Source organism: Macaca thibetana, chromosome 5 (genome assembly GCF_024542745.1).
Source record: "Macaca thibetana thibetana isolate TM-01 chromosome 5, ASM2454274v1, whole genome shotgun sequence".
NCBI lineage: Eukaryota > Metazoa > Chordata > Mammalia > Primates > Cercopithecidae > Macaca > Macaca thibetana.
The window spans coordinates 69,805,380-70,325,514 of NC_065582.1; the positions used below are offsets into that span (position 1 = coordinate 69,805,380).

The 520,135-nt window shown below is 37.4% G+C and overlaps 5 protein-coding genes, 3 long non-coding RNA genes and 1 other non-coding gene across 15 annotated transcripts; 4 read left to right on the top strand and 5 right to left on the bottom strand.

Moving 5' to 3' along the window:
• Window positions 1-58,958: 58,958 nt before the first annotated feature.
• Window positions 58,959-85,356, bottom strand: LOC126955612 (uncharacterized). The gene is made up of 3 exons (XR_007726002.1): window positions 85,256-85,356; window positions 66,247-66,317; window positions 58,959-60,224 (listed from the first exon to the last, which is right to left on the bottom strand). It is a non-coding gene; the product is annotated as an uncharacterized LOC126955612 (long non-coding RNA).
• Window positions 85,357-131,190: 45,834 nt separating this feature from the next.
• Window positions 131,191-256,815, top strand: PDE5A (phosphodiesterase 5A). Of its 3 annotated transcripts, none has more exons than XM_050792344.1 (21): window positions 131,191-131,491; window positions 152,504-153,092; window positions 163,165-163,254; window positions 187,264-187,335; window positions 188,936-189,025; window positions 191,382-191,519; window positions 193,953-194,020; window positions 200,407-200,515; window positions 201,533-201,620; window positions 211,694-211,869; window positions 215,310-215,369; window positions 228,647-228,793; window positions 233,319-233,444; window positions 235,235-235,329; window positions 243,547-243,634; window positions 246,996-247,096; window positions 248,785-248,862; window positions 250,127-250,190; window positions 252,085-252,159; window positions 253,508-253,591; window positions 255,978-256,815. In XM_050792344.1, exons 1-21 carry the CDS (start codon window positions 131,340-131,342, stop codon window positions 256,113-256,115), a joined length of 2,628 nt encoding a protein of 875 aa, XP_050648301.1. In that variant the 5' UTR covers window positions 131,191-131,339; the 3' UTR covers window positions 256,116-256,815. The 3 variants fall into 3 exon arrangements, with proteins under 3 accessions (XP_050648301.1, XP_050648303.1, XP_050648302.1); XM_050792346.1 differs by lacking the exon at window positions 131,191-131,491 and adding an exon at window positions 131,789-132,039; XM_050792345.1 differs by lacking the exon at window positions 131,191-131,491 and adding an exon at window positions 132,638-132,884.
• Window positions 184,594-184,720, bottom strand: LOC126955875 (small nucleolar RNA SNORA11). The gene has a single exon (XR_007726161.1). It is a non-coding gene; the product is annotated as a small nucleolar RNA SNORA11 (small nucleolar RNA).
• Window positions 254,778-305,457, bottom strand: LOC126955606 (uncharacterized). 3 transcript variants are annotated; one of them, XR_007725984.1, is made up of 4 exons: window positions 305,280-305,457; window positions 260,154-260,244; window positions 256,815-256,907; window positions 254,778-255,165 (listed from the first exon to the last, which is right to left on the bottom strand). It is a non-coding gene; the product is annotated as an uncharacterized LOC126955606 (long non-coding RNA). The 3 variants fall into 3 exon arrangements; XR_007725985.1 differs by lacking the exon at window positions 305,280-305,457 and adding an exon at window positions 305,184-305,279; XR_007725983.1 differs by lacking the exon at window positions 305,280-305,457 and having other exon boundaries at window positions 260,154-261,048.
• Window positions 283,676-288,875, top strand: FABP2 (fatty acid binding protein 2). The gene is made up of 3 exons (XM_050792353.1): window positions 283,676-283,742; window positions 285,255-285,430; window positions 286,458-288,875. The coding sequence occupies exons 1-3, from the start codon at window positions 283,676-283,678 to the stop codon at window positions 286,620-286,622; spliced, it is 408 nt and encodes a 135-aa protein (XP_050648310.1). The 3' UTR covers window positions 286,623-288,875.
• On the top strand, window positions 305,434-309,215 carry C5H4orf3 (chromosome 5 C4orf3 homolog). The gene is made up of 2 exons (XM_050792352.1): window positions 305,434-305,826; window positions 307,513-309,215. Coding segments are annotated over exons 1-2 (201 nt in total). The 5' UTR covers window positions 305,434-305,626; the 3' UTR covers window positions 307,514-309,215.
• A 1,552-nt stretch (window positions 309,216-310,767) lies between these two features.
• Window positions 310,768-389,300, bottom strand: USP53 (ubiquitin specific peptidase 53). Its single transcript, XM_050792334.1, has 17 exons — window positions 388,998-389,300; window positions 384,175-384,298; window positions 361,542-362,228; window positions 355,509-355,601; window positions 351,684-351,818; window positions 343,059-343,172; window positions 342,895-342,977; window positions 339,420-339,525; window positions 338,686-338,832; window positions 337,418-337,567; window positions 332,211-332,373; window positions 330,510-330,662; window positions 329,103-329,249; window positions 326,910-327,648; window positions 325,237-325,313; window positions 314,861-314,957; window positions 310,768-313,946 (listed from the first exon to the last, which is right to left on the bottom strand). Exons 3-17 carry the CDS (start codon window positions 361,683-361,685, stop codon window positions 313,073-313,075), a joined length of 3,222 nt encoding a protein of 1,073 aa, XP_050648291.1. The 5' UTR covers window positions 361,686-362,228; window positions 384,175-384,298; window positions 388,998-389,300; the 3' UTR covers window positions 310,768-313,072.
• A 162-nt stretch (window positions 389,301-389,462) lies between these two features.
• On the top strand, window positions 389,463-399,334 carry LOC126955608 (uncharacterized). Of its 3 annotated transcripts, none has more exons than XR_007725992.1 (4): window positions 389,463-389,748; window positions 397,011-397,069; window positions 397,333-397,411; window positions 397,682-399,334. It is a non-coding gene; the product is annotated as an uncharacterized LOC126955608 (long non-coding RNA). The 3 variants fall into 3 exon arrangements; XR_007725993.1 differs by lacking the exon at window positions 389,463-389,748 and adding an exon at window positions 394,976-395,549; XR_007725991.1 differs by lacking the exon at window positions 389,463-389,748 and having other exon boundaries at window positions 396,083-397,069.
• Window positions 399,335-410,033: 10,699 nt separating this feature from the next.
• On the bottom strand, window positions 410,034-458,311 carry MYOZ2 (myozenin 2). Its single transcript, XM_050792350.1, has 6 exons — window positions 458,118-458,311; window positions 457,495-457,584; window positions 442,117-442,286; window positions 434,336-434,465; window positions 430,163-430,346; window positions 410,034-410,463 (listed from the first exon to the last, which is right to left on the bottom strand). Exons 2-6 carry the CDS (start codon window positions 457,568-457,570, stop codon window positions 410,229-410,231), a joined length of 795 nt encoding a protein of 264 aa, XP_050648307.1. The 5' UTR covers window positions 457,571-457,584; window positions 458,118-458,311; the 3' UTR covers window positions 410,034-410,228.
• Between the last annotated feature and the right edge of the window lie 61,824 nt (window positions 458,312-520,135).

Here is a 520,135-nt window from a genome sequence, read left to right on the forward strand (position 1 = left end):
GTCCTCCCACCTTAGCCTCCCAAGTAGCTGGGACCATATGCATGAGCCACCACATGCAGCTAATTATTTTTATTTCTATTCTTGTAGAGATGGGGTCTCCCTATGGTGTCCAGGCTGGTCTCGAACTCCTGGGCTTAAGTGATCATCCTGCCTCAGCCTCTCAAAGTGCTGAGATTATAAGCATGAACCATCAAGCGCAGTCATAAGTATAATTCTATTCTAGAAATGAACTGTTTAATGTCAGGAAATCTAGCAACATAACCCATTAAATAACAATTAAATAGAAAAACATTTTGGTTATATCAATAGAAAATGAAAAATTCAAAATTCAGCAGCCATTTCTAAGTAAAGCACTAATAAAAATAAGAATAGAAGAAAGCTACTTTAAAATGTTACCTATTAAAGAAAACACATCAAATATTATTCTAAATTGCCAAACACTAATATAATTTCAATTAAAATCAGAAATCAGAGAGGGATTTTTATCACATTGCTATACAATATTGATATGGAGTATGTAGCAATATGAAAATACTGCAAACAATAAAATTAATTTGAACAGTAGAAAATATAACATTTTTGAAGTTTGAATTTTTTATCTAACAAAGGAGTCTCAAAAAGACAAAATACAAAGGAAACACTACAAGAATTATTAAGAAATTTTTAAAAGATAGCTGGATACTTCATAAATATAAAACAATCAATTACATTTTTCTATTCATAATAAGCATTTAGATGTGAAAGTGTAAAAAAATAGCACTTATCTTATAAACATAACCATATTGTCATAACTATGAAGTTTTGAGGAAAACTTTTAAAGACAAATACCAAAAATAAATGAAAAGGTATAGTGTCTTCTTAAATGAAAATACTTGATATTATATAAATATTATTACCAAAGTATTAGACATTTATTACAATTCCAAATAGAATTTTCACTACTTTTCTTTTAATTTAAAATACTCAATGTTTTCTTGGAAGAAAAAATAGATGCTTCAGAAAGGCCAAGAAATATTTCTAAAAGAAAAGTGAGAGGGGACTTTATTTTCCAGTTATCAGAATCTTTAGCTAAACTTTGTAATCAAATCAGTATGATATTGATCAAAAAACAGACAAATAGATGATTGCACAATGTGGATAATCTATAAATATATCTGGGTACATTAGAAAATTTAATGCATTCCGCTTCAAAGTTAGTATCTTATTTTAGTGTTAAAAGGCTGGTTAATTTAATAAGCCACACTGCTTAATATGACCACTCATTTAGAAGAAAATAAAGTTAGATACCTATCCTACACTTTATTTAAAAATAAACTTCAAATAATTTTTTTTAAAACTTAGATATTAACAAAAAAACCTAGAAGAAAATTAGAAGACTCTGCATATAACAGGTAGAAAAAATCTTAACAAAATGAGAAAATTAGAATTTACAAAAGAAAGAAAAGGTATACTAGACTACATAAAAATTGCAAAATTTTTATGACAAAAGATAAAGACAATCAATTTTTTTTTATAAAACTAGCCCCTCAGATTACAAATGTTCATCATCTTTAATATATAAGGAGCTCTTACAAATTGACAATGAAATGACTAACAAAAATTTAAAAACAAAAATGAATAAAAATAGGAATAGGCAATTATAGAAGAGCAAATCATATGGATAATAAACATGTAAGAAAATTGCTCACTGGCAGGTAAGAAGATACAAATTGAATTAAGAAAGAGATAGTACTTTTTAACACTCAGCCTGGTAAAAATGAAACAATATACCCATTACTCGTGAGAATAAGTGGAAGTAACCACTCTTCTACATTGCTGAAGGAAATATTCGTTATTACAATACTTTCACCAATGTTTATTCAAATTTAAAATACGTATAATTTTGACCTTCCGTTCCATCCTGAGACTATGACCCATAAGAAAAAATAGCACAAGAGCCTAAGGATGTGTACAGCAGAGTGTGTACTACAGCATTGTTTGCAATGGCCAAAAATATGAAAATAAGATAATTTTCCAGCAAAAGGAATGATTGAATAAAATAGCAATATACTCTATGGAACATTATTAAAACATTAGAAGAAATTTAGTTAGAACTAAGTCAAATTCCTTAGAGGGAATGGCATGAGATATTATCAAGTGAGGACAGCAAACTGATAAGGGGTGCATATACTATGATTCCATTTTAAATCCATGACAAGAAAACTCTCTCTCTATATATATGCACATGTAAATACATGCATATGTTTAACATTATTACATGGGTATGGATAATTGGTATGTCCTAAGTTGTTAATATGAATTTCCCTGGTAGCACAAGTGGGAGGGTATGGAAGGAGATGCACAATTAATGGGATAAGAGGAAAATAAACAACAACAACAACAACAAACTTTATTATAGGAAAATAATGTATATGACTCTATTATGCATCTATGTAAATCTTATATGTGTGTTTCAGTATATGCCTAAAAATAATGTAAAATCAAATTTCAGAATACTGGGACTGCATTTCCCAAACTGTATTTGATAGGACATTAACATTCCAAGACATACTCTTATCTATCCTTAAAAAATGGTCTTCCCTGTTTGAAACTCAGGAAGTCCTGTGAGATACCACCTGATCCTCAAACACAATAGCTTTCTTTCTGCAGCTGAGGCAGCACTTACCAATTAATTAATGCCATTTATTCAATGACTATATACACTATATAGATAGCTTGTCTAATTTCAACATATATGTGGAATTGTTCAGTATTTATTGTATAAAATATGTATGACAACACAGAGAGACTCTGTCTCTAAAAAACTTTTTTAATTAGCTGGGAGTAATGGTGTACACATATAGTTACAGCTACTCAGGAGGCTGAGACAAGAGAATTGCTTGAGCCTATGAGTTTGAAGCTGCAGTGAGCTGTGATCACACCACTGCATTCCAGCCTGGGCAACACTGCAAGACCCTGTCTCTAAAAACAAAACAAAACAATATATGAATCTAAAAAGGGAGTGAGAGTCTATGAATAGCAGGATTAAGAGGATTTGTGGATAAAGGAACTGGGCATCACTGAATAACAAGATGTCAAAGCTAGAAAAACATCTCACAAATGACTAATCTAGATTTCTAATTTTATCAAGTGGTTAGTGAGGCTTACAGAGGTGTGGATGACTGCCCAGAGTCACACCGCTGATGACTGATGGTACAAAAGCTCAAACCTGGGATTCTGGGCCAAGGGTTTTCTCTGCCACATTCTACTCTCTTGTATAGGATACTGGCTTTGCCTTTTACTGACTGATTGACCCTGGATGGTCTCTTGGGATCTTAGTTTTCTTTTCTGTAAAATGCACCTATTTCTTAGGATTGGCTTGAGGAGTCAATAAGCTTTAATTTACAAGGTGCTTGTCTCTGTAATTGATACACAGTTAACCCTTGGCTACTGCTACTGCCCTTAAACCATCTCTATCCCTCTATATGCTACCTCAGTATGATCTCGCTAGTGGCAGAAATTAGCATGTAGAAATGACCTGGCATCTCTCTCTGGCAGCCTGAGGCAGGAGGAAAGGAGAGAAAAAGAGGTAGGAGGGAGAAAGAAGAGGAGATTAGGAGGAAAAAAGTGAGAATAAGAGAAAGAGAGAGAAGAGGTGGAAGAACAAGAAGGAGATGGAGAAAAAGAAGCAGGAGAAAGAGGAAAAAAAAAGAGTGGAAATTCTGTTCCTAACTCTCTATGGCCTCTGTGTAACGAACAGTGTGGCACATTGGAATGAATGAATGAATGTATTTTTAGAGTTGTGTTTTCAAAGGTTACAATATTTAGCAGTGAGACCAGTTTTTCTGCCTGTTAATTACATGGAAAACAAAGACAACATTGAAGTGATACACACAATGATACTTTATTTAGAGTTTTTGATTCTGCACAGTCATTAAATTCTTTTCCTGGAAAAGCTATTATTAACAGTGCTAATTGTAGTTCAGCACAACAGCTCTCAATGGCTGTCAAGTTTAGAAGGGTGTTTTTCAACAAGCTTTTGAAAGTCCTAATTGGTGGGAAAAACCAGACTCTCATAGTTTCTTATATAAACTCTTGAAACACAGAAAATATTTGATGAAACCCTACTACCAAATGATCAAAATGTATTTTTCCCCAATCAAATAAATGTGGCTTATGCAACCACAAATCCTAAGACAGACAATAAATGGACTAAAATATTTACTATGTCTAAAACCCTATTAGTGCTTTTATCAAAGTATCTATTTTCTCCCTCTTTTCAAAAAGAAATAGGTAGCTTTGAATATTATGAGGGGTCTTTAAAAAGTTTATGCAAAATGCATATTATAAAAAAATTACAAATGGATTAAAAACTTTTGCACAAAAGTAAACTTGTACTAACTTGTATAGCACACCTAGGATCTAGTTTGAGGCACTAAGAAGGGTAAGACACCAACTTAAAAACAGTCTTTATCAGAGCAACATGAATTCTGCTAAAATTGAGGCAAGAACAAATTATCAAATTTATGGTGAAGCTTGGATGGGAGAACAGTGAAATGACTGACGTTTTTGCAAAAAGTTTATGGGGACAGTGCCTCAAAGAAGTCAGCAGTATACAAAGGGATAACTCATTGTAAGAAGTGACAAGAACGATGTTGAAGGTGAAGCCTACAGTGGCAGATCATCTGCACCAATTTGGGAGGAAAAATTTAATCTTTTTTATGCCCTAATTGAAGAGGATTGATGATTAACAGTCTAAATAATAGCCAACACTATAGACCCTCAATTGGTTCAGCTTACACAATTCTGACTGAAAAACTAAAATTGAGTACACTTCTCACTCAATGGGTGCCAAAGACACTGTGCTCAGATCAGTTACAGACAAGAGCACAGCTTGCAATGGAAATTTTAAACAGGTGAGATCAAGGCCCTGAAGCATTTCTTCAAAGAACTGTAACAGGAGATGAAACATGGCTTTACCAGTACGATCCTGAAGACAAAGCACAATCAAAGCAATGGCTACAAGATGTGAAAGTGATCCAGACAAAGCAAAAGCAGACCAGTCAAAAGCAAAGGTCATGGCAATAGTTTCAGGGATGCTCCAGGCATTTTACTTGTTAACTTGCTGGAGGGCCAAAGAACGATAACATCTGCTGGTTATGAGAGTGTTTTGAGAAAGTCAGCCAAAGATTTAATAGAAAAATGGCTGGGAAAGCTTCCCCAGAGAGTCCTCCTCCACCATGACAATGCTCCTGCTCATTCCTCTCAAGGGCAACTGTGTGAGAGTTTCAATGGGAAATCATTAGGCATCCACTTTACAGTCCTTATTTGGCTCCTTCCCACTACTTTTTTTCTAATCTTAAAAGAAACCTTTAAAAGGCACTTATTTTTCTTCAGTTTATAATATAAAAAGATTGCACTGACATGGTTAAATTCCCAGGACCCTCAGTTCTTTAGGGATAAACTAAATGACTGATATTATCACTTACACAAGTGTCTTAAATTTGATGGTGCTTATGTTGAGATATAAAGTTTAAATTTTTTACCTTTACCTTTTAATTCCATTTTTTCCATAACATTTTTGAAGCTCCCTCTTACACAATTTAAGTTCTCTTGTACTTAATTAATGCACAAAATTTTATTATGAAATTTTTCAAATACTTATAAGTTGAAAAATCTTACAGTGAAGACCTATACCATCAGCACTTAGATTCTACCATTAACATCTTAACTGTCTTGTTTTATTCCACATCTACCAATCCTTCCATTCATACATTAATCCATCTTATTTGTTTTATGCACTTCAAAATGAATTGAAACATCAGTCCACTTTTTTCCTATCTCAGCAAGTATTAGTGTTTTTTGTTTGTTTGTTTGTTTGTTAAACATGAACAACAAACACATTTATCTCCATTGCAGAAGACTGTCAGATGCAGGGCACATACATTTGGTATAGGAGCTGGGTTCCTGCAAATTCAATTTTCTACCCATATCTAGAAAATACACAAAGAAATAGCTAAGTAACATCTTAAAGTCTCTGGAAGAATGAGTGCTACAGAGATTACGAATAATCCTGCATTTCTGAGATGAAAAAGAAGGGCAGTAAGTATTCTTCCTATGAATTTATCATGGACTCCTTGTTAAACACAAGCCAAATCTTCTGATTTCTTATCAGGAAAAAATGTTTAAAAATTCTGTTACTTATTAATATTTGAGTGACAGAAAAATTGGAAGAAAAAACAAAAAGCACCTGAAACTTACTACTGTTAATATTGGGGTGACTGTCCTTACCCACTCATCTCCATTTATTCATTCTTTCCTTCATTCAGTAAATAATTTTTGAGTGTTTACTATGTGCCATTGACACACAGTGCATGTCCTGAAGGTGCTAGTCCTTGAGTCTAGTCATATGTCAGGTGGTAATAGGTGCTACGAAGAAAAATAGAGTCTATAAGCATTAAAGAGTAAAGAAAATGTTATTTTAAATGGGATCATCAGGGAAATCCTCTCTGAGGAGGTAACATTTGAGCAGTGGCATGGAAAGGAGGGTGGGAAGATGGAGCTATCCGGACAGAGTGGGCGGCAAGAACTGAAGCTGTGAGGTGAGATTGTGTTCAGGATGTTTGGGAAATGGCAGGGAGACTCGAGGGGCTGGAGTGTGCTAAGGGAAGGGAAGAACAGTACAACATGAGGAGTCAGATTTTACTGAGATGGAAAGCTGCAGGAGAGTATTGATCAGAGGAGGGTCATGATATGATTTAACTTTCCAAAGAACCCCACTGGCTGCTCTGCATGGAGGATGGACGATAAGAAGGCAAAGGTGGGCCAGGCACAGTGGCTCATGCCTATATTCCCAGCTCTTTGGGAAGCCGAGGCAGGCAGATCACTTGAGCTCAGGAGTTCGAGACCAGCCTGGCCAACATGGTGAAACCCTATCTCTACAAAAATTAACTGGGTATGGTGGCGTGTGCCTATATTCCCAGCTACTTGGGAGACTGAGGCACAAGAATCACTTGAACCCAGGGGGCAGAGGTTTCAGTGAGCCAAGATCAAGCCACTGCAACAGAGTGAGACTCTGTATATATATATGTATATATATATATAAAGGTGGAGAAGGTGGAAGAGAGAAATCAGAGAGAAGACTCTAGCAGGAATCTAAGTGACAGACGATGGTGCTGGAATTAGGGTGGGGACAGTGGAAGTAGTATGTGCATATACATATATAGCCATATAGTTACACAATTTCCCATAAATAGGACCATGTTTACACTGTATGTGTTGTACAAACTTGTCTTATTGACTCCTTTGGCTTTTGCTTGTCTCTCTCATGACCTGCTCCTCCGTTCCATACCCCTCTGCTCCTCCCTTCCAGTAAATAATGGAAAAAGCCAGCCAGGTATGCCATCTATCATATTTCTCTGAATTTTCATAAATTAGAAAGGAGGGCTTTTAAAAAAATGCTTTGCTTTACAAAAATTGAACCATAGTCTCTTACTCTCTGTATGAATTGTCAATATTTTTTGCTAACTTTTTTATTTGGTTGTCTTTTTCTTACTTTGTCGACATATTATAGGTGTTGATTCTTTTTGTGTCATTTGTTAGAAACATTCTTTCCCAATTTATTATGTGTATTCTACCTTTATATATGGTTTTATGTATTTTGTCATAATTTTAAAATACTGTGTATAACCAGTTGTATGTATCTCATAGTTTCTGGGTTGCCTGTCTTTAAATCTCCTCCGTTAAGCCATACATATGTACATATATTCCAAAGTTTCTTCTAAAATTTACTTTTTGTTTTTGCTGATTATAATGTGAAATACAAACTCAATTAATATCTGATTTAATTCCGTATACAAACTCCATTTTGAATGACTACAATTTTGTTTTTTGTTTTTAATTATGATGCCACTCAGACTGCCATTGCAAAAGTCATCAATTACTATTCTCGAAAGTGTTGATTTCTCCTGTGTTATGGTTAACTGTGCATGCCTACTTTCCTCTTCTACAATGTAAGCCCCATGAGGACAGATGCCTGCTATGCATCTTTATGTCCTTGTGCTGGTCCTGAGCTTGTTTGCTCACGGGTATGTTTCTCATCTTCTGCTCTAAATCTAGAAGATGCCCAGGAAGAGGGCGGCTGTCTGCTGCCTGCATTTTCTCTGCTCCCTCATTGACTGCCTCAGCTGGGTTTAATTACTAGGAGGTAACAGTCGAAGACTGAAGAGTAGGAGGGAAGGAGAAGCCAGGGCATTCCTCCTCTCCCTCTGAGTCAGCCAGCATCTCTGGAGACAGCCCACTCTCCTCTATGATCCCGGTTATTGCTCAGGACAGCCTACGCTAGTTCCAGGACCTGCCTGTAGCTCAGGTCCCTAAGCTCCTGTATGACAGCCTCCTCCCTCTGTACCCCCAGATGGTAGTGGCTTTCTGGTGTTGCTAATCTCCGGTTAACCTCACTGCCCCCTCTTTGGTTTCTCAGAGCTCCCATCATGTGCATAACCCAATTCCCTCCTTTAAATTCTCTATAGTTTTTTGGTTGAGCCCTGACACACCCTCCAACAGATTTAACCACGTGCTTTGATTAGAGAAAAAGTTCAAAATATATAGGTGCTTTGTTTTGTTTTGTTTTTCTTTTTGAGACAGAGTCGCACTCTGCTGCCCTGGCTGGAATGCAGTGGCACGATCTTGGCCCACTGCAACCTCTGCCTCCCAGGTTTCAAGCGATCCTCCTGGCTTAGCCTCTGGAGTAGCTGAGATTATAGGCATGTGCCACCACACCTGGCTAATTTTTGTATTTTCAATGAGACAGGGTTTCACCATGTTGCCCAGGCTGGTCTTGAACTCCTGACCTCAAGGGATCCACGGCCTTGGCCCCCAAAGTGCTGGGTTTACAGGTATGGGCCACCATGTCTGGCCTAAATATACAGTTTCTTAAAGCAGTGATTATGATGGCTTTCCATACTTTAGCACAATTACTGGGAACCGTTCATTCTTACCTATTCAACAGCATATGCAATATAATTGACCAAAATTGCTAACTGAGTGTCGCATAACCACTACTTCCAAAATTACAGCATTCGATTTCCCCATCACCATAGCTGTCTTCATTAACAGATTTTATAGACTCTGGACTTAGTTCAGAGTTTCTCTGTTCTTCATTGCCATTCAACAGCATCTTTTCACCTATTTCTACTAAATGTATAAATTATTGAAATTTGTCCTTTTCAGGCCTCCATACTCTCTACTATCTAAACTGATCTAAACTGACCTGTCAGCACTTACTAAGTGACTCCGCAAATTTTTATTGAGAAGAGAGTATCTGCTAAGCACTATGCAAAGCAGAAACTATAAGGGCCACCAAGATATAGTCTCTCTGAGATCTCAGTCAACTGGCAACTGTAATGCAATGTGACAAAAGATATTGTGGTAGACAGAATTCTGAGAGGGCCCTCAAGATCCCCTATCCCTAGTATGCATAACCTGTATAATCTCTTCCTGTTATGTGTGGGCAACCCTTATGGGTATAACAGGATATTTGCTCCCTTGCTTAGGTTACATTATATGACAAAGGTAATGGATAGTCACTCCCGTGATTATGTAATGTCACTCTGTCATAGAAGGATGAGAAGAGAGATTCTCCCACTAGCCTTGAAGAAGCAAATTGCCTTATTAAAGAGAGGGCCATGCAGCAAGCACCAGCACTGAGAGTGGGCCCGGACAACAGCTGTCAAGAAAACAAGGACATCAGTCCTACGGCTGCAAGGAAATGAATTCTGCCAGCAACCTGAGGGAGCTTGGAAGCCAATCTTTCCCTAGTCGAGCCTCCGGATGACAACACATCTGGCCAACATCTTGCTTTTGGCCTTTTAAGACCCTGAGCAGAGGACATAGCTAAAGCATTCTGAACTCCTGATCCACAGAAACTGTGAGAGGATAAATTTTTTTTCTTAAAGTCGTTACGTTTGTGGTAATTTATTACACAGCTGTAGAAAACAAAAACAGATTTGATGAGGTAAGCAGAGGCCATCATTAGGACCTACAGGAAAATACCTTACCCAGGTAGGGATGAATTCCTACCTGGAAAATACCTAACGCAGGTAAGGGATGAATTCCTAAAGGAAGATGTAAAGCTGAGACCTGAAGACTCTGCATGGATTAGTCCAGGGAGGGAGAAGGGAATAGGAAGAAGTGGGAGAGAGAGGTATTCCAAACATAAAACCCTGGAATTGGGTGCAAGAGAGAGAGAAAGACAGAGAGAGAGAGCCCAATAATGAACTCTTCTTTATATCTCTAGTAGTTTGCTAGTTACCTCTGGCACTAAGCCATGTTTAAACCATATCCTCTAGGACTCTTTAACCTATGCTTCTATTTCATCCAACCACTCTCATCTCGTTCCATCATTTCATTCTATACCCTAACCACCAGCCTTCATTTGTGTTAGGAAAGATCTGTGTTGTGTAGTTGTTGTTGATTGTTTTTTCATGTAACTCCTATCCCAGACATTTTGCCAGAAATATCCTACGTGCAGAGAATAGCTTCTTTGACTCTCAATAGGTCTTCCCCATCTGCTTCATATAATAACCATTTGATCATCTCCAGGAAGCTGTCCTGAAGTACTTCCTCTTAGTCAGTGGCTCTCTGCCCAGAATCCCACGCCTCATCCTCAATGATGAGTTTCTATAATGACTGTGCACATTTCTGCCCATGGTATCCCCCACTAGCATGCCTCTTCCTCAGCTTCTTGAGAGCTAGCACCATATCCAAGTTATGTTCCATCTTATTGTAGTTTCTATTACCATACACAAACCCCTGCAGACTGGCTGCTTCATTTTCTTGCAAGTAAGATTCAATGAGAAGCTGGGCTTTTCAAAGCAGAAAGCAAATCTCTCTCACCCCTAGCCTCCAGATTGCCATTGGGAGCTTCTTTCCTCTTCAGAAAGAAGTATATATGCTTGCTTCAGCTCCCTTGAGGACTAGAATAACAGTAAAAATATACTTTGTGAGTAGGGACTCAATAAATATAGTATTACCTGAGAATAGGTAATAATTCTCAAGTAATAATAGGCATTAATAGAGAAATTGGCAATGGACTAGAAATTTCATTTTTGTCTTTGGTACCAATCAAGTATATGTATAGCTAAGCTTTTTTGAGAGCATATTATGTGCCCACCATTGTGCAAAGCACTTTGTGAGGATGACCTTATCCCATTCTCACAACAAACCTATGGATTTATGAAGAATTTCCCATTATACGAAGAAATGACAACATAGAGAAAGATGTGGTAAGTATCAAAGCAGATACTCACCCCAGCCATCTGTGCCTAGTGTCCATGTACTCCACCACTGTAGTCTCTTCAGGTCTTAACCAGGTCCTTACTCCGTGCAGAAAGTCCTCCCTGACCAAGGCCCTAAACAAATAATGTCGAGCCTGGGAAGCAGTCTCTTCCTCAGGAGATTTCACATGCGAACACAGAGCTAGGGCCTGAACTGAGACTGCTTAAATTTCAATCACTGCTATTTATCAAGCTGATGATCTTGACCCTTCGACTTTAATTACTTCACTTGTAAAGTAGGGATTATAATAACCATCTCATGAGGTAGCTGTGAGAATTCGATGAGATAATGCATGTAAACGTTTATTCCAGAGATTAGCAGTTAGTAAGCACTCAAGAAATTTATTATTATTATTATTATTCTGATCCTCAAGAGAGCTGAGGCAAGCATATATACTTAGAGTAATGCACTTCCTACCAGTAAAAGAACAAAATCCTTCTTGACAAGCATCCTTTTCCAGGCATTAACATGACAAATGTCAGATATGTTGCAAGTTGAAATGTTCCTCTGAAATATTGTCTTAAGGTACTTTTAAAATGATTTCTAATAGGGGAAAGGGCTGTTAGTATTTTTACCATTATGATTTTTAACGGTGAACCTTAAACAACATTGTTGTAAACTAAGAAATACTTCAGCTGATTCCAAAATCCATAATAACTTTGCAATAAAGTAAATAGAAGGGTGTTCAAGAGAGGCTCAGAGCAGCTGTACACCCAGTATATCAGACAGCGAGCAGTATATTCATAGCGGGAGGTGGAGTTGGCTTTTTCATTATTTTCCATATAGCTTATGAAGGACAAACCTGAAAATTTTCAGAGCTCCAGTACTTTTCAGTTAAACACTGGAAATAGTGACTATAATTCATATTAGAGATTTCCTTTTCTGTAAAATACAGATGTGGAGAGAAAATTTCAACATTTTAATCTTTTCTAAATATGGCCTCCTTTAATACAGTGGTAAAGGACTTGACTGAGAGCCAAGAGATGTGGGCTTTGATGCTGGCTCTGCCTTAACTAGTTGTGTGAACTTGGCAAGCAGCACCACCTCACTGGACTCAGCATCCTTATCTTTACAAATGAGAGGAATCAGAGCCAGAGCGATGGCTCACGCCTGTAACCCCAACACTTTGGAAGGCCAAGACAGGCAGATCACTTGAGGTCAGGAGTTTGAGACCAGGCTGGCCAACATGGTGAAACCCTGTCTCTACTAAAACTTCATAGCTGGGTGTGGTGGCAGGCGCCTGTAATCTCAGCTACTTAGGAGGCTGAGGCAGGAGAATCACTTGAACCTGGCAGATGGGAGGTTGCAGTGAGCTGAGATCTGGCCACTGCCCTCCAGCCTGGGTGACAGAGCGAGACTCTGTCTCAAAAAAATAAAAACAAAAATAAATGAAAGCACTGGGAGCCCAACTGGAGGATCCCAGCTTTCCTATCCAGTGTAATAAATAACGTAGTATCTCCTATGTATTTACTTTGGCATCTTTTATTTTTAAAGTGGACAATCACCTTTAAAATACAATAGCTGTATTACATGAAAGTGGGCACTGTGAAAACATGAGTTTAAACATCTTGGAAAGGCATCTTGGTGGCCACTAACTGGAGGAAAGCAGACTGCAATTAGCACCCGGACTCAATACAAAATTAAGTCATATGGAAGAGTATTCACATAATTTCCTAGGTACAGAAATGAAACTTTACATTAGAATTATATTTCAAAATATTTAACAACTAGATGAAAAAATAAAGCAAAGTATATTATAAATAAAATATATTTTACATGCAAATCTCAGTTATAGCAAGCAAAGCCTTCCTACAAATTATTTTTAAACATTCAAATCAGATTTTAATTCATAACAGCCAAAATTTCCAATGAGCTGACATACATGTTTGTATAATACTAAAATATGTAAGTTTTTGCAAATAGGCTTAATGAATTTCAAAGCATTACACATTGTCTTTTTAAGTAGGCTTCTGTGAAAGTACTTCTCCAATCCAGCTGTACATTCTTGCTTCAGGAAACTGTACAAGTCCAGGGAAACACATTGACCTTTCATGCCTCAGTTTTATTACTTCTGAAATGGGAATACAGTAACACCATATTCCTCTAAATCTTCATAGAAGAGTAGTATGCTCCACCAAGTTAGATTGGAAATAGGAATTAGGAGTGCCTATCAATGGTCAGCACTGGGGTCCCCAACTACCGGGTCACAGATTGCTATCTGTCCATGGCCTGTTAGAAATGAGACCACACAGCAGGAGGTGAGCAGCGGGCAAGCAAGAGAAGCTTCACCTGTATTTACAGCCACTCCTCATTGCTCACATTACCACCTGAGCCCCACCCCCTGTCAGATCAGCAGCAGCATTAGAGTCTCATAGGAGCGTAAACCCTATTGTGAACTGTGCATGTGAGGGATCTAGGATGCACACTCCTTATGGGAATCTAATACCCCATGATCTATCACTGTCTCCCATCACATCACCCCCAAATGGGACCATCTAGTTGCAGGAAAACAAGCTCAGGGCTCACACTGATCCTACATTATGGTGAGTTGTATAAATATTTCAATATATATTATAATGTAATAATCATAGAAATAAAGTGCAAAATAAATGTAATGCACTTGAATCATCCTGAAACCATCCAGAAATTGTCTTCCATGAAACCAGTCCCTGGTGTCAAAAAGACTGGGGACCACTGGTCTAGCAGCTAATGGAAGTCATTTCAAAAGTGATAGAATGGCATTTTCCTTGATGGTGACTCATGTGAATTTTACTGGGATCCTCCAAAATCTCTGATCAACTCCTGATTTATGAATTGAGTTTCTGACTTTGTTGCTGTTGTTGGTATTGTTATTTGTTTTGTTTTATTTTTGTTTTTTTGTTTTTCTCTTCCAGGAACTCTTAGGAGCAAATGTATTAATTTGTAGGCGTATTTTGAAACTGCATTTTTCTTTTTCTTTTATTTGAGTCGGAGTCTCACTCTGTCACCCAGGCTGGATGGAGTGCAGTGGCGTGATCTCAGCTCACTGCAAGCTCTGCCTCCCGGGTTCATGCCATTCTCCTGCCTCAGCCTCCCGAGTGGCTGGGACTACAGGCTCCTGCCACCACGCCTGGCTAACTTTTTGTATTTTTAGTAGAGACAGGGTTTCACTGTGCTAGCCAGAATGATCTCGATCTCCTTACCTCATGATCAGCCTGCCTCGGCCTCCCAAAGCGCTGGGATTACAGGCGTGAGCCACCACGCCTGGCCAAAACTGCATTTTTCTAAACACATTCTACTTTCTGTCAGAAGGTTATCTAATCCCTGATTCAAACTGTAATACAAAACCCAACCCTATTCCTGTTCCAGGGAGATCAAACAGCTTGAAGATACCTCTCAAATCCATCATCTTCTGAGTGTGGTAGCACACGTCTATAATCGTAGCACTTTGAGAGGATGAGGTGGGAGGATCACTTGAGTTCAGGAGTTTGAGACCAGCTTGGGCAACAAAGCAAGACCCCATCTCTACAAAAAAATAAATAAAAGTTTAGCCAGGTGTGGTGGCACACACTTGTAGTCCTTTCTACTAAGAAGGCCGAGATGGGAGGATCGCCTAGCCCAGGGTTTGGAGGCTGCAGTGAGCCACAAAGTGAGACTCTGACTCAAAATTTCATTATCTGCTCTCTGCATTCCTCAAGAGACATAATCTAAATTGCCAAGTGCCTCCCTGGAGAGCTGATAAACAATAAAATGGAGAAAAAGACACCTCAACAAGTGAGAGGGTAAGCAAATAAAATATAGATTCTGCACATTGAGGATGCACACACATACACACTTGAATGTTTATCTAGATTTTGACTGAATGCCACGTTTAGGAAATTTTAGAGAAATTTGTATAGGCTAGACATGAATCAAGCATGGGATCACCTGTACTGTAAGTAATTGTAAGTCTGCAATTACCATTAGTAAATGGTAGTTGTGTATCTTCTAGGTGGTCTTGACAAAATTGTTCTCTGAGTGGAGACAGCTGCATTCCTACATGGGTGATCTGCTACTTCTGAGCTTTGCTTGCTGTGGGACATTTAACGGTCATTTAATCAACCTTAAAGTACTCACTGAACAAACTCTAACTAAACATTGTGACTTAAGTGCTGAGATTAGTGAGATATTGCTCCAGGGAAATTGATGTTTTTAGTGTTTCTAGGGCAACGGTTAATCTCTTCCAGCAGCAAGTCTCTTAGAAAATAAGGGAGAGGGAACACTGAAACCCTTTTAAATTAAAAGAAACACCAAATATGAAGATTAAGGTCCATGGAGCGATGGAGCGATGAAATCGAACACGTAATTATAGAAAAGAGCACGCTGTTTAAATAATGACACCTTTACTCAGAAAAGCAGAAATCAGGAAAATTTCACTTGCTTAAATGGTTTTTTGTTTGGGCAATTTTGGTTTTCTCCTGTTTGCATGTTACTCTGTGGTTTTTCAATACATTTTATCTGCTGATCGGCCTAGAGATTTGGCTTCAGAAAAACCTGAAGGAATTATGTAGTCCTTATTGCAACCGAGACAAATCTGGGTGCAGAACTGTAAAATATTTAAGCAAATGCAGAGGAGAACAAGAGACTATTTATTTGCCTTTTTTTCCCCCAAGTGTTCTAAGACCCTACTATTCTAGGAACTACATTTCCTATTATTTAATCTCCATTCATTGACAAACCTGGAAAATAGATTCTTCTCCTTTAACAGAATACTTTCAAAATCTGAAGGGCAGTGTTTTTCTTTAAGTCTGCAAGAAGTTAGGTTAGGAAGTAACAAACTCTTAGAAATGGGGATGTCCTTGTTTAACCTATTTTGTCTCGTCCATGGTGAGCAGAAGGTTGGTGATTAGAAGACAAAACTAGTCTTGGTTTTATGTACCTTATTGGGCAGAGGAACGAAGCCTTTACATCTTCATGAGTCTGTTGCATAATGCAGATATAAGAAGGATCAAGCTGTTATCAGCTGACATAATATTTTGCTAATTGATGACACTCCACAGAGACATGGCGATTTAAAAGATATTACAGAATAATGAGGGATGCTTCAGAAGGAAATCAGATAGTAAAGTTAAACGGGAACAAAATCACATACACAGCATAATCTGCCAACCGCTAGATTAGAAATCTCTATAATTAGGTTGTTTGTTCATTTGTTTTTGTGGAGAGGGTACAGTTCTAAGTATCCAAGATGCTCAATTCAAGGAAATAAGGAAAGTTCATGGACCACTTAACCAAATACAAAGGATCATGCTTTACACTGTAGGGACCTTCAATGACAAGGAAGTCCTCAGGAAGTTTGTGTCCTGTCAAAAACAGATTCAGAAATTTTGGGGTAGAGGTTTTGGGGTACAGGCTGACTGTACCAGCTCACGCCACCGTCTTCATTTTTAGATAAGTTCATGTGGTACCATGATCTCCTTCCAACATCTGCCAAGAAAATAAAAGCGTTGTTTTTCTTTCTTTCTTTCTTTCTTTTTTTTTTAACGTAAGTAACCACACATAGGAAACTATTTTGTTTAACAAGGTAATCTGGAAAACATTTCCTTGAAGAATCAGAGTCCCGATGTACATAGAAACTAAAACATAAGTAAATGGAAATTTCCCAACAGTGCATTGTGTGACTCTGGCTGACTTCTCTAAGATATGCATTGGTTTTTCTTTCTAGTAATGTGCTATTTTCTTTATTTGACTTTAAGTTCTGGGATACGGTGCAGAACATGCAGGCTTGTTACATAGGTATGCATGTACCATGGTGGTTTGCTGTACCTATCAACCTGTCATTTAGGTTTTAAATCCCGTATGCATTAGGTGTTTGTCCTAATGCTCTCCCTCCCCTTGCTATTTTAACACCTACTCATCAATGGGCAGCCAATGCAGAAGGATTAGGAAGAACAAGGATAATGATTGCCTTGTAGACAGGAAGAAAAATTATCACTGATGATGTGTTTCAAGACGGTCCTTCTGCCAGCAGTTTTAAGTCTTTGGGGAAGGGAGAGCTCCTAGTGCTAAAAAAAAGATAATAAATTTTAAAAAAAGATGCACTCAACTTATTTATCCTGCCTGAGTCCTTTTTAAGGTCCAAGAAAGAGAAGTAGTGTTTTCTAAAATTTTTCTTGTTTAATAATTCTATTTAGAACTACCTTACCTCTTCATTATTCTTAAGTATCACCTTTACACATCTACTGTGTTAAAGCAAACAAAAAACAAAAATAGAAGATGAGAGAGAACTTAGCAAGTTCAAACATATTAAGTGCTTAAAAAAAAAAAAAGACTTGGTAAAGGTTATCAAATTACGTGTTCTTTGGTAAGTCTGTATCTTAACTATACCTGCCCCCGACCAAAAAAAAAAAAAGCTCATAATTGAGAACTATATTAGAGTACATTTATCGTGAACGCACTCTTTATCAGCTGCCAATAGAAAAAAAAAAGTCTCAGAGGCTTAATCGGCATAGAGCTTCTGAATCCCAAGCTTGAGCTGCTGAAAGCAATGAAAAAAGTTAAGAAGCTATTACTTGTAACTTTAGATTCTGGTAGATCAAGCAAACAACTAAATGTCTTTTCCCTAAATTATTAACATTTTCAGGTATGTTGGGATTATTCAGAGGTTATTTTTCAAAAAATTCTTAAAGCTCTGGCAGAGTATTGGCAACATCTCTATAAGGTTCTTTTCATTTACAGAGCGGTATTGAAGAAGAAAAATAAGATCACCTTAGTTCTTCATTATAAACAGTCTAGCTGACAAAGAGCTTTCACAAGGATATTTGTTTTGGTGAAACAAATTAGCATTGTCATAGGGGACTAATTTGAGGAAAAATGATGCCAAAGAGGAAACAACAGAGGAATATAAATTAAAAAGTAGCACAAGGAAGAGGTTTAGCAACTGGCAGTCAATAGTTTATTCATGGTCATTTATTGACATTGTACTTCTAACAACAACATGCTATAAGTAATACTACAAACCTTTATATTTTAGAACCACATTTAATATTTATCCAAAGTCTTAGGAAGCTATTCACAGAATTTAACAGGCTTTTAAAGTATATTTTGTGTAAGATTCTGGATATAGCAAATATAGTAGAACTTTTCTACTTTTATTCCTATTATGTTTCCCCTTTCTCTTTATAGGTATTTGGAGCATCATATGGCAGAGTGTTTGAGGTTCTGTATTCACATTTGTTTACTAATTTGATAAACTCCTAAGTTATGACGATTGCTCTTATATTCTGCTAAGACAAAAATAGTCTTAGCTAGTGTGCTGGAGCTGTGCATCCTGCTTTGTGAGAGACAATTGTTAAACTTTCTGGAGGTTTTCTAGCTGGTTGACATCCCATTGGTAGTTTGAAATTGGCCATTATGGGAGTATTGCATACTGGTTGGTCGTTAAATACTTTGAATCAGGACATCCCCAACCCTGCCCTGAAAGCTGGGTAGTAAACATTTACTAGCACACCATTGGTAAGAGCTATTTTTTAACTTTTTAAATAAAATGCCAAGAAAAACAAAAATCTTCTGTAATTTAACTATGATCAAAAGAACCTTTAAAATATTGTATCTATATTTTTTAAATCAATAACTTAAGAATTTCAGGAATTGGTGTTATTAAATTTAAAGAACATGGACCAATCAAATCATATCAGATTAGGCTTAGCAGGAAATAATGCCATTCATTTTACAGTTGGAAATGATGTCTTTCAAAAGTATATATTCACTTTATTCAGACACATTGGTGAGTCTCTCCACGTAGCTCCAATCCCTTTCTGCTGTTCTTCTTCTGTTTTGAGGATTTAGCTTGCTTGGTTTAGTAATATGACTTCTTAAGAATATGTGTATCTTATAAGTAATTTTATATTTGAAAAACATTTACATTATTAACCATTTTGCATTATACGATTGAAGTAAGACAAAGACATCAGATGACAATCAATAGCATATCCATGACATGCCATGAAGTGCTAACTCTATAAGCATATGTGATGACTGTATTCCATATGCAATTCCAGGATACAGTTCCAAGATCCCCAGTGTCCAAGGCACCCAACAGACACCACAAAATGTTAAGCCCCAGTGTGTGCCCTGACCAATCATGCTACCTTTTCAATCCCAACCTAAACTTTACACTAGAAACTGTATCTACCATTTCCCCTGACTTATTAAGTTTAGATATAACTAAAAATGTTTCATGTATATCATCTTTCAAACTGTGAGTGCCTTATTTTCCAATGACTAGCAGCCTGATTTTTATGGATATTTAATAAAGTGATATAAATTAATATAGTTATAAATTTCCAGTGGATAACCAAAAGATCTTGACCCTGCACATAAACCTATAAAAATTTTCTCTAACTAAATTGTTAGAGGAAAAACAAAGTCTTTTCACTCGTTTTGGTTTCAGTTTCATGTTTGGGCAAGGCACGAAGCTAGTAAAGATAGCTTCTCTTATTTTTCCGGAAAAGAATAGGCCCTGGGTCTCTGCATAATAAACATTTAAGGCCTTTGTGGCAGTGTTCAATTGAAGCCAGATTATGAGAGTGTCTTCTATGTTTAAACATGGAAAGAGTTCACAGTGAGGTGAGAGATCTTAAACTTGTCTTTTTTTCCTAGATTTGGCTCTTGTTTAGTATCCCTCAGGAAATGAGCTGTTAAGGGATGTGCTGCCACATCAAAATTCTGAAAGGAGATACCTTAAAACCACCAAAGTAAACCTTCCTCTGTGGATAACTTTAGCAGGCTGAGTATAGCACATTTCATCACTGACCAACCAAACAAAAATAACTAAAGCTGCAGTCTCATTCCAGAAGCATTTCTGACCAAACAGTTTTCTCCAGCTTCAACTGCGTGGTTTCATATTTAATCACTTCAGCATTTTGCTGGTTAAACAACTCTGATATGAAATGTGAATCCCAGAAAGTGTTGTGTCATTCCAAATAGCTAGAAAATCAGTAATTCTTTTCTTTTCTATCACTTGTTATTGATTCAGAAAGATCATTCCAAACCCCCACTATTTATTCTTTTCAAGACATTGTCTTGCTCTGTGGTTTTTCAGAAACTTTAAACAGCAGTCCTGTTATCTATTTGTAAGTGTTGTCTCACTTCAGATAACTGCTTTAAACAAATAATCTAAGCCCAGAACCAAATTGATGGCGTCAGAATGAGACTCCAGCCCTCCTAAGCACTGGTATCTATACTCCATGTGACACATAAGAACAGGGTTTTCTAGGATAGGCAGTGCAAGGCCTCCAGATTGCTGAACTCTTGCCTCTTCTCTGATTCACATCATCACCATTATTTATAATTTTTCTCTAAATTGGCTCTTTAGTAAAACTATGAATCAAGTATCATTGTAAGATTGTAGACATTATGACACTGTTAGTTTTCTTCAATTTGCTAAAATTCTGCTTTATTGACTTTAAATCTGAAAAGTTATAAATTGTGTTGGGGTTTAGAAACCAACATCCCAAGCCCAGGCGCGGTGGCTCATGCCTGTAATCCCAGCACTTTGGGAGGCCGAGGCGGATGGATTACCTGAGGTCAGGGGTCCAAGACCAGCCTGGCCAACGTGGGGAAACCCCCTTTCTACTAAAAATACAAAAATTAGCCAGGCATGGCGGTGCATGCTTGTAATCCCAGCTACTTGGGAGGCTGAGACAGGAGAATTGCTTGAACCCAGGAGGCAGAGGTTGCAGTGAGCCGAGATCGCACCACTGCACTCCAGCCTGGGTGACAGAATGAGACTCTGACTGAAGAAAAAGAAAGAAAAAAGAAACCAATACCCCAAAATATAGTCCTCTGACATGCTGGACTGAAGAAGAGGCTCCAGGTCTCTCTGACCTTCTCTTCCCCAATCCTCCTATCTCTCAATCTTCTGTGTCTCCCAAAGCACAGGATAAATGTGTTCTCTGAAGTTTCTTATTTGCCTGAAGTCTGGACCTGCCAAATAAAAAATAATTACCTCCAGCCCCTTCCTTGAGATTTTATTAACTGAGCTCATCACAGAGAAAAAAGACTGAATGTCAACAAACCTGGACAGATTTTGTCACAAACCTTTGTCCACTCTGTGGGCCCAGTAGGCTTTGTCCCAGTTCATTATATGTTCTTCAAGTCCATTGAATTCTCCTAAAAATCATTTACTACCTCGCTAAAATCATCCACACTTCTCCATTACCCTTTTCTCTACAAAATAGTATCTGTACCTCATTGGGATGTTGGGTAATCACGCTATGATTCTCTCCCATACATGTTAACAGATTTGTATGCCTTTTCTCCAATTAATCTGCCTTTTGTGAGCTGATTTTTCAGTGAAACTTCAGAGAGTGAAGGAGAATTTTTACTTTGGCCCTTCCAATGGCAAATGGCTTTCTCTTAGAACAAGCAAGATACTAGAAACATTGCTGCTTTCTGTGAACCAATGATGTCCATGAATTTGAGCATACGTTCGATAAAGAACATATTAAGACAGCCTGTAAGCTAGTTGGTGTGATCAAGCTGTGTCCACCACTTTTTATCCTCTGTGAGGGCAGTGACCTAGTGTCAAGTACCACTGCTGAATTCTCCTGCAGTGAATTGCATTTACCCAGAGGCAGACTGAAATGCAAGGGTTCCCTATACACATACCATTGATTCTGAATAGTTTGAAGCCCTGTATTTTGTATAACCTCAGAGTATCCAGGTATGAAGTAGCCTTGCCCAGATGAAAGCCTAATCAAATGAATCTCTAATTAGACCAAGCAGAACTAACCTTTTCCATCCGTTTCTCAGGGTCTAAGAACTTAGAGCTCTCTACATCCTTCTCACTCTCTCTTATGCAAAGGACCACAAGGATGGCTAAATAGTAGAAAGACAAGTTTTACTGGTGGTATCAGCTTGCAAACTGGGAAGAGACAGTCTCTAATTCCAAAGTGAATTGAAGGTGCTCTCTCTTCAAAGAGGGGAAGGACAGGTTGAGTTTAATGTCTCACAGGGCCTATATTATATATATCCAACAGGTTTGGGAGAAAGCCTACACATATTTAAGAGGGAAGCCAAGAGCATGTGCAATGGGTAAACATATATAACAACCACCCCATGTTCACTTTGGGTTGGGATTTTAGCATTAAAATGAGAGGGAATTCGGTTCTTTATGTCAGAACGTGGATACAAAAACAGCTTGTATGCAGTCTCTGCAAACTGGCTGAAACTGGCCTACGGTCTGCAGTAGCTTATCAGGAAGGAGTGTCTATAAGGCTAGTCCTCTGTCCAACCAGAGTTACAGTGGTCTGGGTTGTAAATCAAAGTTAGAAGGGGTCTGATAATTTGCTTGATAGCGCCTGTTATTAAAGAGTGTAACAAGAGTGTGATTTTCCTTATAGCTCTAGGAAATTAGGAAGTAGCCATGGCAGTCAATTTGTGAACCCTCAACCCATAGGTAATTTTGTTTCCTTAACTTTTGAGTCCATCTTGGTTAATAAAAGGGCATTTATTTTGGTCTCTCAGATCACACTGTTATCCCCAGATCCATTTTTAAACTGCTAGGAAACTCTGGGTAGATTACATATCTATATGGACCATGTATCTATATGATCATTCTCTGGGTGTGTTTGGGTTCTTCACTGTGAAAAAAACCATCACAGATCCCACTGCACCACTTGATTCCAGGTTGGTTTCCTGTTAAGTTCCCGGAATGTTATGGAGGCAGATGAAGAGGCCCCTCACAGTTGTCTTACCTTCTGATGCAGGTATGTTAGTGTTAGATGTTCCCATAGACCTGAGTTACACTATGTCCATTAATATAGTATGTGATGCAGAGATTTTCTTCATTGACAGACTGTCACTGTCATTTCAACATTGACAGTGACAGTCTGCATGTTAGCAGTGGTGAAGACCTACGGGTCTGCAGCAACCTCAATTCTTGCCTCCTCAGAAGAAACTATTTGACATAAGGGCAAAAGGCAGAGGGAGAGACCAAGGCATGTTTCAGAACATGAGTGAAAGTTTCCTAAAAAGTTTAGAGCAGGATTAAAAGGAAATAAAGTATACATGGAAGAGGGCCAAGTGGGCCACTTGAGAGATTCGAATGTCTGATTTGACCTTTGACTTAGGATTTTAGACATTGGCGTTCCGCACATGTACTGGCCTGCCAGCACTTGGGAGGGGCCGCATGCACAGTGTGTTTACTGAAGTTGTGCACGTGCTCATTTAAGGTGTTTTTCCCTTACCAGTTGGATGTTCCTAGAGGGAGGTCATATACCAATTAAAGTCCACCATTTTGCCTTTTAATACGCAGGGTTGAGTCTACTTGCCCAGCTCCTGAGATGTTACCAGGAAGCTGCTGGTCATCCGCTTCAGTTGTTTTCTATCTATAGGGAGACTGCTTTTTCTGGTGCTAGTTGCAACCAATTATTTTAGAGAGACAGTTTAACAACTGCTTGACCATCACCTGATGGTCACTTGACATTTCTGGTTGTGGGGAGCCTCTTGCGCCCTGTTCAAGTCTGCCTACCTACCTACTGTTACATGGGTACTGAGAATAGGTCAGGTTTTTTTCCTCCTATTGTTTTTCATATTTTAGCAGTAAGTTAAAATCACAATACTGATGTGCTTGTACTGCTTAGTCAACACCAGTAAGTTTACACTGTCAGCATTTTTTGCACTATTCACCCCTAATATTTTTTTCAAATATGCCTTTGAACTAAAAGAAGGATAATTTTTCCTATTTTTCCATTTTCCTTCTCCATCTCCCTGTCACTTGAGCTGCTGTTTTGTAGAACACTCTAAAGAAATGATCTCTCAGAAGTGATGAAATACAAGAATTTAAAAACCTCTTAATTGCTATGTTTGTTTCAAATCTTACAACACTGAATTCTAATTTAGTGCTCAACATTCCAAATTAACATTCCAAGCATTCTTTTATCTAGCAATGATGCAAAATACCAAGCTGAAAGTCAATCACAAGAAGACATAACATTATTTCCACACGATTTAGGATTTGTTTTATCTTTTGTTCAGGTACCTGGGAAAACACTAGGAAAAAATATTTGCAATTGAAGGAAACCAAAATATTTCACCCCAAAATATATTTATTTGACATATTTAAAAATGGTTATTAAGAAGAGCTAGAAATACACGAACAGATGAAAAGATGTCTTCTGTTGGGGAGATTTGCATTTGGAGAGAAAATCTGCACTGATGCAACCAGGCTTTCTCCAAGGTCCTCCTTTGTGCAGATCTAGGAAAGATTCACTAGGAGTCTGATATTTTTACAGGTCTGAAGGAAATATTTGCCATCTATACTCCCTGAAGGCTGCTACCTGTGAGGTTCTTCTACATAACAAAACCACTTTTCCTAGCCAGGTCTTCTTTTCCTGCCCTCCTAAAACCATAACCTTTTCTGGGGCTGTGTGCTCTGAGCCCTCATTCTTTTAGTAACCTCAAGATGGTATATGAGCCTCCGTGCCCCCTTGAAGTGTTGGAATAATTACTCTGTGCCTCTCCCCTGTGCACACTAATATATTTGTATGACTTTTCTCTTATTAATCTGCTTTTTGTTAGTTATTTTTTCAACAAACCTTTACAAGGTGAAGGAAAATTTTCCCTTGGCCCCTATAACATTTTCAGGTAACCTCCGTGTCCATCATGCAATGTATAACCAATTAAACAGAATTTTTAGGGTTTTTTTTTTATGACCTAGTGGAATATTTTGGTGTGCTATAGAATGCATTAAATATGTCAGCTTATCTCTCATTTTTCCCAAGTTTATGATGTTGTGCTTTTAAATTACAGGTTAAAAGTGGGAAAATGATTCACAAACGTTGTTTATGTTTGCTTTTGCCTGACTAATGTCAGTTGTATGACATCGTCCTGGCCAGTGCGTAGGGAAAGCTGCCAAGTACACACAGACAGGCCAAACATCCCTAAAGATAAGCAAGTTACAATGCATGGTCTGTGGTGACACCAGATACCTGCATGAAGTAATTCTTCAAGATAAAAGAAATTCACTTAAGGGAAGTACAGCTTATGTTAAAAATTTTCCTCTGGTAATTGATATTTTCTCATGAAATTCCAAAAATATCTGCCTGGATATTCATAAATGTTTGGGAAGCTTTTCAGTTAAACTTCCCAGTTAATTTAGATGAGGGCCAAAAGTCACAAGGAGACATAGAGCTGACTCCCTCTGTCCCACACAAAAGCAACTGGGAAACTTTGGTTGATACCTTGCTTTCAAATAGGTGCAAAATATTGTTGCATTAACTTGGTGAGAAACTTAAAACTATTATTAAGAAATAATCAAGAGTTTAAAAAAAATAACCAGGCTTTATGGAATAAGCAGAGATGTAGACCTGTGGCTATAATGACAGTAACCCTTGGGTGAATTTAACCCAAAGGGGTTGACACTTTAGTAAAGATAAATGAGATTGTATCAAAGCATTTTGACAAAATACTCTTTACTAATTTTGTATAGTTTGTTTTAAAGTATGTTAGTTTAGCCTTTAGAACTTTAAACCATATTTTAATGTCTTCTACACATAATTATTTAAATACCCCCAGCATGGACTTACCAGATTCTTTCTAAGGTTAGGGTTATGGATTGAAATTGTTATTTTAATCACTTGGGTTGGGACGAGTTCTACTTTTGGCACTTGAGTCAAAGGAGAGGAATGGCAATGCAACAGAGTGAAATCACCTTTACAAAAATTATGACAGTGAAAGAAATCTGACCTAATTGACTTCATTTTACCTCTAACCTCCAAGATGCCCTTTTTCATTCCTGGACATAGACCAAGCTAACTATGTGAGGAATTTAATTTATAGTTTAACTTTAAAACAAAGGTGATCACAGCCCCTTCCTGAAACTAACCACCCTCCACTGCCACCTTTGTAAAACTAACCACAAGGAGTCATGTAGCCAGACTTGTACCCCTATAAGATAATATCACTATTGTAAAACCTAAGATTGGTGTTTTGAGGTATTTTTCAGACCCTGAATTCTGATGGACCTGCTACTACCACCCAGACTAGTAACCCATGCCAAGAAACTGGCTCAACTGGTCTTGTGATCCCACCTAGGAACTGACTCAATGCAAGAAGACAGCTTTTACCTCCTATGATTTTATCCCCAACCCAAGCGATCAGCATTCCCCATTCCCTAGCTCTCTCTGCCAAACTATCCTAAAAAAAATCCCCTGCCTCCAAATTATGGGGGATGCTGATTTGAGTAATAAACTCCATGTCCTTCTACTTGGCTAGCCATGCAATTATTACACTTTTTCCCTACTGCAATAGCACTCAGTGAATTGGCTCTATCTGTGCAGCAGGCAAGAAGAACCTGTCAGGTAATTACAAGAAAATATACTGACTTGGCATGAATATGTCTGAATGATACTAATTGAAAAGTATCTTTTGATTTTGTCATTCTTCTCCATCTCACTATCATAGCCTAAGTTCCTATCTTCATTATTTCTAACGTAGCTGGAGACAGTAGCCTCCTTTTTAGCCCCTGGGCCTCCAATCTCCCTCTCCCCCAATCCACCCTTTACTTTGCATGAGTGTGGTCATTTGATACCTTTCCTTAAAGCTGTGGTTATTGTTCAGTTGCTTATAATCCTCAAAGTTCAGACTCCTGATTTGATAAACCAATTTCTTTACAAGTAATCTTCAGTCTACTTCTTCAGTTTTATCTCTAGCCATCCCATATGTACTTCCAAATATTTTAAACTGTAATTTGTATCTCAAGTGCTAATAACACAAGCTGTGTAATCAGACTGTCTGGTTACCCAGTAGGACTACCTTAGATGCATAAGCTAGAGACAAAGTACTTAGCTTCTCTAAATTTCAGTTTTCCCATCTGCAAAATGGGGATCAAAAGAGTTGTTGTGAATGTTAAATGACACATACTAATACTCAATAGATTGCTAGTGTTAATCACAGGAAATAAACACTTTATTCATTCTTATTTTCATGCCTTTACCCAAAACTATTTTCCTAATATGTCCCCACATCTGGCAATTTTTTTTCTCTAGGATGAATTCCTAGTTGTCTCTCAAAACCTTGTTCAAATGGCAACTGCCTTTACAATTTTTCCTTTACCATTTCACTCAGAAAAAAATAGTTGCCACCACAATACTCTAAAAAGATTTTGTATATATTAAATTATTATGAACTGTATCTTCAAAAATCTACACATTCGCTTTTTCCTCTGTACTCTAATGGCTGCATGGGAAAAAAAATAATGTCTTGCATCCTTGTATTCTGTTATGGGTTGAATTGTGTCCCCCCCGCAAAAAGACATGCTGAAGTCCTAATACCCAGTACATTAGAATGTGACCTTACTTGGAAATAGGGTTGTTGAAGATGTTATTAGTTAAGATGAGGTCATACTGGAGTAGGGTAGGCCCCTAATTCAATACGTCTAATGTACTTTTCAGAAGAGAGCTATGTGAAAACAGAGACACAGAGAAAATGCATATGAAGATGGAGGCAGAGATTGGAGTGTTGCTTCTGTAAGTCCAGGGACAGCTAGGATTGCTAGCTGTCACCAAAAGCTAAGAAAAGTTAAGGAGGGATTCTTCCTTAGAGCCTCCAGAGGGAGCATAGCCCTGCGAACACCTTGATTTCAGACTTCTAGCCTCCAGAACTGTGAGACAATAACTTTATCTTGTTTTAACCCAGCCAGTTTTGGTACTTTGTTAATGACAGCCCTGAGAAACTAATACATATCCCTACATTTAGGGGGAAAAATGCCCATATATTTGCGTTGCAGAAGAAAATAGCTTTAACAATTTAACTTATTCAATATGGACTTACATGGAAACAGAGAAGTACTGCATGAAATTGCTAAATTAGACCATCAAAAATCCTGGCCCTAAGAGTCCTTGATTCTGTGTGAGTTCATATTTATTTAATGTCATATTTCAACTTCCTGCCCCATCTAAAATTGAGATGATAGATTCTTAGGACTTAGAAAGCTCATTATATTCTTCCTTGCTCAGGAATCTACACTAATTGCCTGTAAAGTGGAAATTATTGTTATCAAAGCAGTGACGTTAAGTTTCTCAACACATGATTCATAAAAATGACACAATTATTCATATCTGTATGTTATCTGCAATCTAAGGGTATTGTGTCTGAGGCTGTAGATAAATTTTTCCTAAGCATTTTAATTTATAACATATATGTTCTTAGTGTTCTATTAATCTATTACATGTAGTTACACTGATTCATGCCTTATCAACAAACATTAATTTACACAGAAATGACAGCATAAAAAAAAGACAAAACAAATCTTATATTCTGGGCCAGAATTAAGGTCTACTCCCTATTTCAGTAACTGTAGCTTAGACAGAGGGAAATGATTCTAGAAGAATTTGGAAAGAGAATTGTAATTTTAGTCATTGTGGTTAAAAGGGCATTCATTGTATAATTAAAAATTCCAAAGTACACTGGGAAGGCAGAATGCCACACTACTTGGTGCCTAAAATAACACATTATTATAAAGTAGAACAATTTCATTTTTAGAGCATGAGAAATCCAAGACCATGAAACATTTGCTTTCTGAGATTTGTCTGAGCCTTAACTTCAAGAACATGCAGTGAAGGCGTAAACTTTGTCATTAAATAGAGAACTCTGCCCTCCCTGAGCCAAACATCCAAATACACTTAATTTTGGCCCTAAATAGATGTCTCACCTTTAGTATTTAGGTCTGCAAGCGCCAGGCCCCACAATGAAGGAAACTAGAATAGTCACAATCTCAGTGTACGTGTTCTCCAGACGGTCATCCACTAATCATGGTTATGTTTTATTCCAGGTTCACCACTGATTTTCTGTGGCAGTTTTGGAGAAGTTTACTGTTCTCTAAAACTCATCACAATTATTATTGGGGGTTAATGGAACCAGGAAGAAAGTTGAAGGAAGGAAAATGCTTATTTCTTAATAGAAATCACTTACTAATTTTCTAGCCTAGCAATCGGTGAACTACACCCCATGGGACAAATCCAGCCCAACACCTGCGTCTGCAAATAAATTTTTATAGGAACAGCCACTCCTGTTCTTTTATATGTTGCCTATGGCTGCTTTTCCCCTGAAGATTTGAGTGGTAAAAAAGGCCACATAGCCCACAGATCCTAAAATATGTACTTCTTACTTGGCCACCTTAAAGGAAAAGTTTGCTAACCCCTCTCTAAGCCCTTGCTACTTAAAGTGCAGTCCTCAGACCAGCAGCATCTGCATCAGCTGGGAACTCAGTAGAAATACAGACACTCAGGCCCCACCCACAGCTTCTGAATCAGAATCTGCCTTTTCACAAGATCCCCATGTAATTCACATGCACCGTAAACATCGAGGAGCGTTAGTCTAGGTTGTCAAGGCCAGGGGTCAGCAAACTTTTCCTATACAGGGCCAGATAGTAAATATTTTAACCTTTCTGAAAATATGTCTCTGTTGCAACTATTCAACTTGGCCTTGGAAGCTGGAAAATTGCCACAGACAATACATAAATAGATGGGTATAGTTCTATCTCAATAAAACTATTTATGGTCACTCAAATTTGAATCTCATGTAATTTTCACATCACAAAGTGTTATTAGTCTTTTATTTTTTTCAATCATTTAAAAATGTAATGATTTCAATCATTTCTTAGCTGACCTGCCACACAAAAACAGGCAGCAGGCTGGATTTGGCCCACAAGCCATAGTTTGCAGAGTTCTAGTCTAGGATACTGCCTCATCACTTACTGCCACATCATTGTTTGGCCAACACTTTGCCTCCCTTTTCACTCTCCCCAAGAGCCTAAACACCTAGTTTATATTTTCTTTTCTCTCTCGCTCTCTTTTTTTTTTTTTTTTTTTTTTTAGAGACATGGTCTCTGTCTGTCACCCAGGCTGAAGAGCCATGGCATGATCATAGTTCACAGCAGCCTTAAACTCCTGGGCTAAGCAATACTCCCGATTCAGCCTTCTGAATCTGGAGTAACTAGGACAGCAGGTGCATGCCACCACACCTGGCTAATTTTTAGATTTTTATTGTTTGTACATACAAGATCTTGCTGTGTTCTCCAGGCTGGCCTCGAACTCCTGGGGCTCAAGCGATTTCCTGCCTGGGCCACCCAAAGTGCTGGCATTACAGGTATGAAGGCTGCCCCGGGCTAGTTTACATTTTCTAGCCCTGTGACTTTAGATCAGTTACTAATTACTTATCTGATCTATCCTAGAATATGTTTCTGTTCCTCCTGTATAATTTCTAACTTGTAATAAAGTTTCTGTCAAATGATGTGATGGTGTACTACATATTTTTCATTGGCAGAATAAACACATAGAGACTACTAGGAGGATAGATATATTATGCGTATATATAATGTACATATTATATATATTTTTGGGGCTAAGAAACAGATACCCTACAATATGGTGCTTTGACTTGCTTTGACTTGATGAATTGAAGAAGAAACCCCAAGGTCTCTCTAACCTATTCCCCCTCACCCCTCCTGGCTCTCAATCCTCTGTGTCTCCCAAAGCACGGATGAAGTTGTTCTCTGAAGTTCCTTATCTGCTTAAAATTTGGACCTGTCAAAGAAGAAAATAATTATCTCTGGTTCCTTCCTTGACCTTTCATTAACTGAACTGATACCACAGAAAAAAGACTGAAGTCTGTCAAAAACCTGGACAGGCTTTTGTTACATACGTTTGTTTGCACTGTGGGCCCGGCAGAATTTGTCCCAGCATTGTATGTTCTTTGAGCCCATTGACTTCCCCTAAAAACCATTTATTATCCCTCTAAATCATCCACAGTTCCCACCTCCTTTTCCCCTGAGAAGGAGGGTATATAAGCATTTGTACCCCATTGGGACATTGTGTAATCACTCTGTGATTCTCCCCGTGTACACGTTAATAAATTTGTAAGTTTTTTCTCCAATTAACGTGCCTTTTGTGAGGTGAATTTTCAGTGAACCTTCAGAGGGCAAACAGGAAACTTTCCCTTCTTCCCTACAATCTCATATACATGTATTTTGGTCAGCAAACCTATCTGTATATACATATACCTGGTTCTGAAGGAACGGGAAATTAACCACAATTAAGAACTCTTTTGGCCCCAAAATCAAACCAACCATATTAACTCTAAATATGCAGGCAGGCTTCAAGTCTCTTCAATTGATATACAAACTTTTTGATATACAGAGCTTATGAATAGATCAGTATTAGAAAAGAAGTTTAGCTCATAGAAACCTTTATGTTCAAACTTTATCAAAGCTAACCTTAGAGACACAAAATGAAGACTTATCATTAACAATGGGTAGATGAAAGGACTTTCTTGAATTAATACAACATTAATAATTTAGGTTAGCCAATTTAAGAAACTTGAAAGTGCCCAAGATTTTTCAGAAGTGCACTTTGTATAAACTATATATATACACAATCTTATAGGAAATATATATACATGTTCCTATATATGTAAAATCTTATAGGAAATATATATAATCTTATAGGAACCATATGCAATCTTACAGGAAACATAAATATATGTTCCTATATATCAGTTTCTTATATTTTGTGTATATATATGTGTCATATATAATCTTATATATAATCTTATGGGAAACATATGTAGGCATATATACATTTCCTATGTATTCTGTATATATATCTGAAAGAATGTGTGCATGTATATATACATACAATCTTATATTGTATGTGTATATGTGTATAATATATGTACACAAGATGTATTTTTAAAGTTTTTGTTCTAAATGGATTTGTTAGAATAGGTTCTGACTCCTGGTCTAAGTTGCAGCCATCTCTCTCTCTTTCTGTACATATATATTTTTTCTTTTTTTTTTTTTACTTGAGTAAAAATGAAAATGAGTTTATTTTATCTTATCTGTCATCATCCAATTTTCTCTATTCTTTCCAGGATAATTTATTCTTAGGATACAAGCCTGAAGTAAAGGCCTACCTACTTAGTCTGACAAATCTTTTTTCTTTTGTTTTCGTGACAGGGTGTCGCTCTTCCACCCAGGCTGGAGTGCAGTGGCAGCTCTTTTCCCCTGAAGATTTGAGTAGTAAAAAGGACCACATAGCCCACAGATCCTAAAATACATACTTATTACTTGGCTCTTCAAAGGAAAAGTTTGCTGACACTACTCTAAGCCCATGCTATGTAAAGTGCAGTCTTCAGACCAGCAGCATCTGCATCAGCTGGGAGCTCAGTAGAAATGCAGACACTCAGGCCCCATTCACAGAATCAGAGTCTGCCTTTTCACAGGATCCCCAAGTAATTCACATGCACAATAAACACTGAGAAGCATTGGTTTAGGCCAAGGATCAGCAAACTTTTCTTGTAAAAGGCCAGATAGTAAATATTTCACCCTTTGTGGTAGTATGTCTCTGTTGCACCTAGGCCTTGGAAACTGGAAAGTGGCCACAGACAATACGTAAATAACTGGGCATGGCTCCATCTCAGTAAAACTATTTATTGTCACTGAAATTTGAATTTCATGTAATTTTAACATGTCACAAAATTACTTTTATTTATTTAATCATTTAAAAATGTAATAACCTTTCATAGCTCACAGGCCAAACATATAAGATATATGCATATCTATCTATCTATCTATCTACATATCTCCCTTAGCTCATTCTCTCAGACATAGTGTATAATATGCATATACATGTGTATAAAAAAGATTGTAGGAATTAAGGGAACTTCATTAATGTGCATGTACACGAATGCTTATATTTTATATTTAATTAATTAATTAATTAATTTTGAGACAGGGTCTTACTTTGTCACCCAGGCTACAGTGTAGTAGCACAATCACAGCTCACCGCAGCCTCGACCTCTCAGGCTTAACTGATCCTCCCACCTCAGCCTCCCAAGTAGGCAGGACTATAGATGTGGAACACCAGGTCTGGCTAATTTTTTTATTTTTATAGAGATGGAGTTTTGTCATGTTGCCCAAGCTAATGTTGAACTCCCAGGCTCAACCGATCTTCCTGCCTTGGCCTCCCAAAGTGCTGGGATTACATGTGTGAGCCATGGCACTCAGCCCTGACAAATCCTTTAACTGTAAGTGAATCACTAATGAAGTATTTCCACAAGGTGACGCAGTTAGAAAGATTTCAGCCACAAGAAACATAAAATTCTGGCTTAACTAGTTGAGATTAAGTGACTCCAAACTAAGTTCAATGCTTTAACAACATTATCAAAGACTAAGAGTCTTTTCATTTTTCCATATTGCATTCTTTAGGCTTTTCCTTAGGCTAACTACCTTATATCATAATTATACAAGGTAATATCCAGACAAAATATTCTCTTTTTCAATCTTTTTATTTATTTCAATAGGTTTTAGGGAAACAGGTGGTGTTTTGTTACATGGATAAGTTCTTTAGTGGTGATTTCTGAGATTTTTGTGCACCCATCACCTGAGCAGTGTACACTGTACCCAATGTGTAGTCTTTTATCCCTCACCCCCTCCCACCCTTCCCTTTGAGTCCCCAAAATCTATTGTATCATTCTTACATCTTTGTGTCCTCATAGCATAGCTCCCACTTGTGAGAACATATGATGTTTAGTTTTCCATTCCTGAGTTACTTCACTTAGAATAGTGATCTCCACTCCATTCAGGTTGCTGCAAATGCCATTATTTCATTCCTTTTTATGGCCAAGTAATATTCCATAGTGTGTGTCTGTAGGTAGATAGATAGATATCTTTATCCACTCATCGATTGATAGGTATTTCAGCTGGTTCCATATTTTTGCAATTCCAAATTGTGCTGTTATAAGCATGTATGTCCAAGCATCTTTTTCATATAATGACTTATTTTCCTCTGGGTACTCAGTAGTGGGATTGCTGTATCCAATGCTAGATCTACTTTTAGTTCTTTAAGGAATCTCCATACTGTTTTCCATAGTGGTTGTACTAGTTGCATTCCCACCAGCAGTGTAAAAGTGTTCCCTTTTCACCACATCCAAGCCAACATCTATTATTTTTTGATTTTTTAAAATTATGGCCATTCTTGCAGGAGTAAGGTGGTATTGCATTGTGGTTTGATTTGCATTTCCCTGATAATTAGTGATGTTGAAGGTTTTTCTCATATGTTTCTTGGCCATTTGTATATCTTATTTTGAGAATTGTCTATTTATGTCCTTAGCTCACTTTTTGATGGGATTATTTGTTTTTTTTTTCTTACTGATTTATTTGAGTTCCTTGTAGATTCTGGATGTTAGTCCTTTGTCATATGCATACTTTGTGAAGATTTTCTCCCACTCTGTGGGTTGTCTGTTTACTCTGCTGATTACTTCTTTCACTGTTCAGAAGCTTTTTAGTTAAGTCTCATCTACTTATCTTTGTTTTTGTTGAATTTGCTTTTGGGTCCTTGGTCATGAAGTCATTGCCTAAGTCAATGTCTGGAAGGGATTTTCCAATGTTATCTTCTAGAATATTTATCATTTCAGGTCTTAGATTTAAGTCTCTGATCCATCTTGAGTTGATTCTTGTATAGGGTGAGAGATGAGGATCCAGTTTCGTTCTTCTACATGTGGCTTGCCAATCACCCTAGCACCATTTGTTGAATAGAGAGTCCTTTCCCCACTTTATGTTTTTGTTTGCTTTGTCAAAGATCAGTTGGCTATAAGTATTTGGCTTTATTTCTGGGTTCTCTATTCTGTTCCATTGGTCTATGTGCCTATTTTCATAACAGTACCATGCTGTTTTGGTGACTATAGCCTTGTAGTATATACCTGAAGTCAGGTAATTTGATGCCTCCTGATACTTTATTTTTGCTTAGTTTTGCTTTGGCTATGCAGACTATTTTTGGTTCCATATGAAATTTAGAATTGTTTATTCCAGTTCTGTGAGGAATGATGATGTTATTTTGATGGAAATTGTGTTGCACTTATAGATTGCTTTTGGCAGTAAGGTCATTTTTACAATATTGATTATACCCACCCATGAGCACGGGATGTGTTTCCATTTGTGTGCGTCATCTATGATTTCTTTTCACAGTGTTCTGTAGTTTTCCTTGTAGAGGTCTTTCACCTCCTTGGTTAGGTATATTCCTAAGTGTTTATTTTTGTTGCTGTTTGTTTGTTTGTTGCAGCTATTGTAAAGGGGTTGAGTTCTTGATTTGGTTGTCAGCTTGGTCACTGTTGGTGTATAGCAGTGCTACTGATTTATTTACATTGATCTGCTATCCTGAAACTTTACTGAATTCATTTATTAGATCTAGGAGCTTTTTGGATGAGTCAAGCGTTTTCTAGGTGTGCAATCATATTATCAGCAAACAGTGGCATTTTGACTTCCTCTTTACCAATTTGGACGCCCTTTATTTCTTTCTCTTGTCTGATTGCTCTGGCTAGGACTTCCAGTACTATGTTGAATAGAAGTGGTGAAAGTGGGCATCCTTGTCATGTTCCAGTTCTCAGGGGGGATACTTTCAACTTTTCCCTGTTCAGTATAATGTTGACTGTGTGTTTGTCAGAGATGGCTTTTATTACATTAAAGTATGTCTCTTCTATGCTGATTTTGCTGAGGGTTTTAATCATAAAGGATGCTGGATTTTGTTGAATGCTTTTTCTGCATCTATTAAGATGATCACGTGATTTTTGTTTTTAATTCTACTTATGTGGTGTATCATATTCATAGACATGTGTATGTTAAACCATTCCTGTAACCCTGGTATGAAACCCACTTGATCATGATAGACTATCTTTTTGAAATGCTGTTGGATTCCATTAACCAGTATTTTGTTTAGGATTTTTGCATCTGTGCTCGTCAGGGATATTGGTCTATAGTTTTATTTTTTTTGTTATATTCTTTCCTGATTTTGGTATTACTGTGATACTGGCTTCATTGAATGATTTAGAGAGTATCCCTCTTTCTTTATCTTATGGAATAGTGTCAATAGGATTGTTCCAATTCTTCTTTGAATGTCTGATGGAATTCAGCTCTGAATATGTCTGGTCATGGCCTTTTTTTTTTTTTTGGCAATTGTTTTTATTACCGTTTCAATCTCACCAATTGTAATTGGTCTGTTCAGGGTTTCTACTTCAGTCACCTTGAAGTGTATTTCTGTGGTATTCGTTGTAATATTTTTTGTTTCATTTCTAATTGAGTTTATTTGGATATTTTGCCTTCTTTTCTTAATCTTGCTAATGGTCTGTCAGTTTTGTTTATCTTTTCAGAAAACCAGTTTTTGTTTCATTTATCTTTGTATTTTTTTGTTCCAGTTTCATTTAGTTCTGTTCTGATCTTTGTTATTTCTTTTTTTTCTGCTGAGTTTGGGTTTGGACTGTTTTTGTTTCTCTGGTTTGTTGGAGTGTGACCTTAGATTTGTGCTCTTTCAGACTTTTTGATGGAGGTGTTTAATGTTTGAACTTTAATATTGGCACTGCTCTTGCTGTATCCCAAAAGTTTTGATAGGTGTGTCACTATTATCATTCAGTTCAAATAACTTTTTAATTTCCATCTTATTTACCCAATGATCAATCAGGAGCAGGTTATTTAATTTCCTTGTATTTGTGTGGCTTTGAGGATTCCTTTTGAAGTTGATTTCCAATTTTATTCCACTGTGATTTGAGACAGTACTTTATACAATTTCTATTTTCTTAAATTTACTGAGACTTGTTTTGTGACCTATTGTATGGCCTATCTTGGAGAATGTTCCATGTATTGATGAATAGAATGCATATTTTGCAGTTGTTTGGTAGAATGTTTTGTAAACATCTGTTAAGTCTATTTGTTCTAGGGAATAGTCCAAGTCCATTGTTTCCTTGTTGACTTTCTGTCTTAATGACCTGTCTGGTGTTGTCAGTGCAGTTTTGAAGCCCCCTACTATTATTGTGTTCCTGACTATCTCATTTCTTAGGTCTAGTAGTATTTGTTTTCTAAATCTGGGAGCTCCAGTGTTAGGTGCATATATATTTAGGATTGTGATATTTTCCTGTTTGATAAGGCCTTTTATCATTATATTGTGTCCTTCTTTGCCTTTTTTAGTTGCTGTTGCTTTAAAGTTTATTTTGTCTGATTTAAGAATAGCTACTCCTGCTCCTTTCGGTGTCCATTTGCATGGAATGCCTTTTTCCACCCCTTTACCTTAAGTTTATGTGAGTCCTTATGTGTTAGGTGGGTCTCTTGAAGGCAGCAGATGGTTGGTGAATTCTTATCCGTTCTGCAATTCTGTATCTTTTTAGTGGAACATTTAGGAATTTGCAGTCAACATTAGTATTGAGTTATGAGGTACTATTCCATTCATCATGCTATTTGTTGCCCGTATAATTTTTTCTGTATTTTTGTTTTATAGGTCATGTGAGATTTATGCTTTAAAGAGGTTCTATTTTGATGTGTTTCTAGGATTTATTTAAAGATTTAGAGCTCATTTTTGCAATTCTTGTAGTGCTGGCTTGATAGTGGCAAATTCTCTCAGTATTTATTTGTCTCAAAAATACTTTATCTTCCCTTCATTTATGAAGCTTAGTTTCACCAAATACAAAATTCTTGGCTGATAACTGTTTTGTTTAAGGAGGCTAAAGATAAGACCCCAATCCCTTCTAGTTTGTAGGTTTTCTGCTGATAAATCTGCTATTAATCTAATAGGTTTTTCTTTATAGGTTACCTAATGCACTTGCCTCATAGCTCTTAAACTTCTTCCCTTTGTCTTTAGATAGTCTAGTGACTATGTGCCTAGGTGATGATATTTTTGTGATGGATTTCCCAGGTATTCTTTGAGCTTCTTGTATTTGGATGTCTAGATCTCTAGCAAGGCCGGGGAATCTGCTTGATTTTTCCCTTAAATACGTTTTTCAAACTTTTAGATTGCTCTTCTTCCTCAGGAACACCAATTATTCTTAGGTTTGTCATTTAACATAATCCCAAACTTTTTGGAGTCTTTGTTCCTTTTTTAAAAAATTCTTCTTTTCTTTGTCTTTGTCAAATTAGGTTAATTTGAAAACCCTGTCTTTGAGCTATGAAGTTCTTTCTTCTACTTTTAAAATTCTATTGTAACTTTCCAGTGTATTTTTCATTTCTCTTAGCATGTCTTTCATTTCCAGAAGTTGTGATTTGTTGAAAAATTTATGCTATCTGTTACTCTGGAGATTTTTTCATCCATATCCTTTTTTAATTTATTTTATTATTATTATTATTATTATTTATTTTTATTTCTTTTTCTTTTTTCTCCCCTCTCCAATTCTTAAAATTTCCTTAAGTTGGTTTTCACCTATCTCTGGCGCCCCCTTGAGTAGCTTAATAATCAATCTTCTGAATTACTTTTCTGGTGTTTCAGAGATTTCTGCTTGGTTTGGATCCATTGCTGGTGAGCTGATATGGTTTTTGGGAGGTGTTGAAGAACCTTGCTTTGTCATATTACCAGAATTGTTTTTTTGGTTTCTTCTAATTTTGTAGACTAGGTCAGAGGAAAGATCTGGGGCTCAAGGACTGCTGTTCAGATTCTTTTGTCCCACAAGGTGATCCTTTGATGTTGTGCTCCCCCACTTCCACTAGAGATGGGGCTTCCTGAGAGCCAGACTGCCCTGATTATTATTGCTCTTCTGGGTCTAGCTACCCAGGGGGGCTACTGGACTCCAGATTGGTACTGGGGAGTGTCTGCTAAGAGACCTGTGATATGATCCATCTTCAGGTCTTTCAGTTGTGGATACCAGCACCTGCTCCAGTGGGAGGTAGCAGGGGAGTGAAATGGTCTCCGTGAAAATCCTTGTTCATAGTTTTGTTTATGTAGTTGAGTATACCTGTTTTCTCAAATTCTTGTTGTGCTAGCATTGAAGTTGTCACATGGCCAGACTCAGGACCTATGGTTAAGCAGGATGTTAAAGGCAGTGGAAGTAGCTGTTGCTTTCTCCTTTCTTGAAGTGAGGTTATTTTTTTATGAGTTGCTAAAATGGCTTTAGTTGATTGGCCTCCATCCAAGAGATGGTGCTTTCAAGAGAGCATCAGCTGCAGTAGTATAAAGGGGATACAAGCTTGACTTACGGTCACCTGGATAAGTATTTGGGTTTCTCAGACAGGGGGCAGGTTCATAGAGTTCTCAAAAGATTATGTCCTCTGTCTTCAGCTATCAGGGTAGGTAAAGAAAGACCATCAGGTGCAGGTAGAGTTAAGCTCTTCTCAGTTCAAACTCTCCTTGGGTGGGGCTTGCTGTGGCTGCTGTGGGGGATGGTTATGTTCCTAGGGTGATTATTCTGCTGTGTCATACAGGTCACCAGGGAAGTGGGGTAAAGCCAGCAGTCACAGGCCTTGCCAAGCTCCCACATAGCCAGCAAGGCCAGTCTCACTCCGACTGTGCCCCACCAAGAGTACTGAGTTTATATCACGGCATTCAGCAAGCAGGGCTGAGATCTTGCCCCAGGCTACAAGCCTCCCTGCTGAGAAAAGAAGCAGGGCTTTCAGGCTCCATCCTCCCCACCTGCTGTAGGTTCTGTGCTCAGAGCTGCACTTCGCATTCACCTCCTTACCCACCACTGGATTCTGCCCAGCAAAATTCACACTCAATCAAAATTATTACAAAGTTGAGCTGAAAGTGTCTTTCTCCCTGTGGTCCTTCTGCAATTCCACTAGCTGCCCTCCCCAAGGACTCCTGTGAAACAAAGTCAGAAATGGCTTCCCTGGGGACCCTGAGTACCTAAAGGGCCTCTTCCTCTCCTTCTCCTTCTTCTCCTTCTTCTCCTTCTTCTCCTTCTTCTCCTTCTTCTCCTTCTTCTCCTTCTTCTCCTTCTTCTCCTTCTTCTCCTTCTTCTCCTTCTTCTCCTTCTTCTCCTTCTCCTTCTCCTTCTCCTTCTTCTTCTCCTTCTTCTTCTTCTTCAGATGGAGTTTTGCTCTAGTTGCCCAGGCTGGAGTGCAATGGTGTGATCTCAGCTCACCACAACCTCCACCTCCCCGGTTCAAGCGATTCTCTTGCCTCAGCCTCCCGAGTAGCTGGGATTACAGGCATATGCCACCACGCCTGGCTAATTTTGTATTTTTTAGTAGAAATTTTTTTTTTTTCATGTTGATCAGGCTGGTCTCGAACTCCCAGCCTCAGGTGATCCACCGGCCTTGGCCTCCCAAAGTGCTGGGATTACAGGCGTGAGCCACCATGCCTGACCCACTTCTTCTACTTTTATATTTTGCTCAGCCCTCTAAATTTGTTTCAGCTCTAGGTAAAGTTAAAACCTTCTCCTGTGATCTGGATTTTCAGGCTCCCCAGTGAGGATGTATATTTGGAGGTAGACATTTCCACCTCTCACACTTTGGGCACTCACAGTTCTTAGCTGTCTCATGGAGTTTGCAGCAGCAAGTCACTTCTTTCAAAGGGTCTGTGAATTCTTTCAGTCTTCCTGGTATGTTCCTGTGGTAGTTCCTGGAGTAAAAGTTTACAGTGTGAGTCTCTGCACCCTATTCTGTCCATCCATCCGAGTGGGAGCTGCAAGTTAGTCTTACCTACTATCAGCATTTTTGAATTGTACTCTTTAAATCTTTTCCATCTTTTTTTAATCATGGCAAATTTTTTCCCTGAACCCTGCAATGGATTCTCTTTCCTGGCTCATTGAAATACATTACATCTCTTGCTAAAATTTGAACTGGCAAGAAGAATGAGATTGCCATGATTGGATTAGGAAACCACATAACCATGTGAAGGAAGTTACATTACTTGAACAAAAATCAGTGTTCTATTAGTAAGGAAGAAGTGAGGAGGTGTGGGGAGTTGTTAATGAGTAGTAAAGCAACAGTCAAATTCTACAACCAGAATTAGTATTTAGCAAATTGTCACTAATAAAAGGTACCCCATTTATTAGCCAGAGTTAATTTGAAGGTACCTAATTAAATTTCAGGGAGAAGATAACATTAAGAAATTCTAATGTGACCTTACAACCCAAATATTGGAAGTAAGTAGCAGTAAGAAGCAACAGAAACATAATTACAAAATTCAAGGCACACACCACAATCAGAGAAGAGCCATAGACATTGTCAAAATCTAACCCTAACACCTTTTAGCAGAGCAATATCTATCATGTGATTCAAGTAGATGGAATTCGCAACCTCCACCCAGGCTCCAGACAATTTTCTCTTTAATGTATACTTGTTCCAAGTAATATAATTGCTAGTGAGTTAGAATCTGAACTCTTTTAAGGTCCTTTCATTTAGTTCAGTCAAATGCTTGTTATTTTAATAATATTTCATTGACCCCTGCTTTTCTCTTATGTTTTTGTTGTCTTATTGTCCCTTTTATTGGCCACAGTTCTACCGTGGAAAAATAGAGAGCATATGCTTTACCTAAGGGGCCAGCTGCTTTACTGCTGGCTAGTGGAAATGTGGACTCGGGATGGTGAGATTTTCCAATTTTCAGGAGAAATCAGGACTCTGAATGTTTTATGTAGTAATCTCCCAATTTGACCATGTTGGTAAATTCTGGGTACTGGTAAAATAAACATGCCCACTTTGTGAAAACTCCTTGAGCTGTATACTTTGATTTGTGTATTATTCTGTATTAAAGAATAACATTCACTTCAATACAAAATTTACTTCAAAATGAGCAACTGTGTTAGTCTGTTCTCATGCTTCTAATAAAGACATACCCAAGACTGAGCAATGTATAAAGGAAAGAAGTTTAATTGACTCAGAGTTCCACATGGCTTGGGAGACCTCACAATCATGGTGGAAGGCAAAGGACAAGCAAAAGCATATCTTTCATAGTGGCAGGCAAGAGAGCATGTGAAGGGAACTCCCCTTTATAAAACCATCAAATATCGTGAGACTTATTCACTATCACAAGAAGAGCATGGGAAAGACCTGCCCCCATGATTCAATTACTTCCCACCAGGTCTCTCCCATGGCACATGGGAATTATGGGAGCTATGATTCAAGATGAGATTTGGGTGGGGACACAGCCAAACCATATCATTCTACCCCTAAGCCCTCCCAAATCTCATGTCCTCACATTTCAAAATCTGTCATGCCTTCCTAACAGTCCCTAAAAGTCTTAACTCATTACAGCATTAATTCAAAAGTCCATAGTCCAAAGTCTCATCTGAGACAAGGCAAGTCCCTTCCTCCTATGAGCCTGTAAAATCAAAAGCAAGTTAGTTACTTCCTAGATACAATGTGGGTATAGGCATTTGGTAAATATACCCATTCTAAATGAGAGAATTGACCAAAATGAAGGGTCTAAAGGCCCCATGCAAGTCCAAAACCCAGAAGGGCAGTCAAATCTTAAAGCTCCAAAATGATCTCCTTTGACTCCCTGTCTCACATCCAGGTCATGCTGATGCAAGAGGTGGGTTCCCATGGTCTTGGACAACTCCACCCTTGTGGTTTCCTCCCTGCTTGCTTGCTTGCTTGCTTTCTTTCTTTCTTTCTTTCTTTCTTTTTCTTTCTTTCTTTCTTTCTTTCTTTCTTTCTTTCTTTCTTTCTTTCTTTCTTTCTTTCTTTTTTCTTTCTTTCTTTCTTTCTTTTCTTTCTTTCTTTCTTTCTTTCTTTCTTTCTTTCTTTCCTTCCTTCCTTCCTTCCTTCCTTCCTTCCTTCCTTCCTTCCTTCCTTCCTTCCTTCTTTTTTTTAATGGAGTCTCACTCTGTCACCCAGGCTGGAGTGCAGTGGTGTGATTTAGGCTTACTGCAACCTCTGCCTCCTGGGTTCAAGTGATTCTCCTGCCTCAGTTTCCCAAGCAGCTGGGTTTACACGCATGCACCACCATACCCAGCTAATTTTTGTACTTTTAGTAGAGATGGGGTTTCACCATGTTGGCCAGGCTAGTCTTGAACTGCTGACCTTGTGATCAGGCCCCCCTTGGCCTCCCAAAGTGCTGGAATTATAGGCATGAGCCACTGCCCCCAGCTTCTCCCTGCTGCTTTCACAGGCTGGTATTGAGTGTCTGTGCTTTTCTGGGCACACAGTGCAAACTGTCAGTGGATCTACCATTCCTGAATCTGGAAGATGGTGGCCCTCTTCTCACAGGTCCACTAGGCAGAGTCCCAGGGGGAACTCTGTGTGGGGCCTCAAACCCCACATTTTCCTTTCACACTGCCCTACCAGATGTTCTCCATGAGGGCCCCACCCTGCAGCAGACTTCTTCCAGGACATCCAGGCATTTTCATACATCCTCTGAAATCTAGGTGGAGGTTCCCAAATCTCAATTCTTCTGTGCAGCTGCAGGCTCAACACCATGTGGAAGCTGCCAAGGCTTGGGGCTTGCACCCTCTGAAGCCATAATCCAAGCTGCATCTTGGCCCCTTTTAGCCACAGCTGGAGTGGCTGGGACACAGTCCATTAAGTCTGTAGGATGCACACAGCAGAGGGGCCCTGGGCCCAGCCCACAAAACCATTTTTTCCTGCTAGGCTTCTGGGCCTGTGATGAGAGGAGCTGTTGTGAAGGTCTCTAACATGCCCTGGAAACACTTTTCCCATTGTCTTGGTGATTAATATTCAGCTTCTCATTACTTATGCAAATATCTGCAACTCGCTTAAATTACTCCCCAGAAAATGGGTTGTTCTTTTCTATTGCACTGTCAAGCTGCCAATTTTCCAAACTTTATGCTCTGCTTCTTCTTAAACATTTTGTCGCTTAGAAGTTTCTTCTGCCAGACACCCTAAATCATCTCTCTCAAGTTCAGTGTTCCACAGATCTCTAGGGCAGGGGCAAAAGGCTGCCCATCTCTTTGCATAGCAAGAGTGACCTTTACTCCAGTTCCCAACTAGTCCTTAATCTTCATCTGAGACCACCTCAGCCCGAACCTTATTGTTCATGTCACTATCAGCATTTTGGTCAAAGTCATTCAACAAGTCTCTAGGAAGTTCCAAACTTTCCTGTATCTTCCTGCCTTCTTCTGAGCCTTCCAAACTGTTCCAACCTCTGTCTGTTACCCAGTTCCAAAGTTGCTTCCACATATTTGGGTATCTTTACAGCAGCACCCCACTGTACTGGCACCAATTTACTGTATTAGTCTGTTCTCATGCTGCTAATAAAGACATACCTGAGACTGGGCAATTTATAAAAGAAACAAGTTTAATGGACCCACAGTTCCACATGGCTGGGCAGACCTCACAATCATGGTGGGAGGCAAAGGATGAGCAAAGGCATGTTTTGCATGGTGGTAGACAAGAGAGCATGTACAGGGAACTCCCCTTTATAAAATCACCAGATCTCATGAAATTTATTCACTATCATGAGAACAGCATGGGAAAGACCTGCCCCCATGATTCAATTACCTCCCACCACGTCCCTCCCATGATGTGGGAACTATGGGAGCCACAATTTAAGGTGAGACTTGGGTGAGGACATAGCCAAACCATATCAGCAACCAAAAAATAAAAATAAATAAAGCAAAATGAATTTTTAAAAGTAAAAACACTCCAATATGACCTGTAGGCATCAATCTGTGACTATTAGTGGTACTTTCTCTTACAGCTGCAATTCAAGGTACTGGAGGAGGGAAGAAACATAAACTTGGTGAATCTGTGGCTGATGGGTGATAGATGACTACAATAAGAAGAGAAGTTTGTACATTCTCTTCTATCCATCCCTCACTATCCACTCTCAGGGTTGGCCTAGCTACAGAAAGCTTGAAGAGGACAAAGCACTGCTTCTGAGACCCAGCTGGTGAAGTGGGAAGGCAGACAATTCCTATTTCATTTTTTCAACTACAGAATTTCCTCAAGTAGGAAACCAAACCTATTCTAAATATTGTACAATCTATTCTAAAATTATTCTACATCTTCCAATTATAACATATAAAAACTCTCAAACAAATATCCTTTTTGTAATTTAAAAGTCTAAGTTAGACATGAACTGATACTTATTAATAAATATTAGGACCTGATGTGTTTCAGAGATAGTTTTTATCTTGCTTTCCTGTTATGTTTTGTTTTTTAATTCCTGTAGTTAAACAGTGAGTAATTTAGAATGGGAATATTTCTTAATGGACTTCGCAACAAGTAGTTTTGCTGGAAGCCTTTTTAAAAAGTATTCTGCCAGTAAAAATGTGACAGAATTAATTAATGTTTTGAGGACACATTTAAACATTTCGACCTAAAAGAACCTGCTTACTTTTTCTGTGGAATATTAACAAAAAGAAAGTTATTATTTGAACAGGAAGGAATAAGGCACTTAAATATGATGAAATATCTAGAAATAAGACAGCACATTCCATGAGAAACTGAAAAATCACAACATGGATATGTTGTGAAAGATCTCAGAAATGTAATGTAAACAAATAGGAAGACAAGTGATCTATTAAACTAAAAATCTTATGATAATCAAAATGGTACCAGATTAATTCTACTCAATTTTTTCTAAATAGAATAGAAAAGAAAATGTAAAGATAAGAATTCCTGATATTAAATTTCACCTTTTTAAAACTTAAGGATGAATTGTAGCTTGAGAATTTTCTGAAGGATTAATGAATAATTATTTGTCTTTAAATTCAAGTTGTTCCTAAATAGCTTTTCAAAAAACCGTCTGATCTTTGATAGTACTTAGTCTTGGCTTATGAATAAGAAAAAAACAGTTTCTAAGAAATGGAATATATTACATATGGGCCTGTGTGTGTTTGTGTGTGTGTGTGCATGCATACACTAGTTATCATGGAAATGTCCAGAATAAGGACAAAACACTAACTGGGTTCTTAAATAACATAACGATAGGCCTCAGATCCTTGAGAAAACTGTTGCTCAAAAGCTGCAAGGTTTCCAAGAAATCAACCAGGAAGTCTAAAAGCAAATGTGGGGAAATTCTAATTAAAAGTTCACTATCTAATCTAAGGTAATTTGAGTACTTCTTAGATGTTTATGAGGTTTTATTGCATACCAGTAAGGTTCATAAAACACATCACTTATACACCAATGACCATATGGGTCAAACTCTCTAAACTATCAAGCTATCATCAAGCTCAAAAAATCAATTACTTACCTTGATTCAATACATTACTATACATTCTATCTGGATGGGAAAGACTAAATACTGGGAAAGTAGCTAAAAAAGATACTACCAAGTTACTGACCTTTTCCTCTTCTCTCTAAAAGGCATTTAACAATACTTACATTTTTCAGTCAGTTGGCTTATGTATATTTTTATTTATACAAAGTATTATGACATTGGAATCTGAAAGAGTATTTTGATATTTCTAAAAGTGAGGGGGAATGGGGACAAAAGGCACTCCTTACTGGTGTGCTTTAATCAGTTACTTTTTCTCCTCTGGCTTTTTGGAAGGGAAGGTGGGATCCTGAAGGAGACCAGACCCCTCACCTTACCTTGCTCACTTCTTGAAGGCCTCTCCCATCTTTGAAGTTCATGATTCCATGAAGACTTACCTGAACCCAGACCACAACAAATTCAGATTGCCCAGGAAACAAGATGCCTTTCAGATGAGAATGACTCTTGCAGTCTGACTTTTACTCAGAAACAAAATGCAAAGTGTAAGACTCCCCAAGATCTCATTCGAAGATGTTTTGTCTACAATTAGCCAACATTCTGCAGGCCTGTTTAAAACTTCTTTCTTAGATTGAGGAAAAGTTGCAATCTCCTCAAATCCACCATCAATGGCTGCATTAGAGCTATGGGTGAGCAGCTTGGACTAATGGGTTCACAAAGTACTTATGGATCTTTATGAATACTCCTTGTTCACCTGCCTCAGACTCTTCTGTCCCCAGGAATCACTGAAGGAGCAGGTTCACTGACAAACATTAGTTTGCTGTTGTTAACTAAAAAAAAACTTTTTTAGTTTTCTGGTGTTATAGACAGCAATTCCCCAACACTGTAAGCCATTCATTAGGGTTTTGGAATAGAGAAAACAAAATCCATATTTTTCATAATTCTGAATATAACATGGTAGAGAAAAAGAACAAATATATAAACTGTGAAACACAGATCCATACATACTCTTTCATTTTGTGATTATTTCTAAAATTATTTCTATTCTATCTAGTTATGATACTTTAAGCCCAGTGGAGAAGGGAAAAGCACAAACATGAAGTCATCGCTACAGCAATGAGAAAAATATAACCGTAGTTGTTTATTGATATGATTTCTAGAAGCTAAAAATGGAAAACAGAGCAAGAAGTTGTGATTTATTTACGAATAGCTTATTTACATACCGACCTATTTGTGGCAAACTCCTGTTTGGTTCATATAAGTTCTAATTCGGTGAAATTCATTGTTAGAATATCTCCTTATCTTACCTAGCTTCCACTTACTGCTAAACTTAATGATTTGCCTTGATGACATTTACCCCTCCTGTTCTCTACCCCCACATGGTAAGGAGGAATTAAAGAGCTGAACCTGGACTATAGATGCCTTTTAACTGGGTCTTTCTCTCCTTGGTTTTGCCAGGCATGGCTTCTGCTCCTTCTGCTTCTGTGACCCTCCTAGTTGCTGAGAGTTGGCCTGTTTCTTCAACCACCTCCCACCCCACTAAAAAGTGTCAGGCTTTGTGCTAGGCTTCTGGTATAAAATTGTTTACAAAACAAACCCAACCCCTACCCGCATGAAGCCTGGACTGCAGTGGGGAAGAGAGACATTAGTCAACTATCACAAAAATAAATGTATCATTAAAAATTGTAATGAATGCTAAGAGGTAAGGGACACAGCACTGTGAGGATACTGTGAGGATACAAGTAAAGGGTATAGTTACAGATGGATATTCTGTAAACCTATCAGAACCAAGTTTTCGGTGCCCCTCAATTTCTCAGGCTCCTGCCAAAGTTCTGCAATTAATTTTGTATTCATATTTTTTGTGTTGTTGTTGTTGTTGTTACTTAAAACTGCCTCCAAAACTGAGTAAGTTTTAGGTCCACAAGACCTGGATTCACCTTAGGTGAGATATGTACAAAGGTCTTATGATGTGAGGGAATATAATGCATTCAAGGAAAAGTTTAAAAGTCCATTGTGGATGGAATGCAAAGAGAGTTGGTGTAAGATGGGACTGGAAAGTAAACAGGTGGCAAGCCATCCCTCTACAGTGTAGCAAGGATTTCATTCTTCATCTGCCTAGCAAGAACAACCCACTGACACTCTTTTAATTGAAATAATTATTGAGATAATTATATATTCACATGCAGTTGTAAGAAATAATAGAGGATTAGTGTACCCTTTACCCATTTCCCCCAATGAGAATATTTTGCAAAGCTTTTATACAGTATTACAACCAGGATATTGACAATGATACAATATACCCATCTTATTCGATTTCCCAGTTTTATTTATACAACTTTGAGCATGTGTTTGTGGATTTAGTTCTATATAGTAGTCCCTCCTTATCTGGAGTTTTGCTTTTTGCGGTTTCAGTTATCCATAGTCAACTGTAGTCCAAAAATATTAAATGGAAAATTCCAGAAATGAACAAGACATAACTTTTAAATTGCACACTGTTCTGAGTAGCATGATGAAATCTCGCACCACCCTTCTCTGTCCTGCACAAGACATGAGTCATCCTGTGTATCCGTGCTGTACATGCTACCCACCTATGGTCACTGAGTCTTCTTGGTTACCAGATCTACTGTCACAGGATCACAGTGCTATTGTTCAAGTAACCATTAATTTGCTTAATAATGGCCTCAAAGTACAAGAGCAGTGATGCTGGTATATTGTTAAAATTGTCCTATTTTAATATTAGCTATTATAGTTAATCTCTTACTGTGCCTAATTTACACATTCATCTTTATTATAGGTATGTGTGTATAGGCATGTATTACTCCATTTTTCTGTTGCTATAAAGAAATAACCTGAGACTGGGTAATTTATAAAGAAAAAGAGGTTTAATGGACTCACAGTTCCACATGGCTGGGGAGGCCTTATGATCATAGCAGAAAGTGAAGGAGGAGCAAGGACATGTCTAACATGGCAGCAGGCAAGAGAGCATGTGCAGGAGAGCTGCCCTTTTTAAAACCATCAGATCTTGTGAGGCTTATTCACTATCAGGAGAACAGCACGAGGAAAGCCCCACCACCATGATCCAATTATCTCCCATTGTGTCCCTCCCACAACATATGGGGATTATGGAAGCTACAGTTCAAGATGAGATTTGGGTGGGGACACAGCCAAACCATACCAAGGCAAATGCATAGTATATATAGAGTTCGGTGCTATCCACAGTTTTGGGCACCCACTGGGCATCTTGGAATGCAGATGCTCTGGAGATAAGGGGGGACTCCTGTACAATTTTGTCTCATATGTAGATTCATGAATTCATCACCTCAGTGAAGATACTAAACATTTTCATCACCTCAAGGATCCTTCATGTTTCCCTTTTATAATCAAATCTTCCTCCCTTCAGCTTCCTGGTTGTTATCACTAACCAATGTCATCCAACAAGCTGAATACATCTGGTCCTGGACTTTTTTGTGGTAATTTTTTTTTATTGCCATTTCAGTCTCACTGCTTGTTAGTGGTCCGTTCACGGTTTCTAATTCTTTCTGATTTAAGCTAGGAGTGTTTTATCTTTCCAGGAATTTATGCATCTCCTCTAGGTTTTCTGGTTCATGTACATAAAGGTGTTCATAGTAACCTTGAATAAGCTTTTGTATTTCTGTGGTGTCAGTTGTAATATCTCCCATTTCATTTTTAATTGTGCTTATTTGGATCTTCTTCTTTTCTTCATCAATTCTGCTAATGGTCTATCAATTTTATTTCTCTTTTCAAAGAATCAGTTTTTTGTTTCATTTATATATTGTGGGGTTTTTTTTGTTTGTTTGTTTCAATTTCATTTAGTTCTGCTCTGATCTTGATTATTTCCTTCCTTTTTATGTGTTTGGGTTTGATTTGTTCTTGTTTCTCTAGTTCCTTGAGATGTGACCTTAGATTGTCTATTTGTGCTCTTTTAGACTTTTTGATGTAGGCATTTAAGGCTATGAACTTTCCTCTTAGCACTGCCTTTGCTGTATTCCAGAGGTTTTGATAGGCTGTGTCACTATTACCATTCACTTTGAAGAATTTTTTAATTTCCATTTTGATTTTGCTGTTGACCCAAAGATCATTCAGAAGCAGGTTATTTAATTTCCATGTATTTGCATGGGTTTGAAGGTTCCCTTTGGAGTCGATTTCCAGTTTTATTCCACTGTGTCCTGAGAGAGTGCTTCATATAATTTCAATTGTCTTAAATTTATTGAGACTTGTTTTGTGGCCTATTATATAGTCTATCTTGGAGAAAGTTTCATGCGCTGATGAATAGAATGCATAATCTGTGGTTGTTGAGTAGAATGCTCTATAAATATCTGTTAAGTCCATTTGTTCCAGGGTATAGTTTAAATCCATTGTTTCTTTTCTGACTTTCTGTTAAGAGATCTTCCTGCCTCAGCCTCCAGAGTAGTTAGGATTATAGGAGTGCACTAGCATGCCTGGCTTTTCTGAGAGGATTTTTATTTTATTTTATTTTTTGTCATGAGATGTAGAATATTGTTAAATACTTTACATCTATTTCTTGAGAAGATTATATGGATTTACTTTTATTCTGCTAATATGGTTAGAATTACATGAATTGATTTTGAAATGTTAAATCAGCCCTGCTCCCTGGAATGAACACTACTTGGTCATAGAGCATTATCATTTTTGTATATTGCTAAATTCAATTTGTTAGTATTTTATTAACAATTTTTGCATCCATGTTCATGAGACATGTTGCTTTATAATTTTCTTTTCCTGCAATATCTTTGTCTGGTTTTGATACCAAGATAATACTGGTCTAATAACATGAGTTGAAAAGTCCTCCTTCCCCTATTTTCTGAAAGGTCTCATGTAAAATTGGTATTATTTTTTCCCTAATTATTTGATAAAGTCCTTTGCTGAATCTGTCTGTGGTTATATTTGTGGGAACATTTTAATTACAAATTCAATTTTTTAATAGATATGAGCTTATTGGAGCTATTTCTCTTTGAGTCAATTTTGTTAATTTCTGTCCTTCAAGAAATTGGCCATTTTATCCAAATTATCAAATTTATTGGCAAATAATATTCTTTTGTTATCCTTTTAATGTTGGTAGGATTTCTGGTGATCCCTTTTTTTATTCCTGATATTGATAATTTATGTGTATTTTGTCCTTGATCAGTCTAGCTAGTGATTGATCAATTTAATGGATTTTTTTAAAAAAAGAAACAGCTTTTATTTTCATTCACTTTATGCCTTCCAATTTATTGTTTTCTTTAGTTATTTTTATTATTCCCTTCTTTTAATATGCTTTGTTATATTTTATTTTTCTTCTTTAGTCTTCTTTTTCCATTTTAATTGTAAGGATAGGTCACTGATCTTTCCTAATATAAGAAGTTGAACTATAATTCTTCCTGAGAGCACTGAGTTAGCTGAATCTAATGCATTTTTATATGCACTTTTATTTTCATTCAGTTCAAAACACTTTGTAATTTCCTTTTTGATTTCTTCTTTGATCTGCTGATTATATAGAAGTATGTTATTTATTTTCCAAGTCTTTGGAATTTTCAAATATCTTTCTCCTATTCATTTATTTAATTTAGTATGATTAGAGAATATATGCTGTATAATCTCGATCCTTTTAAATTGGTTATTTGTTTTATGGCCTAGCATATGGTCTATCTTGGTAAATACTGAATATATGTGTGAGATGAATGTGTGTTCTGCTGTTGTTAGGTGAAGTGTTCAATAACTGCAAGTTAGGCTTGGATTAGAAGATAGTGTTGTTTAAGTCTTCTATAGTCCTATTGATTTTTTTTCTACTGGTTCTATCAGTTACTAGAAGAGAAATGCTGAAATCTCCAACTATAATTGTGAATTTGTCCATTTTTCTTTTGTCCACATTTGTTTATTGAAACCGAATCTTGAAGCTCTGTTACTAGGTGAACATACACACATTTAGGAGAGTTTTTCTTCATCCATCGATCCTTTTACCTTTATGAAGTTTTCTTTTGGTCTCTAGCAATACTCCTTTACCTTCAAATCTGTTTGGTTTGACACTAATATGAGCATTCCAGCAATGGTTCTTGTTTACAGGAGAATATTTTCCATTTATAGGTTTAACCTATAGGAAACCATAAATAGGTTTCCATTTATAGGTTTGAAGTCCAATTCATAAATTTTTTAATTTGTGGTTTATGATTATATCTTATCCAAAAATCTTAACGGGGTTCTTGGTTTTCTTAATGAGTTATAAGAGTTCTTTATGCTACATATATTTATATATACATATGTACATGTACATATATATATATTCTTTGTCAGAGAGATGTTCTGCAAATATTTTTTGCCATTCTGTAGCTTTCTTTTTCATTTTAACAGTATTTTTTTGCAAGTAAAAGTTTTGTCTTCATATTTAAATTGCACAAATTACTAAATAACATATAATTGGGTTTTGTTTTTATATTCAATCTGAAAATATTAATCTCTTTCTATGATCTGGAGTTTTTAGACCACACTGAGCTAATGAATCGTTAGTATGGTTAGGTTAGTTTACCATCTCGCTGTTTTCTATTTTTCCCACTTGCTTTGTTGTTCTAGTTTTCTTTTTCCGCTTTTCCTGCCTTTTCTCAGACTAAAATTTTTTCATAATTCCATATTATCTGCACTATTCTTTATTAGGTCGACAATGTTTTTCTTTTTTAAGTGATTGCTTTAGGATTTATAATATGTGTACATGTTTAAATTATCACAATCTGCTTTTAATTAGAATTATTTTAATTTATATATAATATATAAATTCAAAAATATAATTTCATTTTCTCCTCTCATTCCTTGTGTTACAATTTTCTTACAATTTACATCTACATATGTTTAAAAACACAATATAGTACTATCTTTTTTTTCAGATGCAATGAATCCTATGGTAAGTGTAGATTTAATTTTTTAAGAAACTGCCAAACTGTTATACAAAGTAGATGTAACATTTTGCATTCCCACTGGCAATATATGAGGGTTCCAGTTTCTCTACATCTTTGTCAACACTTTGAATTGTCAGCCTTTCAATTTAGGACATTTTAATGTGTGTACAGCAGTATTTTGTATTTTCCTAATGACAAATGATGTTGAGTATTTTTTATGAGCTTGTTAGCCATTTATATACCTTGTTTTATGAAATGTCCAAATCTTTTGCTTATTTCTTAACTGGGTTCTTGGTTTTCTTAATGAGTTATAAGAGTTCTTTATGCTACATATATTTATATATACATATGTACACGTACATATATATATATTCTTTGTCAGAGAGATGTTTTGCAAATATTTTTTCCCATTCTGTAGCTTTCTTTTTCATTTTCTTGACAGTATTTTTTTGCAAGTAAAAGTTTTAACTTGGAAGTCCAATTCATAAATTTTTTTATTTGTGGTTTATGATTATGTCTTATCCAAAAATCTTTGCCTAGCCCAAGGTCATAAATATTTTCTCCTACGGTTTCTCCTAAAAAGTTTCATAGTTTTAGTTTCTATGTTGAGGTCTATAATCTATTTTGAATTTTTTTGTGTGTATGGTTTAATGAAAGGACCTAGATTCATTTTCCCCATACAGATATCCAGTTATTTCAGTATAATTTACTCAAAAGACTATCCTTTCTCCATCTAATTTTTACACCATTCTTGAAAATCAATTGACTGTGTGTAATTGTTGTCCTATTTCTGGACTATCATTGCTGTTCCATTAATCTAAATGTCTATTCTTTGTTACTATTGTACTGCCTTGATTACTATAGCTTTATAAACCTTGAAATCAGATGGTGTAAATCCTCCAGGTTTTTATTTTAAAAATTGTTTAGAGATTCTAGATCCTTTGAATTTCCATGTAAATTATTCAGTAAATTTGTCAATTTTAATTGCATTCATTTTTGGAAGGCATTTTTACTGGATATGGAAACATAAGTTGACACCTTCTTTGGTCAGCATTTTAGAGAGCTAAACCTATTGTCTTTGAACTTGCATAATTTCTGACAAGCAATCTGATGTGATTTTTCTCTTTGTTTCTCTGGATGCTGTGTCTTTGTTCTCTTGCTATTTTTAAGACTCCCTTTTTAACAGTTTTTCAGCAGCTTGATTCTAATGAAACTTGGCAAGGTTTTATTTATGCTTATTTTACTTGGACTTTATTTTGCCTTTTCTATCTGTGAATTTACAGTTTTTTAAATCAAAATTTGGGAAAATTTTGGCCATTTCTTTTTAAAATATTTATTCTGTTTCTTTCCTTCTTCTGGAATTGCAATTGTACATACATTAAGACACTTGATATTTTCTCACGGGTCAAGAGAGATGAATCTTTTTCAGTCTTTATTTCTCTGTGCTGCATTTTGGATACTTTTATCACTATGTCTTTATGTGCCGTGATACTGCCTTCCATGGTGTCTAAGTATGCTGTTTATCCCATGCAGCAAATTTTTCATTTAAAAAATTGTTTCATTTTTGTCATTAGTATTTCCATTTGGGTCTTTTTTATGTTTTCCATTTCTGTCCTCATTTTATTCAAGGTTTTATATATATATATATGATGCTCTATATATATTCAGATGCATATATACCAGATAAATAAATATGTGTATATATATCCCATATATATATTTGGTGTGTGTATATATAGAGCATCATATACAGATACATATTTTTACATATAGAATGTAAAATAAAACATGATAAAACAATAAAACAAATAAAGTATTAACAGACAAGAACTTTAAAATAGCACAAATCACATATGATTTTTGCCATATTTTTAACTTTGGGTTTATTCTATTGACTGACTTTTCTTCAGCACATGTTTCTCATTTTCCTGCTTCTTCACATATGCAAGATTTTTTTTACTGGATGTTGTACATTGTAGTTTTACATTTTAGGGTGCTGCATTTTGTTATATCTTTTAGTGTGGATCTAGATTACCTTTACTGCAGTCCTCTTTTAGCCTCACTTTTAAGGTGAGGTTCTTCTAGGTTTCTGCTACATGCATCATATATTCATGAAGGTCTCTTCACTTTGGCTTGTGGGAATTCAGATGATTCCCAGACCTTTGTAAGCTCCAGGGATTGTTCAGTTTACAGCTCCTTCATAGTTGTTTCTCTCTGTGAAATTGCTCACATCCAATGATGTCTTTGTAGACTGACATTCAACCAAAGACTCAATGGAACTCCTATGAAGCTTCCCGGAACAGTTTTCCTGGGTAACTTCTTCCTTCTCGATAATCTGCTCCACAAATCCTAACTGCCTTACCTTCCCCAGATGCCTATTTCTCTCTCCTCAACTCACTGACATCGCCAAACTTTGTTTGGATTTATCTTCCTGTGCATGCTGCAATGGAAATTAACTCCAGGTAGAAAGTCTGGGCAAAGGTACGGCTCAATTCATTTGTTTCTCTTTCTTCAAGGATCACCGTCTCATGCTACCTACTATCAAGTATCATAAAACAGTTATTTCCTCAACTTTATCTAGCTTTCTGGTTGTTTATGGATGAAGGGTGATTATGTATCCCCATTATTTCCCGTGGCCAAACTCTGACATAATTTAGAATGGAGTTTCATTTTAGAAAATCCTGTCATAGGCATGGACAAAGACTTCATGACTAAAACACAAAAAGCAATGGCAAGAAAAGCCAAATTGACAAGTGAGATCTAACTAAACTAAAGGGCTTCTGCACAGCAAAAGAAACTATCATCAGAGTGAACAGGCAACCTACAGAATGGGAGAAAATTTTTGCAATCTATCCATCTGACAAAGGGTTGACATCCAGAATCTACAAGGAACTTAAACAAATTTACAAGAAAAAAACAACCCCATCAAAAAGTGGACAAAAGATATGAACAGACACTTCTCAAAAGAAGACATTTATGTGGCCAACAAATGTATGAAAAAAAGTCATCGTCACTGCTCATTAGAGAAATGCAAATCAAAAAGACAATGAGATAGCATCTCATGCAAGTTAGAATGGCAATCATTAAAAAGTCAGGAAACAACAGATGCTGGAGAGGATGTGGAGAAATAGGAATGCTTTTACACTATTGGTGGGAGTGTAAATTAGTTTAACCACTGTGGAAGACAGTGTGGTGGCTCCTCAAGGATCTAGAACCAGAAATACCATTTGACCCAGCAGTCCCATTACTGGGTATATACCCAAAGGATTATAAATCATTCTACTATAAAGACACATGCACACGTGTGTTTATTGCAGCACTATTCACAATATCAAAGACTTGGAACCAACCCAAATGCCCATATGTGGTACATATACACCATGGAATACTATGCAGCCATAAGAAATGATGATATCATGTCCTTTGTAGGGATACGGATGAAGCTGGAAACCATCATTGTCAGCAAACTAACACAGGAACAGAAAACCAAACACCACATGTTCTCACTCATAAGTGGGAGTTGAACAATGAGAACACATGGATATAGGGAGAGGAACATCACATACCAGGGCCTGTTGGGGGGTAGGGGGCTGGGGAAGGATAGCATTTGGAGAAATACCTAATGTAGATGATTGGTTGATGGGCACAGCAAACCACCATGGCACGTGTATACCTATGTAACAAACCTGCATGTTCTGCACGTGTATCCCAGAACTTAAAGTATAATACAAAAAAAAGAAAATCCTGTCATACTTTTGAAATACAGAAATAAAATTGAAATGTACCTTCTGCTGTAAAAAAATCATAAAAAGCATTTATTATTTGATCTCATATTCTCTGGAGTCCAATTCCTTGTACTAGCCAGAAAAATGAACAAAATTGACCAAGTAAAATTATAATAACTGAGGTTGTTTTGATTTTAAAATATTTAGGGGAGGAAATCAGTCAATATAAATTAGTCACAACTGTTTCTCCACCACTACAGAGTCTCTCCTAACTCTCTTTCCTCTATAACTGACATTGGGGTCCCACTCAGCATGGTAGCAAAGAGAGAGACCTTTGGTCCATGTGCTGTCTTTTGCTGGGATTTTCCCTTCCTTCTCTCATCTTGGATATCCTACACCAGTGCCTTCTGAGGTTTGCCTAGTCTGGTCCTGTCCTATGTTTTTGAGGTGTCATCCATGGATGCCTCTGGATCTTGTCATGCTACCTAGTTCTAAAGTCCCTATAGTGGATTTTGTCTGCTTTACTGATTATCTAAATCTGTGACCCTTGTGGGTGACCCTGCAGCCACCAGCTGATTTTCCTCACCATGACACAGATTGCAGAATTATTTCTAGTGGCCTTGAAACATTTCCTCAGGCATTCCTCTTCTGCCTAGGGGCTACATAGTACCAACACCATTCTAAATACAGGGCTTTGCTAAAGAGTTTACCATATTCCCCCTTCTCTCTCCCAAAGGCACTAGTACCCAATAGATGAGTCAAGTCACTCATACCTATAACTCTCCCATTCTTTTTCTCCAGTTTCTAAATTCTACTTCTCTTAGTGAAAGGGAATTCTCCTTTCTTGTCATAAAGAAACTTCCCCTGCAATATAGTCTCTGTTCTCTTTATGCTTTAGCGTCATGTAAATACAATGCTCTAAGACTTGAAAGGACCAAGCCCACACTTTTGAATGTAAAGGGAAATATGGGAGATTTATAAAACACTTTTGTTCTTTAACAAAGAGTGGCTTTATGACTAGAGTCTTGCAATCGATTAAAAAAATGTCAGCCTGGGGACTCAGAGAAGAATAAAAGACCTGTTTGTTCTGTATCTGCCCTTACCCTGAATCAATACATGCCATTCACCAGGTGATTGACTGATTCAACAAATCAGGCAGCCACTACACACCTAAGGACTAAGGAACAAAAAATAAAGAAAACACTGATTTAATACCTGAAAAACATTATTTTTTTACCTTTTCTATAGTAAATCTTTGCATGAGGATTGACTTCCATCATATCCTTCTCTTTTCTCCTACCATCCACATAGCCTAGTTGTAAAAAATAGTAAGATCTAAGATGCATAGATTACGTGAGGTATGTCAGGCACTGCTCTCATTGTTTTAAACTCATTTAATCCCCACAGCAATGCAGTATAGATTATCATTACCTTCATTTTACAGAATGGAAAGCTGAGGCCCAGAGAGATTAAGTAACTTGCTCAAGATCACACAGACACTTTATCTTGGTTAAATTAGTGAATCTTTAATCCTCAGAATTTTCAGCTATAAAGTAAGGATAACAATTTCAATAATATAAATGAGGTAGTCTGTATAGTATTTCAGCAAAAGCTTCCCAGATCCCAATGGGCTGGGTTCAAATTTTATGTTTCTGAGTTACTGTCTTGTAACCCTGGGTTCCCTGACCTCTCTGTACCTCAGTTGCCTCAACTGTAAAGCAGGAAAGATGATAAGTATATTTTCCTCTGAAGACTATTATGGGGATAAAATAAACAAACATAAGACTTGAACCAAAGGCTAGTACACAGCAAGTGATCAATAAATGTTACTGTTTTCAAAGGCCCACTCTACCTTATCAGAAATCCTGGCACCCTAGCTTATCAGAAATCCTGGTGGCAAGGTGAATTTTGGAATTGGGACTCCTTCACATGTTACACATGGGATAGAGTCCACATGGAATTATGGAGTGTTACCCCAGTGAGGTCACAGAAAACACCATGACCAAACATTAAGACGGCTGCCTCAAAATGCACGAATATTCACTCTAAGTGAGAAAAATAAAGACTAAAAACATCCTCTGGGAGTTCTGTTTAGGTTTTGCTACTGAATCAATCATTGCAAAATGTTAGTTTTCAGAGGCTTTTTATTTCAGAATTTCAGATGGGGTATTTTGGGGTGTATTATTTTATATTATGAGAATTAAAGAAGGTGACCTACGTAAGCCAAGCTAAGTACAATGCCTGGCATATAATAAACTCTCTGTAAGTGTGCATTTGCCATTGATTTGGAAATTAATACTATTAGCATTAGTATTAAGCCCATAAAATAGCTACAATTAAAATAGCATCTTCGTAGTTATTCTACATATTCTCAAAGTCATTTCCCCAGATAACTTCCTGTAAAAGTTTTCAGATTTCCTAATTATATCATATTTTTGGCTGGGCATGAAGTTCATCTATCACCTTTATTTCATTTGCCTTCCTTGGTGACCAGTCCCTTATCTGACTCCCCAGCCTTTTCTCTGTGATAGGATCAGTCACAGTCAAGGAAGCAGTACAGTTTCACAGTAAAAAGGAAGAAAGAAAGAATATAATAATGACTGTCATTTATCACAAATTTGCCCTGGGGTCTGTGCTAGATACTTTCCATAATTCTCTCATTTAATTCTCCCCACTGCTTACTAAAGCAGGTATTATCACTCTGATTTTACAGATTGAGAAACTGAGACACAGAGAGATTAGATGATTTGCCTAAGGACTTTAGGAAGAAGTCCTTGAAATTGTTCGTGTGTTTTTTTGTCCCCTTCTATGAGAAAAGATCTTAGTTTATTCACATTTTCTAAAAGATACACACTGTTCCAAGGTTTAAGAACCACTGAGACTACAGATGCTGTAAAAGTACTTGATATTTGTGCAGACAAATGGGTGCTATTGATTCCCAATTCAGGTGGGATTTATTTACAAGTCTCCCCGTCAGATCTAGGCAGTGTAGCTCCCAGGTCACTCAGCAAAGAGAGGGATTAAAAGACATCCCCAACAATAACACTTCGCCTATCAGAACCACAAGCTGCAGCCTTAGCTACTTAGACAACCTTCAGCATTTTCCCCACAACTTCTGTTTCATTCACTCCCTAAATCTCATTGTGTACTCTCTCCATTCTCCTCACCAGATTAAAATCTCCTGTTAAACCAGAGGCCATGTCTAATTCCTCTTTCTATCCATCCCCAAACTACAATGTTTTACACATTGTGACTTTTTCATATGTTTTTGATGAAACAGAAACTAAAGCTGTATCTCAAAGGATATCTCAGACGGGCATTTCAACCTCAATTGTGTCCTTATTACCCACAATAAGGACACAATTGAAAGACTGAAATTCAGCTAAGGCTCTTACCTTTCTCTGAGCTCCCAGAAAGTGAGGACTCTAAGATTTCTTGTCATATAACTGTAAAAGAAAATTTTAAACAGAATAAGTATTTCGTTAGGTAATATCTACTTGATTACTCCTATCTACCAGTCTCTGAAATAAAAAAATTTGCTCTGCTTTTCCTCCAGTCCCGATATGTGTGAGGTTTGTTTGTTTATTGATTCATTTATTTACTTTATTTCTTAGAGACAGAGTTTTGCTCTATCACCAAGCTGGGTGATAGTGGTGTGATCGTAGACTGTAGTGCAGTGGTGCAATTATAATTCTCTGGGCTGAAGCAATCCTCCTGCCTCAGCCTCCCAAGTAGCTAGGATTATAGGTGTGCATCACCACCCCCGGCTAATTAAAAAAAAAAATTATTTTTGTAGAGACGGGGTCTTACTATGTTGACCAGGCTGCATGTGTGAGGTTTAGATGTGTGGAAGTCAGTAGTAGATAGAAACTCTCAAAACCCAAGCCAATTCGAGAATTTTTCTTTTTTTTTTTGAGATGGAGTTTCACTCTTGTTGCCTAGGCTAAACTGCAATGGCGCAATCCTGGCTCACCGCAACCTTCACCTCTTGGGTTCAAGCGATTCTCCTGTCTCAGCCTCCCAAATAGCTGGGATTACAGATATGTACCACCACGCTTGGTTAATTTTGTATTTGTAATAGAGACGGGGTTTCTCCATGTTGATCAGGCTGGTCTCGAACTTCCGACCTCAGGTGATCCGCCGACCTCGGCCTCCCAAAGTGCTGGGATTACAGGCGTGAGCCACGACACCCGGCCGCCAATTTGAGAATTTTAAAAAAATAATAATAATCCACAGACAATCCCCCTCATTTCCGTATTTTCTCATATAGCTTTTCTATGAAGCACACATAAAAATGATAGAATAAAAGCTTAGTTATAATGATATGACTTCATCGCAATCAACTGTGGAACATGGACAATAAAATTATTTAATTTGAGTCTTTCTGTTCTCCACAAATGATCTTTGTCCCTTTTCCTTCAGTAAGGAGTTTGTTTGCATGAAAATATGAGTGTTTATAATACACTGGCAGTATTCTTTTTGCTTTCTTCGAAGACAATAAACACTCAAATTTATGTTTCCTTATTCATTGAAGTATTTGCTGGAATCTCATGTTCACATGGAGAAATGTAGTGGCAGAAGAAAGCAGAGGGCGGGAAAGTTCAGGAATGTGTCTAACTTGTTTTTAATTAGACCACGACTCACAGATCAATGAAAATAGAAATGTTTCAAAAGATAATTTCTATATGACTGAGAAAATGTCAATTGTCTAGATGGAAAAATATTATGAAATCTTGTGGAGTGGCTGTAGGAAGAGGCAGGGCACTAAAAGAGGTCCTCAAGCCTCCCTTTGGTGTTACCACTATTATGTGTTATTTGATGTGTCAAACCATATGACCCCCCATTGAAAAATGTGAATAAATTTTGCATTTTTAGTTAATAAGCATTGAGAAATAGAAGGTGTTTCTTTTTATTTTTCTTTTTTCTGTTTCTTAAGGTGATATCTATTTACCTCACTACATATTCTGGGTACCACAAAGATACCAGAGATTTCAAAATAGAAAATGTACGCCTAGCCTTAACATTGGCCCATAAAACTCCTCAAATTGCATCTTGTCACTCTTTTCCAAGTGAGTCCATCAAAAAGGTAATATCAATTTAATCATATATAGTTTTTGTTTTTATAATGAAATAGTCCCAAAAACCTGAGAAAATTCTTAGTTTTTTTCTTTATCTGAGAACCCATTCTATAATAACAATACACTGGATCTTAGCCAAAAGGCCGAGAAGCGACCTATAGTAATAATAGACACATACTGACATATTTCTTAATTTCTGAATAAAAAGCTGAAACTTGGAATAGTGAAATCAATTTTCTAAAGTTAGTAAAGGACAAACATTTTGGAGAAAAAGAATTTCTTTTCACTTTACAAATAATAAATCCAAACTGAATAAGTTAAAGAATTTTTTAAAAATGTAACGAAGTTTAGTTTCTGTTTCATCTTGTGTGCAGTAAACATTAAATTCTAATATATTCTCTTTAATTTTTTAAAATAGATAAAGCTATCAATGTTAAATATTCAGATTGTTACACACTTCTTGTTTGCATATCAACTTTTAAGTTAAATTTTTATTACAAAACTAATAAAAAAGAAGGAGCATTAACAATAAAAAAAAAGTGGCACATTCTAGTTTTCCAGTTGAAAGGAAGAGCACTTCCTTTTCTCATGATAACAGAAGCTCCCTGGATGGCTGACTCACATCTGATTAGAATTTGTTTCTCCCTCCAGCAGAGCAGTTATGTTGCTTCTCCCAGCAGCTGATTGGGTCAGTCTTCCTCAGGGTTCTCAGCTGACCCCAGGTTATTACATTCCCAAGGCTGAAGACTTTCCTTTTTTCCAGTACTTAAACTTCACTTCTCTCTTTAGACACGCAGGCTCCTTCCTCTGAGAGGTAGTATAGAAAGACTGCTGAATTATGGCTCTTTCAAACTGAACACTGATCTGTTCTTTTTCATTCCTGGGAGTAAATGGAGAAAGATATGTTTAATTCCTGATGTGAATTTGACCTCTGTTGTCTCAGTTAATAGAATGGACTTTTGAAATGTTGCACTAAAAAAATTGTTACAGTTATTGTAGTTCAGCTTTATTTCAAGAAAGCAAGCATGCCATTGGATTGAAAATGGCGAATAACATTGGAAAATAAAAGAATCATTGAACGAGAATTAACTCACTAACCCAGCTTATTTTTAATACTCTAGATATAGATTCTCCAAAAGAATGACATACTTCCCTAGTTTACATAGGAATGGACTAAGAAAGGTGTGTTTGGTGAGGGGTCATTTTTGTGGCTTACAACTCTGGAGAGTTATTTTTGCAGCCTGTGGAGCCAGACTGGAGAAATAAAGCTGAAGGTGCTTTGATGTCTAAATTCCATTGATAACTTTTAAGCAAAAAATAACAGTAGAGTGAGCTGTGGAAATAGTAGTGGAAGAGAGGGGATGTTTCAAGAAAAATATTCACACAATTATTTAGCATTGAGCTGATCAAACAAAACAAGATTGTGAGCCATTTTCTTCTATGAAAGAAAAAAGGATGTTTGCATTATTAATTTTTCTTTTCAACTGAGTCCAAGTATGAAGAGTCTAAGGTTGGCTGAATCTTCCTGTAATTCTCCTTCGGAGAAAGTTTCAGTGAGGAATTAAGAAAACCAACAGTAGGGAAAGGAAGCTATTTTAATAGGAATGTGGAAAGCTAGGGAGAAGGAGACAAGAATATAAAACAAAGTCGAAAAGGGAAATACCTCCAAAAATCTAAATTTCTTCTTCTTTGCTAGCCATTTCCACCTCTGACTCAACTCTGGTAAATTAAATGCAGTGGTTTTTAACCAAGCAGAAGCATTGGAACTACTCATGGAGCTCTGGCACCACACAGCTGCCACGATGCCACCCTAGGCTTTCTAAATCAGAATCTCTGGAGGTGGGGCATGGGCATGGGTCATTTTAAAATACGTTTCATCAGTTGTTCTGAAACATACTACTTTTTTAGTGTGATCCCCATTTACCCCAGGCCTCACCATCCTGTGCTTACAAACAGAACCACAATACCGCATAGCTCAATCTCATGACCCTATGTATAATTGCAGAGTCTCATTTATATATTTCTGTAGTCCCCAAATACATAGAACAGAGTTGGCAAGCACTCCTCCCAGATCTTTCTGCCTGGCATCTCTTGTGGAGGGCTAGCAGAGACACTTGAGAGTGATTCTTAACATTAGCTCCCTGTTCATAGTACCAACACCTATCCTGGTGCAAACCTAAAGTGCAAACCCTCAAGCTGAAACAACATTTATCATTTCAGAACCAGGCTGTGTTATCCCCAGATACAGTGAAAATGGTGCTCTTCCCTAACCTGTATCCTGCTTCATCACTTTGGCCCCTTAGCCACATGATAGGTGCCTCTGTGCCTGGGAAAAAGGAATCTTCAGTGTCCTCCTGCAGCCCCTGCCTCCATCTAGGTTCAGACTGAGACCATAAGACCCATCAGTAAAAGAGACAGCCTCTTGTCCATTTATATCCTTTTACATCTCTACCCCCACACACCCTTTTATTTGAAGACACTTTCCTACTATGTAAATTATTTCACTCAAATCACCTCTTTGAACTTTTAGATGCACCTTTTAAGCAAACACACACCAAAATTTAAAATCCCAGTTTAAATTGAGGTGATATCCTTATTACACATCATTCTTCTAAAATAATACCCTTTCAGCTGGGCGTGGTGGCTCATGCCTGTAATCCCAGCATTTTGGGAGGCCAAGGCGGGCGGATCACGAGGTCAGGATCGAGACCATCCTGGCGAACACTGTGAAACCCTGTCTCTACTAAAAATAAAAAAAAAATAAAAAAATAAAAAAAATTAGCCTGACGTGGTGGCAGGCACCTGTAGTCCCAGCTACTTGGGAGGCTGAGGCAGGAGAATGGCGTGAACCCAGGGGGTGGAGCTTGCAGTGAGCCAAGATAGTGCCACTGCATTCCAGCCTGGGCAACAGAGCAAGACTCTGTCTCAAAAAAAAAAAAAGAAAGAAAAAAAGAAAATAATACCCTTTCTTTCAATCTACCAAAATCTAGCTAAGTCCAAGGGGATCACATGTGTCAGGTTCAAGCCCCAGCTGAGGTCTGAGGGGAGTAGGTGGATGTGGCACAGTGAGCTAGAAAAACAGTTGAGAGACAGCAGGTAGATGAGACATGACTTTATTCAGCAAGTCCTTCACAGTGTCAGTGTTACATTTATACACCTTACAAAGCATAGTGGCTGAGAACCAGGTGATGAGCTTCTCTATGCTATGTCTACATAGCTGTGATTATATAAAGCATGGAAATGTGCACCTGCACTCCAATCCTGCTGAGTCATGCAGGATGTTTACCTCTGCCTATGCCTGCCTGGCTGCAGCAAAGCCTTGTTCCTTACAACATGGTCTTAGATCAAGTGAGTTGATAAATGTCAACCTCTATAGTTATCCAGAAAATGCAGTTAGCATCTTCATTTTCAAACTCAAGGCTCAAGAACCCTTGGGATTGCCACATGGATAAGGGGAGAAAAAAGGGGTTGAGTGGGCATTTGATAGAATATGTATTCTCAGATCTACAATCCAAAAAAAAAAAAAAAAAGAAACCTATTTGAAAAACTCCCTGTATCATGGCAGCAGTTCACAATCTCCTTCCCCATCCTTTGCTCCCTGCCTCATTTCCACTTCCCAAATCCTCTTGTTAGGATTTTTCATCTTTGCAAATGACTCCACCATTCAGCCAGTTCTTCAAGTCAAACACTGGTTGTCAAATTTGGCTCTTTTGTCTCTTTCTCCTCTCCTCCAACAACAAATCTATAACCAAGTCCCATCAGTTCTATACTCTAAATTTCTACTGATTTTATTTCTTTCTCTTCATCTCGACTGACTCTAATCCAGGCTGACATCATGACTTGCTGAGACTAATGCAATAAGCCACAGCTAATTTTCTGATATCTACATTTATACCCTGAAAATGTTTTATCTGGTACAATCAGGGCAATTTTTAAAAATATCTGCTTCTTCTGCCCTTAAAAATTTTAAAATCTTCCTAAATCCTCTGAATGTCAGAGTTTTCAACTATAAGTTGGGGATAATGATTCCTAAATTGATGGTTATTGTAAGAATTTGAAAGATTGTAAAATATATGCATAGAGAATGTGTATATAAAAAGCCTAATGCTGTACTTCACTTGGCATATGTCAGAAAGTATTATGCTTATCTTTTTTCTTTCTAAGGCAGCCGAGGACATGGGACTCAATGGAGAAACAAAGTTCATTTTAGCTCTAAACTTCTATGATTCTATGTCACGCAAAGAAGCTGGGATGTACCTAAATTTTAAATTTGATGTCATTTTTTTGTTGTTGTTTTTCCATTGGTAATAAAATTCGGAACCAGAGGGACACAAATATGATTCATATCAGGTTATGTCAAAGGTGATAAAAGTCACACTTGTCTTCATACCTTGCTCTGCCAGCCCCAGTTCTGTCATCTTTTGTTCTGCTGGCTCATGGGTTGCTGATGGATTGTTCAGGCTGAGGGGTCAAAAGAAGAGAGTCAGAGTTTCAATTAAGTCACCTTAAAACAAATTCACATAAGAGATTTCATATAAGAACCTCTCATCTCATCTGTGCCTCACTTTTGCTTTTTATTTCTTTTTTTTTTTTATTATTATTATACTTTAAGTTCTAGGGTACATGTGCATAACGTGCAGGTTTGTTACATATGTATACTTGTGTCATGTTGGTGTGCTGCACCCATCAACTCGTTGGCACCCATCAGCTCATCATTTACATCAGGTATAACTCCCAATGCAATCCTTCCCTCCTCCCCACTCCCCATAATAGGCCCCAGTGTGTGATGTTCCCCTTCCTGAGTCCAAGTGATCTCTGGTGGCTGATGCCTGTAATCCCAGCACTTTGGGAGACCAAGGCAGGTGGATCACCTGAGGTCAGGAGTTCGAGACCAGCCTGGCAAACATGGCAAAACCCCACCTCTACTAAAAATACAAAAATCAGCTGACGGTGGTGGCAGGCCCCTGTAATCCCAGCTACTTGGGGGGCTGAGGCAGGAGAATTGCTTGAACCCAGGAGGCAGAGGTTGCAGTGAGCCAAGAGCTTACCATTGCACTCCAGCCTGGGCAACAAGAGAGAGATTCCATCTCAAAAATAAAATTAAATTAAATTAAAAAGTAAGGTAAGCATGTTTGAAAGTAATATTCATTTTTATCACTCATTTTGATACTATTCTTTATAAAAGTAATCATAAAATTATTTCCTAATTGAGATATTAATATATAAAATTTTATGTAGTGAAAAACTACTTTCTACATAAATCTGACTTAGCTATAGATTTAACGTTAAGCAAAGGCATTGCCTATTCTTGAGACTACCAGCTATGCCTAATAACATAACCACAAACATGTGCAGAACAATTATACTGTTTAAAATGCTTTCATATACATTACCATTTATGATTTAACCAAATATAGTTATGGACTTCAGTATATTCTTTTGAATTGGTCAAAATGTAGAAAACACCCCAAAACTATATTCATATCTCAAGTAACTCTTATTAGCATTTTGCTGATAAATAAATAGAGCATTTTACCAGAACAATAAACATAGGTTTTAAACAAATATATAAGAAAAATGATTTCTCATTTGAAGATAAAAATGCACATACCATGGCTAATATGAATCTTATTTCATTCACCATTTTAAATATATAAAATACAACCTGCACTATAACCTGAATGGGGTCACCCAGGGCACTGGCCAGATAGCGCAAGGCTTGGGGACTAGAGCCTGACATGTTAAAACCAGGTTAGGAATTCCGCAAGAAGGAGCCAAAACTCAGAAAGGAAATGGAAGGTCCAAATCGTTGGTCTTAAAAAGCATGAAAAGTCATGGTTGTAGAAACCAAGTATGAACAGCAGAACCAAAGCCTGGATCAGAGCTGGCAATGAGAATATAATCCAAGGGGCAAATAATAGGTAGAAGTGGACTGGAATGGGAGCATGCAGAAAGTCCTGGGATTACTGGGTATGGAATTAGAGTGTGAGTTGTACACCTTCATCATTCAGCTGGTACCAAGGCATGAGGGTAGCCCTTACTTAAAGATGCATGTAGGAGAAGAGAGATAATATAGACCAAGTCTTTTTTTTTTTTTTTTTTTTTGAGGCGGAGTCTCGCTCTGTCACCCAGGCTGGAGTGCAGTGGCCGGATCTCAGCTCACTGCAAGCTCCGCCTCCCGGGTTCACGCCATTCTCCTGGCCCAGCCTCCGGAGTAGCTGGGACTACAGGCGCCCGCCACCTCTTCCGGCTACTTTTTTGTATTTTTTTAGTAGAGACGGGGTTTCATCGTGTTAGCCAGGATGGTCTCGATTTCACGACCTCGTGATCCGCCCGTCTCGGCCTCCCAAAGTGCTGGGATTACAGGCTTGAGCCACCGCGCCCGGCCTAGACCAAGTCTTTTTAATTTTAACTATATACCTCGTTATGTTGTTGTTAAAATGCAATTCTAAGAGATTTTCTTTTCTTTCTTTTTCATTTTTCCTTTTTTTTTCTTTTTGATACATGGTCTTTTTGATACACTCTGTCACCCAGGCTGATCATAGCTCACTGTTACCTCAAACTCCTAGGCTTAAGCAATCCTCCCACCTCAGTCTCCCAAGCAGCTGATACTACAGACATGTGCCACCACACCTGGTTAATTTTTTGTAGAGATGGGGTCTTGTTATATTGCCCAGGCTGGGAGATTTGATTTCTTATCCAGAATGTTTTAGAGTAGTCATGCAATTGCTGACTGCTTCTTATTGATCTGAAATACTCAAACTAAGATTTTTAGGAATCACATTCTGTAATTAATATTTATAAGTGGTTGGGCTCAGTGGCTCACACCTATAATCCCAGCACTTTAGAGGGCAGAGGCAGGCGGGTTGCCATAGGTCAGGAGTTTGAGATCAGCCTGGCTAACATAGTGAAACCTGGTCTCTACTAAAAACACTAAAATTAGCTGGGCGTGGTGGGGCATGCCCGTAGTCCCAGCTACTCGGGAGGCTGAGGCAGGAGAATTGCTTCAACCCAAGAGGCAGAGGTTGTAGTGAGCCGAGACTATGCCACTGCACTCCAGCCTGGGCAACAGAGCAAGACTCTGTCTCAAAAAAAAAAAAAAAAAAAAGTAAGTAATTATATATAAGTACTTAGAATGATTATTAAATATATACTAAATTAAAAGAAAATTATTTACATGTCATTTTGAAGACACTGAAACTTAAATTCTTCATTTTGATAGACAAGAAGAAAAAAGTATTTTATAAAAGCAGCAGACCTAGCAGTTTGACTGGCAAATGATAAATATTAAAAATTATTTGTTGATTGAACAGTGAACTATTTCTGATTTGTTGTGATTTAGAATAGGTCCTTTAAAAGTCTTATCACGGCACTTTTAGGAAGTAAAGAAATAATTACTACATTGTGATGTAACTTTTTGTTGTTGTTCTCCTTTTTACCTACATGTGTTGATATAATTTCAGCACAGCCATTTACATGATTCGGAAATCTGACTTTAATTATACACATAAGGTCTTCTGAAACTAAGAACTGTGCTTTATTGTCCCTCCTTTTAGTTCTCACAAAGGATGTTTCTGCCTTGTGTTACTTTTGATTTGTCAAACATACATTTTTCTGAAATATCAAACTGTGTTTTGTGAAGTTAAAGGAACATAACTCTCCTTTAGAGGATGTCAGTTGGTACAGGAAAAATGACATGGTAAAATGGCTGCTCAAAGGTAAGTTTTCAAAATGCGTATCTCTATTGACTCTGTGAATTAACTTGATCCACAAATCAAACTCCAGAACTAGTAGCAAGAAATAAACTGAAGGGCATGAAAAAGGAATAGAAACATGCTTAGATCTCAAGGGAAATTTTAGGAAAAATGTATAACACTACTAAGGGCCTGAAAAATCAAAAGCGGTACTTTACTGCAACTTGACACCAACGTGTGTCTTGAATTAAATATTTGAAATAGCATTGTTATTCAGAGGCAAGTATGTAGATGAAAAAGAAAAGGTAAAATTCCCCCAACTAGTACTAATACAGAAAGCCATTTCTCTTCTCCTTTATTCCTGACCCCATCCCACATAATAGAATTGACCTTCACTATTTATTGGCCCAGAAAGAGAAATCACACATTGCCCCAAAGGTTGACTTGCCAAGAGTAGGAAACAGTTATTCTGGGAATTAAAGAGCATTGATGAGTCTCTTGAAAACTGCACCTACACTTCTTGGTTCCCTTCTTTCAGCTCCTATTTTTCTATGCAAATCAGTGCAGAGAGTTTTTTCCTAGTTCCAGTGCAGCCGACAATGTGGCTGCTGTAGACATGAGCGACTGAGGGACATGGTGATGTTGATTCAATTAAAGTCTGATCATCAAGAATGAGTTCAGGGAGCTAGATTCTTCTGTGCCCAGAACAGTACTTATTTGCACTCTCCTCAGATGCTGCATTGGAAATTTAATGTAAGTTTTATGTATTTGTTTGTGAACTAGGTGTTTTCCAATATCCTGAGAGATGGCTTAAAAAAAAAATACACACACAGCTGCTTGTACATAGTAGAGAGACAAATAGATCAAGTGAATTGTAGTAAAGCTTAGTTGAATCTTTAAACTAAAAAGATGGCATCACCATCAGCAAAAAAAGTCTTCAGAATCAGCCTGAAACCTCACCCAAGGCAGAGGTACCCAGAGTGATTTTTAACATGGAAGCTTTAGAAATTGTCAGAAAAAAGACTTTTAGAGACTGTCTGCTTAGCTTCAACTGTCAAAAAAAAAGGTGATGCTAACGTTATCTGTTTTCTTCCCTACCTCACTTCCATCTCCCACGACACACACATTCAAGAATAGGAATGGTCCCTACAACGCTTAACACCCTCTGGACAAGGTCAGTCAGTGGTCGTTCATTTATCTTCCTTCTGCTCTTTCCTCAGACCAGAGATTCAAGATTTGAACATATGTACACACTCGTTTGGCTAACAGTACAGCAAATTCCAGTACTCTAAGGATTAACTAGTCACTTTATTTCTTTTGGAAGGCTGTGCTATAACCGAAGCCCAACATTTTGTTTATCTTCCACTGTTTATCTTCCAAGGAGCATGCTCCAATGCACTCATCATGACAAAGTACCTGCTGTGGAAATGTATTTTAAGATTGTGAAATATGAAGGCTTTTTGGAGGAAGAGCAGTTATTATCTAATTTTAAAAAGTTTTGTTCCTTTGTAGAAGTGGACAATATATAAGTTTCTTAGAGATTTTAAACAAACTCAACTTTATTGAAGTAGCATTTCTAGTCCCTTTTTTGTGTATAAAGTTAAACAGATCCACCTTCATGGTAAATGGATATTTGAAACTAATAAATATAAACAAATTCCTTTTAAGTTAATTGCTTTGACCTCCTCTTCCTACGACAACACTTTTTGGAGAACTGCTAAAAAAAAAAAAATAGTAAAAGAAATACTTGTGTTTCAGAGCTCTTTATTTCCCCTGGTCAGGCAGTAGTGTGGGTTCTGAAGAATAATACAAAGATTCAGTGGCAGGAAGCTAAAAAGAGAATAAAGAAAAGCAAAGATGACATAACAAACCACCCCACAAGCTCTCCCATTAATCCATGAATGACTGAAAATGGATTATGAGTGAGCTTATTTTTTTGTTTCAATTGACAGCTAAGGAAGAGTAGCTTTACAAAATTTTGTAAAGCATGATTGAATGAAGGCTCTCTCAAAATTCTGAAGTCCCTATTTTTTTCTCTAAATTAATGTCAACACTAGAACTGTTTAATGTATCATTGAGAAAAGAAATTAGTAAAATTTTAGTTTCTCCTCTAGATAAAGTTTCATGAAAATAAATAGAAAAAAGGAAATTCAGTGACTCTATTCCTTGGCATAATAATTAGATTTTTGGCATTCAAATATAAACAAATAATTCTAATATGACATAAGTGCTATATTCAAAATACATGTAATGAGAAGACAGATTTAAAATGTTATTAATGGCAATGAAAATATACATTCTTAGCCTTTATTTGACTTACATGTTATTCAATTAACATTTATATTCAACATTTATTGATTGTATATTATATGCCAAATATTTACATTTTAAACAATGCCAACTTTTATCTCAAATGTTCTTTTGAAACAAAGATTATTAAATAAATGAGAATTCATGGAGAAAGACAATGATTTGCCTTGGGAACATCAGAGGGAGAAAGAATTCAGAGGTCTAACTAGAACCAGAGGTGTGTTGGTAAATGTTTTACCACCCGTTCTCCACTACCCTGATTTGTAGTGTTTGCCAATTAGCATAGTGTAAATGTGAACACCATGTCTGATTTCAAGCTACCAACCTGACATTACTGAAAGCAGAGTTGGAAAGAGATGCACACAAAGAATTCTCTGATCCATTATGAACTTCCTGTAGCATATCACTGTTAATACCCAGCAAACAATGGCTTTCTAGGGTCACCCTATGACTCTATTCATGACTACCTAACAGTCAGGATTGAGGGGTTGAATAGCTTTGGAGAGTGACTCATAATTGTCCATAGACATATTTACATAGGACCCCATTATCTTTATCTCTTTTCTTCTCTGGATTTTGGAGCATTCACTCCCATATCCTGGCTCTCTTTAGCCTTCTGCTACATTAAGCACCTGACCTCTGTTACTGTAAAGAGAAAAGTAGCTTCTGCTTTGGGAAGCTGGCAATAACTTTGAACTACTTCAGCAAAATGCTTCCCCATTTTGTCACACAGAATATTAAAAAGATATATAGTCAGGGATGAGATTTAATAAAATTAATAAATGTTTCTGCTTCATCAAGGATATTCTTAAAGAATGCTTGCAGTTTTTCACTGAGAATATGTAGAGATGAAGAATTTAATGACTATAAACACAGTTTAGTACATCAGCCTTGATTAGAGCTAAATTTCACTGCTTTTGTACCAGCAGTGAAAATGTCAAACACAATTTAAAGGGCCAATAATGTCTTAGTGTGATTATGAAAATAATTTTTACCCTGCAGATCTCATGAAAGGATCTCCAGGAACCTCTCGGGACCCACAGATAACACTTGGAGAGCCACCCCCCTAGCCCCAAGTCACAAACATGTCTTGGTTTGGTTATTGCCATCGCCTGCTAATCAGGTTCCCAAATTCATTCTGGCCTCCTTGTAATCCATTTACCAATGGAAGCCAAACAGAGCTTTTAATAAGGCAATTCTAGTCATGTCATTTTCTATTCAAAACCCTTTTACGGCTTCCCGTAGTCTTAGGGCAAAATTAAAACCTTCACCATGGCTGAGAGAGGTTTTACCATCTGGTCCCTGGCTATTACCCAGCCTCATCTCTCTCAGATCTCCTTAATCTATTTGCAGCAGCCACACTTGCTTCTTTCTCTTTTTCAAACATTGCAGATTAATTCTTTCCCCCAGGGTCCTTGCACATGCATTTTTTTGTTCTTGTAATGATTTCTCTATGTTTCATTTACCTAATTCGACCTATCCCTTAACTATCAATTTAAATTACACTCTAAGAGGCTTTCCTTACCTGAATTCCATCAGATTAGGTTCCCCCTCATATGCTTTAACAAGCAGTCTTGTACTTATGTAATTAATGTAGAACATTTTTTTATTATTATTTTTTGAGATGGAGTCTCGCTCTGTCGCCCAGGCTGGAGTGCAATGGCATGATCTTGGCTCACTGAAACCTCCACTTCCCGGGTCTGAGTGGTTCTCCTGCCTCAGCCTCCTGAGTAGCTGGGATTACAGGTGCACACCACCATGCCTGGCTAATTTTTATATTTTTAGTAGAGATGGGTTTCACCATGTTGGTCAGGCGGGTCTCAAACTCCTGACCTCATGATCCACCAGCCTCAGCCTTCCAATATAGTACTTATTTTTGAGGTCCTCCATGAGACTATAATTACTCTCAAGGAAAAGACTATCTGTCTTGCTCTTCGTTGTATCCCTAGTGCTTGGCATAGATTAAGGACTTTTAATGTTGTCTGATTTTACTTAAGGATGTCACCTAAAATGAAAAAGAAAGAATTGAAAGATTACCTACACATAAATATCAGTCTGTCTGCTTTTTTGAACGTGTACAACAGTGACTTGTGGCCCTTTGAAGGAACAAGAAAGCACCTTAATCTAGCTTTGAATTACTTGACAAAAATAATAATAATAGTAAAAGTAAAGAAAAAGGAAACTAAGCAAACTGGAAGGTGCAGAGAAGGCATCTCTCAACCGCAAGAATTCAGAGTTAAGATTATGGAAGCCAGATCAGGATAGCTGTACTCAAAATTGAAATTCAATCCTAGTAATGAAGATTTTGTTCCAGTGATACCTTAATCCCTCTTCTCTTTAAGATGATGACTCTCCAAGGAGGTTGCTGAGTTTTTCATTCAAATAGACTCAGACCATCTGCATACAATGTCCAGCAAATGTCTGAGCTTTAGCAGTAGGCATAGCTTAGTCCCAAGCATGGATTTCTACTACACTTTATCCACTTGTTTTATTCCCTTATCTGTTCCTCCATGCCAGATAAATATTGAAGTCTTGCTCTAGCTCTGAGTCAAGTCTGTACTTCTTGACTTTCTGAAAAAATTATCATGCTCCCAAGCGTAACTCCACAATAAGTTTTTCACATCTAGAAAATGTTGTGGCTCTCTATTAAAGAAACATGTGCCAAAAATTAAGTAATTCCAGGAAGGCTCAAAGTTCTTCTGTAGATTATACTCATTATGGCTTGAGCATGCCTTAGGCTAGGTGACGACCAGTATGTAACTGGACGCAGTAGCCTAAGAAGATATTATTTGAAATTATAATTTTCTATATTTATTTTTTGCTCAGTTCAAACTATGGCACTAAAATGATTCAAAACCTCCTAAAACACTCTGGTAAATATTCTCCATTAATTCTACTCAAGATAAAATTGATGCATCTTACACAATGAAGTATATGAACAATTCATAGTAAGTTGTAAAACTCACGGTCACTTGGTGCTGAAAAGGAAAGCTTTGTTTAAATGGCTAAATATTTTTTTATAAATGTCTCAACTACACTTAGAAGCAAATATGAGACGTTATTTCCTGTAGTATTTTTCCCAAAGCTAGAGTTTGTTTTAATAAGGCAAAGGTTAAACACTGCAGTGAATTATGTCTGCACCAATGTGCAAACACCTTTTTCTTTTTGCTTGTCCTTGCAAATTTTTTAAGTCTGATATTTATTACATCATGTTTGAAAAAGAGACAGATTAAAGCGAAGCTTGAAAAAGAGAAGATGGTGACTGGAAGAGATCTAATTACAGTGACCTAACACAATTGGGTCAGCAAGAGGGTAAGAATTCATGCATTTATAATGGGAACTTTTCTGGAACGTAGCTGATACTGTGCCATTGCCTTGGAAACCCACTCAGATGTAATCAGTCATTTTTTTAGACTATGTTTGAGACAGGAATCCCAAGTTGAAAAGTTCAGGGTAGGATGTTAGTATCTAGGGGAGAGCTAGTGGTTGTGTTGGAAACCTAGAAATCAAGAGACAACCGAAGGGGCTGATCGCTGAAAGAAAGAAAGCACCAGAAATTCCAATCCTGTAAGTGTGGAAACATCAAGGAAAAATTCAATCTTCTGTGGCAGTTAAATTACATTGTTATTTAAAAATTTGGAATATACCTTCGTCCATTTATATTTGCTGTTTCTAATTTCCTTTTTTATGTGCAGCGTTTAATTTTAGGCTAATTACCCAACTGATGAATCACATAGTACTCCCCAGTAACATTCTACCTCCTTTAAGGACCTTTTTACTCACTGAAAGCTATAAAATGAAATAACTCATCTACAATATATCATAGACAACTTTCTTCATCACATAAAAGCTTACTCTGCAATTTGTGAATTATCCTGCTTCTTGCTTTTGCTTTCCTTTTTGTCTCCTTTAGGCTTGCTTTGCCCATCATTAGCACCTTCTCCAGAGCTAAAGAAAGGGGACAAGCAAGGCTTTAAAATCAGTCTAGTCATGGTATTTATTAATGGGTGGTTTTGAGGAGGGACCAGAAAACAAGAGTTTGCCAGCAAAAGTGAGGTTTGTAAATTATCCACAAGGCTAATTGATTCACGTGATCAATTCTCCCTTTTTTCAGAACAGCACTGTCTAATGGAGCATTTGGATATATTCTTATCTATGCTGTTCAATGTGGTTGCCACTGGTCCAATTGAGTAACTGAATTTTTAATTTAATTTCATTTTAATTTTAATACATTTAAATATAAATAGCCACACATAGTTAACAGCTATCAGACAAGATAGTGCAGCTCTAGAATATGTCTTTCTAGTTATCACATCCAGCAGTACAATATAATTTCATAAACTCCAAATTTACTATTTTGGAAACCATAGTCTTTTCACATGGATTGAACTAGTTTACCATTGACATTTGCACTTTGAAGAAAATGTCAGATAATTGCATTAATAATGTAAAAACCATTATAGATTAAAAGTTTAACTTTCATAAGGGCATGTGCTAGTTATAAGAACTAGCATAAAACTATTAGAATTATTTATAAATTAATATAAATAATTGATAATAGATCTGTTAGATAATGAATCACTAACGTGAAGCAGGTCTAAAGGAAACTCGAAGGCATCCTTTATTTATTTATTTATTTAAACTGTATATGCCAGACATGGGATTAGTGCTGCAGATTTTTTAAAAAGACTAGCCATCAAGAAGCTCATTTATCTTTTCAAAAATATCATTAGTGCTTTATCTAATGTATTTTATATTTCATACCTTTTATATAAATAGGACTGAACTTTTCCCAAATTAGTACAAAATAATGATGTTTTTAATATTGTATTTAATTGAACTTTGCAGTGATTATCATTTATGTGCCTATAAGTTATTTTAGTATACTATATTAGCGTATAGTACAATCTTATGGTATATCTGTATGTATACAACACATATATAATTGTTTTAAATTTTCTTTACAGATTTAGGTAACAGTTAAAAAATTTTTCCAGTATTTAAACCCTGATTTAGTTTTGTTTACAGCATATAGCACTTATGTATTAATATAAGTATATGTAGTAATATAAATACTGCATTACTTATAGTAAGTAGTATAACTATACTCATATAACCATATAAGGTACAATGTAACTTTATGTATACTTATATAACCATAAGAATAAACATAAGTATTAATATATGACTAATATAAGGATAAGTACTAATAGTTTCTTCTTTTAATTTCCTGCTTTAGTTTTTTTTTTTTTTTTTTTGAGACAAAATTTTGCTCTAGTTGCCCAGGCTGGAGTGCAGTGGTGCGATCTCGGCTCACTGCAACCTCCGCCTCCCGGATTCAAGTGATTCTCCTGCCTCAGCCTCCCGAGTAGCTAGGATTACAGGCATATGCCACCATGCCTGGCTAATTTTGTATTTTTGGTAGAGACAGGGTTTCTCCATGTGGATCAGGCTGGTCTCAAACTCCTGATCTCAGGTGATCTGCCTGCCTCAGCCTCCCGAAGTGCTGGGATTACAGGCATGAGCCACCGCGCCCAGCCTTAGCACACCTAATATGTACACCTAATATATACAAATATTAATAAAAATGATGACTTGATTTATACTTAATGAAAATTAATATGTTAACTTTTTCAGGAATATTGACGATGGGCTATAGAGCCAGATAGCCAGACTATTCAGTAACTAGTTTTCTCACATCCCAAATACAACCCTGAGCAACCCTCAGCTTATCTGTGCTTCAATTTCTTCACTAGGAAAGTGGAAAATAATTACAACCTCCTTATAGGGTCATATTGAGAAATAAATAGAAAGATTCATAGCAAGTGCTTTACATAGCCCCTGATACATACTAAGTGTTCAATAAAACTTCATTATTATCGTTATTATTAAAAATATTGCAAGATAAACTTAATAAATTTGAGACCCTATGTCACCTTTTTCAAGGTAACAGTGGAGAAGGAGTTTGTCAATGCTCAATGTATACTATACCAGGTGGTATTTGACTACACACAAAACTGAATTAGAGTTTAAATACTGGAAAATTTTTACTCACTAGTGTCTTTACTTTCTTGTAGAATATTAATTTACTTACTCTTTTCCTCTAAGACTGGAAAATTCACAACTTTTTGTACTTTATTTTGAAGATTACCTATTTGACATGGAGTCATTACAGAAGATGTGTCCCATGTTGAAAACAATTTTTTTTGCTGGCAGACATGTATATGAAATTGAAAATATAGGTTTTACTCAGTATGCCTATAAAAACAAAGAATGAATATATTAAACAGTTTTAAAACTTCTAAGGAAATGCTTTTGCAAATAAATACAATCCTAGAAAGGATGTAATATTTGAGAAAAGCTCTGGCTCAAAAGCGTGATCAGAGATTTTCAAGTAGAGCATTGAATTAGATTTTTAAATGCCACCATGTATTCTGTAAACAGATTTAGCTGACAACACAAATTAAATTGGAAAAACTGAACATCTCAGTTATGTCAATTTGCTCAGGCCTCAAAGATATACATCTTTGAAGTCATGCTTAAGTCAATACTACAGTACATGCAATACTTCATGAGATCCATTTAAACCTTACATTTAAAAGTACACACTTGTAATTCCACCACTTAACTTTAGTCTTGTAGAAGACTTGAAGGAAACAACCGACTCCAAACTACAGAACTCAATAGGGAAATGTGGGCAGTAAGCCAAGTGTGCTTTTGAATCTCCATTTCTCTCTTTGTATTAATTTTGAGAACATTAACTGCTATGAGAAATAAACTTACAAATACAGCAGAAGTTTATTTCTTACTCACATAAAGTCCAAAATAGTTCTCAACTGACAGATGATCTCCTTTGAGCAGAAATTCAGAGACCCAAGCTTCTTCGAGTATTGGCTCCATTGTCTTCAACATGTTGCTTCCAATATGGCCATCCTTGTCTTCATTTAACAAAAAAAGCAAATAGCAAGTAGTTCAAGTAGAAAGATTTCCTAGACCAGACCTGGGAGAGAGACAAATACCACTTCCATTTATATTCCATTGGCTGGAACTCAGTCATACGGCCACACCTCACTGTAAGGGAAGCTGGGATATGTAGTCTAAAATATTCCTAGAATGACAGTCCCCAATGCCATATGATTCTTGATAAGCCTACAGAATATAGTTTCTTCTTAGTCACTAGTCATCTCCCAGCTGCTTCTGTTACCTCTTTAATTGCTAGAGGAAATCCATCCCATTAATTCATTCACAGTTATGTGTCAGCCCTGGATGTGCATTTCAAAAGCAGAGGGCTGAAGAATGATTACTCACTCCATAAAAAGACAAATGGAGGAGTTTTTTTTTTTTTTTTTTGGGGGGGGGTTGTTTATTTGTTTGTTTTTGGTAGATAGGATTCAAAAATATTTGAAGTAAGATCTACTTAGTTCATGAATAAGGCAAGTTCTAAAAAGCAGTCCGTTTCTTAGAAATAGAGAGGATACAAATTAAAGAATAAATATTATAAACAACACCTATTCAATTCTGAGTTTTTTCTCATTTCTTTAGATATTCTTAATGTACAGTATCATTGGTTAGTGTGTCTATTGGTATTGGGTAAAAGGCACACTTTATCAAGCCAGTGAGAGACCACTGTGTCTTAATTCCTATGTTGGATTAGCATATATAAGAGGTCTCATAGAAATCTCCAATGCAACATGTTCCAAAACTGAAATCTTGACTTTCCTCCACAAATCTATTCCACCCTCATCTCTTCTCTTGCCTGTTGATGCAACTCTATCTTAAGAGTTGCACAAGACTAAAACTTTAGAATCTTTGACTCCCCTCCTTCTCTCAGACCTCTTATCCAAGCTTCCAGGAAATCCTGTTTACTCTACATTCAAAATGCCCAGAATAAACACCAGCTTGGGAAACACAGCAAGACCCTGTCTCTATTTTAAAAATAATAAAAATGAAATAAAAATTTTTAAAAAAACAAAATACCCAGAATATGAACACTTCTCCTCATCCTCATTCCTGGTTTGAGCCCCCATCATTTCTTACAGGGATCACGAAATAGCCTCCTAAATACTTTTGTGTCTGTAATCCCCACCCCTAAACATAAACACACACACTCACACACACACCCCTACTCTCGACTGAGGAGCAAAAGTAGAAGCAGTGAAATTAGTTAGGAGACCACTGTACTAATTCAGGTAAGAGATAACTCCCACTGTTCTTCCCTCACATGGTCCACTTCACCCATATTGACGTCTTTGCTGTTTTTGGACAAATTAGATATTCTCTCACCTTTCTTACTAATGTCACCATTTCAGCAAGGCTTATCCTGAGTGTCCTATTAAATATTCCAATGTGCTACCCAGAATTTCCAAAACCTCTTAAACTTATTTTCCTTTTAATGTAATTATGTAATGCTTACTAACATAGTTTATAATGTGCATACTTCTTTGTGTTTACTGTTTGCCTCTCTTCTAGAATGTAAGCTCCACAAGAGCAGATATTTCTTTTGTAGTTTTTTTTTTTTTACAGTGCTGTCCTTCTAGTGCCTAGAAGAGTACCTAACACATAAAAGATGCTCTGTAAATATTTATTGAATGTTCAATGAATTTTTCTAAACAGAAATATATAGTTTAAAAATTGATGATCCTATCAGGTTTAAGCTTTTCTTGTTCACTATCACCTGGTAGAGAAGATTAGTCAAAATCCTTGGGACCAAAGTATTTCAAGGTATATTTGATGGAAAAATAATTTCACAGAATATTCTTGCCAAATAAGCTTATGATACATAGCCGACCATACCTCCCTCTTGGGGAGTCTATTCCACTGTAAAACAATCTTTGTAACACTAATCCAGCACTTCCCAAACTTACTTAACAAATCTCTTTTTTCATGAAGTGACTATTAGAATTGCATGGAATTAATGCTCTAGGCTCGTGATGTGAAAATAATAATATTTAAAATGGAGTTTAGCCCAGGAATGTAAGATTGGTTCAACATTTGAAAAGCAATCATTGTAATATACCATATTAATTGGATAAAAGACAAAAATACATGATTGTCTCAATAATTTCAAATAAAACATTTTACAAAATCCAAAATCCTTTTATGATTGAAAAAAAAAAAAACACTGAATAAATGAACATATTAAGGGATTTCCTTAACCTGGTAAAGGACATCTACCAAAAAACCCCTACAGCTTGCATTATAATGGTGAAAGAGTGAAAGGTTTCCCCCTATAATCAGTAACAAAAGAATTTCAACTCTCACCACTTCTATACCTTGCCAGGGAAACTAGGCAAGAAAAAGAAATAGAAGTATCTAGATCAGAAAGCAAGAAATAAAATAATGTGTATTTGCAGGTTGTAATTTATATATGTAAAACACTAACAAATTCACACTCATACACACACACATTACAGCTAATGAGTTCAGCACAGCTGCAGAACACACTACCAATATACAAAAATCAGTTGTAATGCTATAGACTAGCAATAAACAAACTAGAAATAAATGTAAGGAAACAATTCCATCGATAACAGCTTTATAAAGACTAAAATACTTAGGAATAAATCTAACAAAAGAAGTGCAACATGAGTACACTGAAAACTACAAAATTTCATTAAATCAATAAAGGCCTAAATAGAAAGACATTTTATGTTTCTGGATTGAAGGACTGAATGTGTTAAGATGGCAATGCTCCCCAAATCGACCTAAAGATTCACTGCAATCACTATCAAAATACCTGTTGACATTTTTTTTTTTTGCAGGAATTGACAAGCTAATCTTTAAAATCAAAAGATCCAAAATAGTAAAGCCAAACTTGAAATACAACAAAACCAGAAAACTCACACTTCCTGATTTCAAAACTTGCTACAAAATTATATTAATCAAGACAGTGTAAACAGGCAAAAGGATAGACAGGTAAAGGAAGAGAACTGAGAATTTTATCAACAAATTAATAGCAGAGATTCAAACCCAGACTGGACAAAAAAAATCCATGCTTTCCCTACTACCATGTAAGTCTTTTTTGGTTATCATTGTTCTCTATATTCTCCACAACACGTAACCTAGGGCCATGTACCAACTGATGAATGAATGAGCAGCGCTTCTGGTGATAATGTCTAATCCTATAAGGCACTAAATGGTACATAAAGAAGGACAATTTTATTTTTAAGTACAACCCAACAGTTACCCTGCAGCTAAAGAAATAAATTAAAAGCTATCATTATCTATGTGCTGAATAAAAAACACAGATGGAGTTTCTATACTCTAACACCCTTCATCTTTTGGTAAAAATATGAGAATTGAAAAACTATCAGTCAGAAATATAGATACTATCTTAAGACCAAAACCAAAATTAGATTAGCCAGGAGATATCACCTTATATTCTCACTTTGTCTGCTAGCGTATCATGTTCAATGGGGTTAAGATAAGTATTTGCTAAATGGGAAAAATAGTTTATGTATATATATATATTCATCACACACACAGTTATACACTCCCCTGGGAAGTCTTGAAGAGCACTGTAACTTTGAAGGTCCTTGGAAAATTTCTGTCTTGGAACAAGACAGTCCAGGAGAGTTTAACATCATCAGTAATTAATGTGCAAGATGACAAACGTACCTCCTCTGACTCAGAAAATGAAATGTTTCCACAATCAAGCCTGAAGTTAGCAGTGTTGAAGTACTAAATGGCTTTCTAACAAATTTAGACTTGACAGTTACTTTGTCTTTCTCTTGTCTTAGCAGATTCATGCTTAAGAAGGCCACATATTCTCCGGCTACTCAGGGAATACAGGCCAACCTACCCATCTGCCAGGCAGCAATTCAGGGTGGGTGTCCTGCATATCCAGCTGTAGGGTTATATCCATGTAATTATATACATGGGTATGTAATAAAGATAGAGGAAGGGTGTCAGGAGGAGATTGTGGGTGAATGTTAGGCCAAACTTCTCAACTCCTTATTAGTCTCCTTTTATAGACTTGAGGGCTAACCACATGCAGTGGCACACCTCGATAAAAGTGAATCATAGAAATGGAAATAAATGCATTATCTGGCACACATTTTTGGCTAATTTCTTTAGACAATGTGGCTCAATTCTCTAGAATATAAACAGTTGTCTTTTGTAAGGCAGTAATGTCTAATAGGTATTTGTAAAGAATTTCTATTTTATCTAATATTATGATATAAATTATATCATGTCCAGGTAAAACAAATAGCATTTGAATATTGGTATTTCAATGTCACTGACTGTAAAATCAACAAGAAAAGTGTGCTTCATTTTCTGGAGCCTAAATTTTCCCACTTACAAAAACAGCAATAATAAATGTGTTTTCTCTATTTCTTGTGTTAGTAAGAAAACTTGCACATATCATGTAAAATATTACTTTGATATGAATTTAGGCTTGAGCAATGTGGGCCTCAGCTAAAAGAGCAGGACCTTATAGGGTACCTTCTTGAGAGCCAAACTTTAAAAGCTAATCTGCCTTTCTACCCTTGTTTCTCCTCTGGTCTTGTTTTATTCAGGTCTTTTAACTTTTTATATTACATATATATTTGTAAGATACCTACCCAAAGTCACTTTGGAATAAAGGGTGGGTATAAATAATCAAATGTTATTGAAATAATATCATCATTAATTGGGTTGTCTTGAGCAATGCTGGGTGATTATGGGGATGAGGAAACAAGGGAACAAGGGAAAATCCTAGTTCACTGCTTAGGAGCACCAACTTGTTAACCACTTAAAATGCATAAATCACAAATAATAAGGCTCTTCTTAACATATGGGAGACATTTTTTAATTAAAAAATGCTGGAAATGAGAATTAAGTATTTATTAATAGCCTATAAACTACATGCTATGTGCCAGACACTATTCTAGCTGCTTTATATGCATCAGTTCAAGTAATCCTTTTAGCAATTCTCTCTTCTGTTCTATTACTATCACCATTCTCATTTTACAAACAAGGAATTGAGGATCAGAGTGGTTAACTACCTTGCCTAGAGTCACACTGGTACAAAGTGGCAGCCAAAGTTTGAAGCCAAACAGGCTGGCTATGGGGTCTTTTATGCTATTCCGCAGCCTTACTTCTCCAGACAGCAGAAGACAGCTGGGTACACAGCTCTCTGATTCTCAACTCTGAAGGCTCAGTGGTATCATCTTGGGGAAGGGTGGAAGGTGGTTAAAAACACTTCTGAGCCTAGGCCCAACTCAGACATTATTGTCTATATTTTTTAAAAGCCTCCCAAGTGATTCTGTTCTTGCACCCTGGGTTAAGAACCACTGAAATAAATGAACCATTGATTTCTGTTCATAAACTAAAGAGCAGCATTGACCTTAAAGGAATAGTCCATATTCTGAGCATGCTCTTCAAAATCTTTGGAATATAAAAATGATTAACTTAAAGGCAGTGTCATAGTAATAAAACGGCCAAGAGAATAATAAATCATGACCCAAAGAAACAAGCCGTGTACAGGCCCCACACTGGCACTCTGCTGAGTAGAAAAAGACACCATTTGCAAGAGTAGGAAGTTATCACCTATATTCAAGAGAACATAGAAATAGCTCAGAGGTGAATGCAGACAGATCAAGCCATACCTCTTTTACATCGTTCCATTAGTAGAAATGGAGATAAATACATTGTAAGACAGCTACCCATCCAGCTGAAGTACTGCTGTATTTTCTGTTTTTACTACATGAAAAAAGAATGCCCTTTTTAGGTTTTTTTGTTTTTTGTTTTTTGTTTTCTTTGAGATGGAGTTTCACTCTTGTCGCCAAGGCCGGAGTGCAGCAGTGGTGTGATCTCAGCTCACTGCAACTTCCGCCTCCCAGGTTCAAGGGATTCTCCTACCTCAGCCTCCTGAGTAGTTGGGATTACAGGCATGCCACCATGCCTGGCTAATTTTTGAATTTTTAGTAGAGATGGTGTTTCACCATGTTGGCCAGGCTGGTCTTGAACTCCTGACTTCAGGTGATCCACCCGCCTTGGCCTCCCAAACTGCTGGGATTACAGGTGTGAGCCACCCTGCCCAGACAAGGATATCCTTTTAAAACTACTTTTTGCAGTCAAAATTATGCAAAATATCTTCGATGACTTTAATTTGTGATAGATGATGGCAGAGATTGAAGGTAGTGAATTAATGTACTCTGTACTCAAAAACCAGACTTTATCTGTAGGAAAGAGTAAGGCAGTAAAGGAGCAAGAAAAAGACTGAGTAAAAGAGAAAGAAGCTGAACAAAGTATTAGCAAGTAATAAACCAACGTGTGTTTCCCCTAGGGTTGTCGATTCCACATAGAGACATATGACAATGTGCCTTCCATTGTCAACCTTCCCAATTATTTTAGTTCCTGGAGTTTTCCAAATGCACAAAGTGTTTAACAAATTTGCAATATGTAACTTACTCATTGAGCTCTTTATGGCATAGTTCATTCCGCACTTCTAGATGCAAATGTGTTAGGTGCCAAATTCCTGGAAAAAAAGAGTTATCCTTTTCTCAATAGTGGTTTACGTGCGTCAAATTCTTTGTGGCATGATGGCCATATAAAGAACTAAATTAAAAGTATATGTCCTTAAAGCCTGCCCCTGTTTCTTCTTGCCATAACATCAAACTAATTTGCTTAATGAGGTCACTTAAGAAAGGGGTAATTCCTTATATTTCATTATAGATTCTTAACTTTAGGAAGTAAGTTGCTATTTGTGTCCAGAAACTCATTCTTTCTCCTAATTTTATCATGACTACCATGTGGTAAAAAGTCCTCACCCTTATGTAGCATTTTTCTTCCTTTCTCTTTGGGCTTTGCAGTTTTATAATTCAGAACTATGAACTAGCTCCTTGAGACCTGAGAGAAATAACTCCATAAAATTTGAATAAGCAACAGCGACAACATTCTGTGGAATTTTCCAAGAACCTTCATTTGTAAAGTATTATACTAAGTTGTTTGATGTTAAGGGAGAATTCTACCAAATAATAAGAAAAGTGATAACCAAAAAAAAGTAATCATGAGAATTTAGGCAGATACTAGGTTAGCAATTTCCCTGATAAGATACAAATGATTGAAAGGCAGGCTAAACAAATTAATACTCTAGGTATAATTACAGAGCAAATAGTACTTAAAATGAATATTTTCTGGCATTTTGAAAGCATCTGCCCATTGACAAGTCGTTCTTTCAGACATAAGCCACGAGGGCTCATCTTTCTCCTTGAACTACACTCTGTAGTGTCTGATTTGGCCAGGCAGGCCTCATCGCCTTCACAGGGCTGGCAGGGCAATTATATGTGGAGTCAGCTTTGCACAGCTAGCTCTGCTTATGGTGACTCTAAGGGCTTGCTTTGGAGGCTTGGTTACAGCACACTGCCACTTAACTTCCAGCCCAGCTGCTTTTTTAAATCTGGCTTTATCCACCATTAACACAGTGGTCATTTCTTCAGCATTTGTGACTACTTCGTACTGCACAGAACTTAGAGAAGAGAAGGGGTGATTCATTGACTCCTAACTTTCAAAGGCCACATCAGGCAAGTTGTTTCGCTTCCCTAAATTTTTCAGATATAAAATGAAGAGACTGATCTCTGCTGAAGTCCCCCACAGCTATTTCATTTACAACTTTTTCAGGTAATACATTTTTTAAAAGCCAGGTTCAACTGGTTATAATCAAAAGTAGCCAAATGTGTATTTCCTTAAAAACACTATAATTGTGTCCAGGTCTTCAACAGAGGTTTGTCCAAATTTGTAACACTTTACATAAAGAGATTAAAAATATGAAATAAATCCTCATCTATTTCTCTGCATTCCTTTGAGATAGTAAGTCAAGTATTTTCATTCCTATCAAAGAAATTCTACAGACTTTATTATGTTCTTATCCCATTTGAGATATAGGTTTCTTCTGGAAAATTCAAAAGACAAAACAATGGTATGAAAAGATATATGGATCCAACATGCATTCATGAAATAAATATTCCACAGCCCATTATCTTCAAAGCCAGATTGCTATATCAAATATCTAGATGGCAAATGGTTGCAATGACATATTTTGCCTAAAAAGGTAAAGAATGGAAAAGAGAAGAGAGGAGAGTTCATCTTTTGAACATCTAGATATGCTAAGTATTATGTTAGAGACATTTATATATCTATTTAATATAAATTATTGCAAAGGTTTTGTAATGTAGTTATTTTTATTCCCATTTTTATAGGGAAGTCAACTGAAGTTCAAAGAGATTGAATCCCTTGTTCCAGAATACACTGTTAGTAAGACCTGAGTTTGAATACTTATCTGACCACCCCAGAACCCAAGTCTTTTCCAAACGATTCCCGACATGCTGCCATGGGCTACCCTGGGTGGTGGTGATAGAAAGTGTGTGATGCTATCCACAACACACTGTGATGACAGAGTGGTTTTTCCCTGCTGACAGGATAAGCTTCTTTTAAACTCTCATCATCCGGACTGCTTTTCAAAGGGCGTATGTTCAGACCTACGCCTCACATCCTCAGCAAGTTAGTGTCCCATCATTCTTAGGGGACCTTTGTTTCCTTAAATGTTAGATGGAATGAGGTCACACATCAGGCCCAGGGTGACTGGTCTTTGTTTAATGTCTGATAATGCATTTGTCTTAAGGTCAAGTGGGATTATTTCCAGAACTCTGCTGAAACATAAAAGGCAAAAGGAAAAGTGACAAAAAGCAGGGTCAGCTTAGAGCTCCAAAAAGAATTCAGAATGGATTTTATGTAGAAAATGCAAACGCTAGGGACAAAAAAAAAAATAGAAATGTATTTTACGAGTGTCATAAAAATGTGTTTAAAAAACAGATTTCAGTTATGCAAGGCAAAGGAATGACATAAAGAAAATTCTTGCTTCTTTGCTATAGAGGGAGAAAACCCAGTAACAGATGGCATTGAAACAGAGATTTTTAAATAATTTTACTCCTTCATATATTGTATTTTTATTGAAAAAAATAACATACATATAGGAAAGTATATGTGTTATGTCTGCACATACGTAAGTATACAAGTCAGTGAATTTTCACAAAGTGAACACACCTCGGTAACCACCACCCAGATAAAGAAATAGCACATTTCCAGTATCTTAGAAATCTGCCTCATGCCCTGTCAGTCGCTCTCCACTCCTCTCCAAAGTGCCCATTCAGGCTTGTAAAACTAGAGATCAGCTTTGCATGTTTCTGATTCTCATATAAACAGAATCAGACAATGTGTGCTTTATATCTAACTTCTTTTGCTGCACATTATATTTATAAAATTTACCCATATTGTTGCAGTAGTGGTTGTTTAATTCATGTTCATTGCTGAATGGTATGTCCTTCAATGAATAAAACACAATTTATTTATTCATTCTGTTTATAGACATTTGGATTGTCCCAGTTTTTACTATGATGAGTGTTTAAGAGTATGTATATTCATGTACATGACTCTGTTGCTCATGCATCTGTTACATATATAGCTAGGAGTAAAACTGCTGAGTCAGTGTGCATTTGTTCAGTTTTAATATTTATTGTCAAAGAGTTTTCCAAAGTTGCTATCCCAACTGTTACTTCTATTATCAATGTAGGACAATTCTTGGTGCTCCACACCATAGCCTGAGTTTGGGGTTGTCAATCTTTTTTTTTTTTTTTTTTTTTTTTTTTTTTAATTTATTTATTATTATTATACTTTAAGTTATAGGGTACATGTGCATAACGTGCAGGTTTGTTACATATGTATACTTGTGCCTTGTTGCTGTGCTGCACCCATCAACTCGTCATTTACATCAGGTATAACTCCCAATGCAATCCCTCCCCCCTCCCCCCTCCCCCTTCCCCCCTCCCCCTCCCCATGATAGGCCCCGGTGTGTGATGTTCCCCTTCCTGAGTCCGAGTGATCTCATTGTTCAGTTCCCACCTATGAGTGAGAACATGCGGTGTTTGGTTTTCTGTTCTTGTGATAGTTTGCTAAGAATGATGGTTTCCAGCTGCATCCATGTCCCTACAAAGGACACAAACTCATCCTTTTTGATGGCTGCCTAGTATTCCATGGTGTATATGTGCCACATTTTCTTAATCCAATCTGTCACTGATGGACATTTGGGTTGATTCCAAGTCTTTGCTATTGTGAATAGTGCCGCAATAAACATACGTGTGCATGTGTCTTTATAGCAGCATAATTTATAATCCTTTGGGTATATACCCAGTAATGGGATGGCTGGGTCATATGGTACATCTAGTTCTAGATCCTTGAGGAATCGCCATACTGTTTTCCATAATGGTTGAACTAGTTTACAATCCCACCAACAGTGTAAAAGTGTTCCTATTTCTCCACATCCTCTCCAGCACCTGTTGTTTCCTGACTTTTTAATGATCGCCATTCTAACTGGTGTGAGATGGTATCTCATTGTGGTTTTGATTTGCATTTCTCTGATGGCCAGTGATGATGAGCATTTTTTCATGTGTCTGTTGGCTGTATGAATGTCTTCTTTTGAGAAATGTCTGTTCATATCCTTTGCCCACTTTTTGATGGGGTTGTTTGTTTTTTTCTTGTAAATTTGTTTGAGTTCTTTGTAGGTTCTGGATATTAGCCCTTTGTCAGATGAGTAGATTGCAAAAATTTTCTCCCATTCTGTAGGTTGCCTGTTCACTCTGATGGTAGTTTCTTTTGCTGTGCAGAAGCTCTTTAGTTTAATGAGATCCCATTTGTCCATTTTGGCTTTTGCTGCCGTTGCTTTTGGTGTTTTAGACATGAAGTCTTTGCCCATGCCTATGTCCTGAATGGTACTACCTAGGTTTTCCTCTAGGATTTTTATGGTATTAGGTCTAACATTTAAGTCTCTAATCCATCTTGAATTAATTTTCGTATAAGGAGTAAGGAAAGGATCCAGTTTCAGCTTTCTACTTACGGCTAGCCAATTTTCCCAGCACCATTTATTAAATAGGGAATCCTTTCCCCATTTCTTGTTTCTCTCAGGTTTGTCAAAGATCAGATGGCTGTAGATGTGTGGTATTATTTCTGAGGACTCTGTTCTGTTCCATTGGTCTATATCTCTGTTTTGGTACCAGTACCATGCTGTTTTGGTTACTGTAGCTTTGTAGTATAGTTTGAAGTCAGGTAGCGTGATGCCGCCAGCTTTGTTCTTTTGACTTAGGATTGTCTTGGAGATGCGGGCTCTTTTTTGGTTCCATATGAACTTTAAAGCAGTTTTTTCCAATTCCGTGAAGAAACTCGTTGGTAGCTTGATGGGGATGGCATTGAATCTATAAATAACCTTGGGCAGTATGGCCATTTTCACGATATTGATTCTTCCTATCCATGAGCATGGTATGTTCTTCCATTTGTTTGTGTCCTCTTTGATTTCACTGAGCAGTGGTTTGTAGTTCTCCTTGAAGAGGTCCTTTACATCCCTTGTAAGTTGGATTCCTAGGTATTTGATTCTCTTTGAAGCAATTGTGAATGGAAGTTCCTTCCTGATTTGGCTCTCTCTTTGTCTGTTACTGGTGTATAAGAATGCTTGTGATTTTTGCACATTAATTTTGTATCCTGAGACTTTGCTGAAATTGCTTATCAGCTTAAGGAGATTTTGGGCTGAGACAATGGGGTTTTCTAAATATACAATCATGTCATCTGCAAAGAGGGACAATTTGACTTCTTCTTTTCCTAACTGAATACCCTTGATTTCTTTCTCTTGCCTAATTGCCCTAGCCAGAACTTCCAACACTATGTTGAATAGGAGTGGTGAGAGAGGGCATCCCTGTCTTGTGCCAGTTTTCAAAGGGAATTTTTCCAGTTTTTGCCCATTCAGTATGATATTGGCTGTGGGTTTGTCATAGATAGCTCTTATTATTTTGAGGTACGTTCCATCAATACCGAATTTATTGAGCGTTTTTAGCATGAAGGGCTGTTGAATTTTGTCAAAAGCCTTTTCTGCATCTATTGAGATAATCATGTGGTTCTTGTCTTTGGTTCTGTTTATATGCTGGATTATGTTTATTGATTTGCGAATGTTGAACCAGCCTTGCATCCCAGGGATGAAGCCCACTTGATCATGGTGGATAAGCTTTTTGATGTGTTGCTGAACCCGGTTTGCCAGTATTTTATTGAGGATTTTTGCATCGATATTCATCAGGGATATTGGTCTAAAATTCTCTTTTTTTGTTGTGTCTCTGCCAGGCTTTGGTATCAGAATGATGTTGGCCTCATAAAATGAGTTAGGGAGGATTCCCTCTTTTTCTATTGATTGGAATAGTTTCAGAAGGAATGGTACCAACTCCTCCTTGTACCTCTGGTAGAATTCAGCTGTGAATCCATCTGGTCCTGGACTTTTTTTGGTTGGTAGGCTATTAATTATTGCCTCAATTTCAGAGCCTACTATTGGTCTATTCAGGGATTCAACTTCTTCCTGGTTTAGTCTTGGAAGAGTGTAAGTGTCCAGGAAATTATCCATTTCTTCTAGATTTTCCAGTTTATTTGCGTAGAGGTGTTTATAGTATTCTCTGATGGTAGTTTGTATTTCTGTGGGGTCGGTGGTGATATCCCCTTTATCATTTCTAATTGCGTAGATTTGATTCTTCTCTCTTTTCTTCTTTATTAGTCTGGCTAGTGGTCTGTCAATTTTGTTGATCTTTTCAAAAAACCAACTCCTAGATTCATTGATTTTTTGGAGAGTTTTTTGTGTCTCTATCTCCTTCAGTTCTGCTCTGATCTTAGTTATTTCTTGCCTTCTGCTAGCTTTCGAATGTGTTTGCTCTTGCTTCTCTAGCTCTTTTAATTGTGATGTTAGAGTGTCAATTTTAGATCTTTCCTGCTTTATCTTGTGGGCATTTAGTGCTATAAATTTCCCTCTACACACTGCTTTAAATGTGTCCCAGAGATTCTGGTATGTTGTATCTTTGTTCTCATTGGTTTCAAAGAACATCTTTATTTCTGCCTTCATTTCGTTATGTACCCAGTAGTCATTCAGGAGCAGGTTGTTCAGTTTCCATGTAGTTGAGCGGTTTTGAGTGAGTTTCTTAGTCCTGAGTTCTAGTTTGATTGCACTGTGGTCTGAGAGACAGTTTGTTATAATTTCTGTTCTTGTACATTTGCTGAGGAGTGCTTTACTTCCAATTACGTGGTCAATTTTGGAGTAAGTACGATGTGGTGCTGAGAAGAATGTATATTCTGTTGATTTGGGGTGGAGAGTTCTGTAGATGTCTATTAGGTCTGCTTGCTGCAGAGATGAGTTCAATTCCTGGATATCCTTGTTAACTTTCTGTCTCGTTGATCTGTCTAATGTTGACAGTGGAGTGTTGAAGTCTCCCATTATTATTGTATGGGAGTCTAAGTCTCTTTGTAAGTCTCTAAGGACTTGCTTTATGAATCTGGGTGCTCCTGTATTGGGTGCGTATATATTTAGGATAGTTAGCTCTTCCTGTTGAATTGATCCCTTTACCATTATGTAATGGCCTTCTTTGTCTCTTTTGATCTTTGATGGTTTAAAGTCTGTTTTATCAGAGACTAGTATAGCAACCCCCGCTTTTTTTTGTTCTCCATTTGCTTGGTAAATCTTCCTCCATCCCTTTATTTTGAGCCTATGTATGTCTCTGCGTGTGAGATGGGTCTCCTGAATACAGCAGACTGATGGGTCTTGACTCTTTATCCAGTTTGCCAGTCTGTGTCTTTTAATTGGAGCATTTAGTCCATTTACATTTAAGGTTAAGATTGTTATGTGTGAACTTGATCCTGCCATTATGATATTAACTGGTTATTTTGGTCGTTAGTTGATGCAGTTTCTTCCTAGCCTCGATGGTCTTTACATTTTGGCATGTTTTTGCAATGGCTGGTACCGGTTGTTCCTTTCCATGTTGAGTGCTTCCTTCAGGATCTCTTGTAAGGCAGGCCTAGTGGTGACAAAATCTCTAAGCATTTGCTTATCTGTAAAGGATTTTATTTCTCCTTCACTTATGAAACTTAGTTTGGCTGGATATGAAATTCTGGGTTTAAAATTCTTTTCTTTAAGAATGTTGAATATTGGCCCCCACTCTCTTCTGGCTTGGAGAGTTTCTGCCGAGAGATCTGCTGTTAGTCTGATGGGCTTCCCTTTGTGGGTAACCCGACCTTTCTCTCTGGCTGCTCTTAAGATTTTTTCCTTCATTTCAACTTTGGTGAATCTGGCAATTATGTGCCTTGGAGTTGCTCTTCTCGAGGAGTATCTTTGTGGCGTTCTCTGTATTTCCTGGATTTGAATGTTGGCCTGCCCTACTAGGTTGGGGAAGTTCTCCTGGATGATATCCTGAAGAGTGTTTTCCAACTTGGTTCCATTTTCCCCCTCACTTTCAGGCACCCCAATCAGACGTAGATTTGGTCTTTTTACATAATCCCATACTTCTTGCAGGCTTTGTTCATTTCTTTTTCTTCTTTTTTCTTTTGGTTTCTCTTCTCGCTTCATTTCATTCATTTGATCCTCAATCGCTGATACTCTTTCTTCCAGTTGATCGAGTCGGTTACTGAAGCTTGTGCATTTGTCACGTATTTCTCGTGTCATGGTTTTCATCTCTTTCATCTCGTTTAGGACCTTCTCTGCATTAATTACTCTAGCCATCAATTCTTCCACTTTTTTTTCAAGATTTTTAGTTTCTTTGCGCTGGGTACGTAATTCCTCCTTTAGCTCTGAGAAATTTGATGGACTGAAGCCTTCTTCTCTCATCTCGTCAAAGTCATTCTCCGTCCAGCTTTGATCCGTTGCTGGCGATGAGCTGCGCTCCTTTGCCGGGGGAGATGCGCTCTTATTTTTTGAATTTCCAGCTTTTCTGCCCTGCTTTTTCCCCATCTTTGTGGTTTTATCTGCCTCTGGTCTTTGATGATGGTGATGTACTGATGGGGTTTTGGTGTAGGTGTCCTTCCTGTTTGATAGTTTTCCTTCTAACAGTCAGGACCCTCAGCTGTAGGTCTGTTGGAGATTGCTTGAGGTCCACTCCAGACCTGTTTGCCTGGGTATCAGCAGCAGAGGCTGCAGAAGATAGAATATTTCTGAACAGCGAGTGTACCTGTCTGATTCTTGCTTTGGAAGCTTCCTCTCAGGGGTGTACTCCACCCTGTGAGGTGTGGGGTATCAGACTGCCCCTAGTGGGGGATGTCTCCCAGTTAGGCTGCTCAGGGGTCAGGGACCCACTTGAGCAGGGAGTCTGTCCCTTCTCAGATCTCAACCTCCGTGTTGGGAGATCCACTGCTCTCTTCAAAGCTGTCAGACAGAGTCGTTTGCATCTGCAGAGTTTTCTGCTGCTTTTGTTGTTGTATAGTTGTGCCCTGTCCCCAGAGGTGGAGTCTACAGAGACAGGCAGGTTTCCTTGAGCTGCTGTGAGCTCCACCCAGTTCGAGCTTCCCAGCGGCTATGTTTACCTACTTAAGCCTTGGCAATGGCGGGCGCCCCTCCCCCAGCTTCGCTGCTGCCTTGCCGGTAGATCACAGACTGCTGTGCTAGCAATGAGGGAGGCTCCGTGGGTGTGGGACCCTCCCGGCCAGGCGTGGGATATGATCTCCTGGTGTGCCTGTTTGCTTAAAGCGCAGTATTGGGGTGGGAGTTACCCGATTTTCCAGGTGTTGTGTGTCTCAGTTCCCCTGGCTAGGAAAAGGGATTCCCTTCCCCCTTGCGCTTCCCAGGTGAGGCAATGCCTCGCCCTGCTTCAGCTCTCGCTGGTCGGGCTGCAGCAGCTGACCAGCACCGATCGTCCGGCACTCCCCAGTGAGATGAACCCAGTACCTCAGTTGAAAATGCAGAAATCACCGGTCTTCTGTGTCGCTCGCGCTGGGAGTTGGAGACTGGAGCTGTTCCTATTCGGCCATCTTGCTCCGCCCCCCTCTGGGGTTGTCAATCTTTTACATGTTAGCCATTCTGGAGGGTGTGAGATGGCATCTTATTGTGAATTCAATTTGTATTTCCCTGATAACAAATGAGGTTGAGAACATTTTCATATACCTCCTGACAACATGCATTTTTTTTGTGTGAAGTGTAAGTTCAAGACTTTTGCAACATCTTCTATTATGTTTTCTATCTTTTTCTTATTGGTTTGTTGTACCTTTTCTTTTTCTTTCTTTTTTTTTTTGAGGCAAGGTCTCACTCTGTCACCCAAGGTGGAGTGCAGCAGTGCCATCAGAGTTCACTAGAGCCTTGCATTCCTGGGCTCAAGCTATCCTCCTGCCTTGCCTCCCGAGTAGCTGGGATGCAGGCACATGCCACCGTGCCTGGCTAATTTTTTTAATTCTTGATATTCCTTTTATTTTCGATATGCCAGCTAGAGTCCTTTGTTGATTTATGTGTTGAAAACATCTTCTCCTTTTTTGAGGCTTGACTTTCTACTTTCTTAATACTATATTTTTATCAACAGAAGATGTAATATAATTCAATTTATCAATACTTTACCTAATGATGAGTGGTTTCTGTATCCTGCATAAGAAGGCATTCCCTAGTCTACGTATATAAAGATACTTTTCTGGGTTATCTTTATAAATTTATTATTTTACCTTTCACATTTAGATTTCAATACCACTTTGAATTGATTTCTGTGTATGGTAGGATTTTCCTTTGTCTTTTGAAAAATATCAATTCTAGTCAATTATCCAGGACAAGAGATAGAAACATAGGAAATCACAGTAAAATGAGAAAAACAACTGAATTGTAAAGCAATCTGAAAATATGTTTAATTCCTTGGATTGTTGTTTACAAAACATGTTGAAACCTGTCACTAAAGCATCAGCAGTTTTATTCTGAAAGGACAAGAAAGAGAAACAGAAATTTTTTTGAACAGCAAAAAATGCAAAACCTCTAAGTTATTTATTGCAGTAATGGGGTAGGCAAATTCCTGTTCAGAATGAGTTCAGGAGCTTTAGCTAGAATTTTGGATTCAAAAAGAACTGGGTTCATAGCTCAGCTCTGCCACTTACCAAGTGGCACAGCTGAGTTATGTACCTCACAAAGTTCTCATCCGTATCATGAAAAGAATATGCATCTCACTGGATTAAAGTGAGAAGGCAGTTAGACACATTTATGTTTTATCACTGTGTCTCCTGTACTTGCAGCAGTGTATGTCTCATAACAGGAACTTAATACTGCATTCCCCTCTGTCTTACACTATTATTATTTGTCCTTTGCTCTCTAATTAGAACCAGTGTAGAACCATCATTGAGGAGAAAAGGCAAGACATCATAAGGTAACCTGGAAACCAGGAAAACCAAAGACCATTTACTTTCACAATTTTGTCTAAGAAAATTGTATGAGTCAGCTTAATATTAATACCCCCAAAAGAAAGTAGAGCATGATCATTTTGAAATGCCCTTGAAGGGCCCAAAATAGAGTAATTAGCATGGTTTTACAAACCCAAATAGTATTAGAAAGAACAGTTTAATATCCTTTCCTGATATATGGCAAAGTAATGTTGATAAAGGGAAAACTGTATTACATTTAATCTCTTTATGCATCAAGAAAGCCTTTAATTTTATCCCACTGAACATTCCTGGGAATATACTAGATTCTTAGGTTCCTCAAAGTGTGGGGCTTGGCCTAGGACCAGTAGCATCGACATCACCTGGGAGCTTATTAGAAACACAGACTAAGACCTACTGAGTCAAAACCTGCATTTTACCAAAATCCTCAGGTTATGCACATTAATTTTGAAAAACACTGAACCAGACAATTAAAATATCTACTGATCTGATAACCCCCATTTAAAAAATAAAGTTAGGAGCAAGAGTAAGGATAGAAAGGGGGGTCAAACTAAATAAGTAATAACCATCCTATATCAGGTTCAATTTATCTGTTATCAGGTCATTTTGATTGCACATCCAGAATCTGAGCACTGCATGCTCTCAGCCTGGGTTGTCTGTCTTTCCAATTATCTACATTTTTCGCCTCTTTTCTCCACAACTTCAGATAAAAGTCATTATAATAAAAATTGTTATTGAATCTTACTTTTACTTTTGATTTTTAACTTAGCTCTCAGGACTGCAAACTGAAACAGAAAGAAAGAGGAGAGTAAAGAAAGGAGGCACAGTCCCTAAAAGAAATTGCTGCTGACACACTGTCTTGATCCCTCATTCAGTCATTGATTTAGCCCGAAGCCATTCTCCTTCTCAATCTCTGACTTAGAATCCTAAACTATCTTTGCCTTCTATGCCCTCCCTTTAAAGAAAAAAACAGCATGAATAGGTTGGGTTTTTGAAAAGTATTTTTTGTCTGTTGGTTTCTGGCAGTAAACTCTGGTGAGCTAAGTAGATGAAACGGTTGACTCATGTCACTGTAATGATCTGTGAATCGAAAAGTTTGTGAAGTACTAGATGGTTATGTCTACTCTGCTAAGTGGGTGCCCCAAAGAGTAATCATTTACAGTTGACTGCCTTCGTTAGAGAATGTTTGTAAAATAGTGATAGTAATCACAATCACTAATATGTATGGTTTAATGAATATATATCAGGCACTGTGCTAAGTGTCTTAGATATTTTTTCACATTTAGTTTTCTCAGTAATATACTTGTATTAGTCTGTTCTCATACTGCTATAATGAAATACCAGAGCCTGAGCAATTTATAAAGAAAGACATTTAATTGGCTCACAGTTCTGCAGGCTGTACAGGAAACATGGCAGAATCTGCTTCTGGGGAGGCCTCAGGAAATTCACAATCATGGTGGAAGGCAAAGGGGAAGCAGGCACATCTTACATGGCCAGAGCAGAAGGAAGTTGGGGTGGGGAGGCACTACACACTTTTAAACAACCAGATCTCATGAGAACTCACTTGCCATCATGAGAAAAGCACAGAGCTAATCCATTCCTGAAAGATCCACCCCCATGTTCCACTCACCTCCCATCAGGCCCCACCTCCGACACTGGGGATTCCAATTTGACATGAGATTTGGGCAGGGACACAGATCCAAACCACATCAATAATTAGGTGAGTTACAGAGACCTTATATTAGTATTCATTTACTGGGTCCCCATGGTTAAGAGGAAAGTAAAAGTTACTATAACATGAGATATTAAGTAATGACTTCCCCTCTTGTAGAATGGCTTCCATACTCAAACATATGTCACTCTCACTTAATGCCTGCATCTATCCCAGTGCAAGAGCCAAAGTTTTTGTCCCTCGATTTCATCTTCATTGTATCAAACATCCAGTAAACACAGTGAAAACCAACAACAAGGCACAAGTGTAGGTCTTGATAAAGAAGCAGGTTCATGAAATGGATAAAAAAAAATATGTTGGGATTCTGTTCACACCACTGGCTGAAGCATTGACAAATGAAGATCTGGCAGAGATTAAAGTAGCTAACTACTGAAGAAGAGAAAATCAAAACTGTCGACAGGATATGTTCTTCACAAAGAATCATTTAAATATTAAGAGATGATGATCCTGCTTTAAAAGCTAAGTCTCAAGTGAAGATTGTCTATCATATCATCATATAATTTTATCACAAAAAATATAGCAAAAAATAATATCTGATTCATTCTCATTTATGCTAAGAAATAACATACCTTTTGCAATGTTAGTTATGAATTAGAATGAATTCATTTTCATATAGTCTAGCTCAAATTTTTTGAGATGAGTTTTCAAACTTTTTACAATTTGCTGTACAATTTTTATGGTATTTGAGGTGGATTCATTTTAAATGGGTTTTTCTTCCAATATCAATCCTGCTCAAGTAAGGAGGTTTTGCTGTTTTATTACTATCCATTTTATACATGGGAAAACTGAGATTTTACTTGATTCCATAATTTGACCAAGATCACAGCCAGGCATCTGTTTTGCAAAATTTGGTCTTGGTCCTAGAAAGTATTACTTCCAAAATTAGAATTCTAAAATCATTCTAATAATAAGAATTTGTGCAATGAAGTAAACAAGATGAGAGAGAAGAACTTTAAATCCCTGACTTCTAACATTGTTGAAAGTTATTATGAAAATATATGATATTACATAGGACCTATGGAACTCACTGAACATATTAATCAGGGTCAGAATGCCTCTTCTCCCATACAGAAATTGAATGCAACTGGCATTGAAAGAAAAATTCTTCTAAAAATATGACATTCAGTGCATCACTTAATACAAAGCAAACTTGAAAGATTAGACAACATCTGGAACCATAAAACTGTATCCTACCGGCTACACTCTGATCAACTTTATGGACTGTGAATATGTGATTGATTTACACATCCAAATGGAAACAAATGATGCAATGCCAGCAGGAACTCTGGATTTGATCTTCCATTTACAGATGTACCGGTGAATCCTAGACTACAAATGTACATGCCAATTGTAGCAGTGATAAGTTCCTTCATGATATAAACTGCATGATAAATGGGATATGCATAGGCTTCACTAGTTTTAATTCTAGTTCCTAAAACACATAACTTTGTTCATTGCTCCTCTTCATATATTTGAGGGAAGATAATCTTCCTCAAATTATTAGTTGAATAAGCATAATATCATATCCTGGGGAGGAGGGGGAGAAAACTATTTTTATAGCCTATTATAAGAGCTCCTGTCACACAAATTAAATGAAATTTAGCTAGAAATGCAGACAACAAAAACAAGAAATTTTACTGGTAAGAAAGATAGACTTAAACTGGGAGGGCTAGTTGCTTGCTAACATCAATCTAGAGAATAACTAAGAATGTCAACCCCTTTCTTTAAAAAAGTCAGAGTTGTAACAAAGAAATTGTAAAACACAAAATACAGTGTTTTATAATAAAAATGCATTAGTCAGGATCAGTGGGTAACCATACATCACCGATGAGACATATTTAAGCTAATAATTCCCAAGACTTTATCTGTTGTATGAGTTATTCCTCCACATACATAATTCTCTTTATTCCCCTTTTTCTCACTGTTTATTAACAGACAGAAGTATAAATGCTGGCTGGGCGCAGTGGCTCACGCCTGTAATCCCAGCACTTTAGGAAAGCAAGTCAGGCAGAGCACGAGGTCAGGAGTTTGAGACCAGCCTGGCCAACATAGTGAAACCCCATCTCTACTAAAAAAAAAAAAAAAAAAAAAAAAAAAAAAAAAAAAAAAGACATGCAAAAATTAGCTGGGCATAGTGGCAGGCGCTTGTAATCCCAGCTACTTAAGAAGCTGAGGCAGGAGAATCACTTGAACCCAGGAGGCAGAGTTTGCAGTGAGCCGAGATGGCGCCACTGCACTCCAGCCTGGGCGACAGTGTGAGACTCTGTCTCAAAAAAAACAAAAACAAAAGCAAAAACAAAAAAATATATATATACAGACACACACATATATATATAATGCTTTTTACTTTTGAATGCTAGGACAAAATTAAAATAATTGTGAATATTGAATATTAGTAAAAATTATATGGTGTTTAATGCTTAGTTGTATATATTTATGAGCATGATGATACACTATTTAAGCTAAATATTCAGCTATGCACACTCATAAGAGTAAAGTTATAATATTTAAGCTAGGATGTTGAAAGTAAGGTTGTTTAGAATGGTTAGATTAGGTTATACACAACTATGTAAGCACATGATAGCTTGAAGGAAAGTTCAGAGTCTTTGAGGAGCTAATAGTTTAATGTCTCAATAATAATAAAAACAATAATGAAAATTGCAGTTATACCAATATGGTTCCAGGGTGAATAAATAGTAAATCAGTGAATGAAACACTTAGTCAATGACTAAGCTAAAAGCCTCCAAACAAAACTGAGAAATGCTTAAATTGTTTGAGCGCAAGATCTTTAGATGAATATTTACATAAGCATGGAATAACACATAGCAACCACTTCATCAGAATATACAAGGAAATGTCAACAGAAGACTCTCAAAATCCCTAACACAGTAGAAAATGGCCTGAAGCATCTGGCCATATCTTATCAGCTTGCAGAATCCATCTGGACAAATCATTCTTGTCATTTTTTATGTAAACTGGAATAATCCTCTCTTCAACTAGAAACTAAAGTGCTGGCTACAATCAGTCACCTCATTTGTGGTTTGTAAGACTCAACCAAGGGAATGTGTGCAATAAAGTACAAACAGCCACTATAACAAATGTCACTCCACCCCACCACATGTTCAAATAAATTTAACTAGTTTTTAAAACCTACTACAAATGCTGAACGCCATGTTGGGGAGCAGAAAGGAATTTATAGTATGGTTATTACGTTCTCAAATAATACTAAGTTGGGTGGGTTAAGCATTGACAAAAACAAGTTAATTACCAGGAAAGATTGGTTATGAATACAAGAAAAAAACAGTCTAAAGAGTCACAAGGGACTATAAATTAACTGTGTTATCCCCATCGTTAACTATATACTGTCATATAACACTTTCAAGTAGGATGGATGGGGAGATGAAAGGTAGAACATATTTTCCCCTCAAAATTAACATAGGTCAAATCTTAATTCAGAAGTTTGCATTTGGGGGCCTTACACTGCAAAAAATCAAAAACAAAAACAAAAACAAAAACCACTGAAATATAGTAGACAATCTTAGGAAGAATAAGAAATAATTTAAAATGTGATGAGTTCAATGTAGCATTAAAGATGCTTAGATAAGAAAAAGGATTGTTCTGTTTTCTGAAATGCGTAACTGCCACTTATTTCAGCATAATATAAAATGAAATATTCATTTGCTGATTTTAGAGAGAATGGAACTCTTTATAACTCTTTTATGCGAGGATACTATCAAATCCTGTAAACCACAATAAGATATCAGTTCATACTAAGATAGCGATAATTTAGAAGATGGACCATAATAAGTGTTGGTAAGGATGTAGACAAATTGGAACCCTCATACATTGCTTGTGGGAATGTAAAATAGTGTGATCGCTATGGAAAACTATTTGGTGGTTCCTCAAAAAGTTAAGCATGGATTTGTCATATGACCCGGCAATTCTACTCCTAAATATACAAGAAAAATTTAAATACATGTTCACAAAAAGCCTGTACATGAATGTTCGTAGCAGCATTATTCATAATAGCCAAAAAGTGGAAAAATCAATTGAAGAATGAATAAACTAAATGTGGTACACTCTTATGAAGAAATACTATTCAGTCCTAAAAAGAAATGATACATGTTACTACATAGATGAACCTTGAAAACATTATATTGAATGAAAGAAACCAGACACAAAAGGCCACATATTGTATAATTTCATTCATATTAAATGTCCAGAATAAGCAAACTATAAAGACAGAAAGTCGATTCGTTGGACTGGATGGGAGGGAGTGGGGAGTGACAGCTAACTGGGTCAGGATTTATTTTGAAAGTAACGAAAATGTTCTGAAATTGGATAGTGGTGATGGTTGCATGATTTTCTTTTAGAATATACTAAAAACCATTGAATTATATATGTTATTTTTTATTCATTCATTCATTCATTCATTCATTCATTTTTGAGACAGAGTACCCAGGCTGGAGTGCAGTGGCATGATCTCAGCTCACTGCAACCTCCACTGGGCTCAAGTGATTCTCATGCCTCAGCCTCCAGAGTAACTGGGACTACAGGCATGCCCACTATGCCTGGCTAATTTTTGTATTTTTTGTAGACACAGGGTTTCCCCACATTGGCCAGGCTGGTCTCGAACTCCTCACCTCAAGTGATCTACCCTCCTCAGCCTCCCAAAGAGCTGGGATTATAAGCATGGACCACCACATCCAGCCTGAATCATACATTTTTAAAAGGTGAATTTTATGGTATATGAATTATATTTCAATTTAACAGAAAAACTTGTATATGTGGGAAGTAACTAATTTTAGAAAAATAACTATTTTCTTTTAGAAAAAGAAATTTTGTCTTATAATCTAAACTTCTTCAGCTTATAAAATATCCATCAAAAGGATAGTGCACATCAGCTGTTCCCTGTTCTGTAGAAAAGATGAAATAAAAATAAAAACACTAAAATTATAAGTTTCATAATACATGGTCTCTTCCTGTATAAATTGTCCTGTCCAGTGGAGTAGGCAGACATACAACAAATAATGACATGACATGAGATACATGGAAATAAATAAAGAGATCTATACAAGGTATGATAACAGAGGAGAGAGGATATACATCTGAGTGACATCAGGGCTTAAGAAACATCAAAGATAGTACAATTTCATCTGAGTCTTGATGAAAGAATGCATATTCACCAGACACACAAGGTGAAGGCCAAGCATTTCAAATTGTGGTAACACATGCAAAACAGACATCTGGAAGAGCATTTCAGCTTCATAGATCTGCAAGTCTTTCTGTTGGGCCAGAACATAAGAGCTTTTGCAGACGAGCTGATGAGGGTTAAGAGGTACTATTCTTACAATGAAAGCAACTAACCTCTCCCATGGGAGATAGAGTCATCAAAGATATTGTTCAGGGAAGTGAAATATTCAGATTTCTTTAGATGGATTATGCCAGCAGAAATGTAGGGCAAGAATGGGGGAATCCAAGACTGGAGTCCAGGAGATCCTTAGAGAATAAATGGTTAAGGCAAGTAAATGATGAAGTGGAATAAAGATAAGGTGACCAGCTACAGAGATACTTAGAAAGGCATTGTGAACTGGGGAAAGAGGAGGAATTGAGAATGACTCATCTCTGACTTAGGAATAACAAGGTTTGTTTGTGTTTTTTTGCATTTCTAATAAAATTGCATTTAAACTGTAATTTGGAATTTGAGGTGCCGGTTCCAGGTATAAGAAACCTAGAAGGCAGATCTTTGAGTTTGCAGTTTGGTGAAGAAAGTCTGGGGTGGAGATATGAATTTGAGAGGGTTGAGAATATACCTCAAGTAATGGGAATGAATGAGTTTGCCCAGGAAAAACAGAAAAAAGGACAGAAACCATCAGAAGCCCAGATTAGAAGTAACACAGTACAGAGATGGCACATATTTCTCAATAAGTAGTTGTCAAATAAACGAGCATATAAACATCATATTTGGTTCCAAGGATAGCAGACAGGGTGAGGGGATGAATATGGAATCAAAAGAGATGCTATCAAATCTTTTCTAATTGTTTCTTTTACACAATGAGAAATAAAAATCCATTTTTCTCAACATTATCTGGACATATAACATTGGGAGTTTTCAGCTCAGAGATGAGATTGCCAAAAAAGAAGTATGAATAGAGAGAAGGGAGCTGAAGACTGAGTCCTGGTCAGGAGGCAGAGGCAGTTCAAGCAACAAAGACAGACAAGGCAGCCAGTGAAATAGGGCTCAAAGCAGATCAGTGTAGTGATTTGAAAACCAAATGAAGAAAATGTTGAAGGGATGGTCAGCTGTGCCAAATGCTGCTCATAGGTCAAGTTAGTGAGGACTGAGACTTTTATGCTGGATGTGGCAAAACGGAGGTCATTTGTGACCTTAAAAGTGCTTTTCTGTGGAGTGGAAAGGGACGAAGGCCTAACTGCAGTGAGTTCAAGAGAGAGAGTTCTGTGAGGGAGTAAAATAAATTTGGCAAATACTTTAAAAAGCAAAATATTTTTAAAAGTTACATAGATGGATAAATCGATAGCTGGACTCCAATTTTGCTTAAATGGGATTTACATTTCCAGACAAGATTATGTACAATTTTATGACAATTCTACAAACTGACAGGTATAGAAAGCTATTTGTTTTACAACATTTTGTAAAAATATTGCTTAAAAAAATGAAGAAGGTTCAAGTAAAAGACCCAGGCAGAGAATGAGGAGGAGAAGAAAAGAGAAAACGGAATTCTACCATAAAGGGAGAGCAGAAAAATGGGCAAAGCTGAAGTGAGATGTGGAGTGGAGGGAGGGCTCTTCATAAATATAAATAAATAAATATATATATATAAAATATGTTATGTATAATATACACACATACATTTTTTAAAAGATTGGAAGATATCACAGCGTGTGGTGATGCTTTGGGGATGAAATAAAGTGTGATTATACAGAAGAGGCAGGGGATCAGCAGAGGCTCACAGAAATTAAGGAGGAACAGGACCCGGTACACAAGCAGAGAGGCAGGAGCCACGCTTATCCCCTAGAACGGCAGGAAAGGCAGAGCATGTGGGTCCAGATGTAGGAAGGGTAATAGATTTGGGGGAATGTAATTTTGCAGATAAGAAAAAAAGAGTAATAAATAACTTGCCAAGAACCAGGAAACCAGAATAGCTAATTTAATATCCATCTCAAAATTAATGTGGCATATGTTGAATGTTGATCTAAATGGGACATAGTATCATTGTTTAAAAATAATAGCATTATCTTTGTAAGGTAGTTCTAGTCTCTTTGTAAGTGTAAGAACAAAACGCTATAAAAGTTTGAATATAGGTGGAGGCAGTTGGTTTTAACATATTAAATAATGAAAACATTTACATTGGAATCCATGTGAAGGAACTTCTAATACAACTGCAGGATTTCCATGGTCAGTTGACTAGCCTGATGTTAAACAGGAAGCCATCATAGCAATATTTATTTTAGAGATACACATCCAAATCAAACAAGCTCAGAGGAATACCCTTCCTTGCAAAATGAATGGAAAATAAATAGTCTAATAGCTATCTTCCCAGTAATAGTATATTTTCACAATTCACTTTTAAATAATGACTATTTTAGATAGGAGATATTCAAAATTCTTCATCAATGAATACACAAGTAGATGAATAAATCTTAAAGAAACATTATGGACCTTTCTGGATCCTATGAGTAGTTGAATTATTCTCCCATAAATGACTTACCTGCCCTTCTAGAACATTGTCCGTTTGGGTCCTAAAGCAGCAAAAACAATTTTATAAACTCTAAATCCCTTAACATTTGTAAAGTAATAATAATAATAATAATAATATAAGGGATAATTCTGTCTGAATAGAGTCACATTTTTACCAGATACTGGAAAAGGCAAGAACAAGCAAAGTGACATGGATTTCAAAAGGCATTTAGGAGATATTTTATTTTCTAAATTTAAACTTAATACTGGATATGATTATCATACCAATCAGGTTTTTACTGACTTGTTTTGCAACTACATATTCTTTACAGTTAATAATTAGGCTTTATTTAAATAAAAAGGTTTGGATACTGTTTCTACCTTTTATAAGGGAATAATGTGGCTTAAATAATCTGGGCTTTTAAGTCCAACAGGGAAAATAATTACATTTAAATATAGCACTTTGTATATAGTGATAGTCAATAAATATTTGTTAATTTGGTTTCAAGAATGTAGCTATTTCACATGATGTAATAAATGTTTAACATAATAAACTATGAGTTCAAGAATGAGTTGGAAAACAGTTGCTATAATATTCATCAGGAACAACACAGTGAACAAATTCTGACCAATAGATTAGATGTCCTACTTTTTATTGAATTATTTAAAAGATAAAGTTATTGTTTATTTTAGTAAATGTAAAATAATAAGATGAAATCTCTCTGGAATTCCAAAAGCCAATATTCTAGCTTTCATAAGAGTGGGATTAGTTTTTAACACTTTACTCCAAATAAATACACCATGAATACTAGTTGGGATGAAAAATAAGCAAACTTAAGAAGACATACAAACTAATTGCTTTCTGTTTTGTTTTTGAGATGGGGATCTCACTCTGTTGCCCAAGCTGGAGTGCTGTGGTCAATCACAGCTCACTTCAGGCTCAAACTCCTGGGCTCAAGTGATTCTCCTGCCTTAGCCTACCAAGCTTTTAATATATTTTTTAAGAGATGGGGGTCTCACTATGTTGTCCAAGCTGGTCTTGAATGCCAAGCAATCCTCCTACCTCAGCCTCCCGAGTAGCTGGGGTTACAGGTTTGAGCCACTGCACCTGGCCCAAAAATTGCTTTTAAAAAATGAGTAGTAATTTGATTATAGGCCATAAGTGATCATTTAACAAATAAAACCTTTTAAAGTTTTTAAGTAAATTAGGTTCCTATTTTATACTCAATAGTATATTCAAGTCATGAGCTTACTTTTGGAATATAAATATAAGTAAAATGATAATTCACAAATTGCTAATTGTTCTTCCCTGCTTGCTAGGTCTTTGAACAAAATGCACACGGTATTTTAGGTTAATTGCTTAATATAGTCTCAATTTGAAACCCCATACTGATAGATCTGTGATCATTTAAATTCAGAATACCCTTTTAAATTATATATATTGTCATCATCTACTCAAGGGTCAAATGTTCTTTTGGAACTAAAAAGTGTCATTACAACTTGAAATAAATTGTAATGGCTGTGATTCCAGTGGTCTTCTTTAAAAGTGCATTAAAAGTAATTTGTGGCCTTGGCTTAATTTGTTGGCTTTTTAAAATCTTTTAAGCCTTTTTTAAAAATTGTAGTAATTCTCTATGGTGTTAAAATATGCAAAGGTTATATGGGAATTCATACATAAATTATGTACTCATCTTCACTCTTCACTTTTCTTTGCCAAATAAATTATTACTTGAGTTTCCTGCTATCACAGGAAACACATAATTTCACAAAACATACAATATACAATGTTAGGGAACTAGAACTTGATGACTTCAGATGCACAGGCACATTTGAATTGGTAAGTTTTTAAACTAATGTGGTCTTCAGAAGGGCTGTATTTGACTTGGCAGGCCCCTATGTATAAACTTCTGGGTTTGCAAGACAGTCTTATCATTTTGATACCATAAGCCAGGCCTGTCTTTTTTTAACGTGTTGTATTGACTCAACACCAGAATTATGTTTACAGCAGAACTGTTGATTATAATAAAATGTGGATTATTGGTTAGAATAGTTTCACCTACAAATAACAGAAAGCCCAACTCAAACTAGCCTAAGCTATCAGATATTCATTGGCTTCTCTTCTAGAAGAGAGATTGGAAATATTTTACTTCTGGAAGAAGAGAAGGAGGGCAGGTGATTTTATTCTGTGGTTCTAGCTCATTGCTCTGTTCTTAATAGAAGCTTCATCTTCAGGGCAGTAGCAAAACAGCTATAGAAGGATCCTGACAACGTTCAAAGAAGAGGGTCACTCAGAGAATCTCTCTCATTACAATGATGAGCGCTTCTCAGAGACTCCTTTGAAAATCCACCCTAATATTATTAATTGGGTCACACATCATCTTCTGTACAGGCTCCAGGAATGAACTTAGCCTTAGATACAGAAGAGCCACCCCTGCATCCAGCAGTGAAGTCAGGTCCTCCTTAGGCCTGTGTGAGGTGTGAGACAGTGGAAGATACCTGCGTAAGGCCTGGATATTGTTAGATGAAGGAAAATAATGAATGCCAGTAGAGAGCAGAAACGTCTATGTCAAACGGTGATTGGTGGTCACGTGTAAAATGTAGCCCTCCAAAAATCAAAAGCAATACTCTTCCATATATAAAGGATTTTTATTCTGTAGCTTTAGAATAATTCAGAGTTAGGAGACTTTTTACAATCCCATCTTTCAAGTTCATGGGGTGCTTTTAAACTTCTTTTGAAAGGGGATACATACCAGGTCAGTCATTCTGTAGCAGCTATTTTTTAAATCAGTCTGTAACTTTGGAAATGGTATCAAACATTCTCTTTGTTTCCCCTATTTGTTACTGTGCATTTCAAGTTATATATTTGCTAACCTTTATTCAACCAAACCTTAACCACCACTTCCTATATGTAATGCATAATAGTGGGTGGGTGTTTTTTAATACATCTATTATACATGCTTGACACATGTATGGTTCAGGTTAAATTGGTGGAGGAAGTAGAGTTTAAGATGGATATGCTGAACTACTTGCTAATAGGAATGAGTGATTTATTGTAGCAAAATAAGAGATATTCAAATTGTTGTTATATTACATCTTCTATTTATATTACATTTTGATTTTGTCCCTAAACTAGCTACATTTATTCATACTTCACTTGTCACTTGGTTTGTGTGACCTTAATTGATGTTTATACAACCAATTATATGGTTAAAGATCATCCTCATAACCATCTAGAAGAAATACTTAAGTTCTGTAAACCTACTTCCTCATTTATAAAATGGAAAGAAAATCCACCTCGCTGAATTGTGGGAAAGTTTAAATGAGATGAGGTGTGTAAAATCTTAGGGCCATGTCTGACATAAAGTATTCCCTCAATAGGCCAGGCATGGTGGCTCACGCCTGTAATCCCAGCACTTTGGGAGGCTGAGGCAGGCTGATCACAAGATCAGGAGTTAGAGACCAGACTGATCAACATGGTGAAACCTTGTCTCTACTAAAAATACAAAAATAAGCCAGGTGTGGTGGCACGTACCTGCAATCCCAGCTACTCAGGAGGCTGAAGCAGGAGAATCATTTGAACCTGGGAGGTGGAGGCTGTAGTGAGCCAAGATTGTGCCACTGCACTCCAGCCTGAGTGACAGAGCAAGACTCTAGTTTCAAAAGAAAAAAGAAAAAAAGTAGAAAGTGTTCCCTCAATAAAGGATAAGCAACTTTTGGGAAATGCCTATTGATGGAGCCTCCCAATTAAAGAAGTTAACATTCTAAGGGAAGGAGGCTTATAAATGCAAGTCCTTTAGTTTCATACTGCTGTATTACAAAATTACTGTAATTACTGTGTGTGTGTGTGTGTGTATGTGTGTGTGTGTGTATTAAGGGCAAGAGTAAACAATATGGAGACTGGTATAGTCTAGCTTTAAATTTCTAAAAGTACAAAAAGAATAGACTAGAAATCTCTTTGTAAATTTTATAACACTAAACAAATGTTGTGTGTAGCTAGTACGACCTGCTCCCAAAACTCAGAGAATGAAACAATTGTACATATCTCTTATTTTATCCTAATTAATTATTCAATCAAAAAAATCTTTTTAATAGATAGCCCAACATACCCTCTTAAACTCTACCCCATCTTTGTCCTTCTTTTTCCATTTACAGAGAATCTTCAGGGATTGTTCAATCCCGAATTGGTCAATCCTTGCCCAGAGACCAAGGGGAAAGGGAACTGAGGTCTAGTCAGCCTACTATCACCAGTTTTTCATTGTCATGTGTCACTGTTGAAACTTGATCTTGTCAGTTCCTAAAATCCATGCTAACCCTTGCTGGGCTGGTCCAGGCCTCTGCTCTGGCTTCAGGGATGCCTCTCAGTTGGATTCCTGGAGTTCTCTTTGTTCACAATGTCTTGTTCAGTCAGTATTCCCAAAAAACTGGATACTACATCTGGGCCGCTGGAGGCCGAGAGGCTTCTTGCTTAAATAACAAGCTATGTCACACCAGTCCTTCCCCATAACAACACCTGGAATCTTAAAAGTTTAGCCTGGATTAGCCAAGACCATCCCTTTCTTTAAAACGAAAAAAAGAAAGAAAGAAAGAAAGAAAGAAAGAAAGAAAGAAAGAAAGAAAGAAAGAAAGAAAGAAAGAAAGAAAGAAAGAAAGAAAGAAGGAAGGAAGGAAGGAAGGAAGGAAGGAAGGAAGGAAGGAAGGAAGGAAGGAAGGAAGGAAGGAAGGAAGGAAGGAAGGAAGGAAGGAAGGAAGGAAGGAAAGAAAGAAGGAAAGAAAGAAAGAAACTTTGTACCTAGGCACGCTATTGCCCTTTTTTGTTGCCATGTGTTGGTCAGAACCATCCCAGTCTTCCCTGACAGGTCCCTCTAACTCCAAATTTCTGGACATATGTCTTGGTCCCCATTTCACTGAGCTCCTGGGCTCCTCATGCAAATTACATATCAGGGTTTCTAAAGAATAACAATATGGAATGTCTCCTCATCCTATATTCACATAACTAGGGAAACCACTCTTAGTGGTTTCATATGGCTACTGTAACAAATTAGCAGCAATGTATTGGCTTAAAACAAAACAAACTTACTCTCTTAACATTTCTGGAGATCAGAGGTCAGAATTGAGCCTTACAGGGCTAAAATCAACGTGTCTGCCAGTCTGATTCCTTTAAAGAAGGCTCAATTCTTTGCCTTTTCTAACTTTCAGAAGTTTCTGGAAATCCTTGGATCATGGCCATATTCAATTGTTACATAGTCTTCCATTCTACATCCAACCACAACTATGTCCAATCTCTATTTCTAAATTACATCACCTTCTCCTAAATTTAACCCTCCTATCTCCATCTCATAAGAATGCTTGTGATACTTTAGGACAATCTGGCTAATACAGGATAACGTCCTCATCTCAAAATACTTACCTTAATCACATCTGCAAAGTGTCTTTTACCATGTAAGGTAACAGGTCCTGGGGACTGGGATGTAGACATGTTTAGGGGCCCACTATTCTGTCAACCACATCACTCAAATAATTCTTTTCACAGCAAAGATTACTTCAGGGAGACTTTCTGTTTTCACCCTATGTATAGTCGGAAGAAGCAGAATCAAAGATGTGTCTCAATGGGTATTTCCTTTAAATTTCACATTAACCAGCACCCTGATTTGCACTTTCTTAGCCAAATGGCAGAGGGAGAAAATGTATCAAAACTGCAGTTTTTTTAATCCAGTAGGTTACTAAATAACATATAATTAGAGGAAACTATGATCAAAGGCATGATTAGAATATAAAATTCAAAGTGTGCCCTTTCCATGGTCTATCCTACTTATCGCTTGGTCTTCTGAAACCCAGGAATCAGACCATCCCTTACAGGTCTCTGAATGGGTTCAAGGCTGTCTACCTTTGAAGGACAAACTGCTAGGTAGGTTAAACTGTTTCAGTTGGGCACCAAAGACATACTACCATGAGTTGTACCAAGTGACATGCCTATCTCAAAGGTTTTGCTGACTTTATATTTATTTATTTTTTATTGACAAAAGTTCCATCTATTTATCATGTACAACATGATGTTTTGAAACAATATATACCTTGTGGAATGCTAAATCAAGCTAATTAACATGTGTGACTTTATATTTTTGTCTTGGCTTATCTCAGAACAACAACAAAAATATTTAATGTTATCCATATAGAATATCCATTCCACTTAAGAATTTTATGCAATCCTAACTTCAAACATACCCAACAATAAAACAATAAGGAGTAACATATTTGGTCATTTAATATAAGCATTTATTCATTAGTAACTTTATTGGAAAGTACCCAGAATACTAGGTTGAACTAGATGAAATTGCTAATATTTGCTCAGTATTTTGATAATGTCATATGACTCAACTTATGATAGAGTCTGTCAATGATGGCATTACAAACTCCAGCAGCATTCACCTGAAGCTCCACAAGGAACAATTGATGACCTTCCAAAACACATTCCTTGCTCACCCCCAACTCCACTCCCAGGAATATGTTGGTGTGTTGGATATCTTCTGTTTGCCTGCCCGGACCCATCATCCACCCTACCCTGTGATCCCAGGAGGCTGACCTGTATGGATTCTTCTGGTCTTATGGCATCCAGTTGGGTTAGAAAAGTAGAAGATCAGAGGGCAAGAGGACAGCAAGATAGAGGTGTGAATCCACCCTCCTCCTACTCCCCTGGGTCATCCCTAGTTATCTGCATTTCTTTCTAAACGTCACAGCTCTCATCAGACACTCTACAAACAGCTGTCCTTGGAGTTCTGTTAATTTGTCTTTTCCCTTGCTTCTTCAGTTCTAGGAGAGGTAATGACTCTCTGCTGTTGCTATTCCTAGGGTTCTAAATAATCTCTTATTTTTTGTTTCTTTAATCCCTCTTCTATACTTTTATAAATAATCCTTTTACCTCGTTTTAGCTTACCTTCTATTTTCTTCAGAAATCTTGACTGAACCCAAGACAGGTTTTCTAAAAGAATAACTACCACACGTGAAACTGCATTTCATTTTGTGGGTAGCATTCCTCTACACACCTCTGGACTCAGATAGAGGGTGAGGGATTGTGAAGGATATTTTAGGCTGCAGACCCAGCCAGGACCACATGAGAGTGAATGAGCCCTCAGATGATTCCAATTCTGAGCCTTCAAGTCTTCTACCTGAGACCCCACATGTAGTGGGTTAGAGACTCTGTGGTGTGGTACCCTATCTGAACTCCTGACCTACAGAAACCATAAGAGAGAAAAACTTGTTTTAAGCCACTACATTTTGGGATAATTTGTTACACAGCATCAGAAACTACTATACTTGTTCTCTCTAGTATCTATCATCTGAGGATCTCCCAACCTCTTTCTCTCTCCATCATCTCTGATGCCTATTGAGAATAGGAGGCACCAGCATTTAATGAGCCCACTCTTACATCAGACCAGGTTGACTCATTTCTCTTGCTTTCTAAGTCTTCCGAGCAAGCCTTCAAGGTATAAAACAGTGATCAAGTGTCCAGAGTCTGCAGCTGAACTGCATGGCTTTGAGTACTAGCTCTGCCACTTGCTAACAGAGAGACCTTGGCTAATTATGTAATCTCTACATGCTCCAGCTTCCTCACCTGTAAAATGGTAATAATCACACATATCTGATAGGATTAATAGGAGGATTAAATGAGTTATAACTTGTAAAGGTCTTAGAAGAGTGTCTGGAATACAGAAAGTGTGACACAACTGTTGAATAAAATAATGCAGGGCACATGCAGTGTGCCAGAAAATGACCATTATCCTCACAAGCAAAGCAGAAGAATAGGTTCAACTCACTGAATCCAGAAAACCTTATGGATGGTTTAAGAACCTAGTCTATTCTGAAGTATTCTAAGGCTTTTTATTTAAGATAACACATTAGTTGCTTGATATAAGCACTTGATATAAATATATAAACAGAGTTTTGCTAGAGTGACTTTTCCTGTGACTTTCTGAAGTATAATTCAAACCATTTACATAGACTAGAACTTTCTTCCCTGCTCTCTACCACAGGTATGTCTTGAAAATTATACATGAGGTCTGGAATATCAGCCAGGATCCCAGCAGGAAACATATGGCACTCTCAAACTGGATAATTCAGGAGAGTTTAATTAGGGAACTATTTTTAAAAGGTGGCCATGATTTAAGAAAGCCAATAACAAAGAGTAGTACAGCCAGCAATGGCAGGGAGCCACTACCTCCCACAGGCCAGATGGCAGGAAAAGCTATATGGAGAGAACTATCTTAAAGGGACTTTGGCAGAGGAACTCAGCCCACCATGGATGACCCAGCTGGGAGGTTGCCAAGTGTTTGGTTATTTATTGCTGCATAAAAACCATGCCCAAACTTACTAGTGTAAAACTGTAATCATGTATTATGCTCACAATTGTGTGGGCCAGGAATTCTGGCAGGACACAGCAGGGATGGATTGTCTGCTTCACAATGCTGGGAGCCTCTGCTGGGTTAGTCTGAACAGCTGGAGATGGCTGAGAAAGCTCGATGGGACCATATATCTTGGGCTTCAGTTCTGCTGTTGTCTGGGTTCTTTGGTTCTTCTCCATGATACATCTGCTGGGGTTAGAATGTCCTGCAACCTGGCATTCTCATTCACATGTCTTCCATGGAAGGCTGAATATCTTGGCGACGGCCAGCATTGCTCTTTCTCCGTGCAGTTTCTGCCAAGGGCCAGCTTGCTCTGGCTCTCTCCAGCAGGGTAGTCAGACTTCTTATATAATAGCTCAGAGCTCCAAGACTGGGTGCTCTAGGAAACCAGGGTAAATGGGAGTTCCAAGGCTTCTTGTGATAAACTAGCCTCAGAAGTTCCAAAATGTAACTTTTACCACATGCAATTGCTCAAGCAAGTCACTTAGGTCAGTCAAGGTTAAAAAGGAGTGAGGAAATCTTGTAGTCACATTTCAAACTAAATCTCATTGTAGCTTTCTGGATTCCCCAAATCAGGAAGAGCTTGTTTCTCCTGAACTATCCACATACTTCTTTTTTTTTTTTTTTTTTTTGAGACGGAGTCTTGCTCTGTCACCCAGGCTGGAGTGCTGTGGCCGGATCTCAGCACTTCTGCCTCTCAATGGGAGAAATAGCAGAGAATTTGCCACCATGTTTAGTCTACTGCATCAGGTTAGTAAAACTCTGAGTCCATTCTCCTTCTGCCTTACCATCACTTGCTGGTGTTCCCTATTAACTAAGGCAGCCAGTAGCCAGAGGGTAAAGGAGCTTGTTGATGTAGTCCTTACAGGTCAGCTTTCTGGGGCAGTGGCCCCCAATGTTTTTGGCACCAGGTACCGGTTTCATGGAAGACAATTTTTCCACAGACTATGGGGTGGTAGGGAATGGTTTTGGGATAAAATTGTTACACCTCAGATAATCAAGTATTAGTTAGATTCTTGTAAGAAATGGGCAACCTAGATCCCTTGCATGCACCGTTCACAATAGGGTTTCCACGCCTATGAGAATCTAATACCCGCCGCTGATCTGAGAGGAGGCGGAGCTCAAGTGGTAATGCTGCTTGCCTGCTGCTCACCTCCTGCTGTGCGGCCCAGTTCCTAACAGGCCATGGATCAGTACTGGTCAGGGGCCCCAGGGTTGGGGATCCCTGTTCTGGGAAACAGGGTATCCAATGACTCCTAATCCCCAAATGCTTATTTTAGGGCTTTCGAGCACTGTGCCAGATTATGAAGCAGTGTATTCTTGATAACACAGGAATGACAGCCAGGAAAAAACCACATACAGCGTTCATTATCTACATTTGTATTCCCAATTATAATGCCTTTGCCTTTCACTCTTGAAATCTTAATCAGTGTTTATTCAGAGCTTTCATTTGGGCTAGAATTTCATTCCCAGAACACACCCACCATTTGTGCTACCTCAATTTCCCAACTTCAAGAAAAATCTAAAGAGATTTGGATTTTCCAACATGTTAGTCTGTGTCTGCTAGCATGAGGAGGCTTAGAATGCAGTGCTTTTACACCCCAGGAGTCTAGCAACATCGGACACTGTGTGCCCTCTTTCATTGTGAGGTTCAGTTAAAAAATAATTGTGTGTGTGTGAGTGTGTGTGTGTGTGAGTGTGTGTGAGTGTGTGTGAGTGTGTGTGTAGGGCAGGGAACAGTAGAGTCTCAGGTAAAGCCCTTAAAAATCACACTGGACAACCTCTTCTTTTTGGTTTAGTAGCTAATACCTTCTTCAGCAAAGTCTGGTAAAAGTAACATTCACATTTTACTTCTTCGAAAATCTTTTGCTAACCATTGAATATCTGTCCGGTGATTTAAAAAACATCTTGTAGTCACATTTCAAACTAAATCTCATTGTAGCTTTCTGGATTCCCCAAATCAGGAAGAGCTTGTCTCTCCTGAACTATCCACATACTTCTTTTTTTTTTTTTTTTTTTTTTTTTTTTGAGACGGAGTCTTGCTCTGTCGCCCAGGCTGGAGTGCTGTGGCCGGATCTCAGCTCACTGCAAGCTCCGCCTCCCGGGTTTACGCCATTCTCCTGCCTCAGCCTCCCGAGTAGCTGGGACTACAGGCACCCGCCACCTCACCCGGCTAGTTTTTTGTATGTTTTTAGTAGAGACGGGGTTTCACTGTGTGAGCCAGGATGGTCTCGATCTCCTGACCTCGTGATCCACCCGTCTCGGCCTCTCAAAGTGCTGGGATTACAAGTTTGAGCCAACGATACTCCCTACAACGAGTAATGTAGTGTACATTCATACCACAATAGAACTTCGGCTTCTTTGTCTTAGTCCATTTTCTGTTGCTATAATGGAATAACACAGACTTTACAAAGAAAAGAAGCGTATTTAGCTCACGGTTCTGGAGGCCAGGAAGCCCAGGAATATGGTGTCAATATTTAGTGAGGGCCTTCTTCCTGCATGATATCATGTCAGAGGGCATCACATCATGAGAGGGCAAGCGCATGCCAGTTCAGGTCTCTCTTCTTTTTATATAAGCTGACACTCTCATTATGGGAGCCCCATCCTGATAACCTTATCTTTTCTAACTCCCCAAACCCTATTTCCAAATGCCATCAAATTATGAATTTGGAGATTGTTTCCAACATATGAAATTTATGGGACACACTCAAACCATAGCATCCTTCAGGTGATTCTGAAAGTGGATGATAGAAATATTCTTATATAGGGGAGAAAAAGTAGTATCTTCTCCTCATCCATCACAAGGATTATGGCTGACAAAAGACAGAGAAAAAAAGTATAATAAATTTATTTAACTTTTGCATAACATTGGAGTTTTCCAAAATGAAAACCCAAAGACCCAAGGAAAACTGTATTTCTATGCTAAGTGTGATGAAATAACTGGATAATTATGGAGAAAGATGATTGGTCAAAAGGGGGTATTACCTAGTTATAATAAACTGAGGGGGGAACCCAGCGAGGCCTGTCTGTTCAGATTTTTCTTGGTCTCTTTATACAGCATTCTTTTCTCTCCAGGTGTAAGGCAGGACACCTGCCACATTAAAGCCTTATGACCTACTTTTGTAATAACCTGATGGGTTCAAAAACAACTCATTGAGACCACAATATTGTAGTAGAGAAATAATTTAATTAATGCAGGGCTAGTCAAGCAGCAGGACTGGAGTTGTTACTCAAATCAGTCTCCTTAAGAATTCAAAGGCTAGGGTTTTTATGGATAAGTTGGCAGGCAGTGGTCTAGGGAATGTTTGTTGCTGACTGGTTGGGGATGAAATCACATGGGTGTGGATAAAGATCCTTGTGCACTGAGTCTACCACCTCTGGATGGAGTGGGAACCACAAGACAGTTTGAGTCATGAGTCATGGGTCAACGTATGGTCAGTCAGTTGCCAGAATGCCAAAGTTCAAAAAAATCTCAAAAGACGAATCTTAAGTTCTACAGTACTGATGTTATCTATAGGAGCCATTGGGGAAGTTGCAAATCTCGTGACCTCTGGCCACATGACTCCTGTGCAGAAAGGGATTATGGAAGCTACATCTACATCTCAGCAGAATTCACCCCCCTCTCATAATCCTCATCTTGTGGCCTTTCATTAGTTTTAAAATGATGGCTTCAGTCCCTGAGCAAGGAGAGCGTTAGTTTTAGGGAGGTACTATTATCATGCTTGCTTCAGAGTTACACTATAAACTAAATTCCTCTCATGGTTAGTTTGGCTTATGCCCAGGAATAGCAAAGACAGCCAGTCTGTGAGACTAGAAGCAAAATGGAGTCACCCATGCTAGATTTCCCTTGCTGTCATCTTTGCAAAGGTGGTTTTTCAGGGAGCTAGGTCAGAGAGTGACGTTAATCATCAGCTGTCACACAAAAAGACAGGGGAAAGTCAGAGCGACCTTCTTGCTTCTGAAGCCCTCACAGTCTCTTTCAATTCAAATTACTCTGGAGTAGTGTTTTCTGTACCCCAACACTTGCACATATTCTTACACCAGGGAAACTAGGAAAATCATAATGATAAACAGAATGGGCTTTGAACCTGATAAAGATATTCACCTTAAACCTAACTAAATGTATCCCTAACTCAACTTCTCATTAGCTGGATCTCCAAAATGCCTATTATCACTGAAGAAACCTGAGGAGGAAATGTTGGGGTAAAGTCAGTTGTTGTCATCAATCAGCAGTTAAATGCATGAATCCATGTCAGCACTTTGCTAGGGACCTGCTCAGGGACTCAGAAGGAGCCCTGCAAGTGCAAGATCCTAAAAACTTCTGTAGCTTTGTGGTAAACCCACCTCTGGCCTTTTAAAAAAAATCAGAAAGAACAGAAATTTATTCTCTCATACTGCACTTTCATAGGGAAGAAGGCAGAAGGGCAGGAGAGGAACTCTGTTCTCACATGGCAGAAGAGCCTTTAGGCTCTGCCCTATTTGCAGATAACTTTTCCTCAAAGGAGTCATTGCTTTTCCCTGCCTCTGTACCTAGATCAGGGACACCCTGATTCAACTTGACAGATCCCACCCACCCAGTGTTAAATTACAGGGAATAGAGACACTTGTAGTTCCCCTCCTCCGGAGGTACAAAGCTCCTTGTGCAAATTAATCCAACTCCATCTCAGAGACTTTCTTGGCTCACCAGAGGTCTCAGGGAGTGGCAGCCTTTTGTTTCAATTATCATCCCCTTCAAGAGGGCAATGGGGAACCACTAAAGTGGTTAAGAAGGAAGTGACTCCATCAGGCTTGTTTTGTTGTTGTTGGCTTTTTCTGAGACAGGGTCCCACTCTGTGGTCCAGGCTGGAGTGCTGTGGCATGATCATAGGTCACTGCAGCCAACAACTCCTGGCTCAAGGGATCCTCCCACCTCAGCCTCTAGTAGCTAGGACTACAGACACCCACCACCACACCCAGCTAATTAAAAAAAATTTTTTTTTTTTTGGTAGAGACAGGGTCTCACTATGTTTCCCAAACTCCTGGCCTCAAGCCATCCTCCCACACCAGACTCCCAAAGTGCTGAGATTAGGTGTGAGCCACTGTATCTTGCCTAGGCTTGTACTCTAGAAATATCACTCTTTCTGCAACATGGAGAACCCAAGGATTCATGGATTAAAGACAAGTGTTGGAAGTGGGATAGAGAGAAGGAGATGGTATTAAAAGTTGTGATGTAAGGTCAACCTTAAGCATTCTATCTTTGACTAAAAAGAGAGAGTTACAAAATACATTAATCACACCAAAAACGGAGAGTTGACTTCAGAGGATGTATTCAAGGTAACTTTTGAATGTAGTGCTGGATTTGAACAGATGAAGAAAAGAGTTTGTTAAAAGGAGAGGACTAGAAGTCCTTACATACAGTTATTCCCTGGCTAAGAATATTGAGCTCTAGCTATGTTCTCGGAACTGCAGTTACTACTGTGCATTTATTATATCACTTCATAGTCATGACAAGCCTATGTGGGCTATTGTTTTTCCTGTTACATATAAGCAAACTGAAGCATTGAGCAATTAAGTAAATTGCCCATGATTGCACAGCTAGAAAATAGAAGGACAATATAAACTTCCAACCTAAAAATCAGTCCCATTACTTTATAACCATTTCTTATTTTATGAAAAATAAAAAAAAAAAAATTCCCACCAAACCATAGGTGGGGTGACTTTTGGCTGTTTAAAATATTCAAAGAAACAAATTCATTCTCAGCATAAAATGAACAAACAAAAATATTGTCACTGCTGAAGAGAGGCAAAAAGACTAATGCAGATTCTGAAAGCATTCCAAAGAGGAATTTCCCAAAATGTTTTCAGCAATGGCAATGCAACTTTTAAAAATATATGGTCTTGTAAATAATTTTTCAAATAAAAAAGATACTTGCATTGATAAATTGGAGATTTTTAAAACATTATTGAAATGTTTTTCAGATTCATTGGGAACTTTTGACCATAATATGAAAGTGATTATGCAGGCCTTATTGGCATTCTAGAATAGTTTGTGTAACCCTTCTAACTTTTCCACCATTTCAGTGATTTCATAGCCAGAGTACAATGAAAATAATGAATTTGAGGAATTAGGGCCTTTTCTGTGGATATAGTTCCTTCTTTCTATTGATTTATTGACTACTCTTCTTGGAAGTACTATCATTTAAAGACAACATTTTCTGTAAGCATAGCTGAAAATTTTATTTCCAGATTGGAATGGCTGCAAGTTATTCCCTTTTAATATGTTAAGTTCCCTGGAAGGAAAACATGAGAAAATTGAGTCGCTATGACTGTATCTATAAAGAATAAACTTTTGGCTTAATCCAGATCTCCATATAGCATTTTGTTTATGTTTAAAGTGTAGTATTTTCAAAGCATGGATCAAACTTGAGTGAAAGTTTTTGCACACCTTTTAAGGTACTTCATTTGAGGATCTTTCTTGATTTTTTAATTAATTCTATTGAATTGTAAAATGTTAATTTTAAAAAAAAAATTTAAAGTTTATCCAAAGGCTACTCCTGAAAGATAAATATTACTTCCAGTCATGAGGTTCTTTCTTTTTCTCTGGCATGATAATTCAATCACACTTTTTCTTACATATTTGGGAGGGGGGCAGACTCTATAATAATGTCTAAAAAGCCATTTGAGATTTTAAAAATGAGACTCTGAGCACCAACTGTAAACTTCAATCTATATAAAGGAAAAGAAATCCTTCTCTAAACTAGAAATTCAAGATCAGTACACTTGTTTCTCTACATTTTCTTTTGAAAACATACGCCTTAGTTCTTCCAGTTTTTAAAGAGTCTATTTTAAATGACCTACTTTTAAACTGGTTTTTAGTTAAGTGTGTCACACCTTGATGTAGTTGACTTTAAAATATTTCACTCCATTCTATTTCTTTCTAAACTAATTAATTTATTTTTAGTCATTCTGAATAATGTAAGATATTCTCTCTAGAGAAGGAAATCTCTTTTTAAATAGAGAAGTGGATGGGAGGAATATAGATTTGTGTTGGCTACAAGTGTTTTGTATTACTTTGTGTTTCTGTGAGTGGCTAATATTATTTATCAACAAAACAACCTAATTCCTCTGTGTAACATACAATCCATATGCAGGTGAAAGGGCAGCAAGGCACTTCAAGAGCTCCTGAGGTTGAACTGCTTCTTAGGACTTCAAAGCATTATCAACAGATGGTTGTCCACCCCATTTGTCCATGTCTCCAGGGGAAAATTCCACAGTTGTTTTTCATCAAAGATCCATCTGTATTACATCTTTGTAGGGAAAGTGTGTTTAGTATCTGTCTAAAATCCCTCCTGTCTTAATGCAAGTTCATTTCCTCTAAGTCTGACCTTTGTTGATATGGAGAGCAGCTGCTTACTATCTTCTGTGTGATGTCTTTTCCAGATGCATAAGCCCTTGTATATCAAACTGAATTCTTGGTTGCTACAAGAGACTTGGGTAGAAAAGCCCAGTTTTGATTTGGGAAAGGAAATGCTATGTGCTCACCAGAACTGTTGCACTATAACAAAGTGGTATTATTCATAAGTTGTCCCTAAAATTGAGAATCAGAATTTGATTTAAATTCACACATTTAAAATATTAGGCTGCTGATATGGTTTGAATTTATGTTCCTGCCCAAACCTCACGTCGAATTGTAATCCTCAGTGTTGGAGGAGGGGCTTGGTGGGAAGTGATTCGATCACAGGGGTGGCCTTCCCCCTTGCTGATGCTATGATAGTGAGTTCTCATAAGATCTTGTTGTTTAAAAGTGCGTGGCACCACCCCCTTCTCTCTCTTCCTCCTGCTCCAACCATGTAGGACATGCTGGCTTCACCCACTCTTTTTGCCACGATTGTAAGTTTCCTGAGGTCTCCCCAGCCATGCTTCCTGTACAGCCTGCAGAACTGTGAGCCAATTAAACCTCTTTTCTTTATAAATTACCCAGCCTCAGGTAGTTCTCTGTAGCAATGTGAAAACAGACCTATACAGCTGCATTTAAAATATTAGGCTGATCCCTGCTGTGCAATAACTTGAAATATAAGCTCCAGCACTATCAACAGAAAACTGCTCTTTCATATGAGCCTATTGCTGTTAAATGTAAAGGGTTATCTTATTAAGTGTGATAAGACCCACTAAGACCACTAAAAGAAACAACTCTTCCTCAAAGATTAATTGCTGACATATTTATATACAATACTCAGAAGTACTATCAAGGTACTCTAAGAGAGTAGACATCCACGTGTCTTTTTAAACTGACCCAACAAATATCTACGAACATATGCTGTGTCACAAGCCCTTTGCCTTATTACACAGTGATATTCTAGACAGACTCTTGAGATGGTCTCAGTGATTTCTACCCTGGTGTGATCCCTCCTGCTTGTGTGAAGGCAAGACCTTGACTTGCTTCCAAAAAATAGAATATGGCAAAGGTGATTGGATATATGTGGTTATCTGTACATGATTGTGTGCATATATTACATATGATTATAGTCATGTGCTGTATAACAACATGTAGGTCAGTGATGGACTGCATATACTTCAGTGGCCCCATAAGATTATAACACCATACTTTTACTGTACCTTTTCTATGTTTAGCTACACAAATACCATTGTGTTAAAATTGCCTACAGTATTCAGTACAGTAACATGCTGCACAGGTTTGTAGCCTGGAAGCAATAGGCTATATCAGGGATCCCCAACTCCCCCAGTACTGGTCTGTGGCCTGTTAGGAAATAGGCCGCACATCAGGAGGTAAGTGGCAGGTGAGCAAGCAAAGCTTCATCTGTATTTATAGCCACTCCTTATTGCTCACATTACCACCTGAGCTCCACCTCCTGTCAGATAAGTGACAGCATTAGATTGTCATAGGAATGCAAACCCTATTGTGAACTGCACATGCAAGGGATCTAGGTTGTGTGCTCTTTATGAGAATCTAATGCCTGATGATCTGTCACTGTCTCCCATCACCCCCACATGGGACCATCTAGTTACAGTAAAACAAGCTCAGAGGTCACACTGATTCTACATCATGGTGAGTTGTATAATTATTTCATTATATATTATAATGTAATAATAATAGAAATAAAGTGTACAATAAGTGCAATGTGCTTGAATCATCCTGAAACCATCCCCCAACCCCAGTCCATGGAAAAATTGTCTTCCACAAAACCAGTCCCTAGTGCCAAAACGGTTGGGGGCTGCTGGGTTATAATATATAGTCTAGGTTTGTGTAAGTACATTCAGTGATGTTTGCACAATTATAAAATTTCCTACCAATGCATTTCTCAGAACTTGTCCATGACTGTAATGCCCATCCTGCTGAAGTCGTCCTCCCTTGCTGGCTTTGAGGAAGCTAGCTGCCATGTCGAGGAACTCCATGTGGCACAAAACTACAGGTGGTTTCCAGAAGCTGGGAACAGACTCTAGCCAACATCCTAGGAAGGTCTCCAGCCAGCACCCGGCAATAAAGAGAACCCCTCACTTCTACGACTGCAAGGAACCGAATTCTGCCAGCAGTCTGAATGAGCTTGGAAGTGGATACTTCTTTCTGTTGAGTCTCAAATGAGACTGAAGCTCTGGCTGACACCTTGATTGTGAGACTCCACCTAAGTCAAGCCTGGACTCCTGATTCACAGAAACTGGTAGACAATGAATGTATACTGCTTTACACCACTAAGATTGTGGTAAGGTTAAACAGCAATAAATAACTAATACACAGTTTCTCAGTCTCTCTTTTTCTTTCTTGTCCTTAAAATTTTTGAAGCATACAGGCCAGCTACTTTATAGAAAGCTCCTCAGCATGAATGATGTTTCCTTATGATTAGATTCGGATTTTACACTTGGGGAGGAATAACACAGACACAGAAATGATGTTGCATCCTTCTCAGTACATTCTACTAAAAGTAGTTTTGGTTTCTCCTAGTATTAAGTGATATTAAATCTACTACTTGGTTAGGGTGGCACCCACAAGGTTTCCTCATTGTAAAGCTACTACTTTCCCATGGTAACTAATAAGTAACTTGTGAGGAGATGAATAACTTGTAAACTTTAAGACCATGTAAATATCCCATTCATCAAACTCTCATCTATTATTTTTGGCATCTATTAATGATTTTCTAAACTATGTGATTCCTTTTATACATATTAGTGGGCATTTTACTCTAAGGAGTATTTCACTCTCTCTTATTTACTTATCTATTTACTTATTTATATCAGTATAGAAACATAGTTTTTTATTTTAGTCAGTAGTTTATAATTTGTTACTGTTTTTGATGCTCAGATTGTTTCAGATTTGTTCACTGTGTTTCATCAAGACACATTATCTATCTTTCTGATATGTTTCCGTCATTCTTTAAAGCTTTCTTATTTTCTGGCAAAACAAGATTTTCCAGGCATATCTTATACTTTCTCTGCCTCCAGACCTGGAATCTTTATTCTAAACATTCCTGGTTTCTTTTAGTGGAGACTGATATTTAGAAACCAAATTTGGGTACAAAGTGCACTCACTGCTACTGGAATGTTATTGCTTCTAGTACTTCCTGAAGACAGAATCTACATAGATGCAAATTTGAAAAAAAATATTTGCAAGACATTTACTGTAAAAACAACAATTAAAAAAAAAAACATGAATAAACAGATAGATATACTATGTCCATGGATTGTAGAACTCAATATTATTAAGACATCAATTATTAAGATGTCTTCTGCTTAGCTTCTCACAAGGCTGCGATTAAGGTACTGTCTGGGACTGTGGTCTCATCTGAGTCACTCAGCTTGTTGACAGAATTCAATTCCTTGTGGTTCACAAGATTGAGGAATTCATTTTCTTCCTGGCTGGAACTCATGGTAGGCTATCAGCTGGAGGCCATCCACAGCTCTTACATTTCCTTGTCATGTGGATTTTCCCCACATGATGTATGTATTAAAATTTCAACTAAATTAAAAATATTAACCTCCAATTTCATTTTAACACCACAATGTAACTTTTAGTCTTTCCCCTTTCCATATATGTTATTCTCTTCTCCAACAATGAGAAACCTGGATCTCATTACATTTGCTCACTTTTCTCAAGCCTAGAATATAAAGAAAGTAGTTTCAGAATTTTTAACTCATACCCCTATAAAAGCAACCCTACTAACTAGTTTCCATATTTTTAACAGATTTTTTTGGTAAAATATTACACAATGATTTCATTTATGCACAATTTGATAACTTTTGAAAAAAAGCACATACTCAACCCACACCACTATTTAAGACACAGAACACTACTATCACCCAATAATGTTCCCTCATACCTCTTCTCAACTTCTCTGCCAGAGGAAACCACTTTTCTAATTATTTTCATTGTAGATTAGCTTTATCTGTCCTAGAGCTTCATGTAAATTGAATCAATCATATACCTTATTTTGTGTATATAGTATAATGTTTATAATATTCATCCACATTCTTAAATATATCAATATTTCATTCCTTTCTATTGCTGAGTTGTATTCTATTTAATCACTATATTAGAATTTATCCATTCTCCTGATGAGATAATTGGAGTTTTGGAACTTTTGGTTATTAAGGTAAAACCACTTTGAACATTTTTATATAATTTATCTTCAGATACAAGTTTTTGGGTAAATATATTTTGGGTAAATATCTAGAAATGGAATTAATGGAAGAAAGGGCTTATGCTTAACTTTATAAGAAAAGGCAAAACCTTTTTCAAAAGCGGTTATATCATTTTAACTTCCTACCAGCAATGTATGAGAGTTCTGACTGCTACATATCCAACACCAAACATCATGTGGCATTAGCAGTCTTTTTAATTTTGACCATTCTAGAGGGTGGAGGCAGATCTCACGGTGGTTTAATTTGCATTTCCCTGAAGACTTAGGTGTTCAGTATTTTTACATGTGCTTAGTGAACTTTCACGTCTTACTTTATTAAGTGTCTGCTTAAGTCTTTTGCCAGTTTTTCCTCTATTGAGACATTTATCTTTTTATTATTAAGCTGTGGAGTTCTTTATGTATTCTGGATACAAGTCTCTGTTAGATATATGTTTTGCAGATATTTTCTTCTAGTCTGTGGATTTTTCTTGTGTTCGTAGTGTCTTTCAAAGAGTAAAAGATTTTAGTAAAATCTAGATGTTGTTGTTGTTTCTGTACCGTTAATTGATTTCTGTGTCTTCCTAAGAAATCCCTGCTGCTCCCAAGTTGTGAAGATATTCTCCTATGTCACCTCCTAGAAATCACATTCAGTTTTTAGATCTATGTTTCATTCCTAATCAATGTTTATATATAATATAAAATAGTGGTTGAGGATACTATTTTTCCATATAAAGATCCAGTTGTTAAAGCATTATTTATTGAAGAAAAACTTTACTTTTATATAAATGAATAACTGGTACCTTTGTTGAAAATCAACTAGTTGTGTAAATGATATTTCTAAACTATTTATTCTATCTATGGTTCTGTTTGACTAACCTTATGCAAATGCCACACTGCCTTGATTATTATAGTTTTATGGTAAATCTTAAGAGCTAGGTAGCATGAGTTCTCTAGTTTTATTCTTTTTCAAGATTGTTTTGCCTTCTGTATCTCTTGCATTTCCATAGAAAATTTGTTATCTGATTTTCACTTTCCATGAAAATGTCTGCTGAAATACGATTGGGATCATATCGCTCAGTTTGGATAGAATAAACATCATGATAATACCGAGTCCACCATTCAATGAACATATCTGTCCATTTATTTAGGTCTTTTTACATTTCTCCCAGCAATGTTTTATAACTTTTACTGTATATTTCTGACACATATTTTGCCAAATTTATCCCTAAGTATTTAATGTTTTTTTACACTATTACAAATGATACTGTTTTCTAATTGTTCACTGCTAGTTGTATTAGTTTGTTAGTGTTACCATAACAAAGTACCACACACTGGGTGGCTTAAATAACAGAAATTGATCTTGTCACTGTGCTGGGGACTAGAAGTCCAAGATCAAGGTGCCAGCAGGTTGGATTCCTTTGAGGTGTCTCTCCTTGGTTTGCAAATGGCCATCCTCTTGCTGCTTCTTCACATGGCTATCCCTCTATGGGAGAGTATCACTGGTGTCACATTTTTGTGTGTGCAAATTCCCTCTTCTTATAGGAGCACCAGTCAGATTGGATTAGGGACCACTCACATGACCTCAGCTAATCTTGATTGCATCTTTAAAGGCCCTATCTCATTCTGTGGTACTAGGGGTTAGGGCTTCAACATATGAATCTGGGGAAACAAATCAGCCCATAAGACTGGTATACAGAAATACAATTGATTTTGGTATACTGACCACTTATGCTGCAACCTTGCTGAACCATCTCTTAATTCTTGTAGTTGCTTTGTACATTCCTTTGGGTATTCTTCATAGATACTCATGTCTGCAAATGGAGAATGTTTATTTTTAAATTTTTATGCCTTATATTTCTTTTTTGTGTTTTTGCTTTGTTGCATTTGTTTTTGGTTATTTTTGCTTTTTCTATTTGTATGACCAAAATCTTTAGCACTATAGGTAGGTAACAGCCAAATAATGTAGAACCCTATAAGCCATGTTATACAGTTTGAGTTTTATTTTAGCACAATGGGAATACATTGAAGGTCTTTAGGTTAAGTTGTTGCTCGTGAGCAACAAATGAGCAATGATATATATATATATGTATGTATATGTATATTTATGTATATACACATATATATAATTGATTTTATATATATATATATATATGTCTTTGTCCATTTGTGTTGCAATAACAAAATACTACAGTCTGGGTAGTTTATAAAAAATAAATACATATATACACACACACATATATATCATACATATATACACATATATACATTGTTGCTCATTTGTTATAAATAGCATTAACAGCATTTTTCAGGTTATTTCCTGGGAGTGTTTATGATTTACGTATTCTTCAACTCATTCCATAACAAGATTTGAGGTGCTTAGAACAATTCATACCAAGTTAAAACAAAATAATTGAGCAAATTGGGATAAAGAATAAAATGAAGTTGAAAAACAAGAGGCCCGGGTAATGTCAGTTCAAAATAAGCTTACCTTTAACTGCTTTAAATTTACAGGAGGTATAGTTACACATTTTGGCTGAATTTCCCAGAGACTAGAACTGTTTGAGACACTTCTGCTCCCCAATCCCTTGTGATATGTTCCTCAGGTAATAGGCCTTCACAGTCACTCCCAACCTATCATATATACCACACAGACTTGAGATTCACTATTGAGAGAATCTATGTACTGTTTTTCTTTTCTTTTCTTTTTTGTTATAGAGCCGGGGGTCTCACACTGTCACTGAGGCTGAAGTACAATGGCACGGTCATGGCTCACTGCAGCCTTGACCTCCTGGGCTCAATCCTCTTGCCTCAGCCTCTCGAATAACTAGGATTACAGGTGTGTTCCCCCACGCCTGGCTAGTTTTTAAAAATTTTTTGTAGAGACGGCCAGGCGCGGTGGCTCACGCCTGTAATCCCAGCACTTTGGGAGGCCAAGGCGGGCGGATCACAATGTCAGGAGATCGAGACCACGGTGAAACCCCGTCTCTACTAAAAATACAAAAAATTAGCCGGGCGCGGTTGTGGGCGCCTGTAGTCCCAGCTACTCGGGAGGCTGAGGCAGGAGAATGGCGTGAACCCGGGAGGCGGAGCTTGCAGTGAGCCGAGATCGCGCCACTGCACTCCAGCCTGGGCGACAGAGCGAGACTCCGTCTCAAAAAAAAAAAAAAAAAAAAAAAAAAATTTGTAGAGACAGGGTCATGCTATGTAACCCAGGCTGGTTCGAACTCATGAGCTCAAGTGATCCTCCTACCTCGCCCTCCCAAAGTTCTGAGATTACAGGCATGAGCCACTGTGCCCAGCCTATGGATTGTTTTTCTTGAAGCAATTTTTCAGAAACCTTCCTGGTTTCTGATAATTTAACCTTTTCAGATTATGAGAGAAAAATGAACATTTTCATATTACTCACTGTCTTAGTCCATTTGTGTTGCTATAATAAAATACCACAGACTGGGATATTTATAAACAATAGAAATTAATTTCTCTCAGTTCTGGAGGCTGGAAACTCCAAAATCAAAGTGCCAGCAGATTTGGCATCTGGTGACGGCTGCTCTTTGCTTCCAAAATGGCACCTTGCTGCTGCATCCTTTGCAGGGGTCGGTGCTGTGTCTTCACATAGTGGAAAGAACAGAAGGGGCCAAGTGGCTCCTTTGAGTCTTTTTTAAAGGCACTAATGCATTCACAAAGCAGAGCCCTAATGGTCTAAACACCACGTAAAGACACCTCCTCTTAATACTGTTGAATTAGGGATTAAGTTTCAACAAGAGTTTTGGAGGGAACACAAACATTGAAATGATTATATGTGTTTATTTAATCAAGTATCCAACAAAAGCAAATAATTCAAGCCCCCAATTCACTGCATCTTTAGTAGATAAGCAGAGTTTTAAATTACAATTGACCTCCAGTTAGGAGGAATGCATGGATTTCCACAAGAAAAAACAATACTGAGGAGAAACTCTCCACAGTAATGTGCCACTTTTCAGTCAATGACAGACCGCATATATGAGTCCCATAAGATAACACTATATTTTTACTGTGCCTTTTCTATGTTTAGATATGTTTAGATACACAAATATCATTGCATTACAATAGCCTACAGTATTCAGTACAGTCATAAGCTGTATAGATTTGTGGTCTAGGAGCAATAGGTTCACCACATAGCCTAGGTGTGTAGTAGGCTGAGTCATCTATTTTGTGTTAGTACACTGTGATGTTTAGAGGAGGACAAAATTGCCTACGGATGCATTTCTCAGAATGTGTCCTGTTGTTCAGTGACGCATGACTGTATTCCATGAGCACTATAGTCACTATCACAGTAACACATTAGGAGAGAAATCTCATTTTTAAATTCAATATAATTTATCACACATTAGTTCACTCTACTGCTTTGATTGATTTTCTTTGGTTGTGGTTACCCGCGTACAGCAGTGAAGTTTCAGAAAAACTGAAGTTGCAAAAGGTCAATTACTCAATGAAGGAAAGATAAACCATTGCATTGGGGGACTAGAAGATACTTTTAAAAGTTCTCAGATTATCAATTTAATGATGTGTTTCTATGTAGTGAATAATGCCTTACATTCTTGCCAAGAGTATTTTGAAGGGAGTTTGTTAAAAGTATATCAGCTAACTAATTTTTTTTTGTATATCAGTGCTAATGATGTGTCATTCACACATTGTGCAATCCATAATTCCAGACTTAATTCTACCAAAAAATATAGGTCATTGCAAAATGCCATATTAAAACTGCAAATGCATGACAGGAAGACCGGGAGGTAGACAAAGCGAAGGATGACACCAACTCTTTTTTTAAAGAAGCAAGATAGGGATTCGACAAAAAAGCTGAGCCATTTTAAATGGATACTTTTGAGGGAGTGTTAATTCCAATTTAATTAAAATGACGCATTAATTTAAAAATTGGGCTAACTGATTGCCCTCGACAGCACCCAGGTGCTCTCGGATTGCGTCAGTGCTCTCGGATTAACCTAATTGTACAGAGGTGCCCTTGTTTTCTAACTTCATGCACAAAGCACTGGAAATTATTTGTTCGCTTTTTCTTTTCCAAGAAAATCTTTTTCCAGTTATGCAAAAGGAAAACTTGAGGCAATGGTTAAAGGCACTTAAGTTATAGTTATTGCTGTTATCACTAACTTTAAGCACGGGTACGGCTTTGTTGCAAGTTACCCACCTACACCTGCAAATCTGTCATGCTAGCACACGCCCCAGCTCTCTCCACCCGGTGGTCCGTGGCTGGAGCGCTTTAAGTCACTGTGCGGGCTGGGCTCCTAAGGAGGTCGGTCCCGCTCCTCGAAGACCCAAGCGTAGGGCTAGGAAGAAGCTAGGCGGGAAGGTCATTGTACTCCCAGGCCCCAGGAAAAGGACCCAGGGTCTAACCATCTCTTACTTTCGGGCAAAACTTCTCACATCGCGACCTTCCCTCCCTGGAGCACTCTGAGAACACACCCAGTCACCTAGCGCGCTCCCCAGAAGCCGGCTCGGCACACAGCGCACCCCAGCGGCCGCGTGGCCTCCTTCCAGCCGCGGCCACTTGGCTTCCGGAGAGCTCCCCGGGCGCAGCCGCCGCCTCCCTGGAACCAGGGGACTCAAGAGCCTGCGAGAGCCGAACACTTGCGGACCCCAGGGAGGGGAGCGGCAGCTGCGCCTGGCCCCGCCCACCATACCTGGGCGCCCAGAGGACCGCGCGGGGCGGGGCGGGGCAAGAGGCTGGCCTGGCGCTCCTGCTGCTTTGCCAAAAGCCGGCCCGACTGGAGCTGGACGAAGGGGGAGGGTCTCTAGGCCGAGTCCTGTTCTTCCTAGGGAGGGACCCCAGCTGGGGTGGAAAAGCAGTACCAGAGAGCCTCCGAGGCGCTCGGTGCCAACCATGGAGCGGGCCGGCCTCAGCTTCGGCCGGCAGCGACAGCAGCAGCAGCCCCAGCAGCAGAAGCAGCAGCAGAGAGATCAGGACTCGGTCGAAGCATGGCTGGACGATCACTGGGACTTTACCTTCTCTTACTTTGTTAGAAAAGCCACCAGGTAAGAAGAGGACCCACGGAAGACCCGGCCGGGTCATGGAGTGTGACCCGGGGCTGATTTCTCTCTCCTATTGAATTGTGCCCTTCGTTCACCCCTGTTCCCAGGCCCTTTGCTTTTGGAGTAGGTCCTCGGTCCTGTTACGAGGTAGAAACCTCAACTCTAAGCGAGCAGAGTCGAAAAACTCAAGCGTCGAATTTGATACAACTTGCTCACAAAGTTCAAATACAAAAATGTACTTGCCGACCTCCCACCCTCACCCCCGCCCTTCTTGGTATTCCACGGGAACATGATTATTTTCATACATCCGTGCTCACGGGCCTTCCCCTAGCCCCTCTCTAGCTCCCTAGTTCCCCTAAATCCAATCAGCAAAACCCAAACAGTTTCTGAGCCCCTTCCCTGCAGCTCCGGAAGCACCATTTCCAAGTCGGTCTTGGTGGCTCCGCTCCTCCCACGTCCCCCCTTGCCCTGGCCCTGGCTGGGCGGGGAAGCTGGGGTTAGGGACGAGACCACGGGGAAGCCCAAAGGCAACATGACGGAACCTTCCCAAAGTGAGTGCGGTCGCCTTTTCCCCCCTTCCAGTCCCCTGCTTCTCCCGCGCACCTCCTTTCACTCGCTTTTCCGCCGATGGCTGCGCCGCCAAAAGTAGAGATCTGCAGAGGAGTTTGCTGCGTGCACACAAAGGGCGAGGGGGAGGCGCCGCCCGGAGCGGACCCCAAGGGGCAGCGGAGACCCCAGAGGCCAGCTCTTTCTGGTCCAGAGCCAAGCGCCGCGGCGGCCCTTGCGGTGGGCGGGGAGGAGGGAGCCTGTCCTTTTGGAGGCGGCTGCGCAGCGAGCAGTCAGGGCGCTCGTGGGAAACGCTCGCGGGAGAGTTGGGGAGGAATTGAGACTGGGAGCAGAGGGAGAAGAAGAATGGAGCAGAAAGTGCTTGGCGGGCGGGTTCCCCGAAGTCTGAGGAGTTGATGGATAGCCGGGGTGCGCGGACTCCAGGACGTGCGCCTTTGCAGAAGGAGTCCGTGCCCCGCTGCCGCCTGCTCTGGGCAGCGCCCGTCGGGCAGCGGGTGCTGGCCGCCTTGGCCGGGAGGGTGACACACGCCCGGCGGTGATGTTCGAGGAGCTCGCCCGGGTTCGACACCCGGGTCCCACCCGCCGGCGCGCGGCCGCGGCTCTGCCGGTCGCTTCCCGCCAGGGGGCGGCGCAGCGCGGGGCGAGCGGGAGGCGACGGGCGGCGGCGCGGAGGCCGGGGCCGTGAGGGAGCTGGCTCCGAGTCGCCGACCTCACCTCACCTCACCTGGGCACGCTGTTGCCCCTACGGAGCCTCCTGGAGTCCAGGATCGGCGGAGTTCGAAAACGAACTTACCACGTTTGCTATGTTGCCCTTTGGAGACAAAACGAGGTACTTCCTTCAGCATCCTCTTATCCCCCTTCCCACTTTTTCCGGGGGCGCGGCGGGTCTCGGGTGCTGGGTGGTGGCGCCCCGGTGGCACCAGTGGGACGATGTATCATTGAAAATGGACTGTATAACTTTTGTTGTTGTTGTTATTCTTTGCTCTGTTGCAGATGTATTAATGAGGGTCTTAAATTGGGCCCTTTTAAATCTTTTTTTTTTTTTTCTCCTAAGGAACGTCCAGAGTTGGTGTCAATTTAATCACTTTCAGGGGCCTTTTTTTTTTTTTTTTTTTTTTTTTTTGACAGAGTGGAAGGCTCTGGGATTAATCTTTTCTCTTTAGTAACCCAGCCCTTCTTTTAAAATCGTCTTCCCCCGCTTTCAGCTTCTTCCTTCAAAACCCTAAATCTTGAGCGCCCAGAGTATAGCCCTGAAAGTGGTTTCTTTTTCAAGGGCACTTGTCTGCGAGTTTAGGGGTGAGCCACTAAGGCCATGGAGGTCTAGAATGATCGGTTACTGTGGACCAACAGTTTTCAGGGGTCATCTGCTCCTCTGAGGCCATCTGCACCCACTTTCCTTTCGCTCTGCGCATTCCCAGCCTTCTGCTCTCCTTAAATTACAGCGCATAGAATGATCAGCGGGCCAGAGAACCCGGCAGATTTTTAAAAGTGTGTATTGGACCTGTTCTTTAGGCAGATTATAAAAAGTTTAAAGAAAAAAAGTTATTGTGTAATAAATCAGCATAAATGTTCTTTCTTCGTTCCCTATTTTTCTTTTAAAGATGTAAACTAGGGATGGCTTGTTGGTCGTTTTTGACTAGTCATAGATAAGAACACTACATTTTCAGAACCTACCAACACTTTGAAAGTGTAGCAACATTTTATTGGAAAGTAAATGGAAAGAGCTGAGTTACATTTCTTTTCCCATTACTTTTTCTCCCAAGCAGCATAGGATCAAAATCCTATTTCTCAAAATTACCATGCTCACTGTAAAATTTAGATCATCTGAGACTCTAAAAAAACTTTTTAAAAAATTTCGGTTAGGGTTTTTAAGTTACAGTTGATGTTGGCAGTAGGCTGAACACTTTCTGTGGTGTATGTATGTGTGTGTATACATATTCTTAAGAGTTTATGTTGAGTGTAAGTTGGAAAATGAAAGTGTAAAATATTTAATAGTGCAGGTCCTCAATTTTAAGAGTTATAATAAAGTGCTGAGAGTCATCAGAGTAAAGAATATAACCTAAGAATTTGTGTGTAGCCGGAGGTCTTTCATGAAACAATATTCCAATTTGGTTTTATATTTGGTGGCATTAGCAGGAGACTTAAAATGTGAATAAGAGGATGGACATTTGTTGATTATGAAAATGCAAACCACTAACCCCAGTGTGGTTCACATTATTGTGGTAAAAACTTATTGCATACGTTTTAACTTTATAGCTCAGGATTTTTTTTTTTTTTAAGTAGAAGCTTACATTACTTTGCTTTTCCCCTCTTTTTACACTTTGTAAGTGTAAAATGAATATTGTATGTGATTCAAGAAACCCATGAAACAAAATAGTTCTGTAGATGTATGTGGCATGTTTTAAACTTTAAAATATATTTATATTCACCCAGATTGTCCATCTGCACCAGTAATCAGGCTTGCTGACATAAACAATTTCTGCATTATTTAACTGTTGTCATTGGACATTCATGCATGATTTTCCATCCTTTTCTCAGACTAAATGATCTACATTCAATGGTAGTTATTGAACATCAAGGTTCTGGCATTCCCAGATTCTCAAACACCTGTGAATTTGGGTCGACCTTGAAAGCATTTATGCTATTATATTACATTGTTTACTATCACTGTCTTCAAGTAGAGCGCTATGCACCTCATTAAAAGCTATAGGTAGGGCCCGGCACAGTGACTCATGCCTGTAATCCCAGCACTTTGGGAGGCCGAGGCAGGCAGATAACGAGCTCAGGAGTTCGAGACCAGCCTGACTGACCAACATAGTGAAACCCCGTCTCTACTAAAAATACAAAAATTAGCCAGGCATGGCGCGTGCCTGTAATCCCAGTTACTCAGGAGAATTGCTTGAACCCAGGAGGCAGAGGTTGCAGTGAGCCGAGATCGCACCACTACACTCCAGCGTGGGCAACAGAGTGAGACTCCATCTCAAAAAAAAAAAAAAAAGCTATAGCTTGGAGCTTTTTAGTTATCACAACCTGTTTGTGTCCATTTGAAGGTGTCAATTGAATGATTGAGAACATAGTCTCTTGGCATAAACATTAATTTGAGACCAATAAATCACATCTGGAAAACTCCCAGGTCACTATTCTAGACAATTTGCAGTCCTAAAGGCCTCAGCTACTGTGTTAATTGAGGGCTTTAATGCTTATGCCTTTACAACTGAAGCTTTCCTGGTGCTAATGCGGCTTAACAGCTGTTGTTATTCTTGACAGCATATTAGAATAAAGTTACCTTTCATTAATTACTAATCAGCTCTGTGATTGTGGGTGATGTTTTAGGTCATTTAATATTGTAAGGATGACATGATTGACTTTATTGCTTTGTTTTGTACCAGGCAAAAGCTTGAGAATATCTGGCATATACTGGAAATAAGAGATATTAAGTGAGGGCAAGTTTTTATGACAGCTTGGATCAAAGTCCAGAAACAGAAGTTTTACACTCCCATATAGCTTTCTATGATAGACTTTATTTGACACTGCAAAGCTGTGCTGAATTAATTGAGGTTCCTGGTCCTGTGTTTGGAATTCTGTCTTTCATTTTTTTTCCTTGTAATTCTTCTCTCACTTCTAAAAGCTGTAGCATTTTTATTTGCACGGTATTTACAATACAATCAGATTATGTATATAAATGTTGCTATGCATTTTTAAAAATTATTGTTTCTAAAATTATACAGGAATATAAACTTTTCACAGTTTTCAGACAAATGAATTGTTAAGCATATTTTGTGAGGCAGTTGTTAGTGTTGATGATAATAAAACCCTCTGGGCATTGACCCAATCTAACTTTGATATTGTTTATAGTATTTTTATAATGGTAATTCTGGTGCAATAATGGCCTTTTTTTTCCTTATGTTGTTCATAACCAGGGTCCATATAACCAGCTCTAAGCTGCCTTTTAGTGCACTTGAAGCACTCTTCTGGATTGCATTCTTCCTGCCTGGAGAAATCCATAGGAGCCCCTGAAATAATGTTTTTCGTTGCTCTTCTATCTCTAGTGTTTTCAAAGTTTCAAATTCAGACCCATGTTAGAGCCTAAACTACATGATTCCTAAAAATGTGGTAGAATTAATGCAATGGCAGTTAGTATAGATGGATATCTTTAAATAAATCGATTTGCTTAGTATAACACAAACTTAAATAGGCTTGTGGTATCATTCAGTAGCTTTTTTTCAGTCTGTCATCTGATGATCTGTAGAAATTGTCAATATTTTCACACGTTTATGTCCTCAGCACCTCAAGATGAGGAAATTTTTAGTGTTTTGATTATGCTATGCAACAAAATTTCCTTTTTAAATTATTCTGCTTAAATAAGTGATTTGACTCTGGTCTCCAGTATCATTTCTTTTGAAATATTTGGAATTCCGTTCAGGTTGTATTGGTAAAGCTTGTACCTTCGCCCTTATCTGATTACAGAGAATGTGTCCTACTTTGAGGCACCCCTTCCTCTAGATTTGAAAATACAAATTAACTTAGAAGTTAAACCTATAATTGCTGTGTCAAGCTATATTTGTTCTTTGTTCCCACAGCCCATTGTGGGATAAAAACCTCTTCCTAGGATTAAAAAAAACCTTTAATAAGGACTGTAGGACAATTAAATAAATCAATGAGTTGATTGATAGTGAAGGGTTGAAAAATGACTAATTTCTGAATTTAGGATGCAGACTAGTTACTGACTTTGCAGGACTTCCTATGAAATTAGTTTAGCTGCATAGATGTAGATTCAGTTGGCCACTATTATAGCTGGTGAATGTGGCTTGGAAATATCTGTTATATCAGGTTCTCAGGGAAAAGTGCCTGTGAGCCACATACCTAGGAATAAAAATTGAAGAAAGCCTTTCCGTATGAGTCATTCATTTGATATTTAGCTCTGTAATCTTATTTACTGATTTGATATTCTCATTTTAAATTACTTTTTTTTTTTTTTTAACAATGTAAGTGCTTAATTCATTTTCTCTTGAGTGGTAGGAATTTATATTCGTTGCCGACCAAATGTTTAAGGTAGGTAAAACAAACTATTAAGTTTATAAGAATCATTTTGATAAATATTCTAAAAATGTTTTAAAGCCTTTTTTTTTTTTTTTGGTGAGACGGAGTCTTGCTCTGTCGCCCAGGCTGGAGTGCAGTGGCGCAATCTCGGCTCACTGCAAGCTCCGCCTCCCGGGTTCACGCCATTCTCCTGCCTCAGCCTCCCGAGTAGCTGGGACTACAGGCGCCCGCCACCACGCCCGGCTAGTTTTTTGTAGTTTTAGTAGAGATGTGGTTTCACCGTGTTAGCCAGGATGGTCTCGATCTCCTGACCTCATGATCCACCTGCCTCGGCCTCCCGAAGTGCTGGGATTACAGGCGTGAGCCACCGCGCCCGGCCTTTAAAGCTTTTAAAGATATATTTTCTCTGGTTTTTAGTTTGCAGTGAAAATGCTTTTAAATGTCTTATGTGCCATTGTTAGCTTTTTTAATTCTCAGGAGAGGGGAGACTTTTCCCTTCATTCTGAATTATAAAGTAAGATTAACTTTTTGCAATTTATTTTCTCTGAATAATTGTATTTTACCTAAAACCGGGAAAGGATCATCATTTGATATCATATTCATAGTGATAATTATAAAAAATAAGAATTTTCTTCTCTACTTTTAGTTGAATATCTATACTGAAAATATACAAAGAGAAAAGACCCTGACCTTCTGATGAAATAATTAAAACACACACACAGGATCACTGAAATTTAGAGTTAGTAGGGATCATATAATCTCATTTTTCAAACTTAAGTAATGTACTCCTGTTAAAGAAAGACATTCTTTTTGATTTACAATATATTAGAAAGCTTTTGGTTGCAAGTGACAGAAACTGAACTTGAACACAGAAAGAATTGACTCACGTAATTTTAAGTGCTTGTGGGATTGGGTTGGCTGTGAATTTAGCTAATCAAATAATCTTGCCAAAATTCTGTCTGTCTCTGTGTCTGTCTAACTATCTGTCTGTCTATCTATGTATCTACCTATTTCTATTTATCTTTTCATCTATCTACTCTGTTTACCTGTCCTTCCTTGCATCTATTTATCTATCCGTGTATCCATTTGTTCATGTATTCATCTATCCATGTATCTTTTGGCCCTGTGCTGTGTTGGCTTTATTTTCTTGCATGCTTTCTTCATGTGCTGAGAGTTTCTACTTGTTAACTATATGTGGGTCTTAAACTTCTGATATTAGAGAGGTACCTTCTTATCCATATCCGTCCTCCCCAGATTACCCTGGTCTTACTTGGGTCACATCCCAACTCTGAACCAATCATTATATTCAGGAGAGTAGGGTGGTTTGACTGTTTTGTTGGGGCAGGTAGCCCATAAGGTGGTATGTCATTGGGGAAGGTACATTCCCAAAAGAAAGTGATGTGGGCAGACCCAGAAGTTCTAGATATCTACCATACCTAGTGTTGACTTCCTTTTACTTTAATGTTAGAGAAATGTGGAATTCTTAAAAGCAGAATACATAAAAGCGATATAATTTAATCATAGTCACAACATTTATGCAACTGTAATGCCAAAATACATTCTAAGTTAATTATGAAACAAACAAAATGATAAAACCACAGCCAAATGTAGATTTACAGCATTCATTAAAATACTCTTGCAAAGTAAATATGGTTCTAACTACCTGAAAAACAGTATGGTAGGTCAGCTGGCCTTTGCTACAATGTGGCCTATAATGATTTCACTTCTCCCACTGGGTCTCTCTGAACAATCATGAAACTTTTATTCCTCTAGCACAGCATACCAGCTTTCATTTTTTACTTGCTATGAAGGCATGTATGCATATTAAATTTACTTCTTTATTTTCTCATTAACACAAATACAAACCTTAGAGCTAAAATTGCAGGGCAGTAGTTGGTAATAAGATGGTCATCCCAGTAATTGAAAGCAATTTATTTCACTTTCTTTTGTTTTGATTATGATTATTGTGAAAATATAAAATTAGAACATTTTATAGAACAAAGTAAAGATCTTCAAACATACTTGTTTTGAATTCTGAAGGCTCTCAAACCTCAGATAAATGCCATTGTAGTCCCGTCTCTCCCATATTTAAACTGCAAAGCCAACTGATTTACATGTTTAGTGCATAGATTTCAGTTATTATGTTTTCTTTCAGATGTGGTAGGTTTTCCTTTAAGCAACTTCTTTTATACCATATGTTGTGAATGCACAAAAAATTACAAAATATTTTGTCCCTTCCAATTCTCAGTCAAATTTGAATGTAAAACCATATGAAGCAATTCTGCATTTTATTTATATTTGGTCCCAGTAAGCTTCTCAGATGTTTTCCTAGCTGGAGCAAACTTAGAAATACTAAATAACTTTGGGCAGAGTCTTCATTTCCTTACCATGCCAGACCCAAGCGAACTACTCACTATAACATCTGTAGAGGTTATTGGAGGATATTACTTAGAGGTGTCCAAAATCTCCCATTTTGTTTAATAGTCTGTTAATCTCTTAATCATCTAAACCATTGCTTCTCAAAAGAAGATGTTGGCATTTGGTGGTGACACTTTTTTGTTGTTAGAGGCTGTCTAGTGCATAGCAGGACATTTAACATCCCTGAATTCCAGACACTAAATGCCCCATCCGTGTGATGGAAAATCTGTTCCCACGCATTTCCAAATGCCCCTCAAGGGTTGGCACCACTACTTGATTATGAGCCACTGTTGTGAACCCTTTAAAATTGATTTCTGTTTATGGTTAAGGGCCCTAGATAGGACAGCCTTAGGCTTCAACCCCAGACCTACTTTTCTAAGAGGAAGACTAGGTGCATTATTTACTCTCTCTGTAAAATGGAGATGATGGCATTTACCTCATAGTGTTCTTAAGAAAATTAAAGGAAATAATGCATGTTTCCTTATCTTTTTAGTGCTGATTTTTAGTAGTTTACCATTTTACCTTGAGCATCATCAGTGCCTTAAATATAATCACAAACTTTGGTAGGCATTTTCTTATCCTGGTAGATGGGAATTAAGTTCTGACAGCATAGTGATTTCATAGACTTTAAATGTCATTTTCATTTTTTAGATGAATTTTATTAATGGTTTGAACAGAAGCTTTTGTGGGATTGTGTAAGGTACTGGAAAGGGAACTGGAATGGGAGCCCAAACCCCCAGATTTTGTTTCCAGCTTTGCTATTAGCTAACTTTGTGACTGGCTCAAGTTAATGAACCTCAAACTTTAAGAGGGGAGGTGAAAGAGGGTGAAGACTCAAGGTAGAGAGATTCATAAATGAGCTTAGAAATCTCTTTCAGCTGTAAGAGTTCTTTATTCTCACCAGGAGAGCCGAGTATCGATTTCTCAGATTGAATAGTTTCATTCTTTTAAGTATTTTTCCAAATTTGAGTAGTGGATCCAGGTCAAATTATGCAAACAACATAACTAAAACTGTATAAAATAAGGATCCAAGAGCAGGAAAAGCAGCCAACATGATTTTTTATGTGAGTTATTTTGTGTTTTCCCTACAGATAATTTTTAGCAGATTTCCATATAAGTTATCAATCATACTTTCCAGTGAGAAAATTTAGTATACTGTTTGCAATGCCAGTATTAGTGACTAATTCACATGACTAATGAAAAAGACATTGAAAAGAGAAAAGAGGATGGCATTTTAGTAGCTGACTTATAAACACAAAAATACACCCTGCAAATCTCCTCCAAAAGTTACTGCTGAATGGACTTGCTATATGGACATTTTTGAGGCACAAGGATTGGTATCACCCTACTTTTAGAATTTACCCAAGTAAGTACCCTTGGATAAGAACTAAAACAGCCAATTTAATCCATAAATTACCTATAGAAGAGTGTTAAAGCATTGTTTTATCAGATATTAAAACTGTGCTCCAGTTTAGAATTAATTATGAAATATTGCTCTGGTGTTCATCATAGTTAATTATTGTATTTTTTTACATTTGTTGTCAAACAGTTTTAACTTTTATATTTTGGGGGGAAAAAAGTCCCCAAATCTATAACTTATTTTTTGACCAAAAAAAAAAAAAAAAGTCTCTAAGTAGTAATGAAAAAAACAAATTATATTCTTGCATTTATTTTTCTCAGTTAAATGTTGATGACCTAATCTTAATATAAAATTCAGAAAATTTTGTCATATGTAAGTGTAGATATTAGTCTGAGGAGTCCATTTTTTAAGTTGTAATTTGAAAAAATGCATTAAAACAGCCCTCTCTCTCTCTTTTTTATTTTAATATAAAATACCTCTGTAGAGAAGTTATTGCTTTTAAATTAGGGGCTTAGGAAGAAGCAAGAGCCAACATCTACTTATTCTGCTGTAAAAATCCATTAAATAAATTTTCTTTAAGAAAACCAAAACCTTAATCAGTTTAAAAATTATACTCCACTTAATATTCAGTTAACTTAAAAACAATAACTATCGTGAATGAAACACGGTGTATCTGACTCCAGCATCATTTCCTTTACTTTTATCATGATTTCCATTTTACAAAGAGAGTAAATAATGTACCTAAGGTCATATTCTTAGAAAGAGGTGATTCTTGGGTTAAAGTCTAAGTCTGTCTCACCTAGGGCCGTTAATCACTGTGCTATACTGAAGGTCAGTGTCAGTATTAATGGAAGCAAAGCAAAGGCTCATAGATTTAATGTCATGAGGATTCTATCTCAGGAAGAGGTTAACGTTTTCTTCTATGGCCTCTTTCTGTGCAAGCACATTACTTAATGATGTGCCTAAAGACTTTGCCCAAGTGAGTTTAGTTTCCATATATAATTTCAGAGTATAAAAATTGGGAAATCTCAAATGACATTTTAAAATAGAGTGGTTGAAAATTTCGGTACTAGGCCATTATAATTATCTTTTTAGCATTAGAACACAAATACCCTAGTACAGTGTATTTTCAAAGGAGTTTTATCCTTTGATACATTATTTTAGGCCAGAGTGCAAAATGTATTAAACTAGTTGCTCTATGAGTAGGTTTCATCCAGTTATATTTTTAACTCGTGAGGGTTATTATGTTTATATCAAAAATTTACTTTGCCTTGTCAATTTTTCTTCTCTTTTCCTTACTTTTCTAGGAGCCAAGAAATATTCTATAAACCCTATAAAATATTTTAATTAATTTTCCATTTCAAGACATCTGGAATATTGAATATGTATTTTAAGGCCTTTCTGTCTTTTTCAAGATTCATTTTGTAACATGAGTGAGCAGTTCCACTTTGGTAGAAAGTAAGGTTATTGTGACAGGGAGACCGTTTGGACACAGACACGTGTGTGTGTATGTGTGTCCCTTTAGCTAATTATATTTGAAATGCAGTTCCAGGGCTTGCATCCCTCCATCCTGTCAACAAGTTTTATAATCCTATTTAATACTTCTAGATAGAGGGCATTTGGAAGAAGCTGTGACTTATGTAGATTAGTGGAAAATTTCTAAAAGCCCAAAACATAAGTTGTAGTTTTCTATCTTGTGATAGGTTTATAATAATCTTGAGTGGAAAAGGTAAATTGGAAAGGGGGGAAGGTTTTGATTCTTCCCAGATTATATTCCATACAGTTACATTTCATTTTTTTCAGTGAATATTATTAATCAGTTTATAAACTTTTTAGAGACTATGAAATGAAGTGTACCCAATATGCAATACAAATCTATTTAAATAGCCATAAAAATGTATTACAATACTAACTTGGCACTATTTAATTTAATCATTAACTTAATTGAGTCCATCATTTTAAGAGTGCCACACTTCTCATCTAGTTACAAAATATGAGCACATAGTATGTGTAAAATGAAATAGCATTGTATTTTTGCCGTGTGTAATTTTGATGAAATAAACTCTTTGTTAAAACTATTGTAAAAGTTGATAACCATTCACCTTCTAAGCTTCCTAGCCTCCAGAATTCCTTGTTTTTTTTTTTTTTTTCCACAAATGAATTTGTTCATCCCTTTGTATTACTAAAGACACAAAATGTCTGTCAACTTTCGCATTTTCCTGCAGCAGCTGCTGGAACCAGGGTAGCGCACATGCTCATTAGTTTTGCTGGGTGCTCCACTCACACAATAACATCATCATCTTGACGGGTGCAGTGCTGTTAGCTTCATGAAATCAAAATGTGTTCAACATTATGCTTAATGACACTGATTTTTATATTAAATCATTATTTTATAAGCAGTTTGAGCTACAAGAGTCTTCTGTAAAGTAGAATATCTGGATAATAAACTTCTGATTTGATTCATTGTGTAAAAAGTTTCGAGAGTAAGATTTGAGTCACATTTATGACAAGAGCTCATAAAAGGTTTTAGGCAACTTCCATTTGGTTTTATTTCCTACCATCTAATTAATATGAATTTGGGGGTTCTTTGCTTGCTCGGTATGGAAAAGGATATCTTTGTGAGCCTAAGTGTCATCTGTGGAATATGTAAGTTTGAAACAACAGGTGGTATTGACATTAGTGTTTTCCAACAGTGATTTTGGGATGTCCACCAGGGTTTCTTCATATCTCGGGATGCATTGTATAAGTTTAAAAGCAAAACTAAATTCACTCTTGTTAAAAGGGTATATAATACAACTCATTTATGAGGTAAGAATTTTTTGTGTAATAAAATGTATAGGAAATAAGTGATGGGAGGATAATAAAAGATTTTGGTGAGAAGGGGAAGATACGGATGTAATGTAAAACTCAGGCTCTTATCATTGACTATAAATTATTGGTTCCAATGTTCATTGCATTTTCCTTGGCTGTGACTTTCTTTGAAGTGTGGAGGGCCTGTTGTCTTTCATTAATAGCTTTGTAAAAGTTAAATCAACTGAAAGACTTCAAGAGGGCAGCCAGGTTTTCTTCTGATCACTTCCAGGTTTGCAGGGCAGTTAGCAAAGATACACTTGTACATCAAAGTGGAGAGTCCAGATTATTAGTACTTGTGGTCAAGGCTACAGATACTTCAATGGAATTTGTTTCTGTTTTGTTGTTTTTGCTCAGATGGCTATGATGTAATTTAAACTGTTCTCTCTCTCTCTTTTTTTTTTTTTTTTTTTTTTTGAAAATTTAGTAGGATTCTGTCAAGAATGTCATTCTAAAGTATTTGTTTTGGCCAAGGACTTTTAGTGTTCATGGTGCATGTTGCTGGCCTATATCCAAACCCAGTTAAGACCCCTCAACCTGTGGGCTTGTATCACCAAAAACAACCTTTTTACTCTTATCCTTTTTCTGATTCTCTTGGCTGACCTTTGTGAGGAAATAACAACCATTGCTCCTTAACCCAGCCCTTTGACTCCATTGGAATGAGTACTAAGAGTGTAGTAGATAGCAAATTTTTAGATATGTTGAAGAGATTTTGAAATGCTTCCATGTGCATTTTCTAATTTGACTCACACATCAACCCTGTGCAGTGAGTAAAGGAGCCAGAAGGCTTTTCCCCTATTTAAAAATGAGGAAGTTGAGGGGCAAAAAGAAGTTAAGTTGACGGACCCAAGGACCACTTCTTGTCCTATTCATACTGCAAGCTGAGGTGGGGAGTCTTAATAACCTGTTAATACAGCAGCCCATTTTTACCACTGAAGATTTCAAACTCCAGTGAAAATGAACTCCAGAGAAGTTGTAATTGTTTTAGCATCAGATCCGTGTAGTGCTGTAGCTGGAACTAGAATTATCGCCTGATTGTTAGTCTGATACTCCTGACTTTATACTCTGCTGAAGGCAGTCAGCACCTTACACTTCATAAAAGGCCAGAACGGGTGCTATTTTTCTTGTTTGATCAGGGATAAAATGGAAACTCAGGGGAAGAAAATTGCTTGGTGCTAGTCACACATCCTATTAGTAACAAATGCTAAGATTAGAACCCAGGACTCATGGCTGAAAATGCAACCTCTCAATGCTTTGTAATCCCGACAATTTTTATCAATTAGTAAATCTCCCTTTTATAAGTAGATTGCAGTTTGTTTTGTTGCTATGCAATACATTATATGGGATGGTTTTTAGAGCAAAATGAATGAATTTGATTTAAGGAGATATTTTATGCTCTAGTTTTACTGCAAATTATGAATCCAAGTGCTTCCAAAAGGTTAAATTATCATACACAGGATTACAGTGTGGTAGTCCTTTGTGCTCTCTCAATGATAAAATGAGTGATTTGATAGCCTGGAACTTATTAGTATGATGCGTAGAACTTACCTTCTCTTTGTTGCCTATCCACCAACAATTTCAGTTAGGAAAAGCTATATAGAATGACTGGAGTGGCCAGATCAAATACAGGATACCCAGTTCATCTTGAATTTTAGATACTACGTATACTGAAAACTTATTCATTATTTATCTGAAACTCATTTTTAGCAGGCTGTCTTTTTTATTTGCTAAATGTAGCAACTCTGGGGATGACTTTTTCTCGAACACATTTATTATACTTCTTTTCAGTACATTGCTTTAGACTTATAAAATGTGACCTGTTTTCAGAGAAACATAGACATGTTGGAATTTAGTTAGTTTTTTTTTTGTTTGTTTTTGTTTTTTTTAATGGACACTACCCTTAAGAAATAGTCCTTAGAAATAGTGTTTTCACCTTAAGAGAACAGTGTGTGGTCCTTTTATGACCTAGAGGTAAAATATTTTATGTGAACATGTGTCATAAGTCATCTTTCTCTATGCCTTCTCTGCTTGAATTTGACTTTTATTTCCAGATTCAGCTAGATGTTACGGAGTGCCTTCTTCATGGCAAGCACTGATGCTCTGGGAACTTTAATATTCTTAATAGGGTATAGTACCTGGAATAGGAAACCTGGATTTGATTCCTAGTGTTGCCACCAAATAGCAGAATGGGTGTGGTTCAGACATTTAATTAGCTTCATATTTTAGAAAGTAGGTTCATTAATGCCTGCCTCACCAGGTTTAAATAAAATTATGTTTTGTTTTTTTTTTCAGTAGCACTAATGTGAGTCTTTTTCAAAACCCCCTAGAATTAATAAAAGTAAGGGAAAATAGAGATCCTATCTTAGACCATCAAAGCGATTACCCAGTCAGAACTACCACTGAGGTTTCTGGATTTCCATCTGTTGCTTTCTACTTTTATATTGGACATGTTCACAGTCATCTTTTCCATTACTTATTTGTGTACATTTACCTAACTTCATATGCCAGGAACATCCAATATGTATATAACTTCTGAATACAATATAAACTTTTAAGTTTGAAAGGAAAGATCATGATGATTTTTCTGGAGTTACTCATTATTCTGTCCCTGGCGCCCCACATAGTACCTTGTGGAAATCTCTGTCTTATGAGAATAATTCATTCCAGAAGAAAAAAACAATTAAAGTTAATTCTATCAAAATAGAAAAAAAGTTCATGGGAAGGTTTTGATTAGAGCTTTATCTTGAAAAATAGAACCACAGATTATGAAAATAAGTTTATATTTGAGCTATTAATAATAAAATTGAGATTGTAATGACACTCTGCTAATTCTTAGGATGAAACTCTGCTAATTCTGTTACAATTAATTGTAACAGAGTGTAGCCATAAACAATTATCTTCAGTTCATGTTTGGCTTTTGCAGCAGGATCATAAAGAGAATTTTTTTCCCTAAAATAGTTTTTTGAATTAATATTCGAAGGCTTCATCAGTTTTGCCCAAGGGGCTTTCTTAATTCAGAATATAATTATTTGACTAATATTCTCTTTGTGAGTATCTGCTATGTCATTATCCTTATTGATTGTTTCTTCAGTTGTTAGCTGGTCTTTAATTGGGCATAACTCTTAATTGTCATGGCTTTGTGTAACATTAGAAGGATTCTCCAACATCATTTTATCTATATCTAGAAAATCTATATTGTCTTAGTCCATGCTGGCTGCTATAACAAATAGCTTAGACTGGATAATTTATAAACAGAAATTTTTTGCTCACAGTTTCAGATGCTGGGAAGTCCAAGATCAAGGCACTGGCAGATTCTGGTGGAGGCTTCTTCCTCACAGATGTCAACTTTGATGTGTCCTCACAGAAGGGCAAAAGGAGTAAACAAGCTCCCATAGGCCCTTTATAAGGGCCCTCAATTAGGTGGTTTTTCCACTGATTTAAAGAAATACCCAAGGCTGGGTAGTTTATAAAGAAAAGAGGTTTAATTGGCTCATGGTTCTGCAGGCTTTACAGGAGGCATGGTGTTGGCATCTGCTCAGCTTCTGGGGAGGCCTCAGGAAGCTTTCAATCATATGGAAAGTGAAGGGGAAACCTGCATATCATGTGGTGAGAAAGTTATAGCAAGAGCAGGAGCAAGAATGAGAACAAGGATGGGATGGTGGGAGGTGCCATATACTTTTAAACAACCAACTTTTAAACAAGGATGTGAACTCACACATCATGAAGGGGATGGTGTGAAGCCATTCATGAGGGATCTGCCCCCATAATCCAATTACCTCTCACTAAGCCCCACCTCCAACACTGTGGATTGCATTTCAACATGAGATTTGGAGGGGACATCCAAACTACATCAGGCACTCATCCTATTTATGACAGCAGAGCGCTCCCAAAGGCCCCACCTCCTTAATACCATCACCTCCAGGGTTAGGGTTCAAGAGATGAATTTTGTAGGGACATACATTTAGACCATAGCATATGTCTTATATAAGAATTTTAATTTCAATTTGCAGGTGATTTGTATTTGCATAGAGACTGAAGTATTTTTTAAAAATCACTGGAGTATAGATATTAGTCTTAAGAGCAAAGGCCCACTTCATTCAGCCATGTAGATTGTGCACTGCAGAACTCCAAGGAATGCTCAAAGGGAAAGATGTGTGAGAAATGATTTAATTTTATTTGTGATTGGTTCATCAGTGATTTTGATGTTATGATAATGTTTTCCTATGCAAGCATGTAATTACAGGGATGCAGATAATCAATAATGTGGTCATGAGAACTCCCTTTCCCTGCCACTGGTGGTTAATACAAATTGTTGATTGACTGAATATGCTACATCTGCTTTTCCTATGTCATTTAATATTGAGTTAATGTCTCTAAGAAAATATCCATAAGCAACATTTATGAGACAAATAGAGTAATCACAAACACATAATATAGAATTTTTAGACACTGGCTCTGCTTAAGACATGTGCTGCACCAGGCACTGCAAGGTATACAAGCATACATTAGTCGTGGTCAGTTGTGAGACTTACACATCCAAGGGGTGATGAACAGTAATCGCTAAAACACAATGTTGATTTTCTGTAATAAACACACCAACATTTAGATATTCAAAAGACTGTTGTACCTTTTGATGCTTCAGGAACCTTCATTTATTTATTCATTTATTCCATTCAAGAAATATTTTGAGGACCTACTGTAGGTGATAAGCATTAATCTAAGTACTGGATATGCAGCAGTGAACACGTAGCACTAATGAAATATCTAGTCAGAGGGGATAGATGATATAACAACAGATTGATAAACAAGAAAAATAGCAGATAGTGAGAATTTAAATTATGTAGGATAAGAACATGATGTGTCAGGACCACTTTAGTTGGAGCAGTCAAAGATGACTTATTTGAGCAGGGGATGTAGAAGCTGATCAGCCATGTGCCAATGAGGGGAGAGCATCCCAGACAGGGCAGTTAGAGCTTGGTGTGCTTCAGGAGCGCCAAGGATGCTGGCATGGGTGAGAGGAACCTATTTGTAGGGGATTACAAGAGCTCAGGTTTTATTCTCAGTTCCATGAAAAGCCAAGTAGGATAGCTAAGATGTTGACATACTTTGCTAAAAGTTTACTGTGGCTGCTGTGTGGAGAATGGGATTGCAAGGGGGTAAGTATAGGATCAGAGAGAACGGTTAGGGGACTATGGCAACAATCCAACTGAGAGATGGTGGGGTTTGGACCAGGGTGGTAGTAATGGAGATAGAAATAAATAAGCAGATTGGGATATAGGTTTTTGGAAGTCAGGTTGACAGAACTTGACTGCGCAACTGAATGTTAGAGTTGAAGGAAATAGAAATTTAGAGTAATTCCTACGTGTTTGGTTGGACTAACAGTGGAAGTGATGGTCCTCCATATGTGGGAAAACTGGCAGGGAGTAAGATGAAGCAAGGTGAGATGGGTAGGGTCTTAGGAATTCTGTTTTCACCATTTTAAGTTGTCTAGATATCCACGTGGAGTTGTCAAGTAGGCAGTTTAATTTAAAATTCAAAAGAAGATCTCCATTTCCCATTGAGAAGATAAGAAATAAGTTGGGGCTAAGTTTTAGGTTTGTGGCTGAAATGGTTAAAATGTCTATTTTTATATTGATTTAACACTTCAGTAACATGTCCATATTTGAAATCACATCGGATATGTTAACTTAGACATACTACTTTTTTCCTGTCTTATCTTTTCCAAAACAGTTTTATTTGAAAGCTTCCTATGCATTGTTGGCAGCTTCACATGCAGTTTTAGCATCAGTGTCTTTGGCACTATTAGTGCAATTCTGGGGGCTACATAAGCAAATCCCACAGTGTGTCACCTTCACTTCTAAGGTTTTGAGATACTGAATTATTTTAATTAATGTATGTTGTCCTCACTGGAAATTTTGTCCTAAGTCACAGCATGCATCCAATAAACATCGGGACAATTATATGTTTTTAAAAATCTGTGTAGGTATACGCTTGTGATTTGTACAATACACTTACCTACCACATTGCTTTCATGCTTCTTCAAATTTGTAATACCTCTTTATTAGGAAGTCAGTCAATTCATAAGGCCTGTGAGGTTGTTTTCCTTTAAATTACTCTTTGGATATTTTTTAATTTATTTTTTAATTGATAAGAATTTTATGTATTTAAGGTGTGCAGCACGATGCTTTGGTGTATGTATACATTGTGGAATGGCTAAGTCAAGCTAATTTGTATATGCATTGCTTCATACTTATCTTTTTTTGTGGTGAGAACTCTTAAAATCTTCTCTTTCAGCAATATTTAAATATACATTATTATTAACTATAGTCACCATATTTACAATGGATCTTTTGAACTTATTTCTCCTAAACTTTTTGAAGATTTTTATAACTGTATCCAACTCTTGAAATTATAAGGGAAGTAGCATTTTTATCTTTTCATTTTGACCCGTTACATTCTAGATGGGGTATCATTTCAGAGTAACGTATATTTAACAAATAATACATCATTGTTCAAAATGAAATAATTAGGGGAACATCCCGTAAATGAAAGACTTAGCAAAGACTCAGAAATAAGACAGTGTGTTCTTTTTAAACTCTTTTGTTTTCACTTAATTAATTCATATCATACATATCAGTACACATAATCATGTTTTAATGTCTGCCTAGTGTTCTCTTGTATAAATGTGCCATGATGTATTTAGTCAGCCTTCTACTGGTGATACTAGGTTGCTTCTTATCTTTGCTATGAGAGCAAACAGTACTTACTATATACAGTAAATACCCTTGTATTTCCTTTGTCACATATGTAAAATCTCTGGAACAAAGGGTAGATACATTTAACATTTGTTAGATATTGCCTACTTGGTCCTCCAAAGAAGTAATATCAATTTTTTTTTTTTTTTTTTTTTTTTGAGACGGAGTCTCGCTCTGTCGCCCAGGCTGGAGTGCAGTGGAGCGATCTCAGCTCACTGCAAGCTCCGCCTCCCTGGTTCACGCCATTCTCCTGCCTCAGCTTCCCGAGTAGCTGGGACTACAGGCGCCCACCACCACACCCGGCTAATTTTTTGTATTTCTAGTAGAGACGGGGTTTCACTGTGTTCGCTAGGATGGTCTCGATCTCCTGACCTCGGGATCCACCCGCCTTGGCCTCCCAAAGTGCTGGGATTACAGGCGTGAGCCACCGCGCCCGGCTGAAGTAATATCAATTGTTATTACAACCAAAAACATTGGAAAGTGACTACATCCCTATACTATCTCCAAAATAGTACATTGTCTAACTTTTTTATCCTGGCCTTTTGTTTGGTATAAACAGTCAATTATGTCATTGGAGATTTGAGATTACATTGTTTTTTGTATAGGCAAATTATTTGAAATATCCTCAGTTATAGCAAGTTTTTATCTTTTGAAGGTAAGTTTGAGTTTTCAAAAGGGTCATGTCTTATCAGAAGATAGAGAATTAAGTTAGCTGTTACCATAGATTTTTTTTTGTTTTTGTTTTATTTGTTCATTTTGGGAAGAGTTAGTGAGAAACAAGGTCTAATTTTTAGATAAAATTAGTATTTTCATTTGGATTATAAATTGTTTCAGAAGTGTTTCAAAAGAAGAGTTCCAAAAATGTCTAGAGTAATGACACCATTAATTGGTGTAAGATTACAGCGTTCTAAGGGGCATTATTTGAATTGAACAACATGCTTTGGATTGTGTATGATCTGGTATGTTTGTTTTAAAAAGTGACCTACTGTGACGGCTTTAGCTCAAATGAGTTGCTTTCATAGGAGGGTACATTAAAAACATAAATGCCTTCAGTTTTCTTGGACTGCATTTTTAAACTTAGATAAAGCCTACTTTAAAATAGTCGTAGATAATCTAGAAAAATAGATCCTTTTTTACCATTATTAAACAAACATTATTGGGATAATATTTACAGAAGTCTTTTTTTCTATACAAGATTAAATTATTTGTCTCTTTCATTACTCCTTCTAAACTTACCTACTTTTGCAATATAGATATAACTATCTAAAATAGGCATAGTAGCAAGCCAAATTTAGACAAATATTTGTTTTAGTTTTCAAATATTTAACTTCAGAACAAGATATGTGTTTTAAACATCAAATTAATGTACATATTTATATTTTCATAAAACTATTGGCAAATTTAGTGTCTTTTACTTTTTAATGTAAGCTAATTTTGAGAGAAGCAGACTTAATGCTTGCTATGCTGCAATCAGATATATAAAATTACGTATATAGAAGTCAGCCTTTATTAAGATGTTCATTAAAGCAATTGTCCTCTATTGTTTTCCAAAATAAAATTGTCTTTTTGTTTTTGAGGGAGAGAGAGTCTCACTTTGTCACCCAGGCTGAAGTGCAGTGGTGCAGTGGTGTGATCATACCTCACGACAGCCTCGAACTCCTGGGCTTAAGCAACCCTCCTGCCTCAGTCTCCCGAGTAGTTAGGGTCATAGGCACATGCTGTCATGCCCAGCTAATTTTTAGATTTTTTCTAGAGACAGGGTCTCACTTAGTTGCCCAGGTTGGTCTCCAACTCCTGGCCTCATGCAATCCTCCCACCTCAGCCTCCCAAGATGGTGGAATTACAGGTGTGAACAACTGTTCCTGGCCAAAATAATATGTCTTAAGTAAACCATCTTGTTTTTATTTTCTATGACATATCAAATTATTGTCTCGTCAGTTTACCATGAGAAGATGTTTAGGAGCTTTCAGGCATAGCACCCTTTCTCTTCAAGTATCTAATGTTTCTGCACGTTCTGTTCTGCAGAGAAATGGTCAATGCTTGGTTTGCTGAGAGAGTTCACACCATCCCTGTGTGCAAGGAAGGTATCAGAGGCCACACGGAATCTTGCTCTTGTCCCTTGCAGCAGAGCCCTCGTGCAGATAACAGTGCCCCTGGAACACCAACGAGGAAAATCTCTGCCTCTGAATTTGACCGGCCTCTTAGACCCATTGTTGTCAAGGATTCTGAGGGAACTGTGAGCTTCCTCTCTGACTCAGAAAAGAAGGAACAGATGCCTCTAACCCCTCCAAGGTTTGATCATGATGAAGGGGACCAGTGCTCAAGACTCTTGGAATTAGTGAAGGATATTTCTAGCCATTTGGATGTCACAGCCTTATGTCACAAAATTTTCTTACATATCCATGGACTCATCTCCGCTGACCGCTATTCCCTGTTCCTTGTCTGTGAAGACAGCTCCAACGACAAGTTTCTTATCAGCCGCCTCTTTGATGTTGCTGAAGGTTCAACACTGGAAGAAGCTTCAAATAACTGTATCCGCTTAGAATGGAACAAAGGCATTGTGGGACATGTAGCAGCACTTGGTGAGCCCTTGAACATCAAAGATGCATATGAGGTAAACAGGGGACCCTGAGAGCAGGACAGGTGCTGGGGAGGGTACTATGGCTGGGGCATTGGATAGCAATCATGAATGGTGGGGGTATTTGAAACTGAGATGTAATAATTTGCATACTTATTTAAAACTGGAATGTAGACTAAGAATTTTCCCATCTTTAATTGCCAGAGTTTCTTCACTGGTGGTTCAGCTGAGGACATGAGCCTTAAGGAAATCTCATCTTGTTTTTCTCCTTAATGATAATTTAATATAGCTCATCTCATGGTTATATTCTCCCATCTTTTTATCTGATCACTATGCATATCCCCATCTATGTTATCCCCACATGAACCTCTTAGAATTTTCCTGAGATTCTAAAATGATAGGTGCAAAAACAACAACAAAAAGAACTTATAGTCTCTTTTCATTCATTCATCCAATTAATCATATTCATTCAAAGTCCCATTGATACCAAAGTCTGGTTTTCTTTCCTTCTATCCTCTCTTTCATTTTTTAAACAGATAAACTTACAGATATCTTCAAAAAAGTGGAAATTTTTGCTCTAAAAGTTTTCAATGGAAAGATTTGTTATTTCTTCACCTTTTGCTATACCTATGCACAAGTCTTTAATTAAGGGCTTAAAGGTTACACTGTAAGATTCTTCAAATTTCCCATTTAAAATAATCCCTTTTATTAATGGAATTTTAGTTTTAAAACCAAACGTCTTAACTGAATGGCACTTTATATGTTTATGAGGTATCTTACAGCATCTTGATAGAACAATTGTTCTAGCTTTCTACTGTGTGGTACACTATAAAGATTCAGTAGTAATTCTGGCTCAATTCATTTAATTCAGAGAGTCATAGCTGTTTTATTGTGTTCCTGGTGCCTTATAGTGCCTGGCACATAGGGCTTACTAAATATTGGTTGAATTAAAATAATAGTACATGCAATAGATAAATAGCATAGAGAGTAGGTCATAACAGATGCCAAGAAAAATGTGATAAGGTTCAGAGAAGCAGGATAGGACATCTAGTGGGAAAGATGGAGGAAGATTTTTTTTTTTGGAGATGGAGTCTCACTCTGCTACCCAGGCTGGAGTGCAGTGACGCAATCTCGACTCACTACAACCTTTGCCTCCCAGATTCAAGCGATTCTTCTATCTCAGCCTCCCGAGTAGCTGGGATTACAGACATCTGCCACCACGCCCAGCTAATTTTTGTATTTTTAGTAGAGATGGAGTTTCACCATGTTGGCCAGGCTGGTCTCGAACTCCTGACCTCAGGTGATCCTCCCGTCTCAGCCTCCCAAAGTGCTGGGATTACAGGCATGAGCCACCGCACCCGGCCAGAGGAAGATTTCTCTGAGGGAGCAATGTCTGATACAGATCCTGGAAAATTTGAATAAATTGAATAAATTGAGATTTGTGCATGGTGAGATCCAGAGGTAAAGAGAAGTTAGAAGAGATAGGAAAGTAGGACCATGTAAATGTGTAGATAAGAATCTGGACATGAAGGAGCTGTGGGAGCACAGCCAGGAAATTACTGAGATCTTGAATGCCAAGCTGAGGAATATATATTTGGTTTAGAAACATGAGGAGTAACTGAAGATGTTTTGAAAGGGGAACGAGTGTGATTTAAATTATGCTTTGGAAGGATTAATTTTACAGTAGTCATAAAATGAATTAGAGGGGGAAATGCTACAAGTTGGGAGGATAGAAGATTATCTTAATAGTCTAAGTATGAGGAAGTAAGGACCTTAACAAGGACCCTGACCTTAAAGATCAAAAGGAAGGAATGGATTTCAGATGAAGAAGTATTAGGTTGGTGCAAAAGTAATTGGCATTACTTTTAATGGCAAAACCATGATTACTTTTGCACCAACCTAATAGAATCTGCTGAACTTGGCAGCTAATAGGAGATGCAAGTGAAGGGGAAAGAGGAATTGAAGATGACCAGGTTTTGAAGTTCGGTAAATGAATAATGGTACTACTAGTGGGTAATACCGAAGGCCGGGATTTGGGGTGTGATAGTTCATCTAGGTTAAGTCCTGAAATGTTTCTTCAGAATCCATTCTGTATAAGCAATGCATTCAATTTTGATTCTCTTGGAAAAATTTACTAGTCTTCATAGAATATCTCCATGACCTCTTTGAGCTCCATAGTAACTTCACACTGTAGCAGATTCCAAGAAGGGTATTAAGGACACAGCTGAAGGATTGCTGCCAAGTTTGCAGAATCCCCTTCCTGTCTTAAGTGACAGCTGGGTATCCACTTTTCAATGGCACTATGGTCCCATGAGTACAGTAGGATCGTAAATATTCTCCAGCTTTGTTGAGAAAGCCTTTATTTGTCTTCATGGTCCTAAATGTCTCCAGCCCTGCGAATTCGTCACTTACATGCATTTTATTTAATCTGCCTACCATCTTCAAAGTTTTGACAATATCTTTTCTGTTTGGCATTTGATAATGATTTAATTCTTGTACTATTGTTTAAAACAGCTAATGTCCTTGATTTGCATGGCTCCTGGGGTGATGCCTCTTAGCCTGTGGATTTCTCATGTTGCTACTTCAGCTTTGGTACCCTTGATCTGTATTTATGGTAGCCTTGCAGGAGTTATTTCATGTCCCAAGAATTTCATTAGAACTTGTGGAGGTTGATGTGTGATCTAATTTACATTGCGATCTAATTTATATTGGTATTAGCAGTGGAAGTCAGTTGGCTAATGGATAATTTATTACTAAGCACCATCCATAATTTGAATAATTAAAATACTGTGTTTTTTGAAAGTAGTCAGGATATGAAAATATATTCTAATGTTTTCTGAGTCCTAGCTCTTTAAGCATGCATCTGTAAAAATGACACTGTATGGCAGTATTTCTTAAGCTTATTTGACCATAGACCACTTTAAAGGATGTAATGTCACCGTGGGAAACCAAGAGAGGTGTCTGTGAAACAGAATAACACTCAGATTGATGCTGAGAATTTTTTAAAAAGTCTCATAAAGTTAATTATAAGAAATGACGTATATTTAGTTCACTTTTGAAACTTTGTAACAGAAAATGATATTAAGTGTTATAAATTTGAAAAATTCTATTGTTTTATTAGTGATAAGATAACATATTCATATATTTAAAATACAAGACAAGATCCACTACTCAGACCAGTGATTCTCATGTAGACCATAAATACCAATGAAAAGATTAGTTGGTAAATGCTACACGTACATTGATGTTCAGTCACAAATGGTCTCATGCATCAGCCCACCATCATGCAACTACCCTGAATGTGCCACACCATATATGTATGTATTTATTTATTTAGTTATTTTAAGCCGAAGTCTCACTGTGTTGCTCAGGTTGGAGTCCTGGATTAGGTGATCCACTCACTTCAACTGCACGAGAAGTGGGCTATGGTCCTGAGTAGGTGGGACTACAGGTGCATGCCACTGCAACCGGCTTGGCATGGCATTTATGAATAACAAGGAGATATTAACACATTTATTAATAAAATATTCACACTTATACTAAGAAGCTATTAATAGTAAGATGTATAATCAGAACTACTAAATAAATGTGCTTGGTATTTTCCTTTTATAGGAAAACCAGATAACATCCAGTAACTACACAGGATTGCCCTGAACCCCGTTCCATGTCCCAAGGAAGTCTTAAACCTTCCCATGATTTCTATGCCTTAAGGATTTACATTGTCAAAACATCTCTCCTTCTCCCAAGTCAAAACTCAGACTCATGTGCTGTTTCCACTCCAGGACAGACACTCCATGTGAACCATGATTTCCAGAGAGAAAACTTGGAGGGTCTTAGGGAAGGGTCAAATTGCCACTTATGTGGCTATGACCATGTAGCTATTATTCCTTCCTTCCCCACTTCATCTTTCCCTTTCATTTTTTTTTTCTCCAGAGAAACAAATTTTCACCTTCTCTCACCATGCGGGACTCACTTTCTACTTCAACTATTTATCAATATATTTTTCTAAAGAAATACAAACTGTTTCAACTGAATTTCAGATGATTATTTCCAGATGAATTTTAGAAGAAAAAGAAAACCCCTAGCAATTGTTGTAATTTAGACAAACCTCCTAATCAAGGTGTAACTGTGCCACTGGAAACACAGTTTGGGAACTGCTGTGTCTATGCTTGTTCAATGTTTCAGGCATTGTCTTAAAAATTCCACTCTGTGGAAGAAAACCAGCCTTATAATTTGTCAAGTCATCTGTGTTGTTTCCTTTTTTAAATTTTCTGTTATTTTTATTTTGGTATAATTTTAAACTCACAGAAAAGTTGCAAGACCAGTATAAGAAACTACCATATACCCTTTACCCAGATTCTCCAGTTATTTTTTCCCCCATTTGCTTTATCGTTTCCTCTCTTTCGCTCGATAATGCATATAAGTAATATATGCTTATTATTTCTGAATGATTTAATAAGCTAAAGATATGTTTTTACTAAATAGTTCAGTGTATATTTTCTAATAAGAATATTCTCTAACCCAGTCATAATAAAATTATCAAAATCAGGAAATTTTATATTGATACAATACTATTATCTAATCTGATACAAGACTATTAGCAGTCTACAGTCAAAATTTCATCAGTTGTCCCATCCCATTAATAAGCTTTAGAGTTATTTTCCCCCAATCCAGGATATTATTCAGGATCCCATATTGCACATAGTTGTAATGTCTCTTTAGTCTCCTCTCCGTTTGAAACAGTTTCTCAGCATTTCTTTATCTTTTTAAATTTAGACATTGTTGAAGGGTACAGGCCTGTTATTTTGTAGAATGTCCTTCACAAATAGATTCAAGCTAGGCCCTTTTAGCTGGAATACCATATATGTTAATATTGACACCTTAACTAAGCAACAACTAATTAATTCTCCTGTTCTTTGACACTGCAACCCAATTCAACCCAATTCAGTTCTGATTCTTAACTTCATGGAGTTAGCACTGACCCTACATGTTAAGGGCTCAATCCCACAAGCCTGCCCCAGCTTTAGACGTCAGCCACAAGTGGGATCCCTAGGCTGCCACACTTCTTCCAGACTGACTACCAATTCAAGGGTTCTAGTGACCCCCGCTTAGGTTCAGTAATTAGATAGAATGACTCACAGAACTCAAGAAAGCACTACACTTATGACTACAGTTTTATTAAAAGGTTACATACAACTCAGGAGCAGCCAAATGGAAGAGATGCATAGAGCAAGGTATGGGAGGTGGTGGCGGGTGGGGTGGTGCGCAGAGCTTCTGTGCCTTCTCCAGAATGCCAGCATCCCAGCACATCAGTATGTTCACCAGAAGCTCCCCTAAACCTCCTTGTTCTGAACTTTTTAATTGAGGCTTTATTATGTAGGTGTAATTGATTATATTACTGGTCATTGGTGAGTGGATTCAATCTCCAGCCGGTCTCCCCTCTCCAGAGGTTGGGAGTGGGACTGGAAGTTTTAAACCTCTAATCACAAGGTTGGGTTTTCTGGTTCCCACCCCTAATCCTGAAGCCTTCTAGGGCTCACCTCATTAGTGTGAATTCGGGTATGGTTGAAAAGGGCTTGTTGCAAATATGGAATTACACTAGCATCACTCAAGAAATTCCGTGGCCTTTAGGAGGTCTGTGTCAGGAACTGGGAACAAAGATCAGAAACATGTTTAATTATACCACACACCTTCTTAATGTATCTTATAAGGAGGCATATTTATGTGATGTAAGTGTTGATGATGTTAAATTTGATAACTTTTTAAAAGTGATATCCACCAGGTTTCTCCGATAGTTTTTCCCATTGTAATTAATAAGTATCATATGGGCAGATGCTTTGAGACTGTGTAAATACTCTGTTCATCAACCTACTGACCAGTTTTAGCATCCACTGATTTTCCAACCCCATCATACCTCTTATATTTGTTAGCTGAAATTCTAATGTAAGGGAGAGTTTTGCCTTCTCCTTCATTCATGCATTCACATCATTATGGACTCATGGTTTAATATTTTATTTAGTCAATTATATTTTTATTATCTTTATGCTGATGCTCCAATTATAACAAATTTGCTGAGTCCTGTGTATTTTTGTTATGTCCTCATTACTTTTGGGGCATTTTTTTCACTTTCTGGCTAATCAGAATGTTTGAGGCCTATCTTACACTTTCCCTGCCCTAGCCCTAGAATCATTCTTTTTTCCCAAGAAGCCCTGGTTTCTTTTAGTGGGGGGAATGGTATTAAGAAACCAAAATTAAGGCACTAGACGCGCTCATTTCTGCTGGTATATTAGCAGACAGAGCTAGGAAAATAACATATAAATATACATATACATCTATATTTATTTATCTATCTACTTATTATAGTAAAAACAATTGAATTCATACTGATACTTCCAATTTCATCTGATAACTAAAGATGCATTATTTTTCTTCTTTTTTTCTTCTGTTGGGTGTTTCGTTCTCCAAAAATGAAAGACTAGGCTTCCTTATTCTATATATATATATATATATATATATACACACACTCATGTGTTCAAGCCACGTTTCTAGCTCTTTCTAGATTTTAGTATCTTTCTCTTTAGACTACAGAATTTCCTTTCGCACTTCTTATAGTACATACAGTGCTGACAAATACTGTCAGTTTTAGTTTATATGAAAATGCCTTCATTTTTCCTATATTCTTGAAGGATATTTTCACTGGATAGATGAACCACTATCAGTTGATAGTAGTTTTCTTTCAATATTTTAAAAAAGAGTTTTCTCATTTTTTCCTTGTCTTCATTTTTCTCAGGAGAGGTCAGCCATCCTTTGTATCGTTTTCAACTTATATGTTTCACCCTACATATCATTTTCACACCATGTGTGTAAGCTTAAATTTTTCATCAATTTGGGAAATTTTTCTTTATAAATCTTTAAATATTTTTCAGCTTCATTATCTTTGGGACCCCAAATTGTGTGTGTGTGTGTGTGTTTGTGTGTGTGTATACACACACACTTGATAGTATCCTAAAAGACACTGAAACTTTGTTAATGTTTTATGGTTTGTTTTCTTTTTCCTTTCAATCCTTCTGTTGATCAACTTTCTGTTGATCTGTCTTCAGGATCACTGACTCTTCAGCTGTTTTCAGTGGGCTGTTAAATGTATTAATGAACTTGGTGTTTTATACACTATACTTTTCAGTTCTAGAATTTTCATTTGACTATTTTAATAGTTTTTTCTTTCCTTGAAGAGATTCCCATCTCTGCAAATAAGTTACTACTATATTTTTCTTTAAATCCCTGCATTAATTTTTAATAGCTGCTTTAATGTCCTTATCTGTGAAGTCCAACATGTGAATCATCTTGGGGTCATTTTTTATTGACTACTTTTTCTATTTACTATGGGTTTCATTTTCCTGTTTCTTTACATATGTGGTGATTTTTGTATTGTCTGCTGATCATAGTCTGTTTCACTACATTTGGATTATATCCTCTTCCTTTAAAAAAGGGATGAGATTTGTTCGGGCAGGCAGTAAAATTACTGGCAGATTATTTTGATCCTGTCAGGCTTGGTCTTATTATTTGTTAGAGTGGATCTATTCTAGTTTTGAATTTAGTCTTAGGGAATACCCACAACTATATGGTATAGTTCTTACTCCTAAGGAGTGGTCTTTCCCTGTCTCAATGCCTGAGCTGCTGAATGAATTCTCTACTCTGGCTGGGCTGGAACTCCATTGTCTCCAAACACTTCACTAATTGATGTCACATTCAGTTTTTAGCCTTCAGCAGGTAATTTTTGCTAGTCCTTTAGGGTTTTTGCACTATACCTGCCCAAAGTGACTAGAAACTCAGTATCTTTTGGTCACCGCTTCCAAACCATCTTCCTTCCAACCCCCCAGCACAGCCCCTGTGCTTTACACTTTCCAACCACTTCAGAAGTTTGGAGCTCCATTCACTTCTGTTTCAAAGTGTTGCCCTCATTGGGTAGCACCTGCCTTCTCTAAAGTAGGAAAATGCCCTCAGGCAGAAAGCCAGAATGTTGAACGGCAATGACGTATGTTGTCTTTCTCTTTGCTCTGCCCATGGCTTTGTTGTCTTGTATTTTGTCTAGTCTTATAGTTGTCTTCAGCAGGAAGGAATTCTGGTACCTGATACATTGTTATGGCAAGTGGACATCCAAGGCTTGTGTTCTTTCATACTGTCATGTTCTTATAAACAAATGGTGAAAGGAATAATCACAATGATTGTAGTGTTCCATTTTTTTCTTTGGTGTTTACTGGACCTAGAGGGGTTAGAACTCCTTTACGTATATTGTCTTTGCACTGAGTACATTATTATTAAAGGAAAACTCCTTGAGATGTCAGGAGTTTGGAACTTCACCTCAAATGAAATTTGAAGGATGTATTTATTCCCACCCACTTCACTGGAGAGTGAAATTCAGAACTGCTGTTGATTTTAAACTAACAGTAGACACAAAAATGATGTGAAAGTCCTACTAATTTTAATCTGTCAAACTCTACTGCTTTGATTAGGTAGTTGGGTTAAATCTGCTTTATAAATTGTCTCATAATTCAAATGTTTATTAACAAAGTAAAACTGAGGATGTATTTTTATTCATGTTTTACTTATTGGTTTGTAAAACAATTCACTATATGTCAATAATTTTTCACTTCTTTAATTCATCAACATCATTATCTTGTCTGCTTTCTTTAGACAATATCTAAAGATAAAATAAGAATTTTATTAGGAAGATTCAGCTAAGGATTTTCTTTGCATCTCAATTCATATAACTTTGAGCATGTTTGCAGAAAAAGCAAAAATGTAGTAGTGTTTATAATATAAAATATTTATGCTGATTTTTCACCATTTTATAGCTTTTCTTTTGAAATTATCTTTAAGCTAAGTTGGGCCCTCTCAGGAGAAAATTGGCCTCATTTCTGACCCCAATTGATGGAATCTAGTGTAATCACTTACTTCATTCACGGCTTTACTGTGACTAATTTATTTTTTATTTTTTAAAAAAGAAATGACCTTCAAAGCTCATCAGAAGATGAGCTTTTCCAGTGTAGATATTCCATATTCTCTGAAGGGAATTCCAACTGCGTAGTTTTTGGAGCAGTGATGCTATTATTAGATTGAGTATGTAACTCCCCAAGGCTATCGCTTTGAAGGGAACAGCACTCATTCAGATGTTTATGTCCTGGAATGCTTGTTTCCATTCCACTCTTACCTCATGTTAGTTGTAGCTATTGATTTCCTCTACTTCGGTTTTCCCTTTACTGACAAGATTTGCTTTAAACTATATGGTAAGGTAAAAATGATATCATTTGATAACCGTGGTATTATTTGTTAATGAATTCCTTCATTGATTTAACACATGCTTTTGATTAAGTTCCTGTGCTAGGAATACAGTAATGAACAAAAAAAAGAAAAAGAAAAAACCCTCATAGAGTTTACAGCCTAATTTTAGATCTTCCCAATCTAAAGTGTAATGGACAATTAAACTTTACCTTTATTTCTTTAATTCATACTTAGAAATTTAACACCTCAAAAATCCTTTATGATTATTGGATGTGTATAATGTGCCTTGTAAAAGGGGAAATTCAAAAGATTAAAGGATTGTTTACAATCTGACTCAATCAGATTGTGTGTATATATATATGTATAATTTAAATTCTTATGAATACTTGAGATAGAAGTACCGAGGAACTGTAAAACAGCCCTTACAAGGGAAGTAAAGTCATTTATTGAAAAGGTTGTTCTGGAGGCACAATAGAATCAGGTTGTGAGATGATATTACAGAGGTGGAGAGATGCCACTTTTTCCTGAATTTAAGTACAGCTATCTAAAGTGGTTAATATTTTGAATTTTCTTTATTTCTGAACCTTTGTTCGAGTCTGTATTTTTTTCTCTTAAACACTAGCTGCTTATAAAAAAGCTCAGCAACTTAAATGTATCTTTGTCAAATATAATATGTACTTACATGATGATGCCTTTCACAACAATAAAATTGTTACTCGGAGTAACAAGGTAAGTCCAAGGTTAGATTTCTCTAATCTAATAAATCAAAAAAATCAAATCAATCTTTGAACAGGTCAGTCATTAAATTGAATTTCTTTTTCCATACTAGGATCCTCGGTTCAATGCAGAAGTTGACCAAATTACAGGCTACAAGACACAAAGCATTCTTTGTATGCCAATTAAGAATCATAGGGAAGAGGTAAGCCAATTTTCCATTTTATAAAAGGTCATTGGAAATATTTTTCTTTTTGAAAAATATTTTGTATTTACTTTGCATATATATGAAATAATGCTTTAGTGATAAATTATCTATAAAGTTCTTAAATGTTCTGCTTGATATTTTTTAATTTAGATTTTTAGTTACAGGGCCTAATTCTGATTATTACTTTACTATGGCCATTTACTTAGAAATAAATTTTATGCATGTCATATTCTACCTCCTCTCTTCCTGAAGGCCTTATTCTATCTTAAGATATGTAATTATGGCTGTGATTAGAATCAATTCATTGCATATTATGTTTTAGGAGTATGAGTAATATTCATAAATGATCATCCAACTACAGTGGTCATTAACTGATTTCATTCAAATTGAGATTTTGAAAAAATGGAAATCATAGCTAACTCTAATTATGTAAATTTCAATTTGAAATTTTAACAGGCAAATGAAAATATGTTAGTTTATATTTCACCTAACTAGAAGATTTGGATTCTGTTATCACTGAGTTCCCTCTTCATTTTACACTTACTTGGAAAAAAAGAGTTAATAAATTATCAGTTAAACTGAATATTTCGATTGCGCATTCTCAATCCTGACTGTGTATTACAACCAACTGGAAAAGTCTAAAAGATTACCAATCGTATTAATTGGGGTTCTCCACAGAAACAGAATCAATAGGATATATGTAGACATATGAGGGGATTTATTTATGAAAATTAGCTTGTGCAATTATGGAGACAAAGAGGTCCCACAATCCGCCATCTTCAAGCTGGAGAACCAGGAAAGCCTTTGGTGTAATTCAGTCTGAGGCTGAAGATCTGAGAAACTGGGAGGTTTGCTGGTGTGAGTCCTAGAGTCCAAGGATCTGAGTATTTGAAGTTCTGTTGTCTCAGAGGAGGGAGAGGATGGATGTCCCAGCTTCCGAAGAGAGAGCAGAATATTCTCTTCCTCTGCCTTTTTGTTCTGTCTGGGCGCTCAATGGATTGGATGTTCCCCCCCTACATTGGTGAGGGAGAATCTTTTTCACTCAGTATACTGATGCAAATGCTAATCTCTTCTGGGAACACCCTCACAGACACACATGGAAATGTTTTACCAGTTATCTGGGTATAGCATTTAAAAATTCTAATGCCGAGGTTTCACCTTAAATCAGAATCTCAGGGATTGGGACCCAGGTATTAGTATTTGTTAAAGCTCCCAAATGACTGCAATGTATGGCCAAGGTTGAGAACCACTGTCAATCATATTAGAAGTATTTGATGCTTCTACTTGATTTATATTCAAATTCTGATGTTTATTCTCCCTCCTCCATCTAGTCTCTTACCAAACCCCATTGATTTTTTTCACTAGAATGTTTCTGATTTCAGTATTTTTTTGTTTTTATTTGTGCTACCTGCATGCACCATGATTCAGATTTTGAAGTAATTCAGATTTTGAAGTTCTTGTAAGGTGTTTCTATCCTTGCAGTCAATTTCCCTTTAGTCCATTCTACATATCACTGCCCTGGGAATTTGCCTAAAACACAACTTTCTAAATCAGTGTTAGGTGTTGTGCATAGGAATCACCTGGGGATTTTGTTAAAATGCAGATTCTGAATTCAGTAGGTCTGGGTAGAACCTGAGATTCTTTTTTTAACAAGTACCAAGTTGATGATTACCTGGGTCTACTGATCACAATTTGATTAGCAAGGCCCTAAGTCAGTTACTTTTAAGTAGTCATTCTCAGTGCCTTAGAGTTACCACATGGTTTCTTAAAAAGTGTAGTTCCAGCAGTAGTAACTAAAAATGCCTGCAGCAATGACATAATATGAGATTAATTAATTAGTTTAATTAACTCAGTATGTGAATGAATATATAAAATTGAAAAGGCCATACATGGACTGATGATTATAGTGTTACTAATGTGGTTGCCAGGTATATCAAATTTTTAAAAAGTTGTGTCCCATGCGTTATTTGGGACATCATTGTACTAATAAATTATTTGTTGTTTATCTGAACTCAAATCCAACTCAAATTTATTTGGCAGGCCTAGTTATAAACCACAGACTATGATTCTGTACACTTAGGAAGACAGTGTTCAGCTTTTAGTTATTAAGGGTACTTTAAAATCGTGAACCCCAAAACAGCTTTGTACTGGCAAACAGATTCAGCCTGAATTATGCCCTGATTAAGCTTCTCTTCTAGATAGTGTGAACAATTTCTCCAACAATCAGGATTGGGGGAACTGATGAGAATGCAACAGAATCACTAGGAAGAAGTGAATAGGATGGCCCCTTCTACAGAAAGTATTCTCAGGATATACATTCTTCCACATTATAACTGCTGGTGAGGATGATTTAAATTAAATAAAAAATAAAAAATAAAAACACAGCTATATTGAGATACAATTTACATACTGACATGGTTTGTCTGTGTCCCCACCCAAAATCTCACCTTGAATTACAATCCCCATAATCCCCACATATCAAGGGCGGGACCAGGTGGAAGTAATTGTATCATGTGGGCGTTTTCCCCCATGCTGTTCATGATAGTGAGTCTCATGAGATCTGATGGTTTTATAAGCTTCTGGCATTTCCCCTACTTGTACTCACACTATCCTGCCGCCCTGTGAAGGTGTCTGCTTCTCTTTTGCCTTCTGCTATGATTGTAAGTTTCCTGGGGCCTCCCCAGCAATGAAGAACTGTATGTCAATTAAACCTCTTTCCTTTATAAATTACCCAATCTCAGGTATTTCTTCATAGCAGTGTGAGAACAGACTAACACACATATAATACAATTTACTCAGCTTAAGTGTACAGTTTGATGAATTTGAGATATGTATATTCGATCATGTAACCACCACTGCAATCAAGACATAGAATGTTTCTGTCACCTCAGATGTTCCCCTGTACCCCTTTGCAGTTGATTTCCTCCTCCTCCCTTAACCCACAGCTCCTGACAAGCACTGATCTGCTTTTTGTCACTATTGTTTTGCTTTTCTAGAATGTCATTTAAATGGAATCGTACAGTATGTGGTCTTTTGTATCTAGCTTCTTTCACTTAGCCTAATTGGTGTGAGATTCAGCCCTACCGTTGAATGTATCAATAGTTTGTACCTTTTTATTGCTGAGTGATTTATTCCATGGTATGGATATACTACAATTTGTTTATGCATTCATCAGTTGATAAACATTTCAGTTATTTCCAGTTTGTGTCTATTATTAAAAAAAAAAAAAGCTGCTGTCAGTGTTTGCATACAGACCTTTGTGTGGACTTACGCTTTCACATCTTTTGGATAGGAGGGCAATTACTAAGTCATATGGTAGGTATTTGTTTAATTTGATAAGAAATTTCCAAACTCTTCCAAAATAGCTGTTCCATATTTCATTCTTATCAAGAGTGTATGAGAGTTCCCCTTACATCATATCCTTGGTAACACATAGTGTATCAGTCTTTTTAATTCTGGGCATTCTACTGAGAGATGACTTAAATTTTGTTACATGAATATATAACCCCACTCTTAGCCAAGGACCTGCTGCCTTCTTACAGATCTGATTGGAGTGGGTGCGGCCACAGATCCCCAAATAGCCCGAAGCTCTCCTTTATATTTCTGCTGGGTTCCTGAGCTTTCTTGTGTTTCTCTGTGTGCTTTCACATCCTCTCCTGCTGGTGGTGACTTAATATGAGGCTTGGACTCTTACACCAACCATTTCATGAGATTAAAAAATCTTCAGTAGCTTCACTGGGGACTAAATACAGGCTGAGTATCCCTAATTTGAAAATCCAAAATGCTCCAAAATGTGAAACTTTTTGAGTGCCAACATGACCCTCAAAAGAAATGCTCATTGAAGAATTTTGGATTTTTCTGTTGGGGTTGCTCAACTGATAATAATGCAAATATTCCCAAATCCAAAAATAATCTAAAACTTGAAACACTTCTAAGTCCCGAGCATTTCGGATAAGGGATGTTCAATCTGTAACTTTATTCAAGAGAGGGCTTCGAGAACACAGTTTTTGTGTGTGTGTGTTTTTTTTGTTGGTTTTTTTTTTTTGAGACGGAGCCTCGCTCTGTCACCCCAGGCTGGAGTGCAGTGGTGCGATCTCCACTCACTGCAAGCTCCGCCTCCTGGGTTCAAGCTATGCTATTCTCCTGCCTCAGCCTCCCAAGTTGCTGGGACTACAGGTGCCCGCCACCACGCCTGGCTAATTTCTTTTTGTATTTTTAATAGAGACGGGGTTTCACCGTGTTAGCCAAGATGGCTATGATCACCTGACCTTGTGACCCTCCTGCCTCGGCCTCCCAAAGTGTTGGGATTACAGGCATGAGCCACCATGCCCAGCCTTTTTCTTTCTTTCTTTTTTTTTTTTTTTCTGAGACAAAGTCTCACTCTGTCACCAGGCTGGAATGCAGTGTCGCATGATCTCGGCCCAGTGCAACCTCCGCCTCCCGTGTTCAAGCAATTCTTCTGCCTCAGCCTCCTGAGTAGCTGGACTACAGGTGCGTGCCACCACGCCCAGCTAATTTTTGTATCTTTAGTACAGATGGGATTTCCCCATGTTAGCCAGGATGGTCTTGATCTCTTGACCTCGTGATCTGCCTGCCTCGGCCTCCCAAAGTGCTGGGATTACAGGTGTGAGCCACCGCGCCCAGCCCACAACACAGCTTTTTAAACATCTTGCTGACCCTCCTCATTCTCCTTCCTTCGCATCTTGCTCCCTTTCCTCCCAGGTTCACACTGCCAAGTTCAAAATTATTTCTCCTGAGAATTAACGTTTTCAGAGAAAAGAATGAAGAGAGACAGAATAGACACACTATCAAGTGTGGCTGTTATAGTATAAAAAGTAATTTGGCTGGCCAAAAAACAAACCCAGGCCACTAACAAGGTGCAATATTTGACTTCCAGAATTATCTTTAAATTTATATCTCTATAAACGAACTCAGAGTAGTGTGTGCTTTTGTGTGTACACATAAGTACTCTTTCTCATGAAAATTTTACACCAAAATGGAAAGTTTCAGGGAGGCTTTTGGGACTAATTATTAAGATTCCTTGCTCTGGACTTGAATCCCATCTTTACCACTTATTGCTGGCTGACAAACCAGGATGGTAGATCTTCTTCAGTTTCCTCATCTGCAAAATGAGGGCAATAAAAGGATCTGCCTTAAAGGGTTATTGGGAAGATTAAATGCATTCATGTGAGTGAAGGGTTTAACGTAGTTCCTGGCACACTGGAAGTGCATCAGCTACTATTCTTTAAAAGGAGATGTAGAACTAATAGAGCTTTTAAGAGAGACAAGCAATAAGAGCTGCATGAAGAGGTCATTAGCCACATAATAATCAGCTAACTGGGACCAAAGCCAATACTCAGCTAACTGGGATAGCCAACACAGCCCTGACATAGTCTGTTGATTACCCTCTAAGAAACTTTAAACTTAAGAGAAACGTGTTTTTCACTATTTTTCCTCATAAATGAGGCAAAATGAATTTGGTGTTTTTTCTTTTTCTAAGTCCGGCCTTATTGAGTAAGCCAATACCCATTCCGACTAATTACCAAGGAACCTAAAAAGAACGGTGATTATTGAATCATTAAATATTGATTGTTTATAAAATATCCTGGTACTTTTTAGTGACACTGGTTTTTAAAGACATTGGTACCAACTCTGGAAAGCCGTTTGAATGGAGTAGTTGACTATTGCATACTAAATTCTGAATTATAACATAGGCTAGAAAATGCAGGAAGATGTTTAAGATTCACTGAAATATCTATGCTCTTTATTTGCCTCTTGTAAAGTATTTCAACTAATTAAAAATGTTTGGGAGTTCTTTTCATTAATGTTATAAGCATAAGTGTTATAGATACAACAGTGCTTTTTTTTACAAGTAAGGACCATAGACATTACTAAACATCTGTGATGGTAATTTTGAAAAACATCTAGAGGTTAAGTTTTTGCAATCTTCCCCTCTTCCTACTCCCTTCAAGAGAATGGAGTTAATGGGCAAAGTGGAAAAAGAAACTGGAGAAGTGTGAGAAGGCTAAAATAATTTATTTTGGAAGGTCAAAGAGCTACTGGCTGGAGAAAATGAATAAAGACAGAAAGAAAAAAGTGATCAAGGGAGAGAAGAGAGCCAGTCCAGGGTATATATGAGGGAGTAGTTTGAGGAGTATGGGGTAGGACTTTGGAAGTGACTGCCTTGTATGTAGGAGACAGTGAACATGTGTGATATTTATTGAGCAAATCTTGTGAAAACTGTGCTAATGATCTGGCAAGTATTAGTTCATTTAATCTTCATGACAACCATAAGAGGTAACACATTATCTTATTCCTACCTAACAATAAAGGAAACTGAGATATGAAACATTTAGGGAACTTGCTCAAAGTCACATAACTAAAAACTGGCAAAGCTGAGATTCAAACCCAGGCATTCAGAGTGTAGGGGTCATAATAGATAGAGAGAAGAGCATTTCTTAAAAGTCTGCTATGGATGATGGCTGCACTCTGCTTGCCTCCTGATTGGTGTTTTCTTGAGACTCTGCACTAAGCATTTAAATTATTGTTGATTTTGTTGGAGTGAAAGGTACACCGATGTGTTTAATGTGGCTGCATGCAGAAGCAGGACTTGAGGTGGCAACAAGGAGATCTGGCTGTATTCTGCCGGCCCTTCAATGTTAGTGTTTAAACCGCTCTGCAGACAGACTTTTTCAGATGAAAAATGAGATAACAGAGAATAAGAGAAAGATCATAGTCACATCCTCAATATTGCCTTAAGAGGAATCTATAAGAAAATTTTTACCAGGGGCAAAAGAGTTAAAGGAGCATGTTTCATACTAATCTGAGCCAATCTGCTCCAGAGAAGAACCATGACTACAAATGAAAAAAAAAAAAAAAAAAAAAAAAAAAAATTACAGGTAAAAATTACAGGTATGTGAATTTTTAGGGCTGCTATTAAATTTCTTTCAATGTTAATTCTGGATTTTTCCGACCTGAGCACTTAGACCAGTTTTTGTCTTTGTCATTTGTATGAATTATTCCTATAACCAGACAGAATTCTTTTTTTGTTTAGTAAAGAATTACAGAGAAGCTCAGATCTTTCCCCCTAGCTCAGATGACCTATTTGTGAAATACTGCCTTCCCCTGAAGTATTGCTTGTTATGACATAGTGAAGATGAGTGTTCTTTTTTTTATTTATAGGGGCTGCACTGGTATAATCGACCCTAAATATTAACTCTTACTCAGAGCCCTATTTATCACTCAGGGCCTACTGATTTTTTTTTTTTTTTTTTTTTTTTTTTTTTTTTCTGTAGATTATTTGGGGAGGAGAGGATAAAGAGTAGAAAGCAGGACATTATGAAATAATGCAAGCTCTGAAAACTTCTTATTGATCTGAACTAGAGATTTTATCCAATAATATCTTTCAGGCTAGGCTGAACCACCATTGTTGAATGTCAACTCCAGTTATTAAGTAGAAATTCAATTGGAAATCAGAGCTCTTTCCTCCTTCTCTATTTTTATCTTATTATCTTGATTTTATTTTATCATATTTGGTGATATACTTGCAATTCTTTGTTGCAAAAATGACAGTTAAAATCAAGGATTTAGGATAATTCATTACAATGTGGTAAAGGAACATTTTAGCTAATATCTTAGCATTTTAGCTTATATCTTCCTTTTAAAAACTAAAATGATTCAGAAAGTATCAGCTAATTTTTATGAGATTTATACTTTGGCAAATCCAAGTGATCAACACCTACCGAAACTCACAAATTGAAGCGTTAATGAAATCAGATATGTAATTCCAACTACAAAACACAAAAGTAAATGTTTTCTAGAATTTAAGTTTTATGATTGTGTCTGCTCATTTAAAAATATTTTCATTTATTTCTCCTAAATTATCTTGTTTTGACAAGTAACTATTGAATCACTGCACTTTGTAGATTTTTTTTTTTTTTTAATGAGGCAAAGAAGATACTTACTTTTAAATTTTTTTTCAATTTGGAGAGGTAGACTGGGCACGGTGGCTCACGCCTGTAATCCAAGCACTTTGGGAGGCTAAGGGGGGTGGATCACTCGAGGCCAGGAGTTCAAGATCAGCCTTGCCAACATGGTGAAAACCCGTCTCTACTAAAAATACAAAAATTAGCTGGGTGTGTGGCGTGCGCCTGTAATCCCAGCTGCTCGGGAGGCTCACACAGGAGAGTCGCTTGAACCTGACTGGGAGACGGAGGCTGCAGTGAGCTGAGATTGTGCCAGTGCACTCCAGCCTGGGTAACAGAGTGAGTGAGACTCCGTCTCAAAAAAAAGAAAAAGTTGGAGAGGTAGCTCTTGTACACCAAAAATTAAATATCTATATAAGGTGACAAGACAAATGTTAAATGAGTCCAATATTCAACACACAAGTTCGAAGGAAAGACTGAACTCGGGGAGCTAGAGAAATCTCTGGGGAGAAATGAAAGTGTCCTGCTGTATTTATCTCACAGCCTCAAGGGAGGAACCACATAAATGCTCCTGATGACAGAAGCTTGATCTCCATGGAGGGTGGATCCTTGTCTGTGATCTCTCACACTCACAGTACTGACTGCAGCTTTCTTAAATTTGACAGTGTAAACTTGGAGGAAATAAATGTTACAGTTTTATTCATAATCCTTCAATTTTAGTCAAAATAGATGAAAATGTAACTATAAAAATAAGCAGAGTTTAATAGCAGACTATCAGTCGATCTAGATCTATTTTAGTCTTAAAGAATTGGCTAGTTACATGTTTTCAAAAACGTACAAATTGGCCAAGCGTGGTGGCTCACGCCTGTAATCCCAGCACTTTGGGAAGTTGAGGCGGGCGTATTGCCTGAGGTCAGGAGTTTGAGCCAACATGGTGAAACCCAGTGTCTACTAAAAATACAAAAAAATTAGCCAGGTGTGGTGGCGTGCACCTGTAATCCCAGCTACTCAGGAGGCTGAGTCAGGTGAATTGCTTCAACCAGGGAGGTGGAGGTTGCAGTGCACCGAGATCTCGCCACTGCACTCCAGCCTTAAAAAAAAAAAAAAAAAAAGAAAGAAAAGTTACAAATTGTTCACTGCATTTATTCCCCACAGTATTCTTTCTTGTAGCTTTGTTTTAGAAACAAAAGTGCTTCTCAAAGTTTCTGTTTGTTCTGGACTTGAGGTTGTGATAGTGACGATCCTTTCTTTTTCCTTCTGCACACTGCCCTTTAAATAACAAAGTATATATTATGAAGATATTAACTGCTTTCCTAAAAGAAGAATGTTTCTTAAGAGCAGCGGATGAAAAACATAGTGCTAATGTGTGAAATCCCCAAGTCTACACTACTGATCAAGAAGAAAAAGAAAGAGTGAATAAAAACTTGAAACTGAAGATTAAATTAATGTGGTACCCAAGTGGTATCCTATTTTTAATGCTCAGAAAATTTGGTTCATACTGAATGCTATATTTTATTCAATAGGAAACTTATCTTCATTGGTAATTTCAAGATAACCATTCCAGCACTTTTTGGAATACATGACATTTTTAATTTAATAGATGATTTATAAATTTAATTTTGAGAAGTTTTACATAGTCCCTGAATAATGGATATTAGGGGTCTGGAACCAGATAAGCATAAAACATTTCTTTGTATAATATCTAACCCAACATCATATAATTGGACCCTGGGGTGGATTTTGACTATAAAATAATTTTCATGTTTTCATGCATTCTTGAAGAGTTAAAGTGATTGTTAATGAAATTGCTGCTCTCAATAGATATGTACAAACATCTATACTCATCCATTAATGTCTAAGATTACATAAAGTGCTTTATCAACTGTTAAGTACCTTGTATTCCTTCTTATTAAATGCTTATCTAAAAATCTCCATTTGCTTGTCTTCTGCCATAGAATGGAAATTAATAGTCTATGCTAAATCTCTACTTGCGTTTGATCATAGAATGGAAATTAATAGTCTAGGCTGAATTGAAATCAAAGAGCAAGAAATGAGGATCTTACAAAAATTTTTAAATTTGTTTCCATCAGTTTATACTAGTGAAATGGAGTGAAATGACCTGGATTTAGAATTCTAGATCTATTTGATTATTACAAATTATTTGATAATCTTGAGTACTATGCAGTATTGGTTATCTCTTGCAACATAACAAATTACACTAAGTGATTCTGCATGAACATTTATTATCTCACAGTTTTTGTGGTTCAGGAATTCTGGAGTGGCTTATAAAGCTTGGTTCCTTCTGGCTCAGGTATCTCACGCAGTCAGGATGTGGGCAGGGGCTACATGACTTATGCTTGACCATCTATTTTCAAGAAGTTCTTGGGAGAAATGCTTCGTTCCTCACCATGTGGACTCTTCATAAGTTGCTCAGTGTCCTTACATCATGGCAGCTGACTTCTCCAGAGTGAGCAATTCGAGAAAAAATTGAGCAAGGAGGAAGCAGTAGTGCTCTATATGACCTCGTCTCCAAAGTTGTCCATCACCAAGACTTTTCTGGCATTCTGTTCTTTAGCAGTGGGACTTTAAGTTCTATACCCGACTCAAGAGGAAGGGAATTAGGCTCCAGCTCTTGAAAAGAGTAGTATCAGAGAATTTGTGGAGGCACTTTAACCTACTAGACATAGTACTAATGTACTTTCATTATTTCTTATATAGAACATATATATCCATGTTTATTTTCTCTTTCCTTAAAACTAGCCAGAGGATAAAAGAGGAACTGTGCTCATTAATTAAAATGATCTCTTAAATCATTTTGAGTTATCACCTTTCATGTACTAAAAAATAATATGAACTGCCAGAGGAGAGGCGATGTAGACTGGGTTTACACAAAGGTTTACACAAAAATTGGTGTTCAAGGTTGTCTTAAATCAGAGGGAAAAGAGGAAGTAGAGCATGAAAAAGGGAAGACTAAGGAGAAAAAGAGGAAGATGTCTGCCTCTTTGTATGGTGGCAAATTACTGAGGTATTAAAAGACTTTTTTTTTTTTTCTTTTGAGACGGAGTTTCATTCTTGTCGCCCAGACTGGAGTGCAGTGGCATGATCTCAGCTCACTGCAACCTCTACCTCCCGAGTTCAAGCGATTCTCCTGCCTCAGCCTCCTGAATAGCTGGAATTACAGGTGCCTGCCACCATACTCGGCTAATTTTTTGTATTTTTAGTAGAGATGGGGTTTCACTATGTTGGTCAAGCTAGTCTCAAACTCCTGACCTTGTGATCCGCCCGCCTCAGCCTCCCAAAGTGCTGGGATTACAGGCATGAGCCACTGCACCTGGCTAAGACTTTTAAAATACTGTGCCACAAATACTAACAGATCTACATAAGATCTCTGTTTGCATGTAATATAAGTACTCACTGTTTAATATCCACAGGCAATGCTCATTGGTATGTCTCTATCGTATCTTTCTGTGCCATTGTTTTCTGCCTCTGTTGATGGACTGAGAGCAAAGGGAATACCTCTGTTACTTTGCTACACTGTTTGAGTATCCACTAGAAGGAGGGAAGTGCCTGGAAATGAGGTCAGACAGGTAGACAGAGGCAAGATAAAGAAGAGCCTTCTAATGTCATGCAAAGGAGGTACTGAATTTTTTTTAATGCCAGGAAGTATTTGCTATTATTTAAAAATCTGGGTGGCCACGGCAGTAAGTTCGAACCATTTTCTTCGCTTCTAACCCAGAGCTACATAATTTGACACTTGATATATTTTTATAATTAACTTCCATATTTGTTCATAAGCAGAGAGAGTGCTTTGTTTAGAGGCAGGAAAGCTGCTAAAGAGTTTTTTGCAGATTTGTTACACTTCTGTTTAGGAGGTTTAGTGATTGATTTGATGGAGGAATGAGGGAAAAGGACAAATCTAAAATACTTTCTAGCTTTGTAGATAAGTTATAAAGGGGGAGAGTTGTCATATTTCCTAAAATAAGTCATTGGTTTGTGGGGAACAAAACAGTTAGCTCTTTTTCTTTTGCATGTATTGTTTTACAGTCTAATCCTTTCTCTTCTCCCCTGAAATCTCTACATTGCCTCCCCATCACTGGTTTGCGTGGTCAAAGAAATTAACTCAGCAGTTCTCTCCTCTATGTCCAGAATCATTAAAGTTTTCCTGGCTACCAAATCTGCTCATCAGCATACAAACAGTATTTCTCCCATCTTGAAAACAAAAGCAAAACACTCACTGGATCACACATCTGCTTTACCACCTCATTTCTCTGATCATCACCAGAACAAAACTCTTTGAAAGAGCTATACAGGCCATGTTTGCCATTTCCATTTCCTTCCATTCTCTCTTGAACACACTTCACCGAAACTTTCGCCTTCTTCATGTTCCCCTGTCTCTCTCCTTCTCCTTTGGCCTCCCTATTCCTTGAGACACAACAGTATTAAAATTAAGCCAGTTGATAACCCTATAGCGTTCTCTAAGTGTTCAAGTGTTCACTTTAAATCAAAAGCTAGAAATGAATAAGCTTAGTGAGGAAGGCATGTTGAAAGCCGAGATAGGCCAAAAGCTAGGATTCTTGTGCCAGTTAGCCAAGTTGTGGACACAAAGGAAAAGTTATTGAAGGAGATTACAAGTGCTACTCCAGTGAACACATGAGCGCTAAGAAAGCCAAATTGCCTTGTTGCTCACATAAAGTTTGAATGGTCTGGATAGATCAAACCAGCCACAACATTCTCTTAAGCCAAAGCCCAAAATCCAGAGCGAGTCCCTAACTTTTTTAATACTCTGAAGGTTGAGAGAGGTAAGGAAGCTTCAGAAGAAAAGTTGGAAGCTAGCAGAGGTTGTCTCATGAGGTTTACGGAAAGAAGCCATCTCCATAACACAAAAGTGCAAGGTGAAGCGGCAAGTACTGATGGAGAAGCTTTCGCAAGTTATACAGATCTAGTGAAGATCACTGATGAAGGTGGCTATGCTAAACAACAGATTGTCAATATAGACTAAACAGTCTTCTATTAGAAGAAAATGCCATTTCAGACTTTCATAACTAGAGAGAAGAAGTCAATGTCTGGCTTCAAAGCATCAAAGGACAGGCCAACTCTGTTGTTATGGGCTAATGCAGCTGGTGACTTTAAGTAGAAGCCAGTGCTCACTTAGCATTCTAAAAATCCCAGGGCCCTTAAGAATTATGCTAATTCAACTCAGCCTGTCCTCTGCAAATGGAACAACAAAGCCTAGATGACAGCACCTTTGTTTACAGCATGATTTACTGAATATTTTAAGCCTACTATTGAGACCTAGTGTTCAGAGAAAATGATTTCTTTCAAAATATTACTGCTCTGTGACAGTACACCTAGTCACCCAGGAGCTCTGATGAAGATGCACAAGGAAATCAATGTCGTTTTCATGCCTGCTGATACAACATCCATTCTGTAGCCCATTTGAGCAAAGACTAATTTCTGCTTTTAAGTCTTATTATTTAAGAAATTCATTTCGTAAGGCCATAACTGACCTAAATAGGGATTCCTCTGGTGGCTCTGGGAAGAGTACACTGAAAACCTTCTGGAAAGGACTCAACATTCTATATCCCATTAGGAACATTTGTGATTTATGGGAGGAGGTCAGATTATCAACATGAACAGGAATTTGGAAGAAGTTGATTCCAGCCTTCATGGATGACTTTGAAGGGTTTGAGACATCACTGTTGGAAGTAACTGCAGATCTTGTGGAAGTACCAAGAGAATTAGAATTAGTAGTAGAGCCAGAAAATGTAACTGAATTGCCGCAATCTCGTGATAAAACTCGGACAGATGAACTGTTGCTTCTTATGGATGAGCAAAGAAAGTGGTTTCTTGAGATGGACTCTACCCCTGCTGTAAATGCTGTGAATATTGTTGAAAGACAGCAAATAATTTAGCATATTACATAAACTTAGTTGATAAAGCAGTGGCACACCTTGAAAAGATTGACTCCAATTTTGAAAGAAGTTCTACTGTGGGTAAAATGCTATCAAACAGCATCACATACTACAGAGGAATCTATCACGAAAGGAAGAGTCAATCTGTGGTGGCAAACTTCATTGTTGTCTTATGCTAAGAAATTTCCACAACAACCCCATCCTTCAGCAACCAGCACCCTGATCATTTGGCAGACATCAACATCAAAGTAAGACCTTTCACCAGCAAAAAGTATAGCTAGCTAAAGACTAAGGTGATTGCTACCATTTTTCAGCAATAAAGTATTTTTTAATTATGGTGTGTACATTGTTTTTTAGTCATAGTGCTATTGCACACTTAAGAAATTACAATATAGTCTAAAAATAACTTTTATATCCTCTGGGAAATCAAAATATATGTGTAACTCAGTTTATTGCCATTGCCTGAAACCAAACCCACAATATCTCTGAGGCATGTCTACAATTACTTCATTGTATATTAACTGGCACAGCTATGGAGAAGAGGTCATGTCTTTTTTTGCTGGTGACACCTACAACTAGGAGTTTCGCTAGTGAGACAGATGTCTGCATCTGTGCTTTCATACATTCTCAGGCACATCTTCCATTTGGAGGGATAATATTTAGAGATAAAATTATGTTTTGGCTATGAGAACATAATAAGCTATGTTCTCCATATGAAGGACTTAGAATGTAAAGAAATTATGTGTGTACATATATATACATGACACATACATATGTTTTTCTTGAATATCTTATGTTAAATTATATGGATATCTAGCTTTCAATGGCTATGTATGTGGTTAGCTAGACCAGCAGAGGCAATAGCAGTGATCCAAACACTTAGTTCAGCTCTAGTAAAGAAGGCATTCTCTCAACCCCTTTGATACCAACTTTAATTTTTAAATTTTATTCAGCCTGTTTAGTGTTTTGATGCACAAAACTTGCTTTTTAACCATTTTTGCTGTGTTACTTCTTTTCTGTTTGTATTAGGTGCCCATTATGGACACACCACTTTACACTGTAATTATCAGGAGGCTTTATTGGCAGGGCATTTTACAAGGCTATAGAGACATGGACTCATAATAAGTTCAGGCAGTGCTGGAACAAACTTGATCCTGATTTAACAGAGTCCAAATCCAACAACACTGTCCAGGGTAAGCCTATGCTTTTCAGGCCAACACCTGGCGTCAGGCAGGATACCACCCTTAAAATAAATCTTCATTATTAAATAGATCCAGGGCTCTGAAGTCATTTTTGGCAATGTATTGTGTAAAGGTGAACATAAACAGTGGTGGAATTATTCTGATATGAAGTACAACTTGTATAACCTGTGTTGATATACGAAATTTTTTATTGACATTTTAGGCTTACTGTCACTTAGGCAGAGAGGCAGAGTGTGAAAGAAAGACCTCTGACTTTGTAGCAAAAATGACTTGGTCTTGTGCTGGCTTAGGAGCAGTGATTCCTTGAGCAAGTTTCTTCTGTCTTTGCTTTAGGCGACTGGTTTGTAAAGTTTCAGCATAAAGTGCAAACACACAGGGTGGTTTTGAATTCCTAGTGAGATGAGGAATGTGGCAGTGCCTACTGCAGAGCTCTCACTTCGAGGGGGTCAGAAAATGTCCATTTCCTCCTTCTGAGAATGTTGCAAAGCCAGACAAATGAAGGAATGGAAAGTTAAACAACAACAGTAAACACTGAATGTACCCTGCCATGGGAAAGACAGCAGGCTCTTTTCTGCTATGTAACCTTTGTGTCTCTGGCAGTTTTTAAAGGGCTTATATGGAGACTTTGCTCACAATGGCTATGTGCTGTTCAGTCTCTGGACAGAATCTCTGTATATCAAGGGACAGAAAGATCTAATAAGGCAAAAAGTCCCTTTAGTTCTAGGTTTAAGAGCTTTACCTCATTACTTAAAAGCTAGTGTGGCAGAGAGTTTACTATTTGGCAGGAGGGTAATTTTTTTTTTTTTTTAATTGTTCAAAGAGATGAGAATAAACACTAGGATCAACAATTATGCCAAGCATTTCCTCATGGGGAAGAACCCCAGTCTCAGGTTGACTCTATTCCCACAGGATGTTCCTGGGACAGGACAGCTACTGACCCCCAGAGACTGGATTTGCCCTGGCCCCATCTGGGGAGTGACCATCCTGCCTAATAGCACAGAACAAATGACCAGGACTTCAGCCTGCTTCAACATTACCTAGACAGCTGGGAACTTGGCACATGGGCGACTTTCACATACCTTCAGCAATTACATATTCATTTGCTTTTAAAATGCTTTAAAACTCATGTATAATGAAACACAGAGATCTTAATGTACAATTTGATGAGTTTTGAAAAATGTGCATATATCTGTATAACTAATTCCCTAATCAATCCTCACCACCCATGGGCAACACTGTTCTTATATCTATCACCACAAATTAGTTTTGCTTTTTCTTGAAGAATCTACTTATTTTTGATACTGCATTATTATTCACTTTTCCTTGATACGTAGAATTTTTTTCTTTTTAATGTTGCATAAGTGGTTCTTGGCTGTGAAAACTTGTTACGAGACTTATAATCTAAGTCCAAGAAAACAACTTTTAGCAGCCACGTTGGATTGTCTTTGTTTCTTAGAGTTATAATTTTGAAGTTGTTCCATTCCCTTTGATGAAAATGTGCATTAAGAAGACAAGCATACTTATGAGATCTAAAGACTAAGCGTTGGTGTGTACTGGAGGACCCTTGGTCTCCATGATTCCTTGAGTATAAAAGAATAGTTCATAAAAGCCTATAATTTGGCTGGGCGCGGTGGCCCACACCTGTAATCCCAGCACTTTGGGAGGCCTAGGTGGGCAGATCACAAGGTCAGGAGTTTGAGACCAACCTGACCAACATGGTGAAACCCCGTCTCTACTCAAAATACAAAAATTAGCCAAGCATGGTGGTGGGCGCATGTAATCCCAGCTACTCAGGAGGCTGAGGCAGGAGAATTGCTTGAACCCGGGAGGCAGAGGTTGCGGTGAGCCGAGAGTGCGCCATTACATTCCAGCCTGGGCGACAGAACAAGACTCTGTCTCAAAAAAAAAAAAAAAAAAGGCCTATATTTTATACTAGAGCTGATTTCACTTTTTCCTGTGGGGAGTAGTAGAAAGAATTGTAGCCCTTGGAATCAAGTCTGGAGAGTGTCTGGGTCTTCATATTCCTGAACTAGTTATATAAGTTTTCTGAACATCGGATTGCTCTGTGATAAAATGGGAATGATAATTAAAGGATTATGCCAAGGATTAAATGAATGAACAGTTACAAAGTGCCTATTACATGGCAAGCCCTCCCTTCTCCTTTTTTTAATGGCAAACTCTTTAGCATTTGAATTTTTCTGGTTTTAGTGAGGAAGAGATTTCTTAACTGTATTAGAAAGAATGGCATTGATCATGTTATTTCTGATGCCAGTTATCTTCAGGGCATTGCTTTTTTATATCTTTCAATTCCTTAGACGCTTCTCTCCAACTTACTTGGCTGCCCATTCGTAGCCATGAAGGCTGTGAGAGTAAAGTAAAAGCATCATTCTCCTCTGTTTATCCTTGTCTCATCCCCTAACCATGGAATATCTGTAAACATTCCCTTGAGATATAAAGTAAGTATAAAGATAAATAGCCTGTATATACAGAAGGATAAAATCAATCTTACCAGTCACTTAAAGAAATATCTAACTTTGATTCTAAAATCCATTAATAATAGCCCATCCTAAAACCATAACTAAAATGGTCAAAATTGGCTAATGTACATATAGGCAACACAGAAGAGGATACCAGGTTAGCCAATAACAATAAAAAAGATGTTCATTCTCTATAGTAATCAGGAAAATACAAATTAAAGCAACAGTGATATACAGTTTTCTACCCATCAGATTGACAAACATTGAAAAAGTCTGATAACACCAGACGCTGGTAAGGATGTGAGGTTAATGGAGATTCTTATGCCTTGCTAGTAAAGGTATAAATTTTTGTATAATCTTTTTGAAGATTTAACCAGAGAAGTTGCTGCACATGTGCACAAGAAGAATATACAAAGGTGTTTCTCAAAGATTATAGTAGTAAAAAGTTGCAAACAACTCAGACATCCATTCTTTGGAGATCAAATGAATACAGTTTGATATGGAATGCAATATTGTATGTAAAATGAATGAACCAGATCTATATGAATTGACCTTAAAAAACAACATTGAATACAATTGGAAGTTGCAAAATGTTTTGTATGTATTATTTCATTTAAGAAATCTTTTTGAAAGATAAAAGTACTATGTTTTGTGTATAGATTTATATATTTTTTAACAGTATGATGAAGAAGGTTGACTATGGTAGGAAGAACAGGAGGAAGAAGAATGAGACTGGAAAGAGGAAGTCCAATTTAATTTTATCTTAATTTAATAGTATTAATAAAGGAAACATCACCAAATATTAACATTTAGTAATTCTATATTAGTAGTTCTCAAAGTGTCTTTTGTCCCTGGACCAGCAGCATTTGTAATCATCTAAGAACTTTTAGAAATACAGGCCCCAATCTAGATCTACAAAATCTGAAATTTGGGGGGTAGACCCATGAAACTGTGTTTTAACAAGTCTCACACTACCACTGTTCTAGATGGCAAAGGCATGGATGCTTACTATCTCATTCTTTGTGATTTTTCTATACTTTTTAAATTAAAAATTAAATAATCTCAAGCTTTCCTTTCTTTTATCTTCCAGTGTTACCTTAGGCTATAAGTTTCAACTCCACAATTAATGGCTTATTAAGAACATAAAGTTTTTACTGCCACACAAAGTTCTCAGATATGGATGGATTTCTTAATCTTAAGCAAAGGCTAGAGCCAAAAATGGGAAGACATAATTAATTATTATTTGAATGTGCATTGTTCAATTAGTACATCACCCTAAAAATTTTTATTCTTGCTGGCATTTCTCCCATTATCATCAACAGCAAATACTATTCAACCTTTGAGTACATGTAAAACAATGCAAAATGTTGTTAGTAGCATAAAGCATAAAATATAAATCATGTCCTTAGAAAATAATCTACTTGCAGGGCTAGGATATGAGTAAAAAAAAATGAGGTTAAAAGGTTAAAAAGGAATACCCTGTCTGGTGTAGGGCATATACAACTGCCACACAGAGTTTCGAGGGGTAGGTTTGAAGGGAAGATTTTTTGGAGATTTGGCCTCAGTAGAGAAGGTGGAAGGTGATATTTCAAGGAATTATGTGAACAAATGACATGGCAGTATTCTAATCCAAAGACCCATGTAAGTGATCTAGTTAAGTTGAGGGTGTGGAATGTTAGGTAGAGTCTTTAATTTTTATTCTGTAGATGGGTGAAACCATTAAAATTTTTGAGAAATGAGGTGATCTGTGTATGCACAACAGTGCCCCAAGAATATAAATTTGGCTGAAGTGTCAAAGATAGACTGAAGGCAGGAAGATGATTAGGAATGAGATGTCACGTTCTTCAAAGACAGTGAGGATTTACATAGTGAAACAGAAGAGATAAAATGAGGTGTGGAGAAGAAGAAAAAGAATGCAAGAATATAGGAATCATAATTGGATGGAATGTATTGGTTTCTTAATGCTGCTGTAAAAAAACTACCGGGAATTTAGTGACTTAAAATAGCACACATATTTTATTTGAAGCTTTGGACTTCAGAGTCTAAATAATTCTCAGTGGGCTAAAATCAGGGCATCTATAGGGGTGTGTTCTGTGTGGAGTCTCTAGAAACGGACCTGTTCTCTTGCCCCTTCTAGCTTCCATAGGCTGCCTGTACCCCTTGCTCATGGCCCCTTCCTCTGTCTTCAAAACCTGCAGAATAGCATCGTCAAATGTTTCCTTGACTCTGCCTCTCCTGCATTCCATTTTTCGTTACAAGGACCTTGTGATTACATTGGGCCCACCTAGATAATTCAGGATCTCCCCATCTCCAGATCTTTAACTTTATCACATGTCAAAAGCCCCGTTTGTCATTTAAGGGTCACATATTCATAGGTTCCAGAGATTAGGACAAGGACATCTTTGGGGGCCATTATTTTGCCTACCACGTGGAATATTACCGTAACTTGATGATTCCTTAGGATTCAGAAGAGAAGTCAGAAAGCCTGGATCTCTTGTGTCAACTCTCTCACTCTCAGTTTTCTCATCTGTAAAGCAGGTGAGGAGAGGGTATGGGGGTGGGATTCCCAAGCCTAACACTGATTAGAATGTCACCTCCATGAGGACAGGGATTTTCATCTGTTTTCTTCACTACTGGTACATAAAGGCACTTAGTAGTTATTGAATAAAGTATTTATGGCAGAATGAATAAATGAGTCAAAGAAAAGTTTGAAAAGAGCACTAGGGAAGATTCTCCCCTAACTCCTCTATATATTGTTAAGTTCTAGTTTTCTTAGTAAAGTTTGTATTTGGCTCAGATTAGACTGTCTTGAGTTCTGTCATTGCAATGGAGATCTTCTGAGGCTGAGAGAGAGGGATAGCTATGATTTGTAGTCTGTCCTTTCCTCCTTTGCTTTTAGTTTCCATGCTGAGCATCCTCTGAACTGGGGATGGGGAAATGTATTGGGATTGATGTACGGCCTCAGAAAATGTCTGGGGCAGCTGCTTATTGAAGAAGAAATTGCTCACTGTGGCAATGATCAGTTGCCCTGAAGCAACCAGCTGTCACATTCCACACTGCTCACCCAGTGAGAGTCAAGTCTTGGCCTTTGCATTCCTAAAAGAACACTCAACCCTTTGAGGACATAACATCCATTTGTGCTGTGCATCGTGCCAGTAAAATAGAAAACAGAAAGACTTTTTTGCGCTTTTACAGAAATAGCATGCAGTACCTGTATCTGAGAGTAGTTAGCCAGCAGGTAGGCAAAAATGAATGGACATTCTGATATGGAAGCTAATGCTTTTAGGAGTGCTGCCGCTCATATGGAGTCTGACATATACTTAGAATAAAAGCTGTCATTAAAAATGGACATTTCAAAGCCTATAGTTAGCAGTTACTTGATTTAAAGACAATGATCTAATTTGTTTGAAGAAGCAATGGATGACAGCAGAAAGAAGGACTGACTTTATATGAACATGAGGGCAGAGGGTGCTAGTTTTGCTCAGGATCCTTAAAGTCAGAGAATTAAACTGTCATTTGTCTTTTACTGTGTATGCAACCCTGGACAAACACTATGCCTTTTATTCTATTTTTCATCTGTTTTTATTAGTGTCGTTTTTCAAATGTCACCCTTCTGGGGATGGAGGCACATATATATATTAGATACACAGTTGTCCCTCAGTATACAAAGTGGGATTGATTTGAGGACTCCACTCCATCTCCTCATACCGAAATCTGTGGATGCCCAAGTCCCTTATATAAAATGACATAATATTTGCATAAAACCTACGCACATCCTCTCATACACTGTAAATCATCTCTGGGTTACTTTTTTTGTTACACATGTAGGACATTTGTTCTTAGGGAGCCACAAGTTTTGTGCCCCTTGTCACAGTGACCCCAGATGCCTGTTCCATGTGTTGTAAACAGAGGAGCCATTCTTCAGCCCCCTGCTCTGAGCAAACCCCTAGATTACTTATACTACCTAATATAATGTGAGTGCTCTGTATATAATTGTCCTACTATATTTATTTGATGTTATTTTTATTGCTGTGGGTTGTAAAATTTTTTTGTCAAATATTTCCTATCACAGTTGAATACAAAGGACCAACTATATTTTCCTGGGCTAATAGTCTTTTGACAGAACTTGGTTTGTTTTTCTTAATATTTATTACTTATTTATTTATTAGTACAAATTTACAGGGTGTATGTGAAACTTTGGTACATGTATATAATGCATAGTGATCAAATGAGGGTATTTCTAGTGTCTGTCACCCCAATACAACATTTTTGTTAAGTATAGTCACCCTCCTATGCTATAAATCATTGAATTTATTTCTTCTATCTTACTGTATGTTTGTAATCCCAGCACTTTGGGAGGCCAAAGCGGAAGAATTGCTTAAGCGCAGGAGTTTGGGACCAGCCTGAGCATACTGAAACCTCGTCTCTACAAAAAAATGTTAAAAATTTAACCAGGCACGCACATGCTTTCCATGTAGTCCCACTGCTTGGAAGCTGAGGTGGGAGAGTAGCCTCAGCCTGGAAGATCAAGGCTGCAGTGAGCTGTGATTGTGCCACAACACTCCAGCCTGGGCAACAGAGCAAGACCCTGTCTCAAAAAGAAAAAAAAAAGACTGAAAGGAATCATCTCACTGTAAATTTATGTTGATATGATGATGGACTAAAATGTTAATATAGTTTGATTAGTAATCATTTAATAAGCAGCTGATTTTTTGTCTTTTTATATTTTTGAGTGAGCAGGAGCTTTCTCTCTATTTTCTTGCTTAGTACATTGCTTTATACAGTTCCAGGTACAGATAGCATATCAATATATACTTTTTGTACTACATATTTATCAGAAACTTTGCATAATACTTTCTATATCTGTTTGAAACTCATCTTTCTTAAAACACAGATTTAAAGTTTATGTCTTTCCTTTGTAAAACTATTTATTAGAGAAAAAAAAATTAAATGTCATTTCTGAGACTCCTTCTCTTTTACACACATTAAGTGCCCCTTCAGTGCTCCTAGCGATCCACGGACACTGTTTCATGAAACGGATCCCACCATCCTACTACGCTATAAGTCTATGTTTATGTATCACTCATTCTTGATTCTGAGCTCCTTCAGAGTAATCACTTCCCCAGTTTTTTATTACTTTTTGGTACATAATAGGCACTTCAGTATTTGTTGAGTGGATGAATGAATATCTGAGCATTTAAAATAACCGAATTATACTACTCTATATTAGACCCCAGTGAACTTCAAGTGGCTCTGATTATAGTTCCAGTGAACATTCCTAACTACAATCCAGACATTTTTGACCTTAGAGGAATTTTACTAGAAATTTAGTCAGTGAAGTTAGAACATCTGGAAATCTGCTGCTGTTTTCAAGAGCTAAAGAGTATGTAAAAATAAGAGAGAGTTGCTCTAAAGGAAATAAAAAGGTATAGGATAATTGCATAATTCTGCTTTTAAAAACAGTTAATATCCTTTTACCATATGGGCAAAAAAAAAAAAAAGAGAAAAATGTTAAGAAGACTAGAAAACTACGTAAGACAATAAGGTATTTCCCCTTTCTTATTCTGCTATCCTAGAGGAGGATTTTATATCTTTTTCTTAAAGCTAAGATACTATAGTGAGCTGAGAAAACAAAGTGAACCATCCACATAGAACTAAAGATACATATTTCTGAAGTATAGCCAGTTAGAGGATAATAGCTTATTCCACTGATACTAAATAGCAGAAGAAAGGAAAGAGTAGAATTTAAAAGTAATAAAGCGGAGAGAAGAGTAAGTTGAAGGTCTTTATAAGACTAAGGTAATAACTCAAAATGAAGGTGGAACTAAAAGGTAAGTAACTTCCAAATGCCTTCTCATCTATTTGAAATAAGCCTCAGCATGTTAATTCCTGTTTTGATTTTTCAGTACCCTCTTTCCCAAAAATAAGTCTGTTAAAGGTAAAATAATTTTCAAGGGCAGAAATTTCAAAAGAAGTTGGACTACATCCTTACATTAAGAATTATTTTTGCCCTAATGATCCTCCTGCATTCTTTCCATGATTGGCCAGTAGGTCCTGTTTCATTTTTAGTAAAAGAGCATTTTAGCCATTTTGAAAGATTATATTTAAAACCCATATAAAATGTTCATTTTCTTATATACTTTATTGGAACTGTAATCAAAATTTATTATTTATATTTTAAAACTATGGAAAATATATACTTAAAATGTGATTGCTAAAATAATTTCATTCAAAATACAGGGTGAAATCACAGAATCAAACATAGTTTGGGCCCTAATAAATTAAAAATGTTCGAATTCTTATTAGGATGAAAGAATATGGTAAATGATGTAAAGCTTGCTCAAATGCTGATGAGGGGTTTTGCTTTTGTTTTGTAGACTAGTGTTATTTTACAGCACATGCAGGATATCTTCTATAAATACATTTTAGTGAATTTTTACCAGTAATTTCAGTCAATAAAAAATTTGTCACTTTTATCTCCTTATACCAGGTTGTTGGTGTAGCCCAGGCCATCAACAAGAAATCAGGAAACGGTGGGACATTTACTGAAAAAGATGAAAAGGTACCAAAACTTGTGTCAAGCATGAGCCAATTTAGGAAGATGCTTTTTCTTTGTAGTATATACACCTCTAGGATTAGCTGTTGCTGAAATTGTTGGTCACACAAAAAGATTAGAGTTAAAAATGATCTGAAAGTTTCAAAAGTGTATCTTAGGCTAAATAGAGCGATGATTTCACATCTGAGTACTTGTGTTATTCAGTCAGCAGAAACCCCCAAATTCCCTCCTTGCTGTGCTGCCAAGCCTGCACTGGGCATGTTGGGGCCACACAGAGGGTGACTTGTGGCATTTTAACTATCTCATTTACCTTTCATCACTGCTATAGGGATCCAACCTTGAGTAAAACCCCATAAAAACACTGCTACAAGTTCAGCACTTTTGACTGGCTAAAAATTGGAATTGCCTCCTGGTGTAGCAAATTTCTGAATGTTTTATAAGCCTTGCACACAGACAGTGGGGCGCCAAGGTGTGAATTCAGGATAGATGATGTAAATTTAGCTTCAGAGAGAGCAACAGTGAGCATTATTTTATTATTATTCTTGTTCAACTCTGAAGGAATACCTTCCACACACCTCATTGACATGCTTTCCATTTAAGGACAGAAGCCCTTAAGACTGTTGATAAATTCATTCTATGAGTAGGTTTCATTATTTCTCCTATTGAATAAGTAATTATGTGTATATCATAGCCTACTGAATTATTCCTATTCCCAAGCCCATTGCTGTTTATGTTGTTCCCCTGAAAATTGGTAGGAGCTTTTGAATTTGGAAAACATTCAAACAAGACAGTTATTTTTATCTCTATGCTATAGGTTATGTTGGCACCTGTGTTGCTCCCCTTGTTATAATTGCTTTGGAACATAGCAAATACTTTTTAAAAATCGGAGTAATAGACATCTAGGCTCCTGTTCTGTTCATGGCACTTGAGAATATTTGGTGTGAAAACATGGTTCCTGGATTGGCTTTATATTCCATTATTATGTTTATAATCCATTAATATAACTCCCTCTTGAATTGATTTGAATTTTTAAGGCTCTATCACATTGTGGATAAGGTATACTGTCTAAATATTTATATCAATAATTTATATAATTGTAAACATATTACCCTAGTATAGTATAACAATGATAGATCCATGTTAAAAATGACATATTTAAAGTAATGTTTGCAACCTTATATAATATTTAACTTTATGCTTTTATTGTGGATATTCTTTTAATGAGTACATAAGCTGTTGTTTGCTGCAGTAATGAGTTACAAGCTATTTATATAATAGTTTCAGCGTAGATCCAAGTCTTAATATCATGGAGAGGCTAAACCAAATTTTGCATAGAATAAATTGTAACTTCAAGTGGTATAAAGAGGTCTTTATCTTAGTTCCTCTCCTTTTTCTCCTTATTGAGTTATACCTAATCTATACCTTAGGAGACTATTCTAGCACCTTTAGCTAAGACTTGGTTTATATCATCCTAATTTTATGTAGAACAAACATCTACTCTTTTGGCTTTCTAACTGTAAATATTTGGGGACCTGTATTTCAGGCAATATAACTAGACTGTTTTATGTACAGTTTTTATTTGTCTATTCTCTTATCTGTTTTTTAGGACTTTGCTGCTTATTTGGCATTTTGTGGTATTGTTCTTCATAATGCTCAGCTCTATGAGACTTCACTGCTGGAGAACAAGAGAAATCAGGTCAGTCTGATTACTAAAGAAAGTATATAGAAATACTTCTTAAAAATTGTTACATTTTTATCAAAGTAATGTATGCAGATTATTAAAAATTTAGATAGTACAGATTCAGTTTCTCAATACTTTATTTTTTCTAGTAGTCATTTCTATTTCCTATTTTCCAGGCTTAGTTTTTTATCTTGTTATACAATGTTCATTAACTTGGGAGATGAGGATTTATTTGACTTGCACCACACCTTACTTGCCATTACCCTTATCTTACTGGAATCATTCTATCACTGTTTTAAGTCACTGTATGGGTTGCACTTGTGTTGTTAAATAATGGTTTTAGGTCTTGCTCTATCAACTATAGATATTACTCTTGATTTCATACTTTGTAAGATGGGTGTCTTAGCATCCCCCGTTCTCTTTATCTCGTTTTCCCAACTACCACTCCTTAGCCCTGCTTTTCCCATCTGGACTTTTTCTTTTACAATTGTCCACATTGGTAATATATACTGTTCTACAACCGTGATGAACTTTTCCTGGGCTTTGTCTAGGTTGATTCTAAAGTTGCAATTTTAAAGAAACTATTTATAAGCACTATAATTATGTAAATGTTGTTCATATTACCTTTGTTATAGAACTTTTCATTTTTCCTGATGTTTCTGAATTTTTTTCCTTGAACTCTTTGCTCTAGTATAGCCTCATGTTCTTGTTTCCACCCCTCCCCAAAGTCCATTATATTAGGCATCCTGTTGAATTCCCCTTCTGCTTCTATTTGGAGAGGTCCAAACTGAGGTTCTCCAACCTTTCTTCTTCCAAGCTAAACTATTTAGCCCTATGCCTGCTACACTAGTGTCATCATAGAACTTTTCTTCATTGCTTTCTTAGAAAGATTCCACTATCTTTTAGATGCCCTACTTCTTTCTCACTTCCTTATTTTGTTGCAGCACATTCTCAATTAACTACTTAAGAAAGGGTATTGGTAAAGTAAACTTTCTGAGTCCTTGCATGTATGAAAATATGTATTGTACCATCCTGCCACTTTGGCTGGGTATAAAATTCTAAATTGAAAAATCAATTTCTCAGAATTTAGAAGTAGTGCTTTGTCTCCTAACTAGCATCCATGTTGTCCTTATTCTTGGCTCTTTTATAACTATTTTGTATTTATTATCTACAATACAAATATATAACATAATATATAATACATATTTTGTATTTTTATATTATTATATATATCTGTTTTGTCTATGTGTCTATAAACTTTTCAGATTATTTATATTTGCTTTTGTAACTTAATTTCACAATATTATTCTTTTTTCATTCATCATGCTGGCATCTGTATGTTGGTTCATCTCTTTGGAGGTTTAAACAAACTGTTTACTTCTGTGTAATTCTTTTTTCATTATTTCTTTGATAATTCATCTTCTCTACCCTCTATTTTCTCTGTTTAGAATCTGTGTTAATAAGATATGCAACCTTCCATTGCCTTTAACTGCAGTGTTCTCCCTGTTCTATTGTTGCCATCGTTTCATCCAGTCCCTATTTTTACAAACAGATGTGATCACACCACATCTTTCCTGCAGCGCATCACAGTTTAAACTGCTTCAAAAGACACACAGTGCTTTTCAGGTTCTTTTTCTGCTTAATGTTGCAATCTCATCTCCCAGTTCTCTTTATAGTCTATGCTCTTATAAAACCTGATCAAAACTTTCAGTATGCTACTTTCTCTCAATTCTATTATTTTTGCCTGAAATATTTCTCTTCCCTATTTCACCTGAATAATTCTTACTCATCTTTCAGACCTCAGCTAGGATAGCATCACCTCCACTGAGTTTTTGGTAGTACTTATGAGGTTCAGAAGAAAGAGAAATATACCAGAAAAAAACACAAAGGAAATTCTTAAGACTTTGTTTACTTTGATGGGTAATCTTTACTGTACTCTGTAAAAATATTGATAATGTTGACAAATATTGATCTAAAAAGTTTGGAACAACATTAACAGTGTGTTTTATGTACCAGATAGTGTTCAAAATACTTTATAAATATTATCTTAATCCTCCTAAAAGCCCTGTGATTTTAATGTTATTAATATCCCCATGTTCAAGAAATTTGCCCTCAGTCTCAAAGCTAGCAGGAAAGGAAGTCAGGATTAAAAACTGATTACTCTGGCTTCAGGGCCTGTGATCTTAACAACTATATTAACTATATTAACAGTCAATGGAGGATTTTGTTAATAAGTGGAGACATATTTAATATTTGAATGCAGACTTGATTATAACCTGCTAGGTTAAACAATTTATAACCCATATAAATAATTGTGCTTTAATAATTACAAACAATTGCTAAATAATAAGCTCTTAATATTTTTGTCTAGGTGCTGCTTGACCTTGCTAGTTTAATTTTTGAAGAACAACAATCATTAGAAGTAATTCTGAAGAAAATAGCTGCCACTATTATCTCTTTTATGCAAGTGCAGAAATGCACCATTTTCATAGTGGATGAAGATTGCTCCGTGAGTACAGAGTATGACTTCTTTATTTTTAGAAAGACAGAAACTTATATTTCTGTAAGCACTGCTTTTAAACCTCATTTTGGTCTTAGAACCCTCTCTCAAACCCAAATGCATATGAGTATGTATATAAAACCAATCAGGATATGAGCTCTTCTGGTTGAAGACAGGTAGGGGTGGAGGGTGGAGGGTGCCTCATCACCCTTTTTTACCTCTGTTCATGTCCCCATCCCACCCTCCTGAAAATAATTACCATGGGAATGTGTGTTTCTGCTTCTATCAATGGCCACACTATCTTCGTGGAGAAATATATTGTCATTACAGTGTGCTGACTTTTCACGGTCAGGAATACTGGTGCCCTAGTTGCTATGAACAGGCAGACCAGACTCCTCATTCTGAATGGGTTGGGTATAAAAATTTCTTCTTGCCAGAAATTGTATAGAAACCAAAAGGCATAGCCCAGTAGGAGTATTACTAATGGTACCCATAAGTCCCATATTTTTACCAACAATGGAAAACCACTAAACTCTTCTAACTGGTAGATTTCAGTCCATTGATTTTGTAATGTGAAGAAACATTTTCAGGTGTCTGGGAAAAGATAGAGTGTTGTCACAGAGTGCTAATTACACTAGGCCGGCTGTCTTGAGTTTGCCAGTAGAATCAGGGCCCCTGGCTTAAGGCAGTTTTTCTTTATGCACTTTCTCTCCCTTCTCAACTTATGAATCACTGTTTCTGGGATATTTCTTTTTGCTGTAGTCGTTTGTTTTCTTTTTCCTTTAGTCCCTAAGAATAGGCTGTTCATTTGTGGATTAATAGGAAAGAGAGTGTGGACTACCACTTATATAGGTTAGTTATAATCTACGTATGATATCTGAAGTTACGTTTTGGGGGGAAGTAGAAAAATAAAAGATATTCAATATTTAATTTATATTAAGAAATTTTAGTTGATTTAGATATAAGGACTATACCGTATGAGCCAACATCTCAATCATTTGGGATGTGTATATATGTCAGATGAATGCATTGTTTAATACAAAATTCTCATTAATATCAAATGAGAACTCACTAGGCTAAAAGGTAATCAGTATTTTCATAGATACTATTTCATATTTTTCAATCAGTTATAAAATCTTTAATATAAAGGTGATTATAATATAGTAGACATCATTTTAAATTTCAGGTCAGAATTCCTTAATGCAGTATGTCACTTAACCTGTAATTTTTGCTCTATGACCCACTTTTTGCATTTAATTTTTGAAAGTTATATGTGAAGCACTACTTTTTTTAGACAACTTAAATATCACTTTAATTCACCCTCAGTGGATACTTCTACCAGTTAACACCTGTTATGGTTAGTACACTGATTTGGATCAGTGCTACTTGAAAGTATAGCACAACAATATGATTATTAGGATATTTTACTCACTTTTTGACCACTTAAGTTGTAGGTTTTAGAAAAGGAATTAGGTGACTTTATATTCGTTTGTATTACATTTATTTGTTGTTTTAAAATACGTCAACAGCGTGAGCAAAGGTGAGGAGGAAAAAAATGTACAGATTTCTTCTATCCTCAAATTAAACTATCATTTTTTTTCTGCTTTCTTCCAATTCTATATAAATAGAGCATGGGTGTAATGTGCTGTTCTGCTTTTTAATGTGATTTAAAAAAAATTTTTTTTCTTTCTTATTTTCAAGACAGAGTATCGCTGTATCATTCAGGCTGGAGTGCAGTGGCACGATCTCACGATCGCAGCTTGCACCCTCAGCCTCCCAGGTTCAAGAAATTCATGTGCCTCAGCCTCCCCAGTAGTTGGGATAACAAAGGCATGCCACCACAGCCAGCTAATTTTTGTATTTTTAGTAGAGTAGGGGTTTTGCCATGTTGGCCAGTCTGGTCTCAGACTCCTGGCCTTATGTGATCTGCCCACCTTGGCCTCCCAAAATGTTGGGATTATAGGCATGAGCCACCACGCCTTTAATGTAATTTCAGAAGTATTTCTCTATGTTGTTAAATTTTTCACAGTTATTTTAATAATCACATAAAGTATGACTGAATGAAACATCTTTTTAAGAAGGGATTCTTTACCTGGGATTTAACAACAATCAATGTACTTAAAGCTTAAAAGCCAAAACTTGAGAATTTTCAATAAGCATAAAAAATTTTGAAACTAATAAATCCATCAGTACCTAGAAAAAACAAATAGTACTTGTATAATCATTCTTCCAAGACAAAATCAGAAATTAACATGAACGAAATGGGAAGCAGTTTTGAGGATGTCATAAAATGAGTACTTGGGTCTATTTTGTCCAAGAATAAGTAAAAATATATTACAAGTATTGGGATCTTTTGTCAATTCCATAGCATGTATGTCTGTATCTAGATAGTTTTTATTACCTTGTCAAACTTATTTCTCAGTCTGTGTTGTCTATTTTTAGGATTCTTTTTCTAGTGTGTTTCACATGGAGTGTGAGGAATTAGAAAAATCATCTGATATGTTAACAAGGTAAAAGCACTTATTCTCTACTTGTCTTTATCACATGTATGTAATATTGGCTAAATAGTTATTTTATGACCAGTTTGGTTTAAGAAATACAAGCTACAGATTATTTTATTGTCTCTTGTCTTTTCTCACATTTCCAGTCCTAACTCTTCCTCCATCAAGATGGAGAGACTATTGACCACAGCGACTTAAAGTTGTTACTTTGTTAAGTATTTATATTTAAATCAAAACTCATTACTAGACTATTATTTTGACAATGTGGTACAAGGAAGGGCCTTTTCTCCTATTAAAGGATTTTAGGAATTAGCAAAGGGCAAGAATGTAACTTGGAGGCAGATGGGGAATTCATTTGACTCAGAAGGTAGACCTGACCTTAAGCCTTTACCGCTGACTTGGGCATGAAGTGGGTAGTCTAGGGAGATAAAACATGGTTTCTCTAACCAGAGAGTTTTCTGATGTCCTGGAATTGGGGTTCACATGGTCATAATTGAATAGCTGACCTTTATTTCCTTCTTAGCTTTGCTGATCATGCACTGAAGATTATATCCCGTCTCCACACCTATTCTATCCTGAGCTCCTGTGCCATTGCATTTCCTAGCAGATTTGACATTGTTTTAGTTAGTATTGAATCCTTTTGGAACGTATGAAAATGTGCACATTAATATCTAGTATTTTAATTTTATGATGCTGTAATACCTTTTTCCTTTTTTGAAAAGAAGATTTTAGAAGGTTTCTAGGTAGGACACATGTAAATATTTGAATATTTTACTTTTTGGCTTGCATAAATAATGAGTTACTATATATAGATAGAAATATATATATCTATGTTTATATATTTACCTTTATTTCCATGGGACAATAGGAAAATCAGTATGATAATCATATTAAAAGTTCAAAATGATTAATTATCTACATGATCTTTTAATATTTGTGGAGCAGCATATCCCTCTGTATTGTATTTTAGGTATTGGCTTTTGATTTTTTTCGTATAAATTCAGCCAGGCCCTGTAATTTCTTTTAGCAGTAGCTGGACAAATCCAGTGAATTGGTGTGATAGTGACCTCTACTGGTAAATATGCATTTAAAAAAACACAAAAATGTCTTGCGCTATATATATTTGTTTCTAAATACCACATTCCCTCTCTGTAGGCAAATGGAAAGTATCTTTCCACTTATTGATTTCATGTATATATATATTTGTTTCTAAATACCACATTCCCTCTCTGTAGGCAAATGGAAAGTATCTTTCCACTTACTGATTTAATGATTCCAAGACAATCTTAGAATAAAGATTTTTTTTTATAAAGGATAAATAGGTCAGTGTGATTACCTTAAAAGAGACAAATTTACATGGATCATTTTACCTGATATATTAATTGACTTTACAATAATGAAAATCATTTCAACAGTAATAGCTTACGTTAATGAAACATTTAAAGTTAGCTTTTGTTATAGTGATACAGTAAAAGGCCTCTGAGTTTTTTTTAATAAAAATTAGATAACAGGCCTAATTTTGCAATAACTGAATTTAAAATGGTGTTTAGTAATGTTAACATTTTGAAAAAGGGCAAAACTAATATTGATGCTTATTTTTCACCAGCAGATTCTTTATTATGTTTCTAAAACTGATTATTAGTAGAGTTTAGGACTTCGATTCTCATTATTAAAAACTTTGCCAATCCAAACTTTGCCGTCTCTCCATTTGGTGAAATGCTAGGCAATTTGATGTTAGCAGTAAGCAAATCATTTTTTTTAGGAAGTTATTTATCAATTAAAAAGCATAGCTCATTCAAGATTTTTCCAACCAATCCACTAATGACTTCATAAATTAATATACTGAAGATGGTTTTGAAATGTTAAATGTAAAACAACATATTCAGGGTGAACATTACACATAATTATTAGAAGGATATCATAAGAGGGATAAAGCATAGTAAGCTCTTGGGAGTTAAGTTGCCCAGGAATTTCCGAAGGGAGGCTCATTTCCAGATGGTGGGAAGTTTTAGAATTTTTGTACTTCAATTCAAGAGCCAACCAATTAGAAGGAAAAAAATGAGTATAATGTTGTGCAGTTTATGTTAGCTCTTATTTTGAGAAGTAGGTATTTTAGTGCTATAATTCCATACTAATTAACTTCATGTTCATTCACAAATGCACATTTGTGTCATAAAATGACAAATACATAGAATGAATCCTTTTAGGTCACTTTCTTGGAATATACCTATTAGTTTATACTTGTTATTGATTATCATATTAGAAAATATAAGTGTAATTAAGTAAGTAAAGACTACTACTTTAAAAAATTGTGGATACAGCGTAGAAGAATGTAGAAGTTAGACTGATTGTATTTAAATGTAAGTATTTAAGTTTCACCACGTAGTGGGCTTACTAGCTATGAGACTTCATGTAAATTATTTAATCTCTCAAAGGCTCAGTTTCTTCATCTGTAGTGGTAGTAGGTTTATAGTAAGAATTAAATGAGATAATGTATATAAAATGCTTCAGAAAATTTCTGGCATGTAGTAAGTACTTAGTAAGTGTTAGCTATTATTTCCGTGTCTATTTGATTTTTTTTTTTTTTTTTTTTTTTTTTGGTCTTTGGTTTACATTAGCCTGCAGTGACTCCCATTTAATTCTAAAGCACAGAAATTTATCTTTTCCAATTCCATGTACCTAATTCTGTCATCCCAACAATGCATTCATATACGGTTCATTGATACACATTGTACAAAAAGCCTTAAATGTGTGAGTTAGTCCAGGTCTTCCAAGAAACAGATGCCAAGATTAGATTAAATGTGCAGAAATTTATTAGAGAAAACACCCTGTGAGAACCAGAGGGAAGAAGCCAGGAAAGCCATCAGACCAACACGAAAGTCTGACCCAGAAGTAAGTAGAGGAAGAAAGAAGGAAGGAAAGTTGTACAGAAGTATCCTAGACAGCTGAACAGTTCTAAGGAAGGTTTGGCAAGGCTGCTGGGAAGTCCTCTAGCTGAAATTTACTGTGAGAAGAATACTGGACCTCCCAGGATTAGGCCTACTTTAGTGTCCCTAGTGTGCTCAGTCTTTTTCTCTGGGACCAGCCCTGGTAGAGGTGACCTCAGTGCAAACTTGGTGATGGCTTCCAGAGCACAGCAACGTGAGACATTGGTTAGCTACTCTTTCTGCAATTGGAGCTCTGAGGCACATTCTAAAGGCCACTATAATATTCCCATCATTAAAAGAATGAGATCCATATTCCTTGTATTACATTTTCAAAATCTTTCACTATCTGTCCTAGCCTAACATTTTCAGCCTGAAATCATCATTTTATTCTTGACAATCTGTAACTATTTAGTGTTTCCCAATTACACATATAACTCTTCTATGTCAGCAATGTGTTTTATACTGTTTTGTTTTGTTTTGTTTTTTCCTGCCTGGAATACTCTACCTTTCATTCCTGATGTTTCTCCTTTAAAAAGTCTCAGCCAGCTGTGAATTCATCTCTCTAATGCTACTTCTTCCCTATTCCACTCCATTTAGGTGCTACCTGTCCATCTTCTCCACATGTGTGGTGCTTGCACTGTTACACTGTATCACTTAGGATTAGGCTTGACTGTGGATCATGAAAACCCAAAATAAAAATCGCTTAAACAATAACACAGTATTATTACTGTCTCCTATAAAAGCCCAGAGGTAGCCAGCTCAGGCTTGGTGCTATAGCTCTGCTCCACAAAGGCCTTGGGGACCAAGACACCTTTGGACTTTCTACCTTACATCCCTAGGGTATGGCCCTTTCCTTAAGGGTCAAGGATGCAGCTCCAGTCATTATATCCACATGTTAAACAGTAGGATGGGGGGCAGGGAAAGAAGGGACAGATAGCAGGTATCACCTATCTCTTAGGAAGGTTACTAGAAGCCATCACAAACATTTACTCTTACATCCTGTTGTCTAGAACTTAGACAGATGGCAATACTAAGCCACTAGGGTGGCTGAGAAGTGTGGTCTTTATTCTGGGTGGCCATGTATGTCCAGACAAACAGAAGGGGAGGAGAACTACCAAAAGACAACTGGCAGTCTCTGCACTAGACTCTACCCAAATAGTCCATGTAATTTAAACACATTATTCATTCTGTTTCAGTCTTCTACTAGATTGTAAGCCCCTATGACAGTTACTGACCTGTGTAAGTTTGTCTCCCATATACTGTTAAGGGTGCCTCTAATGGTTAAGGTATTCAATCTGTATTTATTGAGTTTAGGAACTAAAAATTTATCAACATTTCTTATAGAGTAAGAAAGACACATGGTATCATGTAACTTTAATAAATCTAATGCTCAGTTTTCACTTAAAGTAACCATCGGGAAAACCTAAAAATTTCAGGGAGTTAAATAAGGTATCAGGTATTTGTTGATTTATAACTAGTTTTTCTACTTCTCCTTCTGTATATTAACTAGTGTAAGTCTGAATTCCTGATCTCTGACAAATTGCTTAACCATTTTGGATTTTTTTCTGGCTCCTACTCTTATAATAATGATGATGATAAGAATAATAATGGTTATTGATATGATAATTATCATTTTAAAATAGATTTTATGAGGATACTTACTTCTCCAATGTACTTCCTTCTCCTGGTGGTCACCTTTTCATTTTTCTTCTTTTCACTATAGCTTCTTATTTTCTTCTCTCTAGGCTGCTGCTATTTATAAAATATTTATAGTTTTAAATGTTGTTTTATTAAACTAAACCCTGCATTTATATAACCGTTTCTTGAGTGTCACCCAGATAATATGTGTGAAGTAGGACCTCAGGAGTGTATTAGATCTGATGTATATGATAACTGGCATGCCTTCGCAGACTCTCAGTCTAGTCTCAAGAAATATTCAAAGTTCATTTACTCTTATGTCACTCTTCTGTCATTTCCTTTTCATTCTTTTTCACGTATACATAATACTAGACAAGTGGTCAGTACTTGGTTTGACCAAATTACACTTAAAGTAAAATGTACAACAAAGGGAAGACTGAAATATTTTGACCAGGAACAAGGCCACAGAGTTTGAGAATCTTCATGGAATCACTAGCACTGAAGGACGCCATATGAAACCACTGTCCCAAGAAGCAGCTGGGGCAGGTTGGGTGGGAGGGACAGAAGATAGGCAAAACATTGGAACTTTGGAAACTTAGAGCAAGTGGACATTTTTCCTGAGATGTATGCCGTTGTCACTCAGTATCCTTGAGAAATTGGTTCCAGGAACCCCTGCGGATATCAAAATCTGCAGACACTAAAGTCCCTTGTATAAAATGATGTAGTATTTGCCTATAACTTATGCACATCCACTCTATATTACTTACAATACCTAATACAATGTAAATGCTATTTAAAGAATTGTTATGTTGTACTATTGTTAAAATGTATGTTTTTTTTTTCTTTGACTTATTTTCGATACTGCAGTTGGGTGAATCCAAAGATGTGGACTTGTGGGTACAAGGGCCAACTATATTTTATCTTGAAATGTCTACTATTGTTAGGTTTTCCTACTTCTTTAGTGATATCACAATTAAAATAAGCAGGTCCTTATAGATGGAGTAAATTTCCATAACCTGAGCTGCTTTGCTGAATTCATCATCACCACAAGGGAACATACAGAGTTTCCTGATGAAAAAAACACGTTCCATTCTGTTTTCCCTCCCTTGCACTGACACTGTACCCTCTGGCATCAGATTAATCTTTCATGTTCACTCTGTTAAGCAAGGGACTGGAACATAAGTGGTAAAAATATTGTAAGTTCATAAAATTTTTTGAGGAAGATAAATTTTTAATTTTAAAAGTATCATAAAACATCTCAAAGCAGAAAAACTGTGTAGAGAGGAAACTGAACAAAGGGAAAGATGTCAAAGAAGACACGACAAAAAGACAGAAGGAGAAAGAAAATAGACTTGAGAGAAGAGCTTTAAACATTTTTTCTAAGCTGTTTGATTTTTCCCTTGGTCTTAACATATGTAAAATACTGTTTTATTGGGATGGATAGATAAACCAAATAATGAGGAAGTAAAACAAGCACCAGACCTTTGGCATTCTATAATCTGATGAGAAAATAAGACATGAAGGGACATATGAATTTACATTAAATGACACCAAAACTCACCATGCCCATTTGTAATGAGAATAAGGCCATTCACCTTTATAAAACTTGTTGAAAAATTGTGGGATTTTTTTTTTTTCAAAACATTTAAATTATGGTAACTGACAAAGTTGTGAATCGTCAAACACATTTAAAGCTGCATTTTCCATGTAAGTATATATTTTGCCTTATAATTTAAGGCTGGTGTTTTTCTCCCTTAATCATTTATTTAACTATTTGCCTATGCTTTTTTTTAACTGCACAGAGGGAACTCATATCTGTTATTTTCACAGGGAACATGATGCAAACAAAATCAATTACATGTATGCTCAGTATGTCAAAAATACTATGGAACCACTTAATATCCCAGATGTCAGTAAGGATAAAAGATTTCCCTGGACAGTAAGTAACCCAATTTTAGACTTGAAGCTAGAAGGCTGTTTTCCCATCAGATCTGTATTTACAGTTATTATTCTTAAACTGAAGGACTGGCTCTAGAATTGATTGTTTAGGAATGATCTGTGCTTTCCCTCATCTGAGGAAGGAGAATAAAATAGATCATAACATCTATTGAGAGCTGTACTTGGGTATTTTTCTTTGTACTTTTTTCACCTTTTTAAATATCTATGAATAAGTAACCATACTGTTTTTGAAGTAATTTAGCTATTACCTACATAATGTCAATGACATTCCTTAGAAAATATTGCTAGAGTTTTTGTCTTATTTGCAAAAATTAGTTTCCGTGTGGCTTGAACTGATGCAATTGGTAATCCGTCATAGTGAGTAGCTCTGGGAAAATGGATGTCTGTTTTTCTTGACCTCAAAGCTACAAATATCTTGTTCTCAGACACTGGAAAATTTGAATTATAGTATTTTCTCTCACCTTTCAGGAAAGTATTGCACTTTGAGGCAGCTGCCTTGATTTTGTTATTTGGATGATTTTGTTATTTGGAGACACTGTTAGAACTTTAGCAATATAGCAATAGCAACAGTGGTATTACTAAAGGACAGGTTTGTAACATGGTGCATTTTAGGTGGCATTTAGATTCTGCCCCTCTTGTTAAATTATTAGTGGCATTTACTACACTAGTATAGTAGATACTGTACTTCTACTTCTCTCTTTTTTTTTTTTTTTTTTTACTTATTTTTATATTTTACTTATTATTACTATAAGCTGCTTGGAAAGTTTAAAGTGAAAAAAAAATCCGATATTTTTAACAAAGTAAAGACATTGCTTTATATTGCATTTATGTGAACTTTATTATAATTTATACATTTTCTGCTTTCCAATGTTCTCTAGCTAATATAAAAGTTGAATATATAGTGCTTTCAAATGTGTCATATAGTTTCTATAGCATCTAATGGACAAATCAATCTCTTTACCATTTTAGCTATTTTGTTCTTTTTATTTTTGTTTAGACTGAAAATACAGGAAATGTAAGCCAGCAGTGCATTAGAAGTTTGCTTTGTACACCTATAAAAAATGGAAAGAAGAATAAAGTTATAGGTAAAGCCTTTCCTTTAACCTATACTCTAAACTTATTTTTAAAAATGTATTCCCAGCTATACTTCTTTCTTTCAAATGTAAAGAATAAAATGTTTAAAAACAGATAAAAATTGGAATGATAGAATAATTAAAATAATTGATAAATACAAACAGACATTTGTTAAATATCTTATAAACTATGGTGTACTTTTATAATTATTATCCTATTTCAGCAGAATTTTTTGTTTAAGAATGATTGATGATGTATTGAAATTTAGTAGACTGCATAAGAGATATCAAGTGATAATGTGTATTGTTTTAGAGTCTTATTTCCTGGATGTTGACTTTTTTAAGAATGTAGTTTAGATTATAGATCTAATCTAAACTGATCAGATCTCTAACATATTTATTTATTCGTTTAATAAATATTTATTGAGCACTTCACTGTTCTTGGCAGTTGGGATAAATCAATGAACAAAGCAGAAATCCCTGCCCTCAGGAGCTTATGTTCTTAATATGATTATAGAAAAACCTCTACTTCAGGAATGATGGAAGAATGCATTCTCAGAAAAATTGAATGATGTTTCCTTTTATTGACATATTTGTTTCCTGGTATTGCAGTTATGTAAAGGTTAAGTAGGATTTTATATGCCAGTCATCCATATTGATGTTTCTGAGATGTAGTAAAAAAGGTCTGGACTGTTAACATTCTCCTAGGAACCTGGAAATAAAGAAAATATGATAACTTTTTAAAGGTTAAATTTAGAATTAAAACTCTAATGGACCAACATTAAGATATATAAATATAACTTTAAAAGTCTGAATACTTTTCCACTTGCAAGATTTGACTATAATTTTATTGAATGAGAGTTTTAGTCAGAAAGAAGGGGCAGAAGGTATCAGTAATGAAAGTAGAAAAAGAAAAGACAGATATTAAAAGTGACTGTCCAAGTTCTGTGCAAGAGTAAAGTAACATTTGTCCCTAACACAGAGATGTATGTGGAGAGTTGCATCAGTGTGCACTGAGTATTCTGACCATATGGTGAGCCTTCACTAGGTGCAATGGATGCATCAGGTTATAGCCAGTAATATCTTTCCTATTCCCAGTCCCTCTGCCTAGAATGCATCCGTATTGTGAAAGGGATACATCAGCTTAGTACAATTCAACATTCTATGACTCTGATTTCCCTTGTTCTGATTCCAGTCCCAGCAATCCAACTTGTACTGATTACTTTCTTTTCCAGTGTAGGTTAGCTCATGGGAAGAGAATGCATTATTCATGTCCTCTCAAATATACTGGTTGCCCTGACAGTTGTTTCTTATTGTATGAGCTGGACTTGAAGCAATGGGTTGGAGCTGCAGGTGCTTGTACTTCTGTTTATGGGACAGATCTGTTTCTTTTGGAACATTGATACTATTCTGGTTTTATAAATCAGCCTTGTCAACTTAGTTACTGTGACTCCACCCCAGCAGTCTTCAGTATGCTAATCTAGTGCCTAAGCTCTAGGGTCACTCCTGACCCTGGTGAATTGTACATTAAAGCTGCTTAGAAACCAGCATGCCAACCCCCTGCTGGGCGGTTGAGTCAACTTTTCTACAGTTCTCAGAGAAAAAAGTGAAGGCTAATGAATCTGTGAGATCTTTTTAAAAGATTGTCACTGATCAGATCTCTAACATAAGCAATAAAAGAAAACTGCCAAGGGCGCCTTACAATGTGATACCAAGTAAATGTTATAAAATTTTATTTCGCCCCGGTGTGTGGGGCCTATCATGGGGAGGGGGGAGGGGGGAGGGATTGCATTGGGAGTTATACCTGATGTAAATGACGAGTTGTTGGGTGCTGACGAGTTGATGAGTGCAGCACAGCAACATGGCACAAGTATACATATGTAACAAACCTGCACGTTATGCACATGTACCCTAGAACTTAAAGTATAATAATAATAATTTAAAAAAAAGAAAAAAAAAAAAAAAAAAAAAAGAGCAAGGTGTAGAGGTGTAATGGCAGTAATGAAGTGAAGTTTGAGAGATTCCTCATTCTTGGGAAAAGCCTCCTATAAGTTTAATTTATATTGTTTTAGTCAGGCACTAGCAAAATGAAGTGAAAAATTTGTCTTCAAAAAAAAAATTATTTTGTAGGGAGGTCAAGGGGAAAACTATATTATAAATGTTATGCTGTTTAAAATGCTTTTTTATAAGTATGAAGATTTACTACAAGCTGTCTTTGGCCTTTGAAAATGTGAAATTAAATTCCAGAAGGAATGCATTATTTACTAGTAAGTTGTCACAGGAAGGAAAGCAGAGTGGCAGCTTGCTCCATCGAGTCACATCTTCACTTTTCCCCAGCAGCATTTCTTTGGAGTAATAACTGGGAATGGGGAGTGGCTGGAGGAAGTTACGCATCAGGCCCCTTTGTCACTTTATGTGAAGGTAAATGAGAGCGAGTTAGGCAACATGGAAAGAGCACTGGACTAGGGGTCGGACTCACAGCACTGTGTTAGCGCCACTCATCTTCAACCACACTTATGGGCACATTACTCACCTCTGTGGAGTTGAACTTAGTAATTTTTCAGATCTGTTCAAAATTCACATTCGGTGATCCTGTCACTGTGTCAGACAAGTAAGCAAAAAATAAAAAATGACACAATCAGACTTCTCTTGGCGTGTATTTTGTATCACCCTACTTGATGACAGAGCCAAAAGTAGGCAAATGTTGATTTTGGAGAGAAAAATTCCTTGTAAATAAAAAGAAAGGAAAAAGAAATGATTTCTCTAGTCAGATTTTGTGTGGGGTGAAGGGAGGTTCTCAAGTAGATCCCAAATATAAGGGGAAAAATTTCCAGTGTTCCCTGCTGCTTTACAAGAGTGACAAAACTAAGAATTTGATTTCTGGACTATACTTATGTATCTACAGTTGCAGCATGGAAAATGTCATGGTTGTGGATAATTTGTCTTACATGTCATAGACCAGATTCCACTATTATGTAATTCTAATAGAGAATCCCTATAGAGTTACATGCAGAAAGACAGATGGACACATGTGTTTTTTGTAATCTTCTTCCTTCCTCTCATTTTTTCCATTACTGACATTTAGATGGAATTATAGACATTAGACCACTATGGGGCCTGCTGTCCCATCACATTTATTCCCTGAGGTATTGTTTCCTGTCAAATGTTTTCTTAGTGCTCTGGCTAATACACAGTGTTTCCACTACTTTGCTTCCAATACTTTTAAGGAAATGTATTTCTCATTGAACGTTCAATTATTTTAACTAATTATTTTCCCTACTTATTATGCTAAATATGCCTTTTTCCCATATCATATTTACCAGACATTTTAATGCCTATTTTTTCCATATCAATTTCAGGATAAATTTTCCAGAAATTAGTTCTATTCCCATTGAATTTTTTTTTTTCAAAAACAGATGCTTAGAACATCTCCACTTTAAATAGCTTGCTTTTTCATTTCCTTATTAATAAAGAAAAGCATAAAAATAAAAATTACAGTGCTGTACCACACATTGTTTGACAGAGAAATATGAGAAATAAATATGTATTTGTAAGCTGGTTACTGTCTTCATCCTTTCTCATGTACACTGTAAGAAGGTTCTGTTTTTTACTTCCACAATGAATTTTCTAAGTCTCTTACACTTTCAAACTTGTTCTGTTAGCCTATTTGAACTGGCTAAACACCTACATCATTCTGATGCTCCAAATGGCACGTTTTAGTTCCTTTCTATCAATAAAATTTGGGAGACCTGCATGCCTGCAGAATTTTTTTGAGTAGGCCTCAATAAATTTTTGAATCATTGATTGTCACTGCTGCATCATCTTAGCTTACTCTGTTAATTTATTTTGGCTTTATTTAATGAATTACTCAGGGTTGGACCTTTAAATAGGTGAATGCGTGGAGAGATGAGCTGCTCTTCTGTATGTTGCAGTAGAATTCCAAGGCATAAATAAGTATTCTAATGTTATGTCAGCTTAAGTTTGACTAATACTTCATTTTACTTTTCATATTAAATTTTATCACTTGGCAATATCACTATCTGTTCATTTGTTTATAATTGTACATTGTCTTCCATGGTATACATTGCTCGTATTACTTAAAGTATCTAGATTTTTTCTCAGAGAACTGTAAATTATGCTGAGTTATAATAAGCGCAAGGAAATAAGACTGTAGGGTATAAGGGCAGTAATAGGTGGAAGAAAATTAGAAAAAAATGGAATTAAGATATTATAGTTTAGAATTATAGAAGTGAAGATCTATATAATAAAAATCAGTGTAAGGATGACAGCTTTAATAATTGGCTGAAGAAAGACAAAAATAAGGAAAACTTTTTAGTAGCACTAGAAAACAGAGAAGTAGTCTTTAGTGGATCAGAAACACCAAGGAATTCCTGGGACCTGTGAAGTATACGTCATTTGTAAAGACACATTTTATACAACATGGGCAAAAATTGAATAGGGATAACAATATTTCTATCAAACAAAGTAGAATTTATGGTAAAGCATAATGTAAAGAATCACCTTTCATTGAGTAAAATTAAAACTCACAGAGGAAAATGTCATTGCCGTGAATGCTAATAAACTAAATAGCATCGTTGACATACAAAAATTAAAACTGTTAAAAATACACGAAGAAATGGACAAAATAATCATCATAGTGGGCCTGAAGTATACTTGTCAGCGTTAAATTATAGGAAAAAATAAACATTAGAATTGATAAAAATTAAGTGGATTTAATTGACATATATAGCTTTACTTTCATGTTTCAGAATTTAAAAATACAGATTATTCTCAAATATGTGTCAGAAATCAAATATTGATGATATGCAACACAAAGTCAGTCATTTCTGAAAAGCAGAACTATTGGCCACTTTCATAGATCACAGTGCATTAAAACTGTTCATATATAACAAAAAGATAAATTGGAAGGAAAAAAACTCACTTAGAACCTGAAAAGCATTCTCCTAAATGACAAAGAAGAAATCAAAAGTCATAATTAAATTATAGCATTTTAGAAAATCTAAAAATCATTAAGAAGTGAATACATTTCTGAAATGATTAAAATCTAGTTCATTTAATTGTTCTATCAACATAACATAAAAACTCAAGGTACATGGTCAAAGCTATACTCAGAGGAAATTATGTAGCTTTAAGTATTTTATTATTATTAAGAAATAATGAAAAAATTTTAACTAAGCATTCAACCGTAGAAATTAGAAAAACAGCACCTTTCTCTTTCTCACTCTGCTGCCTTCCCCAAATAAATATATACATGAGAAGAAAGAAAGTAGAAGAAAAAATTGAAAAAATAAACTTATGAAATGGGAAGAAATAAATAAGAGATAATGGGCAAACACAATAATAATAGAGAAACCTCCAACAGATAATGAGGATATTAAGAGAGAAATGCAACTAGTAATGAGCACGGGAATATAACTACAGATACTGAAGACATTTTAAAAGATACTTGATAATACAATGTAGCAAATAGGAATTAACGTTTGGTGAAATTGAGAATTTCTATAAAAGTTGGTAGTAACCAATACTAACTTGAGAGGATTTTAGAATTGTTCATGGGAGTAATTGAGAAAAAAATTGTTATTTTAAAAAAAAAAAAAAAAAAGCTATTGCCCAAGGAAATTCTAACCAAAGCAATCAGAAGGCAGGCATGGTTGAAATAAGATGAGACACAGAAAAAAAGGAGGCAAAATAAAATAACTTACAAATTATATTATTGTTAAATGGAAAACCCAGAAAGAATTAGCTGAAAGTACCTGGTCTAGTAAGAGTTTTATAAGAAGCCTAATTATCAAATTATTAAAGAGAAATAATTTTAATATATGCCAAGACAAATTTGTTAGAAAACAATGGGAAAAAAAATACCCATTTACTATAGTAACAAAGAATAAACTTGGCCAGAAATATATGCCATCTATATGAGGAAAGCTACAAAATTCTGAGTGATTTAAAAATCATTAAGAAGTGAATACATTTCTGAAATGATTAAAATCTAGTTCATGAGATATCAAGTCTCCCCAGATTAGATTTGCATCAATTTTAATATGTATCCTTGTGAGATTTGGATGGGAGTGGGGAGGTTGTTCCTGATCAACATTTACAAACATTGATAATACTTACAACTGGAGGTGTAAAAAGAATTATAGCTGATGGTTATTGCCCTTTCAGAAATTAAATTTAGATTTAATTCAGAAATTAAAATGATATAAAAGTAAAATAATTAAAAGTATGGTATAGGTGCTAAAAGACATGCCAAGATTGATGAAACAGAACAGAAAGTCTAAATGTAGACCCACAATCTGGCATATATAATTGTGTTATTGTATATAACAGAGTAGGGTGTATTTCGTTATTTTTAAGTAAGATACTTTTGAATGAAAGACACCACTTTATGTATCTCCAAGAAAGTAAAATATGACTTCAATTTACTATGACAAGCTATTGATCATAACGTGCATACTGATTTCAAAAATATTAAATTGTGGAAAAAGTATGTAATAGTTGAAACAAATATGAATTTAGTATATGGTGACAATTCAGATCATCAGAGAATGGATAACTGGTCAGATGTTATAAGACTCCAATAGCAGTTAGGGGAAAAAAATTAAGTTGGATTATAAGATTAAATGTAATACATGTATAAAAGTACTAGGGAAAATACGGGTTTATATATCGCATTAAAATGAGGAAGGCTGTTTTAAAAGCAAGGCACTATAGTTGAATATTGTAAGGATAATTATTTTGGCTCCTTAAAAAATTAAATATTTTATATAGCAAAAACCTCTCCAAATTAAGACAATTGACAAATGAAAAGTGCAGAAACGAAAGTATTTGCAAGATAGGTGAAAAAGGTACATTTTATACTTTAATAAGGCAGGATGCTAATTTTGGAGTTCATGTTAGGTGGTAGAGAGGACATAAGACTGCAAGCAGGGTATAAGCATTGACCCCCTGTTCTGCCAAAGAGCCAGGAGGAAGACTGGTTGGTAACAACATCCAATCCCTGTAATTATGGAAAATAAAATATAACTGTTTAATTTTATAAGCCATCTAGTCCCTTCAGCATAATTTCCAGAGGTGCCTTCAATGCTAACCAGCTCTCAGAGCTACTGTGGTGACCACATTTTGAGTACTTTATGAACTCTATAATATTAGGTAGCACTGATAGTTTGCTGTCTAACTTCACTACTTCTTGGTTTTCCCCTAATGTTTTTCAATATTGTCTTAATTTACGATTACACTTATTAATGGATTTTTGCTGAATGGTTCTCTTTTATTTTTGGTTTGGCATTAAACATTTCATTTTTAAATATAAATGATTCTGAGTTTGTATGGTTTATGAGTAATGTGGCATCTCAAATTTCCAGTTTTAAATTTCATTTTTGTACTCCTTACTCTTTTAGATCATTAAGGAAGAAGTTGTGAACACTCTATCTGTAAATGTGCCCAGGTTTTTAGTTTTCTTAAACAGGGAACCCCATTTGTTATAAACCTTCTTTTTCTTGATAACTTTTTGTTTTAACATGGGTATTTTTGCTTGATATAATTAAACTTTCTGAAGAGTGTAAAGAGATCGATGGGATTATCATGAATGCTATTTAAATATGGCTGTTCATATCACTTTCAAAAGAGAATTAATTTATATGCCTAGATGGATGGTTTGTCTTCAGTACCCATTTGTTGTTGTTGTTGTTTTCCCCAGAGCTTAACTCTGTGTCTATAGATCTATATCTATAATGGTGGATCATAACATGGATATACTTTAGCTGTTCTGCTCTGAGCTGTATTTGTTACAGCAGAACCTTGATATTTCTACACATAACATTCCATTTAAAGGACTTGCGAACAATTCCAAAGGTATAATTTAACGACTCTTAATATATTCATTCAGTGAATTTTGACCAAGGCATAGATTTGAAGTACTGTACTAGAGAGACACTTAGCTAGGTCATAAGCCTCGCAGATTACTTGGTATTCACATAACCCCTCTGTGTTGTACTTTTCTTGCTATACATGTAGTAATTCTTAGGAAGTAATTTTTAAAATCTTGCTTATGAAAAAGGCTATCGAGTAGGAGAAAACTTTGGTAAAACTGAAAGGCAATTCCATTGCGATGTGAGGATAAGGGCATGAAACGTGACTCTCAAGAAAATATGATTTGGGAGACAGAAGCCTGTGTAAACAGTTCCATATTTATAATTTGGGGATTCACAAAGGTTGGAGGACATAACCCTTGGTTTGTTTTTGTCTTTTGTTGTTCTTGTTGTTTTCTTCCACACACAGGATATATACATTTAAGATAATGAATGCTGATTGCCATTTAGTATATGGCTTTTACTTGCAGTGTCCAAATTCATTATATCTTGTTTAAAGTTTCCCTTGACTATGGAATAATTGATAGAAAAGTAACTTCTGCAGCACTAATGCTAATAGATAAGCATATAGATATCTTTACTGTTTAAAGTAGATAAACAAACAAAAAGAGCAAAAAGGGGAGTCCAGATCATTTATAGTATGAAAAGTAAAGAAAGTGAACATTGATGGTGGTAAAGGAGCTTAATGTGCAACCATCTTCCAGACTCTATGAAATCCTTTTGTGCTCCAGGAAAAATAAAGGATAATAGACTATTACAGTCTTCATGGGAAACTAGTTCAGTCAGAGCCACAATTCTACATTCTTTCATTAATTCAGAAAACATTTTTTTAGTTCCTACTATATGCTAGGCATTTTGCCAGCTGAAGAAATGGAGCTGAATAAAACAAATAAAACTCTAAGCCCAAGATACTGACAGTCTAGAAAGAGAGATAGAAATAAAATTTGCTATGATACACCAACTGGTCATGTTAAGGGAACAGAAAAATGCCTGCCTCACGTGTAAGTTAGAGGCCTCCTGGAGCTCACTCTGAAGGAGGTATAGGGATCAACTGGTGAGGCAGGAGGGAAGGCAGTGGGGAGCAGTGCACACCTGTGGAAAAGCATGAGCAGAGGTGTGGGCAAGCCAAGATGCAACCAGGGCACTGCTAGCAATGATCTGACAGGTAGTATGGCAGTTGAGAGTGGCCCTTGTGGCAGGCTGAGCTGGAGACTGAATTTTACACCCACACATACCAGCTAAGTGGCTTAGAGCAAATGATGTAACCTTTCTGAGATTCAGTTTCTTCATCTGTAAAATGATGGTCACATCTGCCTCGCAGAATAAATTGTGAAGACTAGAGATCATGTGTCTACCAAAGTATTTAGCACAATGTGTATCCCACAGTGGGCACATGGTGGAAGTCTGTTATTATATACTCAGAGACAGAAATGATAAGGACTTTAACAATACTTTGTTTACACAGAGGTAGGCTGGGTCATCGGAGTGAGGTCACTCCTCACAGAGACCACTAGGCTCAGAAACTCATAGAACAACCACTTCAGTGAAGATGTTGATATTCCTAGATTTATCCTAATGTTTCATTTATGTTGGCTACATGTTTGACTTTTATTTCTAACTAGTCATTTTTATTTGCATACTTATTTGCAGCATCAGAAGTTTTCTGCAGATTTGATTCTCCTGGATACAGAGGCGTAGATTTGAAATTTAAGACTTCCTATGTCAGTTGCCTCCTTTCTGCATTCTATTTTGTGTGTGTGTGTGTGTGTGTGTGTGTGTGTGTATTTAAACTTCTGGTTTCTCAGTAAGGAAAGGAGATCTGTTTGACCCAAAATTCTGATGTACATCAGAATTGTTCTCTTGGCAAGTGTACAAAAATCCAATTAGTTTCCAAAGGACATATTGTCTTTGGGGACTCAACTGATCTAAAATTCGTGACTGAGTCTGGAAGAAAATAGTACTCTAGGATTTTTTGAACGCCAGCAATGTACATTTTGAACTACGTGAAACTAGTTCTCATATAAATTCTGTTTACTTCTCTAGTTTATATTTGTGGGGGTTAATTTGCTTATTTTGACACACTAAGCATTCCTAAGAGAAAAGTATAAGACAGTCTTTGGGTGTGTTTGTTAAAATCCACAAAAACGATGATAATCAACAATAACATTTGCTCAATCTCTTGGATTGTTATAGGGGTTTGCCAACTTGTTAATAAGATGGAGGAGAATACTGGCAAGGTTAAGCCTTTCAACCGAAATGACGAACAGTTTCTGGAAGCTTTTGTCATCTTTTGTGGCTTGGGGATCCAGAACACGCAGATGTATGAAGCAGTGGAGAGAGCCATGGCCAAGCAAATGGTCACATTGGAGGTGGGTGAAGTTTAGGGACCTCTCACTCCAGACAGCCAGACATTTAGCTTTGACCTTTCCCTCATAATCACTCATGGTGTGTGTGTGTTCGGTCATTATGTCCTCACCAAAATTATGTGATTCAGATGATGAGATCCTTATTATCCTCAACTAAAGAGTGAAAGAAATAAGACTCAAAATATTTAAGAAACTTGTCAAATATCATATAACCAAACCACAACTCAGGATGTTTATCCCTTTAGGCCTTTGCTTTTTCTGTAGAAAGCAATATTGACTTTAATAACCATTGACCCAGATAACAACTGCCACTTATCTGTCCCTTTCCCATTGCCTGAGCCTCCCCATCTTTCTGTGAGAACAGTTGTGAAAAAAAATTAAAAACAAACAAACAAACAACAACAACAAAAAACAGAAACCCTAGGCACTCTTAAGAGAATTAGAAGTGAGGAAAGGAAAAAATAAAATCAACGAAAAGCAGGAAGAGTTTTAACTCCTGGAATCATCTGAGAAACTATTTCAAACTACAAATTTATATACCCTACTTCTGAAAGTTCTGATTCAGCAAGTCTTGGGTAGAAGCTTGGAATCTGTATGACTACCAAGCTCCCCCAAGTGACTGAAGGTGCAGGTAGCGAGTGAAGAAATCACTGGCTCCCAGGGACTGACCGAGGGATGCTCTTTCTCACAAAGGACCGGCCAACTCCAACAGGGTCAGTCCTTTCTATGTATGTTTCACTAACTGCCTTGAAATTATTCAATTGATGTAACATGGAGATTTCTTATCTAGTTGAAATTAGAGAAAATCAGTGTTTGGGATATAATAACATTTCCCTCAATCTCTCTTAAGTACATAACTAACCTAAAGAGCTAGAGGGACATATGTTATATAAAATTTACCAGATAGTACCCTTTACTTTCTATGCCAAATATATTATACTAATAGGTTTGCTATAGTATTATATAAAAGACGTTCAATCATAAACCAGTGGACATCTGTTTCAAGTATATATGTACACATATACACAAAAGTATATATTTCAAATATAGTTTCAATTAGGTACATGTACACATGTACATATGTGTACAAATAGCTTTAAATATACATATACACATATATACATATATCTGTGTATGTGTTTATATATTTTATATATAATATTTAATCTAATTTTTTCAGTTCCATGGTTTCTCATTGAAAAATTGTATCTAAGCTATCAATTAGAAGTTATTTCTTTTTTTTAATGCTTTATTATGGAAAGTTTCAAATATATGCAGAAGTAGAGATAACAGCTTAATAAGCCCTCACGTCCTCATGATCCATTCAGTAATTATCAACCCATGGCCATTATCACTCCATCCATTCCCACCTCACTCCTCTGCACTTCCCTTCCCCTCCCATTGGCTTAGTTTGAAGCAATCCCACACTTTGTATTACTTTGTTCAAAATCTCTGAATATTTTCCTGATGAGACTTACTTCTATCTTTGTAGCTCTCCTTCAGTTAATTATATGGATAATTAGGCTTTTACCTAGTATAAAAAGTTTTTTATTTCAGGTCATATGTGAAGTCATTTCTATGATCATAGATACAACTTTGAAAAAAATGGTCCTTTCTTTATGAGGCCATTGGACAAAAGCCAAGGGCACAAATCCCTCAGGTCTTCAAAAGATAGTGAATTATTTTGACTTGGAAATTGTGATCATTCTAATAACAATAAAACAATGACAATAAAAATAACTAAATTTATCAAATGTTTCAAGTGTATTCTAATGCTTACATGTATTAAAACAGTTAATCCTTATGCCCCATGTGTAAGATGTTATTTTTATCTTTTGTGTGTGATAAATTTTTTTTTAACTTAGAATTTATTGTGTCATTTCTTTATTCATATATCCATGTTGCACTGCACTTGTTAATATTAGTCTAATTCATGGTCACAGTCTTACCTTTTCTTGGGGAACCACCACTATGGTCTCAGTAGCAACAGGTTATAGCCATGACCCATCAATTTCACATGTACAGGAGAGAGCAGTTATGAGTTTCTTGAGGTTTCCTAGTGATTAATGGTTCAAATGGCAAAAAAGATGCAATGTAGTGCAGTATTGTAACAGTTCTAAATCATAAGATGGTACAAATATGTATCATTTGGCTTTAAATTTTTCATTACTTAAAATTTTAAAGACTGGTGGAAGAAATACTGGTTTGGGTTGCTGAATTACCTTACTCACCATTTAAAGTCTGAAAATGAGCTACCTTTTCATCAATGATTTTTAAGCTTTTCGGTTTTTTTTGTAAATCTGTGTAGTCTCTGTCAAAAATGAACTTTGAAAAAATATGCTTTCAAAGCACAATAGGTATTTTAAATACAACCACTACTTTGGTTTAAAAGAATGTTTTAAAAAATCGCTTTGCAGTTTGAGTAGCCCTTACATGAAATGCTTGGGACCAGAAGTGTTTTGTATTTTGCATTTTTTTTCAGATTTTTGAAATATGTGCATTATACTTAACGGTTGAGCAGTCCAAATCCAAAAATCTCAAACCCAAAAATGTTTCAAAATCCAAAACTCTGAGCAGCAGCATGACACTCAAAAGGAAATGCTCACTAGAGCATTTTGGATTTCAGATTTTTAGGTTTGGGGTGCTCAACCTGTACTTAGAAATGATGACTTTTGACAATGGAAATTCAGTTAATAAGCCTGATTTTTTAACTCTACTAAGTAATGGAACGTGTATAGGTTAGGAATTGAAAGCTGGGTCCTAAGTCTCCTTGTCCTCTCACTAAGTGTGAGCTTACAGCCAAATCATGAGACTCCCTGAGCCTCAGTGTCCTCAACTGTCAAGGGATGGCTTTACAGGCCAGCACTACTCTCTTCTCAGCTCTTGAATTGTAGGAGTGTAAAGGGATCCTTAAATCTGTATGACTATGTCCCAGGCATCCAGTTTTTCTGTGTGAATTCTAGAATGGTTACAGGCCTCATCTGAGAGCCACTTCTAGACTACTTTCTTTCCAAATATTAACATCAAAATGTCAGATTATGCAAAGATTTTCCCTTTAATTCTGTACACAAGCAAAAATAACTAAAGGTCAATATTGTCTTAAAAAACAAAACAAAACAAAATAAATTTTCTGCCAAGTTTGAGCCAAAAGTTATTTCTAGGCTGGCTTATAAATAATGTGTTTGTTATAGCAATAATGTCAGAATGGAAGTTACAAGAGTTTTCTTTAAACGTAGGGAGTATAACTTTTTGTTTTCCAAAACAAGCGATGGAATCTAAATCTGGGTTTTTCACTGTTGAAGAAAGCAGCAAACAAGATTTGGCATTCTGAGGATTCTAATGATCTCTCCAGGAAGATTTAGCAGATTTCCAAGCTTGGAAGTTCTAGTCTACATTTGGTAGTTCTCTCCTGTGTAACCTGGACTTCTTTTCCTACCCTGTAGGTTCTGTCGTATCATGCTTCAGCAGCAGAGGAAGAAACAAGAGAGCTACAGTCGTTAGCGGTAATTCTTTTTCATTTTAAAAATTGCTAATTTCAGACACCAAATCTAGCCAAATTTGGTAAATATTTAGATAGATACTCATAAAAATCTTTAATTAACTCTGCTTTCTTGCAGGGATACAAAGTCACTGATAATACAAAGCAAAAGTCATTAAATAACTTATATTGACTGTGTAATACAGTGTATGATTCTGATACTGTTTTCCAGTAATTGTTATAATTATTACATCTTTTTGGGGCCAAAATTAATTTTACTTTTCTTTTAGTTCCTGGGGAAATGGGGACCATGAGGTGGTTGTTTGGCTAGGGTAATAACAAAACAATTTATAGTTTGTTACTGATACCTGCTCTGTATTATCAAGAATTGAGAGTGATTTTAATTTCTGACCATACGGCTTATAAAATGCTGTTTGAAATTGGGGTCAAATAAGGTCAGTTCCTGAATTCTCTTTGCATTATTTAGCACACAATGAGAGAAAAGCACATAGATATGTAAGTAGATGTATGTTGTAGGTCTTGGTTTGGAATGGCTTGGTTGAGATTAATGAAAATTTGAGGCACTTTAACACTTTACAACCAAGGTTGTCCTCCTGTGTTTAAATGTATTTGTGATGACATAGGTTAAGGACCATGTGAGATGTGACAAGAGTTATGTAAGGAATGGGAAAAGTGTGAACAGATCATCGAGATTCTTTTTCTGTCATCCTCATCATAGTTTGCCACATGCTAAACTCTTTGTGCCCTTACGTCCATCTTCTCATGTAAACTGCACAACTGTGTTCTCATGTAAACTTCATAACTATGTTATGAAAGCCACACTGAAGCCTGGAGAAGCCCAGTGACTTGCTCAAGTTCACTGCCATGCAGTGGAAGAATGAGGATACAAGTTCACCATCTAGAGCTTGTGCACAGAACACTGTGCTGAGACAGGAAAGAAGATCCAAATATTTTGACTTTGGCAATTCAAAGAATGATGATGACATTAATTCATTAAAATGGAAATATTAAGATGAATATTAAGAATCACATGATTCAGTCTTCACCCTTCATAGCTGCTCCTCCACTCTCTTTTACACAAACCATTGTAATTTTCGAATAGTCTGTATTCATTTCTTCCACCATTTACTTTTACCTTTTGCAGTTTCACTTCCCTGAAACTGTAGGTTTGATTTAGGACAAGATAAGTTTGAGGTGCTGGTTGAACAACCAAGTGAACGTCTTCAGCAATCAGAAAAGGCAGGACTCGAGCGATGATGGGGTGGTGTTTAGAACTAGAGGTGGAGATTTGGTAGTTAACATCCCATGGTAGTGAAATCATAGGGGTGCATCAATTGGAGAACGTGCAGAGAGGTAGGGAAAGACTGAGAACAGAACTCCTGTGAATATAGGCTTAGATGGAAGGAACAGGAAAAGAAAACAGCTAAGAAGGTAGAGAAGTGGTACTTAAACAAGGAGGAAGATTTAGGATAGTGCAGTGGCACAGAAGGCAAAATAAAGCAGTTTCAAAAAGGGAGGAGATCTCATCAATGGTAGGAAGATTGAGAAATACGAGGATTGTGAAAAAACTGCTGTGGATTCGTTAAGTGACTATTGAGAAAGCAGTTTCAGGGAAGTGAAACCGCAAAAGGTAAAAGTAAATAGTGGAAGAAATGAATATAGACTATTCAAAAATTATAGTGTTTTGTGTAAAAGACAGTGGAGGAGCAGCTATGAAGGGTGTTGCCTGAATCATGTGAAGTTTTTTATTGTTTGGTTAGGTTTTGAATGTGTGAGCAGACATTGCTCACAAGCAAGAGAGGCAGAATGTTCTTAGACAAAGGCGAAGGCACAGGAGTCAGTGTGAGACTGACAATGCAAGACAGTGAAGACATAAGGACCTTGAAAAGGCCTAGGCATGAAAGAGCAACATTTCTTTTGCCCAAACAAGAGGATACAGATAATAATAATAGCTACATTTGTTGAGCACTTCCTGTATACCGAGCATGTTTTAACTTCTTTTTGTGAGTCAACTAAGTTTACTGAATCCACAACCTACATGGTCAGTATTGTTAGCAGTTTCTAAGAGAGAATTTGTGGCTTAGAGAGTTTCGATTGTGCTTCTCAGGATCTCATTAGGTTGTAAGGAGGGAATGGTGCCAGTACTAAATCCAGGCAGTCTGGATCCAGAGCCCACACAAGATTGCACAGCACAGGAGAGAGAGTAAGTTAGTCAGAAATAAAGTAAATTGAGAACTTGTAAACATTCTCAGTTAAATCCATGAGTAAGAAACTGAGTCATTTGCCAGTGAAACTGAGTTAACTGCCAAGAAAAACAATTCTAGGAACTTTAGATACTAATTTTACCTGAAAGGTTAAGGTCCTTTTTGGGTTAACCTCATATGGAATTGTCTGTATTTATTTTGTGTGTTGATGACAGTGTTTGAAGTAATGAGCAGTGTTTCAATTATTTACAAAGCTTTACAGGTTTAAAGTATTATTCACCTCAGGCTTAACTGGCCCATTTGTCTATTCTTCCTAGAAGGATGTAGTTTTCAAGCAATATGTTTGGTGATTTGGAAATTATCTACATATTGAAGTGCCTGCAGGCACTGTAGGGTAATTTCTAAAATGAAGGTGAGGGTTACACTCTACCATTATATGTGTTGTTCTAGGTGAAAAAAAAAAATAAAGCAAGTAATTTCTAAAAATTATATTCAAGTTTGTTTTTCACTTTGAAAATAGTAGTCTTTCAGAAAAATCTGAAAATTATTTTCTCAATTACGTTCATAATTTTAGCAAGAGAAAAATACTTCGGAATAACTGAAAATTACTGTATTGCAGTATTGTTCAAAACCAGCTGTTGTTGCATTCAGAAAATAGATTTCTGGCAGCTGCATTGATAAATTTAGGGTTATATAGCTTGTAGGTCAAGTAATTCACTTAAATTGGTTGAAATTCAGCAATTGATTTCAGTTCTAGTTTTCTGTCAACCAAATAAAAATTCCTGTACAGCCCTAGCTACACAGGTGTTTGTATCATCCAGCAATCACCAAAATTGCTGTCATTTGTCTGATTATCTCAATTTAAAACCTAAAATAAATGGAAAAGCTATCAAATATTTTCTTAACTTTTATTTTAACAAATTTATTCTTAAAAGAATTAAATCTACTAAATATTTATACCTGTATCCACATAAAGTTCTCCAGTTGTAACAAAGTAATTAGTGGATAGGAAATTCAGAATCCTTATTTTTTCCACTTCTGTTGCTTGAGTGTTTTATCCCATTATAAATCTAACCTTCTCTTGGCTTAAAATCGGGTGTAGCATAAATTAGGCATTAAACTGAGCATTTTGCCATATACCTTTTAATGATCCTTAGTTGCAAGTTGCTGAGATAATAATAAAAGGACCCCAGTTAACCTATTATGGTATTAGAAAGTTAATTAATTATCAGAATATAATAAGCGTTTATTTATTATCTGAACAACTAGGAAGTAAATATTTGATTCATTGATTGACTGACAGCCTTTTTTGCCTTCTGTAGGAGATCGGTCAGGGTGGCGGGAAAAACTGTGGAAAGATGCAAACCTTCTTGGAAGGCTGGGAGGTTTTATAAAAGCTTCAGAAAAGGATTTGGCTGAAGGCAGCCAGATTCTCTTATCTGGTGCCTAAAAGCTTAGGTTAGATAAAAAGGGGGTAGGGGCGACCATGTTAATTACCTACAAGTGTATTGACTCAAGGCCTGTGTCATTAAATCTGTACTAAATAAATGCCCGCAGCATCAGCTTGTCAGGGCTGTGGCTGCTACAACTCTTTCTGTGGGTAACCTGGTCCCCTGGCCCGCTCTTCCATTGGATATCTGTGTCAGAGTGCATTTTCTCATCCGTCGCTCTGTCAGGGTCTGCGAGTCAGACCCAGCAGCCTTCCTTTCTTGTTAGAACAGTAAAATATATATATTAGGGTTTGCTTTTATAAAATAGCTTCTCATTTTTGTCACGGAGTCAGTGCTGATTCAGTTCAGTCCTTATAGCTTAGCTGACCATTTAGGCAGTATTTCTTAGGCCAGAATTTTCCTCATCTTGACCTTAACCTTTCAGAGCCAAAAACTTCATATGACCCTGTCTTGATCAGGCATGTGTGTGATTGCTGCAGGTGACAGCAGTAAGGGCCAGAGACAGGTACCTGACCCAAATCTCTGATGCCTAACACTTGATCAGTGTTACGGCACTGATCAAGTTCCTTATGTCAAGATGATCATCATATTCCTTCACTTTCTGAAAACTCTGCATGGATGGCCAGATTATAAATGGAAAAATTTTGAGCAGCTAATTTAACAAAGAAGTGTTGGCCCTACTATCTTGATAACCACTATCACTGAACTGTAATTACCTATGGCATCCAGTAAGGCAGTGGTCCCCAACCTTTTTGGCACCAGGGACTGATTTTGTGGAAGACAGTTTTTCCAGGGGTTGGTGGAGGGGTGGGGAATGGAGACATAGTGAGTATGGGAATAGTTTCGGGATGAAACTGTTTGATCTCAGATTATCCGGCATTAGATTCTCATAAGGAGCATGCAACCAAGATATCCCTTGCATGTGCAGTTCTCACGCTCCTATGAGAATCTCATGCTGTCACTGATCTGACAGGAGGCGAAGCTCAGGCAGTAATTCTCACTCCCACTGCTCACCACGTCCTGCTATGTGGCCTGGTTCCCAACCAGCAACGGTCAGGTACCAGTCCACAACTCAGTGATTGGGAAGCCCTGAAGTAAGACATCATCTTCCTCAAACAGTCCTAGAAATCCTCTGCAACAATACTTTGGACTTTCTGTGCACCATCAATTGAGATATTGATTTTTGTAGACATATGTAACATTAACTGGGCTACATGTTTTTCACATTGGCAAGACTTATTAGATTTTCTGTTTGATTCTTCCTGCCTTCATGTGACAAGCTAATCTTGTCTGTTTTGATTTGATTTTACTAGTGGGTTACTTCCAATGATAGGCTTAGCCCCAAAGTATGAGGGCACCGTTCTTGAGCTTCTTCTGTGCTAACTACTGTGTATAGTTCTAAATACCATAGTTTTAGTATAATTTTTTAATTCGGAACTCAGTAACCAAGATGGTAATCAGATCTGTGTATATTATTCCTAATTGCAATCGTAAATTTATTCTAAAGTTTTTCTTTATAATGCATTTTATTTCAGAATCTTAGCATTATTACATGCTTTCTATATGATTTTGAAAAACTATAAGCACATTATAAAGCTTTTTATAGTTGGTGCCTCTTATTGAGATTTAAAGGGATTCACTTATATAATGTTAGAAAAAAAGGAAAAATCATATAACATGTTGATGCTGTCATTAAAGAAAATATACTAGTCCAGTCCCACTGTGCCTGATTCACCTCTTTACTGTCTGCAAGATTTACTGAGTTTCATACTCGCTCCCTTTTTAAAAGTAGTTTTCTTTCTTATCTGTCTTTGGATTCACTTCCCTCTTGGAAAAAGATAAATTCTAAAAACCTTATAAACTAATTGTGTGGTTTCTTCTTTAAAAACACTCCTTTTGTGCATGTGGAAAGTGGAGAAGAGAGATAATAAATAGTCTTCCATAAGGTGTAATGTGGCGGCTGTCAAGGTGGCTTTATTCAGAGACCTGGAATTAAACTGTTCTCCATTAAGAAGCATCCTGTGAGGGTAGGGGTGGTGGTCAGGGCCTGGCAGAAGATGTCTCCTTGCAGCTACTGATATAACCCATCAAATATCTAATACAAATAATTTCTTTAAAAAATGGATTATTGAGATTGAAACCTTTTTTCCTGTTAACTGTTTATATTGAATAAATACCAAGGAGCAATATAACAAAATGCCTTTATACAACACTGAGGCTAATTGGAAGAATTTTATGAAAGACCAAGTTCTGTCACTGCCCTTCTTTTCACGCTTACTTTAATAAATAACTTTCTGAATAAAGAGCCTTTTCTTTTCTTAGCAGTTGGCTATTAGGAATTGTTTCCAGTTTCCATAATTTTTATTTTGGCTCTTAAGATTTCATGCTTCAGACCTAAGGCAAGCAGAAGGCCTTTGATAGCAGTATGACCCTTTTTTGTACAAAGATTACACAACTGAGCAAATTGCATAGCCATGTGGCCACATGTCTTTATTTTCTGCTGAAGTTACCAGAGACTTTACTGTAGCCTAAATATAGACCTTCCTCATGAGGCAGCCACTAGAAATTAGAAATGTAATAATTTTTAAATGATCATTATATTTACTTCACCCAAATACATTATTTTCTACAAACACATGCTTTATGGGCTTCAAGGTGACCATATATTTTATCAATGTATTGTTTTCTATAAAGTTTCTTCTCTATTGAATAAACAAAAAGGCACTCTCTATACTTGTGTAAAAGGGACACAAGTATGTCCCTTTTGTTGTGTGAATAGCCATTATAATGATAAAAAGTTGAACAAAAGAAGGGCTGTCATTTGTCTTAAGTGAGGCGTTGATAAAGCTCAGGAAAGATTTTCTTTAATGAAGAGTAAAATGTGGACTCACATTCTCTATCATTGTGTTGTTAGGGATCACTTGGGCAAAATACTAACATACTTCCTTCTGTTATTCCACTTAAAAAATATGTATTTCAAATATGTATCTATCTTTCCCTTCAGGCTGTTAGTTCTTGGTGATAATAATAATAGCTATCATTTAGTGATTGTTTTATATGAACTTGGTTTATGTGTTTTGTAGAATTATTGAATCAATGAATGAATCAACGAATTGATCTGGAAAACCCAGACTTTTAGAGATCCTATAATCTAGCATGAAGGAAAAAGAAACACAGATCAAGCTCCTTCAATACATTTAATAAGATTTTGCTTTCTTTTCCCTTAAAGTGATTTAGAAACTAGAAATAATTCGAGAGTTTATTAAATATATAAAACAGCCTACAAACGGGTGATAGAGCCAGCCATGTTGAGGGACACTTAGGTAACGTTTTCATTGTCAGCTTTCATATTTGTGACTGTAGCAAGATGGAGAGCATTGTGTGCTAGAGAAAGAGAGATACCTAGGTTCAAATTCCAGGTATGTGATGTCAGGCAAATATGTGACTTATTTGTGCTTCAGTTTCTTTCTCTGTAAAATGAGGATAATAAAGAATTTACCTCACAGAATCAGAGCATATGTACCAATAACTAGAGTTCCTGGTACATATGCTCCATTAAGTATTAGTTTTTGTTCATAGTAGCAATAGGTGGGGGAGGGGATGTCAATTTGCAATATCTAGTAGCAATACCATTGAGATCTTTATGTTCCTATGATGTTCCAAGCCTTTTTGCACTAGCCATTCCAATAATAAGCACTCAAAAAATTATACGCTCATTTTTTTGGCCAGGTGTGGTGGCTCACGCCTGTAATCCCAACACTTTGGGAGGCCAAGGTGAACAGATCACTTGAGCTCAGGAGTGTGAGACCAGCCTGGCCAACATGGTGAAACCCCTTCTCTACTGAAAATACGAAAATTAGCCAGTGTGGTGGCACGCACCTGTCGTCCCAGCTACTCGGGACGCTGAGGCAGGAGAATCGCTTGAACTCGGAAGGTAGAGGTTGCAGTGAGCCAAGATCGTGCCACTGCACTCCAGACTGGATGACAGAGTGAGACTCCGTCTCAAGAAAAAAGAAAAAAAAGAAATTATACACTCATGTTTAAATTAGCTTAAGTAAATTAGCTTAAGTTGAATGAGGTGGAAAGCTTACTGGAGGAAAATGTGTCATATTTTGTAAGCACAAAATAGTGTTAACCTTTTATTCATAATGTATAACCAATTCTCTACTTATGGAGAGCAATCTGGAATTCACCATTTTCAGTAACTTCCTACAAAATCAACTAAAAATTGGAAAACTGTTTGGTCACTGCTTTCTCATCCTGGGTTTCCAGTGTTGTTGGAAGTGAGAGAATCAAATCTTAATGATTATTAAGAGAAGCTGTAACTGATTTTTAAAAATTACAGCAATGGAGTATTTGTTGTGTAGAAGAAAGAAGAAACTCAATTATTAAAATTTTTCAAAAGGAAATAAATTGAATAATTGAACTTTAAGAGAAAAAGGCGTGTACCACAACATATTGGTTGTTTCTGCCACAGTATAGTTCATTACTAATATGAATATTTATACTATAGCTCTGTGCCAAATGAAATTTATATGAAATATTTCTGCATAATATGGAGAACTGATTAGGTACTAGATGATTTAAAGACCCATTTATTTATTCATTCAATATTTAACTCCTATTCTATGCAGGCATTATTTTAGGTGCTCCAAATATAACAATGAATAAAAAGTCATATATAAGATAATTATGCAATTTATATAATTACAATTAGGAAAAAGAGGTAGGACTGTAAAGTATAAAACATTGTGAAATTACATAGAAACATATTCTAGAGTGAATGGTCTGAGATACATGTCATTATCCAGATCTTTTCAAATGTCTCAATTCCATTTCTTGGTGCTCCACTCCTTCCTAATCAGTGCCTTAATTTTCACATAGGACACATGGCAAGTCTGTGATTTCAACCTACACTGTAATTCACCAACCTGTAGGATAAGACTACACTTGGGTTTTGGCCACATCAGTGCTACAAGAAATAGGCTGTTTTAAGAAAGCCATAAAAATTCCCTAGTTTTCAGACCATTATTTGAGCCAAAAATTTAAAGTCCAGAGCCCTTCATTTTCTTTCTTTAATCTCTCCGACACAGCAAGAAGCAGCCAACCCACTTACAGTTTCTGCCCATCACTCTGTAATATGGCAGTCACCACTGGGTCCACAAAAGGGCATTTTGTTCTAAAATGTTCACTTAAAATGACTGTTAACTACCATTTACTACCAATAACCTATCCCTAATGCAGTGGTTCTCAAATTTCAGCATTCATCAGAATCACCTGGAAGGTTTTTATAACACAGATTGCTGAGCCCAACTCCCAGGGTTTCTGATTCAGTAGGTCTGTGTTGGGGCCCAAGAATTTGTGTTTTTAACAAGTTCCCAGATGCTGATATTGCTGGTCCAGGAACTTAACTTTGAGAGCCACTGCTCTAATGGAAGCAGGTCCCCCTCTGCCTTCAAACCCATCAGGTCAAGTATCCAAACCCCAATTTCTATTCTTGAGAGTTGCCTACACATGCTTTTATTGCAAAATAGAGCACCAACAGGATTCAATTGCAGGTAGTAGGAACTACTGTAGCTATTTTAAGCAGAAAAGAATTTAACTAAGTACTTTCAAATCATTGGAAAGGGTAGATAAGTCATCCCAGGAATAAGTCCTAGAACAAAATTGCAGATCTGGCTCACTGTGGAAACTTCCACGTTCGTAGGCCAGAGTCAGAAAGCTGCTGGCAGAACTGCAAGCTGCCGGACTGTAGTATTCCCTCTAGAGTCATGTCCCCCAGAAATAATAATGAGTTTCCTGTGTGTCACTGCATTCGTTTGAAATTCAAGTCTCACTCAAGTTTACCTCATTGCCGAAACCAAATCTATCTGGAACCCTAGTTGCAAGGGAGTCAAGGAAATGTATTTTTGTTAGCTGTCTAGCCTCTTCAGAAGATGAAGACTCACTAGAAAAAGGTTGAAACAGATGTTGATGGAGCCTTGCTGTCACAAGGACTAGTGAATGTTTCCCTGATGCAGCTGAGACACAAAAAAGGTTAAAGAATTAGCTATGTGAAAACATGGGAATATGCATTCTAGGCAGAGAAGAAACAAAGAGACCTGGAAGACAGCCTTCTTCATCTCTCTTGTGAGAGAGAGATTATTAATTAACCTTAAAAATAGATGACAAATATATACACACCTCCCCATCCCTGAAAAAATAAAACAGATGACAATTTCAGAAAAGTCAGTTTTTAAAATTTAGAACATTATTGCAATAAGAAGAGAGGCTACCACATATTGAGTCTAACCCTCCACTACTTCAACCCAGTAGAGGCTAGGATCCTCTGTTTAAGCCAGGAGCTGTGAAATATCACTCCTTCTACCTGTGAGGAGGCAGGACCAAAGTGATGTGTATGGAATCGAGCATGAAAAATACAACATAGTCGTAACTGCCAAGGTGCACCCATCCATGTACCTTAAATGCTGAGAAAATCACAGATTGAGTTTAGGCCCTGTACAGGAAAGTCACTGGCAAGATCTAGATGCCACTCACAGTATAGCATTTAGTTCCAAAGTGAGGAGGCAGTAAGAGGTGTTTGAGCCCTGTGGATGCAGAGATAAATGTGTTAACATCTCAGAAAATGTTAAACCTTAGAGATAGTCTACTCCAACTTCCTTCTTTTACACGTTCAAAAAAGCAGGCAGAGAGGTTGAACATCTTGTTCAGGGTGACAAAGTCAGTGAAACATCTGGACTAGCACCACCAATAGCAGACATTCCTTTTTATCACTTGCTTCACTTTGCTTTTAAGTTTCTGTTTGTGGCCGTCATCTCATGCTGAAATGTAAATATGGTAGCTGATCTAGCATTTTGTCAGCTGGACATCAGTTTACTCTTTAGCTCCTTATCAGTCAGATGGCATTTAGAACAATTAGCTTGAAGGTCACTGCAAAATTAAAATATTTTTATAACTCTGACTACTGCTTTAACTCAAGACATTCCTGCACTTAAAGATTAACTCTCGTCCCACTGTTAGTGGCTCTTCATGTCCAGAGTTGAATTTTTTTTTAATTTTTAATTTTTGCAAGAATGGTGAAAAAAGGGCCATGGTATTAGAAAAGGATCATAAAAAGGTGACTTATGATATAATTCCTTTGAAGAGTCATTAGAGGCCAACTAGTTTCTTTATTAGTTTGAGTGGCAGATACAATTAAAGAACCCATAAGAATACATATACCATCAAATTGTCAGATTGAATCTTTAATCCAATGAGCTTTGTTTTTTTATTTTTTTGCATTCCATATTTGGTTAATTTGACATTAAAACCATAGTCCTGTAAGAGCTTGACTGTATTTGAGTTAAACACTATTATCTAAACTGTTTTGTCCAAGAATTCAGACATTGTGCTCTCATATAAATAAGCAATATTGGGTGGTATTAGGTGGTATCACAGTTCCAGTGGTTTTGAACAACCATAAAAATACATATATATATTTATATTTATAGTACCTTATTGTTTTATAGAATCTTTAAAATATGTTCTTTCTGTTAGGCTTCAAAACCATAATGCAATAATAAAATCCCCTGAAGAAAATCAAACTCAGAAATCTCATTTTCTAATTCTAATGAATAAAACAGTCACTAAAACAAGAAACTGTGAAAATCTGGAACTGTATATACATCCTGTGCCAGAAATACCACATCCTTTATTCCCTGCTATTAGTAAATTTACTTCCTGCTATTAGTAAAATGTATAATATTTTATCCTACAATGTGATAAGTAAAAATAATAGGTAATTATGTTTTACTTAAAAATCACCTTTATCCCAAGCCTTTCTAAGTTCAACAGAAAGTTGAATTTTCTTGTGATGGTCAAAGAAGCATAGTACAAGAGCTTGAAAGGATTTCTGACTTCTCATGGCTTGTTAATAATCGATCCCAGAATTCTGAACCTGTGTATCACTGACTACAAGGCTCTTATGGAAAATGTTTGCGTGTCCCCACTGGGTCAGCTCAGAATGTTTGAGTTGTAGTGTGGTGTGACCAAACAAGCAAAAGAAAAGATTCTTTTATCTTAGTAGAGAGAGATTAGGAATTACAGTAGATAATGGAAAGAGGCACAAGCTGTGCTGGCTTCTATCCTGTAGCTTTTAGAATGTTCTTTGTGGAAGGAAAGAAAGAAAACTTCCTGCTGTAAGAATAATGATGCCCTAAGGAAAAAAACATCTGTTCTCCTGTCCATTGCACTGTATTTTAAGGAAAGCAGCTGTTATCTGCTTTGAGTTAAAAGGTGGGCTTGTTCCCACCTCCACACTTCCCAAACTTGAGTTACCGCTCCATCTCTGATGTTGGAGGCTGGTATAAACAACTAAGTCCTTTATCTAAACATTTTAAATCCTTCTCTCTTCCCTTATTTTGGCCCACACATTAGCCTATGGAATTGACTTAACAGAATGCGTATTTTCTGGTCAGTTTTGGACTTGGGAAAAAAGACTTAGTTTGAATGAAGAGGGTGACATTCATGGAAAGTTTAAACAAGTCTGGTATATGTAAGTGAAATCTAAAGTCCAGAATAAAAACGAGAATGTGCAAGTGCCTTTAGATTTGTAGGGAAATCTACTTTAGATTGCTCCATAAGATTTTATTATTTTGACCTTTTGACTTCCCAAAAGCCAAGTAGTTCTCTCTCAGACACTCACAGGAAACTTAAGGGGTTTGAGAACCTGGATGAAATTTCTTAATTTTTCTTCCCTCTACTTCAAACCACGTAAAGGCCTCTGTTGGTCCAGTTAATCTCAGCCTGATCTAACTAAAACAGTTAACAAAGTGCTGACAGGGTAAATGGTCCAAGGGCGGAGGAGCGGGTGTTCCTTTAAATTCCCATCCCACAGGGCCCAGCAAGACATCTAGGAGAGGAGCCTGTGCGCTCTGCTCAGTCAGAGGGAGCCAGGGGTCCTTGGTCCAAATCAATGTTTTTTAATAGGCACCCAGGTGATTCTTATGATCAGGCTTGTGTGAGGCAAGTATGGTGGGAGACAAATTCTGCTAGTCTGAGCCCAGGATAGCTTTCCTGGACTGGAGGCCTGGCCTCCTCGTTCCTTAACTAGCTGGGCTGCCACGGGCAAGAAAATTAACCTCTTTGTGCTTAAGTTCCTGTACTTGAAAAATGGAGCTAGAGTGTCCACTTCATAAGGTTGTCCCGAGAACTAACCATAAAATCCTTAGAACATTATCATTACCCTTCTTACCAGTTGATTTGCAGCCCAGAGCACTGGGATGGTTCCAGAATATTTACTCAATAAATTATAAATTTCTTTAGAGTGAATAAGACTGGGGAGGTATATAGGAGCCAGATCACTAGAATTCTTAGTGCTGCTCACCCTTCTAGGTACAGTCTAAGGGTGACAACTCCCTTTTCTCCACTTAGCCTACCTTGAACCATATTAGTTACTCTTATGTGGCTCAGTTTTAAAAATGCAGGGAGTGGAGTTGCCACTGTACAAAAAGGTTTCTAGTGTCTTTCATTAAAAAGAAAAAAAAAAGCCACAATACGCTATTTCTCTGCAGCAAAACAAGAAAATTTTATGAATCACTACTGCTTTAATTAACAGCATTATTTTTTTCCTTCTCTCCTTACCTAAGGCTGCTGTGGTGCCATCTGCCCAGACCCTTAAAATTACTGACTTTAGCTTCAGTGACTTTGAGCTGTCTGATCTGGAAACAGCACTGTGTACAATTAGGATGTTTACTGACCTCAACCTTGTGCAGAACTTCCAGATGAAACATGAGGTAGGAATGCAGCGACATCCTTTGGGAAAGTCTGTGTATGTGTGTATGTAAGATAGAAAATTGATTTTGAATGCAAATATGGAATAGGGATTTTTACATTTTAGTGATTAATATACTGTCACTTAATATATACCCGAGACTTTTAATGAAAAATTATCATTATTAAAAACACATTTAATGGGCTCCTAGTGTGTATCAAGTATCAGGGTGAAGACTAAGGGAGAGTGTTCCTAAAAATGGGAACAGGATATGCAAAGGCATGACCAGAGAGATTGGGGGTGGGGGCCAGGAGTACTGTTGAGGGGGTAAGAATGGCAAGAGAAGCAATGGAAGAAGGTGAGAAGCAAATCATACAGAACCTTGTAAGCCGTACAGATGAATTTGGATTTTACCCTGAAAACAATGGTGAGTCACAGGAATTTTATGCAGAGAAGTAGCATGATCTCATTGCAGTGGTTATAACAATAGTGTACAGGGAAGGACCAAAGCAGAGTGAACTCCTTTGAAAACGAAGGAGGAAATAAAGAGGCCTGATATGAGGCCACGCTTTTAGTTGGAACAGGGTCACCCATATGGATGAAGACGAAAACTGATTTTAGCCTCTGTTGCTTACCTTATTCACTTCTCAAATAATAGCAAAACTTAAATAAATATCTTCTAATATCAGTTTGAAGATACCAGGGAATTCTGTTGTTTCATAATGGCTATGTATTATAATATATAACAACAAAGAATAAGAGGTAGCAGAAAAGACTATTTGAAAAAAAGAATTCAGTAATCTTGCCTTTAAAGATTACTTTTTCTCATCAGTTGACTGTCTAGTCTCCTTGTATAGATTTCCTATCTGAAAATTTAAATATCTCGAAGGCATCCACTATTTAGCACTGTATTAATTCATACAACAAAAATTTGTTAACATATACTGTATACGCAGGACTGTGCCAGGTGCACAGTTCAGTGATGAATTGTCCCTGCTCTCAAAGGACTCACAGAAATGAAAACTAAGAGTGATTAATACATTGTCATTTATGGTATTACTGGAGGCCCAAATCTGGTTCTTCCTGAATTTAACCAAAGTGTATGTTGCTCTTTCTTAGGTGAAAATAGAGAACAGTTGTCTATAGACTCTTACCTAATAATATTTTACTCTTGTTAGAGTGTGTTGATTAAGGGATATCATGTCGTTTAATTATTTCAACAAGTTCTCTAGAAAGGCTGTTACTGGGGTTATTGTTATCCCCATTTTACAAATGAAGAAATTGAGACACCGTGGTAGAGTAGAAAGATCATGGATTTTTGAGTCATAGCTCTGCTACTGGTTAGCTCTTTTTTCCTTGGGCAATTAATCACTCATATTCTCAGTTTCCTCATCTCTTATTAGGGGTAATGGTATTATTCTCCCCACGAGAGTTTTATGAGAATTATGCATGCATCTGTGATTATCTAATTGTATGCATGTGTATATGTGTACTTATCTATAATATTCTGTTTAACAAACAGGTGTAGAGTCCATGTCAGTTATCCTATTCTTAGGCCAAGTTTGACTGGTTACATCACTCATCGAATTTCTCAATAGTAAGTCATAAGGCTCATTTTTTAAAGCCGTATCTATTGATGAGATGAAGATCTCATTTGGAGCCAGAAGTTCTATGTGAATCTCACTTCTGCTTCTTGCTAGTTACAGGACTTTATAAACCTATATAGTGTCTCAAATCCCTTTCCATTCCTGAGTACTCCCATTCTTGAAACTAATAATGATTCTGTTGAAAGGACTTGGCCAGAGCAGAGGAATGTGATTCTTGTACTTTTAAACAAAATTCATATAAGTTGATTTATTTCTTCATTGGCCTTTAGATAGCATTTGAGGGTTGGGTAATGAAGATAATCACTTAAAGTTTCTATAGAAATCTTTATTCTTACCACTTGTTGGGTTTTTATCCATGAGGAAAATATTTCCTTTTAGTGTCTGATTCATCATCCTACCTTTTCTGGTTGAATAACTATTATTCTAATTCTTGCCAACATCAGCTTGAACATTGCAATCATTCTGGCTGGCCTTCCTTCCTTAGTGCCTCTTCTGTTTTGTTTCTTTCATATATTATTGTCAGTATAATTTTAGGATGCTGAAATTAAAATGTTAATGCTAGAGAGGATGTTAAAATCATGAAGCTGTTGTGACTAAAAATATTTCATATTGAAAGACAGATCTTCATGTTCTCTGCATGGCTTCTAAATCTTTAGTCATTCTCCTATAATGATTGTAACCATTGCCTCTTGCTGATCTCTGAAACAGATTCTTCGTTCTACTCGAGCAAATCTGTATGTTTTGTGCTTATTTTCACTTTCCATCTTTTACATCTTAATCCTCCCTGAATAATGTCTGTTCCACTCTCTGCCACAACAAACATTTCTCTTCTGCAGAGCCTGACTCAAGAATATCTGTTTGTAAGAGAACCCTAGGCTTGACTTCATGCTGCTTCAATTGCTATTTGGCAGTATATAAACTTGCTCTCAATTTTATGTTTATTTATTTATTTCCTTTATATATGCAATTTTGTTATTTTCACTACTGATTGAGTGTCTTGAAGCAGGAGCTAAGCTGTTTTCTGTTTCTTCTTTTTCTCTGGTGGCATCTTGAGTTCACCACTCGGGAAACCTTCCATAATTGTTGGAGACTGATTCAACACATTGAACATGCTCTCTAGAGTCATCCAAACTGCAAATAACTACTCAGTAGTCCTGTACAAAATACTGTCTTACAAATTTTAATGGTGTCTAGCATATCCAATGAGAACTTACCAGATATGACCATAATTTTCTTGTATGCTGTTGAGAACATCCTGGTAACAGAATCTAAAACTCTACTTAAATATAGGTACTACTTTGTCCATTGGGTTATCTAATTCTCTTAGGTCTGTCCTAATAAAAGGAAAATAGAGGAGTCCATTAGGAATTATGTTTCATAGAGTCATTTTGGTCATCGTTTCACAATATATGGTATTATGTATTTAATTATATCTGTACATTTATGATTAGTAAAAAGATATAGCCAAAGATTAAATTTCTGGGTTTTCCTGTTTATTTTTCTTGCTGCTTTAATTAATCACCAGTAATTTTCTACAACATATTTTCTAAACATATAGAAGAGAGTTTCTAGATCTTACTTAAAAGTCTCTCAGTAAGATTAATCTCCCAGTAAGATTAATCCATCACCTTCCTGACAGACTCTATTCAGAAATGAAAAAATGGTGGAAGAAGCTGCAGTGCGCTTGGGGTGAACACATTCAATCTTAGGCATAAAGAAATCTTCCACTTGAAATATGGCAATTCAGTGGGTGAAAAGGTGAGGAGACATTAGGTTCTTTGTTATCAGAATTTCCTGTGAACTGAGCAATAGAACAGGAATAAAATGACCTGAAAAGAAAAGGGAGGATACGGAAGCATTGATTTCCCACCAAGTCTTTTATAAGCAGTTTCTACCAACAATGAAAAAATCTTGTTTTTGACTTACTTCTGTAGCTAATCGTATTGTGTTGAATATTGTCAAAGCAACATTCTTTTCCCTGGTACTTTTTCCATTTCCCAGGGCAATGTTCTTTGTGTTTGAAGCAACTCCAGTGATATATATAGGGAGACTCACAGATTTATGTTACAAATCCCCAAAAATATAGTAAATCACTCAGATTTGAAGAGAGGCAGATTCTGATACTAACACAAACCATGTTTAGGGCCCATGAGTCTCTGGGGATTTTTATTTAATACACCACTTAGAAGTTAAATTAAACCCAACTCTTGAGGCTTGCTGAAGTCTGTCCTCCCCCCGGCCATCTTTCAAAGTATTTTTATATGGACCCCAGGGCTTTATTTGGCACATATTATTTTTTAAAAATTTACTTATTTGTAACCTAGCAGTAACTACCTGAATAAGTATAATTTAAAAGGACAAAGAACTAATGATGGCATTGTCTTGTAGCTCCAATTTGTCCTTGGACATGTACTATATACCTTGTTACTAGTCCACCCCCAGGGCCTTGCACTAAATACCTTCACAGATATACAACATGAGAGCATGGCAAGAACTTGAGAGTGGCTGCTTTTATGGCTGTCTGATGATGAATTCATACCTATGTGACTCTTTGGACTCTCCTAGTTGATGACACATGGACATGGCACATGGACACATGGACTATATATATATATATATATATATCACCTAGTCAGTGCCCTATCCTGCCAAAAATACCTTTCTTAGGGATGTCTTGTGTTTTGTATCAATTTAATTAGCATGGTGGTTAACATGGTAGGCTGTGAAGTCAAACTGCTCAAGTTTGAATTTTGGCTCCATCCCTAACGAACAATGTATCCTTCAGCAAGTTACCTCTCTGAGTATCAGTTTTCTTGTCTGTAAGATGATCCAAATCGGAGTATCAGGCTAACTGTGAATGCTTTGTACAGTGCCTGTAACATAGTAAATGTGTGAAGATGTTGGCAATTATTGTTACTACTTATGTTTTATTCCCTAAAGGTTCTTTGCAGATGGATTTTAAGTGTTAAGAAGAATTATCGGAAGAATGTTGCCTATCATAATTGGAGACATGCCTTTAATACAGCTCAATGCATGTTTGCTGCTCTAAAAGCAGGCAAAATTCAGGTACTTTTTAGAGCCATTCATATATCTAATATATTTTGTTGCTTAGTAGTAAAATTTACAGCATATTCTTTCAAGTTCACTTTAAAGTGCACAGATAATTATTTAAAATAATATTTGCTGCAACTTACATAGTAAGTTATATTTTGTTAATTAAAGAGGACTAATCTGGCAAAACTACTTAGTTGCTAATTTTCTTCCATATATAATATATATGGCATATTAGAAAACCTTTAAAATAACTTCATGTTGCACATACATAGTCTTTGGGCAAATAAATATTTCCTTCTGAGGAAAACACTACCTTATTAAGAAAAAGTAAGAAAAAGTATCACATTTCTCTTGTTCACATTCAACCTGCTCCATAGTAGAATTCCTCAAAAACCACCCAAGTCCTGAACTTGCTTAAGTTAGGGGTCTCTACTGCATTTTCTCTGGAGCACTCAGTAAATTTTTTAAGTACTGTTTCATAGAAAGGGTTTTGGTTTCATATACATTGACCAGAGACTGTTTAAAAGGAAGATCAATGCAGAAAACGTTCAAGTAATTCGTTCCTTTCCAGGCCAAATTTTATCCATATCTCTGTCCTTAGATTCTAACTTCAGTGGGAATCGACTAGTTATTCCAGGTAAGTGATTCCAGGCATCCATCATATAACTGTTTTTAATTCAGAGCTTCCCTGCCTTTTTCTTTTTGTAAATAAATTCTTAAAATGTTATTCTCTGTGTCTGCTTTCATAGGGTGCACATTTTAACAGGCTAAATCTAAAAGAAGTGATTGTTGTTAAAGAAGTGAGGTGAAATTAAATACACTAGTATGATTTTCCTACCTTAGCAAACACGTGTAGGTTGAGTATCCCTTATCTGAAATGGGACAAGAAGTGTTTTAGATTTCAGATTTTTTTTAAACTTTGGAATATTTGCATTATACTTACTGGGTGAACGTACCTAATCTGAAAATCCAAAATATTCCAATGAGTATTTCCTTTGAGACTCATTGGTGCTCCAAGACCTTCAGATTTGGAAGCATTTTGGATTTCAGATTAGGGATACTCAACCAGTGTAAGAAATTGTGTAAACTTATTTTGGGGGTATGGGAAGGTCATAAGGATTATCGACACTGAAAACTATCCTTGTTCTCTGTGAGGAATAACAAAATGATGATTTTTGTGTTTGTTGTAAAACCTATTTAGAGTACTGAGAGTTCTAGGAAAATATAGCTGATGATAATTTTAAGTTGTGTCTTTTTTGCTAATGAAGGGGAACAGTATTAATGACAATACTCATGGCAGATACTAAAAATTAACCTATATTTAGCTTGGGAGTATATTATGTAACTTTTTGAAGCCAAGTTTTCATTTCAAATCATTTTCTTTCTATTGTTTTGCTTGAATTAACATTGTCTGCATTCCATAAGGACACAGCAACTGATAGCAGAGAGTGAACAGAATCTGTAGGGAATTAAAAGAGAAAAAAACAATTATTTAAAGTTTATTATGATTATTTCACATAATAATTAAGAATTAGCAATACTTACTATAGGTAGACAGATTATTAGTTTATTGAGGCATTTCAGCTTTTCCTGTTCATAAGTGACATTTGTGGTGATCCCATTGTGAATGACAAAGGACAACTGATTCCCTGAAGAATAGGATTCTAGGGTTAGTCCTTTGTGACTATAGAGAAGTATGTATGTAAAGCACTGAGGGGAAAAAAAGATTACTGAAAAGAGGTAATATAATGTTCTTCACCACATTTTATTTGTTCTTTCCTCCAATGTCTTTGATCATGCAGAACAAGCTGACTGACCTGGAGATACTTGCATTGCTGATTGCTGCACTAAGCCACGATTTAGATCACCGTGGTGTGAATAACTCTTACATACAGCGGTAAGACTTTCCCAGTAAAGCAAGAAAATGTTTTCTTTTAATTATAGGACTGTATGTTTCTAAGTTAAAGCCACAGCAAAATTTGATGGTACAAAATTGCAATTGGTCAAGGTCCCATAACATACTCTGGTTATATTTAAAGGAAATGGAAAAAATAATGCAGGTTCAGTATTATGTGTATAATTTTTCAGCCCTGAAGTTCAAACATATTTATGTTGAGAATCTTATTTCATTAGATAATTACCAAGAGTTTTACTTTAGTTTATGTACATCCAGCTTAACAGCTCCCTTAGAAAACTATTAAAACTAGTTCAAAAAAGGTAACATTTCACCCTGCAGTAGAAAAGATAATATTTGAGAAGTGCTTAGCTCAGCCCTGCATACTTATTAAGTGCTCAGGAGAAGGAGGCTTGTGGTCTTAGTGGAAGCTATATAGCACAGTGTTGGAGAACTGGGCCTCTGTCTAATTTCTCTATACCATAATGTCCTGATACATGAAATGGAAATAATAGTTGTAAAAGATAATACACATCAATAGCAAGCAGAATACTTGATGCCTATTTAAGTCTTAAATATTAGAAGCAGATGCTAGAGATGTACCATCATCAGATGACTGCTCATTGGCTGAGTTTGAGAGTGAGATACTATCCGTTAGGACAAGCATTTCAGGCTCCTTTAAGAGCCATACTTAAGTGACATTTGAGATGACAAATGAGAGGATAAAGGTGACATCACTTTTCATCAAATGTTTGAGCCACTGTGATATTTTTATTTTCTTGTAGGAATTTAGTTGAAAGGTCTACATTTTAAGTGCAAGATCTCTTACTACTGAGCATTTTTTAAGTACACAAGTGATTCAACTAATGGACAGATCTCTCAAGGAAATTCCAGATGTCTGATATCTAGAGGGAATTTCAGAAAGCTCTCTAATCACATTCTCCTTATCTAAATAAATGGAAAACTTCATGTAGAAAGAATTGTAGTGATGTAACAACCATGTCCTCTGCTGACCTTTGATGGGAAAAGATAGCAAGGTCTTGCCTGAGTATCAGAGTCTGGCTGTTTCCTCTTGAAAAATCTCATGTTGTGAAGAACTGACTGAGTGACATGTCCTTTGTCCCCTGCGCTTTTGTCATGTGATTGCAATCCTGAGCCTCACATAGACACAGAATAATTATGAAAGGGGACACTGCCATGAAAAGATGGATAGTGCAGAGTCAAGCCACATAGTATGCGCCTCCACAGTCAGCACAGCCTAAAGATCAGAATCAGCATGTGCTACACTGAACATAATATTATTAGTATGTGGATTATTAGTGTATGGATCGCTCTAAGATACTATATTGCCCTGCTTTAGAGTGAAAAAAAACACTCAACTATTTTTTCCTTTGTTTATTTAAAAATAATTACCCCAAAAACATCTGGAGAAATGTCATCTTCTCCAAAAAAAAAAAGAGAAAGAAAAAGAAAACATCCTGGGAAAGACTCATCGACTGCAGAATCTTGCTTTCACACACACACTACAAAGCAGACTTCAACTTAAAAAAAAAAAAAAGTTAAAGCAGTTTCAAAGATTTTTATTTCTTCCTACATCCCTGTGGTTTCAGTAGAGGAAACCAAGAATTTTCCAGGGATTTCTCTTTTTTTCTTTCCTTGCTGGTAAATGAGTGATACTTAAAGTAGAATTTTCTTAGGCAGGGGACTCAGGAGAGTATGAGTACCATAAATATTCCCATGTAAAGTACTATCTTCTAAAAACGTATACTGTGTCCAGCCCTCATCAGATATTCAAACTAATATTTAGAGAAAATCAAAACAATAAAACAATGCACAGAGATGAAAGTAACTTATCAAAAAAAGAAAAAATGGTCATGTGGTAGCAAAGTTTGAAACTGAGGTTGTCCTTATTCATTCTTGAACATCTTTTCAGAAAATTACCCTGAAATTACCTTGAAAGAAGATATTTCTTCAATAGAAAGTTGCCCCTTGAGTCGTCATTTGATTATTTGAAGGCTTCTTTGATTAGGAAACTACCATTGTAGAGGAGTTCTACAGGTACGCCAGTGGCATATGTGAGGGAAGAGTTCACTGCTCATGCTTACTTCACCCACTTGGGTGAAGCAAGAAAAGAATGAGGGCCAGGCACCCACTTGGGTGAAGCAAGAAAAGAATGAGATCACACTTGTAATCCCAGCACTTTGGGAGGCCAAGGCAGGCAGATCACGAGGTGAGGAGTTCGAGACCAGCCTAGCCAGTATGGTGAAACCCCATCTCTACTAAAAATACAAAAAAATTAGCCAGACATGGTGGTGGGTTCCTGTAATCCCAGCTACTCAGAAGGCTGAGGCAGGAGAATTGCTTGAACCCAGGAGGCAGAGGTTGCAGTGAGCTGTGATCTCACCACTGACTCCAGCCTGGGCAACAGAGCGAGACTCCATCTCAAAAAAAAAAAAAAAAAAAAAAAAGAATGATCTCAGATAGATACTGAATTCTTATTTTAAAAATAGGCAGTAATAGGAACAAAATGGCTGAAGTGCAGACAACCACTAGAGAAAACACAATTGTAGCATTTGGGTTATGTAGAGAAATTACCTGCATTAGGCCTGCATTCAATATAAGAAGACTGTTGTAGATGCATTTATTTAATTAGATTCAAGTTTGGTGTTGATAAAATAATGCAGTGAAATTATGTTATATTCTAGGCAGATAGATAATGAATAATTATTATATTAGGGCGTTTGCCCTTTGCAAGGTGGAAAGAGAGTGATAGAAGTATAAAATGTGATTCTTGCCATTAAGGAATTGTCATAGTCTCACGAAGTAATAGTGATCACTACAAGAACGTTTCTAGTCCTGAGTTATGTAGAGCAGGACTGTAAGTGTTCAGCAGAGAAGACTGGTCCAGTCAGATGTAGTACAACTCCATTGTTAATGCCGGAAATGAGACTTAAACTTGGTCTTAAAATATGGGTAGGATTTGGCCGGGCGCGGTGGCTCAAGCCTGTAATCCCAGCACTTTGGGAGGCCGAGACGGGCGGATCACGAGGTCAGGAGTTCGAGACCATCCTGGCTAACACGGTGAAACCCCGTCTCTACTAAAAAATACAAAAAAAAAAAAACTAGCCGGGCGAGGTGGCGGGCGCCTGTAGTCCCGGCTACTCGGGAGGCTGAGGCAGGAGAATGGCGTAAAAACCCGGGAGGCAGAGCTTGCAGTGAGCTGAGATCCGGCCACTGCACTCCAGCCTGGGCGACACAGCGAGACTCCGTCTCAAAAAAAAAAAAAAAAATATGGGTAGGATTTAGGAAGGAGAAAGGATAAGTATATTTCAGGAGCACCATGAGGTAAGCACTTTCTTGGAACAGTGGTGATGGCTAGCTTGACTAGAGTTAGAAGGTTCACATTGATTAGGAATGAAAAAGAAGAGAATGAACAAACGGAAACTTTCTGAGGCAGGGTTATAAAACTAAGCAGTGCATTATAGATTTGATATGGGTGGGAAAAAGGAGCCACTACAGTGTGTAATAAGCACACGGTTTTAGGAAAGAAGTCTGAATGTAAGCTACAAGGTGAATGGGTAGAAATTAGAACCACAGAGCTCAACTAGAAGGCTGTTACAGCAAGTCAGATATAAACTGAAAAATCACATATGGGCTAGAGAGAGGAAGAGGATGAAGGAGAAAAAGAAAGTTTTTGAATTTAATAATAAGCAGCTAGTTATATATAAGCATGAGGGAAGGAGATACGACTTCTGGTCCAAGAAATTGGAACAGTGATGGTGCCATTGATGAAAATGAAAGAGCTGGGAAAATGTATATGTGTGCACTGAGAGAGAGGGATGACAAGAATGGAGGTTAGGGGAGTTTTGGCAATAAGTCGAGTAGAAGATAATAAATAGGGTGGTAGTTAGAAGTGGTAAAATGATCAAACAGATGTGTTTTTTTCAAGGTTAGAGATGCAGTAAAATCAGGGGGAAAAGGTCTCCTGCTGGCCGCAAGGAGATTTGTGTATATTTGTCCTAGGAGAACTTGTTCTATGCCATGACTGTCTTCTCTGCTCTAATAGAGGACAGAAGTGAGCTGAAGTCATGGTCTGGCAGTGGGAGTAGAGGTCAGCAGGATCTGAGGGCACTACACCAGCACAAAATCATGTGTGAAGTTCAAGCTGGGTGAAGTCCATTTTATCCATGAATGAGATGATCCCTGGTCAGGTTGGAGATCTTGAGAGCCTGGAGATCTATGAATAAAGTGAAAGTTCCATTCAATTAGACCTATGTCAGTAGTAAATACTAATAATAGAAGCTAAAACTTTATATAGGCCTTATGGCATTTGAAACATTTTTGCACTCTTTATTTATTAGTTTATTTAGTCCTTATACCACCAAGCAGTGGCTGTGATGGTTATGGTAGTTAAGAGCCAACTTGAGCCAGATGCCCGGCTTCAAATCTTGGCTTCTCCTCTTACTTTGTGACCTTGTGCAAGTCATTAAACTTCTCTATGTCTATTCTATGTGTAATAGAATAATGAAAATACCTATCTTCTGGGATTTTCATCAGGATTAAAGGGGTATAAATAGATGTAAAGTGCTTAGAATATTTCCTGGCACATGTTAAATGCTCTACAGGTCTTAGCTATTTTCACAGGGGAATGTTCTTAGCAACAGATAGGAGTTTAAGATCTTGCTTTGTCCTGTGGTCAATAAAGGAAGTGGCAAAAATACTGTGCCCAGTAGAACCTAGTAGCTGTGGAACAAAGAAGCAGAGCCCTGTCCATCGTTATGTGCAAAGAGATAATCAGTAGTGTCAAGGAGGTCAGAGAACTCTGAGGTCAAAACGTGAAATGAATCATCATTATGAATATCTATGTCATTGAATATGATTGTTGATTGGGAGAAGAAGGCAATCGTGATGATTTGAAGAGAAATGATGAAGTAAAGAACTAAATGGGATTGAAGGTTACAAAGAGATTGTTAGAGAATTGAGCCCAGAGTAATATATACGGCTGAGAAGCAGAACCAAGGACGTTGTTAGTCCTTTGTGACATAGGCAGACTGGGGTGGCAATATAGTTCCCCACCCCCATGGGGCTTTCCTTTTCTGTAGATTTCTAAGGCTTCCTATTTCTAAAATATTGGTCTGATTTCTGCATTGGGCATCTTAATACTACTGTCAGAGATAGACCAACAACTGTGCAGGACAGAGGAAAATGCAAAGTGAGTGTGCTGGTCCATTAGGGCTCACTGACAGCAGCGTGGGAACAAAATTCTGTAGCAGTAGTGGTTTAAATGGGTCCTTCTGTTGCAACCTTAAAGAAGCCACATAGCCTTGTGTTTGAAAGAGGAAAATGCAACAGATATAGAATACACTGATTTCCATGAATGTTTTTATATACAGGAAATTCGGGGCATTTGTCACTCTGTTATTGATTCATAAATCTGTATTTTTAGAATCTAAGTAAAGACAAACACAGTTTGCATTCATCTATCTCACAAGCCAAGAATTTTCTCTAATGTGAAACAGTCCCTTCTGTGTCATCTAAAAATGTAATGTGTGTTTGAAGTTCTAACTTGTTTGTGTTATATCCACCTAATAGCATTTCGTAGTCCAGCTCCTAAGTAGGTCAATGAGTGGATACTATGTGCCTTTAAAGTACTTTGGTATCCTAAGACCATGTGATGTGTTGAAGAGGATGTACTTGAATGCCAGCTCTACCATTTATATCAACCTTGAGCACATTATTTTTCACTGAGCCTTTGATTGTCTAGAAAGCAAAAAGATGGCAACTTGAGAGAGGTCTCAGCCGAGGTTACCCTTGAGGCACAACCTGAGATGAAAGTCAGTGTGCATATAGCTTATTTGTGAATATGACCCCAGGGAGCAGGAATGCGGGACTGGGAAGGAAGCAGGGAAGAAAGGAAAGGCAGTAGAGGGGATGAGTTATCCAGATGTCCACCCATACTGGGTCTTAGTCTTCCCAGGCACTTTGGAGTAGTCTTATGAAATAAGACCCAGAACTGTTGACTGGCAAGACAAAGGCAGTTGTACCTAGGTCTGTGTACCCCACTGGTCCAAGGTGGTCCGCAGGCCTTCACTCTTTCACACTTTCAAGTTGAACAAATATGAGTGCAGAGAAAATTCCTTTGGGCACCAGCTGTGGGGTCAGAAAGCTCTAAGGCAGAAGTGAGAGGTATTAAAGGTAGGCTGGGGCATTCTAATTGGTACTTGCATGAAGTCTGTTAAAGCGTGCATGAAACTGGACACTACATCAGGGGATGAGTAAGAGGTGGGATTGAGGGTTTTGATGTGGTAAATGGGAATGCCCTGCCCAGAGTTATTGTAAAAATTAAATATAATAAACTAAAAAAACCTAAAGCACACTACCTGACATGTTACAGGCTCTCATTATAGGCCATCTCCCTGGATGATCTCATCTACTCGCATGCCAGGATTACCATCTGCATGTTGGTGCATTCCAAATCTATATCACCAGCCCAGACTAAGTTCAGACATTTATATCCTTTTGGGTCTATTTCAGGCACCTTAAAATGAACAGAACCAACATTCAGTTAGTCAGCTTCCCCTGCTTCATCCCCCATCTTTGATCATCTTCTCCCTTTTCCTATGTCAGTAAATGAGGTCAGCATCCCAAGGCAGAGACTTTAACGTTCATACTTTTTCCCTTTTCCCCCTCATCCCCTCATCTCCCTCATCCCACTCCTAGTCAGAAGTCATTACCAGTTCCTATCTGATCTACTCTGAAACAGCTCTCAGATGTCTGCTTCTCTTCCTTTGGGCTGCTGCCACTCTAATCCAGGCTCTCTCTTACTTAGATTACTTAGTTTCCCAGTAGTCTCTTAACTCCCAGTAGTCTTGATACATACACAATATCTGTTTCCAGTAAGTTCATCCTTTTTCAGAAATCTACTCATGTTACTCTGTTCATTGTCATCCCATTTTCCAATGCTAAGCACAGTACCTGATCCATAGTCCAACTCACTAAATATGGAAGGAGCAAAGAAGACAAGAAGGGCAAGAATTAATTTGAGAAAGGTTAGGACAACAGTAACATTGATAAATTAGCAATATAGACAACACTTTAAACAATAAGAATAGATGGGATTATCTGTCCTCTTACCTTTATTTTCACTTTACTATTTTCGTTTTCCCTCAGGTCTCTCTCACTTTACCCATTTTTCCCCCACATTACATTTCTTCAGTCTTAGGTAGCTTCTCTATCTTCAACAAATTAAATGCAAAGTAAAATAACCATTCAGATAGTAATAGGGAGAAATAACAAATCAGTTGTATTATCCACCACTTGTATGTGGAGCTTTACAATTCACAAAGCCCTTTCCTTAAATTTTATGAACAGAGGTTTTCAGAAATTTCGTCTTTTTCTTATGAAGAAATAGTGAAACCTATGCTTAATATTCATATGTGAAGGGTCCTGAGAAACATGAGGTGGAGGATTGTGCTTGTCGTGCTTTAAAGCTTTATTTGTGACTGTCTCAGTTCATATAATGAACTGAGTATAATGTCATTTCCTTTCTCTTCATTCAGCCAAAGGGTCTCTACTGCTTCACCAAGTTCAATTAGCAGAACTAGCAGGATATTCTGCACTAAAATGACCTGGATCCCACATGGGGAACTTTCCAACTCAGCCGTCTCCTTCCTTCCTTCCAAGGGAGCATGTGCCCTGAGTATCCTTCTTTTTCTTGCCTTTCATCAGTCATACCTCAGTTAATTCCATCTCAGTCAGTCCTTTTCTTATTTGCAGGCACACATGAATAAGCTGACCTTCAGCCTGAGCATTATTTCAGAGGAAAAGCTAATGTGAATTTGTTTCAGATTTTATATCAATTGCAGTTTTGAAATTGAAAAATATAATTGGTACAACTATTTCAGTGGGTTTTTTTTTCCATGTTTGGAGGTATTAATTTTTTGGTCCTTACTCCTTACTTCTATTTTAATCAGTATTAAGACCAATGAAATTGTTCATACTTTGCACTGGCGATGGTTCCATTGATATTTGAAAACAATTTGACTCTTGGTATTTGTTTCCCAGAGATTACCTCACTCTTTTCTCAGAAAAGGAGGGAAAATTATTGATTAATTTTGTGAAGTAGTCTCTCTTTTAGTTAAACAGTAATAAAAATGTACTGATAAACTGGCACATTAAGGAAACTGATCTTTTTTCCTTTCTTCAACAAAATATTTTCAGAAGTGAACATCCACTTGCCCAGCTCTACTGCCATTCAATCATGGAGCACCATCATTTTGACCAGTGCCTGATGATTCTTAATAGTCCAGTAAGTACCTAATTTATTGTTGTGGAATTTTAAAAGAGAGCTTTATAAATTCAGTTTTATTTTTAGTTCTTGGATTTATTCCCAGCATCATAAATTCTTGCACATACTTTATTCCTTTTTGGGTAAGGAAGGCAAAGCCAAAACATTTGAGATCCTCACAGCCTCACTTCTCTAGACAACCAGAACTGTCTACATGTTGCCTGATAAGGGAAATTTGGTTATTCTACTCTATGTGGCTATTCCAAATTAGAAACAAACAAAAATGTGTATTTTGTGGCTCTCAGTTAATTCTGCTTTTTTTGAAATGAAGTGGTTTCTATAGCTCAAGCATTTGTTTTCACAAAGCAATACCTTTTCTTCTTTTTACTGAAACTTCCAGTTACTAAGAAACAATTTCATTAAAGAATAAAGCTACTTAACTACTTGGTGAAATGAATATTTATCAACATAAGAAAGCATATGCTATGCTATGCTAAACATACTTATGTTATGGAAAACAAGATTAATTTAATATGCACCAGGATATTAACAATGGCTGTGCTGGTGTAATGAAATTGTTCATTTTTTTGGGGGGGGGGTGATTGTTCATTATTTACATTATCTGCTGTGTGTAGGTATTACCTTAATAATATGAAAAAATGAAAGTTTTAACTATTACATTGAACATACACAATGCATGACATATAATCTTAAAACAGTTTTACCCTAATATCACTAAGTTTACTCAGTGGGGCTAGTTCTTTCCTGAGCCCTGGAAAAAAATTCAGGGATTCCCATCACTTTTCTGGTCACGATTTTGTAAGTAAAAACCCTCTAGTTACTTTAGGTCCCAATATATAGTATAGAGTTCTCAACTCAGAAACCAAAATGTGTACTGCTGGGTAGCAGTCCAAATTTTGAACCTGATTTAACGTTTCACGTTTTCTGTTACTGCACTGGTAGGCTTCTCCCATTCCCTACCTTGTGTTTCTTCTGACTCCTTCCTCTCTCCCCAAACTCCATGTAGTTTCTTACCCCTTCATACTTGGAGAATGGGAAGGGAGAATAGGTGAGAAATGTTAAAACATTCTTAACAGACTGGTGCTGAGATGAGTGTCTTGCACCTTTTAAGACAAGAGTCAGACACAAGTCTACTCTAGCCCCACCTCCACCCACTAAATGATAGGAGACATACACAGGAACTCCACGCCCCTCTCTCTTACCTGAGGTAAAGGGGAACTCACTCTCATGCCTCCCTCAACACCTCAGTGTGGGGGAAGAGTTAAAAGTTATGTAGCCTGTTTTGGCACCCTCCTTATAAAGTCTGTATATGGTCTAGTACAGATTGTTTTTCTACCACATGTGATTGTTTAGTATGAATTATATCATGTGTGATTGGGAGGTAGAAGGATGGTATCAGTATACCATAGACATTCTATCATTTCATACACAACCTCCCTGGGGTAAGAGGTGCCAGAATTATAGAAGTTGAATTCTGACCTTCGGCAAGAAAGAAAAAAGCCCTCCCCTTGGCTCCTGCATATGCAGCCCTTTCCGTTCTTTCTTAGGAATATTAAAAATGAGCACTTGCACCTGAGGCTCTCTCCCTCGCTTTGGACTGCTGTAGCCTCTCGGGAGCTTGCTCTTCTTTCAATGCCCACCTTAATAGCAGACTTACTGTCTCAATGATCAATTCTATATGCATGATCGCAGGGCCCCCACAAACCAGCATTTCTACTTGATTGTTTTTGTCCATCTTTAATGTCCTCAGAGACAGCCTCCAGACCAGCCAGACTGGCCCATCCAAGTTACTTCCAGAGGAACCAATTCTTGGTTTGGTTTGTACTCTGGTTACAAAGTTGCATAGGTTTTGAGTGGTCTTTCCCAATACCATTTTTTTGCACAATCCATGTTATTTTTAGTGTACAGTTTTTCAGAACTGAAATTTCTCAGGAATGTATATGTCATGTTGTAGTAGGAATATCTGTACTTTTGCTATCTGTGTGTTTCCACTAAAACTTTCATTTCAATATCCCATTACAAATTTAGCTCCAAAGAAAGAAAATATGCTAACTTTTTTAAAAGCATATTTTACAGTATTCCTATCAACTGACCTGTTACTATGTAACTTATTATGTAATATGTTGTTGCTTAATATATAAGGAATCTGGTTATCTATATGGCTGGCTCAAATTATAAGACCTATCTATATATTCTATCTTTGTAAGCAAAATTACACAAGAAATTATATCCTCAGCCTTTGGGAGTAAAAAGTAAAAATATAGCACCAAAAGACATTTCATCTTCCACTTGAAATTGTTTTATCTTAAAATAAGTATTAGAAGGTATTTTCTGAATAATTTTCTGTTTAGTCTAGAATCTAAAATGATTTAGTATTTAAAATAATGTTTATGGTTGTAATTATAGATTATTGTCATTAATTAGATCCAGTTTCAGCATCTAGTTATCCTCTAACCAATGTGTTTTGGCCTCAGCCTAACATACCCAGAAGTTCCCCTGTCTTCATAACAAATCCTCTGCCTTCAGATCTCTTTCCTAAGCATCTGGGTTTTTTCTTGGCCCTAAGATATAGGAAGCATATCTGACTCAACTTAGAGATGTTGTTTTGATTGTATTATGAGTGCCCGGTCTATGTATTTTACTTAGTTCAAGATTAGAGAACCACTATGCTTTAAATTACAGACAAGAAATAAAAAATGGTTACATAGTGAAAACTTTGAATGATTTGCACATGGGTTAGCTACCTTTTAAATATTCCTTATAGATGTTTCAACCCACGCTTTCTTTCTCCACTGACCAGTAAGCACCCTTTGGCTCATGCCCTTTACCCATCTATATTAAGATGTTCCTAAGGAATATGCACTGTTACCATAACTGACCAAGTTAAAATTATATAAATTTGCACCAGAAATATTATTGGATTTATTTAAAATGCCATAGAGAAGTGACTTTTTTCATAATCCATTGTTTAAAAATTTTACCACTTCATTCTTCATATCCATTAATATGGCTTTGATTTTTTTCAAAGTTTTACTTGCTGTTAAATTATAGCAATTAGTCTGCCCTATGGAAAAGAATAGCTTTAGATTTTAAGTCTGGACTAAGGCTTAAGGAGTATAAAAGTGGGAAAAACATGCGTATGTAGGCAGATGAAGCATCATGAAGCAGTTTACATGTATGACAGAGGGGTGGGGTGGGAACATAGAGGGGAAACATTATTTCATGGTATTTAAGTATGCCCTCCACATTCATGAGTTTAGAATACTGGGCATGTGTTTAAGATATGTGAATGTGTTTGCAGATTTTGTTCTTGTCCGCAGCTTCTCCAGGGTGCTAATGTTGGTTTTCTTTTTTTATAAAGGGCAATCAGATTCTCAGTGGCCTCTCCATTGAAGAATATAAGACCACATTGAAAATAATCAAGCAAGCTATTTTAGCTACAGACCTAGCACTGTACATTAAGTAAGTTTTAAGAAATAACCAGAGAAATAGGTCTTCAAAGTCTTTCTGAGAAATTTCAAAACACAAATGTCCTGGCAAAACTGCTTATCAGACTATGGAGCAGTTTCTTAAAGGGTAGCCAGAAAAGTCTACTCCTTTGGCTTACTTACTGCTGGAAATTAAGAATACCTATTATTTCTGATGTTTATCTACCGCTGTGTCTCTGAAACTATATACAAATCTACTAGCCATCTCAAGGTCAGTCATTCCAAGCCATGTTGTCCCAAGATTATATGTCATTTGCTTTTCCTCCTTTCCCTTGCTCCCCACAACTTCTGACCATTTCATGACTCCTTTATACCGTTGTTCAAGCTTAGTTGGGCAGGAAAAGGAGTTACTGCCAAGCAAGTAACTCTTGTTTCTTTTCATTTGATTTTGGCAGAAGAATATTTATGTAGAACTTTGAAGTTGTTGATTCTAAAATAAGAGTATATATACATTAGAGTCATCTCTGTGATTATGCATATTCATGATTAAACTGCCTTTCTAAAAGCTAGAAAATACTTTCCTGCATTTGAGCAATCATAAGTTTCCAACTCCTAGCTGAGATCTTTGATGCATGTGTAGGAATGAGGGGAGTCAGGGAATCACACTCAGGATTCCCTTGTAACAGGAGTCTCTCTTCTTCTGTAAGGGATTCACATTTATGGTTGTAGTCACTCTTAGGAGAAGTAAAAACCAAATAGAATAAACACACAAAAACATCTGCCAGATATCTACTCTTATACATCTAGAAGTAACTGTATGTGCCTACTTAATTGGTTTTTAGAGCATTTTGAGTTTAAGACAAAATAATATATATCAATAGTATATATTGATATATATATATCAATAGTATATATTGAGATATATATATATATTCAGTTTATTAGAAATAATTGCAGAATAAGGATTATCAAATTACCAAGAATTTGAAAAATACCTGTAACCACAATACCTTTCCAACTTTTACAGGCCACATGGGTCTCTCCTTTGAATCCTTATGAAATCTGCTTTTCATTTTTTATAGTCATATACTATCAGTTTTATTACCTAAGTTTTTCTTGAGTCTTGTGTCTCCAGGTAGATATTAAACACTGCAAAAAGAAAAATTTTTGTCTTATGCCTTCTCAAAATGCTTAACAATACTGGGCACGTAAGAGGTATTCACTGTACACCGAATATTATTATATTCACTGAAAAATAACAAATATTATTTTAAACTTTACCTAGTCTTTATTTACTTCAGAAGCACTTCACAACTTTATATATTTTTTATCCTCTATCATGAAATAAATGATAGTTAAACTGAAACCTATAGATTATGCCATACACTTAAAATATCTGAAATCATTCTCAGCATCAAATTTTTAACTCATACTGTTTCATTTTTCTTAAAATAACAAATATTCAAGAATTGAAATTACCACTATTTGTGATCTATAGTTAACAATTAGGTGAGATTTAATGTTTCATCGGAAGCAAATGATAGAAGGGGGAAAGTGAGGTATTAAAGATTTGTAAATGATGATTTTTATACTGGGTTCTAAGATGGGAAAAAAATAGAGGTTTTTTTTTAACCATAAATTTACTCCATGAGTCTTTGTAGAACAAAGGGATAAGAGCCCGGGTAATTGTTATAACTAGCAATTTTTTTTTAAACGTTGTAGGAGGCGAGGAGAATTTTTTGAACTTATAAGAAAAAATCAATTCAATTTGGAAGATCCTCATCAAAAGGAGTTGTTTTTGTAAGTAGGTTAACTATCTTTAAAGCCGAAGTTTTTTATCCAGTTAATTTTCTCACCATTTTTTCTCACTGTTAGTTTTTATTGCAATTATTTGTTATAACATGATGATTTTAAAACCTGTCAGATTTTTCCAGAGGGTTGTACAAAGAGTAAATTTGAATATTTACTTGAAAAGAAGTGCATTTGCAAATCCAAGGGAATGAATTGTTCCTATGTTCTAGAAAAACCTTTAAAATGTGGTAGAGTATCAGTATATGGCTATATGTTTCCCTTATTCATTTTCCTAATTCATTGTAATGGAAGTGCTGAAAATGGAATTATTGTAGAAGTAAGATGTAGCTTCAAAATGTTTACTTCTCTTAAAGAAAATCTGAAAAGGTAGAGCAGTGAAGTCAGGGTCCATACATGGAAGCAGTACTATAAAGTCTCTATGATGAAAAGGTTTGATATTGGTGGAAGACCAGTGGAACACAGTAGAAAATCTAGAATTGCATAAGACATATAGTATGTAATAAAGATAACATTCCTAGTGACTGGAGGAAAGAGAGAGATGAGTAGATAACCAAATGGAAAAAGACAAAATTGGATCTACTCTACAGACTTAAATTCCAACTGAAGCACAGAGTTCAATGTAGGGACTTAAATCATACAAGCACTGAATAAAAGTATAGGTGGATTCTTCTATAACCTAGGAGTGAAAAAACTTTCCTAACTATAATTCAGCATGGAGAAACAATAAAGGAAAAGGCTGAAAAATGTGATTAATCATTCAAAGTCTTTTCGTGTAGAAGTTAGCATGTGTGTGGAGTGAATTAGGATGACCTACTATGATTTCTGATATAAGACTTTCATCAGTATGATACCTGATGTTATACTTTAATGGTTAATTATTAGTAATCAATGTACTTTCATCATACTGTGACGGTGTGATGAAATAGAGAATGGAATACTAAGGTGACAAAAATAATAAAAGCAGGCAAGATTTTACCCAAGGTTAGTAATTTTTCAGTCTGCCAATCTGGAGCTAAATGAGGCAGTTTGAGGACAAATTCCCAAAGTTCAAAGGAAAACTGAAACAATGATGCTCTGTTCTCACTGTATCAGTTAGACTTTCATATAAATTGTTTCTTTTTCTTTGGTCTTTATAAACTGCCATTTCCATTGTTTAGAGGGTTTTAACTTTTTTTTATTAGTAACTATTTATTGAGGGTATATAATAACACAAAAGTAAATAGGAGTTTTGGATTTCTCTTTTCCATAACAGAGCAATGCTGATGACAGCGTGTGATCTTTCTGCAATTACAAAACCCTGGCCTATTCAACAACGGGTATGTTGCTTAGTGACAATAACAATAATAATTAAAAAGTCAAAATAACATTCTACCCAGCAATCCCACTACTAGGTATCTACCTAAAGAAAAATAAATCACTATATAAAAAAGACACTTATATGTTCATCACAGCACCATTTATTATATCATAGCAAAGTCATGGAACTAACCTAAGTGTCCATCAACAGTTGATTAGATAAAGAACATGTGGTACATATGCACCATGGAATACTATGCAGGCATAAAAAGAATCAAGTCATGTTCTTTGCAGCAACATGATTGGAGCTGGAAGCCAATTATCCTTAATGAACTAACTAATTCGAAACAGAAAATCAGACACTGCACATTCTCACTTATAAGTGGGAGCCAAACAGTGGGACATATGGACATAAAGATGGAAATAACAGATACTAGGGACTCCAAAAGGGGGAAAGGTCGGAAGAGAACAAGGGGGGAAAACTACCTGTTGGGTACAATGTTCACTATTTGGGTAATGGGTATACTAGAAGCCCAGTCCCCACCAATACACAATATACATATATACCAGACATGCACATATACCCCCTAAATCTAAAATAAAATAATTTTTTTAAGTTTTTACTCTTAAAGGTAGCTTCTGAAGTAAGTATGGAAATTTTTTTTGGAATTTTTAAGTAGTATTAAAAACCGGTATTTGGACATACGAAGGCTTTTCTTTTTAGAAGATGCATTTGCACATAATATTTGTAAGATATATTAAGAAAGAGAGCATCTACATTAACACAGCAAAAACATCGCTGTTGATAAGTTTTCATTTCAGTATGATAGGTTGAGCATACCTAATTCAAAAACCCAAAATGCCTCAAAATTCAAAGCATTTTGAGTACTGACATGACACTTACAGAAATGCTCATTGGACCAGCATTTTAGATTTCAGATTTTTTTATTTGGGATATAACTTATACTTCTGGCTTGTTTCTTAAGGTCATCCCTTTAATTACTTTGAAAATTAGAAGCAGCAAAATTACTTTTCTTATGGTTAGCCTTCTAGGCTATGCCTCAGCTCTAAATAGACATTAACAAGTAGAACATAGAGATTTCTGGGGCTTGTAGATATAGGAATTATTGATATAAGATGTCGAGAAGGTTCTGAATGGAGCCTGTTACCAGGAGGCTAGAAAAAAATCCTTCCCTCTAACTAAGTAACTGCTATAATGTTTTGCAGAGTACAGGCTCAGAAAAGTGATAGATGTCCACGCAGTGACATATATATTGTGGTTTTTTTTTTTCAAGATTTCATTTTGAGTCCTTAATGTGCTATTTAGGATTGTTGACAGGCTGCTGTTGGTCAAGGCTCTGGGCTGCGTAGTCAGGTAGCCTAGTAACTCTTCCTACAGGCTCATCTCATGAAACAGACAAGCCGAGAAAACAAGATCAAAAACTCATTCTCCATGTGCCAAAGCCAACACACCATAAGCACTTAGGTGATCTTTACTTACCTTCCTGCCACATAATAAACAGGACTATATGCCTGTTTCTAACCAAGGAAGAGAATAGAAGAGGGAAGAATGTGTCTTCTTATATCCTTTCTTTCTCCTGAATCAAATCCTGGTACATACTGTTTTATGGGGGGAAAATAAATGAAGGAAGAAAACGTTTTTAAATAAAATTAAAAGGGAAAAATGTTGGAAGCTACCAAAGAGAGAGAGAGATACCTAAGTGAAAAAGAGTATAATGGAATAGTCAAGAGAGCATGCTTTGGATGTGGACTACTTGTCTTCAGGTATCAAGCTGCTGCTTATTTGCTATAAAATGGAGATATATAGCTCCTAACAGGGCCTCCATTCACAGTCTCTGTTTTAAAGAATGATATGCTTTTCATTGTCAAAACTGAGTCTGTTATTTATTTCAGATAGCAGAACTTGTAGCAAGTGAATTTTTTGATCAAGGAGACAGAGAGAGAAAAGAACTCAACATAGAACCCACTGTAAGTATGAAACCTTGTTCGTAGGAATTCAAATGCATTGTTTTAAAGTTGTAGACTCCTTTTTATGGTCCTATGGCATCTTTCCTTAGGACCACAATTTCTGATTTGTTAAAACTTTTTTCTCATTGGAAGAATTATACATATTCATTACAGAAAGCAAAACCAATAAAAGGCATAAAAAAGACACTTGGGGTCATCATATTGTATCACTGTTTTTTTGTAATTTGTTTTTTCTGCTTAAGTATTATAAACCACTTTTCATTTTAACAAATATTCTTATGTACTATCATGATTACATGAAATAGATGTAACCATAATTTACCTACTTCCCTTGGTGTAATGTTTGCAATGTTCACTATTACAAACAGCACTGTGATAAACATCCATCATAGATGTTTCACTCCTACTCCTTGGTTCCTGCCATCAAAAGAATGTAATAAAGAAGCTGTGGCTGACAGGGAAAGGAAGGAGAGATACCAAAAGAAACATGGAGGAAAAAAGACCAGATGTCATGCCACCACCGTCTCCCCAGTTTTCTCAGTATTCTACTTGTTTACTCCTTTGTTCAAAGTTCTCCTCAGAAATGTGTTCACAGCAGTGTTTCATCTATAATAGATGTTTATCACAGTGCTGTTTGTAATAGTGAACACTGCAAACATTACACCAAGGGAACTGATAAACCACTAAACCTCATTCTTCATTATCTTGTTAGCACAAATTCCTAGTTGTCATGTTGAAGGGCAAACAGTATTTAAAGGTCTTTGATACATACTGCCTTTTTACATAGAGTATGCATCTCAGATACAAGTAAAGATTCCTCTCAACCCACTTCTGTTTTTTGGAATGAATTTCCTTGAAATGAAACATAAGAGTTTTCCTGTTTTCTTTTCTTTTTTTTTTTTTTTTTTTTTTGGATTAATTTCTATCTGACCTTCCTAGGCTAACCCACTGATTCACCTTTCTAGAGCCAGCTTTCATTGTGTTCTTTAAATAAATGCTACACAGTGGCTCATGCCTGTGATGCCAGCACTTTGGGAGGCCAAAGCAGTCAGATCACTTGAGGTCAGGAGTTGTAGACCAGCCTAGCCAACATGGTGAAACCCATCTCTACTAAAAATAAAAAATTAGCCAGGCTTGGTGCTACACACCTGTAATCCCAGCTACTCAGGAGGCTGAGGCAGGAGAATAGCTTAAACTTGGGAGGTGAAGGTTGCAGTGAGCTGAGATGGCACCACTGCACTCCAGCCTGGACAACAGAGTGAGACTCCATCCCCAAAAATAATAAAGTAATAACTAACTAAATAAATAAATGCACATCTGTGTGTTTGGTCTGTATTTGTATTTTCAGGATCTAATGAACAGGGAGAAGAAAAACAAAATCCCAAGTATGCAAGTTGGGTTCATAGACGCCATCTGCTTGCAACTGTATGAGGTATTTATATGAAAACTACTAGACTTGCTAAACTTGGACTGTTATGAATTAGAACCTAAAGTAAATTGAAGAGATTAATATTAGGTGCCTATTTTTTGCTTCTAAATCAAGAAATAAAATTATTACTAGTATGGTTTCTTTTACTGATGAACATGTTTGTACTGAACAAGGAACACATACTAATATCTATTGAGTGCCTACTATGTGCTAATCTCCAACAAATTGATTTGGGGATGCTAAGAAGAATTATATGCCAGTATTACCCTCAAGGAACAATACTGTATATACTGTGGGTTAGCATATTCTTTTTTTAAATCTAAATTTTAGCCTAAATAAAGAAAAGTAATCCAACTTTTCCTCATTGTCATAATGTGGCTTTACTCTAGTTGTAAAAATTTTCTGAGGGTTAAAAGGAGGTAGGTAGAATATTGCAGGTTCCCATTTCCACGTATCTGCTGGCTTGGCTTTTGGATGTGGGGGTGGTTATTGTAGGCAAATGGATTCTCCCTAAAACATCTAATTTATTAGTTTAGATGTTTATGACTCAGATGCAGAAAGAAGAGATTGTCTTTGTCTTTGAAAGTTTAAACAGAGAACTATTGTAAGTTTTAATTATTTGGAAAAAGAACATTTGTCATGGAGTTATCATAGAATGTCAAAACCAAAAAAAAAAAAAAAAAAAAACCTAGAAATTTTCTAATCCAGATGTTTCAGATTTAGTAATTGAACTTGTAAAGTTCATCTTCCAATGAGATAGATTATTTGTCCCAAACAGGTGGTTGGTGGGAGAGGTGCATCAAAAGAATTTAATAAAGAACTGTGGCTGACAGGGAAAGGAAGGAAAGATACCAAAAGAACCATGGCAAAAAAAAAAAAAAAAAAACAGGTGTCATGTGCCACTGTCGTCTCCCCATTTTTCGCAGCATTCTACTTGTTTACTCCTTTGTTCAAAGTTCTTCCTCAGAAGTATGAAGTGTGTTCAGAGCATTGTTTCAAACACTTGGACATCTCATTCTTTCCATAACAGATGCTTTCCTTATTGATTGGATTAAGAGTTTCTCCATTAAAAATACTAATGGCTCTTTTGATTTTTCTCTATCCCTGTAAATACAGTCAACATAGTAATCACATCACCTATTATAGATGTTATCCTTCTACTATATATATGTATGTATGTATACAAGTATTCATTTTATTTGAATCTGCTGTTGAAAATTCTATGTGATACTGACATGTATTTTTAACATTATTACAGAAATAGTTATGTTCTCACTATAGAAAAATCAGAGGTCGGGCATGGTGGCTTAGACCTCTAATCCCAGCACTACTTTGGGAGGCCAAGGCAGGTGGATCAGTTGAGCTCAGGAGTTTGAGGCCAGCCTGGCCAACATGGTGAAACCCCATCCCTACAAAAAAATAGAAAAATTAACCAGGTGTGGTGGCATGCGCTTGTAGTCCCAGCCACTTAGAAGACTGAGGCAGGAGAATTGCTTGAGTAGGAGAGGAGGGGGTTGCAGTGAGCTGAGATCCACACCACTGCACTCCAGCCTGGGCAATGGGAGTGGAAACCTGTCCTTAAAAAAAAGAAGAAAAAGAAAAATCAGAATTACTGAGAAGCAAAAAGGAAAATAAAACCAGTTACAATCCACTACCCAGAGAAAACTATAGATAACATATCAATGTATATGCTTTATGACATTTTCATATACTTTTCATTTAACAATAATTCAGTAATTGCCTTTTGCAATCCATAATGTCATTATATCCATATTTTATGTATCAAATGTGTTTCTGTGAGGGTTCTTTTTTTTTTTATTCTGTGGGGGATTTTCCAGTGACAACCTATTGTTGAGTATTTGTAATTTTAAGTGTTTCACTATTAGGAAGAAATCTGAAATGAACATTCTTGTGGCTAAATATTTATGGCACTATAATTGGTACACAATAATGCCATATCGAATTATGAATCTTTATTATAATATAATCCTGGATAAAAGCCTATTTAAGTACATTGTATGAAACCATTCCCTAGAAAAACACAAAAACTAAGCAGCTCCTGATGCAGTCACACTTAGGGAGAGCCAACTGTACTACATAGAAACAAAATGGCTTTTTTCCCCTAAAAGTGGATTCCACACAGATCTGCCTCCCTAGCACAGTAATGTTATTTTGGAATGTGTGTTTGCTCTGTCTCTCAGCATGTACTCCTTATCTGTAGTGTTTTAGAAGAATCATGTGTAAATGATCTGTGTATGTGCTCACACAGCTTGTGAAAATTTCAGCAGTGAGTCTGCTCATGAAATGAGTGGCCCTTTGTAACAGGCCTGTGGGAGAGGGCGTATTTCCTGGCTTCCCTCTAGCTGTTTGCTTTCTTTTTTTTCTTTAGGCCCTGACCCACGTGTCAGAGGATTGTTTCCCTTTGCTAGATGGCTGCAGAAAGAACAGGCAGAAATGGCAGGCCCTTGCAGAACAGCAGGAGAAGATGCTGGTTAATGGGGAAAGCGGCCAGGCCAAGCGGAACTGAGGGGCCTATTTCATGCAGAGCTGAAGTTTACAGAGACGGTGTGTTCTGCAGTATGCCTAGTTTCTTACACACTGTCTGGATAGTGTCTGTATTTGGTATATACTTTGCCACTGCTGTATTTTTATTTTTGCACAACTTTTGAGAGTGTAGCATGAATGTTTTTAGAGGACTATTACATATTTTTTGTATATTTGTTTTATGCTACTGAACTGAAAGGATCAACAACATCCACTGTTAGCACATTGATAAAAGCATTGATTGTGATATTTCGTGTACTGCAAAGTGTAAGCAGTATTCTTGCACTGAGGTTTTTTTTGCTTGGGGACTATTTTAAATAATTGGTTTTTGTGTTTTCTGAATTACCATTTTTTCAAGACTGTTTGGAATCTTTCCTTTTTCAAAAGTAGGTTAGGAGCAAATTAACATACATTCTGTGACATTTAAAGGCTTTACAGGATAGTGAAAAATGGTGGCTGAGTGGATTTTAAGGAGGAATAATTGTATTTGTCAACAATGTCTTTTTTAAAAAGTTAAGGCACTCTGAAACAAACGGAAAGTACTATGAAACTGTATTGTAAAGAAAACATTATTTAATTGACTTGGCTGTTTTGTGAGAGAACAGACCAGAGAGAACTTTGTCATTTCAGTGCAGTACATTTTTCTAAAGGCTACCCATAAAATCACTTTCATCTCACCTACCTGATGCAAAGCAGGTGAAACCTTAGGAGATGATCCAGTCACTGACTTGATTGAGGGATAAGTGTGATCTAGAAATGGAATGGCCTTGGATGTCTGTCAGTGAAGAAAATGTTCTGTTAGAAGATCTCTCTAAGAGTTTTTTTTTTTCCTTCTGAGCTTTCTTTTCAAAATAAAAGTGACAATTGGAGCATTGACCTGAAGTGAGACGTGACTATAGATAAGAGAGTACAAAATGACTCTTTTTCCTGTCAATTGAAATTTAAAGAAAAGTTTTAATTATATAAATAGCAAAGGGCTATTGCCAATACTAGGGTCAAAAATGAATTTGAGGAACAGTGGGTAAGAAACTTTATGCCTGAAAAACATTTAGCAGTATTGTGATTGAAAAATTGCCATATTTTGATGTATAGGACAAGTCAACTGAGATCCAGAGAATTCTGGATGTGAATGCTAAACACTGGCCCTTAATTCATATTCAATGGTATTTTCTTAATATTCTACATGTGTGCCCCTAAATACACATTTATTCAATATTGGAGAAATAGATAACGAATTAAGCAACTGGTCTAGGAAGGGAAAATTTATTTCAAATATGCAGGAATGTTTGGATTTGGGGAGAGTAGAAAGGAGAGATTTGCTTGATTTGTTCATTTCTACCTCCAACCCACAAAAAAAGATATTTGTTCTGAGTTTCGATCACTAATTTGGATAGAAAATTTCTTAAGGACATGGTAATGCAGCATTCTCAAGGACCTTTCGCCAAAATGTGTTTTCCATCTGTATCCCAATTCCCCTAAATTTTGCCTAAAATTCAATATGTTCCTTAAGTTTTTAAAATTCTGAGTGTGTATATATATCTTGACATAATGCAGTTTTATTTTTATCATTCTGGTTAAAAAAAACACAAAAAATAGAAGCAAACCCCATTGTATTGCCGTTATTTTGTATTTGGTAAAAGTTAATCTAGGAAGTTACCAACTGTTTAATGCTATATGTATTGTATACTTGTATTTTCAGGATATTTTATTTTTTTGCCATACACATAAAATTTATAAGGTTGCCCCTTGGTGGCACTGGTATGTAAAATACACAGACTATCACTAAAATAATAGCTATATATACATACATGTGTATACTTATGCATGCATACATAAATCCTTAGTATAGAAAAATTGCTTAAAGAATAGCAATCTTTAATAAACCTTTTTATTACATTGTGATTTAGCAGTTATGCTAAAATATGTACTTATACTTTAGTAGTTTGTTTGGTCCCCTCTAGTATGTGTCACTGAGAAATTTTTTAAAGACATAGTAGATCATGTTTAGAGGCTTTGTATGTGTGTCATTTTAATATGCAAGAAGATATATTTAGATTAGAAATGGTTTGGTCTGCCTTTGAATAATGTTTATTTTACTTTACTAGTTTAGACATTAAAGGAAGCTGGGCAATGCCTATTTTATTTTATTGTTGGATATTTCAGTTCATACAAAGAAGAATACTTCTTTAGGGCTGGTTAATTGGTTCAAATAATTTTTAATTTCCTTTCCAGTATCTTCTCAAGTTGGAAATATATACATATAGTCTTCCTTCACCTTACTCTATATTTACATTACCCATAACTAGCAAGAAGTACTTGTTCTAGATTTTTTGTTTGTTTAGTTATAAGAGAGTAACATGATACCATTTAATTTCAATTTTTAGCCAGAAAAGACCCCACTATTTTACTAACTTGTTAAAAAATATCTATGTAATTGCCTGGCCTTATGTTTTTCAGTAGATTAGACTGTGCCAATCACAATCCTGGGAGGATTTATGTAAGTCACTTAACCTCTGTGTGCCTAAACAAGTTATGCTTTTTTTAAAGGAGTTATGTTTGAGCAAAGCCTTTGTCTTCAAAGCAAATTGTCACAGAAGGCAGCTACTTTATAAGCCCAATGGGCGGTGGAGACCACTGTCAGAAATGGGATATTAGTGTAGAGAGAAGGTGATCTATTCCCATGTGTCATTTCTAATGTTGAGTTTCCAAGACTGAACAAAGAGAATATATTTATTCAGCTTCACTTGCAGATCACTAGTGAATGTGAGATTTAGAGCTCATTGAGTACATTGCTTCAAGGTACAAACCCAGGATGATGATGTTGTCATCTCTGTCTTTTAATTTTGAAGAATAGTTTCATTTAATAGGAGTATTAGAGATAAGAAAGTATATGAAAATATACTGGAAATATTGGATTCTTGGAGAAAACTGTTCAGTCACAGATATATTCTTGCCTAGCAGTGAAGTGCCTTTATTTTCAGCATAGCAAACAAATACTAGACCTGTTCCAATTTGATTTACAGTTTTTTTTCTGTGTTTTTCACCAGATTGTACTCCTAAAACTTAACAGGCTATCACAGGCAATTGTCTTTTGTTTACAAGATTGATTTAAAATGAGAGGATAAAAAAGTCATCATTATCCTCTCTTATGAATAACTGTAGTCAAAATAAGGTGGCACAATTTAATTGTTTTGTGTCAGAAATACATTGACCCGCCTTTTATTGAGTCCTGCCACATGTTAGGTACTGTGCTCAGCTGTGGAGACAGAGCAGTGACCTCAAGGAGCTCACAGTCCCTGAAGGAGGTCCTGGAGAAGAGACTTTGCTTCTGATACTGCCGATTTAACCTGAGAACATGGGGTATACTGCATCACTTCCATTTTCATCAATAACATATATTTTATGTACCTTCTTTACCTGAAACTTACTAAGAATCTACCAGTGAACAAACATCCTGTCTTCTTGCAAGTATGAATTAGTTAACCGGTTGATAGTTGAAGAACACTTTAGGAGTTTTGTATTCTTGTATATAGTTTATTTTTTCCATATGCTAGCCAGGTAAAGATTACACAGTTCTTCAGGACTGTTAAATTGTGCATGGTTTTGGACCCCTTCTGCTCTGCTACAGAGAGCAAAGAAGAAAGTATTAAAGCTCACTTTACCATTCCATATACTTACTAAAAGCCTGTGTAAACATATCTTAATGAATGTTGTTGAAAGCAATGTAAATAGTTGAACATATAAATTTATATTACAGTTTAAGAAAAGAAAACTTTATGAGGCATCACTAGCCACTGTTAATATCTATTTGTATTCTTATACCTTTTCAATATATTTGAACAAATATAGTTTCTGGCACTATTTTTATACTCGGAAAAGGAGTTACTATGTATATTATGCTTAGCTTTTAAGTCATTTTAAATAACCATGAATGTTGATTTCATTTCTTTCCTTTCCTCCATCATGAGAGTTATTTCACATGACTCTTTTATGACAAAATCACTTTAAAGGAACAACTTACCTCCGATTCTTGTATAAAATCATGAGATGGTCAAGGTGGTTTTCCGTTGTACAGATTCTTCACCTGTCAGTGGTTTCCTCATTTTGCCATGCTTTGTAAAAATAAAAAGAGTGAACAAGTCAGTATGAATACTGTGTGATTATTAGGGGACTCTGAATTTTAAGTGTGGGGAATTAATAGGGGAGTTTGGATTTTAGGCAGGGAGAATGGGCCCAATAGTTTGAGAGACTTTAATCAAGCTAACCTGTGATCCTATTAGCTGAAGAAAAGTAATCCTTTCCTTAGCCTAGACTCTTCTCAGTAATAGTCTTCCTTTTATTAATACTCTTTGCTGCCAGTTTGGGGGCTATGTTTTCCATCTTCTTCTCACTTCAAGTCAATAATGACTCTTTGGAGGGTGATTATCACCAGCCTGATGCTACATGAGGAGCTGAGGCTTGGAGCTGAATACTTGACCAAATGGCATGAGCTGGATTTGAGCCCAGATCTGTCTAGTTGCAAATCAAGGGTCTATTCCTTAGTTCTCTTTTTGAATTTAAATTTATAAAGGTCTCAAATCTACTCTTATAAGTCAAATGGGCTATCTGGAAGCATTAGAGACAGGAATTCCCTCACCCAGCAGGTTTGGTTTGTCTGAGTTTTTACAGTTAACATTTCTTAATTTAGTTCATCTGGTAATAGCTAAGAAAATGCCTTCACAGAATCCAACAACACTGTATCTCAGTGCTTCTAGTCTAGAGGTATGAAAGCATCAGTAAATGCAGAATTTCTGATTTCATTATTTTGCCACTAGACAAGCCTTCTTCATGTGGGGCAGTGTACCTAGGTTATGTCTAATTCATAAAACTAAAGGAAGAAGTAAAGTATAAGCTCATGTAGAACAATATTTTAGATTCTCTAACCACTAGAGAGTGCCAGAGCTTTAGTTATATTTAAAGAAGTAATCTTCCTTCCTGACCATAAAGAACTAATAAAACTTTTTTTTTAAAGATTTTTAGTGGCTAAAAAATCGCAGGCTGTGTACACCGGCCCTGTGATATTGTTCCTAAAATCCAGGAAGGGAGAGGACGGTATGACTTTCCATACAGTAGGAGCTGTACACCCACGCTGGGATTTTGTTCCTAATATCAAGGGGGGGAGAGCGTAATATTACTCCCAATATGGCAAGGGGTGTACATCCCCCCGAGATATTGTTCTTGCCATTTAAAACAGGAGAGGATGACATGACTCCAGATATCGAAGAAAGTGCAAACCCCCGTGTGATATTATTTCTAATATCCAGAAAGGAAGAGGAGGATATTCATCCCCATATCACAGGAGGGGTACACTCACTCTGACATTTTTCCAAATATGCAGGGGCGAAAGAGGATAATCTCATTCCCAATATCGCAGCAAGGGTTGTACACCCCCGTGTGAGATCGTCTTTCATAATGTTCCAAGGCGGAGGGTGTATTACTACATATATGGCACAAAGTGTACACCCCCCAGGGATATTGTTCCCATAATCCTGGAGGGAAGAAGATGATATTACTTTAAATATCACAGAAGGCGTACACACCTCCAGTTATATTGTTTCTAATTTCCACGTGGGAGAGGAGGCTATGACACCCAATATCGCAGGGAGTAGAAACACTCCTGGGATACTATTCTTAATATTCAGGGAGGAAGAGGATGATATTACTCCCAATACAGACAGGTGTACACCCTCTGAGGGTATACACACTGAGGGTGTACACCCGTCTGTGAAAGAGTTCATAATTTCCAGAGGGGCAGATGATATTATACTATCGTAAACAGGCTGAGTCCACCATGGATCGTAATAGCCAGGGGGGAGAGGGGGTGGCTATTACTCCCCATATCGCGGGGGGTGCCTCACAATATCACAGTTGGGTGTACACTCCCTGCAGTACAAAGAAGAATATTATTTTCTCTTCCTTTAGCTCTTGAGAACAATATCACATGGCGGGTGGAGGACAACCCCTGCACTATTGGGAGTAATATCATTCTCTCTTTTTATGGATAGTAGGAACAATATCACAGGCGGGATGGACAACCCCTGTGATATTGAGAGTAATATCATCCTCTCCCAACGTGGATATTAGGAACCATATCACAGGAGGCGTGTACACTTCTTCGATATTGGTAGCGATATCATCCTCTCCTCCCTGGGTATAAGAAACAATGTGACAGGCGGGGTGGACACCCCCCGCGACTTAGGGAGTAATATCCCTCCCTGGATATTAGGATCCACGGTGGACACACAGCGTGTTTACGATTTTGTGAGTAATATCATCTCCCCCTCTAGACATTACGAACAGTATCAAAGACGGGTGTACACCCTCTGCAATATAGGGAGGAATATCATCCTCTCCCCGCCTGGATATTAGGAACAATATCAAAGGAGTGTTTATAACCCTTGCGATACTGGGAGTAATATCATCCTCTCCCAGGTGGAAATTAGGAACAGTATCACCAGGGGCATGTACACCCCCTGCGATATTGAAAGTAATATCATCCCCTTCCCCTGGATCATGGGAACAACATCACTGGGGGGTATACACTTTCTGCGATATTGGGAGTAACATCATCTTCTGTGCCTTGGAATATTAAGGACAATATCACAGGGGGGGCATGTACATCTTCTACAATATTGGGAATAATATTATCCTCTCTCCCCCTGCATATTAGGAAAGATATCACAGAGTGAGTGTTCACCTCCTGCGATATGGGGATTAATACCATCTTCTCCCCTTCCGAATATCAGGAAGAGTATCACACGGGGGTGTACAGTGTCTGCGATACTGGGAGTAATATCAACCTCTCGGCCTTGGAATATTAAGAAGAATATCACAGGGTGGATGTACACCCCCTGCCATATTGGGAGTAATATCAGCCTCTCCCCTCCATGGATATTAGGAACAATATCCCAAGCTGGGTGTATGCCTCCTGCTCTACGGGGAGTAATATCATCCTCTTCCTTCCAGGATATTAATAACAATATCACAGGGCGGGTGAACACAGCCTGCGATACTGGAATTATTATCATCCTCTCCCCCTCCGGATACTAGGAACAATATCACAGAAGAGCTGTACCCTCCCTGCGATATTGGGAGTGATATCATATGCTTCTTCCATGAATATTAGGAGCAGTATCACCGGGTGGCTGTCCATTCATTGCTATGTTGGGAGTCATGTCATACTCTACCCTCCTAGATATTAGGATCAGTGTCACAGGGTGAGTGTACCCCTACTGCGATATTAAAACTAAAATCATGCTCTCCATCCCTGGATATTGGGAACAACATCACAGGTAGCTGTACACCCCCTGTGGTATTAGGAGTAATAATATGATTAATTATTAAACATCAATGACCGATTTTAACAATTATCGATGATACTAATAATTAATAGGATACCATTATTAATTATGGATAATTATTTTAAATATATGATTATGCACGCTTAAAATTATTATTAATGTCATTTAACAATATTATTAGTTCTTAATATTATTATTTTATTACCAACATCACTTAGTATTGATTTAAGTAACATTAATTACTGATATCATTTTATTATTAATAGTGGTATTACTGTTATTAATACTAATCGTTAACATTGTTAACCAGTATTAATTTTTACTATCTTTATTGTGATTATTAATATCAATGATTACTATTAATTTTTATATTTATTAATATTAATAATAGACTTGTTTCTGATATCCGGCGGGGAAAGGATATTACTCCCAATATTGAAGAAAGTGTACACCCCTCTATGATGTTATTCCTAGCCAGGGGATAGAGGATGACATTATTGAAACTATCGCAGTGGGTGTACATCCCTTCGGTCATCTTGTTCCTTATATCCCGGGTGGGAGAGGATGATATGACTCCCAATATCGCAGGGGGCGTAGACCTCCCCGTGATATTGTCCCTAACATCCAAAGGTGGAGAGGATATTTCTTTCGATTTTGCAAGGGACACCACCCCTGTGATATGGTTCCTAAAATCCAGGGGGCGAGAGGATGATATTAGTCTCAATATTGCAGGAGGTGTACACTCCCTAGAGATATTGTTCCTAATATCCAGGGACGGAGAGGACAATATCACTCCCAATAGAGCAGGGGGTGTACACCCCCTTGTGATATTGTTCCCTATATCCTGGGAGGGAGACGATGATACTAGTGGCAATATCGCAGGGGGTGTTCACACCCACTGTGATATTGTTCCGAGTATCCAGAGGGAGAAAAAATGATATGACTCCCAATATCACAGGGGGTGCACATTCTCCTGTGATATTGTTTCTTACTTTCAGGGGGAGAGGATGATATTACTCCCAATATCGCAGGGGTTGTACACACCTCCTGTGATATTGTTCCTAATACCCCAAAGGGGAGAACATAATATTACTCTCAATATCACAGGGGGTGTACACCTCCTTTGTAATATTGTTCTTAATATCCATGATGGGAGAGGATGATATGACTCCCAATATTGCAGCAAGAAGTGTACAGCCGCCTGTGATACAGTTCCTAACATCTAGGTGGGGAGAGGATGATATTACTGCCCATACTGCACGACTTGTAAAACCCCTTCGATATTTTGCCTACAATCCTGAGAGGAGAGGATGATATCGAAGAAGGTGTACACCCTGCTGTGACACTATGCCCAATATCCACGTTGGCAGACAACGGCATTATGTCCAATATCACAGGGGATGTACACCCACCCTGGGATATTGTTCCTTATATCGAGAGGGGGAGAAGATGCTATTGCTCCCAATAACACAGGGACTGTGGCTGTACAACCCTCCTGTGATACTGTTCTTAATATCGTAGGAAGAGAGGATGATACTACACCCAATATCGCAGGGGGTGTACACCCACCCAGTGAAATTGTTCTTAATGTACTCCACCTCCCACCACCAGGGATATCGTTCCTAATATCCAGGGGAAGAGAGGATAACATTATGCCCAATATCCATTATGCCCAGGAGAGTGTACACACCCTCTGTGATGTTGTTCCTAGTATCCAAAGGTAGAGACGATGATATAACTGGCCATATCACATGGGGTGTGCACCCTTCTGTGATATTGTTTTTGACATTCAGTGGGGGAGAGGATAACATTAATCCTAATATCACAGAAGGCGTACAGACCCCTGTGATGTAGTTCCTAATGTACAGGGGAAAGAGAATATTGCTCTCAATATCTCAGGGGGTGTAACCACCCTTCCCCCCGTATATTGTTCCTAATATGCAGCGGGGTGGAGGCTGATAGTACTCTCAATATCCCAGAAGGTGCACACACACACCTGTGATACAGTTCCTAATATCCAGCGGGAAAGAGGCTGGTTTTACTTTTGATATCTCAGTGGGTGTACACCGCCCCCAACCCCAGGGTATCGTTCCTAATATCCAGGCGGGAAGAAGATGACATGGCTGACAATATCGAAAGGGGTGTACACCTCTTCATTGATATGGTTCCCGATATCCATGGGGTGAGTGCGTGATATTACTCCCAATAAAGTAGTAATCGTACAGCCACCCTGGGATTTTGTCCTTAATAACCACAGGGGAGAGGTGATCTTACTACCAATATTGCAAGGGGTGTACACCCCTCCTGTGATATTATTTCTTATATCCAGGAAAGGAGAAGATTGTATTAGTACCAATATTGAAGGGATGGACAGCCCCATGGGATATTGTTCTAAAGATACAGGTTGAAAGAGGACGAGATTCCATCCAATATAACAAGGGGTGTACACCCCGCCTGTGATATGAATCATAAAACCTAGAAGAAGAGAGAATGACATTGCTTCCAAAGACACACCAGGTGTACACCCACCCTGTGACATTGTTCCTGTCATCTAAAGGAAGAGATGATGATACTACTCCCACTACCGGAGAAGGTACACACCCCCCTGTGATATTGTTCCTCATAACTTGTGCGGGGAGAGCATGATATCACTTCCAATATGACGGTGGTTTGACACCCAGTCTGTGATATTGCTCCTAATTTCCAGTAGGTAAAGTATGATGTTCCTACCAAGAGAGTAGTGGGTGTACAGCTGCCCTGTGATATTTCTCCGAATATTCGGGGAAACACAGGAGGACATTACCCCAAATCTCACAAAAAGTGTACACCCATTGTGTGATATGGTTCCTAATATCCAGAGGTGCAGAGGATGGTATTCGTTCTCCTATCGCAGGCTGTGTACACACAACCTGTGAAATTGTTCCTAATATCCTGAACAAAAGAGACTGCTAATAATGGACACACACTGCAGGGGGGAGTAACTGGCTATTACGATCCACATCGCAGGGGGGTGAGGCACCCCCCATGATATGGGGAGTAACAGCAACCCCCCTCCTCCCCGGCTATTACGATCCACATCGCAGGGCAGTTCAGGACACCAGCCCTGCCCCAACCTTGACCCAGACAGTGGGTGTCATGGGACCACCTCAGGGTGGGTGGCAGCTCAGCTCTAAGGTATCCCTGCTGCCAAAGACCAACTGTTCCTGCTAGTTTGAATCTGGCCACAGGGTCTCTGTTGGTGAGACAAATGACCATGAGGCAGACACCCTGAAATCTAGCACGGCAGAGCTCAACGCCCCCATGAGAGGCACCATAGCACGCAGACTTTGCAGACATACCAGCGAAGGCCACAGCAGACCCTGAGTGAGGAAAAATCTGACCAAGATCCTGGGGTCCTGCCACACAGCCCTTAAACCAAGGACTGGAAACTGTTTCCCTAAAGAGCCAGGAGTCAGTATTTCAAGCTTTGCCAACTGATCTTTGCCTCAAGGATGCAACTCTGCCATGGCTGCAGGACAGCAGCCTTCTGCAGGTGGCCTGTGAAGAGATGGGCATGACTGCACCCCCATAAAACTTTACTTATGGACAGGGAAACTTCTCAGTGTCATGAAGTGTTATTTGTTTATTTGTTCAACCATTTGGAAATGTAAAATCCATTCTTGATTCACAGGCCACAGGAGCAGGCAGGGACAGGCTGCCCCTTGCCGACCTCTGGAACGAGCTTAGAGAAGGAAATGACAGGCTGGGCCAGCGCAGCCTCCTCACAGCGGATTCGCTGCAGGAGGGTCCTTCTTAGCAACCACTTCTCATCCTTCGTCTTGGCTTCAAGTGCAGTTCAGGTGGGGAAAGAGAGAACAGAACTGGCCTCAGCAACAAGAAGGAAGGAGATGCAGGGTCAAGCAGCCATGTGGGTCGATCACACTCAACATTCACACCAAGCGGAGCACAGGCAGGACCAGCCAGGGGGGCCGAAGTGGAGGCTCTCTGTGGGGGGACAGACCTCTGGGTGGGCAAGATTCTCTATCTAAAACTCACAGAAGCTCTACACAGCAGTAGTTACAGAAAACACACACTAAGAAAAAGGCCAAAATAAAAATAGGTCACCAAGTTTGGTCAACCGGGTCTCACGAGCCAGTAGGTAAGAAAGCCCAGGAGGGCTCACCAGAGGAGCTGGGGGTGGGTTCCTACCTGCAGGGGGCCTGGGACACCCCATTCCCACAGAGGAGGACCCAAGCTTTGGGGAGGAAGCTGTCAGAGTCACCCAGTGAGCTGATCACAGCTGGAGCCACAGAGCAGGTGAGGAGCCCTGGCCACGTCCCTGTGCGGGCTGAGAAGCTGGGGTGGGGGCACACCCCCAGGGACAGATGCAAACAGTGGACCGTGGGCCCTCCTCCTGCCCAGAGTATGCTCAGCTCCCAAGGGACCACCAAGGCTTGGAACCCAGGGACACACCCCCTGACCATCATGCCCAGGCCTCCTGGACCAGGCAATGTCCAGTACAGGCAGGCAGTCTGGGCTTGGGGCTAGGACAGGGGTGGATGGTCCTGCTAGGCAGACCTCCTTCTCCCTACCAGCTGGGCTGGTTGCACAGTAGTTTTGGTTCAGGCAACATATTGCTGCCCACTTTGGCCACACCAGTCCCTGGCTCCCTGGCTAGGCCCAGTGCTGTCCAACCCACCTACACAGGCCCCACACACCCAGGGCCCACCAGCCTCCTGTCAGCCAGGAAGACCCATGCTCATCCCCTGAAGTATCCGTGGGAGCCCGCATCCCACAGGGACCCACGGCTTAGAGCCAACCTCCATGGGGGCCTCTTGGTTGTGGTGGCAGGGGCGGGGGGAGTTGACCTCCAGCCCTCCCATTCTGGCCACTGTGTTTTGTGGGGATCATTCAGTCCTGGGAGCTTCCTGGGGACCCCAGAAGGAAGAGAACAGGGTGGTCATGGCAGCCTCAGTCCCCAGGCTCTGGGCCCAAGCGCAACAGTCCTTTGGTTCTGGTTTGATCTGGGCGGTAACAACAGGTCATGTCATTCACACAAGGATTGGCTTCAATACAATGCATCAAGGGACTGTGGAGGACACAGATCAGCCTCCAGGCCAGTTACACATGGTGACTTAGCCAGTGCAGGCTGGGGAGTGGAAAAGCTGACCCCTGACCTCCCCACCTGCCCTGCCCACCAGATGCCAGTAGCGGCCAGGGATCCCTGACTTCAGGCAGAGGCAGGCAGCACAGTTGCTGCCTCCTTTGATCCCATCCCAGGGTCCACAGGGCCTGGAGAAACCTGGCAGGGGCTGAGTTGGGAGAATCAAGCAGGGGGATGCCAAGTGACGAATGTGAGGGACTGGGTATGAGGGGCACTAAGGGCACAGGGTCTGCTTCCCCTGGGGAGGTGGCAGCAGGACATATAGTAGCCAAGCCTCCGCAGGCCCCACCCTGCTGCCAGGCACACGTGGCGCCCATACCCACCCCAACGGCTGCAGGAAGGTTCTTCATCAACAAAAGGGGAGGACGCACTCACACCCACATAGGCATTGGTGCCTACACACATCAAAGAAGAAAATTCCTGCTGTGTCCAAGGTGTGGGGAAAGGGGCAATGTCCCCTTCCTCCCCATGGTGGGTCCAGAATTACCTGCTCCTGCCAGCACCCCCACCCCCAACTCCACAAGCTGCTGACCTCCACCACAGTGCCATGCCACGTGCCAAGAATAGCTCAGCGGTACATCCCAAAGGGTGCTATCCTGGAGCGGCTGTGCTGGGCAAGGGACACGTTTCCTAGTCGCAGAGGTTTTCTTTCTTTCCCACTCACCGGCCCTGTGCCTCGCTTTCCCCCACTGTGGCACAGTGTAAAAATCCCATCTTGAAGGCTAGGAACCCAGAAAGGTCACCACACCTGGTGAAATGGGGGATGGAACTCCCTGCCTTGGACCTCTTGCTCCAGGACTGATGTCCACTGGGACATGGCCAGGCCAGCATCCTGGAGAGGGCTGCATTCCCTGCCTGGGGAACCTTGTTCCCTGTTAGGGATCACTGGAGTTGAGGCCCCTAATGGATTGGGGGAGGCACAAGGGTAGAATGGAGGTAGCCTCATCATACGGGCCTGTGTAGACCCCAGAAAACAAGCATTGAGTTCAGACTCTTGTCTGAAGTTGGCCACCTGAAAGGATTTGGGCTTTGGGGTGTGATGAGGGCCTGGGGTCAGGGAACAAAGTGTTCTGGTTTGGACACGCAGGAGGTTCTCTGCAGCTCTCTCAGCTACAGGGCATGTTGCTAAGTAAATGCTTTTAAAAACCCCAGGAGGAGGGGGCACCCAGAAGGGGCCCTGAAGCCAAGGGCATGGTCCAGGCTTTCCACCTCCCCAGCTGAAGACATGCTGGAGGATAATTCTCCAGAGTTTCATAACAAAGAAGAGAAAAAAGAGATCAAAAAGACCTGGAGGATAGGCAAGCTAATGAGGGCTTACTGGAATTACCTTGCCTAATCCTCAAAACAAGCCTTCCCTATCTGTCCTCTGGGCCAGGTGAGGAAACAGGTCACAGTAGGACATTCAGACCCTGGGCAGGCAGCTGGCAGCCTGGAGCCCAGGAGATCCAAACAGACTGCCCCAACCCCAGTCCTCAGCCAGGAGCGGCTCTGCCCACAGTTCATTCACTAGTAAATCAGGCCCACTGGGCTGCCTGCTCTTCCCCAATCCCCCTCACTCACCAGGCAACAGCCTCCCTGCTCATGGCTGCCAGACTGCGGATGGCAGTGCATGTCCCCTTCATTCTGGCTTCTCAGCTGCCCACCAGGCCATCCCTCTCTGCCAGGCCACCTGGAGCCTGGCAGTGTGCATGCAGGGTGGACAGCACCTGGAATACTTGGGCCGGCTTGGCTGGGGGCTGCGGTTCCTGTGCAGGGTACAGTTAGCGCCCCGTCCCATTCCCTGGCCCCATGGCCCCTCTGAGAAGACCCTCCACATACTGCCAGGCCTTGACCACCAGTAGCCCCACATCCAGGAGGCATTGACGTGCTCATCTCTGATTGGCAGTGGACATGCAACCCTGGGGCAGACCCCTTAGAATCCCAGGTATGAGAGAGCTAGGTGAGGGCAAGAGCGGCATCAGAGTGAAGTGGGCCTGCCCCTCCACACCTGTGGGTATTTCTCGAAAGGTGGAGATGAGAGACTCAGAAAAGAAATAAGACACAGAGACAAAGTATAGAGGAAGAAAAGTGGGCCCAGGGGACCTGCGCTCAGCATACGGAGGACCCGCACCGGCACTGGTCTCTGGAGTTCCCTCAGTATGTATTGATCACTATCTCTACTACCTCGGCAAGGGGGATGTGGCAGGACTACAGGGTAGTGGTGGGGAGAGGGTCAGCAGGAAAACACGTGAGCAAAGGACTCTGTGTCATAAACAAGTTTAAGGAAAGGTGCTGTGCCTCGATGTGCACGTCGGCCAGATTTACGTTTGACTTTACACAAACATCTCAGTGCAGTAAAGAGTAGTATTGCCGCCAGCATGTCTCACCTCCAGCCAGAAGGCGGTTTTCTCCTATCTCAGTAAATAGAATGTATGGTCAGGTTTTACACCGAGACATTCCATTCCCAGGGATGAGCAGGAGACAGATGCCTTCCTCTGACATCAACTGCAAAAAGGCCTTCCTCTTTCACTAATTCTCCTTAGCACAGACCCTTTACAGGTGTCAGGCTGGGGGACAGTCAGGTCTTTCCCTTCCCACGAGGCCATATCTCAGGCTGCCTCAGTGGGGAGAAACCTTGGACAATACCCAGGCTTTCTTGGGCAGAGGTCCCTGAGGCTTTCCGCAGTGCACTATGTCCCTGGGTACTCCAGACTGGAGAATGGCGATGACTTTTACCAAGCATACTGCCTGCAAACACATTTTTACTAAGGCACATCCTGCACAGCCCTAAATCCATTAAACCTTGAGTCAATACAGCACATGTTTCTGTGAGCACAGGGTTGGGGCTAGGGTTACAGATTAACAGCATCTCAAGGCAGAAGAATTTTTCTTAGTACAGACCAAAATGGACTTTCTTATGTCTTCGTCTTTCTACATAGACACAATAACAGTCTGATCTCTCTTTCTTTCCCCCACACAGAGAGTGTCACCACTGTATGTCAGCCACTGGGGGACAGGCTTCAGCTTACACCCACCTTCCAAATTCCACGCTCTCACCTGGGCAGAAGCTGGCCAGGATTTGGGGCCAATGGATGGGTGGGGTCTGCAAACGACACCGTGTTCAGGTCCCCGTGACAGCCTCACACTTGGGTGGTGGCCCTGCAGTTTCAGGTGCCACACACACGCCAGGCCCTGCTCGGGCCCTGACCTTTGAGGAGGGGGAGCAGCAGAACCCGGGCACTGACCCCAGAGTGCCACTCACACCCACAGACGATTCTCCACACAGGCATCTGGTCTCGATCCTGGCCACCTCCTCCTGCAGGGCCTCAGCTCTTTCCCAGGACTCACGTGCTCCTTCCTCACATGCAGCTCTGGTAGGATGCATTGCTCTGTACCCAGGGGCTCTGAGGTGGCAATGGCCACGGTCATGCAGAGTGCAAGGGCACAGGCTGGGTGCCCATTGTGGGGACCCTGACTGTAGCATTCCCAGACTATCATCGGGCATGCTGCCCCCCAGGCTTAGCTAGGGCACCAGCGGTAGGAGTGCACTGCTCTGGACTCTGCAGGAGGAGGACAACTGTCAGCGCATCTTTATGTTCTCCTGCTGGTGTCACTCTGTGCTTCTCACCTCCTGGTTGTAGGATTCAGAGCAGACTCTCTGAACACTTTGTGGGAAACAGCAGAGTCCAGCACAGGAGAAAAGCCTAGCTGCAAAGATGAAAAAATGGCAGGTGTGACATGGGCCCCCATTCAGATTCTGTATTTAAATGAGGAACACCTGCTCTCATGGGATAATACTTCAAATACATACATACATACATACATATATATATATGTATATATTATATATATATATAATTTTTCTTTTTGTTTTAGACAGAGTCTCGCCTTTTCGCCCATGCTGGAGTGCAGTGGCATGATCTCAGCTCACTGCAACCTCCGCCTCCCGGGTCCCGGTTCAAGCAATTCTCCTGCCTCAGCCTCCCGAATAGCTGAGATTACAGGCATGCACCACCATGCCCAGCTAATATGTTTTTTTTTTTTCTTGAGACAGAGCCTTGCTCTGTCACCCATGCTGGCGTGCAGTGGCATGATCTTGACTCACTGCAATTTCCACTTCCTCGGTTCAAGCTATTCTCCTGCCTCAGCCTCCCGAGTAGCTGGGAATACAGGCGCCTGCCACCACGCCCGGCTAATTTTTTGTATTTTTAGTAGAGACGGGGTTTCACCGTGTTAGCCAGGATGGTCTCGATCTCCTGACCTCGTGCGACAGAGCGAGGTCGCCTGGGCGACAGAGCAAGACTAAGTCTCAAAGAAAAAAAAAAAGAACAATATAAGCCAAATTCACTCAAAAGAAATAAAAACAAGATGACAAGTCAATGGCACTGAAAACAGAAAATCAACAGAAGAACTCAATAGGACAATAGCTGTTTCTTCATAAAGATCAACAAAATTGGTAACTATCAAGCCAGGCTAACAAAGAAAAAAGAAATCATGCAAATTACTATAAGGTGAGTACAAAAGTAATGACAGTTTTTGCATTCTTGGAATTTGCTGTTTGATACTGGAATACCCTCTTAAATAAATGTGGTTATGTTATTCATCATTTTAATGGGCATTTCTTGCCTTTTTTTTTGCTAATGACTTATTACTTATTTATTTTAGACTATGGAAATGATGTCAGACAAAAAGCATTCAAGCGACTTTCTTATTTGAGTTCAAAATGGGTCCTAAAGCAGGGAAGACAACTCACAACATCAACGCATTTGGCCCAGGAACTGCTAATTAATGTACAGCGCAGTGGTTCAAGAAGTTTTGCAAAGGAGGCCAGAGCCTTGAAGATGAAGAGCGTAGTGGGCAGCCACCGGAAGTTGATAACGACCAATTGAGAGCAACCACTGAATTCGATCCTCTTACAGCTACACGAGAAGTTGGTGAAGAATTGAATGTCGACCATTCTATGGTCATCCGGCATTTGAAGCCAATTGGAAAGTCGAAAAAGCTTAATAAGTGGGTGCCTCATGAGCTGACCAAATATTTTAAAAATCATCCTTTTGAAGTGTTATCTTCTCTTATTCTATGAAACAACAATGAACCATTTCTTGATCAGATTGTGATATGCCACAAAAAGTGGATTTCATACAACAGCCAGCTCAGTAGTTGGACTGAGAAGAAGCTCCAAACCACTTCTCAAAGTCAAACTTGCACCAAAAAAAGGTCATGGTCACTGTTTGGTGGTCAGCTGCCGGTCTTCTGATCCACTACAGTTTTTGAATCCTGGTGAAATCACTACATCTGAGAAGCATGCCAAGCTAATCGATAGATGCATGGAAAACTGCAGCACGTGGAGCCAGCACTGGTCAACAGGAAGGGCCCAGTTCTCCACAACGCCTGACCACATGTCATACAACCAGGGCTTCAAAAGTTGAATAAACTGGGCTATGAAGTTTTGCCTCATCTGCCATATTCATCTGACCTCTCGCCAACCAACTACCACTTCTTTAAGCATCTTGACAACTTTTTGCAGGGAAAACACTTACACAACCAGCAGGTTACAGAAAATGCTTTCCAAGAATTCATCGACCCCTGAAAGCATGGAATAAACAAGTTTATTTCTCATTGGCAAAAATGTGTTCATTGTAATGGTTTCTTTTTTTTTTTTTTTTTTTTTTAGACAGAGTCTCACTCTGTTGCCCAGGCCAGAGTACAAAGGTGCAATCTCGGCTCACTGCAACCTCTGCCTCCTGGGTTCAAGAGATTCTCCTGCCTCAGCCTCTTGAGTAGCTGGGATTACAGGCACATGCCACCACGCCCAGCTAATTTTTGTGTTTTTAGTAGAGACGGGATTTCATCATGTTGATCAGGCTGGTCTCAAACTCCTGACCTCCTGATCCGCCCGCCTCAGCCTCCCAAAGTGCTGGGATTACAGGCGTGAGCCACTGCACCCAGCCCATTGTAATGGGTTCTATTTTGATTAATAAAGATGTGTTGCAGCATAGTTACAAAAATTTAAAATTCATGGTCCAAAACCACAATTACTTTTGCACCAACCTAATAATATAAGAATTAAAAGAGGCCTTTATATTAGAGAGCCCATGGATGATAAAATAATAAAGAAAATTACAATCTCCATAACCCACAAACTTGGTAACTTAGACCAACTGGATGAATTAAAAGACACAACCTATTAATACTAAAACACAGGAGAAACAGGTATCTAAATATATTTATATCTATTAATAAAATGTAATCAATACCTAATAACCTTACAGAAAACTTATATATTCCAAAAATCTGACATTCTGTCATGTTATTCTAACTGGTGGGATTTGAGGATTTCCATTTTGATAAGAACATAGGTGAGTCGCACACTTAATTTTAGTGCTCATTGGTCAGGAAACCTATGTCCACTATAGGATACTACTGCAGAGTGATGCGTTATGGAGAATTTAGACAAGATAATATGATTTTCAGAGTTAAAGGAAGACTACCTGTTTTATATACAGTAATTCCTCATAATATCATAGGGGATACAATATTTAAACTTTGGGGTATCCCCAGGTATAATTCTTATTTGAGCCACATGTGAATTTCAGACACAGAGGCTTCCCAACTTTGGTGGCTTTCAACAAATGTAGAAGTTAATTCACAACCTATTTTGTGGAGGCATAAAATTCAATGAGCACTCATTTAACCTTTTATTTTAAATATTATTTTTGTAAACTTTGCATTTCCAATTAGGTGAAATTTTAAACCTGTTTCAGTTCTTATCCACTTTTTTTTTCCCCCTGAGATGGAGTCTTGCCCTGTCACCCAGGCTGGAGTGCAGTGGCATGGTCTCGACTCACTGCAACCTCCACCTCCCAGGTTCAAGCGATTCTCCTGCCTCAGCCTCCCAAGTAGCTGGGATTACAGGTGCCCGCCACCACGTCCGGCTAATTTTTGTATTTTTAGTAGGGATGTGGCTTCCCCATGTTGGTCAGGCTGGTCTTGAACCCTTGACCTTGTGATCTGCCCACCTCGGCCTTCCAAAGTACTAGGATTACAAGCCTGAGCCACCATGCCCGGCCTCTCCACTCTTTTTAGGTGGAGGGGAGTAAGGGTTGCTTTAAGTTAGGAGGGACTCCCATTTACCCAACCCATTTGTATAAATTTCTTCCTTCAGAGTTCTTCAAATCAGCATCACCATTGTTAAAGGCCTCCCACATGGCAATAATTGTGCTACAGGGTTTTACAAACATGAAGTTTATGTTTGGCTGAATTAACCTCCTTGCTGTGGCACAAGGGGGCCATAGGTGTTTTCACCAATTATGAAGCGGGTTCACTGTGCAATGGCTACCAACTTTTCTGAGTACAATGAGACCAAACACATTCATACATAAATTCCATGAAGTGAATGTATTACTTACAAATAGCAAACAAAAGACAACAGAAGTCTAGGATTCAATATGAACCGCTATCACAAGATCAGGAAGGCTACCCAGAGCAGATGGATGGAGTTTTGACCATAAATGCTTCACTTGCACTACAACTGAGGGACCCTAGAAAGCAGCCCACCTTGGGTTTTCTCCCGGGATGTGGTTTGCTGGACACAAGCATTAAAGGCCATTCTGTTTCGAGCAGGGACTATAAGAGCCTGGGCTGTTCTGACCAATGTCACCTGATTATCAGGATATTGCATTCCCAGCATATCATACAGTTATCTTGAGAACTACCAGTAAGAAAAGGAGGAAAATGGCCCTGCACCTTTAAAACTGAAGGATCAGGATATTTATTGTGACAGAGGCACAGGCAGTAGCGACAGAGTGTTCTTGTGAGCCATCTACTAGTTCTCTTGACCAGAGCATGGCACCTGACTGCTTTTCTCTTTCCTTTCAACGGAAACTGTTTCAGAATATTTTGAATATTTTGAGTTTCTGCATCTATAGAGTTGTGGCACATGATCACCGGCAGTGTAGACTCTGCATGGTTAAAGGAAAGAGTTCAGGAGCCCACCAACCCACATTGGAGGAGACCACCTAATCCTCCAGAGAGTGCCACTCCATCTTCCTGGGGTTAGCTCCACATGCAGTAAGGCCATTATGTCTAAGGCCGTCAAGACTTGCAGTCCGAAGATTAGACTTTTGACATGCTGAGAAGCAGCAGTGATCAGAAAAGCCCACACACTCGCTAGGAATTTTTCAATGAAAGCAGCTGAGACGCTTCTTCATATGCTTCGGTAGGGGCTAATATCAAACTCTTTCTTCCCATTTTCTTTACTCATCAGTGCCTGAACCATGAGGCACCATAGATGTATACCTCGTCAGGAGGGTGTATGGGACAGCAGCAAGGGGAGCAGCAGCACAAGAAACAAACAAGGCCACTACTTCTGCCTACATAATAACTATTGTCTTAGAGTGTACAATAATAAATAATGTTCACATGGCTGCCCTAAGCATACAGAGATGGTGACCAGAGTAGATGCAGGGACTACAGAGATACAGCCTGATTCTTGCTAATTAGGACTTAAGTGTTGGCTTATGTGCTGTGCTTTTGTTCATTAATAAGCCAGGGCCTCAAAACTGCCTGCTAAGCACAGGTCAAATGTCATGCTGGGGTGCAATTAAACATTCATGTCTAGGAGATGAGAGCATTTTAGTATGGGAGAAGATGACAACACCTGAAGACCACAAAACACTGTGCAGACCAAAGGGAAGGCCCATCGTCTGCTCATGGTTCTGACCCAGGTGACTGCTGATGTGTTACGGAACCATCAGCCGACAGCAGGTAGATCAAGTTGAGCTGGTGTCCTGCATGAGGGTTGCTCCATTCCATTTGTGCTGCCAATTGTTTCAATAGCGTCTCATGCACCCCACTGGTGAGGAAGGAATTAGCACCCTACATTTACTGGCACCGTTAAACACATACATCTATTACTAAACAGATAAGCCAGACATCAGTTATTAATTACATATAGGAGGATGGTGTAAGCTCCCATAGCAATGTCAATGGTACAATGACATAAAATAAGGGCCAGGATGTGCATTGGGTTTGACAACTAAAAATTCATCTATGACCTTAATGAGTAGTTTCAGTGGACTGGTGAATATGAAAGCCACGTTGCAGTAGATTGAGGTATTAATGAAGGATAAGCATGTGAAGACAAAAAGTACAGATTATTTTTTCAAGAAGCCTGGCTATAAAGAGAAGGAGAAAGATTGAGTAGGTTCTAGAAATGTCAACAGAATTTAGGTATCTTCATGTCTAATGGGAGAGACTTGATCGTCTTCACATCTCACCTCACCCAAATAAGCAAATAAATAAAAAAGAAAGAGGGGGTGATAAGAAACAGGAAAAAAAAAATACAAAACCAAAAAAAAAAAAAAACTTTACGTGTGACACACTATTGCAATTTCAAGCCTTGCTTTCCCTTGACTGAAACTGTATGTGTTTATCTTTCTGTTTATAATGTGGCACAGTGCCTAGACCATAGTAGGAATTAAAATATATGTTGAAAGAAAAAAGTGGGTTGATATGGTTCGATGTTGTCCCCACCCAAATCTTATGTTGAAATGTAATCCCCAATGTTGGAGGTGAGGCCTGGTAAGAGGTGAGTGGCTCATGGGGGCAGATTTCTCATGAATGGTTTACCATTCCATTGACACTGTCCTCGCAATAGTGAGTTTTCATGAAATCTGGTCATTTAAAAGTATGTGGCACTTTCCCCCTCTCGCTTGCTCCTGCTTTTGCCATGTGATGTGCCTGCTCTCCTTTGCCTTCTGCCATGATCGGAAGCTTCCTGAGGCCTCCCCAGAAGTACACGTCACCATGCTTCCTGTATAGCCTACACAATCATGAGCAAATTAAACCTCTTTTCTTTATAAATTACCCTGTCTCAGGTATTTCTTTATAGCAATGCAAAAACAACCTCATACATAAGTGTAACAACTAATAGGAGTAAAGAAAGTAATAGCAGGTAACTCTGTAATTGAGAAGGCATAAATTGAGGGAATTGTTTGATGGTTTATTTCCTCTGTGAAGTAATGTGCAGGTTGTCTGCTGAGGGCAAGGGTAAAAGGCTACAGGAGGGTGATTAAAGGCACAGCCATTGTTGCAAATGTGGAGGAAGCTGATTGAAATACACAGAAGTCTTGCCAGGGAGTGCTGATAATTAGTCTAAGACTAGAAACCATGCATGCCTAATAGCAGCTAGGTCAGTGCAGGAAAAAGTGAGGGAGTTTTAAAATTGGAAACAGGGTATCAATTGAATAGAGAATTTAAATAAAACAGGAGGGGGCTTTAACTTGAGAGAAAATAGAGGCAACAACTGAGAAAATTTCTCTCCAAGCCAACAACTAATGTGCAGGAGAAAATAAAGGAGCTGAGAGCATGGAAAGCTGTGGTCAGAGTGGCATGTTAAATACAACAGAAGGAGCAGCTTTAATGATGAAAGATCACAGGACACAGCCCTGGATGTAAGTGGATAAAGCATAAAAGAAGTAAAGGTCATTAGATATGAGGGGGCTAAGGAGCTGTGAAGCCAGACTGACAAGTGGCTTATCCACATGGACTTTGAGGTCACTCAGGATGAGGGCAGGACACAGATAATGGTGAGCCAAGTACCAAGATTTTCAGTGATAGATGGTAGATGATAATGCTAGAGGGAGTGGATGGCAGATAACAATGATGACGTAGGCTGGACCACAGCCAAATGGGAGTGGCCTCAAAAAACAGTATTTTATTTGGAAAAAGGCAGAAACATACTGGTTTGGATGTGGCAGTAGGGAGCTATGATAATGCAAACCCATTTCTTTCTACCTGTGGTATGAGGGGCACAGGAGATGAACAACCTCCTATCTACATTGCTTGAAAGGGACTCATCATTTTGGGAATAAACACAGACTACTAAGAAGGAGTCATAAATCCTTCATGCAAAATCATTCAATGGGCACATGAATCTTCTAAAATGGCTGTTTTCTTAAGCTGTTTTGTTATTAATGAGAATTAGTAAGCCACACTCACCACTCTATGGTAGACATTCTTCCGCACACTGCTGTACATTTATCATCTCTTTGAAAGAAAAGCAACCAATCATCCCAGATACAAAATCTAAAACCTAATTAAATAGGTCATCATATTTCTAAAATTTAGAGGCTAATCATTAAAACAGAATGAAATAAGCTTTGTCGGCCAACTTTAGAATTCTTTCTCATTCCCCATTCACTGCTAGGGATTTGACAGTAACCTTAAGACTTTCCTGTTACCCCTTCTATGTGTCCCTCAAATCCTTCTCTCATATAGCTCTGATAGAGACTTCTATTTTTTGACACACAAAAAGCTAAACAACTTGAGATCAAAAAATAGGATACACAAATTCTGAGATGATTAGAATATGCCTTAAAATGCTATTTCACCATAAGGATATATGAAGAATAATACTCTACAAGCACACTCCCTTCTATTATACAATGGGGTAAAAGGATTTTTTGATCTCTAGAACATTATTCCTTTGAGATGAGATTTTAACACCCTACTGCCCTTGCTAATGATGTCGCTGGACTTCATGATAACAATATTCCTTTGGTTATTATGAATCAGCTGTGTCTTTTATGAGCTACTCTGAGACCTTTAGAGGGTCTCACCTGAGAGAAGAAGGGTTGCCTGACTCAATCTTGGTAGTTCAAGGCAAGAATCTTTGAGCAATCAGCATTCAAGCTGAGACCTGAAGCAGCAGAGGCATGGACATTCAGAGGACTGGGGACTGCAAGAAGTTTAATAGATCTAGATCTTGTAGTACACAGTAGGGAATGGAAAAAGCAACCGGAGATTTAAGTAGTAGCTTTGTAAACCATGCTAAGGATTGTGGTTTGTACTTTCCCTTGGAGGAATGGAATAGGGATCCACAGGAGTTTCTGCTGATTTCCACTTCTTCCAGACCACTCCGTGGGCGATGTTGACTGCAGAGCCCAGAGACAGAGAGTATAGCTATAGCTCTACCTCCATAGCATCTGCATCCACATGCACACATATACTTAGTCCACTTATGACCCCGAACTGCAATACTCAAGTCTTTTAATACTATCAAAATGGAAAAGAAAGGGCTGGGTCTGCCCTTAGCTGGTTGGCTCAATCATATCATCAGTAGGAAAGATCTGTAGGGAAACTGGCCCCTAAGTTCTGTTTATTCTTTTCTAGATGGACTACAGATAAGTGATAAAAACTGAGGAGCTAGAGTCGGGGAGCTGGAGAAGGAAAAGTGTAATGTTAAAAATATAATCTGAGCATTAAGGAAAAAAAAACCACTGATGCCACTCTACAGAGATTACAGGATGTCCTACCTAATGTTAAATTAGGTCACTGCTACTGATATAAATTTAAGACTGAAAGTTTAACATGCTTATTTTGTTACCAGGCTTGTGTGAGAAGAAGCGTTGTTTGCTTTCCATTGATCCTATTTGGATCCTTCTGTGAAGCTTAAAGTGGCCATGAGACACAGGTGAGGTCATGGTGAAAATGGTAAGCCATTTTAGTTTCTTCCTGCCAACCTTCCTTCCTGAGTCAGGCACTTTCATTTCAATCGCTATGAGATCACATAGTGGAAAGATGTATTCCCAGAGGGTGATACAATGCAATACTATCCTTAACAGGCAAATCCAAGGCATAGCCAGTCCCAAGTGGATCACTAGTGCAAATCATAAAATACCTAAGTAACTTTTAGGTGACTTTCTCATAAACACCAGAACGACATGAGTTTTCTTAACAAAATATCACAGTGGTTTGAGACCTAGGATGCTTCTAAAACATTGTTATTGCTCCTAGATTTCCTTTGTCAGAGAGTTAGGAGAGAAACAGAGGTTTAATGAGTACCTTTTACTGTAAGTTGTTCAGGTGGGTGCTTTATGGAATTTGTTCATAAAATATGCATATCAGGTATTATTATTGCCTTCATTTTATTGACGAGAACACTGAGGCTCAGAGAGGTTGAGTAAGTAATCTGACGAAGATTCTGCAGAGTAAGTATGTTTAGTCAGCACTGAAGCCCAAGTCAACGGGTTTTGTTTCTAAAACACATGTTCTTTTCACTCTACCACATTTCTATTTCAGTGACCAGATATACCTATTTTTCTGACCTAGAAAGGAAGATTGGATTCATTCTCCATAGGCTTCAGAGTTCACAAATCACCATAACCAGTCAACTACCTGAAAGACTATTAGTCCTTAGCTTCAAACAAACTTTTCTACTTCCCTCCAAGTTGAAAGTATATTAGGTTGATTGCTCCCAAGTGATAAGGTTTTAATTCTCTGAAAAAAGAGAAAAAAATCACAATGTACCCAATTTTGAAAGTAAAGCTTAAATTATGAATGTAAAGGACTTCCCATTATGACCTTTGTCCCCAGCTCATAAGTGTGTATGTGTGTTCTTTTTCATTCCTTTTTTGACATTTAAAACATTATTTATCTTTTAGAGATGGGGTCTGTCTGTTGCCCAGGCTGGAGTGGACTGGCATGATCACAACTCACTGCAATCTCCAACTTCTGGTTCAAGAGATCTTCCCACCTTAGCCTCCCAAGTAGCTGGGACTACAGGCATGTGCCATTATACCTGGCTAATTTATTTTATTATAATTTTTAGAGTCCGATTGTCGCTATGTTGCTTAGGCTGGCCTCAAACTGTTGGTTTCGAACTCCTGGCCTCAAGTGATTCTCTTGTCTCAGCCTCTCTAATAGCTGGGATTACAGGCAAGAAACACTGCACCAGGCAACTCTTTTTCTTTTTTAACGAAATAATAGAGTTAGTAGAAAATAGTTTGCTTTTTAAAGTGCTTACTTAATAAAATAAAAAGTGGGCAACTCGAAATAAAAAAATCAAACAATATCAAAAATGTTTAAAAGATTTTTAAAAATCAAAATATAAAATAATACCAAAATTTAAAAACCGGGATTCTATTCCCCAATGTTCTGTTCAAATCTGTTAGATTTATCTTCCCTGGACCCTAAGTAATATCTTGGGCAAGCCCTAGAGCTTCTTTCCTGACCCTTAGTTAATAAGATGTTATCTGGTCACATTCAATCACAATAATAGACTCATTTTAGTAATAAACATCTTAAGACTAGTAATTAAAACTCTTTACTTCACACCACGTTTCCTCCCCAAGCTTGGCCTGTTCCAGGTTGGCAGCGTGAAGTAGGGAAAGGAGAGATATGGTGACCTTTTCTTTGTACCTTTCTAGCTACCCTCTATACCCTAAACACACATACATACTGAGCTGTGGCTTCTGACTCTACTGGGTTTGGGGATGAGACGCAGTGAGACTGAAACGAAGGAGTGGTTTTAATTAATGGCACAGCTAAAACCGGATTTTGTTCTCTCTGCACATAGCAGATGTTTAAAGCTAATTCTTTTATGCAAGTTTTTATACTATCCAGCCTCATTTGTACCTCTTGAAATTTTGCTCAGTGGCCTATCACCATTCAGGATCAAGACAAAAATTAATGAGCACTTATTGCGTGTCATGCACTGTACCAAGTGCCACGATATTTATCCAAACTCCTGGCAATGCTAAACACAATGCAAAAAGACATATTAGAAAACGAATCTTATTAACTAACTTTTCAACTGTATTTCATCATAAAGTCTTACTTTATAAGATAATTGCTGCTATGAAAAAGAGACAGGTCATGGTCTCATTTCCCAGATATTATCTGACTTACACTATAAATTATATTAGCTCCAACACAGTGTGCACTCTGAACTTAGAAAAACAATCTTCTGATAGCATGCATTCTAATTCTTGAAATAAGTATGCCCACAAACTGTAGTTGAAGACAGAATAGGTATGCTTCTCATGTTTTAATTCAGTTGAATTTCAGAAGATCTCAGGAATGTACAGAATGAGAATTAACTAATTAAGAATTAATTAATAAGAATTCTTATTAATTAATAAGAATTAATTGCTTGACATAGAGTAGTTAGGTGATTTCCTGAACTTTAAACTTCCACATCACAGTATAGGGTTGGTTCTAAGATAAGAAATATAATAAATTCTTGCCCAAGGACAGACCTGAATCTCTAGTTGCCTGGAGGCTGACTCAACTGAAATCATGGCATTTAATGGCACTTGGAAGGTAGACCGGAGTGAAAACTATGATAAGTTCATGGAAAAAATGGGTAAAGACTTTATTTCTTTGTGGCTTATTCTTTGCTTTCTTACAAACATTTTTCTTTCTAACTCCTAAATCTCTAGGAGATAACAGATAGCTTACAGATAGCTCCTAATGTGGTAGTGAGGATCCAGAAGATGTTCAGAGGAGGGAAATCATATTCTTACTTCTTACATTAGGAAGAATCCACTATCTCACTAATGGAAGAAAAGATTCTTTGAGTGCTGTCCTCTGAAACACACCAAAAAGATCCAGATATGTTTCCTTCACTCTTTAACTGAAAAATGACTTTTTTGTTATTTACAGTAAGAAAATGGCAGTGTATAATGATAACTTCCAGATTTGAAAATGTTAAATTCTAGGAGATGGAAAAGCAAAGACCATATAAGAAAGTAATGGAGGCCGGGCGCAGTGGCTCAAGCCTGTAATCCCAGCACTTTGGGAGGCCGAGACGGGCGGATCACGAGGTCAGGAGATCGAGACCATCCTGGCTAACACAGTGAAACCCCGCCTCTACTAAAAAATACAATAAACTAGCCGGGCAAGGTGGCGGGCGCCTGTAGTCCCAGCTACTCGGGAGGCTGAGGCAGGAGAATGGCGTAAACCCGGGGGGCGGAGCTTGCAGTGAGCTGAGATCCGGCCACTGCACTCCAGCCTGGGCGACAGAGCGAGACTCCGTCTCAAAAAAAAAATAAAATAAAATAAAAAAATAAAGTAATGGAAAAAGGTTCTCTTAAAATTTATAGCTCTGAATAAGTTAGATTTAATTCTTATTTCTTCTAACTTACAAAAGTTTTGGAATAATCTTGAGAAGCTATGTATTTTCTTCAGGGAAGCTTAATTTAACTGATTTATAAATTGATACCAATACTCTGGCAGCCCATATACTACATAAGATAGGCAAACAAATTTGTGTCATTCCCCTAAAAGAAAAATCTGCATCAATTATAGCTTACAGTTTAGGAATTCTAAGTTTAAATTTATAAAATTTGTAGAGTCTTACAGTGATTTTGGCTATAACATTTGCTAATTTTCTCATTTTTGTGTCAGAAATGCCACAAGAAACAAAGAGAATTATGAAGTTCAAAATTTTAAAGCCACTATGAAAAACAAAGGGGCATTTAAGAAAAAAGAATACGGTATATGTAGAATTAAATATGTGCTTCCTCATAAATATATGAATATACATTTTAATCCTTCATTTGATATTTCTAGAACTTAATTTACTTAACACTGAAATGAACAGTTTGTTAATCTTATTAAAGTTGTTCAGCTCTAAGATTCTATAATTCTGTACTGTACTTAATTTTTCTCAAGTTTTGGAAAAACAACTTTAATCAGTTCTCTTGATCTGATTGAAACTGAACTTCTATAGAAGCAATCTGAATGCTCTTATGCAAAGGCAATGCTACCGAGTTTTCTTCCCACCCTCAAAATAAACAAACAAAACATAACCTGGAAAAATAAACGCTTCTTATGGGATTTGACTTTATTTTCTCCATTGTCTTACCTTTTGCAGGTGTTAATTTAGTAGTGAAAAGGAAGCTTGCAGCTCATGACAATTTGAAGCTGACAATTACACAAGAAGGAAATAAATTCACAGTCAAAGAATCAAGCACTTTTCGAAACATTGAAGTTGTTTTTGAACTTGGTGTCACCTTTAATTACAACCTAGCAGACGGAACTGAACTCAGTGTAAGAATTTTTTTTATGAGCAATGCATTCTTGATTTTTCTACCCAATATTAAAATGATCTCTGCTCTATTTCATTGGTTGGTTTAATTAATGCAGGTCTCCTTCATTTACTGAAGAAGCCAATGAAGTTTGTCTATGTTATATATTGCACAAATTGGCAGGGTTATCTAAGTATTACACTTTTATTTTTATATGCATCTGTGAAGAATCTGAATCGAACAATAAGAATTAGAAAAAATATCTTTTGAATGACTGAGTATAGACCTATTCATAAAAAAAATCAAAACTGTGTTTTTAAACAGTACAGCAACAGAAGCTTTTAGAGTTAATATGTAACTTAACTGTAATAGTAATTTAATATGTTGAAATAATAAAAGAAATGGACAAACGAATAAATGAGTGAGTTACCAAATGGCAAGCTTTGATGTAGTGCAGGTCATTGAGAGTGTACCTTTTCACGTAAGATAACACATTTTAGGAAGTCATCATTTTCAACAAATTTTTTAAAAACTTTTTTAGCCTCAACATTTTTCTATTTAAATTACATATGTTTGTAATGACAATTTAACTACTGAATGTTTTATCAGTTATGCCTTTCTTTAATTAGTTCCACAATCACACAAATTAAAACAAGCACAGAGTTGTTAACCTCTCTATGAAACTTATTAACCATGTTAATAAGTTAACCATGACTATATTTCTGGATATGTAACATGAAAGATTCAGAAAGAAGCCCTGCTCATCTGCCTTAAAATTCAGCATATGGAAATTATTTAAGAAAACAAGCATAATGGTTATCAACACATACTCTGTAGCCCAATGGTCTAGGTTCAATCCTGACTGTGACTTTAGGTGAATCACTGGGCCATTTTACAGTCTCCTCTTCTGTAAAGTAGGATAACAGTATCAATTTCATAGGGTCACCATGAAGATTAAATGAAAAACTGTGTCTACAGAACTCAGAACAGTGCCTGACATGTGTAAGACCCTAATAAATGCCATTATTGTTATCATCATTATTATGTAGGGGACCTGGAGCCTTGAGGGAAATAAACTTGTTGGAAAATTCAAACGGACAGACAATGGAAATGAACTGAATACTGTCCGAGAAATTATAGGCGATGAACTAGTCCAGGTGAGTTGTAACATTTATAGCTATTTTCAAAAGGCAAAAATTACTACAAAACAATAATTTTTATCACTGCTGAGCTAGATCTTCAGTAAACAGACTACTTCTTTTCTCATAAATCTTACTGATTTAAAAAATATTGTATAGCTATTTTCTGATGCCTATTTACTAAAGAGAACTTATATATGTCAAATGATCAATGCCTATTTTAACTGAAAATGTAAACGACTACAAACCAACAAGCGTTTTAAAATGGCTGTATCCTATATCTGTATAAAATCTTGCTATCAAGTACAAGAAAAAATAGTATAAACTCATACTCATATAATATATATAATACAAAAATAGTATAAACTCATATAGTATAAAACTATAATAATACCAATATTTTTCTTAATTTAGATGTAAATCTTAAAGATAAATTCTTCTGTTTGTTAACACCTTTCAGACTTACGTATATGAAGGAGTAGAGGCCAAGAGGATCTTTAAAAAGGACTGAACATTATTCTTGGAGCACAGCCCAAAATACAAATTGGACAGAAGATCTATATTGTACCAGAACTGTTTCTTTCACCCCATCAAGTATAAGGTTACTGACTGATTGGTCCTTTTATAAACATTGGTATATTTCCATTCGTGCCAAAGCAAAAGAAGTAAAAGCTAATTAGGATTTAATTTGTTTTATATTCTCTAAGACATATATTTACTAAAAGAATTTGTGACATTTTAAAAAACAAAAATAAATATTGTGTCCATGTTGCTTTATATGTAGCCTTGCCTTTTAAAACAAAAAGTATGTGAATATGAATTGACAGACTGTTTTGGTAGAGAGAGGGTCTTCCTCTGTCTCTCAGGCTGGAATGTAGTGGAGAGATCATAGCTCGCTGTAACCTCAAACTCTTGGACTCATGCAATCTTCCTGCCTCAGCCTTCTGAGCAGCTAGGACTATGGGTACACTTCACCATGCCCAGCTAATTTTTGTTTTCTTTTCTTTTCATTTTTTTTTTTTTTTAGAGATGGGGTCTTGCTATATTGCCCAGGCTGGTCTTGAATCCCTGGCCTCAAGTGATCCTCCTGCCTCAGCCTATCAAGTTGCTTTTTTTCTTTACATTTGATAAACTGAAAACATAGGTTGCATATGACTCTTTAACATCTTGCACTGGTTGTGAATAATTTTCTGGCACTGGTTGTAAGTAATATCTATTATTATAAAAATAATATATGCTCAACCAGAGAACTTAGAAATAAGAAACATAAATGTAAAATAAGTATTTCCATAACTCATAATCCAGAGATAACTGTCATTCTGATTTTTACAGATATCCTCCCAGTCCTCTTCCCTGGGGATAGATATTTCCCAATACATACCACTTTGAATAGGATGACAGGAAATAAATGATGTACTAAGTTAAATTAAATTATTGTATTACATTTTTCTACATATCAGTGATTCCCAGGCTTGGTTGAAAATCAGGATCATCTGAGAAACTTAAACAGTTTCTGCATTCTTAATCTCCACTGTTATTCTATTCTACCAGAATCGCTAATAGAACCAAGAATTCTAGAAAATTTCCCAGTGATTCTGATGCAGCCTGTCCACTAACTAGTCTTTGAGAACAATGGAGATATCAGTTATCAATGTTATTTTTAACCACCCCCTTTCCTTTTTGTTGTTGTGGTGGTTTTCTTCACATAAACATATACACTGCCAATTTTCCAGGGCTCAAAAAATTTCCTCTTATTCATATTTTCACATGACATACTATTTTATGTGCTTCATGTAATTGTATTTTAGCAGGGCATATATTAGGGGATGGAGAGAGGGGTCAAATATTTTAAGCATTTGCAGCTGCAACTCTGGACTTTTGACAAATTCTTTTTGACGCTGATGCAGATAACTGTTTAACATTTACATAGCTCTTACTACTTGCCCCACACTGTTCTAAGCAGTATATACATATGACACATACATTAAAATGTAGGAAGAAAAATGTTTGAGTACCTGATGAAAATGAATAGATTAGACAGTGTGTAATATTTGAAAGTTGGTACTGTGTTTTCTCACTTATAAGTGGGAGCTAAATAATGTATACACATGGACACACCAGAGTGTAGAATAATAGACGCTGGAGACTTGGAAGAGTTGCAGGGTTGGCCGGGGGGCGGGGTGAGGGATGAGGACTTACTTAATGGGTACAATGTACATTATTCAGGGGGCGATGGTTACAGCCCAGACTTTACCACTATGCAATATACCCATGTCACAAAACTATACTTGTACTCCTCAAATTTATACAAAAAAAACCTTAAATCTATGTTCATTTTATAATTTCATAAAAATCCTCACATAGGAAATAGTAATTATTCAGATTTTCACACGCTTCTCTTCATAAAAGCTCAATATGCTTCTATCCCTCTAATCTTATGTGTCTACCATATATGAATCAGGAAAAGGTAGGTATTAATCTCACTGGAGAGAGACAAAGGCACAAAGAAGTTTATTATCTTGTCTAATATTGTACAAAGTCCATGATGAACAGAAGAATTAAATGTAGGTCTTGACTTTCAGCCTAGATCATTATTATCTATGCTATTACTCAGCCTGTTATAAACAAAAATATATTAAGAAAAAAAATGTGCTTAATTCCTCAGTGGCACCCAAGAATAGCACTCTAAATGAGTCAGGTCAGACTGTAAAATAACGGTACTCAGTGATTAGACACATCTATTTCTAGTCTCATTGCAGACTTACTTTTTTCACCGTTTATATCCTTTCTAGAATTAAATTTCCACTATGTATTAGTATTGGAGAGCAGCCTATTATATGTTAAGTGACTTCCATTTCAATAACCCTTTTATGGGAAAACTAACCTTGTCGTTACACCACCGCGGTTGGCCAATCGACCCAAGAGCAGCCAATCGACCACAATTGGGCCAGATTATGAGCTCTGTGTAGAAGGAAAAAAAACAACTAACTGAACCCACAAGAACCTCTTTTTAGGGAGTTTGAATTTGAGAAGTACAGAGTTAGTAGTTGATAGGAAGGAAAAAAAGCTTAAGGAGGACAAATAGAGCAAACAGTAATTAGAAGTCATGAGTACCTGAAACTATGAACAAGCAGAAACCATAGGGTAAACAGCAGAATGTTGGGGCAGTCAGAAGCAGTTGGAGTAGTAGAAGCTGAAATATTTACACATGCAATACGGTATCTGGGATTTGCTTCAAATTGCTTTCTCCCCAGTCTAGGGTTGGGGAGGAAGATTGATACAAGTTGGCAATTCCTGCAGCTGTTGCAAAGTGCCTGACACATAACCCATGATAGGTTCACTGAATAGGAACATAGGAATTCATTATACTCATCTCTGTAGTACTTTTGTATGTATTTGAGATCTTCCATAACAAGAAGTTAAAAATATAGTATTTACATACACATATAACTCCAGAATCCAGCCACTTTCCATCACTTCCACTGCTATCACCTTAGTATGAGACACCATTATCTTTTTCCTGGATTACTGTTACAACTCTCTGAAAAGCCTACAAACTTCTACCTTCCCCACTCCATCCCTTTAGTCTCTTTTTCTACACAGCAGCCAGAAGGATCCTAAATCTGATACGTCACTTCTCTGTTCAAACTGCTGCAATGGCTCCCATTTTCACTCAGAGGAAAAAGCCAATGTTCTTACAATGACCTGTAAGACCCTGAATGATCAGATCCCCTGTTACCTATCCAACACATGGTCCTGTTTTTCATGAAATATCTGGGGGAAGCGTGTTTAAAGCAGAGGAAACACCCTGGAGCAAAGACACCAAGGCAGTAGCAAGCCTCATAAATTTGAAGAAAACAGCCTGGAAAGAGTCCCCAAGATCACCCAGAGCTGACCAAAAACAAGACCAATGTTCAGGAAATACAGGCTGATTCAGCTTTCCTAAAATTTAGGAATGATATAGTGAAAGAGACTGGGTTTTAGAATCACAGACTTGCCCAAATTCTTGTCTTCCCATTTACTGACTAAAATTCAAGTTCTGATTCTCAATTTTTCTCATTTGAAAAATGGGGAGAATGTAATGATTTTCTGAGCTTGTTGCTAACTGAGGTATTATGTATAAAACATCAAGTGTAATGCCCAGCACACACCTGGTACTCAAATGTAACACAAACATGTACCCTTCTCTTGTAGAGAAAATGGGGCAAAGTATATCCTGAGCAGATGGGAAAACTCGTTTCTTAAAATACCTCTCATGGAGTCTGCGTAAGAGAGTGAGCCTTGGTCTGGTAGATGAGAATACTTAGATCTGGTCCAGTCTGAGACATAACTAGCTGGGGACTTTGGGAGAGCCTCTTCATCTCTTTGGAATGTAATCATCTTTAAAATGAGAGGATTGAACTAGATCTCTAAATTTTCTTTCAGTGCTAAGATTCTATGACGTCTCAATAACATTTAGTGATTCCTTCCTTTCTTAAGCAGCCCTTTTGGTGTGGGTCACAGGGGACAGGGCAATAGAATAATGGAAGGTAGAATGGGAAGAGGGAAATATTTACATTATAAAGTATGGTTGGTTTCATGGGTGTATGGCTTATGCAGGCTCAGAGGGCTCTGTGCTCGGTTTAATGCTCTTCTCTTACTGTCCTAAAATTCTCAATACTTTTTGAACAACTTTTGCATTTTCATTTTACACAGGGCCCTGAAAATTATGTGGCTGGTCCTATTTCTATGGATTGATTATTAATAAGTACAAAAGATATTTTCCAATGAGGAACTACAGAGCATGAAAGCAAGATATCTCTAGGCACCTAAAGAGGGGTGGATGGATGGAAAAGATAGTTGCCTGGGATAAAATGGAAATGAGATAAAGTTATGTGGGGATGGGGAGGGGAAAAAGGAGATAGATGGTCACTTCAACATTATAAAGTGCTTCTTTACCTTTTGCTACTTGCTTTCTCTAAACTATAGTATTAGAATGCCATCTGCTGGCCAAGGATACACTCTTTCAGAGGTTTCCAATGCAGTCTCTGCTGCATTTGTGTCTAGGGAGTGTTCCAGAAGGTCTGATATACCATATTCTATACTTTAAAACGATAATTATTAAATGTTTCTTCAGTTGCAAACTCCGTATTAAACAAAGCTAATACAGACTCCTCTTGAACTGATCCACTAAAACTGCTTTCATTTATTGAACAAAAAATAATTTTAAAAAAGCACTTTGTGCCAGGCAGAAAGTATTTAATGATGAACACTATTGGTAGAGATACTTAGGTCATTAAGAATTTCCTCAAATGGATACAAATTCTCAGCCTCATCTTGGGTCTGAATCAAAGTACCAAGAATAGCATCATCATCTTCAGCATTGGATGGTCATCTAGAGTAGGGTTATACTTTCACTCAGTGTGTGCTAATAATGCAGGATGCTGTATATTGCCTTCAGGCCCGATGACCAACCTTTAGGCTATTGTCTGGAACGGATTTTACTGGAGAATTGACTGGAAAAGAAGAGTATGCAAGACAATGGCAGAAGATGAAAGTTAGGAGCAAATGGTGGAAATCAATAGTCATGGATAAAGCATAGTGTTCCAGAGGGCTTCTCTCATCCATATATATCCCCATTGAAGATTCCATTAGAATGATGGATTGCAAGAAGTCCTCCCTGCCATGTAATCAAGATTGCCAGGAATGAAAGAGGGAGCTTAAATAATTAGTAGTTAGAACTGCTGTGAAGTGAAGGAGTAGTAGAACTCTGAAGGAGGGCAGGCAAGGAAGTGCTCCCTAAATGTCAGTCCAGTTTCAAAGCCACATCTCTCAGATTACAGGTAGTGAAACTCATTCTTATCAAATGATTCTGGCACACTCACTATATTCACTGGAGAAAACACCTGAAAGTCAAAGAACAGTACTCTTCCTAAACTTGAAAACAAAACATCCTTTAGGTAAAGGAGTATATGCTCAATGTCATTTCTTGGTTTCAATTTAGAAACTTTTTAACAAGATTTTTTTTAAAAGGATACTGAAGGGCACAAATGTGACACAGAACTTCCTCTCTTTAACATATACTCGGAACACAGAAACCTCGGTGAAGATGGAGGTTATTTCATAATCCCAGTCCAGACTGTTTGTCCTGCATGTTCCCATGGTACAAGGTGTTCAACTCCAGCAATACCATTACTCTGAATTCAATCTGCTTGCCTGCCTCCTCTAGTTTGTGAGCTATATGAGAGCAAGGATAGGGTCTTATATCTATACCCTACACTGTATCCCTCTAACACATAGTAAATATTAATGATTGTAATTTGGGGCATGCTGGGCAGCCCCAGCCTCAGAAAGCCAGCTTTCCCTATTCTTTCTTATACCCAGAAGATCTACTGAGGGAATCAGCCCTTGTTGTTCTTTACAAACAGATAAACTTATTTTGAACCAGATCACTGTAGCCATATCTGATTAGGTCAAAAATGGCCACCTGATCCAAGGGCAGTCAATTTCTATACTTGAGAGCAGCCAATGATAGAACTTTGTCCAAGACCAATAATTCTCATTAATTAAAACCAGGTAGGGTGTCTGTTGAGAAATCTGACTTCAATACACAGGAAAAGTCATTAGCTAGTAATGATGGGCAAAAGTTAAAAGATACAGATGGAAAAGCAAACAACAGAGGCCATGAGGTAAAAGCAGCCATGATAAGTTCTAGTAAACAAAAACTGGATAGAAGAAAAGAGGGGTGAGATAACATTTTTAGATGTGGAAGTAATGAATTCTTGCTTCTGGTGGATAAAAAGATAACTTGTTCAGTATAGGCTCCTTGTACTCTGAGTAGCCAAGAATACATATTCCTTTAACCAAATATGCATCAAGCACCTACCATGTGCTAAATATGACATGAGTTTTAGTGGTGGACAAGACTAATCTATTTGGTTTCATGGAACTTCAAATCTAGCTTACCTTAGAATCTAGACATGGAAGACATATTGAACAAGTAAAAATTAGTGTGATAAGTATGATAAAGGAGTAAAGGTAGGCTCTCATAGAAATATATGCTATCTTGAATTATACTTTCCATTGAACTATTTTTCATAAGATGCTTGATTGTATGGACTTTCTTGAATTCTTAGAGGGCCTAACTCACATTTCAGTCTCCTATCATCCTTATTTTCATACAAATTGGCTCCTACACACAAGCGGGAAATCATAAAATCTAAATAAATGCTTTCTTTATAAAACATAGCACTAACTCAGATACAGTTAAATGCAACTCCTTCTACAAGTTAACATTTATTAATACATGGTGTTTCCAATGTGCCAGATATTTTTCAAAGTGCTTTCTCATACCAATTCAAGTTCGTCATCACAACAAAGTCTATATAATAAGAACAATTATTGCTAGTCTCATTTTACACATGAGAAAACTGAGGCAGAGAGAGGTTATATAACTTGCCCAAGGTCAACAGCCGTAAGTCGCTGAACCAGAATTTGGACCCAAGCAGTCGTCCTAGAGTCCAAATTCAATTTTACTTAGTGTGGTTATGTAGATACATTTTCATTCAAAATATCATCCATCAAATATGTATTAAGCATGACTTACATGCAGGCACTATGTGCCAGGTGCTGATATAGGTGTTACAGATACGACAAAGAACAAGACGGACAAAAATCCCTGTCATCATGGAAGGGATACAGATAACAAGCAAGATAATGAAGTGAAATATATAGTACATTAGATGATATAAATGCTATTGAGAAAAATAAAACCAGAAAGAGGGATGTGGAGTGTCAGAGGTGAGATCACGGATGCAGTTTTAAATAGAGACTCGGATAGCACTGAATAGGTAACATTTGAGCAACACCCTGAAGCGAGTGAGAGAATGAACCATTCTAAGTATGTTTTAGTCAGAGCCCTGGATTTGGATCCTTGAGCCAGTGACAGTCTTAAAAGAGCCTTGGAATTACACTAAGTGTTCCTGGGCTCTGTAATATAAACAGTCTAGGGCTGGATACAGTGGCTCACACCTGCAATCCCAGCTACGCAGGAGGCTGAGGCAGGAGGATCCCTCGAGCCCAGGAGGTCAAGGCTGCAGTGAGCCATGATCATGCCACTGCACTCCAGGCTGGGAGAGACTCTGTCTCAAAAAAATATATAAAGAGCCTAATTAGCATAGCCTATGGGGGCTCAAAGTTTCTAGCTGAGGAAGAAGAGAGTAATGTAACAAAATAAGCATTATGAAACAAGCAATAGACTCCTTCTATCTTTTGAACTGGAATTTCTGAAGGATTATTTTGTGAGGCAACAATACTGAAAACTTTATGAACTCTATTCTTCCCAGTTTCTAGTTGTTATAAAACCAACACATGAGCGATATATTTAGTCTGACTGGGTTACAAATTGATGAAGTCATTCTCACAATAGGGAGAGTAGCCTTGTCTTCCTGTGGGGGTCATTTTACTCATTCCCTTAGGTTCCTAGGGAGTACCCTTAATCCCCAGGCAAGAGTCACTCTATGAAAAGAAAGTTGTTTATGAAATTTAGTGTGCATGGGAATGATGAAGAAACAGAGAAAAACACCACAGATGTACTATTCCTACATTCTATAACTCTGACCACTAATGAACCATGAATCTGTATCCCTCTTAAGTTGATTTAAGTTAGCTTTTTGGTGTCATCTTTTACCTTCTATGCCTCATGCTTTTCAAAATCAAGTAACATTTCCCCAACTTTGAAGTACCTATTGCAATACTCCAACAGTTTAAACGAACAGAACTGCACCTTTATGTGGCCTACTTGCCAACATAGAAAATAGGGGGAAAATACACTTTTTCTTTTGAACTCTGAGAATACTCTAAATTTGTCATTTATTTTTTAAGCATGGGAACATCTTTTCAAAAGAAATCCTCATGGAAGTCTAACAATACCTACACTGTCAACTCTACTCTGCACCTAGAAGAGGGTACACTAGCTCATTCTTCACGCAACAGTACTTGAGGTTTTCCACTTTCATACTCCTTTCAGGGAGTAAAGAATGGCATAACCTGAGGTTGTCACAAAAAGCCATTATCTGAAGCATCTGGACTTGTTCAATCAGATCTGAGAACAAAGTACTGGACTAGAAGGTGTCCTCAAAGTCTTACCATGGGTCCTGGAATACTGGGGTTTGGCTGGCAGCAGAACCTCCTCCTTTCATATCACTACCTTTTGGCTATCAGCTGGAACATGGGGGCCAAAAGGGCTTAGGTGTCCTCTACCTCACAGACCCAGTGTCTTCTAAGCTTTTCTACTTTAATTTTCTCAGCACCTGAAAAATTCACCTCTTAAGACCTTAAAGAGTCTCACTTAAGATATAAAGGCAAAAGCCGGGTGTGGTGGCTCACACCTGAAATCCCAGTGCTTTGGGAGGCCAGGTGAAAGAATCACGTGAGGCCGAGAGTTTGAGACCAGCCTAAGCAACAGTGAGACCCTGTCTCTCCCGCTCTCTATATATAAAAATATATAAAGAGAATTACTTATTTAAGAATTGCTACCCTGATTGCTTCCAGAGAGTCCAATTTAATAAATTATAGGAATTATCTGTTTTAGAACTTTAAGGTTGATTTAGTCCCCTAATGAAGACCAGTGTGACTTTTTGTTGTGGGGAAGGTGAAGACTGTCAAGCATTAATATTCTTTTTTGGGGGGTGGGGGGTTCTTTTAAGGTGGTAAGATGCATATAATATACAATTTGCCATTTTAACTATGTTGTATATACAATTCAGTGACTATTATATTCATAATATTGCATAATCATCACCACCATCTATTTCTAAAACATTTTCATAACCACAAACAGAAACTTACCATTAAGCAATAACACCTAATTCCCCCATCTCCCAAGCCCCTGAAAAATCAAATATTTTCTCCCATTCTATAGATTGTCTTTTTACATGTGTCTGGCTTATTTCATTCAGTGTTTTTTCAAACATTATTTTAAAACACTTAGCATTATTTCAAGAATCATCCATGTTGTAGCACATATCAGAACTTCATTCCTTTTCAGAGCTGAGTAATAATTCAAGATACATAAAACTACATTTTGTTTATCCATTTATGGACAGTTGAGTTGCTTCTACTTTTTGGCTATGGTTAATAGTGCTGCGATGAAACAGCATACTTGGTGTATACTTGGTGTATGAGTATCTGAGTCTTTGTTTTAAATTATTTGGGGTATATACCTAGAAGCAGGATTGCTAGGTCATATGGTTCTTCTTTAACTTTTTGAGGAATCTCTAAACTACTTTCCATAATGGCTCCATTATTTTACATTCCCACCACCAATGTTAAAGGATTTAAGTTTTTCCACATCCTTGCCAACCCTTGTTTTTTTCTGTACTATTATTACATTATTATTGCCATCCTAGTAGATGTGAAATGGTACCTCATTGTGATTTTGATTTGCATTTCCCTAATGATTAATGGTGTAGAGCATATTTTCAACTGCATGTTGGCTATTTGTATATCTTCTGTGGAGAAATGTCTGTTCAAGTCCTTTGATCAGTACTTTTTTTAACCGGGTTCTTTTTGTTGTGGAGTTGTAGAAGTTCTTTATATATTCTGTATATTAAATCTTTATCAGATATATGATTTACAAATATTTTCTTCCATTCTGTAAATTGTCTTTTTACTTTCTTTATAGTGTACTTAGATGCCCAAAAGTTTTTAATTTTGATGAAGTGCAACTTCTCTATTTTGTTGTTGTTGCTTGATGTTAGCTGTGGGTTTTTCATTATACCCTTTATCAAGTTGAGGAAGTTCCCTTTTATTCCCAGTTTTCTGCATGTTTTTATTAGGGAAGGGTATCAGATTTTACCAAATGCCTATTCTGCTCAATTGAAATGAAATGTTTGTCTTTTTTCCCTTTGTTTTACTAATGTGGCATATTACGCTAATTGACTTTCTTATGTTGAGGTATCTTTGCATTCCTGGGATAAATCTCACGTGGTAATAGTATATAATCCTTTTAATATGCTGTTGGTTTGGGTTTGCTAGTAGTTTTTAAGAATTTTTTTGTTTGTTTGTTTTTGAGACGGATTCTTTTTTTTTTTTTTTTTTTTTTTGAGACAGAGTGTCACTCTGTTGCCCAGGCTGGAGTGCAGTGGTGCGATCTCAGTTCACTGCAACCTCTGCCACCTGGGTTCAGGTAATTCTCTTGCCTCAGCCTCCCAAGTAGCTGGGATTACAGGCGCCCGCCACTGCACCTGGCTAATTTTTGTAGTTTTAGTAGAGACGGGGTTTCACCATCTTGGTCAGGATGGTCTTGAACTCCTCAACCCATGATCCACCCACCTCGGCCTCCCAAAGTGCTGGATTACAGGCATGAGTCACAGTGCCCTGCCCTTTTTGAGAATTTTTGTATCTATATTCATAAGGGATACTGGTCTGTAATTTTTTATAGCGGTAAAAACATATAACATAAAACTTACCATATTAACCATTTTCAAAAGTACAGTTTAGTGGTGTGAAACATATTCACACAGTCGTGAAACAGATCTCCAAAACGTTTTCATCTTGCAAAACTACAACTCTACGCCCATTAAACAACTGGCCTTTTCCTTCTGTCCACAGCCCCTGGTAACCACCACTCTACTTTCTGTTTCTAGGAATTTGACTACTTAAGATACCTCATGTAAGTGGAATCATACAGTATTTGTTTATCACTGGCTTATTTCATTTAGGATAATGGCCTCAAGTTTCATCCATGTCGTAGCATTTGACAGGATTTCCTTCCTCTTAAGGCTTAATGATATTCCATTGTATGTACATAATACATTTTTTAATCCATTCACCTGATGATGGACATTTGGCTTGCTTCCACCTCTTGGATATTGTGAAAAGTCCCGCTATAAACACGGGTGTGCAATATCTATAATTTTCTTTTCTTGTGATGTCATTATCTGAGTACTAGCTTAATAGAATGAGTTAGAGAGTGCTCTCTCAGTTCTATTTACTGGGAGAGTTTGAGTAACAACAGAGTTAATTCTTCTCTAAATGTTTGATAAAATTCACCAGAGAAGTGATCTACTACTGGACTTTTCTTTGTTGGAATGTTTTGATTACTGATTGAACCTCTTTCCTTGTTATAGGTCTGTCCAGCTTTTCTATTCATCTAAGTTATCTAATTTGTTGACATACAATTGTTCATAGTATTGTCTTATAATCCTTTTTATTTCTGTAAAGTTTGGTGGTAATATGTACACTTTCCTTTATGATTTTAGTTATTTGTGTCTTCTCACCTTTTTCTTCGTGTAGCTAAAGTTTTGCCAATTTTGTTGATCTTTTTCAAAGAACCAATTTTGGTTTCATTGATTCCCTCTATGGGTTTTGTATTCACTATTTCATTTATCTCTGCTCTAATCTTTATTATTCCCTGTATTCTGATAGCTTTGAGTTTACTTTGCTCTCCTTTTTCTATTTCCTTATGTTGTAAAGTTAGGTTGATTTGAGATCTTTCTTTGTTAATGTAGGCATTTACAGCTATAGATTGTCTTCACTGCAATCTACAAGTTTTCCTAAGTTGCATTTTCATTTTCATTTGTCTCTAAGTATTTTCTAATTTCCCTTATGATATCCTTTTTGAACCACTGGTTGTTTAAGAGTGTGTTAAATTTCTACGTTCATGAATTTTCCAGTTTTCCTTCTGTTATTAACTTCTAACTTCATTTCATTGTTGTCAGAGACCTTTCTGACTTCAATTTTTAAAACTTCGTTGAAACTTCTTTTATGCCTTAATATATAATATATCCTGGAGAATGTTTCAGGTATACCTGATAAGACTGCATATTTTGCTGCTGTTGGATGGAGTTCCATATATGTCTGTTAGGTATAGTTGGTTTATAGTGTTGTTCAAGTCCCCTATTTTCTTATTGCTCTTCTGTCTAAATGTTCTACCTATCATTAAAAGTGAAGTATGAAACTTTCCAAAAATTTTTGTAAAACTGTCTATTTCCCCCTTCAATTCTGTCAATGTCTGCTTCATATATTTTGATTCAGCAATTTCTTGGTTGCTGTAAACTTTTGACTGTTTTCCAGCATTCTGACAAAGTTATTTCAGACAGCTTTTGCTTGTTCTTCAATGCTGCTGTGGAGGGACAGAAACTTGGAGTGGCTATTCCACCATTTTGAACACGGGTCACCCAAGGTGACTTTTGACACTAGCTTTCACTAGAACAAAAAAAAAAAAAAAAAAAAAAACCCACCAATAAATCTGTTCTCCAAGAGGCATATTTATAGACATGAACAAGAAAGCTGAGGTTATCCAGTAGAGGCCTTAAGTCACATTCCCTGCATCTATCTCTTCCATTCCATGTTGGTCCTTGAGTAATCCCCGAGGAATCACAGCATTCCATGAAATTTAGTTTAAAAAGCACTATTATAAATAATTAAAGCCCCTTGATACTTATGTGTCTACTGCCTGTGATTTGATGTCATAAACAGTTGAACAATAATTTTGGACTAGACGATCTCTTGCTTATTTTCTGATTTACTTTTTCCCAACAAACTTTCCAACTTCTAGTTAATAAAATGCATTTTCATTGAGAAAATTTGAAAAATATGGAAAAGCACAAAGAAGAAAACTATCTGTGATCCCATCTTTCAAGGATAACTTCTGTTAACATGGTTACAGTTGTCACACTTACAAGTCTAATTCTGGTCAATATTTTATATATAGCAATGATCACCTTAGCACCCATTTATTTATTCTAAATTAACAGCTTTCTAATTCCAAGCCTAGGTTTTGATTCCAAGCACAGGTTTCCTATGCGTGGAAACCTATAATCTTATGAGATTAAAAAAAAAAAATGTATTGACTAACCTTTGAAACTCCATCCTGAATGACTGCCTCTCTAATACCTTTCAATAAAACAAATAACAGGTTGATTGCTGATGATTAGCTTAACGAAATTTCAAAGTTGTAGGTTTCAACATCTTTGTCATTTGTGCCTACTAGTCAAGCTCTGCTCTACTGAAGTTGTTTTTAAACTTTTAAAAGCAGAAGGATGCTTTGTTTTGAAATAAAATCTTGTATGAAACTCTAAAATATAAATAAAACTAAGTTTTTATGGTTGAAGTCTGTTTATACATGTGTAAGTAAGTAGCACAAAGAGGTTTAATTGTACCTGACTAGTGTGTTCACAGCCAGTTCTGCTCAGCCTTCCAAATACCCAAATCATTATGCAGAACCCCAGGCTCTGTGATGCTGTTTGAAAACTTCATTGTTCTGTTATATGTCCTCAGTCAGTATTTTTAATGAATCGGTTGGTATTGCTTCTGTATCTCTTATGGCTCCTTGGACAATGCCTGACACACAGCAGGTATTAAAAAGTATTGACTGAAATTAAAGAAGGAAAATCCACAAAGGGGAAAAGATTGGCACATATCCATTACTAGTACTTCAAAACATCTCAGAAAGTATCCCCGCTGAGAGTACAGATCAGTAGTGTTAGATGCCACTGGTATCATACATCATTATGTTCTAAAACACAAAATTTTACAAGTATTTTTTTGACTGGGATTGTGTTAGTAGTTGCAGAATATAACAAAATATTGTTGAATACATATTAAATTTCTTCCATGTGGAAGACACTGTTCAAAGAGCTGTGGAGATTGCAAGATGGCAAAAATACTCTTTCCTTTAAAGAACACTTAATACTTGCTAGGTTCTGTGGCTTATGCCTGTAATCCTGGCAGTTTGAGAAGCTGAAGCAGGAGGATCACTTGAAACCAGGAGTTTGAGAAAAGCCTGGGCAACATAGTGAAACCCCATTTCTACAAAAATAAACATTAATAAAAAGCAAGCCTCGCATGGTGGTGTGTGCCTGTAGTGCTAGCAACTGGGAAAGCTGAGTAGAAGGACTGTTTGAGCCCAGGGGTTCAAGGTTGCCAAGAGCTCTGATTGCACCACTGCACCCCAGCATGTGTGACAGACCAATACCCTGTCTCAAAACAAATTAACAAAACTTAATACTCTAACAGGAGAGAAAATCTACATAAAATTCCTACAAAGCAAGCCAATGTGCCAGACAATATCAAGAAAATTTCAGTGTTTTTTGAGCCAGAGGTAGGGAAATTTTGAAAGATGACCAATCTGACAAATAGCTCCATTAATACGAGGCCATTACAGAATGTAGAGGGAAATAATAGGTGCCAAAGGCAGGCAAAAATCTATGGAAACAAATATTTCATTCACTGCCTTCATCTTGAGAAAATAACCGTCTCCTCAAGAAGAAAACATGATATATAAGGTGGAGACAAGTTAAATGTGACTTGTAAATGTGAAGTTTTCACAATTGGTATGTAGAAATACCAAGAATGGAGAGATCAGTGTGAATTGTAGTGAAGGAAATTTTATGAAGTTGGCACTTTAAGTTGGGCCCCAAAGGATGAGTAGGATTTAGACAGGTGAGAAAGCAATCCCCAATGCTGGAAAAAATATACTATATTTCCAGTATAACAGGAAAAACATGCACCAAAGCCCAGAGGCCAAGAGAATAGCTTCCATGAGGAAAATGGAAGAAAGCACTCTGACTGGAGCAAAGAATGTTTCCTGGGCACCAGGTTGGCTGAGTAGAGTGGAGCCAGATTAATTTTGAGTATAAAGGTGGGAACTCCTAAGGCCAAGATAAAGATAAAAGGTGCAACCTAGTTAGGATGATAGTACAACTCTTTCTTTGTTAGAGCAGGGAGGGAACAGAGTCTTGCTCTGTCACCCAGGCTGAAGTGCAGTGGCACGATCACAGTTCAAGCGATCCCCCCAACTCAGCCTCCCGAGTAGCTGGGACTACAGGTGTAGCACTCAACTAACTGTTTTTTGTAGAGAAGGGATTTTGCCATGTTGCTCAGGCTTGTCTTGAACACTTAGGCTCAAGCAATTCACCCACCTTGGCCTCCTGAAGTGCTGGGATTACAGGTGTGAACAATAGCGCCCAGCAGATAGTACAACTCTTAAACAAAGAAAACTATGGAAGATATACAAAGGAGTTAGAATGAAAGAGAACAGCCGAGGCACAGTGGCTCATGCCTGTAATCCCAGCACTTTGGGAGGACGAGGCAGGCGGATCACCCGAGGTCAGGAGTTCAAGACCAGCCTGGCCAACATGGCGAAACTCTGTCTCTACTAAAAATACAAAAATTAGCCGCCGTGGTGGCAGGAACCTGTAATCCCAGCAACTCGGGAGGCTGAGGCAGGGAGAATCGCTTGACGCCATGAGGCGGAGGTTGCAGTGAGCCAAGATCGCACCATTGCACTCCAACCTGTGTGACAGAGCAAGACTCCGTCTCCAAAAAAAAAAAAGAGGTTGTAGTGAGCCAAGATCATGCCACTGCATTACAGCCTGGGCGACAACAGGGCAAGACTCCCTTTAAAAAAAAAAAAAGAATTTAAGAGAACAATAACAACAAAATGAATAAATAAAATGACCCAGAAGATGGAGAAGTAACCTGTGGTACCAATCAACAGGGCTGTTGTTAGGACAGGTACTCAATTTGAAAAGGAAGAGAAGATGAAATCAAGATGAGAAAGAATAATTTAAGAGAAACACACATACTTCCAGATAAAAATTACAGTAACCAAATTCTCCACTGTTGGAGAGGTTATTCTGCAAAATTAATTTAATTCCTAGGATGATCACAAGGATGCTTTATCACATGGACATACTAGTTTGAGAGCTGCATAAGAAAAATTTGCATTATCCCTTAGGTTAAAGCAAAATTCACCATCATCTCCCTCCTGAGAACTTACTGCACTTGAAGTTCAGAAGGTTTGTAACGTCTTCTTAAAAACACTTAGCTGTCTTTGGCCTGATGGTTATAGCATTTTCATGCACCACCTTCTCCACCCCAGCCCAATCAGATTAATTTTGCTGACAGAATTATGGAAGTGTTGGATCATGGTTACAGTGCAATGATTCAATCTGTAGTCCCTAGTGCATATTTTTCACTTGAACATGTGAAGTAGAAAGTTCAAGGTGGTTGGACAAGTGCAGAGGAGTAGATGATTGACAGTGAACCTGGATTTCTGTACAGTACTTTTTAAAATTTAAATTGCTTCGACAATGGCAAATGCCAACGGAGCAAGGTGGCTCATGCCAGTAATCCCAGCACTTTGGGAAGTCAAGGCAGAAGGATCACTTGAGGCCAGTAGTTCAAAACCAGCTACAACACACTCTAAACTCATTTTTGTAATGTGGAATAATCAACAATCAGTGGGACTCTTACAAGGGTAAAGTCGGAAATAGAATCTTTCAACTGAATTTAGTTAAAATAACCCCTCATTTGCATTAGTTACTCTTCCAAGTCTGACAGACGTTCCTGACTCAAGATCAGATCATACTATCAACATCCCCTCATGATGAGCATGTGGCTCTGGGCCAAGGACAAGTTTAAAACCACTTCAAGACCTGTTCAGTTTATGTCATGCTTATTCATCACTAATAATCTCAATAATTTTTTATCAATCCTACTTCAATAACTAGGAGTAACTGATCCTACCTTGTCAGCGAGAAGAATGCTTCCGTCTCCGGTAGGGGCAATTGTTTACTTGCCTTTCCTAATTTTTGTAAAGATTCAATGCCACTTATGCCCAGGGTCTTTTTGTCTACTATCATCAGACAATCTGCATTACAGCACACAATCTAATTAATTATCAGGTAATGACCCTCTCATCCCAGAATCTACAAAGCATTTTTCTTGAAAGGTCATACACTATCTCTGTCTCTAAAACCTGGCAATTAATTTCGAGGCAAATTGGAGCAAGGCTAGGAAGCTATAGAACAGCTTTAAGACTGCTGGATTTGGAGTTAATTTTAGGCTTTATAATTTTTTTGGTAACCTTAGACAATTCACTCCTTTTTTGTTTCATTTTCTAATTCTATAAAATGCAGTACAGCCCCTTCAAAGAAGTTTTACGACGATTTAATGACTTTCTGTAAAAACACAACTACAGTCTTATCTCCATTTACTATGCACTAAGAGAACCACATATATCTGGGTGCCCATATTTTCTGAACAATTCAGGAATCATGTGAAAAGAAAGACAATATTTGAAATTGGACCCACTAGGTAAAATCCAGGCGGTATGGGTCATTTTCTTCCTGCTAGCATTCTATTCTTGCTGAGGCTCACACTCAAAGTCAAACAACCTTTGGATTATTCTTCCCCGCCCCTCTTCCCCCCAGACGGAGTCTCGCTCTGTCGCCCAGGCTGGAGTGCAACAGTGGCGCGATCTCGCTCACTGCAACCCCCGCCTCCCGCGTTCAAGCGATTCTCCTGCCTCAGCCTCCCGAGCAGCTGGTATTACAGGCGCCCGCCACCACGCCCGGCTAATTTTTGTACTTTTTTTTTTTTTTTTAAGTAGAGACGGGATTTCAGCATGGTGGCCTCGCTGGTCTCGAACTCCTTACCTCAGGTGACCCGCCTGCCTCGGCCTCCCAAAGTGCTGGGATTACAGGGGGCGTGGCCAGGTTATTCTTAAACCCACTCCCTTGAAGTACCTGCAAAATACGTGCTGGTCTCTGGCCCTTTTGGAAACTCAGCCCTGTGCGTAGGACGTCCACCTCACTGGTGGTGTTTCAAATACTAAGTGTAAAATGCTAGAGACAGTACAAAACCCACCAGAGGGGTCCTTCCTAACACGTTGGCATAAGGATCCAAACGGAATACAGGGATAGGAGAGGTGACCTTGGGCAGTTCCAGGGAGGAGTCCATCACCTGACTGGAATGGTCCCTCTGCAGTGGGAGGAGAGTGTATTTCTTCCAACGAAACCTAAATAACCACCTTGCGGCCTGGGACGCCGCGAGGCAGAAGTAGGCGGGCCCATTTCACTTAGTGTCAAAGCGGAGGCCGCGCTTCCTGTCCGCGGTCACGTAGGCAGCGGAAAGCCGGGCCAGGCGCCTGCGCGCTGGGAAGGGTAGGCTCAGCGTGTTTTCCGGAACCCGGTGAGTGGCGGACTGCGCAGGCGGCCGGATTCCACTCAGTTTCCGGTCCGGCGAACACCAAAGTCCAGGAATCTAAGCATTTTCAGTTTCTGGGATTGTTAGGAAGCTGCAGAAGCGAGATGGAGGTGGACGCACCGGGTGTTGATGGTCGAGATGATCTCCGGGAGCGGCGAGGCTTGAGCGAGGGAGCAGGGCAGAACCTCGATGTGCGGCCTCGGTCTGGGGCAAACGGGCTTCCCAAACACTCCTACTGGTTGGACCTCTGGCTCTTCATCCTTTTCGATGTGGTGGTGTTTCTCTTTGTGTATTTTTTGCCATGGTGAGTATCTTGAATGCAGAATTGGAGTGGTAAGGAGCATAGAGATAATTTGCTCTCTTTTGGGCGGAGAGGGGACTGAATTCCAGAGTTTATATAATGTCCAAGATTACGCAGCTGGTGAGTGGCGCAGTCGGGTGGGTGGGGGAGAAGGACTAGGAGTGAAATGTTCTTCTTTTGAACGTCCGTGGGAGTCTCCAAAGAAGTGTGGAGAAAACTTGGCGTCATATTTTCTCGTGATTTGGAGTGAAACCAGCTAGGCTTGAGTTCCTGCAGCACCGTGAAGCGACCGGAGAAGTTATTTCGCTTTTTGGAGCTTTATTTTTTCATCTGCCCTTTGGGACCGTTAGTGACCCAGGTCATAGGGGTGTAGTGAAGATTGAGATCGTAGTGATTTGCGTGTTGCGTGCTCAACGAAAGCTGTTTTTTACTATACAGCTGTTTTTTTAACATGAGCAGACTACGCAGCTATCTCAAACTTAACATGTCCAAAACTGAACTCTTAACAGCTTCTTACCCAAATTTACTTGCCTTGCAGTGTTCCCATCTCAGTAAACGCCAACTTTATCCACCGTTACCTCCCAGAAACCTGAGACACTTTGTCCTTTTCTTACACACATCCACATATCCTAAAACACTAAGTCACAGAATTCTGTAGTTTACTTGTAAAACCCATGCTCTCCATTTTCATCGCCACTCGCTCTGAAAAGACAATTCTGGCAGAGGATATTCTCTAAGAATAGGGCAGGAGGAAGCGGACACCAAATGGAGACGGTGATAAGAGACAAGCTAAGGAGAAGCAGTGAGATGAAAGAGGGCTCCTATGGGAGAAGAGCAGTGTAGCCCATCTAGACAGCTCTCCTGGATTTTGGAGTTGATTGTTCACTCACTGTTAACTCCTCTCAGTCACCATGCCTATGAGTTACTTCTGAAATTCTCACTTCTTGAGAGGCAGTCAATTTTCCCAACCCCCATCCTATATTTTCACCAAGAGTTAAGTGTCTTAAGCCTCGCTGTCTGATTTCTTGGATGGTGTGGTAACTTAGAGAAGACAGAGAGGGCCAGGCACAGTGGCTCACGCCTTTAGTCCCAGCTACTTGGGAGGCTGAAACAGGAGGATTGCTTGAGCTGGGGAGGTCGAGGCTTCAGTGAGCTGTGAACGCGCCACTATACTCGTCTGGGGGAACAAAGCAAAACCCTGTCTCAAAAAAAAGGGGGTAGGGGAGCCAGAGGGATTAATGGGGAGGATGGCAAAAGGGATAGGGATTTGTATAAAATTATTGTCGAGCCATTTGTAAAGGGAGAGTTTTACTCTCCCTCCCTATTTTGGTAGAGACTAATAATCTCAAATACAGTGGTGTGTGTGTGTGTGTTTATGACCTGAATTTTCAGCTCTGGATAGAAAATAGAGGGCTTACAAGCGTGTGTGTGTGTGTGTGTGTGTGTTTATGACCTGAATTTTCAGCTCTGGATAGAAAATAGAGGCCTTACGTGTGTGTGTGTGTGTGTGTGTGTGTGTGTGTGTGTGTGTGTTTATGACCTGAATTTTCAGCTCTGGATAGAAAATAGAGGCCTTACAAGAAATGTTCCAGGCTTTTCTTTTTCTTTTGTCAATATGTAAATAGGCATAAAGTGTTAAAAATTGGGAAGATAAAGCAAATATTGCTGACAAATACTTGCTTTTTACAGACTCGTTTGCTGATATCTAAATTAAGAAGTTGGTTCTTCAGTGAATTCTGAAAATGGCTACAAACTTCTTGAATAAAGAAGACAAGACTCTCAACAGAAGAATTTCACATCTCCAAGGGACCCTTCCTTTCATTTTACACTTTGTTACTAATTTGCAGAACTCTATTAAATGGGTAGGATTTCACCCATTCCTAGCTAAGTTGTTAAAATTAAACCATTTGGTTCGTGTTTAAAAACTTTCCAACAACATCTAATGGCTTTACAGGAGCTGAATATAAAAGCATTTATACTTAAAGGTCTTGTGTATTTATTAACAAATATAGTAATGTCTTTTAATGTTTTAAGAGTTGATCAGGATTTAATATGATGCAAGTAATAGGGTGATTAATAAGGGAAGGTTTTTATGAATTCAAAAGCAGGGAAAGATTTTGAGAGAGGGAACAAAGTATTCTTAGATTGCACAGAGGCTAAGTTCCAGTTTTAGTTTTTAGGTTTAGTTGGACTCTGTTATGAAAAGATAGGTTATGGGTGGGTGACAGGTTGATACAGTTTTAGAAAAAGCAGGTAATATCAAAGTATTGGAAAGCTAGCATGCATGCCCTCTTATCTGGGTATCTTCCCCCTTTTTTCCTTTTAAATTCTTGAGCCTCCTAGAATGAAGGATTATGTGTTTCAAACCTATTTTTTATTACTGTTGCATTAAGTGTGCTTGTGCCCAAAACATTTATTTTTATAATATCTGTAACTTGCTTAAATACTTCAGCAAAGTCAGCATATTTACTCATTCAACAAATATTTGAGCCAGACATTATTTTAGACACAGCAGTGAACAGAACAAAAAGGCATTCTTGCCTTCATAGAGCTTACATTCTTACTGTTATTTAAATCTAAATGTTATAAAACAAGAATTTACATTCTAGGGTTGATCAGCTGGTATTTAATCAAAAAGGCCACACTCCAATAGCAGCTACTCTAAGCTGTAGTAGCTAATAAAAAATATTACTGTTGGCCAGGCGCAGTGGCTCACGCCTATAATCCCAGCACTTTGGGAGGCCAAGGGCAGTGGATCACTTGAGGTCAAGAGTTGTGAGACCAGCCTGGCCAACCTGGTGAAACCCCGTCTCTACTAAAAAATACAAAAAATTTTCCCCAGGCATGTTGGCATGCACCTGTAGTTCCAGCTACTCGGGAGGCTGAGACATGAGAATTGCTTGAATCCGGGAGGTGGAGGTTGCAGTGAGCCAAGATGGGGCCACTGCACTCCAGCCTGGGCAACAGAGACCCTGTCTCAAAAAGAAAATATTCCTGTTAGCCCTAAAGGCTTTACATGAGGAATGGTAAAAGTGGTCTCTTGTTTAAATTAGTTGCATTCAGTATATATGAATTGTCTTAAATATTTTGAGAATATTCCCTTCCCTTTTAAACAGGAAATAAGATCTGGTAAACTCTCTGTGTATCTTCCTACCTTTCAAAATGGTTCTTAGAGTTAGTCAAGTCTGGAATATAATTCCTGAGTATAAAGTTAGCAATCATGCCTTTAAGGTGTTGCCGCATCAACCTAAAGAGAACCATCTATGGAAGGTATGGTTGAAACATCTGTGGGAACACAGAACTGGGATTTCACTGAGTTTACCAAATCAATTGTGTGAACTGTTTCTGCACTGCTTGCTAATGGTTTCGTCTAGTAAGTGTTTACTTATATAGCTGAGTTTGGTTTTATTGTAACAAATTACCTGGTAGTGAGATTGTGAGGTGATTAACAGTTCTCACATAGTTTACTGTTAGGTCACACACAGACTTCCGATCATAATCCATACTGTCTTTTTGAGCCTAAGATCAGCCTACTACCACAACTACCAGATACTCTAAAAATTTCTAGTATAGTGAAGATGGAGAGATCTTGGTGTGAAGGATAATTTTATGTGTCATCTTGATTATGCCTAGAAGATGCCCAGATTTCTGGGTTTGTCCATGAGGGTGTTTGCAGAAGAGATTAGCATTTGAATCAGTAGACCAAATAAAAAAGAGCCATCCACTCCACTGTGGGTGGGCATCATCCAATCCCGTGAGGGCCTGGCTGGAATAAAAAGGCAGAGGAAGGGCAAATTCTGTCTTCCCTCTGCTTGAACTGGGACATCCATGTTCTACCCTTGGACATTGGTTCTCCTGATTCTCTGGCTTTCAGACATGGAGCAGGGCCCCTTGGTTCCCAGACCTTTGGACTTGGACCGGAACTACACCATTGGCTTTCCTGGGCTTACTGTCTGCAGACAGCAGATGGTGGGACTTCTCAGCCTCCATAATCATGTGAGCCAATCCCTCATAATAAATTTATTTCTATATGTCTCTATATATATCCTGTTGATTTTCTATGGAGAACCCTGACTTAGTAATATGACATGACTGTAATTGGCAGTGTTTAAAATTTTTAAAATTGGTGGCAGTATGAAGTTTGAATCTTTCCTATAGATAAGAAATTGTACCTACGATTAAACTGCCATAGCAAGTATAGTGACTGCTTACATTACCCTCAGTTTGAAGGCTTTTAAGGAGTGGATAAATGGAACACCAAGAAGTTGCAAACTTGCTAACAAAACATAAAAAAAGACATCAAAAGAAAATGTGACTTTACTCTGATAAATTCTTTTGTAAATTCACACCATTTTATATAAGTGAAATGATTGTTTTAGTAGTTCCTTTTGAAATGAACTGGCTTATTAGCAGTTTCAAGGGATAGTTTTTAGGGGGCTTAACCTGAACGTTTCAGGATGTAAAGAGCTGCAAATACTGAGTCCATAAGTGGCATGGGCGTACATTTGGAGACTTCAGCCTGTGCGCTAAGAATGTTTTTTACATTTTAAAATGATTGGGGGGAAAAAAGACTTTAATGACATGAAAGTTATATGCAATCTGGATTTCTATGTTGACAAAGTTTTACTGGAAAACAGCCATGCTCATTCATTTACATATTGTTTATGACTGCTTTCACATTACAAAGGCAGAGCTGAGTAGTTGTTACAGAAATATTATGGTCCACAAAGCCTAAATTATTTTCTATCTTTATAGAAAGTTTGCCAACTCCTTTTCTAAGGAGCTGTGCTTTAGACATTGCTGGAGTTTAACTCTTAGGATCTCTCCTGTGATAGGTAACATTTCATGATCAGTGAAATTCCAAGTATCCGTGACTTAACCCATAGTAATCCATGTTGGGAGGGTGACGCACAGTTCATGAATGCAAAGAGAAGTCCAATCATATAAACTTAAAAATCAGTTTATCTTAAAATTTTTTTTGGATGAGAAGAAATTGATTTCACATGAAAACGTAACATTGTGAAGGTAAGTATTTTAAACATTACAACTGTTGGCTGAATTATTTACAAAGTTATAATGAGCTTATATCTGGATGAAAACATCTATAAAAATAAATAGGCACCCTAGATGTAAAAATTTTACATGAAATAAAATGATTAGTATATATATATATTGATCTGTATTTGGAGTGTTGAATCAACAATAAATGGTCAGTTTCTAGTTTGTGTAGCAGTACATGAGTCAGGAGGTTTCAACTGGACAGTACTTAAAAGAGGCAAAACTGGACATTTCTATTTGATGTCTACAACTCAACTGAGTTGAAAAAACAAATCTCTGAAACTGCTGTTAAATACAAAAATTAGTTTAAATGTTTCAAATAATACATTTCCAACTCACATCTTAACCAAATAGAAAAAAAAAAAACTACACAAACTTTCTGACAGCTATTAAAAAATTTGAAGCCCATTTTTCTAGTATTTTACAGTGTTATAAAAACAGTAAAAACTTTGGTATTTCAAATACAGGTTTACAAACTTTATTTACAAACCATACTAAAAAATTATGTTAAAAATAAGTTTTCTTAAACGATAAAATTAATTTGGGATTCAAGTATTTCTAACTTATGAGAATATAAAGTAATGATCACTCACTATTATAGTTAAAAAAGGCTAGTAAAAACTATAGGTAGAAGATAAAATTGGGCCACGACTTGGTAACTGGTTAAACTTTTAGTTAGACTTTTATAAGCAATTATTTTCTGTTTATCTAACAGTATTCACATTAAATTATTTACAACATTTTAGAATGTTTTAACACGATTTACGGAATCAGTCAAGTGGCTACATTTACTAGTTTATTGAATTATATTTATGAGGTTTATTCATTTAGGAATGTAAGGAAAACTTTTGTTCTGTTTCTCAGTTATCTGGAGTGAACATAAAACTATTCTAAACCACAATTAGTTTACCAGCATAGTACAAAATAAAATGACAACTAATGAAATAAGGCAATTAAAGTAACTTATTTTCACTCGTAAGGTTACCATAATAATAAAAATTCCTTTAATTTTCAAAGCCCTCTTCATGAAAAGTAGCTGGGGTAAAATTACTATTTGTTGAAAGTAGATAAAAGGTAAGGATGCTTCAATTAAACATTTTATTAAAATCAAACTCTATATGAAAGGTAGAAATTTAATCTGGAAACGCAGATAGATTTTCAAATTCAGATAAAATGGGTTGACAACCTATAAGCAGGTAATATTACAGCAAAGAAAATGTAGGCAATGACAGTGACATACCAGTGGGGGCCCTACATTAATTCCTAACACTGCTGGTTAGCAGCCCAAAGTAAACCAAACCAAAATAAAGATCTTTCATATTTCATACAAAATTAGAAAAAAGAGTAACGAGATAAATAAATATACTAAAGTTTAAGTATTTTAACTTTTTAATTTACATGGCTAAAGTAGTATTTATGAATACCTATAAATAGTCAAAGGCCTAATTTAGGTAGATACTCAGAAGACAAAAGTTCTAGGAGCAAAATTAAATTCTATCTGACCTTGAAAATTTACAAATTTTAATCATATAAGGCTTTTCTTTCCCTAAATGCTATCAAATTCACAAGTCATTTTTTTAAAGACACTTAAAGGGATCATATGCAGTGACTATCATAGAAGTCAAAAACAAATGGGTGAAGCCCTTTTCTGGTTACCCATTAGAAAGTGCTTCTTCATAAAGCAATTCTTTGACAAAAAAGTACCAGGCTATGTATCACCTGGTACTTTTCAATTAGCATAGTTTATAATCTCCACACATGAGTACTGGTTAGTTTAATGCTTCCCAGTCTACTGGCCACAAAATAGGGGGACAAATTTAATTTTTATTCAACTGTAGCATGTAACAAATGAATTATTATATCTCCCTGATTTTCTATTTTTCACGGCATGCCAAGACTATTCAAAGGGAATTTCTTAAATATCTAATAAACTGATCATAAAATTAGATATGTGTATACACATATACATATGTATAGTGATTAACAACTTTAAAAATGCCACGGGCTTTAATTTTATCTATCACTAGGTTTGGTCAGTAGGTTCCTATTATATTTAAATGGCCTCTGAGAAGTAAAAGTTGGTCAATTTTACCAGTTATCTATTAGAATCTATGCTAGGTTTATATCTTTGTTCAGAAGGGCAGCTTGAACCAAGATTATTTTGTAACACAGGTCCTAGTCCTTTTTCACTCTAAGATAGTGAATTATTACAAAAGCCACTGCTCTCTGGAAAAGCGAGCTTGGGCCTCTGATGGTATTTCAATCTATATGTATCTGTCATGCAGCTATCAACTGAAAAATAGGTAGTTAAGGAAACTGTCTCATTTGGACAGGTAGAAATAGAGTCTAGTTCTGGTTGGCAAAATCCATCAACGGCACCTGAGTTTGCCTGAAAATCATTAGTTGGGGAGTTGGACGGGCAGTTTGGTATGTTGCCAAAACACTCTCTCACTTGAAATGTTTCTTTATGTCTTTCATCATTCACATGTGTACTCACTTCTAAACTTGGTTCTAAAGCTGTACTTAAACTGTGCTTCGGAAGATGAGAGGTAGCTTTAAACACCTCTGTAAGTTTGGTATCAGGTGTAGATTCGCTTTTCTCTGACTGTGGCACAGTGGTTATAACATATTTCTTTGGTGGCAAAGGGGGTGGTGGATTCTGGCAAAAAAGTTTTGGCATCTGACACCCATCAGATCTACCGGCTGACTGAATTATACATTCTGTGGATAGAGAGTTCTCAAAGTAACATTGATCCATGATATTTTGCTGCAGGATGAGAGGAGCAGTTGCTGGCTTTAACCCAACAGTTCTTAGGTGTGAAGACCATAATGAAGATGTTTCATTACTGTTCACTTTCTTCCCAGAAGCAGAGTTATCAACGCGAAACGGCAAACCTGTTCTCTCAGAATTTTCTATATTAAGCCACTCAGAAAATTTGCACTCATTTGGTTTTTCAAGTTTCTGTTCATCTGACCGGTGCACATGTTCTCCTGCATTATGGTCCTTGGGTATTTGTAGACTGGATGAAGGAAATAACTTTCCATTGTTTTCATGTACATGTGATCTGAAATATGAAAATAAAAACAAAGCTAGAACACCCTATGCAAATATGTGAAACTAGGGGAAAAAAAGTTTTGTAGTTTGATTTTCCCAAAATACAGTTTATATTATTTTTACAACAAAACCACAAAAATGGAAAGACGTTTGCAACCATTAACATTTTCAACTCTCTCCAAATCCAAACTCTTTATGTCAGAATATGTGTTTACCAGAAACAGCCATCATTACCAGAATCCCATTTCTAATAATTAGGAATATAATTTTAAAAACTCACTTCAACTTAAAACACTAAAATTACATTTATTTGTAACAATATATAGAATTTGAAGAAAGTGTTAACAGTCAAACAGTACCCTAAAACATCTCCCCACCAACATTCCGAACTTTAAAGGCAACAGAGGTAGAAGTACTTAAATTTTGATATGTAGTAGTATAGTATATTACTTTATTTTATTTTGCTATGGCGAGGGTCTTGCTATGTTGCCTAGGATGGCTTTAAACTGGCCTCAGGTGATCCTGCTGCCTCAGCCTCCTCAGTAGCTAGGATTACAGACATGTACCACCATATCACACCTGGCTGTATACTAGTTTAAAATAATTTAATCAAGATTACCTTTAGGTAATAGTTATTTTCTAAGGTGAGGGTTAATGATACTATAAACTAAGCTTCAAATTTTCTCTTGGAAAATATCACCTACCTCATAAGAATGCTGTGAGGATTGAAACAGACAATCATATACTGTACCTGGTACTTTGTAAGCTCTCTATCCTTAGATCCACATTCTATTAACGATTCCCAATAAGAAAGGCATCTTAATACTGTAGACCCATTGCTTTCAAAGTAATAATATGTATTTATGCCCTTCTGATAAACAATGTGCCTATAATACATGTATTTAGGGAAAAAATTATGGTTACCTTTTTATCAAATTATTTTTTATTTGTAAATGTGATTCTGGGTGGAATTCGTGAGATTTATAGTCTGCTTCCAAATTCCTGAGTTCTTTTCTAAAGCCTAGGGTTGGGTGGGGTGGGGAGAAGAGATGAGGAAAACAAAATTATTTAAATTATCTTACAGAATTTATTTCATTTATACTTTTCTATATTTACATAAAGCTTTCTATAAACAGGTAAACTCTTCCAATTAAAAAAAAATGAATTCTTGAAGACTCAATTCAAAATAACAGTTCTTTTTTTAACGCTTTATGCAAAATTTCTTCAGTTTATTATCACTTGAGGGTATCATCCGTGACAGAATAGTGCTATTCCTGCTGGGTCATGCAGATCGGTGTATGTGTTTCCCCTGTTACTTGAGACAAGATCTTTACTGACCAAGTGTTAACAGTGAAAAAACCCTGCATTTGAAGATTGTTGGCTTGAGTTGAAGTTTGGACTCACTAATTATGGGTAGGTAAACAAGCCTCTTAACTTCTTAAAATTTCAGTTCCCTCACTTATATAATGTGATGATGATAATCCATTTTACCTACCTCATGGGAATATTAGGAATTTAAACTGAATTAAAATTGGTAGGAGGTTATTATGACAGCATATAAAATACACCACTACTAATTAGCTACCATTTATTGACTGCTTACTCAAGTTGTGAGAATGGATATTTCATTTAATCTTTACAATAACCTTAATAAGAAATGACTATCAACTTGATGTTACAGATGAGAAAACAGTGGCGTAGAAATGCTAAGTATATATATACATATACTACAGAATTAGATCTTTATGACTCAAAAGTTCGTGCTCTTAACTAACATGATGCCATAATGCTTTCTAATAATTGATACTTAACTTCTCCCCTGGTTCTGACATTTAATAGGCACCAAATAGTTTTTGAATTTAATTTTAATGAAGTCTTATGAAAAAAGTTATACTAATTTACAGTGTGACTTTTGTTACTTCCAAGTGTGTTTATACTTCCAAGCCTGCTATATGGTAAGATTTCATATACCAATTAACCATTTTCTCTCTGTAATTATAGCTAGCTCTTGATTAGTGCCTAAAGGTCAATGTCGCACCAAATAGAATACAGCAGATCTATTTCCCTCTGAATGATTCTAGAAGAATTCACTGGAGAGTCTTTAACAATATTAATGTTCAGAGTAAAACATTATCTACATTTGGATTTCTCTCTACAAAACATGACCTTAACCAGCTATTGCCCTCTAATCTTTCATATAATTAAATGAAATTAATGTCCAGACTACAGATAAAGTAGGCCCAACTGAACAAACAAAACCCTGAAAACTAAAAATTATTTTAAAAGGTAGAGATGAAGAAAAGGGAACTAAGACATTTGGATTTGTACAGGAGTTTACCTGAGACCATCTCAGTTTTTGATTCCCCCTTATGGGACAGCAGGTGCTTTATATCTGAGAACCTGAAGGTCTACAGGGGGCTTTTTCCTTTACTAAGGCACAAGGGTCCTGGGGCACCAATATACTGATAGAAAAGTCACAACCTCCAACGTATCAACAAAGCACAAAAGTATCTTTAATTACTTTGTGAACATCATCACCCGCTTATCATAGAAATGAGAAGTAGAAAACTGTATAAAATTATTTTAGTCACGTATCACCACAATGATGATAGCTACAGTTTATGGAATACCCAATATGTACCAAGTCTTAAGATTATTCTAGTTCAGCAATTCTCAAAGTGTGGCCTTGGAGCCCTGGAGGTCCCCGAGACCCTTTCAGGCAGTCTATGAAGTCAAACTATTTTCATGATAATATTAAGATGTTACTTTTCTTTTTGACTGTGTTGCCATTTACACTGATGGTACAAAAACAATAATGGATAAAACTGTTAGCATAATTCAAGGTAGTAACACTAAACTGTACTAACTGTATTCTTCATTGCCATATACTTGTGTGTGTTTTTTTTTAAAGCCAGTTTTACTCAAAGAATGCTTGATAAAACAGTAACAATTATTTTGTGAATTTACTTCATTTGCACATCTTTTTCTTATTCTATGTGAGGAAATGGGAACTATGCATAAAGCACTTTTGCTATGGTAATACCAAGCATGACAGCAGTTTCAAGAAAAAGCATTTATAAGACTGAGCTGTCAGCTGAATTTAGCTGGTTTTTCACAGAACACCATTTTTACCTGAAAAGATATCAAACTTTGGTTATTCAGACTTGGGTACTGGCAGACCTTTTCTTAAAAATAAGTGTACCTGTCAATTCATGGAAAACAACTGGCAATATTTATTACCAATGATAAAATTCAGGCTTTGAAAAGAAAGTAAGAATTTTGGAAAACTTGTATCCACCATGAGTTTCGCAACTTCCCACTACTTACAAAGACTTTTCTGCTAGTATCTATGGTGATACTAACAAAAATAGTTTTTAGAAAGATATTAGTAAAATGTATCAACACTTGGAAGCCCTGTATAACTTAGCAAACCAGTATTTTTTTTTTTGAGACAGAGTTTTGCTCTTGTTGCCCAGGTTGTAGTGCAATGGCGCGATCTCGGCTCACTGCAACCTCCGTCTCCCAGGATCAAGTAACAGTCCTGCCTCAGCCTCCTGGGTAGCTGGGATTTCAGCCATGCGCCACCACGCCTGGCTAATTTTTTTATTTTTAGTAGAGACGGGGTTTCTCCAAATTGGTCAGGCTGGTCTCGAACTCCAAACCTCAGGTGATCCGCCTGCGTCGGCCTCCCAAAGGGCTGGGATTACAGGTGTCAGCCACCATGCCCGGCCGCAAACCAGTAGTTTTTAAATGACCATACATGGATGTTACAAAATCATGCATGAGGAAAATATCCATTCAAAGTGCGAGACAAACTAATGTAACGGAGGATGAAAAGTTAAATACTATGGTTTCAGATTTCACACTGCATTAAAGAAACTACTACTTGGTGTAGAGTCAAAGAATATCCACAATTTTTAGGAAAAGCTATTAAAATATTCCCATTTCCAGCTGTATTATCTGTTTGTAAATGGGCTTTCTTCATACATGAAAACATCACAACAGTCTGAATGCCAAAACAAGAATCCAGCCATCTTATATGAAGCCAGGCATTAACTGAGATTTGAAAGCATAAAACAATGCCATTCATCTCACTAAATTTTTGTTTTCAATAGTTAATTTTCATTTAAAAATGTTATTTATGTTAGCATGTACTGGGTTTATTATTTCTTTAAATGAATAAATATTTGGAAGTTTCAATTTTAGTGCCTCATTTAGCAAATGCTGATAGATATAACCTATAGAAACAAAAGCTGTTTTAGGTCATAAATCCTTTTTTAAGATTATAAAGATATCTGAGGCCCAAAAGTTTGAAAACTACCGTTCTAGTTGGTAACAGTTGTCTTTTAAAACATCAGTCACAACTGTTGTGTAAAACAATTCCCCTTTTTACACTTGAGGAAACTTAGGCTCAGGAAAGTTAAGTGACCTAACCAATATTCTATATATCTGGTAAGTAGGAGCATTTAAACCAATCCAGGGTTCACTCCAAAGCTAGTGCTCGTGCCACTGCACTATGCCATTAACATACAAAGTCATTATACTAAATCTCCTTCTGATAAAACTAGGCCACTAGTGTGAACATCAAATAACATGCTGATGCCCATAGAAGATAGCAAAATATATGGCATTAGCATGAACTGTTAATTAATTGTCTACACTTCTGTAACATTTCTAGTAAGTTTTTCTGCATTCTCCTGTATTTTTAGTTGACATTTTCATCATGTTCATTCATCTCATTTTCCTCTCATTCTCCTGCTTCTATTTTACCATACACCAAATCTATGAAAGCTGCAAAGAAAACAAAGTTATTAAAGCAGTAATTTTATTTTTTAAACAATAAGTGTTCTTTATCTTAGATATTTTTTAGGTATTGCCCTATAGGGGGAAAAGAATCTATATTTGATTATGATCAAGCTCTGCAAGTTAAATCTTAGAAGCAATTTCCAAGAAAGAGTCATTTAATATACATGAGAATTTAATACCCTCTATGCCAGTATTGCTCATATAGTAAATAATAAAAACTTAAGATAGTAGAATGAAAGGAACTATAAGTCTGGCATTGATTTAAGATTTAACACTTTTACTTCCACTAAATTGCAGTAAGCACTCTGATTATGTATGTGCCTAAAAAAAAAATTTCCCCAGAAGTTAGCACAGTATCTAGCACACAAAAGACATTCAAATGAAGGTCTGCAGAATAAACAATTGCCTCAAAAACACACTGTTTTACTTTTTTTTAAAGTCCCCTCCATCCTGCCCATCATGTTCCCAACTCAGTGGTGCAGGAAAAGTTAAGTATGAATTGAGAAAATCTTATCTTTCCCTCCCACTTATCTCAAGTCTATAAGTGCTATACTCCTAACACTTTTAAAAAGCAGTAAAATTTATCCCAGAGTCTCTCTAGAAGGAATATATTATTTTTCATGTTTAAGAAAATCACTGTGGGTAAGCCTGACACACTACCTGAGGCTCGAAAACTCTGCGAGCCTTTTCAACAGCTATTTTATGATTTAAAAAAGATGTGACAAGAAATAAGATGTCAAAAAGAACCTCAATAATTTGTCAATGTTTAAAGCTTAATTTTTAAGTTGTAATTTGCTACCCAGTGTGATTTTTAACTTCATACTATTAGCCAATTCATAATTTATTCACCAATTCATAATTTCAAGTTTAATGTTCACAAAACAAGAAACAAGTTTATTTAGTTCTTAAGTAATTCTTTACTTTTATAAATTATTCACACAATGGGCAGCAGGAGGCAGCAGAGGTTTTATTAGCATGTTTGAAATTTTAATATCACTGTGGCAGGCATTCAACAAAGTGGTTTGACTTCAGAATTCCAACTAACTTAAAAATAGATATGTTATTTTTCTCTTCTGCTGACATAGACATCCATGTGTCTTTGTGAGGAATTTTGGCTCCAGGTTATTCACAAATCTAAGACAGTTCAATTTTAACATTTTGACACAGAAAAAAAACCCTCAGTATCAAGGCAAGAAACTTTAATAATGCCCATTTTGATTCTGTATACGTAAAAAAACCCAAAGCAGAGTATTCAAGAAATCAAAATACATATTTCATTTGAAAAAAAATGACCTATGTTTAAAATAGACATATATGTATATAGCAATAAAACCAAACTGCTGGCATAGACAGTGTAATCTTCACTCTTGTATAATGAGATTTCAGAATGTAATGGTAATACTACATTTATAAACCCTAAACATTCAACAGCAATAATCAAATCAATGACTGAATTTACAATAAAAATATATTTGAAATAAATTTGAATATTTTAGAAAAATCAGAAAACTTTAACTAGATAAATATTTATGGCTAAATTTACCACATACTAAAAGGAGTAGAGAGATACTTTAATATGTAGTAATAATCTATACTATCTGAAACCTAAATTTGGGGATTTTACAAAATAAAAAAGCAGGAGTCAATAGTCAATACCTGCTTTTCACACTGGGATTATAATTTAAAGGAAAAGCAAATATTGCTATTTTGCTACAAAGTAAATTTCAATCCCAGAAGTTTAGTTTCAAAAAAGTACATAGGTAGCCATTTGGTGGTCCTGCATAGGCCACAGCAAGAGAAAAGATTATGTGTTACCAGTTTGTGAATTCTTAGAGAAAAAAAATGTTTAATATGCATAGAAAAAAAAATCGGCTGACAAAAGTACTTCTTTCTCTAAATACACTTTCTAATGTATTTATCTTAAATGAACAAACTGTAGTTTGCCAAAAACCTCTTAGAAAAATGTACAAATACTTCTGACAAAATTTTTTATTGACTTAATTCTAGGATGTAACAACATTAAGGATAGTATATTTCACTTAAGAAGGTAGAGGTACAGACTATTTGTACAAGAAGAAATAAGGAACTTAACAGATTTTTTAAACCACTGATTAACTTCTTTCACTCTTATTTATGTACCAGATCATGACTTTCAGCATTAACTAATCCTGACTTCTAGGATCAACTGAGATTAAGCCAAGTATTGCAGACTCTGGAAGCAAATGGCAAAAGTTGAATTCTTTTGTGATCTGTTACATATGATCTGTAAATATCCTAACCTACTATGTACTTATCTCAGTAGATAACTGCACCTCATAGAAAAAAGAAAGTCCATTAGGTATAAACACTTCAACTGTTCTACCTAACACAAATACACATTAATCAATATCTGCTCTCATCTTTCTCTCCATCACAGAAAAACTACCATCCTTTTCATTCAAATCCTGTATCTACCTTGTTTCCTTCTCACTCTACCTCAAGGGTCTTACTCCATCAATTACTGTTCTGTTCTATTCTTTATGCCTTTCTCTCCCTGTACATCAATAGTTCCTTATCTTCTGCAATATAAATACCAAGCATGTCCACTTGAAAACAAACAAAACGCAAAATAAGCACTTAGTTTCATTTTCGACTCCAGGTATGCTATTCACAGCAAAGGTTTGGAAAGATAGACAAAAATTCATTTCTTTACTTCTCTTGCTTCCTGTTATAAAAACATAAGGTCATTGAGATTTTCATGGTCAAAACACATTGCTCTAAGAATTTTGCAATAGGTGTCCTCAGTTAATTTGAAAAAGTATGTAATACACTTAAAGGGTTTCCTTTCTATTGTGGTAAAATATACATAACAAAATTTATCATTTGAACTATTTTAAGTGTACAGTTCAGTGGTATTAAGTGCATCCACATTGCTGTGCAACCATTAGTCTACTGTAATCTTTTAACTTTTTACTTGGAAATAAATTTTCGAAATTCAGAAAAATTAAAAGATTTAAAAAGTATAAAACATACTTTTTATCAGAAGAAATCATTTTTGTAAGAAGAAATCATTTCTTCTGTCCTGAATGTAATTTAAGGTGTGTGAAATCCCTCCACTACAATTCTATTTTAAAAAGGGGGCTAAAACATTCCAAATGGCATTGTGGCAATTTAAACAATGTTCCCAAATGTAACAGATTTAGGCAGTGTAGGGATGGATTTTTGCAGCAGAATTCATCATGACATAGGCAGACAAGCCTATAGAATATCTCTATTAATGGGAAAAAAGCAGAAATAACAGCAGCATTATTATAGATTTTGGCCCTCTACCATTAAATATACTTGCATAGACTAATATTAAAAATTGACAAAATGTCAAGAAAATATGAAAATAAGAAATTTCTAAGGCTCTTTGAAGTCTTTTAGCTATTGATATAAAATGATTCTACAGTTCAGTAATGTCCCCCGTTTCTTGACAGCATCCAATCATTCCTCACTCCACAGCTTTAAGTGTGCCCCCATTTTATAAATAATAGGAATGACCAAGAAAATCATATATAGTCACAAAATTATAACAAATTGTCCCTTGTGGGGGGTAAAAACCATGCACAGCAAGTTTTTAATTTGGGGGAAAAATTCCTATATCACTTTTCCACACATTCTCAGTCCCAGACGCGGGGAAGGGAATACATAATACCACAAGGTACAACACAAACAGATGTTCTCAAGTCAAAGACTGGCTTAGAGAACCATGGTAGGCTTTGAAGTAGAAAGTTTATGAAATCAGAAATAACTTTAAAATAGTATAATTTATTTAATTAAATAAAGAATGGGTTACACAAAAACACAATACAATACCTATTAAAACAGAAAATAACAAGTGCTAGTGAGGATATGGAGAGACTGGAGTCCTTATGCACTGCTGGTGGGAATGTAAAATGGTGCAGCTGCTATAAAAATAGTACAGCAGTTCTTGAAAACATTAAACATATACCACAGGACCCAGCAACTGCACTTTTGGGTATATATTCAAAAGACTTCAAAGTAGGAACTCAAACAGACATTTGCACACTAATATTCATTGCAGCATTATTCACAATACCCAAAGGGTAATAACAACCCACATGTCCACTTACAGATTAATGCATAAACAAGATGTGATATATAATACAATGGAATGTTACTCAGTCTAAAAAGGAATGAGATTCTGATACATCTACATGGATGAACCTTGAAGTCATCATGCTAAGTGAAATAACCCACACACACAAGAGGAGAAATATCATATGGTTCCACCTATATGAGACACCTAAAATAGTCCAATCCACAGAGACAAAAAGTAGAATGGTGATTGCCAAAGGGCTGGAAGGAGGGGAGAATGAGGAGCTGTTTAATGGGTAGAGAACTTGAGTTTGAGAAGATAAAAAAGTTCTGGAGATGGATGGTAGTAATCGTTGCACAACAATGTGAATATACTTAATGCCACTGAACTGTACACTTAAAAATAATTAGAATGGTAAATTTGGTTATACACGTTACCAAAAAAAAAAGCATTTTTAAGTACATCACACACACACTTTCATATTAAATGAGGAAAATTCCTGCAAAGTTCTTGTAGCAATGTACTTCTGACCATCAAAATCTCTACGATCTTGTGTTTTTATAACTATCAGGAAGCAAGTATCATTTTGTAACAAGTACTGAACTTGCAGTTATTGTTCAATCTCACTGACTTTTGCTATGATTTCTGGCCAACCCTTTACTGTTTCCTGTAATACTTGGTTACAAAACTTATCAGATTTTATCAGGCGAGACATTCGAATATGGGAAAGGAAGGTTATTTCCTTAATATAAGTGTTTCCTTCTGATAGTATACCATTTGATGAAAACAAAATAATTTAACATTTAATCACATTCTTTGTCTGCAAACTGAAAAATAATCCCCACAAAAGCCTTAAGAATAATAAAGACTAAAAAACATTAAAATTTGCTGTTCATTGCTCTTTTATATTGTGAAAAATTATATCCCTTCTACTCCTCTGAATTATAAAATTTGAAAACATTGTCTTTGATCGCAGCATAATAATTCCTTTGCAAATCATCTTCCTTGACTTCTCTCCCCCAAATTCTTCAGGTATATACTCCCAATAGCAACCCTGAATCCTGTATACATTCAAATTTCTAACTTTCTTTGCTTCTGGGCTACTATGTGTTGCTAACAAATCGCCTATAATCATTCCACACCATTGCACAGTTATTGTTGCCAAACGGAACTTTTCCAGAAGGCTGTTTATCAATCTTTCTATCAGTTTTTAACTACTGTGACAGTCATTAGGATTGTACACACATACTTCCATTCAATTCCAAGCACCTGTAAAACTGCAGTTTTCTACCTTCTCTGAAATCAGGCCTGGTTAGAAGACTAGCTCTGGTCAATGATACAGAAGTGGAAGTGCATGTGTCACTTCAGGTTTGAAGTTTTAAGAGTTGGCAGGTGATTCTCCACAATATATCTTCCTTTATCTCCTTCTCACCCATATCCCCTTAGCCCGGGATCCTGAGTGACTCCTAAGAAGAGATTACACTGACCACCTCTGGACTTGTATTGTGAGCAAGAAAACCTACCTATCCTGATAAGAGTTTCCCCTTTTCTCATAGCTTTTCCCATCCTTTAAAAGCCTTCAAGTATGAATGCTCTCAACTTCCCTCATCATTACTCATAAACTTATCAGTAACAGGACCATTCTTATCTTCTTTACTCTTACCTCAATGGACCCCAGTGGACCATTCTCTTTTTATGCCTATTTCACATAGGCATAAAAGGTAGGGGGTAAAGTCAGAAAGACCAACAGTCTACAGACAGTTTCTGAGCTATCAGAACATGACATTTTTATTTGCAAATATAGAAATATACCTTCTGTTAAGTAAAAGTAAAGTGTTAACAAGCCACCATAGACAGATACTCCTGCCTATTTGAGTCTCAAATAACAGTTTTAAGGACAAGTATGAAAAGCAACGTGTTCAAGGGTCCCTAATGTGGACACTTAAAATGCAAACGGCTACTAAAAAAAAATGGAAAGACTTCATCATCTAAATCAAAAAATAATAATAATGCTATCTTTAATATCAGAGACATATCCAAACAGCACATTAAAAAGGCTGCAAACTTCAAAAGCAATAGTTATCCAATCAAATAAAAAGTAAGATACAAAACCATTATTAACACTTTGTGAAGCCAATGTGGAAAGTATAGCATGCTTTCTTTTGTATAACAATATACATACAAAAAAGAATGCTGATTTCCTTCTTTCCACATGTACTTGATTAAAACATAATTTAAAACATAATATATTAATAAAATGTGTTTATTGATATTTTAGGGTTATTTAAAAATAATGTTCATAGTCATTTTTATAGTCATATAGGATTTTCTCTCAGGTACATCATAATAGCAAACAATACATTACTACAATTTATTTTTTACAGCAACTATTATATTCAAATAAGCTTTTTACCTTCTAAGTGATTTTGGCTCTGAAGGGAGGTCCAGTCCCCACATTCTTTATTTAGGTTGCTTGTCTTAATCTGGTCACTAGAAAATAAAATACACACTAAACACATCAGTTATTATGGATTGCCTTTGTTTATTCTAAAAAAAGAAAAAAAAATTTGTTAAACATTTATTATATGCCATGTGTTGTTCTAGGGCTTAATGTACATTATTTAATACTAAAAGTAGTTATCTTTATTTTACAAGAGAAGATAAAGACTGTAAAAGTCAAACGAATTTGCCCAATAATTAAAATCTAAGTCTATCTGGTTATAAAATCCTGATCTTTCTACTACCCTAGGCTACTCCATTCCAAGAAGAATTATAAAATTACCTTGTCAAGTCTTTTTTTTTTTTTTTTTTTTGCCAGGACCTTTTGCTCTTTTGCCCAGGATGCAGTGCAGTGGTACAAACATGGTTCACTGCAGCCTCAACCTCCTGGGCTCAAAAGATCCTCCCACCTCAGCCTCCCAAGTAGCTGGGACCACAGGCATATGCCACCATACCTGGCTAATATTTTAAAACTTTTTCATAGAGATGAGATCTTTCCATGTTGCTCAGGCTGGTCTTGAACTCCTGGGTTCAAGCAATCCTCCTGCCTCAGCCTCCCAAACTGCTGTGATTACAAGTGTGAGTCACCACACCTGGCCCTTTCCTTAAGTCTTTATTGAAACAGCATTTTAATAAAACATGAGCAGTTGATATTTGCAAATCTACCTTTTAATAACAAATGTGGTCAAATATCAGCTAATATCAAACAAACACATGTTAGAAGGATTAAACAGTAATATAATAAATGTATTTAGAATTAATTGAACACAAAGTTATTTGATTGAATTTTTTTATATTTGCTAAAGGGAAAATATCTTCCATGAGAATGAGTTGTGACAGTAAAAACTAGCTTCAGTTCTGAGTTACAAATGTTAGAGATGAGATTATAAACATTACATACATTGAAGAATTAAACAACAGGCCAGGCACAATGGCTCAGGCCTTTGATCCCAGCACTTTGGGAGGCCAAGGCAGGTGGATCACTTGAGATTGGGAGTTCGAGAGCAGCCTGGCAAAACCCCGTCTCTAAAAATACAAAAATTAGCCAGCCATGGTAGTGTGTGCCTATAGTCCCAGCTACTTGGGAAGCTAAGGCAGGAGAATCACTTGAACCCAGGAGGCAGAGGTTGCAGTCACCCATGATTGCACCACTGCACTCCAGCCTGGGCGACAGAGCGAGACTCCTTCCCCTCAAGACAAAAAAAGAAGAATTAAACAACCAATTTAATGACTGAGATGATACCAATTGAAGTCTGTGCTTTAAAACCAGTCAATTGTTGACGGTGACACAACAATGATAATAAACTTCAGTACTTTCCAAATTTTCTAAAAATAAAAAGCTGCTATTTTTGGAATCAGGAAATAACTATTAAAAATAGAAATCTAAAATATCAAATAAACTGCAATATCCTAGGTTTCTTTACAGAAACATACTTGTGTTTAGAAGAAGCAAACTTTTTAAAGCTCTTTAAAACAGCTCATGCTGTTTCCATCCTATTTAATTGACCCCAAACTTCGACAATTACTTCATGCAATTAACAAGAAAGAACAGTGATGGAAAAATGATTCACTCAAATTTTACATTACCTGAAGCATACTGTTTCTTTAACAGCACTGATATCCATTACTGTACCATTTCCATCGATAACAGGTGAGTCCAAATTAGTAGATCCATTACTGATGTGATCACTGCTTTCATATCCAGACTCAGTCCTTTGCATCTGCCAATTATCACCATGCACTTTACCCTCTACAAGGCCTTTATTTTTGTCTGCTCCTTTTCCATTAGATTCAAGGGAACTTCTGCTTCCTATTTCCTGCTTCATTTCATCTTCATATATGGTCATTAAACCTTTTTGCTTTGGATTCTCTTTTGGCCAATTACTAAAACTTTGATCCTTGCTACATTTGGGCTTGTTACTGATATTTGGTTTATGTCTTGGACTATGCTGTCTTTTTTCACTTTCACTAAAAATACTATCAACATTTAATGTTTCTCTCATAGGTTTCCAACCTCGGTTCCGGCTTTTACTGCTGCTATTACAGCTGTTTCCTCTATCCCTAGAATCTTGGCTGCTGTCTGTATCATATCCAGTGCCATTGTCGCTCTTAACTTTGCCAGTTATTTTCTCCCCTGGAGCAAGAATCTGGGATTTACTTGAACTTATTATTTGTGCAGAAGCTCGACTCTGTGGTACAACTCGGTCATGTTTATATGATCCTTTTCCTTGACTATGATATAGATGTGGATTCCCATGTTGTCTAAAACCATTCGGGGCAGGAGGTGATCCAGATTGGAAATGTGAAAGGTCTTCATCAATCAAATCTTAAAAAAAAAAAATTAAAGATACACATGAATTACTCCTCAGAGTCACCTTGTAGTCACAAGGCAAATACCTGTTAGAAATAAAATGTTAAAGAGTTTTAGGTAAATAGTAATTGCAAGTACGTATCACATACTGCTTTGAGATTAAAAAGTGTTTTTCCAGTCCTTATGTATGCTTAATGAGGGGTATTTATAAAAGAAACTTTAAAAAATGATCTCTAAAATAGATCAAAATTGAGGCAGTTTTTTTAAAAAATAAGCACTCTATCTCACTCATAACAAAAATCATAAAAATACTTTCCACTTCTTATATTGGTAAAGATTTAAAAGTTTGTTAAACCAATTGCTGCTGAGAGTGTGAACAAACAGACATCCAATCATTATTGGTGGGAGTGCAGACTAGTTCAGTCTTTTAGGAGGGCAACTGAGCCACATCTGTCAAAATTAAAAGTAAACATATCCTGACCCAGCAATTCCTCTGAAGGAATTTTATACTATGGCTATATGCAAAAATGTACAAAGTTATGTGTGAAAAAAGATGTTGCTGAAGAAAAAATCTTAAATCAGCCTGTAAAGTCTATCACGATCAGTTAAATTATGCTCTGTCCATAAAGAAAAAAGCATAAAACCATAAAGAGACATGCTTATAATGTGGAAATGGAAATACTAAGTAAAGAGAGGGAAAGTCAGGGATTGCCAGAAAAGAAGTCCCTTCACTTAGTTTTATAAACTTCCTTATTACTTGAATATGCCATGAGTGAATTATATCTATAAGTAAGTTAAAACATAGAAACCCATATACAAGTATCCCAGGTTAGAATTAAATTTAAGAATCAGGATATTTTGCATATTTAGATTTAGTATAGGTGTATTAAATTTCTCATTAATAAATATACACATATATAAAATATAATAGGTCTGGGCACCCCTGTAATCCCAGCACTTTGGGAGGCTGAGGCAAGAGGATCGTTTGAGGCCAGCAGTTCAAGACCAGTCTGAGCAACACAGCAAGACCCCATCTCTATAAATAACTTTTTAAAATTTAGCCAGATGTGGTGGCATGTGCCTGTAGTCCTAGCTACTCAGGAGGCTAAGATGTGAGGATAGCTTGAACCCAGGAGTTCAAGGCTGTAGAGAGCTATGATTGTGTCACTGCACTCTAGGCTGCACAACAGTGAACTCTCACCTCTTAAAAATAAAGTTATTAAAAATAACTTTAATATAATTTATTTGCTATAAACTACATACAGAAATTATATATTAATTTATATATACATATACAGAAATATATAATTTTTATATTTCTATATTATATAAATATATATTTAACTTATATATTTTATATATTTTTAATATATATTTAACATATACAGAAATTAAAGTTATAAAATTCAGTTTTAAAATAAGATTTTAGCAGCTCCTTTTAAAATCAATAGTACAAGATCTTAACTTACCTCTATGTCGTCCTAAATCTTTTCTTTGTCCCTTCTCTAAATCTTTCCTTTGTGAAGAAAGTAAGTTTTTCTGTTCAATAGCTTTCAGAGCACATTCTCTGGAAATGTCTTTTATCTTTTCCCTTTGATCAATGTGACTTAACTTAGCTGTAAAAGAAATCTTTCTTACTATGATACAGATCATTTTTCAAATTGCTCAATAAAAATAAAACGATCTATATAAAAATGTTGATATAATTTTAAAAAGCATAGATATGTAGATATATAGTATATAATGGTATTTTTATGATTAAAAACTAAATGTGATTTTTCTTGACACTGGAGATGCATGTTGTCTTTTAGAACTTCTTGTATAGCCTCTAAAACAAGTATAAAAAAAGAGATCTGCCATTAAAATAATAAGAGCTAAAGGTAACTGAATGGTCACTATTTGCCAGATGTGTTACTCATTTACTTCTTCAAGGTACAATTACTGTCTCTATTTTGGGTAAGGAAACTGAGGCAGAGAGAAATTAGAAATTTGCCCAAGTTCACAAAGTTTGTAAGTCGAGAACCGGGAATATGAACCCAAGCTGTCTGGTTCCAATGCTTCTATTCTTACACACACATATACTATTTCTGGGCTTAAAACTAGGTGTTGTTTGAAAAACATAAAATGCCTTGATCTACAAGTATAGGTAATCTGTGAAAGGAAAATTTTTAATATTTAATAATTTTTTAAAAGCCTTTATTTTAGTTTTTTGTGGATAACTGTTAATTCTCAATGTTACTACCCTTGATTAAATGAGTTACTTTTATGATTACACATTATTTCATTAATATATTTAAAGGTTGATTACAAAATCATCCTGAACATCCACACAAGAGTTATGTGTATTTCTAAACTGTAACTGTACACAGTATCGTGAGGTCTCATTTTGAACCCAAGTTACAGAACTCGACTTGTGAAAGTTAGTTATGGGATAACAATAACAAGGCAGAGTTTAATAAAAATGAGGTTAAGAACAAACTACGGCAATAAGTTAACTTTGAACTACTGTTGCATTCACTACCAGTAAATTTAATTTTGGCATTTATGCCAAATTATTAACTCACGTTTTTCTGCTTCAAGCTGATTATTAACTCCTTGAAGGAAATGCCACATTGTTGCTTTATTTGGTAACTGTCCAGACTGCCTCAGGCCTACCACAGTCTGAGTGCATGGAGAAACTCAAACAACTCATGGAATCAAACTGGTCAGGTAAAACTACAGCTCTCAGAGAAATGCATAAATCAAAAGACGAATTTTGTTACCTACTTGCTATTATCACTTTATAGGCAAGGAAAGCTAGGTAAGCATCGTGCGGTAAGTGAAAAAAGGAAGACACTCACTCGGAACTATGTAAAAATGACAATTTAAACACGTACCTGGTCCTCTCCCTACAGCTGTGTGACTGTGGCTCCGATTAGATGATGAAATATTATCAGTTTGAAATTTCTGATTTTCTCTCTGCTTTGCCTGATCACCAAATCCATTTTCTTTTAAATTATCTGACTTATGAATTACAGGCTTTTCACATCCTTAAAAAGAGAAACAAAAATGTATCATTCCTTTCCTTACCATGAAAAGAGATGTTTGAACCATTCTTTTCAGATTATTTTTAACTGTAAAAAAAGTTACTTAAAACTTATAAGGACTGACATCATTTAAGAATTTTGAAATGCTTTATACTGCATTCAAAAAGGACCTAACTGTTTTGGACTTTTCCAGTTTACTACATCACTTAAAACGTACTTCTAGAAAGAGCTACTAGTGAAGCCTCTTCTGTGATTGTGTGACGATAATAGTGGGTAACTCCTGAAGGTGCTTCTGAGGCCATTGATGAGAAAAGGATCATTCCAAAATACTAACAAAAATTACTAAAATTGCCTCAACTCTACTCAAAGTCAAATTTGAAATTATCCTCAATATTTGTTGTGGGAAGTCAGGGACCCCGAACAGAGGGACCAGCTGAAGCCATGGCAGAAGAACATAAATTGTGAAGATTTCATGGACATTTATTAGTTCCGCAAATTAATACTTTTATAATTTCTTACACCTGTCTTTACTGCAAACTCTGAACATAAATTGTGAAGATTTCAAGGACACGTATCACTTCCCCAATCAATATCCTTGTGATTTCCTATGCCTGTCTTTAATCTCTTAATCCTGGTCATCTTTGGAAGCTGAGGAGGATGTATGTCGTCTCAGGACCCTGTGATGATTGTGTTAACTGCACAAATTGTTTGTAGAGCATGTGTGCTTGAACAATATGAAATCTGGGCACCTTAAAAAAAAGGAGAATAACAGCAATGTTCAGGGAACAAGGGAGATGGCCTTGGATTCTGACTGCCGGTAAGCCGGACGGAACAGAGCTATACTTCTCTTCTTTCAAAAGCAAATAGGAGAAATATTGCTGAATTCTTTTTCTCAGCAAGGAACATCCCTGAGAAAGAGAATGCGCCCTGAGAGTAGGTCTATGAACGGCCTCCTTGGAGGCATCCCTCTTTTATGGTCAAAGTCAAAGGGATGAAATAAGCCCCGGTCTCCTGTAGCGCTCCAAGGCTTATTAGGAGGAGGAAATTCCTGCCTAATAAATTTTGGTGAGACAGGTTGTCTGCTCTCAAACCCTGTGTCCTGATAAGATGTTATCAATGACAATGCATGCGGAAACTTCATTAGCAATTTTAATTTCGCCCCATCCTGTGGTCCTGTGATCTCGCCCTGCCTGCGCTTGCTTTGTGATATTCTATTACTTTGTGACGCATGTGACCCACACCCTACTCGTACATTCCCTCCCCTTTTGAAAATCGCTAATAAAAACTTGCTGGTTTTATGACTCAGGGAACATCACAGAACCTGCCGACATGTGATGTCTCCCCCGGACATCCAGCTTTAAAATTTCTCTCTCTTGTATTCTTTCCGTTTATTTCTCAAACCAACCGACACACTTAGGGAATAGAAAAGAACCCATGTTAAATATCGGGGATGGGGTTCCCCCCGATATTCATTTTATATTCAGAGTATTAGTATTCCTAGTTCACTGTGATAATAGAAAAACATGGAGAATTTTTAAAAGAAAGAATTACCCATATTTTCTGCAACAGATTTGTAATGTGACCAGCTGACAACCTGCCTGAGTGCATCGTCAGTAGAAACTGCTGTCCCATCTGGGTTTGCGTAAAACAAAAGCAGTGGCTGAAAGTGGCATCGAATGCATTTGGAGACAACATCTTTCCATCTAGTTCCAATCTTTTAAAAAAACACAATGAATAAAGACAAAACAAAACCTTGTAATCAATGTGTTACATGAAAAGACAGAGACTCTGAGTTATTTTATATTTTTAAAAAATTTAGATATGCAGCTGCTAGTAGTTCAAGTATATATCATATTATATAATTAACTGTATTTAGTAACTAGTATAAATAAAAATCTGTTAAACATTATCATTTACAAATTTGATGGGCAAATAAATTTTAAAAAGCTTTCCAAATATGTGATTGACTGACATTTGACAAAGACTTCAAGGCAATTCAATGGAGAAATTTAAGAGTCAGCTCAACAAATGGTGCTACAACTGAAAATAAAGAACTTTTACCATGAGAAAAATAACTTTAACCTGACTTCATATAAAACAAACAAAAAAAAATTAACTAAGAATAGCTCACACAAAAACTAAAACTTAACCAGAAGGAAACAAAAGAGAAAATCTTTGCAAACTTGGGGAAGGGCAGATTTCTTAGCATACCAAACCACAGAAGAAAAATATTTTAAAAATGGACTTAATCTAAATTAATTAATAACTTTTGCTCTTAGAAAGACACCATTAAGAAATTGAAAAAAAAATAAGCAACATACGGCTAATAAAGGACTACTGTGCAGAATAAAGAATCCCTACAATGCATTAATAAGAAGATAATCCAGTGCAAAATACTGGCAAAAAATCTGGACATTTCACCAAAAGAAAGATGTAAGAATGGTCAACAAGCACAAGAAAAGATGCTCAAAATATTACCAACTGCAAGGGAAATGCAAATGAAAACCACAGTGAGATAATATTATACATACACTAGAAGGGCTAACATTAAAAAGAATACCAACACGAAGTGCTGCTGAGAATGTGGAACACAGGAACTCTCATATATTGCTCTCACAGAATGCAAACTGGTATAACCACTTTGGAAATAAATTTGATAGTTTCTTGTAAAGTTAAACAGACACTTACCACACAACCCAGAAATCCCACTTCTAGGTATTATCTAAGAGCAATGGAAAAAAATATGTTCACAAACAGATTATTCATACTTCAATAGGTAAATGGATACATTGTTGTACAGCCATAAAACACAATAAAAATAAAGTGTGAATACAAACAACATGAATGAATCTTAAAGACATTATGCTAAAGGAAGGGAGGCAGACACATAGTACATACTATAAGAGACCATTTATATAAAATTGTAGAATGAGTAAAACTAATCTATAATGAGACCAGCAATTTCCTCGTCCTGGGGTGGTGTGGGGAGTATGACAACAAAGAAGCCTGATAGACTTTTCCTAGGGTGATGAACATGTTCTGTGTACTGATTATGGTGGTTACATGGGTGAATACATTTATCAAAACTCCAACTGTACATTTAAAATAGGTGTATTTTAATGTTTGTGCACTATACCTCTATAAAATTGATTTAAAAGCAAAACAAAACCAAACAAAAACACCACAAAGCATTCTAGAATATTTTTGCAGAGAAGGGGACTTTTAAGAACAATTCTGATGAGCTGTTCTGAACTACATATATTCAGCTATTTATCCTCCTCACTGGGGATTCCAAGAGACTTGAGGAGTCCATTTTTTTGTTTGTAATGTTTGTTTTTTGAGAAAAGGTGTCACAGTCACCCAGGCTGGAGTTCAGTAGCACCGTCTCAGCTCACTGCAACCTCCTCCTCCCAGGTTCAAGGGATTCTCATGACTTTGCCTCCTGGGATTACAGGTATGTGCCACCACGCCTGGCTAATTTTGGTATTTTTAGTAGAGACGGGGTTTCACCACATTGGCCAGACTTTGAAGAGTCAATGTGAAAATAAAATAAAAACCTTCACAGGGTAATTAATATACCCAGTTCTTCCTCCAAATTTTGAATAACTTAAACTTTACAAAGTAGAAACTGCAAAATGTTTTTACACATCGACTCAAGATGAAACTTAATAAACTCCTACATCAAAGTACTAAGTAATTCAAGCAAAGTGCTGATTTTAAATATAAATACCAAAATTTTAACAGCTTTATTGAGGTGTACTATATGAAGTAAAATTATCTAGTTATAGTGTACAAGTCAGTGAGTTTTGACAATACAATCGTGTAATCCTCACCCCAAAATCTTACCTGGTACCCCACTTTGCAGTCCCTGGAAATGAGTGATCTACTCTCTAAACCTTTGTTTTTCCTTCTAGAATTTCATATAAATGGGATCATCGCATGCAGTCATTTATATCTCACTTCTTTCACTTAGCATAATGCTTCTGAGATTTGTTCACATTATTGCATGTATCAGTTCAATAGTTCAGTCCTTCTTGCTGAGTATTATATTCCACTGTATAGCTATACCACAATTTGTTCATCCATTCACCTATTGTTGACATTTGAGTCATTCTAGTTTGAGCATTATGAAGAAAACTATCCTGAACATTCACGTACACGTTTTATGTGGAGTTACGTTTTCACAAGAGTGGATTTGCTGGGTTATATAGTAAATATATGTTTAAAGAAACTGACAGTTTTGAAAGTGAATGTTCAATTTTGTGGTTCCATCAGCCTCGTGTGAGAGCTCTAGCTGTTCTTATCCTCACCAACTATTTGTATTGTCAGTCTTTTTAATTTTGGCCATTACAACAGGTGAGTACTAGAATGTCATTCTGAACTAAATTTGTATTTCCATTGTGGTTAATGATGTACTGAATATCATTTCAAGGCCATCCATATATCTTCACTGGTGAACTGTCAACATTTTTTGCTGATTTTTTAATGGGGTTTTAAGAGTTATTTCAATATTCTGGATACAGTCTTTATTAGACACATGCTTCACAAATATTTTCTCTCAGTATATGGTTTGTCATTTTATTCTCCTAATAGTATCTTACTGAAGAACAACAATTTTAACTTTCAATGAAGTCTAATTTACCAACTATTTTTATGGTTCATGCTTATTAAACGTTATCTAAAAAATCCCTATACATAAATAGTAGTTTTACTATCCTTCCCTGATATTCCCATCTCAGTCATTTCTGGTCTGTTTTTATTAATTTTTCTTCAGGTTCTTTGAATATTTGGTAATATTTTATTGAATGCTATTTTGAAGTGGCATATTGAATTTCACTGAACTTCATAGTCTTGGGTATTGAATTTTGTTGTGTTATTTTAAAAGTGGGATTAGCTTTGAACTTTCAAGGCTTGTTTTAAGCTTTTTTTTTTTTCTTCTTTTTTTCTTTTTGAGACAGAGTCTCACTCTGTCACCAGGCTGAAGTGCAGTCGCACAATCTCGGCTCACTGCAACCTCTGCCTCCTACCTTTTGTTTTCCAGTGATGCTTCCCATCTCTCCCAACTAACCCCAAACTTGTGTGGGTTCACCCCTCACATGCACAAATCACAATTTAGCCACAAATTCCAGGGAACCCTTCTGTCAATTTCCAGAACTTTCTCCCTGTGCAGTTTTCTTTCTAGTATTCTGTCCTGCAAATTTTAGCCATCTAGGCCTCCCTGAACTCCAGTTTCAGTCTGCAGAACTCAGGGACACTGCTGGGCTTTGTTTGGGCTCCCACTGCCTGCACTGCAACCCAGAAACTACCTCTAGGCAGTAAGCAGTGGGTAATTATAGAGCTGACCTCATTTGTTTCCCTTTTCTCTGTTCAACTGCATGTTGTTCAATGTTTAGAGTTGTTTCACCTATGTCCTAGTTTTAAACAGTGAAATGCCTATTTCTATAGCAGTTAATCCTTCATGGGTAGAATTAGAAGTCCACTAAATACCAAATATTTGAATTTGTATTGTCTTAATCACAGTGCTGATAAATGGCCTTTTGTTGTATATTAAAATGAAACTAAATAGAATTCTACATCATTTGCTTATAACAACCAAAGAACTTGCATTTTTAAATGAGTTTACTACTTAATAAAGATTGCCAAAGCCAGTAAGCTTTGGCAAGACCAATAGTTTGTGCTATGTCTGAATTTCCTGTAGAACTTAAAATTTCAGATACCTGCCTTTACACTACTGAATCAAAACTTTAGCAGTCCAGGAATATATGTTTTTTAAAAAGCTCCTCATGTGATTCCAATACTCCTTATTAAGAACTATTATTCACTACTTTTCTAGACAATATTATTACTATTTGAGTAAATAAATTACAGTTGGCCCTTGAACAACACAGGTTTGAACTGTGCAGGTTCACTTATATGTGAATTTTCTTCTGCCTCTACCACCCGAGGCAGCAAGACCAATCTTCCTTTTCTTCCTCTTCAGTCTACTCAATGTGAAGACAGCAAGGATGAAGACGTTTATGATGATCCACTTCCACTTAGTGAGTGGTAAATATATTTCCTTTTGCTTATAATTTTCTAAGTAAGATTTTTTTTCTAGCTTACTTTACTGTGAGAGTACAGTATATAATACGTATAACATACAGAATATGTGTTAATTGACTGTTTATGTTTTTGATAAGGCTGTCTATCAATAGTAAGCTGCTGGCAGTTAAGTTTTGAGGAAGTCAAAAGTTGTACATGGGTTTTCAACTGCACAGGGGCTTGGCACTCCTATGTTGTTCAAGGGTCAACTGTAATTACCAAAAGATATAACTCACATATCTATTTCTGTATTCCACACACAAAATTTGAAAAAAAATTGTCATAATAAAAATAAAGGCAAGCACATTTTCATCGCTAGTTATACAAAACTACTGTGACTCATCTACAAAAAAAAAAAATATATAGCAAGTATGCATCAGGCAAAAAGGATCATCACTGACACACAGATCACTGATAGTTACATATTTGTATACTAATATTCATTAGTCTATTATTATTCTGGAAATGGACTGCTTTAAAAGTTGGCTTCAAAATAAGCCAATTTCAAGAATAATAAAAGAAAGTTTGAACTTAATGATTCTATCATTGTTATGTTCATTTATTACTATTTTACATAATAATTATATCATCCTTTTTAATATTAATATCAATATATCATTTATTAACAAAAACTAAAAATCACAGTCATTATTTCAATTAAAGAAAGTGTCACTTACCTCTTTCACATTTGCATCATCAAAAAATACCCATTTGGAACTTTTGGTGTGAAATGCAAAGGCACAATAATGTCGGCTGGTATAGCAGATCATACCAACAAGGTTAAGTTCACTATTTTTGGCATTTTCATCAGTAACTCTATAAAAAAGCTGTTTAAAAAAATTAGTAATTTACACTTAACACTGTATATTTTGTAAAATGAGGAATAATTAGATGAATCATGTATTTGACACATAATGAAATATTTCTCACGCATACTGCCCCAATCCAATATTATGATATTATTACTTGAAGGCACCACTGACATCACATTGTTAACAGAATTACCACTTTTAATTCATTCATAGAAACTTTAAGTCCAAAAAAACATATTCACTACAAATTAGTTTAGTAATAATAGAGTATCTCTAATGACACATGATTGACACTTTTCATAAAGAAACTCAAAATATGAGATAAATTCCACATTTCTGGTAATTCTTGACTGAATCACGTATTTGAATGTTCATTAAACACATTATCTAAAAGGTAATTATCTCTAAAACTTTAACTGTAACATCAACCGATTCAAAATATACTAAGAAAGTAACAAGCATATCAAGAGATCATGGCCGGGTATGCTGGCTCACGCCTGTAATCCCAGCCCTTTGGGAAGCCAAGGCAGGTGGACCAACTTGAGGCCAAGAGTTCGAGAACAGCCTGGCAAACATGGTGAAACCCCATCTCTACTAAAAATACAAAAAATTAGCTGGGTATGGTGGCACATGCCTGTAATCCTAGCTACTAGGGAGGCTGAAGCATGAAAATTGCTTGAGCCTGGGAGGCAGAGATTGTAGTGAGCCAAGACTGCGCCACTGCACTGCAGCCTGGGCGACAGAGCAAGACTCTGCTGGGGAAAAAAAAAAAGAGATCAGTACTTTAGATGAATGTTAAATCTTAAACCTTTCTAAGTTAACAATATTTATATTTACAATCATGGCCATAGATAAAAAATCATCAATCATCATTATTTTAGAGTGAAAGAAGCAAAAGTCATGAGACAGTTTAGTTTGTAATTAAAAGCCATTACTAGTCTATGTAGTAAAGGCATTCCAGTTAGCCTGGTTTGATTAAACTTGACTTTATCGGATAAAACATCGAAATAGTATTATTTTGTTCAGAAAAAAAATTTACTTCTGGAATCAAAATAAGTGTATCATAATATATATCAAGATGTTTTAGAAGAATTTGAAAATAAAAGGGAAGGGAATGAAAATAGATAAGATACCCCAGGAAGATAAAGATGTGTTGCTAGATTCCGAACAATATCTTCGGTCAAGTCAGAATGCTCAGAGTCCCAGACTAAACCAATTGTAACAATCTCTGGGCAATTCATTAAAACACGGCGAATTTTTATTTTTTGGCCACAGTTACTCTACAGAAAAACACAAAAGAAAAGTTCTAAAATTATGAAAACAGATAAACCATAGGCAAAACCTTACACAGTTTGTATTATATAATGACATTTTTAACATATATTTGCAATTTATTCAGTATACTAAAAAATGACTTCTAACAAGCGATTTGTCTTAATTATTGATTAAACAAGAAGTCTATTTTAAATAAAAGTATTCTTTGATATTTTTGTAAATCTGTTAAAGAATTCAACCTAAAAAAAAGCAGAAATAAAATCATTGAAGTCAGTAACAAATATATTAGATGAGAAAAGAGTATCATTCAAGTTTACTGAAAAGAAACTTTCTCTTTAATCAAATGATAAATTTCAGGACTTTGAAAAAATTTAATCAACATATGCTACCTTCAAACCTTCACAACTTAGGAGTTTTTAAAGAAATTATGCTAAGATAAATGGTACACATGGTATAATCTAAAATAATATTTTAAAAAAATTCTTAAAGCTAATTCTATATATAGAATCAGTATTTACATGATAATATTTGAATGCCTATTTTCAAATTTACAGAACAAGAAGCATACTAACATTCTCCAAACTATACTTACAGGACATTTCCTATAGTCATCTGTTGTGTTTGCTGCTTGTAGCAATTCTGCAAACATTTCAGGTTTAAAGCGTTCATGCCTTTCCAACATTCTTTCAACTTCATTGCTACAAAAAAAGAAGCAATCCCAAATTGGGCCTATGAACTTAAAATTTTAATAAATTGCACATGAAAAATATTGTCAGTTTAGATATGCATCACTTTTTCTGTCTAAAACATGACCATAACTGAAAAATGAACCATAAAGTACATTTCCATAAAATGAAAAATTATTAAATTTGCCAAGTATATGATGAAAAAATTAGCTCAAATAAAGAGAACAAAATAACACAAAATTTTATGTTTGGAACTAGACGAATGAGGCTAAGATCCTCTGTCTGGAGGTAGTTCTAAGGCAAATGTTTCATTTGTATTATTAATTAATGAGTAGAAACTTAAGTTTAAACCCTACCCTAACAAGAACAATAAACTGTAGGAAAGGCTCCCTCTCTGGCCCAAAGTTCCTAAAAGCAAAGTTATCAATTTCGGCTAGAAGGTCCTTTGCTGATTAAATGCAGAAGTCTCAACCAGAGTTAGTAAAGCCAGATTTAACGCCTTTTGTTCTTATTATGAATATTACTCCTGTTTTTTTTTTTTTTTTTTTTGTGTGTGTGTGTGTGTGTGTGTGTGTGTGTGTGTGTGTGTGTGAGAGAGAGAGAGAGAGAGAGAGAGAGAGAGAGAGATGGAGTCTTGCTCTATCACCCAGGCTGGAGTGCAATGGCGCAATCTTGGCTCACTTCAACCTCCACCTCCCAGGTTCAAGCGATTCTTGTGCCTCAGCCACTCGAGGAGCTGGGATTACAGGCACGTGCCACCACACCTGGCTAATTTTTGTATTTCTAGTAGAGACGGGGTTTCACCATGTTCCCCAGGCTGGTCTTGAACTCCTGACCTCAGGTGATCCACCTGCCTCAGACTCCCAAAGTGTTGGGATTACAGGAGTGAGTCACTGTGCCCAGCCAGGATACTAATCATTTTATTAGAGCCCAGGCAGGCCCTTTAATGCACTACAGGTTAACTGTGATACTTTTTATTCAACCTCCTTAAAAGACATATTTTTATGTATCAGGGTATTAAGTAACTAATATGGTTTGGCTGTGTCCCCACCCAAATCTCATCTTGAATTGTAGCTCCCAAAATTCCTTCATGTTGTGGGAGGGACCCAGCTGGAAACAACTGAATCATGGGGGCAGTTTCCCCCATACTGTTCTGGTGGTAGTGAATAAGTCTCACAAGATCTGATGGTTTCATAAGGGGAAACCCCTTTCGCTTGGCTCTCATTCTTTTCTCTTGCCTGCCACCATGTAAGACGTGACTTTGCTCCTCCTTGCCTTCTGCCATGATTGTGAGGCCTACTCAGCCACATGGAACTATGAGTCAATTAAACCTCTTTGCTTTATAAATTACCCAGTCTTGAGTATGTCTTTATTAGCAGCATGAGAACAGGCTAATACTAAAACTATCTAAATATTTCCAAAAAGGAATGTCATGTAAGCTGAAACACTAACTAGTTTCCATTCTAGATGTTCTGGTTGTACTTAACAATAATATAACTATTCTAGAGCTGGATATATTTTACAGTTCAAGTTTAAATAATCTCCAAGTATTTGGTAACAACTAAATGTACCCATCCAAAACACTTCACGAGTACACTAGAAGGCCCTAAATCTGATAAGCTCATTCAAACTGCATATACTGCTCTTACAAAACTGACAGCATTAGACAACATCCAGAAAAATGTTGAAGTCAGACAGATCTGGGTTTCAATCTTAATTCATCTACTTACTAGATTAACCTCATTCAAACCTATTTCTTCATCAACAAATTAGAATTTTCGTTAAGATTAAAAGTGACAACTTACATAAAGCCTGGAACATGGTAAGCATTCAGTAACTGGTATTCAACACTGATTACCAACACAAATAAGGGTATTATAGTTAGAATTCAAAGCGCACACTCCTGCAACTTGCAGTGTTTACCAAGCAGAGAATGATGGGCTCTAATTCTTATTATCTAACATTCTGCCTGAGAACACTGTCATTTCATTCAGGAGTTTTAAAGTAGAATTAAAATTTTAGTTTTTAACTTATTGTCTATCTTTGTTCGAACACCATCCTACTTTTCATAGAAATTTTAAAAAATGACTGACAACCGACTACAATTTGACTGAAGTTTAGGAATGTTTCTCTAAATCACTGTTTTTTACCTGTCTGTAAATATAAGGAAGATAGTAAACACATCCAAATAACAAAATTGTTATTACTCAATAATCTTTATGAAATAAGGTTTTATACCCAATAAAGCCAGAAAGATAAATCATATGAAATGGATGAACATGATATTCACTTTGCACACTGACACAAATATTGGCAACATTTATCAACTGTTGCACTAACATATTCTGACTGATAATTACTGATCCATATTATGTCTTTTGTATTAAAATGTATGCAAATGTTTATGATCTTACTCAATGTTTACCACATGCCAAATTTTTTTTTTCTTTTTTTTTTTTTGGTGAGACGTAATCTCGCTCTGTCACCCAGGCTAGAGTGCAGTGGCATGAACTCAGCTCACTGCAACCTCCACCTCCCAGGATCAAGTAGTTATCTGCCTCAGCCTCGAGGCAGATAGGACTGCAGGCGCCCGAGACCACACCCAGCTAATTTTTTATTTTAGTAGAGATGGGGTTTCACCATCTTGGCCAGGCTGGTCTTGAACTCCTGACCTCAGGTGATCTACCAGCCTTAGCCTCCCAATATTCTGGGATTACAGGCATTACCCACTGCGCCTGGCCACATGCCAAATATGTATACTTTCAAATATCTGTTGGAAAATAGTCAAAGAACATTATATAAGGTCTAGGGTTAACTCTTAGATCCTTAACTAGCTAATCTTTCATGGACAGAAAGGGAGAGAGTGAGTGGGCAGGTGAGCAGGCAAGCATGGCAAATTTTTTATTTAAAGTGAATGTTGAGGCCTCAAATGCAATAACCTAACTGAGAATTATGCTCACATTTTTGTTTCTTCTCTGTTTACCCTAGCTTTTATCACCAGAAAGGGACATAGCGGAGCTGACTGAAAATATGGCCATTACAAACAGAACATCTCATAAATGAAGCAACCATGTATAGTTCCATTTAACATTCAGTTTATCATTTTATGCTCCCCTTCACAGTTCTAAAATTTGTTATAAATTAAATAGACATAAAATTTAACTAGTATTATGTACACTTCACTAAGTAACACACATATTAGGCTAAATTACAAACATCCAACTTTGATAGACATCACTTAATACATCTCACAGCAGCATATGTGGTAGCCTCAGACAGAGAGGGGAAATTCATGTATGTTACGATTTTATAAAGTAAGTGTTCAATGTGCTTAAATACGGTATTAACGTTTTTGATAATTATATTTTAATAGGTTCTTACCATAAGGCTGTTGTAGAAATGTACCGCACAAATTCTGTAAAAGGTAGAGGATCTGATGATGCTCCACAGCTACGACACACACACTACATAGGCAAAAACATATGCTTAATCTATCAATCATAAAACAGAACTATAATATCTAAATAATAATCAAGCCATCTCACCTGTTCATACAGAGTCATAGCAAACTTCTGGTGAGTGATACAAGATTTAGAGGTACACATGTCTGCATCTCTGCTTGGCACTATGTGAAAATGAATCCTCTCCAATATATTCTCCTAATTTAAAAATAAAATAGATAAATGAGTTGTTGATCTTGCAGGGAACACAGCAAAATGTAACTCTTTACCTGGAGATTTCCCAAAGTGTAAATTTAAGAGTGTCATACATATTGTTTAGCTTTTCAGCTTTCCTCTCTAATGAACACTTTGATCGAATGTTGAATTATTCACCTTTTATAGCACTAGCTAAAAGAAAATGTTGCTTAATGAAAGCAACATTATAATATAACATGATCTTTTTAATAAAGTTATTTTTAATCCTTCTAAAAACCCCTGGTGACTGACATCTAGAATTTAATATTAGAAAACAGTTTCCTGTGTTCCCGACATTCTCAAATGAAGAAAAAACAGATAGCTTAAAAAAAAATCCTGGATGGCTGAATAGGAAGAGCTCCAGTCTACAGCTCCCAGCGAGATCGACACAGAAGACAGGTAATTTCTGCATTTCCAACTGAGGTACCTGGTTCATTTCACTGGGACTGGTTGGACAGTGAGTGCAACCCACAGAGGGCGAGCCAAAGCAGGGCAGGACATCACCTCACCCGGGAAGCACAAGGGGTCAGGGGATTTCCCTTTCCTAGCCAAGGGAAGCCATTAGTGAAGGTACCTGGAGGAGCAGTACACTCCTGCCAAAATACTGAGCTTTTCCCATGGTCTTAGCAACCAGCAGACCAGGAGTTCCCCTCCAGTGCCTGGCTCAGCGGGTCCGACACCAACGGAGCCTTGCTCACTGCTAGTGCAGCAGTCTGAGATCAACCTGGGATGCAGGAGCTTGGTGGGGGGAGGGGTGTCTGCCATTGCTGGGGCCTGAGTAGGTGGTTCTCTGCTCACAGTGTAAACAAAGCCACAGGGAAGCTTGAACTGGGTGGGGCCCACCGCAGCTCACCAAGGCCTACTGCCTCCCTAGATTCCACCTCTGGGGGCAGGGCATATCTGAACAAGACAGCAGACAGCTTCTTCAGACCTAAATGTCCCTGTCTGACAGCTCTGAAGAGAGGAGTGATTCTCCCAGCACGGCGTTCAAGCTCTAATAACGAACAGACTGCCTCCTCAAGTGGGTTCCTGACCCCCGAGTAGCCTGACTGGGAGATACCTCCCACTAGGGGCCGACAGACACCTCATACAGGTGGGTGTCCCTTGGGACAAAGCTTCTAGAAAAAGAATCAGGCAGCAATATTTGCTGTTGTGCAGCCTTCGCTAGTGATAACCAGGCAAACAGGGTCTGGAGTGGACCTCCAGCAAACCCCAAGAGACCGCAGCTGAGGGGCCTGTCTGTTAGAATGAAAACAAACAAACAGAAAGGAATAGCATCAACATCAACAAAAAGGACATCCACACCAAAACACCATGCATAGGTCACCAACATCAAAGACCAAAGGTAGATAAAAACACAAAGATGGGGAGAAACCAGAGTAGAAAGGCTGAATATTCCAAAAACCAGAAGGAATTCTCCTCCAAGGAATACAACCCCTCGCCTGCAAGGTAACAAAACTGGCTGGAGAATGAGTTTGAAGAGTTGACAGAAGTAGGCTTCAGAAGGTCAGTAATAACAAACTTCTCCAAGCTAAAGGAGCATGTTCTAACCCAGTGCAAGGAAGCTAAAAACCTTGAAAAAAGGTTAGACGAATGGCTAACTAGAATAACCCATGAAGAGAAGAGCTTATATGACCTGATGGAGCTTAAAAACACAGTAAGAGAACTTCGTGAAGCATACACAAACTTCAGTAGCCGATTCGATCAAGCAGAAGAAAGGCTATCAGTGACTGAAGATCAAATTAATGAAATAAAGTCAGAAGATTAGAGAAAAAAGAGTGAAAAGAACCTAACAAAGCCTCCAATAAATATGGGACTATGTGAAAAGACCAAATCTAAGTTTGATTGGTGTACCTGAAAGTGATGGGGAGAATGGAAACAAGTTAGAAAACAGTATTCAGGATATTGTCCAGGATAACTTCCCCAACCTAATAAGGCAGGCCAACATTCAAATTCAGGAAATACAGAGAATACCACAAAGATACTCGTCGAGAAGAGCAACCCAAAGACACATAACTATCAGATTCACCAAGGTTGAAATGAAGGAAAAAATGTTAAAGGCAGCCAGAGAGAAAGGTCGGGTTACCCACAAAGGGAAGCCCATTAGACTAACAGTGGATCTCTCTGCAGAAACTCGACAAGCCAGAAGAGAGTGGGGGCCAATATTCAACATTTTTAAAGAAAACAATTTTCAACCCAGAATTTCATATCCGCCAAACTAAGCTTCATAAGTAAAGGAGAAATAAAATCCTTTACAGACAAGCAAATGCTGAATCTGTCACCACCAGGCCTGCCTTACAAGAGCTCCTGAAGGAAGCGCTAAACATGGATAGGAACGACCGGTACCAGCCACCGCAAAAACATGCCAAATTTAAAACCCATTGACGCTATGAAAAAAATGCATCAATTAACGGGCAAAATAACCAGCTAATATCATAATGATAGGATCAAATTCACACATAACAATATTAACCTTAAATGCAAATGGGCTAAATGCCCCAGTTAAAAGACATAGACTGGCAAATTGGATAAAGAGTCAAGACCCATCAGTGTGCTGTACTCAGGAGATCCATCTCATGTGCAGAGACACACATAGGCTCAAAATAAAGGGATGGAGGAAGATCTACCAAGCAAATGGAAAGCAAAAAAAAAAAAAAAAAAAAAAGCAGGGGTTGCAATCTTGGCCTCTGATAAAACAGGCTTTAAACCAACAAAGACCAAAAGAGACAAAGGCGGCCATTATGTAATGGTAAAGGGATCAATTCAATAATAAGAGTTAACTATCCTAAATATACATGCACCCAATACAGGAGCACCCAGATTCATAAAGCAAGTACTTAGAGACCTACAAAGACACTTAGACTCACACAATAATAATGGGAGACTTTAACACCCCACTGTCAATATCAGACAGATCAACAAGACAGAAAATTAACAAGGATATCCAGGACTTGAACTCAACTCTAGACCAAGTGGACCTAATAGACATCTACAGAACTCTACACAACAAATAAACAGAATATATATTGTTCTCAGCACCACATCGCACTTATTCTAAAATTGACCACATAATTGGAAGTAAAACACTCCCGAGCAAATGTAAAAGAACAGAAATCACAACAAACTGTCTCTCAGACCACAGTGCAACCAAATTAGAACTTAGGATTAAGAATCTCATTCAAATCCGCACAACTAGATGGAAAATGAGCAACCTGCTCAGGAAAGACTACTAAGTAAATAACGACATGAAGGCAGAAATAAAGCTGTTCTTTAAAACCAATGAGAACAAAGACACAACGTACCCGAATCTCTGGGACACATTTAAGGCAGTGTGTGGAGGGAAATTTATAGCACTAAATGCCCACAAGAGAAAGCAGGAGATATCTGAAATCAACACCCTAACATCATAATTAAAGGAACAAGAGAAGCAAGAGCAAATAAATTCAAAAACTAGCAGAAGACAAGAAATAAGTAGGTTCAGAGCAGAACTGAAGGATAAAGAGACACAAAAAGCCTTTCAAAAAAGTCAGTGAATCCAGGAGCTGGTTTTTTGAAAAGATCAACAAAATAGACCACTAGCAAGACTAATAAAGAAGAAAAGACAGAAGAATCAAATAAATGCAATAAAAAATGAGAAAGGGGATACCACCACCGATCCCACAGAAATACAAACTACCATCACAGAATACTATAAACACCTCTACACAAATAAACTAGAAAATCTAGAAGAAATGGATGAATTTCTGGACACATACACCCTCCCAAGACAAAACCAGAAAGAAGTTGAATCTCCAAATAGACCAACAACAGGTTCTGAAATTAAAGCAATAATTAATAGCCTATCAACCAAAAAAAGTCCAGGACCAGACGGAGGTACAAAGAGGAGCTGGTACCATTCCTACCAGAGGTACAAAGAGGAGCTGGTACCATTCCTTCTGAAACTATTCCAATCAACAGAAAAAGAGGGAATCCTCCCTAACTCATTTTATGAGGCCAGCATCATCCTGATACCAAAGCCTGGCAGAGACACAACAAAAAAAGGAATTTTAGGCCAATATCCCTGATGAACATTAAAGTGAAAATCCTTAACAAAATACTGGCAAAGTGAATCCAGCAGCACATCAAAAAGCGATCAAGTTGGTTTCATCCCTGGGATGCAAGGCTGGTTCAACATACGCAAATCAATAAACATAATCCATCACATAAACAGAACCAATGACAAAACCACATGATTATTTCGATACAGAAAAGGCCTTCAACAAAATTCAACAGTCTTTCATGCTAAAAACTCTGAATAAACTAGGTATCAATGGAACGTATCTCAACATAATAAGAGCGATTTATGACGAACCCACAGCCAATATCATACTGAATGGGCAAAAACTGGAAGCATTCCCTTTGAAAACCGGCACAAGACAAGGATGCCCTCTCTCACCACTCCTACTCAACATAGTATTGGAAGTTCTGGCCAGGGCAATCAGGCAAAAGAAAGCGATAAAGAGTATTCAGATAGGAAGACAGGAAGTCAAATTGTCTGTTTGCAGATGACATGCCTATATATTTAGAAAACCCCATTGTCTCAGCCCCTATTCTCCTTAAGCTGATAAGCAACTTTAGCAAAGTCTCAGGATACAAAATCAATGTGCAAAAATCACGAGCATTCCTTTACACCAATAATAGACAAACAGAGAGCCAAATCATGAGTGAACTCCCATTCACAATTGCTACAAAGAGAATAAAATACCTAGGAATCCAACTTACAAGGGATGTGAAGGACCTCTTCAAGGAGAACTACAAACCACTGCTCAGTGAAATAAAAGAGGACACAAACAAATGGAAGAACATTCCATGCTCATGGATAGGAAGAATCAACATCGTGAAAATGGCTATACTGCCAAAAGTAATTTATAGATTCAATGCTATCCCCATCAAGCTACCACTTCACAGAATTGGAAAAAACTACTTTTTTAAAGTTTCTATGGAACCAAAAAAGAGCCCGCGTGGCCAAGACAATCCTGGGCAAGAAGAACAAAGCTGGAGGCATCACGCTACCCAACTTCAAACTTTACTACAAGGCAACGGTAACCAAAACAGCATGGTACTGGTACCAAACATATATATAGACCAGTGGAACAGAATGGAGGTCTCAGAAGTAACACCACACATCTACCACCATCTGATCTTTGACAAACCTGACATACACAAGCAATGGGGAAAAGATTCACTATTTAATAAATTGTTTTGGGAAAACTGGCTAGCCATATGCAGAAAACTGACACTGGATCCCTTCCTTACACCTTATACAAAAATCAACTCAATGGATCAAAGACTTAAATGTAAGACCTAGGACCATAAAAATCCTGAAGAAAACCTAGGCAATACCATTCAGGACATAGGCATGTGCAAAGACTTCATGTTTAAAACACCAAAAGCAGTGGCAACAAAAGCCAAAATTGACAAATGGGATCTATTTAAACTAAAGAGCTTCTACACAGCAAAAGAAACCATCATTAGAGTGAACAGGCAACCTACAGAATGGGAGAAAATTTTTGCAATCTATCCATCTGACAAAGGGCTAATATCCTGAATCTACAAAGAACTTAAACAAATTTACACGAAAAAAAGCAACCAACCCAGCCAGGTGCAGTGGCTCACGCCTGTAATCCCAGCACTTTGGGAGGCCAAGGTAGGTGGACCACGAGGTCAGGAGATGGAGACCGTCCTGGCTAACACAGTGAAACCCCATCTCTACTAAAATACAAAAAATTAGCCGGGCGTGGTGGCGGGCACCTGTAGTCCCAGCTACTTGGGAGGCTGAGGCAGGAGAATGGTGTGAACCTGGGAGGCGGAGCTTGCAGTGAGCCAAGATCGTGCCACTGCACTCCAGCCTGGGCGACAGAGAGAGACTCTGTCTCAAAAAAAACAAAACAAAACAAAATAAACAACGAACCCCATCAAAAAATGGCCAGAGGATATGAACAGACACTTCTCAAAAGAAGGCATTTATGCAGCCAATAGACATACGAATAAATGCTCATCACCACAGGTCATTAGAGAAATACAAATCAAAACCACAATGAGATACCATCTCACACCAGTTAGAATGACGATCATTAAAAAGTCAGGAAACAACAGATGCTGGAGAGGTTGTTGAAAAATAGGAACACTTTTACACTGTTGGTGGGAGTGTAATAGTTTAACCATTGTGGAAGACAGTGTGGCAATTCCTCAAGGATCTAGAACTAGAAATACCATTTGACCCTGCAACTCCATTACTGGGTATATACCCAAAGGATTACAAATCATTCTAGGATAAAGACACATACACAGGTATGTTTATTGTGGCACTATTCACAATAGCAAAGACTTGGAACCAACCCAAATGTTCATCAATGATAGACTGGATTAAGAAAATGTGGCACATGTACACCATGGAATACTATGCAGCCATAAAAGAAGGATGAGTTCATGTCCTTTGCAGTGATATGAATGAAGCTGGAAACCATCATTCTCAGCAAACTATCACAAGATCAGAAAATCAAACACCACATGTTCTCACTTGGAGGTGGGAGTTGAACAATGAGAACACATGGACACAGGGAGGGGAACATCACACACTGGGGCCTGTCAGGGGTGGGGGGCTGGGGAGGGATAACATTAGGAGAAATACCTAATGTAGGTGACAGGTTGATGGGTGCAGCAAACCATCACGGCACGTGTATACCTATGTAACAAAACTGCACGCTCTGCACATGTAACCCAGAATTTAAAGTATGATTTAAAAAAATCCTACTTGAATCACCTAGTCTGTATAAGTAACAGCAAAACAAAGGCTCTATATCTACACTAACACCATAATGAAGGCAATGTAATCTGCCATGAATTTTATATAAATGTTGATTTACAATATAGATCAATAAGGGGTATTTATTTAACAGAATTCTTTTTACCAAAGCTTAACCAATGGATTCTATTCATTAGCTAACTTCCCTCTCCAGGATATTTAAGACCATTTAATAATTTAAGCCTAGATTTCTAGACATTTTGTGAATTATCATACCATGTATTAGAATAATTCATTTAAGTGAAAGTAAAACTATAAAGTTTAGCATTGTTCAAAATACATTTGTTTTAAGCAAAGAATCAATTACAAACAGAAGAAATATGGATATATTTCATTACTGTGTGTGCTGTTACTGACATTTTAATCAACATGCAAGTGTGCTATGCAAGATGCTAGTCATGAGCCTTCCATCTAAGGAAACCATTAAGATGCTCATTTTTTAAAAGGCGATTAATAATATACACACGCCAAATGAACTCTACAGACAGTAAATTCTACAGGGAATGGATTGGGTGGTTTGGTCATGTGCTGTCTAGTAGGCATAGACTTAGTTTGAACCTTCACAAAATGATAGATTTTTAAAGTTCTGAGTATTTCAGGAACTTGAGCAAAGGCTGCTAGTATAACAGCCTTATAAATAAGGAGTATAAACAGGAATATAAAAATATATGTGAGGAACAGAATGGAATAATCTCACTAGGAAGAAAAATCCAGCAATGAAGCACTGAGGGAAGGTGGAGTTTAATCATAATGGGCCTTAAATATCAGAATAAAAAGTCTAGATTTGAATCATGGAAATATTTGAAGAGTAAGCATTAACCTGAAGAAAATCATATTAATATGGTGGCTATTTAAAAAATAGGACATAAAGAAACAGGCTGAATGGACACCAGCAGGAGGCTTAAATATGGTGACCTGGAAGAAGTTGTGGTAGGGAATTAATATGGAAAGAAAAAACTTTTGAAAGGGTTTCTGATAAAAGAATTTACAGAAATTGCTGACTAGAAACAGGAAGAAGAGAGAAGAAATGGTTACAGCTTATTTATAGGTGACATCAATATTAACTGAGACATTTAATAATTAACATACCTATTTTACATGTATAAAGTATGTACCTGATTAAAGGAATGCTCTACTTTCTAATATGGTGGTAACACAGAGCCTAAGAACATCAACCTCAGTGATTCTCAACCTGGAATGTGGGTAACAGGCTGTTGCCCCTGTTAACTTCCCACCAAAATCCCCTTATCTCCCAAAGAGAATCATTGCATCCAATGAAAACTATTACTGCTGGGAATGTGCTGTACATGTGAACCCTATAGTGGCAGAACACTGATTTAAGTGATATCATTTATATTCAGCAAAGCTTATTGCTCCAACTAAGTTTTAAAATATTTTAGTAGCCTAAGAGTAAAAATTAGAGCAACACAAATAATCAAAACCAAAAGTACAACACAAAACACAGATGGATTGAAGTTGGGGCTTGAAGGATGGGTAAGATATGGATCTACCGGCCAGTTCTGACATTTCTCTATTGTTCTAAATTTTTGTTTCATTTGTCTCAACATTTGTACCATCTAAGGAATGAAAACTACTATCCTGACTTCTTAAGGAATATCAGAAATACTTACAAAGCACTCTGCAGCATCATCCATAAGGCCAAGTTGAAATCGCTGCTCATCTTTGAAGCTTTCTGCAAGAGCATGCCTTATGTTATCTGAGGGAAGTGCTTTTTCTCGACTATGTTGGAACTGTGCAAATATCGTCTGGGAATCAACAAGAAAATCAGTAAGTTTAATGCCAGCTTTAAAATCGTTTCAGTAATTTCATTACAACACAGAGAAACTCAAAACACTATACTTGGAAAATAACACATAAGTCTTTTGCTCTAAAATTTCATACAAAAATTAATTATTTGTATCATCAAGTGTAGAAATGTTTGCACCAGCCTCTAAATCAAATGTTAGTGGACACAAGAATTAAACATGTAGGGTTCCCAGGTCCCACCCTCAGACTCTGACTAAGTCTTAGGTGAGGCTCATTTTTAAACTATTCCCCAAATGATTCTGATGCAGGTTGTTTAAGGAACAGAATTTTGAGATTTAAGTTGCTTTAAATCTAAAAATATACAATAGGAATTAGAATTACGCTAAACAAAATAAACGTATAATCACACAAAAATTGGTAGAATTCACTAGTCTTAAAAGAAAAAAGTAACCTAAACAAACTTTTAAAACTTAAAAAAATTTTCTACTGGAGTCTTAAGAATACCTCAGAAAATGACAAATCCTGATTTAAAAATTAGATGATTTAACGGAATGACAATGTCCCACGATTATTTGACTAAATTTGCCTTTAAAAAATGCAAACGTCCATTTTACAAGAAGATTCAGAAAAGAGATAATAATGACTTTTAACTTTTAAGAAAAGGTCCTACCACCCCTAAGTTATCAGTTTTCCTAACTTAGAGAATTATAGGTTGAATTTCTCCAAATCAAAAATGTGAAAGTTCCAAAATCTAAAAGTTTTTGAGCACTGACACAATGCTTAAAGGAAATGCTTTTAAATTTGGTATGCTCAACCAGTAAATACATAAATGCAAATATTCCAAAATCAAAAAACAAAATCTAAAATCCAAAACACTGCTGGTCCTGTGCATTTCAGACAAGGGATACCCAACTTGTATTTCTAATCTAAATTAAGAAACTGGAAACATCATTCAGTTTCTAATCTAAACCCGAGAAACTGGAAACATGAAATCATAGTTGTTAATCTGATTTTCAATTTTCCTTATTAAACTTAAGCAAGAAAAAAACATTTTAATAAATTACAATTTTATGACAATCATCTTACATGGAAGATAGTAAGGAAAAAAGAAAACTTTTCAAAGACAGTCCACCAAAGTAGTATTGGTCATATTCAGTCCCATGTTAGCTCAAGGGGTCATGTCATCTCAAAAAAAAAATATTTTTAAGATCAACATACAAGGAAAACATTTCATTAATCTGTTTCACTACTGCAAAAAAATATAATTTATAAATAAAATATTAGAAAATACAGATGTCAACTGATATTAGATACCCCAGAACTATAATTATTTTAGCCATTAAATAGTTAAATTATGAATAGTAAAAGATGAAAAATAACTTTCAGATTTTATCTCTTATTTAGGCAATTAACTTCCAGGTAATGTTTAAGATTCAACAAATATTTTTTGGCTCCCTAGTATATGTTAGGCATTGTTCTACACTAGAAAAATGGATGACAACCCTACCTACATGGATAGTAGTGATAGTAATGAGAAGGCAAAGAAGTAATTATGTAACATCAGAATGTGATAACTACAGTAGAGAAAAATAAAGAGATACAAGAGAGAAAAATAAAGCAGTGTAATGGGGATAGGAATGCCAGGGATATTATAGATGGAGGCAGCTTACCTTTTACCTAGTGTAGTCGGGGAAGGCCTCACTGATGGAAAAGTAACATTTGAGAAGAGGCATAAAGGAAATAAGGGTGTTAGCCAAGAGGACATTTGGAAGAAAAGCATTCCAGACAAAAGGAATAACAATGAGGAGACTTTGAGGTGGAGACCAGCTCTAAGAAATAGAGCCCAGTTTGGCTAAAATGCAATGTATTTATGTGTGTTTTTGACAGGGGAGGAGAGGAAGGCAAGCACAGGAAAGAGGCAGGTAACTGTGCAGGGCTACAGGAGAGTTGGTCTAGGAAATTAATAATCCTAGGTTTTACAATTAGACAAAACATTCAAAATTTACTGTGGAATAAATAAAATGTGATACTGTAATGTGATCTAGGCTCATTCTTCATTTCCTAACAATAACCCTATTTTACCATGTTCTTAAAAAAAGAGAATATAAAATTTCTTCCTTTGGTGATTTACTCAATCTTTTCAGGAACATAATGAAATTAAGGCACATAAATTTTTAAAAAAATGTCTGTGTGTCTATGTGTGTGTGTTCAAATATTCAAGAATGTAAAAAATGAAACATTTATCTCTAAAATGTATAACAAAATCTTAAGTTCTCTGGCAAAAGATTTCAGTGACACAAATGAGTTGCTAATATATACTGGACACTCTGTTTGTCTGCCTTCTATTTTCCTCAGCAGAGCAGCCACAGGGATCTAGTTCAAATATTGTATCTGGTTAAAACAGACTGTATCACTCTTCCACTCAAAACAATCCCCCATCTCCCTAAATCACTCATAGAAAAAGCCACGATCCTTACAGAGGTCTATAAGGCCCTACACAATCTAAACCCCTGTTCTAGTTATATATTGCCCTGTAACTAAACCACCCCCAAAATGTAGTTACGCAAATCTGCAATTTGGGTGGGGACAGCACATCTCTGCTTCATTTGAAGTCATTTTGGACAGTTTGAATGACGGGACCTGGAATATGTGAAGGTCACTCTTTCATGTCTGGCAGTTGATGCTGGCTGTGGGCTGGGAACTCAGCTCTAGCTGTGTCCAGAACGCCTCCAAGTGGTCTTTCCTCAAGGCCACCTGGCTTCCTCATCATGGTGGCTCACTTCCAAGAATGAGCAACTCAAGAAACAGAGCTGGGTGATAGCTATATCACCTTTTCTAAACTAACCCAACCTCAGATATCTGGATTGCAGCCTCAGTTCTGCCATAGTCTATTTGACAGATATCAGTCAGTAAGGCCAGTCTATATTCAAGGAATTAGATTTTGGATAAGGAAGCATGCAAAAGAATCTGCAGACATGTTTTAAAGCCACCTCGGCTACCCTCACCTCGGAGCTCATATTCTACCACTCTCTTCCTTGCTCATAAAGCTCCTGCCACCCACGTTTCCTTGGTGTTCCTTAAATATGTCAGGTATACTCATACCTCAAGGCCTTTGCAGTTGCTGTTTCTTTGCCTACCTGGAGGGCTCTTCAAGGTCTCGATTCAAATATCAGTTTCTCAGTGAGGCTTTCCTGGCTACACAACACTCCCTATTTTCTTTCCCTAATGTATTTTTCCACTGTTACAACTATTACTATCTAACATACTTATAATATTTTGCTTTGTTATTATTGTCTCCTCCTCTATAAGAATACAAGCTCTATGAGAACAGCAATTTTTATCAGTTTTGTTCACTGCTGTATCCTCAGTAACTACACTGGTACCCAGAACTCAGTAGTAGCTCCAAAAACATTTGTTAAAATGAGTAAGAATAACTGCAAAATAATGAAAAAGATAATGTTCCTCACAATTTTCTACTTAGAATATTAATTTTTAACTGTCCTTACATAAAAGAGGAAAATGAAAACACAAACCTGAGTAAGTCACACTGTGAAGAATTCATCTTCAAAACTATTAATCACCTGACAGTGAACTTTAGTTATAACAAACTGACCCAATATATCAATTATCAAACTTAAATTTTTGAAGGAACAATTGATAGTAATTTTTCAGAGCTATTAAAAGGTTACCTTCAATGCACAAAATATACAGGCATCTCCCTGACAAACATGTCCAGTCAAAACCCGCAAGCTTCGTCGGAATATATCCAATTGCCATAAGACCTAAAAAACAGTAAGATGTGAAGGAAAAAGAACCAAACAGATTTTTCTTACTGTAACAAAAGACAGATTTAGATATTTTACAAATTGCAAAAAGCTAATAAGTAACTTCTTTTAATTGCCTGTACATAATCATACATACATAACCGCTGGAAATAACAGCAAGTATAAAATTGCTACATGCATGTTGTGCATATATAAAAGTTGGATTCAGAAGACACTGTTACTGGTGCACATGAAAAACCATGACAGGCATGGAGCAGGCAAAAACCAACTCCTCATTAAGGATTTGGTCTGAACAGGAAACATGGAATACCAAATAGAAAAGTTGGCAGAGACATGAAAGAGGAAGTGATTATAATACTTGAAACAAACTGAAATTTTGAAAGGAAATATCATTAGACTTTAAAGCCAGAGTGTACTAAATAGGGGTCTGCACATTATGGCAAGAAAAAGGGGTGAGCAGAGGTGTGTGCAGTCACTGTACATGGAACAAGAAAGGGGGTACCTGTGTACAGCATAGTAAGCAGCAGCCATTAATAAATTACCTAAGTATATACTTGCTGCAATTATCACTTATCTTCTGCTACTAAAAGACAAAGATAAAGCAAACCCAAAAAGATTGTAACTGTCAAAACAAATCAGTCCAGTACATAAAATCATTCTGAAAAACCTAAATTCTACACAATGAGGATAAGAACAGTACTTGTGTCTCATAAAGTTCTTGTAAGGATTAAATAATATGTAATGTTTCTAGAGCAGGGTATGGTACTCAACTGGCATGCAACGAGTACCAGCTGCTATTTGTGACTGATACTACTACTACAATAAACAAATAATATCTTCAAATTTCTCTATCTTTTAGTCGTGCCCTCAAATAACCTAAGAAAATCTATTCATGATCTCTCCTTTCTCCCAAATAAAAACAAAAAGTTAATAAAAACAAACTGGTTTTAATATGTCCTATATTTTCAACTACTCCACAACTAAACGTCATTTTAGAATTTCTCCTTAAACGTTGCCTTTTATTAAAGCATAATGAATAGGATCAATTTTCCTACCACAGACAACTCAGTGTTTTTGCAAAGCACTTGATGATGTTTAAAAACTTTCTTGAGTATCACATCCTAGCATATTTTAAAAAATACAATGAAATCCATTTTACCAACAAAGAAAATGATTTAATGACAGCACAGCTTTAGAAATAGTATACCACTGAGGTTAATAAAACACATCTGAAGGCAGGTGTCTGGTTTCTAATTCTGAGTTTACTGTTTACCAATTTCTGGACTGACTCAGGCAAAATATTTTCTGGGACTCAGTTTTCTCATCAGTAAAATAAAGATAAATGTAGTACTTACCTCTTACGGATGTTGTAAGGATTAAATTAGGTGACATATGTAATGTTCAAACAAGCAGTAAGAATACAAAAAATGTGAGCTATTAAACAGTATTATAATACTAAATGTTATAACTTTGCTTCTCAGACATTAAAATCACACTAACGTGTTATATTAGACCTAATCGTACTGCTTTTGCATAAAAGTTTAAAATATTCAGCTAAAATAGAATACCCTCTATAATCTGTTTATAAAGTTAGTGAAGTCTTCCAAATGTAACTAGAATGTCTTCTATGATTACAAAAACTCTGAGTTACACTGGATCAAACTACAGATGAAATGTTTTATGTGATTTATTTCAAGTTCCCTGTACATTACTGTCTTTAACACAATAGTGTAAAGTCTACTTTAACAAATGGCTATCACAAAATAATTATCCTAATTATAGTTAATCTTCATCCATTTCATTTTATTTTATTTTTATTTATTTATTTTTTAGATGGAGTCTCACTTTCTTGCCCAGGCTGGAATGTGATGGTGCTCTTGGCTCAATGCAACCTCAGCCTCCTGGGTTCAAGCGATTCTCCTGCCTCAGCCTCCTGAGTAGCTGGAACTACAGGCGCCTGCCACCACGCCCAGCTAATTTTTGTGTTTTTGGTAGAGACAGGGTTTCACCATGTTGGCTAAGCTGGTCTCAAACTCCTGACCTCAAGTGATCCACCTACTTTGGCCTCCCAAAGTGCTAGGATTACAGGTGTGAGCCAATGTTCCTGGTCCCATTTCATTTTAAAATGTTGATTATATTCTATCACTTATTTTTAAAAAATTAAGGTTTAAGCTAGTTGTTGAACTAATTAGTTTTTAGCAATATACACTTTTTCATTATTTGCATGTAGCAATTTAAATGGTGCCTAACAAAATTAATGTAGTTATTTTTGAATATTTATACATATTTCTTATATTAGTCCCAAAAGATCAACACATATCTATACATATATTAAATACAAACCTTTCATCATACATTCTTTACTTAAAAATAATGTAAGAAATAGCTTAAATATTAATATGAAATGGCATATAAATTCATTTTTCTGTCTTATATCAGATCTAAACATTGTAATGTCGTGTTTAGTAAATTCTTATAAGACATATTCTACAATTTATTTCTCAGCATTTTTTAAAAAGTATTCATCAAATTGCAAATCAACATTTGCATTCTGAATTTTCAAAAAGAAAGTCAGGTCTTATCTCATAGAAAATCTATTTGAATAGTTGTTTTGTCAGGGAGAATTGGCTTTGTAAATTAGCTTAAATGGCAGATAACAGAGACCAGCAGATCCCCCAAAGCTGCTAGAGTTGACAGGGCAGAGTACTGCAGAGAGCTGCACAGAGAGTTAACATCAGGGATCAGTAGACGATCCCCCTCCAGTATTTGGGGGTGTACTATGAGGAAACTGTCTGAGGCCTGGGAAAGAAACACCCAAAAAGATTAGAGGGAATAGTGCCCAGAGCTCGCACAGGCCCAAGATAGTGCCTATTCCTGCAGCCAAAGAGAAAACTTCATAATTCACAGAGCAATGGTTGAAAAAGAAGAGTCTCAATAGCAGAGAATTTAATCCAAAAGTAAACAGAGCTCTGTCCTGCCTAACAAAGTTTAAAGTAAAATGATCAAACTGCTTCCAAATAAACTCTGTCTCAGAACAAAGTTCTAGATTATTTTTAGGAATATAAAAATATCCATAACCTGACAAGGTAAAACTTGTCTGACATCCAACAAAAGATTACCAAGTATTAAAAGAAAACAAAAACAAGATAAGAAAAAAAAAAAACAAGTTATTGAAACACACCCAGTATTTATACAAATAACAGAATTAGCAGACAAATACGTAATAACAATTATTACAACTACACTTCACATGTTTAACAGACTAGCAAATGCTAAGTAGAGACATGAAAGAGATTTTAAGAAGACCAAGATCAAACTTCTCAAAGTGAAAACTACAATGTCTAAGACAAAAAATACACTGGATGGGATTAATTGCAGTTAGGCAATACAAAGGAAAAGATTAATGAACTTGAAAATGGAGTAACAGACACCACACAAAATAAAACACAAAGAGAAAAAAAGACTGAGAAAGAAAATAGAGCATCAGTGAGCTGTAGAACAACTGGAAAACTTCAGGCAACCCACTGCGTATGTAACTGGAAAACCCCAAAGGAGGGAAGAGTCAGAAAAATTATTTGAAGAAATAACAAAGTGTTTCCAAATTTGATTTAAATCTAAAACCCACAGATCCAAGATGCTCAACAAACCCAAAGACAAGAAATATGAAGAAACCTGTATCAGGAAACATCATTAAATTGGTTTAAGCCAATGATAAGGAGAAAATCTTAAAAGCACCTAGAGAAAAAGAACAAATAACATACAGAGAAACAAAGATCAGAATATTAGATTTTTCATTAGAATAATGCAAGCTAAAACACAGAGAAGCAAAAATCTTTAAAGTACTGAAAGAAAAATGTCAACTTGGACCATCTTTAATGAGTGAAAATATCTTTCCAAAACAAAAGTGAAATACAGATCTTTTCCAGACATACAAAAGCTGAAAGAATTGATCACCAATAAACCTGTATTACAAGAAAGAACCTTCAAGCAAAAGCAAAGGATATCAGATGGAATGTGGATCTATGCAAAAAACTGATGAGCACCAGAAATGGCAACTATGCAGAGAGTATAAGTAAACAGTCTTCATGGTAAATGTCAGAAGAACGTTCATTTTTTAAAAAATACATAATCAGGCCGGGCGCGGTGGCTCAAGCCTGTAATCCCAGCACTTTGGGAGGCCGAGTCGGGCGGATCACGAGGTCGGGAGATCGAGACCATCCTGGCTAACACGGTGAAACCCCGTCTCTACTAAAAAAATACAAAAAACTAGCCGGGCGAGGTGGCGGGCGCCTGTAGTCCCAGCTACTCGGGAGGCTGAGGCAGGAGAATGGCGTGAACCTGGGAGGTGGAGCTTGCAGTGAGCTGAGATCCGGCCACTGCACTCCAGCCTGGGCGACAGAGCAAGACTCCGTCTCAAAAAAAAAAAAAAAAAAAAAAAAAAAAAATACATAATCATAGGAATACTTCTCAATGTTCTGATCCATGTAAGTTTCCTCACTCAAAATTTTCACCTGTTCTAATATGCGTTTTGTTTCTCTGAATTATACATAGTATTTTGGGTGCTAATGAAAAGGACAGAAACAGAGGGGAAACATAAAAGGGAAAAAGGGTAGGAAAACGGATAAATAGAAAAGTATCTGAAAAGGCAGAAACCCTTTCTCACAGCCTGATTCCATCAAAATCATTTAATTCCAGGTCTTTTGGTATCTAATATTTCACTATATCCATTGCCACTGAATAAATATTTTTCTGCATTTGTCACAGTAATGTCAGTGGGATCTTTGAGCCAGGGCAGAACACTAGCATTTAAGTGAACTAAAGTAAATTAATGCTTTCTTAATACCAGCTGCTTCTCTTTCCTGGGTGAGTTAGAGAACATTCAAGTTTGGCATCTGTCTCAGGTAGAAGGCAACGGAGAACACAGCTCTGAGTCAGACGTCTGTACGCTTGACACACTCTACACGTGTTTATCCGTCAAATGAGCTAATCAACAAATATTTTTCTCTATTAGTTTTCAAAAGAAAAAATACACATGAAAAGTGAATCATTATATATGAATTCTTTTAAGGTATATTCTAAGGTCAATAGAAAAATTTATCAGTACTCTAAATCTTCCTCATCTTTAGTACTCTACAATGGTCAGGACACAGGATCTATAAAATCTAAAACTGCTGAATAAAAACTTTATTATGCATAAGAAAGTATAGTTATCTAAGGCAGAAAAGCAGGTTAATTAAAAGATTTTCAATAAGGATTGAAGCAAAATGGATTATCCTCCAATTTAACCAAAACAGTGCTGCCCAAATGATGATTCCACAGAGGTAATTTAAGGACCACAGTGGGAGGTGAAGGGAGTTTGAGTACTGAGATTAAAAACTCTGCATTCTCATTTCAATCCAAGCAGTCTTTTTATTCTATCTACAGGGATCCATATACTGTATGGTTTTTTTTATTTTTTTTTTGAGAGGGAGTCTCGCTCTGTCGCCCGGGCTGGAGTGCAGTGGCCGGATCTCAGCTCACTGCAAGCTCCGCCTCCCGGGTTTACGCCATTCTCCTGCCTCAGCCTCCCTAGTAGCTGGGACTACAGGCGCCCGCCACCTCGCCCTACTGTATGTTTTTTTAAGGGAGGGGTGTTAGCTGATTAAAACAAAAACGTTTGTGTATGTTAGAAAAATGTCCTTAATTTACTAAATAAACCTTTTAAATAAGAAGATTATTTATATCACAGCGATACATCAGTCTGTTGAAAAAAACATTTCCATTTATTATAAAAACCAAAATGACCAGCCAAAACATTTTTGCTCCCATTAAAAGTTATATTAAAAAGTCATTCTAATCTATAGTAACTTTATTTTTAATGTATGAGCTAAAGAAGCGTTAAACAAAGGATATTCTGAAAAGTACTTTTTAAAATATAGTAAGTAATTATGGTCTCACCTGTACAGCACTATTAAGAAAGCAGCTGTTTTGTCCTGGTTCATTTAACAAGCCTTTGGTAGGGGCTAGGGATAGCATACTTCCAGGCTGATAAACTTTTCCAAGATTGCCACCAGGTTTCCGTAAGAATTTTACCCATGCCATTTTCAAGCAACTTTGTTTGCATTTAGGCTAAAAACTATACATTTTTATGTAATATTTTGGACAATAAAATGGATGTCTTGAATTGTCCACTTAAATCCACTGCAGTCTATTTTAATAATGGAAGTTTCCAAGTCCATATCTTTCCTGATGTTATAAACTCTTAAAGACTTTGACAAGTAACAATACGGTGCATAAACATAGAAGTTCTAAGCACTAAAAAAGAAAGCTGTTTTAAACAAGGCCTTAAAGATGTTTAGATGTGTTAAATTTTATGGGAGCTGTATAAGGTTAATATGAAAACAATTTTTTTTAATGGCTAAAAATACTGATAAACAAATCATCTCCTTTAATGCATAAGCCATTTGTCCTGATGCACAGAATATGCTAATAATACAAAAAGATGGAGAGTTGGCATTTGGCATGATTCCTTTGGTTGTTTGTTTTCCTTATGTTTTTTTAACAAGAAAGTTTTCTTTCTCTTTCCCAGGTGAAGTTATGAAAGGTGACTCCATATTTCATATCAACCGTGACCTCAAAGCAAATCTACAAAAAAGAAAAAAAAAGTTTAAATAAAAGCAAATGCAAATAAGAAAACTCAACTTTACCATTTCAACACAAATATTGAATACAGAATTAAAACTCATCATAAAAAGGATTAGAACTGATAGCATTCTAATATATATTTTTTTAAATTTCATCATTTACATTTTTAAAATATCACTGTGACATCAATCCCTACCTATCTTAAGCTCAATGTTCAAAGGATGGTTTCATAAGGAAAATATTCTCCAAAAACCTAGAAATTATATTTCAGCTGGTATCCTATATCTGTCAATACTAAATTGTTCTATTTATTAATATACTGTTATCCATCTTACACAGAATTGTATTTTTCCAAAAAAGACAGATTTTATGTAAATGGTATGTATAATTATTCAAAAGAAACCTTTAAGTCATAAATAAATCTTGGTGAATTAAATTTCCATGGTATCAACAAATGCACACTCCTGATTAAAAGGACTTTAAATGTTAAACTTATGAATTAAAAACAAATGAGTACAAGAATATCTTGTTTTATAGCATTTTACTCAATTGCACTTTGCAGATATACTGCCTTTTTAACAAATTGAAGGTGTGTGCCAACCCTGTACCAAGCCAATCTACCAGCACCATTTTCCCAACAGCATATGCCCACTTCATGTCTATGTGACACTTCAGTAATTCTTTTTCATTATTACTGTATCCGTTATGCTGACCTGTGGTGAGTTATCTTTGACGTTACTACTGTAATTGTTTTCAGGCAATATGAACCACTCCCATATACGATAGCAAGCATAATCCATGAATGTGTGTATTCTGACTGCTCCACTGACCACCTGTTTCCCCAACTCTCTCCTGTCCTCAGGCCTCCCTATTCCCTGAGATGCAGCAGTATTGAAATGAGGTCAGTTCATAACCCTACAATGGCCCCTAGGCGTTCAAGGAAAAGGAGTCGCATGTCTCTCATTTTCAGTTAAAAGTTGGAAATGACTAAGCTTGGTGAGGAAGGCATGTTGAAAGCCGAGACAGGCGGAAAGGTAGGCTTCCTACACCAAACAGTAAGTAACCCAAGTTGTGAATGCAAAGGGAAAGCTCTTGAAGGAAAATTAAAAGTGCTACTCAAGTAAACACCTGAATGATAAGAAAGCGAAACTCCCTTATTGCTGATATTGAGAAAATTTGAGTGGCCTGGATAGAAGATCCAACCAGTTACAACATTCCTTCAAGCCAAAGCCCAATCCAGAGCAAGGCCCTAACGCTCTTTAATTCTATGAAAGCTGAGAAAAAGAGGGTGAGGAAGCTAAAGAAGAAAAGTAGGAAGCTAAAAGACGTTGGTTCAGGAGGTTTAAGGAAAGATACCATCTCCATAACATAAAAATACAAGGTGAGTCAGCAAATGCTGATGGAGAAGCTACAGCAAATTATCCAGAGATCTAGCTAACTGATGGCTACACTAATTAGCAGATTTTCCGTGTTGAAGAAGAAACAGTCATCAACTGTTTGACAGATGAAGACTGTCATCTGTTAAAGAAACAGTTGAAGACTGACAATGATATGGACAGATAGAAAAAGATGCCATCCAGGACATTCTCAGTCAGAAAGAAGTCAATGCCTGGCTTCAAAGCTTCAAAGGACAGGCTGACTCTTTTTTTTTTTTTTTTTAATTACTTTTTAATTTTTTCCAACCCTTGTGTTGAGGGCTGACTTTCAATAGATTGCAGTGAGGGAGCTGCTCTGCTACATACAAAACCCCGACCCAGAAGCAGGTCGTCTACAAATGGTTTAGCACCAGGTTCCCCAAGAATGTGCGTTGCGTGACCGGCGAGGGGGCGGCCGCCTTTCCAGCTGCAGGCCAACTCTCTTATTAGGACCTAATGCAGTTGTTGACTTCGAGTTGAAGCCAATGCTCACTTATCATTCTGAAAATTCTAGGGCCTTAAAAATCATGATAAATCTAGACTGACTGTACTCTACAAATGGAACAACAAAGCCTGGATGACAGCACATCTGTTTACAGCATGGTTTACTGAATATTTTAAGCCCACAGTTGAAGACCTACTGCTCAGAAAAAGATTCCTTTCAAAATATTACTGTTTATTGACAATGCACCTGGTTACCCAAGATTTCTTGATGGTGATGTACAAAGAGATGAATGTCGCTTTCATCCCTGCAATAACCATTCTGCAGTTCATGGATCAAGGAGTATTTTGACTTTTAAGTCCCATTATTTAAGAAACACATTTCGGGCCCGGCGTGGTGGCTCACGCCTGTAATCCTAGCACTTTGGGCGGCCGAGGCGGGCGGATCACGAGGTCAGGAGATCCTGGCGAACACGGTAAAACCCCGTCTCTACTAAAAATAAAAAAACAGTAGCCAGGCGTGGTGGCGGGCGCCTGTAGTCCCAGCTTCTAGGGAGGCTGAGGCAGAATGGCGTGAACCTGGGAGGCTGCAGAGCTTGCAGTGAGCGGAGATCGCACCACTCCCGCCTGGGCGATGGAGCGAGACTCTGTCTCAAAAAAAAAAAAAGAAAAAAGAAAAAAAAAAAGAAACACATTTCATAAGGCCATAGCTGCCACAGAAAGAGAGTCCTCTGATGGATCTGGGCAAAGTAAACTGAAAAACCTTCTGAAAAGGATTCACCATTCTAGACGCCATAAAGAACAATCAGGATTCACAAGAAGAGGGCAAAATATGAACATTAACAGGATATTTGGTTAATGATTCCAACACTTACGAATGACTCTGAGGGGCTCAAGACTTCAGTGGAGAAAGTAACTGGATGTAAACAGCAAGAGAACTAAAATTGTAGGTGGAATGTGAAGATGTGACTGAATTGCTACAATCTCATGATAAAACTTGAACAGGGGAATTGCTTCTTGTGGCTGAGTAAAGAAAGTGGCTTCCTGAGATGAAACCAACTTCTGGTGAAGATGCTGTTTAGAACATTACTGCAGTGTCAGGGTTCGACCCCAATTCTGAAAGAAGATCTATACGGTGGGGAATATGTTATCAAACAGCTACACTGTTTGATATGTTGTCACATGCTACAGAGGAATCTTTGGTGAAAGAAAGAGTCAATGTGACAAACTTCATCATTGCCTTATTTTAAGAAATAGCCACAGCCACCTCAACCTTCAGCAACCATCACCCTGATTCAGTCGCAGCCATCAACATCAAGGCAAGACCCTCTACCAGCAAAACGGTTACAACTCACTGAAAGCTCAAATGATCATTAGCATTTTCTAACTGTAGCTTTTAAGTAAGATATATACATTGTCTTTTTAGACAATGCTATTTTGCACACTTAATAGACTGTGGTATAGTGTAAACATAACTTTTATATGCACAGCGAAACAAAAAAATTCCTGCAACTTGCTTTATTGCAGTGGTCTGGAATCAAACCTGCAATACCTCAGCAGTATACCTGTATTACTAACAGTTTTGTCTAATCAACTGAATTTTGTTGATGAATTACTTCATTCAACATTTTTTGAGTCACGTATTGAACCAGTCACTGGAACTAACATTATAATGACAAAAGGCAGACAATACCTTAATGTATAATAAATTGTACAGTGTACTAGAAGGGTTATGTGCTAAGTAGCAACAAAAGCAATCTAAGAAAAAGAGATAGGAAGTATATATAATGTGGGATGGTTTGTGCTTTTAGATAGGATAATGAACAATGGTCTCATTGAGGTTACATTTGCACAAAGATTGGAAAGGGATGAAGAAGCCACCTGAGAGAAAGAATTCCAAGCACAGTGAACAGAAACCTCAAAGATACTGAGGAGCGTATCTGGTACAGTGGAGAAATAGTAATATAAAGCCTGGTGTGGCAGGAGAAATGTGAACAAAGAGAAAAGTAAATGGGAAAAACACAGATCATGTGGGATCTCACAAGCCCTTTTTAAGAACTCTGGCTTTAAACTCAGGTGATGACCACGCAGGGTGGCCCACATGTGTAATCCCAGCCCTTCTGGAGATCGAGTGGGGAGGATCACTTGAAACTAGGGGCTCAAGACTAGCCTGGGCAACATAGCAAGACCTTGTCTCTACAAAAAATTAAAAAAAAAAAAAAAAAAAAAAAAAAAAAAGCCAAGCATAGTTTTACTCAGGAAGCTGAGGCGGGAGGATTACTTGAGCCCAGAAGTTTGAGGCTACAGTGAACTAAGATTGCACCACTGCACTCCAGCCTGGGTGGCAGGTTAGCAAGATGCTGTCTCTAAAAACAAACAACAACAACAAAAACTCTGGGTAACAGTCATTGAGTTCCATAGCACAAAAAGATGACAGACATAATGACACAGATCAGTTCAATATCATTAATCAAATAGCCATTAAAATAGAGAAGCACTGAAAAATAAAGAAGTATCAGTCTCTAAAAGAATCCAAGTCAGGAGACTTTGTTTCTAGGCCTATTTATTGGCTGCTTAGTCTTAGATACATTCTTACCATCTCTGATTCATGGTTTCTTCACTTTTAAGATGGGGATAACAATAACAGTGCGTTTTAACATAGGTTAAATGTTTTGAGAATTATAAAACATTTGGAGGACTATACAGCCAGTCCTCCATATCCACGAGTTCTGCATCTGTGGATTCAAGAACCACAGATCAAAAATACAGTGTTTGTGGGATGCGGAACCTCAGCTGTGGAGGACCAACTTTTACTATCTGTGGGTTCCCCAGGGTCCACTGAAGGATTTAAGAATCCATGGATTGTGGTATCTGCAGTAGGTCCTGGAACCAGTCCACTGAGGGATGAATGTATTATGTTAGTTGTTTTCTTATTTTAATTTTACTCTACAGTTTATAACCCCTTCTAAAGTGATCTAACTGATCCTGAAACTTTGCGCACAAATTAAGGTTTTCATAAATTTAATCATGTTTTTACAACATTAAGGAAGTTCTGTATTGGTAGTACATTTTTATTTTTAATGAAAGAATCTTTTTGAAATATTTTCAATAAACTTAATTAGACACCAAGTCTGCTCCATGAACTATTTTAATATATACCTTAGCGTACATATAAAAATCACTACCCTTAAGGGGTTTAGTTTGGTGAGGGGCACAGACACAAACAGATAATTTAAAAATATTACGGCTTCCATTCCAGCACAAGATTTCAAACTTCTGCTTCCCTCCCTCCATCTCAACCCTGTAGATTACACAAAAGCAAAAAGCAGTCTAATGAAGGAAAAACCTTGGGGACACTAAAAGCAACTGGCTTCTAGGGTGTTAAGGAAATGGCAACCAAGAGATGGAGCAGGCCAAATGCTACCAACTGGAAAACACCTAGTTATGACCTTTTCCATTGCTCTGGGCAATGCTCTGGGCAGAGAATTTCTACCCTACAGGATGCAATGAGACAGAAAAGCTCTGCTACCACCCCAGTGCCATCTGCAGAGTACAGGAGATTATTATATCAGGAAAGCACCAGAACACAAGCAGTTTGGGAAACGGTAACAAGTTTAGGTCACCTGCAAGGCCCCTGTGTGTTCTGTTCTCATCCGTGCTGCATAAATACAATAAGAATAGCAGGTCCTGGAGAAGATGATGCCTCTAGGCAGGTCAACAGGAAGTTCCTTTTTGGCACCAACTGTCGAAATGCATCACCCCGAATCAAGTTCATACACCCCCACATCTACTCCATGAAATCACACAAAAACGCATGTTAGAGCCTGGTCTTTCACCCTGCTCCCCAAGCAAATATTACTAGCTCATAACTTGGTACTTCTAGGAAAAATATAACCAGACACTTGGAGAGTATGAGCACAATGAAAGAAAGGCAACAAACTGAACAATCTATACCATAAGAAAAAAGACTAAAGTGAACACAAATTTAAAACAAACATAATAAATATTCACCAATTGAAGATATGTCAAGATTTTTCAAACTGCTGAAATAAAACTCGATGAGTTAACTAGCAAATTGAATACAGGGGCCAGGTGCGGTGGCTCACACCTGTAATCCCAGCACTTTGGGAGCCCAAGGCGGGCGGATCACGAGGTCAAGAGATCGAGACCATCCTGGCTAACATGGTGAAACCCTGTCTCTACTAAAAAATACCAAAAAATTAGCCGGGTGTGGTGGCGGGCACCTGTAGTCCCAGCTACTTGGGAGGCTGAGGCAGGAGAATGGTGTGAACCCGGGAGGCGGCGTTTGCAGTGAGCTGAGATCGCGCCACTGCATTCCAGCCTAGGTGACAGAGCAAGACTCTGTCTCAAAAAAAAAAAAACAGAATATAGGGCAAGAACATACTAGTGAGCAACAAGTTCAGGCCAAGCAATTCTCCTACAAAACATTAAAAAAGGAATAAGGAAGCAGAAAATATAAACACTTCTCAAAAGGTATGAGACATTGTTAAAATATTTAAATGTCAATATCTAGTAAGATTCTCAGGAAGGGAAATAAGTAAATATCTCTAGAAATGATTAAGAATTTCCCAGAATTAGAGACTGAGAAACTCAGATAAAAACAGGATGTGTAACTCAAAGAATTCAAACATGATGTAGGAAAAAAGAGAAGTAAGATGAAAACTGTGAAACCTAAATACTAAAAAGAAAACAGATTTCCAAGTCAATTTATAGTCAAACAATAGAAAAAATAAATCCCAAAGTAAAATTTTACAAAAACTGACAACATCTTTAGAAAAAGCCTGATAAAGGTGAAAAAAAAAAAAAAGAGAGAAAGAGAAACATAAACACTAACGAAATTGATAAAGGAGAAATGACCAGACACATAAGCAATGGTAAGAATATTACTTTCTTTCTTATGGCAATAACTTTGAAAATCTAAAGGAACAGGTAATTTCCTACAAAATACAAATTACCAAAATTAATACAAGAAAAAATGAAAAGCTTAAAAAGGCTAGTTTAGAAGAAAATGGAAAAGAGATAAAAGTTCTCCCATGTTAAATGGCATCTGGGTCAGATAAATTCAAAGTTAAATTTCATCTAGACTTCAAGTAACAGTTAATTCTAGTGTTAGATCCCTGCAGGCCACAGGGAAAATGAAATAGAAAGTAACCCCAAATCATTTCATAAGGCTAACATATCCTTCATATCAAAACATAGTAAATCTCGGCCGGGTGCGGTGGCTCAAGCCTGTAATCCCAGCACTTTGGGAGGCCGAGGCGGGTGGATCACGAGGTCAGGAGATCGAGACTATCCTGGCTAACATGGTGAAACCCCGTCTCTACTAAAAATACAAAAAACTAGCCGGGCGTGGTGGCGGGCGCCTGTAGTCTCAGCTACTTGGGAGGCTGAGGCGGGAGAATGGCGTGAACCCGGGAGGCGGAGCTTGCAGTGAGCCGAGATCACGCCACTGCACTCCAGCCTGGGAGACACAGCAAGACTCCGTCTCAAAAAAAAAAAAAAAAAAAAAAAAAAAAAAAAAAACATAGTAAATCTCATATGAATGTGACATGATTATAGGTACAAAAATTATAAAGAAAATGCTAGCAAACAGAATCTATCAATATGTCAAAGGAATAACATACTATTGAAAAGAATAATGCAGTTTATTATGAGAATGAAAACGTAAGTGAGTCTGTATTTATTCTCTCAATAAATATTTGGGAGGCTGTGAAGAAAATAGCTAACAGAGCATTATTCATAACAGTCAAAAAGTGGAATCAACCCAAACAAATGTCCATCAACCAATCAATGGATAAACAAAATGTGTTATGTATATTCATATAGTGGAATATTATTCAGCCATAAAAAGGAAGTAGTGACACATATTACAACATGAATGAACATTAAAAAAGTTAAGCAAAGTGTAAGAAGTCAGTTACAAAAGATCACATATTATATGATTCCATTCATATGAAATGTCCACAACTAGGAAATCTACTAAGATAGAGAGAAGATTAATGGTTGTTTAAGACTGGACAAGTGGGGGCTATAGGAGCATGAGGGGCGATCATTAAAGGTAGAGTTTCTTTCTGAGGTGGTAAGAATGTTCCAAAATTGACTGTGGTAATGTACATATATTTCTGTGAATATACTAAAAACCACTGAATTTTACACTTTTAAAGGGTGAACTGTATGGTATGTGATTACATTTCAATAAAGCTGATTTTTAAAAAGAGCAAAAGAAAAGACTTTACATAGCACTCCTGAGACTGCCATCCTTACAGTGGTCTGCTTGCAGGGCTGACCTTTGGGAATTCAAGATTTGGGAAGGCTTCTATGACCCTGATAAGAGTGGGTCACTGCACTTAAACTGCACAGACAAAATGTTTATCCTGAACACCTGTTTTCCTTCTGGAACTCTGGAATTTTGGTACGTCCCAGGCAGAGGATGCTTATGTGACCACCCCATAATAAAATGTTAAGCACTGAGTCTTTAATGAGCGTCCTGGTACACAACATTTTACACATGTCATCACAAAATCTATTGCTGGAGAAATCAGTGTGCCCTGTATGACTCCACCGGCAGAAGACAACTGGAAGTTTGTGCCTGGTTTCCTCCAGACTTCACCTCCTGCTCCTTCTCTGTTTGCTGATCCTGCTTTATATCCTTTCACTGTAATAAATCACAGCAATGCATACAACTATATGCTGAGCCCTGTGAGTCCTGCTAGAGAATCAACGAATCTGTCAGGTGGGAGGGATCTTGGGGACCTCCAAAATCAGAGGAATTATAGTACAGTAGTTGAAAGCTGCTTCATTTCTAGCAGACTGGCAAAAATATTAAAATACTATTGGTGAAGATAAAAGGGAAGAAGTACCTTCTTTCACTGCTAACAAAAAATGTAATCATACTATTATACTCTCTGGCAATATTAGATCAACATGGCAACAACTATTAAAATTTAAAACACACTTCAACCTCCAAAACTCAATACTGAGAATCTATACCCCAGAAATAAAAGTACTATTTTCATTGAGGTACATTAGGTTGTACTAGTAAATAATGAAGGAAATAAAGTAAATATCCATCAGTAGGAACATAATTGCTAACAGGGTGTTTGCAGTGAATTCCTATAATTTTATGTTACCTCTGCATTCACTTTGAACATAAGTTGGACTTTCTCGTATCAGAAATAGTGCTCAGTTACCCTTGACAGTTTCCAGTTTTCTGCCTGCTAGTTCCTCAATGTGGTCAATCCAGATATCTACTTTATACAATTGCTTCCTAGTTACCACCTCTTTATAGGTGGTCAGTGAAATACAACCCCCTTGACTTGACCTACTGACTCACACAGCCTGCATGGGCTGTGCAGATATGCCACAGTGACCACCTTTCAGTCGCAGTGACTCCATGAAACATGTACCCACTTACTCTAAACCCACCAATTAGAACTCCCTGCAGGAAACCCACCTAGGTAATATCCTGGACTCCAATAAAGGCTTTGGCTCACAGGTTCCCCTTGCTCTCTGTCTCTTGCTCCCTACCCAGTGGTTGAATATGCGTGTCTTGGTGGCTCCTCGCTTCCAGTTGGCCGTAGGAGGCATGCTGCCCTCTCCTCTCTCAATTTGTAAGTAACACTGCTTCTGTTATTTCATGTGTTTTAGTGAGTTGTATCCTGTGTGTCTCACCCAACAACAGCGGAATCCAACTTCTTTTCTGGTCAGGACTCTTCCAGAGAATGGCTATCTAGATAGGAATAAACTCAACACAGGTAAGACAAGAGCTACAAGGGCATCTGCCAGTATAAACAAGTGTCCTGTGAGAGACACCTATCAAGGGTCATGGATACTAAGGCATTAGGTCATATGCCAGGATAAAGAAGTATCCTGTGAAAGGCACACTGTAAACACCAATGACCAGATCTCCTGAAGTCCTGTCAGGGACGGGGTAGTGTTTATAGCCACTCTCCAGAGACAGACCACAAGACCACATTAGAGGAAAATACAACAGTGTTGTTGAGTGACAAAGGCAAAATGCAGGAATTTAATATGATCTCACTTTGGTAAAACAATGTATGTGTGAAAACACATATGCATTATATGATCACCTGAGCAAGGAGTATATATGTATAATTGAAACAAGGTTAGACAGCCAACTTAGAAAATAAAAAAATATTAACTCAGTTATGTGCAGCTGAAGCCCAAAGAAAAAAAGAACAAAACATGTAAATATGCAAAGTCAGAGATATGCATATTATAGCATAAGATCCACGTGGAAGCAGAATGGGCTTCTTAGAGAGGTTACATCTTACTATAAAACGAAAAATGAGCACAAGTTTCATGTGTATGTTGGGAGGACAAGATGTATTTCAAAGAAATGCTATGAACCAAGTAATCAAGTAATATACACAATAAAGTATGAGGCAGACAGAACCAGGGGTCAGATCATGGCTGGTCTTGAAGGTCACATAAGAAATTTAGACTTCACCTAATAGGTGCCAAAAAGCTTTTGTTGGTTTTAAGCAGGGAAATTACAATCAGACTTGTGGTATAAACAGACCATGGCAATGAATCAGATGAATTTGAGGTAAATTAATCTGCACGTAAAAGGGATAAATTGGGAGGCTGGTGAAGGAATGCGGAGGAGAGATGGCATGGGCCTGCACAAGGGCAGCAGTAGCAGGAACAGGGGATGAATATGACACTCTTTCAGATGTAAAGTCAGCAAAACCTATGAAGCAGAGAGGAAAGTAAAGAAAGTTCCCAGGTTTCTACAGTGAATGGTAGTAGGACTGTTACACCAACTCAAATAGCATTTATAGGAAAATGAGCTTGTTTGAGAGAAAATAGAGTTCCATTTGGGATAAAATGAAAGAGATTCTACAGAACATTCAAGGGGTGAGATCCAGTAAACATTTAGATTCAAAAGGTAATCCTGTAGAAGAGTTTAGGGTTGAACATAATGGATTTTCAAGTCATGAACATATAAACATAAGAAACCATAAGAATAGATGAAATGGTAAAGAAAGGGCATGCAAGTGAGAAAAATGGCAGCCTGAAAGAATATCAGAAACACCAGGTTTATGGTAGTAATTACTACACTGGAGCCAAAAGGACAATATTATTTTAGTCTTTATTTCACATAATGGCACCATATATAGATGGCTGGATGGATGACAGCAGATAGTCACTATAGTCTATGTTGTGCACAATTGCTATTATATCTGACAGAGGTCTAGAGCTGATGTTGCTAAGACCATTCAGATTTATAATCCCCAGGCAGAATACTTGGGTAGCAAAAAGGAAGGCAAAGCAGAAGGAATCTAACTCTAACAGAAGGTCTAGAGGAACAGCTAGTAATTAACTCCTTCCTCCCTTTTATTCCTCTAAATCTACTTACACACACAACTGTAGTTTTCCTTACTCTTTCTTCTATTTTATATTGTTTTTTCTATTTCTATTTTAGTCTATTTTCTATTCGATAAGATACAAATTAAACCATTCAGAGGTCACTAGTATCTCAGTGACAGCTAATTTTCCTATGTACAATATTTTTGTACATAGGATGTTTAAGTTAACCAGCTTTTGAAGTGTAAGTTGCAATCAATAAAATTCATCCCGTTAGTGTACAGTTCAATAAGTTTTGACAAACCTACAGTCATGTAACCATTACCAGAACCAAGCTATAGAACATTTCCATCACCCTGAGAAGCTCTCCTGTGCCGCTTCACAGTCAATAACCTTCCTCACTGTGGTAGGCAGAATTCCAAAAGTGCACCCAACCCCCATCCCCAGATTTCATACCCTATAGAAACCTGTAAATATGACAAGATATCTATTCCATTATCACGTTACATTATACGGCACAGTTGACCTAAAAATATGGCGATTATCTGGTTGGGCCTAATGTAATCACATGAATCCTTAAAAGCAGAGCGCTTTCTCTGGCTGGTGACAGAAAAAGAAAGATTTGAAGCACGAGAAAGACTTGATGTGCCATTGCTGCTTCGAAGGTGGAGGGGGCCTTAACATGAGAGAACAGGTCCTGGTTGACAGTTAACAAAGAAACAGGAACCTCACTCCTACAAGGAAATACCTCTGCCAACAACCTGAATGAACCCGAAAGCAGATTCTTCTTCCTTAGGGTCTCCAGATAAAAGGCCAGGTCATTTGATGCTTCGACCACTTTTGTAAGACAGAGAGCAGAGAATCCAGTTAAAAACGACCTAGACTTCTGACCTACTAACACTGTGAAATAATAAATGTGCATTGTTTTAAGCTGTTAAAGTTGTGGTAATTTGTTACGTAGTATAGAAAATTAATACATTCAACCCGCAAGGAAACACTGATCCACTTTCTGTCCTAGTTTCAACTTTTCTAGAATTTCTCATAAATGAACTCATACTTTTGAGTTTCATCTATATTGCTGCACAAATCAGTAGTTGTACATTCCTTTTGATTACGGAATAATATTCTTTTGCTTATCTCTTTACCAGTAGGTAGATTAATTAGAGTTGTTTCCATTTTGGGGTTATTATGAATTAAGTACCTATATACATTCAAGTACAAGTCTTTCTGTGGACACATTTTTCTTGTAAATACCTAGCAGTGGGACTGCTAGGTTGTACTGTAAATGTATGCTTAACTTTATAGAAAATTGCCAAAGTGCTTTCCTAAGTTTTTGAATACTATACAATTTTTAATTCCCCCCTTATATAGGAGAGTTATAACTACTCCACATCTTCAACAATTGTTACTGTAAGTCTTTTTAAGTTAAACTATTCTAGTGGGTGTGTTTAGCAGTATCACATTACAGTTACAATGTGCATTTCTGTAATGACTAATGATATGGAGTAGTTTTATGAAGATATATGCCATACATATATCTTCAGAGAAATACACATTCAAATCTTCTACTTATTATTGTATTGGGTTGTATGTGTTATTGACACAGGAGTACTGGGAAGGGAGGAGCATGGTTCCTTTAAATGATATGGAAGTGGGGAAGGGAAGTGCTGGGTAGAGGAGGCTGTGGTCACTGGCTAGGGCTCCACCTCCATGGACCTAGGTGAGGACAGGCACTCCTGCCTTTGTGCCCAAATGTTGCATTTTCCAAGACCACCCTGGCCCACCACGCCCCCATCCTGGGCCTATAAAAACCCGAAACCTTAGTGAGCACACACACACGCAGCCAGATGTCAAGAGGAGCACATCGGCAGAAGAAGATGTGAGCGGCTGGTCATCAAAAGAAGCATGCCAGCACAAAAGCACATCAACAGGCACTGGCACACCACCAGGTCATTGATCACCGGGAAGAGGCGGAGTTTGGCCGGGGCCAACTAGTAGCCCAACTCCAGGTGAAAACCATCTCCCTTCTGGCTCCCCCACCGGCTGAGAGCTACTTTGACTCAATAAAACTTTATTTATATAATAATAAAATTTTATTTATACTCATTCTCCAAGACCACATGTGATCCGATTCTTCCCCTACACCAAGGCAAGAAACCTGGGATACAAAAAGCCCTCTGTCCTTGTGACAAGGTAGAGGGTCTAATTGAGCTGGTTAACACAAGTGCCTATAGGCAGACTAAAAGAGCCACCCTGTAACACACGCTCACTGGGGCTTCAGGAGCTGTAAACATTCACCCCTAGACACTGCCATGGGATCAGAGCCCCAAAGCCTGACCATCTGTATGCTCCCTTAGGGGTCTGAGCGGGGGACACTGAAGAAGTGAGTGACACCCCCATCGCACAAGGGAACCTTTCCTGTTTCATTACTATTGTTTTAAGTCAATCTCGGGTCACTGCAAGCTCCGCCTCCCAGGTTCATGCCATCCTCCTGCCTCAACCTCCCAAGTAGCTGAGACTACAAGCACCCACCACCACGCCTGGCTAATTTTTTGTATTTTTAATAGAGACGGGGTTTCACCATGTTAGCGAGGATGGTCTCAATCTCCTGACCTCGTGATCCGCCCACCTCAGCCTCCCAAAGTGCTGGGATTACAGGTGTGAGCCACAGTGCCTGGACGTTATTAGAGTTATAATCATCTCATAAAGTGAACTGGGAAGGGTTTTTTCCTCTTTAATTTTCTGGAAGAGTTTATGAAGACCTGCTATTATTTCTTCTTAAAAGACTGGTGCAATTCATCAGTAGCACTATCTGGGCCTAGAATTTTCTTTATGGGAATACTTTAAATCACAAACTCGATCTCTTTGATAGAAAGTGCTACTTAGGTTTTTACTTCTTCTTCAGGGAGCTTTCATAGTTTATGTCTTTAAAGGACTTTTCCCATTTCACCTAGTTGTCAAATTTATTGGCAAAAAAATTCACAATACTCTGTATTATCCCCTTAATGTTGGTAAGGTTTGCAATGATGTCCATTCTTTCACTCCTGATACTGTTAATTTGTATCTTCTCTTTTATTGATCAGTCTTGGCTAGGGATCAATTTTATTGATACTTTCAAATAATCAGCTTTTCATTTCACTAATTTTTTTTTTCTATTGCTTTCCTGTTTTCTATTTCATTGGTTTCCAGAACTCTATTATTTTTTTTCTCTGCTTACTTTGGGCTTAATTTGCTCTTCTTTTTCCATTTTTCTGATAAAAGCTTAGAGCTTTCTTCTTTTCTAATATAAGCATTTCGTGTTATAAATTTCCCTCCACACTGCCTTAGTTTAAATCCCACACAGTCTGCTATATTGTTTTCAATTTTATTCTGTTCAACATAGTTTCAAATTTCCCCTGTTCAACTTTCAAGTACTCCTTTCCCCAGCCTCCTGGAGTTTCTCCCTGTACCCAGTTCCCAGCCAGAGATTCAAGGGCACTCTTATGCAGACTGCCAGGGTTTTCTCTCTGTGAAATTCTTTCCCTTCTAGCATTCTGCTCCACAAATTCTAGTCACCTCAGCCTCCCCAACCATAGCTTTAAATCAGATCTATAAAGATATTTATAACTAACCTCCCTCCCTAACTCCACAATATTTAAATGCACTGGGTTTCATTGTTAAATAATTCTAAACCTCATACATGCTAAGAAACACAAGTTTAAAATGTGACAGTCATGATATTCTTTTGGCTAGTATATAGTAATCTGCATTCTAACAGTTCATTGTTAACACTCTGTAATATAATAAAACATGGCTGCTTTGGGCTTAATGTAGCATTTACACATCGGTTCTGTTTAAAGAAATTCAGGCCAGGTGTGGTGGCTCATGCCTATAATCCCAACACTTTGGGAGGCCAAGGTGGGCGGATCACGAGGTCAGGAGTTCAAGACCAGCCTGGCCAAAATGGTGAAACCCCGTGTCTACTAAAAATACAAAAATTAGCCAGGTGTGGTAGCACACACCTGTAATCCCAGCTACTCAGGAGGCTGAGGCAGGAGAATTGCTTGAACTCAGAAGGTGATGCTTGCAGTGAGCCGAGATAGCACCACTGCACTCCAGCTTGTGCAACACAGCAAGACTCCATCTCAAAAAATAAAATAAAATAAAAATATTTAAAAAGAAATTCAGGTCTCCAATAAAATACTATATGGATATAGGTACTTAGACTGTGATGCAAATCATCTTCCTTACTTTGAGTTATGGTCAAAAAAGTATGAAAGCTACTAAACTAAACTAACTTTTTTCCTTCTTTTGACACTGTAAGAAATATCAGGTCAGGAGAAGTTTAATGGACTCCAGGTTTTAGAGACTGTAAGTAGTAGAGCTAAAATTCGGAATTAAACACTTTAAGGGCCAATTTAACACTTTTACCTCTAACCAAAGCACCTATGATGATCAGACCTGTTTTAAGGTAACCCTAGTAGCACTAAGAAAAATAATGTGGAAGGTAAAGATTCTAGAAGCACATCAGGAAGATCACGAACACAGAAGTACCAGGGAGGAAACTCTTAATTAGTTGGGATTTCTAACTTGTCCTCTAGCAAGTCACCTTCTCCTTTTTTGACTTTTCACCAACCCTAAAATCTTGGTTCTCTACTATTTAAAGGCAGCGATCTTCAAATTGGGATATGCACATCCAAGAAAACATAATGATTTTCCCAGAGATTAAAGGTATGGTTAGATTTAAAGGAATTAATTTACAGATCTGCCAGTTCCAAATTTACACTTTCCTAGAACTGATCTGGCTAACAATTAGTCTGTAGTTCTTTCCCAGTTCTGCTTTCACAATTGCCTTCCTCCTACTTTACAAGATAATGACAAATACCCTTCACCTGTCCTACATCTTACTGCATTCTATTTTCTTTTTTTTTTTTTTTTTTTTTTTGAGACGGAGTCTCGCTCTGTCGCCCAGCCCAGGCTGGAGTGCAGTGGCGCGATCTCGGCTCACTGCAAGCTCCGCCTCCCGGGTTCACGCCATTCTCCTGCCTCAGCCTCCCGAGTAGCTGGGACTACAGGCGCCCACAACCGCGCCCGGCTAATTTTTTTTTTGTATTTTTAGTAGAGACGGGGTTTCACCGTGGTCTCGATCTCCTGACCTTGTGATCCGCCCGCCTCGGCCTCCCAAAGTGCTGGGATTACAGGCGTGAGCCACCGCGCCCGGCCTGCATTCTATTTTCTAGGTTTACTACAAAAATCTCCAGGTGCCAAACAAAGGAGCAACTCAAAATATTGGTGTACTTTAAGCTTCCTTTAATTGGGCACCTTAACTCACGCTCAACTTATCTCACTAAAAGATACATTTGTAATAAACTTTTAACTTCTTAGGTTTTAGTTATTTCTTAAAATGTATTATGTGCATATAGATACTGAAAATGGAGACAGTGAAAGTTCAGATTTACTGGTTCCCAAAGTAATTTTATGTATAACATAATCCACAAGGGAAAAATATACATCTTTTATTTTATTATAAAGAAGTATAATAAAGTGGTTGAAATGATTTAAATCATAAAAATAATTATAAAAAATAGTGAGAATATATTATTATTATTTTTTTATTACATGCGTTCCAGGAGAAAAAGAAGTAATGTAAAATCCAGCAATCCCTAGTGTTATATATCCAAAAGAAAGAAAATCAGTATATCAAAGAGATGTCTGTACTCCCATGTTTATTGTGGCATTATTCACAATAGCCAAGATATGGAATCACTCTAAGTGTCCTACGTGTCCACCAATGGATGAATGGATAAAGAAAATATGGTATGTATACATAAGGGGATATTATTCAGCCATAAAAAAGAATGAAATCTGGTCAACTGCAACAATATGGATGGAACCGAAGGATATTCAGTGAAGTAAGACAGGCACAGGAAGACAAATATCCCATGTACTCACTCATATGTGGGAGCTAAAAAATAAATAAACAATCTCATGGAGATAGAGAGCAGAATAACGATTACTAGAGGCTGGGAAAGGAAGTGGAGAGGAGGGATAAAGAGAGGTTGGTCAATGTGCAAAAATACAATTAGAAGGAATAAGTTCTCGTGTTCAGTAGCACAATATGGTGACTAAAGTTAACAGTAATTTATTGTATATTTCAAACTACAAGGGTAGTATTAGAATGTTACTAACTCAAAAAAACAAACGTGTAAGGCGATGGACATCCCATCAACCCTGATTTGATCATTATACATTGTAGGCTTATATCAAAATATCACATGTACCCCATAAAGATGTGCAACTATTACATATTCACAAAATTTAAAATTTAAAAAAGATACAATTCTATTGCAACAATAAGGAAGAAAATAAAAGAACTAAATTGACATCCATCATCATAGAAAATTAATGTTAATTTAAGCTTGAAAAATCACCAAATAGCAATACAGAATTCATATTTAGAAATATAAATAAAACTATAGAATAATCAGCTGAAAGACTTAAAAGTGTTTGCTTCTTTGGGGTGGCACTAGAAGAGAAGTGCAAGGTGCTATTGTATATTGTGGTAAGTTTTCAGTGCGATGCAGTTTATGTCCATGTTTGATTTCAAAATCATCCTCCTCTCTCCTTTGCTCTGCTCTGTATGGGACAACCATACAGAGCTGATCTCTGCAAACATTTCCCAGGATCCCTGTGAATCCATTTCTGGCCCATTTCAGCCAATGAGAGGCACTGCCAGAAAATCAAAGACAGAGGAGAGAAGCCAAGGTATTTCTCCCCTTCTCTCTCTGCCCTGGTGCTATCTCTGGCATATTCTCCTCGAAGGCTCAAGTTCCCCGTCTATAGAAAGGCCTCTAAGGTTCTAGGTCAGGCTTGGTGGCTCCAGCTCTTGGGCTCCTGTCTTTGGACCTTAAGCGTAGGGACAGTGGCAACTTCCAACACCAGATAATTTATCTTCCCCTGGTGGCTCCTTAAGGTCTTTTTGTTTTGTTTTGTTTTTTGTTTTTGTTTGAGTTAGAGTCTCACTCTGTCATCCAGGCTGGAGTGTAGTGGCCTGATCATGACTCACTGCAACCTTGACCTCCTGGGCCCAAGCGAACCTCCTGCCTTAGCCTCTCAAAGTGCTGATATTACAGGTATGAGCCACTGCGCCCCTGTCACTAATACTAATTCTAATGTAATACGACAGTTTTGATTTTCTGAATGGGACTAATACAAGTAACTATTTGATATTTTCAGATACAGGTGTCAGAAAATATTGACAAAGATTCTCTCCTTGATCAAACTCTACTCAAGCTATTCCATGTTCTTTTTCATCTATTCCTCAACTTTTGGACTTGTTTGTCTCTATGTTGTCCAATTTTAGCAAAAGTCCTACTAAGTCAAGCCAGCCATTCTCCTTATCTGATCACCCTCATACCTGATTAGGTTCCTCATCCTTCACCATCCTCTAGGTGATGTCTGATCACCCTGGCCTGCCTTCAACAAGAATCCTGTTAGGTCAGTTTGGCCAGAATCCTCTTATTCCTAATGTTGCCCCCTAGTAATTTTCCATCCACCAACCACACCCACATCATTGTCTATAAATTCCCGTTTTTACTTGTAGTATACAGAGTAGAGCCCAATCTCTCTCCCCATCTGCAAGACTCCACTGCAGTGCTCCCTATATCTATCTGTAACAAGTGTCTTCCTTACCGTCTTTAACAATTGTCATGAATAATTTTTTCCTTAACAGCAAAAATTTCTAAAAGTTTAAATACATAAATATATTTCACAATGCTTAAGAAATTCTTAAAGAAAAACATGAGAAAAATGGCAGAATCACTTCAAAGCATCTTATAGTCTCCTAAACTGTTTACATTGAATGAAATTCTCAGAAGTTCACTTATGGCTTGTTAAAAGCAACTGCATTACTCTACAACACTGCAAATATGAAATAAGTAAAATAATATATCCCCAAATAAAAGAGTAGAACTTACTCTAAGAATTTATATTTGTCAAACTGCATTTGTGTTTTTAACTCCAATGTAAATAAGTACTTCAGTAGCAGATCTACTGAATGTATCAATACAATTTGATAGATCACTGCTTCTTCCTAAAAGAGTTAATAGTCCAGCTAAAAGGAAAAACTCAGCAATTTCCCTCTCTTTTAGTATACATTTTCGTAAATAATTTTTTAAACAGTATGGAAGAGCATATAAGGAAAACCAAGTCTCCCCCATATCAATTATATTCCCCATAGGCAACCACTACCAATGTCTTATGTGTCCCTTCAGAATGCATTTGTGCAGTTATAAACATATATCCACATTTGCCTGTAAAATAAGGATAATTACAACATTTACTGTTATTAAAATTTCTGTAAGGCTTAAATAAGAAAAAAACAAAATTTTTAACTTTATTAAGTGCTTAATATCAGTTATTAATACTTTCCAATAAAATATTTACAAATAAAAAACTTAAATTTGAACTTCAAAATTAATCAGAAGTATGAGAAAGAGAGAGAGAAAGAAAAGAAAATAAGTCACTGCTGCTTTCTTATGAGTCAGTGCTTTACCAGCAATAATTTTATCCCAAAAGGCAAGATTCCAGAGCCACTCTCCTTCATTACCCCAGACAAGACTATCAGACTATCTTTTCTCCTTCCAAAACTTAAGCCCAATACATAATTAGTTAAGTAATCTACACCATGCTATATAAATTATTTAATAGGTGTTTTCCCCCAAAAGGGGATGACACTATATGGAATTTGGTCAAATTCTAACATCCAATAATTCTAACATCCAATAACTTTATCAGGCTACTAGAATGCTCTAGGTAAATGATAATGGCATCTTAAACCTGATTCATTATACCTATTATGGGTTGAATTGTGTCTCCCAAAAACACATGTCTAACTCCCAGACCTGTGAATGTCAATGTATTTGGAAACAGGGTATTTGCAAATGTTATCAGATTAAGATGAGGTCATTAGGGTGGGCCCTAATCCAATGTGACTGGTAGCAGTCATTACAAAAAGAGAAAGAGAGAGAATGATGACAGAGGCAGAGGCTAGAAGGATGAAGCTGCAAGTCAAGGAACACCAAAGATGAACAGCCACTGTCAGAAGCTAGGAAGGGGCAAGGAAGGATTCCATTCAGAGCCCTCAGTTGGAACCAATCCTGCTGACAACTGGATTTTGGATTTCTAGCTCCAGAACTGTGAGAGAATAAATTTCTGTCATTTAAGCCACCCAGTTTGTGGTACTTTGTTACAACAGCCCTAGGAAACTAATATAATGGTTGATAAAGCCATAAGACTCTTTGTTCTTTTATGTGTATTGATTTTTTCTTTTGATTATCAAACAGTACTTGTTCATTACATTTCTGAAATACCACAGAAATACTACATAAAGAAAATTAGAAATATCCATAATTCCATATTAGTAGAGAATCACTTCTATTCAAAGATATTCTTAACAGTACACATCAAGCTGTAAAGTAAAACTTCATATTAACATCTTTTCACTAACAGCTCCTCAAAGATAAACTGAGGACTTTCTGATGATATGCTACAACTGCTCATCTTACTAGTAGAAGTATTTAAGATTTTATTTTAGATAACTAGATAGCAAACAGAAGAGTTATACCAAGTTGAAGTAATACAAAAAAAAAAACCTTTATCTTCAAGTAGACAGTGTCAGAAAAAAGAAAAAATATCTTTCATTAGAGAAGTAACTTTGTGTTTATAAAGCTAAAGGATTATAGTAAGGAAGGTATAATTGAAGAATAAATATTCTTTGATGTATAAAACCATTGTCACTCTAGAAATGGAGGAATTAGAGAAGACTGCAGTAGAAAATTTATACAACAAAGACAGAAAATAAAATTAATAAGAAAAAAGACTATAATACTGCCAACAAAAAGACGGTAAATTTTAAGTAATTTTCAATGTTTCCATTTTTTTGCTCTATTGCTTTGTGTCTAACAAAAAACTGTGATTTATTTCATGTTGCTTTTACCTATTCACCAGTTTCCACTAGTAACTAACTAGCAAAAGACAAGCATACACATGTATCCAGAATATAGGACATGGTCATAAAGAAAATGGCTTATGGTAGTCTACTTTAAGACATGATCTCCAGAAGAAAATTATGTCAAGTCAGCAATAACCTAACACTTATTTGCCTTGACAAAGCCCCAAACTGAACTCTTAACTTTATCTATACCTTCTTCCCCATCTCAGTCAATGGCTACTTTATCTTTCCAGTTGCTGAGAACAAGTATCTTGATGTCATCTTTGACTTCTTTTTCTCTCATATTTCAGGATCTGACCACTTCTCACCACCTCCACTTCAACAATTCTGGTCTTGGCCATCATCACATCTTGTGTGGACTAAAAAATAGCTGCCTGTCTCCTGGCTTTGACCCTTACACAGTAACATATAAGTCTATTCCGGGGAGTAGACAGATATCTTTCTAAAATTAAATCATAAGGTCACTATCTGCCCAGTCCCTCATCCAACTTCTTGACCTTTGGCTTTCCCATTCCAGCCACATCAGTCTCCTTCTCATTCCTGCACACCATGCAAACTTCTGTTCTCTATATTGTTTGCACTGGCCATTCTCCTGCCTGGAACACATTCCCCCCATGATGCCCACATGGCTTTGCCCTCCCTCCCTTCATAATTGCTTTGCTAAAAAAAAATCACTTAAATGAGGCCTACACTTACTTAAAATTGCAAACCATCACAATCTGTACCACACTTTCCCAGTTCCTCTTACCTTGCTCTACTTTTTCTTTCCTCCTTGGCACTTTTCTCCTTCTAAATATATTATAGAATTGACTGTTTATTCTTTATTGTCTCTTCTCCAAATCCACTTAGAATGTAAAGCAAATCGCAAGCATCTGGAACAGAACACAGTGCATGGTTAAGTTTTCACCAAATATTTATTAAAGGAAGCTCAGGAAATAAAGTAAAATCTCAAACAACAAACCCTTTGGAAAAAACAGTGTTCCTAACAAAGACAACCTAGGCACTAAAGTATAGGACAATTTCCTACCATCTGGCAGGTAGGTCAGTGTCAGTACTACACTGACAAAGGAGGAGCATTATCTCATGCCTATATGGCAGCACCATATAGGAGGAAAAATCTAGGGCTCAAACAATCTGCTCACCTAAATATGGGGAGGGGAACCATGAGAGGGGCAACAGTTTATTATGCAGGATGAGGAGTTAAGAAAAAGCCAAAGCATGAGGTATCTGATGGGCAAAGAATACCCTGATGGGTTCTTGACAAGGATGGAATCCATACCCTGATAGTGACCTTATAATTCCCATAGATATTTTATTCCTCTTCTGATATAAAATTTACAACACATTGCTCAACTACTCAATCATTAAAAATGTATCAGTTTCATCATCTATCATCAAAATCAATATAAAAAGGTTCATAGGGCTATTGTGAGAATCATAAACCATGTATAAAATACCTAATAAATGGCCAAAACATAGGCATTCAACGAATGCAGGCTAATTATAATAACATTATCTTCCACGTAAAATGATTTTTAACAATATCAACAAGGATTTAGAAAAAAGCAAAAGCTGTATTATATATTTTATATTCCATTTTGCTTTCTTTAAGGAAATACCTTAAACTGATATATTAAACTTAACTATTGCTTTAATTCAGATTAATGAGATCAGATAAACTGTTCAACACCATGTCAATTTCTTAAATTTAAAATTTTAGTAGCGGTTCTTAGTAAATGACAAGCAATTTTTGTTATGGAGCTATCCTAGTTTAAGAATAACTAGTATATGAAAAACCCAATTTGTAAAATGAATGTTTGGGAATGCTTCACATTATAAGTGGATTTTCAATAAGAATTGTTGTAAATGTTCATTTACAAAACTTTTCTGGACTAGAAAGGAGAGGAGAAAATTGAGTTAAAATGTTAGCAGTCAATGGATCAGAAAGAAAGATAAAGTGACTGAAATAAGAATGTCAGCAACAGAGATTTGATTTAGAAATTTTCAACAAATGTACAAGTTTTCAAAATAATAACTACTTAATGATTTTTTTTTTTTTTTAAGACAGAGTCTCACTCGGTTGCCCAGGCTATAGTACAATGGCACAATCTTGGATCACTGCAACCTCCACCTCTCGGGTTCAAGTGATTCTCCTGCCTCAAGCCTCTTAGTAGCTGGGACTACAGGTGTGCACCACCATGCCTGGCTAATTTTTGTATTTTTTAGTAGAGATAGGGTTTCACCATGTTGGCCAGGCTGGTCTCAAACTCCTGGCCTCAAGTGATCCACCTGCCTCAGTCTCCCAAAGTGCTGGGATTACAGGCGTGAGACACAGTGCCCAGCCAACATTATCTAATTAACTTTTTACTTTCTAGTGTTTAGCACTATGCCTAGCATATAATAGGAGGTCAATAATGTTTATTGAATACCTCTAACTCAGAAAAGCGCAGCAGTAAAAAACTTCCAAAGGAAGGGTATTTCTTAAAACTTCTTTTTTGTAATATGTGCAAAATTGAAGACTAATGTAATTATCTTCAAATTAATTCAAAAATACCATGACACCTCAAATAACTGATTTTGTTCATAAAAATAGCTAAGATATTGGAATAAGGTTTATTCTGCAGAAAAAAATTCTGATGAACTACAAAGATGAGTATATGAAGCAACTCTTCTGAAGTCTCACGTAAAATCAAAATTCTTTAGCCAGATGCAATGGTTTGTAGCCTTTTCTTGTATCATGGACATCTTTGGTGGCCTAATGAAGCCTTCTATGAATAATGTTTGTAAATGAACAAAATAAAATTCATAGCATAAAAAAAGAAAAAGAAAAAAATACTAAGATCACAAAGAAAACCAATTATATTAAAACTCAATTCTAACCATAGACCACAGTTCTAATCATGGGCTTTTGGTTCAACAATTCCTGATAGAGGATATGAGTTAACTTGGAAGAGCTAGAATATTATTTGCCTAAATATTCTATATACTGTACATGGTATCTATAGTATTCTTATGAATTTTAAAAAATGTATAACCTGTAAAGATTATGATATTACATAAAGTTATTTAAAATTTATCCTTTGAGGATTTTTACTTGTAGCAGAGCAGGTTGCATCCATTCCGTGCTCCTTTTATGTGCAAATACTGTAATGCAAAAGTTTCTAAAATTATCTGTACAAAATTAACAATATAATAATACTATTATTTGTGACATCATTTCTACCTAGCTCTGCAAAGATGACATAAATCAGCACACTTCCTTCCTTAAAACAAGAGCTCATGAGCAGAGTAAGCTAACCTGGCAATCATTTTGGCCCTAGCACACCAAGCACACTGTGTTCAAAATGCTTCCAGATGCAATATATAAACTACCCAGCTTTCTAAAGGTTGTTTTTGAGTTCTACAAGAAATACCATATAGTTAAAGCTGTCAAAAAGGATCTTCTAAGTATTTTAGTAACTAAATATCTTTGTAGGATAGTTTAATCCATCACTTTATAAAGATCAAATATGTTTTTGGAACGTTGTAGAGTAAAGCATGTACCCCCTCTACCCCAGTAAGTAAGAGAGTTCCAAACAGTTCCAGGAGGGAAAATAATCCTGATTTTGGCTTTTAAAGCTATATGTAACCTTAAATGAGATAAAACTTTCATTTTTAAACTTTGTCTTGCTAAAACAAACTTGTAAACCATATGGTACCGAAGTTGTATTTCTTGATACTGAAGAGCTTAAAATAAACATCTAACACTAAACAATATAAAAGAATTTGAATCACAGCACATATGGCAGGTCTTAAGAGTACTGTGATTTTTCTTTTTTTTCTTTAAGGAAAAGAATAAACTAGGTGGAAAAGTCTCCCTTCCCATTAAAATATCTTTTTTAAAACTATCTTGTGCATCGTTTAGTGAAAATAATATTAATGAATTGATTATTGGTGTCAAATTCCATGAACTTACACAATCTATATACATTTTTTTTAAATACTTTTTAAAATTCTTAGGAAAAAGGAAAGGCCGGTTCTTAGTCTCTTTTTTACACGTTAGGAAGAAATACACACATCTACTAGTTTCATTAATGAAAAAATCTTAATAAACCACTTTCATGGTTTATCACCAGTAATCACGAACCTGCACAAATTGTATCAAGGAGCTTATTTTAAAAGCCATTGACATACAAAACAAAAACCTTATTTCTCAGACTATAATTAACTACTACTTACACTGAGTTTGTCTATTTGGAATTCTTATGAGAACAGCAGATAAATCATATATTACTTTTGCAGAGTAAGTTTTGTTCCCTTTGGTTTTGTTTTGTTTTTTAAATGTATCTTTAACAGGACTAAGGGTCTTTGCTTAGACCATCATCATGGAACTGAAAAGAACAGAAAATAAAACTAACAAGTATAAATGTAACTAAAAGTTCACTTCCATCCGATATTTTGTGTTAGCACTTGCTACTCACTTTAAATAGTGAAAACCAGCAAGGCTTTTCTTTAAAGAACTGAAAGTGAATCAGATCTTAATCACAAAAACCTTCCTTCCTAAGTTTACTGGGGTTTTTTGTTTTTGTTTTTGTTTTTTTGGAGACGGAGTCTCGCTCTGTCGCCCATGCTGGAGTGCAGTGGCGCGATCACGGCTCACGGCAAGCTCTGGTTCAAGCAATTCTCCTGCCTCAGTCTCCCGAGTAGCTGGGACTACAGGTTTACTATTAAACCTACCTCAAAAATAGCCTTAGATATTCTTTGCAAAATATATATATTTATACACACACACACACACATACACACACATATACATATTTCCAGATAAGGAAACGTTCGGAAAACTTTGCTGTCCTACTGGTAATTCCCTGCATACTTTGAATTGATCAAGAAAACCTTGTAGTAGGGTTACAAACCTCAAAACATCCTCAGATTGCAGGTTTTAGAAACCCTCCCTATTACACCTGTGCAAGTACTTCCTGTTCTCCAACACTGTTTTAAAATAGTTTGGTAAATGCCCCGTAAGCCACCCTTTAGAAGCTAAACATTAACTTTATATACATCACTACTACCACTGAGAAACCACCACCCACCACCCCAAGAATCTCACGAGTCCAGTCATCTCTCTTCTCCAAGGAGGGAGTATAACCATCCTGGACCCCTTTAAGTAAAAACCTGTGTGCTCAGGCGAGGCAATGTGGCCTGGACAGGGAGGGGCAGGAGCCAAGTAAGGGTAATATTCATAACCCCAGCAGGACTCCAGCTTCTGCCCCGTCGCCGCCCTCAAACACGGCAGCAATAACAACCAGGACCCAGCCAGTACAGCACCTCCTCCCGCCTCGCGCGCGCCTCCAGCCTGGCCTGAGGCATCTCCGCCAGACGCGACCAGAAGGGGCGAGAGGGCTGCGCGACCTCTGGCGCCTGAACCGCCCAGCGAAGAGTGTGTGTGCCCTGAGGGCCGGGTCTGGAGGATGTCGCCGGGTTGCGAGGGGAGAGACAAGCTCTGGGGCTAGAATGAGAGTGTCCCGGTCAGGCCCGCGGGGGTCTCAGGTCGCTGGATCTCCAACCACAAGGCTGGCTTCGGAGACTTACCTTGAGCTCTACTCTCCTTGCGCGAGGAGCGTGCGGTCCAGGTAGAGAAATACCGGCCTTCCACTCCCACACAGCTACCTCCCGCTGGCCCAGCTCCGCTTCACGCCGACACCCACCAGACACACGGACTGCTGCCACCGTACCGAGGCTCACCGGGAACTGGAGCAGAGGAGGCTGGTCTCCGCCGCCCAGAGCCCGACCCTGCGAGCGGAGCATGCGCACACGCCCCAATACCCAGGGGCCAGTCAGACCAGTGACACCTGCGATCAACAGGTCCCTGGAGCCCCGCCCCTCTCCCCGCCTCGAGCCTGCCCCTCGGAGCTGGCTCCGCCTTCACGCTCAACTAGGTAACCCTGCCTCCGCTCGAGATGTCCCGGCTTTCCGGACCTGCGGAATCGTATTCCCGCGGGGATTTGATGGCGAGTGCGATACAGTTGGCTTCCTCGAAGGCGCGAGATCGCGCGAGACCAGGAGATAGAACATTTCCCCCAGAAGCGGCTGCGTGGCGCTGGAGTTTGGTTGTTGGGGGCAAGGTGGTTGTAGGACGTGCTGTGTGGTGTGGCGAGAAAGAGAGGCTAGTTCCTCAGGAGGAAGCGATTATTCTGGTGCTCTTGGTAGTTCATTCGGTATTTTCTAAGCTCGAGAACGCGGATCCACCAAGGACTTTACTTAGGTTAGGTGTTACCTGAGAGAACAATCCGTAGTTTGGAATCAAAACGCCTTGCGGACACGCAGTTTCCTTTAGCTTTCCGTGAGTCCTTAGACGATCTGTTTGCAGTTAAATGGCTTGCTGTGGCGTGAGTGTGTATTCCCCAAGCAGTTGTTTCTTGCCTTTAATTAGATAGCTTTAATAAGTCTGTTGACGTAGTTAATGATTAATTGTCAGAAAAGTCTGTCCACTTCCTTGCCGTACTTTCTAACAGGTTTGAAGTTAAAATGTGCTGCTGGGAATTGGGCTAATCTGATTTTAAAAAAGGTTTCTTAGGAATAGTAGTAAAAGAAAAACCCATTGTCATTGGTACCAAATATCTCTCAAGTAAATAAGGTTTTGGAACTCATTCCGAAGCTGGTGTAAGCTGAACATACTAATTGTAAAAATGGATTTCAGTAAACCCAGAGGCACTTCTAAAAGTTTATTTCAAGAAATAGGGGAAAGAAATACTGGACGTTGATACAGGCGACAAATAGGACCCGTTTGTAATGTCTGAGGCTGAATCATTAAGAATTTATAGCGCATTTACTATGTTCCCTTTACTGAACTAGGCACTGTAGGAAATAGGATAAAATGAAGCCGTGGTTTCTACCCTCAAAATATTGAAAACTGTGGGAGGGGTGGGGAAAAAAAAGATCCTACTCTGCATTTTTAAAACAGTAAGAGCACACAATTAACTCTCCCCTCAGTTTCCCTAGTGTCATTTTCTCCTCATTCTGCAGCTACTTTTCTGGTGCACTTTAAATACTGTTTTTCTTCTGCGTGGTTTCTGTGTTCGCCAGCACTCCATTTTCTTTTGCTGTTTCTGTTTAATGTTAATCCATGTCTCCTTGAGCAGTCTCTTTCCATCATGGACTTTACCTACCAGGTGTCCCGTGCACCAGGAACTCTCAGGTGTATATCTATAGGTCAGACATTTTTAAGCAACATCTTCATTTGGATTTCACACAGTACCTTAAATATGTCCCAAATTGGCATGGACATCTTTACTATAATTTGCTCCTGATGCCATGTCCTTCCTCACCCATCTGGAACCTACATAATTTCCATTCCCTATTTCAGAAAATGGCACGCAACTGCCCAAGTCAGAAATCCATGAGTACTCTTGTTACTTTTCCTTCATTTCCTCTTTTCTAATATCAAATTCTGACTCTTATTTCCTTAAGTATCTCTCAAATCCACCCCTCCACTCTCACTGTCTTAGCCCTTCAAGTAATCACCATCCCTTATGACTCATCTCCCTTGTACTATTGCAATATTCACAAGATATCCTCTAGTTATTTCCCACACCAGTCAAACCTCCATTCTATTAATAATTTTTCTAACATGAAAATACGATCATTATACTTCTCTGCTAAGAATTTTTCATTACCCACCGGCAGGGCCTTCCATGATCAGACTGTTGAACTCATTGCCATTCTTCCTCCAGTTCCTCCACATTAATCATTCTAAAGTCCTTGCTTTCTGTGTTCTTGGTTCTCTCAAGATCCTTTGGTTCTCTCTCGAATGCTTAGCTCCGTGGATCTTTTCATAACTTTCTGAGACAGAATTGTCATTCCTTCACCCTTTTGGGACTTATTTTTTATAACAATTATGTTGTACTATATTTATTTTTCTGCAAATGTACCTGACAGAGTAACCCCCACCTCCACCCTTGAGAAATAATTAACTGTGGATAATAATGGCGTATACTACCTCCCTGCCTTATTTAGCAATTACAGAATACCCTTCTGTTCACCCTGCTCAAGAATTTGACTAAACCCTGAGTATGCACTTTTAAAATCATATCATTTCATACTTTCTACCAGTTTTAAGCATATCTATGTACCAATCCTTAAATGGTAGAATTGTAATAGGACCCAATTTAAGCATCAAGAGGGCAGAGTCTGAAGCAAACATGAAAAAATGGAAAATTGACATTGCAGGACAGCAGTTGCTCCCAGAACATTTGTAGTCAGGAAAGTCACAACAAGGATTTAAAATATATTAACTCTTAATATTTGTCTTTCAGGGACATGTGTGTGGGTTCAATTCACTAGCTTCTGATTGGCTGGACCCAAATTTGTGAAGACCAATCTCTGCACCTCGCACAGGCAAAGAGATCGTGAAAAGGAGTAGGCTTGGCATGCCAAATAACACCCTAGATCGTTCGGCTGAGGCTCAGCCAAAGTGCATACCACCAGCACATATCCACACCTCTTGGTGTTATTCTGGATTGATCATAACTCAGACTTTGGGAAATGTCCTACTCTGTGGCTAGATGCACCCTGCCACTAATGACTGGTAGGAGTAGCAACATTGTGTCCTGCGGAGCTGTAACCCAGTAGTTCCAGGAGGTCATCAACACCTTAACCATGACTGAGCTGGGTGGGGTAGAGTGAAATACAGCATAGAGAAGTAGTAGATGAATGACTGACTCAGGGTTAGCTACTAGACAGAATCCTTTTTTTCCTAAATTATTTCATAAGACTTAGGCTTACTACCTAAGCCCTCTGTTTTTTCATATTTCCAAGGCATAGCACAGTGCCTAGCACAGATGCTTAACAAGTAGTGTTTATTGGATAAAGTAAAAAATTGAAAGTTTTGTTGATTTTTTTGAATAGAGTCATCTGTGTGGGCTAAAGTTGGAGAGGGCTTCTGTGGGGGATCAAATATGAACTTCAGCTTGGAAGGGGTATAAGCAGGTGTATTTGAAGGCATTGAGGAAGAGATGTAACTTAAAAGAGCAAAGTTTTAGAAACAGGATTGAACAAGGCCAGTACAGGACTACAATGGGAAGCCTTTGTAAGTTCTGGGACAGAATGATTCATTTGGAACAAGATGCAGAAGAACTGTAGTTAGGCAAGAAGAGAAATCTCTAGGCTATGACTCAGGGATGAGCCAACCAGAAAAATCTAGTAACAATTGGCCACTCCCTCCTTGACATCTTCATCTCAATTTTTGTGACATCATTCCTTTATGGCTTTCAGCCTGCCTCATGGGCTTCTCTTTCTCAGCCTCTTTTTCTCTTGTACTTTTCAATCTACTTTAAATGTTGATGTGCCTTAGTGCCTGATATTTATTCTCATGGTTTTAAATCTGTTTCCCACACAGCAGCCAAATAGTCTTTTAAAAATATTGACATGTTACTCCCCAACTTAAATTGTTCAGTGACTTTCCATTCACATAGAATAAAATCCAGAATTCTTGCCAAGGCCTATAGACCTCTGAATGATCTGTTCCTACCTCCGCAACAATGTCTCATGCTGTTCAAGGCTTTGCATTCTGTATTCCCTAGGTCTGGAAGACTAGTTCTAAACTGGGGGTGGTTTTCTCTCTTGTGGACATTTGGCAATGGTTGGAAACATTTTTGATTGTCACAATTGGGGGAAGGGATACTGCTAAACATCCTACAATGGACAAGACAGTCTCCCACAACAAAGAATTATCCAGTCCCCAATGTCAGTAGTATCAAAGTTGAGAATTACTGACCTAGAACATTCTTCCCATAGGTCTCTAAGTGATTGCTATAGCAATGTGCCTTGTCATTGAAAGTAGCTGGTCTGAACAAATAAGGCAGAGATGAGGTGGGAAGGAGAAAGAGTTCCTGAGGATCCTCTATCCTCTTACAAGGAATTCTGGACTTGAGTGTTTAGTGGATTCCTCAAAGCTCTGCAGCATGACATTTTGTTAAACACTGGAAGTTCAAATTCAATATCCATGATATCTTAGCTAGCTCTTCCTTGGCTGAAACTTTTCTGGCCATCCATCCCAAACCTTCTAAGGCTCTGCCTCAGAAGGTCAACATTTGCTAGTAAATCACTGCTAGTGGTTTAACTAGTGGCCTCTTTAATTTTTGCTGACTTAGTGTCCGTGTAGGCAATTTCATTACCCTTGTATGTTATTTCACATTGAAACATTCTAATGTTCTTATAAGTAAAATTGGGGTGAGAAGAAATACTTGTACAAATACCTTTTTATAATGCCCTAGGTGAAAGCAACTGTAAAGTCCCACACTAGGTTATTATGGCCATTAGTGCCATTATTGTGATTACTAACACTGAGTACTTAAAAAAAAAAAAAAAGGTTCTTACAGAATCCCATTATCATTGATGACATTGATATGTATTTAATTAAAATCCCAAAAATACAGAAAGCTTTAGATTTCATCTGGTCCAGCCTCCCAGTCAATGGAGGATCATCCTCACCAGTGGACTATCAGCTTCTGTTCAAATATGATAACAGTGATAGAAAACAATGCTTTGCGGGGCAGCCTATTATTGCCCTTTTAAGACTTCTCTAACTGTTAAAAACTGTTCATCACAATGAGTTGGAATCTATCTCCTAGTAATTTCCACATACTAGCCTTTTTTTTGTCCTTTGAAGCAACAGAAATCTATATTCTCCTTTTTCATAAGACACTATTTAACACTGAAAGTATCTTTTGTGTTTTTAAGCTAAAATACTCCACTCTATCAACAATTTTTGAAAGCCTAGTAAATGTTACACTAATCCACATATTCATTCATTTATTATACAGTACTTCACCTCATCCTACAAATGATTTAAATGATTTTAAGTGAATTGTAGCATATAATAAAAAAAAATGGAGGTCAAATATAAATAAGAAAAAACAATCAGCTATCAGGAATTAAAATAAGAGTAGAAGGTAAAGAACGAGAGCAAAAGAACAGAAATATGCATGAGTCTGTAACTTAAACTTCAGTTTGGCTATGTTCTAAAACCAAAAGTGAATAAGATATTTAAGTTATCAGTAACAGGAAAACACTTTTCTATCATCGTTTAAAATGCTTTTCTCCCCCATGTGAGCCTGTATCTAAGGAGACTCTTATCTGTGTTCACTGACAATGGCTTCATCAACATGTTCCTGGCAAATGCGGTAACAAGCCTCACATACCACCCATGTGACTGAATTCAAGATGCTCTCTTGTCAACTTCAGAAAAATATGTGGTGCCCCAAAAATAAAAACAGATTTTTGCAATTACCCCAATTGTGGTTTGGAGAAATTATTTCCTCCCGTAGTTCAGACACTGTTTTCTTATCAGGATAGTTTAAATAAGATTGTTTTGCAACTGTGTCACTTTGTTAACCAATATTAGTTTATGTTCAAAATACTTAATTTTTCATTTATTTTTCTTTTATAAATGATAGGAAACTAGGTTTCCCAAATCTTAATGCCATTATTCTTTTTTGGACACAAATTTTTATGCTGTCTCAGAGCACAAGCAACCCATCATCGGTTTTCTTCATTTCTTTCAAGTATCTTATTTTGCTTTGAAGTTTCATGCTGTATCTCATAAGATTCACTGTTCTTTCTCTATTTTTGTATTGCAAAAATTAGTAGTATCTTCTTTGTCTTCAGCTATGTCATTAAGGAAAATGTTGACGAAGGCTGGATTCCTGACATTCTACTCTAGCTGCAGCCTAAATTAATCCTAATGGCAGAATTAAAACTGTTAGAAAGCCAAGAAGAGAAACGTTTAAGGGAAACATGGTATCATAAAATAGTATGGTTTTTGTACCTGGACAGAAATAGATTTAAATCCTGACATTGCCATTTAGTGTTTGTGTGATCTTGAAAAGTTATTGACTTCCATGAATCTCAGTTTTTTCATCTGTGTGTAACAGGGTATCCTAGCTAACTGGATGGCTGTTAACAGGATTAAGTAGGACTGCCAGCCCCTCTGGACATTTATTTGCCTAGTTTTGTAATTTTTTTTCTGGCAATGTTTTGTAATTTGAGCAAAAGAATGGAAAAAAACAAATTGTGGAATTGTTTGTGGTCAGAAGCAACGTGGATATGATAGAAACAACACTGCATGTTCTTTGCTCTCAACAGGTAGTTGTATGACTGTAGGTAGGACAGTTTTAACCTCTTTTAACCTCTCTTTCCTCATGCTTGAATGAAAGAATTAGAGTACATTGTTCTAAATGCGTGAAAGTGCCTTTTCTCAATTGTTATTTAATCCCTAAATATGGGTTAGAAACTAACTGCTTTATGCAGCCTATTTTATTTAACTTTTTCAATGATCCTAAATGTTAATATTTAGATATTACTAATATGCTTATTTTAGTAATAATGAAAATGAGGTACCTAGCATAGTGTCTAGAACATAGGAGGCACTCAATAAACAGAAGATGAATGACTAAATAAAAGACCATATCAGTTAAATATGCTGTCAAGTTACAGCCATGGAAATACAGTAGAGTAAGTAGAAATGAACAAAGCCAGTATGTACTGTACTAATAATAGGTCTAGAAGTAATGGCCAAAAATATCTGGAGGTTTAATTGTCATAAAGTTATTCACTAGGATTCTTTTCTATGAACATCATTTCTCTTCAACTTTTTATAAAACGAGTTTTATAAAATTATTTTACATATAAGATTCCTTAGAATCTTAGAGGTGGAAAGGACCTCAGAGATTAGTTTGTTAAAAATCCCTCACTGTAAATATGAGAAAACTTAAGCCCAGGAAAGAAAAGTTACCCAAGGTTGTCATAGACTCTGGCAGAACCAGGATTGAAATCCAATTCCTTAACATTTGGAATTTGCCTAGTGCGAACAATTTTCCATGAAGTATTCTGAAGTTTCATGGAAGATAGAACTCTTTTCTTTCTTAAAGTGCAGTAAAATTTCTTTTATATTCAAATATTGGAATATTGATAAACATACTTGGTACTTTTGTACCCTTTTATAAGACAAAGGAAAGAAAACAAAAGGAGGTCAAGAGTATTTCAAAAGCAAATATTTTCTTTTTTCTGAATTCTGATATCTATGATAGTTCTCTGACTGTACGAAAAACAACCATCGTGTTTGCAAATTTATCAAACTTATTTTCCCACTCCTTGGAAATACAACAAATACAAGCCTCTGTGACTTGCACGTGCACACAAACACACACACTCACTTTACACCTTGGAGTGACTTGTTTTTAAAGTAATTCTTTAAGAAATGCAATAGTAAAGTAACACAGTGTCTTTTGCTCATAGCATATTGGCTGAAATACTAGACCCAGAGGAAGTTGCCCTGGAGAGCACTTTTCTTTATAAAGATGGCAAAAATATTCAGGGCACCAGTGTTTTCAAGTTGAATTTCCTTGTTAAAATTCACTTCACAGTCAAAAGGAAAAAGTAAAATAACACTTAATTTTAAATAATGTAATAAGATTGTTGGAAAATATTCAGTGGCAAAAATATTTTCCAGATTTATAAGTATATATGAAGGCAGAAATACTAGGATACTGAATTTTTTACCAATTCTTAATGTTTATGTTCTTGAATCTTTCATTTTCTTATCAGTGAAACAAGCCCTAAACCTGAAATTGTGCTGAGGAAAAACACAAACCAACTCTGGGCAAGTAAAATGCCTTGTATGTGTGTTAAAGCCTTTTTAGACATTGTTAAATCAAAGTGTTTTCATTAAATTGCTTCCTGCAAGTTTTATTCCGCTAATGTTTCAAATACTTTTAACTCTAAAGAACTCTTTATCAAGTTTTAATAGTGTTAATGTGATAGAAGGAAGCTATTTCAGTTGCTAAAAACAGTGCTGACATTTAAATTGCAAGCAACAACTAGCACAAGAAAGAACAATAGCTTTCTTTTTTTTTTTTTTTTCAGACAGTTGTTGCCCAGGGTGGAGTGCAATGGACCTCCGCCTCCTGGATTCAAGCAATTCTCCTACCTCAGCCTCCCGAGTAGCTGTGAGTATAGACATATGCCACCATGCCCAGCTAATTTTTTTGTAGTTTTTTTGTACTTTTAGTAGAGAAGGGGTTTTGCCATGTTGGCGAGGCCAACACCCGACCTCAGGTGATCCACCCACCTCGGCCTCCCAAAGTGCTGGGATTACAGGCATGAGCCACCATGCCCGGCCCTCATCATGCTGTTAATATAGTACCAGTTGGTTTTACCTAGCAAAAGAATAACTTATTCTTGTTTATTCCTTTTTTTTTTTTTTTTCACACTTTAAGTTCTAGGGTACACGTGCCGGGAAGAAGCTGAATCCCTGAATAGACCAATAACAGGCTCTGAAATTGAGGCAATAATCAATAGCCTACCAACCAAAAAAAGTCCAGGACCAGATGGATTCACAGCCGAATTCTACCAGAGATACAAGGAAGAGCTGGTACCATTCCTTCTGAAATATTCCAATCAGTAGAAAAAGAGGGAATCCTCCCTAACTCATTTTATGAGGCCAACATCATCCTGAAACCAAAGCCTGGGACACAACAAAAAAAGAGAATTTTAGACCAATAACCCCGATGAACATCAATGCAAAAATCCTCAATAAAATACTGGCAAACCACATCCAGCAGCACATCAAAAAGCTTATCCACCATGATCAAGTGGGCTTCATCCCTGGGATGCAAGGCTCGTTCAACCTAAAACCATAAAAACCCTAGAAGAAAAATTAGGCAATACCATTCAGGACATAGGAATGGGCAAGGACTTCATGTCTAAAACACCAAAAGCAATGGCAACAAAAGCCAAAATTGACAAATGGGGTCTAATTAAACTAAACAGCTTCTGCACAGCAAAAAAAACTACTATCAGAGTGAACAGGCAACCTACAGAATGGGAGACAATTTTTGCGTTCTACTCATCTGACAAAGGGCTAATATCCAGAATGTACAAAGAACTCAAACAAATTTACAGGAAAAAAAACAACCCCATCAAAAAGTGGGCAAAGGATATGGACAGACACTTCTCAAAAGAAGACATTTATGCAGTCAACAGACATATGAAGAAATGCTCACCATCACTGCTCATCACAGAAATGCAAATCAAAACCACAATGAGATACCATCTCACACCAGTTAGAATGGCAATCATTAAAAAGTCAGGAAACAACAGGTGCTGGAGAGGATGTGGGGAAATAGGAACACTTTTACATTGTTGGTGGGACTGTAAACTAGTTCAACCATTGTGGAAGACAGTGTGGTGATTCCTCAAGGATCTAAAACTAGAAATACCATTTGACCCAGCCATCCGATTACTGGGTATATACCCAAAGGATTACAAATCATGCTGCTATAAAGACACATGCACATGTATGTTTATTGCGGCACTCTTCACAATAGCAAAGACTTGGAACCAACCTAAATGTCCATCAATGATAGACTGGATTAAGAAAATGTGGCACATGTATACCATAGAATACTATGCAGTCATAAAAAAAGGATGAGTTCATGTCCTTTGTAGGGACATGGATGAAGCTGGAAACCATCATTCTCGGCATACTGTCGCAAGAACAGAAAACCAAACACCACATGTTCTCACTCATAGGTGGGAATTGAACAGTGAGAACCCTTGGACACAGGAAGGGGAACATCACACACTGGGGCCTGTCATGGGGTGGGGTAAGCGGGGAGGGACAGCATTACGAAATATACCTAATGTAAATGATGAGTTAATGTGTGCAGCACACCAACATGGCACATGTATACATATGTAACAAACCTGCATGTTGTGTACATGTACCCTAGAGACTTAAAGTATAATAAAAAAAAAAAAAAAAAAAAGAAAGAAACTAGATCCTGCAAACGACAGATTTTTAAATTGCCTTTGAGGATAAATTCATGAGATCTACACAGAAAATAAATGCTACAGTGTTTCTATTCGCTTCCTGGAAATAATTAAATTAGTTATATTTTAATTAGTTTCTACTATCTGTTTGGCTGCTTTCATCCATTCTATTTTTTTTTCTTTTTTCTGTTTTTGGTGAGACGGTATCTCACCTGTCTCCCAGACTGGAGAGTAGTGGTGTGTGATCTCGGTTCACTGCAACCGCCACTTGCCAGGCTCAGGTGATTCTCCTGTCTCAATCTCCTGAGAACCTGGGACTACAGATGCACCACTACTATCTTATATATGATCCTTAATAGCATTGTTGGCCGGGCGTGGTGTCTCACGCCTGTAATCCCAGCACTTTGGGAGGCCGAGATGGGCAGATCACGAGGTCAGGAGATTGAGACCATCCTGGCTAACATGGTGAAACTCCGTCTCTACTAAAATACAAAAAAAAACTAGCCGCGTATTGGCGGGCGCCTATAGTCCTGGCTACTCGGGAGGCTGAGGCAGGAAAATGGCGTGAACCTGGGAGGCGGAGCTTGCAGTGAGCCGAGATCGCACCACTGCACTCCAGCCTGGGCAACAGAGCAAGACTCCGTCTCAAAAAAAAAAAAATAGCATTGTTTGCCCTGCGATTTCTATTTAGGAAATGAGGAATCTTTTAAGAAGGTGGAAAGGTACTTTATTTAAACTTCAGTATTTGTAAAATTAATGTGAAAAATAATTTCATATTCAAAGTCTATTGTTTGATCTAGTTCTTTTTTTTTTTTTTTTTTTTTTTTGAGACGGAGTCTCGCTCTGTCGCCCAGGCTGGAGTGCAGTGGCGCAATCTCGGCTCACTGCAAGCTCCGCCTCCCGGGTTCACGCCATTCTCCTGCCTCAGCCTCCTGAGTAGCTGGGACTACAGGCGCCCGCCCCTGCGCCCGGCTAATTTTTTTTTTTTTTTTTTTTTTTTTTTTTTTTTTTTTTTTTTTTTTGAGACGGAGTCTCGCTCTGTGGCCCAGGCTGGAGTGCAGTGGCGGATCTCAGCTCACTGCAAGCTCCGCCTCCCGGGTTCACGCCATTCTCCTGCCTCAGCCTCCTGAGTAGCTGGGACTACAGGCACCCGCCCCCTCGCCCGGCTAGTTTTTTTCTATTTTTTTAGTAGAGACGGGGTTTCACCATGGTCTCGATCTCCTGACCTTGTGATCCGCCCACCTCGGCCTCCCAAAGTGCTGGGATTACAGGCGTGAGCCACCATGCCCGGCCGATCTAGTTCTTTTGATAAGGGAACTCTAAGTTTCAAATGGCCAGTGAAGTGTGAGGAATCGAAACTAGGAGAGAGTAAGGAAATTATTAATAATGGTGACCCTCTGTTGCCAAAAGGAAAAGTGGTTTGCTTTTGTCATTAATGTAAATTTCATTTGGGAGAATCAAAGGAAAAACAAGTTGATTGAACTTGATAAACCAGAAATATTTGCCAGCTTTGTTGATGATATATCCTTGAAAAATGGTTAGTTTTCTTTCAGGTTGATTTATATCCAATATTTTACAAATTTTTAGGTATGTTAAAAATGTAGACAGAACAAGAAAACAAATCAAAATATTATATATGTGTATTTCTTAAATAAATGTGGTCCATGTTCATATTTGACTTTATGTTTTAAAATAGATACTCTTGGCTGGGCGCGGTGGCTCACGCCTGTAATCCCAGCACTTTGGGAGGACGAGGCGGGTAGATCATGAGGTCAAGAGATCAAGACCATCCTGGCAAACACGGTGAAACCCCGTGTCTACTAAAAATGCAAAAAATTAGCTGGGCGTGGCGGCGGGCGCCTGTAGTCCCAGCTACTCGGGAGGCTGAGGCAGGAGAATGGTGTGAGCCCGGGAGGCAGAGCTTGCAGTGAGTCGAGATCAAGAAAAAAAAAAAAAAAAAAAAAAAAAAAATTGATACTCTTCCTGTAGTACTATGTAGTACTACAGGACCTAGAAGAAGTCTTTTCCAGGAGGCCTGGGACCTGAGGCCAGTTAGCTATGTTGTAGAACTTTCATGAACCCTTATATTTTACATAGGTAGGATTAAGGAAAAATGGATGTTAGAAACCAAGTTTAAAAATTAAGTTTGAGAGTAGAATGTATGTAGAAATTGGTCAGTATTCCTGCTTGCTTTTTCATGGTAAATGGGGAAGAAAAAAAGATTATTTCATGCATTTGCCATTATTTCAGGTGACAGAGTAGTCACCTTTCATTGGTTATAGCTTCCAGGTGCCTACTTTCCTTAAGCAAGGTGGAAACACCCCAAAGCAAGGGACTTGGAGATGTTTGTTTTTATTCACTATACTCTTGTTTTGTTGTGTCAAGGCATCAGAATCCAAATGCAAAATTTTTCTTGATTTAAAACATTCCAAACAGGTATTTACATGAAAAACCATTTTAGGTATTAAAAAAAGAGACAGTACTGTACTACATGTCAATCCCATGGGAACACCCTTCTGATTATATAGTACACTTCCCAAAGAGGTATAGTATACTGATCAAGAAAAGTATCCACCATATTGATTTTTTAAAATTCTTACATAATATACAAAATGTGAATGCTCACAAGAAATAAGACCATTTTAGCAAGCTCCTAAATAGGCTACCTTTTTTTGTTTTCGAGACATGGTCTCACTCTGTCACCCAGGCTGGAGTGCTGTGGTGCAATCTCGGCTCTGCAACCCCCACCTCCCAGGTTCGAGGGATTCTTGTGCCTCAGCCACCCAAGTAGTTGGGATTACAGGTACGCCCCACCACACCCAGCTGATTTTTGTATTTTTAGTAGACACTGGGTTTCACCATGTTGGCCAGGGTGGTCTGGAACCCCTGGCCTCATGTGATCCGTCTGCCTCAGTCTCCCAAAGTGCTGGGATTACAGGTGTGAGCCACCATGCCTGACCTGTAAATAGGCTATCTTAATGACAGTTTTGAGTCTGGAGAATGGAGCTAATGCTAATGCTTATCCTAAAATATAGGCTACTTTAGTGTTTCTGAATCTCTGTGTATGTTTAATATACTAATTGTTCCAACATATATGCTAAATCCAGGCTAAGTATATGTATTAGTTCGTTCTCACGCTGCTATAAAGATATTACCTGAGACTGGGTAATTTATGAAGAAAGGAGAGTTAATAGACTCACAGTTCCACATGACTGGGAGGCCTCAGGAAACTTACAATCATGGCAGAAGGCAAAGGGGAAGCAAGTACCTTGTTCACAAAGTGGCAGGAGAGTGAGAGCAAAGGGAGAACTGGGAAACACGTTTAAACCATCAGATTTTTGTGAGAACTCCCTGACTATCACGAGAACAGCATGGGATAAACCATTCCTTTGATCCAGTTACCTCCCACCAGGTCCCTCCCTTGATTTGGGTGGGAACACAGAGTCAAATCATATTGGTATATTTATCCCAAAGTAATTCCAGTGTCATCTCTGATCTAATTTAGTTCTGAATACCATTGCTTTTTTACTGTGTGATCTTAATAATTTTTCATTTTTTAAATACAAATCACTTCCATTTATTGAACATTTACCAAGTATTGGATAATGTGTTTTATAATGCATTTTAAAAATATAGATACTTATGTTATTGCCATAATTCAGATATGTTTATTTCACAAATAGATATTGTTCTTTTTTTTTTTTTTTTTTTGAGATGGAATCTCACTCTGTCACCCAGGCTGGAGTACAGTGGCACTGTGTCAGCTCACTGCAACCTCCGTCTCCTGGGTTCAAGCAATTCTCCTGCCTCAGCCTCCTGAGTGGCTGGGATTACAGGCGCCCACCACTGCGCCCAGCTAATTTTTTTATTTTTTAGTAGAGAAGGGGCTTCACCATGTTGGCTAGGCTGGTCTCGAACTCCTGATTTCAGGTGATCTGCCTACCTCGGCCCCCCAAAGTGCTGGGATTACAGGCATGAGCCACCGCGCCCAGCCAGTATTATTGTTTAGAATGGACCGGGCATACAGGATACAGCAGTTAATAAAAGTGATCTCACTTATATGCAGAATCTAAAAAAGTTGAACTCATAGAAGTAGAGAGTAGAATGGTAGTTACCAGGTGCTGGGAAGGGGGCAGTGGTTGGGAAGATATTGATCAAATGATTCAAAATTTCAGTTACATAGGAGGAAGTTCAAAAAGTCTGGTGTACAACATGATGACTATAGTTAATAATAACATTGTATTTTGAAAATCATGAAGAGAGATTTTCAATGTTCTCACCACAAAAAATGATCAGTATATGAGGTAATGCCTATGTTTCACAATGTATACATATTTCAAAGCATCATGTTATACATGATTAACATACAATTTTGTATTTGTCAATTAAATAAATAAATAAGGCAAATCCCTGCCCTCAGACAGCATTCATTCTGGTGAAAGAATTAAACAATAAAGAAAGAAATACATGTAAAAATATGTGTGGCAGCCATTGGAATGCTCCTTGTAGAATACCAGCAACATAATTGGCCAGGAGCCCCAGTGATGCTGTATTCTGAACTCCATGATGCATTGGTGCAGAGGCTGCCTTCACAGGCCACTCCTAGCTAATGACTGACTATGACAGTGCCACTAAGATAGGCAGTTTCTGGGAAACACAGGACCCCTCTGAGTATGGCTGACTGGCTCAGGATCTCCCAACAGCCTTGCTGAATCTTCCTGAGATTGCATGACAGCCTAGAACACTTGCACGCATTTCCATTTTAGGCCTGCTGGCTCTCCCAGACTTTATTTTTTTTTTTTAATTTTTATTTTTTGTGGGTACATAGTGGGTATATATATCTCCAAGACATTCTTGACTCCCTCCTCATTTTCTTTCACACATGCATTTCTCCTAATAAAATGCTTGCACATTTAATCTCATCTTCACATCTGCTTCTCAGAGGATCTGGACTAACACATGTTGGGGAGTGATAAGTGCTGTAAAGAAAAATAAAAGCCCAATAAAGGATTAGAAGTGTGCTCTTTTAAATAAAGGTGGTCAGGAAAGGTCTTAGGAGGAGGTGATGTTTGAGCCATATAAATACTTGAGGAAAACTGTGATTTACAGTGTAAAATGAATTGCTTGAGATTACTCATTGATTTGTGGTAAATCAGCATGTAAATTTGTTACTGTGAAGCTGGAACCTTTAAATAAAATTGCTTTAATATATTATTTGTGAGAGATGATAAATGTAATGAGAGTATCTATTTAGATGATAATCCACATCAAACAACTGTGTCTATTAGACCAAAAATACTTTAAAAGAGGTGAATAAAAAGCTTCAGAAACTATAAAATAATGCAGTTAGCTTTTGTACAGCCTGAATTGTATTTCCTTCCAGCCTACTTCACTCTGGCCTTCCTTTACCTCCATACACACCCCTTCTTTTATATTTATTTTGTTAGTGATGCAGTTTCTTTAATGAGCAATTTCAAAATAGGGAATGACATTTACTTTATCTTTTTTTTCCTTATAACTTTCCAGTCCTGTTTCCTGAAACATCTGCACTGCCCTGAGTTGTCATAAAAATGTTTTTCAAAATGTTACACAATGCAGGCTGGGCTTGGTGGTGCCCGCCTGTAACCCTAACGCTTTGAAAAGCCTAGGTGGGAGGATCACTTTACCAGGCTGTGCAACATAGCAAGACCCTATCTTTAAACAAATTTTAAAAATTAGCCAGATGTGGTAGTGCATGCCTATAGTCCCAATTACTCAAGAGGCTGAGGCAGAAGGATCACTTGAGCCTAGGATTTTGAGCCTGCAGTGGTAAGCTATAACCGGGCCAGTGCACTGCATTCCAGCCTGAGTGACAGAATGAGAAACTGTCTCTTAAAAAAAAAAAAGATTACACCATACAAAATAACAAGCACATTCTTATTTTGATCTGAACTATAAGCTCTTTCAAATAGCTTTTTTTCTCTCTTTGCCCGTATGTACCAAATCTTCCCACTGAAATCACATTACATTGAGAAGGCAGGGTAAATTTATATCCTGGGTTGCAATCTAGCTCCTTCATTTAAGAAATTCAAATAACCCGTGCTTTTAGTTAATAACATTTTAGTTTAAGCTGTTAAAACTCTTATACACTTTTACTTCCTTTTTTGTTAGTTCAGGAAAGTTTAACTTGTAAAAGGCATTATAATTTCAAAAATATTATTTTATATATTTGCAGTGTGCTTTGATCAGTTAGTTTGAAATGGATTGCCTTTGCTTGTCTTTTGGTAAAAGCATGGCACTTTTCCGCCTTTCATAGAAAGTGAACGGCCCTTCTTGCTACAGAATAGAGTGTGGAGGGCAAAATTATTTTTCATAAGAAAAGGGACAAAGTACTACTTTTCTAAGCTTAATAAAAGACAGTTGTGGCTGAAAAACTGCAATCATGCCATGTAAGTTTTATCTTGCATAAGCAGCAGAGTGAAGAAATTCCAGAATTAATAATTGTGCTGGTACAGCTGTGTCCTTAGTTGAAAAGTTCAGGCTGTTCTTTTCATACTCACGACTGGACATTTTGCTCCATATTAGCCTTTGCAAGATTAATTGGCTCCCTCCACTTCCAAGCTGCTAAAATATTTATAAATGGGTCTATTTAGAAGATGTAAAATTTAAGGTAGATGCAATAAATGATCATTTTGATCATAAAAATTATTGTCTATATTTGGCTTGATTTTGTAATAACCAATAATTAGTTATTTTTAATTGTCAAGTCCTCTTAAATATTGAGTTATGAGGTGAGAAATAAAATGTTTGAGAAATGATGAAAGGAAGTGGAGAGTTAAAAGCCAAAGATAGTCTTTCTAACCATAGCTTTGGTTATTAATGTAGCTGTAGTTATCATCCAGGGGACAGTTGGTAAGTTGATCATCAGTCCTGCCAATGATCTTAGAAGAAATTGGCTTAAAATAGGAGATAAATTTCGTGACCCAGAAGTGTATTTAACAGTATAATGAAATCTGAAAGAATTTCCTCTAACATTTTAAAAAGTAGAAAATGTTTTCTTTTGAAGGAGTGGTTTTGGTATGTTATTAACTAGATGATTTCTTTCAGCCTGTCGTGCATTTCTTAACTCTTTCTTTCTTCTGCTTTCCCACTCTTTCTCCTTAGAAAAGGAAGATTACATAGATCAAACAGGTGTACAATACTGAGCAGAAATGAGCAGGTTTAATCGGAGTGCACTTTTGTGTTTCTCCAATTTCAAAAGTAAATGTGCATACTGCTGTTTAATTTAGTTTGCTTTCAACACAATCTGAAAGTTCAGTTTTTTTATGAATGCCTGTAAAACTTTGGATGGTGACTCTAAAACTACTCAGTGTATAGATGTATTTGCTCAAAATTAAGATAATAGAGAATTTTTATTATTTTGTCTAAATACTTTAAGGCTGAACTTTATTCTTAGAGAAAAGTTATGAACCATGTGTTCTTAGAACATGTACTTTACAGCCAGACTCACCAAGTTCTTCCAATTATGAGCTAGGCTTCTTTCAAGTCATGTTGGTTCTCTGAGGCTCAGTCTTTTCAATATAAAATTGAGATTATTTGTAATGCCATCCTTACAGAATAATTATGAAAACACAATGTTAAATATATTAAATTGCCTTTATAAGGAAATGACTAGTGTCTGACATTTAGTACTCCAGCAACAAATTTTCATTTTTACCTTTTTAAAAAACATTTTTTCTCCTTTTCTCCATATCTTATTTATACAAAAGCAGGTAGAAAAAATGTCATGGTCTTTCTGTTGTTGTAAAGAGACTGTCATATTTCTTTTGACTTTGAAAGATTTAGCTATTTTTCAGGTTAATCAAACCCCATTCGAAATTCCTTTTGAATTCTGAATTGTGTAACAACCAGAGTGAAATGTTGGCCTTTCTAAAGGTGTCAGCTGAGATAGAATTAATAGACACTTCCAAGAAAGAAAGAAATACAATAGTGAACAGAAGGTTATTTTTCCTTTTTCTACCCAATCTTTTTAAAACAATGAGTATCACTTAGGATTTTCCTTTTTTTTCTTTTGAGACAGAGTCTCGCTCTGTCACCCAGGCTGGAGTGCAGTGGTGTGATCTCGGCTCACTGCAAGCTCTGCTTCCCGAGTTCATGCCATTCTCCTGCCTCAGCCTCCCGAGTAGCTGGGACTACAGGCACCTGCCACCACGCCTAACTCATTTTTTGTATATTTAGTGGAGACAGGGTTTCACGGTGTTATCCAGGATGGTCTCGATATCCTGACCTCGTGATCCACCCGCCTTGGCCTCCAAAAGTGCTGGGACTGTCATATTTCTTTTGACTTTGAAAGATTTAGCTATTTTTCAGGTTAATCAAAACCCATTCAAAATTCCTTTTGAATTCTGAATTGTGTAATAACCAGAGTGAAATGTTGGCCTTTCTAAAGGTGTCAGCTGAGATAGAATTAATAGACACTTCCAAGAAAGAAAGAAATACAATAGTGAACAGAAGATTATTTTTTCTTTTCCTACCCAATCTTTTTAAAACAATGAGTATCACTTAGGATTTTCCTTTTTTTTCTTTTGAGACGGAGTCTTGCTCTGTCGCCCAGGCTGGAGTGCAGTGGCACGATCTCGACTCACTGCAGGCTCTGCTTCCTGAGTTCATGCCATTCTCCTGCCTCAGCCTCCTGAGTAGCTGGGACTACAGGCACCTGCCACCACGCCTGGCTAATTTTTTGTATTTTTAGTAGAGACAGGGTTTCACCGTGTTATCCAGGATGGTCTCAATCTCCTGACCTCGTGATCCACCTGCCTTGGCCTCCCAACGTGCTGGGATTACAGGCGTGAGCCACCGCACCTGGCTAGGATTTTTCTTTTTAAGTTATCTTTTATGATACCGGGGAGTACTGTTCTGTAGCTAACATACTTTGTTGCTGGCCTCTACTTTCAGTGGTTGGCAGAATAGGGACAGTAATCATACAGTTTATATTTGGAAATGGTTGAAACAATGCAAAAGATTTCATTTTCATTAAAAATAATGACTCATTTCATGATGTTAATAAAGAACTAAACCATTTCATCAAAATGCATAATGAATATGCCTAATTTTTATTTTTTAAAGATTAAAATGAACAAAAAATGGCATGATGGGAGCCTCAATGATAGCTTATCACAGATGCCAACATGATCATTTTAAAACAGGTAAACACCAAAACTTATAAATAAAATTAAGATATCTTAAGACATATTTAAAAATATACAAATTCTCTACAATAGTGTGTATAAATATAATACTTTGTCATTGTTACTTTCTAGGGGTTATATTTTCATAAGCAAATTTTTAAAATTTTTCTACTTAAAAGTCTAGACAATGATTAAAGCAGTCACCAATTTCCACACTACAAACAGAGATTTGTTTTCTAAGTATGTAATGTTGCAACTCTGTATTTTCATTACTATACACAGTCCTTCTTCCTATCTCCTAAACTTTATCTGATAGATAGTTTTCTATTGATGAGACGTTTCCTCTCTGCTATAAACATCTATCACAGAACTCTTAACTGAATTGAAATGGGAGAAATTGAAACTGATTTCTATAAGTTATATGTCACATACTTCCTTAATCATATTTTAAGATATAACTATAACTTCATATTAGTTTAGTTTGAGTCTTCTATGTCAGTATATTACATATATTATGATAGATGTGTGCTACATTGCTTTCAGATACTTTCATGCCCTTTGTTTTTGTTTGTGTCTTTTTTTTTTTTTTTTTTTTTTTTTTTTTTTGAGACGGTGTCTCGCTCTGTCGCCCAGGCTGGAGTGCAGTGGTGGGATCTCAGCTCACTGCAAGCTCCGCCTCCCGGGTTCACGCCATTCTCCTGCCTCAGCCTCCTGAGTAGCTGGGACTACAGGCGCCCGCCGCCTTGCCCGGCTAGTTTTTTGTATTTTTTAGTAGAGACAGGGTTTCACCGGGTTAGCCAGGATGGTCTCGATCTCCTGACCTCGTGATCCGCCCGTCTCGGCCTCCCAAAGTGCTGAGATTACAGGCTTGAGCCACCGCGCCCGGCCTTGTTTGTGTCTTAAAGCATGTACTCCCCAGTTACTTGAGGATTTTAACAGAATTTAAAGATTTAGCAAAAAAAGCTGCCAATTCAAATTACTCTTTCCTTCTCTCACATACATGTATGTATTTATATGTATATTAGTGTGTACTTTATTTGTTCTTACTCTTCTAAAAATGCACACATAAAGTTGAACATAATCAATGCACAGCATTGGAATTTGTGAAACTTGAATTTTGGGCACACCTTGGTCCTTAAAACTATAGCACTATGATGTCCCTTGAGTCATTGTCTCTCAATATCCTTGACTTAATGCTAAATGAATATAATAACTGAATTGAACTTAGGAGAATATCATCCAGAATGATTACCTAATGATTCAAAACATATTGAAAAGTGCAAAGCACTTTAGAATTCTAAGAGTGACTAATGAAAAGACTTCATCAAGACATATTATTTTCTCATGGTCACCAGAAAGGACACACCCAACCCTTTTCTCCATCAGTAACATTTGCACATCATCTTCCATAGCTTTCATCCCTTAGATGAAACTCTGAATAAGTCTTCATATCTCTCCTGTATTTTAATTCTAGATTCTACTTGAAAAACTTACCCTGCAATAAATCATATAAAATGAGACAAAGGTGAAACTCTTTGTCAATTACTTTTCCAACTGAACTATTGCAATAAAATGTCTAGATTCTTTAAACGAGGTGAAAACAAAATTATGAATGAAGACAAGTGAGTTATAAGGTTTTTAAAGTCAGATTTCTAAATGTTTATTAGTATTTGATCTGAGATTGAAATTGAATGTCACAAAAGGAAAATCACTAAATTGCTATTATTGCTACTAATGAAAAATGCAAGTGGCTTTGCCAGTAATTAAAATAGTAAAACAGCAACTTTTATATTCAGAGTTTTATGTGGCACATACAACTTTCTTTTCATAGGTCTTCTGATTCTGGTATGGTGGTATCATCTGTAGGTTCAGTTGTTATCACTATAGGAATATTCTCAGATATCCATCCCTTAGGAGTCCTATTAAAGGACCGTCTGCCAGAAAGGGGATTGACAAAGGACATAAACCTGGGATCTGTTAGCAATAGTAGCTCAAAATCTGGAACTTTAAATTTAACGATTTTTGATGCTTTTTCAAAACCTCCAAATGGGGTGGCAACTCTGTGGGAAATAAAAAAAGAAAACAGATCTTAATTAATATTCAAATTTATTTGTCAAAATAGAAAACAATTTCATGATTTTATAGGCATGATTTTATGGGTTTGTTTAATTCATGATTTTATGGGCTTACTTACACTCTATGAATGATTGCCATTTTCTGACCTCTGAGGCAAGCATTTCTACTTTAAAGACCATGCTTTTATGAAAAACCAAATATTGATAACAAATTCATTGAAGTTCCTTTGTATATACTGTTAGTTTTGGACTAATCTATTCCCTGTACACTGAGTTCATTACAGACATGTCTTGCCTTTGTACTTTTACCAACAATATTTCCCCTATTCAAGATATTTCTAGGCCGGATGTGCTGGCTTACTTTGGGAGGCTAAGGCAGGAGGATCACCTGAGGTCAGGAGTTCGAGACCAGCCTGGCCAACATGGCAAAATCCTGTCTCTACTAAAAATACAAAAATTAGCTGGGCATGGTGGCAGGCAACTGAAATCCCAGCTACGCAGGAGGCTGAGGCAGGAGAATTACTTGAACCCAGGAGGCGGAGGTTGCAGTAAGCCAAGATCATGCCACTGCATTCTAGCCTGGGTGACAAAGTAAAACCTGTCTCAAAAAAAAAAAAAAAAGAAAGAAAGATATTCCCTTCTCGGTGCAGTGGCTCACACCTGTAATCCCAAGTACCTGGGATGCTGAAACAGGAGAATCACTTGAGCCCAGGTGTTTGAGACCAGCCTGGATGACATAGCAAGACCTCATCTCAGAAAAAAAGAAAGAAAGAAGGAAAGGAGAAGGGAAAGGAAAGGGAAAAAAAAAAGAAAGGAAAGGGAAGGGGAGGGGAGGAGAGGGGAGGGGAGAGGGGAGAAGAGGAAAGAAAAGGAAAATAAAAGAGAGGCAATTTCCTCCCTGACTTTTCCACTTATGAATGTCCTATAGCCTTGCAGTTCTAACTTCCTTCAAACTATCCCTGCCCACATTCTTAGCCACATTCCTGTAGCATCAATTGTTCTATGTCAGTCATTTGCTACTAATGAAATGGTACTTTGTATTGAGCTTCTCCTTTTAAGAATATGGATTATCTGTTTCGGTTATCTGTGAATTATAAACTCTTCTAGGGCAAAAAGTATGTCTGTTGCATCTTTCTACCTCAAAAACCTTAGCATTCTTCCATTTGTCTTCTGAATAAAGCCCAACTTCTTTATCTTGTCATTCAAGAGCCCATATAACTTTTTCTCTTTGTTTGATTTAAGCATTTGATTACTCATTCAGTGCCAGACACAGCTTCAAGTGAGCAGTATAATCAAAGTCTTAGTTCTTACATTCTAGTGAAAGAGATAGACCCTAAACATAACTATATGCAAAAATATCTAATGGTGATAGCAGCTATGCATAAAGTTAAAATAGGGTGTTGTAATACTGAACAACTGAAATACTAAAAAGTTACTTCAGATTGAATCACCAGGGAAGACTTTTCTGAAGAGGCGACATTTAAATAGCCATCTGAAGGACAGAAGTTAAACATGTACAGTATGGCTAAAGTACATCAGCATTTCCAGTAGACAGGATAGCTAATGCCAAGAACCCTAAGGCAGAAATAATGTTGGCGTGTTCAAGGAAACAAAGAAGGCTTATGTTCCTAGACTAGTGGGTGAGGGTGGGGCAGAGGGAAGAGGGGACAGAGATGTAAAGTTGGGTGGGACTTTTTCTAAATAAGGAATATGGATTTCCTTCTAAATGTGAAGGGCAACCATTGTAGGATGGTAAGCAGGAGAGTATATAACTTAATTACATTTCATAAGGATCATTCTGGCTGCTATTGCTGTGTGAACAGATTATAAGAAGACAACAGTGCCAGTGGTTCACACCTGTAATCCCAGCACTTTGGGAGGCCAAGGCAAATGAATCACCTGAGGTCAGGAGTTCGAGATCAACCTGACCAACATGGAGAAACCCATCTCTACTAAAAATACAAGAAAATGAGCTGAGCATGGTGGCACATGCCTGTAATCCCAGCTACTCGGGAGGCTGAGGCAGGAGAATCCCTTGAACGCAGGAGGTGGAGGTTTCAGTGAGCCGAGATCGTGCCATTGCACTCCAGCTTAGACAACAAGAGTGAAACTCAGTCTCAAAAAAAAAAAAAAAAAAAAAAAAGACAACAGTGGAAGGAGGGAAGCTATTGCAATAACTTAAGCAAGAAATGATGACTTGTATTTCATGTATTTTATGGAAAGATGGAAAGAAGTGGGTGGGTTCAGGATGTGCTTTAAAGGTAGAGTCAACAGGATTTGCTGATAAATTGGATTAAAACTATGAGGAAAATAGAAAAATCAATGAAAACTCCTATGTTTAGAGTTTTAGCAACTGGCTGGTGGAAGACAGAAAAGAACAGAGTTGGTGTGTGGGTGGAAAACATGATTAGACATCCCAGTGGAGAGGTCAGTCATGCAGGTTTTGCCCTATTCACTTTCACGCATCCTTTAACTGCTTGCTCTTTGCATTTATGCTCTCTTACCTCACTGCCTCTACTCATACTCTTTTTTTCCCTCTCTTTCTCTGCTTGGAGTACTCTAATATTTACAACTATGTTTCTAAATTCCCTTTAAGCCCTAATTCACATTTAACTTTCTTCTTGAAGCTTTCCCAATTTCCCACAGCCAGAAGTAAGCTTTCCACTCTGAAGTTTCCATGACTTCTATTTTCACCTCCCCTGTGATCCTATTTTATATGCAAGTGGCTTTCATTATATCCATTGGTATGTCTGCCTTTTTTCTTACCAGATTGTACTCTAAAAAGATTGGAATTCTCTTTGATGTATCTTTGTAATTCATTACAATATACTTACATAATGCATTGTACCATAGGACCTGGCAAGACTATATAGATTCTCTAATATTGTGAAGATTATTTAAAACATGGAAGAGATCTTATTTTCTTTGTAGCTCAATCACTCTGCTATCTTTCTTGACTACCTTAATTTCTGTGTGTGTTTTTTTAAGAATTAATAAAAACATAAATATGTAGAGTATGCTACAAATTTGATTCTGTTACTTTCGTTTCAATTAAATTTTCCCTCCCTAATAGATTTTAGTCTGTAAAAAGGAAAGTCATATTCAATTTCTTTTGTATATTCCCATTGCATCTGTTACAGTAAGGGTCCCCAACCCTCAGGCTGCAGACCAACCACCTATGGCCTGTTAGGAACCAGGCCACACAGCAGGAGGTGAGCGGAGAGTGAGTGAGCATTTCCACCTGAGCTCCACCTCCTGTCAGGTCAGCAGGGGCATTAGATTCTCACAGAAGTGCAAACCGTATTGTGAACTTTGCATGTGAAGGATCTAGGTTGCAGGTTCCTTATGAGAATCTAACTAATACCTGATGATCTGAAGTGGAATAGTTTTATCCCAAAACCATCTCCCCCCCTACTCCGCCATCCCTACACCCCTTCCCCCATTCTCGGAAGCATCGTCTTCCACGAACACATTGTCTTCCACGGAAACATTGTTTTCCACTGGTCCCTGGTGCCAAAAATGTTGGGGACCATTGTATTACAGTGTCATGCAACTTCCTTATTAGAAGTTGCCTTTTTGTCATTGAGAACTACTCTGTCCTTCCTGAGGTACCATGATACAGGTTGGGGATGCAGAAGGAGACTTAATTCACTAGAAAGGCCTGTGTAAGAAGCACTCAGACTGCTGGAAGTAGAGTAAAGCGAACAATACTTCAAGCATCAGGCATTACATCCTTTATCCAACCAATGTGCTAGGAGTTAAATATGTTTGTTGCTGACAACAGTTAACATAGACTGTGAGAACTGCAGGTGAACTGTGTCACATTTTGTTTCAAAATTATTTCAGTGTCATGAGAAATGTTTTCTGTTGCTTTCAACTTGCAATAATTTGACACTTTCCTCTTTTAAAAAGTTTTTATTATGCACAGTGGAGAAAATAATCCCAAAAGCTTATGAATACTGTATTAGGTTAGGTCAGAAGCCTAAAACTTGAAATTTTGTATGTTGATTTGAAAATTTACTATCAAACTTCTAAAACAATAAAATCTTGTTTTATAATATTTACCGGATACTCTGTCTTTCAGTGTACTTTTTGAACCCTGCAATATTTACAGTTTTATGATAATAATACTTTTCCTAAAATTCAGTTTATATAAATTAAATCAGATTCCAAATTTGCTAAATTTATGTTCTTTTTTTCATGTATGTAACTTATAGTTGTTCGTTCTCTTCTGTATGTATTAAGTTCTGGGCTCTTGCCTGCAGAATGTTTAATACATACATACTCCTCAAAAATACCCTCCAAATTCCACCTTTTCAGTGCTATGCCACAGTTTTTGTAGTAAGTTAATATGAGTCCATCACAGATATTTTATCCATCTAAGGAAACCAAATGGCTGTTTTGAATAGCCACTATTTTCCAGGAATATGCTGGAAGCAAGTAAATGGAAATGAAAGTCATGGTTTTTACTCTCAAAGAACTTTCAATCTATTGAGAAAATAATAAAATTTTATGTTATTTTTCATAAGAAAGGTATACTAAATTACGTAGAAAATATATATATATGTATTACAGATATGCATGGACTTAGATTGGTGTTCCTTTCCTAAGAGAATTACTTGAAGACATATTCCAGATAACTTTTAAATAAATAACTCAAGAAGCATAATATAAAAAGTAATGGCAATGAGAATAAAAGCCACTTTAAAAATGTGGTCATAGGCTGGGCACAATGGCTCACGCCTATAATCCTAGCACTTTGGGAGGCCGAGGCAAGTGGATCACCTGAGGTCAGTAGTTCGAAACCAGCCTGGCCAACATAGTGAAACCCCATCTTTACTTAAAAAAATACAAAAATTAGCTGAGTGTGGGGACAGGAGCCTGTAATCCCAGCTACTCAGGAGGCTGAGGCAAGATGAATCGCTTGAACCCAGGAAGCAGAGGTTGCAGTGAGCTGAAATCGTGCCACCACACTCCAGCCTGGGTGACAAGAGCAAAACTCCATCTCAAAAAAATATATATGATCATGAAAATTAAATACCAATGCAAGCTGCTATTCTTGGAAAAGAATATCTAGTTTAAAATATTTATATGACAGAAAGGCAAATAGTAGTTTGCAGATTAAATTAACAAGTATTAGCTGGCAGGCAGGGGATGAGGGTAGAGTAAAGAGGGCATATTTCTCATCCTCCCATGCATAGGTGGGAATCAGAAGCTATTGCTTTGTTCTTGAATTTAATTATTAGGGATATCATTCATATATACAGTTGACTAATCTAACAACAATGATGGGTAGAAGTTAAGACAGGATTTCTTCTCTCCAGATCACCACAGGCAATAAAAGTAAACAAGGTAGAATTTATAGAGCATTGAACAAAAAATAAAATAGAACAGTCTAAGAGATGGGATTCAGGAGTCAGACTAGCTATCCTGAAATACCACCTTGATCAAAGGTGAATTACTTGACATACACAGCACAGGTTTCCCCAATCATTATGTAAAATCCATTCACCTTTTAATATACATATTTAATGTGTGCCTACTATGTGCCAGCTACAGTTTTAGATGTTGCTATGATCTGAATGTCTCCCAAAAATTATGTGTTGAAACTTAATCCTTACTGTGGTGGTATTAAGAGGTAGAGCCCTTGTACTGAGTCATGAGGGCGCTGCCCTCATGAATGGATTAGTGCCTTATAAAAAGACTAGAAGGAATTAGCTTAAGCCTTTTTTTGCCCTTCTCCTGTCCATGATGTGAGAATACAGTGTTCACTTCTTTTGCCATGTGAGGCAAAGACCCTCGCCAGATACCAAATGCTGGCATTTTGATCTTGGACTTCCCAAGCTCCAGAACTGTGAGGAAATAAATTTCTGTTCTTTATAAATTATCCAGTCTAAGGTATTTTGTTACGGCAGCTCAAACTAAGACTTACACTAAGATCATAATGTTGAATAAAACAGATAAAGTTGCAGCTCTCTGTGGGTGCCTACCCTGTAGATAGGGACACTCACTTTTAGGAAAGGAATAGATAAATTCATAATATTATAAGGTAATGAAAAAAAGAGCTATGAAGAAAAATAAAGGGAATGAGTAGATGAGAGTTTGTTCTATGTATCCATATCACTGTTGAATTTTAGTCCAGGAGAAAGAGTACTATTTAAATAAATTTTCAGGAAGTGCTCTGTGAGATGACATTTTAGCAAAACTCTGAAAGATGTGAAGGAATGATCTACTGAAAATCTGAGGAAAACATTTCAGGCCTAAGGAAACAAGCACAAAGGCCTCAAGATGAGAAGGAGTCTATTATGTAAGAAACAGTAGAAGCCCAGTGTGGATACAGCTGGGTGAGTTTGAGGAAAACCATACAAGATGTAGCCAGAGACAGATACGGGCCAGGACTGTGAGGTCTTCCAGGCCATGATAACAAGTTTGGATTGTATTTTATGTGTAACAGTTACAAAGTTTTTAGTTGGAAGGGTACGTGACCTGATTTTCATTTCTAAATGCCTTCTTTCTGGCTGTTCCGTGGAGAACAGCTTAAAGGAGAGCAAGAGTGAAAGCACCAAGTCCAACCTGAAAGCTTTTGCAGTAATGAAAATAAGAAATGATGGCAGTTTGTTCTAGGATGAATGTAATTTGAAAATAGACCGAAGAGCCAGGCGCAGTGGCTCACGCCTGTAATCCCAACAGTTTGGGAGGCCGAGGCAGGTGGATCACCTGAGGTCTGAAGTTCGAGACCAGCCTGGCCAACATGACAAAACTCTGTTTCTACTAAAAATACAAAAATTAGCCAGGCGAGGTGATGGATGCCTATGGTCCCACCTACTCGGGAGGCTGAGGCAGGAGAATCACTTGAGTCCAGGAGGCAGAGATTGCCATGAGCTGAGATTGCACCACGGCACTCCAGCCTGGGTGATAGAGCGAGGCTCTGTCTGAAATAAATAAATAAATAAACAGACCTAATAGGATTTTGCTGATGGTATAGAGTATAAGGTAAAAATGAATTAAGGGTAGGTCCTAGATTGTTTATGTGAGCAACAGGGAATATAAATATGCAATTTACTGAGATGAGGCAGATAGGGAAAGGAGCCGATTTAGACCTAGAGATCGAGTTTCATTTGACATGTTAATTTTTGTATGTTTGTTACCCATCCTATTGGTGATGTCCAGTGGCAGAGTGAAGCTCTGCCTTTTTCTGAAGATCATTCCTTCACATCTTTCAGAGTTTTGCTAAAATGTTATCTCACAGAGCACTTCCTGAAAATTTATTTAAATAGTACTCTTTCTCCTGGACTAAAATTCAACAGTGATATGGATACATAGAACAAACTCTCATCTACTCATTCTCCTTTATTTTTCTTCATAGCTCTTTTTTTTCATTACCTTATAATATTATGAATTAATTCCTTTCCTAAAAAGCAAAAAAAGACTAGCTAGCCTGAAATTATCAGCACGTAGGTGACATTTAGAATCTCGGAACTGCATACCATCACAGCCCGGAATGGGTGTAAATAAAGAGAAGTTGGTGCCTAACATGGAGTTTGGAAAGGAAGGAGCCAGCAATGAAGGCTGAGAAGGAAAAAGATCTGGGAAGTCTGATGATCAAAAAGCCAAGGAACAAAATTATTTCTTGGAAGGGAGAATGATCAGCCATTTCACATACTGCTGTGAAGTTGAGGAAATTGATCACTGAGAATTCACCATTGGATGTGATAACATGGGGATTAGCTCTTTAAATGGAATGGTGGGATGCAGTCCTGATTAAAATGAATTCAAGAGAGAACGTGACATTAGGAAATAGAGACAATAAATATAGACAATCTTTGAGGACTTTTTACTGTCAAGAAAAAGCATAGAAATTTGAGGTAATTGGAAGGGAGCCTGGGGAAAAGAGATTTTTATTAAAGATGAGAGGCATTTTAATATGTTTGTATGCTGATAGGAATAACCCAATAGAAAGAAAAATAAATGATGCAGCAAGAGAAGGAATGATTGCAGGATAAACCCCAGGGTGGATGAGAGGGATTGGGAATCAGTATGCAATTAGAGGGGCTGACTTTAGGAACAAGGCAGGCAACTCATCAGCTCTTTAAGAGAAAAGGCAGACTGTGTGGGTCTGAATGCACTCAACTGGCAAATTTGTTAATGAGAAGGTAAGGTAGGTCTCTTCCAATTTGCTTCCACTTTCTTTTGAAAAATAAAAAGTGATCCCATCGGTTGACAGTGAGAAGTAGGGTGAGGTATAGGATGTTTATTGAGAGGGGAGAAAGTGTGAATTGTCTTCTAGGAGGTTGACAAACTGAACTTGCTAGAGAATGTTGTTGGATTGTCTGGCAGTGCTGAGATTTGTGGCAATCACTTTAAGCGGAGACAGCAAAACTATGTGTTTTTATTCAGCCACAGTCAGCTGCTTAAATATGAGTGCAAAGTAGATGGATTCTGGACTTAATCAGAATTGGAACTTTAGCAGTTGGGTACAACATTTGGAGAGAGATGAGAGGAAGATGAGATGTGTGTAAAATGGAATGATCATAATGGTGAACTACAAAATTTGTCTAGGTAGAAATTGTGAGCAAAGGGATTGATGGACTTTTAAAAATGGCGTCATTTTGGTATGTGTAACTGAAGCATTATTGAAATAAAGAACAAACTTTTTTTGTTTTTTTGAGACAGAGTCTCACTCTTGTCACCAGACGGTGCAGTGGCATGATCTCGGCTCACTGCAACCTCTGTCTCCCAGTACTCAGTGTGTGGTCACAGTTAGCAGCATTGGCTTCATGTGGGAACTGGTTAGAACTACAGAATCTTAGACACAACCTAAACTTACTAAAATGGCATCTGCACTTTGACAAGAGCTCAAGGTAATTCCCATACTGATAGAGTTTGAAAAGCACTTAAAACCATGCCTGATATGTAGTCCCCACTCAATAAATTAGCTTCCATCATTACTATGCCTTATGAAGTTTAATTATCACAAAGTACCTAATGATAATCTAAGTTCTTAAAGTTCTTTTTCAAATTAATCTCTCTTACAAACTAGATGATTCAAGATCCCACATTTTGTTATCTGGTTTAGTAACTGAGGAGTCTTTATGACTCAAATGTGATTCAGTACAAAAGAACACTTCTTATCCCAGATGTTCAAGATGATATTTTATCATTTTAAAATCTTGCCATTGTATATCCATAGTTTGTTCAGGGCCAGGCACGGTGGCTCATGCCTGTAATCCCAGTACTTTCGGAGGCCAAGGTGGGCAGATCACCCAAGGTAGGGAGCTTGTGATCAGCCTGGCCAACATGGTGAAACCCTGTCTCTACTAAAAATACAATTAGCTGGGTGTGGTGGCAGGTGCCTGTAATCCCAGCTACTCCGGAGGCTGAAGCAGGAGAATCATTTGAATCCAGGAGGTGGAGGTTGCAGTAAGCCAAGATTGTGCCACTGCACTCCAGCCTGAGCGACAAGAGTGAAACTCTGTCTTAAAAAAAAAAAAAAAAAGGTTTGTTCAATGGTTGATTCACCCATTTATTCATGCAACAAATTACTGATTTCTTAGCACGTCTAGATACAATGCTGCATGCTAGGGAATCAAACACGAAAAAAATTGTAGATCTTAACCTCAATGAACTCAAAGATGGTAAAACATGAGGAAAAATACAACATGGAATAAGCTAGTTATTCTTAGTTACTCTAAGAGAAGAATGTCCTGAGTGCAGAGGAGCCTAGGGTAAAAAACACCTTAGCCTACCTGATGGGTCAGAGCACACTGCTTCACTTTTGAGCTCAAGATCCAGACCAGCTACCTAATTTTTAGAACCCAGTGCTAAATAAAAACACAATGCCCCTTGTTCAGAAATTATTAGAAATTTGAAGAAAGAAACAGCAGAGCATCAAACCAAATGGCCCTTTGAGATAAATCAACGTGGGGCCCTATGCAATTGCATAGGTCACACAATCATTACTTGAATTTTTTTTTCTTTTTTTTTTTTTTGAGATGGAGCCTCACTCTGTCACCCAGGCTGGAGTGCAGGGGGACAATCTCGACTCACAGCAACCTCTGTCTCCTGGGTTCAAATGAGTCTCCTGCCTCAGCCTCCCAAGTTGCTGGGATTACAGATGCCTGGCTAATTTTTGTATTTTTAGTAGAAACAGAGTTTTACCATGTTGGCCAGAGTGGTCTCGAACTCCTAACCCCACCTGCCCCAGCCTCCCAAAGTGCTGGGATTACAGGTGTGACCCACTGCACCTGGCCCATTATTTGGATTTTAAGAATGAATAGTTATCAATTAGATGCAAGAGACTGCAATTGAACATTTCTAGATTTAAGCAAAAATTGATCAATTAATCTTGTATTTATTCCAGAAATGAATTTATTCAGTTATTTTGTTTTCTGAATTACATCAAAGAAGATACATCCCTGTGCACTAAAATACCATATTTGGGTTGGCATTTAGTGGATTGCTTTTCCCCTTTTTATCCAGTTCTGTTTTTTTTTTTTTTCCTACAAATTTGTAGGTCATTTTCTTCTCTTATAAATGAAAACATTTCCTTCCGTTTTATCACCCACCTCCCATCTCCTACCACAGATACAGTGAAGAGCTGCTGTTTGGAAAGCAGTTTTCTTTGGCACCATTGAGGCTACATCCTGTTTGTTTGAATATGATTGCCCTCAACACACAAATTAAAAGAGAGTACATTAACAGAGATGTTAAGTTTTCAAAGTGAGAGACTACTGATAAGATTTTTAAGATCCCTGAAAATAGTTTCAAGTTTAAGTCAAAGTTAATGAAGCAAACATTTCCAATGAAAGATTTAAAATAGTCTACTGAAAACTACCTGTGCATCTACCTCCCCAATTCCCATATCACAGAAATTCTTTAAACCTAGGTCCGACTTAAAATGATTTTTCTATTTCATCATCTATGTAGTGAAGAATAAGCCTGTTTCATTCAGATTCACAGTTAATAGATACTTTCTTGTTTATTTTGATGGGTCAGTGATGGATTACATTTGTGAAAATTAATAGTGCTGGATATATAATACATCTATAATAATTGCTAATTATTCTATAAGGTAAAGTAGGTAAAATGATTATATAAAAGTTAAAATAAATTATTCTACTAAACAGCTAATGAATATACTATATTTAAAGTTACTTAATCATATCATTATAGAGTTTATTTTGCAGATGAAGAAATTAAGATAAGAGGTTAAGTGACATACCCGAAGTCATACAGCTTTTTGAAGCAGAACTGGGAATCGGAAACTGCCTTTGCAAAATTATAACTGACAAAATTATAACAGTGAAAGAGATCTTACCTGACTCCATCTTGCTTCTAACCTCCAAGCTGTTCCTCGTCCATTCCTGGGAATAGGCCAAACTAACTTTGGGAGAAACTTATGGTTTAACTGTGAAACAATGACGATAACAGCGCTTTCCCAAAACAAATCCCCTTCCTACCTAGGGACTAGATTGCTCTTGCAGAACTAACAAATCAGCCACAAGATCAGAAGTTATGGCTTCAGAGTCTTGCAACTGGAGACTGCAAGATTCTGACCCTCCCCCAAATTGCTCCTTGGGGATAACATCACTATGGTAAAACCCTAGAACAGCGCTTGAGATATTTTGTAAACCCTGTACTCGATGTCGATGGATCAGTTGGCACCACTCAGATCAATAAACTGGCTCATCTGGTCTTGTGGCCCCCAGGAACTGATTCAGCCTGAGAGGACAGCTTCGGCTCACTATGATTTCATCTCCCACCTGACCAATCAGCACTCCTGACTCACTATCCCCACTACCTACCAAAGTTTCCTTAAAAAGCCTGATCCCCAGGGAGACTGGTTTCAGTAATAATGAAACTCTGGTCTCCCATCATGCCACCAGCTCTGTGTGAGTTAAACTCTATTGCAATTCTCCTGTCTTGACAAATCAGCTCTGTCTAGGCAGGGGGAAAGGAGAACCCTTTGCGGGGTTACAAGCCTCCTTGCTCCTGGTTTACTTTTTCTCATGGGTTTAATATAATATTTGAATGTAACATAAAATTTGAATACACTCAGAGGCACTACAAAAATTCAAAGTTGAATTAAACTCTGGGCCATTTTGAAAATGTGATTAGACTTAGGAGCCAATTTTCATCCAATCATTAACATTGCCGAATGCCATTTGACTATATCTTACCTCTCTAGGCTTTATCAGCAATATCTAATAAATATGTATCATAAAGTAAACTACCAAACAGTGTTATTTTACTCTTTGCAAGGACTTTGGAAATAACTGCAAATTGCTTGCTTCTTTCTTTTGTCTCTTTCTTCTGGTTTTGTGTGTGTGTGTGTGTTTAAAAAATATGAAAAATAGATATATCAGAATAAAGTCTTCTTGTAATATTATGTTAAATTATTTAATAATCAGTTTAATAATTAGAAAATAAAATATGTTATTAACAATATATATGTATAATAGTTGTATGACAAATTAAATCTTTGGCCAAATGGTTTGCTTATAATTTTGAGTGGTTTGATAAAATAAAATCATGTTAACCTACAACAGGGAAAATAATAAATTGAAAATAATAACTTGAAAATTATTTTATACCTGAAAATCATTTTAGCCTCTATTTTAAATGACTAGATTTTGTTCTGGACTAATTCAAAGAATAGCTTTTGTCACATTTAGTTTATAAAGACCCAGATACCTATTGAGATTATTTTGCCTATGTGATTTTTTTGAAATAAAAATTTTATTGAAGTGTAAGTACAAAAAGTGCACAAATCATAAGGTAAAAGTTAATTAATACTACTTATTTTCTAATTATTGCTGGTATATAAAAATAACTATTAATGATGACCTTTTATTCTGTGCTCTCCCTAAATTCACTTATTAATCCTAATGATTTACTGGTAGCTTCTCTTAAATTTTCTGTGGACATAATCATGTCATTTGTGAATAATGACATCTTTATTTTTCTTTTCCTATACTTATCCATTTTATTATTCTTGTATTATTGTTTGGCGGGGGTAAACAAATAGCATCTTTCTCTGAAAATGTTTATGTAAGTATGTTTTAACTTTTCCTTTAAATAATATTTTCACTGGATATAGAACTACAGCTCAGCTGTTATTTATTTCATTATTTTAAAAGTGTTAATCCACTCTCTCCCATCATTTCAGTTGGAAAATCAACTGTCTTATTTTTACTCATTTTAAGATAATGTGTCTATTATTCCTTTGCTTTAAGATTTTCTTAATTGTCTTTATTTTACAATCATGTGCCTTTTGTGTGGTTTACTTTGCATTTACCCTTCTTGGGTGGTGTAGTACTTCTTGAACTTGAAGCTTGATGTCTTTTGTCAACTTTGAAAAATCCTATGCTATTAATTCTTTCAATATTGCTTCTCTCTCTCACTCCCTTCTGAGGTTCCAACGACACACATATATTGGCATTTTTATTACTGATCCAAGTATGTCTTCTGCTGTTTTTCTGCTTCTTAAATCCTATTTTCTCCATGTTGCAGCTTGAACACTTTCTGCCTCAATTTGGCAATTCTCTCTTCAGCTATGTCTAATCTGCTATTAATTCCATTTACGGAATTTAAAAAATATTTCTATTATTTAACGTAACACAGGTACAGAAAACTTAAGAAAGTGTATATAATGTCCATGCAATGAATAATCTTGGAAAGGACTAAGCATATCAAGAGCTACTCCAGAGCTCTCTCCATGGTCCCTGCCCAATCACAATACCCTCTAGCCCCTAGAGGTAGTCAATATTTTGACTTTTATAGTAATATAAGCTTATGAATTTTTTTTAACATGAGGACATTATACTAAGTGAAATAAGCCAGCCACAAAAAACAGATACTGTAGGATTCTATTTATACAAGGCCCTTAAAGTGGTAAAAATCATAGAGACAGAAAGTAGAATTGTGGTTGTCAGGAATTGATGGTGGCAGAGAGGGAATGGGGAGTTATTCTTTAATGGGTACAGAGTTTCAGTTTTACCAGCTGAAGAGTTATGGAGAGGGATGATGGTGATGGTGGCGCGATGTTATGAAGTATTGTACTGAATACCACTGAACTGTATGCTTAAAGTGATTAAGATAGTTAATTTTATGTTATGTGTATATCACCACCACCATGACAACAACAACAAAAAATATTTTTTAAAAAACCTATAGGCTGATTTAAGTCCTTAAGAGGTGTCATCTTCTTTCTAGAAGGGATTCATTTTTGTCAGAGCAGGCAGTTTGATTTAGGGGAGATAGCCTTTATCTAATCTAAGATTTTGTTGATTGAGAGCAATATTTAGTTTTATGAAGGCTGATGTATTACTTGTTCACCTTTATTCCAATGGTATAGCCCTTTAGGACTCCCAGCTGAAAGTATGGAATATTTACCAAGAGCCCTCCTCCTTGGAAGACCCTGTACTCCTATTTGCTCTTCCCAGACTTGAGGCTGCCAAAAGGTTTACTCAGCTTTTTAGCCTTTTAGCGTTGCTGATGAATCAACAAGTGCCTCAAGCAGAAAAGCGGTACCACATGTTGGGTTAAAATCTCGAAATTTCCCTCATCTCCAGAAACTTGGCCCTCAAGTACTCACTTCCTTGGCAGCTTTTAAACCATTTTTAAAACTCATTTTTTAAAACTAGCTTTTCTGGTTATTTTTATGAAGTTGTTCTAATATAAAGTAGTCTGCCATAGCTGGATGTGAAAATCTTACCTATGTAATTCCTTTGGGCTTATTCATTTAGCAAGCATTGAAGCCAAAGATATAATTACAGGCATACTTTGGAGATATTGTAGGTTTGGTTCCAGACTACTGCAAGAGAGTATCACAATAGAGGAAGTCGCATGAAATTTTTTATTTCCCAGCATATATAAAAGTTATGTTTACACTGTATTGTAGTCCATTAAGTATCTAATATCGTTGTGTCCTTAAGAACAATATGTCTCAAAAACAAAGTACATACCTTAATTTCAAATACTTTATTGCTAATAAATGCTAATGGTCATCTGAGCCTTCAGTAAGTTGAAATTTTTTGTTGGTGGAATGTTTGCCTTATTGTTGATAGCTGCCAACTGATCAGGGTGGTGATTGCTGAATGTTGGATTGATTGTGGCAATTTATTAAAATAAGACAACAATGATGTTTGCTGCATCAATCGATTCTTCCTTTCATGAAAAATTTCTTTGTAGCATATCATACTGTCTGGTAGCATTTTACCCACAGTAGAACTTATTTCAAAATTGGAGTCAATCTTCTCCAATCCTGCTACTGCCTTATCAACTAAGTTTAGGGAATATTCTGAATATTTTGTTGTCATGTCAACAATATTCACAGCATCTTCAGCAGGGGTAGATACCATCTCAAGAAACCACTTTCTTGGCTTATTCATAAGAAGCAACTCCTGATTTGCTCAGGTGTTTTTTGTTTTTTTGTTTGTTTTTAATGAGATTGTAGCAACTCAGTCACATCTTTACACTCCACTTCTAACTTTAGTTGTCTTACTATTTCCACCAGATCTGTATTTACTTCCTCCATTGAAGTCTTGAACCCCTTAAAGTCAACCATGACTTTAAAGTTGGAGTGAACTTTTTCCAAACTCCCGTTAATGTTAATATTTTGCCTTCCTTCCATGGTCACAAATAATCTTCATGGCATCTAGAATGGTAAGTTCTTTTCAGAAGGTTTCCAATTTACTTTGCCAAGATCAATCAGAGGAATCCCTTTCTATAGCAGCTATAGCCTTACGAAATGTGTTTCTTAAATAATAAGGCTTGACAGTCAAAATTACTTCTTGATCCATGGGCTACCAGATGGATGTTGTGTCAACAGGCATAAAAAACATTAGGCCGGGCACGGTGGCTCATGCCTATAATTCCAGCACTTTGAGAGATCGAGGTGGGTGGATCACAAGGTCAGGAGATTGAGATCATCCTGGCTAACATGGTGAAACCCCGTCTCTACTAAAATACAAAAAAAAACTAGCTGGGTGTGGTGGCGGGCGCCTGTAGTCCCAGCTACTCAGGAGCCTGAGGCAGGAGAATGGCATGCCTGGGAGGTGGAGCTTCCAGTGAGCCAAGATCGCACCATAGCACCCCAGCCTGGGCAACAGAGTGAGACTCCATCTCAAAAAAAAAAAAAAATTAATCTCCTTGTACATTACTATCAGAGCTCTTGGGTGACCAGGTTCATTGTCAATAAACAGTAATAAATTGAAAAGAATATTCTTTTCTGAGCAATAGGTCTTGACAGTAGGCTTAAAATATTTGGTAAGCCATGCTGCAAACAGATGTGCTGTCATTTAGGCTTTGTTGTTCCATTTATAAAGCACAGACAGAGATTTAGCACGATTCTTAAGGGCCCTGGAATTTTCAGAATGGTAAATGAGCATTGGCTTCAACTCAACTCAAATTCACCAGCTACATTAGTTTCCAGCAAGAGAGTTAGCTTGTTCTTTGAAACTTTGAAGCCAAGCATTGACTTCTCTCTAGCTATGGAAGTCATAGATGGTATCTCCTTCCAATAGAAGGTTGTTTCATCTACATTAAAAATCTGTTATTTAGTGTAGCCACTTTCATCAATGATCTTAGCTAGATCTTCTGGATAACTTGCTGCAGCTTCTATATCTGCACTTGCTGCTTCACCTTGCACTAGAAAAGTTAAGAAGATGGCTTCTGTCCTCAGCCTTCATGAACCAACCACTACTAGCTTCCAGCTTTTCTTCTGCAACTCCTTTGCCTCTCTTAGTCTTCATAAAGTTGAAGAAACTTATGGCCTTGCTCTGGATTGCGTTTTGGCTAAATTATGGAAATGTCGTTCCTGGTTTGATCTTTCATCCAGACTACTCAAACTTTCTTGATATCAGCAATAAGGCTGTTTTACTATCTTATCATTCATGTGTTCACTGGAGTAGCACTTATCATTTTCTTCCTGAATTTTTCCTTTGCATTCACACCTTGGCTAACTGGCACAAGAGGCCTAGCTTTCAGCTTATCTCTGCTTTTGACATGTCTTCCTCACTAAGTTTAATCATTTCTAGCTTTTGATTTAAAATAAGACTTGTGACTCTTCCTTTCACTTGAACACTTAGAGGCTATTGTAGGGTTATTAATTGGCTTAATTTCAATATCGTTGTGTCTCAGGGAATAGGGAGGCCCAGGAAAGGGAGAGAAATAGGGGAGCGACTGGTCATTGAAGCACTCAGAATACACACCACATGTATTGATTAAGTTTGCCTTTTTACATGGACATGGTTCACGACACCCCAAAACAGTTATAATAGTAACATCAAAGATTGTTTATCACAGGTCACCATAACAGATATAATAATAATGAAAGTGGAATATTGTGAGAATTACCAAAGTGAGCACATGATGTTGGAAAAATGGCGATAGACTTGCTTGACACAGGGTTGCCACAAACCTTCAATTTGTGAGAAAATGCAATATCTGCAGAGAAGGATAAAGTGAAGCGCAATAAAACGAAGTATGCCTGTACACTGTTTAGTTGTTTTTTAAGTGGACTTCTAAAGCAATGCATGTACTAGACAATGTCTTAAACTTTGTGTATCCCTGTGCATATGCTTTTTTTTTTGAGACAGGGTCTCACTCCCATTGCCCAGGTGGGAATACAGTGGTGTGATTATAGCTCATTGCAACCTCAACCTCCTGGGCTCAAGCGACCCTCTCACCTCACTTTTTGAGTTCTCACTATGTTGTGCAGGCTGGTCTCAAACTCCTGGGCTCAGCTCACCTTGGCTTCTCAAAGTGCTGGGATTATAGGCCTGAGCCACCGCACATGGCCTACATATGCTTCAAGGTCAGAAAAGACAGCCTGTTTGGGCTGTCTATGTATCACATCATGTTTTGTTTCATCTGTTAATGTTATTTAATGATAATAAGAAGTCTAAGAATATACCGTCATGTTGAAATAACTTAATTCCTAAGTTTTTATTTCTATGTTGATGTACATATGCAAAGGAATAAAATGTTCTAAAGTGAAAGAGAAGTATTAGCAGATTAAGTTCTCTGTCTCACACACACACACGCACACACACAGCATGTAATATTTACGAAAGCTTTGATTAACACAGGGAGCTACATTTCCTATTGAATGGTATTGTGCTCACTGATATAGCACTCATCTGGTATTTATACACTCAATAGGCATCTCTTTATAACTAACCCAAATATTACTACACCAGTATGTGTAGAACTACAGGCAAGCTGCTCAGCAGGTACAGGGCACCGAAGCCTCAAGATACAGAGAAGTCTTACAGCATGCCTTAAGCACTTAATCTCAAAAACAAATCCGAGTTATTCCATTAATTTCCATTTTCCCCTAATGTTTTACTTTTATAATTTTCTACACTCTCATTTTGAAAAAAATATTATAACATTGATCAGAATGGGCCTCCAACTTTTTTTCCCTGCCACTCCTCAATCCCTCTTTACATTCTATGGTACACCTCTTTCATGCAAGGGATGTATTACTAATAATGGTAGTGTGTAAAAACTAAAATCTTAATAGTACCATATTTATTTTATTTTATGTATTTATTATGTTTTGAGACAAGGTCTCCCTATGTCGCCCAGGCTAGAGTGAATTTGCATGATTTCTGCTCACTGCAACTTCCACCTCCTGGGCTCAAGTGATCCTCCCACCTCAGCCTCCCAAGTAGCTGGGACTACAGGTACATGCCACCACTCTTGGCTAGCTTTTGTATTTTTTGTAGAGACAGGGTTCTTGCTATGTTGCCCAGGGTAGTCTTGAACTCCTGGGTTCAAGTGATATACCCACCTCAGCCTCCCAAAGTGCTGGGATGGCAGGAATGAGCCACCACATCCGATCACAATATTTAAAAATACTCAAGAAGATCACTATTTAAATGCAGTTTATTTGGCATTCTTTTTTTAAATAAAAAATTTACTCATTAATCTATTCATTTTTAAATGAATAGTTATTAAGCAGCCTATAAATTGAGTCTAACTTTTTTTGAGTGCGAGACAGCATACTAGATATTAGATATTTTACTCTAAAATGAAGGTCAAGTGATCAAATAATGGATTATGAGACTATTAAAAATTCAAAATATCCATGGAAATTATAAAAAACTGAATAACAGAGAAAAATAGATGCCCATTCTATAAACTATACTACAGATATCATTTGGTGATTTTTTGATAGCATAAGTGTTGGGTTGTACTTCTGGAATCTTGAGCCATTAAGTCTAAATTATTTTTAATCTGTCCTAAAGCCTGCAAAAATATAAGATGGAATCTGGAGTTACAGAGTAATTCTCATAGCCTTGCATGTTAATTATGTATTAAATTCTTGAACAGTATTGCCATTTCAAACAATGCATAAACCCAGATCAATCTTTGGATTTGAAACTATTATTAAAATAACATTTGTAAAGTATGAGGGGATAATCTTGATGTTATACCCATGATAGTTTCTGAATCATTTCCTTCATTTTTATACTAAAAATGACTAAGTTTGAAAATAATAGTAATATTACAAAAATGAGTCTTTGCCTAGGCTTAGAAGATATCCTATATTGCTATTTAGGTTCTTTTCTCAAAAGAAAAAATTGTTTTCGCCCAAGGAATTCAGTTATCTGTACCATTATGGAAAAATCTTGGTATTACATGCCAACAGTGTCACCCAGGATCATTGAATTACCTGTTAAAGCTCCTGTAATCAGGCAGTTCTGCCTTTCCTTCAGGCTTGAAAAGTTTAGGATATAAAGCCTCTAAAAGCTCCGGATCATTGCTAATGGCTTGTTCCCAAGGAGATTGATAGTACTTAGGGACAGCTGTGGTGTTGAATTTTTCGGGAGGAATTTCCTTCAGTGGTCCAGAATATCCTTTGGAAAAATATAGCAAAAATAAGTAAACACTGTGCCTGAGAGTTACTAACCTCCACCCAACATTTTACCATGTTTGATTTTTCATGCTGGGATAAATTTATGAAGCATGCATCCTTTTCATGATCCCTTAGAAAACAGCAGTCTGCAAGTGTTAGACATTTCAGAGCTCCTGTAAGCTTATGGAACTTTAAAAGTAAACCATTTTTCTTAATGTTTAATTTTTCCAAATTATACAGTTTTTTCTTGACTATCTTAGTATATATATTTTTCCAGTAAAACCGTTCATTTCATTTTCTAAAAATTGTGCTCCTTGCATTAATTCACACTAGACTTTAGATACCACAATTAATTAATTTAAAAATGTTAATATTGAGTGCCTATTGTAGTCTAAGCTAGGGGAAATCACAACGAAGACAAAATCTCCCTCCCTCCAGAGCTGATTCTTTAGAGGTGATGTTTGGGTCTTGTCTATCTTCAATTGCTGAGTGCTCTGTAAACTGTTTAAGCTTCAAGAAGATGAAGTAACTTGTTTCCACTTCCTTATTCAGGTCCAGCTCTTTTTTTTTTTTTTTTTTGAGACGGAGTCTCGCGCTGTGTCACCCAGGCTGGAGTGCAGTGGCGCGATCTCGGCTCACTGCAAGCTCCGCCTCCCAGGTTCACGCCATTCTCCTGCCTCAGCCTCCGAGTAGCTGGGACTACAGGCGCCCGCCACCACGCCCGGCTAGTTTTTTTGTATTTTTAGTAGAGACGGGGTTTCACCATGTTAGCCAGGATGGTCTCGATCTCCTGACCTCGTGATCCACCCGCCTCGGCCTCCCAAAGTGCTGGGATTACAGGCTTGAGCCACCGCGCCCGGCCAGGTCCAGCTCTTCTTATCTCCTGATGTATCCATCCCCTGTTTATTTTGTTCCTCAAGATTTCTTACCTAACTTTTCTGCTTCTGATCTCACCTCCCCAGTTTATTCTTCCCATAACAGCTGGGAATTTTCTGTAAATACTGTTTAAAAGTCACAGAAATTCTTGGCATAGATCTTTAAACCTTTTTCACATGCATAGAGTGACACTCTTCCAGTTTTCTAAGGCACAGTTATCTACTTTCTGTTTACAGTGCCATATTACCTAATTATATCCCTGCAATTCTCTCTTCCACCATGTCAAATCCCTTTACCATTTGATGACTTCTACTTTTAGATTTCTCTGATGCTCTTTCCCATCTCTGCAATAATTTTGATTTCTTCTGTCAAAGCATGCCTATTTTCTCTTTACACTAAAATGTTTGTCTCCTCAAAAAAAAAAAGCCCCTTCCTGATAATTCCATGTCTAAACAGTTATTTGTGATTATTTAATTTTCTTCAGATTGCCTCCAGTATCTAATAGAAATGTTTTTTGGTAGGCTCCTTTTCTCTGCTTACCACTTAAATACTGTTGTTCCTCAAAGCTCTTTTCTTACACAATGCACTCTACCTAGAAAATTCCATTTAATATTCATAGCTTCGATTGTGACCTATGTATTGATAACTCTTTTTTTAAAAAAACATCAAGCCCTCTGGTCAATTATTCACTATATTTATCAAAATAAATGATCCAGTGGCACCATTTATAACTTGTCTAGACCTAAATGCAGCCATTTTCTAATATATTCTACTTCTTTTTCTACTTTGATTATTTTAGCAAATGTTATCACTTTACTCTCAGATGCCCAAGACACAGCATTATCTGAAAAGTCTCCCTCATCCCCACAAGAAATCACAAAGTGTAACCAACTATACTTCCTAAGGATTTCTAAAACAGTGGCTCTCATATTATTGTGTGCCTGAATTATCTTGGATACGTATTTAAAATGTAGATATTAGGATCCTCCCTCCAAAAGTTTGGCTTCAGTAAGTCTCAGGTATGACCTAAAACTCCATTGTTTAACAAACTCTTATACAAATCTTATGCAGGTGATCTACAAACAGAACAATGAGGAACATTGCTCTAAAAAATTCTCTTTACATTTCTGTTACTCCTGCCCTGGGTCAGGCCCAGGTGTCTCTTGCCTGGGTGTTCACCACAGCTTCAAAACTAATCCTTTAGCTCTAACCCTCTCCCAGCCACCCTCCACACTGCTGCCCCAGGAGACCTTCCTAACTGGCTACACTATTCCCCTGCTCAGGGGGCCGTAATGCCCCCCAGGACAAAATCGCAACGACTCAGCATGACCCATGTGGCCCTTCCACCCATCCAGCCTCACCACATGCTTTCTCCTTTCACACTCTTTGCTCCAGGATTATGGATCTAGTTACTTGTTGCTTGGGGTGCCCCTTATGCCCCCCTACTTGGTCCGTTTATTTTCTGTGCCTGGAATGTTCTCCCTACTTCTTGTCATGTGCAAATTTCTATTACAAGCCTTGGCTTCAGATCACCCTTCTATGAAGCCATTCCTGCCTCCCCAAGGAAAAGAGTTCCCTTTTCTGTGTCTTGTCTTTGTATATTATATGTAACTCTATCACCGTAACTACCACATTTCATTTCCTATTCCTTTCCTGGAGTTGAACAGAGGTCAGACCTTTAAAAACCAGAAAATTTTAAGTTTTATAAAATTTTTAAAAATTCCTCAAAATCCCACCACCCTAACACAAGTATTTAGTTTTGTGTATTTTCTTCCAGTTTTTCTTCACACATAAACATAATAATCACATAACTAGAACATCTAGTGTAGTATTACGTTTTTCCCAAAAATTTGTTGAAAATACTTTTAAATGTTTCTATATCATGTTCATAATTATTTTAAGGGTTTCACAATAATCTATTAAATTAAGTAACCATAGTTATGTAATCTTTTCCCAATTTTGAACATTCAGGGTTTTCTAATTTCTTTTTATAGATGTCATTAAATAACAACTTTTTTACTTTTTTGATACGCTGAGTTATTTATAGAAAAGAATGTGCTTATGTTTAACCACACAGAAATATTACAATTCAGCAATGCCATATGTCTACATTTATTTGATTTTTAAATATGTTTTAATATGACTGAAATTTAGATAAATTTTATTTTTACAGTATTATGGCATTTTCATACTATTCTTTATTCATGTATGAAAAAAGTTGGCTTTTGGATACATAGTTGGCTAATCACTAACAAATTAATTTGCTAAATTGGAATAATTATAGTTTGTTTACTGAGGTTATTGTACTTTTCAACCATGGTCACCCTGTTGTGTTGTCAAATACTAGGTCTTATTCATTCTTTACTGCTTCATAGACATTCATAACCTCAAAGTCTTAATTTATAAAATGAGGATTGCAATTAGTATGTCATAGAGTTACTGTGAAATTAAAGAAGAAAATATATATCACAGCACTTTATAAATTATGCAATCCTATACAATAGGATTTCAATATAATTACAAATTACTTTTTGTAATTTTCAATATAGCAGGTGATTAACAGACCATCTAAAACAAAGAACATATGGCTACTATAAATGTTTTATGTGATTCCTTTAGGTCTGAATTTTTGCATTTGTCTTGTATTTATCCAAAAAAAATTTTTTTTTTTTTTTTTTTTTTTTTTTTTTTTTTTTTTTGAGTCACGATCTCACTTTGTTTGTTGCCCAGGCTGAAGTGCAGTGGTGTGATCATGGCTCAGTGCAGCCCCCACCTCCTGGACTCAAATGATCCTCCTACCCCAGCCCCCCAAGCAGCTGGGATTATAGGTGTGCACCACCACACCCAGCTACATTTTGTATTTATTGTAGAAACTAGGTTTCACCATGTGGTCCAGGCTGGTCTCAAACTTGTGGGCTCAGGTGATCCACCCACCTCAGTCTCCCAAAGTGCTGGGATTACAGGTGTGAGCCACTGTGCCTGGGGCCCAAAAAACATATTTAATGAGAAAACATATATTATTTAAATACTATTTAACAAAGGTTTTAAATGCCTTGAGTCATATCATTAGGTACATAGAAATTTTATTGTTCTATTGGCAAGGGGATTGGTTACCTGGTGCAATGTTTTCTGGATTTGGAGGGCTTCGTGGATCTGGGGTGTTGGGAGGAGTCAAGGGGGCCTGCTGCGAACCACCTTCCAAGTTACTTCCATCCACTTTCCCATTCTGCATAGCAATACTGTGCTGTATTTAATCAAAAGTAAACTCTGCTGAAAACTCAAAAATGTAAGCACAATAATAGGAGCTACATATGCAAAACTTCATTTGTGTATTTATAATTTAAATGCAATGGCCCTTCATTACTTCCTGGGACCTCAATAAGTATTTCATAGTAAGATGGTTGCGCACTTGAATGAGAAGATGTACTGATATCAGTCTAAGATCTGTTGTATAATGACAATCCACTTAATAATAATAAAAGCTGAAATTAATTGAGCCTTACTGTGTGCCAGGCACTGTGTCTAGTGGTTCATACCAATCATTTCATTTTCTATTCAGAACATCCCTATGAGAAAAATGTATTTAATTTTTGAATCCTTACTAATCTAATAATGTAGAGCATATTGGCCAGGCATTTGGTCTAGTAATTCCTGTGTTCCATTGTATTTATATTTGGGCTTTAATTAGATTCTTTAGCGGATAGAAAGTTTAAAAATCTAATCTAAAATGTGAACGGCAATCATATGTACGCCCAAAAAAACCAAAAATCATTTATATTTTAAGTTGCACAGACTTGCAAAAGGAAAAATTTTTGATTTTTAGAAAATAAAATGCTGAAAAAAGACATTTGTCTTTTAAATTTCGATAAATGTGTTTTACTATTACAGGATTTGTTCTACGGCAATAATATAGCACCTTAAAAATGTTCAGTTTGCATTTTAAGAAAACAAATAGTCATTGTAGTAGGTAATGTCCTCAAAAGTATAGCTAAGTTATATTCTTATAATAAATCATTGTTTTAATTGCATATAGGAAATATGTGTATTTTAAAAGAAGGGATTAGGTCAAATTATCTTTTAACTTCAAAAATAAAAATTTAGTAAAAAGCATAGCAATTAGACACTAATTTTGACTCTTTTGTGTGTGACATACAGAAAATCTTTAATTTTTTAATTTCTATATTTGTTTGTAAGATTTTGTGATGAAATATACCTTTACATTTTAACACTTTTTTAACTTTATAGCAATTTCAGGATAGAATACAATTTTGTTTTAAAACTTAAATACTTACCATAACTAAAGGCCATAAATTAAGATCCTCACCTAATAAAATTATGAAGGAAATAAAGTTTATCTCCATTTTTATGCTTCACCCACACAGTCCCTCCCCAAGTGCTTTTGCATTCACGTTAATCTCTGCAGCATCCCAAAAAAGTCTACTTTCAAAGCAGTAGTCCAAATTTGAGCCTACCTCTTTTCCTCTGCTTCATCAAAGCCCACGTTTTGACAGGGCAGAAAATGCCAATGATAAAATAAAATCTTCATGAATAAATTACACTTATAAAATATCGGTAATCTGATGATATACTGACTTCCCAGGAACATACATATCTTTTCAACTAACAGCTTTTTAAACAGAAATACTTAATCTCTATTAGAATTTTAAAAGATCTGCTTTGGGGGCCGGGCGCGGTGGCTCAAGCCTGTAATCCCAGCACTTTGGGAGGCCGAGACGGGCGGATCACGAGGTCAGGAGATCGAGACCATCCTGGCTAACCCGGTGAAACCCCGTCTCTACTAAAAAATACAAAAAACTAGCCGGGCGAGGTGGTGGGCGCCTGTAGTCCCAGCTACTTGGGAGGCTGAGGCAGGAGAATGGCGTAAACCCGGGAGGCGGAGCTTGCAGTGAGCTGAGATCTGGCCACTGCACTCCAGCCTCAGCGACAGAGCGAGACTCCGTCTCAAAAAATAAAAAATAAATAAAAAAAAATAAAAGATCTACTTTGGGAAGGAATTCTCAGAGCTGTCTCTGCCTGAGGTTAAAATTTATAGCAAAAATATTACAACTTTAAACATTTTTAAAACTTTAAACGTCGCATGCCTAATTGCAAACTCATCATCACGTTCACACTTTATTGCGTACTGAATAAGCCTAAGTGTTTTAGCCTTGCACTGAGACCTGCCTACCTAGTCTCATCGGTTTTTAAAGATGTACCCTAAGCTTAAAACCAAACCATTTATGATCCCCCCATTATCTTGTATGCTTTTCAACCTTTGATCATAGATCAAGGTTCCCCCATTATCTTGTATGCTTTTCCACCTTTCTACTTTTGATCTTTGATCATAGGAGTTCCCCTAGCAATATGCCCCCTCTCCATCATTACCATGATCAAATCTGTCCTAATTTAAAAACCACCCCTTCCCTTATTCTTCCTCCCCTTCCAATAAAAAGGTTTTTTTGTCTTTTTTCTTGCTGCTCCCATATCATTTGCTATAATTCACCTTTAAAATAATATGTTTTGTCCTGTTTCATTTACTAGCTTGTTAGCTACTTGAGAACAGGGAATTTCAGTTTGCCCATATGTCTTTTACAAAGCCTAAGATGGTGCCTTATATAGCACAAGCAGTCAGTGAACATTAGCTGAATTTTTAGTGAATGAATAGCCAAACCCAGCTGATTCTTTTTCACTATGACATTTTTTAAAATGTCATCTTCCTTTTTCACTTTAGTCTTCATGCGCCTGTTATCCTCATTGCTCATACTTTATCATATCATCATCTGCCTTCTGTTCATTTTCCACCCAGCATTTTCCTTCCAGTCAGACCGAATACAAATGCTGGTGTGGCATTACTCCAATCTTTGGAAATTGTTCCTAATTGCCTAGTGAATAAAATGCAGACTCTTTTGCCTGGTAATGAAGATGTCGTACTCACCTCACAAACATTTCCTCTCATTCCTTGCAAACTTTCACAAGCCAGTTCCCCACTGCTACCCTTGGCCCTCCTCAGCCCCACAAGCTGTTTCACCTGCTTGGAATGCCCTCCTTTCTGTTCTTTACTAAACCAAATCCTAGGTTTCCTCTAAGACCCATCTTAGAATTTCCCTCTTCTTTCTGACTAACTTAATCTACTGGAAATGTCTCCATATTCTGTATTATCTCAATACTTCAATAAAACCTATGCCACCTTCTCATGCTCTTTCTTTACTCGTTCCTGTTACCTGTATTTTAGTATTGCATTTATGTCATCTGGAGTCCCCACCCTATTTATAATCTGGTTGAAGTCTAGTTGGCCACTGATGTGATTTGGATATTTGTCCCCTCTAAATCTCATGTTGAAATTTCATTTCCAGTGTTGGAGTTGGGGCCTAGTGGGAGGCGTTTGGCCATGGAGGTGGATTCCTCATGAATGACTTGGTGCCATCCTTGCAGTAATTAGTTCTTAGGAGAACTGATTGTTAAAAGGAACTTGGCACCTCCTCCCTCCTCTCTCTTCCTTCTTCTCTCACCATGTGATGCCAACTCCCCTTTCCCTTCTGCCATGAGTGGAAGTTTCCTGGGGCCCTTACCAGAAGCAGGTGCTGATGCCACGCTTCTTGTACAGCCCACAAAACTATCAGCCAAATAAACCTCTTTTCTTTATAAAGTACCTGGTCTCAGCTATTTATTTATACAACATGAATGGACTAAGACAGGCATTGTGTGTGTGTGTGTGTGTGTGTGTGTGTGTGTGTAATATAACATTTTGCATTTTGAACTCAGCTCCTATCTTGAGTGTTGGACTTAATAATTGACTAGATTAGTATCTTTTTGTTTTTACTTCTAAATCTATACTACCTCTTTAAAAAGTGTAAAGTTCCTGATAACTCTAATTGTAAATAAAAAGGCATTTGAGATAAATTTAGGAAGTTTAAATGCATAATGCACAAAGAATAACATTTTCTAAGTTCCTAAAACGTGTTCATGAAATGAATTTCACCTAAACTTACAAATAATTCTATCTACATTAATTTCTAGGAATTGTAATACTAACCTTCTGTAACCTCTTCCTGGGGATTAATGATGAGCCGGAAAATCAACTCTTTCTAGTTAGTCATTAATTATCAGGAGACAACAAATACCTCTATGTCATCATTAAGAAAACAAGCAAAGCCTTATAATAGTTAGACAGTAACCTATATAATTATAAGCCTTACACCACAGCATTCCATCATCTGCAATTCCTTTCAGAAAAGTTGGAAAGACAAATGAAAATATGCCTCTCTTTACCTCAGTTAAGTTGACTCTAAAGAAAACAAAACTAGAGCCATATTCTATAGATTATGACTATGTAAATTAAAAACACATATAGAAGATGATTTACATGATTTCTGTTAAAATATCAATAGAAATAAAAAAGAAGGCTTCTTTGTTCTATGCTTCGTGCCAAATACATGGTAGAAGTTATTTTTTGAACAAAGCAAACATATATTTAGAGTTCCAATTATTTAGTGTGGTCTTATTTCAGAATTACTTTTAATAGTACACTTCCCCTTTTCCCCGTAGTATTTAAGATTTTTAGTGATTCAAAAAAGATAATATCCTTTTGCAGTAACTTATAAGAAGAGAATTCTAATTATCATGAAGCATTCTTCCATTTTACTTTATTTCTGGTGGCCTATTTTCTTCATCCATCTCCGTTTTGCCATTTTGGTTAAGAAATAGTTTATGAACTAGGGCTTCAAAACTGGCTCATGTAGCAAGCAATGTTCATTTCTTTTTAGGAACACATATTTACTATTATTGCTGTTTGTGTCATAGAAAGTATATGTAGCTTGAATTTGCCAGTGTCCCTCACCAGTAGAATTCAAAGCTACACTTATTTTTTCTGTTTTTAAAATGGTAATATTTGAACAAATGGCATTAATTACCGGGTGGTGGTTTATATTTTCATTAATATGAGGTTTTCAACATTATACTAGAATAAGAAATATATAAAGCTGAGTTAAATTATTACTTTGACAACATCTATTGCTCAAGGGAAGCAGTAAAAGTAAAAGCTTGTTCCAGAAAATGTAGTCAATAAATTAGATTAATGTGGTATAAATCACACAAGGATCATTCAAGAACTAGATTGTAAGTAAATAAAAGCTCTCTTATCTTTCGATGTCATTTGGTCTCTGTATCACTAGATAAAGCCTGTATTTATTTATCTTTGAGCTTGCAGCATAGTATCTAGAACATAATAGGCACCCAATAAATATTTGCCAAAAGTATAAATGAATATGAATGGAAATAGACCTGAGTCTAATAATATTTTTGAATTCCTGTCATATTAACGTTTCAAGCTGCAATCTACAGCCTTGACAAAGTAAGTGTATCATTGTACAATGTGGCTCACTATCTTCCTTAATGATTTATTGTGCAGGTAATTTTTTGAATTAAGATCAGGCAACACACAGATCATTAAAGACAGAAGGCACCTGAGAGAGCATTGGAGTGCATATCTTTATTTTTAAAATGAAGGGAGAAATTCAGAAAGGCAAAACAAAACAAAACAAAAACCCTTTTTGAGTTAATGCTAAATCACATGGCTGGTGGGAGAGCCAGGACCAAACCTTGGTCTCCTGATTCCCAGGCCAGAGTTTCCTTTAATTACACCATGAAAGGAGTTGGTGCCAAGAACTCTAGAGTTCTGACAGCTGAGTTTCAATCTTCTTTATTATGGTGTTGCTTAAGTCAAATGAACATACTTCCTTGAATACTACTTTCCTTATTTTGAAAGAAGAGTAAAATTCATCACACTTCAAAGTATGTTATGTAACTCAATAAAATATGACTTTATTGCATACGTTATTATTCCTTGTTGCTCTGAGTTATTTATCAATATTTAATTATTTATTTCAATAAACCTGTTTGGGGCCATTTTATTTATTCAGTGCCCAGTCTTCTGGGAATAGTGAAAAATTGTCAAGACATTCTTTTTTTTTTTTTTTTTTTTGAAACGGAGTCTGGCTCTGTAGCCCAGACTGGAGTGTGGAGTGCAGTGGCGTGATCTTGGCTCACTGTAAGCTCTGCCTCCCAGGTTCACGTCATTCTCCTGCATCAGCCTCCCGAGCAGCTAGGACTACAGGCACCCGCCACCACGCCCGGCTAATTTTTTTTTTGTATTTTTTGGTAGAGACGGGGTTTCACCGTGTTAGCCAGGATGGTCTCGATCTCCTGACCTCGTGATCCGCCCGCCTCGGCCTCCCAAAGTGCTGGGATTACAGGCGTGAGCCACCGCGCCCAGCCAAGACATGTTCTTATGTATATTATGTGTAACCAGCACACATTCGACCACAGGTATATAAAATTATAGTCAATAATTTGAAATACTGGTGGTAAGATAATATGTTGTGTTCACAGGGACATTTTAAATCTTATTGTACCTTTCTTCAGAATTGTAGTTAAAGCATTACTCCTAGAGATGTAAGTGGAAATTATAAAAACTGACATTATTCATTTATTCAAATGTCTAAACTTGCAGATGACTTTTCAAAGACTTCCTTAAGCCACCTTATTTTGTACTACACCATAGAGTCTTCTCTATTGTCATTATTGAAAGAATATGATTCCATAGACTCCAGCAGATGGGGTAGGGATTATTTTTGACTCATACTTACAAGATGTTTTTGATAAGAGGATACTGGGAATACTTACAGGGTACACTGACTTCAATTAAAAAATCATTCCTCACAAGTGTAAACCCTATAGTTGAGTAAGATTTGATGGCTCACTGAATTCACAATCAAAACTAGATTTAATCAATGGATGGATGAAGAATGTTCACAAATATGAAAATAAATTTGTTAAATGTCCTCTCAACATTATCTGTTACCAAAAAACATAACAAGGAAAATAGAAATATGGGAAACAAAATTTTGGTGTTTGTGGATGTAGATACTAGTTTCTATAATGTGTTTTAGTAATTATGGTAAAATAAATCAGGGAAATTAGTCTGTTTGCTGTAAAGAAGTGAGCTGTCCATTCAAACAACTTATTAGTGATGGGAGCTTTCAGGCTTGCTACAACTTGCTATTGTAAGTTTTCAGGCTTAAATTTGTAAGTAAATCTTTAATAGCTCTAGGAAAAACTCTCAGTAAATAAAACGTATTTGTTGAAGTCATCATGATCTTTTCAAATTTAAGACAATTGCACTATTCCTTTTTAATTTGTCACACCAGCCATTTGAATTTTAAAGCCATCTTCCCAAAGCTGGTTGCCTTTCTACTATCAACTTTTTCCTCTACAATCTTTTTAAATGACAGTTTAAGTGAATATAATATTAATACAATAAAGTAAAATGTAGTTTAATTTTTGTTTATTAGCTTTGAGTTGGGGAAATCTCTGTCCAAAGAGTAATACCCAAACTAGTTTTTGTCGTTAGTGAGTACCAGACTTCCCTACACAATGTGGAATAAATGCTTTGAAAGGACTTTGAATGTGTCTGTAGTTCCCAGGCATGTTTCAGTGCCAGATTTACTCAGTGAATAAAATGCTTATCCTCACTTGTGGAGCGCTATGTGCTTTGGAAGTGTTTCCATCTCAAACATGTAACTGGTTGTGATAAGACCATGGAAACTTTTAGTACCACTTCTCTCCATTCCCTCTCCCTCCTCTTAGTGGAACAGACAAGTTCCTCATTGCCAAATCTACAAGCTTACAATGTCCCTATTGAACTAAAAGCATATTCATATCATACATAATACTTCTTTTGTTTACCCACCTAAACTATTCATTATGATAAAAAAAATAGCCTAACAGAATAAATTGAAAGAAGATATATAGAATATTTGCTTGAGAAACTAGTCATACATACAAATTCAGAAATACTGCTCATTCATTTGGATACCACATGTTCAAGTTATACCTACATTTATTTGTGCTCTAGATTCATACTGGAAATTTTCAAATGTGTATTTGTCAGATCTTCTTTGACGCATCTTAAATAGCCTGGCACCACGGTTACTGAGATGGGATAATTCTTCCAACATGATGTCTCTGGGGATGCTGACCTTTTTGCCCAGGTCCATGCTATCAACATCTGTAAAACAATATTCATATGAGTAAAAATCCCAAAGTAAGCATTTTCAATGCTTTTCTTAATTCTAAAATTCCACCACTTTCTAATTGCATGATCATAATTATGTTACTTATGTTCTCTAAACCTCAGTTCCTTCATCTGTAAAGTGGAACTAATAATACTAATACCTATTGCAAAGCATTAATATGAGAATGAAATAAAAATGCTTCATGTAAAGCATGTAGCCTGGTACCTGGCACATAGTGTGAATAAAAGTTAGCTGTAATTACTACTAGTACAATTTAGTCTTTATGTATAGAATGAGCTTTCAAATAGCATGGCTTCATATTCATAAACTCTGTTTTGCTCCCCACATTTTTATGTGTCAGCTTTAGCTATCCCCCTACTGAAATGCCTGCCCTCCCACTCCACTCCACCCCACCCCATTTCCCAGACTCGGTCAAAATACTATTTATTCTGCATCTAGCACTGACTAGCCTCCATAAAGTAGGCAGATGATAAGTATTGAGTGAACTTTTCCCCCAATACAGCTCACATGCCATTTATATTAATTTCTTACCTAAAATTTTTATTCATAATTACTCATTCATTCTCTATATTCCCATAACACTGAATCACATATATTTGATTTTGCTTTATTTGTTTTATGGTTTGCATTTTCTTTAGGTTTTACTCTCTGTGTCTCCCATACCTTAAATATACCAGACATTCAGTAAATGAGTGTTATTTTCTATTTCTATTACTAAACAGTTTTTCCAAAATCCAAAAGAGATACACGCTTCCACTTGCTTCTGTAATCACTAATATATTTCTGTAATACCCACGCAGTCTTTTTGCCACTGTTGACTACCATTAAGTGCATAGGAAGAAAACTGGGCCATTAGGAAAATAAATAATTATTTTGATTGAGGCAACATTCTTTGATGATATGAAATATTAACCATAACAGTTAAGCTTTTGGGAATGTTTAGAATAAAACAACAGAACTACTTGTGTAATTTTCTCCTCACTTTTCTTTAGAAAGAAAAATTAGTTTACCTGTTTTGTTTTTTCATGGAGAGGAGTCCACTAATTATAAAAGTCACAATATCAAGATTTTTGCTTCTGGGAAGATGAAGTAGATGTATTTTTTCTTATAAAGCTATTAAGTACAATCTCACATGTTGGACATTATAAATAAATAAACAAATAAATAAATAACTCTGAAAGTGTAAAGAAATAGGCAGACAAGCTAGGGATGCCAGGACCCAAGGAACAACATGGTGGTTAATACTCTGGGTTTTATTTTAGCCCTTAAATCTCAGACTTGAAGCTGAAGATGATGGCAACCCAAAAACACCAAGAGGTGCTGACAAACAAAGCACCAATGAAAGGCTATTCTCTCCAGCTAAAGGACCAGGAAAGGAGCTGCCTTTGCAAGACAGAAAATGTTTAGACAATGGCCACCCTACTTTAGCCAAGCACCACAGAAAACACTTTGACCTCGCTCTCACCCACATTAAGATCTTGTGGGGAGCCCAGAATTTCACCCTGTGAGGCTGTAGCAAGTTTCTCCAATACTCCCACTAGGGTGGTGTCAGAGAGACTGAGTGGGAAGTTGGGACTTTCATTCCTGTTGGCCAGTAACTAGCTCCTTGTCTCCACAGTCTTAGTGAAGACTATGTGGGAGTCTGAACTCCTGTCCTCTTCTAGCAATAACAAAGAGGCTCCCCTCAAGTTTCAGTGGAGCCAAATAGGGAACCCAGACTTCTACATTCACTTGGCAGCAATGAGTTGGCACTCTGCTTTCTCTGCTGGAGCAGTGTCAGATAAGAACAGATGAAAAAGAAGGTTTATTTAAAGAACAAGCATCTCAGAACATAATGTGAAAATGTCCAGGCTTAAATTTGAAAATCACTTATCATACAAAGAACTAGAAAAATCTCAAACTGAATGAAAAAAAAAAAAAAAAACAGTCAAATGCTAACATTGGGATGCCTGAGATATTAAAACTATCTGACAAAGATTTTAAAGTACCCATAATTTAAAACAATGCTTCAGAAAGCAGTTAGGAAACCACTTGAAACAAATTCTTTAAATGGAAAGGTTTTTTTGCCGATGACTCCATCAGCAGCAGGAACAAAAAACAAACAAACAAAAAAAACTCAGCCAACAAATAAAAGATGTAAAGAACCAAATAAAAATTTTAGAACTGAAAATATAATAACCTGAGTAAAAAGCTCAGTGAATGGGCTCAACAGTAAAATAGAGGGGGCAAATGAGAAAAATCACTTAGCTGTTCGAATAATAGAATTTCCCCAATAAGACCAACACAGAGAAAAATAGACTTGAAAACAAATGAACGAGGTATTCTTAGGGATTCATGGGACTCTAATAAAAGATATAGCATTCATGTCATTGAAGTTCCAGGAGAGGAAAAATAAGGGGAGGCTAGAAAAGTACTTAAAGAAATCATGGCTGAAAAACGTCCTAAAGTTGACAGGAGATATAAACATACAGATTCAAGAAGCTAAGAGAACCCTAAACATAATAAACACATATAACTCACAACAAGACTTATAATTAAGCTTCTGAAAACTAAAGACAAAGAAAAAATATTGAAAGCCACCAGAGGAAAACAACTTACTTATAAGGGGAAAATAACTAGAATAATAGTGGATTTCTCATCAGAAATCATGGAGGCAAAAAGGAAATTGTACCATATTTTTCTCGGTGCTGCAAGAAAAGAATTGTCAACCCAGAATCCCATACTCAGTGAAAAATATCCTGCAAGAAATAAAGGGGAACTTGAGACATTCTTAGATGAAGGAAAACTGACAGAATTTGTTGCCTGAAAGCCTACCCTAAAAGAATGGCTAAAATGAAGTTTTTTTAAAATAGAAAGGAAACAATAAAAGAAGGAAGCCTGGAACATCAGAGATAAAGAAGGTATATAGTAAGCAGAAATATAGGTATATACAACAGGCTTTCCTTCTTCTCTTGAGCTTTCTAAATTATATTTTATTGTGGAAGCCAAAATTATAACATTGATTGATGTAAATGTATGTAGAAGAAATACTTAAGACCATTATTTTATAAACAGGAGAGGATAAAAAGGCATCAAAGTAGATTTTTTTTTTTTGAAACAAAGTCTTACTCTGTCACCCAGGGTAGAGTGCAATGACCTGATCTCGGCTCATTGCAACCTTCGCCTCCCAGGTTCGATTGATTCTCCTACCTCAACCTCCAGAGTAGATGGAATTACAGGTGCCTGCCACCACCACGCCCAGCTAATTTTTGTATTTTTAGTAGAGACGGGGTTTCTCCATGTTGGCCAGGCTGATCTCGAACTCCTGACCTCAAGTGATCCGCCCACCTCGGTCTCCCAAAGTGCTGGGACTACAGGCATGAGCCACCGTGCCTGGTCAAAAGTAGATAAATTTTCTGTACTTCACTTACACTAGTAAAATGACAACATCAGTAGACTGTGAAAAGTTATGCATATATAATGCAATACTTAGAGCAACTCCTGAAAGCTATATGAACAGATACATTTGAAAACTCTATACCGTGGCTCACGCCTGTAATCCCAGCACTTTGGGAGGTCGAGGCAGGTGGATCACGGGGTCAGGAGATCGAGACCATCCTGGCTAACAGATGAAATACTGTCTCTACTAAAAAATACAAAAAATTAGCCGGGTGTGGTTGTGGGCGCCTGTAGTCCCAGCTACTGGGAAGGCTGAGGCAGGAGAATGGTGTGAACCTGGGAGGCAGAGCTTGCAGTAAGCTGAGATCCCGCCACTGCACTCCAGCCTGGGTGACAGAGCAAGACTCTGTCTCAGAAAAAAATAAAAATTACATACTTAAGATCTAATACATTAATAAATTAAATGTAAATAATCTAAATACATCAATTGATGTCAGATTGGATTAAAAGTGAACCAACTATGGTTTGTTGAACTATGCTGCCTACATGAAACTCACTGCCTATAATAACATTATAAGCAAGTGAAAGTAACAGAATGGAAAAATAGATATCAAGCAACATCAACCAAATATTATCTGATATTAATATCAGATAAAATCAGAGCAACAAAATTTACCAGAGACCGGAGAAGGGCATTATATAATGATTAAATTGCGAATCCACAAAGATTACCTAGAAATCCCAAACGTATATGCACCAAAAAGAGAGCTACACAATATTTAAAGTAAAAAAATGTAGAACTAAAAGGAGACACAGACAAATTTACAATTATAGTTGGAAACTTCAATTCACCCCATTTTTTTTTTTTTTTTTTTTTTTTTTTGAGACGGAGTCTCGTTTTTTCGCCCAGGCTGGAGTGCAGTGGCCTGATCTCAGCTCACTGCAAGCTCCGCCTCCCGGGTTCACGCCATTCTCCTGCCTCAGCCTCCGGAGTAGTTGGGACTACAGGCGCCCGCCACCTCGCCCGGCTAATTTTTTGTATTTTTTAGTAGAGACGGGTTTCACCCGGTTAGCCAGGATGGGCTCAATCTCCTGACCTCGTGATCCGCCCGTCTCGGCCTCCCAAAGTGCTGGGATTACAGGCTTGAGCCACCGCGCCCGGCCAATTCCCCCCATCTTAACAGATGATAGAACAACTAGGCAGAAGAGCAGTAAGAATATAAAATTCTACAATATTAGCAACCAATAGGACTCACTTGACATTTATATTTTATTCAACAACAATAGAACACACATTTCTTTCAAGTGCCAATGGAATATATTTCAAGATAGATCATATCCTGGGCTATAAAATAAACCTCAACAAATTAAAATGATTAAATTATTCAGAGTGTTAGCACTGATCACAATAAAACCAAACTAGAAATTAGTAACAGAGCAGTAACAGTAAAATCTCCAAACACTTGGAAACTGATCAACATACTTCTAAATAATTCATGGGACAAAAAAGGAAGTCTCAAAGGAAATGAAAAATTCAGTGAACTAAATGAATATAGAAATACAGCATATCAAAATTTATGGGAAACAGCTAACGCAGGGCTGAGAGGAATATTTATAGCGCTAAATGCAAAGTTCAAAAAGAAAAAAAGTATCAAATCAATAAACTAAGTGTCTACCCCAAAAATCGTAAAAAAAAGATGAACAAAATAAACCCAAAGCAAGCAGAAGGAAAGAAATAATAAAGATAAGAGCAGAAAACAATGAAATAAAAAAATAAAAAACAGAAAAACAATAGAGAAAATCAATGAGGTATGCAGCTGGTTTTTAAAAGATCAGTAAAATTGATAAATCTCTAGTGAGATTAACACAGAAAAGATAGAGAAGGCACAAATTAACAATATTAGGAACAAAATAAGAGATATCATTACAGACACTGCAGATAGCAAACAGATAATAAGAATATTAATACTACAAACAATTCTACATATAAATTCACATAAACTTGAAAAATTAGAAAAAATTGACCAGTTCCTCAAAAAGCACAAATTACCTCAGTTCACCCAACATGAAACGAGTACTTGATTAACTGTATAACTATTCAGACAATTCAGCTTATAATCTAAAACTCTCCTCACCTCCCAAAAGCCTTCAGACTTAAATGATTTCACTGGAGAATTCTATCAAATATTTAAAGAACAATTATCACCAATGCCACATAATCTCTGCCCCAAAATTGAAGAGAGTTCTTCCTAGTTCGTTTTATTAAGGTAATGATATTCTGATACCAAAGCCAGAGAAAGACAACACACACAGACAGGCCAGGCGGGGTGGCTCACGCCTGTAATCCTAGCACTTTGGGAGGCCTGAGGCAGGTGGATTGCTTGAGCTTAAGAGTTCAAGACCAGCCTGAGCAACATGGTGAAACCATGTCTCTACCAAACACACACACACACACACACACACACACACACACACACACACAAATTTAGCTGGGCATGGTGGTGCGTTGGTCCCAGCTACTTGGGAGGCTGAGGTGGAAGGATCAGTTGAGGCTGAGAGGTGGTTGCAGTGAGCCGAGATCAGGCCACTGCACTCCAACTTGGGTGACAGAGTGAGACCCTATCTCAAAAAAACAAAACAAAAAAAAAAACACACACACACAGAAAAAGTTACAAAACAATATCCCATATACATATAGAAGCAAAATCCTTAACATATTATTAGCAAATATAATTAAGCAATATATAGAAAGCATTTTATATCATGAGCCAGTGGGGTTTAATCCAGGGAGGCAACGCTGTTTCACTATTCAAAGATCAATCAATGTAATTCACTATGTTAACAGGCTAAGGAAGAAAAATCACATTACTATGTCTTTGAGATCTAGAGCTAGGCAACGATTCACCATGTTAACAGGCTAAGGAAGAAAAATCACATTAGTCTAACTTTGGGACCTAGGGCTAGGCAAAGAGTTGCTAAACTACACCAAAATCACAATCCATAAAAGGAATAATTGATAAACTGGACATCATCAAGATTAAAAACGTTTGCTCTGAGACAGACCCTGCTAAGAGGATGAAAAGACAAGCTACAGGATGGGAAACAATATTTTCAAAACATGTAACCTTGACAACAGTCTAGCATAAATACAGAACAATCAAAATTAACTATTAAAAAAGCAAACAATCCAATTAGAATGTGGACCAAAACATGAAGAGGCATTTCAACTGAAAAAGATATACAGATTGCAAATAAGCATTTGAAAAGATGGTAAACATCATCAGTCACTAGGGAAATGCAAATTAAAATCACAATGATATATCACTACACACCTATCAGAATGTCTATAATGAAGAATGATGACAGCACCATTTGCTGGTGAGGATGTGGAGAAACTGGGTCACTTGCACATTGCTGCTGAAGATGTAAAATGGTACAGACACTCTAGAAAACAATTTAATAAATTATGTTATAAACTGAATGCAGATCTACCCAGCAATACTGGACATTTATCCCAGTGAAATGAAAACTTGTGTTCTTGGCCGGGCATGGTGGCTCACGCCTGTAATCCCAGCACTGTGGGAGACTGAGGCAGGCGGATCACCTGAGGTCAGGACTTTGAGATCAGCCTGACCGACATGGAGAAACACCATCTCTACTAAAAATACAAAAAATTAGCCGGGCATGGTGGTGCATGCCTGTAATTCCAGCTACTCGGGAGGCTGAGGCAGGAGAATCGCTTGAACCTGGGAAGCGGAGGTTGCAGTGAGCCGAGATCGCGCCATTGCACTCCAGCCTGGGCAACAAGAGCGAAACTCCGTCTCAAAAAAAAAAGAAAGAAAGAAAGAAAGAAAGAAAACTGGTGTTCTGGCCGGGCGCAGTGGCTCACTCCTGTAATCCCAGCACTTTGGGAGGCCGAGGTGGGCGGATCACGAGGTCAGGAGATCGAGACCATACTGGCTAACACGGTGAAACCCCGTTTCTGCTAAAGATACAAAAAATTAGTCGGGCATGGTGGCAGGCACCTGTAGTCCCAGCTACTCGGGAGGCTGAGACAGGAGAATGCGTGAACCTGGGAGGCGGAGCTTGCAGTGAGCCGAGATCATGCCTCTGCACTCCAGCCTGGGTGATGAGCAAGACTCCGTCTCAAAATAAAAATAAAAATAAAGGTAATTAGCCACTCTTATTATCCTTAAAAAAAAAGAAAACTGCTGTTCTTGCAGAATCATATATACAAATGTTCATAGCATCTTCCTTCTTGATAATCAAAAACCGAAAACAACCCAGATGTATTTCAGTGGGTAAACTATTAAAAACACTGTGGTCCATCCACAGCATGGTATTCAGCAACAAAAAGGAACAAATCATTGAGAACAAGACCTGGATGAATCTCTAGAGAATTACACTGAATGAAAAAGCCATTCCCAAAAGGTTATATGCTGTATGTATGATTTCATTTGTATATCATTCTTGAAATTACAGAAAATTTATAGAAACAGAGAACAGAATAGTGATTGGTCAGGGTTTAAGGAGAGATAGGGCCAAGAGAGAAGTGGGGATGGCTATGAAAGGGCAACATGAGAGACCCTTATGGGAATGGAAATGTTACATCTCTTGACTGTATCAATGTCAATATTCTGGTTGTGATATTGTACTATAGTTTTGCCAGATGTTACCACTGGGAAAGGGCACATGGGATAGCCCTATATTATATCTAACAACTGCATGTGAAACTATGATTATCTAAAAAAAAATCTCAAGATAAAAAATTTAATTAAGAGCTATGAGGCCATGAAAAGACATGAAGAATCCTTAAATGCATATTTCTAAGTAAAAGAAGCCAGTCAGAAAAATCTACTTACTGTATGATTCCAGCTATTTGACATTCTGGAAAAGACAAAACTAGAAGGCAGCATAAAGATCCATAGTTGCCAAGGACTTGGAAGGAGTAGAGAGACAGGGATGCATAACTGAAGCATAGGGGATTTTTAGGGCTGAGAAACTATTCTGTGTGATGCTCTAATGGCAGATATACGACACTGCATTTGTGAAAGCCCATAGAACTGCGTAACACAAAGAGTGAATCCTAATGTAAACTATGGACTTTAGTTAATGCTATGGTTTGAATGTGTGTCATTTCCAAAGCTCATTTTGAAATTTAATTGCCAGGCCAGGCGCGGTGGGTCACGCCTATAATCCCAGCACTTTGGGAGGCCCAGGTGGGTAGATCATGAGGTCAGGAGTTTGAGACCAGCCTGGCCAGTATGGTGAAACCACATCTCTACTAAAAATACAAAAATTAGCCATGCGTGGTGGTGTGCACCTGTAATCCCAGCTACTCGGGAGACCGAGGCAGGAGAATCGCTTGAACCCAGGAGGCAGAGGTTGCAGTGAGCCGAGGTCAGGCCACTGCATTCCATCCTGGATGACACAACAAGACTTCATCTCAAAAAAAAAAAAAAAAAAAAAAAAAGAAGAGAAAAGAAAGAAATTTAATTGCCATTGTGAGTATTAAGAGCTCAGAGCTTTAAAAGGTAATTAAGCCATGAGTACCCCACCCTCATGGGTGGGATTTGTGACCTTATACAAGGATGAATTCAGCCTCCTTTTCCTTCTTGTCCTCTGCCATGTGATGACTCAGCAAAAAGACCCTCCCTTGATGCTGGCACCTTGATATTGGACTACCTGGCCTCTGGAACCATGAATCAATTTCTGTTCAGTATAGACTACCCAGTCTCAGGTATTCTGTTATAGCAGCACAAAATGGGCTGCAACAGTTATCAATATTGGTTCATCAGTTGTTACAAATACACACTGATGCAAGATGCTAATAATACAGGAAACAGCAGCGGGGAAGAAGTTTATATGGGAAATTATTGTACTTTCTCCCTCACTTTCCTGCAAACCTAAAACCGCTCTACAAAATAAAGTCTGTTATTAAAAATGTTTAAAATATTTTATACCTCTTCCTAATGCAATGAAGAACAGCTCTGTTTGGCTCTCTAGCATCCCCAAACAAAACAAAACAAAATGCTGTGCTTCACAGTCCCCAGGAATGGTAGAAATAGCCTATGGAAAAGGCATAAGAAAAACAGAGCAGAGTACATGAGGGTATTTTACAACAATTTCCTGAGATTTGCTCGTCAGCTTTGCTGAGTTCTACAGGGAATATTCACACTTACTTATTTGCAAGTGTTTGGAGTCTCTGTCACTATGTGTTTGGACCATGGAAGGATGAACAAGTTTATTTTTCAGTGTGTCTATGAATATCCCTCAACATACTAGACAGTGTGATGGGGATGCGATATTTCAATTTTTTGATTCTGGATTCAGACTAGCAAGTTCCATTTAGATTATAAAAGATGGGATATTTTGCATAAACAGATAAAACACACAAACAAAATTCTCCAAGGTTTTCTTCCCTTCCCTTCCCTTCCCTTCTAATAGTTAAATTTATGATGTCACTGGAGCAAGGGTTTCAGAAACATTTGTAAGTTAAGGAATCTAATGCATGATCACTCTCATTAAACTTTCAGAGTCAAGAACGCTGTCAGCTGAGCACACAGATTCCAAGTTCAGCTGTTCCCTGCCCTTCACTGAAAACCCTTGCACGGGTTCTTAATGGTGTGTTTAATCTTGGTGCTTGATAAATGATATGTTTTATTTAGAATACATACCCTTGCCTTCATGGCTTAGAGGGTTGTCTTTGTGGCATTAGATCATCTATTGAAAATAAGGCCACGCGTGGTGGGTCATGCCTGTAATCCCAGCACTTTGGGAGGCTGAAGCAGGCGGATCACCTGAGGTCAGGAGTTCGAGATCAGCCCTGCCAACATGGCAAAACCCTATCTCTACTAAAAAAATACAAAAATTAGCTGAGCGTAGTGGCAGGCACCTGTAATGTCAGCTACTCAGGAGGCTGAGGCAGGAGAATCACTTGAACTCAAGAAGCGGAGGTTGCAGTGAGCCGAGATTGCACCACTGCACTCCAGCCTGGGCAATAGAGCCAGACTCCATCTCAAAAAATAAATAAATAAATAAATATGGCTAGGTATACTTTCTTATTGGTGTCATTTATACTGATCCATAACTTCAGTTAGATGAGTTAATTTAATCCATAGTTTGCAAAGACACTCACTTACAAATAATTGTAGTAAGACAAAACACCTTTTAAAACTGTTCTACCATGATTGGCAACTGCAATTACTAGAGGGTAGCTAGCTGAAGCTTATTTGCTTTAGGGTGGGCTTATTGATTATCTGCATTTGCACAGAACTCTTCCTCCTGTCCCTGGACAGTTGGCCTATGCAATTGAATAATAGTGCACAAAATATGTTCTTCTATAAAGTAACATGTATGTACATATTACATATAACATGTAAGATCATAGTCCAGACTGTGATTTTGGGTAATGCCTTAAAACTCCAATTGATAAAAAGTTCTGTGATAATTATCTCTACATAAAAAAGTTGATTTTGAATACTATCTGTGATTCTTCATTTTCTTATTTTATATGTCTTTGTCTTGATTTGAGTTCTAAGGCTATTTTATAAAGTTTTCAAAAATTAGTCATTAATAAAAACATTATTTAAAAACCATAAATCTATAAACATTCAAAAAATGAGATTACCAATGTATTGAATTACACAAACAGAATAATCTAGTACTGTTTATAGGATGTGTATCTAAAATATATTTGAGTGAAAAAGCCTTCAAAGAAAGCTAGGATGATGGAATAATATAGCTAGAATTGAACTCTGCAATTTCAACTTCAGTGTAAAATACAGTTTAGCCTAGTTCTCTTGTACTAGTTTTCTGGAGTGCCTTATTAGAGGTTAGATGCTCAGAAAACTTATGAATTCACAAGATATGACTGCACACCAGTTTTCAAAATAAAACGTGCAAACCTTTCTAGCTCTTATTTTTCTTGGGGCTATGAGAATGCTAATGTGAAAGGTTAAAACAAACAACAGAAAATTACCAAAATTTTACACTGAATCATTAAGTTCTTCTTCTATAAACTTTTTATATTTGATAGGAGGTATGAAAGGCCTTTTTGGCATCTTCATTTTGATTTTGAAGATTTGATTAGTTAGAGTTTAAGATACGCTCCTACACGAAAAGTTAAAGCAGTCTTCATGTAATCGTTCATCTGAAATTCTAGACTTTGTACTTTTTCAAAGAGTCCTTGCAATTTACGTCAATATTATCATTTCCTTTGTTACTGATGGAAGAACTCAAACACACTGATGTTTGGCTTCTGCACATAGATCAGTAAATTAGAATCATGGAATTTTATAATTAGATGTATCAGCAAATCCAGCCTTCCTCATTTTCTGATGTGAAATCTGATGTCTAGTCTGGAACCCGGGACGCCTGGTACCACATTAACAACAGCACTCCATTTAGAACCTGGGCTTCCTGTTTTCAGACCAAAAGCTAAGCTCTCTTCCTGAAGTTACAAAAACAACCTGCCCAGTTCTCTTCTGTGTGCTGGGAAAAGCTGTTGCCCAATCATGAGGAGAAAAAAACAAACAAAAAACATACCAAAAAAAGCCCTCCTAGAACCCAGGTAAGAGGACTGTAGGGTGACCAAAGCTTACTTAGGAGGCACTGTGGTCTTCTCTATTTATGAAGCTCTTATTCTAAACTGTCAGCAATATCCATGCTTAAAGTCAGGGAACATCATACTCCCAGTTCTTCTTACGGTTTTTAAAATTCCAATTCCTTTCCCCCAGCATTTCTAAACAGATGCCAGTTTCTCTAGAGTGCCTCTCCTTATTTTATTCTGATTGCCCCATCTCTTTGTCAGTTTATTACTTCCTATCCTTTCATTCTTTCCTACCTCTCTCCTTCCTTCAGTCTTCAAGTTTCAAATGAGTTACTGAACAAGAGAAAAATATGATTAATACTGGAAAATATGTACAGATTTAGGGGTAAATTACACAGGGCTCAGGGGTGGGGACTATTAGAGGCTGTCTTTTCTCGTCTCTGTAACTAATTCATGCACAGATAATGCCAAATTATTTTTTGTCTTTTACAATAGCACGTGTTAGATGGTAACAATTGTGGCTGAGATACTTTTATATATAGCACAGAGGTTTGTCTCACAACAGTAACCAGGACAGCTTTACCATTAGCTCTGCTTCCTGCCAAGGTGGTGATGATGGTAATCATAACTATGATATGGGGAAGGTAAATCTAAAAGCAGGCAGCCTTCATGTTTGGGATGCTTTTTATTAGTCATTTGTTGGGAGTGTGGTATATTTGTTTCTAGTATATAATTTGAAACCAAATCATAATGGATTCAAAATAAGCAACAATTTGGGGGTGTGATTAGTAGAGGCTGGGAGTTATCCACCTCTTACTCATTCTATGCAGTTAGCATTATAATCTATATGAAGAGAATTTTTCAGTAATTCTTTGAGGTTATTTCTCCTTCTGATGGAATGAGGGCTCTGATGTAAAACTCTCCATTTCTGATTCTTATATTTTTCTACCGATTTATCTCAAAGACTCACCCACTGCAATCTCTTTCCCCTACAAGAATGGGATTGAATTTCCACCTCATGTTCAGAGGACAATGACTGATTTCGCCAACTCATTGTCACATTTTATACTCCTCCAAGCTAAATGTTTTTGGAAAGTAGTAATATAAATTAAATGAGTTATGGTGCTGAAAAAGATTCCGATGCACAAGGGGAGAGGAGGGAAGGTAGGAAAAGGGGATTTTGACTGGAACATCCTTTTCCATTTATCTTTATAAAGGACAATCCGGTCAAAATTTGATTTATTTGTCTTAAAATTAAGATGAAAGCAGTTGCATGTTTTATCTTAAATTATCCAGATTTTTACTGCTGCAAAATGTTTGAAAGTTTGGAGGATCACTCCCAAAAAAGTTTCTCTGAAGTTCATTTTATTTCTGCATCCTGAGAAAAAATTATACTCCCCTAGCTCCAGATCGCTAAACATCATCAAATAGTGACGTTCCATATAAAATGTCAGAGGAAATAGAAAAATATTTGAGCTGTTTCATAAAGTACTGAAGTTATTTCATCTGGGATGAGCTTGGAAAGAGTCTGATTATCCCCACGTTATCTGAAATACTTGACATTCCAACAAAGACAGAGCATGTGACTCCTCTTAAGGGAGCTGGAACTCATCCAGTGACATGGGAGGGAGGGTTTCAGCTGAGTACGTAGCTAGGATTTACTGGTGGTGAGATAGTGGTTTTGAGGGTTTCCCCCACTTTGATATATAATTGTGTGTTTTTTCCCAAGTATTTTTCATAAAACAATAGTTATGTTTATAAAAAAGGAAAAAAAAAAACTTCTTACTTTTATAGACCTATGTCAGAGCTAACAGAGTAGACTCCAACACATGACTTAGGCTGGAATACATTAAATGGACTGACTGTTTTATGATTAGGATTCCATTAGAAAACAATAACATAAAAAGTCTATTTTAAGGTAAACAATTTTGTCACAAACTCCAGTGATCATCTGATTTTTGACACATTGATCAGGGAAGCTATGAAATAATTTCAAGTAAACTACTTGAAGCTGGAAATACAAAGATGCATGAAATTTTAAAAGAGGCATGAATTTTGGAACTTTGGATTGGTACGAGTTCAGTTCTGGCATCTGATTCAGAATTATTCTCATTTTATTCCAAGCTAATTTGACATTATAGTAAAACAGGAGAACCAAGTTGAATCCAGTATAGTGGTTTTGTATTGCAGAAAATAGAAAACAACAACAGGACCTCTTAATTATGACTACATTGTGTGGGGAGCACCTAAAAGTCTTTGATTCTGTTCCTCTTGCTTTATGGAAGATGCAATATGAAAACATTATGCTCAATACTCTTCCCAGGTCTCAAGCTTCTAGGTCTCAATAAGGTAGTGGTGAAAGGCTGCATTCCTTGTCAGTAGAGAGGAAATAAGGAGGCATTCTGAAAATTCCACAAATATATCTGAAATGGCTCAAATCAGCTCCTAAGAGTACCTGAATATTTTTTCTTAACTTTTAAAATTGATGCTATACCTTGCTTATAAACAAAGTTGAATTTCCTTTATAAGACTCAAAATGCAAGTTACAAAGCATTGCTTTCTCAAGTTATTTGCTGGAATTTAAAGAAAAGGAGAGAGTAAAATAGTACCTAGTATGTAATATATATTAATATTTTTTGAGTCATATGCTTTAAGACTACAATAACTTTATATTTTCTCAGAAGTTACAAATAAAAGTAGACTTTGCACACAAAATATGTTAGTAAATCAATTACCAAATTTGAAGGGTTAAATAAATAAGCAATAGAAATGGAGTTAAATAATAAGCAATAAATATGAATTCCAACTTAATAGCTTTATAAAAAAGATGACAGAACTTATTTTGAGTGATTTATATAATGTAAGGTAAGAGAAATCAAGCTAAACCATGTGGGATGGACAATGAAGAGAAGATTGTATGAGACTTGTCCAGAAAAAAAAAAAAAAAAAAGAATCTAGAGTGATCTTAACTTATAATGTGGAAGGCAGGCCAAGCAGAATGTACATCAGCTGTCAGATTGCTTCATGCCTTTTACAGCAGTTGTTCCTCTGAAAATAGCTTCCAAATGAGAAAGGATGACTACAAAAGGATTAGTTACCATAGGCTTTTCTACACCCCTTAGAGCTCCAGGTTTGTTATGACAGAACAGCAAGAATTTAAAGGAAGTAAACTATGGAATATTAAACAATGTCAGGTTGGAGCCACATTCATGCTGATCTATATTAATGCTACGAAGGATTTTTATTGATACCATTTCCATGAACTTCCTTCACGATGGCTGTTGCTTGCTGTTTTCTCTGCTTCACCATAGCATTATGTGATAGCATGGTTTGTTTGTTCCCTGTTAAAAACAAAGGGACATTATTGAGGCAATGTGAAGAACTCATTTGGAGTGTCTCATAATCACTGTTGTGAAAGACAACATCTTTGTTCTTTCTTAAAAAGTTATAATCGCTTGCTACTGAAAGACTTCAATATGCATTCCTTATCTGGTGACAGAGTATGTTATTCATTGACAGGCAATGTCACAGTGAACAGAGACCCAGTCTTATCTGGACATTAATATAATGATCATCAGGCAGTGAGAAACAATGAAATTGCTGGTCTCCTTTCCCCTCCCTCTCTTTTCTCCACAGTATTTTAATCTATCATTGTCTCCTCACTGGCCTTCATTTGTACCAGCATCATACTCCATCAATTCCAGCAAACTGTAAGAATGAAGAAGACACTAGATAAACCAGAATTCTTTGGTGGTAGCATTTTAATATTGGCAACAGCTGCTCTTTAAAGCAGAGAACACCCATTTATGAGTCACAACTCTGAATCTCCTTGGACAACTGACTAATAAAACATTTTAGGAAACAACATACTCACCTTGTTGTTAGATTGTGCTTTTTCAGCGGGGATGAATCCCAGTTTGTGGAGGAAGACTCTGGAGATGGACTATGGATGGCACTTGGGCCTGATGGTTTTTATCCTTGAACCTGGGACAGCATGGTCCCTGCTCTGACTCAAACTGGAGACTGAGCTTTTCTGAAGAGACTGGCATTCAGCTGACATCAACTGACTATATATAGCACCAAATACTTTAGCTACTCATATCTTCCTGGCGAAAGGGAGGAACAGGGAAAGATTAGGCTCTCTCATTGTGTTTCTAGTTTGTGAGACGGTTAAATGAAGCATTCATTGGACATGCAGAAAGTTTTTAGTGAGCACTTTCTGTTTGAACAGATAGTAACCAAAAGGGATTTTAAACACTTTTAAACATCTAGCTCTTATGTTACATCTTAATTGAGGGGGCAAGAGACACACACATGAATGAGAACAGAATGATAGATTATTCATAATTAAAATGAACAATATAGGCAGTAATATCTATGTAGACTCAAGAAAAAAGGAAGGGGTGGATCAATAGAGCCAGTTCTTAAGCTGGAGTGAGAACTCATGCTAGGTTCAGAAAAGTGCATAGTATTTGAATAGTGAACTCAGGAAGCATTTTGAAATGGACCATTAGAGGATGAGCCATGAAGCTGGGTAAAAGCTGAGACTCATAACTGGGTCATGCTTTTTGAAGAAGCCTGCAGAGACCAGTCCCTGCAAAGTTGACCACTCTCTACAATGTCTAGGGTCAAGGATTTTCATTTGTGGGCATGAAAAGATTTGAAAGGTTTGCCTTTCAAAAGGTTTGGCCTCCTTGATGGTCCCTGGACACGAAAGCATGTTCTCATCTCTGGGCTCTTCCTTTTACTACTTCCCCCTTTCCTTTTACTATTTCCCCCTTTCCTTGGTTGAAATGGTATCCTCAACAGATAATCATTATGTTAATTTTGGTTTCCAAAATGAAAGTAGATACTGTATTCCTTTTACTATTTCCCCCTTCCATACTTTCTCCCTACTCACATGACATAGTCATGCATTCAGGAGTCTGCTCAGATAACAATCCCTCATAAAATCCTTCCCTAATCACCTTGTCTAAAATATCACACAGTGCCACTCGCTAGTCCCTTGCTCTGCTAAATTTTCTTTATATTTTTCTATTAGTTAAGATAAAAGTCAAAGGGGAGTGACAGAAACTGCCCCAAAACAGAACTGTAAAAAGATGGAAGATGTTTCTCTCACAGGTAAGCTTAGTCTAGAGGTAAGTAATTGAGGGTTTGCATGATTGACATAATTATCAAGGGCTCAGTTACCCTCTAACGTTTTGCTCCACTATCCCTAAAATGCAGACCCCTTGGGCCTAATTGGCTGCCCCAACTCCAGTCAGCATGCATATATTTCAACCATCAGGAAAAAGAGCAAATAATGAGAAGGGAACACTGTCTTCTTTTCAGAACATGTCTGATATTGTTCATACTTCCGTTTACATCCCATTGGGCAGATCTTAGCCATATAGCCGTACATAACTCAAGAAAGGTTGGGAAGTGTAGCTTCTATTCTAGGTGGTCATGAGCCCAATTAAAATTCATACATAACTTACTAACAAAGGAAATAATTGTTGCTGAGTGACAACTCAGATTTTCACTAAGAACATGTCAATATTATTCTATCTATCTATCTATCTATCTATCATCTATCTATCTATCTATCTATCTAGCAAAAGTTTATGTTATGTACAATTCTAAAGGTTGAAATGGTGTCCTCAACAGTTTTACTAGCACCTATAATTCTAGCTACTCCGAAGGCTGGGGTGGGAAGATTGCTTGAGTCCAGGAGGTAGAGGTTGCATCTATCGATGTGATATCTCTTTTTTCTACTAAACTATGAATCCTATAATGGCTTGGGCTTTGTATCTTCAGCATTTGGAATTGTATCTGGCATATGGTAAGCACTCAATATTCATTGAATGAATGAATAAATGAGTAGGTTGATGATTAACTGCAGAATGCATTAGAGATTTGGCATGAGTTTGGAATTCAAATGAACAGTTGCTTGAATATACAAAGGTGGTGGCTATTTGTGGGAGGAGTTGTATTTTATAAGATTGAAATAGGTTATACATTTTGGTGCCTGATCATAGGATTGAAAGTTTGAGGTTGTAAATCATAGCACTTTGGGAGGCCAAGGTGGGTGGATCGCTTGAGTTCAGGAGTTTGAGAACAGCCTAGGCCAGCTAGCAAAACTCTGTCTCTACCAAAAAACAAAAACAAAAAACCCAAAAATTAGCCAGGTGAGTGGCATGCACCTATAATCTCAGCTACTCCAAAAGCTGGGGTGGGGAGATCGCTTGAGTCCAGGAGGTAGGAGTTGCAGTAATCCATGATCAAGCCACCACACTCCAGCCCGGGCGAGACCAGACCTTGTTTTTTTTTTTTTTTTTAAAAAAGAGAAAGCTCAAGGTTGTAGATAGCAGGTTTAAGCTAATCTAGTTAACCTATTGCAATTGCTTCTAAGCAAACATTTGCACTGAAATCATAATTAGGTATCAAATGAGGAACTATTTTGCCAAAGAAAATAAATTTAAATTCCCTCTCAAAATCCCTTGAGTGCCCATATGTTCCTGGCTGTAGCCTTTACCATAGTGTGCTATTAGACAAGTCTTTTAAACTCTGTTTTCTCATCTATAAAATGGTGATTACAGTATCTATCATATAAAGTCATGGACATTTTACATGGGACAATTTAGAAATTCCTTATACTTAGTAAAAGTTTAATAAATGATTTTTTTCCTTTTGCTATTATTATTTCTGCAATATGGTAAGATTTAGAATTTTAGAACAATCAACTGCATTATTCAGTTAAAAAAAAACATAGATTAAGAGAGTTCTGGTTTTCCTATTTGATCATCTTCATATGTTTCCAACTTTATGTTATGTACAATTCTAAAGGTTGAAATGGTGTCCTCAACAGATAATCATTGTTATATTAATTTTGGTTTCCAAAATGAAAATACTCTATTTTAAAAGATTGTAAAAGTTTTACTGAAGATAAGGTCTTACACCTTTTTGTCTATTTTTCAAATATATTCTACTTAAAAGTCTCTTGCCTTATTTTGTAAGTTCATTTATACATATCTAGCTTTCTGGTCTCTGAGTTAGCATCTGTTCTGAAAAAGAAGAAGGAACAAATCACTGGTGTTGCAGTCTTAAGACAGGATACGCTATCCATGTGCTTCATGGCACAAATGGTGAACTTTAAGCAGAACTTTAATGGTTACTACAAAGCATTTTCAAGTGGTCCACACTGAAAGCCAATGCCTTCTAAGTTTAAATCAAGTCACAGTTAATCGATTTCTATTTCATCTGCACAGAGATCTGGTACTAGACAAAATTAAAATTCAGCCCAAATTCGTCATACTGAGATCATCTTTTGTCCTCAGCTCACACCCTCCTACCCCATGACCACACACACACACACACACTATAGACTAGAAAAGGATGTCTCCTACTCCCAGAGACCCGATTCCTACCCTTGTCCTACTTCCCTTGAAGTCACTTCTTCCCTTGAAGCTTCTCCTTCACCCCAGTTTAAGCAGAGTAGTACTTTTTCTTTCTTTCAAGACCCAAAGTATTTTAAACTAACTGGTGCTAAAGATAGACGACATGATCTTTTCTTACAGGCAAAATAATGGGATCCTAATGGTAGAAACTTGTGCCTTGGGAGGCTAGTGAGAAACACGTTTTTGACAGAGATTTGCAACACCTCTGTAACCAAACTATTTCCACTGCTGGGGCTGGCCACAGTTGCATTTCCAACTCCTTCACCAATTGCCAAAAGAGAAAAAAAGATTAAGTAAAGTGACTTTTATTGCTATATTGCTACCTAACAAAAATCCACACCATGAGGACTCATGAAAGGCGACCTTATTCAGCCAGTGGTAAACATGAGCACTTTAGCCAACTGGTAAACAAAGTCTACATCGACCTGCCTCTAACTGAACACTTGTTTTTTTAAATTCTGTGTTTCTCTTGTCCTGTTGACAGTCTATATTAGGTGGCTGTGGGCAGTTAGAGATTAGGGGAGGATTGGGGAGGTAGGCAGAATGTGGGAACTCACTGTTTGCTAGGTGGGCAGACAAAACATTGCCATTATTGAGGCTCGGCTCTGGACTGAGGCACACATAACCCAAACAGGACAGCTGCCAGACCAGTGTTGAGTGACGAGTCTGAGGGGACAATCGGTCTTTACCAGCCTTCAGGGCCTCAGTTACAGTGCTAACTCCGGGAGGAAAGAATCTGTTTGAAAATATAACAAAGGTGGCGTAAACAACACACCCTTGGTGAAGTTGTCTATGGAAGCATGGCCTTTGGTTTGTGTAAAATATCCTGTGCTTTCTTCTTAACGCTTAATTGGCCTGCTGTGTCTTCCATGGTTTCTATTTTCCTATACTGAGGAGGATCCAGCCTATAACTGACCTCCTGAGCAGGCCATCACAAGGGCAGAATAAGAATAGGCATTGACAGGGTAATCATTCTACCAGCCAATGTGGGACAGCACAAAAAAGACAGATGAGTTTTCAACTGGTCTCATTACAATAAAGGCCTAAGGGTAACAAGAGTGTTAAGAGGAAAAATTCCAACCGCTATTCAGTTAATGTTTGCTAGGCACGGTTAGTCCTGTTTTACAGATAAGAAAACTGAAGTTCTGAGAGAGTAAGTAAAACCCCCAAAGCGTCGTACTTGTATGTTACAAAGATGGAATTAAAAATTCATTCTGTCTGATCCAAAGGCTTTTGTTTTTTCTCACCATATTGTGCAGACATCTCTGTTTTCCTCATCTTCTCTAAATACCTCTGCTTTGATATCTATGTAACAGAAATGAAGCAGAGTTGAGAATTTTCAGAAAAATTATTGCAATGTGCTCCTTACTAATTTCCTCTTGAATTTAACATCCTAATATTAGGTTTATTTGGGGTGCGGTGCTTTTTACTTATAACATTTGTGGCTGTTTTCCAACTCATGTTTTTATTGTTTGCAAACTTCTAGAGTTCCTCATGGTGTCTGTTCTCAGGGTGCTTTCCTTTCCTTCAGCTGTGCAAATACTAAAGTGATTAAAATGCCTAACATAAACAAATGGAAGCCATTTGCTGTGCAGACCTCTCCTTCCTTTCTTGGCCCGTGTACCACACCATCACAAACACACTTACCACCATCGCTGCCAATAATGAGAATTAAATCTAACTCCATCCAAATAATTTGTTCATATGGAAGCCCCTTGTTATACCTGTCTTTCTTTGTCAATTTATTTCTTTTACCAAAGTGTTTCCTTCTAAGCTCTTAAGTCAAGCCGTAAGGTAAGCTGGGGAGAAGAAGGGATAAGCAGAGGCTGATGACCAGCTCGTCCAGGACACAAGCTAACCTAATAGGGTTGGGAACTTGGAAAGAAAGTTTCAAATACAGGAATATTAGGAAACAAGTTGCCAAAGCAAACCCGCAAATCACTTTTTTCCTTTGCTTGCATAATCCCAGCACTTATCCAGAACTTTGTCATATTTCCTTTCACAATTAGAGCCAGGCTGTACTTTTCCTATATAGCACAGATTCAAAATACTGAAACTTTTTGTTTTAAGTTTTCTCACCTGCAAGAAAATCTCCTCCTTCTCTTACATACAAATTTAGCATGACCTAATTAAACTTAAAGTTCAATAAAGAAAACATGAAGCTGTTTGTTCAAAAAAGAGTATATACAGCTGGGTGCAGTGGCTCACGCCTGCAATCCCAACACTTTGGGAGGCTGAGGCGGGTGGATCATTTGAGGTCAGGAGTTCAAGGCCAGCCCGACCAACATGGTGAAACCCTGTCTCTACTAAAATACCAAAATTAGCCGGGCATGGTGGCGGGGACCATAATCTCAGCTACTCGGGAGGCTGAGGCAGGAGAATCCCTTGAACCCGGGAGTTGGAGGTTGCAGTGAGCCAAGATTGCACCACAGCACTCCAGCCTAGGCGACACAGTGAGACTCCGTCTCAAAAAAATAAAAACAATAAAAAAGAGTATATAGTCAAGAAATTTAGTGACAGAGCCTAGATCTCACAGCAGTGTATCACATGCCAGAGCATCTGCAGCATGACTATAAAAGAGGGACAAGCACATTATTAAGAGTCCAAGGCTGTTGCATTGCATAGTACTTATCATAATGCCTGGCATATATTAAGTGAGTAATAAATGTTAGCCATTATTGTTATTAGCGTGAAAAACTTTAACTTTCACGTAAACTTATGAAAAGATGTTATCAAAGTATGCAAAGTCACTGTATTAGTCTGTTCTCATGCTGCTGATAAAGACATATCCGAGACTGGGTAATTTATAAAGAAAAAGAGATTTAATGGACTCACAGTTCCATGTGGCTAGGGAGACCTCACAATCATGGTAGAAGAGCAAGGGACGTCTTACATGGTGGTGGGCAAGAGATAATGGGAGCCACACAGAAGGGGAAACCCCTTATAAAATCATTAGATCTCATGAGATGTATTCACTACCATGAGAACAGTATGGGGGAAGCTGTCCCCATGATTCAGTTATTTCCCACCAGGTCCCTCCCACAACACATGGGAATTATGGGAGCTACAATTCAAGATGAGGTTTGGGTGGGGACACAGCCAAACCACATCAGTCACCGTAAATAAAAATGGCTTAAACCCCATTTGCAGATGAGGCAGCGAGAGATTAAGTCATTTGTTAAAGGTCACACAGAGAGAACAAATAGAATGGTTCCTTAACTGAGTAAGATATTGATGTGACTTGATTTGTGATGTTATTAATATAAATAAAGCTTGTGTAGCTCAGAGGAGAGATTGCTGAGAAACAAGGCACCCAGCGATAAACAGTGAAGAGCCTGGAATATTTGATAAGCATATACTAATATGGACTTGATATATTGATGAATTAGAACCAGATATCATTTGCAAAATATGAGTTGTATAAATCTCTTTATTGTAATTTTATGCTTACCATCCAAACTTCCACTAATCCATTGGTTTTCCATGTAGTTTGCCAGAATCCAAACCCCCCTGCTTTTTCTCATTAAAGTATGCTGCAATTTGAGAGCAAAACATTCAGTGCCTAGTAAGTTTGTTGAATAAATGAATGAATGAATAAGAAAAAGACACTGGAAGAAACAGAAGAGCAAAATTCAAAAGAAAAGAGAATTGTAAGGCACTGCCAAGGTCTGCAAAAAAGCCACAGAGAAAGACACATGAGAAAAGGTCACTCGATTTGGCAAGAAGTAGGTCATTGGCAGAATCTGGAGACACTTCTGTAATGTGGTGGTAACAGAATCCAAATAGAAGGGATTTAAGATAAGAATGAGTGGATAGGAAGTGTATGCAGCAAATGGCAACTATGTATTTGAAAGGACTGGCTGTGAACTGAGGAGAGAGTGAGAGTTCAATTTCTAGAAGGGAAAGCAAGTTCTACAAGCCTAAGTGAGAGAGAGAGAAAGTGTGTGTGTGTGTGTGTGTGTGTTTCAGAAGCAGAAACTTGAACATACTTAGAGATAAAAGAGAAACAAACACTGGTGTATGAAACAGTAATAATTCTGACGATGCGATATTTGGGGTAGTTCATTTCCAAGGCTATGATGGTTGATTAGTGGAGAGAACCAGTGCTCTAATGTTTTATTCTTTAGTAGGTGGAGTCACTTTGTAACCCCAGTGCTTAAAATAGTTCTGGCATATGGTAGGCATGTGGCAATATTTGTTAGATAATGCAGCATAATGCTTGGCATATAGCAGGAATGCAATGTATATTAGTTTTTTCTCTCACTCTTGGCTCAATCATCCATTCTTCATTCTTATCACCTGATTCCATGATCTGCAGTGGTAGGGCAAGAGAGGATGGTGGTTTGGGGACCTTTAGCTCCCTTATTTTATATTAGTCCTCTTGAAACTGAAATGGCATACATGCTTTAAAAGCAAAGCTTCATTACCTCTCAAAAGAAACACGAACATTTTAAGTTAAAAATGCATCATCAATATTTCATTTTACTTGAAACATTTTATTCCTTGAGTCCAAAAAAAAATACTCCTGGTTTTTCTCCTCTGCTTTTTATCAGTTTATTCATTCAATAAGTATTTGTTAAGTAACTGTCATATACCAGGTATATGACAGCTCTAGGTGTTGAGAGGTAAGTACAATTTTGAGCTGGGCACGGTGGCTCACGCCTGTAATCCCAGCACTTTGGGAGGCCGAGGCGGGTGGATTACCTGAGGTAGGGAGTTTGAGACCAGCCTGACCAACATAGAGAAACCTCGCCTCTACTAAAAGTACAAAATTAGCCTGGCGTGGTGGCGCATGCCTGTAATCCCAGCTACTCAAGAGGGTGAGGCAGGAGAATCGCTTAAACCCGGGAGGCAAATGTTGCAGTGAGTCAAGATCGTGCTGTTGCACTCCAGCCTGGGCAACAAGAGTGAAACGTGAAACTCTGTCTCAAAAAAAAAAAAAAAAAAGTAAGTACAATTTTAAAACTTCTCATTCTAATGGAGCTTATATTCTAGTGGGAGAGACAGGCACTGGACAAGGTAAACTAGTAAAGTGTACTATATGTTAAAGAAGTATTATATTAAGAAAATAGGCAGCATTATTTGGGGAGAGATTGTGATTTAGATAGGATGACCAAGAAAGGCCTCGTTTAGAAGGTGGCATGTAAGTAAAGACCTGAAGGAAATGCAGAAGCAAGCCATGAGGATTTGTTAAGGAAAGAACATCCCAGGCAGAAGCAGCAGATAGATACAAAGGCCTTGAGGTGGGGATATATTTGGGTATATTTGAGGCAAGTGAAGAGGCTTGTGTAACTAGAGCCATGTAAGGGAGAGAGTAGTTAGGAGGTAGCACAGGCCCATCAGCCATAAGTACTTTGCTTTTGTTCTACCTGAGATAGGAAGCTGTGAGAGAATTTTGTACAGAGAAAAGATAATGCAACTTCCTGTCCTAACAGGACCACTGTGCTTGCTTTGTGGAGAACAGATCACAGTGAGACAAGGAGAGAAGCAAGGAGACCATTTAGAAGGCTATGTGATAATCTAGGAAAGACAGAGGATGGCTTGGTTCAGCGTGCACAGGTGCGTGTGTAGGTGGTGAGATATGGTCAGATTCTGGAAGGCAGAACCAATGGGATTTGCTGATGGATTGGATATTAGGATGTGAGAGGGAGAATGACTGCAAGTTTGGGGACCTGAGCAATGGAAAGGACAGAGTTGCTCTTCTCTGAGATTTGGAAGGCTCTAAAGAGATTGAGTTTTGGAGAGAATGTCAGAAGTTCAAATTTGAACATTAATTTTGAGATGTCTAAATGGGACATCATTGAGAAATGAATAAATGGAAAAATATACAATATAAGAGAACATAGTCTGCTTGCTATACAAGTATTGCTTCAAGACTTGTTTCCAAGTGGAGACATAAAGTAACCAACTGGATTTTAGAACTTGAATTTTAGAGAAGTCTGGGATAGAAATACAAATTTGAGATTGTTCAGCACTTATATTTAAAGCCTTGAGATGATTCCTATTCTGAAATTCAAGCTCTTGATGTTGAAATACTGCAGGGCTCAGTCTTTGAACCTTTTCTCTTTTCTGCCTACACTCTGTCATCTCTTGTCCTTTCCTCTTTTTCTATATTCCTTATCAAATCTGGTCAGAAAATCTGGAATGTATTTGCAACTGACCTGTTCTCACAAAGTTTACTGTTATCACCCTGATTCATTTCTCTCGCCTAAATTATTGCAATAACCTAATAACTGGTCTTCTACTTCCATGGATATCTTACTTCAGTCTCTTCTCACAAGGTAGCCAGAACCTTTTAAAATTTTTAAATCAGACAGTTCAATTCCTCTGCTCAAAATGCTCCAGTGGTTTCCTATTTTAGCCAGAGTAAATGCCAGTTCTCATCATGACCTAAAAATGCCAGTCCTCATATTGGCCTAAAAATGCCCTACACAATCTTATATTCTGATAACTCTCTAGCTACACCTATACTTTACTCTCTTGCTCTTACTGCTGTAGCCCCAGCTTCTTTGCCTTTCTCAGACATCCCAGGTTATTTTCTCTGCCTGAAACACTGTCCACATATCTGCATCACTCTCTCTCAAACCACTTTGAGGTTTTCACTAAATGCCACCTTCTCCGAGGTGCATTTCTTGACTTCCCACTTTAAAAAATCAAAAACCTCCACCCCAGAACTCACTATTCTTCCCTGAATTATTTTTCTTCATAATACTTATTACTATCTAACATGTTAATGTCCTATTAATGAAAGTATGGATCATTGCCTGTTTTGTTCTCTGCTGAATTCCCTAGCACCAAGAATACTGTCTGACACATAGTTGACACGTAATTGTCTTTTGTTTTTGTGTTTTGAGACAGAGTGTCGCTCTGTCACCAGACTGGAGTGCAGTGGTGCACTCCCTGCTCACTGCAACCTCCGACTCCCAAGTTCAAGTGATTCTCAGCCTCCCGAGTAGCTGGGACTACAGGCGTGCACCACCACGCCCCGCTCATTTTTATATTTTTAGTAGAGATGGGGCTTCACCATGTTGGCCAGGATGATCTTGGTCTCTTGACCTCGTGATCTGCCCATCTTGGCCTCCCAAACTGCTGGGATTACAGGCGTGAGCCACTATGCCTGGCCAATATTTTTTAACAAATGGAAGAAAGAATAAATGGAATAAACATACAATCTAAGAGAATATAGTCTGCTTGCCATATGATGTTGCTTCAAGACTAGTTTCCTACCTAGACCCTCTTCCCTCAAATTTCCCTCTAGGCTCCTTTCACATAAAATGCTGAAATGCTCATAGATGGTACAGTAAGGAGTACATGCAGTTGGGGCTCAAGGGGCCTCTTTAGGGCATACCTATGGTGGGCATTTATAAAAATGAGGAAAATATGGTTCCTGTGTTCAAGAAATTCATAGTCCAATTGAGAATACAGTTGTGTAAAAGCATGAGACTTGCATTAAAAGAAAACATTTTAAGTATTCACAACTTTCCCTTTGACTGCCAGTTCAGAGATTGGAGTTTTGTGAGCCTTGGGCAGCTGACAAAAAAGCCTGTGGTTTTTGTTGATCTAATAAGGGTAATGAGGAGAACTGCAGATTTCAAAGAAGCTGGGCAAGTTTGATTGATTTACATTAGAAAGGGGGAGGAGTGTCTCAAGAAAGTTTTTCTTCTTGAAGAAGCAAGGCCAGATGGGAAAGGAAGGAACTGAGTGGTATTAGTAAGAGGAAGGAGTATGATTAACAAATAAGTATGCACTGACATTTTGGAAATAAGGTGCATGGGGTGGCAGGGGAGTGGGGAATAAAATAAGCTTCCGTAAGGATTAGAGAAAACCGAGTGAGGCAAAGGAATTGTCCTTTTATTCTTCTTAAAATATCTCAGTTTTAAGATTACTTTTTTCTTTTTGAAAGCATCTAAATTCCTTGATTGCAAATGTACCTCTAAGAACCTGAATGAATTTAGTGTTGCTCTTTGACTGTTGGAAAATGTCTTCTTTCAAAAGGATAATTTCAGTTTTACCTGTTTACTATACAGTAGTCCATTCTGTTAAAAATTTTTTGACAGAACGTTTAACAGAGTTTAATTGAGCAAAGAACAATTCTCTAATAGGAAAACACTCAGAACCAGAAAAGGTTCAGAGAACTCTGCTCGACAATGTGGACAGGCAGTATTTACAGTGAAGAAACAGAAGTGAGGTACAGAAATAGTTATATTAGTTACAGCTCTCAGTTTGCCGAATTTGAGCATGGTCTGATCAGGTATCAATCTATGATTGGTTGAAGCTCAGCTTCTGTGATTGGCTGAGACTCAGTCATTTGTTACAAAATAATATACTATTAAATTAGGCTTTCAGTTTATTTAGGTACCAAGTTAGGTTGCAATTCCTTATGACTATAAGCAGCAAAGATCAGGGGGCTAAAAACTGTTCCTAGTTTTAATCAAACTGTGTCATCAGCTAGAGGAGAATGTTTGTGAAGGGATGAATTGTATCCAGCACTTGTACAAATGAAATCTGTGAATCTGTTTATACATGAAACTTATATCTTGTAGGTATTGCGTTGTACTTTCATTAATACTTTCTTCCCTCTTTTTCCCTTTTGCTGTTTTCCTTCTTATTTTATTTTTTGGCTTAAACTTGATGTTATGGTATTTTTATACCATAACAACTGTAAAATGTTATTAATATCTTGTGTTTTTCCCTTTTTACTTTTCATCCTTTTGTGCAAGGACCCATTAGCTAACTGATGAAACAGCTCAAGGGAATTCTGAATTTGGGATTTCTGTAACCATGAGTGGATTTATATTGAACAAATTGGTGGGTGAGGATATGTTATAAAAAATCTCCCCAATTCATTCTGAAAGTTTATTGACTAGAATACTGGGGCTCTGGGACTATTGTGCAAATAATCAGAAGATCCTGGTTGATTCTAAGGACAAGGAACTATGTTTGCAGTTGATTCTCTGAATTTGTGGGTTCAGTATCCACAAATGCACAACCAACCCTAGATCAAAAATGCATTGAAAAAATTTTAAAAAAGCAATATAGGCCAGGCGCGGTGGCTCAAGCCTGTAATCCCAGCACTTTGGGAGGCCGAGATGGGTGGATCACGAGGTCAGGAGATCGAGACCATCCTGGCTAACCCGGTGAAACCCCGTCTCTACTAAAATGCAAAAAAACTAGCTCGGCGAGGTGGTGGGCGCCTGTAGTCCCAGGTACTCGGCAGGCTGAGGCAGGAGAATGGCGTGAACCCGGGAGGCGGAGCTTGCAGTGAGCTGAGATCCGGCCACTACACTCCAGCCTGGGTGACAGAGCAAGACTCTGTCTCAAAAAAAAAAAAAAAAAAAAGCAATATAAAGATTTAAAAAAACACATAAAACCAATACAATATAACAGCTGTCTATAAGTATTAACATTGTATTAGGTATTATAAGTAATCTAGAGATAATTTGAAGTATACAAGAGAATATGCATAGGTTATATGCAAATAGTACACCATAAGAGACTTGAACATATATGGATTTATTATACAAGTAGGGGAAGGAGTCCTGGAATCATCCCTGTGGATACTGAAGGATGACTATAGAGGGAAGCATCATCATCACCACCATCACCATTCCCATCAAGCTGTTTTCTTCATTGTAGCAGCTATTATTTCTTTTTTTTTTTTTTTTTTTTTTTTTTTAATTTATTTATTATTATTATACTTTAAGTTGTAGGGTTCATGTGCATAACGTGCAGGTTTGTTACATATGTATACTTGTGCCATGTTGCTGTGCTGCACCCATCAACTCGTCATTTACATCAGGTATAACTCCCAATGCAATCCCTCCCCCCTCCCCCCTCCCCATGATAGGCCCCGGTGTGTGATGTTCCCCTTCCTGAGTCCGAGTGATCTCATTGTTCAGTTCCCACCTATGAGTGAGAACATGCGGTGTTTGGTTTTTTGTTCTTGTGATAGTTTGCTAAGAATGATGGATTCCAGCTGCATCCAAGTCCCTACAAAGGACTCAAACTCATCCTTTTTGATGGCTGCATAGTATTCCATGGTGTATATGTGCCACATTTTCTTAATCCAATCTGTCACTGATGGACATTTGGGTTGATTCCAAGTCTTTGCTATTGTGAATAGTGCTGCAATAAACATACGTGTGCATGTGTCTTTATAGCAGCATAATTTATAATCCTTTGGGTATATACCCAGTAATGGGATGGCTGGGTCATATGGTACATCTAGTTCTAGATCCTTGAGGAATCGCCATACTGTTTTCCATAATGGTTGAACTAGTTTACAATCCCACCAACAGTGTAAAAGTGTTCCTATTTCTCCACATCCTCTCCAGCACCTGTTGTTTCCTGACTTTTTAATGATTGCCATTCTAACTGGTGTGAGATGGTATCTCATTGTGGTTTTGATTTGCATTTCTCTGATGGCCAGTGATGATGAGCATTTTTTCATGTGTCTGTTGGCTGTATGAATGTCTTCTTTTGAGAAATGTCTGTTCATATCCTTTGCCCACTTTTTGATGGGGTTGTTTGTTTTTTTCTTGTAAATTTGTTTGAGTTCTTTGTAGGTTCTGGATATTAGCCCTTTGTCAGATGAGTAGATTGCAAAAATTTTCTCCCATTCTGTAGGTTGCCTGTTCACTCTGATGGTAGTTTCTTTTGCTGTGCAGAAGCTCTTTAATTTAATGAGATCCCATTTGTCAATTTTGGCTTTTGCTGCCGTTGCTTTTGGTGTTTTAGACATGAAGTCTTTGCCCATGCCTATGTCCTGAATGGTACTACCTAGGTTTTCCTCTAGGATTTTTTATGGTATTAGGTCTAACATTTAAGTCTCTAATCCATCTTGAATTAATTTTCGTATAAGGAGTAAGGAAAGGATCCAGTTTCAGCTTTCTACTTATGGCTAGCCAATTTTCCCAGCACCATTTATTAAATAGGGAATCCTTTCCCCATTTCTTGTTTCTCTCAGGTTTGTCAAAGATCAAATGGCTGTAGATGTATGGTATTATTTCTGAGGACTCTGTTCTGTTCCATTGGTCTATATCTCTGTTTTGGTACCAGTACCATGCTGTTTTGGTTACTGTAGCCTTGTAGTATAGTTTGAAGTCAGGTAGTGTGATGCCTCCAGCCTTGTTCTTTTGACTTAGGATTGTCTTGGAGATGTGGGCTCTTTTTTGGTTCCATATGAACTTTAAAGCAGTTTTTTCCAATTCTGTGAAGAAACTCATTGGTAGCTTGATGGGGATGGCATTGAATCTATAAATTACCTTGGGCAGTATGGCCATTTTCACAATATTGATTCTTCCTATCCATGAGCATGGTATGTTCTTCCATTTGTTTGTGTCCTCTTTGATTTCACTGAGCAGTGGTTTGTAGTTCTCCTTGAAGAGGTCCTTGACATCCCTTGTAAGTTGGATTCCTAGGTATTTGATTCTCTTTGAAGCAATTGTGAATGGAAGTTCATTCCTGATTTGGCTCTCTGTGTGTCTGTTACTGGTGTATAAGAATGCTTGTGATTTTTGCACATTAATTTTGTATCCTGAGACTTTGCTGAAGTTGCTTATCAGCTTAAGGAGATTTTGGGCTGAGACAATGGGGTTTTCTAAATATACAATCATGTCATCTGCAAACAGGGACAATTTGACTTCTTCTTTTCCTAACTGAATACCCTTGATTTCTTTCTCTTGCCTGATTGCCCTAGCCAGAACTTCCAACACTATGTTGAATAGGAGTGGTGAGAGAGGGCATCCCTGTCTTGTGCCAGTTTTCAAAGGGAATTTTTCCAGTTTTTGCCCATTCAGTATGATATTGGCTGTGGGTTTGTCATAAATAGCTCTTATTATTTTGAGGTACGTTCCATCAATACCGAATTTATTGAGCGTTTTTAGCATGAAGGCTGTTGAATTTTGTCAAAAGCCTTTTCTGCATCAATTGAGATAATCATGTGGTTCTTGTCTTTGGTTCTGTTTATATGCTGGATTACGTTTATTGATTTGCGAATGTTGAACCAGCCTTGCATCCCAGGGATGAAGCCCACTTGATCATGGTGGATAAGCTTTTTGATGTGTTGCTGAATCCGGTTTGCCAGTATTTTATTGAGGATTTTTGCATCGATGTTCATCAGGGATATTGGTCTAAAATTCTCTTTTTTTGTTGTGTCTCTGCCAGGCTTTGGTATCAGGATGATGTTGGCCTCATAAAATGAGTTAGGGAGGATTCCCTCTTTTTCTATTGATTGGAATAGTTTCAGAAGGAATGGTACCAACTCCTCTTTGTACCTCTGGTAGAATTCAGCTGTGAATCCATCTGGTCCTGGACTTTTTTTGGTTGGTAGGCTATTAATTGTTGCCTCAATTTCAGAGCCTGCTATTGGTCTATTCAGGGATTCAACTTCTTCCTGGTTTAGTCTTGGAAGAGTGTAAGTGTCCAGGAAATTATCCATTTCTTCTAGATTTTCCAGTTTATTTGCGTAGAGGTGTTTATAGTATTCTCTGATGGTAGTTTGTATTTCTGTGGGGTCGGTGGTGATATCCCCTTTATCATTTTTAATTGCGTCGATTTGATTCTTCTCTCTTTTCTTCTTTATTAGTCTGGCTAGTGGTCTGTCAATTTTGTTGATCTTTTCAAAAAACCAACTCCTGGATTCATTGATTTTTTGGAGGGTTTTTTGTGTTTCTATCTCCTTCAGTTCTGCTCTGATCTTAGTTATTTCTTGCCTTCTGCTAGCTTTCGAATGTGTTTGCTCTTGCTTCTCTAGTTCTTTTAATTGCGATGTTAGAGTGTCAATTTTACATCTTTCCTGCTTTTCTCTTGTGGGCATTTAGTGCTATAAATTTCCCTCTACACACTGCTTTAAATGTGTCCCAGAGATTCTGGTATGTTGTATCTTTGTTCTCATTGGTTTCAAAGAACATCTTTATTTCTGCCTTCATTTCGTTATGTACCCAGTAGTCATTCAGGAGCAGGTTGTTCAGTTTCCATGTAGTTGAGCGGTTTTGATTGAGTTTCTTAGTCCTGAGTTCTAGTTTGATTGCACTGTGGTCTGAGAGACAGTTTGTTATAATTTCTGTTCTTGTACATTTGCTGAGGAGTGCTTTACTTCCAATTACGTGGTCAATTTTGGAGTAAGTATGATGTGGTGCTGAGAAGAATGTATATTCTGTTGATTTGGGGTGGAGAGTTCTATAGATGTCTATTAGGTCTGCTTGCTGCAGAGATGAGTTCAATTCCTGGATATCCTTGTTAACTTTCTGTCTCGTTGATCTGTCTAATGTTGACAGTGGAGTGTTGAAGTCTCCCATTATTATTGTATGGGAGTCTAAGTCCCTTTGTAAGTCTCTAAGGACTTTCTTTATGAATCTGGGTGCTCCTGTATTGGGTGCATATATATTTAGGATAGTTAGCTCTTCCTGTTGAATTGATCCCTTTACCATTATGTAATGGCCTTCTTTGTCTCTTTTGATCTTTGATGGTTTAAAGTCTGTTTTATCAGAGACTAGTATTGCAACCCCTGCTTTTTTTTGTTCTCCATTTGCTTGGTAAATCTTCCTCCATCCCTTTATTTTGAGCCTATGTATGTCTCTGCGTGTGAGATGGGTCTCCTGAATACAGCAGACTGATGGGTCTTGACTCTTTATCCAGTTTGCCAGTCTGTGTCTTTTAATTGGAGCATTTAGTCCATTTACATTTAAGGTTAATATTGTTATGTGTGAACTTGATCCTGCCATTATGATATTAACTGGTTATTTTGCTCATTAGTTGATGCAGTTTCTTCCTAGCCTCAATGGTCTTTACATTTTGGCATGTTTTTTGCAATGGCTGGTACCGGTTGTTCCTTTCCATGTTTAGTGCTTCCTTCAGGATCTCTTGTAAGGCAGGCCTAGTGGTGACAAAATCTCTAAGCATTTGCTTATCTGTAAAGGATTTTATTTCTCCTTCACTTATGAAACTTAGTTTGGCTGGATATGAAATTCTGGGTTTAAAATTCTTTTCTTTAAGAACGTTGAATATTGGCCCCCACTCTCTTCTGGCTTGTAGAGTTTCTGCTGAGAGATCTGCTGTTAGTCTGATGGGCTTCCCTTTGTGGGTAACCCGACCTTTCTCTCTGGCTGCCCTTAAGATTTTTTCCTTCATTTCAACTTTGGTGAATCTGGCAATTATGTGTCTTGGAGTTGCTCTTCTCGAGGAGTATCTTTGTGGCGTTCTCTGTATTTCCTGGATTTGAATGTTGGCCTGCCCTACTAGGTTGGGGAAGTTCTCCTGGATGATATCCTGAAGAGTGTTTTCCAACTTGGTTCCATTTTCCCCCCTCACTTTCAGGCACCCCAATCAGACGTAGATTTGGTCTTTTTACATAATCCCATACTTCTTGCAGGCTTTGTTCGTTTCTTTTTCTTCTTTTTTCTTTTGGTTTCTCTTCTCGCTTCATTTCATTCATTTGATCCTCAATCGCTTATACTCTTTCTTCCAGTTGATCGAGTCGGTTACTGAAGCTTGTGCATTTGTCACGTATTTCTCGTGTCATGGTTTTCATCTCTTTCATTTCGTTTAGGACCTTCTCTGCATTAATTACTCTAGCCATCAATTCTTCCACTTTTTTTTCAAGATTTTTAGTTTCTTTGCGCTGGGTACGTAATTCCTCCTTTAGCTCTGAGAAATTTGATGGACTGAAGCCTTCTTCTCTCATCTCGTCAAAGTCATTCTCCGTCCAGCTTTGATCCGTTGCTGGCGATGAGCTGCGCTCCTTTGCCGGGGGAGATGCGCTCTTATTTTTTGAATTTCCAGCTTTTCTGCCCTGCTTTTTCCCCATCTTTGTGGTTTTATCTGCCTCTGGTCTTTGATGATGGTGATGTACTGATGGGGTTTTGGTGTAGGTGTCCTTCCTGTTTGATAGTTTTCCTTCTAACAGTCAGGACCCTCAGCTGTAGGTCTGTTGGAGATTGCTTGAGGTCCACTCCAGACCCTGTTTGCCTGGGTATCAGCAGCAGAGGCTGCAGAAGATAGAATATTTCTGAACAGCGAGTGTACCTGTCTGATTCTTGCTTTGGAAGCTTCCTCTCAGGGGTGTACTCCTCCCTGTGAGGTGTGGGGTGTCAGACTGCCCCTAGTGGGGGATGTCTCCCAGTTAGGCTACTCAGGGGTCAGGGACCCGCTTGAGCAGGGAGTCTGTCCCTTCTCAGATCTCAACCTCCATGTTGGGAGATCCACTGCTCTCTTCAAAGCTGTCAGACAGAGTCGTTTGCGTCTGTGCAGAGGTGTCTGTGTGTCTTAGTTTACTGTGCCCTGTCCCCAGAGGTGGAGTCTACAGAGACAGGCAGGTTTCCTTGAGCTGCTGTGAGCTCCACCCAGTTCGAGCTTCCCAGCAGCTTTGTTTACCTACTTAAGCCTCAGCAATGGCGGGTGCCCCTCCCCCAGCCTCGCTGCTGCCTTGCCGGTAGATCACAGACTGCTGCGCTAGCAATGAGGGAGGCTCCGTGGGTGTGGGACCCTCCCGGCCAGGTGTGGGATATGATCTCCTGGTGTGCCTGTTTCCTAAAGCGCAGTATTGGGGTGGGAGTTACCCGATTTTCCAGGTGTTGTGTGTCTCAGTTCCCCTGGCTAGGAAAAGGGACTCCCTTCCCCCTTGCGCTTCCCAGGTGAGGCAATGCCTCGCCCTGCTTCAGCTCTCGCTGGTCGGGCTGCAGCAGCTGACCAGCTCCGATCGTCCGGCACTCCCCAGTGAGATGAACCCAGTACCTCAGTTGAAAATGCAGAAATCACCGGTCTTCTGTGTCGCTGGCGCTGGGAGTTGGAGACTGGAGCTGTAGCAGCTATTATTTCTATACCACTTATGATGTGTCATGGACTGTTCTTGATGTTTCATGTACATTGACTTGTTTCATTTTCACAACACTCCAGATAAACACTGTTATCATCTACATTTTATAGGTAAGGAAACAGAGACAAACAAAACAAAGTAATTTTCCTTGCCTTAGGTTACACAGTTCATGAGCAATGTTGCCACCACTCAAACCCAGATAGTCTGGCTTTACAGTATCTGCCCTTTACACTACCTCTAATGGTAAATGAGGGTCTAAACTTCATATTAACATTACTGTGGAATTAATATTTCTCCGTTAAATTTAAAACTCCTTGAAGGCAGACATGTCTCTTATTCTGACTGGAATGCCTCTTGCCTTATGCACACTGGGTGCGAAGTTTGTATTTGCTGTGAAAACAAATGAATATGTTTTAGGAATGAAGCCATTAGCAAAAGAAAGAGAACGACCTGAATAACAAATTTAGCTGATTCTGAGGCAGATTCTACTTCCTGTGTACAGAAAATTTACAAAGAAGCCATGAATCTCTGGAACCATTCTGGAAACTAGGATTGAAGTATAAAATCCGTAAGTACTGTCTCTTCACTCCTCTGGACAAAAATCCTTTACATACTCTGTGCCAGACACTATACACACTGGGCACACAAAAGTGAATAACATCCATTCTCTGATCTCTTGCAAATCAGGGATACAGATTAATTTTAGAAAACAATACAGATTATTTATCTCATATATTACAATATCCTGCAATTGGAGCTATGGTAAAGAAAGTACAGATACTATCAACCACTAGTCAAAAGGCCTCTCTCAGAACAGGTGATCTTCAAAAAGGTGCTCTTTGCTTTGGGATGATGCAGCCTGAGCCACCTAATCTTCAGGATTTTTTTTCAAGGCACATACTGCACAGCATATGCAGGAACTTTGCCAATGTGGGAGATTTTGCACCAAAAGCTGGCCTACTCAGCTAGGGGGTAGGAGAGAACTCCAGGGGAGACAGGAAAGTAACGCTAAGGATTCTTCCTAAGGTGTAAGACAGGCCCCTCCCAACAGCCAAGTCTTTCCTTATGCATGCCCACGCCTGCAACAGGGTATAGCAACTGAAAATGCCCTCTGTGACTGGGCACAGTGGCTCACGCCTATAATCCCAGCACTTTGGGGAGCCGAGGTGGGCAGATCATGAGGTCCGGAGACCAAGATGATCCTGGTTAACATGGTGAAACCCTGTCTCTACTAAAAATACAAAAAATTAACCGGGTGTGGTGGTGGGTGCCTGTAGTCCCAGCTTGTAGAGGACTACCTGCTCACAAACGAGATGTTCCCGATAAGTCCTGCTCTTGCAAACGAAGCAGGGCGTTCCTTCCCTGTAAACAGGGAGGACAAAGGAGCCAGCTGCAAACAGCAGACCCTGGGGGCTTGTTTATGTGTAAACATCTTGAAAATCCAGAAAGTCAGGGGAAGGTCAGAAAAACAACAATGTGTCTTGTGACTTGGCAACATTCCACAAACGACTGTATAAAATAAAGCAGAGCGTGCCATTCGAGGCGGCCACCATCTTTGTCTTATCTTGTGTTGTCTTACGTGTTCATTCCTTTGTTTAGGAAACACGCATACCCCAACACAGCTACTCCGGAGGCTGAGGCAGGAGAATGGCGTGAACCCAGGAGGCGGAGCTTGCAGTGAGCTGAGATCGCGCCGCTGCACTCCAGCCTGGGTGACAGAGCCAGACTCCGTCTCAAAAAAAAAAAAAAAAGAAGAAAAGAAAATGCCCTCTGTGTGAAGAAAGGCCCAGATAAATTTAACTCTGCCTCTCAGACAACAGAAATAGAAGAATTTTTCACTTAAGAGTTTGTCCTTTACCGAGTTTTTACTAAGCAATTACAGAAGTTAAAAAGTTGCTTGTTTAGTAAATAGCCTATGTATTTAGAAACAGTTTTCTCTTCTAATGGTCTCTTTTCACCATTTTATTATGAAAATGTGAGAGTTATATGTAAGTTACAAAGCATAATTTTAAAATGAATACTTTTGAAAGCATTGCTCAACTTAAGAAATAGAATATTATCAATGCTATTGAAGACCATTATCTGTCCCCTTGCATCTACTATTGTTTCCTTGTCTCTCCCCAGAAATACCCACTGATACATATTTTAAGTATTCTTCAGCAACTTTTTTTCACTGAAAAAAATTTAAAATCCATCCATGTAATACGTAGCTGTAGTTTACTCATTTTTCACTATAGTTTAGTTCTCCATTGTATGAATATGCTGTATCACATTTAATAATCCAGTATCTTATTGACAGACATTTGGTTTTTGCCTTTGCAAGCAATGCTGCTACCAACACTCTTGTACATGTCTCTTGGAAACTTGTGCAAAAGCTTTTCTAGAGAATTAACCTAGGTGTTAAAATCATGGATAGTAATGATTGTACCAATTTATTTTCTCACCTGGAGAGTAGGTTAGACTCTAGTGTTGTCCTAACCCAACCATGTGGGCATAAACTAGTATATTGTGGTTTCATTTGTATCTCTCTGGTTACTAAAGTGACATCATATTCTTTTCCAATGTTTATTGGGACATTCATTCATATTTTCTCTACTAAAATATAGCTGTTCCTATTTTTGTCTATTTTTCCATTGGGTTATTTGCCATCTTCATCTTGATTTTTTAAGGAATTGATGAATAGTCTGGTTACTGATCCTTTGTTAGTTATTTGTGTGGCAAAAATCTTCCTTCGGATTCTAGTTTGCTTTTTCAACTTTGTTTTAACACTTAAAAACAATCCCTGGGTGAAACAAAGGTTTAACTTTTATATGTTTGAGTATATCAATCTTTTACTTTATGGTTGATGCTTTTTCTCTTTCCTAACCTGAAGTCACAGATATATTCTATTCTATTTTCTTCCAAAACTTACGAAGTTTTCCTCTTTCATATTCAAGATTCTACTTCATCTGAAATTAATTTCATATGGGGTATGAGTAGCAATCCAATGTCATTTAATTTTTTTTTTTTTGAGATGGAATTTCCCTCTGTCGCCGGCTGGAGTGCAATGACGTGATTTTGGCTCACTGCAACCTCCGCCTTCCGGATTCATACAATTTTCCTGCCTCAGCCTCCCAAGTAGCTGGGACTACAGGCACCCGCCAACACGCCCAGCTAATTTTTGTATTTTTAGTCGAGACAAGGTTTCACCATGTTGGCCAGGATGTTCTTGATCTCTTGACCTCATGATCCCCCTGCCTCGGTCTCCCGAAGTGCTAGGATTACAGGTGTGAGCCACCGCACCTGGTGATCCAATTTAATTTTATACTCACATGGATAACACTTGTCCTAGCTTAATTATTGAATTGTCCATCTTTTCTAGCACTTGTTCTTCCTCTATAAGAAGATCTTGGTTTATCTTGGCTCTTCCATATACATTTTAGAATCATGTTGTCCAGGTCAAGAACTGTGAAGATGCTGAGATTTTTACCCTACTTAGGAAGCCAACAAGTTAGCTCTGTGGATGGAGTTCCATGATGCTGGAAGAAGACATGAACTCCTGGGTCAGAGATAAAGGACTTTACTTAAGGAAAAGCAAGCAGCGTGAGTTTTGTATTAGCATCAGTTCTTGTCTCTTAAGTCCCATGGGGGTGATTTAGATGGATGCCTGCATATACACTGTAATGGGTTGCATTATGGGAGAACCCTGAACTTGGGGAAACTGAATTGTTTATATTGGGCAGTAAGTATACCTGCCTTTTGCTCTGGAAAGAGACACTATCTTCTTTATAATAGACAATAAGTTAAACTGCCCTTTGCTGCAGAGGAAGATACCATATTGTCTAAGGCTGTTCACTATACAGACATCCCTGATAAGACACAGTCCAGAACAAAGGTCAATCAGTGTCTCTCTTATCTTTTAATTTTTAAAGTATTCACTTATTACTTTAAAAATCTCTGTTATACCTGCAGTACTCCCACTTTTCATTCCTAGTAGCTTATTTTTACTTCATCACTTTTTCCCTTATTCAATCTTACCAGAGGTTTGTTCGGTTTGTTAGTGTTTCTAAATAGCAACATTTCATTTTATTGCTTCTCTACTTGACATTTGTTTTTATTTCATAACTTTCTGTTCTTTTCGATATTATTTTTCTTTTCCAACTTTCATTGGGTTCATTTATTGTTTAGTTGTGGTAGTTAAAACTTTTTTTATGATACCTTTCTCTTTAACTCCTGAATCACCAGAATTGTGTTTAAAAATTTGCAAACAGAAACAATTATTTTTAGCTATGTTTTAATTTATGTGTTTTGATGATAAGCTCTCAGCTGCAAAAAAAAAAAAAAAAAAAAAAAACAAATTTGAGAGGGCTGAACATAATACAAGTTTATTTCTTATTCATTCGAAGTCCAACATAAATGTTTCTATATATGACACAAAAAGCAAGTTCCTTCCCTTTGAGATTGCCAACATTCTCAATAGGTATCCCTGTGTGTTTTTGATGAAGAGGAAGGAACAGTGTGGAAGATTTCACAGGATATTCTGTGGTCAGGCCTGCAAGTACATGCGTCACTTCTGCCCACATTCATAAGGACAGAGCTAAGTTTCATAAATACAACCAGGGTGAAAATGTGATTTAACTGTGTGCCTAGCACAGAAAGGAGAATCAGAATCCCTGCCACATTTTCTGATGTAACAATATTGTGGTCATAACATGTGTTCTGTATGATACCAATTCTTTGAAAAATTTAAGACACAGCCCATTTTTGCAAGTGTTATTTTGTGTGTTGGAAAATAATGTATATGCAAGTGTCTGTATATCAACTAAATCAAAGTTGTTGATTTTATTGTTCAAATTATTTGCATCCGATTGATTTTCCTTACCTACTTTATGCATTAATAACTAAGAGATACATATTAAAAATTTCCCACAGTGTTGGTGGATTTGTCCATTTCTCCATAGATTTTAAAATGCAATTTATTTTGAGGCTATGATATTAAACAATGTAAATTTACAAATGTGATCTTTTTATTACATTCTTTATTTTTACAGAGTTCTCTTATTAGCATTTTTTCCTTTAAGTAATATTTTGACTGATATTAATTATGACTATATTACTTTTTTTTTTTTTTTTTTTTTTTTTTTTTTTTGGTTAAATTTGCCTGGTTCTCCTTCTGAAACTTTGATTAGCTATTTTGGACTTTCTCACACTATTCTTCTTGTGTCTTCAACTCTTTTAAAATATTTTCCATCTTTTTATCTCTATTGCTTTATTCTGTTTCTTCTTTTGCATAAGAACATTCCATTTTATTAATTCTCTACTCCATTGTATCTATGTTATTTAACCTTTATGTTGAATTTTTACTTTTAATTGTTATACTTTTTACTTCTAGGAGAACTTTGTCCTCAAATTCTGCCTGATTTATTGCTGATCAGTCATATTTTTACTTCCTTTCTTTTTAAAAAATTTTTTCCTTAAACATATAATTTATCTAAAAAATTTATAACATATTCCCTATATTTGTACATTTCCAATATTCAAGTTTCTGTTGTTTATTATTTCTCTGACACTTGCAGACAATGGCTTAGTTCACATATGTTTTGTGATTTTTTAAAATTGATTCTGAAGTTACATTCTCAATAAAATACAATCCTTTGCACTTTTTTAATACCAAGCTTGTGGATTCATTTCTCTAGGGAGAATCTGTGTTTCTTTTTGCCACATGTCTGCGGACATCACAGGTCTGGAACTAGTTTAAAATGAGTCCAGAAAGGAAAAGCTTCAGCTTGTAATTTTCCTTACCGTGTAAACAGTGCAAATTTTGATCCTAAATTCATGTCTGGACTTTCCAGTGGTACAGATTCTCAGGAGAGCCTTTTCTCCTACAGTCAAATCTCTGCCAGACAGTTTTGCTTGCTGCCTTCCTGTGTGAGGGGTCGTTTGTTTACTTATGTTGTTCTAGTGAAGTCTTTTCCATATGCTGGCTTCTGTGCTTGGTAGTCACTAACAAAACTCTCTGCTCTCTGAAAATGCAAAGTTCCCGGCAGCCTGGATGTATAGGTACTCCCAGGGAACCCAGTTGCTGCAGTGCTCACTTATTTCCCTAAATTCAGATTCTTACTTAATTCCTGAGAGCCTCTTCCATTCATTTTAAAAGAGCTTTTAATATTTTATCTAACATTTTTTTCAATAACCTAAGACATGAATTTTTCTTTTGTTTTTCCAACTTGCGTTTAAATACAGTTGAAAAATGGTACAGATATTTGTAGGAGATATCTTTTTTTTTTTCAGTTTGTTGCCAATGTTGAGTGCCTTCATGAATTGTGGATCTCTTAAAGTGATTCCAACAATTGTCAGAATGGATAAACTTTGAATGGCAGATTGATTGGTATCACTGTTATGAGACATGTGAAAACTCAAAGCTAGCCCTTCTGCTAAGTGACGCTGTTAGCCTCTGGGGTGTCATGACATTCTGTAGAGCTTGATTTTTCTCATCTCGAATTACATTAGTTTATCAACTATATCTACCCAAGGAATATGTGTTATAGATGTTCTAGGATGTATTAACCTTTTTGATCCCTAGGTATTGTCTGGGGCTACTTGAGCTCCTGCCAGTCCCTTTGAGTTTCTAGCAGTCTCATGTCATTACACCAATATGCCATACTAATATCATTTTCCACATGTACTCTCATAAAAAAGATTAAGAAGAATGGTCTAGCAGATCTTTTAACAGTCTTTCTGTCTCTAAAGCTGTTGATTCCAAAGATTAACTATTAATGCATTTTTCTTCTCTGGGCACTTACTCATTGAATGAGCATATTGTATCCAAGAGAGAAGCAGATGGATTTTACCAAGTTGCTTTGAACTGAAATCTTCAAAAGGAGTCACATATCTTTGTCAATGAGAAAAATCTTAGGAATTTGGTTCAAAATGACTTGGTTAGAGCTACTGATGCCATTCTAGGAAAATGGTTGTGATGATTTGAACCAGCCAAGGCCCTTTATAGCTCCAAATCCTTTTTGCTCATAACTATTTCCATTGTGTTTGTTCATCTCCTCACTTGTTTTCCATGAGCACAATATTCTAGAGGCAACTTAGAGGTCAACTTAAGTGCCTCATGTCCTTTCCTTTCTTTTTTTATCTTACATTTAACAGTGCGCTTTTGTCTTGCTTTATGTTTTCCATCCCTCTGTTTCCCTGCTAGTTTGAACAACGTGAAGAAGCAGAGCTTGATTTTACTTCCCCAGGATGCATACCCATAGAACACATCGAAAACAATTGCTTTGTTGGCTTTTTGACTGGCTTTGCTAATACCTGAAAGTATGGATCCCAACATGCTCTACTTCTGATTGTTACTAGCATGGTTCTGAATCTGGCTTTAAGGAGAATGCTTAATGCTCAGCAACCCAGAGTTCATTCTGGCTCTGAAGTAGCATTGCTTAGGCTGGGATGTTGTGTGCTGTTTAAAAAGCAGATTTCTGTCTCCACCCAAGTCCTAATGAATCTGAACCTCTATGAGCAAGAGGTCAGGGAATCTGCAGTTTTACAAAGCTGTAGTTTTAACTGTAGGGACTATTTCTCTGGAAATACAAGAAAGAGCAATTAATTTGTCTGGAAAATAGGGAAAGGGTTTGAAGAAGACATTACAAAACAGTTTTTGTTTTTGTTTAGTTTTCTTTGAAGGATGAATCAAATAATTGGCTGATGGGGAAGACTCGGACAGGATATTTCAATCCGAAGAAGTGGCATGAGTAGAGGTGCAAGAGTGAGGCTCCGTGGTATATTTTGAGAGCTGTAAATGGTCTAATGTGACTAGGGTGATGCCTGATACAAGATGGGGGTGGAGATAGGAATCACAGAAGGTGGGTCTGAAAAGCAAATTAGGACTGAATTGGGAAAACTCTTGAGTGATAAAGAATTGCATTTTATTTCATAGGCAATAAAAGCCATCAAAGATTCATGATTAAAATGTAGGAAGATTTTCATTTCATAATATAACTCTGGGCAGGGCACGGTGGCTCATGCCTGTAATCTCAGCACTTTGGGAGGCCGAGGCAGGCAGATCATGAGGTCCAGAGATTGAGACCATCCTGGCTAACACGGTGAAACCCCATCTCTACTAAAAATAAAAAAAAAATTAGCCAGGCATGGTGGCAGGCGCCTCTAGTCCCAGCTACTCGGGAGGCTGAGGCAGGACAATGGCGTAAGGCGGAGCTTGCAGTGAGCTGAGATCATACCACTGCACTCCAGCCTGGGGGACAGAGTGAGACTCCGTCTCAAAAATAATAATAATAATTAATAATAAATAAATAATAATATAACTGTGACAGCAATGCAGGGAATGAATTCAAGAGAAATGAAACTGGAGGCAATGACACCAACTGAAGGTTATTAGAATAGCGTGGAAGAATGATTTTAACATAGTAGCTGCGGAAATAGAGGAAAAGGGGATAGATTTGGGATCATTCGTTGACTCAACAAATATTTGTTACTATTTCATGCATACTGAGCCCTATGGTAGCTGTTAGAAAATAACAAAAATCATGAACTTCCCAAGATGAATACAATTATGTAGTGTCTGTGTGTGTTTGCATGCATATATATGAATACAAGAAATATTTTTTTACATAATAGTATTCTCTTTGTCTAAGAAATATAAATACATTTATTACATGTTCAAGGTCAAATTCATTATTTCACTCCTTTCCAAACTTTCTCTTATTCTTTATCTTTTATTTGAATGTTTCATAGCTATCCCCTCCAACCACATCTAAGCAGTCACCAAGCCTTACTGATTTTTTTAGCTCTTTATCTCTTTCATGAGGTTCATACTCATATATACATCTGCATGAACTCTTAATCTAGATTACCTGAGTTCAAATCCCAGCTTTCACATTTGCTGAGTGCATCCCCATGAGCAAATTATTTAACATCTATGATTCTCAGTTTTCTCATCTGTATAATAGAATTAATATCAGTTCTTAACCCATAGGGTTGTTGTGAGGATTAAATGAGATAATTTCTGAAAGGCACTAAAAGTAATATCCAGAGAATAATTAGTGTTAGTTATTATTTGGATTATTTAGGAAAAATGAAAGGATTTTAGTCTTAAATGATAAAAAATGTAACTTCATGAAACCCTTAAGAAGGAAAAAAAAAAGTCTTTGTTGCTTAGTTACCATAGAGAAGGTAACTGTTTATTGTGTTTTGATCCAGGGATAAAAATGATGCAAAACAATTAGAGTCTCCAATAAGAAGCATAACTGATATCCCAGTCATGTCTTCGGAACTTAGCTGACAGTTGTTGAAACACAGGTTGATAAGATAAAGAGCAAACCTATGATATTTCTCAAGACAGGGCTCTATTGTGACTATGAGGACCATGAGGCTGTTTTCCAGGCATAATAAGTTATTTTGGATCTCTGGACTAGGTACTATGAGGACACATTTCTCATTTAATGTCTTTAACCATTGCTTCATTTTCTTATTACTAAGCATAGAGATCAAAAAGTTAGCCACTTACAGGAAGTAGAAGCCTGGAATACAGAGTTTGGCTACATCCTCTCACTTGCTAGTGAGTCATATTGTTTATATCCTTTTAATTTCTGGAGAACTGCAAAAAAAAAAAAAAAAAAAGGTAGTTAGGATTTCAAGGTTTTTGTGATCTTTTCTTTCTAGATAGAAAATATAAGTGGATTTAAGAGAAACAGGTGACTACATCTCCCCACTGTCCCCACTGAGAGAGTAAATGTGTCACATGGTCCGATATGTAAATGTCTACCTCCTCTAGTGATAAAGATGCCAGCTGATTCACATATCTTTTCAGATTCTTATTATTCTTAGAAAAACTAATTTTTCAGTGTTTACTGTGCAACAGTCCTTGTTCCAGGTACCTTACAGATTTCAATGTATTTAAAATGCACAACAGTCCAATTAGTCCTAACAGTAGGTATTATTATTATATACCCTTTTGTAGATTAAGAAACTCAGAAGTAGACTAAGCGATTTGCTCTGGTAAGCAGCAGTTTGACTTAAAAGTCCATGAGCTTAACCTCGATGCTTTAGTGTATGTTGGTTACTTTAAAAGAATTGATAAAATAGTATATTATGATAATTAAGCATATGTATGTGTTTTAAAATAGCTTGAAAAATATATATAAATAAAATATAATAAGTGCCTCATTACATATCTTTTTTTTTTTTTTTTTAAATCTCGCTCTGTCGCCCAGGCTGAAGTGCAGTGGCCGGATCTCAGCTCACTGCAAGCTCCGCCTCCCGGGTTCACGCCATTCTCCTGCCTCAGCCTCCCGAGTAGCTGGGACTACAGGCCCCCGCCACCTCGCCCGGCTAATTTTTTGTATTTTTTAGTAGAGACGGGGTTTCACCGTGTTAGCCAGGATGGTCTCGATCTCCTGACCTCGTGATCCACCCGTCTCGGCCTCCCAAAGTGCTGGGATTACCGGCTTGAACCACCGCGCCCGGCCACATATCTTTACTAAAGAGTGTACAAGAGCATTATGCTTTTTAAAAGCACTTTATATATGTTATCTCATTTGATATTCATGAAAACCTTACAAGTAAAGCAAGGAAAAATCCTTTTGTCCCCATTTTAAAATGAGAAAATTAGATTCAACATGATTAAATTATTTGTTTAAGTTTTCAGGGTAAAGTTGGGATAAAAATCTAGATCTGTCCAGCATTCTTTCCGTAAGACCATCTTCCTACTTCTATAAATAGTAACAGTTACTATTTATAGTGCCTTCATAGGGTAGAGGAGGCAAGAAACGAAATGTGACTTTTCTTTTAAATGAATTTTTACTGAATCATGGAAAAGTGCAAACTAAGGTGGACACTTACTATTCGTATTGTATTTGATCCCAAACCTGACTTTTGAGTGAGGAGTTGTTGGATCATTTGATTTTATTTTTAGGCAGGAACTAAAAGATCCAGTCTTACCAGATCAGTTTCAAAAACTGCAGTTCTTCAAAATGAATATTTAGGAAATTAGACTCTTCTCTTCATTCACCATTACTGTTGTTGTTGTTGTTAATCTTCCTGTGTAAATTTAAACATGATTCTGAGAAGAATGGAAAATTATGTTTGATTTTATTAGAGGCCATTCCAGAAACTGATCCCTAGTTGTTTGTATCTGTTATTATTCAATGAGATTAGTTTTAATTTTCATAATACTACAACTACTTGTGATAATATCATAAACTAGGCAATTGATCACTTCTGCTTTTTTTTTTTTTTCCATATTTACAATATCTTTCAAAAGTTCATCACTTTGCTGTGCTATACACGGTGTATTAATCAAATTCTAGATTTACTTTATTCCAGAACCAGCCTTTCCAAGTTGCTACTTAGGTTCAGGGGGCCACGTTCCCTCCAGGCATGGTGCTTTTCCAGAGGTTACTCTGAATGAGAGGACAATAGATATGTTCGAGGTTGTTTTAGAAATCTGAAAAATAAGTATTGGAGAAAATGGATAAATGAGATGTACAGAAAGGCAAATAAGTGAAGGTGGGGATTGGAGAGTAGCTACAAAACTAGAAGTATTTTGCTGATTTTCTCTTTCTGAAGAAAGTCAAATCATTACACTCTCACAGGGCTTGAAAACATGGCTCTGACTGGCAACCAGGGGTAGACACACTGTGAAAACATTTACTGCTCTTTATTCTTGATTTTAATTTTGACTACAGTGAAGCAGACCACAAAATGAAGGGAAGGTAGATTCATGAAATTACATAAACTTGGTCTATTTGTTTTTTACCTTAATTACCTTGGAGCTATTCCAAGCATAATGAGAACCTCAATGGTCTTATAGAAAACAAAGTTTGGGCCTTGAGTTTGGGACCACATTCATTCATGTGGTAAGTGGTGGGCACTGGAGCATAACGGTGACAGTGGCTTTTCTGGTTGGTATTATGGTCCCATGTATACAATCATCCCGTAAAATCCTTCGCTTTGTAAAGTGAATGGGCCAATCTTCATTTTCACATGTGCTTCTCAGGATGCTGCCTTTTGCAATTTTTTTTTTTTTTTTGGTTATTCTAATGGCTTTCTTTGATATTTACTGTATCTCCTATACAAAAATTGTGGTTTTTAAGGGGGCGTGGGGAAGAGGACTTTTAGCTGAGTGTGATTGGAAACGCACTCTTTCTCATCCGTATCCTCCCATTAGTCCTATGTATGCCTTCCTAAAAACCAAGGAAATTCTCCATTTTCCTATATTTTATTTAATTTTCTCTTTCTTCTTTCTGTTTTTATAGCTCTTATTTCATACTCCTGATGTGAAATTTGATATCTAATATATGTTTCATGTCTCTACTGCTTGATAATCAGTTCTGTATTATATTCATCTTTTTCTTTTTTTTCTAACACCTAACAAAATCCCTCCTTACATATGGTAGATATCCAAAAAATGAATTAATGAGATCATTATTTCCGTATATTTTTCTTTACCTCTTTTTACAATGCACATTTTCTTATATATTACTTTTTTAATTAAAAAATGAGATCAAAGGCTGGGCGCGGTGGCTCACGCCTGTAATCCCAGCACTTTGGGAGGCCGAGGTGGGCAGATCACGAGGTGAGGAGATCGAGACCATCCTGGCTAACACAGTGAAACCCTGTCTCTACCAAAAATACAAAAAAAAAAAAAAAAAAAAATAGCTGGATGTGGTGGCGGGCGTCTGTAGTCCCAGCTACTCAGGAGGCTGAGGTAGGAGAATGGCGTGAACCTGGGAGGCGGAGCTTGCCGTGAGTCGAGATCACGCCGCTGCGCTCCAGCCTGGGTGACAGAGCTAGACATTGTATCAAAGAAAAAAAAAAAAAGAGATCATATTATTTGAAGAAGAATATGCTAATTTCTGGATAATTCCTTTTTTGATAATGAGTATAGTAATCAACGATCAGCAGGCTCCTGAGAGACTTTTAAAACCCTGCCAGAAACAGATAATAGTGAGTCTCAGATGCGTGTCTGGAAGGAAGCTGATATTTACTGGTCGTCATTCTCAGTGGCAAGGTCTGGCTAGATCCAGAAGCCCTGTCCTTGACTGGTATGTTGGTTAGCCTCTATGCAGTGGCTAGTGGGTAGGGTTGGTTATCTATGATGATGATAATGATGATGATGGTGATAGTTATGGACATGCTGGACACTATACTTTCCACACGATTGTTTCTTCTAATTGTGTGGTGTAGGCCCAGAGAAGGTAAATGACTCTCCCAAAGTCACACAGCAAGAAGAGAGGGAGCTTGGCATTCGAACTCCCACAGTTTGACTCTGTCCCTCACTCTTAACCACAACATATTCTGTTATTATCAAGTTGTTTCCCTTTCTGGAAAAAATTAATGAATTGACGTGTTAAACATGAGATTGAACTTTTTCATGGAAATAAGATTAGTATGAGGGTTATTTTTATATGTATTTTTAATGACCCTTTGCCTAACTTTTAGTAGGAGTGACCACTAATATATTTAACTTATTGATTAGTATACAAAGCAAGTATCAGTATGTGTAAATGAAGTAAGCGGGGCAACACAGTCATGAACCATTTTAAATTATAAGAAACATATACTATTTTATTATACTATTTGAAAGTTCCTGTCTTCTTTTTCTGTGCCTTAATTTTCTACAAATCAGAGTAGGAGGTGATCATTTGTATCAGGAATATGGAATTCATACATGTTTTAGGAGGATATTTACAGGCATTCATCTGGAGAATTTTGTGAAAAATTGGATCACTTCACAGCTTTGTGCAATGTCCCCTTTCTTACAATAAAGCTTCCTATACAAAGAACAGAAAAGATCAAACTCTTAATCATTATGTTATCTTTCAAAATGAAGGTCTTTGTATGCTCAATCTACTATTTCATTAGCACTCATAACTTTATCTTAGACCCCTAGCTGAATTTTTAATCATTTGATTCTTTACCACAATTTCACTGTGTAGTATATTTTTGACCCTTAAAGTTTTATCGTTAATGGCATTCAAACTCAAACACACAACTTAGGTTGATTCTGTATCCAGATACCTGAAGCCTCTGATCTTGCTCTCAAATCCTACATTTTGCTTTCTAATTGCTTATAATAGTGGTTCTCAGTTGATCAGGAGTAATTTTGCCCCCCAAGGGATATTTGACAATGACTGGAGACATTTTTGGTTGTTACAACCTGAGGAGTAAGGTGCTACTGGCATGTAGTGAGTAGAGACCAGAGATGCTAAATGCACAGGATAGCTCCCCGCAACCCACCCTGGCTTCCTCATTATCCCATACAAAATGTCGAAGGTGCTGAGGTGGGGAAACCCTGGTTTATAAAAACCTTTACTGGGAACATTGCTTTGTTACCTTTTCAACTACTACAGAGAATTTTTAGGTACTATATGAAAAGTTAATAGGTCTGATGTATAAGGAACTTATACATTCAAATAAAAGTTGTGTCTCAAAGTCAGAGACAGAGAGAGGGAATGGTATCCAGAACTAAGGTTGGGGGCTTAATTTTTTTCCAGCAGAGGAGAGACATTTTCCATAATGAAAAGAGGAAATAAGGACACAACAGGTATATGGGCAGATAATTTTGAAGATGTACCGATATAAATTTGAGGATGTTTGTACCTAATATCTTCCATTTACTCTACATGATAGAAGTTGAGCTCATCTCTTGAGATAGAGGTGGCAGTGGTGACCCAGGAGGTGTAGGAATAATGGATATTGAAATGGCCACTGTAGACAATGGGTGGGGGCTATGTTGAAGTTCAATGGGTAGAGGCATCGTGGTTCAGATGGCTCATAACACTTGTGCTAGACACAGCCCCTAGGAGAAGGAGACTATCAATAAAAAAGCCAAAGCTCTTTACTTGCCAAGTGGATCAGGGTGCAGAATTCTAGCCATATACAAGCACTTAAGGAACTAGTAGAAAATTTCGGAAAGGCCCAGTTCTAATGGCTGGACAAGGACAGTGGGGGTTAATGGAAACTATTATAACCTAATGGTCCTGGGAGAGCCCAAACTTATGGTATACGACTGGTTCCTAATCCCACCTGCAGATGGAATTGGAAATCTTATTCATTCATTCATGTTTTAAGTATCAACTTCTACAACTACTAGATTAAAGCCTGACATATTGTGGATGCCCAATAAATACTTGTTATTTAATAAATAGTATGCACATTGTTAGGCACTGAAGATACATACATGCTGAAGAAAATAGACAAGGGACATGCCCAGTATACTTTGAGACCCAAAGGAGGATCATCTGACCGGGCTTGAGAGTTCAGAGAGGCGATCCCAGTGGAGATGAGATTGGAGTTTGTGTTTAGTGTGCCAAGGATGAGGCAGAATTGCTTTATTTTCTTTAGAATAGTTTTGGGTGGGATAAAGTAGGTGGGATTGACACTGAGAAATTCAGTGTCAACCCTGGCCTTCTCCCACCAGAGAAAAGTTGCTCGAGGCAGGGAAATACAACAAAAGCTAGTAGTTTAAGGAGGCCTTACACACAGGGAGAGCTAACTGCCTGCTTTATGAACTGCATCAAATACCACATATTTCAATTCTAAAGTCAAATGCTATGGAATTAAGAACAGTCAATTAATTCAAGAAATAGTGAAGTCCTGAATTTGGGGATGGAAGAGAAGAATTTTTCACTTGGTGTCATTACTTGAGTGATGTCACGAACCACTGCAGGTGAGCTGCTAAATATTTCCACCCTTGTTTCCTTTTTAACAGCATGGAATTTGTGTTGCCAGCCTCCCACATGATATGTAAATCAGTATTAAGGAAAGGACTCAGAATGCTACGAGTAAGGAACACTAAGTAAAATTTACTTTCCTATTCTAGATAAGTATTCAGCTACATTCTCTGGAAAACACATTTCTTTGGAGTAGTCCATAATTTAGATATCAGATTATGGAGCAGAAATGGCTGTTTTTCTGATGAGACAGAATAAACTCTTGTTTTTTTTTTGTTTTTTGTTTTTTGTTTTTTTCGGAGACAGGGTCTCGCTCTGTCACCCAGGCTGGAGTTCAGCGGCACGATCTCAGCTCTCTGCAACCTCCATCTCCTGGGTTCACGCCATTCTCCTGCCTCAGCCTCCAGAGTAGCTGGGACTACAGGTGCCCACTACCACGCCCGGTTAATTTTTTGTATTTTTAGTAGAGACAGAGTTTCACAGTGTTAGCCAGGAAACTCTTGTTCTTTTAGGCTTGATATTTTAAATTGCTAGACCTAATTCTTGCTAACATATCTTCTTACATTTGATCTGGTATACTTGCTACAAATAACCTGCTAATTATTAGAACCTTTCCCTAAGAATTATTAATGATAAATTCACTGGGCAGCATCTAATGCTTAAAATGAGGCTGAGGGAAAGGCAGTTCTTCACTGGCTTACACCAGATTCCAGAAATATATCTGAATCTAATCTGAGAAAAAAACTGAAAATGTATTCATTTGTAAGCATTTTGTGTTTTTAAGGTACTTTATCATGTATTAATTTAATAACTCCTCACAATGATTCTGAATTAAATATTATAATTTACCCATTGTATAGTTTAGGAAACTAAGGAGGTTAAGGTAACTTGGCCTCAGGCCAGCAGCTACTGTAGCAGAGTTAAATCACCAGGGCTGCCTTGCTCACAGAAATCTTACCTGTACTAACCCCTTTATTGTAAGAAACTGCTCCCCAATCCCAACCTCCAACATTTGGACTGGTTGGAAACCACCTCATGTTATGTGACCTTAATCTCCTGGGCTACACTGACCTCAGAGGCCATCTGACAGAAGGTGGACTAATGGCGGCAACCCTGCCGTCCCAGGACTTGAATGAAAGAGGAGAGCCTAGTCATTTGGAATCTTTCGTCACGTTTTTACTAAGATGAGAAGAAGGATGGAGGATGGTGATGTAGGGAGAGACTCCTCTTTGCTGGTTGGGAAGTTGTTCACAGGGGAGGCAGGGGCCACTGAAGATTGTTGTGTTATGTAGCTTGAGAGCTCTGGTCCTAGAGAAGGAAGCTGACATGCAGGCAAAAATGGCAATGAAAGAGAGGAACCCAGCAGCATTCCTACCCCAGGGCCAGTTGTCCTTGGTGACAACTGTATTTTTGTCCTTCTGCCAGTTTGCTTTCCTCAGCCAATAAATGTCTCATTTTCCTTTGTCTAGGCTAGTTCTAGTTGGATTTCTGGAACTTCCATCAGGAGTCATGACTAACACAACTGGAAGAGGCAGAAACTGAGTTCAAGTGAATTCTCTTACCTGAATTTCCACGCTATTTCCACCAAAGCACAATTTCCATCACGCCTCTACTCTGGGGGCCTCAGGTCCTACTGGAATCAACATGTCATGGTCATTTATACTGACAAGACCAGATCAGTTGTGCCAGCTGCAAGTTTCTGGCTTTCCCTCTTGGCTCTCATGATTTATGCTTCCTGATTATTCTAGACCAGTATTTCTGGTTAAAAAAAATTAATTTAAAAAGGTAAATGTCCAGGTAGACTCAGGATTAGCTAAGTTTGGAATTTCCACTGTGAAAGTATTCGCATGTTTATATACATGCAATGTGTATATTATGTGTAATTTAATATAAACTTTGTCTTTAAGAAATTGTGAGGTTTTTTGTTTAGAAATAAGACACTGAATTAAATAACTTTCTTCAAGCTGGGTAATTCTGATTATCTTCTTCATAATAACTTTGTGATTGTTAAGTTTTTCACTCTATTCAAATTGGAAGTGATTGGAAGTGAAGGAATTCATTTATAAAAGGTTATATAATGCACTCAACAGTTGCATATCATTAACATATTATTAGGATATATAATTTATGACAAGCAAATATTTCTGCATAGTTTTTCTTGATCATTTGGCTGTGGCCATTTTCATTGAACAAATTGGCAAAGCAATAATAAAATAATGACAGTAACAAATACCCATTTTATGTAAATTTTCAGTAAAGAATAGTAAAGACCAAACCAACCTGAGATCCATAAATTCAGTTAAGAAAGTGACAAGGTTATAGTGAAGATATATGAAAGGGCAAGTCAAATTCTGCTTGTGTGCTCATGGACCTGTAATGCTGTGTGACGGGATTCAGTGCCAAGCCGGTTTTAGCAGTCTTTCTTTTTTTCCTTACCATATTCACAGCCTTGATTGCCACCAACAGAGGTAATACAAGGCAATAGAGGCAAGAGGCAAAACCAATAAAAGGGCAGTAGGCCCTTGCTTGGATTTTCAAGTTACACATCCGCTCTGGTTTATGGGCTTTCTACGAGTATATGCTATTTCTTTTTCTTTGCCAAGTCACCTATTTCTCAAGTCTTGGCTTGGGACATGTGGTAGGCAGGGAAGCATGCCACTGACTCAAAGAGAACTGTGTTTGTTTCCCTTGTTCTCTGATGTTTTTACTGTATAAGGCATAAGGAACCCTGCAATTACGATGCTTAATCATTTATACTCTAGGGCTAAGGAAGGGAAGGATTAGTCCCTCTTTTTTATTATTATTATTTTTCCTAGGGCCTTTCTGCTTTGCTAAACAGTTAGATTTCAAGATATTACTTAACAAAGCAATGATCTACATGTTGATGTCTGACATGCAAATAATCCCAAGAATAACTAGAAATTTTAAGTATATTTGAAATATTAAATTACTTAAATATCTGAAATAACACATAGAGATAAGAAATAGAATTTGTTGTAGAAGTCACATTGGTCACCAAAGAGAAGCAAAACATTGTGTGTAATATCTGCTGTAAACTTAGTGGATGATTTTGAAGAATTTGAGAAATCATTTCTTTCTAAAGAACTTAATAAAGGCTCTGAATAGCTGAAAACTAAATGAATAAAATTAAACTACTGCATTACCCAGGTCAAATTTTTCCTCACTCATAAAACCCAAGTATTAATTATGCATCAAATTGCATTAATTGCTACATATATACCTTATGCATAAATTTAATATGTATATTTTTTCTTGCTTAAGTTTCACAGCAATATGCATAGATTAGGCATTACTATCCACATTTTGCAAATGAAAAGTGTAGAATTTAGAGCAATTAAGAAGCTTTCCCTCAACCTAGAGCTAGTAAACAGAGCCAGGATTTGAAGCTGGATGTGTTGGCTAAATCTACATACCTAACCCTCATATTACAGTTTTTCCTTTGTGGGGTTTTTTTCCAAAAAAAATTTTAAATCTGCAGTTTATATTTTATAAAAGTGAACTGGCTAAAGCCTTCATTCTTTCTAATTACTACTTGCTTCTGAACTAAAGCTATAAACTTTTGTTACATTTGGTGAGCATTTTTTAATTAAACTAGAAGATTAGAATACAAGTTCATGAACACACAGTATAAAACACTTTTTAAAAAGACACTGGCACACGCATTCTCACCTAGACAACAGATCATAGTTTGAAAATCTGTTTTTGTGGAAAAAATTGAACCCTAGCTCTTGAATTAGCTATCCCAGTACCCATGTTGAAATAGCTCAAAAACATTCCTAGGAGAAATACTCCTAACTTAGTGGGAGTGGTCTTATGATAAAGGGTGAATTACTCTTGTTTTATGTATCATTCCTTTTTTTTTTCTCCCTCCTTAGTCACCTGTTACTCTTAGCCGCTGGTAATGGAGAGGAAATGGTCTTACATCATTTTCCAGCATGTTTAGTATTAGGTCATTGTTAGTGGATGGAAGGAAGTTGAATGCTTAGAATTTAAGTGACTTACTCAAGATTACAACAGTGAGTCATTTACCCAGCCAAAAAGAGAGCAAGGAACTTCCTGGATACAAGCGTGGTGTGTACTGGCAGCTCCACCTGCCCTTTCTTTATTGCTGCCTCTTCAAAACTATGGGCTTTTTGTGAAGGCCAGGTGGGTTTGCTCTTGAGTGTGACCACCACTCTGCTCTGAGATGCTTCAACCTGAATGAGGATTTGTTTTGATGGTTGGCATATAAGCCTCAGAGTTTTATTTTGAGATGTTAAATCTAAAAATGAAGATTACATGTTGATTGCTAATTTCTTTGAACAAATTTTGCCCTAAAAGTTTATTGCAAAAAATAACCGGGCATGGTGGTGGGCGCCTATAATCCCAGCTACTCAGGACGTTGAGGCAGGAGGCGGAAGTTACGGTGAGCCGAGATTGCGCCACTGCACTCCAGCCTGCACGGCAGAGCCAGACTCCATCTCAAAAAACAAACAAAGTTTATTGTTCCTGAAGGACAAAGTCTTTGAACTTCAGGCAGTCATGAGTTGAGGTGTGGGTATAAGGAGTGGAGACAATGTGCCCCACTGCTCTCTTGTTTTGAAACATAGTTTACAACCATTACCCATTCAATTGGTATGATGTAGTATTTCAGGATTGGCACTGTTAGCTCTGACTCACACAGGTATCACTGTTGTCTGGACACGAATGATTTCTAGAGTTCATGTCTCATGAAATGTGTTTTTATTTGCAGGGCTTTAGAGCTTCGAAATTAATTCTACATTATACATTGATGATTCTTTTGTCAACTTTGTTTTTCTCTCTCTGTTCCTAATTCTATCTACCATGTAATTTCTGTATAGTAGTTGTTTCCATCACAATTTTTTCCCATGAACTGTGAATACATTTAGCCTTGCTGACCTATACTTCAGTATCTTTCTTGAGACAAGCCAGTGATGATCCCAGTTGGACTGGAACAACAGACCACTTTGTTGGTATCTCTTAATACAGCCAATACTAATAGGAAGATTTACCTTTCTTAAGTATCTCCTTTCACTTCTCCTTCACAGAACCATACAGGGACCCCATGGATCAACAATATTGCTTATTAAATAAAATTTAAACTTTTAATAACATTGTCTAAATTCTTCTGATCATTTCCTACTTTCCTTACATAATGACAGCCATTGCACATCAGAATCCAGGCCCTCAGTCCAGCAATGTGATTTTCGTTCCTTTGCTCAGGTCATATGATATTCCTCAAAGTGGTTGCTCCCTCTACTAGTCATTCTTGGAATATACTTCCGCCCCCCAATTCCAATGACATCTCTCGCCTCCTCTAAAAATCATTTTCTGCTGTGGTGTTCTTATCTGCCCATGATAGTTATTATATTTATTGTCTTCAGAAAGTAGAAAACAGAAGAAGACCAAGGGGGTAACTGTAGTCAGTTTAGTTCTGTCTCATCATCACTTTCCATCAGCGATCCACGTTCTCCCAACCATACGTGACAACTTACTTGCATCTGTAACTTTATATTTTGCCCTCTTTCCTATTACAAGAGGTGAATTGTACATTTCTTTTTTATTTTTTTGAGACAAGGTCTCACTCTGTCACCCAGGCTGGAATGAAATGGCACAATTATGGCTCACTGCAGTTGCTATCTCCCGGGCTCAAGTGATCCTCCCACCTCAGCCTCCTAAGTAGCTGAGGTATGTGCCACCACACCTGGCTAATTTTTGTATTTTTTGTAGAGATGGGGTCTCCCCCTATGTTACCCAGGCTGGTCTCAAACTCCTGGGTTCAAGCAAGCTGCCCACCTGGGCCTTCCAAAGTGCTAGGATTATGGGTGTGAGCCACTGCTCTAGGCCCATGTTCTTATTTAGAGTCAAGGACTTGTGCATAGGCCTCATCCTCCCTTCTCTATTTGAAGTTCAAATACTTTCTTCCTGCAGTTATCACCTCTTTTTCTCCACTGCTATTGTTTTCACTTCCCTCCCTCCCTTCTTTCCTTCCTCCCTCCCTCCCTTCCTCCCTCTCTCTCTCTTTCTTTCTTTCCTTTCTTTCCTTTCTTTTCTTTCTTTCTTCTTTCTGATGGTGTCTAACTGTGTATCCCAGGCTGCAACCTCCGCCTCCTGGGTAAGTGATTCTCCTATCTCAAACTCCCGAGTAACTGGGACTGCAGGCACCCACCACCATGCCGGGCTAATTTATGTATCTTTAGTAGAGACAGGGGGTTCACCATGTTGGCCAGGCTGGTCTTGAACTCCTGACCTCAGTTGATCTGCCTGCCTCGTCCTCCCAAAGTGTTAGGATTACAGGTATGAGCCACTGCACCCGGCCCTGTTTTCTACTGGAGTTTTTCCATCATCATAGAAACATGCTATACTATTTTTCTCACCTCAAACACAAGCAAAATACCTTGCAAATAGAGACAAGCACAATAAAACACCTTCCACGGTCCTTTTCTTTGCTCCCTTTTAACGTAAAAATTTGTCTACACTTGCTTTCTTCAATTTCTCTCTACTGCTCCATGGAAACCATTTCTTGTCATGGTCACTAAGTTGCTTAAGCAAGACTCTTCGAAGTCATCCTGGACTTCCTTCTTTCCTTTGCACTCTACAAGCTATGACTTGCAGGACACATTGGCCTGTCATGTGTTTCAGTAAATAAAGTTTTATTAGAACACAGTCATGGCCACATGTTTGTCTTTCTGTGGCAACTTTTGCATTACAATGGCAGAGTTCAGCAGTCCTAATGGGGACTGCATGGTCCTCAAAGCCTAAAATGCTTACTATTTGGCTTGTTATAGAAAAGGTTGGCCAGTCCCTATACTAAAATATAAATCTTACAAAGGAAAGTGTTTTGTTTTGTTCCCTGCTGTGTCTCCAGTGCCTAGAAGAATACCTGGCACTTAGCAAAGCTTAACAAATACTTGCTGCAGAAAGGAAAAAAGAAAGAATGAATAAGTAGTCTATGTCACCATCTTGTTCTTTACTCTCTCTTATTCAATCTTTCTCGGTTTTCACTGTCCTTTCTCCATTTTCCGTAAACTCTCTCCTCGAATTTGTTTCTTCCATTAAGCTTTTTCTTCATGCTCATCAAATTTCCAATAGGAGGAAAAGTCCTAAAAATAGCTAAACAAATTTTGGAAATATGATGCTTAAGTTAGAGAAATTTTTCCTTTGGCAATAGTAATAAAAATGTGTTCAACAGTGAGACCACATGGACATAGGGAGGGGAACATCACACACCGGGGTCTGTCAGGGGTTGGGGGCTGGGGAAGGGATAGCATTAGGAGAAATAACTAATGTAGATGACAGGTTGCTGGGTGCAGCAAAACACTATGGCACGTGTATACCTATGTAACAAACCTGCATGTTCTGCACATGTATCCCAGAACTTAAAGTATAATTTTTAAAAAAAGTGTTCATTTTTTCTTCACTAGTACCTGCATCATTGAGTTCATTTTGGAGGGAAAACTGTCAAGAGAGAAATGATATTTCTTTTAATAGGTACTCTTGGCAATTTTTGCTAATAATTTTAGCATTTCTTTTACCACATGAAGTTTGATTTCTATAGAGTAATCCCCTTTTATGTTTTGTTGATTGGCACTTTTTATTATTGATATATAATACGCTTACTGTACCTACAGTTTTTGCTCATGAGACTATCCATAAACTAAACTCTACTGGCACATGCAGTTCTTTTGATTTCACAACTTACCCATGCCGTAGATACTTCCCATACTAACTTTGATCTCTTGCAGATGTGAAACAAAACCCTGTACTAAGTAAGTGAACTTTCAATGTCCTTACTTAAAACAAAAGAAAATAAATAAAAATCTCAACTGGATCTGATTATTCCTAGGTGACTAAAAATTCTATGAACCTGTGGAGACTGGAATGTACTGGCAACAGAGAGCCTGGGTTATCTATTGAAATCTTGGATTCTGTTTTTAAAATAGGAGGTTAAAGCTCTAATGTGTCCAAAAATAATCTCAAGCATGGGTTATTACTGCTCCCTTTGAGGGAAATTCAAAATTGCATAATATCAGATAAAAATAAAAACATGTGGCTCTGAATATATAATTATTCCTGTACTATAAGTGGATGCATCAATGCTGACCTGTCAGAGATGTCCTGACAAGGTCATTTTTATGATTTGGTTTTAATACCAAGAGAACTTCATGGTTCTTAGGTCAATGTGATTTGCTGCTGCCTTATCATGAGTAATGAAGACGATACTTGACTCTTCTCTCTGTCACTAGTTCTGACTTCATTTATTTCACTGAATTCTGAGGTTTACTCCTAACAGGTCTCCAGTTTCACATTCAACCTTCAGTCTCACTGATAGAGTGCTATAGCTCCTTAGTGATAATATACTTGGGTCTTATAATTAGTGATGATAGCAGAGAAGAGATTCCTCATGAGGATGTTTATTTCTAAATGTCTAAACAAATTTCTTAGTTTATTTTAAAATGCAGTATATGTAAATAATAAAAGTTTTGTCTTTACTAATTATGGCAGCCCTGAGTGCCATTGATGTAGCTTAGTTTTCTAATTACCGAGCTGGCAAAGACAACTAAGATACTGAAGAGTTAAAAGATTAATCCTACACCACATAATGGAAAGGATTAATTTTTACAGTTGGTTTTGTTTTGTTTTTGAGTTCCAATAAATTATTTATGCTTATTTTGCATAAATTTCTGTATAGTACACAAAATTAACTAAATTTACCAAATCTACTAACTTTGTTAAATATATTCATTATTTTTTGGTGAAATGGAACCTGCATTTTACCTGACAGCATGATATCATTGAAAGAAATCAGGTCCTTGGAATCAGGAGATCCAGTCCTGAAAAATCGTTCTGTTTTGTGATGTTAAACAGGTCATATAACTTCTCTGAGACTTGGTTTCCTCATCAGTAAGAGGACAAGGTTGCATTGGGGAATCTCTTTTCCCTTCCAGCATTAATTGTCTCACACTCTATTTTAGGCCTCTGGAGTGTGTGTATGGAAACAAATTCACATGCTGAAATCCAAGTATAAATTCCTACTTCTCTTTTTTATTGCTTACTTACAACATTTCCTTCAAAAGAAGGATAAAATTACATTTATTTAGCTTGTTCATCTTTTGTTATCCCAAAGGCACACCCAACCATGGAGTCAGTGAGAAAATGTTCAAACATTTGTAAATAATCAATTTTCCTAATGTGAAGGCCAACTCAGCAGAGTCCTAATCAGGGCAAGGCAAAGAAAACAGTCCAGCCTTTAAGAGATCCAAATTTGGATTCTTTGTTAACTTTAGCTTCTTGATTTCTCTTTCTTCTACAGCAATGTTTACAATGTTATAATGTACAGCAATGTTACATAAAAGAAGTGGAGAAAGATAACGCAACTACCTCATTGACATATAAATCTCAGCATAATGATTTAAATACTGTGACTTTATAGTAGGCTGATCACCAAACAACGTGATCAGGCAACTTGACCCAATATCAGACTGCACAGACTACAAAGGGTAACCTGGTGTGCTGGGTGCTCAAACTAAGCCTATTGCTAAAAACAACTTAAAATGCAAATTGAAAAAAAATGAATTGTGTGCCTGAGCTAGAAACTGTAGGCTATAAATTAAATGAAGGTGGGGACCTAGAGAGGTAAGCCAAATATCAGAATACATCTTCTGAGAGTATTTCCTGCCCCAGAATGAACTTGAACTTTAGTCTGTATATCTTTGCAGTTTTATGGGGATGGAAAATGAAGTCTAGGGCTTGCCTAGTATGGGAAGCTTAATAAGAGACACACCCTCTATAAAGTAAAGACACTAGAGAACTATATCCTTAGTGTAAGGGTGAACTACAAATAAACATGCATGGCCTGTGCACATTGCCCCTCTCTAGGTATTTCAAGGAAAACTGCCTGTATTAAATCTTGGTAATAGGCCGGGCGCGGTGGCTCAAGCCTGTAATCCCAGCACTTTGGGAGGCCGAGACGGGCGGATCACGAGGTCAGGAGATCGAGACCATCCTGGCTAACACCGTGAAACCCCGTCTCTACTAAAAATACAAAAAACTAGCCGGGCGAGGTGGCGGGCGCCTGTAGTCCCAGCTACTCCGGAGGCTGAGGCAGGAGAATGGCCTAAACCCGGGAGGCGGAGCTTGCAGTGAGCTGAGATCCGGCCACTGCACTCCAGCCCGGGCTACAGAGCAAGACTCCGTCTCAAAAAAAAAAAAAAAAATCTTGGTAATAAAAAGAGTTGAGAAAAAATTCCCCTGAGAAATGTCTAACTGTAAACTAACTTTCATATGTATTTGAAGACAGAATTACCATTACCTGTGGTGGCTTGAAAAATCTTAAGCCAAGAGTTAGTTTCAAGTGATCTTAGGCTGATAATATAAAGACACATGACAGAAACAAATGAAAATCCCTTCTATTGGAACCTGTCTTTTTCCCAGGTCTTAAAGAGTTTTCATTAGCAGAGCCCTCCCAAAATGAGCAGCTCATTGCATATACATACACACACACACATACACACACGCACACACACACAATATATGTATGGATTGAATAGTGGGTTAGACACAGCTCACGAAAGAATATAGTAGCTCTGAAGATACTATCCAAAATGAAGTTTGGTGAATAAAAGAAAAGGAAAGAATAAAGGAGAGGTTAAGAGACTTGGAGACTAGTATGAAGAGCCACTAACATAAATCTAATCAGTGTTGCAGAAGAAGACAGAGACAATAGACAGCAGCAGTTTCTAAAAAGATAATGGCTGATCTAATAAAAGACACCAATCTACAAAATCAGGATGCTTACAGAAGCCCAAACAGGATGACTAAATCTATAGAACAAATCTATACCTAACTATATCATTGTGAAACTGTAGAATACCAAGATAAAAAGAAAATATGAGAAGCAACTCTAGGGGGAGAATCATAAGTTATAAAGTGTACTGAAGAATCAGGTGGTAAGCATATTGAGGCTGTAATAATGGGAGTTATGAGAAAGGGGTAAGAGAAAAAAGAGATTCAATAGGTTTCATGTTTACCAACATCCTACTATGTACCAGGAGGCCTTGATATGTACCAATCAAGTTTTTGACAATCCTATCATATGGATGTAAGTATTATAGGTAAGAAACTGAAACTAAAAGACTAATTTTTCACAATCGTAAAGCTAGCAGTGGTGAAATTGGGTTTCACATCCATGTCTATTTGCCACCAGAGCTTGTGCTTTTGTTTTGTTTTGTTTTGTTTGTTTGTTTTACGTAGAAGGAATAAGAGTAATAAGCAAGCAAATGAAATAAAGAAAGAAATTCACTGTAGCATCTTTTATGAGGCCCTAGCAGTCACTGGGAAGGACAGAATTCTGAAGTTAACCATATCCTGGATAAACTTAACAAAAGCACAGAGAATTCTTAGTATGACAGATTTAGCATTGTAGGTTTCTGACATACGAGGTTAGCCGCAAAGGCAATGACATATATTACTTTGTAATGAGGATAGTTAATAGTAAAGCCTATGCTTTTTCTTCATCCCTTAATACAACAAATGTATACTAAACTCCCAGTTGGGTTAAGAACTGCATTCCTCCTTTCATAGACAGTCTACTAGGAGACATGGATCAGCAAATAAGAAATTACAAGATGTTGAATGTTAGGTAGAGGCAAGTGGGAGTACTGTGGAAAACATGTAGAAAGCAGACAGTTTTGTTGGGGGGTGGGAGGTGGGAAGACATGTTCAGAGAAGGCTTGAAGCCTGAAGGAGAGTGGTGAAAATTAAATGTTCCTAGCACAGCTTTGTGTTGCAAGGCTGCTTTGAAGAGATAAGATGGAAGAAAATGGAACCCGTTACCCAGCATCTTTATTTCAACAAGGGCACCATTTGCTCCCCACTAGTGTTCAGATAACATTTGGTGGGAAGGGGGCTGGCCTCACGAGAGACTAATTACATGAGACGCCAAGAGTGTCTTAGTGAAGAATGGATCCTAAGGGAGCAGGTAGACAAGGTTTTCCCAGTTTTAAGGCTCTAGGGATGATGGGCTGGTGGGTTTTTTGAATGTGAGGAAGCATCCGTTACTTGTGTAACTGAAATTTTTGTTGGTACTTGTAATGCCCACTGCCTTCTAAAGAGGCCGGCCTTTGGGAACAGGAGGAGAGGAGCAATGAAGCAGGGAACCCTGGAGGGGAAAGAGGGAGACCTTTGGGAGTAATGTGGCAGGAGAGAGGAGTCTGGAGAAGAAGAGAAATGGTGAAACGTCCAACAGGAATTTTCAAGTGGTCATCTGTGGGATATGGGTCGTTAACTTTCTTGTCTTTTGTTTCCATAAAATCTTATGTAAATTCCACGTTTCTTAATAATATCTTTTTGTGAAGTGGATTAATTATTTTGAGGGCAAAGCAGATGTTGGAAAGCTCAAACAGAAGGACAAGGGGACAGGAAAATTCTGGATCACCTTCGCCCATGACCTGCTGGGCCTCCAGTAGCCCCCAAGGATCTATTAAGTCACTAAGGATATTTTTACAAATCTGGGGAGAGGATGGTGAAGTTAAAATGGCCCTTGAGTTAAAACTGAAAAGGGTATTTTCTCTAAAATCTCAATGGGACATCAGGATAGAACTGCTTAACCTAGATGCCAAATTAAGACACAAACTGAGGCAAAAATCATTCTTCCCTCTGGCCAAACGCTAGGCATGCATTGTGGAGCAAACTCACCATGGTCCCTTGCACAGCAAGCCGTAGCACAAGTTCTGGCAGAAGAGTTGTGCCTCTATCCTGAGCTTGTCGGGACATCTACTTTGGGTGTTTGGATTTGCCATTTTTAGCCTTGTTTTAAAAACAAGAAAATATCAGTACAGAGAGGTTAAGAAAGTTGCTCAGGGTCACTAAGGAAGGAAGTGACACAACTGAGATTTGAACGCAGGCTGCCAAACTGCAGAGTCAGGCTCTTCACCACCATCCTGGATTGTGACTAAGAGGGTAGCTTCTAGAATCAGACACCTGGGCTGATCTCAGGCTCCACCATTACAGTTAATAGACTGCAAGCTCCACTGACGTATTCTACCGGACAAGGCAAAGAGAATTTCTGCTTCTTTCATCACCGTACACTCAGCAGCTGTTACATGGTAGGTATTCAGTGAATGTTTGTACAATAAGTAAAATCAGATGTATCACCGCATACATAGGATGTCCTCACTAATTCGGACTAGAATTCTCAACTCTGTACAAGTCAGTAGAATGCACAAGCCAGAGCAGGGGTATTTAAAATTGTTTTGCTTTAGAAGATGAAACCTAATGATTGCTAATAGACTCACGGAAATTAGAGAATCATGACACAACAGCTTTATAGATGAGCACATAGACTCATAGTGGTAAGGGACTCTCCTAAGGTCACAGCACCAGTAAGGGCCAGAAAGGTGCTAGTGTAGCAAACTGAGAGACAGAGGGGGGGGAGAGAGAGAGAGAGAGAGAGAGAGAGAGAGAGAGAGAGAGAGAGTTGGAAGTTCAGTTCCAACCAGCTTTTTTCAAATGTAAAAATCACAAAACCCAGAAACAATTATCCTAATTTCAGCATGTATGTTTGGGAATATGGTGGCTCCATAGTCTCTTCTTTGCTTGAGGCCCTGAAAATCTGAATTCTGTGCTGGCCAGAACCAGGAACTGAACTCAGCCCCGCCTCTGACTGCTTGTTGTTTTCCTCCCTTTTTGCCACGTAGAGCTATTGGACCAGGGCCTGACATACCGAGGAAATGCTGAGGAAGGGGTGGGGTAGGAAGAAGGAATGTGGATGACCGGATCCCAGCCCATTATTTCTTTTTTGATGCTCAGGTAGGCCACAGGTGACGTAAGGAAGAATTGGACTCATTAATCATATTCACTGCCTTTGTCACATGTCCTTCCTCCCTTTTTCTCTAGCTTCTAACTTCCCTCTTCCTCCCATTTCTGACTACTACAGAAATTTTACCCTGGAATTTCAATCATGTTGTGAACCTGATGACATGGAGTAAGCCAATGCAATGCATTTTCTGTTGGTAGCTCAGAACCATGGTATTCTGCTACTCATGAAGTATTTCTCATCTTTCTTTTCCTTCCTTGCTTGCTAATTTACTTCTCTTTTTAGGGGTTGTGAAGGACAGCAGAGAGACATAGAACACTCGTATTTTACTTTAGGGGACCACTGAAGGAGTGGTATTGACCCGCCCCCATTCAACACTCAGTCCAGCCAGGCCAGCCCAGGAGGAAGTCATGTAGCCACCAATCTGTTCTGAATCACTGTTGACTTTTCTTTAGCTTTGTTTACAAAATTCATGACCACGGATAAATTGTACAACTCCTGGAATCAGGTTTTGTAGGGCTTGAAATGCATACAATTTAGGGGCCCTCTTTAAGAAAAAAATATATATATAAATATAATTATTTATTTGAAAATATTAAATGAGCACAGGACTTTAGAAGGTCTATAAATCAGATCCCTTAAACTACATTAAACTGGCTTAAACTATGTCAGTTTCAGGGTAAACCCATATCATCTGTGACATCTGTGACACAGAGTGGGTTTGGGAGTGCTTTTGACTTTTGGACTGCAAGTTTTTATTTTGTGACTATACATAAGCTATGAGGGCAGAGATAACCCTTTCCACTTTTCCAACATTTAGCCACAGCTTCTCATGGTCCATAATTCATGGTCCATGAATTATGTTTGTGTCTATCAAAGGATCAGATAGGCAAGCATTGTGCTAGACTTGTGGGCTTATTATTACTAAAAGAGCTTTGAAAATAGCCTGTATTGGAAGTAGTAGGGACATAAAGGGAAAAAAGTCAGTTCTATTTGGGGCAGAGGAAGGGTGATGAGTAAAAAAGAACTTCAAAGACAAGTTAACCCATAAATTGAGATTTGCATGAGGAGTGAAGGTGTGGGAGTGGTGTTGAAAGGCATCTCAAGCAGTGAGAACATGAGGTAAAGCATGGAGGTTGAAACCACATAAGGAGATTGTAGGATTGTAGGTAGTTTGGTATGGGTGAGGTATGAAGCACAAGAGGAAGAAGTGTTGTGGGAAGTCAGGGACCCCGAAGGGAGGGACCAGCTGAAGCCCTGACAGAACAACATAAATCATGAAGATTTCATGGACATTTATTGGTTCCCCAAATTGATACTTTTTTTTTTCTTTTTTTTTTTTTTGAGATGGAGTCTTGCTTAGTCGCCCAGGTTGGAGTGCAGTGGCGAGATCTCAGCTCACTGCAAGCTCTGCCTCCCAGGTTCATGCCATTCTCCTGCTTCAGTCTCCCGAGTAGCTGGGACTACAGGCACCCGCCACTACTCCAGGCTAGTTTTTTTTGTATTTTTAGTAGAGACGGGGTTTCACCCTGTTAGCCAGGATGGTCTTGATCTCCTGACCTCATGATCCGCTTGTCTCAGCCTCCCAAAGTGCTGGGATTACAGGTGTGAGCCACCGCACTTGGCCAATACTTTTATAATTTCTTATGCTTGTCTTTACTGCAATCTCTGAATATAAATTGTGAAGATTTCATGGACATTTATCACTTCCCCAATCAATACTCTTGTGATTTCCTATGTCTGTCTTTACTTTAATCTCTTAATCCCATCATCTTCGTAAACTGAGGATGTATGTCACCTCAGGACCCTGTGATGATTGTGTAAACTGCACAAATTGTTCATAAAGCATGTGTGTTTGAACAATATGAAATCTGGGCACCTTAATAACAGGATAACAGTGATTTTCAGGGAACAAGGGAGATAACCTTAAAGTCTGGCTGCCTCTGGTCCAGGCAGGACAGAGACTATATTTCTCTTATTACTGAAAATGGGTAAGAGAAATATTGCTGAATTCTTTCCCTGGTAAGGAATATTAATAATTAACAGCCCTGGGAAAAGAATGCATTCCTGGGGGGAGCCTCTAAAGTGGCCACCCTGGGGGTGTCTGCCTTATGCAGCTGCAGATAAGGGATGAAACACGCCCTGGCCTCCTGCAGCACCCCCAGGCTTGCTAGGATTAGGAAATTCCAGCTGGGCAAATTCTAGTCAGACCGATTCTCTGCTCTTGAACCCTGTTAAGATGTTTATCAATAACAATGCATGCACAATGGGACATGGAAGTTCATTAACAGGGAAGTTCATTAGTAATTCTAGTTTTGGCCTGACCTTGTGATCTTGCCCTGACCTTGTGATCTTGCCCCGATCTTCTGCCTTGTGATCTGTTGTTGCCCTTGAAGAGTGTGATCTCTGTGACCCACACCCTATTTGTACACTCCCTCCCCTTTGAAAATTGCTAATAAAAACTTCCTGGTTTTACGGCTCAGGGGGCACCATGGAACCTGTCAACATGTGATATCTCCCCCATAGACCCAGCTTTAAAATTTCATTCTTTTGTACTCTTTCCCTTTATTTCTCAGACCGGCTGACACTTAAGGAAAATAGAAAAGAACCTATGTTGAATTATCGGGGGTGGGTTCCCCCGATAAAGAGGGACAACTAGCAAGAGGTAAAGCTGAAAGGCAGAAAGATGGCTTCACAGGAGTTTGAACTTTAGCCTGTGAACCATGGAAGCCATTGATGACTTGAAAGCAAGGGTATAATATAATGTGCATTTTTATAATATTATTCCAGCCTCAACATGAAGAACTGACTGGAGATGCAGGCAGTGAGACCTTTTGACCCTATTGCAGTTGTCTCAGGGAAAGGTGGTAAGGGCCTGATCAAATGCTGTGACAATGGTGGTAAGCAGGGCCAGGTATTCTGAGATGAGAGAAGCTAAGAAGATGAAGTTCACAGGGATTGGTGATTGATGCATTGAATAAGGGATGGGGTTAGGGAGAAACTAGGGTAATGCTTCCAGTCCTGACATAAGCAGTTGGTTGGTTGGGTGGTGGTACCAGTCACTCAGTGGAGACCATAGGAGAAGGAGCAGGCTCTGTGGGAAAGGGTCTCATCTGAAAGTGTTGGATCTAAGGTGTCTGAGAATCACTCAAGTGGTAAGGACTAGTGAGTAAATAGATTCAGGGCTGGAACTGAAAAGATATTTGAAATTGGGTTTGGACATTAATTATCTGTCACCACCCTGTAAGTGGTAGCAATTTAGGTAATTGTTCATTAGATTATCCAGGGAGGGCCATCAAAGCAGGGGTTGACAAAGCTAGCAGAAGACAAGAAATAACCCAAATCATAGCTTAACTGAAGGAGATAGAGACATGAAAAATCTTTCAAAAGATCAATGCCTCTAGAAGCTGTTTATTTTTTTAAAATTAGTAAGATAGATAGACCGCTAGTTAGACTAACAAGGAAGAAAAGAGAGAAGATTCAAATAAACACAATTAGAAATGACAAGGGGGATATTACCACTGACCCCACAGGAATACAAACAACCGTCAGAGGATATTATGAACACCTCTATGCATATACACTAGAAAATCTAGAAAAAATGGATAAATCCTTGGACACGTACACCCTCCCAAGACTGAACCAGGAAAAAATTGAATCCCTGAACAGACTAATAACAAGTTCTGAAATTGAGGCAGTAACAAATAGCCTACCAACTAAAAAAAAAGCCCAGGACCAGACAGATTCATAGCTGAATTCTACTAGATGCTCAAAGAAGAGCTGGTACCATGCCTACTGAAACTATTCCAAAAAATTAAGAAGGAGAGACCCCTCTATAACTCATTGTATGAAGCCAGCATCATCCTGATACTGAAACCTGGCAGAGATACAACAATAAAAGAAAAATTCAGGCAAATATCCTTGATGAATATTGATGGCAAAATTTTACACAAAATACTGGCAAACCAAATCCAGCAGTACATCAAAAAGCTTATCTACCACAATCAAATAGGCTTTATCCCTGGGATGCAAGATTGGTTCAACATATGCAAATCAATAAATGTGATTTATCACATAAACAGAACTAATGACAAAAACTATATGATTATCTCGATAGATGCAGAAAAGCTTTTGACAGAATTCAACATCCCTTTTTTTTTTTTTTTTAAATCCTCAATAAACTAGGTATTGGAAGAATATACCTCAAAATAATAAGCCATATATGACAAACCTGCAGTCACCATCATACTGAATGGTCAAAAGCTGGAAGCATTCCCCTTGAACACTGGCACAAGACAAAAATGCCCTCACTCACCACTCCTGTTCAACACAGTAATAGAAGTCCTGGCCAGGGCAATCAGGCAAAAGAAAGAAATAAAGCCCATCCAGATAAGAAGAGAGGAAGTCAGACTATCCTTGTTTGTAGACAACAGGATTCAATAAGTAGAAAATCTCACAGTCTCAGCCCAAAACCTTAAATTGATAAACAACTTCAGCAAAGTCTTAGGATACAAAGTCAATGCTCAAAAATCACTAGCATTCCTATACACCAACAACAGTCAAGCCGAGAACATATCAGGAACATAATCCCATTCACAGTAGCCACAAAAAGAATCAAATACCTAGGAATACAGCTAACTAGGATGGTGAACCATCTCTAGAAGGAGAACTACAAAACACTGCTCAAAGAACTCAGAGATGACACAAACAAATGGAAAAATATTCCATGGTCATGGATAGGAAGAGTCGATAGTGTTAAAATGGGCATACTGCACAAAGCAATTTATAGATTCAATGCCCTTCCTGTTAAACTACCATTGAGATTCTTCACAGAACTAGAAAAAATTATTTTAGAATTCATATGGAACCAAAAAAGAGCCCGCATAGCCAAGTCAATCCTAAACAAAAAGAACAAAGCTGGAGGCATCACACTACCTGACTTCAAACTATACTACAGGGCTACAGTAACCAAAACAGCATGGTACAGGTACAAAAACAAAGATACATAGACCAATGGAACAGAATAGAGAACCCAAAAATAAAGCCACACACCTACAACTATCTGATCTTTGACAAATCTGACAAAAACAAGCAATGGGGAAAAGATTCCCTATTCAATAAATGGTGCTGGGACAACTAGCTAGCCATATGCAGAAGATTGAAACAGGACCCCATCCTTATACCATATACAAAAATTAAATCAAGGTGGATTAAAGACTTAAACATAAAACCTAATACTATAAAAACACTGGAAGCAACCTAGGCAATACTTTTCAGGACATAGGCACAGGCGAAGATTTCATGATGAAGATTGCAAAAGCAATTATAACAAAAGCAAAAATTGACAAGTTTGAGCTAATTAAAAAAGAGCTTCTGAAAAGCAAAAGAAACTATCAACAGAGTAAAAAGACAATCTACCAAATGGGAGAAAATTTTTGCAAAATATGCATCTGACAAAGGTCTAATATCCAGCATGTACAAGGAACTTAAACAAATTTACAAAAAAAACAACCCATTAAAAAATGGGCAAAGGACATGAACACTTTTCAAAAGAAAACATACATGCAGCCAACAATCATATGAAGAAAAGCTCAACATCACTGATCATTAGAGAAGTGCAAATCAAAACCACAATGAGTTACCATCTCACACCAGTCAGAATGACTATCACTAAAAAGTCAAAAAATAACCTGCTAGTGAGGTTGTAGAAAAAAAGGAACACCTATACACTGTTGGAGGAAGTGTAAATTAGTTCAGTCATTGTGGAAGACAGTGTGGCAATTTCTCAAAGACCTAAAGACAGAAATACCATTCTACCTAGCAATCCTATTACTTGGTATATACCCAAACAAATATAAATCATTCTATTATAAAGACACATGCATGTGTATGTTCATTGCAGCACTACTCACAATAGCAAAGACATGGTACCATTGCTACTGAAACTATTCCAAAAAACCAAGGAGCAATCTAATGCCCGTTGACGAGCAATGGGCAACCTAAATGCCCATTGATGACAGATTGCGCAAAGAAAACATGGTACATACACACCATGGAATGCTATGCAGCCATAAAAAGGAATGAGACTATGTCTTCTGCAGGGACATGGATGCAGCTATAGGCCATTATCCTTAGCAAACTAACACAGGAACAGAAAACCAAGCTCCACATGTTCTCACTTATAAGTAGGAGCTAAATGATGAGAATACATGAACACAGAAAGAGGAACAATGCACACGGGGACCTATCAGAGGATGGTGGGAGGGAGGAGGGAGAGGATCAGGAGAAATAACTAATGAGTACTAGGTTTAATACCTGGGTGATGAAATAATCTGTACAACAAACCCCCGTGACAAAGTTTACCTATGTAACAAAGTTGCACTTGTACCCCTTCCTTGAACCTAAAAGTTAAAAAAAGAAGGAAAGCAGGGGTTGGAGGTGGAGCACTGACACCAAGAACAGGTGAAGGCAATTTCGGTATTTGCACCTCTGGGAGTTTGGGACACCAGCTTTCTATGTCAAATGGTACAAAAGCTCCTGTGCCACTTCCAAAGTGCTCTGTAAGTTTCTTCTGTAGCAACTAAATATTGGGCTGCCTCTAGGTTAAGTCCTACCTCCCTTTTCGGGTCTCAACTCAAATGTAACTTTCTCCGTAAAGGACTGGGTGCCCCTGGGATGGGTACTACATTCAGCACATGTCACAGTTTATTTTGCTATTTCATTTACTTTTTTTGTCTCCTTCACTACTTGGAAGCTCTACGAAGGCAGAGAGTTGTAGTTCCCATGTCTATCCCAGTGTCTGCTGCATTATACAGTCAATCCATCATTTCTGATGTGATAACTGTGGATTAAGTGGGTTTCTGTAGGTGATTTCCTCCAGGCAAGAGAACTACATAGCGATCAAAATTCCCCTGGGAGAAGTTGCTGCTGGGCAATAAATATTTAGGCAGAAGCAGACTATTATACTATTTGCCGCCTACTTGGAGCCCGGTACATAATGTGGTTCTGTGATGGCATCCATGTTAAGAAAAGTGATCTTTCAGCCACAGAATTGGCATTTATTAAAGCTGATGTTTAGTAAATTCAGTCATGTAAAGTGTGGAGAGCTATGTTTGCTTCCTGTTGGTGTTATATATAAATAAGGAGTGTCTAATAACTGTCCTGGCACCACATCCTTAATTTTTTGTGGTACACAGATTAAAAGACCAGGCTCTGGAGTCGACTGCCTGGATTTGAATCCTGAATTTTCCACTTATTAATACAAATGTGAGCTCTTGGGGAGGTAAGGTGACAATTCTGAACCTTACTTTCCTTATCTGTAAAATGGAGTTTACAGTAGTAACTTCCTTATAGAATGACTGTGAGGATTAAAGAAGTTAATATGTAAGAAAAGTCTGACACATGGTAGGCACTCCCAATAATTAACTATTATTATTGCCATCTAGTGGTTCTTTTACTGTAGCAGTGGTATTCCACAATCAAAGCTTAAAGTGTCCATACTTAATTTACTAAATCCCTCCTAAATTTATCTCTTACCTTGGTCGTTCTCATCTCAGTAAAAAGTATGCCAACCTTCTAATGTTTCGAATTATAAAAATCTAAAAATCAACGGTAACACCTCCATTTCTTCCACAGCCCACATCAGCTACATTTCCAAGGCCTGCTAAATCTAACTCTCAAATTTGATTAAAATCTGTGTTTGTTCCATCTCTGATTACTTCACATTAACCACTGTTTGCCTGGACCTGCTTCAGGAACTTCCTAACTGGTCTTTTTGCTTTTGCCTTTGACCTTCTTCAATTCATTGCCCCAATTTGTAAATGCATAGATCAAATCAGTTTACTTCCAGCTAGGAAGCCTCCGACATCCCATTGCTTTTAAGATAAAATTCAAATTGCTTATAACCTACAAAGCATACCAAGCCACTCAAGAACTGAGGGTTTGCCTACTTCTCAAACCTTTTGTTGCCAAATTTTTCACCGTCAACTGCTACTGCCATGGCTACGTGAGCCTTTCTGTTTCTCGTCCACGGGAAACCCTTTCTTGTCAGCAAGACTTGCTGTTCTCTCTGCCTGAAATACTCTTCCTCAACTCCTTACAAGACTGAGCATATTATCCCTGAGATCGTAGTTAAAATATTAAGTGCTTGGAGAAGGATTTATTTCCCATTGCTTTTTCTAAGATGGCCTTTCTTATTTACTGTCTCTTTTATCCACTGCTTATTACTTTCCTGGAACTTATTATTTATTTGTTATTTTTATTATCTGTATTTCTTGCTAGAAGCACCTCCATGAGGGCAGAAACCTTATCTACCTTTTCACCACTGTTACCCTTTTGACTAACAGAGTATCTGGCACAAAATAGAAATGTAATATATATTTGTTGGAAGAACTAAAAGACTGAATGAAATCTATTGTGGCAAACACTGATTTGGAGATCAAGAAACCATAGCACTCTCAGTTTACTCATCTATTCGACAAGCATGTATTATGGACCTCCTATAAGTCATTCATGTATTCTTTAGGTGTTGAAAAATAAAAGGTGAGCAAGTCGTCATCTCTAACATTGACTAGAAATGAAGAATTATGGAAATGCCGAGGAGGGAGTGACTAACTGCTTAGAGAATGAAATACTTTAATGAGTAACATTTGAGTTGCTTCTTTTTAAATTTTATTTATTTATTTATTTATTTTTGACACAGATTCTCACTCTGTCACCAGGCTGGAGTGCGATCTTGGCTCACTACAACCTCTGCCTCCTGGGTTTGAGCAACTCTCTTGCCTCAACCTCCTAAGTAGCTGGGATTACAGGTGCGCATCACCATGCCCAGCCAATGTTTGCATTTTTGTTAGAGGCAGGGCTTCACCCTGTTGCCCAGGCTGGTCTTGAACTCCTGGCTTCATGTGATCCACCTGCCTCAGGCTCCCAAAGGGCTGGCATTACAGGTGTCTAGATACTGCACCCAGCCCTTGAGTTGCTTCTTGATGGATGAACAGGGTCACAGGCTGGGAAAAAAGAAGAATACTTTAGACAGAGAGAAGAGCATGCTCAAACATATAAAGAAGGAAACATAAACAGTAGGATTGGGGAAATAGATTGGCTGGTTGTAGTAGTGGTTCAAACGGGAGCTGGAAAGATAGACTTATGCTTGATAAGGCAGTACTGGGCTTTTCAGAAAGGAAAAGGAAACAATTTTGAGAGTTTAAATAGTTCAATATTAACAGATCTAAGTTTTAGAAATACAATTATTACAGACAAAAGAATAAAGTTGGAGGCAGGGAGATATAGATGATGCCATTTTTATTTTTATTTTTAAATTTTAAAAATACATTTAGAAGATAAAAATGTCATTTTGTTACATGGATATATTACATAGCAAAGAGATCTGGGCTTAACCCTCACCCAAATAGTGTACATTGTATCCAGCAAGTAATTTTTTATCCCTCACTCCTCTCACACCCTCCCACCCTTCTGTCTCCAATGTCTATTATTGCACTCTTTATGTCCATGTGTACCTATTAGTTCGCTCCCACTTGTGAGTGAGAACATGCGGTATTTGACTTTCTGCTTCTGAGTTGTTTCACTCAAGATAATGGCCTCCAGTTCCAACCATGTTGCTGCAAAAGACATAATTTCAGCCTTTTTTATGGCTGAGTAGTATTCCTACACACACACACACACGCACGCACACACAGACACGCACACATTTATATATGTATTTCACATTTTCTTTAATCATCTGTCAATGGACATTTAGGTTGATTCCTTATCTTTGCTATTATGAATAGTGCTGTGATAAACATACAGGTGCAGGTGTCTTTTTGATAAAACGATTTCTTTTCTTTTGGGTATGTACACCAGTGGTGGCATTGCTTGGTAGATTGAATGTTAGACCTATTTTTAGTTCTAGGAGAAATCTCCATGCTATTTTCCATAGACATTGTATTAATTTACGTTCCCACCAACAGCATATAAGCATTCCCTTTTCTCCACATCCTCGCCAACATCTGCTGTTTTTTGACTTTCTAATAATAGCCATTCTGACTGACGTAAGAGAGCATCTCGTTGTGGTTTTACTTTGCATTTCTCTGATGATTAGTTATGTGGAGCATTTTTTCACATGCTTCATGGACATTTGTATGTCTTCTTTTGAAAAATGTCTATCGATGTCCTTTGTCCACTTTTCGATGAGGTTATTTGTTTTGTTGTTGTTTGAGTTCCTTGCAGATTCTGGATATTAGTCCTTCCTTTGTCAGAGGAATGGTTTGCAAATATTTCTCCCATTCTGCACATTGTCTGTTAACTCTGTTCATTATTTCTTTTGCTGTGCAGAAGTGTTTTAGTTTAACAGGTCCCATTTGTCTATTTTTTGTTTTGTTGCATTTGCTTTTGAGGTCTTCGTCATGAATTATTTACCTAGGCCAATGGCCAGAAGAGTTTTTCCTGCATTTTCTTCTAGTATTTTGAAGTTTCAGGTCTTACATTCAAGTCTTTAATCCATCTTGAGTTAATTTTTGTATATAATGAGAGACAGGGGTCCAGATGCTATTGTAATAGCTCAAGTGACAGATGATGGGGGCCTGGAGTTGAGTAGTAGTACAAGGAGTAGAGAAAAGTATTTCTGCACTCCAATAGGAGACCTTGGGTATTTTGTTCTAGCTAGATCTCCATTTCCTTTCTGTAAAATGAGTTTCGACTAGATAATGTCTGTGATTCCTTTCAGCATGATGATCTCTTATATGCCTTAGAATTTTTCTTTTGGTATAAATGTATCTGTCTAGTCTCCCAAACATGGGAAGATACGTCATCTACATCTTTCTATCACCTATATATAGACAAGTGTATATAGACTATGGAACAGAAAGGTTCAAATTCAAATCCCATACTAATTTCTAGTGGTATGACCCTGTCACTTATTTATGCATTCTGCACCTCAGTTGCTTCATCTGTAAAATGGGGATAGCAGTACCAACCTCAAAAAGCTAAGGACATTAAATGAGATAACAGAGCTAAATTATTTAGTACAAGGTTTGTTACATTGTGGGTGTCTATAAAGGTATCTATCATCACTATCCTCATCACTGTCATTGTTATTATCATCATCTCATCATCATCATTGTTATCATTATCATCATCATAATCACCATCACTCTACCTAGGAGAGTGCTTAACACCTAGAAAATACTTAATGCATTCCTGATGAGTGATTGGATGAATGCAGTAAAAGAGAATATTAATTCAGGTAACTATGCCAAATAAATCTCTACTTAAGTTTTTCCTTTGATTATTTGAATATGATTTTTGTTAATTATATGAAAATAGATAATCAACAGCTAAATCTCTAGTGTAAATCTTCATCTTGCCATATTTAGGAAGCTTCATTTGGAATGACATATGCAATGAAGTTAAGAGTAGATCATAAGAACCTGTGGAAGAATTGCCTGGGTTTTGTGATACATTTTCCAATTATTTCTGTTTGATTTTGGAAATCCATAATAATTAAATTCTTGTAAATTTTTTGTCATGGATTTTCACACATAATTTATTGAAAAATATTTATATAATTCTTGAGCTTTTACTATTTGTGTGGGTATAAAGATTGGCAATTATCAGATTCCAGAGCTGCTTTTGTTAGAATGAGTTACTATTGTAGTCAACTCTGGCTTTTTCTGTTTCACTCTTTTAGAAGCTCACGTTATTATACATCTTGCATTACTATATTCTCCTTCATTTTATGTTTTTCCATTTTGGGAGAATTTCAGAATGATGATAATAATATAGTGTCACCTAAAATTATCCCCTCAATTGACAGTGACCTCACCTCTGTCTGTACAACAGGAAAGGAGGAGGGATGTTAACACAGGCCACGTCTGGAACAACATTTGTTCAGGTCTATACATAAGTACCTTAGAAGCTTAAAATGGACTCTATAGTACAGCAACAGCAATGTTTGAAAATGACATTCTACCAAAGGTAGGATAATATTGCCATCTTAAATCTAGCAGATGTGAGTGAAAAAAGCTCTGCAATAAATTCTTGGAAGAAAGAACTCAGCATTGAAAGGAAAGAGAACCTGTTCTCATTCTGCCTTTTAAAATTCCTCCTGAATTTCATTACATGGTCTGTTGTTTTTGTAGTCTGTGAGTTTTGAGGACTTACCAGCGATATTCCTGTTTTAGTTCTAATCTTTAAAAAATAATTTTGGTATCTAAGCTTTTTTTGTGGCATATTTAATTTTAAATATTTTTGACTCAAGATTCAAGATATTTAGCAAAGTCTTGGATTATGCTATAGCAAAAGGAACTAATCATTCCTTGTTTTTGAGACTACATGACTTGATCTGCCAAATGAAAATTAAAAAAAAATACTTATTCTGTCAACTGAAAAATAAATGTTCCAAAGACTGTAACTACATCTCTGGCACATATTGATGGCCTGGAGGAAGGTCGGGTCATCCTAGTACTCACTAAACCATCACATCTTCCCAGAAACTAAGGAAGCATGCTGCTGGAGGTCACCCAGCACCACCGTCTATTCTCTATTCCGTTGAAAGAATTTTAAAGAGGTGGCAGCTGGCAGCGATAGTGTGTGTTTGAGATGGGGAGGATGATGAGATAAGAGGAAGAAGCACAGTGTCAGAGAATGGTGGGCAGTAGTGGGGAGGGAAGGAATGCATTTGGAATATTCTGCGGTTGACAGATTTACTACAGAGCGTTCTTACTGCCTGCCTTTCCATGTGGAAAGATTGGACAGTCTGTGTGTTCTGCCTTCCTCTTGTCCTGCCCTTTCAAATCTATTTCCCTCAGTGCTGCCAGAATGAACTTCCTACAACACAGGCTTGATCATGCCAACTTCTTGTTTAAAATCCTTTAATGGCCCCATGGTTGCTCTATAGCAGGAAAAGGCAAACTATAGCCAATGAGCCAAATTTGGTCAAACACTATTTTGTATGGATACCAAATTACAAATGGTTTTTACATTTTTAAGTGGTTAGAAAACAACAAAAATAAAAACAAGTGTTCTATTCCATGACTTGTGCAAATTATATATAATTCCAATTTCAGTGACTGCAAATAAAGTTTATTGAGCCATGCTCATTCACTTTTATATTGGGCATGGTTGCTTTGCACTATA

Excerpts from the sequence above, each read along its gene's own strand:
- PDE5A (XM_050792344.1), top strand. The coding sequence starts at position 131,340 with ATGGAGCGGGCCGGCCTCAGCTTCGGCCGGCAGCGACAGCAGCAGCAG. Across the intron at positions 189,026-191,381 it reads TGGAGAACAAGAGAAATCAG|GTGCTGCTTGACCTTGCTAG; the intron begins GTCAGTCTGATT and ends ATTTTTGTCTAG. Across the intron at positions 253,592-255,977 it reads TCTGCTTGCAACTGTATGAG|GCCCTGACCCACGTGTCAGA; the intron begins GTATTTATATGA and ends TTTTTTCTTTAG.
- USP53 (XM_050792334.1), bottom strand. The coding sequence starts at position 361,685 with ATGGCATGGGTAAAATTCTTACGGAAACCTGGTGGCAATCTTGGAAAA. Across the intron at positions 355,602-361,541 it reads TTCTTAATAGTGCTGTACAG|GTCTTATGGCAATTGGATAT; the intron begins GTGAGACCATAA and ends ACTGTTTTTTAG. Across the intron at positions 338,833-339,419 it reads ATGACTATAGGAAATGTCCT|AGTAACTGTGGCCAAAAAAT; the intron begins GTAAGTATAGTT and ends GTTTTTCTGTAG.
- MYOZ2 (XM_050792350.1), bottom strand. The coding sequence starts at position 457,570 with ATGCTATCACATAATGCTATGGTGAAGCAGAGAAAACAGCAAGCAACA. Across the intron at positions 434,466-442,116 it reads AATCTAGAGCACAAATAAAT|CACAGTATTGCTATGCAGAA; the intron begins GTAGGTATAACT and ends GATTAAATACAG. Across the intron at positions 410,464-430,162 it reads GATTACAGGAGCTTTAACAG|AGTTGCCACCCCATTTGGAG; the intron begins GTAATTCAATGA and ends TATTTCCCACAG.
- FABP2 (XM_050792353.1), top strand. The coding sequence starts at position 283,676 with ATGGCATTTAATGGCACTTGGAAGGTAGACCGGAGTGAAAACTATGAT. Across the intron at positions 283,743-285,254 it reads TAAGTTCATGGAAAAAATGG|GTGTTAATTTAGTAGTGAAA; the intron begins GTAAAGACTTTA and ends TACCTTTTGCAG. Across the intron at positions 285,431-286,457 it reads CAGACGGAACTGAACTCAGT|GGGACCTGGAGCCTTGAGGG; the intron begins GTAAGAATTTTT and ends ATTATTATGTAG.
- C5H4orf3 (XM_050792352.1), top strand. The coding sequence starts at position 305,627 with ATGGAGGTGGACGCACCGGGTGTTGATGGTCGAGATGATCTCCGGGAG.